This window comes from Saimiri boliviensis, chromosome 16, assembly GCF_048565385.1.
Source record: "Saimiri boliviensis isolate mSaiBol1 chromosome 16, mSaiBol1.pri, whole genome shotgun sequence".
NCBI classification, from domain to species: domain Eukaryota; kingdom Metazoa; phylum Chordata; class Mammalia; order Primates; family Cebidae; genus Saimiri; species Saimiri boliviensis.
This window is the reverse complement of record NC_133464.1, coordinates 61,810,988-62,387,703: the sequence shown is the minus strand read 5'-3', so window position 1 is coordinate 62,387,703 and position 576,716 is coordinate 61,810,988. Positions and strand designations below refer to the sequence as shown.

General features: G+C 38.8%; 1 protein-coding gene, 1 long non-coding RNA gene and 1 pseudogene across 2 annotated transcripts; 1 reads left to right on the top strand and 2 right to left on the bottom strand.

The window, feature by feature from the left end:
* Nucleotides 1-132,593: 132,593 nt before the first annotated feature.
* Nucleotides 132,594-491,341, bottom strand: LOC141581630 (uncharacterized). Its single transcript, XR_012514383.1, has 5 exons — nt 491,065-491,341; nt 470,504-470,551; nt 467,411-467,518; nt 210,852-210,910; nt 132,594-132,716 (listed from the first exon to the last, which is right to left on the bottom strand). It is a non-coding gene; the product is annotated as an uncharacterized LOC141581630 (long non-coding RNA).
* Nucleotides 423,287-424,561, top strand: LOC101048829 (nucleosome assembly protein 1-like 1; annotated as a pseudogene).
* Nucleotides 491,342-558,121: 66,780 nt separating the features above from the next.
* Nucleotides 558,122-559,086, bottom strand: LOC120365055 (homeobox protein NANOG). Its single transcript, XM_039472361.2, is given in 2 exon segments — nt 558,122-558,744; nt 558,747-559,086. Coding segments are annotated over 2 exon segments (897 nt in total). The 3' UTR covers nt 558,122-558,187.
* Nucleotides 559,087-576,716: the final 17,630 nt, after the last annotated feature.

Here is a 576,716-nt window from a genome sequence, read left to right as displayed (position 1 = left end):
GGTTATCTTTCAGTGCTTTCATAGTTTTATGCTTTACATTTAAGTCTAATCCATCTTGAGTTGATTTTTGTACATGATGTAAAGAAGGGACCTGGTTTCATTCATCTGCATATGGCTAGCCAGTTATCCTAGTACCATTTACTAAAGAGTGCTGCAATGAACATTTACCTTTACCCATTGCTTGTTTTAGTCAACTTAGTTGAAGATCAGATGGTTGTAGGTGTGCAGCATTATTTCTGGGCTCTCTGTTCTAGAGGTCTGTAAGTGTGTGTTTGCACATGCTGTTTTGGTTACTGCAGCCTTGTAGTACAGTTTGAAGTTAGGTAACACGATGCCTACAGCTTTGTTCTTTTTGCTTGGAATTGACTTATTTGTTTGTTTTTTTTTACATCAGGTTTATCAGGGATGTTGGCCTGAAGTTGTTTTGTTGTTGTTGTTGTCTCTCTGCCAGGTTTTGCTATCAGGATGATGCTGGCTTCATAAAGTGACTTAGGGAGAAGTCCCTCTTTTTTAATTGTTTGGAATAGTTTCAGAAGGAATGGTACCAGTTCCTCTTTCTACCTCCAGTAGAATTAGGCTGTGAATCTGTCTGGTACTGGGCTTTCTTTGGTTGGTATGATATTAATTACAGCCTCAATTTCAGAACTTGTTATTGGTCTATTCAGGGATTTGACTTCTTCCTTGTTTAGTCTTGGGAGGGGGTATAAGTCAGGAATTCATCAATTTATTCTAGATTTTCTAGTTTATTTGTGTAGAGGTGTTTATAGTATTCTCTAATGGTAGTTTGCATTTCTGTGGCATCAGTGGTGATATGCCCTTTATCATTTTTATTGTATCTATTTGATTCTTCTCTCTTTTCTTCATTAGTCTAGCTAGTGGTCTATCTATTTTGCTAACGTTTTCAAAAAAAAACCAGCTCCTGGATTGATTTTTGGAGGTTTTTTTATATCTCTGAAAATCCTCAATAAAGTATTGCCAAACTGAATCCAGCAGCACATCAAAAACTTATCCACCATGATTAAGTGAGCTTTACTTCTGGGATGCAAGGCTGGTTCAACAAATGCAAATCAATAAACATAATCACATAAACAGGACCGTAGCCAAAAACCACATACATATCTCAATAGATGCAGAAAAGGCCTTTGATAAAATTCAACATCCCTTCATGTTAAAAAAACACTCTCAATAAACTAGGTATTGATGAAACATATCTCAAAATAACAAGAGCTATTTATGACAAACCCACAGGCAGTATCATATTGAATGGGCAAAAGCTGGAAACATTCCCTTTGAAAACTGGCACAAGACAAGGATGCCCTCTCTCAGCATTCCTGTTCAACATAGTGTTGGAAGTTCTGGCCAGGGCAATCAGGCAAGAGAAAGAAATAAAGTGTATTCAAGTAAAAAGAAAGGAAGTCAAATTGTCTCTGTTTGCAGACAACATGATTCTATATTTAGAAACCCATTGTCTCAGTCCCAAAACTCCTTAAACTGATAAGCAACTTCAGCAAAGTCTCAGGGTACAATTGATGTGCAAAAATCATAAGCATTCCTTGACACTAACAATAGACAAGCAGAGAGCCATGTCATGAATGAACTCCCATCCACAGTTGCTACAAAGAGAATAAAATACTTAGAAATACAGCTAACAAGACCTCTTCAAGAAGAACTACCAACCACCGCTCAGGGAAATAAGAGAGGACACAAACAAATGGAAAACATTCCATCCTCATGGATAGAATCAATATGGTGAAAATGGCTATATTGCCCAAAGTAATTTACAGATCCAATGCTATTCCCATCCAATTACCATTGACATTCTTCACAGAATTAGAAAAATCTACCATAGACTGCACATGGAATCAAAGAAGACCCCATATAGCAAAGAGAATCCTGAGAAAAAAGAGCAAAGCTGGAGGTATCTTTCTACCTATCTTCAAACTATACTGCAAGGCTACAGTGACCAAACACCATGGTACTGGTACCAAAACAGATAGCTAGACCAGCTGAATAGAACAGAGACCTCGGAAATAATACCACATGTCTACAACCATGTGATCTTTGAAAAACCTGACAGAAAACAAACAACAAAAAAAGGATCTCCTATTCAAATAAAAGGGGCTGGGAAAACTGGCTAGCCATATGCAGAAAACTGAAACTGGACACCTTCCTTATACCTTATACAAAAAGTAACACAAGATGGATTAAAGGCTTAAATGCAAAACCCAAAACCATAAAAACCCTAGATGAAAACCTACACAATGCCATTCAAGACATAGGAATGGGCAAGGACTCCATGGCAAAAATTCCAAAAACAATTGCAACAAAAGACCAAAATTTAAAAACGGGATCTAATTAAAGAGCTTCTGCACAGCAAAAGAAACTATCATCAGAGTGAACAGACAACCTACAGAATGGGAAAAAAAGTTTGCAATCTACCCATCTGACAAACTTCTAATATACAGAATTTACAAGGAACTTAAAGTTTACAAGAAAAAAACAATTTCATCGAAAAGTGAACAAAGGATATGAACAGATAATTCTCAAAAGATGACATTTTTTTGGCCAACAAACATGAAAAAAAGCTCAACATTAATGATCACTGAAGAAATGCAAATCAAAACCGCAATGAGATACCATCTCACCCTACTTGGAATGGCAATTATTAAAAAGTCAAGTAACAACAGTTGCTGAAGAGGATGTGGAGAAAAAGGAATGTTTTTACCCTGCTGGTGGGAATGTAAATTCATTCAACCATTGTGAAAGACAGTATGGCAACTTCTCAAGGCTGTAGAACCAGAATACCATTTGACCCAGCAATCCCATTACTGGGTACATACCCAAAGGAATATAAATCTTTCTACTATAGACACACATGCATATATATGTTTATTGCAGCACCATTTACAATAGCAAAGTCATGGAACCACCCAAATGTCCATCAATGATAGATTGGATAAAGAAAATGTGGTGCATAGACAGTATGGAGTAGCATGCAAGCATAAAAAGGAATGAGATTATGTTCTTTGCAGGGACATGGAATAAGCTGGAACCCATCATTTTCAGCAAACTAACACAGGAAGAGAAAACCAAACACTGCATGTTCTCACTCATAAGTGGGAGTTGAACAGTAAGAACACACAGATACAGGGAGAGAAACAACACACACCAGAGCCTGTTGGGGGGTATGGGGGTGTGAGGAGGGAACTTAGAAGACCAGTTAATAGGTGCAGCAAACCACTATGACACATGTATACCTATGTAACAAACCTGCACATTCTCCACGTGTATCCTAGAACTTAAAATGTAAAAAAAAAAAAAAAAAAAAAAAATCTTTAAAAAAATATCTTTCAAATTTTTAAAATAGTTTTTTTTTTAATGGTTCTTTTCAATTCTGTGAAGAATGTTGTTGGTAGTTTGATGGTGATAGCATTAAATCTGTAAATTGCTTTGGGAAGGATGACCATTTTCATGGTATTTATTTTTCCTGTAGAGGAGCATATATGTGTCATCTCTGATTTCTTTGAGCAGTGTTTTGTAATTCTTATTGTAGAGATCTTTCACTTCCTGGTAAGCTGTATCCCTAGGTATTCTATTCTTTTGTGGCTATTGTGAATCGAATTGAATTCTTCATTTGGCTCTCAGCTTGGATATTGTTGGGGTATGGGAATGCTACTGATTTTTAGACATTGATTTTGTATCCTGAAACTTTTCTGAGATTGTACATCACATCGTGGAGCTTTTGGGTCAAAAGTACGAGGTTTTCTAGATATAGAAGAAAAGATTTCAAACTATTCCTGTTTAATACAATTCTTTAATATAAAGCATTTTGAAACTTAAAGACCTTCAGCTTTATAAATTACTAAGTGAAACATGTAAAACCTGTGATTGATTCAATACATAAGAAAGAACAAGAAATATACAAAATTTATTGAGGGTAATCCTGAAACCAGGAAGACATAAAAATGCAACTGGGGTACAAATTCCTCCATTTTCTAACTTCCCTTTCTCACTCGCCATATTTCCCTCATTTCTCATACTCACTATGAAAACCTGGCCTTCCTCTCTCTGGGTGTATCATTCTCTTCCATTGATCATCTGCTGTGAAAGGAAGCATGTCAAAGAACGAATGAAGAAGGGGTCACCTGAAGGATCAGCCAAATATGATGTCTGATGGGTAGGGTGACAACTGATACAGTCACATCACCCTTCCAACACTTTGTCATGCTGATGTTAGATTGATGTTAGATATGTAAGATACAGCAGAATGAAGGCTTGAAGCAGTTGTGGCTCAGAAATCTTAGTGTGACTGAGACGGAGGTTGTTTTTATTTTGAGATGGAGTCTCACTCTGTTGTCCAGGCTGGCATAATCTTGGCTCATTGCAATCTCCACCTCCTGAGTTCAAGCAATTCATCTGCCTCAGCTTCCTGAGGAGCTGGGATTACAGGTGCCTGTCACGATGCCTGGATAATTTTTCAATTTTTACTAGAGACAGGGTTTCACCATGCTGGACAGGCAGGTCTTGAACTCCCGACCTTAGGCAATCCGCCTGCCTTGGCCTCCCAAAGTGCTGAGATTACAAGCATGAGCCACTGTGCTCAGCCAAGATGGAGGTTTTTGAAATCAAGATGGAAATACAGTAAGTGAAAAATAGGGGAAATCAATTTAGAGGTCATGAATATGAAAACTGCAAAAGATGTATCATACCCTACTTCAATCACCACTGAATGTCTAGCCACAGGAAGCAAGGAGAAAAGGAAACAAGCCATTGATTTGTGCCCCATTTTGTACAATGAAAACTGGGTTAAAAATATGTTTCTCCTTCATCCTTTCCTGTTGCCCAGTCCCTAGATTAAGGCCATTTGGAAAGTTAGGGGCACGTCTCTAGTCTGCAAATTGTTCTTTGCTGCTAATACCACAACCACACTAATATTCCCAAAATACTGTTCCATGTTTGTCTATACTCAACAATGCAGACCTGACAAAATGGCTTTTTAAACTAAGGACAATACTGTATTTATCATGTTTCTTACTTGGCTGTATCAGTGATATCTAATTCTGGTAAAGTATAAATTAATGTTCTAACACACAATTTACATTGAAGGGCCGTCCAATAGTTGGCATTTCGGTATTACAGACCATTTCCAAAGGTACTTTTGTAAGGATGATGGCATTTCTCAGTGTTTTTAGACTTAATGAAAATCGTGTTAAATATGCATGAGTCACCAAGCTGTCTCTTGGCCTCTTGATTAAATTTTTCCTTAACTGGTCTAAACACCGGGATGTCTGTTAAGTATGTTTATCTTCTCTTTATTTAAGCCAGTGCTCCTCACAGTAAAATATTGCATTTAGCATGTTTCTTTGACCCTCCAGTCTTTTCTGTAAGTTACAAACAAGCTGCTGATGTTCACTGGAAAAATTAACTGGAAGGTGAAAGAGGCATTCTTAAACAATACGAGAGTTCTATATTGTTTATTCATCTAAAAAAGGAGGAATTCCATTAAAATAAGACCAGCTGGAAATCAGATTTAATCTCAAAACTTCTATTCTTTAGACTTCAAGAATCTTGTGAATCAGTCATCACCAGTTGATTAACATCAACTAATGGTTGAACTTTGTTCACTAAATGTTCTGGACTAGGCAACAAGACAGCAACATGAAGAAACCTTTGTTGCTGTTGTTGTTGTTGTTGTTGTTGTTTTACATAAGCTCATAATCTAGTGGGGAAATAGAAATATAGGCAATTATCACATGTTAAATTACGATAAATATTAAAGGCATATGCACCAAGCCATGGGGCTCAAAGGGAACAGAAAGCAATTCTGATTGGAAGACTCAAGGATAACAAGAATTGTTAGAAAATGTAAAATGTAACTTCCTGAACAATAAGCAGGAAGACTGGACAGGTGGAAACTGGGAGTGGAGAGGATAGCAAAGGCATGGCACGGGCAGAGGCTCTGAGATCTGAAAGTGTAAGAATGTTTGGGAAAGGGCACAGTTTGGGGCAAAGAGAAGAAGGTGTTATTGAGGACAAAGTTTGAAAAATAGTTTGGACATAGATTGTAAAAGACCTTAACAACCAATCTGCGTTGAACAGCCATTTAGGCTATTTCAGCAGAGGAGCTCCATGATCAGAACTGTGCTTTCAAAAATAGCTAAGGATAGTGTGGAGAGCTCACTGGAAGGGAAAGAGGCTATTTGGAACTTTGTCAAAAATAGGAAAGCTTTGTGAAATTATTTTTTATTATAAATCATGTTTTCAAAGATGGCCCTGAAATTAGGAAGCATGAATATACAAATATACAATCTGAGGACAGATATTTCAGTGTTCTTGATAAGCCAAAGGCGACTGTATTATGTCTGGTGGATGACTGTAACACTGGAAATCCATTGCTTTGGCACTCCCACTGGGTTACAGGCCTGAGTCTCATGAGTCTTGTGGGAGAAGAGGTAGTATGACACTATGTTCAATAAGTAACCTTTATCGGAATTACTTGTTAATCCTTGGTGGATACCTGACCTCTGAGAGAGACCCTGTTACTTGGGAAGAATCTAGCAAAATACACATATGATTGCTTCATTTTCCCAGTATATTTAATTGAGTCCCTTGCGGTGTGGAAGTAAGCCCTGGTTGAAATATGAAATTTCCATTATAAGTTCCAAACTACAGTATTAAAACATTATCATACTCATTAGTCTGAAAAGCAATATATGATGAAAGCAGTCAGAGCTCAACTTCTTGTAAGAAAGTAGAGGCTCATGGTAAAAAGCATGAGCTCTGAAGTCTGCCAGATCTGGGCACATGCTCCAGGTTTATTATTTACTGGTCTCAGCTTCCTAAACTATAGAATGTGAATACTAGTACTTACTCGCTAGATTGTTATGAGAGCTACAGGAGACAATTCTTGGCATATCAAAACATTTAGTAGATGCCAATTTTTATTCCCTACATCATTGCTTGCCACATGGTACTCAAATATTCTTATTTCAGATGACTTCTACTTCTTGAGTGAACTTTCCTTCATTTATTATTGGATTTACTATGTGCTTGACACTAGGCATTTCCATTTGGATTACCTGCATGTCTATCCTATGCTTTACACAGACAGTTTGATGGCATTTTATTTCTCTACCTGTAATCATGGGTATTTTTCATCCACACATGCAAAATCATCAGTGCTTGCCTCAGACTGTCCTTCCTAATAGCTACCCCATTATCTGTCTGCCTACCTACCTATTTCTCTCTCTCTCTGTCTATCTAATGTGTCAAGATGTTTCTCGGCTGGGTGTGGTGGCTTATGCCTGCAATCCCAGCACTTTGGGAGGCCAAGGTGGGTGGATCACCTGAGGTCAGGAGTTTAAGGCCAGCCTGGCCAACATGGTGAAATCCCATCTCTACTAAAAATACAAAAAATATCTGGGTGTGGTGACACATGCCTGTAATCTCAGCTACTCAGGAGGCTGAAGCACAAGAATTGCTTGAACCCAAGAGGTGGAGGTTGCAGTGAGTCGAGATGATGCCATTGCACTCCAGCCTGGGTAACAAGAGCAAAATTTCATCTCAAAACAAACAGACAAACAAACAAAGATGTTTCTCTTCCCTTTCCAGGAACCCAAACTCAGCTCATGGTATGTCCTGGTGTCTTTTGCATGGGAGTGTGACAAGGCCAGCATCTATGGCAGAGGAGAGCCTATTTTTTTAGTTAGTTTGCCTTGTGTTTCACCTGAATTAAAATGACACATTTTCAATTGAGTCTCAGTTTTATAAGTGACCAAAATTACTTAAACTGACACTTCAGGCTTACTGACATCTGTGGGCTGAATCCTGTCAGCTTCTTGGAAGAACTCATGCCCTATAATTTAACTGTATCATTCACATCATCAAGTGCAGACCTTGAAAAACAGAAGGTGCTGAATATTTTTAGTAGACTGATTAAATTCCATATCTAAAATTATTCTTCCCATTTTATAACATACCTTATTTGCAAATAAAAGACGTTGTATAGTTTAGATCCAAAAAATATTTTTAATCAAAACCAAAAAGTTTATTCTAACTGGACCAACAGGGGAAAAATGACTTAGTCATTTGACTACTCTTCTACATGAGATTTGCCAGAAGTTTTGCAATGAGACAAAAAATATGAATAAACTATCAGAAGAAAATGTAATGTGGGAGGCTGATGACTGACATATGAGCTGCATTTGTGGTTTTTAATTCTAAAAAAAAATAATTTCTCTTTTCCACCTACATCTTTTGCATTAAATAAAATGCTTCTTTGGATTGGTATGTGTTGAGGATGCTTTACATAAGCTCTAGGTGCATGTATGTGTGCTGCTACGTTTAATATCCAAACCCAGGTTGTATTCTAATAGTACATCCTGGAAAATATCACCATGAAGAGGAAAACTGGTGACACACATGGTTTAGGGAGCTGAGAAAGTGGAAACTGATGTTCCCTTTTAAGATTTTGTTCTATCAGTGACACAGAGGTACTGACATACAGTTCAGTGTTCCTATCTTTTGTTCCCAGGGATCTGTCTCCATCCTTGGTGCAAAGAAAAGAGAAAACTATAATTGATGTGTAACAACAGAATCATTAATATCAACATACATCTTATTACATGTCATTTAATCGTCACTTTAACTTTAAAAGGCAATCACTCTTACTCTTGTTTTTCAGACAAAGAAACCAAGGCAAAGAAAGGTCAAGTGATCTGTCCAAGGTCACATTGGTAGTAGGTGGTACAGTTAGATTTCAGGCCCTTAAAATTTAGCTCCAGTCTTCACAATTTAATTACTATTAAATTGTATTAAATTTTAATTGCCTCTTTGTCTATTATGTCATATTATTTATAATTGAAGAAATATAATTTCTGTAACATAACATAATAGAATAATTAGATTTCCACTCCTTTAAAGAAGTCTATTAGGTAACTCTATCTGTATTGTGTAATACAATATTCTTAAAGAATTAAATAAGCTGTTGAATGGAACTCAAAACCACAAAGCCTGGGAGGAGCCTGGTATACCCCTCAATATCCTATTCACTTGCCCATGATATAATATTAGGTTACAAGAAAAAATAACAACAACAACATTAGGTTACAATATGCAACCAGGTGAAATTCAAGCAAGGTGAGACCCTAAAGAACCATTTGCCACTATCTGTTTTTCTTGTGCTTGTTTCCTGTGCAAGCTATGTGATGAATGTACAGGTTCCTCCGCTCTTGCTTTGGCCTAGTATATATGTAATATTAACTCACACTTACTAATGAGCTAAACATTTCTTTTCACGGCTGCATTCTCTCAAAAAAACATAACCTGTCTCATAGTGAAGCAGATGCAGTCCTTCCAATAGCTTTAATTATATTAGCTTTTCAAGTATCTGTTATTTTGTTCAATTCCCTTCTTCCTCAGTTTTCATGCCAATTCCTTCTGAAACTAATCATCTACCCCTTCTTACCTGTGTTTCTAGGCAGTTCTAACATATATTCTTACAGTTGTCATAGTAAAAATAGGTACCTTACAGAAACATGTAATGAATATCAGAATAACAGAGATAATATTTTGATATATACTCTGTGAATATGTACTTTTACATAATTGACTTTAACTACAGAGATTTCTATCTTTGCACTTATGCATTCAATTATATTAGCATATCATAATAATTTACCAAATTATTAAAAACTCAAAAAAATTTTAATTACAGAGTAATATTTTATTATTTGAATTCTCCATAATTTAGTTATTCCTCTTTTGTTGAAGATTTGGAGAATTTCCAATTTTTTCTTATTATAAGTACTGTGATTACCAGTTGGGACATAATTATCCATAATTATGATTATTTTTCAAGTACTTATGATGAAAAAAATCAGTCAAAAGGTATGAACACTAAAGAGGTTTTGATATATATTAATAATTTTTAGGAGTCATATTTTACCAGTTAATATAAATTCAACAATGGATATGAATAAGAGAAATTAGTCACCCTAATGGTATTTGAATTCTGGGACGCTGGTGGGATTGAATCCAAAGGTTAATCAAATCTAACTAAAACTGAGTCACAACTCTATAGTCTCTCAAATACTGCTGAGAATACAGAGGTCAGTAATATGATAGCAGCAGTATAAGAGGTTGAAAACTATGTTATCCAGAGTTAAATTGACTCTATTAAAGCTGTGAACCAGTACCAGTTAAACTGATCATTTTGAAATCTGAGTAAGTGCCCCTATTCTAGCAGTTAAAGAGAAGACAGCATTGTAATCTCTAGCAAAAACAAAATAAAATCAAAAGGAAATCATACTTTAGTCTCCACTGTTGCTTAAAACACAATATTCCAAATAAGGTTTTTAAACTGGTAATATAGCACTTTGGGAGGGCAAGGTGGGCAAATCACCTGAGGTCAGGAGTTCAAGACCAGCCTGGCCATAATGGTGAAACCCCATCTCTACTCAAAAATACAGAAATTAGCCATGTGTGGTTGCGCATGTCTATAATCTCAGCTTTCATGAAGGCTGAGGCAGGAGAATTGCTTGAACCAGGGAGGCAGAGGTTGCAGTAAGCCAAGATCACACCACTGAACTCCAGCCTGGGTGACAAAACAAGAGTCTATCTCAAAAAAATAAATAGATAGATAGATAAAACTGGTAAGATCTATTAAAAAAGAAAATATAACCTATTGAGAGAAGAAACAAACAAGAAGCAGACACTGAAAAGATCAAGATATTGGAATTAGAAGATAAGGATTTTAAACAACTATTATGTTTGCTAATTTAAAGGAAAATGAACATATTGGATAAAAGAAATGGGGATTTTCCAGGTAGAAATTAAAAAAAAAAACTTAGAGAAATTCAACAACATCTAAATAAATCAAGATATAAACCATGTTCATGGGTTGAAAAGTTAAATATTTTTAAGATGTCAGTTCTTCCAAAATAGTTAATGAAAGGGCAAACAACCCAATTTTTCAAACGTGCTTGGATTTTCTGTTCTGAAAAAGATGTAGCAGATGAACTCCTCTGTTTCTCCCACTATGTACCACTGAAAACTCCTGATATTGCATATAAGAAAAATATAAGAATGCTCTGAAAGATAACAAGAATACACACTGCCAAAGACTTCAGGTCCTGAGTGACAACATGACAATTAGTTTCCTGGGTTTTCTTTCTGCTTCATATATGTTCCACTGGGTGCTTAAATACTGGAAACACAAATGTGTTCAGACACGAAGGACCTAGAAAAGCCTACTCTTTCTAGTCAGAGGAACAACAGAGATGCAGCATAGCAAGACACAAAACTTTTAGACAGTAACTGTCCTACTTCAAGCAATTACTACATAAAAAACCATGGCCATAAGTCATCTTGGTTAGCAAGAGCCAAGTGGAGGATCTTAGACTTGACCCTTACCTGGTTGTGTGTGGTAAGGCATGGCAATGGAATAGAGAATTTTGAGTGTGAAGCCAGGACTTTTATCTACACTGGATAATAACAAACACTACCTCTACCCTGTAGGGTCAGTGAGAACATTTGGGCTCTTTTTTTGTTACATATGAATTTTAGGATTGTTTTAGTTCTGTGAAGAATGATGGTGGTGTTTTGATGGGAATGGCACTGAATTTGTTGATAGCTTTTGGTAGTGCAGTTCTTTTCACACAGACCAACAGAACAGAATAGAAAACCCAGAAATAAAGCCAAATAACACCCAATGCATAGGATTCACAGTTTATGAAATACAGTTTTTGTAATTTTTTTGTTTTGTTTTGTTTTTTTTGAGATGAAGTTTTACTCTTGTTGCCCAGGCTGGAATGCAATGGCACAATCTTGGCTCACCACAAAGATATTTTGATGAAATATCTTTTCCCACCTTCAAGAGACTCACCCAATGCATAGGACTCACATAAACTGAGTCCTATGCATTGGGTGAGTCTCTTGAAGGTGGGAAAAGATATTTCATGGAAATGGATACCAAAAGCAAGCAGGAGTGGCTATTCTTATATCAGAAAAAATCAACTTCAAAGGAACAGCAGTTAAAAAAGACAAAGAGGGACATTATATAATGATAAAAGGACTTGTACAACAGGAAAATATCACAATCTTAAATACATATGCACCTAACACTGGAGCTTCCACATTTATAAAACAATTAGTACTAGACCTAAGAGATGAGAAAGACAGCAACACAATAATAGTGGAAGAATTCAATACTCCACTGACAGCACTAGATAAGTCATCAATACAGAAAGTCAACAAAGAAACAATGGACTTAAACTATACCATAGGAAAAATGGACTTAACAGACAGTTACAGAACATTCTGCCCAACGACTGCAGAATATACATTCTATTCATAAGTACATGGAACATTCTCCAAGAGAGACCATATGACAGGCTGGAAAGCAAGTGTTGATAAATTTTTAAAATTTGAAATTATATCAAGTACTCTCTCATACCACAGTGGAATAGAATTGGAAATCATCTCTAAAAGGAACCTACAAAACAATGAAAATACATGGAAATTAAATGACCTGCTCCTGAACGATCACTGAGTCAACAATGAAATCAAGATAGAAATTTAAAAATTCTTTGAACTGAATGATAATAGTGATACAACCTATCTAAACCTCTGGGATACAGCAAAGGCAATGCTAAGAGGAAAGTTCATAGCATTAAATGCCTACATCAAAAAGTCTTAAAGAGCACAAATAGACAATCTAAAGTCACACCGCAAGGAACTAGAGAAACAAGAACAAACCAAAACCAAACAGGCAGAAGAAAACAAATAACAAAAATCAGAGCAGAACTAAATGAAATCAAAACAAAAAACTACAAAAGATAAATGAAACAAAAATTTGGTTATTTGAAAAGATAAATAAAATTTATAGTCTATTACCAAGACTAACCAAGAAAGGAAGAGAAAATATCCAAAGCAGCTCAATTAAAAAACAAAATGGGACATATTGCAGCTGATACCACAGAAATACAAAAGATCATTCAAGGCTACTACTATGAACACCTTTACATATACAAACGAGAAAACGCACAGGAGATGGTAAATTCCTGGAAATATTCAACCCTCCTAGATTAGACCCAGAAGAAATAGAAACTCTGAACAGACCAATAACAAGCAGCAAGACTGAAATGGTAATAAGTAAATTGCCAACAACAAAAATAAAAATCTAGGACTCGATGGATTTACAGCTGAATTATATCAGACACTCAAGAAAGAATTGATACTAATCTTACTGAAACTATTCCGAAATATACACAAGGAGGGAATCCCTCCTAAATCATTCTATGAAGCTAGTATGACCTTAACAGCAAAACCAGGAAAAGACATAACAAAAACAAAACACAGATAAATGTCCCTCATGAATATAGATGCAAAAATCCTGAACAAAATACTAGCTAACTGAATCCAACAGCATATCATAAAGATATTCCACCATGTTCCAGTGAGTTTTATACAAACTCCTGCAAGAATGGCCATAATCAAAAAAATTAAAGAGAATTGATGTTGGTAGGGATGTCATAAAAAGTGAACACTTTTACACTGCTGGTGGAAATGTAAACTAGTACAACCACTATGGAAAACAGTGTGGAGATCCTTAAAGAACTAACAGCAGAACTACCATTAGATGCAGCAATCCCACTTCTGGGTATCTACCCAGTGGAAAAAAGAAATTATACAAAAAAGATGCTTACATACCTGTTTATAGTAGATATATACAATCTACATACATGTTTATGTAGATTGCTTTGGGAACTATGGACATTTTAACAATATTGATTCTTCTAGTTTATAAACATGGAATATCCAAGATTTTCTGAAAACTACAAACACTGCTGAGAGAAATACAAGAAAAGCTATACAAATGGAGAGGTATTTATGGATCAGAAGAATCATGTTGTTAATACATCAATTCTCCCAGATTGATCTACAGCATTGATACAATTCCAATCAAAATCCCAGCAGGTATATTTTTAACTAACAAACTGCTTCTAAAATTTATAAAGATACTAAAATAGCCAAAACAACTTTAAAAAAGAACAAGGCTATATTTACCTATCTGATTCAAAATTTACTATAAAATTATAGTAATAAAAACAGTGTAGGGTTGGTACAAAAGTAGACAAATAGATCAGTGGAACAGAATAGAGAATCGTGAAATAAACCATATATATGTCTTTGTATTGATTTTTAATAAATGTTTCAAAGCAGTTCAATGGCAAAGAATGTTTTCAAAGAGTTATGCTGATAAAAGTAGACATTCATATGTGAAAACACGAACCTCAACATTTACTTTGGACAATATATAAAAATTAACTAGATTAAATATAAAGTGATATAAAATCCAGAGGCACATAGAGGAGAAAAATCGTAATAACCTTAGACTTAGCAGTGATTTTTTAAAACATGACATTAAAAAGCATAAAGTATAGAATAAAAGATTAACAAAATGAAGTTTATTAATTTTTAATAAAACATTTCTTCTTCAAAAGACAACGTTAAGAAAAGGCAAGTCATAGATTGGGAAAAATATTTGCAAAACATGTATTTGACAAAGGATTTGTATCTGTAATATGTAAAGAACTCTTATAACTCAAAACAAACAATATACTACAAAGTGGACAAAAATTTGAGTATATGTGTCAGCAGAAATCGATTTTTTGATATAAGGTAGGGGTCAAGATATTATCATGATTTTGGGATGGGGAAGATATCTTGTCACAACAGGAAGTGCTAATACTGAAGGAAAAGTTTGGTAAATTACATTTGAATTGAGAACCTCTTGTCAAAAGTAACTGAGAGAATAAAAAGTCAAATCATGGAGTTGGAGAAAATACTTGCAATATGTAGAAATAGCAGAAAACATGTTTCCAGAACATGCAAGGAACTCCTACATATTTACAGAAAATAATTTTTACCAGTTTTCTGTAAATTTGAAACTGCTCAAAATATTAAAGTGTATTTTTTAAGACACAAAGGGGAAGGGGAGGGGAGATTAACTAATTAGAAAAATGAGCAAAGAATTTGAACAGACACTTTCCCAAACATAATATCCAAGTAGTTAACAAGCATATGAAAAGACGCTTAATTTTTGCATAAGGGGCAAGAAAGGGGTCCAGTTTCAGTTTTCTACATATGGCCAGCCAGTTTTTCCAACACCATTTATTAAATAGAAAATCCTTTCCCCATTTCTTGTTTTTCTTGGATTTGTCAAAGATTGGATAGTTGTAGATGTGTGCTATTATTTCTGAGGCCTCTGTTCTGTATTCAAGATGGATTAAAGACTTAAATGTAAGACCTAAAACCATAAAATCCTTAGAAGAAAACCTAGGCAATGCCATTCAGGACATAGGCATAGGCAAAGACTTCATGGCTAAAACAAACAAACAAAAAAAGCCAAAATTGACATATTGTATCTAATTAAACTGAAGAGCTTCTGCACAGCAAAAGAAACTATCATCAGATGAACAGACAACCTACAGAAATGGGAGAAAAAATTTGCAATCTACCCATCTGACAAAGGGCTAATATCCAGAATCCACAAAAAACTTAAATTTACAAGAAATAAACAACCCCATCAAAAAGTGGGTGACGGATATGAACAGACACTTCTCAAAAGAAGACATTTATGCGGCCAACAAACATATGAAGCAAAGCTCATCATCACTGTTCATTAGAGAAATGCAAATCAATACCACAATGAGATATCACTTCATGCCAGTTAGAATTGTGATTATTAGTCAGGAAACAACAGATGCTAGAGAGGCTAGGAACTGAGAAATAGGAACGTGTTTACACTGCTGGTGGGAGTGCAAATTCATTGAGCCATTGTGGAAGACAGTGTGGGGATTTTTCAAGCATCTAGAACCAGAAATACCATTTGACTCAGCAATCTCATTACTGGGTATATACCTAAAGGATCATTCTACTATAAAGACACATGCACATGTGTGTTTACTGCGGCACTATTTACAATAGCAAAGACTTAGAACCAACCCAAATGCCCATCAGTGATAGACTGGATAAAGAAAATGGGGCACATATACACCATGAAATACTATGCAACCATAAAAAAAGAGTGAGTTCCTGTTCTTTGCAGGGACATGGATGAAGCTGGAAACTATCATTCTCAGCAAACTAACACAGGAACAGAAAACCAACCACCACATGTTCTCACTCATAAGTAGGAGTTGAACAATGAGAACACATGGACACGGAGGGGAACATCACACACCGGGGCCTGTTGGGGGCTGGGAAGCAAGGGGAGGGATAGCATTAGGACAAATACCTAATGCATGTGGGGCTTAAAACCTGGTTGATGGGTTGATAGGTGCAGCAAACCACCATAGCACATGTGTACCTATGTGACAAACCTGCATGTTCTGCACATATATCCCAGAACTTAAAGTATAATTTGAAAAAAAAATAGGTGCTTAAACTTGTTAGTGATTCTGGACCTAGCACTTATTATCACAACTATTTGCTAAACACACACCAGTGATTGAAATTGAAGACTTAAAAACAATACCAAATATTACCAATACACAAATTTGAACTCTCACACACTGTAAGTGTATAAGTGTTTGACAGTCTCCGCTAAAGTGAAAGTGTGATGCTATATAACCCAGTGATTTCACTTCTAGATGGGTATACATAGGTTTCTAAAACTATGTATGTTCAATAAATAATATATAATCAAGTTTATAGCAGCATTGTCTCAATAACACTAAACTGAAACAACCTAAATGAAATGGTAAAAGCATAGTAGCACTATCATTTAATATTATAAAGCAATGAGAATTTATTAGCATATGGATGGATAATTTCACTTATATACATTTGGCCAAAGACGACAGAGTAGTATATACTATATAATTCCATTTACATAAAGTTTAAAGAAGGTTAAAATAAACAGTTGTGATAGAAGACAGGACAGTGTGTATCTCTGCAGCAAGAGAATCATAACTGAGTGAGGATACAGAGGTTGTCTAGAGTGCTGCCAATATTCTGTTTCCTGTGATGGGAGGTGGCAGTTTCATGAGTGTATCCACTTTTTGAATATTCATCAAGCTGCACATTTACCATTTGTTCACCTTTCTACGTACAGAACCTGTCTGGCAAAGGATGACCTTTCTTTAGAGGATGGCAGGAGAGCCAGAGGAAAGAGAAGAACAGCGCAGGCATCAACCAGATCTGCTGTTTTCCGTTTTAGTAATGGGAGACGTTGTACTATTAATTTAGGTCTTCTGTACCCTGGTCCTTTGAAGTGTTTTCAGATTTTCTTTTCCATGTATTTTCAGTGTGTGCTGGCAAATGCATCTTGTTTCCTTTTTGCTAATACACACTAACAAGTTGTGCCTGAATCTGATCCTCTATGCTATTAGCAGTTCCCAGGTACCAGGTTCCCACTTGCATGAGTACTACATGGAAAGCTACTTTGATGGCTTCAGGTCCCATCTGCCCTCAAGAGGTCTCTACAATGTCCCTGAAAGATCCAATTTTACCTTCCTCCTTCTTCCTCATTCTCATCCCAGCCAAGCTTTCTTTAGGGAGAAGCAGCAGCCCTTTTATTCTTTGCTGCTGTCAGCTTTATTCTCTTAAAGGAATTTTTTTTAAAAAAAATGTTATCAGAAATAGTCACAATTCTTTTCGGAAAACATGATTTATTGAGGTACGACTGACATTTACAAAGCTGTCTATATTTAATGTGCATGATTGGATGAGTTTGGAGATATGTATATACTGGGGAAACCATCACCAAATTCTGCATCATAAACATCTACCCGCTCCACAGTTTCTTCCCATCCTTTATTATTTTTTGCATGTGATAAGAACAGAAGATCTCCCATCTGGGCAGATTTTAAGTGTACAATACAGTATTATCTATAGGCCCTATGCTGTATGTAACTGAAACTTTACACACTTTGACTAACTCCTCCATTTTCTCCTTTTCTAGACCCTAGCAATGACCATTCAACTCTCTGTTGTTATCTTTGAGTTTGACTATTTTCAATTCCTCATAAAGTGGTATCAGGAAGTATTTGCCCTTCTTAAACATTGATAAGTTATTAAAGTTGCTAAGAGAGCATGCAAATGTACATATCTCCTGAGGAGAATTTTTATTAGAGTGGAATTGCTATTTGTCTCAAAAAATGTCATTGTCTTGTTTGCTTTTTCAGAAAAGGGGATGAGGAGGTAGATAAATATTTCTGTTTCTTTTGTTCAAATATATGATGTAAAGTGTTCTCTACCTGCTGTTTATATGAATGTAGGCTGGTTCAACAATAATCCTGCTGTCAGTCCTAGAAGAGAATCTGAACTTCTGAGGAAAGCATATTGGTAGTTAAATATTGATACATACTACACCTTTCATAGATATTGTGTGGATAGTTCCAGAATGTAAAAGGTACTTTCTTCTTTCCTTACCCTCCCCATTTTCCTTTCCTTCTTCCTCATTTTCTTTGTTATTTCTTTTCCTCCTTCTCTGCTACCCAAGCAGATCACTGTCTAATGCAGACTCATCTATATTTCTGATTAAACCAAAAATTTGAAGGACAAAAATGATTTTGAGCAATGGCCATGTTTACAAGCAGTTTATTTCATTTCGAGTGGAGACCAGGGGTCCTGGAATAAAAATGTGAAGAATTTGCTGTTCTAGTAGTTGGATTGAAGAAAGGGAAATTCAATTCAATTATCTTAGAAATCCATTAGCTAATGAATAGTTTTATTAGTGTTCCCAGAAAAGTTTGGCTCAAATGCTTCGGTGGGCAACTGCTCAGCTTAGAAGAGACCAGAGAGGGGATGTACTAGGGGAGATGTGACCTGCAGAAAATTACCTTGTAAGCCAGAATCTGTCAGTTGGTAGGAATCATTTGGTGGGAAACATCAGAGGGCTGGGCTGAAGATAATGTAGCCATAAATTCTTCTATCAGAGCACAAGCACAAGGGTTCTGAATTTGTAATGTTTTGCCTTGAAAGTGAATGGGTGACTGAATTCATTGAGAACATGTACAAGTTACATGCTTTGTGAATAAGGGATTGATTGATAAAGGTGGCCTGTTTATTGAGAATGCTTACTTCTCAAATTTATAGCATAAGGCTCAAGTATTTGCATCATAAACTCAGAAGGGCAAATTCACAAGTGCCATATTATTGAGTGTTCACATGATATGTTCGTTTCTCAAAGTTGCCTTCCTTAACCCTTTAGGGAATGAAGCCTATTTCTAGTTGTAGTTGCACCTTATTATGCTATTTTCTGTTTACTGTCTGCAGACCTCCTCCACTACAATGCAAGTTTATCTTATTTTGGGAACAGGAACTCAGCTTGTCTTACAGAGTACAGAACACACAAGTCATTAAATATTAAACTGAATGTCTAACACAGCAACTAATGGCCAAAGACATTCATGATGGTAGCCATAAAGGTACAATTTTAAATCTTCTAGCACTAAGAATAGAAGCAGAAATATAGAAACAGCCTCTTAAAAATTTGTGAATAGATAAATGTTTCAATGACTGAATGAGTACAGACATATAATCTGAAAACCCAAGTGTGGGCTGAAAGTAAGAAACAATGGGTCAGAGTTTTGATGGTTTATTACGCGACAGTGACATGTTTCAGGGTTTTTCCACATGTGTGCCTGAGATATGCACATTGGATACCTGAGGCTCTAAACCCAAGAGTAAAAATCATTCAAAGCTCCTGGTTTCCTTATAAATATTAGCAGTTCCTGGAAGCTCCTCCATTCACCTCTGTCTCCTCTAACTGAATGTGTACCAAGTCGCTCTTTTCCACACCTTCATAGGTTGTATACTGCTATACAATTTATCTTCTCTTGAGTTCTCTGAAGAATCAGCTAATCACTAATTTACTTTTACCTTCATCATCTCAGACACCACAAATAATTGTAGAGCCCCTCTCTATGGTAGATACGCAGGTTGGGATGGGCAGTTAGGAGCGCCTGCATCGTGGTGGCGGGGACAAGGACCCAAAAGATGCCTACACTCTCATCTCAGAACCCGTTGAGTATGTTACTCACATGGCAAAGAAGAGTTTGTAGGTGTGATAAGTGTTTTGTGGTGGGGAGATTATCCTGGGTTTTCCATGTTGACCCAATGAAATTACAAGGGTCTCCATATGAGAGGTAGGTAGCAAGATTAGAGTAAGAGCAGATGATCTGACAGCAGAATCAGAGGTTGAAGGAATGCAGGGTCATGAGTCAAAGAGTGAGGGCAGGCTCAGAAACTGGAAAAGGCATGAGAACAAACTCTACCTTGGAGCCTCCAGAAAGAACTCAGTCCTGTTGACACCTTAATGTTAGTGCAGTGAAACCCATTTAAGATTTCTGATCCCCCATCAGTAAGATATTAAATTTATGTTGTTGTAAGCCACTAATTTTGTGAGAAGTTGTCACAGCAGCGGTAGAAAACGAACTCAATAAAAAAGCATGATGAGAGGCCTAACCTTAAGGAGCTTATAAGACAGTTTATCTTTGACTTTTCACATACGACCTTTTACGTATAGTAAGTTGTCTAGTCTTGAACACAACTGCATGCTCTCTTTATATCCTCTATACTTTTATTATGACCTTTACATTCCTACCCAGGCTTTCACCTTTAATTCCCAGTTAATTATTTTTTAAATTGCATTATTTCATAACTTAGCTAATGTAATAGCCTCCTGATGGTTTTCTCTGTCTGATTCTTTCATACTTTGTGATCCAACTTGGTTAATGTTCTTACCCTGCCACTTGACCATGGATTTGTTCTATCAGTTTATGGACTAAAGAGTCAATCTACCATAATTACTATTTAGTGCATCAACCGAGCATCAGCCTTACTTAGAAACATTCAGTTCTTCCACATTCCTGCCACACACAGTGCCTCCTCTGTAGGCTGGAGTGTTACTAAGTCTTTTGTTATATTAATTCTACTTTTCTAGATGTATCTCTATTTATTCTCCAAAACTAGTGAACTAAATGCTCAAGCACAACTTCTACACTTTCTTCACCTCTTCTCCTGCCACTTCTTTTCCTAAAAATGTGCTTCTCACAATATTATCAGAATTTTATTTTTTCCTCAAAGTGGTAGAACCATTCACTGGGAGAGGACTAGGTTTGAGGCTTTGCAGAGTGTGAGACACCAATCCTTGTACTTGTTTATTTTTATCTGGTATCTTTCAGGGTCAATCTTGTGTTGTTTTAGTATATGCAGCATCCCTATCGTCTAGTACACACTACGCAACACTTACCTACGTACTTGCCCATGGCAGACACCCATAAAATATTGGTTTGAAATGAGTTCACAAAAATATTAACAATCCATTAGCCCACTTGCAAAGGAAAGTTACATGTTATGTTGATTGTTATGATTCAGAAATAGTATGAGAAGTAAAAAAAAAAAACAACCTGTAAAGCCATCTGTATCTTTAATTTTTGTGCAAAATTAAAAGATCAAATTTTAGGAAATGATTTCCAATAATTAGAGTGGATAATCTGTTTATAGTATCTTCAGGGCTTATAACCAGTGACAGTTTTTATTTAGAGGTTATCTCAGCTGTCACACTTGTTGTAAACCCCTAGAGCTGAAGTTGCTTGGTGAATAGGATATCTGACTCTTCTGCTTTAGGTCATACATATTTCCACGTTTTCTGAAACGTATTTCCTAACTAGCTGTTTCTCAGTATCACTGTGAGGGAACATCATGGCTTTTTCATGGTATCTTGTCTGTCTCCCTGGGTGTATGCCTCATGGAGTATAATGAATAAGGCAACCAGATCGAGTAAAGAAAGCTCTGATCTAAGAGCGAAAAATCCTGGCTAATTGTTCTGGCTTTGTCACTATTGATTTATAAAACTCTATCAAGTCACTTAACTTCTTTGGTCTTCAGTCTTCTCATGTGTGACTGAGGAGTATTCCCAACTTCAAAGGAAGCCCTAGAAGTGGGATTCAAATGGCTATAGATGACTTAATTCCATACTTCTTCATATAGCTTCTTCCTGGGGTCCCCAGGACTGGGTCTCCCTAATGATGTATCTTCTCTATCCCCAGAGTACATCCTTCCCTGAGAGAGGAGAGGGACGAGTTTTCATGCTGGAAGTACTCTGGATAATGGCAACTTGGGGTGTCTCTTTGTTGCCTCCTGGATGAGGAAGAATTTGATGGGAGGCTCTCAGAGCCTACACCTGCTGCCAGCAGTGACAGTGGCCCATCCCATTCCTCTCTGCTTGCTGGGTCTAACCATACATTTTAAAAATTTTCATCAGAGACAGCACAGAGTGGAAATAAAAGTCTAACCATGGTATCAGACTGTCTGCTGTCCTTACCGTCAAGTTTTAGCTGCAATAGTGGGCAAGCTACTAAATCTTTCTGTGCCTCAGTTGTTTCATCTGGTGAATTTAAGATGATATTAATAGTACCTAATTTCAGAGGTATTGCAAGGTTTGAGTAAATGTAAAATGTTTAAAACAGTGCATGGCAGATGGAAAGTATACCATGTCATTTAGCTGTTATCATGAAACTATCAGTAGGAGGAGTAGCAGTAAGAGGAAGAGAGAGAGAAGGATGAAGAGAAGGAGTAATGTTCAACAGCTCTCCTTCCCAGCAGAACATGTGTTCCGCAGGGCACTCAAACCCCATGCCACCTTGTCCTGGAGATGCTCCAGCCTCCTTCCTCCATGTCCTCCAGCCAAGTAGCCTGGCTGATCTTCTAGAACCCAACATACACTTCTTGTTTTCTTTGCTGTTTTGCTCAGTCAGAATGTTCTGCCTTTCCTTCTCTACATATCAAAATTGTATCCATCTTCCAACTTAAAGCTAAGTGGCAGCTTTGTGAAGCCTTTCCAAGTCATTCAATCACGTTTAAGTTCTTTTCCCATGTTTGCCTTTAATCTTCTTCTCATATGGTACTACTTTCCATTCTGTTTTATATTGGAGTTAGTGGTTTCCATTTTAGGATCCCCAACTATATGCTTATTTCCTTGAGGGCATAACCCTCCAGGGCTTATATTTGCCCTCTCTGTCTTCTGGGTTAAACCACCCATCAGTACAAGGCACGCAGCAGCCAGGGAAGCTGATGCCACACATAACTTCTCCATGCACATCTTCCTTCCCTGGACAGTTTCTGCTTCCATGCTATACACCTGTGAGCCAAGAGGACTGAACACAGAGCAATAACTATAGCCATCTTCAGCACTTTGAATAAAACTAGTGAACGAAGAGAAGGAGAGAAATTTGCTGAGATTATGTTGTGATTCTTTGATTGGGACAAATATTTAACTCCTCTACCTGTTATCACCCCCCAAAACGTCCATAATGTGCCAGCCTTAAGATAAAGCAACACTTACATAAGAAGTCAAACATAAAGATGATAAGTCCAATTACACAGTGATTCCAAATTTGAGCAATGGAAGAGAGATGGGTAGAGAGCAAAGGGTGATACACCGCAGGAAATGGAACGGAAATTGAAGCCTGAGAATAAATCCAAAAGTCTACAGATAAAGTCTATCCTTAAAACCTAGGCTTCTTAACATATTCTTCATGACAGACTCCAAATACAGATTTTACTTCTGTCAATTGAAAGAATTTTGTATTTTATATCAAAAACTGGAAGAAAGAAATTCAGCCAAACTTCAATATTCATACTTTTCTCTAGGGAAGACATACTGTCACATCGATAGATTTTTAAGTATTTTGCATTTTTTTGCATCTGATTTCATCTTCTTTCATTATTTAATATTCAAAGTGTTTCATTCTTCAATTATAAATGACTTTAGTTTCTTGGCTACATTTCAATGTTCTTTGTAACCATGTTAATTTTTTAAAGAGTTGAAATAAAATAGGATTTCTTAATATTGAATAAAGGAAGGTTCTCCATTCACCCACACAAATCATTGTTTTATCTTTTTTAATTTGTAAAATAATCATGGTTGAGCAAGTAACCGAGAAACGGGTCGATATATTGTGTTTGAAAGCAATGTACTAGAGTTCCTTAAATGAAATCAAAAGACTAGAAGACTTTGTCTCCCAGATGAGTTACTTTTATGCTAAAACTATGTTTTGTTTTTATTAATGCCAATTATATGATTTCTGTGCTCAAAAGGAAGAAATTCAGAATTGAAAGCAATGTCAAGGTTATGCCATGAAGGAAGATCTAATTTGTAAAGGGAGGGAGAGAACTGAACCTTCTTACCTCCTGCTCTTTCATTGATACAAACTGGAGAAAAAACCCGATTTTGCCCTTTACCATAATGTACAAAGTGGGAATAAAAGTTGGCTTTTCTTTCAGCAACTCTGTGCTTTTCAGAGGGAAGGCCTCATGAATAGGGCAGTAGGGACTTCTGAATCTAGGGAACAAAAACCTTTTTCTCAGTCATTTTATTTTTTGTGGGGGGTAAGGGTAGGGTTGCTGATTCTACTCAGTATACTTCTATTTGAGACAGAGTTCTAGTTGTTTAAGTTTTTATTCTAAAATCCTGGTAGTCATGGTATAAGGATTATCTTCCTCAAATTCTCAAGGCAATGTTTTTCAGTATGTGATCCCTGAGCATTCTGGGCAAATAGGGCCATATTCTTTCAGCCAATTTTTCTTTGATTTGGAAAAGCTTTTTAGGAGACTGTCAGAAGTGAGGTACCTGCAAAGAGCAAAGGAAATGTGTATTTACAATGTGCTCAGTTACTCTGCTTGTTGAGGCTTTAGTTTCCGTGTTTCAGGAGTGGTTTGATGGAAATAATTTAAATTTGTACTTGCAGATTCCATTGCATCTACACCATAGGATAGTTGGTATTATTTCACTGAAGACGCAGGAAGGTATAGAAAGTTCATTACAGAGGAGTAGGCTTTTTAGTTTTTAAGCAATCCTCTATGATATGATGTGAGTACACACACACAGTATTTGACAAAGGAAGCAACTGTTCGCAAACTGCCATCTAAATAGGTGACTGATCACATGAGGTAGGACAAAAATGTACACTGCAACACACGAACAAACTAATTTCCTATTTAAATCAGAATAACAATAGCAACAAACCCAATATACCATCTACTTTGCAGTAGGAACTGTTTGAAGCACTTTACATGCGTGTATGTATTCAATCCCCATAACAACCTTACGTAGTAAGTACTACTGGAATGCGAGTTAGGCTGAGTAGAAGAAACACATACTCTTTCTCCCAGCCACAGTGCCAAGACCAAGTGAGCTCTTTGAAATTTAAGATCACAACTCTTCTTTCCAAGAGACTGCTTTATACCAGCAAAGGTGATGAACAACAGTGGCTTACAGTTTACAAAGCAAGAATGTCAGGTGGTAAACTGCGCTATATAGATTTTAATTAAGACATTGTCATATATTTAATCAATAGTATTTTAATCTCCTACACCATGTCTGCATGGAGTAAGCATGCATATGATGAAGGAATGAATGAAAACAGTTCTGTTGGAAGAAATGAGGTAAGGAAGAAAGGACTGTCCAGGAGTCAACTCAACACAGTAAGCATTTAGCATAGATGAGGAAGGGAGGATTGTCCAGGAGTCAATTCAATAAGCATTTAGTGCAGTCCAAGTCACATGTGGAGTGTCAAAGCATAGAAAGATGAGTCAGGCAGCACTTACTGAATAATTTCTTGGAGGTAGAAGCAGGAAATGAACCCTGACATGCACAACTCTGGACAACACATCTGTTAGGATATGAGGAAAGGATGACACAGAACAGGGAAAGGCCTGAGAAATCTCAGCAAAATTAACTGCATATGGTGGATTGCACCTACCCTTGAGTGTCATCTTTGACCAAGTTTTAAAAGTTAGGATTTAATGATGGTAGTGAGTTAAACCCAAGTAGACCTGGGTTCTGAGATTTTGGTTAGAACTGATGTCTTGCTATAGCTTTCGTGTCTGTCTCCTTCCATACCCGTTATGTTTCTAAAGAACTATGAAGTGAAGGCAAAGTTCTACTCTTTTCTAATTCTATGAAAACTGTACTTTTGTGGTTATGGGACTGGGGGTGATGGTACATAACCACGTCTATCTACGTACCACTGATGTGAATTTTAATATGTGGCTCTCTCCAGGAGAAAGCTTCAGTTTTGTATGCTCATTTTCAAGACTCTGCTGATGTTTGCTCCATAGGACCACAGGACACCAGAGTCTCTTACAATGTTAATCGAAAGTCATCTCTGTTTCTCTCTCTGTCATTGTCCTTCTCTGTCTCTTTATCGCTCTTTCTCTGCCACACACACACATGCCTGTACTCACACAAGTTATATAATCCTGTCCCAGGTACAAATACTATTTCTAACTGCTTCGTGGATTTTCATTATTTCAACTAAGCTATTTCTGGGCATTCTAAGCACTTTATAATATATTAAATATCACAAAAATATACTGATATCATATAATCTAATTGAGGAGAAAAATACATATGTCAGTTTTAAATGTTTAATGGATATAGCATTTTATGTAATGTATGTTTCTGCTTTTAATGAACTTTCTTGTATGTTATCTACTTTGACCTTCAACCAAAAGTTGATGGGAAGTTACGGTTGATGGGAAAGTTATTAATATCTCCATTTTAAGGATGAGGGGCTGATCCGGGGAGTTAATAACCAGTCCATTATTACATAGATTGTATGTGATATGGTTAAGAACAGAAGCCTTCATAACATCTTCTGAAATCTGATCCACTGTTTCACAATTGCCCCATTTATCCTTTGAATAGGACCAGGGAGAGACAAATGCTCCAATTGTAATAACGAGATTCTGGGTCACAGGACTTGGACCCACGCCATTCTCTTGGGAGAGGAAAGCAGAGTGGAGAGTCAGAAACTGAATGGGGCCTGAGGCCAAAGGAGAGAATGGCTGAGTAGGAACAGGGCCATCACAGATTGAACAATGCTGAGTGGACACGGGAAAGGTACCAGCTGGAAATGCAAAAAGCAAAATGGGTAACTGCTCCTGCCAAATGGGTGCGTGATTGAAGCAGGCTGAATCAGTAATTGAAGCACAGAATTTCCTTCCAGGAAAATATTTCACATCTCTGTCCTACCAATAAAAAGACCCAAGAGGGGCTGCATATTAATCAGGTGACTAAGTACATGTATAGCTATCTAAAGCTTAGGAGAGTCAGGTTTAAGAAAGCAGACAATTCTCCTTAAAATGGTTCCACACAAAGCCTATCAAAATGGCAGCAGAAATGAAGAAGTAAATCCTACATTTTATATAGGATGAAAAGGATCCAGAATAGATTAAAAAAAAAAAAAAGTCTTTTAAAAGTAGAATAAAGTTAGAGGACTCTCACTTCTCAAGTTCAAAACTTACTATAAACTACAGTATATAAAACAGTACCATACTGGCACAAGGGTAGACATAAAGATTGACAGAAAAGAATAAAAGTTCAGAAATAAATCCTTGTATTTGATGTCAACTGGTTTTTGGCAAAAGTGCCAAAGGAATTCATTGAGGGAATAAATAATCTCTTCTGCAGATACTGCTGGGATAATTAGGTATTCACAAATGAAAAACTTAAAGTAGATCCTTACCTCTCATCATGTGCAAAAAAATACCCCAAAGGGGACCATAGACCTAAATATGCTAGGTAAAATTACAAATTTTTTTCAGAATAAAATCTTTACTACTTTGAGTTAAGCAAAATGTTCCTGATATGACACCACAAACATAAGCCATAAAAAGAAATAAAATGATAAACTGACCTTCATCTCATACTTTTAGATTGTATTTGACAGTTCAGAGTTCAGTAGGATTCAACAAAGAAGTGTAAGTTTAATGGATTGAAACCCCTTTGTGTCAGTAAGTTTGCTGCTTGTCCTCTGTTCTACTCTAAAAAATCAGTAATAGTTATTGTAGTAGTTTCCTGTGGCTGCTGTAACAAATTACTGCAAAACAGTAAATTGAAATGTCACAAATTTATACCTTACAGTTCTAGAGATCAGATGTTGAAAATCCATTTCACTAGGCCACTGCCAAGGTGTGGGCAGGGCTGGTTCCTTCAAGAGGCACCAGAGAAGAATCTATTTTCTTTCATTCATTCTTTTATTTATTTTAATTTATTATACTTCACATTCTGGGGTACATGTGCAGAATGTGCAGGTTTGTTACATAGGTAGACACGTGCCATGGTAGTTTGCTGCATCCATCCCCCCCCGGTAATCTACATTAGGTATTTCTCCTGTTAGCCCTCTCCAATCCCCCGCCCCTGGTTATCCCCTCCCCCAATCCCCCCACCATCCACAAGCCCTGGTGTGTTTTATTCCCCTTCCTGTGTCCATGTGTTCTCACTGTTCAACATCCACTTATGAGTGAGAACATGTGGTGTTTGATTTTCTGTTCTTGTGTCAGTTTGCTGAGAATGATGGTTTCCAGCTTCATCTATGCCCCTGCAAAGGACATGAACTCATTTTTTTTTTATGGCTGCATAGTATTCTATGGTGTATATGTGCCACATTTTCTTTATCCAGTCTATAATTGATGGGCATTTGAGTTGGTTCCAAGTCTTTGATATTGTAAACAGTGCCACAGTAAACATACATGTGCATGTGTCTTTAATTGAATGTTTTATAATCCTTTGGGTATACACCCAGTAATGGGATTGCTGGGTCAAATGGCATTTCTATTTCTAGATCCCTGAGGAATTGCCACACTGTCTTCCACAATGGTTGAGCTAATTTACACTTCCACCAATAGTGTAAAGGCGTTCCTATTTCTCCACATCCACTCCAGCATCTGTTGTCTCCAGATTTTTTAACAATCACCATTCTAACTGGCGTGAAATGGTATCCCAATGTGGTTTTGATTTGCATTTCTCTAATGACCAGTGATGATGAGCTTATTTTTCATGTTTGTTGGCTGCATAAATATCTTCTTTTGAGAAGTGCCTGTTTATATCCTTTGCCCACTTTTTGATGGGGTTGCTTTTTTCTTGTAAATTTCTTTAAGTTCTTTGTAGATTCTGGTAATTAGCCCTTTGTCAGATGGGTAGATCCCCACAATTTTTTCCCATTCTGTTGGTTGCTGATTCACTCTAATGATAGTTTATTTTGCTGTGCAGATGCTCTTAAGTTTAATTAGATCCCATTTGTCTATTTTGGCTTTTGTTGCCATTGCTTTTGGTGTTTTAGTCATGAAGTCCTTGCCCATGCCTATGTCCTGAATGGTTTTGCCTAGGTTTTCTTCTAGGGTTTCTATAGTGTTAGGTCTCATGTTTAAATCTTTAATCCATTGGAGTTAATTTTTGTATAAGGTGTAAGGAAGGGATCCAGTTTCAGCTTTCTGCATATGGCTAGCCAGTTCCCCCAACACCATTTACTAAATAGGGAATCGTATTCCCATTGCTTGTTTTTGTCAGGTTTGCCAAAGATCAAATGGTTGTAGATGTGTGGTCTTATTTCTGAGGCCTCTATTCTGTTCCATTGGTCTATATCTCTGTTTTGATACCAGTACCATGCTGTTTTGATTACTGTAGACTTGTAGTATAGTTTGAAGTCAGGTAGCATGATGCCTCCAGCTTTGTTCCTTTGCTCAGGATTGTCTTGGCTATGCAGGCTCTCTTTTGGTTCCATATGAAGTTTAAGGTAGTTTTTTCCAATTCTGTGAAGAAGGTCAGTGATAGCTTGATGGGAACACCACTGAATTTATAAATTACTTTGGGCAGTATGGGCATTTTCATTATATTGATTCTTCCTAACCATGAGCATGGACTGTTTTTCCATCTGTTTGTGTACTTTCTTATTTCCTTCAGCAGTGGTTTGTCGTTCTCCTTGAAGAAGTCCTTCACATCCCTTGTTAGTTGTATTCCTAGGTATTTTACTCTCTTTGTTGTAAATGTGAATAGGAGTTCACTTATGATTTGGCTGTTTATGTGTTATTGGTGTATAGGAATGCTTATGATTTTTGCATATTGATTTTGTATCCTGAGACTTTGCTGAAGTTGCTTATCATCTTAAGGAGATTTGGGGCTGAGACAATAGGGTCTTCTAAATATATAATCATGTCATCTGCAAATAGAGACAACTTGGCTTCCTTTTCTCATAATTGCATACTCTTTATTTCTTTTTCTTGCTTGATTGCCCTGGTCAGAACTTCCAATACTGTGTTGAATAGGGGTGGTGAGAGACGGCACCCTTGTCTAGTGCCAGTTTTCAAAGGGAATGCTTCTAGTTTTTGCCCATTCAGTATGATGTTGGCTGTGGGTTTGTTGTAAATCACTTTAATCATTTTGAGATATGTTCCACCAATACCTAGTTTATTGAGAGTTTTTAGCATAAAGGGCTGCTGAATTTTGTCAAGGGCCTTCTCTGCATCTATTGAGATAATCATGTGGTTTTCATCTTTGGTTCTGTTTACGTGATAGATTACGTTGATAGATTTGCATATGCTGAACCAGTCTTGCATCCCAGGGATGAAGCATACTTAATTGTGTTGGATAAGATTTTTGATGTGCTATTGGATCTGATTTGCCAGCATATTATTGAAGATTATCGCATAAATGTTCACCATGAATATGGGCCTGAAATTCTTTTTAGTTGTCTCTGACAAGTTTTGGTATCAGGATGATGTTGGTCTCATAAAATGAGTGAGGGAGGATTCCCTCTCTTTTTGAATTGTTTGGAATAGTTTCAGAAGGAATGGTCCCAGCTCCTCTTTGTACGTCTGGTAGAATTCAGCTGTGAAACCATCTGGACCTGGGCTTTTTTTTTTTTTTTTTTTTTTTTTTTTTTGGTTCGTAGGCTATTAATTGCATCTTCAACTTCAGATCTTGTTATTCAGGGATAGATCTTGGTCTATTCAGGGATTCAACTTCTTCCTGGTTTAGTCTTGGGAGGGTGTAAGTGTCCAGAAATTTATCCATTTCTTCTTGATTTACTAGTTTATGTGCATAGAGGTGTTTGTAGTAATCTCTGATAGTAGTTTGTATTTCTCTGAAATCGGTGGCGATATCCCCCTTTATCATTTTTTATTACATCTGTTTGAGTCTTCTCTCTCTTCCTGTTTATTAGTCTGTTTAGCAGTCTATCTATTTTGTTCATCTTTTCAAAAGGCCAGCTCCTGGATTTGTTGATTTTCTGAAGGGTTTTTGTATCTCTATCTCCTTCAGTTCTGCTCTGATCTTTGTTATTTCTTGTCTTTTGCTAGCTTTTGAGTTTGTTTGATCTTGCTTCTGTCATTTATTTAATCACGACATTAGGGTGCAAGGAGCTGTGCCTATTCAGCCATCTTGGTGGAAGTCCTCAATCCCCAAAATCTATTTTCTTTCCTGTTTCAGCTTCTGGAAACCACCTATGTTGCTTGCTCAGGGCCGTTTCCTCGTTCAAAGGAGGAAGGATCACGGCACCTTGCAATTCTCTGACTCCGATGTCTGCTGGCATTATCACATTGTTTCTGTCCTTCTGCCTCCCTTTCTGACCCTTCTGCCCTCCTCAATAAGGAAACCACATGAGTAACCCAGGATAATCATGCCATCTCGAGATACTTATTTTAATCACATCTGCACAGTTTCCTTTGAGATATAAGATAATGTATTCCACAGTTTCCAGGGATTTATCTATATATGTTTTTTGAGGGGGGAGACATTATTCACCCTATTTCTGTCATTAACAGTATCACCAAAAATACTGATTCAGGAATTACTCAGTGTATCTATTTTTTTAGCTGATACAATAAATTAAATGTTATATATATATATATAATTTAATCTTAATCAGTTGTCTCTTTTGAAAGAAATGTGTGTATGTGACTGAGTTGCTGTGTGAAGGAGACTGTCAGATTTGAGAGCTGATTCTGCACTTTTAGTTTCATACTAAGAAACTAAAAATATCACTAAATGCAAATTACGGATATAGGGATCATGGTGTGAACAGACTATCACATTTCTAGTCCTTTTGAGAAAGGGTGATACTTTTGGGTAATTGTAGGACACCAGCTGGCCGAATATTTAGAATGACGTTATTTCTTTATTTTTTAAATTTTCTTAAACATCTGGTCGCTTCTAAGTCAGAGAATTTTAATTTTCTCTTGAGTTCTTGAAATAATTACTCCTGCCATACATTCACAGCTTCAACTTGATTTCCTTGCTAAAATGTAAGATTATTTTAAATCCTACTGTTAGAGTTTGTGACTCTCTATATAATAATTTAAGGAGGTATTGATTACATTTATCCTAGGTTAACAATTTAATAGTGTCCTACTGAACAGAATAGGACCTACTTAGGAAAAGTGATGTCAGTGGTTTGAAAAGTTTGATATTTTTAACATCTGTCTCCTGCCTTTTCATCCTGTACCTAGGGGTAATTATTATTCTCCAAGGAGAAATAAATTCATCTATTGACTTTTATTTATATCCTGCTTTATTTAAAAAGCTTTATGAAATTTGGTTTTTGTTTTGTTTTCATTTGGAAATATTTGTCTGGGGCAACTAAATCTGTTATAAAAATCTCAATGGCACTTTCAAACCCTTCTCCTGGAAACCTTCCAGTTCAGAACTGAAAAAAGCTTCCAGTACTCTTTAGAGCCATATTTTGGACTCAGGTGTCTACAAACCATCTCAAATGGTGGATTGGATTTGGCACATCAATGATAGCTAATATGCTGAGTGCTCTCCTGGACACCAGCCTGGCACAGAGTGGACTACCTTTACTACCCTTGAAATCTGTGTGTGTCCAGCGGGGTTCTAGCACACTCAGTGCCAAGGGATAGTGGGTGCAGTGCTCCCAGTGGGTTAAGCCTGTTCATCTGGTGCTAGAAAGCTGATATCCACTCTGTGGTTAGGGGATCCCACATGGCTAGAGTCTAAACTTTATCCCAAGGTAAAGTACTTTGCAGTTATTATCTTGGTTAATCTCATAACTTCCTTATAAATAAGCATCATAGTTATTCATGTTTTACAAGCAAGGACTTTGAGATAAATCTGAAAATAATTTCTCCCTTTACTGGAATGGAAAATTCAAGAAATTCTTTTTGCACTTTTTTGGTCTCTATTTTTTGGTATTGTTTAAAAACATGGGTTTTGGGGTCTGAATTTCAATCCTGAGTTGAGCACTTAATAGCCCAGCAGCTTTGAGCAAGTTACTTAACTGCTCTGTGCCTCAGTTTCCACATTTGTAAAATAAAGATAGAAACAGTGCTTTTCTCAAAGAACGGTCAAAAAGATTACCTAAGATAAGACATGTAGATTACTTGAAACAATGGCTGAGACATTATAAATATTAACTCCATCTCAGTTATTTTTATGTTTTCTACCTCATTCTTTGTTATTATAATATTTTGCATGTGATTTTTTTTTTTTTCAATTAGAAAGTTAGCTCCCTGAAGAAAGGATTCTGCCTTATTTATCCTGAATGGCTTGGAGTACCTAGCACAGAGCAGTCCCTCAATATTTACTTTGTTTATGATTTACTTTTTCATTCACATTATGAAATAGTTTCTGTCCACATTAAATTTATCATCATCAGAAAAGGTCCAAACTTGTCTTCACATAGCAGGGCAACAAAATTAAATAATGTGGTACCCGCTAGAGTGAATAGGAACACTGTACTGTATATTGATGGATGTTCTGAACAGATTTCATGGGAAGAAATGACCATTTATCTGCTGACATGCTTTTATTGGCTCCTGCCATTGCTGGTGACACTTCTGTTGCATAATAAACTGTCACTAATTATACCCAAAGAACACTTTTTTCTTAGCTGCGATTTCATTAATTTATGGGAACTTTTTTTTTTTTTTTCAAAATCTGTCCTAAGCAAAAGAAAATAAGATTTCAGGAAGACTGCAAAGTAATTAAAGCCTGTTGAAATCGCTTGATGCTAGAGGTAGAATAGTTGGAAAATATTCAGAGATACAGATTGCCACATCTGAGTGGTATACATCCAAGGAAGCTATGCAGATTTACTAATTAGTTTATCAAGTCACTGAGAGTTGTTTTCTAAGGTCAATGGAAAATTAGAAAAGTGTTCTGTGCATTTGAAAGGAATCAGATCTAGTCCTAATATCTACCCCCACCCTAAAAGAAATGTTGATCCAGGCAATTGGTTCAGTGTATGAGGGCTTTTGGAACATTTTGCTTGCTTTGTACACTGGAATGAGAACAAAATGAGGTAATTCATTTAATGCTGCTTTGAAAAAAATGTTATTGCAGACTTCATTGTTAGTGCATTGTAGAGCACTATTATTCTTACTAGAAGAAATCACCCCATAAACCCTAACGATGATAAAACTGATATTAGGGACATGTTATTTAATTCATCAGAATTAACTGAATAATTTATAATAATTTCTTATCACCTGTGAGTCTATATTGTGCCCATAATAACAGCACTAGTTATCATTTGTTGAACAATGCTCAATGAATTGAAATACTGGATCTTTTACATTTCATACCTCATTTATTACTCACACTATTTTTGAGAATTATAATTTCCACTTTACAGGTGAAGAACTACAAGTTAAGAGAAAGTAAGAAGTTTGCTCAAGATCACACAGCACAGAAGAGGTCTGTGTCCCTTAGACCTTTAAACCCATGTCTAATTGCTCCAGGACCCTGCTCTTAACTTTAAGCCACACCATCTCTTGCTCTTCACTTTAAGCCCCACAGAGACCCCTACTCCTCTGGACTACCTATGCTGATCCTTGGCCCTCTACATTCCCTGTGCTTTCTTCTGACTTTTTGTGCTATACAGTATAATTGCTTATAAAAATCAAAGTGATCTGAAGTATTAGACTTTTTGAAATGCCTAATAAGACATCATAGTACATGTTCTTCAAAACTCAGTAATACAGGTGTGGGGACACTCAAAGGTAAAATGGAGAACAAAAGTGCTTTATGATCACAGGAACTAAACCTAATTGGTGGACAGAAAAGCAATATGTGACATATTAACTGTGACATTTATATGCCACCTCCCTATTCTCTGAAAAGAAACATTCCGTTCCGTATTAGTCCATTTTCACGTTGCTATAAAGAAATATCTGAGACTGGGTAATTTACATGTTTTTTAAAAGGTTTAATTGGCTCATGTTTTATAGGCTGTAGAGGGAGCGTAGCAGGTTCTGCTTCTGGGGAGACCTCAAAAAATTTACAACTGTAGTGGAAGATGAAGGAGAAGCAGGCATATCAAAGGGCAAAAGTGGGAGCAGGCCAGAACAGGGGCAAGAGGGAGAGAGGGAAGGTGCTACACATTTTTAAACTAAATCTTGCAAGCACTCACTCACTACTGTAAGGATAGTTCCATGGGGGAATTCTACCCCCATGATCCAATCATTCCAGGTCCCACCTCCAACATTGGGGATTACATTTCAACATGAGATTTGCGTGGGGACATAGATCCAAACCATATCACCATCTTTCTTCTCAAAAGAAATTAACTATGGCCATATTTGTCATTTTTCATAAAACACAGATATCTCATTTCAGTACTTAAGAGTATCTTAAAGATCACAGATAACCTTGTTAAGTTTAAAGGCAAGGTTTAAAAGATTTGTACTGAGTACAAGGTCATGAAGATGTCACATAGTATTCGTGGGTACCTCCATCAAGAAAGCACAGTTACATTATGACCTTCAATCATTCACATATTCCGGCATTCACTAGTTCTATAAATATTTACCAAGTCATGGCTAAGTGTCATGCACTGTGCAAAGTCCTGGAGAGTCACTGCATCACTCCCTAAATGCTTAGCCCCTGGGGAGTGGATACTGACATGAAATCAGACAATATCAAATCTGGGTAATAAGTGATAAGTAGAGAAGTATAGGGTACCTGGAGAGTAAACTGAAGGGACATGTCATCCACCTAGATGAGGTGATGTCAAAGCCAGACCTAAATAATAAGTGGAAGTAGCCAGGAAGTGACAATAGCAAATACATGTTTCTCAATACCCAGTGATGGAAACTGGGTCAAAGAAGAGACAGGAATAATTCCAGGTTTCTGACCCTGAGAGACATGTAGAAAGGATTTCATGTCTGTTGAGAATATAGACATCAGTAAAGATAAATCTTCTGAAAGTAGTTATATCATTCATTTTAAGATAACAGTGAGAAATCCAGGTGAGGAAAGCTTAAGGGATTTAGGCCCATGTTTCCAGCAGATGGGTAGCTTGGATGAGATGCAGAAGTTTTACATTTGCAACTTTTTTTCTCAAAAGACGACACACAAATGGCCAATAGATACAAGAAAAATAAAATGCTCAGCATCACAAATCATCAGAGAAAGGCAAATTCACAGCCAAGGTATGGCATCCTAGGGTTGGTGGATGAAGTTAGTCTCATCGAGTCTAATTTGTCAGGATTCCCAGCACTCGAATGTGAGAGTGAGACTGTCACTGTGGGATGCGTAAGTGATCTTTACTGGGAGCTAGTCTCCCATCCTTGGTACATTTTTGCCATAGTGAATGTACTGGTTATGTGCACATTTGTTTCATCCTTGGATGCATTCTTTTCTCACCGGGGGCTGATTCTGACCATCTGCATCATCTGAACTCCTTTCTCTCTAGCTTCTAAATTATTTCAGTTAAAGAAAAGTATTGCCAGGAGATCAGAAGGTGGGAGAAGAAAAGGTTTTGCGTATTTCCCCTGGACTCTTACCCAGCGTTAGCACACATCTCTTTATGAGCAGCATCTGCAGGCAAACCCTCCCCCATGGCTCTGGTTCCCACTGGGCTACAGAAACAAACACTATTTCTTCCCTCTGCCCCATCAGGCTCAGGATTGGTAATGGGTTTCTGGAGTTGTTCATCACTTGTGACTCAACATTTGCTGTTTGTCCTTTACCCCTGCTTAGACTTCAGTAACTGTTCCTTCATTAAAGTCTCTATTTTCTGCCACCACCCTGACTGATACAGTGACTCAACAGTGTTAACTCTGCTTTTTATTTTATTTTGAAGATGAAGGAACATGTGGTTCTGGCACAAAATGCCAAATGCGTCTGAAGTTTTAAAGCAACACAAATCAGTCTGACCAACACTTTGATCTTCTAGAAGAGAAATAGACTAAACCATTATTTGCAGGTGCTACAATAGATGTAGTTAACCTTTACAACATCATGATGCGCAATGCAACCATTTTATAGCTTATTATAGTATCTTTAAAAATTAAAAAACATGCTAGGTATCATGCACTTAAAAATGACAAGGTATGGGTTTTAAACTGGATCTACCTGACTCCAATGTCTTTTTTTGTTTTTTTGTTTTTTTGTTTTTATACGAGCTGCTCCCACACAATTTGCAAACTTATTCTTGATTGGAAATCTTGCTTTTTGGTTCCAGTTTACACAATTATCTACAACTGGATGTTTCATTGTCACCTCAAGAGCAGCAGAATCTCTCTACCTCCTATTCTCCCTGTCTTTTTCACTCTTTTCCTCTGCCCCAATGCCCCAACTCAACAAGGTTTACCGAGTTTTGTTTGCTTGTTCCACAATGTCAGAAGCTCAGAGATTGCTATTTGTGGTTACCTCAGCTTGTTGTCAAGACCCCAAAATGCATCCCAACAAACTGAGCAGGGCCTTCAGCTATGGCTCCTGCCCCAAATGAAGCAAACACCCCTTTTCCTGTTTCTTTGTACATTTTCCCTCTATGTAATTAGTTATGATCTAAAAATGCCAAGATTTTAAGAAGACCCTTACCCACCTCGTTTCTATTACTTCCCACTTTACACATTTCCAACCATTAATAATTCTTCCACCTTTTCTATCCAGCCTCCTTTCCCCTTATTAAACTCCTCATATGCAACTAATCAGAAAATGTAGGGAGAGAAAATACTTGCAAATGACATGTCTAATAAGGGATTAATATATAAAGTATATTGTATCAGGATTTCAATTCAATAGAAAATAACTGACTTTTTAAAATGAGCAAAGGACTTGAATGGACATCAAAAGAAGACATACCAATGGCCAGCAGGTGTATGAGAAAATGTTCAACCTCACAAATCATTGGAGAAATGCAAATTAAAACCACAATGAGCTATCACATCACACCAGTTAAAAATGGCTATTATAAAAAAGACAAAAGTTAAGGTTGGTGAAGATTTGCAGAAAAAGGAACCCTTGTATGTTGTTAGTGAGAACGTAAATTTGTATAGTCACACTAATAAAACTGTAGGGCGTTGCTCAAAAAAGTAAAAAATGAAAGTACTGTATAATTCAGAAATATTACTACCTTTATATAGTAATATAATTTATACATCCAAAGAAAATAAAATCTATATGCTGGCAAAATACATGTACTCCCATGTTTATTGCAGCATTATTCACAATAGCCAAGAAAAATAATCAGTCTAGTATCTAACAGATAAATGGATAAGGAAAATATGATATACTTTATATACACGATGGAATATCATTCACCCTTTAAAAAGAAAATGCCATTGATTACAACAACATAAATTAATCTGGAGGACATTATGATAAGTGAAATAAGCCAGGCAAAGACTGACAAATACCACATGGTCTGACTTATCTATGGAATACAGAAATGAATTTATAGAAGCAGAGAATCGAACAGTAGTTATCAGAGGCTGGGGATAGAGAAATTAGGCATATGTTATAAAAGGCACAACATTTCAGTTAGACAGTAGAAATAAGCTTAGAAGATCTACCTTATGGTGACTACAGATAATATACTATATACTTAAAATTGCTGAAAGAGTAGATTTTCAGTTTTCTCACAACAAAATAACTGTGAAGTCATGAATATGTCAAATAGATCGATTTAGTCATTCCAAAAATGTATACATATATCAAAACATCATGTTGTACACCATAAATACACACAAGCTTTAGTTGTCAATTTTTAAGGAGAAAAAAATTTCATATAATACAAAGAATATGTTTATAAAATGTAGCGGTATGCCATACAAAGAGATTGGGAGACTCAATAGTGTTAAGATGTCAGTTCTCCTCAATTTGGTCTTTAGATTCAATGGCATTCCAATCAAAATTGAAACCCTGTTCTTAAAATTCATATGCACTGCAAATGGCCTAGAATAGCCAAAACAATTTTGAAAAAGAACAACAGAATTGGAAGACTTACTATACCTTATTTGAAGACTTATTTAAAAAGATGCAAAAATCCAGGAACTATGGTATTAGCATAAATATAACTATACAGTGATCTACGGAAGACAGTAGACATCCTAAAAAGATACAAAAATTCTACTTGGAAGAGTATTATGGTATTTCAATATTGAAAGGGTAATCTTTTCAATAAGTGGTCTTGGGAGAACTGGCTATTCACATAGACAAAAATAAACTTTGATCTCTACCTCACAGCTATGGTATATAGGAAAATTAACTCAAGATAGATCATAGACCATAAATATAAATACTAAAAGCATCAACATTTAGGAAAAAATTATAGTAAATATTTTGACAACCTTGGCAGAGGAAAGATATCCAGTGGCCCAACAGGCATTACAATGAAGAGAAACAAATAATATATTAGACTTTCTCAAATTAAAATTATTTGATATTCAAAAATATTGTTACAAAACTGAAAATGCAAACAACTAACCTGCAGAAAGATATACTTGTATATAACAAAACAACTCATATCCAAAATATGTAGACAACTTCTCCAAAATAGTAATAAAAAGACAAATTATCCAGTAAAACAACAGTTGAAAGACTTGAACAGACTTTTCTTAAAAGAAGATAAAGGTAGTCAATAGAAACACAATAATAAGCTTTATTAATCCTAAGGTAAATATAAATTTAAAACATATGAAAAAGCACTTTCTATGTGCAGGATTGACTAGTATATTTTTTTCAATGACAATATCAAGTTTTGGCAAAGATGTGAAGTAACTGGAACTCTCATATTTTGCTGGTTGGAATGTAAATGGTACAGATATTTTGAAAAATAATTTGGGATAGGAGGTAGCTAGGAGGCAGGACTAACTTGCAGTCCCCACTAGGACGAACAGAGCAACATGTGGAGAACCATATCGTGAACTTTTGCTCCAAGAGTTACCATAAGAACATACCAGGAAAGCCAAGAGAATCCACAGACCCTTTGAAGGAGATGGATTGCTGCTGCAGGCTCTGTGGGACAGCTGAGGAACAGTGAGTCAGCTTGCTTTCTCAGCTGGGAAGCTTGTAGCCTGAGACAAGTACTTAGACAAACTCAAGGACTTCCTGGAAATAAACTTGGTGCTGTTGTAGAGGGCATGCTGGGAGCAACACCAGCCTTTCAGGCTGGGGGCTGCAGGGGAGCTGGGTGAGGCCCGTGGCTCCTTGCTTTCCCCCACTTCCCTGGTGACCTGTGTGATGTAGCAGAGATGGCCCCAATCCCTCTGGAAACATAAGTCCATTGGCCTGGGAACCATACTCTCATCCCCACAGCAGCTGCAGCAAGCCTTACCCAAGGGGAGTCTGAGTTCAGAGAGTCCTTACCTGGCCCTGACCTAAGTATTTCTCTATCAGTCCTGGTGGCCAAAGACAAAGGACGTAATCTCTTGAGTGATCTACGGCCCTGCCCACTGCCTGATTCTCCCTATGCTACTGCAGTTGATGTGCTCTTAAAAGTGCCACCTGCTGGCTGGAAGCCAACCAACACAAAACCAGCTCACTTAAGAAAAGTACAACCAAAGACCCTCATGGAGTCCACTTCTCTCCCGTGCAACCTCCACCAGAGCAGGTGCTGGTATCCACAACTGAGAGCTGAAGAGAGATCACATCACAGGACTCTGGAGACACTCTGCAGTACCAGCCACAAGGCTGGTAGCTCTGCTGAGTGGCTAAATCCAGGAAAGGAGTAATATTTCCTCTCTCAGGAATATCGGCTCTCAGGTAGCCCTATCCCTAGGGAAAAGGGGAGAACACATCAAGACAGTACCCCACGGAAAAAAAGAATCTGAACAGCATCCCTTGAGCCCCATATCTTCCCTCTGATATAGTCTGCCCAAATGAGAAGGAACCAGAAAAACAATTCTGGTAATATGACAAAACAAGATACTAGCTCACCAGCAACAGATCCAAACCAAGACCAAATCTCAGAATTGCCAGAAAAAAATTCAAAAGGTCAACTATTAAGCCAATTAAGGAAGCACCAAAGAAATGTGAAGTCCAACTTAAAGAAATCAAAACTATGGTATAAGATATGAAGGGGGAGATCTTCAGTGAAATAGATAGCATAAATAAAAAACAATCACAACTTCTGGAAAGGAAGGCCACACTTAGAGAATTGCAAAATGTGAAACCACCTTTATAAAATTATAACTTAGGAAATTATGACAGTTAATGAAATGAAACCTAATCAACTCCATCTTGCTTTTAACCTTTAAATTGTCCTTATTCATTCCTGGGCATAGGCTGAACTGACTTTGGAAAGGAATTCAGGTTTGACTATGAAACACCGTTAATAACAGCCCTTTCTTGAAGAGATCCCCTTCTTCCCTGGGGAACAGTCTGTCTTTGCAAAATGAACAAATTAGCTACAAGGTTAATAACAATTTAGGGGTCTTCCAGCCTCTGGCTCCAACAGTCTTAATAGGGATAACGTCACTATTGTAAAACCTAAGATCAGTGGCTGAACTATTTTTCAGACCCTGTACTCAGTGGTTTAGCTGAAAAAACCCAGACTGGTAAACTGGCTCAACCAGTTCTGCCATCCCATCCAGGAACAAAAGCAAGAAAACCTCACTTGGACCCCTATATTCCATCTACAACCTGACCAATCAGCACTCACCATTTCCCAAGCCACTGCCCACCAAATTATCTTTAAAAACACTGATCTCCAGTGCTTGGGGAGACTGATTTGAGTAATAATAAAACTCTGGTGTCCCACATGGTGTGAGTTTCTCCAAGGCAGTTTCCCTGTCTTGATAAATTGGCTCTGTTTTGGCAGTGGGCAAGGTGAACCCATTGGGTAGTTATGCACTGAAAAGTCTCAGCAATAGGTAGGATCAAACAAGTAGAAGAAAAATCTTCAGTGCACAAAGACAAGGCTTTCAAATTAACTCAATCTGACAAAGACAAAAAATTTTTTTTTTAATAAACAAAGCCTCCAAAAAGTCTGGGATTATGTTAAATGACCAAACCTAAGAGTAATTTGTATTCCTGAGTAAAAAGAGTAATCTGAAACTTTGGAAAACATATTTGAGTGAATAACTGAGGATAAATTCCCCAGCCTTGCTACAGATATAAACAGCCAAATACAAAAAGCTTAAAAAATACCTGGGAAACACGTCACAAGAAGATCATTGCCTAGGCACATAGTCATCAGGTTATCCAAAGTCAAGATGAAAGAAAGAATCTTAAGAGCTGTGAGGAAAAAGCATCAGGTAACCTATAAAGAATAACCTACAGATTAACAGTAGATTTAAAGCACAAACCCTATAAGGTAGCAGGGATTGGGGTTCCCATGCTTAGCCTTATAAAACAAAATGATTATCAGCCAAGGTTTTCATACCAGTGAAACTAAGCTTCACAAATGAAGAAGAGAAAGTCTTTTTCGGACAAACAAATGATGAGAGAATTTGGCACTACCAAGCCAGCACTAAAAGAATTGCTAAAAGGAGCTCTAATTCTTGAAATATATCCTTGAAATATACCAATATAGAATCTCCTTAAAGCATTAATCTCACAGGATCTACAAAACAAAAACACAATTAAAAACAACAACAACAACAACAACAAGGTACTCAGGCAACAAATAGCAGAATGAATAGAAGAGCGGCTCACATCTCAGTACTAACATTGAATGTAAATGGCCTAACTGCTCCACTTAAAAGATACAGAGTGGCAGAATAAATAAGAATTTACCAACCAAGTATCTGCTGTCTTCAAGAGGCTCACCTAACACATAATAACTCACATAAAGTAAAGCGGGAAAAATATTTCATGCAAATGGGCACCAAAAGTGAGCAAGAGTAGCTATTCTTATAGCATATAAAACAAACTTTAAAACAACAGCAGTTAAAAAAGACAAAGAAGGACATTATGTAATGATAAAAGGACAAGTCCAACAGGAAAATATCACAACCTTAAATATATATGCACTTCACATTGGAGCTCCCAAATTTATAAAGCAGTTACTACCAAGCCTAAGAAATTATATAGCACCACAATAATAGTGGGGCAATTCAGTACTCCACTGACAGCACTAGACAGGTCATTGAGAGAGAAAATCAACAAAGAAACAATGGAATTAAGTCCATTTGTTCTAGGGTATAGTTTAACATATATTTACAGAACATTCTACCTAACTACTGCAGAATATACATTCTATTTATCAGCATATGGGAACATTCTCCAAGACAGACAATATGATAGGCTGAAAAACAAGTCTCAACAAATTTCAGAAAATAGAAATTATAACAAGCACTCTGTTAGACCACAGTGGCATAAAACTGAAAATTAACTCCAAAATAAACCTCAAAACCATACAAATACATGGAAATTAAATAACTTGCTCTTGATAACATTGGGTCAACAATAAAATCAAGATGGGAATTTAAAAATTCTTTGAAATTAACAATAATAGTGAAACAACCTATCAAAACCTATGGGATACTGCAAAGGCAATGCTAAGAGAAAAGTTGACAGCATTAAATGCCTACATTGAAAAGTCTAAAAAAGCACAAATAGACAATCTAAGGTCACACCTTAAGGAGCTAAAGAAACTGGAACAAACCAAACCCAAACCCAGCAGAAGAAAATAATAAAGATCAGAGCAGAACTAAAGAAAATTGAAACAAACAAAAAACAACATACAAACTAAATGAAACAAAAACCTGGTTATTTGAAAAGATTAATAAAATTGATAGATAATTAGCTATGTTAACTAAGAAAAGAAGAGAGAAGGCTCCAAATAAGATCAATTAGAAACGAAATGGAAGATATTACAACTGATATCACAGAAATACAAAAGATCATTCAATTACTATTAATGCTTTTATGCATATAAACAACACCAACAGCAACAAAAAAAAAAAAAAAAAAAAAAAAAAACAAACAAACAAACAAACAAACAAAAAACCCTAGAGAAAATGGATAAATTCTTGGATATAGATAACCTTCCTAGATCGAACCAGGAAGAAATAAAAACTCCTAACAGACGACTGACATAGTAATTAAACAGTTACCAACAAAAAAAATCCAGCATCAGATGGATTCACAACTGAATTCTATCAGACATTCAAAGAAGAATTATTACTCATCATATTGACACTATTCCAAAAGATAGAGAAGAAGATAATTGTCCCTAAATCATTCTGTGAAGCCAGTATCAGTCTAATACTGAAACCAGGAAAGGTCATAACAAAAAAAGAAAGCTACAGACCAATATTCCTGATTAACATAGATACAAAAATCCTTAACAAAATACTAGCTAACAGAATCCAACAGCATATCAAAAAGACAATATACCTTTTTCCAGTGAGTTTCATACTAGGGATGCAGGGATGGTTTAACATCCACAAGTCAATAAATGTGATATACTACATAAACAGAATTAAAAACAAAAATCACATGATCATCTCAGTAGATGCAGAAAAAGCATTTGAAAAAATCCAACATTCCTGCATGATTAAAATCCTCTGCAATATCTGCATAGAAAGGACATCCCTTAAAATACTAAAAGCCATCTATGACAAATCCAGAGCCAACATTATTCAGAACAGGGAAAAGTTGAAAGCATTCTCCCTCAGTATTGAAACAAGACAAGGATGCCCACTTTTACCACTTCTATTCAACACAGTACTCAAAGTACTAGCCAGGGTAATGAGGCAAGAGAAAGAAATAAAGAGCATCCAAATTGGTAAAGAGGAAGCCAAATGGTTGCTGTTTGCCAACGACATGATTGTATACTTAGAAAATCCTAAAATCTCATCCACAAAGCTCCTAGAACTGGCAAATGAATTCAACAAAGTTTCGGGATACAAAACTAATGAACACAAGTCAATAGCACTTCTATATACCAACAGTGACCATACTGAGAATAAAATTAAGAACTCGATCTCTTTTCAAATAACTACAAAATAAAATAAAGTATGTGGGAATATACTTAAGCAAGGAGGTGAAAGATCTCTACAAGGAAGACTACAAAACACTGCCGAAAGAAATTGTACATGACATAAACAAATGGAAACACATCCCATGTTCATGGATGGGTAGAATAAATATTGTCATTGAATCAATATTTCCAAAAGCAATCTACAAATTCAATGCAATTCCCATCAAATACCACCATTGTTCTTCACGGAACTAGAAAAATATTTCTAAAATTCATATGGAACCAAAAGAGAGCCCACATAGCCAAAGCAAGACAAAGCAAAAAGAACGAATCTGGAGGCATATTACCAAACTTCAAACTATACTATAAGGCCATACTTACCAAAACAGCATGGTAGTGGTATAAAAACAGGTACATAGACCAAAGAAACAGAATAGAGAAGCCAGAAATAAAGCCAAATACTTACAATCAACTGATCTTTGACAAAGCAAACAAAAACATGAAGTGTGGAAAGGAGATTCTATTCAACAAATGGTGCTGGGATAATTGGCTAACCACATGCAGAAGAATGAAACTGTATTATCATTTATTACCTTATACAAAAATAAACTCAACATGAATCAAAGGCTTAAATCTAAGACCTCAAACCAAAAAAAATCTAGAAGATAACATTGGAAAAATCCTTCTAGACATTGGCTTACACAATGACTTCATGATCAAGAACCCCAAACCAAATGCATCAAAAGCAAAGGTAAATACATGGGACACAATTAAACCAAAAAACTTCTGCACAGCAAAAGCAATGATCAGAAGAGTAAACAGACAACCAACAGAGTGGAAGAAAGTCATTGCAATCTATATATCTGCCAAGGACTAATATCCAGAATCTACAAGGAACTCAAGCAAATTAGCAAAAACAAAACAAACAAACAAAAAATGATCCCATCAATAAGCTAAGGACATGTATAGATAATTCCCAAAAGAAGATATACAAACAGCCAACAAATGAATGAAAAAATACTCAACATTACTATTATCAGGGAAATACAAATCAAAACCACAATGCAATACCACCTTACTTTTGCAAGAACTGCCATAATAAAAAAAATTAGATGTTGGCATAGATGTGGTAAAAAGGGAACACTTTTACAGTTTGGAGAAATGTAGCTTGTACAACCACTCTGGAAAACTGTGTGGAGATTCCTCAAAGAACTAAAAGTTAATCTACCATTTGATCCAGCAATCCCATTCCTGGGTATCTACCTACAGAACAAGAATCATTATATGAAAAAGATTATTGCACATGCATGTTTATAGCAGCACAATGTGCAATTGCAAAAAAATGGAACCGGCCCAAATGTTCATTAATCAATGAGTGGATACAGAAAATGTGATCTATATAGCATAGAATACTACTCAGCCATAAAAGGGAATGAAATAATGGTATTTGCAGCAACCTGAATTGAATTGAAGGCGGGTATTCTAACTATAGTAACTCAGGAATGGAAAACCAAACATATGTTCTCACTTATAAATGAGAGATAAACTATAAGGATTCATAGACATAAGAATGATATAATGGACTCTGGAGACTCAGGGGGAAGGGTGGGGGGGAGGTGAAGGATAAAAGAGTACACATAGGTTACAATGTACACTGTTCAAGTGATGGGTGCACCAAAACCTCAGGTATCATCACTAAAGAACTTATTCATGTAAGCAAACACCACCTGTTCCCCAAAAACCTGTTGAAAGAAAAAAGAAAAATGATTTGGCATTTTCTCATAAAGTTTAATATACTCTACAAAATGACCTAACACTTCTAAGATATGGACACACCTATTTCTACAAGCTTATTTGTACTAGAATGTTCTTATATAACAAGTTTTATTCAAAAGAGTTAAAACCCTGAAAGTATCAAATATCTATCAGTAGGAGAAAGTTGTTGTATGTATTCCTAAAATGAAATATTACTTACCAATATAAAGGAACAAACTGCTGATAAATTTAACTATGAGAATGAGTCTCAAAAACATTATACTGAGTTCAAGAAACCAGATACAAAACAGTAAACACTATATAATTTATACAAATTTCAAGAACAGGTGGGATTAAATGTATACGATAAACATTAGAATAATGGCTACCTTTGGTGGTTGATGAGTGTATTGATGGAAGGGGAATTAGATGATTTTTAGAGTCAGTCAGGGTGTTCTTTGTCTTAACTGGGTGATAGTTATATTCATCAGGGTGTTAGCGTGAGAACTGCATAAAGTATACCACCCAAAATGACAATAGAGACTGTATTACCATCATTCTTAGCAAACTGACACAAGAACAGAAAATCAAACACCGCATGTTCTCACTCATAGGTGGGTGTTGAACAATGAGAACACATGGACACAGGGAGGGGAGCATCCCACACTGAGGTCTGTTGAGGGGGGGACTTGGGAAGGAATAGTGTGGGGTAGGGAGTTGGGGAGGGGTAACATGGGGAGAAATGCCAGATATAGGTGATGGGGATGGAGGCAGCAAACCACATTGCCATGTATGTACCTATGCAACAATCCTGCATGTTCTTTACATGTACCCCAGAACCTAAAATGCAATACACACACACACACACACACACACACACACACACACACACAAATAAAATTATAAACTGAAATTTTTAAAAATGTGACAGGACTGAGTTATCACTTAACATTATTGTTGGAAATACCTGAAAAACTCAAGAGTTGGTTCCATACCAGTCAATGCCATATTAACATACTAAGCTGGTGTATTTTGCATTAAAATTTTTACGTTATGGTCTGAATGTTTACATAACCCCCAAATTCATATGCTGAAACTCTACCCTCTGAGGCATTGGTATTAGGAGGTCAGATTTTGGGAAGGTGATTAAGTCATGAAGGAAGAGCCCTCATGAATAAGAGTGGTGCCCTTCTAAAAGAGACCGCAGAGAGATCACTTGTCTCTTACACCACAAGGTGACAGAGAGAGAAGACAGCCATCTGTGAGCCAGAAAGTGGGCCCTCATGAGACGCAGAATCCACTGGTGCCTTGATCTTGTATTTCCAGTCTCCTGAACTAACAGAAATAAATTTCAATTGTTTATAAGCCATGGTATTTTGTTACAGCAGCCTGAAGGGACTAACACATTATACTCATCAACTTTTAATACATGTTAAGTAGCAGTAAGAAGAATAGTAAAAACATAAAAAATGTTCTGTTCCTTATTCCACAAATACTAGATTTAATATCCATGTACCTTATAGCTTTCTCCTGTAATGTTTATCTTATTTATTTTCAATAAATTCAGCGGTTTTCAGACTTATCAAATAATGCTTTATCAAAATGTGCATTTGAGGTTTGTTCATTAGCAGAGTGTCAGTTATGCATGAAGTCTGATGATCCCAGATAATATATATATATTCGCTTAGTATGTGTATATTCTACAGCATGTGTATAAATAGTACATGTGATATATATATAAAGTTCTCAATGTCATTGATATGTTCTTGTAAACTGACTAAGTGAAATGACATACAGTAGGTTCTTGAATAATGTTTCATTCAACATAGTTTTGTTACACCATTGATGAGAAAAACATTGGTTTTGTTACATGTCACATTGCTTAAAATCAGTTTTCAAGAACCTCTCAATGACATTGAGAACTTGCTGTATGAGATATACTTTATATGTCTACGTGTATATATTTGCAGATACACATACATGCATAAACATATGTTTACATGAATGGTGTGTATATAGATATAGGAATACACATACACTGTTTTACAAATAACCTTCACTGAAATTTAATGAGGTCAAAATAAAAAACAAATATTGACTGTATTTAAAGATTCCCTTTTATGAAACTCAATATTATTTAGCTACTTAATAGCTTAATATTGAGTTTTTATGAAGCTCAATATTAAGTATTTAGATATATTTTAATACTTTATATCATATTATAACAATATCATTAATTTTGTGGTTTTTAAGCTTTATTTGTACTTATAAATTTTTAATTTTATAGTTACATAAGAGCTAAGGGCAAAAGTCATTTATATTTTACAATTCTGTTATTTCAATAAAAATAGTCCTTCTGATTTATTGGATACCATTATATCATTCAAATGTTAAAAACACTGTATACATACCTACATGCATACTCCCCCCCCCCCACACACACACACACACACTCTCTCTCTCTCTCTCACACACACACCTACCCACCCCCAACACACACACAATGTATGGTCTTTGTTTAAGAAACTTTAACCACAGAAAAATATACTGAGTGTAACTGAGGAAATGCAAAGCACAATCCCAGAGATAACCCGTGTTAACAGTTTGACTTTATCTAGATTGACTTAGTCTATTTGTGCTGCTGTAACAAAACACCACAGACTGGGTAATTTATAAGGGATAGAAATTTATTTCTCACAGTTATGGAGGCTGGGAAGTGCAATATTCTGGCGCCAGGACTAGGGTCTGGTGAGGGCCTGCTCCACCGATGGTGTCTTATCATGATGGCATTCTCACATGGTGAAAAGTGAAAGGGCATAAACGGGCAAGCTGCCTCTTTTTTTTTTTTTTTTTTTTTTTTAAGGGCACTTATCCATTTGTGAAGGTAGAATCCCATGACTTAATCACGTCCCAAAAGGCCTCATCTCCTAATATCATCACAGTAAGGATTAAATTTCAACATGAATTTTGGAAGGGTGGCCACAATCAAATCATAGCACAGGTTTTTATGCATTTTATAATTTAGCCATGTTTAGTGGGACCATTTTATATTAGTGGTACAGTTTTATTTTGCTAAAGATTTTATCAGATTTTACCATGTCCTAAAATGTTATTGATAAACATGATTTTAACTGGCTGTATGTATAACTTGTAATTTATTTAGCCAATCCTAGGTGTACATTTAGGTTTATCAATTTTTTCTATTATTAAAAATGTTGAAATGTGCAATTATTGTTCGTCAATATTTGTTACAATTTTCAAGCCTTTTAAAATTTATCTTACACATAAAAAGAGCAGTTCAATTTACTTTTTCTGTGTAATCAAAATGTAACAGTACTTTACATTGATTGGAAAGAGGGAGTCAATAGACAGACCCTGGTTTAATGTTTCATTGGAATTCACCAAAATGATCAATTGCCAAATATTGATTTAGCACTTACCATGTGCCAGACACTGTATTAGACTCCACTCCCCATATTAGACTCTACTCCCTGTATTAAAGAAAGTTATTAGAGCCTTTTTGAAAGTCATGTCTTATCATTGAGACCAAGCTAATCATAAACTATATTAGTAAATTTGTTCATGTGAAGAGGAGGAATGACGAGAAGATAATAAAGCAATTTTAGAACTCTAATCTATATAAGGAAAATGAGGGGAGGCTGGAGGGGGAGGGAGACTAATTGAAGAAACACTAGTAAAGCAAAACTTCTCCTACAACACCACCTTCCTGTCTTGTCATAAGTATACATGACTGACAACTCTGTTACAGGATTTTAAGATTATTCTGTTTATATAATACTTCCCATGGCTATTAAACCGAGTCCCCACAACCCCAACTACTAACTTGGGGACACATATATTTAAGATATGGTCACTGTCATTTAGACATTGCAACCAAGGATGGTGAATTCTGTCTGAAGTAGCCAATTATCTGTCCAAGTCTATCTTCAGCCTTTCAGCCAGAAAGTTATTTTTGTCATTATAGTTTCTTGTTGACAGTATACTTAGACTCCCTTCTGTTACAGAATATGATGCCCAGTGCAGAGCCTTCTTTCACATACCTGAGGTGTGCTATTGAGTCACCAAATAACGGACATTACATTTTGTTTTATTCCAAACAAATGTTTCTGCTCCAGTGGGAGCTACTGGTTAGAGATTCCTTGGATGTAGGAAAGTAGTTCCTAGGGTTTGAAATATATCCACTCCATTTTGAAACAGCAGGAATCCCACAACACAACTCCCATTTTGAAAATGCACTGTAGAAGGGAATCTGTGTTTATCCTACATGGAAACTGAACCACGAGTATAGAATTATAAAGCATTCTGGATGGATTTGTATGTAAATTCAAAATTTTAATATTATGCCTATGGGTAAAATTCACTTTAAGAACACTAAATACTTGTCCTTCAAGCAGGTGAATGGAAATTATGCCTACTCTTCATAAAACCAACAAGAGGAGAATGTTTTTTGGAGCTATAGAATATGAACAAAAGCAGGACTGGCTGTGATTCTAGATCTGCCTATCTTTTGAGATGCTGACAGCACTGGAGCTTGGAGCTTAAAAATCAAATATGCTAAGGAGCACACACAAGAAAAAAACATGCATATCTTAATATCTTCAGAAATCACTGCCCTGAATCCCATCTTCTTTTTGAAAAATTAACATTAAAATGATATATAGACCACTCACATGGGTAGGCCCTAATGTGCGATTATTGAGTCAAAATAAAAATATTCATTGTAAATGATCAGCATCTGGTGATAATAGATTATACCTAACAAGCTCCAAGTAGTGCCATAAGCAGGAAGGTATTTAATAGATTATTTTGATTATGGTAATAGTTATGAGCTACTTTATAGATGAAAATAAGGAGCCCAATAAATTAGCAATATGATGGCTATAATTTTCACACTGGTAAAACATTTAGAGTTTTCTATGACATCATTAAAATGTAGATAATTGCCACTTTTTCTACATGCATAAATTTCCTAAGAAATTTTCTCAGAACTTTAATGTTATTATTTACAACCAACTTATCTCTTAGAGAAAGTAAGCAGATGGATAAAATTTCTGTAAGTGTTCTGAACCCTTCAGAAGGAATCCCTGCTCTGAATATGTAAATGTTGTGGGTTAACATATGCAATTTTAAAGTTGAGAAGGTAAACTAATAGGCAAGGCTCACTTTGCTTTGACCAATTTACAATTCTTAAAGCCAGATTTTGTTAAATCATAATTAAAACCCTCTGAGTTATTCATTTGACTCTGCTGTTGATAGAGGCCTGAAGATCCATTCATGTGTGAAAATTGCTGGTAGATTATAACAGACTAACACAAAAGAGTAAAAACTAATTAACTTGTAAAATTATATTGTCAGAGACAACACAAGACATTAAACTGATGTGTTTTACTTGGATTCACATCCCTTACAGAGGATCATATCCTAAACAGCACATGCAGAGAAACAATTCCTGTATCACAGAATCCAATGACATTAGCCTGATTCCATCCACTGAGGAGACAGGGAATGATTCTGACTCACTTTTCACATAAAATGGGGGGAGGGGGGAAGAAAAGGAAAAAGAAGACAGGCACCAAATTATAGCACTATTATATGGATATTTCTGATTTTGCTTGCCCAGCTTACCTTCTTTTGGTAATGGCAGTCTGTCTTTTTGGGGAGAAATAATATTCTTTCTCATTGCATTGAGTCTGATAGAACTTTGTAATTAATTAGCTCTTCCTGCCACCTGCCCTAGGCATGTGACCCAAGGTCAGCCAACCAGCCTCTATTTCCTGGGAAAGAAATACTAAAGAAGGGTATTTTTCCTAAAATCTGGTTACTTAGCCTGCCCACCTATTCACCCTCCCTCCCTTTCTCCCTTCCTTCCTTTTTCTTTCTTTAAAAAACAAAAACAAAAACAAAAAATAACTCTCCCTCTGTCACCCAGGCTGGAGTGCAATGGCATGATCTTGGCTCACTGGAACCTCTGCCTCCTGGGTTCAAGCAGTTCTCCTTTCTCAGCTTCTGGAGTAACTAGGATTACAGGTGTATGCCACCACGTCTGCCTAACTTTTTTTGTATTTTTAGTAGAGACGGAGTTTCACCATTTCAGCTAGGGTGGTCTCGAACTCCTGACTTCAAGTGACCCACCGGCCTTGGCCTCCCAAAGTGCTGGGATTACAGGAGTGAGCCACCACACCCGGCTATTTAGCCTTTCTTTAGGATCCCTTAGCCATTCTGTTTCTTCCCAATAAAGTCTCGTCTTGTTTAAATAATTTGGAAACCATCTCTGTTACTTACAGCCAATGAATCTAGACACATAAAACTATAGACTTCTATTGTTGGCAGGGAGCTTAACTGAAAAAAAGGTATGTAAAAACTTTGGAACTTTGGAAATAGGAAAGAAGATGTAAAAGGAATACCTGAGCCACAGTATTGGCCTGTGTTGGTACAAAAGTCCTTAGTAATTGTGGAGAGAAGATTGAAGGATGGTTTCATGGCATAGGTATTGAAACAGGAGTCAAGAACCTGAGCTCAATCCACTTACTTCACAATGAAGCACACTAAATCCCAGAGAGAAGTTATTTACTGAATGTATTAGAGCCAGCACCAGAATTGAGGTATCCAGGATTCCAACTGAAATTTGCTTACGTTTGCATCATATTTCATCTTCCTAACAAATTTTACTTTCACTCTTTTTAAGCTTTGACATGTTCTAAATTTATAGCTGCTTCCAGAATTACACTCTGTACTCCAGAGTAATCAAACATATTTTCGAAAAGCTGAGCTCAAGATGGAACACAGGAAGTTTGTACTAGTCTTCTGTCTGACTTGCCCCTTTCAGTCCTCTGAGCCCCATCCCAGGCACCACTGTGTCTGTTCATTCTTATTTTTGTATTTCAGTTTTTCCTTACTTTTTCAGATTTCACACATCTTATACCTGTATGATTGATCCGGCCTTCAGGCTGGGTAGGTCAGACCTAGTTCCATCAAGTCAAACGTACTCGGCAAAAGAGACAAATCAGAATAGTCAAGAATGAATACTGGATATTTTTTCCAGTTTAGTAGCTGACTTACAAATCAAATGTAACCAGATTCAAGAAGTACTTATGGAATATCTCTAGTGTTTCCAGCACTGTTCTAAGTTTTCTGAGAACAAGGAAAACAAAAATTATTCTTCAAAGAAATAAAAAAATAGATAAAAACTTGTCTGTGTGTTAACAACAAAAGACATGGCATAAACAAGTCCTAAATTTTATGTGACATACCACAGTGCTATAGTTTCTCCGAGAAAGCACCTTTCTGATCCATTGATCACAAACTCTTGTCATAAAATGAAGCCTATTAAAAATCAAAGTTGGCCAGATTCCACTGCATATAAATTCACAAAATAGAATTTAATAAACTTAGAGCCAAAAAGAACTCATAAAAATGACAGGCATAATTTTTTCCTAAGAAGCTCAAAGCTATTTAGGAATAATCTCTCAATTTTCTATTCTGTTTCTCTGAGAAAGAATTCAGGTATGACTCTACACTCATATTTTCTTTCTGGAATATAAATGGAAGGAAAGGCTAATTGTGGCTTTAGAAGTGTTCGAAAAAAAAAAGTATAATTAACTACCATTTTGTCGAGGGTCATGAAGAATTTTTGAAGAGTTGAAACTGGCTGGGTACTGACTGCTCCCTAAGTAAAATAGTGAAACTGAAAGAAGACTCTCCTGTAGCAAATTCATCAACTTTGACTAACAGCAAACATATAATCTTAGAAGAAATAAAAGCCAATAATATAGTAGTAGGCAACACATTAGTGAGCAACCAAACACATCCAGTAACTTATCTTGATTCTGCTGTTTGCTATGTGTATGATTTTAGACAAATTATTTAATGTCCACACCTGTGAAATTATAAGATCTATTTCTGGTAACATGGTGGATTAATATAGCTATCATTTGAACTGAAATTCAAGATTAAAAATATATTTGAAATCTTTTAAAAATACACTGTGTTTGTGACTAAGAAATCCTGTGAGGCACAAAACAAGGTGAAAGAGAAATTTTTTCATGGAGTCACTTGATAAACTGTGGGCTTTAGTTTTGCTTTGATGCTACAAAGATGTGAAAACAAAGCAGAAAAGTACACGACTTATCTCAAGCAGAGAGTCTAACAATAAAGACTGCATTCAGTCTGCATTTCTAAGGAACTGCAGCCTCAGTTTAAGATGAATGGATAGCAAAACCATCTTCAGTTACAGGACAAAGATTGGAAACCTGGAAGAAGAAAATGATCATACCGGTTTATGATGTTCACAAGAGATGCATTTAGCATATAGAAACACAGCAACATTAAAAGACTACAGAAAAGTGTACTAACCAAAAAACCCTGGTGTTAATTATAGTAGTTTAAAGTAAAACAGACTTTAAAACTATCTATGTCTTAGAGAAAGAGAGTTATTGTAAATAATAAAGGTTAGATTCATGAAGGAGATATAAAAACTCTAAATTTGTATGCAAAAAATAATATGGTCCCAAAACACATAAACAAAAATAGAAAGGCAAAAGGTAAAAACTAGTCATATTGGTAGACCTTACTTAACACACCTCTTTCTACAGTTAATAAGCAAATGCAAACTTAAATATATAAGATCATGCAATATTTATTTTTCTGTGTGTGGCTTATGTTTAATATTACTACCTCTGGGTTCATCCATTGTTACAAATGACAGGCTTTTTTTTTTTTTTAAGTTTAAATAGTATTCTATTATATATAATATGTGTATATGTATATACCACATTTTCTTATTCCATTCTTCTGTTGATGACACTTAGGATGGCTCCATATCTTGGCTTGTTCCATACCTTATGAATAATGCTGCAAAGAACATGGCAGTGCAGACACCTCTCTGACATACTCCATTTCATTTTGATGTCTATACACAGTAGTGAGACTGTTGAATTGTATGGTGCTTTTCTTTTTACCTCTTTGAAGAAACTGTCAACTAACAGGCAAAATTACCAGCTAGTATCAAAATGGCAGGATCAAACTCACAAGTAACAATATTAACTTTAAATATAAATGGGCTAAATGCCCCAGTCAAAGACATAAACTGGCTTGAATAAAAATTCAAGACCCATCGATGTGTTGCATTCAGGAGACCCATCTCACGTGCAAAGACACACACAGACTCAAAGTAAAGGGATGGAGGAAGATTTAACAAGCAAATGAAGAGAAAAAAAAAAAAAAGCAGGGGTAGCATTCCTTGTCTCTGATAAAACAGACTTTAAACCAACAAGATCAAAAGAAAGAAAGAAGGGCATTACATAATGGTAAAAGGATCAATGCAACAAGAAGAGCTAACGATCCTAAATATATCTGCACCCAATGCAGGACACCCAGACACATAAAGCAAGTTCTTAATGAACTACAAAGAGACTTAGACTCCCACACAACAATAGTGGGAGACTTTAACACTCCACTGTCAATATTAGAGAGATCAGTATGACAGAAAATTAATAAGGTTATCCAAGACTTGAACTCAGATCTGGACCAAGTGGACCTAATAAACATCTCCAGAACTCTCCACCCCAAATCCAAAGAATATACATTCTTTTCAGCACTACATCACACTTATCTAAAACTGATCACATAATTGGAAGTAAATCATTCCTTAGCAAATGCAAAACAACAGAAATCAACAACCAGTCTCTCAGACCACAGTGCAATCAAATTAGAACCCAGGATTAAGAAATTCATATAAAACCACACAACTGCATGGAAACTGAGCAACCTGCTTGTGAATGACTACTGGATAAATAATAAAATGAAGGCAGAAATAAAGATGTTATTTAAAACCAATGAGAATGAAGACACAATATACTTCAATCTCTGGGACACATTTAAAGCAATGTCTAGAGGAAAATTTATAGCAATAAATGCCCACATGAGAAGCATGGAAAAATCTAAATTCACCACCATATTGTCAAAATTAAAAGAACTAGAGGAGCAAGATCAAATAAATTCAAAAACTAGCAGAAGGCAAGAAATAACTAAGATCAGAGCAGAACTGAAGAAGACAGACACACAAAAAACCCTTTAAAAATGAATAAATCAAGGAGCTGGTTTTTTAAAAAAGATCAGTAAAATAGACTGCTAGCCAGACTAATAAAAAAGAAGAATCAAATAGATACAATAAAAAATGAAAAAGGGGATATCACCAATGATTCAACAGAAATACGAACTACCATCAGAGATTACTACAGACAACTCTAGGCACATAAACCAGTAAATCAAGAAGAAATGGGTAAATTCCTGGACACTTACACCCTCTCAAGACTAAACCAGGAAAAAGTTAACTCCCTGAATAGACCAATAACAAGGTTTGAAGTTGAGGAAGCAATTAATAGACTATCAACCAAAAAAAGTCCAGGTCCAGACGGGCTCACAGCCAAATTCTACCAGATGTACAAAGAGGAGCTGGGACCATTCCTTCTGAAACTGTTCCAAATAATACAAAGAAAGGGAATCCTCCCTAACTCATTTTATGAGATCAACATTATCCTGATACCAAAACCTGGCAGAGACAGAACTGACAAAGAAAAGTTCTGGCCAATATCCATGATGAACTTCGATGCAAATATCTTCAAAAAAATACTGGCAAATAGAATGCAACAGCACATCAAAAAGCTTATCCATCATGATCTAGTAGGCTTCATCCTGGGGATGCAAGTCTGGTTCAACATACGTAAATCTATAAATGTAATCTACTACATAACAGAACCAAATACAAAAACCACAGGATTATCTCATTAGATGCAGAGAAAGCCTTGGACAAAGTTCAACAGCCCTTCATGCTAAAAACTCTCAGTAATCTAGCTATCAAGGGAACATATCTCAAAATAATAAAAGCTTTCTATGACAAACCCACAGCCAATACCATACTGAATGGGTAAAAACTGGAAGCATTCCCTTTGAAAACTGGCACTAGGCAAGGGTTCCTTGTTCCACCATTTTATTCAACATAGTATTGGAAGTTCTAGCGAGAGCAATCAGGCAATAAAAAGAAATAAAGGGTATTCAACTAGGAAAAGAGGAAGCCAAATTGCCTCTCTTTGCAGACAACATGATTGTATATTTAGAAGGCCCCATCATCTCAGCCCAAAATCTCCTTAAGATGATAAGCAAATTCAGCAAAGTCTCAGGATACAAAATCAGTGTACAAAAATCACAAGCATTCCTATACACGAATAACAGACAAACAGAGAGCCAAATCATGAGCCAACTCCCATTCACAATTGCTACAAAGAGAACAAAATACCTAGAAATGCAACTAACAAAGGACATGAAGGACCTCTTCAAGGAGAACTGCAAACCACTGCTCAAGGAAATAAGAGAGGACATAAACAGATGTAAAAATATTCCATGCTCATGGTAAGAAAGAATCAGTATTGTGAGAATGTTCATACTGCCCAAAGTAATTTATAGATTCAACACCATTCCCATCAAGCTACCATTGACTTTCTTCACAGAACTGGAAAAAAACACTTTAAACTTCATATGGAACCAAAAAAGAGCCTACATAGCCAAGACAATCCAAAGCAAAAGAACAAAGCTGGAGGCATCACACTACCTGACTTCAAACTATACTGCAAGGCTACAGTACTCAAAACAGACTCGGTGAGAATGTAAATAATATAACCATTACGTAAAACAGTATGGAGCTTCCTTAGAAAACAAAAAATAGAACTTCCATATGATCCAGTAATCCTGTCTCTGGGTATATCTTCAAAAGAATTGAAATCAGTATGCTGAACAGATATTCACAGTCCCATGTTTACTGCAATATTACTCACAATAGCTAAGATACGGTAGCACTTCTCTATTTCCTTCTACCAGTACCTGGCAACCAGCATTCTACTCTCTGTTTCCATGAGGTTTACTATTTTAGACTGCATGTATAAATGAGATCATACAATATTTATTTATTATGTCTGGGTTATTTCACTTAACATTAAGCTTTCCAGGGCTGTATTAATTTCATTGTTTTTAATGTGTAGAACCAACTTTGCATTCCTGGAATAAATCCAACATGGTCATGGTGCTTAATCTTTTTTCCATGTTAATGGATTTTGCTAGAATTCTTCTTTTAGAATTTGAGCATCTATTTTCATAAGGGATCTTGTTCTGTAGTTCATTTGGTTTTGCTTTCCTAGAAACGTGTTTGGATTTGTTATTAAAGACATTCTAAGTTCATAGAATACATTGAAATGTATTCACTTCTCTTCCGTGTTTTGAAACATATGATTAATTGTTGTTAATTCTTTAATTTTGGGTATAATTTACTAGTGAAGCCATTTGAAACTGGGATTTATTTTTGAAATCTATTTTGATTATAATTCAAATTAATATTAAATTTATTAAAATTAATTCAAATTCTCCTTACTTGTTATAGATCTATTCAGATGTTCTAATTCTTCTTTAGTCAATTTCACTAGTTTTTGCCTTGCTAAGAATTTTTCTATTATCATCTGGGTTATCTAATTTATTGGCATACAATTACACTGTTTTCTTATAATAATCATTTTTGTTTCTGTAAGGTCAGTTTGAATGTCTACTCTCATTCCTGATTTTAGCAATTTGAGACTTGTCTGTATTTTTGTTTTAGTCATTTAAATGAAAATTTTGTCAATTTTTCTGGTCTTTTCAAAGAACCAATTTTTGTTTTGGTTTTTTGTATTCACTTTTATTTTCTGTTTTATTTATTTCCACTTTAACATTTATGTCTTTTCTCTAGGTTTACTTTGCTCTTTTTTAACTAGTTTCTTACAGTAGAAGATTATGTTTTTGAGATTTTCTTTTTTTAAATTTTATTTTATTTTTATTATACTTTAAGTTCTGGGGTACATGTGCAGAACGTGCAGGTTTGTTACATAGATGTACACGTGCAATGGTGGTTTGCTGCACCTATCAACCCGTCATCTACATTAGGTATTTCTCCTAATGCTTTTCCTCCAATAACGCCCATCCCCTCTTATCCCTCCCCTACCCCCCATCCCCCAGCAGGCCCTGGTGTATGATGTTCCCCTCCCTGTGTCCATGTGTTCTCATTGTTCAACACCCACTTCTGAGTGAGAACATGTGGTGTTTGGTTTTCTGTTCTTGTGTCAGTTTGTTGAGAACGATGGTTTCCAGCTTTATCCATGTCACTGCAAGAGACATGAACTCATTCTTTTTTTTTTTTAATTTATTTTATTGCATTTTAGATTTTGGGGTGCATGTGAAGAACATGCAAGATTGTTACATAGGTACACACATGGCAGTGTGATTTGCTGCCTTCCTCCCCATCACCTATATCTGGTATTTCTCCCCATGCTGTCTCTCCCCAACTCCCCACCCCCCACTGTCACTCCTCTATTTCCCCCCAAAAGACCCCAGTGTGTAGTCCTCCCCTCCCTGTGTCCATGTGTTCTCATTGTTCAACACCTGCCTATGAGTGAGAACATGCGGTGTTTGATTTTCTGTTCTTGTGTCGGTTTACTGAGAATGATGGTTTCCAGGTTCATCCATGTCCCTACAAAGGACACGAACTCATCGTTTTTGATGGCTGCATAATATCCCATGGTGTATATGTGCCACATTTTCCCTGTCCAGTCTATCATCAATGGGCATTTGAGTTGGTTCCAGGTCTTTGCTATCGTAAACAGTGCTGCAATGAACATTCGTGAGATTTTCTTTTTTAAAATAAGCATTTATCATTATAAATTTCTAAGCACTTCTTGAACAACACTCCATAAATTTAGGTATGTTATGTTTTCATTTTCATTCATCAAAATATTTAATAATTTCCTTTTTGATTTTTTTCTTTGACTCATGGGTTATTTGGGAGAGTGTTATTTAATTTCTACATGCTTGTAAATTTCCACAAATTTTCTTCTGTCTAATTTCATATCCTATGGTCAGAGAACATACTTTGTATGATTTCAATCTTTTAAATATATTGAGACTTCTTTATGGCATAACATATAATCTATCCTGGGTATTATTCCATACATACTAGAGAATAAGGTATATGCTGTTGTTATGAGTATTATGTTCTACATGTGACTATTATTTCTAGCTGGTTTATAGTATTTTTCATGTTTTCTATTTTGTTGATTTTCTGTTTAGTTGTCCTATCCATTATTGAAAGTGGGTATTGAAGTCCCCGTTATTCTCAAAATTGTATCTCCATTCAATACCATCTTTTTGCTTCATGTATTTTGAGGATCTATAATTATAAATTGACCCTTTTATCATTTTCATTTATTTATTTATATTTGAGATGGTGTTTCACTCTTGTCACCCAGGCGGCAATACAATGGCATGATCTCAGCTCACTGCAACTTCCACCTCCAGGGTTCAAGCAATTCTACTGCCTCAGCCTCTTAGGTAGCTGGGATTACAGTCACCTGCCACCATGCCTGGCTAATTTTTTTCTTTTCAACAAAGATGGTTTCATCATGTTGCCCAGGCTGATCTCAAATTTCTGACCTCAGGTAATCCACCACCTCTCAGCCTCCCAAACTGCTGGTGTAACAAGTGTGATCCATTGCACCCAGACTCCTTTTATCATTTCTAAATTGTGTCTAGTAACATCTTTGTCTTAAAATCCATTTTGTCTGAAATTAATATTGTCACACCTGCTCTCTTTTAAATACTGGTCTACACAGCATACCTTTTTCTTTCCTAGTAATTTCTATTTGTGTATTTAAATCTTAAATGTTTCCTTTGTACCTAACATATAGTTGGGTTACTTTGTATCCATTTTGTCAATGCATACTTTTTATTTGAGTGCTTAACCACTCAGCCAATGGGGGCATCAAGTCAAGAGTGGCTCTTCAGTAGCACCACAGTGTAGGAAGTACATTCCACAGGTCCCCTAGGCACAAACCCCTAGCCAGCCTTCACACGCTGCCAGCAGATATCCCTTTTGTGCTGGGACTGTCCCTCTCTTCTGCCCCCACCACCATTTGAGATAAACAGTGCTCTAATCATTTACAAGAACCAAGAAAAACCTGGACTAAAGGCATCATCTTGTGCTGAAAATGAAGCAGAAATTTAAGAGAAAAAACATCAAGAGGTAAATTACCAAAAAAAAAAAAAAAAAAAAAAAAAACAAACCTAAGGAAACATATCCAATAAAACCAAAACAAGACTCTTTTAAATAAATAATCATTCAATGCAAAGACACAAATATATATCCACATAAAACAGTAGTAAACAAGGGACCATGACATCTTCAAACAGACAAAGCAAGGAACCAGTGACTGACGCTAAGGAGACAACTATATATGAACTCTCTGACCAAGAATTCAAAAGAGCAGTTAGAAAGAAACTCAGTGATCTCTAAGATAGCACAGAAAAGCAACTCATAAATTCATCATCAAAATTTAATTAAGATATTGACATATTTTTTAAAAATTAAATGAAGAACTGGGGACTGGAAAACATATTTGACAAACTGAAAAATTTATCAGAAGCTCTCAGTAGCAAAATGACACAAAAGAGAGGAACAAATTGGTAAGCTTGAAAACAGCCTATTTGAAAACACACAGAAGAGGAAAAAAATTAAAAAGAACAAATTATGAAAATTATCTCAAAAGGACAAATCTAAGAATTATTGATATTTAAGAGTGTTCAACAAGAGCAAGGGAGAGAAAGCTTATTCAAAGAAATAATAACAGATAACTTTCTTTTTTTTTTTTGAGACAGATTTTTGCTCGTTACCCAGGCTGGAGTGCAATGGCGCGATCTCAGCTCACCGCAACCTCCGCCTCCTGGGTTCAGGCAATTCTCCTGCCTCAGCCTCCTGAGTAGCTGGGATTACAGGCACACGCCACCTTGCCCAGCTAATGTTTTGTATTTTTAGTAGAGACGGGGTTTCACAATGTTGACCAGGATGGTCTTGATCTCTCGACCTTGTGATCCACCCGCCTCGGCCTCCTGAAGTGCTGGGATTACAGGCCTGAGCTACCGTGCCTGGCCTAATAACAGATAATTTTCTAAAACTTGAGAAAGATATATATATATATATATATATATATATATATATATATATATATGTATGTACATATATATATATATTCATATTCAGGTACAGGAAGTCCAGAGAACAACAAACAGTCTTGACCCAAATAAGACTATTCAAAGGCATACAACAAACTCTCAAAGATTAAGGACAGAGTATCCTAAAAGCAGTTAAAGGAAAGAAATAACATAAAGAAGCTCCAATTTTCTGGCAACATACTTCTCAACAGAACTCATATAGGCTAAGAGGAAGTAAAATTATATTTTCAAAGTGCTGATGGAAATAAAAACCTGTCATCCAAGAATACTGTATCTAGCAAAATTACTAAGTATGAAGGAGTGATAAAGTCTTTCCCAGACAAATGAAAACTGACAGAATTCACCACCACTAGATTTGTTTTACAGAAAAATACTGGCCAGGCATGGCAGCTCACACCTGTAATCCCAGCACTTTAGGAGGCTGAGGTGGGCAGATCACAAGGTCAAGAGATCGAGATCCTGGCCAACATGGTGAAACCCCGTCTCTACTAAAAATACAAAAATTAGCTGGGTGTGATGGTGCATGCCTGTAGTCCCAGCTACCTGGGAAGCTGAGACAGGAGTATCACTTGAACCAAGGAGGTGGGGCTTGCAGTGAGCAGAGATCACCCCACTGAGCTCCAGCCTGAGCCACAAAGTAAAAAAAAAAAAAATTCTAAAGGGAGTTCCTCAATCTGAAAGGAAAAAACTAATGTGCAAAAATAAAACATTTGAAGGTATAAAACCCACAGGTAAAATTAAGTACTTGGACAAGCCCAGAATACTCTATGACTATAAGGTGTGCAATCCACTGAAAACTCTAGTATGAAGCCCAAAAGACAAATTTATGAGAAACAATACCATAACAGAAACCTGTTAAGAGATAGGTAATATAAAAATATGTAAATTGAGATAACTAAAAGTCAAAATGGGAGGGATGAAGTTAAGTTAGAAGTTTTTTTTCTTTGCTTGTTTCTGTTCTTTATATTGCAATCTAAGATAACTTTTAACTTCTTTATAATCCTTACCAAAAAGGACAAGGCCAGAGGCATCACATTACCTGACTTCAAAATATAATATTATACAATGCTATAGTAACAAAATCAGCATGGCACTGACGTTAAAACAGACACAAAGATAAGTGGAACAGGATAGAGAACTCAGATATACATTTTGCATTTGCTCATGGGTTTATATCTCATTTGCAACAAAGATGAAGATTTTGACTAATCTTCAACAACACCAAGAACATACAATGGGAAAGGAAAGGCCTCTTCAATAAATGGTGCTAGGAAAACTGGATAATCCTATGCAGAAGCAAAAAGTAGTTCCCTGTATTTCACCATACATGAAAATCAAATAAAAACAAATTATTATATTGGTGCAAAAGTAATTGAGTTTTTTTGCCAATATTTTAATGGCAAAAACCACAATTACTTTGGCACCAACCTAATAGAAACTTAAATCTAAGATCTGAAACTATGAAACTACTAGAAGATAACATTGAGAAAATGCTTCAGGACATTGAACTGGGAAAAGAATTTTTGTGTAAGACTTCAAAAGCACAGGCAACTGAAGCAAAAATAGACAAATGGCATTCCATCAAGCTAAAAAGCTCCTGCATAGCAAAGGAAACCATCAACAAAATCAAGACACAAACCACAGAATAGGAGAAAATATTTGTAAACTATCCATCTGAAAAAGGATTAATAACCGGAATATGCATATTTTAATACATATATTCAAACAACAGTACAAGTCCAAATAATCCATTAAAATTGGCAAAATATAAAAATAGCAATTTCTTAAGTTATACAAATGGGCAACATGCATATAAAAATGCTTAACATTACCAATCATCAGAGAATTGCAAATCAAATGCAGTGAGTTATCATCTTACCCCAGTTAAATGGCTTTTATTTAAAAAAACAGGTAATAATATATGCTGTTGAGAATGTGAGCAAGGGGAACTCTCCTACACAGTTGCTAAGAAGCAAATTAGTACAGACACTATGGAAAACTGTATGGAGTATCTAAAAAGACTGAAAATAGAAATCCCATATGACTCAGCAATTCCACTTCTGGTTTTATAGCCAAAGGAAAGGAAATCTATATATCAAAGAAATATCTAGACTCCCATGTTTTTTGCGGCACTATTTATAATAGCCATAATATGGAACCACCCTAAGTACCTATCAGTGGATGAATGAATAAAGGAAATGTGGTTTACATATGCAATGGCATATTATTCAGCCACACAAAAAATGAGAGCTTGTCATTTGCAGCAACCCAGATGGAACTGTAGGTCATTATGCTAAGTGAAATAAGCCAAACATAGGGGGACAAATATTGCACATTCTCACTCATATGTGGGAGCTAATAAATTAGATCCCAATGAAGACAGAAAGTAATTGATGGTTACCAGAGAACAGGAAGATTAGGAAGGAGGGGAGTATCAGAGGGGTTGATTAATGGGTACAGATAAATATATAAAAGAAATAATATCTAGTGTTTGATAGATCAGTCAGGTGACTATAGTTTATAATAATCTATTATGTATTCCAAAATAGCTAGAAGAGAATAATTTGAATGTTTCTAGCCTAAAGAACAGACAAACATTTAAGGTGATGGATATCCCAATTACACTGGATTGATTTTTTTTAAAACTTGGTACGTACTTTATTATAAAATGTATGTGAACAAAGACTATTTTGTCACATTGTTTTTGTCACACCATATTTCATATTTACAGAAAAAATTCTGAAGGTATCTTTTCCATTTGCAAGATAAAAACTTTAAGATGCAGAAATGCTATAGAATTAGCTAAACCAATTTAGCAGTTAATCTTAGGAATATAATTTGATGAAATGTTTATGTTCATGGATAACAGTAATTGATTATAGGAATTACCTTTAGAACCAGAGTAAAAATTTAATATCTAAAAAGCAAATGCCTAACTGAATTTATACTGGCTTTATCTTTACAAATTACATGAATGTATCTGTCATGTGTACCTTGAAGATATATAAATCTATTTAAGTAAAAATATAAAATTATTCTTAAAAATAACTTCAATATTCACTTCTTCCAGTTTACTGACAGACTCTGAAGGTATAGTTTTTCCATATGTAAGGAGGTCAGACATCATTTTCTCACTTGACACATAGAATTCTTTAAAGTCACTATCATCATTAAACATAGTCATCATCATTAAACATAGTCACAGGCCAGAGGGTGTGCCAGGCCTGCACCATTGTGTCTTTGGTCACTCTGTTCCAAGCACTGGCAACAGCATATCCAGCATCCTTCATGCTAAACTTCTTTTGAAAACCTTCCACATCCATACCTCTGTGATTGCTGCTAGAATGCTATTTAAGGAAGTGTTTTTATGTTTACTCTTTATTGATCTGAGTATATCATGGTCACATGGATGAATTAATGAAGTCAGATTTGGTGGAAAATACATGGCATAAACATTATTTATGATGAAAATTTCTGCTGGACAATCAGCAGAACAGTTGTTAAGAAATAAAATCTTGCAGTCTTCACCCAGCCCAGCTTCTCTGCAGTGAGCATGAGCTGCTCATACAAAATGTTTGTGAAATCAATGAAGAAAGATATTCCTGGAGATTCATGCTCTTTTGTTAGCAAAACAGTGAATTGGCACACACACACACACAAAGCACTTCTTGAAAATAGCAAGATGCATGCTTTCGCCTACCATAGTAGGCTTACATTTGTGTGTGCCTGCTGCATTAGCACATCCCAGCACAGTTATTCTGTCCTTTGTATCCTTAATTCCTGCAGGGGCTGCTTCATGAGTGGTAGTCAGTGTCTCTCTGGAGCAACGGTGCCAAAGCAGTGACATTCTTATCAACAGTGACTTTGGAAAACTCTTCAATGAACTTCACTGCTTTTTGATGCTTTAGCACAACCAGTATCTAAAAATTTAATGCCAAGTTTATTCATAAATGTATGAAATAAGCCTGTTTAATATTCACAGTTCTCTTCAATTTTCACTTCATTGTGATAGATCTTTGCCTGTTTCATGACTGGCATGCCATTAAGTGACACATCTTCACTGTAACCCTAACAGATCCACTCTCTTAATACATGACTGAAATCTTCATTTTTAACATTATGCAGTTTTTTTTCTTTTAAAATAATCATTTCTGTTCATCATTTTCAGCATAGAACTTCAACAGTTTATCCTTCTGCTTCTTCAGATTATATATGGCGGTCATTCCAACACCATGTTTCTGTGTAAGATGTTTCACTCTTACACCGCTGTCCAGCTTCTCCAGCAGCTTGACTTTCTGTGCTATGGAGTAACCTAAATGCTTTCTCTTTTTCTGTTACCCATAAGGGTGTCTGCAAGCCTTTGAAACATTTTCAACAGTATTTCTACACCACAGAGAATAAGTAGAAAAACATATGGAGTAAAACATGTGAGTCTTGGTCCCACGTGCAAAATTATGGGAAACCTATCTGTCTTCACACCCAGTTGGCACATATGTCATTTTATTACCCTTTGTGGAAGTGCTTATCTAAGAAAATCTGGGTGTAGGTGAAAAAGATATATTGCAGCTCAAGGGGGCTAGGAGGATCTCATTTTCCTTGGGGATACCAAGTGAACAGTGTGCAACTGCATTTTGACTGAGACCTATCACATAAAGTGAAATGTATAGTTTTCCTCCTATGGCAATCATGTCAGTGCTCGAAAAGTTTCAGAACTTTTATTTTTGGATTAGGGATGCTTAACCTATACTTTGAATTATATAGCTTCATTTCCTTCCCCCACCATTATGCTGTTATTTTCATACAAATTATAGCTATGTACATTATGTCCATCAGCATACATTTATAATTATTTATGTATGCAAATGCCTTTTTAAAATTAGACTTATAAAAAAGAGTTACAAAGTGCATTTGTACTTACTATTTTATTTACTGATGTAGGTACCTTTCCTGGCACTCTATTTTTCTTGTGGATTTTACTTACTCTTTAGTGTCCTTTTATTTCAACCTTAAGGAATCCTTTAGTATTTCTTATAAAGTGTATCTGGTAGTAACAAATTCTTAGAGTTTAAATCTGGAAATGTCTTAATCTTTCTTTTAAAAGTATAATTATTCTCAGCATAGAATTATTGTTTGAAATATTTTACTTTAAACATTTTGAATATGTTATTCCACTATCTCTTGACTTGCATGGTTTCTGATAAATAATCAACTGTTAGTCTTATTGAGGCTCTTTGAATGTGAAGAATTGATTCTTTTTGCTTTCAAGATTGTGTTGGTTTTTGGTTTTGACAGTTTGATTATAATGCAGGTATCTGTGGATATTTATGTGTTTATCCTACTTAAAACCATTGTGCTTTTGGTATATGTAAATTAATGTCTTTATCAAATGCGTAAAGTTTCTGATCATTATTACTTCTAATGTTTCCTTTCCTTCTGGGACTCCCATTTTGTGTATGGGTTACATTACATGGTGTTCCACAGATCTCTGAAGATCCGCTTATTTGTTGTCTTTCATTTCTTCTTCAAACTGAAAAATCTTTGTTTACTTATCTTCATTATTTTTGCTTCTGCCTGTCAAATCTGCTGTTGAGTCCCTCAAGTGAATTAGTGAGTTTTTCACTTTCATTATAGTACTTTCAACTCCAGAATTTCTATTTAGTTATTTTTTAAAAATAATAATTTATATGTAGACCCAGGCATGGTGGCTTACACATGTAATCCTGACACTTTGGGAGGTTGAGATGGGTAATCACTTGAACCCAGGAGTTCAAGACAAGCCTGTGTAACTTGGCAAAACCACATCTCTACTAAAAATAGAAAATAAAATAGCTTGGCATGGTAGACAATCAGCAGAACAGTTGATAGTCCTAACTATAGCACATTTATAGTCCCAACTATTCAGGAGGTTGAGGTGAGAAGGTAATTTGAGCCCAGGAGTTTGAAACTGAAATGAGCTATGATCACACCACTGCGCTTCAGCTTGGACAACAGAGTAAGAACCTATCTCTAACAGTAATAATTTTAATCTTTTAATATTCTCTATGTTGTAAGACATCTTTGCACATCTTGTTTTGTTCTTTAGAGATTGTTTTCTTTAGTTCTTTCAGTATATTTATAATAGCACATTTAAAACCTTTGTCTATCAAAATTTGGTCTTCACCAGGGACAGTTTCTATTGACTACCCTTCTGTCTTGTGTACACATTAAATATTTTTTTTCTTTACAAGTCTCATAATGGGAATGGTAAATCTAAACTATATATAACATTATAACTGATTTTTATCAATTTCTATATATCAGATTCTCACTTTCTTCAGGGTTTTTTATTGTTGCTATTTGATTTTATTTTTTATTGTTGCAGATTGATTTTTATTAAATCAATCTCTATAAATCAGATTCTCACTTTCTTGAGGGTTTTTTATTGTTGCCATTTGTTCTTTGAAGTAGCAGAACTAATTCTATAAAGTCTATATCACCTGTTGTGCGGGGTACTTAATGTCTTGATATGATTAGTTTAGGGGTCATGTAATGATTTAACAGAGATTTTCTTAAACATTGAGAACAAACAAATATTCTAGTCTTTGCTGAGGTGTTCAATGTGTATATTGGGTCAGACTTCAATACTAGGCTTATCAGTTTACAACTCTACCATAGCCTTTACTTACTGCTTATTCAGAGTCTTAAGGGCAGGTATAGATGAGGGTATATGGCAAACTCAGGTCTTTCCTGAGCATGTGGCATGTGTACCATTCAGGTATGATGGATTATTGCAATTCTCTATAAATATCTCATTCTTTAGTTTCTTCTGTTAAGTATTGTGGTTTGCCTGCTGTTTGCACACACTATTACCACCATCTTAGGCAGACATAATTTTAAACAATTACCACTGATTTTTACTAACAAATGCCTCTAGGGTCTTATATTCACACTCAGTGATCTCAAAGTCAGCCAAAGACGACAAGACTGATGACTGTGATTTTCTACAGAACTGTTAGACAAGTTGAATAGTTGCCTGGGAACAGGGTTTTTTTAGGAGCTCCCAACTTCAACTCTTAGGTTACTCTCCAGTGACTGCTAGGCTGCTTATTTTAAATGTTGCTGTCCCACAACATTTGTTGGGCCTTTAAAGCTACCTTTGAGATGAGTTAAAGGTGATGCAATTAAGCCAAGTTGAAAAACCTCAAACTTTTTTTTCTTACCAATATTTAGCTGTATTTTTTTTAAATAAATTGTTTCTAGATTGACACAGCATTTGGTTAATTTCCAGAGATCTAAAAAAAATTTGTAATTTTTCCAGTGTTTTTCTTTTTATGAAGGAGAAGACTAACTCTAGAATGTCTTTACTCCATCATTTTTGCTGTCATCATCTAGTCTACTATTGAGTTTTAAGAGTTCTTAGTATATTTGTCATATACGTGTTTGAAATCATTTTCTGCCAATCTGTGGCTTTGCTTTTGATTGTCTTAACAATATCTTTTACAGAGAGGAAGTTTTTTTAAAAAAATTTTTTTTGATAAAGTCTACTTATCAATTTTTCTTTCATGGATTGTAATTTTACGTGTTGTAGCTAAAAACTCCAAATTCAAGGTCACCTGGATTTTCTCCTACATTATCTTCTAGTAATTTTATACTTTTGCATTTTACATGTATGTAAATAATTCATTCTAAATTAACTTTTGTGAAAGATATAAGGCTCATCTTTTTGTGTATAAATGTCTAACAGTTCCAGCACCACATATTGAAAATAGTCATTTCTCCATTAACTTTCTTATGTTTCTCTGTCAAAGATAAGTTGACTATATTTGTGAAAATCTATTTCTGCAATTACTATCCTTTCTATTAATCTATTTGACTATTGCTTAGCCAGTGCTATGTTCACTTCAAGACTTCTATGTATAATATGTATTGAAATCACATGAGTGCTCCAACTTGTTCCTCTTCAGTATTGTGTTGGCTATTCTTGTTTTTTTGCCTTTCCATATCCAGTTCAGAATGAGTTTATTGACATCCCCAAAATAGCTTGCTGAAATTTTTATTATAATTTTACTGAATTTATAAATTGATCAGGGAAGAGGGGCCATCCTAACAATATTGAGTCTTCCAATTTATCATCATGAAATATATATTTATTTACTTATTTAAAACTCTTGATTATTTTCATTACTTTTAAGTTTCCACATTTTATACAGATTGTATTAGATTCATATGTAAGTATTTTATTTTTTATGTTATTGTTAATAGTTTTTACTTTTAATGGAATTTACATTATTTTTACTTCAAATTAAAGTTGTTCATTACTGGTACATAGAAAAACAATTGACTTTTGTATGTTGAACTTTCACTCTGAGACATTACTGGTTACTTCTTAGATCCAGTTTTTTGTTTTATTTTATAGATTCTTTGGGATTTTCTATAATCGTGTAATTTGTGACTGTTATTTTTCTTTCTTTTTAACCTGCTTACCTTTCCAACTGATTTTTTTTTATAAAGGTGCAAAGGCAATTCAATGAAGAAAGGAGATTCTTTACAACAAATGATGCTGGACTAATTGGAAATTCTAGGTAAAAAAAAAAAAAAAGTCGGCATAGACCTCAACTTCATACTTTATATACAGGTTAACTCAAAATTGGTCATAGAATTAAATGTAAAATATAAAACTATAAAAACTTTAGAAAAAAGATAAGAGAAGAGCTTATTTTTAAAATTTATGGGATCCATGGCTGGGTAAAATTTTCATACTTCACACCAAAGAAGTACAGTACACAAAAGGAAAAATTGGCAAATTAACCTTCATCAAAATTAAATCTTTTGTTCTCTCATAGTGCCTGTTAAGAGGATGTGCAGGTAAGATACAGACTAGGAAAAATATTTGTAAACCATCAATCCAACAATGAAATTGTGTCTAGAATACATAAAGGACCAAAAGTCACAATGAGCCATTTCACTAAAAAGAATATACAGTGCGTAATTAGCACACGAAAAGATGCTTACAGTATCCACCTTTAGGTAAATGCAAATTAAAACCACAATAAGAAATAGAGGTTTTTAGGACAGGGAAGCTATTTGTGTGTTACTAAAACAGTAGACACATTTCATCATAAGTTTTTCCAAACTCATAAAAATGCAACAACACAAGTGAACCCTAATGTAAACTATAAACTTTGGATCATAATGTGTCAATGTAGGTTTATTAATTGTGACAAATGTATGACTCTAGTAGGGATGCTGATAATGAGAAAAGGCTATACATGTGTGGGGGCAGAGGTATATGGAAAATCTCTGTACTTTCCTTGCAGTTATTCTGTGAATCTAAAACTGCTCTAAAAAGTAAGGTCTATTTTCTTTTTAAAAAGACACTCACAGGATCAAGATGCCTGAATAGAAGTTTCTGTGGATTCTCCCTGCTCCTCCACAAGGATATCAATTTAACAACTGTCTACACAAAAAGAAGTACCTCCATAAGAACCAAAAATCAGGTAAGCACTCATAATACTTAGTTTCATATAGATAAAAAGAGACACTGAAAAAGATAGGAAAGACAGCTTTGAATTGTCAATGCCAACCCTCTTCCATTTCCTGGCAGCTGCCACATGACAGAGAACCTGTGCACTTGGGAAAGGGAGAGCACATCAGTTATGAGACACTGCATTGAACTCAGTGTTGCTCTGTCACCACAGAAATCAAAACGGGGCTGAAATCAGCTGACACCTGCCTATGGAGGAAGTATTTAAATCTGCCCTAGCCCAAGGGGTATCATACATATATCTGTTAGAATTTGAGTTCTGACAAGCCTCACCATTATGGGATAAAGTGCTCTGCGGCTCTAAATAAACTTCAAAAGCAGTCTAGGCCATAAGGACTGCAACTCCTAGGTGAATCCTAGTGCTGAACTTGGCTCAGTGCCAGTGGACTTGGAGCACATACAACCTACAGAGACACCAGCTGAAATGGCTATGGGTGTGCATGCACAACCTCTTCCCCAGCCCCAGGCTGCACAGCTCATGACTCCAAAAGAGTCCCCTTCTTTCCACTTGAGGAGAGGCGAGAGAAAAGACTGTCTTGCATTGTGAATACCAACTCAGCGATAGTACAGTAGGGCAACAGTCATAGTTATGAGGCCTCTTTTCCTTATTTTTTGTGGAGGATTCTCATTCTGTCACCCAGGCTGGAGTGCAGTGGCACAATCTCAGCTCACTGCAACCTTCACCTCCTGTGTTCCCACAAGTCTCTTGCCTCAGCCTCCCAAGTAGCTGCAAGTAGCTGGGACTACAGGTACATGCCACCATACCTGACTAAATTTTTGTGTTTTATTGGAGACAGGATTTTACCGTGTTGCCCGGGCTGGTCTCAAACTCCTGAGCTCAGGCAGTCCACCTGCCTTGGTGTCCCAAAGTGCTAGGATTACCAGCATAAGCCACCATGGCCAGCCTCCTGGACAACATTTCTAAACACACCCAGGCCAGAAGGGAAACTGCAGTCTTGAAGAGAAGGACCCAATCCTGGCAGGACCCATCACCTGCTGCCTATATAATCAGCATTGATATACAGGTAATATGCCATGGGCTTTGGGTGACACCAACACTTGCTGGCTTCAGGTGAGACTTAGCACATTCTGAACTGTGGTGGCTATGGGCAGAGACTCCTTCTGCTTGAGAAAAGCAGAGGAAAAATTTTTGTAAAGAGGATTTTAACTTGCACCTTAGGTGCCAACTTGACCAGAGGGGACACAGCACCAAGCAGGCTCTTGGGATCCATGATTGTAAGCCTTGTCTCTTGGATGGCATTCCTGGACCTGCCCTGAGAGAGAGGGGAGCCCAATTCCCTTAAGGTTGAGACCCAGGGTAGGGAGCATTCACTACAAGCTGACTTAAGAGTGCTTGCACCTTAAGGGAAAGTTGGTGGTAGCCTGACAGTACTCCTTATGGGCCAATGCATGTGGTGGCCATGGGGTGTGATTCCTCTGTCTGTTGAAAGGAGAGTACATAATTGGAATGTTTGCATCCTGTGGTTTGAGTGTCAGCTCAGCCACAGTACAATAGGACACAGGGTTGACTATTAACGTTTTGACTTCAGCCCCTGGCTCCAGGATGTTACCTCTGGACCCACCCAGGGCCTGGGGTATCTTGCCATCCTGAAATGAAGGACACAAGCCTGGCTGGTTTCTCCACTTGATGATTGTAGAGCCCCAGGGCCTTGAGCAAACATAGTCAGTAGCCAAGTAGTGATTACAGCAAGACAGGTGAGACCCAGTGTTGTGCTAGCATTAGGTCTGACCTAGCACAGTCACAGTGGTGGTGGCCACAGGGGTACTTGTGTTACCCAGCCCCCACCTCCAGGCAGCTCAGCACAGAAAGAAAGATTCTGTTTGGGAGAAAGTAAGGAAAGGGAACAAGAGTCTCTGCCTGATAATCCACAGAATTCTTCTAGATCTTATCCAAGACCATAAAGGGGGTATCTCTGTGAGTCTACAAGAACCACAGAGTTGTTACTGGGCTTGGGGTGTTTCCTAATCCAGATATGGCTTAGATTATAATACTCAAGTTTTTTTGAATACCTATGAAGCATTCCCAAGACAGAGAGGAACAAACAAGCCCAGACTGTAAAGTCTATAATAAATACTTAACTCTTCAATGCCCAGACACAGATAAACATCCATAAGCATCAAGACCATTCAGGAAAATATGACCTCACCAAATGAATTAAATAGGACACCAGGGATCAATCATGGAGAGACAGAGATATGTGACCTTTTAGACAGAAAATTCAATTAGCCATTTTCAAAAAAACCTCAAAGAAATTCAAGAAAATACAGAGAAGGAATTTGGAATTCTATCAGATAAATTTAACAAAGAGATTTAAATCATTAAAAAGAATTAAGCAGAAATTCTGGAGTTCAGAAATGCAACTGACACAATGAACAATGCCTCAGTTTTTTTATAGCACAATTGATCAAGCAGGAGAAAGAATTTCGTGAACTTGAAGACAGGCTGTTTGAAAATACACAGAAGAGCCAAAAGAAAAAAAGAATAAAAAACAGTGAAGCATACGTTCGAGGATTTAGAAAACAGCCTCAAATGGGCAAAGCTAAGAGTTACTAGCCTTAAAGATAAAATAGAGACAGAGATAGGGATAGAAACGTTATTAAAAGGGAGAGTAACAGAGAACTTCTCAAATACAGAGAAGGATATCAATATGCAAGTACAGAAAGGTTATAGAATATCAATGTGATTCAACCCAAAGAAGACTACCTCAAGGCATTTAATGATTAAACTCCCAAAGGTCAAAGATATAGTAAGGATCTTAAAAGCATCAAGGGAAAAAAAGCAAATAACATGAAATGGCACTCCAATATGTCTGGCAGCAGACATTGTAGTGAAAATCTTAAAAGCTAGCAGAGAGTGGCATGACATAAAGTGCCAAAGAAAAATCTTTTATACTAGACTAGTATACTCAGTAAAAATATCCTTCAAACATGAAAGAGAAATAAAGACAAGAAATAAAGACAAGATAAACAAAAGCTAATAGATTTCATAAACACCAGACCTGTCTTCCAAGAAATGCTAAAAGGAGTACATAATCAGAAAGAAAAGGATTGTAATGAGCAATAAGAAATTATCTGAAGGTACAGAATTCACTGGTAAAAGCCAGTAAACAGAAAAACACAGAATGTAATAACACTGTAAATATGATATGTAAATCACTCAAGTAGGAAGACTAAATGATAAACTAACAAAAAATAACTCTAACTTGAGACAGACAGCAGAATAAGACAAAAAGATAAATAACAAAAAGCTTAAAAGTGGGGGATGAAATTAGGATGTAGAATTTTTATTCATTTTCTTTTTGCTTGTTTATTTATGCAGAAAATATTAAGTTGTTGTCAAGTTAAAATAATGGGTTATAAGATAGTATTTGCAAGCTTCATGATAACCTGAAATCAGAAAATATAAAACAAAAAATAAAAAAGCAAGAAAGTAAATAATACTACCGGAGAAAATCACATTCACCAAAAGTAAAAAAGGAAAGAAGGAAGAGATCACAGACAGCCAGAAAACAAATAACAAAATGGCAGAAATAATTCCATACTTATCAATAATAAAATTGAAGGCAAACAGACTAAACTCTTTAATCAAAAGCCATAGTGGCTGCATGGATAAAAAACAAAACAAAGAACAAGGCACAATGATCTGTTGCCTACAAGAAACTCACTTGCCTATAAAGACACACCCAGACTGAAAATAAACGGATAGAAAAAGATATTCCATGCCAATGGAAACAAACAAAAAAAAGCAATAATAGCTATACTAATATCAGACAGAATGTATTTCAAGAGCAAAACTGTAAGAAGAGACAAAGAAGGTCACTATATGATAAATGGGTCAATTCTGCAAAAGGATATAACAATTTTAAATATATATGCACCCAACACTGGAACATCCAAATGTATAAAGCAAGTATTATTAGAGCTAAAGAGTGAGATAGACCTCAGTACAATAATAACTGTAGACTTTAATATCCACTTTCAGCAATGGAAAGATTTTCCAGACAGAAAATGAACAAAAACATTGGACTTAATTTGCACTATAGACCAAGTGAACCTAATATATAAGTACAGAACATTTCATCCAATGGCTACATAATGCCCATTTTTCTCCTTAGTGCATGAATCTTTCTCAAGTACAGACTATATTTTGGGTCAAAACAGAAGTCTTAAAACAGGCAAAAAATTGACATAATATTAGGCATCTTCTCCAACCACAACAGAATAAACTAGAAATTAACAACAAGAGGAATTCTGGTAATCATATAAACACATGGAAACTAAACAATATGCTCCTGGATGACCAGTGGGAAAATGAAGAAATTTTAAAAGGAATTTAAAAAGTTCCTATCATCAATTTCTTGATAATGGAAACACATCATACGAAAACATATAGGAAATAATGAAAGCAGTATTAAAAGGGAAAATTATAGCTATATTTGCCTATAGTTAAAAATTAAAAAAAAAACTACAAAATAAATAACTTAACAATGTATCTTAAAGAACTAGGAAAGTAATAGTAAACCAAACCCAAAATTAGCAGAAGAAATAATAAATGTCAGAGCAGAAACAAATGAATTTGAAATAACGAAAACAATACAGAAGATCACTGAAATGAAAACATGTTTGTTTGACAAGATAAGCAAAACTGAGAAACCTTAGCCAGAGTAAGATGGAAAGAGAGAACACCCAAATAAAATCAGAGATGAAAAGGAGACATTACAACTAATGCTACAGAAATTCAAAGGATAATTGGTAGCTACTATGAGCAACTACATGCTAATAAACTGAAAACTCCAGAAGAAATGGATAAATTCTTAGACACATACAACCTACCAAGATTGAACCATAAAGAACAGGCCAATAACAAGTAATGACATCAAAACTGTAATAAAAAGTTTCACAGCAAAGAAAAGTCCAGGACCCAGTGGTTTTACTACTGAATTCTACTAAACATTTAGAGAAGAACTAATACCAATCCTACTCAAAGTATTCCAAAAAATAAAGAAGGAAATACTTCCAAACTCATTCTATGAGGTCAGTATTACCCTGATACCCAAATCAAAGGCACATCAAAAAATGAAAACTATAGGCCAGTATCTCTGATGAATACTGATGCAAAAATCCTCAACAAAATACTAGCAAATCAAATTCAACAACACACCTAAAATCACTCATCAGGACCAAGTAAAATTTATCCCAGGCATGCAAGGATTGTTCAACATATACAAATCAATTAATGTGATACATCAAATCAACAGAATGAAGGGCAAAAACCATATGATCTTTTAAATGAATGCTGAAAAAGTTTTTGATAAAATTCAACATTCTCTCATTATAAAAATCCTAAAAAATCTGGGTACAGAAAGAACATACTTCAACAAAACAAAAGCCATATATGACAGATGTACAGCTACTATCATACTGAATAGGGAAAAAGTAAAAATCACTTCCTCTAAGATCTGGAACATGACAGGGATGCTGCCTACTGTCACCACTGTTGTTCAACATAATACTGAAAGTCCTAGCTAGAGCAATCAGAATGAGAAGAAAATAAAGAACATACAATTTGAAAAGGAAGAAGTCAAATTATCCTTATTTGCCAATGACATAATCTTCTATTTGGGAAAACCCAATGACTCCATGAAAAAATTAATAGAATTGATAAACATTTAGTGAAGTTGCAGGATGCAAAATTAACATACAAAATCAGTATATATCAACAGTGAACAATCTGAAAAAAAAATCAAGGAAGAAATCCCATTTATAATAGCTATAAATAAAATTAAATACCTTAGAATTAACCAAAGAAGTAAAGATCTCTATAATAAAACTCTAAAGCTCTAATGCATGTAATTGAAGAGGATACATGCACAAACAGAAAGATATTGCATGTTCATGGATTGGAAGAAATAATGTTGTTAAAATGGCCATACTGCCCAAAGCAGTATACAGATTAAATGCAATCCCTATCAAAATACTAATGACATTCTTCACAGAAATAGAAAACACAATTCTAAAATGTATATAAAACCACAAAAGACCCCAAATAGCCAAAGCTTTTCTAAGCAAAAAGAATAAAACTGGTGGAATCTCATTACCTGATTTCTGCTGATATTAGAGTTATAGTAAGCAAAACAGCATGGTGCTGGAATTGTAGCAGACACATAGACCAGTGGAACAGAATAGCAAACTCAGAAAAAAATCTACACTACTATGGTGAACTCATTTTTTGACAAAGTTGTCAAGAACATACACTGAGGAAACACAGCCTCTTTAATAAATGGTGCTGGGAAAAGTGTATGCCTATATTCAGAATAATGAAACCTGACCTCTATCTCTCACCATATACAAAAATCAAATCAAAATGGACTGAAGACTTAAATCTAAGGCCTTGAACCATGAAACTATTAAATGAAAAGTTTGGGAGAAACTCTCCAGGAAATTTGTCTGGGCAATAATTTTTTGAGTAATACCCACCCAAGCACAGACAACCAAAGCAAACACAGACAAATGGAATCACATCTAGTTAAGAAGCTCCTGCAAAGCAAAGGAAACAAACAACAAAGTGAAGAGACAGTCCACAGAGTGGGGGGAATATATTTGCAAACTACCCATCTGAAAAGAGATTAATAAGCTGAAAACATAAGGAGGATCAAATAAGTCTACCAAAAAAAATCTAATAATCCCATTAAAAATGGGCAAAGGACCTGAATAGACATTTCTCAAAAGAAGACATAAAACTACTAGCCGGGCGCGGTGGCTCAAGCCTGTAATCCCAGCACTTTGGGAGGTGGGTGGATCACGAGGTCAAGAGATCGAGACCATCCTGGTCAACATGGTGAAACACCGTCCCTACTAAAGGTGCAAAAAATTAGCTGGGCATGGTGGTGCGTGCCTGTAATCCCAGCTACTCTGGAGGCTGAGGCAGGAGAAATGCCTGAACCCAGGAGGTGGAGGTTGCGGTGAGCCGAGATCGCGCCATTGCACTCCAGCCTGGGTAACAAGAGCGAAACTCCGCCTCAAAAAAAAAAAAAAAAAAAAAAAAAAAAACTACTAAATAGGTTTAAGAAAAGGTGCTCAACATGATTGATCACCAGAGAAAGATGAATTAAAACTACAATGAGATATCATGTCAACCCAGTTCTAATGGCTTTTAACCAAAAGTCAAGTAATAGCAAATACTGATGAGGATGTGGAGAAAGGGGAACCCTTGTACACTTTGCTGGCAATGTAAATTAGTGCAGCCACTATGGGCAACAGTTTGGAGGTTTCTGAGAAAACTAAAAATAGAGCCACCTTACAACCCAGCAATCTCACTTCTAGGTATGTACCCCAAAGAAAGGAAATCAATATATCAAAGAGATATTCTCACTCCCATATTTATTGCAGCACTAATTCCAATAGCCACGATTTGGAAACAAACAAAGTAATGTCCGTCAGCAGATGAATGGATAAAGTAAATGTGGTAGATATGCACAATGGAGTTCTATTCAGCCATTAAAAAAAATGAGATCCTGTCATTTGCAACAACATAGATGGAACCGGAGGTGATTATGTTAAGTAAAATAAGCCAGGCACAGAAGGGCAAATATCACATGTTCTCACTTATCTGTGAGAGCTAAAAATTAAAATAATTGAACTCATAGCAATAAAGATAATTACCAGAGTCTGGAAAGGATAGCAGGTATGTGGAGGGGAATTGGGGATGGCTAATAAGTACAAAAATAGTTAGAAAGAGTGAATAAGAACTAGTATTTGCTAGCACAACAGGATGACTATACTAAAAAATAATTTGATTGTACATTTTAATATAAAAGAATGTCATTAGATTGTAACAGAAAGGATACATGCTTTAGGCAATAGATACCCCATTTACCCTCATGTGATAATTACACATTGCATGCCTGTATTAAATATGAAGCCCATTCATATATATATATATACACACACACACACACACCTACTATGTACTAAAAATAATTAAAATAAAGAAGACCCAAAAAATAACTACACACTTATCAGAATGGCTAAAATAACACACACAAAAAATAGGCAATATTAAATGCTGGCAGAATGCCAAGAAACTAGGCCCCTCAAAAATTACTGATGGAGCTCATTCATATGTTAGTGATGAGAATATAAAATAATACAGCCACTCTACAAAACAGGCTGGCCAGGCACAGTAGCTCATGCCTGTAATCCCAGCACTTTGGGAGGCCGAGGCATGTGGATCATCTGAGGTTAGGAGTTTGAGAGCAGCCTGTCCAATGTGATGAAACTGCATCTCCACTAAAAACACAAAAAATTAGCCTGGTGTCATGGTGTGCACCACAGTCCCAGCCACTCGGGAGGCTGAGACAGGAGAATTGCTTAAACCCAGGAGGCAGAGGTTGCAGTGAGTCGAGATTCTGCCACTGCACTCCAGCCTGGGTGACAGAGCAAGACTCCATCTCAAAAGAGAGAGAGAGAGAGAGAGAGAGAGAGAGAGAGAGAAGAAAGAAAGAGAAAAAGCAAGCAAGCAAGCAGACAATTTCTTATAAATTAAACATGTAAGTATTATGCAGCCCAGTGATTACACTATTGGGTATTTATCCAAGAGACAGGAAAACTTATGTCTGTAAAAAATTTGTATATGAATGTTTATAGAAGCGTTACACAATAGCCAAACCTAGGGAACACCTGGATTTTTTTTTAACAGGTAAATAGTTTAAAAGGAAACTTGTACATTCACTCCATGTGTATTCGTCTGTCCTTGCATTGCTATAAAGAAATACCTAAGACTGAGTAATTTATAAAGAAGTTTTATTGGTTCATAGTTCCACAGGCTGTACAGGAAGGGTGATGCTGGCATCTGCTTGGCTTCTTGGGAGGCCTCAGGAAACTTTCAATCATGACAGAAGGTGAAAGGAAACCAGGCACGTCTTAACCTTGCCCCAGCGGGAGCAAGAGTGAGAGGAGATGCTACAAGTTTTAAACAACCTGATCTTGTGAATACTCTATTACTCTACAGTATCAATGAGGCGATGGACCTAAACCATCCGTGAGAACTCAGCCCACCAGCTCCCACTTCCAACATTGAAGATTACAACTGAACATGAGTCTGGGTGGAAACACAGATCCAAACCGTATCACCATGGAAGAGTAGTCAATAAAATAATCATTGATACTCACTACACCCAGATTAACATCTAGGATATTACACTAAGTACAAAAGACAATCACAAAAGGTTATGTACTGTATGATTCCATTAATATAACGTTCTTGAAATGATAAAATTACAGAAATAGAAAGTAGATCAATGGGCCAGGGGTCAGGGACGGAGTGAAAGGGGAAGAAAGTATGTGGCTGTAAAAGGACAACATGAGGGATCCTCATGGTGATGGAACTATTCTGTATATTGACTGTATCAGTAACAATATTCTAGTTGTTATATTGTACTATAGTTTTTTAATATATACAATTTGTCAATTATACTTTAATAAACCTGAAAATAGTCTTTAATAATAAAATAAAAAGATGTTACCATTGGGAAAACAGAGTATCGGATACAACAGATATTTTTGTAGTATATTTCATAAATGAATTAGAATCAAAGTCACCTATAAATCTTAAAAAAGATTGTTTATAAAACAAAATTCACCAGGCAGAAAAAGGATGAAGGGCACACGGATTCTCTTAATGGAAAGATCTAGATAAAGGCAAAGAGCCCCATGCTGGCAATATGATAACAGTGCACCTTTTTGTTTATGCAACTGGCTCTCCACATTGCATGATTTTAATAAAATTTTAATAAAATGATAGGTGGCAAAACTTTGGTTCATTGCTGTGTGTGTGTGTTGATTGTAAGGACAGTTTTGTCTATGAACATTTCAATATAGACTGCTTTTAAGGAGCATGTGTCTTTTGTAAACAGACAATATAATCATATTCTTTTAAACATGGATTGTCCAGTTACCCTCAGAACCTCTTTCCTAAATTATTTACAGATTGGGTTGTCAAGTCAGACGTCTCAAATCTGAGGTAAGGTTGGTCCTTCTATAACCCCAATTGTTATGGGTCTCTAAGTAATTTATAAGCACTGCATGCCTAGCCTACTTGTTCTAATGTATTCTTTTTCAGAGTAGGGTTCTAAAAGATATCTCTTCAAATGACCCCCAATGATAGCTCTCTTGGATATCAATCTCCCTACAACAAAAGCAAATTGCTTTCTCCTTCCTTGATGATCTCCATGTCTCCACCTTCTCTATGTCCTGTTATGTTTCCTGGGCTATCTTCTAATTTGTTTTATTTTTCTAAAGCTTAATTATTCACTAGTTGCTAAGGCTAACTTTATCCATTGGTGTACCTTAGTTTATCATATCTTTTCTATCAATTCAAATTTATTTTCGTTGTGTGGCTTCGGTAGTGGCTGACAATTGTTCTTAGATCTTGCCTAAATAGAAAGAGACAAAGAATGTGCTTCTATTTCAAACACTGTAATCTGTTTCAGATTTATACTACAACCTTTAGGGAAAGCAGCAGCATAGTAGCTAGTATGTAACTGCCAGTAGCTAGTGCATAAGCTAACTGCTCCATTTTTGGAGTCAGACTGACAAGAGCCAAATCCTAGCCCCAACACTACAAGTTATGTGACCTTGAGCAAGTTTCTAAGCCTCTCTTTAATTGCCTGTATCCTTTTTTTTAACGGGGGTCATAATAGTACCTTCCTGTCAGTGCTTTTGAATGAAATAAATATGTAGCATTTTTAGCCTACCAAGTCATCAGTCGGTATACTACTGATTAAATAAATGAATCAATGATTTCTGGGCACAAAAATTAAGAGTAATATTCATTCACAGTCATTTTGCTTTTTATACATTATTCATTCAAAAGGCACTAAAGATCCATAGATAAAACTAAATTACCAAAAGAAGGTTATTATCTGGTAGTGGAGAAATGTAAAGCAACAATTAGAAAACATTGCAGCCAGGGCTAAATATAAGCATGCATGGAGACACTGAAAACTGGCACAAATATTTATTCTACTAAAATCTTAGCCTGTAACTCATATTTAGCATGAAGACAGAAAGGAAGAGCCAAAATTATAGAAGAAAATTGTTAAATGTCACTTAGTTGGGCCGGGCGCGGTGGCTCATGCCTGTAATCCCAGGACTTTGGGAGGCCGAGGCGGGTGGATCACAAGGTCAAGAGATCGAGACCATCCTGGTCAACATGGTGAAACCTTGTCTCTGCTAAAAATGCAAAACATTAGCTGGGCATGGTGGCGTGTGCCTGTAACCCCAGCTACTCAGGAGGCTGAGGCAGGAGAATTGCCTGAACCTGGGAGGCGGAGGTTGCGGTGAGCCGAGATCGCACCATTGCACTCCAGCCTGGGTAACAAGAGTGAAACTCCGTCTCAAAAAAAAAAAAAAAAAAAAAAAAAAAAAAAAAGTCACTTAGTTTCAGAATTCCATGCAAAGCTGATAGAATTTCTGGAAATTTAAATGTAGATGAAATTGACAACATTTGACAAGGGCAAGACAAACTGGAAAATTCAATTTAAGTGATGAAATTAGCACTATCACTATGAGTACCAGCATTCCAGCACATGCACATACACACACACACACACACACACCCCCCACACGTCTCCAAATTTGCTATCTGAAATAATAAAATGTTTAGTGCCGTATTGTGAAAATATCATTTCAGTTTTCTATAGTGTTATTTTCTTTTTATTTTCTCTATCTTGTAGGAAGCATGTATTGCCCAATTATTTGAACAGCAATTTTTATGCTGAATATTTCTAAATGTGTGTATTATTAAAACACACTTAAACAACTGAATAGCATATGCTATTTTCAAATATGCACAGGCCCAAAGTTTCAGCACCTGACTTGCTGCTTGAATAAACAAATGGACTAGCAAGGTAATACAAGACTAGGAATACTCCAATGAAAGGAGAAAAGAATAAACAGGAAACAGGGTAGCCTCGTCACGTTTCAATAGTAAAATGGCTAAAGCAAGTGTTCAGGTGTTAGAACATTTATATTGGCAGTGTCGTGCTGTAAAATAACACAGTTTTAAGATTTAGATCTTAGTTTAAATTCTGCTCTGCTACTGTATAAACTGGGCAAGTTACCCTGAGCTTTACCTGTAAACTGGAATTGATAATAATAGTAGCTGGAATATTATTTCAAAGTAATATTCTAGCTGCTATTTTGAGACAGCTACTATTTCAAAAAGAGACAGCTACCCTATTTCTCACTCTGTTACCCAGGCTGGAGTACAGTGGCGTGATCATAGCTCAATCACTGTAGCTTCATGTTCCTGGACTCAAGTGATCCTCCTCCCTCAGCCTCTTGGGCTACAGATGCATGCCACCACACTTGGCTACTTTTGAGCAGTTTTTATAAGGATGGAGTCTTGCTATGTTTCTTAGGCTAGCCTTGAACTCCTGGCCTCCAGTAGTCCTCCTGCCTTGGCCTTCCAGAATGCTGGGATTACAGACGTAAGCCACCATGCCTGGACAAATAGCTGAAATATTTTATTGAGTACTTACTGTGGGTCGGACATATGCCAAGCATTTTATTGGATTGGCTTTTATTAATCCTAGTATCAGCTCTACAAAGTAGATGGTAATGTTCTCCCCTCATGTAGATGAGGACACTGAGATGCAGGACAAGACTAAGACTTGGTCAAAGATACAAAGCTGGTGGGTGGCTGCATGGCACGTCCACAGTGGTTACCAGACTCTGGTTCTAACCAGCTCCTCCCCTTGTGGTTTCTTAGGAACCTAAGCTTTCTTCATGACCTGAGGTATTTCAAAGGCTTTGAACCAAGCTTGGTGGAGTCCCCTGCAAGTATCATGAGTCTTATTGTCATCTCAAGGAGTGATGCTGGAAGAGTTGTATTCTGGGGCACTTCCCCTCTTTTGTGAAGCTGCACTGTGCTCCTCCTTACCCTCCATTCATAGTAGATTTTAAGGCACTGTTATTCTCATAGCTCAACTTCTTCATGCAAGCCAAATCCTCTGTTCAAGGAATTCTTTTCTACTCTTTTTTGTTTCTAGCTGAAAACACGTTTTCTTCTCCTGAGAATTTTATGTCCTCTCTTTTCTCCCGTTCATGGTGTTTGGCATTTATAATCAGTTGCTAATTTCTCTTGGCTAAATACAGAGCAATGGGATTGAACCTGAGAGGGAACCGTCATTTTCTCTATCTTTAGGGATTAAGGGCCCCTGGATTTTACTACCATGAGGGTTAGTGGTCATATAAAGCTATTCACACAGTACCAAGCACAGTGTCAGGATCTCTGATAATCAAATGAAAACTAGAAATGCTCTTCCTAGAAATTGAATTGTATGTGAATGCTCACAGAAGTTTTATATAACTACAGGAAAGTTCATGGACCCCAAAGGGCAAATCCTAGCCATGTTATCTACTAGATGTTCACTTTATAACAATTATCATTAATAGCTGACTGAAGAAATAATATGGTATCCACATACGCAGAAGCACATTGGTATTTAACTAGGATCAAGTAAGGCAGGTCTTTTTCCTAGCAGAAGGAGAGGAACTAGACCAAGTGAGGGACTGTGTTAAACTTCTCTTCCCGGGTCCACGAGCAGTATGGTTTCAAGTGCAGGCATTTCCTGGCTTCCTGCCTCAGGCAGCTGGGGCTCTTTGAGCACCTCCTCCACACGGGCCAGGTAAAATTCTATGTTTGATCTTCCTGTGCATGGGAGAAAGCCAGGTAGGGCTCTTTTGTCCCAAATTCCTGCAGAAAGCTCTGGAAGGAGGGGGCGACATAACTCAGGATTGTAAAACAAGTAGTCAATCTGGTACCAGAGTCAAAGATCAATCAATCCAGGGGAAGTTTAAAAGAACTCCTCTTGTTGGACGAGTACATGATGGGAGGGAATAACTCATGGGTTAAAACTTCAGCTGCTCCCACCTGTAAGGATTTTCCTCTCAGGGTTCCCCTCCCACAACAGTGTGAGAGCTGCTATCTTCTTTCTCTGTCTCTGTCTTTCTTTTTCTCTCTCTCTCCTCTCTCTTCTCTCTCTCTTTCTCTCTCCTTCTCTCGTCTCATGTGTCTCTCTCATAAATCACTTCCACAAAACTCTTTGGGGCCATATACCACTATGCTGGGGCCCCTTTCCCCATTCTTCTGGGTTACAGAGGCCAAGAACCTATGAGCTGGGTACTCCCCCAGTAATACAAGGAGCACACAATAAAGAGAGATTAGGATACAGTCAAAACCAGCACAACGAACGTTGCAACCCTAAGACAAGAGATAGCAATAAATGATCAGAGATAAGCACTTTGTAAACTTTATTATAAACATATGATAATGCATGAATAGTAACCAAAGATATTCTTCAAAGGGGAATGAGTCGCTAACTTAACTAGTAATCCCGGTATAAACTGTTGACCTGAGAGCAGCAAATGTCATGAATAAAAATGGTAAGACTCTAAAGTACATAAGATGAGAACTACAGACTAGACTGCCACAGAATCACATGCTTGGCTAAGGGTTTTCATGTTTCTGGCAAAGAGGAATTGAAAGTTTGTATTACAGCACATGTATACTCTGGTTAATCATATGCTGCTCTCATTCCATTGACTGGATTTTCTTGGTCTAAACTATAATAAAAGCTGACATTTCTTGAGCACCTGCTTTTTTTCAGATAGTCATTCATTGTCTCACCTAATTTACACAACTTCTTAAAGTAAGCCTTACTATTTTAGTATATAGCTAGAACTTTTAAAAAAAAAATAGGATTGGAACTCAGTTTCAAGTATCTGGTTCTTGCCACTATCCTTTGTTGCTGCACTTAACTTTTTTGTAGTCTTAATAAAGTGCTGCATTAAAAATTCTCCAGGTTCTGTTTGAAATGTCTAGAGTGGATGTACCCCAATTAAGCACTGAAACAAAAATTCTGGTACCTAGGGTAGGCAATGAAGATGAGGAATGCCTCTTACAGAAGATTAATTCCAGAGTGAGGTCCCATTGTGAAGCCTCTCTGTTCATCTCTCTAAAGGTATCCCCCACTTGCCCTATATTCATATTCTGCTATAGTTAGGCTATTTATATAGCATTAACTTAGTATTTTTATTTAATCCGTAAAATTTTCCCCATGCCTTCCTCCTGCATTCTTCTCGATCATACCTAGCATAGAAGTTTTCTTTGCCACTTTCAGACACAGTGATCATGTACCTATTGGTACTGTTTATCTGCATTTGCCCATGGGCCAAAAATATAAATCCTATTTCATTGGTATTTGTCTCTTTTCTGATGTTTATACCCTAGCTCTCCAATCAAATTGTCCATCTCTAAAGGGTATTCTTAAATCTATTGCTTTTTCCAATGTCTTTCTGGCATCTGGCTCTCAATAAGCCTTCAATTAAAGTCAGAGGTTGATGGTTTGAGATTATGTTTTTTGTTTTGTTTTTTTTTTTTGTTTGTTTTTTTTTTTTTTGAGACGGAGTTTCGCTCTTGTTACCCAGGCTGGAGTGCAATGGCGCGATCTCGGCTCACCGCAACCTCCGCCTCCTGGGTTCAGGCAATTCTCCTGCCTCAGCCTCCTGAGTAGCTGGGATTACAGGCACATGCCACCATGCCCAGCTAGTTTTTTGTATTTTTAGTAGAGACGGGGTTTCACCATGTTGACCAGAATGGTCTCGATCTCTCGACCTCGTGATCCACCCGCCTCGGCCTCCCAAAGTGCTGGTTTGAGATTATGAAGATGATAGTAACGCTGATGTTTATGTTAACTGATATCTTAAGAACTAGTCTATCCACATAATCTAATGATATAAGTAAAAAAAAAAAAAAAAAAAAAAAAGTAGGCTGGGTATGGTGGCTAACGCCTATAATCCCAGCACGCTGGAAGGCCATGATGGGCAAATCACAAGGTCAGGAGTTCAAGATGAGCCTGGCCAACATGGTGAAATCCCATCTCTACTAAAAATACAAAAATTAGCCGGGCATGGCAGTGAGTGCCTGTAATCCCAGCTACTTGGGAGACTGAGGCAGGAGAATTGCTTGAACCTGGGAGGCTGAGGTTGTAGCGATCCCAGATTGCACCACTACACTCCAGCTTGGGCAACAGAGCAAGACACTGTCTCAAGAAAAATGCAAAACAAATCTAACATTTACTGAATGCTATTATATATTAGAGACTGTTCTTATTCAGTCTTTTACAAACCTCTATGGGTGTTAGGATTCTCCTCATTTTAATGGGTGCAGAGAATCTGAACAACTTGTCCAAGGTCACACACAGTAAGTGTCAGAGCCAAAACTCTGGCCATTCTGGCCCCAAATCCTTGCTCTCCATTACTTTGCTGAAACATCATGAGAGCTGAAAAACCTTGATAAGAAAGCCAGGTTGCATCAGCCCAGCCCAGGTATGATGGATCAATTGCCACCTGGTGATCAAGATTTGCTTTATAGTCTCTCTAGTCACTGAGATTCAAATTGTTATTTTGAGAGCATGAACTTTCCAGGCAATCCTTAGTTAACACCTCCATGTTTATGCCAGTTTATCTCTGGGTATATATTCAGACACAGCTTAATTTCACAAAATATGTTGCACCTGATAAATATAGCCCTTTAAAAGACAAGTCACAAACAAAAAAGGGATACAGTATTCTAAAATATCAGCACTCTTATAAAGGCTTTTACAAATGAAAGATACAATTAACATACAATTTAAGATATCCTTTTTAAGAATACTGTCAGTGTACAGTAAGAAGAAAAAATAAAAAATAAAAACATGCTCTAGATTCAATTTTTTCAAGATAATGAAAAATTATCACCCTTTGTCTCCAGTAACATGCTTGACCAGCTTAGGAGAAATGTCAGTTTAAAATTCAAGAGACTTCAGCTTCTTGACTTCCCTATATCGGCCACAAGTGTTTGGGATGCAATTAGCTTTTCCTGGCTTATGTTTTTCAAGTTTAATGAAAACAATTTGAACATATTGTATAGAAATAAATGCTAAACATTCTGTATTCCACTGTTTTCATTATGGCATAAAATCATCACTATTAAGCAAAAGCTCTGAACAATCAGAGACTAGATCTTCTGCAATTAAAAAAAACACTAATGTTTAGTCATCTTTTAACCATGTTGGAATTATGTTCTCTATTACAATACAATGAAGATAACTTGTAAGTGAAAGTATCTCTTATATAGCAGAAACAAGGAGAATGATTTTGCTCAAAAATGAAAAAGGTATGGCTTATTGCTTAACATTTTATCTATATTTTGATTGTTTTCAATCATTTCTTAAATAAAACAAATAAAAATCTAGTGTAAATCTTCCTTGTCTCTACCTCTGTAAACACTAGCAGATTAGGGCACCTGTCAGCCAAAAGTTTCAAAGCAGTAGGCCCCCACTTACCCTACTTCCTAAAGACCCATTCATCTCAGGAGCCACTCCTATCAACTGCTCCTGCTCAGGCCATCAGTGGCCTGTTAACTGGATAGCTTGGTGAACCTTATTTAGTCCGATTCTTATTGGACCTGTGTGTAAGTTTGGCATGGTTTACCTCTCTCACCTTTTTCAAATCCTTTCTTCATTAGATGCCTCTGGCTCATCTCGAATCTCTCATACTCCTTTCCTGTCTTCTTTGTGGGTTTCTCTTATTTTTCTCATCCTTAATTTTTGGTGTTCACCAAATGTAATATTTGGTTCACAGCTTTTTAATGCTTTTTACTCTTTCTGCATCTTAGATGATCTCGTGTAACTTTTTTGTTTTGTTTTTTGAGACTAAGTTTCACTCTTGTTGCCCAGGCTGGAGTGCAATAACACGAAATCTTCACTTACTGCAACCTCCACTTCCTGGGTTCAAGCAATTCTCCTGCCTCAGCCTCCCAAGTAGCTAGGATTACAGGCATGCGCTACCACACCCAGCTAATTTTGTATTTTTAGTGGAGATGGGGTTTCTCTGTGTTGGTCAGGCTAGTCTCAAACTCCCAACCTCAGGTGATCTACCCGCCTTGGCCTCCCAATTGCTGGGATTACAGGCATGAACCACCGCACCTGGCTGATCTCATGTAACATTTAATGGTTTGTATTACTACCTATATGCAGATGACCCCCAAAGCTACATTTTAACTCAAAACAATCCACCCAGAGCCTCATACTCCTATGTCCAAATGCATCTCAACTGTCCCATAAAAATATCAAACTCAACATATACAAAACTAAATGTCATACTAAATCCATCTAAACCTGGTCTCCCTTCATTCTATTTCAATGCCACTGTCATATGCCCAGTCCCTCAAGCTAGAACCCTGAAAAGTCAGACAATTCCTTTGTCTTGTTCACACTCCAGATTCAATAAATATTTGGCCAATATTCCCTTACATGTCATTCTCCGATCCATCCCCTCACCTTCAACATGGTCTCCTCACTATACCGTGTTTCAGATTTTTGTCTCTTGTCTGCAGTTTAACAACTACCTCCCAATTTATTTCCCTACTTGTAGTCTTACCACTTCTCCCAAGCTTTCAGAGAGACCTACCTAAAATACAAAGAACCTCATCCATGATTCCCCACTCCTTCTAAGATAAGCAAAAGGTTCCATAGTTAAACCTACGCTTTCTGGCCCCTTCACATCACTCTAGCTTCACCTTTGTGCACTTACCACCTTCTTCCTTAAGTGAACTGCATGTGCATCCTTGAGCCCTCCATGCTGATCCTCTCCCTGAGTCTGGCTCAGGCACGCCTCCTTCATTCCAATGGGTCAAACATTTGCTAGCCTTTTAAATATTATTCAATTGCCTCCTCTTCTAAAAAGTCTTCCCTGCCCTGTCACCTGGCTTGTGTTAAACATTCACTCTCCGTGTTCCTAGGAATGTCCAGGTATATCGCTATTACTGCATCTACCACACGATATTACATTTTTATGTATTATAATGCATATATATCCATATTCGTCTCTCCTCCTCCCTTTATTGTTAGTCTTGAGGGCAGTCTCTGTGTAATATTCATCTCTGTATGCCCGATACCAAGCACAGTGACCAACATAGAGTAATTAATAAAATGTTTAATAGACAATAGTTCTAAATTGCTATAGTTTTAATCATATACACTTGCATAAGATACTCTCACTTCTTCTACCCTATCTAGAAACATTTTTCTCTGTTAAATCTTACAAGGAGAGATTTCCTTTCCAGCATCATCAAAATAAACTAATAAAAATATTGGCCAGAATGTATTTATTAGGTGTCAGGCACTATGCTAAGTGCTTTGTATTTATGTTCTCATTAATCTTTCAAAAATCTCTAAGACAGGTCCTATGATTATCCTCAATTTACTTCTAAGAGGTCAGAGGCTTAAAGAGATTAAGTTTCCCAAAGTCACACAGTTAGAAGGATCACCAGGTTAGCATTCCACCCACATCATCTGACTCTACTGTCTCTCATGACATCATTTAACAACACCACCACCACAGTGGCTACATGGGCATTCAGGGGAAGTCAGAAAAGTATTCACAGAAAAGAAAAATCTCTGTTATACTGAGCCTTGAATATTGAGCAGAGGCTCCACATGGAAAAATAAACACTCACACACACACACACACACACACACACACACACACACAGAAAAGAGCATCCCTGAAAAAATCTGTCTGGGCTAACATTCAAGGAGGGAAGAATGTATGTGAGAATGTGAAATGATCAGAGAAGTGGAAGAATCTCTGAACCATGGGATGTGGAAAGGTACTGACAAGCGAACAGGCTGGAGAGGTGAGTTGGTACAAGTCTCTGAAGGGTTACGGACACTGTGCAAAGAAGTTTAGAATATTTTCTTAATAGAGAACCAGTTTAATATTTAATGCCATCAGAAAGTTAATTTGTCCAGGAGAGTGAAGGATTTATTGAAATGAGAAGAGGTTATATAAAGACCAAAACTTGAATTTTTTGAATTTCTTATCTTGCCCTATTTTAATATATTCATTGATAAGTACTTCGGGTTGTATCCATATATTATAAATACTAAATCTATAACTACATAATATCATACCTATTGGTCTGCAGCAGCTGTATTTGAAATATCCAGAACTATGAAAAAAGTTTTCTATTTCTTTTATCTCATAGTGCCTCCCATGCTGCTCTGAACAAAGTAGGTGCTAAATAAATGCTTGTTTAATAACTTAGTAGTGTGTCCTTGAACATTTAGTTTTCTGAAAGGCATAGATTTACTGTTTTTAATCTTTCTTTGTAAGAGAACTGAGATAAAAACACTTCTGTGTTAAACATATAACATGTAAATTTTAAATCAAGTATTGGTTTCCTAGGGAGAAAAACTAACGGGATTATTATAACTTTAAATATATAAATTTATATTATATAAATATAAATAAATGTAAAGGTTTGACAAGGTGGTCACTAATCAGAAAGATGTGCTTTGTTTTCCAACTTTGATGTGGTGCAGTTTTTAAAATGTATCTTTTGTGCTGATTGCCTTTAAATAAGAAATTGTGTGTGTGCACACATGTGTGGTGTGTATGTGCATGTGTCATGACACGTGAGCAATAATGAGCTTGAAGACTTTGGTACAGGGTGAGGATGAATATTGATTGAATTCATGAACTGTTATCTATGAGCTGCTTGTCTGTTTTTTAAAGGAATTGGTTATCAAGCAATGAGAGCTTTTAATGCTGAGTCCTATAATCATTGTGATGTCCTTTCTAACAGCTGTGTTTTCCATATGTGTATTTTTAGCAAAGTGATTATAAAAGCAGAACCACATGTTCTTCTGCCCAAAGTCCCCTCTACCTGCATCAATCAATTTCCCTGTCTTCTTCATCCAATAAACAGCCATCCCACTTACTTTACAGTGACCTGTTAAGAGATCTTATTTTTAATTGCTGGATATACTCACCCTCACCCTCTTTTCTTAATAAGAACATGTCCTGGACAAGTGTTACATGGATATTTGAATATTAATGGATATTCTATCTTTGCATATGTGTTTCTCTATTTGGGATCGTGATGCCAGAGGATGTCAGAGTAACATCAAATATTCTTAAAGACCTTTGCCTCATGCCTCTCAACCTAATCCCACTTATTCATTTGTTAAGCATTTATAGGACATCTATTATGCATAAGAAAAAGATTAAAGTCATGAGCCATTTCCTCTCTGTGTTTACACTGTAGCAAGCAAACTGAAATCATAATATATGCAAATGCTGCAACTAGATATCCACAGAGTATTAAGAAGTCAAAAAGAGGACACTTAGCACCAGTAGGAGGGTTAGAGAAACCTACCTAGAGGAGAAGCCAAATGAGGAGAACGCTTAGAAAATCCCACTGCTCTTAGTGCCCAAAGTCTTTAACCAATCCATCCTTTCCAAAGCTATTTCCAGGCATTCCCATAAGCCAAATCAAGCAACTGCTTAATCTAAACGTGAGACTCTGTCATATTCAGTTCTTAAATATATATATATATATATATATATATATATATATATATATATATATATAGTTTTTTTGTTGTTGTTTTTTTGTTTTTTTTTTTTTTGGAGACAGAGTTACACTCGTTACCCAGGCTGGAGTGCAATGGCACGATCTCAGCTCACTGCAACCTCCGCCTCCTGGGTTCAGGCAATTCTCCTGCCTCAGCCTCCCGAGTAGCTGGGATTACAGGCACGCGCCACCATGCCCAGCTAATTTTTTGTATTTTTAGTAGAGATGGGGTTTCACCATGTTGAACAGGATGGTCTCGATCTCTTGACCTCGTGATCCACCCACCTCAGCCTCCCAAAGTGCTGGGATTACAGGCGTGAGCCACCGTGCCTGGCCCTATTTTATTTTACTTTAAAAGAAAAGTTAACAATAATTATCCAACAAGCATTTACTGAGCACCTATTGAGTGCCAGGTATTATGCTAAGTATCTGGTATATAAATATAAATAAGACATCGTTCCTATATTGAATAATTTTTTTAAAACCCTCAGATAATTAGTAATGAATTTACAAGTACAGTAATTATAATTACATATACTGTGATTTGTAGGGTCACAGAGAAAGTGGATGCAACCCAGTAACATTCAAAGTAGGGAGTACAAGAAGTGAGAAGGCCAGATAACATGAATGACAACAGTTGAGTTGAATAGGTTGAGTAGGTCACACAATTAGAAGATGGTGGGGCTGGAATTTGAACTCACATCATCTGACTCAACTGTCTCTCTTGGCATCATTAAAACATTATTGAGTGGTTACAGAGGCATTCACGAGAAGTCAGAAGGTCTTCACAGAAAAGAATATAAACTGAGTAGATCCGACTTTCAAGATGGCCGCCTAAGAACAGCTCAGGACTTCAGCTCCCAGTGAAAGTGCAGAGGGTGAGTGGACGCCGCATTTCCAGACGAACTCTTATTGCCCACAGACCAGGAGATACCCAGGCAGAGGGGTCGCCAGCGTCGCAGTCCCAGCCGGTGCGGCTGTTTTGGCCCCCGCGGGGCTGATTCCGCCCGCGCGGCTGCTGTGACCACTCCCTGTTGCTGCGGTTCTCCGTACAAAAGCCACTGGTCTGGGAGCCCTCTTAGCTGGCGAGCAGAGCCCTGAGACGGCAGAGTTGCCCATTCATCTGAAATAGCGAGTCAGGCCAGGAGATTCCTAGGCAAAAAATCCGCCAGGAGCCGGCGCCGCGGTTCGAGCCGACTCCGTGAGTTGCAGCACGGGAGATCCCGGCGCCTTTTCAACAAGCGACCGGAACGCGGGGTCGTTCAACTTAAAAGAAAAGACTCTGAGTCAGGGAGCCAGGTGATCAGGCTCGGTTGGTCCCACCCCTCCACCCCCAACAACAACGAAAACAAAAACAGTAATTGGAAACCCTCTGGGTTGAGCCCTTCAAACCAAGCACAGCTGAACCGGGAGGGTCCGGCTCCGTGGGGGAGGGGCTTCCGCCATTACTGAGACTCTCCACCGCTACGGAGGCAGGCTGCCATTGCCGAGGCAACCCGCCGTTGCCGAGGCAACCTGCCACAACAGAGAGAGTCCGCCATAACAGAGGCGGGGCCACCATTGCCCAGACAGTTCTAACTACGCCCATATAAAAAGGACTACAGGGAAGAGCTCAGGGCAGCTGGGCAGAGCCCACAGCAGCTCAGCAAAGCCCCTGGGGGCAGGCAGAGGCTAGGAGTGCTGCTAGCTGGGCGGGTCCGACCTGAAAAAAAAAAAAATCAAAAAAGGCAGTAGTGCAACGGAAACTCATAAAGCTCCAACTCCCTGGGACAGAGACAGACAACAGGTGGATAAACCCACAAAAATGGGTAGAAACCAGCGTAAAAAGGATGAAAACTCCCGAAACCAGAACACCTCTCCTCCTAAAAGTGATCACAACTCCTCACCAGCAAGGGAACCAGACCGGATGGAGAAGGAGGGTGATGAAATGACAGAATCAGACTTCAGAAGATGGGTAGTAAGAAACTACAAGGAGCTAAAAGAACATGTTCTAACCCATCGCAAAGAAAATAGGAACCTTGAAAAAAGATTGGACGAACTGCTGACGAGAATGGACAGCATAGAGAGGAGAATAAGTGAATTGATGGAGCTGAAAAACGCAACACGAGAACTTCGTGAAGCATGCACAAGCTTCAACAGCCGAATTGACCAAGCAGAAGAAAGGATATCAGAGGTCGAAGACCAACTCAATGAAATAAAAAGAGAAGGCAAGAACAGAGAAAAAAGCGCAAAAAGGAATGAACAAAATCTTCAAGAAATGTGGGACTATGTGAAAAGACCTAATCTACGTCTGATAGGTGTACCTGAATGTGATGAAGAGAATGAATCCAAGCTGGAAAATACTCTTCAGGATATTATCCAGGAAAACTTCCCCAACCTAGCAAGGCAGACCAATATTCAAATACAGGAAATACAGAGAACACCACAGAGATATTCCTCAAGAAGAGCAACCCCAAGGCACATAATCGTCAGATTCACCAGGGTTGAAATGAAAGAGAAAATGCTAAGGGCAGACAGAGAGAAAGGTCGGGTTACCCACAAAGGGAAGCCCATTAGACTCACAGCAGATCTCTCAGCAGAAACCCTACAAGCCAGAAGAGACTGGGGGCCAATATTCAACATCCTTAAAGAAAAGAACTTTCAACCCAGAATCTCCTATCCAGCCAAACTAAGCTTCATAAGTGAAGGAAAAATAAAATCCTTTGTGAACAAGCAAGCACTCAGAGATTTCATCACCACCAAACCTGCTCTACAAGAACTCCTGAAAGAGGCTCTACACATATAAAGGAACAACCAGTACCAGCCACTCCAAAAACACACCAAATGGTAAAAAAGCAGCAACACAATCAAGAATCTGCATCAACTAACCAACAAAACAGCCAGGTAGCATCAAAATGACAGCATCAAATTCACACATAACAATACTATCCCTAAATGTCAATGGACTAAATGCCCCAATCAAAAGACACAGACTGGCAAATTGGATAAAAAGCCAAAACCCATCAGTGTGCTGTATCCAGGAAACCCATCTTACATGCAAGGATACACAAAGGCTCAAAATAAAGGGATGGAGGAAGATCTACCAAGCAAATGGAGAGCAAAAAAAGGCAGGAGTTGCGATTCTCATCTCTGATAAAATAGACTTTAAAGCAACAAAGATCAAAAGAGACAAAGAAGGACATTACATAATGGTAAAAGGATCACTGCAACAAGAAGAGCTAACGATCCTAAATATATATGCACCCAATACAGGAGCACCCAGATACATAAGGAAAGTTCTTAATGACTTACAAAGAGACTTAGACTCCCACACAATAATAGTGGGAGACTTTAACACCCCATTGTCAATATTAGACAGATCAACCAGACAGAAAATCAACAAGGATATCCAGGACCTGAACACAGACCTGGAACGAGCAAACCTAATAGACATTTACAGAACTCTCCACCCCAAATCCACAGAATATACATTCTTCTCAGCACCACATCACACCTACTCTAAAATTGACCACATAATTGGCAATAAATCACTCCTCAGCAAATGCAAAAGAACAGAAATCATAACAAACAGTCTCTCAGACCACAGTGCAATCGAGTTAGAACTCAGAATGCAGAAACTAACTCAGAACCGCACAGCTTCATGGAAACTGAACAACTTGCTCTTGAATGTTGACTGGATAAACAATGAAATGAAGGCAGAAATAAAGATGTTCTTCGAAACCAATGAGAACGAAGACACAACATACCAGAATCTCTGGGACACATTTAAAGCAGTCTCTAGAGGAAAATATATAGCAATGAGTGCCCACATGAGAAGAAAGGAGAGATCTAAAATTGACACCCTATCATCAAAATTGGAAGAGCTAGAGGAACAAGATCAAAAAAACTCAAAACCTAGCAGAAGACAGGAAATAACTAAGATCAGAGCAGAACTGAAGGAAATAGAGACACAAAAAACTCTTCAAAAAATCAATAAATCCAGGAGCTGGTTTTTTGAAAAGATCAACAAAATAGACAGACCACTAGCCAGATTAATAAAAAAGAAAAGAGAGAATAACCAAATTGATGCAATAAAAAACGATAAAGGGGATATCACCACAGATTCCACAGAAATCCAAACCATTATCAGAGATTATTACAAACAACTCTATGCACATAAACTAGTAAACCTGGAAGAAATGGATAAATTCCTGGACACCTGCAACCTCCCAAGCCTAAACCTGGAAGAAGCCGAAACCCTGAATAGACCAATAACATGGTCTGAAGTTGAGGCAGCAATAAAGAGCCTACCACCCAAAAAAAGCCCAGGTCCAGATGGGTTCACAGCTGAATTCTACCAGACATACAAGGAGGAGCTGATACCATTCCTTCTGAAACTATTCCAGACAATCCAAAAAGAGGGAATCCTTCCCAAATCATTTTACGAGACAAACATCATCCTGATACCAAAACCCGGCAGAGACTCAACAAGAAAAGAAAATTTCAGGCCAATATCCATGATGAACATAGATGCAAAAATCTTCAATAAAATACTGGCAAACCGATTGCAACAGCATATCAAAAAGCTCATCCACCATGATCAAGTAGGATTCATCCCGGGGATGCAAGGCTGGTTCAACATACGCAAGTCCATAAACGTAATTCACCACATAAACAGAACCAAAGACAAAAACCACATGATTATCTCGATTGATGCAGAGAAGGCTTTTGACAAAATTCAACAACCCTTTATGCTAAAAACCCTCAATAAACTAGGTATTGACGGAACGTATCTCAAAACAATAAAAGCTATTTACGACAAACCAACAGCCAATATCATACTGAATGGGCAAAAACTGGAAGCATTCCCTTTGAAATCTGGCACTAGACAAGGATGCTCTCTCTCACCACTCCTATTCAATATAGTACTGGAAGTTCTAGCCAGAGCAATCAGGCAAGAAAAAGAAATAAAGGGTATCCAAATTGGAAAGGAGGAAATCAAATTGTCTCTATTTGCAGATGACATGATTGTATATCTGGAAGACCCCATCATCTCAGCCCAAAATCTCCTGAAACTGATAAACAACTTCAGCAAAGTCTCAGGATACAAAATCAACGTGCAAAAATCACAAGCATTCCTTATACACCAGTAATAGACTTCAAGAGAGCCAAATCAAGAACGAACTGCCATTCACAATTGCTACAAAGAGAATAAAGTACCTAGGAATACAACTAACAAGGAACGTAAAGGACCTCTTCAAGGAGAACTACAAGCCATTGCTCAACGAAATAAGAGAGGATACAAACAGATGGAGAAACATTCCATGTTCATGGTTAGGAAGAATCAACATCGTGAAAATGGCCATACTGCCCAAAGTAATTTACAGATTCAATGCTATTCCCATCAAGCTACCAATGACCTTCTTCACAGAACTGGAAAAAAACACCTTAAACTTCATATGGAACCAAAAGAGAGCCCGCATAGCCAAGTCAATTCTAAGCAAAAAGAACAAAGCGGGAGGCATCACACTACCGGACTTCAAACTATACTACAAGGCTACAGTAATCAAAACAGCATGGTACTGGTACCAAAACAGAGATATAGACCAATGGAACAGAACAGAGGCCTCACAGGAAATACAACATACCCACAACCATCTGATCTTCGACAAACCTGACAAAAACAAGCAATGGGGAAAGGACTCCCTGTTTAATAAATGGTGTTGGGAAAACTGGCTAGCCATGTGCAGAAAGCAGAAACAGGACCCCTTCCTGACACCTTACACCAAAATTAACTCCAGATGGATTAAAGACTTAAACATCAGACCTAATACCATAAAAACCTTAGAAGAAAATCTAGGCAAAACCATTCAGGACATAGGTGTAGGCAAGGACTTCATGACCAAAACGCCAAAAGCAATGGCAACAAAAGCCAAAATAGACAAATGGGACCTAATCAAACTCCACAGCTTCTGCACGGCAAAAGAAACAGTCAGTAGAGTGAATTGGCAACCAACAGAATGGGAAAAAATTTTTGCAGTCTACCCATCTGACAAGGGGCTGATATCCAGAATTTACAAAGAACTAAAGCAGATCTACAAGAAAAAAACAAACAAGCCCATTCAAAAATGGGCAAAGGATATGAACAGATACTTTACAAAAGAAGACATACAGGAGGCCAACAAACATATGAAAAAATGCTCATCATCACTGGTCATCAGAGAAATGCAAATCAAAACCACATTGAGATACCATCTCACACCAGTTAGAATGGCGATCATTAAAAAATCGGGAAACAACAGATGCTGGAGAGGATGTGGAGAAATAGGAACACTTTTACACTGTTGGTGGGAATGTAAATTAATTCAACCATTGTGGAAGACAGTGTGGCGATTCCTCAAGGACTTAAAAATAGAAATCCCATTTGACCCAGCAATCCCATTACTGGGTATATATCCAAAGGATTATAAATCATTCTACTACAAGGACACGTGCACACGAATGTTCATTGCAGCACTGTTTACAATAGCAAAGACCTGGAACCAACCCAAATGCCCAATGATGATAGACTGGATAGGGAAAATGTGGTACATATACACCATGGAATATTATGCAGCCATAAAAAACGATGAGTTCACGTCCTTTATAGGGACATGGATGAACCTGGAAACCATCATTCTCAGCAAACTGACACAAGAGCAGAAAATCAAACACCGTATATTCTCGCTCATAGGCGGGTGTTGAACAATGAGAACACATGGACACAGGGAGGGGAGCACTACACACTGGGGTCTGTTGGGGGGAAATGGGGGAGGGGCGGGGGGTGGGGAGGTGGGAAGAGATAGCATGGGGAGAAATGACAGATACAGGTGAGGGGACGGAAGGCAGCAAAGCACACTGCCATGTGTGTACCTATGCAACAATCTTGCATGTTCATCACATGTACCCCAAAACCTAAAATGCAATAAAAAAAAAAAGAAAAAAAAAAAAGAATATAAACTGAGTAAATTAATAATCTCAGAAGTGTGATAAACTATAGAGGTCCATAGCAGATAAACTATGAGCAAAAAAAGATTTTCCCAAAAAGCATAGCGTGAGTGAATCTTGAAGTCTGCAATGATAATATTAGCTAGATGTAAAAGGGGGAGAGGGCATTTCAAGGAAGAGAATTAACACCTGAGAGACCATGGAGGCATGACACAAATTTTTTTCAAGTTAATAAAGTTCTCTTCTATCCCTAGTATTCTTGATGATTTCTAAGTTATAAATAATCATTGAAATTTATCAATGACTATGATAACTCCTGAGACAGCTGATACTATTATTCACTTGTAGTCCATTAATATGATTGATCTCTTTGAGAGGTTTTTTTCTTTTAAATTATTCTTGGATTCCTGGAATAAAACCTTCTGAATTATGATTTATTTATTTAAATGAACAGCAGATTCACTTATGTCAAATTTTATACAGAATTTTGAAATCTGTATACTAGGACTATAATTTGTATATTCATGTGTGTATGTGCATGTATGTGCTTTTCTTAACAGTTTTTAGAAACCAATTTATAGAGGCTTCAAAAAATAGATTGGACAGTTCTCCCTCTATTTTTCAGAAACAACTATAAAAATGTGATTTTTCTTCTGTTATTTTTCCAGTAGCATTTCTTATTCTACGTATTTGCATGTTTTTGTTTTTGTTTTTCTTATTACGTTATCTCAGTAGTTCCCAGTGCAGGTTGTACATGAAAATCATCTGGAACATATATACATATATATTCTAATAGCTAGACTCTAATAGCTAGACTCTCCCAGGTATGCTAACAGTTAAGTTAGAATCTCTAGGGTTGGTTGGGCACAGTGGTTCATACCTATAATCCCAGCACACTGGGAGGCTAAGGCAGGCAGATCATCTGAGTTCAGGAGTTCGAGACCAGCCTGGCCAACATGGAGAAACCCGTCTCTACTAAAAATGTACAAACTAGCTTGGCATGGTGGTGTGCACCTGTAGTCCCAACTACTTGGAAGCTGAGGAGGCAGGAGAGTTGCTTGAATCCAGGAGGCGGAGGTTGCAGTAAGCCAAGATTGTGCCACTGCACTCCATCCTGGGCAACAGAGCAGGATATCCGTCTCACAAAAATAATAATAATAATCTCTAGAGTAAAGCATCATCTATTTTTTTTAACCCACCGTTTTCTAAATCTTTCCATGTGATGGTAATGCACAGCCAAAAGCACTATTGGATTATTTATTCTCCTTCAAATAAAAAGCTTTTGGATGCATAGATTTAATATTTTTCTGGTTTCTGTCATTATTTTTATGCTTTTATTTTATATAATGCTTCCTTTTTAATAGAAAACCATTATTGTACTTCATTGCACTTACACCATTTCTACTTCTATAGTTACATGTGGGCTACCTGTCTCTTCTCCACTGGTGCCCTGCTTAATTAGAGGAGAATTTGTGTCTGTTTTATTTATCCTCATACATCTAGGGTCTAGCACAGTTCTAGGCCAGTAGCATATCCTTTACAAATACTTGTTGAGATGAAAGTTTTAATCATATGAGCTGACAGTCTAATAGTCTCTAAAAACGTATGTGATTTTGATTATGCATTAAAACTTTGAGATGATCATACTGTATTTTAGATCTAGCTGAACCCTAGAAGGATTTTGAGATATTCAAATTACTGGCCAAGTGCGGTGGTTCACAACTGTAATCCCAGCACTTTGGGAGACCGAGGCGGGCAGATCATGAGGCCAGGAGTTTGAAAGCAGCCTGGCCAACATCGTGAAATCCCATTTCTATAAAAACACAAAAATTAGCTGGGCATGGTGGCAGGTGCCTATAATCCCAGCTTCTCCAGAGGCTGAGGCAGGAGAATCGCTTGAACCTGGGAGGTGGAGATTGCAGTAAACTGAGACCACAAGTGAGCCAAGATCCCGCCATGGTACTCCAACATGGATGACAGAGTGAGACTTTATCTCAAAAAAATAAAAAATAAAAATTCTTAAGTCCATAAAGGTTAAAATAAAGCCAAGGTTTATATACAAGACCCAGCTGGATGCTGGCTTGTCAAACACTGCCCTCTTTAGCCTTTGTACTATTATTTTATGGCAGTTACACATGGACTGGACAGCCGTGACCAACCCTGAGCTAGAGCTTCTGGGTCAATTACGCTTTAGAGCACAAGACGTGATTGGAGGGAGTCCACTGCTGTCTCCATCATCACAACCATTTGATTTCATCTTTGAGTCAGAACCTGCTAACTTTAAGAAGGCACTACTTGCCTAGAACTATGCTAGATCATAGATACGTGAAGATATCTGTTATTTTACCTTAAGACTCTCTAAAAGGGAGACAAACACTCAAAAATCTAAAACAAACCAGCATTTAAAATTACCATTTTTTTAATAAACCGGAAGTAGATTAGAAGAAAAATATAAAGGAAGTTAAAAGAGCAGACTTTCAAATTATTTCTCATCTTGGTGGGAAAGAAAGAAAATCTCCCTGGGAGCTTTCTCAATATAGGAAGTGTGGATATTCTTGGCCTAATTCCTGTCTAGCACTTCTCTGCACTGTTCCTCTCTCCGCCACACCTCCCCCAGCCCTCGCTAAGGAGTGCTCATTTGCATAATTAAACTGCTTGACAGGGATGCTGAGAGAGTGCAGCAAGGCATGCACAGAGCCAAGTATTCTTCAAATGCCACCCTCACCCCCATCCCTACTACACAAGGAAAACTGCTAAACCATTTGAAGAGAAAAGAGAGTTGCATATTGATATTCAAAATGTCTACGGCACATGTTTTATGAAATCAAAAAGTCTATCAGGGACCTACTTGCCAGAGGACAGAAAGAATTGACATACAGCCAAGGGGAAATAGGAGGATGAGTGAGAATGAAACTGAAAAATTGAAATGTGTTTTGGAGCTCTTGGAGCTGGTCAAGGCTGATCCTATATATGAGAAAAGCTGATGCTCTCTATGGTTAAGATTCCAGCCACAGCCGCACTCACTACCTTCAGGAAACTACTCCCAAGGTGCACACAAGCTATTCAATAGTTAATCTAGTAACAAGCATATACATCTGCAAGAATTAATTAAGATTTTTCTTTTTCTCAAAGCACTGAGGAAAAAGATGAAGGACTAATCCTGAGGAGAGCAGAATTCTAGAGAAACACGAAAGGGAAAGTCTCAAGCAGGTGAAGTTTGACCTGAAAGAACACTGCAACATAATGCCTCAGGCACAAGGGTTGCTGTGGGAAGCAACAGGAACTTTGCCTTCCTCAGTTTGGCCTTAGGCTAGTGTTGCTAATGTTTCCAGTCACCAGATATTTATTAACAATGTTAGCAGGAGAAATTGGTTAAAATATTCGTGAGTTGAGACATAAGGATTTGATATATTTTGAGTAACGACTGAATGAGGTATTGGCCAGAATCCAGGACAGCAGAACCCTTCTTGGTGCAAGTTACTGGGTTTTCCACTGACAGCACAGACGCGGCCCCAGGCATGCCGTGTCTTTCCTGAGTATCACCTGCTGGCCAGTGATCTGCAGTTTAATGTCCACTGTGCAGTCGCGCCTTAACAGTAGTCATGCTGTTTAGGGTGAACCTCAGCATCCAGGTGACATTACTCCAAGCTAATGCCTCTCCTACAGAATATAAGAAGCATCATGACAGCAGAGGCCTCATGTGACTTGTTTATTGCTGTATTCCCACTACCTAAACCAATGCCTATTATGTGGTCTGTCAGCACTAAATAAATATTTGCTCAACAAATGAAAGAATGAGCAAACAAGAAGCTGATATGGAAGCAAAATAGGGTGACCAAACCCTCTAGGTTTTGAAACTGAAGGTCCTGCATCCTGGAACCACCTCAGCCCTTGGCAAAGCAGCGTGAGTGATGAACCTAATGCCCAGCCAATCATGTGACTGAAGCCCACGGTATCAACATGAAAGTTTATATCTCTAACAAATATTTTCTGAGTATCTAGTATGTGCCAGACACTGCTCTGGGCACCGAGACTAGGGCAGTGAACAAGACACACAAATGCCTACTCACGTGGAGCTTACATTCTGGTGTGCCTGTCGTTAAATACACAAATAGATATATACATATTATAATAAGATCAGAAGGTGAGATTTTCTGTGGAGTGCAATGAAACAGCATAAAAGTTAGAATGATGGGATGGGAACACTGTTTTTGATGTGGTGATCAGCACAGGTCTCCCTGGACAAAGTATCTATGCCCTGAAGCGGGATTATGCTAGGCCTGTTGGAGAATTCAGACATTGTTATGATTTGAATTACCCTCTAGGGTTGTAGGCCAGAAAACCAGGCTGTATGACTACTTCTCTTCAGTTGTTCATTTCTTTATTCATTCCCTTATTTCAAAAACACTTTTCTAATTGTCTACTATGTGTCAGGGGCTATGCCACATACAGGCATAGCAAGATGGCATTTCCTTGCCCTCGTCCATCTGTTCCCCTGAGGAACAGGGCCATTTCCCAGTGTTCTCAGGAGATGTCTGAGGTTACACCCTGAACAGACTGAACAGGCTGCAACCCTGCAGCCTGACTCACTTCTGCCATTGACATTGCTTGGGACCTCTTGCCGCTAAGTCCCACCCATGAGGTTTATCACTGCAGCAATTACAGAGTTGAACAGCTGAAAGGACTCATGAAACTTTATAGGGTATAGTTTACTAAAACCTTAATAAAGGTGAAGATACAGTACAGCAGGAAAATAAAAGTGCAGACATACGGACAAACAAAAGAGGTCTGAGACTGCCAGGTAGAGTTTCTAGGTTCCTCTCTCAAAATAGCATGGGCTGTGCTTCGTCCTTGAATTATTAACCACAAAGATATTTGCAAAGATATCTTGGTCTCAGGGAAACCAAGGCACAAATTTACAGAGAAATCTTTTATATTCGACTGATGGTGCAACTAAAATCAAGATGCCTTTTAAACCAGTTAAATCAGGGACAAAAATTAATGCTGTACATTTTCAGTAAACAATGCAGAGAAGGTAGCACAGTTGCATGCAGGGGAGTTTTGGACTTTCATCAGCACATTATAAATCACTAGCAACTATTTTTCATATCTTAGCTGAAGGTCAGTATTAGGGTTCCAGGGATCATAACAGTTAAGCACAGGGCTACCATACACCAGATCCAAGGTAACTCAAGCTTTACACAGTTACTAGTCCTTTCGAGAAAGCCTCACACCTAGGTCAGTTCATCTTGCCTTTCTTATCTCCAAGTCCTAGCACATTCCTCAATGTACTGGAATTTGAGCCTCTCTGTGCCTTTGCCACTGTCACTGCTCACAGCACTAATCTGCAAAACAATGTGAAACTCCATTCATGTCCATCTTTTCTTCTCTACTAATTCATCTCACCTAGATGCATGAATTTAAACACAAGTATCCCCGGATCACTCCTGAATTTACAGCTTTGTCCATGTATCTGACTTTGCATTTAATAACTCTGCTTAGAAATCTAGCAGGCATTCCTTACTTAACATGTTCAAAATAAAATGCTTATTTTTCTCTCCAAGCTCTTTCCTCTCCTAGGCATCTAATATCGTTTGGCTCCGTGTCCCCACCCAAATCTCTAGACTCGTAATCCTCATAATCTGCATGTGTTGAGGAAGAGTCCTGGTGAGAAGTGATTGCTTCATGAGGGCAGTTTCCCCATGCTCTTCTCATGATAGTGAGTTCTCATGAGGGTGAAGAAGGTGACTGCCTCTCCTTCTGCCATGATTCTAAGTTTCCTGAGGCCTCCCCAGCCATGGGGAACTGTGAGTCAATTAAACCTCTTTCCTATAAATTACCCAGTCTCAAGTATTTCTTTTTAGCAGTCTGAAATTGGATGCAGCATTCTCATCCTAGCATGTGGCATGAAAATTCATCCAGTTTATACATCTTTCATCTGGGGGATATACTGTTAATTATACTTCATTCTTGGCTTTCCCTTCCAATCTGCACTCAAACATCGTCAGTTAGCTTTACTTTTAGTGTGTGTGTGTGTGTGTGTGTGTGTGTGTGTGTGTGTGTGGTATTTCAACAGCTTTTGAGGTGTAAGTGGTTTTTGGCCACATGGATAGCTTTACTTTTAAAGATTCCAATTGCGACCCCAGCATGCCACACACTTGAGTTTTACTTGCGGAACGCACGAAGAGGGCAAAGAAGGGACCTGGGCCAGCCTAGGTAAGTCTGAGAACTGAACTGGTTCCTATGGGGAGCAAAAAGGGCTGAGGCTCCGAATGCTCAGAAACAAGGAACAGGGAAAAAGAGTGAGGACTTCGATGGGCATTTAGGGGCCTGGAAGCACATCAATTTTCAGTATCAAAACAAAGCATTCTGAAGCAGTAGCAACAACAACAACAACAAAAAAAACCCTCAAAATTGAAGAAGCTTCTGCTTCATAGAGGAAACCTATGACATAATTCTTGCAGGGAAAAGAAACTAAGACTAAGGCCAGCTAAGGACTAGGAGAAGGAAGGAAAATCAACATACCCAAGGTAAGACTGCGTCGAGTTGGGACAATGGCAGATTCTGGCATAGGAAGATAGTAGTCAGGTTTACTTTGTTTAAGGTGGTTAGTGTCAGCCAAAAAGTAAAGTTAGTTCCTTAATCCCTGACATGACAATTAGCAAATTCTACTGGTAGATAATTCAAAGAGTAAACTCTATTTCAAAGCTTCTGCTTTGATAAGAGCTTTTAGAATTCAAAAGGTTTGCTGAATTTGACTTTCTGATACAGATGCGAATAAAACCAAAGAATTGTAGAAATCCAAATATATACTTATATTAGGAACCACAATTGACACAGATAAAGTCACTTTCTCATAAAAATACAATTCGTGACAGTATTGCTAAACAGGCATTTAGCATCCCGCATCTTAAAAATAAGTCACTTAAGTATGTTTTGAGGATTGCTAATGGCAGTGCTATTTGTAATGGCACCTAAAGATAACACACTGGCTTCAGCTGCCATCTTTCCTAAGTAGGCAATGTTCACTTACCAATGAAGAGAGTAAAGAAAGACGGGGTGCAAACAAAAAGTGCAAAGCAATAGCAGAACTCCAGTAGAGGAAGCATCTTCTTAGTACTTTTTTTTAAAAAAAGAATACAAGCTGAAAGCACTCACTGAAGAAGTGATAGGCCTTTCAGCCTTATAGGAAAGTGATCCTCGAGTTTTATATTGCATTCTATACAAACACGACTTTTGCAACAGAAAAGGAAATATTAAATGTTATTAAATTTAAATAAAAATAAAGTAACAAAAAGTTTACTGTGTCAACCTTAAAAGTAAGCTTACGGAACTATGATTTACTAACTACCCTAGTAGCTGAAAATATTTCTAAAAGAGGATAATGATAACAAATATAACTTTATTATATTTACACTTTAAAATGTTTGGAGTAGGATAAGATATGGACGTTTGTAATGTGATAGTTTTATATAAATGGTAATAAATACTCAGCTATAATAAAATTCTGCATGTGTGGGTGGGTTTGTGAAGAAAGAGAAAAAAACACCAAATAAAAAAATCTAAGTTGCAATTAAAAATCTGAGTTGCTGTGTATATTTTTATTACTGATTTGTATGAAAATAAATATTAATTGGTAAGGAAGCCCACTAAGCCAAACTATCTAATGTGGTGAATCATAAAGGCTAAATTAAGCTGAATTTACAATGCAACTTTACCGCATACCCAATTTCTTTTTCTCAGGTATTAATTAAAAACACAGTCTTTTCACACATAAGTACTTTAGCTATACAAGAGGCTTAAATATATTATGACACCACAACTAAAAATGAAGAGAACTGTTTCCCTGAGTCATGAGGCAGCCTGATGGTACAGAATTAAATCATTTCAAATCAATCTCAGAATGCTTTTCTGCCTCAAAGCAGAACACTATAAGCAGCGGATTAACTTAGAAAAGGCTACAGGCAGCGTGGTTTAAGGATGCTTTTCTATGTCAGCTTTGGCAACTTTTCTACATTTCAGAATTAAATGATTCTTCTGTTATGGAAAAAATTGCTTGGTCTTCAATTTAAATTAAAGAAATAAAGGCAAATTATTTAAATTCATAAGCAATCTTGTTGTTTTCATTTAAGACCAGTTGAAAGTTCTATTATGCAAATTTTACAGAAAAATTGAGAGAAAAGATACAGCTCTAGCTTTATTTATTATACATTCAGATCCCCTAGTGGAACAGACAGTTTTTATTTGTCTTTAAGCTTCTGTGCTTTTAAATGCCTTTTGTAGAACATATAGTCAACATTTCTTCATCCCAGAATGAGCCTGCACCAAAGCTGCCAAAGTAAGATGAAGCTGCAGACCTTTTCATCTACATAATTAAGGACCCCATTAGTTTAACCTAACCTTCTAATTAAGTCAGTTATAACTTTTTTTTAGTCAGTTTCTCTTTCTAAAAAATTAAGTCCACTGGCAAAACTGATTTTGGCACAATCTGAGGAATACTATGCTCTCAAAAAAAAAAAAATCTCAACTTTAGGAAATCTATCTTCAAAAACAGGATTTGGGTCTAAATTTAACATGGCAAAAGCATGATACATTGAATCATTTTTCACATTTCTTGAAAATACTGAGTCATTTCAGCCATTATCACTTTAATTTTAATTTAGTCTGCAAGTAATATTGCAATATTGTATTAATTGTAATACTTTTTTTATTTGAGACTGGGTCTTGCTCTGTCACTGAGACTGGAGTGCAGTGGCAGGATCCCCACTCACTGCAACACCTACCTGCCTGGTTCAAGTGATTCTCCTGCTTGAAGTAGTAGCTGGGACCATGGGCACGTAACACCACACCCGACCAAGTTTCACATTTTTAGTAGAGACAAGGTTTTGCCATGTTGGCCAGGCTGGTCTCAAACTCCCAACCTCAGATAATCTGCCTGCCTTGGCCTCCTAAAGTGCTGGGATTATAGGCTTGAGCCACAGGCCTGACCGTATTAACCGTAATACTCCTTAGAAACATTTTCAAAAATCGTCAAATACTTCTATCCAGTGGCTTATTGAGATGATTTTGTCTAAGAGGTCCTGCTGTCCTTCTGCTTTAAAATCGATAATTTGTGTTGTTTTTAAAGGGTTTAGAGTTTCACAGCCTACACCTTTATTTCAGCTATTCCTTGCTTCTAAGTGCTCAGAAAATATGAAAAGGCTAAAATACAACTTTAGAAAATAGGGAGGAAACAGCAAACCTTGTCATCATCTTTGCAGTAAAGAATTACACTCTCCTCCAGGAAACCTAAACAAATAAACAGAAAACGTGCCAATTTGAAGCTGCAAGCTATTTTCTGTGTCCACAACTGATGTTGAATTTATGTTTAAGGCAGATAGTAGAAAAATCATTTGACTGAGCCTAATTTAACCAAAAAAAGTTTAAACCATCCCTGGGGAAGAATAAAATCACCATTAACCTCATGTTCATACATTAGACTGACAAGTTAAGGGTTTTATTAAGTAATATAAGTTGTGAAGTGTGAACCAGAGTTCTATAGCCTTTGGAGAGATTTTTAGGGAGAAAAGTGTGTCTTGACTATGAAAATTTAGAATGACTGTGCTGAAAATAGTAGCTCGGTTATAGGAAGTTGTGAGGGTTCTGGTGCATGCTAGTGTTTGCAGGAAAGCAAGCCACGAATGCATGGATCTGAGATGGTAAAGGAACCAAAAATAAAATGGCTTTGACTTGACCTGTCTGGACTCATGCTAAACCCACAATTATTTAATATTGGCCAATACAAAATGCTATGATAATGGGCTGTTTATGTTTTGAAGTTACTGCCTTAAGGCCATAGAGCAAGGTCTTGCACAACTTTGCAAGGTGAATGGACTTCAGGAAGCTTTCATGCACAGATCTCCCAAACTGGGAATGTTATATTGCACTTCTAAGCACTAGGTCGCTCCTTCCCTCATCCAGAGTTACCTAAACTGGTACAATAAGGAAGCAGTAGATGGGGAAGAGGCACACTTCCTCTTAGCCAGCATGGGATAAAGGACAGTATTCTGATTTGAGCTATCTAGAAATCCAGTAAACACAGAAAATGGACCTTACAGTGTGGGGGGTCTTGCCATCCCCCTTCCTCCATGGAAGGGAGCAAATTGGCCTTTCCTTAATATTCCCCTGCCCAGTGGTCTCATGGTGTGTATAAACTCATAAAATTCATGCTACATATACGCAACCCAAGGGTAGACTGAGGCATCACCTGCATCACTTTCACTGAGATGCCAGTGTGACAGATGGCAGGACGCTAAAGCGAATGAGGCCGATTCCCTCACTCCACAAGAAGACTGCCTGAAGAAATGTTCCCCAGAACCTGCTTCATGATTCTTCGTTTCTTCAGAAATAGAAAAAAAAATGATTCAAAGATGGACAAGAGATCAGTGAAAATTTTCTTTAGAGATAGCTGTTGGCAAGTTGTGAGTCACCCTCCCCTTTTCACAGGTGGGAATGGTCCTTTCTTGTAACCACAAACCTAGTAAGGAGGGCTTCATAAGACCCTCAGATAGCTTCAACATTTCCCTGGAAAATCTCGGGGCTGTGGAAGCCTGGAGGACAGAGCCAGGAGAGTCTACTGTGCCTGCACCTCACTGTTCAAGAAAGAAAGTGATATGTGGTGCTTTTCTGGACCAGAAGTGAGTCTTGTAGAAAGAGTCCCATAGAAAGATGTCTTGAGTTCTGCCCACTTAGAGGGAAGAATAATTCTTTAAAAAATGAGGCTGTAAGTTTACCTTCAATATGCAGGGCTGAGGGTGGGCATTAGAGATTATGCAGAGTAGAGAAGCGTCTGCTCAGGTTAGGGGAATTGCAGCATCCATTGATAGAGTCAAATTAAGTGGTTGGCCAGGCCTTCCTCACCAGCAGAATCAGAGGCCAAGACCAGCGAGCACAAAACCACCCAGCCAGAAAGGAATTTTGCCTTGCCCTTTTACTTCCATTCCCTACCCAAGTGTGGACCCTGGAGAAATCCTAATGGAAGGCAAGCACAGAGGAGAGCAGGTGGAGAAGAGACAGCCACAGAGTTATCCCCCGACCCCTACCTGCAGGCTCACAATCAGAGAAGGGTCTAACTGCAGAAAGGAAGAGACTTCACACCAAGTTATGTTTGGCTATTCACGCTGCCTATAAACTGAAGCTGTGTTTGCCACTTAAAATAACCAAAGTCCTCTTAAGAGTGAGTAGAAAAGCCAGTGAAAACTGCCAAATCATTCATGAGGGCAGGGGAAAGGCACCCTCATAAAAGAAAGTTTAAAGGGACAGTAGATTTGAAAAAGGAATATATTGGTAACAATCCATAAACGTTGCTTTTCTACGTTTATAAATAAATGAGGAAAGTTTGAGAAATATAGCTCTTCATCAGAGCTTTGTGTCATGGTCATCTAAGGGGATGACCTCACGTGACCATGACACAAAGCTTTGGTGAAGAACACATGTGCTCAGACTTCATCCTGGACTTGCCCATTTGTCAGGTTGTGGTGGCGTCTCAGCAGCTGTATTTTTGGGGGAAAATTCCAGAGAATACTGACACTTACCCTTGATGATAAACAATTTACTTGCATAAATCCATGAATTGTAGATCAATAATAACAAGGCATTACAAGAGAATAGGTTTGGGGAGGAATGTGACTCATTTTTTGAGTCAATTAATTTTGAGCTAGATGAGCCACAGTGTGTAGTATTTCTTGTATTTCTGAGAGGCTAGCTAATGCCAAAGGAGTAATAACTAACGCTCCTAAAGAACAATTCGTATGCAAATGTTGGTAGCAGGAGGTATTTTACTTGGGGAACACTAAATTATTGAATCAGAGAAAGGGGCATTCAGTGAGAAGAACCCTGTTTAGCTCTTGTATGAAGACCATGGCTGGAAGAGACCTTTGAACATCACCACTGAGTTTCTGAAACTCCGATACCTACAGCTCCTTCCCTTGGAATGAACGCTAGGCAGTCAGAAGTGCATAAAATCTTAAGCAGACTTCATTTCAAATTCAACAATACAGCAAATCACAGTTAAGAAGGTTGAAAGGTAAAAGTTTATGTTTTATATATTTTATGGGGTTGCTAGAATCAGTCTACTACGTTCAGAGCTTTTTTTTGAGTTCTTATCTGTTTTGTGATTGGGTCAGCACAGTTTGTAACTACATTTAACAGCCCATGTAGATGGGACAAAATCAGGCTTATATTAAAATTGTTGTGGTAAGAGAGATAGAATCTACTATATAGAAATCAATCTTTTTTCTTTTCTTATCTGAAAGTACATTTGTGAATTTAGTTGTGAGTTCCTTTAGTATAAAAAGCAATCATGATAATTTCTTCAGAGCTTTACCCTTTCCAAAATGTTCTTAGAGAAAATATCACATTTTTCACTCATCAATATAAGGAAGAAGCTAGGACAAGTACTAAAACCCAATCAAACAGCCCACCTACTGAAGGGAACTAAATACTCCAAATGATTAAATCCAGCTTTCATGCTTCTCCTGGATGCTGTAGACAGAATAACTGAACTTTTTTATGGATACAAATAATACAAGGCATTTATACATAACAAAAAATAAAGTTAACTTGCTGCCTTTTCAGAAGCGTAACTTACCCAGATAGGTGCCTGTGTGAGCCACAGAACATACTATCATGAGGTAGCTCTAGATGTCAAGCACCAAGACCACTATAGACCTCTGAGTCAATTTTCTAAATGTGTGTGTGACCTTAAATCAGCCTACCAAGGGTAGCATTTGTCTCTCTCTCATCAATTGTTTTGAGCTCAACAGCTGAGTTGTCAAGGATGAACAAACTTCTGAGAATTTAACAAAGTCCGTTTTTTCATGATTAACAAGCACCTGCCCTCATAGTTGAAGATGATGTGGAATGACAAGAATGATCACAAGCCAAGACAGAACATCCGAGCCTCACTTAAACTGTGCATCACAAGTTGCATAATGCTGGAATTGTCAATTATAAACTTACAGAAAATAGCCATGAGATCAAATTTAAAAACTCCCCATGTAAGCCCATATGAAATCAAATTAGTAAACCTCCCACAACTCATTTGATTTCCCATATTTCTGTCTATATTTATTGAAATGTTTCATAGACTCTGTTAGTCACAACTCAGAGTTCTAAATAAGGAAGGAGCATCTGGTTTGGGCCCTGATTCCACAGAGTAGCCATGTGACTTTGGTCAAAGCCACTAAATTTCTACTTCCACTCGCCATCCTTTTAACATCTGTAAAATTGCAATAATACCAGCTACCTTGCTCACCTTATGAGCTTATGGTTAAGATCAGATGGGCTGATATATAAAATACATGCAATTATTTGATTAACTGCAGACCACTCTACAAATAACAGACTGTATTATCTGCAAGAGGTCTTATTCACTTAGGCAACACATGATACAACACGTTTTGATCTTTACCATTGCTGTTTGGAGCATGCGTCCTTGAGATTCACATTTTTTCCACCCATTTCCCAACAGTTTTTCCATTTTTGAGCCTTCTTTTGCGTTGACCTGGCCCTTGACTTTCTAGGCACTGTTTCCTATTTCTGACCTTGATGACAGAGATGACTTACCAGTGTTGACCTTTGGCAAGCATTCGGCCCAAGTCCTGGTCCCCAGGGCTCCATCTTAGTTATGAACAAGTCTGCTAGTGCCCCTCCTAGGATATGCCCCTGAAATAGGAAAAATACATTTCTTTCTTTCACCTTTCTATTCCCATGCCCATTTCTTGGGTTCTGGCAAAGTGAGTGACTCAGGACAAAAGACAATTCTGTCAGACACCCAAGGATGAAGGGAGCTGGCCCACTATCCACAAGCAGACAGCACTGAGATGACCATGAATCAGCATGTCACGGAGGCACATGGGGTTGCTTCCCAGAGGCAGTGCAGATCAGGGAACAAATAACCCTTTCCCCTCTTTCTAGGGCAGATCACCTTCCAGGAAACAGAACACAGCTCACTGTCCTGTGCGTTCCAACCCTTTGTGCTGATGAGCTCCTTAACAAAAATAAGCATCACAGAAGAGTTTGGAGAGACTAGGCTGTCTCTTTGTTCCCACTTTAAGACAGAGATTCAGAGGCACACTATTAGTTATGACAATAACTAACTGGCACACAGGACAAATCCTTGACAGAATTCTTGAAACTCTGCAGGATGAATTTTAAATTCCCACAAGAGATGGAATGTAAGAAAAAAAATATGATGTATTAGGAGCCTGTGGACAGAGGTTTACAATGTGACACAGTTCTCATCAGCTTTGTAAGGCAGCTTATGGATACTTATCACTTGTGCACATCACAAGTTGCATAATCCTGGAATTCTCAATTACAAACTTAAAATATACCATATTGCCCAATATATTAGCATTCTTCATACATTTTTGTAGTTTCCCACGTTATCAATTTTGTCCGTCAATGGCATAATCAATTCAGGAAAAGTGACCACTCCAGCCTCCTTTTCAACTATGGTGCAGGCAGATGACCTCAGTCAAGTCCACCAATCAGATGTACCTGCATGAGACTTCCATTTGGAAGTGAGCGATATGAGTGTGCAGGTTTTTTGGAGCATTTATATTGCTCTCATGGGTGGTGGTAGAAGAGTCCAGCTTTGGAAATGGTAATAACAGTTGCAGGAAGATCAAGTTCCTGGAAGTTGGATTCTAGCAGGCAGGTGGAGATGATAGCAGCAGGGTCCTCATGGTGTCACTCCTGTAGCCTAGTTTTCATTATGGTTTTTGAGGGCTTAGTCTTAAATCTATTTCTCTAGCCCTCCCAGCAATTCTTTACTACTGAATGTGCTTTAAGAAATTCACTTTTTGAATATGAGAAAACTGACTGACAGAGGCCAAGCAACTGTCCAAAGGTCACACAGTTAAAGATGAGATGAAAATTAAGACGAAACACTCTCTCTCTCTCTCTCTCTCTCTCTCTCTCTCTCTCTCTCTCACACACACACACACACACACACACACACAACGTTGTCACCTCTGTAAGATTTTGAACTGTTTACTGAGAACATTGATTTCATTTTACCTATCCTATTCTGTGTCCTGCAATATTTAACTTATTGATTTAGCCTTCTTTGCTCCGGGCTAGAACCTACAGACTACGTGATCATCAAGACATCAGGAAGCTTGAGGTTAAAAAAAAAAAAAAAAAAAAGTAATTTGGCAGAGGATTTCAGCAGCCACCCATGGCAAACATTTAAGTGCTACAATGTGCTCTTGACTGAAATGGCCCTTAGTGACTCAGATGTGTCCTTCCAGTAGTGGGTTATGCACTCTGTGACTCTGAGTCATTTCAAGGCAAGCATATGGCACTGAATATAACCCACAGCTATTTATCAAACAGAGGCACATTGCTGAGGAATGTCACAGGCTTCAAGGAGCCAGGAGGCTTGCTAGTGACTCAGAAAAGAGCCAGGAAGTGAGAACTTGACACTACATGGTTTCCAGCTACACGTTACTGCTCGTGCCAACGTGTTCAAAAGGTGTAAGTACATATGAAGACATTCTTACCCATAAAATTGGACCAAATAGGATTTGGCCCAGAATGTCAGGCCCAATCAGTAAGTTACTTAGTCTCTACTTCCACAGAAGTCTGTGAAGGGGTCATACATTTTGAGGACACTTATGAGGGTAGACTAGATCCATACTATGCATGGAACACATGCTCTGCCTATTATGTTACCACAGAGCAACTTTTGCTTTAGAGTTATAAGATGTATATATTTTTAATAGGTCTTTTTTTCTTTGAATTTGGATAGAAACCAATAGTTTGTTGAGAAGTCCCACATATATAACGGATTAAAGTGATCAAGAGACCTGTTTGTCAAAACATTGGAGGTGAGGACACATCTGTAGGAGTGTGGAGTCCACTAACCAGGTTTGCCTCCCAGCAAGCAAGACACTGTCTTGCTATTGGCTGAGAAGCTTTATGGCAGAAAGTCCTTAAGTCACTTGGTATCCTGTCCAAGTGTACAAACAGCACGAACTTTTGGCAGGGCAGACACATATTTTGACACTGGGAGTTAGGATTTCAACATATTAGTTTCTGGGGGGACACAAACATTCAGTCCATAACATATAGAAATAGCACAATCTTTATTCCCAGACTTCAACATGACACACAGGGAGGGGTGGGGGCGGAATTTACTAGTATCGCATGTTCACAAGTTATACATTTTCGTGGTTACAAAAAGATTAACACTGCCATCCTACTATTTTAGCTCATTTCCGTCAGAACCGCTTGTTGTCAATATCTGTACCATTTAAACAGATTCCCACCCTGACTCCACACCCCTGCCCCACTTGCTTTTGGCAGCATTAAGCAGTTTTACTCACAACCTATAAATCATTACATCTGTAGGCTCTTCGAAGAGATATGAATGTTGCTGCTTGAGAGTTTTCCTGAAGAATTCAATTCCTACAAAATTTTCAATGTCAGGCAAACCCACTCAAAAACAACAACAACAAAAAAAACCTTTTATTTGGTGGGATTTCTCTGGATCCATATATCCTTGGTCAAATTCCTACAACTGTAGAAGGACTAAATACAGGCTCAGATTCACAGGCCAGGACCAAAGTGCATCTGTGGCTGATCCAGAATGAGGCTCATCTTAGATCGAAGTAACTAAGAGATTTCTACCTTGGTTCTTGGACACTCCATTTACAGAAGACCCCTGGAAGTCTGATGAGTAGTAATGAAACTCAAGTTAGAGATTTGTGTTACTTTTTGTTGTGCCTGATGAACTACAGATTAACCTCGGAGACACCCAAGATAGCTTGGCAGATTCCCACAGAAGGCTAGGGGCAATCATTGGTCTTAAGCACAGAAGACTTTCAATCAGTGAAAATTCACAGTACACAATGTACAGAAAGCTCTTGTTGAAGACTACTGAAAAAGAGGAACATGGAGTTGCTCTTCTGTTCATCCTAGCCCTGCATATGGGTAAAAAGAAAACAATGGTGAAGCAAATATTTTTCATGGGGCTCATAACTCAACACTAAACCCAAATTTATTTCAGACTCTTTCTGGAGCAAAGAATTTGGGATCTTCTGGCACCTCAGGTCTTCCTAATGAACAAAAACTCATTAATTCAACAAAAGCATCTGACAATATTAAAAGTTCTTAGGAATTAATAAATGTTAAGAGACATCCACCAGAAAACTCAAACCCTATTACTCACAAGCCAATCTGTGTTTTTTTTCAACTGAAAGAATTTGGACTTTGTTTGTTATAATATGTATGACTTCCTTCACAATCTTCTGTTGCATAATGATTCTCTTAAGAGGTAACTTTGACTCACGAAGCTTCCCCATCTCAAACTGGCTTTCTCAAGGGCAAAGAAGATTCTTTCTGGTCAGTTCAGAAGAAGCACTAGCCTAGGAGTCAAAAATTCAGATACAATCTGAGTTCTATCACTTAGCTGAGTGGCTCTGAAAACATTTAATATCTCTGATGCTTGAATTCTCTCTCTGAATAAAGAGGAGATTGAACATGATAACCATCTAGGTTTCATTTAGACATAAAATTTTATGTATCATTGACTTATGCAAACCCTATTCTTCATTTGAAAAATGTGGAGAATAACAGCTACCCAGACTGTCTCATAGGATATTTTGGAAAACATGTAAAACATTGAGGAAAGCAGAGCCTGCATGCATTCCAGGCAAATTATGTAAGCCAAGCATTATTCTAAATAATTTATGTACAGGGGAAAGCTGGGAAGATGGCCACCTAAGAACAGCTCAGGACTTCAGCTCCCAGTGAAAGCGCAGAGGATGAGTGGACGCCGCATTTCCAGACGAATTTTTATTGCCCACAGACCAGGAGATACCCAGGCGGAGGGGTTGCCAGCGTCGCAGTCCCAGCCAGTGTGGCTGTTTTGGTCCCCTCGGAGCTGATTCTGCCCGCGTGGCTGCTGTGACCACGCCCTGTTGCGGTGGTTCTCTGTACAAAAGCCACTGGTCTGGGAGCCCTCTTAGCTGGTGATCAGAGCCCTGAGAAGGCAGAGTTGCCCATTCATCTGAAATAGCAAGCCAGGCCAGGAGATTCCTAGGCAAAAAATCCGCCAGGAGCCGGCGCCGCTGTTTGAGCCGACTCAGTGAGTCACAGCGCAGGAGACCCCAGTGCCTTTTCAACAAGCAACTGGAACGTGGGGTCGTTCAACTTAAAAGAAAAGACTCTGAGTCAGGGAGCCAGGTGATCAGGCTCGGTTGGTCCCAGCCACCCACCCCCAACAACAATGAAAACAAAAACAGTAATTGGAAACCCTCTGGGTTGAGCCCTTCAAACCAAGCACAGCTGAACCAGCTCCGTGGGGGAGGGGCATCCGCCATTACTGAGACTCTCCACCGCTATGGAGGCAGGCCGCTGTCGCCGAGGCAACCTGCCACAACAGAGAGAGTCCACCATAACAGAGGCAGGGCCACCGTTGCCGAGACAGTTCTAACTATGTCCATATAAACAGGACTGCAGGGAAGAGCACAGGGCAGCTGGGTGGAGCCCACAGCAGCTCAGCAAAGCCTCTGCAGGCAGGCAGTGGCTAGGTGTGCTGCCAGTTGGGCGGGGCAGACCTGAAAGAAAAATCAAAAAAGGCAGTAGCGCAACGGAAACTCATAAAGCCTCAACTCCCTGGGACAGAACACCTGGGAACAAAAAGTGCTTAATGAGTTCAGCTGCAGCAGACCTAAACGTACCTGCTCAGCAGCTCTGAAAGAATAACGGAGCTCACAGCTCAGGACTTAAGCCCCAATAAAAGATAGACTGTCTCCACAAGTAGCTCCCTGACCCCCATAGATCCAAAGACTCGCCTCATAAAGTAGAGAACCGACTGACAGTAGGCGAGCATCCTTCTGGGACAAAGATAGCACAAGAGGAAACTGGCAGCAACTCTTACTGCTCTGCAGCTGCTGCAGGTGATCCCCAGGCAAGCAGGGCCTGGAGAGGACCTCAGCAGTCCTACAGCAGAGGGGCCAGACTGTTAGAAGGAAAGCTTAAAAAAAAAATAAAGAAGTAACTTCAGCATCCACAAACTAGAAGCTCACTCAGAGACCCAATCTGAAAGACAGCAACTACAAAGACAACAGGTGGATAAACCCACAAAAATGGGAAGAAACCAGTGCAAAAAGTATGAAAACTCCCGAAACCAGAACACCTCTCCTCCTAAAAGGGATCACAACTCCTCACCAGCATGGGAACCAGACCAGATGGAGAAGGAGGGTGATGAAATGACAGAATCAGACTTCAGAAGGTGGGTAGTAAGAAACTACAGTGAGATAAAAGAACATGTTCTAACCCAACGCAAAGAAACTAGGAATCTTGAAAAAAGATTGGACGAAATGCTAACGAGAATGGATAGCATAGAGAGGAATATAAGTGAATTGATGGAGCTGAAAAACACAACACGAGAACTTCGTGAAGCATGCACAAGCTTCAACAGTCAAATTGACCAAGCAGAAGAAAGGATATCAGAGGTTGAAGACCAACTAAATGAAATAAAAAGAGAAGGCAAGAACAGAGAAAAAAGCACAAAAAGGAATGAACAAAATCTTCAAGAAATGTGGGACTATGTGAAAAGACCTAATCTACGTTTGATAGGTGTACCTGAATGTGATGAAGAGAATGAATCCAAGCTGGAAAATACTCTTCAGGATATTATCCAGGAAAACTTCCCCAACCTAGCAAGGCAGACCAATATTCAAATCCAGGAAATACAGAGAACACCACAAAGATATTCCTCAAGAAGAGCAACCCCAAAGCACATAATCGTCAGATTCACCAGGGTTGAAATGAAAGAGAAAATGCTAAGGGCAGCCAGAGAGAAAAGTCGGGTTACCCACAAAGGGAAGCCCATTAGACTCACAGCAGATCTCTCAGCAGAAACCCTACAAGCCAGAAGAGATTGGGGGCCAATATTCAACATCCTTAAAGAAAAGAACTTTCAACCCAGAATCTCCTATACAGCCAAACTCAGCTTCATAAGTGAAGGAAAAATAAAATCCTTTGTGAACAAGCAAGCACTCAGAGATTTCATCACCACCAAACCTGCTCTACAAGAACTCCTGAAAGAGGCTCTACACATATAAAGAAACAACCAGTACCAGCCACTCCAAAAATACACCAAATGGTAAAAGAGCATCAACACAATCAAGAAGCTGCATCAACTAACCAACAAAACAGCCAGGTAGCATCAAAATGACAGCATCAAATTCACACATAACAATACTATCCCTAAATGTAAATGGACTAAATGCCCCAATCAAAAGACACAGACTGGCAAATTGGATAAAAAGCCAAAACCCATCAGTGTGCTGTATCCAGGAAACCCATCTTACATGCAAGGATACACAAAGGCTTAAAATAAAGGGATGGAGGAAGATCTACCAAGCAAACGGAGAGCAAAAAAAAAGCAGGAGTTGCAATTCTCATCTCTGATAAAATAGACTTTTGCAATTGCTACAAAGAGAATAAAGTACCTAGGAATACAACTAACAAGGAACGTAAAGGACCTCTTCAAGGAGAACTACAAGCCATTGCTCAACGAAATAAGAGAGGACAAAAACAGATGGAGAAACATTCCATGTTCATGGTTAGGAAGAATCAACATCGTGAAAATAGCCATACTACCCAAAGTCATTTACAGATTCAACGCTATTCCCATCAAGCTGCCAATGACTTTCTTCACAGAACTGGAAAAAAACACCTTAAACTTCATATGGAACCAAAAGAGAGCCCGCATAGCCAAGTCAATTCTAAGCAAAAAGAACAAAGCAGGAGGCATCACACTACCGGACTTCAAACTATACTACAAGGCTACAGTAATAAAAACAGCATGATACTGGTACCAAAACAGAGATATAGACCAATGGAACAGAACAGAGGCCTCAGAGGAAATACAACATACCCACAACCATCTGATCTTCGACAAACCTGACAAAAACAAGCAATGGGGAAAGGATTCCCTGTTTAATAAATGGTGTTGGGAAAACTGGCTAGCCATGTGCAGAAAGCAGAAACAGGACCCCTTCCTGACACCTTACACCAAAATTAACTCCAGATGGATTAAAGACTTAAACATCAGACCTAACACCATAAAAACCCTAGAAGAAAATCTAGGCAAAACCATTCAGGACATAGGCGTAGGCAAGGACTTCATGACCAAAACGCCAAAAGCAATGGCAACAAAAGCCAAAATAGACAAATGGGACCTAATCAAACTCCACCACTTCTGCACGGCAAAAGAAACAGTCAGTAGAGTGAATTGGCAACCAACAGAATGGGAAAAAATTTTTGCAGTCAACCCATCTGACAATGGGCTGATATCCAAAATCTACAAAGAACTGAAACAGATCTACAAGAAAAAAACAAACAAGCCCATTCAAAAATGGGCGAAGGATATGAACAGATACTTTACAAAAGAAGACATGCAGGAGGCCAACAAACATATGAAAAAATGCTCATCATCACTGGTCATTAGAGAAATGCAAATCAAAACCACATTGAGATACCATCTCACACCAGTTAGAATGGCGATCATTAGAAAATCTGGAAACAACAGATGCTGGAGAGGATGTGGAGAAATAGGAACACTTTTACACTGTTGGTGGGAATCTAAATTAATTCAAGCATTGTGGAAGACAGTGTGGCAATTCCTCAAGGACCTAAAAATAGAAATCCCATTTGACCCAGCAATCCCATTACTGGGTATATATCCAAAGGATTATAAATCATTCTACTATAAGGACACATGCCCACGAATATTCATAGCAGCACTGTTTACAATAGCAAAGACCTGGAACCAACCCAAATGCCCAACGATGATAGACTGGATAGGGAAAATGTGGTACATATACACTGTGGAATATTACGCAGCCATCAAAAACAATGAGTTCACGTCCTTTGTAGGGACATGGATGAACCTGGAAACCATCATTCTCAGCAAACTGACACAAGAGCAGAAAATCAAACACCGCATATTCTCACTCATAGGCGGGTGTTGAACAATGAGAACACATGGACACAGGGAGGGGAGCACTACACACTGGGGTCCATTGGGGGGAAATGGGGGAGGGACGGGGGGTGGGGAGGTGGGAAGAGATAGTATGGGGAGAAATGACAGATACAGGCAAAGGGACGGAAGGCAGAAAACCACACTACCATGTGTGTACCTATGCAACAATCTTGCATGTTCTTCACATGTACCCCAAAACCTAAAATGCAATAAAAAAATAAAAAAATAATAATTTATGTACAATATGTCAATGAGCCTGGCCAATAGTGGAATATGCTCTTTACATGCCAGCTTGCTCTACCTTCTAAAATATAATGTTTCTTAAGAAATCACTGCCACTGCATTGTACTGGGGCTAGAAGTGAGACTCAAAAAGGCATTTATGAGTATAAAATTCAATCTGATGAATGTAGAAGGATCAGTGCAAAGAGTATTTATGTGCCTAGAAAGCAAAGAGAAATTTGCATATATGGATTCAATAGGAAGGCTCCTTTAACTTGAAATTGTAATTTTCCTTTTATTAATATATCTTTAGCTGCTTAGCACACACTAAATTAACACACAGTGAGTTCCTTCCCCATCTCAACAAAACATAGTTTTAAGTTGAAAGGAACCAAAAAATAATTCAACTCAATAGATTCATTTTGGAAGTAAATAAACTGATGGATGCTTGATGCAAGCATCACAGGACTAGTTAGTGGTGGTCCTGGGACTCACGTCACTTTTCTGGTCCCTAGTCTGCTGCTCATTCTGTTACAGGTAAGCAGGTATTGGCAAGAGTAGGGGAAGGAAGATCCAAGAGAAAGGGGAGAGTACTACCAATTTTGCCCGAGGACAGTGGTTCACAGCTATAATCCTAGCACTTTTGGAGGCCAAAGAGGATGAATTGCCTCAGCTCAGAAGTTCCAGACCAGCCTGGGCGACACAATGAAACCCCATCTCTGCTAAAACACAAAAAGTTAGCCAGGTTTGATGGCGCATACCTGTAGTCCCAGCTACTCGCGCGGCTGAGGCAGGACAATCGCTTGAACCCAGGAGGCGGCAGTTTCAGTGAGCCGGGAGCACACCACTGCACTCCAGCCTGGGTGACAGAGTGAGACTCTGTCTCCAAAAGAAAAGAAAGAAAAGAAAATTAACAATGTTTTAGTTCTGTAGTAGGCCCCTCTAGGTACTGATGAAGGAACCACCGTTGTTCCCAGTGCAGCAGCCCTGATTCCAGCATTAACAGGTCCTCTAGGACAGGGCACAACCTCAACACAGCCTGACATTTAGATAAGCTAACAGGGTGCTCTCAAAATCCAACGTTTAAAAACACTGATAAATGTCTAAATTTGCATTGAAAAGACCGTCATTAAAGCCAAATATCGGGTTGAGCCAAAGTTAACTCAAAATACCCCTTTTCTCTTTCATTGTTTTAAAAATAAAAAGAAATTTTGAGAGGATGTATCCACATCCTAGGCTGTTTAGAAAACAAAACAAAACGCAATTTACCCTATAATTAGCTAGATTCTTTGGGTTGAACCCATAGCCTATTCCAGCATATATTAAATAGACAACTGGACAGCATCTTAAGTGACTATTTCAGTCTGCTTGTGCAACCGAAGTACTTCTAATTAGATTCGGGGAAATTCTGTACAACGGTGAAATTTTAGCGTGGTTGGAATAAGCATTTTCCACAGGAAGACTTTTAAAATCATAGTTACTAGAAAAAAAGAAGAGAAAACAGTGTTTGGTAAGCTCTGAACAGTGACTATAGTTTTCAGATAACAGGTAAGAAGTGAGATGGCTAATTATTATCCGGGAGGAGTCATTAAAATAGTAGCTCATTAAGTGGGATAAAAGAATGCAAGCTTATACAAAATTGCTTATTTTTCTTTACATTGGGACCTGAAAAGTTACTTTATTATTTATTATACCATTATTATTTCTAAAATGATAGTATGACATTACTACCTTGAGTTGCATCACTTCCAAATGTGGTCTTGTGCTGATTCTCACAGAGTAATTCTAGAAGAGTAGCTTGTCAAAGAAGCAAATTTCTAGTATTTCCAAAATGGAGTGATTCGTATCATTATTTTCAACATTCTAAATTCCCAGAATATCTTAGCATTGAGCTTACTCTGCGCCATTTCCTATAGATATAAACTTTTCACATAAAGCCCTTATTAAAATATAATTATACAAGTTTATCCCACCCTGCGAGAAACAGGCGGGTTTGACACCCAGACACAGCCTGTGAGCCACAATGGGATGAAAACATTTATTAAACGTTTAAATTTTTAAAAATCTAGTAAAGATAACTTTTAAATGTCAAGGAATAAAACAAAAATAATTACTGGGAGATAAGTAAGGTAAGTGAAAAGAACACTGAACTATAGATCAAGAGTCAAAGGTTTAAGTTGCACTTGAATATATGACTCCTATTTTTCAAATCACATTTATTGAAGTTTAATTCATAAACAATAAAAGGCGCCTCTTTTTAGTGTACAGTTCTGAGTTTAGACAATGCAATCACTACCATAATTAAAATATGAAACATTTCCATCATACCAAAAACTTCTCTCATGCCTCTTTATAGTCAGCCCTTCCTTTAGGCTGACTATAAACAATCTACAATTTCCAGTTCTTTTGATCCAATCCTTGTAGTTTAGTTGAACTAGTATCAGCTGCTTTGTCTTCTCTATGTTTCAATTGGCCCCTGCCCCATCAACCACCAAAGAATATGACACTCTGGTTTCTAGTGCAACAGCTTTGAGTCCAACATTTATATGTTATTCATTTTGGTGAAATTCAATGTCATTTTAAAATCTATAAACTGATTGTATTCTTGTGTCTTAAGAAATAATTTGTGAACCCAAGATCACCAACATTTTTTACTATGTATTCTTCTAGAAATTTTGGTCTTTATATTTGGATCCATTCTGAGGAGTTTTGTACACGCATCTACGTCCAAGATTGTTTGTGCGAGGTATAAATTATGGGTCTTTTTTTGCATGTGGATATTCAATGATGTGTATATTATGTTTGGAAAAGACTATGATAACATATTGTCATTTGACACTGGCAGTTAGCTGGGACCTCAGCTGGTGTGGTCTACCACACCACTGATATGTGGGCTTCTCACTTGTTCTGGGCTTCCATCCAACAGGCTTGTGACAATGTAGTCAGACTTCTTATGCAATCGTGTAGGGCTCCAAGAGTGCATGCTCCAGACAACAAGGCAAAAGCTGCATCGCCATTTATGTCCTAGTCATAGCATCACTTCTGCTATACGCCATTGGCTCACATGGTTACAACAGATTCAGAATGAACACGAGGACTGAGAAGGCCACACTGAAGAGAAGCTGCAGAAGATTAATATTACTGGGGACTTCCTTAGAAAATGCAATCTGCCACATCAAGCCCTTTTAATTTTATTATGCTTAATCCAAGAAAGTCATTGGAAGTTGTCCTATTTCCAAAGTCTTACAAAAGAGGCTTTGGATTCCTGGACAACATGAACTTCTATGAGTCAATATTAGCCATGGGGGATAAAACAGACCCATTGACTTGATTGAATCCTGGCAGGAAGACAAGCTGTCTCAGAAAAAATACACTTTAATTCTATTTTCCTTTGGGTGCCTATATATGGTCACAGAATTTTATATTCCCCTGAGGTATTAGAGATGTGAAGACTGAGAAGGGAATAGGAATCTTTCTGTTGACACCCCTCCCCCAATATCCCATGGCTGAGAAAGGTGATATGATCCCGAGGGTTTGAAGTCCTGGTCTTTTCCTTCACATGGACATGAAGCTTGGCCAGAGGACTATAGACCTGAATCTGTCATCGTCTCACTGCTCAGGAAAGCAGAGGGTACAGCGAGATGCATTCACTTTACAAATGGCTGGACAACCTATCTCAGGATAGCCGTTTTCTTCCACATAGGTTAAATCCATCTTCTTTTACTTAAAAAAAAAAAAAAAGAAAAACTAATAAGGTAATCAAATGTCCTAGTAGAGACTGTCAAAGCTTACTAAAAAAGAAAGAGTAACATAAATTAGCCTTGAGATTGTCCATAAACAAAATAATTCAGTGGAACATATACAATGTCCCTTTGACAGCTTCATCTTTACAAACACATATATTCTTCACTTACATATTTCTCATAACAAAAACATTTGATGATATTTGGGTTTAGCCAAGACGTGCTTCATAACATTATTGTCGACATCTTTGAGGATCACTTTACGGAATTTGGGCAGTCATCATTAGGTATGGTATCCAGGCTCTCAGAGGGCTATTTCTTGCCCTTTTACTCCAGTTCACATGGAATCAGTGCCTGACATAGCTAATCAATTTAAATCTTCACTGTAAAAGCCAACAGATTAAAATAATTTCTACCTCTTCAAGGATTGGATTAGAAACTTGGAAAGGCTGGAGCCTCAGGAAAACCCTAAGTGATTTCACTATGAGTTTCTGGAGAAGATTGATGCTTTAGAAATGTGGAAGGTGCCCTCAAGAGGAGGAAAAGATCCATGACTTTATTTACACAGATGGTATAGCCCCTGAGTACAAAGATTTAAAAAACTGGGTACTGGAGGGGTGAGCGTGTTGCAATTAGGATCTAGAAAAGTTATTTTTCCAGGATATCTGAGTGGCTAATCAAAGAGCAGCACATGGTCTTTATAGCTTAAAAGTATGGCACAGGAAACAAGAGTGAAATCCTTTCAGAGAGAAATAGGGACATGTTCCAATCTGTAAACAAATGTAAAAATAAAAATTGTAAACTGTAATAAATGTAAACTTCCCTAAAATTCAAAAAACCTGCATGTGACATAAGTTGCAGGAAGTCTATTTTTAAAAGCCCAAAGATGGTGGTGGACTGAACATATGTTTTACCTTCTGCATCACCAATCTGCATGCCCTTCCCTCACAAATGATAAAAAAAGGGAGGTGGAAAAAGAAACAAGCACTGAAAGAAAGAAAATGAATAAGTGAATGAATGAATGAAACCTCGTAACAAACCTTTGGAAGTAGAAAGCACTTAAGCGGGTTAATGAATGAAGCAGGCAGAGACATTAAAGCCTTGAGTATACTTGGAAGAAACTACAAAGAGGCTGGTCAGTTAGTTGGGCAGAGATCTGAACACCTCTGAGCTGAGAGCAGGTAGAGCAAGTGGCAGGAAGAAAATGTGGGACTCAAAATTAAATATGTAACTGAAGGTCAATAAATATGCATTGCAGACCACTGACCCAAATAAAACAGCCACGCCCGCTGTGTATCCATAACACCACATAGACGTAACTGGGGTATCAAAAAAGAAGCAAGAATGGGAGACTTGTGTGTGTGAGGGAAGGGCAGGTAGCTCGGTGATGTGGAAGATAAAGTATATAACCAGGTCCACTTCCATCTTTTAAAAATTGTTATTTTTAAAAGCATAACAATTTCTAAGCATGCAGAACCCAGCCTTTGCTCCTAAGAGAAAAACCTGGCCTATTTGCCCATAAAGAAATTAAGTGCTTGGAGAAAATGAAAATTTCTAGGGTTCATGTGGGCACAAAACAATAAAGTTCTCTTCATTGTTATAATGAGAGCTTCTAAAGTTCCAGCCTGTCAACTTCTGCTTCTGTGATTGGAGTGACAGGGACCAGATTTATCCTCCTTCATTTAACAACTGTAAACCACACAAAATATATAAAACAAGTTTTTAGACATTAGATGAAAGGCAGTGCAGATTTTTGAGAGAAGAGAACAAGTGAGATATGAGACCAATGATTGCCAGAACATTTCCGGGCTGAAGAGCAGGAACGAGGGCATCAAACAGAGCATCTCAATCTCCCTGTGACAGGGAGACAGAGTTTAGGACTGAGGAATGACAAGGTGTCTAGAATTTGCAGGAAAGATTACAGGAAATGAGGGAACATGGCAGAAAGAAAGCCTTAGACATCTTGAGAGGGTTTCCCTCAGATCTTCACCTGACTTTTCAGTCAATGTTTATGAGGAAACTACCTAAGGCTAAGAGAAGAAACTCTAGACAAAAGCAGGGAGAGAACAATTCTCAGAATTTTCACAGGGCTAGGAATAATTCACAATTCCAACAGCCAGAGTTGAGAAACCTAATACTGCACAGAACATTCAGTAGAATATTCACAAGGGCATTTCCTCAGTCGTGGGGGGAAATTAGAGCTGGACTAAAGGCTGCTCTGGTCCCACATAGCTATGCTTACATGAAAGCCTTCAAATAATCAATTTCCAAGTAAATTAACTGCACCACAGAACAAATCTCAACGTTAGAGGAATGCAGAGAAACGCAGCAGCCAGCAATGTAAAATTCACAATGTCTGTCATCCCATAAGAAATACTAGGCATGAAAATAAGAAAATATAAAATATGGTAAGAAAAAAATCAATCTGTAGAATCATATTCAAAAATAACATAGCTGAGAGAAATAGAAAGGGATACTAAAACAGCCATTATAAATTTATTTCATATGTTCAAGAAGGTAGAGGAAAGCATGCGTATGTTAAGGACAGACATAGAAGATATTTCTTAAAATACACAAATTGAAATCTACAGAACAAAAATACCATGTGTGAGATTTAAAAAAGAAAAACACTGAATGAAATTAACATCAGATTAGACACTACAGAGCATATGACTAGTGAAGTGGAAGACAGCAATAGATATTCAAAATAAGACAGATGGGGAAGGAAAGACAGAAAAAATTAAATAGGGCATCAGTGTGCTGTGAGACAACTTTAAGTAGCCCCATATGTATGTATTAGAGTATCAAAAGAGAAGCAGGAATGGGGGACAAAAATATTTGAAGGAATAATGGCTGAAAATTTTCCAAATTTGGTGAAAACTATAAATGTACAGATCCAAGTAACTCAGTCAAAGCAAAGGAAAATAAACATGAAAAAAGTCATTAAAGCACATGATTAATGACAAAGAGATTTAATCCAAATGCTCAAAAACCCGTGATAAAGAGAAAATCTGAACAAAGTCAGAAGAAACAAAAAGACACCTGTCAAATACAAATTGGAATGACAGCAGAATTTATTTCAGAAACAATGCAAGCCAAAAGTTGGTAGAGGAACATTAACTTAGGAGTATTTAAAGAGAAACATCAAACTGAAATTCTATACTTAAAGAAAGTAACTCTCAAACACAAACGTGAAATAAATATCTTCAGATACAAATAAAAGCTGAGCTAGTTCACTGACCCCATTCCTGCTTACCATAACTGTTAGTCATTTAGGCAGATGGAATATTATATCAGATTAATGTCTGGATCTACAGAAAGGAATGAAGAGCACTAAAATGGCAAACATGAAGAAATAGACATTTTTCTTTTAAAAATTGTTCTAAAAGGTTTTAACATACTGTGAATTTTATAATATATGTAGAAGTAAATGTATGACAAAAATAGCAAAAAGGAGGGAAATAGAAGCATACTGCTGGAAGGTTCTTAAAATATTAATCCATGTGAAGGAATATGATATTACTTGAAAGTAAATTGTAAGCTAAAGAAGTATTCTGTAAAGTCTAAAGCAACCATAAAAATAAAGCACACACAAACCAAAAATAGATGTACATAATAAGGCAATACATGAGGTTACATGGAATCATAAAAATATCAATCCATCTAAAAGAAGAGATAAAATTCTCATTTATAATATAATTTATCCAATAAAAGCAGAAGAAACTGAGAAAATTAGAAAATCACTTTTTTTTTTTTTTACTTTTATTTTAGATTTGGGAGTCCATATGTAGGTTCATTATACAGGTAAATTATATGTCATAAGGATTTGATATACAGATAATTTCATCACCCAGGAAGTAAACAGAGTAACCAACAGGTAGTTTTTTGATCATCACCCTTCCCCCACCCTCCACCCTCAAGTAGGCCCTGGGGGGTTCCTTTCTTTGTGCTCATATGTACTCAGTGAGTAGCTCCCACTTACAAGTGAGAACATGTGGTATTTGGTTTTCTGTTCCTGTGTTTGTTTGCTTAGTATAATGGCCTCAAACTCCATCTATGTTAATGCAAAGGATATGAACTCATTTTTTATGACTCCATATTTCATAGGGCATATATACCACAATGCTTTTGCTTTCTACTACTGATGGGCATTTGCTGTTGTGAACAGTGCTGCAATGAACATATGTATGCATGTATGCATCTTTACGGTAGAAAGATTTATAGTACTTTGAGTATCTATCTAATAATGAGATTGCTGGGTCAAATGGTAATTTTAAGTTCCTTCAGGAATCACAGAAAAAAGGGAATGCTTATACACTGCTGGTGGGAATATAAATTAATTCAGCCGTCGTGGAAAGCAGAAAGTCATCATTTTAAAACACCTAATAACAGAATGGGTATTAAAAATAGTAATTATTAAAATGATAAAGACTATGGTTTTCATAATGAATGGATCAGGCTGGTATCACTTGAACCACCTGATATGGTTTGGATATTTTGTCTCCTCCAAATCTCATGCTGAAATGTAATCTCCAGTGTTGCAGGTTGGCCTAGTAGGAGGTGTTTGGGTCATGAATGGCTTAGTGCTGTCCTCATTGTAATAAGTGAGTTCTTAACTCTGCGAGTTCATGTGAGACTGGTTGATTGAAAACGCCTGGTACTTCCTCCCCTTCTCTCCGTCTTTCTCTCACCATGTTACGTGCTGGTTCCCCTTCGCCTTCCACCATGATTATAAGCTTCCTGAGGTCTCACCAGAAGCAGATGACAGCACTATGCTTCATGTACTGACTGCACAACTGTGAGCCAAATTATATTCTTTTCTTATAAATTACCTAGTCTCGGGTATTTCTTTATAACAATGCAAATGGATTAACACATCACTTTTATGCCTTCTTATCAATAAAAGACTAGTCCTACATTTCCCGCTGTGATGCAAGAAGACATGCACAATACCACCAATTAAAGATTCTTGTCCTTAAACTACACAAAGCAAAAATCTGAATATAAGCAAGTGTTTCCATCTATGTAAGTTATAGAAAACTGTGTTAAACACAGGAACAGAAAACCAAACACTGTATGTTTTCACTCATATTGGGAGTTGAACAATGAAAACATATGGACACCAGATAGCGAACAACACACAAGGCCTGTTGGAGTTGGGAAAAGGGGACCAAGAGCATTAGGACAAATACCTAATGTATGTGGGGCTTAAAACCCAGATGACGGGTTCATAGGTGCAGCAAACCAGCATGGCATATGTATACCCATGTAACAAAACTGCACATTCTGCACATGTATCCCAGAACTTAAAAGTAAAATTTAGGGGCCGGGCGCGGTGGCTCAAGCCTGTAATCCTAGCACTTTGGGAGGCCAAGGCGGGTGGATCACGAGGTCGAGAGATCGAGACCATCCTGGTCAACATGGTGAAATCCCGTCTCTACTAAAAAAAAAAGCACAAAAAAGTAGCTGGGCATGGTGGTGCGTGCCTGTAATCCCAGCTACTCAGGAGGCTGAGGCAGGAGAATTGCCTGAACCCAGGAGGCGGAGGTTGCGGTGAGCCGAGATCGCGCCATTGCACTCCAGCCTGGGTCACAAGAGCGAAACTCCGTCTCAAAAAAAAAAAAAAAGTAAAATTTAAAAAAAATTTTTTAAAGAAAACTGTGTTAAAGGATATCACATGGAGACAAAGCTAGATTTAAAATTTAAGATACTTGATAAAATAAAAGATCTAGTTTCTTCCATCAATAAATGGCATGAGAAAGTTTCAAGAGAACTATCAGCCAAATTCAACCTGTGAGCCCTTGCTTGGATCTTGATTCAAACAAAGCAACTGTAGAGAGCCATTTTCACAGTCAGGAAAAAGTGAGCAGGGACTAGATACTTTCTCCGAAATCACTCGTGCATCTCTCCTGAAATACAGAAAAAATAACTCTCAAGAAATTATTTTTGTTACATTCTTCTTTATTTGATTTGGTTTTTAAAAGTCCCACTTTAATTATACTGACACCTGTTTTATTCTTTATGAGCTTTAATCACTTGCGCTGACATTTAATGGAGAGAATGTTGTATATAAGAGAACAGTCGCCAGCTTTTAAATGCTAAAAGACACTGAAAGACCACATGCATCTGTTAGGCAAGCATTAATTCATATGAGATATTACATAAGAGAATTAAAAAACATAAACAATAATTCAATATCACCACCAATACTTCAAAGTAGCTAAGGGAGTGAAGGATATGCCAGCCCCAAATTTGCCAAATGGGTAAATCAATTATTTCAAATTAAAAACACTGGAGAAATTGGAGTTTCAGAAAGGCTTAGATGACCTGTCCCTTTCTGCATGCAGCAAGCCATAAGGATTCCTCTGGGAGGCATACCATCCCTGTACCAGAGAGAGAAAATAGCCTTTATCCCCAGAATGGAAATCAGGGGGACTGCAATGGACCAGAAGAAAGGAACTTCCTGAAGTAACCTTTATCTTGCAGTAGTTTTACACCCCTCCACCCCATATTTCTTCTAGTGACTTCCCTAGAATTTACTGCCCCTAACCAGGTCCCCTTGTCCTGTCATTTCTTTACAAATTGTTCATTCTTTGTCCAAAATATATAAAAGCATTTTGCTTTGACCATGTCTATGGACTTCACTCTCTTGTGAAGATCCCATGTACATGTAAAACTAACAAAATCTGTGTGGCTTTTCACTTGTAAATCTGCCTTATGCCCATTTGGTTCCCAGATTAAGCTGAAGAGGCTACATAAAAACGAATGGGGGATTGGAGGTGATCTCTCACTCTCCTACATAGCATTGTGTAACTCATCAAACACTCATTGAGTTCCTTGCCACTGTCATTGACGCGGAGTTTATTAACAATTTCTATTCTTCAGAAAAGCCATCTTTTTTTGATAATACACAAACTGAGTCTAAAATCTTTTCAATCTTAAAGGTTCAGTCAGCAATATTTGGAATATCTCTTAAAAGCATTGGTTATACAATGGGTCTATTATCATCTCTCCCCAATCCAGGTAGTAGGAAAATGAACTTAAAGTATCCTTGATCAGCAATTACACCCCCCTTGCCTGCAGAGGGACCAGTGGGTTACAATAAGTAAAATTCAGCAGAATTCTAATGCTGCCCCAGTGAGATGATGAGTGCAAAGCTTATCACTACCATATTCTTAATTAAGTAAGGAAATAAATATCACACTGATTTAGTTTCTGAAATAAGCTACTTAAGGAGCTGGTATGTACGTATACCAAGCATTTTGATTTGTGACTTATATATCTCCCCTCTGAAAGAAGTTTGAAAGAAAAGTGAAAACCTCCTCTTTTTTTCTTTTTTAATCTCTTTTGTTCTCTTTCCAAATAGATTAACAAGAATCCGGTCTTACGTTGGAGAAAAAGTAAAATTGAGCTCCCTACCAACCCAGGAGAATACATGAATAGGGCATAATAGCCTGTTTACATCAACAAAAGCTTTCCAGGTCTTCTGGTCTGGCTCTGCAAAGTGTTTTCTTTCCCGTTGCCAAATGTACATTGCAGTTTCCAACCTGCTCATTCTTTAAGACCTTATTTGAAGCATCTGTTTTCCAAAAGGCATTTCCAGGTCCCAGTCAAAAATAGCATCTCCTGAATTTATCATCTGATACTTCTGTTTATCACAGTGGTATATTGGTGTAAATTTATTTCCATCTCCATCAACATCTGTGTTCTTATTTCACTATTTTATTTGACTCTCAGTCCCTAAAACCACTTTCACTCTAATTGTGAGCAGCATAGTCCCTGGCACATAGTCTATACTTGTCAAACTGGATCAAAAGCCAAACAGGCTAAAATTGTGAACCTCCTCCTTATTTCTTCCTTCCAATTGTGTATGGGTTTTGTGATTGATCATTAGAGTTGCTGAATCAAGCTGAGGCTGGATATATTCCAAATGTAATGCTGTTCAGATTTCTGCCAGATTTCACATTGCAGTTATTTAGATTAAATCATCTTACATACAGAGAGAATGTTTGTGATGTAGGTTGTTCCAAAGTCTGTTGTTTTGGGAGCCCAAACCTCCAAATGAGATTTAAAAGGCCCATGTAATGGGCTTTTCCCGCTGTCTTTCTATGTGAACATAAGCAAGTTACTTAGAATCCCTGTGCAAAACCAAAACAGTCACAGAGTGTGGGGAACACCCCCGTGTGAAGCCCCTCATAAATTGGGCTACACGATACGGTGGGCTTGAGCCCCGATACAGAGTCTCCAGTTGGGGGAGTCGAGCTATGAGGAAGTAGGAACAGAAAAGAGACTTAGGTCAAAAGATAAGCATTTATAGACAATCATGCGGTCATAAGATGCATTGTGTCTTAGTTCCTTCTCAGTAAACATGTGATTACTTTTACTAATCTCCTAAGATAGTAATGACTAACTTCTTGTTAAGATATCAAGTCACCTGCTTAGTTTGATTATCTAGTTGACCTTTTCATTGTATAATGAGACCCACCGATTTGGTTCCATTGTATATCTGATCTTTCTATTGTGCCCCTTTGACGATGTTGTAACTTGTTTTTATACTTTATGACTTTCTGTTCCCCTTATCTCATGAAACTATGCATTTAGAGGATTTAAGCAGGTACCCAAAAAAAGTGTATTTAAGTCGACCCAGAGCACAATAAACCTGCTGGTGAAGCATAGTCTTTTCAGTCCTCCAGACCCCGTCTTTCTATCTTTCTTTCCTTCCCCGCACCCTCTATCCAGGTTGGAACCCTCTTGCTGGACAAGAGTTCCTGGCAGACGTGCCCCCAAAAATAGAGTACTCGTAGCCCAGCAACTTCTCAAAATTCTTATTTGATAATGTTATCAAGTGCTTTCTGCTTGTTATATGAAGAGAGACTTTGTAAAAACAAGCCATTACTGGTATCGTTAAGGCAGTACCTACTGGAGCAGGGTCATATTGCTCAACATTTGCCACCAGTTCTGTAATTCTCTGAAGAGCTAAACTATCCATGATTGGAAATAATTTTAATAATGTGTGCACAGGGGCAACCTCAGTTAACTAATACAGAACTGGAGACTTCAAGCAACCAGCATTTCTCCAGAAAGAAGAAAACCTACCTCCTTCACACGCAACATAGCGATTAAAACAGTTAATACTTATTTAGAGCTTACTATGTGCCAATAACTCTTCTAAATGTATTACATGCAATTCCTCAATTATCACAGCAACCCTGCGAAAGACAATATTATCATTCCCATTTGATAAATGGAAAAAAAAAGGCATTTGGAGAGCTTAATTGGCAAAGGCAACTCAGAGAATGCAGTCACGAATATAAAGGCAGGCCATCGGATTCAGGGCAGAATTTTGACCACTATCTCTATTCAGTCAAAGGACAAAAGCACGAGGACTTTGGAAGGAAGACAATATTTTCCTCTTCACTTTGTCACATCAGCCAAATTTTACATCTAATTCACAGATTTAAGGTTGGATGAAATTTAAGTTTACAGAGGTGAGGAAAGTAGAGGCCACAGCTGTGGTCCTTGAAGGGTTTGAGTTCCAAGAAGACTTGCTGTAGGCATATGAATCCTGGAAAGGTAAACATATCTAGTTGTAATCTGTAAGACAATGACCACATGCTCCTAGAGTTTAGCTAACACTACTGTGTAACACTAAGCATAATCCTGGGTTTGGCCACTATGTCAATCTCTGACTCATCAAAAGTTTCCCTCAGTCTATCATTAATGAGGAAAAGGAGTCATAGCAAAATGCATTCATAGATTCACAGGTTATACCACACTGATCTCATTTCTTTTTTGAAAGAATTCCTAAACTGATAGATAAAGAGAATGCCATAAAGTTAGAATATCTGAAATTCAGCAAAGGTTTTGGACAAGATACTCAAATGTAGGCTGATAATACGATAGGTAGATGGATTTCGACATTGTTGTGGGACTACAGAGGGCTCATTAATAAAAACACAAGTTCAGTTTAATGGAATACACCTTGTCTCATGTTGCTGAGCTTTTCCTTGTCATCTTCAATGTTTCCATCAATAATCTGAATGAGGTCATTGATATGGTTTGGCTCTGTCCCCACCCAAATCTCATCTTGAATTGTAGCTCCCATAATTCCCATGTGTTGTGGGAGGTACTTGGTGGGAGGTATTTGACTCATGGATTAGGTCTTATGAGATCTGATGGTTCTTTCTGTAAGGGGGAATTTCCCTGCACAAATTCCCTCGTCTGCTGCCGCGGGAGGAAGACATGCCTCTCTCTTTCTGCTGTGGCTGTCAGGCCTCCCCAGCCCCGTGGAACTGTAAGTCCATTAAACCTCCTCTTTTTCTTTATAAATTACCCAGCCTCAGGTATGTCTTTATCAGCAGTATGAAAATGGACTTATACAGACATAAAAAGTGAATGTATCTAATTTGCAGATTTCAAGAATCTGGAAAATACCTGAAAGCTGAATCAGAGAATCAGAAACCAAACAGTTTAGCAGGCTGAAATGAGGAATTCAAATCAACAAAATATAACATAAACAAGGCTTGACTCATTCTGTGTGGCACTGGAGAGGAAGCCAGAATTGGCCAATAGAATTTACTTGAAGGCAATTTTTATTTTAATATGGAAAGTACCTCTCTAATAATACTGTTTTCAGATATTTTAAAATAAATATCTTAAGAAGAAAAGTAAATAAAATACCCCAGGATTTTTTATATTAGACAATTGATTGCCTAAACGGTTTTCTCTATTTAATAGAATGTGAATAGTAATTCATTTTATAAGAATACATTATGTATTTTTGCATATTCAAGTATGCTATTGGAAAAACAGAGGATATTAGCTTCTCTGTAGTTCAGTGAATTTCTCTGAAGAATCAATTCAAATAAAAGAACCAGCTTATGTCATTTTCAGAACTCATGAAGCAAAACCAGGAATATAAGCTACAGCAATTTTGCCACACAATAGCAGCGTTGCCTGTGTATGGCTATTTAACTGTGGTCCTTAACACAGAGATGCAGCACCCAATGAAAAAGAGAATGTGCAGAGGAACCCAAGGGTCAAAAGGACCTTGATTTTCTCTTGTTTCGGCATCATTTAATATACTATGCCTTCTATCACATATAAGACCCGTAAGTTGTTTAGCTGTTTATAGTTATATCACCAGAAAAAAGACAAAGGATAAAAGAGTTAAGTGATAAAATTCAGCTTTTCTGAGTTCACTTGTTCACTACCAACAGATTTTCTTTCCTGTGTATTTTTAACTTAGGCCATTTAACTTCTCAAGAGATTTTGTTGTCCTGATGTGTTTTAATTTAAAAGCTGTTAGTTTTTTATTTCTTTGTTAGTCAAATTCCACTAACAGTTTTATCACATATATTTCAAATCATCTATATATAGACATTAGAATTTACAAAACATTGTTATATATAAAATTACTTGAGAGTAGATTCTTGCTAATATATTGGAACAGATTTTTAAAGAGGCATTTTAAACATCTAGGTATATTGAAGCCATAGTTAATGATTACCATAAATTTTCAAAGATTTAAAAATTCTAAAACTATAGTGTTCTCCAATGAGCAGAATTTAAAAAGTGATTTCAGAGAGTACACTGTAACTGAATTTCAGTAAAATAATTGGCATAGTGCCTTCTAACATCTAATATGGGAACATTTCAATTCAAAACGGTGCAATCAGTTTATACATGACAATGATACATGGCACAGACACACAAAGAGAAAATTGAAACTACTTATCTGGATTAGAAAAAAACATATAAGCAATGCTGGTGGAATCGAAATGTCAGAGGGAACAGACTGAAATCCAAGGTGTGTTAAGTCAGGATGCTGAAGCAGTCAACGGTATTGAGGGCCTGGCTCTTGCAGAGTGAAGGAAACTAAAAGTGCTCCATATGAAATGGGAATAGGATCTAGTGAAGGACAGGAAGAATGATGGGAGTTGGAGTCACTGCTTAAACATGGGGACTCAGCTCCACACATCTTCAACTCAACGGTGTGCTTATTCTGCATCCTTACCCACAGGTGTTACGAAAGCTGACCAGAAGATAACCAAGAGCCTTATATTCATGGAGGAGACAGTACTACGTGGTCATGTAATTTGTTCTGTGATCATCTCAGGCAGAAGCCTTAAAGCTCAATTACAAGACTTGGTATTTGTTTGGGGGACCAAAAGTCTAGATGAAGACAATTTTAAAATTGATATATGGAAAAGCGGGAACAAAGGAGAGAGAGGAGAGGGAGGTTAAGAGTGAAGCTGGATAAGGAAAGAAAGTTGAAATAGGGCAAAGAAGAGAATAACATGGAAAATAAAAAAGCAATGGAAAAAATATTTTAAAATGTATATATATTCACTATCAGAATGAGCTGGACAACAAAAACATTAAACTATATTAAGAATTTTGTTGAAGGAAACCAGTAAAAAGAACAAGCTTTCAAAATGGAAATTACTTCAGATGATATTAATTTTACAGAACACATATGAAACATTTCAATAATTATTTCTAGGATATTCAAAGAAATATATAAAAACGTATCTTCCAATAGTATAAGAGGTTATGAAACAGATCAGAAATCTCAATCAAGTAGGAATTATGAATCCTCAAGCATAAATCTTAGAAAAGAATACATAGTTTTTAAAATAAAAAGAGTAAAACCTAAATTAGACATACTCAAAGAAAAAGTTTATTGAAAAATAGCATCAAAAATTTACCAACAGAGAAACAAAAATATATAAATATAAAAACTAAGTTCAGTATATTATTTTTAATGTAAATTTCCAGGAACAAGGAATGGAGAAGAACGTGTTTAAGAATAATTGCTGAGACTATTCCAGAAATAACAATATAATTCCTGACCTTCAGAGTACACGCTAAGTACAAAGCTAAATACAAATCTAAACATAAACATACATCTGTATGTATCTTTCTATATTGCAAGAAAATCAAGTTGCAGGATATCAAAAATCAAGAATTAACCATGAAGACCATCAGAGAGAAAAATTATATTCCCTACACAGATAGGAACTAGAGAAAAAGCAGACTTTGTATTAGCTATAATAGATATGGGATTAGCTATGTTGACTGTCATTTCCTCTCATCACTCTGAAGATATTATTCTATAGAAATAAGATAAAATATAAATATTCTATCTGAAGATTCAGTAATATCTTCAGAGCGATGAGGGGAAATGACAGCCGACATAGCAAATTAGTCAAGAATGAGAATCGAATGCTAATATTCAAACACACAGAAACACTAAAAGCACTAACCCATTCACAGATCTGTAGTAAAAAAATCTGTTGAGGTATTGACCAGAGGAAAGATGAGAAGAAATGATAAGCACTAAAAGTGATTTAAAATATTGATATGTATCTCAAAGCAAACACCGAAGTAATTGTTACTGTTAGAACTGTAACATTAAAACTCAGATTTTTTGAGATAGGGTCTTACTCTGTTGCCCAGGCTGTAGTCCAGTGGTGTGAACATGGCTTACTGTAGTCTCAGCCTCCTGAAATCAACTGATCCTTCTGCCTCAGCCTCCCAAGTAGCTGGGGCTACACATGCACACCACCATCCCTGGCTAATATTTATATTTTTTTGTAGAGATGAGGTCTCACTGTGTTGCTCTGGCTGATCTCAAAATCTTGGGCTCAAGTGATCCTCCCGCCTTGACCTACAAAAGTGCTGGGACTACAGGCATGAGCCACCACACCTGGCCAGGATTAAAACTCTTAACAAGATTAGGAAGGTTGTTTAATAAGTAGACAAATTCAATAAACACTGATTCACTAGGAATACTTTAAAAATTTCAATTTTTAATAGTTTTCTTAATATTGAAATATATTATTCCTAACTCCCATTTCAATGCCTATATTATGATGTTAATATAGTGCATGAATATGTTTTTAATGGTGTATTTAGGATAATCCCATGATTATTCAGAAGAGGAAATGATCCACAATATTTTTAATGTATTCTTTGTAAGATTTGTTTTGTGTCCACCTAATACTGACTTGTAAAAAGGATTTGGAAAATTTACTTGCCTGTCTATGCTATGAAATATTTGAATATAATAAGAATTAAAGATTAACTTAAGGATTTGTTTACTTCCTCTATTAAAGTATTTTTATGAAAGCCGTTGTGTAGTCCTCTGACAGACTGATTTTGTTTACAGTAATTGGTTCAGGTATTTTTCCTCTGTATGGGTGGTTATTTTGTAAACAGACTATCCCTCTCTTCTGGTGCCTGTTTTGGTAGGTATATTTTCTTCATATAGTGTCCTGGACAGTGAAGAAATACATGTGGAGCCTGGGACACTGAGAACATCACACAGCCACAGCACAGTGTGTTTACATCCTCATATTTTTGCTAACATGTAGCTGCTGAACTCAATCCTCACCTAAAATCATAGGTGAGAAATTTGTGTTCATCAAATGTACAGATGATTAACAAATGAAATATTCACAAATTACACCATAGATAAGTGAAATATGTAGAGATAAAATATAGCTAAGATTTTTATTTTGGCTATATGGAGAATTTTTACTTCCAGATAGGATTCCTGTATAAATGTGTGCCTGTTTAATATAACTGAAGGAGAAACACATTCACCAAATTCACTAGTACATTTTTGGTTTTGCCTTCATTAGCTATAACCTAATCTGGCCTTTAATGATAGTTATCTTAAGTATGTTGTCGTCTCCTTAGGGAACACGCTTCCCTCAGGTGTGTGTGTATGATGAAAACAATAACAGCTGTTCTATGTGATCTGAGTAGCTTTCCTACTCAGTTGTCTGATCTTTGATGTTTCACACATTTTTGTCCTACAGTCATGTCATCAATGTCACTTTATTGTATCAGGGTTCTATAGTTAATTATACATTTCTTTATTTAATGTTTTTATTCAGTAAGTAATTGTTGAGTTTCTAGGCACTATTCTAGACATCAAAGACACAGAACAAGAAGCTGACTGGAGAAAATAATTCAATTTTGCTCTAACACTTGTGCAAAATTTGCTTAAGAATCATCAGATCTCTGTCACATTATTTCTCAGGGATTTTACTTTAACCAGTACTTCTTTCAGAAAGCCAGGATCTTATGTAACTACTTAAATGTGGGTTTAGGTGCCTGTATTGTCTTTCAGCTATTGCTTTAATCATGGTGCTATGAGGTGAGCACAAGAAATTACAATATAATTAGGGAACTGATTCAATTGTTAAGGGTGTCGTATGTGCAATAGAATCACCTTGAGTTTTGGGTGATGCTAGACAATGTCCACAGCTATGGTCCTGTGAAAAGACATTTGCTCCCCTCAATGAATAGGATGATGCAAAAAATAGAACAAATTAGGATTTTAGCTGCATTGGGAATTCTGGCTTCCAAATGCAATTACCATTATGGTGATCGCTATCTTGTTTTTCCCAGTGTTAAAGTTCTTATTACATAATTCTGAGTTAAGAATGACTGCTCCATGGTTTAATTCTTTCCAGTGGTTCTGGAAAATATAAGCCAACATTGACCATACTATTCAAGACTAATTAAATGCATTTCTTGAAAGCGTATGTTATTCATGCTCTAACTTTATTGTAAAATTGCTTAATATTGTAGTTATTTTCAATTTCCAGCTATAGAAAAAAGTAACTTAAAAATCAAACTAATTAATGTTATTCATCTTTTTCAGCATCCTGCCTGCATACTATATGGAAACTCACTGTGTAGGGTATATGCTCTCCTAAGATAAGTGATCTGTGGGGTACTGGTTTCCAATGCTCAAAGCACATATGAGAAACCCTGAGAGGTCAACTGCAAATTCTCTAAATATAGGAGAAACTAGTTGTTTGGAATTCTAGAGTTGACACTTCTATATAGGATTTTCATTTTTCTTTATATAGAAACAGGGTAATAATATCTATTTCAAAAGTTCTTGTGAAGATTAGATGAGATAAGACATGTGAAAAATGCTTTGAAATTGTAAATCGTTGTTTATAATTACAAGACACACTGGCATTTGTTTACCTGACTGAATAATAGACAAAATATTGCATTAGGGCAAAGTCTATGTCTCTTTTACCTTAATCATTCCCATTAAGATAGATCATAGCAACTGGTATATATACCTACATACATACATATTAAATAGTGAATGCTTATTTCAAATTATCATGTAAAATAGAAGAAGTTATCTTGAGACATGAAAAACTATATTTACTCCATATTTCACATTTAATCCCTGGAAGAGAAAAAAATCTTGGAGAAGGAAAAGACATGCAAATTTATTTTACAAACATTCTATTCCAAAGACTTTTCTAGGTCCCTGCAGAATTACCTCAGATAATCATTTGAATATCCTCACCAAGTAAGAATTATTACAACCACTTTTGTAGACAAACAAGGCTCTATGAGCTAATTTTCTTCAGCTGGTACATGGTTAAAATCAAGATCACAGTCTCAACAAAGCCCTTCTTCTTTGGATTCCACTGCCTTTTCCTATGTTGTATGGCCTTGAGTCTATTAGTTATTCATTATGAAAGAAACGGAACCCAATTTTTACTTGGTCAAAATTAAATATCTGACCCCTCAACCATCTGTCATTGTGTCTGCAATCATCTCTGTTAGTTGGACATCTTTCAAGCACTATGTCCCAAATTGTGTTTCATGAAAAAGTGGTCTCATGGAATGTTGCACAAATAGCATCACATATTAAATCCCTCCACAGAGATTCACAGAGTACTGTAACAAAATAAGGGCTCTTCAAAGTCCTAAGCCAAATAAATCTGTTCAAAATACCCAAGAGGTCCTTTGACCATGAAAGCCTTCCCCTCACCAGAGTATGGATTAACATTCAGGGAAACAGGACAATACATTGGGAAATATTGCCTTAGGCCCATCTAGGAGCAGGTGTTCTTTAATAAGATAAAACATGACCATTACACAAGACATAAAACTTGCTTACACTGTGATAGAGTTTGTTTTATTGTTCAAGCCTAATTGCATCCTCTTTAGTAGGTAGTTAGCCAGAGTGAAATTACGAAACACATAGTGTTTCTCAACACAGCAGGTGCCTGGGAGAAAGGTTCTGGGCCACTTAGAGCTGTGGTTCACTGAAGGAGGAGTTGCTAAAGATAAAGGGTGAACAGGTTGTCCCTGAGGACAAATGTACCTTCCTGATTTTGTTCATTACTCCCAGGTAATATTTTTTAGAAATAAGTACCTAAAATAAGTTAACTAAAATAAATAACAAAATAACTTTTAGAAATAAGTAACTCTGATTCTACTAGTATTTAAACTTGGGGTTATTCTTTAGGCATAATAGAATAAATGGCTTGTGGTATTGTGAGATGCTCATGAACTAATCCCTCATGGAGAAATTGTGCATATAGGCAAAAGCCCTCACTGAAACGGAGTAGGACGCTGGGGCCAGATCGTAAACTTTCTTATATCTGGACTAACTTCTCCCAAGAAAGGGTAATGGGGAGTGTGTTTTATTGTCTTGTGAAATGCCTCATAAGGGAAGGAAATTTATGAGCCAGGGAAGAACCAGAAAAAGGTGACACTGAAGAACATATCACAAAACTACATTCATTGATTTTGAAATTAGAAATAGTAGAGAGGGAAAACTCTTCTCTCATTGCAATGGTCCATCATGGCACCTGGATTAGGAACTTCTGCCCCAGGCAATCCGCCCTGATAGGAAGGAACTACAATTAGACAATCCTGCCTGAGCCTGAGAAGATAGATAGCACTGTATTAGAAAGTTTAATTCTCACCATTATATTCCAAATATTCTAAGTTATAATAGAAAACTGTTAGTTCCCATATGTGTAAAAGTTCAAAACTAGCACTGCAAGGTGTTTAGCCCATACTTGAAATATAGATGTTATAAAGCATTATTATTTCTTAGAGGAAGTTTGGAGTTCTGAATAATTTGACAGCATAAATACACGTCCACGCCTTTGGAGAGATGTGAAGAATTGCTAAGATTACGCTCCAAAACCTATCAGTAAAAAGTATTTGAGGAATAATTTTATTTCAGTAAGACAGAGTTCCTCTTAGCTATTTTTATTTACAAAACATCCTAAGGAATAGCTATTTCAATATTACTATGTATGGAAATCATTTATTAATAACAACTTGATCTCTTAGTTCTTTACATACTAAAGAATCTAGATTTTATCCTATTTTTATTTTTACAGATTCATGGAGTACATGTCAGTTTTGTTACACTGATACACTGTATAGTGGTGAAATGTGGACTTTTAGTTTACCCATCACCCAAACAGTGAACACTGTACCTAACAGGTAATGTTTCAACTCTCTTCCACCCACCCTGCTTTTGGAGTCTATTATTCCCCTCCTTAGGCCCACAAGTGCCCATTGTCTAGCTCCTGATTATGTGAGAACATATGGTACTGGATTTTCTGTTTTTGAGTATTTCACTTAGTCTAATAGCTTCCAGCTCCAACCAGTGTGATAGTGGTTTCACAGAATGAGTTAGGAAGGAATATCTCTTTGTCCATTTTTTGGAATAATTTCAGTAAGATTAGTACCAGCTCTTCTTTGTGTATCTGGTAAACTTTGGCTATGAATCTGTCTGGTCCTGGGCTTTTATTTTTCAAGAGATTTTTTTAATTGCTGATTTAATTTCATTGCTCATTATTGGTCTGTTCAGGAAAATCTAGATTTTATATTTCAAACATCTCACAATTTCTTCTACTAACAGCATTTTAGCAACTCAGTGATACCCTATTCTATGAGCCCTATTTCTAAATTATCTTTAAACTTTAAGCTTTAAAGTGATAAAATAATTAGGACAAATGGTTTATATTTCAGATAGTAACATCTCTGAAGTACACTCTCTGATATAAATTATACTAGGGGATCTGAGAATGGAAAGAATCCTAATCAGATTATCATTTATCCTCCTGCCATAGCTCCACTGAGCAATCATAAAACGTGTGGAATGGCAGGATTCTTAATTGTCCTATATGACAAGGCTAATGTTTTTGAATTCATTCCTTATCCAGAATTTTCCCCAAAGTCTTGCCCAAGTACCAAAGAATGTAACGTAAGTCTTAAATTTCCTTTCATTGTTGGTTGCATAATTCTTTGAGAGGAAATGACCAGAAAGTCCTTCCATCCTCAAAACTGGGAAACACTGGCCTTTAACTTAAAGCCTTTACATCTGAAAAAATGATGACTATATGTGCAAAATATTTGGAGTCCAATAGAATGCCAGCTGGATGCAAATCTAAGTTATGCTTCCTTTAGAAACAAAACTTTAAACTTCAAACTGAACTTTTTCTTACCTAAAAATTTCTACAGTAACAAACGGAGGGCCCTGAAAACATTTCTCCCAGCCAAACTGATTCCACTCTCTCCCCAGACCTCCATAACAGAAACCAGGAGCAGGAGTAAGAATCAAGCCCTTGCACCTGCATCATTAGCAGCTCATGACATTATCCAGCAAGTACAGTGTTATCAGAAATCTTCCATCTTGGGCTGTGAAGGATCTTGAGTTTTAATTTGCACCTGTGCAAATTTCATTAAAGCAATGAACCTCAAAGTTTGACAATACCAAGGTTCAGATTACACAAGTAGATGGTTCTTACTTTGTATAATGCAGTGTATACTCAGTAGGCACTCTCTGCCAACTCTGCCCCCATGTGACCAATGTGCTGTAGGGCACATGGTCAAAGAGAAGAATGCAAGGGAAACAGACTGGTTATGAGATTACAATTAATGGTCACATGTTTTTTTGTTCTGCATTGAAAGAGAGGTAGCTGTGGTTTAGTGAACTGGTTATTGCACATGACTTCAAAAACTAAGTTCAAATTCCTAGTCTGCAACTTAGTGGTGTGTGACTTCAAGATAATTACTCAACTTCCCTGAGATTATTTCTTCATCTATCCAAATTGGGCGTAATGAAAAGAATAGACACATAGATCAATGGGTCAGAATAGAGAGCCCAGAAATAGAACCATACAATACAGTAAGAGTCAATTGATCTTTGACAAAGGAGCAAAAGCAATTCAATGAAGAAAGGATCGTCCATCTTTTCAACAGATGGTACTGGAACAATTGGGCATCCACATGCAGAAAAAATAAACCTAGACTCAGAACTTACACCATATGCAAAAATTAACTCAAAATGGGTCATATGCCTAAATGTAAAATGCAAAGCTAGAAAACCTCTAGAAGACAACACAGGAAGAATATTAAATGACTCGGGTTGGCAATTACTTTTTAGACAAAATACCAGAAGCACTATCCATTTTTAAAAAAAATTGTTAAGTGTGGCTTTACTAAAATTAAAGACTTCTGCTCTATTAAAGACATTGTTAAGAGAATAAGACAAGCCACAAAGTGGGAGAAAATGTTTGTAAGAATATATCTGATTAAAAAAACACTTGTATCCAAAATATAAAATTGGACTTAAGGAAAATTGTACAATTATACACAAAACTTGATTATTGTTTCTGCTCCTGATTTCCGTAAAGGAAGTTTGTGCAGAGAGAGTGGAATAAGTTTTGCTGGGAGAAATGGTCGCAGGTTGAGTTTGAAGTTTAAAGATTTTTTTTAAATAAACATAATACTAATTCAGATTTTTATCAGTCTGGCATTCTGCAGGACTTCGAATATTTTGCACATATAGACATCCTTTTTTCAAACTTAAGATATAGGCTTTAAATTGTCCTGGATTAATATACACTAAATGAGAAATCAATTTTATAAGTTTCTGAAAAATAAAAAAATAAAGAGAAGTAAGCGAATGCATTCATACTTCACTCCTGGAATACTTGGTTCTAGTTTGACTAAATTTACCAATAAAATAAGCTTGATGGACTTGTAAAAACAAAAAAAGTTCCTGACATACAAATAAAATTCAGTCTTTCCTTTTTTTAGTAAGTTTTTTTTATTATTTTCATCGGTTTTTGGGGAGAAGACAGTGTTTGTTTACATGGATAAGTTATTTGGTGGTGATTTTTGAGTTTTTGAAGCACCCATCAGCCGAGCAGTATACACTGGACCCAATGTGTAGTCTTTTAGTTCTCATCATGCCCCAACCTTTCCCCCTAGTGCCCCAAAATCAACGTATCATTCTTATGCCTTTGCATCCTCATTGCTTAGCTCCCACATATAAGTGAGAATATACAATGTTTGGTTTTCCATTCCTCAGTTATTTCACCTAGAATAATGGTTGCCAATTCCATCCAGGTTTCTGTGAATGCCATTATTTTGTTACTTTTTATGGCTCAGTAGTATTGCTTAATTTGAGGGCAAATATAATAAGTTATAATGCAGACATATAATTGCATATATATCTAACTATAGACATTTGATTTTCTACATGCCACAGTCCCTGGCTCACAAGATACACTTTCTGGTGATGACAGTGGATATTTTCTTATTGCCTCATTCACCTAGCAGTAATTTCTTAAGAAGGAAGCAGCCCAAAAGAATTCCCAGTTTGCAACATGTCCAATTCTGTGCTTTGTAAGAGTAAATTAATAATGATTCATCCTTTCTAGAAAAGACAGAATATGACAATCATAAATGCTTATGGAAAGGGTATTCAAGACTATGCACACACAAAATATTACTTGGATCTATACTCATTACAAATAGTTCCAGAACTTGTTACTCATAAAACCAAAATTCTTTGAAGAAATTTAAGATGATGGATAAGAAATTCAACTTATAAAATCACTCAGCAATATCTGGTCACTATTTTTGTGAGAGAATAATCAAATTATACAATATTTAACTTATATGTTACTTTCATAATATGTTTTTATCATATTTTAATCCCAAAGTAGTAAGTTATGGGGTGGTTTTATTAATATCCTTTTGTTTTTTAATAGCAAGATGGACTTCAAAATGTTCTGCTGTATTGACTCTTATCAACACAGGCTAATTGATCAGCACAAAGGAACAAAATCTACTGTAATCCCTTTCTTCTCTGAACAACTATCACTGATTCACTTAGAACCAGCACAAGGCAGACTGGACCTTTACTAGTTAATATGCCTAAGCTTTCTCTCCCCTGATGAAATACGAATTTCAATAACTGGAAAGACTTTGTCTTACAGTTTGTCAAAATTCTCAGAGAAAGGTCCAGGAAACAGACCCTAAAAAGTTACAAAAGAAGTAATATCCACGGACTCTAATAGGAAAACTAAAATAAGAATCTAAAGCAATGTAAAAAGCTGATAGGTATCCTTCTCTTTGGTAACAGAATGATTGATACAACTTAAAAGCTAACAATCCACATAAATCTATTTTTATTTATATTTTAGAGACAGGATCTGGCTATGTTGTCCAGGGTGTAGTGCAGTGGATATTCACAGGTGCAATCCCACTACCAAGTTTTGACCTGTTACATGTTCGACCTGGACCAGTTGACCCCTCCTTAGGCAATCTGGTGGCCCTTCACTTCCTGGAGGTCACCATATTGATACCAAACTTATTGTGGACACGCAATCAGCATAGAGCACTACAGCCCAGAACTCCTGGTCTCAAGCAATCCTCCTACCTCAGCCTCCCAAATATTATAGCTGGGACTACAGGCACATAACACTGCACCCAGCCTAACAATTTCTTTAATGGGAATATTTTATAAAGGGTAAGGGTCTTGTTCTACTTTGCATTTAAAAAATTAGGAAATCATCCAAAGTAAGGTCATTGTACACAATATACATTGTTTCTACTCTGGCTTCATGTATTTAAGTAGATAGCAAGTTAAAGAAACTTTCTGGAGGTAGCTGGAGTTAAGTCTTAAAGCAAGAAAGGATATGGGGAGGAGGGCAGGTGATAGTTCTGGATGAGCCATGAAGCAGGAATTAACTTTAGCTATAGCGCAAAGTATATTTAAAAAAAATTTCTAAAATGTGGAGCCCTTTTGGCATATGCAGAGGAAAGATGACGGAAAGAAAGGAGGAAGTGAGTTAATGAAGGACACCGGTGAATTTGCTAGCAGTATACCGCATCTCAAGCAACTTACTTAAACTTTCCTTATTTTAAATGTCGTTGTGTAAAAGTAATCTCCAATGACCCTGTCTGCCCATGTGTTTGTTCAGTCAAGGACCTTTCCAAACAAAAGCCTTTATGATTAGGTGACTCTTACATTGGTAGCTGTGAGAAAGAATCTGAACTTACTACCAGCTGAAGCTGGGGAAAGGTGGGCTTGAACGTGGCTTCCTGTGGCTTGGGCTAATGCCAAAAAGAGTCCAGACTTATACTAAGGACACGTCTTGTAATCCTTTTCCCAAAATCGTCCCCACAGATTGAAAGTCACAGCTTTTATAGTGCAGGAAAAAGCAAGTCAGGTCTGAAAACGGGACAAAAATAAATCACTCTCTTCAAAACTCTGATTAGCATTCTGGATCTGGATCTTGGGTGAGTTGATGCTTTTCTTCCACTAATAATTCCTCCCAGTCACGATACTGTCCAGTGGAGATGAAGTTTGAGCAGTTCCATCTTTCCTACCAGATGACTGTGGGAAGTGCATATGCTTTAAATATAATCAGCCTATTATCCAGCTCAAGGAGTAAAGTGTTCTTTTTAATTTGGCCATCATCACCCCACAAGAAGCGCACCCTCCATATGCTAAAGTGCGGTAACCTGTGGGCTGCAGCTTGCTTTTGCACTGCAGATTTTTCAATGTAATTGCATGTAACACTTTATTTATAGTGATGAAAAAGTACTTAAAATCCAATTACATAGCTGGAAATTGCATATCTCTAAACAGATGCAGAATAATTAAAAAGAAATCCAGTGCGTATCTACAGAAACTCTGTAGAATTACCAAAATGACTTATCCTCTGAGCAGCTCCTCTAGTTGAATTGCTAGCCTGTATTAGGTACATCAGCCTAATACACATTTCATATGCCTTAATAGGGAATTAAAATGTAGTTTCCTTGCATTTGTTTTTTCTTTTTTAGTTTATGGCCCAGATAATTCATTTAGGAGTGATATGTTTCCATGAATTTCCTTTGCCCAGAGATGGATGTGGTGGCTCATGCCTGTAATCCCAGCCAAGGCAAGCAGATCATGAGTTCAGGAGTTTGAGACCAGCCTGGCCAATATGCTGAAACCCCGTCTCTACTAAAAATACAAAAATTAGCTGGGCACCTGTAATCCCAGCCACTCGGTAGGCTGAGGTAGGAGAATTGCTTGAACCTTTGAGGCAGAGGTTGCAGTGAGCCGAGATGGCACCACTGCACTGCAGCATGGGTAACAGAGGAAGACTCTGTCTCAGGGGGGGAAAAAATTACTCTCAGTTAAAACTCCTGAGCTTCAGGAAAAATAATCTCTTTGAAAGTTCATATTAATAACTCCAATACAACATTAACGCAATTACCAGTCTTTAAGGTATACGGCATAAATGAAAACATTTTCAGTAACAAAAATATATGCATACCCAGCATGAAGAAGTTAAACTTGCTGTGGAAACCAGGAATTTATTCATTATACTCAGTTTTCTCTTCATAATGGAAAAAATAATTCCAGCATTTTAAAAACTGCCAACAGTTTCTACATTGTCTGGAAGCTGTTTCTTCCAGATTTACATGTCTCTACTTTTTCTGATTCTGATATTCCTCAGCAGTTTCAACAGAAACTCAGAAATGTTGTTCCCAATAGATGTGAAATGACTCCAGATCACTTCATTCCCCACCTCTGTCACATCCCTTAGGTCATTTTCCCTGTAGTTTGGTGCCCTCTTGCTCTCTACTCTGCCTTCTTCCTTATCAAAACAGCTCCCAGAAACAGACCCGGTGTGAGTCATTTTCATGAGTATGAAGGTCAGTGACTGCATTACTTTGTTTTTCAGGCAAATGAGTTGCAAGCATCAGGAAATGCAAAAAAGGAGATGTTTTGAGAGAGAGAAATTTTTATAGTTACAGTGAATCACCTCACAGTTTCACCTTATTCGCCCCAATGCAATACTTAGTTTACAAGGGAGAAGGAGGCATGGTCCTCTTAAATTTATAGATTAAATATATTTATGTGGGGCTTTATGACCTCCATGATTTTAGTTCCTCACCAGTAGGTTTGACAGAACACATTTCCCTTTGGGTTTTGTGACTGTAATCCAGCAATTGGTGACTTTTTATTCACCTATTACTAATCCATGCCTTTTCTGTTACCTTCTTTCTATTCTTCAGTTGAGGAACATCCACTCATACTTTTCTGTTTCTTCCCTTATGATTTTTCTAATTGCATTCTTCTGATGCTTTATTTCAGAAAGATGACTATACCTATTGTTCCTGTTGAGATATACAGGAACAATACTATTCCTGTTGATCAGTATTATCATTACATAAAAGATTATGTTAAAGTGGTGCACTAGCCACGTGATTTATGTCACCTGCCCCTATTCCAGATGAAGAAGTCCAATCAGAGGGGGTGAGGGACTTAAGTAAGGTCATATGGCAAATGGCAGGTGGCCAGAAGCATTTTCCCTCACACCCGGGAGCTGTTAATTCATTTCTCAATTGGCTGGACTAGCATGCTCCTAGGCAGAAAAGGCGTAAGAATGATGGATGGCCATGCCAAAACTAAGACTGAGGTTCTTGTGGATGGGAGCCCTCTTCCATACCGATGGTTGCCTGGGTCAGGCAGACCTCTTATTCTGAAAAATTTGACATTGAAATTCCATAATCGGGTTAGGGGACAAGATGGCTGACTAGAAGCAGCTGTGATCAAAGGCTCCCATGGACAAGAACCATAATAGTGTGTCAACCCTGCACCAACAACCTAGGTATCCAGGTTCTCTCATCAGAACTGACTAGGCAGCTGGCATGATCCACAAAGAGGAAGGTAGAGCAGTGTGGTGCAGCAGCCCACCTGAGAGCCACAGGGAGCAGGGGAGCCCCAACACCCCAGAAAGGAGGCAGTGAGTGAGCATGCTACCCGGCAGGGGAAACTGTGCCTTTTCCATGTAACTGTGCACCCCATGCATCTGAACAACCGTTCATGAACCCACGCCACCAGAGCCCAGGTTCTTAACTCCAGAGCCATGCAGATTCTCAACTGCCTCTCAGCTAGAATCTGCTTAAGCCTTCTGAGCCTTCAGGGAGAGGAGGGACAACAGCTATAGCTGCCTCCTGTCTGAGCTGTTTGAGCTCCTTGAGAGAAGGGTAGCAGCCAGCACTGGGACTCATAACTGGCTAGCATGCTAAGCCAGCTGGGTGGGAGAAGGGTGGCATCCTTCTCTATAGCTCCAGACCACACTTTTCCCCTGCTGGAGCCAAGGAGACTGGACAGCTTGGTCCCAAGAGGTGTCCCCCAAATCCAACACACCAGCTGTGGCAGACTGTAGCTAAAAGAACCTCTTCAGGCCTGACCCTGACTCATCCATCCTCATATGTTGGGCCCTCCCTCCAGGAAATCGAACAACTCCAGCCAGAGGCTCAGGGACAGAACCCTGATCTCCCTGGGCCTGAGCCTATAGGTGGAGGGGTAGCCACAGTCTCTGCAGACCAGCAGACTTAGCCTTTCCTGCTGGTAGTTCTGAGGAATCTGGGAGGCCCAGATGATTGGGTTTTCCCCAAGTGAAGCACATTCCCCCACCAAGGGAAAAAGTACTTCATTAAATGGGTCCTATTCTCTGTGCCGCCCAAATGAGTGAGACCCTCTATCGGGGGTTATCAGACACCCTATACAGGAGTGATCCTACTGGCATGAGGTTGGTGACCCTCGAGGTCGTAGGTCCCAGAGGAAGGAGCAGGCACCCATCTTTGCTGTTCTCCAGCCTCCTTGAGTGACATCTCTAGGCATAGGAGTAAACTAGATGAACAGGGCCTGAAGTGAACTCCTTGCAAACCACAGCAGCCCAACAGAAGAGGGACCTGAACATCGAAAGAAAAACAAACAGAAAGCAACAACAACAGCATCAACCACAACAAAAAAGTACACACAAAAAACCCATCCAAGGGTCAGCAGCCTCAAAGATTGAAACTAGACAAACTATGAAGATGAGAAACAATCAACAAAAAAAACACTAAAAACACTGAAAACTCAAAAGGTCAGGGGGCCTCTTCTCCTCCAAGTGATTGCAACAACCCTCCAGCAAGGGCGCAGAGCAGGACAGAGAATGAGATGGATGAATTAACAGAAGCTTCAGAAGATGAGTAATAACAAATTCTGCTGAGCTAAAGAAGCATGTTCTAACCCAGTGCAAAGTAGCTAAGAACTTTGATAAGAAGTTACAAGACCTGCTAACTAGAATAACCAGGTTATAGAGGAAAATAAATGACCTGACAAAACTGAAAAACACAGCATGAGAACTTCTTGAAGCACACACAAGTACAGTAGCCAAAACAAAGAAATGATATCAGAGTTTGAAGACCACCTTGCTGAAATAAGGCATGCAGATAAGATTAGAGAAAAAGAAATAAAAAGGAATGAAAAAAGACTCCAAGAAATATAAGACTACATAAAAAGACTGAACCAACAATTGACTGGAGTACCTGAAGAAGACGGGGAGAATGGAGACAAGCTGGAAAACACACTCAGGATATGATGCAGGAGAACTTCCCAAATCTAGCAAGACAGGCCAGCATGCAAATTCAGGAAATACAGAGACCACCTCTAAGATACTCCACAAGAAGATCAACCCCAAGACACATAATCAGATTCTACAAGGTCAAAAAGAAGGGAAGTCCATCAGAATAACAGTGGACATTTCAGCAAAACCCTGAAAGCCAGAAGAGATTGGGGGACAATATTCAATATTCTTAAAGAAAAGAATTTTCAATCCAGAATTTCATATCCAGCCAAACTAAGCTTCCTAAGTGAAGGAGAAATAAACTTCTTTCCAGACAAGCAAATGCTGAGGGATTTTGTCAGGAGCCTGCTTTGCAGAAGCTCCTGAATGAAGAACTAAATATTGAAAGGAAAAACCAGTACCAGCCACTGCAAAAACACATGAAAATATAAAGACCAATGACACTATCAAGAAACTGCATCAACCAGTGTTGCTAATAACCAGATAGCATCATGATAATGGGATCAAATTTATACATACTACTACTAACCTTAAATATAAATGGGCTAAATGCCCCAATTAAAAGACACAGACTGGCAAATTGGACAGAGTCAAGACCCATCAGTGTGCTGCATTCAGGAGACTCAACTCATGTGCAAAGACACACATAGGCTCAAAATAAAGGGATGGAGGAAATTCTTCCAAGCAAATGGGAAAGCCAAAGAAAACAGGGGCTGCAACCCTAGTCTCTGACAAACCAGACTTTAAACCAACAAAGATCAAAAAAGGAAAGAGGGGCATTACATAATGATAAAGAGATAAATTCAACAAGTAGGGTTAACTATCCTACATACATATGCACCTAATACAGAAGCACTCAGGTTCATAAAACAAGCTCTTAGAGATCTACAAAGAGACAGAAAATTAACAAGGATATTCAGGACTTGAACTCAGCTCTGGATCAAATGGACCTAATAGAAATATACAGAACTCTCCACTCAAAATCAACAGAATATGCATTCTTCTCAGTGCCACATGGCTCTTACTCTAAAATTGACCACATAATTGGAAGTAAAACACTTCTCAGCATATGCAAAAGAACTGAAGTCATAGAAGTCTCTTGGGCCACACTGTAATCAGATTAGAATTCAGGATTAACAAACTCGCTCAAAACCACACAATTACACGAAAACCTACTCCTGAATGACTCCTAGATAAATAATGAAATTAAGGCAGAAATCAAGAATTTATCTGAAACCAATGAGAACAAGAGACAGCATACCAGAATCACAGGGACACAGCTAAAGCAGTTTAGAGGGAAATTTATAGCACTAAATGCCCACAACAAAAAGTAGAAAGATTTAAAATCAACACCCTAATATCACAATCAAAAGAGCTAGAGAAGCAAGAGCAAACTAATCCAAAAGCTAGCAGAAAACAAGAAATAATTAAGATCACAGAAGAACTGAAGGACATAGAGACATGAAAAACCCTCCAAAAATCAATGAATCAGGGAGCTGAGTTTTTGAAAAAATTAACAAAACAGATAGACTGCCAGCTACAATAATAAAGAAGAAAAGAAAGAAGAATCAAATAGACACAATAAAAAAATGATAAAGGAGATATCGACACTAACCCCACAGAAAATTCAAACCACCATCAGAGAATACTATAAACACCTCTACACAAACGAACTAGAAAATCTAGAAGAAATGGATAAATTCCTGGACACATACATCCTCCCAAGACTAAACCAGGAAGAAGTCAAATCCCTGAATAGACCAAAAACAAGTTCTGAAATTTAGGCAGTAATTAATAGTCTACCAGTCAAAAAAAAAAAAAAAAAAAAAAGCCCAGGACCAGATAGATTCACAGCTGAATTCTACCAGAAGTGCAAAGAGGAGCTGGTACTATTTCTTTTGAAACTATTCCAAACAACTGAAAAGGAAGAATTCCTCTCTAACTCATTTTATGAAGCCAGCATCATCCTGATACCAAAACAGGGAAGAGATACAACAAAAAAGAAAACTTGAGGCTAATATCCCTGATGAACATCAATGCAAAAATCCTCAATAAAATACTGGCAAACCAAATCCAGCAGCACATCAAAAACCTGATCCATCATGATCAAGTTGGCTTCATCCATGGGATGTAAGGTTGGTTCAAGATATGCAAATCAATAAATGTAATCCATCACATCAACAGAACCAAAGACAAAACCATATGATTATCTCAATAGATGCAGAAAAAGCCTTTGATAAAATTCAACATTGCTTCATGTTAAACTCTCTCAGTAAACTAGGTATTGATGGAACATACCTCAAAATAATAAGAGCTATTTATGACAAACCCACAGCCAATATCGTGCTGATGGGCAAAAGCTGGAAGCATTCCCTTTGAAAAGCAGAACAAACAAGGATGGCTCTCTCCCCACTCCTATTCAACATACTATTGGAAGTTCTGGCCAGGGCAGTCAGACAAGATAAAGAAATAAAGAGTATTCGAATAGGCAGGGAGGAAGTGAAATTCTCTCTATCTGAAGACAACATGATTCTCTATTTAGAAAACCTCATTGTCTCAGCCCAAAACCTCATTAAGCTGATAAACAAGTTCAGCAAAGTGTTGGGATACCAAGTCAATGTTCAAAAATCACAAGCATTACTTTACACCAATAATAGAGAAGCAAAGAGAAAAATCATGAATGAACTCCCATTCACAATCACTACAAAGAGAATAAAATACTTAACAAACAGCTAACAAGGAATGTGAAGGAGAACAACAAAGCACTGCTAAAGGAAATGAGAGAGGACACAAACAAACGGAAAAACATTCCATCCCCATCATTAGGAAGAATCAGTATCATGAAAATGGCCATACTGCCCAAAGTAATTTATGGATTCAATGCTATTCCCATCAAACTACCAGGGACATTCTTCATAGAATTAGAAAAAAACTACTTTAAATTTCATAGGTAATCAAAGAAGATCCTATATAGCCAAGGCAATCCTAAGCAAAAAGAACAAAGTTGGAGGTATCATGCTACCTAACTTCAAAGTATACCGCAAGGCTACAGTAACAAAAACAGCATGGTACCGGTATGAAAATAGATATAAACAAATGAACAGAACAGAGACATCAGAAATAACACTACATATCTACAACCATCTGATTGTCAACAAACCTGACAAAAACAAGCAATAGAGAAAGGATCAATAAATATAAAATTCAATAAATGGCGGTGGGAAAATTGGCTAGCCATATGCAGAAACCTGAAACTGGACTCCTTTCTTACAAATTATACAAAAACTTACTCAAGATGGATTAAAGACTTAAATGTAAAACCCAAAACCATAAAAACCCTAGAAAAAAATGTAGGCAATACCATTCAGGACATAGGCATGGGCAAAGACTTTATAACTAAAACACCAAAACCAATGGCAACAAAAGCGAAAACTGGTAACTGGAATCGAATTAAACTAAAGAGCTTCTGCACAGCTAAAGAAACTATCATCATAGTAAACAGGCAACCTACAAAATGGGAACATTTTTTCAATCTACCCATCTGACAAAGGTCTAATATCCAGAATTTACAAGAAACTTAAATAAACTTACAAGAAAAAACCAACCCCATCAAAAACTAGGCAAAGGATATGCACAGACACTTCTCAAAAGAAGAGATTTATGCAGCCAACAAACATGAAGAAAATCTCAACATCACTGATCATTAAAGAAATGCAAATCCAAACCATAATGGGAAATCATCCCACAACAGTAAGCATGGTATTAAAAAGTCAAGTAACAACAGATTCTGGTGTGGCTGTGGAGAAACAGGAACACTTTTACACTGTTGGTGGGAATGTAAATTAGTACAACCATTGTGGAAGACAGTATAGCAACTCCTCAAGGCTCTAGAGCCAGAAATACCATTTGACCCAGCAATCCCATTACTGGGTTTATACCCAAAGGATTATAAGTCATTCTACTATAAATATACATGCACACATATATTTATTGCAGCACTATTTACAATAGCAAAGTCATGAACCCAATCCAAATGCCTATCAAGGATAGACTGGATAAAGGAAATGTGGTACACGGACAGCATGGATTACTAGGCAGCCATATAAAAGAATGAGATCATGTCCTTTGCAGGGACATGGATGAAGCTGGAAGCCATCATCCTCAGCAAACTAAACACAGGAACAGAAAACCAAACATCGCATGTTCTCACTCATAAATGGGAGTTGAACAATGAGAACACATGGACCCAGGGAAGGGAACAACACACACACTGGACCTACTGTGGGGTGGGGGGCAAGGGGAGAGAACTTAGAGGACGGATCAATGGGTGCAGCAAGTCACCATGGCACAGGTATACCTATTTAGCAAACCTGCACATTCTGTACATGTATTCCAGAACTTAAAATTTAAAAAAAGAAGAAGAAAGAAAATTCCTCAAGGAAACAGAGTCAGAAGAAACTGTTCATCTGGTCTTAGTCATTTTCCAAGCATTTACTAGGTGTCTACTCTTGCTGGGCACCCTTAACTGAAGGGCTAGGGAAAAAATTTGTGATACAGAGATGAATATGAGATCACTACTGTCACTGAGGGGCTCATTGCCCAACAAGACAGAGTAATGTGGGCCATGGCATTAGAATGCCATAGTCCTAAGAGGCAGAGAGGGGAAAATGATTAACTCCTTTGTCCAAGGGATTATGAACACTCTCACAGAAGAGGTGAGATTTAGTCTGAGTAGTGAAAGAACAGATGACAACAAGAAAATTGTAGAAAAAATATTCTACGCAGAAAAAACAGCATGCATCCAATACTCCATGTGTGAAAAGGCATAATACTTTCTGGAAACCAGCAAAGATGTAGCTTGTATGTTGAAGAGTTGGGAGACTGTCAGGAGATAAGCCTGGAAAGAAAGGGTGGGAAAATTTTTTTAAGTGAGGGGTGCAATAATGAGTTTGATTTTCACCTTCTAGTTATAGCAGTTTTTATTCAAGGAAACAGAATTGCCTAATCCACATTTTGTGATCTAAACATGGGATATAAGGTATATAGAAGACAGATGAATCCCAAGGCAGGGACACGAGTTTGAGAACTAGTACTCACGGCCAGGCAGAACTGTGCAAACCCTTAACTAGCACAGGAGCCATGGAAATGAAGGAAAAGAGTAAGACAATAATGGCAAATTCAAGCAAAAAATATTATCTTAAATTCTATGCTGCCTACTACCTAGTTTGGCACTTTCTTGAAGGAAGGCGTTGAAATCAGTAAGAGTAAAAATTGGGTAGTAGAAGCTGGAATCATTGGTCCTGCAAGTCCAAAACACTGGCCTCCATGCTGACACTATAAATGGTATGAATCCTGTCCTTGTCCTTTGAGCCCGGGAAGGGAAGGTGACATACCACTTTGGACAAGGAGATCTTTTACATCTAAGTCAAAGTGAATAAAGGCTGGAACAGTATACCCATAATATCATGGACTGTCTCCCTGAAGGTCTTTCAACACAATTTCTTGAAAGGTTTAGGTTGGATTCTGTGAAGCTAAGGCACATTTGTCATAATGTGCCCAAATCATTCGAGGCTCCAAATGTCACCTTCTTCAGAGGGGAAAGGAGGCAGGGGGTCACTTCAAAGCTGAAGAGAGGGTTTAGCCTCTCTTTTCTACCACAGCCAAACAGCTGTGCTGACTATCTCTTCCCAAAATCAGCCACAGAATCAAAGAGAGTATGTTGGCATCAGGATCTTGAGGGGATAGAGTCCTGAGCCTGTAACATTAGAAAAATAGGCAGTCATCCTCACACTCTCTTTCCAAAATTAGAATCTACTCTGTCTTCTGTAACATATCGTGATCAAAAATATATATTCCTATCCTGTCTGGCAGCTCTTCTACTCAGAAACCCCATTCTAAGTAAGCGGTGAGACTTACATCTGGTCTTTCTGGTTCCTGTTATCTTGGAAATATAATTCCTAACCCTTATCTTCCTCCTGCTCCACACTTGGTCATAGCTCAGGATGTCATCAGAAATGTCTTCCTTGAAAGTTGTAAGCAAATGGGAGTTCAACCTGCTCAGGTGTGCAAATGCCAGTGCATCTGGCTTACTGAGCTGGTGATGGTGTGGGCTTCTACTGTCCAACACAGGTATCCACAGTACATCGGCCTCAGTTTCTTTTTAAGACTGTGATGCTCAGAGTTGCAGTTCAGGAACATCCCCCCTAGTAATCCAAACTACTACAGACTGCCTTTCATCTTTGTAAGCAATTAGTTACTAAGTACATTGAATCAAACACTACTTCTAGATTTGGGAGGCTCCCACTGTCCACAAGGGTCACCAACACAAATCTGAATTATAAGGGAGTTATGCACAGGGCCTTTCCTCAGTCTTCACTCTGTCATTGCTTTACCCCAACATTGACACATTTGTGAAACCAGGGTAGCCTCAGCAGGAAAAGAAAGAGCTCAGAGTTTTGTCAAGAAAAAACTGGGAGGACAGGGCTGTTTATAGCTTAAGTTCATAGCTCCTGTTGCCTCAGTGATGTCTTTCATCCTACAGGTCTGACTCCATCCCTCTCTCCTTGCTACCTTTTCAGCTCACTGCACATCCCTTTGTCCCTATACCAATGTGTAGTCTTTGGAAATTGCCCTGATTTAGGAAATTCTAGAGTGAGCTACAGTAATTTTAAGTGACACTTATTAAGAAACTGAGGAGAAAGCAAGCCAGTCCACTGGTAATTATCCTAAATCTCTTCCAGGGAAAATAACCAAGAAGGTCTTAATGTTCCCCTTTACTTGACTAAACTTTAGACAGGTTTCTTCCTGACTATATATCCTTGACCTCCCTTTTCTTAGAGCATTTACTTGGGGGAAAACAAAACAAAACAAAACTTGTAACAAGTTTATCTGCCCCTTTGAGATATCAATCATCTCTCAGCATCTCACCAGTTTTACATCCCAGGAATGTCTTTGTCAAGCATAAGCTACCCCTTTGGTAAGTAACCATTCAGGAAGATAGTGCCCTTATTCCCAATCCCTGTGGGAATGTAGAAACCTAACATTAACAAACACCCACTGGTAAACACAGAAGGCCAAATCTCACTGACCAACCTCCCCCAACATTCTCCAAGATTTTTTCACTAGCTCACCTCCGTACACTCATGCCTCCTTTAATAACAGGAAATGTGTCATTAGATGACTTCAAACATCGTAACACGCACTTACACAAACCTAGACAGCATAGCCTACTACAGAGCTAGGCTACAAACCTGTACAGCATGACACTTTACTGAATATTGTAGGCAATTATGACACAACACTATTCATGCTTCTAAACAAACCTAAATATAGAAAATATTCAGTAAAAATACAACATAATCTTATGGAACCACTGTCGTATATGCAATCTGTCATTGACTGAACTGTCATTAGACAGCACATGACTATATTTAAAACCACTCCTGCCTTTTGCTTCAGGGAGAATTGAGTTCAGTCTCTTTCCCTCGTCGGAATAGTCTTAACCTCTATTGCATATTGCAATAATATTTCTTTTTCTTTTTGTGAGATGGAGTCTCACTATGTTGCCCAGGCTGGAGTGCAGTGGCACAATCTCAGCTCACCACAACCTTCGCCTCCCAGGTTCAAGCGATTCTTCTACCTCGGCCTCCCAAGTAGCTGGGATTACAGATGTGCACCACCACATCCAGCTAATTTTTGTATTTTTAGTAGAGATCGGGTTATGCCATGTTGGCCAGGCTAGTATTGAAGTCCTGACCTCAGGTGTGAGCCACTGCATGCAGCCACAATAATCTTAAATAATTGTTTCCTTGCCTGTTTAACTGAAATTTTTCTTTTACAGTACCCAAAATTCCAAACTTGGTATCTGTTTCAACTTAATTCTCTGTATTGTCAATTCAAAAATGTAATAGTTGGATACACGTCATTATTGGTTTGTCAAAACCTGTAGAATATACAATACCAAGAATGAACCTTAAGGCAAACCATGGACTCTGACTGATAGCATATTAGTGTAAGTTCTTCAATCATAACAAATGTAGCCCTCTAGAGCAGGGAATAGACTGTGAGTATGTGTGGGTGGGAGTTATGTGGGGACTCTATGTACTTTCTGCTTAATTTTCCTATGACTCTAACTAAAAAATAAAGTGTAATATTTTTAAACATTTCATTGTGCTGTTTAAACTTGTGTGCCATTTTTAAACTTTATGTCCTTTTATCTGATTCTTTTATTACCTTCAGTAGATGCCTTGTGTGACTTCAGAGTGACAGATATAGAGCAGAATTCCTTAAGCCTCTCAGTGAGAATCCAGAGCTGGAATCCAGTGGATCTGTCTCTCTGGATACTGTGACTCGAAAAAACTGCTTTTAAAACAGAAAGCTGGTTCAAAGAAAGACATTAAGTTTCACAGGTCCTGAAGGTGGGCTGGGGAGACCTTCTAATAAATCGACTGTGTCCCAGTTCCTTGCAGTGTTAAGCAGACAGGATTGACTTTCATTTCAATCAATATCCATTGTAATATGTGAAAATATCTCAGAACTAAGAGTAAATATTTACAGGTTTGCCTTAAAAATACTTGACACACCTTTTTTAAATGACTGTTATTTTAACTAAGATTTTTAAAATGTATACCATGTAGCAATTTTTAATTTCTTATCATAGGTCCTATCTTCCTTCACCTTCTGATTTGATTACATTTATTTTTCCACTGCAACTTTCAGTGCATCTGGGTTTAGTTTTCCTGATTTAACTACTAAGAAATTGATGGCTGTCTTGCACTGGTCTGCATACAGCTACCTAGGTCCAGACAGAGTAAGACTGGTCACTCCTTAGTAAGCCCCTTTGCTACACAGCAGAACTGTTGCCCTTCTGTAGAACAGAGAACCCCACATGCAGTTTCCTTTATTATTTACATAGCTTGCGTGCCGTTTTTAGATTTTTGTCCTCCTATCTGATTTGCCACTGCAAGCTGCACACTACTAAATGTTTTCTGAAGAAAAAGAGGTTATGCAACAGAAAACTGGATCCCGACAAGTTATTAAATCCTTAGTGGTCACTGTGCTTTATCATTTCACCTTTAAATGAAGGCTGTAACATTTACAATCCACTATGTGACTTGCAAGCGTAAGAATACTACCTGGCTATTTATAGTACCCAATTGCCTCAAAAGATGGGGCGAAACCCCCTCTCACATTAAAATGTTCAAAAGCAATCAGTTGTGCTGCCTATTGTATAACCTAAGTAAGATCATGAAGGAAAATAAGAATTATGTTCAAACTGCATCAAACTATGTCCTCCAAAGAAGGACAATAATAAACAAAAATATTTTGGTAGATGAATTACTTATTTTTAGGCTTTATTTTAAAATTCATAGACTGCATTTGCTTAAAAAGGTAGGGGGAGTATTGGAAATATCTTTCTGTAAAATTCATAATGGCCTGCTGAAGAGCAATTTATGATTCAAATGAGTTTTAATTTCCTTTCAAGCTAATCACAAAACGAAAGTTCAGTTAATTAGTACCAAAATACCTTTTTTCATCTCATAGTATATATATATGAAAATTTTACCTTGTATGGCATTCTTAACAGCATACATTTTTATTGGTAAAATCAAGATCCGTGGAGAGGCAATACTGTGAAACTCATTTTGACCCTAGAGCTTAATCCAATCTACAGTACTGCTCAGAGTATTTAAAAGGCGAGGAGACCAAACACTGCCTGTCAAAATCCTGCACATGTCTGATCTAAGCTGCCGGCTGTGTCCTCAATTCTTAGTGAAGTGTCACCACAGCCATTGGCCCAACGCTAATCTCTGTGGCAGTACTTAAACTACTCTGCTTCTTATTATAACTACCTGTATCAATTTTTTTTCTGCATACACAAAACCGCATGTTTAACTGAAGGTTCTCTGAAATCAGACTGGGTCTAAATTTCCTAAGTTATAGCACCTAGTTTAGAGACTATAACTATATTCACTCTTAGAGAGTGAATAAATCATTCCACATTTCAGGAAACCACTAATTCTTGGTATTAAACTATATTACCATTGAAGTATCCTATTTCCCAATTTCTTATTTGCTCTTCCACAAAACTCAACGTACATACGCATAAAAAATAAATGCACATTTAAAGCCATTTCCCTTGTTATTCCTCCTCTCTTTTAATCCACTGCAAAACTGACCCTAAAGATGGCGGAAAACACCAATAAACCCAGTCCACAACTTAGCCAAATCTACAAAGGAGTACACTCCTAGCCTGTCCCCTTGTTACTGAGTTCACATGTATTTTCTATGTCCCAGGCAATTTCCTTGAATGGAAACACAGTGGTGTGCAAAACAGACTTGGCACCTGCCTTATGGTGTCTGTAACCCATTTGGGGAGATGGACACTAAGTAAACAGTAAGTACCAACATGACCACCATTTGGGTAAATGAAAACAAAATGACACTAAGGGAAATTTACGTTAGGGAGGACTTGCTTTAGAATCAGTGCTCTGGGAGAACCTCTGAAGAAGTATTATTCAAGTTGACATTCAAAGGGTATGCAACAGCTAGTAAGGAAAAGATGTAGGGAGAAATGGGTGTGCTGCAGGCACCCAAATTTAGTGGGAGACCGAGAGAGAACAGCATGTCCGAAGATTGAGAAGAAAAGGCAGGAAGCTGATGGTGCTAAGCCGTATACACCGTGGGGAGGCGTCTGAAGAAAATTAAGTCTAGCTGCTGTGTGGAGAATGAATTAGAATAGGAGCAGAATTGGATGGGGGAGTCATTGAGAATACTGCAGTAGTCCACGTAAGAAATAAAGAGGTGTGCCATAATGCCAGTGGGAAACATACAGAAAAGTAGACAGGTTTATGTATTTTGAAGAAAAAAGGCCATAAGAGTTGATGATGGAATGAATATATGAGATGAGGAAGAGGGCGGAACCAAGACTGATTCTCAGACTTCAGACTAGCATCTGGCTAAATGCAGCTGCCATTTAAGGACAGAGGATCACTGGAAAATAGATTTAACAACATACACATTCTAGTCCAACAAAAGTTTATTAAAATGGAACTAATCAGTGCCGTGTTTTGGCGTATGTTTGAACAACACCTGCCTGCACTATGAAAAGAAACCCCTGGGGTGTCCGATCAGGTAGCATATTGTTACAACTTGCTGTGTCCACCCCAAACCCAAACTGGCTGCTTCTCCCAATTGGAGAATGGTTGATAGATCCCAGAAATCAAGGTTCTCAGGTGCAGGGGGAAAAGCATCCTGAAGAGGAGTGCTACATGCTATGGACCAGGGAGAGTCCAGGAATGCTGCCTAAGAATTTTCTTTTCTTTACTGACACTGGCCTGGCTGGGCCATTCTGCAATGTGGTGAGGCAGGAAATGAGTCCTGTCAGCCTGTGTGTGCCAGGATCAGATACAAAGAAACATTAGGATCTGCCGGGGTTGTTTGGGAGACAGACAAGGTACCAGCAGGTGCACCTCTTTCCCCTCTTCCTGTGGGGTAGGTGAAACAACCCAGGGAAGATGGCTTAATATAGCAACACTATATAAAGAAGGTTTAATTTCTGCATTCTAAGGTAAAATGATTTCAAAGGTATAATAATGTCCCATGAAATCTATCAATCAAGTGTGAAAGAAAAGAAGGTATTTTCAGCCAAGCAAAGTCTTGCAAATCCTCCTTTTATAGACTCTGTCAAGAAGCTGCTGGAAGATGTGCTCCACAGAGTAAGAGAGGAAACCAGAAAAAACAAAGTCAGTATAAACAGGAAATAGCAGCTTCACAAGAGGAAAAAAGATAAGGGAATCCCTAGGAGACTGGTTAAATAAAGTACTTATGCATCAGACATAGAGCAGTCAATCCTAAATTATGCATAAGTAAAAAAAAATTAACACTGTCAGATTATCTGACAATGTGTTTAATACTGAAAGAATTTTACATTACATTTCTGATAAATAGCAAATGAAAAAATGAGGCAAGTGTTAAAACACAACCAAAACCACGAACACATAATAAAGGGATATCAACATAGCATTCTATGCAGTTCAGCTATAAACCATTTAACAACTGTGTTGTATGATGAAAGAAGAAAAGCAGGGAGGGAGAGAGGAATGTATGTAACAGTAACTAATCCTTTATTTGCCATAATAGTGAATGGAATCAAAATGTTAGCCCATAATGTCTGAAACTCTGAGAATCACAATTCCAAATGTTGACATTCTGCAAGTTGAATTCTGGGGGAAGTGATTAGTGCATTTTTGGTTGTGCACAGGGTAATTTTATCACCTTTGTTGTGTCATGTTAGATGGAGCTATTATCTTGTTATTGTCTCTATTAAGCATGATTTAAGGAGGGGCATATGGATGCCAAGCTGACCAGGGGTAAACTTGTGGAATTTAGATATTGACTGGACTAAGAAATACCTAGAAATCTGGTAAAGCATTATTTTGGGTGTGTCTGTGAGGGTATTTCCAGGGGAGATGATTGTGTGAGTCTGACTGGGACTAGGGAGAAAGATCTACGCTCCATGTTGGCAGGCACCATGCCTGGTGCCCAGGGAGAACAAATACACAAGGCAAATGGGTTCTCCCTGAGAGCTGGGACAGACTTTTCTTCTCCTGCCTTGAACATCAGCAGTTTGAGTCCACAAAAAGTGCATTATCACAAAGTTAACTTTGTGTGTAAGTACTGTGTGTGTATGTAATGTTGCAACCTCCTCTACAAATGAGGGTTTTTTTGCACATCTGCATTTGTCAAAGATAAAATTTCTCAAGATCTGGGCTAACTGGGCAAAAGCCTACACAGTGGTGACCCATTGCAGTTTTTGATCCATCTCGTCAAAAGACATAGGTTGTCTGTGACAGTATTTCAGGTGACGGTAGTTTTAAAGCTGGGGACATGAGAGTAACTGCTAATGTTTGGAAAATTGAATGGAGTAAGAAGGGTAATTACCAACCACAGTGATACGCATTTATACATTTTGCTTTTTGACCTATTATTTATGAGTATGGTCCATCTGCTCATAATTATTAGACCCATGTGACTGTTGTTTGTGCATCTGTGTTTATGCTTGCAAAATTCGTGTATTATTGCCTACTGTAAGATATAAAGTGGCCTGCCATGTTTTTATGTTGCACAACTAAATCCCCTTTTAAAAATGTAAGTATGTTTCAAATAATTTTTAAATTACTTTTTTTTTAACAGAATTATGCTTCTGGAATTTTTATTTCGGGATTGTGATTTTCAGGAGTTTAGACTTTGATTTTAAACTCTTGGGATTTCAACATTAAGAATTGTGGCATTCCAGATTGTGTCTTTTGGTATTATGACCCAAACTCCTGGGTACACAGCTTGAGAAACTCCCACAGTCCTTCAGGGGTATAAAGACATTTATAAAAGCCTTGTCAATAATATACAAGGATAGAAGCAACATGGGTGTCTGTGTAAATGGGAAATGTGTAGGCTGAAATGCATAGGATACGTGTAGTGGAATACTACACAACATTGAGAGGTACTTGTCCATAGGGGAAATGAACAGATCGTACAAATAGCTTTTACATGAACTTACTACCTAAAAAAATAAGCTCTATAAGTCACTGCCATTTATGCAAATTAAATATATCTCATAACTATTATTAATGTACTCCTTAGTATGTGCTAGATACTGTTCTAAGTACTTTATATGCATTTTAATCCACTCAAATGTCCATTGAGTTGGACACTATTACTATGCTTATCCAGATAAAGATTCTGAAGCACAGATATGTGAACTAATAAGCTCTAAAGACATGTACCTATCATGAAGCTGGGGTGGATCCAAGCAGGTGGATCCAGCACCCACACTCTTAATCACTACACTTATCACCTCACAAAACAACTGTATATATTCTTCATGGATATAAATTTATGCAAGAATGTTTATTAAACTCATATGGGACAAGGACATATTAAACAAATGACAGTAACTGCTAACGTATATAGAGGTGACTGGGGTGAGAAGGGTGATTGTAATAGTAACCAGGGATGAAGGAGAAAAACAGTAACCAATTCTAGAGGACCAATGATGACAGCACTGATTTACTGTACATTAATCAGCACAGTCTCATGCACTGATTAACTCAACTCTGTATCCTATGTTGAAAGAAAACAAGTAAATATATTTTTAAAAGAAGGAAAAAGCTGCAATACCAATTAAGAATAGGATATGAGGCCGGGCGCAGTGGCTCACGCCTGTAATCCCAGCACTTTGGGAGGCCAAGGTGGGTGGATCACCAGGCCAACAGATCGAGACCATTCTGGTCAAGATGGTGAAACCCTGTCTCTACTAAAAGTACAGAAATTAGCTGGGCATGGTGGCACACGCCTGTAGCCCCAGCTAGTCAGGAGGCTGAGGCAGGAGAATTGCTTGAACCCAGGAGGCGGAGGTTGTGGTGAGCCGAGATTGCTCCACTGCACTCCAGCCTGGGTAACAAACTCCATCTCAAAAAAAAAAAAAAAAAAAAAAATAGGATATGTTGGCAACTACCGTAACAGCTTCCCAAAAAGTTCAGAACAGCTATAATAGATTTACTTTCAAAATTGGGGCAAATTACCCTTTGCTTGAGCTCCAGAGGAAATGATTGTCATTTTCTTGATAAAAGAAAAGGACATATGTGTACAAATGAATGCCTCACCCAGCCCATCAAAGATAAAACACGTGTATCTTAGAGGTCCTCTTTCTCCTGTTTCATGTGAGGCTTTTAGGGAGTGCACATTCTGAGGCATGTATCACACCACATCATTTCAAAGGCACTCAGCTTAGCTAAGTGAGTCATTCCAAACCAGTGAACAACATTCTTACAAAAGGCAATGTAGCACTTAACATTTTCCTGTGCAGTCCAAACTATTTCATGCGTTAATAATTTTTTCCCAGTGTCCAATTTTATGTTACTTATGGATAAAGAACACAGCTTGCAGTATTTTGCATGTTCTACATTCCATTACTTGGGAGTAGACCCCAAATTGGCTATTAATACTTTTTAATTAAACAGAAAAATTAAATATTTAGGTAAAGTCTAAAATACACAGTTCAGAAGATCACCACCAAATTTTAGCATGCGTGTGCTGTGCTGCCAAATTTTAGCACGCGTGTGTGTGTGCATGCGTACACCCGCACACCCACACACACAGTTATAATGGAAAGTGCTGGAAGATAGTTAAGAGATGAAGATCAGGTTTAAAGACAAAGTGAAGACAAAATACAAAACACGAAACTTAAAAGACAATGGAAGCAGGGTTGTAGGCATCTGTTGCTGAAAATGAGGGAGAAGGAGAGACAGGCTGGATGTCTTTCCCGGTACAGCAGGATGGTCAGGTGCCTTTCAGAGCACTGCATTCCAGAAACAAAACGGATAGGGAAGAGAAAGGGGAGATGGCATTGCTAAATGTGCTCCCCTTAAAACAACTGTGTGTGTGTGTGTGTACACATACATATAAATATATATTCACATCATGTCCATCTGTTAAGCAGTAACTGAATTGTACCTTTTAGGAAGCCAGAAGTTGCCTTATAGTTTGCTTGCACAGAAAACTCCAGCTCCAGGTTTCTTTTCAATATATGATCCTATTGTCTCAATGATGGATCATAAGGCATCAGATTTTAGAATGTCTGTGGTTCAAAACATTGACTTTTGAGTCACTGGATTAAAAAAAAATAACTTTTTGTCTGTTGTCAACCCCTTCTATTGCCCAGAGTACCTGGCAAAGCAGCTCAAAAGCTCTGGGTAAAGGACCTTGAGGCATTTGATGATGTGTAAGCAAGAGGGAAACCTTGCTGGATTTCACAATCTTCCACTTACCTTACAATGGCAACTGCAAAATTCTTACTGAATGGATTGAGCAGCTGTCTGGTTTGATTGTAGCTTCAGTGAATCTGTGCCCCTGACCTCTGTGGAAATGCTATTTTATTGCTCTTTGTAGCAGTGTTCTACAGTAAGTCACAACTTCTGTCCCTATGGCAACCACAAATACCTGAGATGTTACTGCCTCTTTTTTTTTTTGCCAGTTGAAAAACATAGTTAGAAAAGAAAGTAATAAATCTGGCTGGTGGCCCTTTCTACATTATTAGCCTGTATCTTGCTCTGAGATGTGCATTTTCAATTAGGAATCCCTGAGCTGAACTCAACAGTTGCATGCACAAGCATGCCATTCCTTGAGCAGGTGCAAATGAGAGACAAATGTGTAAACTGTATGCATGATTACCATCTCCTGGATGTGAGCTGAAAAATATATGTCATGTATGTGTGAGACAGATAAAGGATACCCTGTGGCCAGGAGTACTTGTGGGCAATTCTAGGATAAAGTATTTACTTTTGCTGTGTTATCATTTCTCCTCCATTTTTTTAGGTCCTGTTTATTAGATCAGAACTTCTCTGAGAGTGATTTTTTTGACTGAATCACAAAGGGACTTTCGTGAAGTCCTAAATTTCATAAGGACTTGTTGAATTAGAATGTGGGATGAAGGGCATAATCCACATTGTAAATAACTTCACATTTGATTCTCAGGAATGTTAAAATTTGAGAACCATTCCAGTAGGTAACCTTTGAGAGAAAGAATCTTGTATTATTTATCTTTGTATTCAAGACATCCTGCATGATACTGGTTAAGCCTTTTTTAAAATATGGCCTATTTTCATGATACTGATCAGCATCATATCATCATCCATATCTCTTGAGAATCCATGACACAGGCTGGTCTCTGTCTTCTCCAAGATTCTAGAGACTATACTCAAGGGAGGTTCAGGTGCACGTAAAATTAGATGGGATGGTGTTTCTTGGATTGATTCTAAATATAACTATACATTTATAATTATCTGCTCTTTAATAACACGTGTTTGGGACATTATAGTTCATATTCTAAATCCTTGTCGGATCTCAAGAGGAAAGATCTCTTTCACCTTTGTCTTTATTTACTTCAGATGACTACTACTCTAAGAGTATTGGAGGATGCCCATGAGACTAGCCTCTGGGCTTCACAAACAGAGATAATCCTGTTTGTAATGAGTAAAGGATCTCTGGTCCACTCTTGTTGCTAAGTGGGAATACCCTGACTTCACTGACACTGCCCCAGAAGTTTGCACAAGAGACACAACAGTCTGAAAAATGAAACCTGAGACACACACTGACAAGTATATCCATTCAAAGAGAGGAATTAATTGATCCTGAATATTGGGCCCAGACATTGAAAAATCTCAGTGTATTTACTACTAAGGATGATTACTATTTTCTCTTTGGGTGAGCCAACAAAGGATCCAGGAGAATTCTCCTTGTCCTATATCATTTCAACATGTTTTTCTACACAGGAACATACAGTTTTCAGATAATGAAATTAAACCAATGAAATTCAAATTAGTACATTATTTTTAGTGTCCTTTGGTTAAAAATGGAGAAGACACTGATGCATGTGTGTTATTACGTGGAAGGAGTGAGCAGAGGAGAAAGGAGACAGAAAGAAGAGAGAAGTGGAATGGTATTTTCCATGCCCATAACCATCTCAGGATTTCTGGGACTTCAAGACAGCAGGCAGACCACCAGGACCTTTTTGTATGATGGATTCTAAGGAAGAAACAGTGATGGAGATTTGAGGCCTGAAGGTAGATACCTACATATTAGGATTAAGATTTTTGAAAAATGAATAAAAGAAATAGGACCTGCCACGACCCCTGGGAGACGGGTGAGAGTATGAGAAGGATGGGAGAAAAATGGCAGACAACAACCTGTTGAGCTTGGAACAAGATTTTTGGAAAAAGAAAATATAAAGGAATGGAGTAGCTGCCATTTATTGGTATTAAACAGGGTCATTGCAGGAAGACCCAAGATGAAAGAAAAGGGTGGGTAAGCTGAAGTTGAACATGGCAGGGTGTGGGGAAAGCAGGCAGTAGTGTAGGAATACAAGGAGGGCCAGCTTAGGGTTGTAGGTAAGGCAACCTGAGGTTGCTGAGGTGGCCAAGAGGCAGAGCTTTTGTGCACAGCACAGCAGGCAAGGCAGCAGGAGCCAGGCTGTTGAGGACAGTCATTGAGAAGCCATCTGCAAAGGCATTGCATCACCAGCACAACTGTAAGACTCTCCGGACCAAGAAAATTCAAGAAGCCCTATCTGGACTCAAGATACTCACTCCCTGACATTTAGAACTGACAGGCTTTGCACCTTCTAACTTTTCACTGCACTGTCCTTCTGTTTCCCTTCCCCTCTGAACAGCCCAACCACAGAATACTCCACTATAAAAATTGGGCTTCCAATCTAGTGGTGGTTGCTTTGCTTTCCTGGCTTCCTCTCTCTCCACCATCTACTTGTGCTGGTTCTTGGGCTTGATATAGCCTGTGGCCTCAACTCACATTGCCTTTTCTGCATTAGTTTCAGTTTCGCTCAAGTTCAGGGTACTAGACCATCATTGTAGTCAAAGATTAAGGGTCGTTGATTTTACCATTGTGGTTTTAGATGAAAATACTGGAGTAAACTTGGGATTTAGAGAGATTTGTCTTCATTGTCCCTTCCCTATAATCATATACTGTACAACGGACAAAAATGATGTCTTGCCCAGTATCACACCTCTAAAACGAAATAGAGCTTTGTGGCATAACAGGAAATGGTATTTTATTATTTCTCCTTATGTGCCAGCCAAGTTTGAAACAGAATGGCTGATCTATATTTGCACTTGGTTATACTTTGTCTTGTAAATTATCCAGTTTTTCCTTCATTGTTGTCTCCTGTGGCCTTCAGGAACAGATGTTTCTTTTGAGCATCTGGCAGATCTACTCCTGAAGTTTCAACTTAGAGAGACATTATTTTATCTAGGAGCTCAGGCACTGCACAGTTATAGCCTGGGAGGATTGCATGTACACAGAGCAACCGTGCACACACACATGCACACATACACACACTCACAAACCACAAGCCTGGAACTATAAATATGTATAAGTCACCCAACAGAATAAGAGAAACAATAAGGAAATGTAGAGATTGTATTTCTCACAAGATTTCTATTTTCAAAACTGTTTGAATAATGGTTTTAGCTTAGGGTATTGTCTCCAGCAAGGGTGGCAGAACCAGATGCTCCAAGGTCAGTTGTGTTATGTTTAAGATGACAATAATGTTCTATGCTTTGTGTGTGGTATCCTTTGTTATGGTCTTTAGTATATTGTGATTCTTTGTTGTCCTGGCTGTCTATTGACCGGATAACTTCAGGAAAGTTTACAGTAACTCCAGGATCTTTTCGGAGGTATAGATTTTAATGGCCATTATCCTGAGTGTACTTTGAAATAGTTTCCCTCCCTCAATGTCATTTCTTGTATTCCTTTACAGAAACATTAGTTACAGTTTGGTTGACCCCAAGGTATGTGCTTTTAATTCATATACAATACTTCTTTTCATGGGCTATTTTAAAATACAGAATATTACTCAAATGTAACAGGACTTTTTTTCTGTAATAGGTAACATTTTAAGAAAATGTTAGGTACTACTAGTAGCAAATATGGATTACCCACATTTTAATTCCAGAAAATATCTCCCTATATATTAATTCCACAAATATGGAATTAAAATATCAGAAAGGATTTCATACCACTTGCAGACTTGAAGTTTTTCTGTGTATTTTATCCCTCAGTTTCTTACCTACCTACCTACCTACCTATCTATTTATTTATTTATAGACAGAATTGTATTCTGCCGTCCAGGCTGGAGTACAGTGGTGTGACCTCACCTCACTGCAACCTCCACCTCCTGGGTTCAAGTGATTCTTGCCTCAGCCTCCCAAATACCTAGTATTAAATATGTGAGCCACCACACCCAGCTCATTTTTGTATTTTCAGTAGAGACAGGGTTTCACCAGGTTAGCCAGGCTGGTCTCAAACTCCTGACCTCAAATGATCCACCCACCTTGGCCTCCCAAAATGCTGGGATTACAGGCTAGAGTCACCATTCCTGGCCTCCCTCAGTTTATTTATTAAAGTATGTGACTTCGCTGGAGCCAATATTCTTTACTAGCAGAACTCACTTAATTTAGAGAGTTTGCTTTGAGGCTTCTGCCCAGAAAGAAGCTGTATTTCCCAAACTCTCTTGCATCTAAGTAGAGCTAAGCAGCTCTTTTGCAGAAAAGATATACCCCACTTTCAAATATGACTCATAGAAATCTCTTACGTGATCCTCAATTTTCTGTCTTCTCTCAACTTTCAGAATGCCCAATGTACTTTGAAAGTCTCATGTTGAAAGTGAAGATCTCCATCAGTCTGAGTCTTTCAATGCCTGTGTGGAGTAATTCTCTCAATGATGGATTGAGACACAAGCATATGTTTGCTCCTTTTCTTTATCTATAAATGTTAAGCTTAAAAACCTGACATAGTTTTGTGTTTTTATGTGTTTTTTAATCTCTCTAGGACTCAATCATATTTGAAATCTTTTTATAAAAAGATTTGCATGCATTGTTACAGAGATATATTGATTACATGAGGGTCACTGTCAAACAACTTAACAAACCCTAGGGTACTTATTCCTTGTGTTTTATTTCAGGCATGGGAATATGGCTCTCTCCATCTCTGGAGTGTAAAGAATGTTTACACGAAGGGAAAAAAAAAGACAGTTCTTCAGTTATGTGGAAGGTTTCTTGGTTGTTAAACCAAAGTTAGCAAGTACTATTACCCTGGACCATTTTTACCTGGGATCACAGGATTTGTTGAAACTGTCTTAAAATACTATAATCATGTTACAGTTAAAAAACAGATGTTCATCACTTCTTGGTCTTTTGGCTAAGATCAAGTGAAAAACAGATGTTCAGAAGTGGAGGCAAGTGTGTGTGCATGTGAACAACATACATACACACTATCTCTGTCTGTCATTATGCATTTTTTTTAAGAAGGTCACTGTGACATATATTTAGGCTAACGATCTAGGTGAATTGAGTGTCCTCTCTTACCTAAACTCTGCCTACAGGAAAGATTTTGATAACAAGAGTCATGACCCCAGTGATCTCAAGGATAGGCCTGCCTGTGGGCCCATAGGCTGCTCTCTGAACCCAGGGTCATTACATATCCCTGGACCAGCACACAGTTGATGTGCCTTTTTTGCTGTCTCTCTGCATTTTTACCTACAGCCACACCAGTAAGACATACACTATCTTATCCCCTTACAGTTACTTGTTCCTCAACATTTATTACAATGTTAACTGTTGGGGCAAACTATGTATTGTTTTCAGGAAGTGCATTTTTAAATAACCCCATTACAGTGTATAGATTGATTAAAAGCATGATGTTTGGAATTTGTTGCTGCCACTTACTGCATGACCTTGGCCAAATTATTTAATCTCTTGGAGCCTCAGATTTCTTTTGCTGCAAACCAGAATAACATATTCATTGGATTGCTGTGAGGATTAAATCATACCTCCAAAGTGCCCCCCAAAATTCTCAGTACTATAGGAAGCATTTAACAGAAATGGTTATTATCACCCAAATGGTTTGACTTTTATAACAGTAAGTGTAATACCATACACATCACAGAAGACAAATCCAATACTGGTTTTTCATGGGTGAAACCCAAAAGTCTGTCAAGAAGAGAAAATTACCTTTTCAAAAATAGAAGCAGTGCCCAAAGAGTGGGAAATTGCCCTAAAAATGTGGAAAGTAGAAATATGTGATGTCATTACAAAGTTGATGATCTACTTCGAAGTATTTCAGCATCATCAGGGCAGTACTGTTCGTGTTGGCTAAAGGTTAGAGGCAGCCAACGGGCCTTACACCTAAATAGGCATGTTATTCCAGGGCAGTTCACACAAGGCATTCTGTTGGCCAATATATACAACTAGAATAACTTTATTTTATTCTCATGAGTACCCATTTCTAATATTCATCGCACTCCATAATGTCACTGGTTCTATCAGTGACACTCAATGACACATTGCTAGCACACCAGAAAACAAAATGTATTTTCATTGATAGAACCAGTGACATTATGGAGTGTGAAGAATATTAGAAATGGGTTCTTATTAGAAGAAAGTAAAGTTATCCTCGTTGTATGGATTGGTCAAAATTATTTCAAGATACTCTCTACCCCTACAAGAAAAGGGTATAGGAATCCACCCAGGCTTAGATCTTTCACTTTGGGGATGAAGTCCATAGCTTGATCCCTAATCAGTTCCATGTCCAGTCATTGGTTTAGAAGAATTCTGACTACAGGATGCCTACTACACAGGGACACACAATTCTTTCTTCGGAAGTTTTGCTGGCCTGAGTGAAAGTTTCAAACTGGAGGAGAAAGCTGGAATTTTATTGAGGCTAGAAATAAAAATATGATGCAGCAAATGTGTTGAGCATTCTTTGCTAATGAATATTTATCTAACAAATGTGTCTCTGTGTAGAAAAGTTTCACTGCAGACTTGCTTTTATGACTTGATAGCAAGGTTATCAGAAGTAGCCAGCTGGATATCAGAACCACACAGCTATGCACGAACAAACTGGCTACATCAGTTCACAACACACTTTCTGCCATCTTCCTTTAATTCTCTTCAACAGCCAAAATTTTCGCAATAATCACTAACATTTTATCTGTCCATTTACTAGACTGAAGACTATCAAGCAACACAACCTAGTGTTTCAGAGTTCAGGCTCTGCCACTTACTAGACATGATAATTGGCAAAGTATTTAACCCTCCTTTTCCTGAGTTTCTACACTGGAGAAATGGTCTAATAAAAGTGCCTACCTAGATAGACTGTAATGATAATTAAATAAAACAATATCTTTAAAGAACTCATAACCATTTCTCTCACATCTCAGTAAGGCTAGCAATTATTTTTCCCAAATTCTCTACCAGACTTAGTTTGGAGAGGTAACAATATTGGTTGGCACCTCTGATTATTGTTCCATGAAGGTTACTTTTCATGGCAATCATGTTACAATTTTATTTGTGTCTAAAAACCCCCTTGAAAGAATTCTGTTTGAGCTCTGCCATCATGAGCCTTCATGGAGTTCATCATTTGGATGCACCTGTGGCTCTATCTGGTGTATGTTATCTGCATGCTAGAAGTTGGAGAAGGTGGAATTTCCCCTGTTTCCTCCTTGGTACACACAGGCCAAGTCACTCCCTTATTCTATAATCGCCTTTTCATTTTGAAGTGCCCTTTTTGCACTACAATCATGCAATGCTCCCACTTCCATAGCCTAACAGACGTCTTGCTTTTGAGGATAGCAAGGTGAAAGGAGAAAGAGAAAGATGTCTCACTAGAGTACCATTTTTTTTCTACCTATGCCTAACAGCCACAGCTTAGGCTGCAGGAGTAGTAAGAAAAGAGTAAAGAGGAGAGGAGAGAAGTGAAAGGTAGCACAGAGTGCACTGAAATCCATCAGCACAGTTCTTCTGCCCCCTTGGACTGCATTTCCATGGATCAGTACATTGTTCTCTTTCGAGTAGTCTCTGATTTTGTTGTGACTTCAGTGTTTTAGATAGCTGTGTTTTGACATACATAGCTTTAATGGGCCATCTTTTGGAGCTAAATATTTATTACAGACTTCCAAAACAGTGTTTCTCCTTTTATTAAAACTTAAAAGATATATAAAAGTAATTCACATCCATAGAAAAAATTCTAACAAACGCAGGAAATCAATAGAGTGAGTGTAAGCAATCACTAAGGAATGCACCTATTTGTTCAGGGCTTTTTCTTCATTTATTTGACTGGGAAAGAGAAACTAATATTTATTGTGCTTCAGGTGTATGTTGGACATGGATAAGTCTCATGATATTTTCTTGAGATGGATATTAACACTATCCCTTTCGTTGATGTGAATATTGAATTCTGGAGGTTAATCTGGACAGAGACACAAGCCATAAGTAACAAAGATTTCATTTGACCTTCAAACCTATATCCCTACCAGTGTACCACACTGCTTGCAACATCATTTTTAAGTGAAATAATCCAAGTAGAGAAAGACAAGTACTGTACATTTTCACTTATATGTGGAATCTAAAACAATCAGACTCTAAGAAGCAGAGAGTCAAATGGTGTTAGAGGATGGAGGATAGGAGGGATGGGGAGATGATGGTCAAAGAGAAAAAACTGTACTTAGGAGAAATGAAATTTATTTTTAGATTTATTACACAGCATGGTGAATATAGTTAATAATGTTAGATTTCAAAACTATAAAGTTTCAAATCTTTTCACCACAAAAAAAGTATTTAAGATATGTTCTTTAACTTGATTTAACTATTTCACATTGTCTTCATAAATCATAACATCACTGTATACCTCATAAATATATACAATTATCAACTGTCAATTTATAGTAAAAACTTTTTAGAAGATGACCTTCACGAGTATCTGCATTCAGAAACGTTTCTTTTTCTAATATTGACTAACTCTTCTACGGTTTTTAAAATTTTCTCCCCTCCCAACGGAATTGATGATGAGTCTGAGAAAATGAACCATTCATCTTGGCTTCTGGCTTGGGTTCCCTCCCCCATCTAAACAACAGTCTGAGACATTTTCTAAAACTGATGCTCAAGGTAGCAGTAATGTGTCCCAACCACAAGTCTCATGCCATAGCCCCTCCCAAGATGTACAAAAGCAAAGCCTACAAACCCATAAAAAAAGACAAGTGTTCTAAAAATACGTCATCAGCTGAAAGAGTGAGAGCTGTGTTTCAGGTAGTGCTAAAATGAGCTATTGAAAGCATTTGTTAGAAATGTCAGACTTTGAAAATACTTTTACAAAAATGCAGATTTGAAGTTTGCCAAAGAGACCTGGATTTAGAAGGATATGGAAATTATTAGGTAGATATGTTTTAAGTTACCAGTTTTTTAATACATCTTCTTTGACAATGATTTGTGCATAAGCTTCGGAAGTAGTTAACCGAAATTCCTCACAGATATTTTTAATACAATGAACCCTTCAAGCTCTGATTTGTCAAAACTCAGAGAGACAGCAGGGTGCGCTGATTTGAAGCAGCTCCAGAATAACACAAAAATGTCTGGGCTTGCAGTGAATAGCTGTAGAGCTGATTTGACTCTTTTCAAAACTTAATTATTTTATTCTTGTGTATTTAAATCTGCTAAAAATCAAATCATATATAATCATATGTTTTTAAATTAAACCATACAAAAATCAAGTAACATAGAAAAATATAAAGAAGGTAAAATTCACCTGAAAACTCACTATGAAGAGACAGCTAAAACATTGTTGACATTTTGACAACTATAAATGCAAGCTTTTTCTTTGGGAATTTCCTAATTCCTCCTTTTTCTGCTCTTGTACTCATTAATTCATTCCAGAAACACTTATTTGGTACTTGCTTGAAGCTACTGTCCCAGGTGCTGAAAAGATAACAACTTCATAATAGTCTAAAGAAGAAAGACTAGAATAGGCATGTACAAATCTGCATGTAAAGCTGGGATAATAGTTGCCTTCTGCATCTTTGCATCTTCATTGTCTGGGTAGGAGAACAATATGCTAAGCATTTATTTGCTGAATAATGGATTACTTTTTCCATCAGTAGGTGAATACAATATGCTAAATGCAAATAGAAGTACTTCATAGAAGCACATAAATACGACCAATAGAAATTTTCAGAAGTCATGTCCAAACTGCATTGGAGGCACAGGTAAGAATTAATCTAGAAGCTGGACTAGCATGTGCAAAGGCCAGATTGAAAAGGATATGGCGCATGGAGGGAAATGCAAGAAATTCAATTTGAATGATTCAAACCGAAATGAAAATTGTGGCAAAGTCTTGATATTCTTGATAGGTCATCTATACCAGCCAGATAATAGGGCTGCAGAGTTTATCTTCAAGCCAAGAAGAAGCCAAAAAGGCTTTGATTATTAGAAGAATGGCATGATTTCCATCTCAAGAGTCTACACTGCGCTGTACAGACTCCTATTCTCCTGTAACTTAGTCACTTAGTCACTCAAACTTTTTGAAAAAATTCAAGTTGTGTTTCAAGTCTCTAGTGAAGACAGGCTAAATTATTTTGATCAACATCTCTGCTTAAAATAAATTGGATTAGATTTAATTACATTTTAAAAATTAAATTCTTATTGACAAATTATAGTTGCTATATTTATAAGGTACAATGTAATGTTTTAATCTATGTATACATTTTTAGAAAGGTTAAATCAAGACATCTATTACCTTATCCCTTATCAATCTTTTTTGGTGATGAGATTGTTAAAAATTTATTCTTTAAGCAATTTTAAAATACACACAACATTATTAACTGTGGCCATAATGCAGTGCAATAGATCACTGAAACTTATTTTTCCAATCTAACTCTAACTGAAACTTTGTACCTTTTGATTGTCATCTCCCCTTTCCCCATCCTTTCCTTCTTACTTTCAGCCTCTGGTAACCACCATTCTACCCTCTGTTTCTATGAGATCAACTCTTACAGATTTCACATATAAGTGAAATCATGTTGTATTTGTCTTTTTGTGCCTGGTTTATTTCACTTTGGCTTCAGGCTCACCCATACTGTTGCAATGGAAGATATAATATTCTTAAACACATCAGGATTACATATGACAGTTGCTCGTGGGGTTCCCGAGAAAGCCATCCATGGAAAAGTGCCATGACAGTCATTGGGAACATGCTCTCTGGAATGCCAGAGAAAGCTGCCCATGAGATGATGCCATTTCATGAAGCTACACAAGGGGATGTTAGGCAAAGCTATTCATGAAACTCTCCAAAAAGACACTGGTAGTGTTCCAGGGGAAGATGACCATAGGGAAGTCCTAGTTTCTGCTGTCCACTGGGCTGTGCTGAAGCTAGGTGCTACCAGAGTCAAATGTATTTCAGAAACCCAGTAGAAACCCTCCTAGAAAAACACACCAGAATAATAATTAAATTTAAAAAACCCGTTCTTCCTCCTGTATCCCTCCAGCATCCTACTGACAGTTTGATATCATGTCACCTGGCAAAAGAAAACTATTTACAGGTTCCAGAACTATTATTGCAGAGATGGTAATGAAGAGTGTTTGGGAAGAGGCACTAAATCAATAATTGCAAAAGACAGTTAAAAATAAATAAATAAAAGCTAGGAAATTAAAGGCCACTTGGAGGTGATATTGCAACAAAGTCATTTTTACCAACCTGTGATTTTTTTTTAACTTCACAAAGTAAAAAAAAAAACAAAAAAGCAAAATCCAAAATTTTCATAAGCCAAGTAGTCTACAAGAGACTTTCACTGTATGTACTGGGCCCAAATTACAATACCAATGCAGAAGTGAACCAAAAGAGCCCTTGCATGAAAATTGAAGCCCAGGCTTTATTTGTCTTGGTCTTTCAAGAAACATTTCTAACCCTAACCTTAGTTTAAGATAATCCCTGATTGGTTAGACACTGACTTGCAAAGAAACTAATCATGTATTTGAAGTTTCTTAAGGCTCCAATTTTGTTAACCCCTTGTGAGACTGTCAAAGGCTCTGTTGAATCCTTGGTACCCCAGCAATTAACTTTATTATGAGCCTAGAGAATCGTCTCATCTTTTAGCCCATGGCAAGATCTAAAAGTGGACACAAGGACAAGTACATACGTGCACCTAACCTAAAAAACTCTCCCCCCTTGAAATTTCACTCCACCAAATTCATAAACATAGGGTAAAACATGAACACAATCAGGAAGGAAGAGCAAAGTATCAGAATCAAACAGAGCCAAATTTATCTCCTACAGATGGAAAATGCAGTATCTAAACAAAAAAAACTCTCTAAATGGGACTAACAGCAAACCAGACACTGGTGAAAAAAAAGATCAGAGAATGTGACCATATAGCAATAGGAACTGTTCAAAATGAAGCAAACAGAGGGAAAAAAAATAAAAGAAAAAGTGAACAGAACACCAGTGACCTTTGGAATAATACAGTCTTACTTAAAATTGAAGTCCCAGAAGATGATGAAAAACTAGAAGATGGAGAAATACTTGAGGTAATAATGGTGAAAAATATTCAAAGTGTGATGAAAACTATAAACATAAAGCTTCAAAAAGGTGAAAGAACCCCAAGCAAAATAAAGCTATGAAAATGCCATAGAAAGTATAATTTTAAAATTATCTTGAAGATAAATTAAGGATGACCTAAATATTTGAGAGAGATATTATGTTCATGAATAAGAAGGTTTAATATTGTTAATATGGTCAATTCTCCCTAAATTCATCTAGATATTCAATGTAGTCTCAACCAAAGTCTTAGAATATATTTTAGAAGTCAACAAACCGACTTTAAAATTTTCATGGAAATGAAAATCATCTAGAATAGCCAAGAGAAGTTTGAGAAAGAAGTTTAAAGTTGGAAAACACAAATTTTTTAATTTCAAGACTTACTATAAAGTTGGTAAAACAATGTTATATTGGCATTAAATAGACCTATGTGAGAAATAATAGAAAATGCTAAAATAGACACATTATGATAAATAATGTGTCTTTTGACAAAGGTGCCAAGGCAGTATCCAATGGAGAAATAATCTTTTCAACAAAAAGTTCTGTTAACAATTGTCTATCTGTAGATGTAAAAAATATGAACTTTTACTCACAACATACACAAAACTTAACTCAAAATCGATTATATATCTAAATGTAGGAGCTAAACGATAAAACATCCAGAACAAAGTATCTTCATATAGTAGTAAGTTTTAGTAACACTGGTTTGGGGAAAGATTTCTTCAGAACAATATACACACAGAAAAGCAGGAAGTATCAAGGAAAAGTCAAGAAATTAAGTTTCCTCAAAATATTTATTCTTCAAAAGACACCGTTATTAAAAAGACACAAGCAACTGTCTTAGAAAAAAATATTTTCAAAATATGTATCTGACCAGAAGTTGCAGAGGACACAACTCAATAAAACTTAGAACTCGATCAAACATATGCAAAAGATGTTGACATTCCACCAAACACATGAAAAGATGGTCAATACAATTAATTATTAGGGAAATGCAAGCTTAAAGTACAATAAAATATCACTGTATAACTGCTAGAATGAATGAAACCAGGCAGCAAAGAGTAAATATCCATTGACTCTATTTATATGAAATTCTGGAAAATGCTAACAAATCAATAATGACAGGAAGCACATCGGTGATCGCCTGGAGAAAAGTGTGTGATGAGAATGAAACAAGGGCAGGGAGCAACTCAAAAAAGGAAATACGAAGAGGCAGGAGGAGACTGTTGGCACGATGGATATGTACATAATCTTAATCATGGTGACGGTTTCATGAGCATGCGTATGTCAAAATATACCAAAATGTGCTCTTTAAATATGTGCAGTTTACTGTATTTCAATAATATAAACAGCTGTAAAAATAGATAAAACTTATTTTCAATAGAAATGCATGCAAAAATAGTCAAACTGCAAAACAGAGCAAGTGAATGGTGATACTCAAAAGTCAGGGTAGTGGCTGCCTTGAGTGGGGTTAAGGGAGAGAATGGGTGGTGACAGGGAAGGAGCATATGGTTCACAAGGGACCAGTTTAACCTGGATGGTCATTTCTAGGAGTTTGCTTTGTAAGTGGTGGGGAAGAGGCACTTCCTGTATCTTAATTATATTTCATATATGCACGCAAAGTCAAGAATAAATAGAAGTAGATTAGGAAGGACAAAGAAAGGGAAGAAGGAAAGGAAGGAGAAAATCAAAAGGAAGGAGGAGGATGGTGACGTGGAAAGATCGCCCAATTAAGTACCTTTAGATCGGAGTTGCAGTTGTGTTTTTGCCTATGAGCAATGGGATATAGGAGAAGTCAATCAATCTCTTGTGCCTCATTAATTTATCTATCTGAGGTTTATTAGATGCTGCAGAAAGAGTCTGAAATAGTCGATTCCTAAGAGCTCCTCTATCACTGTGGATCCTTAAGGTCAATCCCTCAGCAAATAACTGCAAATGGGCTAATGCTACTACTCAGATCAAAAGCAAAAACCCTTAAAAATCCAAAGGACTATGTTCCTGATATCAAAGCTTGTCACCAGGGAAAGGCAGGGGCACCTTCACTCATATTGTGTAAGAGAAGAGCAACTTCACGAGCTTGTCACTTTGTTCTTTCTTTAGGGCTGCAGTTGAAACAGCACTGTAATTAGAGTAGAACTTTTTGAGATCAAGTCGCAGCGTCCCTTCTCACGTGTTATGTCTTAGTTTCTTCATTTTCAAAGCAAGAATAATAACCGCTAACACTTTTACAGTGTGTATGATGTGTTAGGCACTGTTCTAAGCTTTTCACATATGTGTATTTACTCATTAACTCTCACAGTGCTGAAGGAGATACTATTACCATCCACATTTTACGGGATGGAGAGGGAAGGAAGGCTGATGACAATGGTATGAGATGATTGTGAGCATCATCACATAAAACAAGGTATGTAAAATTTCTTCTCGTACTTAAAACTGTATCTGTATATCTACTACCTTAATAAAATACTAACATCAAGCAACAGGAAGACAAGAAACAGAAAATGTTTGCAAAAGACATCTGATAAGGGACTGTTGTCTAAAATATACAAAAAATGCTTAAAACTCAACAAGAAAGAAAACAACCCAATTAAATGGAGAAAAGATCTCAATAGACAGCTTACCAAAGAAGATAAACCGGTGGCAACAAGCATGTGAAAACATGTTCAACATCACGTCATTAGGGAAATGCATATTAAAACAGCAATGAGATACCTTGTACACCCCTTAGAATTACAAAAATCCCAAACACTAACAATGTCACCAGTTGACAGTGGGGCAGTCTGATAGGCAAGGGCTCTATGGAAACTCTACTTTCCATCCAGCATTGAGGTGAGTTGAAAAGGAGAGGCCATAAAGCACCTCCTCCCTTCATCCTGGCCCCTAATCCAGGCACTGCTCATTCATCACCGTCATCACACAACCCTGCCTTACGAAGGGCTTAGGGAGACACAGTACATAAACACTTTGAAGGAATTCACTGGGTGTCTGATAAATGAGAATTTTAAAACAAATGTATGTCTCTGGTAACCAATAAAATAAAGAAAAAGCACTGAACAAACTATACTTTTTCTTTGGAAAAAAAAAATAGAAAACTCAGCTAAAAATTGTGCCCCAAGGATAGCTATTTAGAAAAATCCATCCGTTACGTATCGAACAGACTAAAGTCCAAGTTGAAAATTTACATGCACTTTATAAACCCACCATCTCCTTGGAAAGAAGTTTAATTCCTATGTGTATACTGCACAAATTTTTCAAGCATAAGCAGTCCATTTGTCTTCATTGAGCCTTCAGCCACTTTTCATTCCCAAGGAATTGCTTGGCCATTGAAAAATAACTTACTTCTCAGGTAGTATAATTCTCAGCAGAGAGTTTAACTTCCAAGAAGCCTGAGGCTTGAAAAGAAAATGCAGACCATCCTGGGTCGTATAAATCACAGTTAGGAAATTTTCACAAAATGCCCTGGGATAGGAATGACCCTCCAGATTCACCCCCAAAGCAGTATCAGTGAGGAAAGGAGCAAAGAGAAGCCTTCAAGCCCAATCTCCTACCTCCGGGTAGGATTGCACTGGCCTGGGTCACGCGAGGTCCAACTTACAGAAGGCTTTGGAGTGGGACCCTCAGGGGAAGCTTTGTTATTAGGCAGGGTGCTGCCAGGATATTGAAATCACCTAGTTATTTTAACAGAGAATTTGATATAGACAATTATAGAGAACAGCAAAGCCAAAAGGGAGATGCTGAATTGTCACAGAGGAAGTAGCTGCGAGAAGCACAGCTAGCACCCCCAGGGCTGAGGAACAATGAACGCTTTGGGGATTACTAGAATTTCAAAGCTCTGTGGAGAAGTCCTCCAGAACTGGGAACCAGACCTGTGAAGAGGGGAAACTGCTGGCTGGTGCAGGCTGCTGCTGGCTGCTCGGAGGGTGGCAACCAGGCTGCCTCTGAAAGTGTGGATGAAGCTGTAAAGTAGAACAGACTGTCACGTCCAGCGTGAAGAGCTAATTCTGGGGCAATGTTGACAGCAACAGGAAGCAAAGTAGGAAAGAGTGCATTCCTTCTCCTTTCAGCCTCCACCAGTGAAGAATCAAATGGGGAGCCACATGGCAAAAACGAAAGGCGATTTACAGGATTCCAGCCCCAGCACCGGAAAACAGAGCAAGGAAGATGGGTTTGTGCTGAGAGTCGATAGCCTCATTGCCAATGTGACATCTAAATTGAGAGTAAGTGAGGCTTGACTACTGGGGCCTATATCCCTGAAAAAGGAAGCTGTCTGGGCATGAGGCAGCAGGACAGAGCCCAGGAAATCAGTTGAGAGGAGAGAGCTGGATTAGGGTGGTTGATGATGGGAGAGGCAGAGGAACTGAAAGCATTCTCTCACCACACAAACATCATGGATAGGCTCATCTGTAAAATTATTTTGAGAAATCTTTTAGTGTCTTGAAAGGGGTGATAAATGTAGCAAAGTAAATGAATTTGTCTCTGTTCTTCTTCAAGAGTTATCTGCACCTTAAGCCAAAAAAAGGGAACAGCTTTTTCTCCTATTAACAAAAAGACCCTGCTAACACTTTGCAATTACTGCTGACGGATCAACTACAGTTCTTAATAATTATGCACCCTTTCTCCTATCTCAAGGACAGCGAGGTGATTTCATTCCTCCGGTTATATTTAGAAGACCACTTTAGAAACATTATGAGAAGGAGAACTCTTGCTCAGGTTTTCCTAAACAGAGGACGCTGGATTCAGCATGTCTTGAGAGGAGTATGCAAAGGAACAAAGTGTCCTGTTCTCTGTGACCTGGAGTCCCTTGCAGTCACACCAGAAGATGAATCATATATTTAAATGTCATCATTGCTCTGTTTTCCTCCTAGTCATATGGCCATTATGACTTTAATCACAGCTTTCCTCCTGAGCAGCAATGAAAGAGGAGTGAGTGAAGAACTGAACATCCTACTGTGATTGGAGGTTGATAGCTAAGCTTGACTGTCAGACTTCATTCCCTTTGGAAAAAAAGGTGATAATTTCATTCCAATCAATGTCCATTCCACTTTCCCTGAACATACACACATATATTAGGTAAAATGCTCTTTTGTAAAGAAACAACAAGAAAACAATAGACATACTGACAGAAAATATAAAAATGAAGATACAGCAGCAAAACAATAAAACGCATATGCACGGAGCTGTTTATAAACGTTAGAGGCAAAGTGGAAATCATAGCTTGCCTCATTCATTCACGTCAGAGTAGAATGAATCATAGCAACAACTAGGGTAGTGACTCAAACAGTAATTTAAGAAGAAATTTGAAAAGGAGAAGGATAAAAGGAACTCTATAAACCTTGAGAGTATCTGTTCATGCAAAACTAGTGGACCATAGTGTGGTTGATCTACTTTCAACAAACCATGACTGGGTGTCTCTGCAAGCTGATGTGATGAAAACTTTTCTCCTTATTCTGGAGGTAAATAAGACAAACAGATCAACAAGATTTTGGTCCCTTTAGGCTACTATTTCCTAAAGGAAATGCTGCAACTTCCTGCTTCAGGATTATAAATTGAGAGATGTAGCTAATTAGGAAACCGAGTCCTCCTAAAAGACTGGTTTACCTGTTCGTATCCGGAAAGAAACAAAAGCAGGAATCAACTTTAGTAACACTTGGTAGCTTCTGGAATGAATTCAGGAAACCAAAAAGTAAACATTCTTGTAAATCACTAAGTATTCAAATCAAAGTGACTACCGCAGGTATCTTCACCCAGCAGGGAATCTGTGGAGTGATGCTTCAACTCTTGCAGAACTTCACATGACTGCAGAGCCAACCAGAACCATAAATGTGGAGATCCACAGCCATTTGTCCGCTTTACAAAACCTCAAAAGATGTATTTTAGGTGAAGATTAGGGGCACATAGGGCCATCTTTCAATGAGACAGCTGCCTCTAGTGTTAGGTTTACTTTTAACTGAATATGTTTCATGTGGAAAACCTTTAGGATAAGAAAGAACTCACTGCCTGGTTCCAGAGGAAATGTAGATCACCTAGGAGGGAGTGGCTGCTGCATGAATTAGGGAGGTAGCTGACAGCCACTCAGGAAAACCTGTTTCCTTCCTGCTCCCTGGACACAGCAGCCAGAAAGAGCATACAGCCAGCTACTCTTTCTTTCTTGAAAATAATCTTCTCTTGGCTTCTGTGACATTAAAAATATCCCTACTATGCTACAAACTGCTGCACTCGCCTGCCTCCTATGGTCATAAAGAAAAGACTGCTCCAAAGTGAAGTCTTGGGCCCCCGTCTCATTCTGTCTTCCCTTCTGTATCACTGTGAAGGTGTTCTCCCATCCTGTGGCATTAAATAAATCCTGCAGGCCAGCAATGCCAAATGTACAAATATCCCTCCTGCTGGCTACTCGTGTGCACTCAACCCCTATTTACACATCCATTCAGTTAACGAACTTATCTCAAATATGTCCAAAATGCTCCACTCCCTGCCTGATCTGTTCCTAGGGAATCTTCAGGCTCTCAGTACATGGTCCTACCCTTGCTTAAGGCAAAAATTTAGATTCTTACCCCAAAACCAATCCAGCAGCAAGTTCTTCCAGCTCTAAACACAAGGTATCTCTCTAATCCACCCATTTCTCCCCATTGCCACTGCTCTCCTTCCAATCCTAGCATCACCTCCCCAGCCTCCAACCCCTATGACCATGGCAGTGACCTTAAAATGATCTCACTGTTTCACTCCGGTATCCTTACAGCCTATGCCCCACACAACTCTGCTTCAATGACTTTTTAAAACGTAAAGTGATGGCATCACTCATGTCTAAAGCTCTCCAATGACTTTCTGTCATGCCAAATAGTAAAATAAATACCTCTTCCACTATTGGCCTCTTTGTAATATGTGTCCCTTGCCTCCTCCTCTGGCCTCATCACACATTTCTTCCTCTTTTTAACTCACTGTGCTCCAATCCCATGGTCCGCTGCTTTTCTTCTAAAACTCCAGGCTCATACCTTTGCCCTTTCAGTCTGTTAGGCCTAGTGTACTTATCCTCTCAGATTTTGCACAGTTGACATGTTTTCATTCATGTCTCAGCCTAAACATCAGGACTTCACCGACAAAACTCCTCAAAGTTTTAAAACCAAAGAGACCCTCGAAAAACATATTTGATGGGTAAAGAGAAGTTTCTTAATACCTTGGTTGTGGGGATAGAGCCCTTTCTGAAAAAAGATTGAGACCTAGGTAAGCATATGCTTCTCTTACTACAAGGCCAGATTCAGAAATCTCTTTACAAAGAAATCCTATGCAGAGTTGGAATGATGATAAAAACATAAAGATGCGAGATACAAGATGGGAAGAAATGCAAAAGATGAGAACATAGCAGAGCAGGATAAAGACAACATAAGAGGAGGGGAAAAGAGGGGAAATGAGGGGAGGGGAACAGAGAGCGGGGGAAGGGAGGGGAGAGGAAAGGTCACCGAAGATGAGAAGTCCTCCAAAAATAGCGGATCATCAGTGTCAATGTTCGTTTCAGACCTTCTTGATGCTCAAGGTACATAAATGACAAGCCTGACCTCCTAAAAAGAATTGCTGGCAGCCAAAAAGTGAAAGAGAAAACTCTAAGAGCCATTCTCCAAATGGGACCAGCTATTGAATAAAAGACTGTCACACTAAATTAGGCTGGGAAATTTATTTACCAGCCAAACAATATGCTAGAGGTAGAGAGAGCTGTCCAGCTCAGCTGAATGAGGCTTACCACAGTTAATGAGGCTTGAAGAAAAATTATGAAAACCCTCTTACAAAGCAGAGCACGACAGACAGGAGAGAGACCATGAGGGTCTCAGTCAAAAGTGCAAGTGATTCTGATTCTTAATAGGCAGAGACAACTGGGCATTAAGTCTCCCATATTGACAACTGGGCATTAAGTCAATATGCCAGTTCTCGGTCCATGTGGAACTGGGTTCAGGCCCCCAGATAGAAGCTGGGCATGGCACAGTGAGTGACTATAACCAATTCAAAAATGGAACCCATTATCCCTAGAATCTTACAGTGCCCAAGTGAATGGCCTCACTCAACGTTCCTGGTGTCTAAGATCAAGGAGCAGAGAAAGAGGACAGCAGCCACAGTCCTGACTGTCCCTAAGGAGCAACTAAAAACCCCATTTAAGAGTGAAATGTGTATCTTGGGTTCTGTATAACCCAAAGTCCATACTATTTCACATTAAAGTTCTCATTCTGAATAACTCCACTTAAACCAATGTTCATTTCATCTGTGCTTCCTGAAAGGAAAGAAAAAGGTTTCACCATGATAAAATAAACTTCTTGATTTATACAAGCTGGTGAGGTTAATATTCTATAACCACATACTTTTGTGTGTCAAAATGTGAATAATTAAAACTGCAAAACCAGAAGCAGAAAATTTCATGGTCAATGTGTGTGGCCCTGTGCTGACTGACTAGCTCTGTTAAGTTCCTGTGACAATCTCTGTGTGGACATACACATTTTCTGTTTCTTCTCTTGGATAATACTAATTCATCATGAAAGAATTTTTTATTTCTTCAGATAGAAATGCAACATGAAAACTTAGAACACCAATATAGTATATGTAATTAATGTATTATTTGGTTTGGGATTCGCTAGAGAAATGAGCGGACTTTGGAAAATAAACAACTGGTGTAAGTTAACTCACAAACTATCACGAACTTGTCTCTTTTTCAGACACAGTGTCTTCTGAAATTTGAGGAAGAGTGGGGATGTGGGTTTTGCTCTTTTTTTTTTTTAACACTTCAAATTTCAGTTATGATTTCCTTGATTTGACTAGAGATTCTTTCTTAGATTTTAATTTCAAGCAAAATGCTCCCCTACTTTTTAAGAAAAGAATTCTCTTTGTGTCAAAAGTAGTCTTTAGTGTCTCTTCCAGGTTGGTTGATGATAAGACACTAATAAAGAGAAAAAAAAAAAAAGGAATTGTAATGGTAACATGCCCACAGTTGGGAGTTGGATTAACCTTTTTAGCTTTTAAATAGTTTGGCATAAAGCCATTACTTCCCAGTTTGGCAGAACAGGTGGAGGTACTAACTCCACTGCCCAACTCTAATGAAAGCACAGTATGATGCAATTTTGAAAGGATTATTACATACTTTTATTTTTAAATAAAAAGTAAAATGTGACAAAGCATATAGCACAATATCTGGGGAATCTTACTAGATGATTGCAACTGAATCACAAAGAAATCTGTCGGTAAATTGGCCTTTAATCCGTTAAGGTGAAAAAGTGTTTTATCTCATTTTCACCATGGAAACTATTATACAATGTAAAACTGTGGGTATGAGTAAAGTATCGTAATTCAAACCAAAAAATATGAATACTTGTATTCCAGCAAATCCAACTTCCTAACCTTCCATATTTCTCTTTGTGAAAACATTCTGGTCATCCCGTAAAACATTTGAAAATTCCGTTAATATTTTAATGTATATACAACTATAAAATGAATATGGAACTGTAAATGAAATGTATTATTGGTACTTATTCTTTATGATTTAATTTTTATGAACCCAGAGCATATTATAAAAGTTCATAAGAAAATTATCAGAGTAAGAGCTTTCATGTTATATTATACATGTTTTTAAATATATTAAAATATGTATTCAATTGTACCGGCTATGAGACTATAAATACTGATGTGAGATTAAAGTTTGATCAGAAAACTTCGATAACCCAGAAAACTAATGGAAACGTTAATTCTATTGAAGTTCTCTATCAAAACAAGAATGTTTCATACCTTTCACATCTAGAGTTTCTGAAAAAATTTATCATTTGCTTTATGATCCTGTACCCCACCAGCAGACCAGTCAATAAGATCAAGAAAGGGAAGTGGGCAAGTGGAAGACAAATCATTCCTTGAAAGGTTCACAGAAGAGCTGGAGACAAGGAAGCCTTCACATCGAGATGGGTTTTTAAATACTACAATATTTTATCTTATTAATAATAATTCTTATTTTTAGATAAACTATTAATACTACCATTTTTATGTATTTTGTCTTATTTTTAGATAAACTATTAATACTATACTTTGAAAATAAAAGAGGGAAAATATCCACACTGAATATTTCTGGAATAAATTCTATTATCAAATAGAGCTTTCACATCATGAGTGGGATGATTTAAAAGTAGACTCTAGTGTAAAGGCATTCTAGCTAATAGACTGAGGCCTGAATTTGCTAACATGTCCCTATGGTCTCCTGAGGAGAAAGTCAGGATTTCTTTCTTTTTAGAGCAGGGTATTTAATGGCGCCAACATGGAAGATCATTTGGACCTCTTGCATTTTGTTAGGTTTTGGTTTAAGTCAGGGTTTCCCTCTGTCACACAGGCTGGAATACAGGAGAATCATCATAGCTCACTGCAGCCTTGAAGTCCCAGGCCCAAGCAATCCTCCCACCTCAGCCTCCTGAGACTAGGGCCATGCACAAGCAGACCCAGCTAGTTTTATTTATTTATTTATTTATTTATCTATCTATCTATCTATCTATCTATCTATCTTTTTATTGCATTTTAGGTTTGGGGGTACATGTGAAGAACATGCAAGATTGTTGCATAGGTACACACATGGCAGTGTGGTTTGCTGCCTTCCTTCCCCTCACCTGTATCTGTCATTTCTCCCCATGCTATCTCTTCCCACCTCCCCGTCCCTCCCCCATTTCCCCCCAACGACCAAGATCTCTCTATACCACCCAGGCTGGTGGCAATCTCCTAGGCTCGAGGAATCCTCCCGCTTCAGCCTCCCAAAGTGCTGGGATTACAGCCATGAGACCCTGCACTGGACCAAAGCTCTTGCATTCTGGACATAATTCCAAGATGCCTAGAAAGTAAAGAGAAATGAAGGAAGCAAGAAGAAAAAAAATGGAGGTCACAACCACCACTGTGTTCCTGTAGATGTCTAATCTATATATCCACCTTTCATCACATTAGTCCCACAGCCCAAAATGGGATATATGACACAACTGCAGTGCTTCATCATCATACATGTAGATCAGAGCAAAAATGGTCCTGACATTAAATAGTATAAATAATAAATATAGTAGGTAAAGATACATGTAACCTCTCGTACACGAAGATTAAGGCTAAGTAAACAAAGGCTCCAGTGAGTCTTTTTGGACCTCAAAGCCTGAGCAGCCCTTTCTCCAGGATCAGGCAGGATAGACCTCTGCATTCAGGCAAATGAAGTTGGACCATTCCCTGCAGCAGCGACAATGAAACCCAATTCACCACAGAGAAGGACCATCCTAAGAAAAGTAGCTCACCCACTGCTCACTGTCCATCATATCACTCTGTTCAGTGTTTCTGAACCTACGGCTAATGGCAACTGTCTTTCATATGCATGTACGTATGCATTTGCATGTTTTCTGTTCTCCGCTGCCAGAACGCAAGCTCCAAGAAGCAGGAACCTCACCTCCCTGTCTTGCCACCATATCTTCAATACCCAAAACAATGATTAGGGCAGGGTAGGTGAAATATTGGCTGACTTTTCCTCAGTGAGTGTTGTGGATGAGGCAGTCCATACTGCCAGAAAAGACATAAATTCAATTTTTTGAAAGTTTGATTTTTATGTGAAATTAAGATAGGAAAAGACTGTCTGGTAAAAAGTACAACAGAAAATATCCCAGGGGCTATTTTTCAGTACAGACTAAATGTAGAGTTTGAACATCATACAATGTGAGGAGTGGGGAGCAGTGAAAGAAAAGGTGAAATGGGAGAAGTCTACTGTATCTAAATTAGAACGTGATGCCTAGTAAGTTGCTGATGTTCTCAGAAGGCAAGGCAGGTTGATAACCATTGCCTGCCTTACAGTTCATATGTTTGCTATTGGTGAGTTGACCAGTTACTTCTTTAAACCACAGCAAGACACATATAATTGCTTCTGTGGGTAACATTGCTCAATTTTGATTAAGAGCTCTACCTTTACTGACATATTCAGTGTGATGCTAAACTTCAGTAGTGTGTTTCCAGGCCTTTAAATATTTCTGGCCATGATACTGCAACTCTAGTGTAAACGTTAGGCAGTTGATAGAACAAAACAACTTCACGCCCTCCAACAAACTCCAACATTCTGTGGATTCCCAGAAAAGAAGATTAAACCCTAGAGTCTCACTAATCTAGAATTTTCTTGCAGATAAGGCAATTAGACTCATTTTTGCTCAACTGCTATTTCCTGCTGGACAAAAAGAATTAAAATCATTATAAGGCCACACACACATTAAAAATCATATATTCAGTGACTACATAAGAAAACTATCACAGTGTAATATATAATACCATTATGGAAGAGTGTTATAGACTGGTTTCTTTTTTATACTTTTCTGTATTTTAAAATTTTTCTTCAAAGAATATTTTTAAAAGAATAAAATTATTTAAGATTTTATTAGTCTGTTTAAGTTTTTACTCAAATATCTTTGTCTTAATTATTGATTGATGTACTATGAAGGAAAGGATGTGCTATTCTTTATATAGTTCTCATTAGTATTTTCTATTTCAGCAAATCATTTTTGTCTTTTGCTACTTATTACACATTGTTTTATAAACTTATCAACTATCTGCAAATAAAATCCATTGCTTCAAGTATACTTTTTAAATGCTTTTAGTTTTGATTGCAGTATTTTTCATGTTAGATTTGCTTAAGCCACATACTTTGTATTCAAGCAGATGTTCACAAAATAAATATGCACATTGAGTTTATGTGGCTCATAATTCCATGTATTACAGATTGTCTCAAATGAGTCTGCAAACATTTTCTTCTGATTCAAAAAACGCATCCAGAATAATATTTAAATTACCGTCACACACCTAATAAAGATGTACAGTCATTTTAACAACCTCTGCACTGTCAATCATTGATAGGAAAACATGACAACATGCTCTGGAGTTATCGTAACAAGCAATGAATTTTAAAGTGCTATAACTCTATAATAGGGCTGGGGTGTCATCTACCTCAACGTGGGTGTTTTGAGATAGTCTCTTGTCCAGTAAAAATACAACATAAATGTATATGTCTCTTCCCTCTTAGTACTCAGGTGGCTACTTCCATTTGGAACAGGTAGTTTCAAATTCAAATTAATGACCAGTTACTTCTTTAAACCACAGCAAGACACATATAGTTGCTTAATTCAAATTAATGACATGATGACTTGCAAATATGGATTATAAGTGTTGTATGAGTTTGCAAGACTAAAACGTTACAAGAACCAAAGGATTGGTTGCTTCCAGGGGCTGAAATGCAGTATTCTCTGGGGTGGCATCATATTCATCTCATATACTAACTACTATTTGTTGAGCACTTAATAGACCTATATTAAGTATTTTTCAACATCTAATTGTCACAACCCTATAAGAAACATTTTCTCATAATTCCCATAATTCCCATTTTATAGATGACAAAACTAAGGAAGAAGAAAGGGATATACGAGGCCCATAGTCACAGCTAGGTAGAAGACCTAACTCCAGAAGACCCTTCTCTCTTAACCATTACTCTGTACTTCCTCTAAAATATAAACCCTGACTTTAGAAGTCACCAATACACATTTCCATATCCGCTTCCCTTCACTGCTTCCTTTCTTCTTTCCAAAATATCTTCATTTCTTTTGACCATAAATTTGTTTCTTAATTATCAAAATGTAAATCCAGTCCAAATTTATCAGTTATTAAAAATGCATTTTCATATCTCCATTAAATTACAGCCATCCAAAAGCTTAACAGTGCATTCTCATTTGTTTATTTACATGAAATTTCTCCTTCTCAAATTTACAGTATTACTTATAACAGCAAAACATAAAATAAATCTTATAGTCTCTAAATTTAATTTTCTAAAAAGACGAGCATATTTTAAAATACTCTGTTATTGCATTCTCTAGAAGCAAGAAAAAAACCAAAAAGGAAACATTTACCAGGCGCCTGCTGGATGCCTTCGTATTCAAAGCGTGTCCTGGGCCAGCAACATCATCATCATCTGGGAGCTTGTTAGAAAAGCAAAATCTCAGTCTACACCCCAAACCTACTGAATCAGAACCTGCATAGTAACTCCAATCCCCAGGCAATGCACATGCATAGAAAAGTTCGAAAATTACCATAGCAGAGAAGCACAGCATGTGTTCATGCCTCCAGTTACCATACTTCAGTTAGCACATTCCCCAGTGTCAGAAGCATATGATATCACCAAGACAGACAGAAGTAAAAGTCACTCACCTGCCTAAGCTCACCCTTATTCTGCCAAGTCAGAATAGGCATGGTTATTGTTAGGTGAAGAGCAGGAAACAGTTTTTTGCCAATAAAACACTAACCGGTTGGACTATAACTTGAAGAAGTTTCAACTTTAGCATAATGCCAATGAGAATTCATACACAATTTTGAGAAAATAAGACATATGATTAGACTACCTTTTAGAAAGATCACTGGCTGTAGGGTAGAAAACACATGGGGTAAGCTTTACAGTGGAGAAGTGTTGGTGGCCTGAGTAATCATAAGCAATGGTAAGATAAAAGAGGTTTAAGACTCAAATGTATTTCAAAGGTAGGCTTGTCAGGATTTGTGATTAGTGAGGAGGGACTCTGTGAGAAAGAGCGAGGAAAGAAGTCAAGGCAATATGATTTGCCAAAATGCAGCTTTTTTTTTTTTTTTTTTTTTAAGAAAATGACTTGAACTAAACACCTAAATAGTTTTGTACTAGCTTAAGAATTAACAGCCGGCAGGGTGAGGTGGCTTACGCCTGTAATCCAAGCACCAAGCACTTTGGGAGGCCAAGATGGGCAGATCACCTGAGGTTGGGAGTTCGAGACCAGCCTGACCAACATGGAGAAACCCCCTCTCTACTAAAAATACAAAAAATTAGCTGGGCGTGGTGATGCATGCCTGTAATCCCATCTACTTGGGAGGCAGAGGCATGAGAATTGCTTGAACCTGGGAGGCAAAGGTTGCAGTGAGCCAAGATCAGGCCATTGCACTCCAGCCTGGGCAACAAGAGCAAAACTCTGTCTCAAAAAAAAAAAAAAAAAAAAAAAACAAAACAGGCAGATCAATAGAACTGAACACAAAGACTAAGCAGCTCAATTCTTTCCTACAAATGTTTATTATGATAAAGGTGACACTTAACCTATTAAGGATGGATTATTCAATGAATCACATGGAGATAAGCGATTAACTACTAGAGGAAAAGTGTTAGCCCTTGTCTTATGCCAAAAGGAGACTGAAGTGGATTGAAAACTTGCATGTGAAAAAAATTTAATAATTGAACAACAAATGGATCTCATGGCACAGAAAGCTATTTTAGACCACAAAAGGAAAAGGTAAAATTCATAAAGAAAATGAATGACAGTCCCGATTCCATAAAAATTAAAAAACATCATTGTATTGCCAAAAAAAATTATGACAGAACCACTTAGGGATAAAGAGATCTTAATAAATGAAAGAAGTAGATTAGGAAGCCAATAGCTAAACAAACAAAGAGGACAGATAATTTACCCAAAAAATTTTAAGAGGAAAAAAAAATTATTGAAGCCTACGCAACATAAGACCCTGTCTCTACAAACAAAAAATGAAAAAATTATTCAAACGTGTTAGTAATTACAGACGTAAAAATTAAGACAATGAGAATGTTTCTCTTGTTAAATTGCATTACAATACTCATTTATTGGTCCAACTGCAGAAAATTAGTAATTTTTAAACAAAAGTCTCTGGAACACAATTGGACAACCTGTTATAAAAAGGTTTAAAATATTCATATTCACCCCAAAATTTCACTTTAGGAATTTATTCTAAGGAATTTGGGGCAGTACACAATAATTACTATGTGTAAGAAATTTTCATTTCAGCATTTCAGAAATGAAAAACTTAAAGTGACTAATAGTAAGGAGTTGAATAAATAAATTACACTTATAAGTTACATTCATATTTGGCAACCATTTTAAAATTATATTTTTCAACAAATATTTAATGCAATAAAATGTATATGAGAAAATACATTTTAAAAGATATAAAGAATATACTTATCCTTCCAATATTTATTACATGCCTACTATCTTCCAAGAATTGTTCTATATAATCATTTTATGATTTGTTTTGCACATAGAAAGCATCCATGTTTAGACAACTTTCTAAAAATTACATATATATGCATGTGTGTGTATGTGTGTGTGTGTGTTTGTCTCCATAGCCATAAAAATATTTACGGAGAAACACAACCTGATGTTAACAATAGTTGCATCAGGATGATGGAATATGCATTTACATTTTCTTATTTATCTTTCTGTGATTTCTAATTTTCCACAATGAACATGTATTAGTTACATATTTTTTAAAAATAATAAATTTTGATCTACCTTAAATTTCACTAGACAAAGAGGAAGAAACTTCTTTTTAGACTCTTTTAGGTGAAAGAAGACAGGTTGGCATTCTCAAAAAGAAATTAACCCAGTAAAAAGGAAAAATAAAGGAAATAAATACTCAAAAAATGAAAAAGAAAGAAAAAAATTACATGTGACTCTGCAGAGTAAAAGTCCGCATCCCATAAAGGCTGTCACAACACCACAGGCAGGCTGGCTCCTTCCCACCTGAGAGCACCTCAGGAACCTGCTCTAGAAAGGCTCTGATGTTGCCCTGGGCCGTTCCTGGACCAAGGTCAAAGGCACAGAGTCAAGCATTTTGACTACCCTTGATAAAGTAATCCCCTTTATCAGTTGGCACACATGATATAAAATAGTTTAAGTTTAGCTTTTTAATAAATGGCTTTTTACTATGACTAATTCTATAGCACGATCAGAGTTCATTTTACCTCTTCCAAAGGAAACATTAAGTAAATTGACACACTCAGTGGAAAAATGTGAAATGTACAGACATGTACCATGGGTCAGCTTCTAGCAACAGTAAAAAGAATCTTGCCAGATTCAAGGATTATGATGACCATATAGAAATAAAATTTAAATTTCTACTTAATGATTTGATGTTGATGTATTTTGGCCAGGAACTAATACCTGGCGTCACTGTAAGCTACTTACAATGCCTTAGGTGACTGACATCTCTGGGCACACACTCCCATTTCTGTCACCCCTGCCTCTTCTGGTAAGGTATCATTGGCCCAGTTTTATGCATTTGGACATCAAGGATGAGAGAGCATTAGTGACTTGTCAAAGGTCACATATGAGGCAGAGATGATGTCAGTTTGAGCCTGGCATGGACTGGGTGTCTCCCTTCTGCCCTCCTCAGAAACCCTAAACAAGTGCTGACTCACTCTAATATATGACTCAAGGAATATTCAGTGTGTGCCAGGCACAGTGCTAGAAATGCCTGTTTCTAACTCGTACAGCACCCCTGCTATGAGGTTAGTTTTTATTTAATGATAACATTTTGATATTGTGAGAGTAACTGGCCTAATCTCACACAGCTAACAGATGCCAGGATGAGACAACTTACATAGATTATGATCATGCGTGGAAGATCCCAACATTTCCAGCATTTCCCCAGGAAGCTTTTTACTGCAGATCTAAACAACAATATACACACGCACGCACACTATAGGCTGATGATCAAACACACAATTACCCTTTTGGCCTGTTTAAGCCAGTTCAATGAGTTTCAGTGTACCCATCCCTTCCCTGCATTTGCTTACTCCAGAATCCTATTCTATGTCTGCTCTGAGGCATAAAATGTTATTGTTTTCTGCATTGGAGTAAGGCATACACTAGGAATCACTGCATACATATGATTAAACATTTACTATGGTTCAGCCTGGGATAATTAACCGTGCTTCTTGCATTTGCTTATATCCTTGTTCAGGATTTATTCAGTTTTATTAAATTCTCTTATTATACTATCTAAAGAAAACCTTCCTCAGACTCTAAGGCTGCATACACTGCTCAACAGAAATAGAATGCAAGCCACATTGTAATGTTAAATTTTCTAATGACTACATTAAGAAAACATAAAAAGAAATAGGTAAAAGTCATTTTAATAATGATGTTTTTAGAAATCAAATCCAGTTGACCCTTGAACAACGTAAGTTTGAACTGTGCAGGTCTGCTAATAAGGGGATTTTTTTTAACCAAACACAAACTGAAACTATAATATGTGTAGGATGTAAAACCCACATACAAAGAGGGCCAAATTTTCATATACACAGATTCTGAAAGACTGACTTCAGGGCTTGAGTATACACAGATTTTCGTAAATGCAGAGGGTTGGAGATTCTGAAGCCAATGTCTCACATATAACAAAGGATGACTGCATGTCTTAAGTATCATTTGTACAGACATCAATATTAAGAATATTAATGAATTACTTTTATTTCATACTAAGTCTGCAAAATCCAATGGGTAACCTACACTTTCAGCACATCTCAATTCAAATAAGCTACATTCTAATACTCAAAGCCATATACGGCTAGTGCTCACTACACATTTTGCACAGTTGCTCCAAGAACAGGTACACATTGGAGTTCCAACAGTGGATTGGGATATCAGTCCAGTATTTGCTCCATTTGATTTTATTCAAAAAATGCTATGTCACTGACCAACATCAAATGTTGATAAGCTTCTATGAGATTCCTGCGGAACTCCAATCACTACTGAATGTTGTTGTTCTAACATAAACCTAAAAAGAGAATTTAAATGTATCTTTGATCCATTAAATATTTTTAAAAGAAAACTAGTATAACCTAAAAAGAAGTAGAAATGGATTTCAAAGGGAATGCTTCCAGCTTTTGCCCATTCAGCATGATATTGGCAGTGGGTTTGTCATAAATAGCTTTTATTATTTTGAGATATGTTCCATTGATACCAAGTTTATCGAGTTTAGCATGAAGGGCTGTTGAATTTTGTCGAAGGCCTTCTCTGCATCTACTGAGATAATCATGTGGTTTTTGTCTTTGGTTCTGTTTATGTTATGGATTACGTTTATGGACTTGTGTATGTTGAACCAGCCTTGCATCCCTGGGATGAAGCCTACTTGATCGTGATGAATAAGCTTTTTAATGTGCTGTTGCAATTGGCTTGCCAGTATTTTATTGAAGATTTTTGCATCAATGTTTATCATGGATACTGGCCTGAAGTTTTCTTTTTTAGATGAGTCTCTGCCAGGTTTTGGTATCGGGATGAGTTTGTTTCATCAAATGAGTTAGGGAGGATTCCCTCTTTTTGTATTGTTTGGAATAGTTTCAGAAGGAATGGTCCCAGCTCCTCTTTGTACGTCTGGTAGAATCTGGCTGTGAACCCATCTGGACCTGGTCTTTTTTGGTTGGTAGACTATTAATTGTTGCCTCAACTTCAGCCCTTGTTATTGGTCTATTCATGGTTCCAACTTCTTCCTAGTCTTGGGAGAGTGCAAGTGTCCAGGAATTTATCCATTTCTTCCAGATTTACTGACTTGTGTGCATAGAGCTGTTTGTAGTCATCTCTGATGGTAGTTTGTATTTCTGTAGAATCGGTGGTGATATCCCCTTTATCATTTTTTTATTGTTATCTATTTGATTCTTCTCTTTTTGTTTTTTATTAGTCTGGCTAGCAATCTATTTTGCTGATCTTTTCAAAAAACACCAGCTTCTAAATTTATTGATTTTTTGAAGGTTTTTTTGTGTCTCTATCTCCTTTAGTTCTGCTCTGATCTTTGTTATTTCTTGTCTTCTGCTAGCGTTTGAGTTTTCTTGATCTTGGTCCTCTAGCTCTTTCCATTTTGTTGATAGGCTGTCGATTTTAAACCTTTCCTTGCTTCTCATGTGGCATTTAATGCTATAAATTTCCCTCTAGACACTGCTTTAAATGTGTCCCAGAGATTCTAGTAAGTTGTATCGTCATTCTCATTGGTTTTGAAGAACATCTTTGAAATCAGGCACTAGACAAGAAGGCCCTCTCTCACTACTCCTATTCAATATAGTATGGGACGTTCTAGCCAGAGCAATCAGGCAAGAAAAAGAAATAAAGAGTATTCAATTAGAAAAGTACAAAGTCAAATTGTCTATTTGCAGACAACATGACTGTATATTTAGAAGACCCCATCATCTCAGCCCAAAATCTCCTGAAACGGATAAGCAACTTCACCAAGGTCACATGATACAAAATCAATGTGCAGAAATCACAAGCATTCATATATACCAATTATAGACTAACAGAGCGATATCGACAGCAAACTCTTATTCACAATTGCTATGAAGAGAATAAAATACCTAGGAATACAACTAACAAAGGATGTAAAGGACCTCTTCAAGGAGAACCACAAACCACAGCTCAAGGAAATAAGAGAGGACACAAACAGAGGGAGAAACATTCCATGCTTATGGTTAGGAAGAATCAATACTGTGAAAATGATCATACTGCCTGAAGTAATTTACATAGTCAATGCTATCCCCATCAAGCTACAAATGACCTTCTTCGCAGAACTGGAAAAAAAACCTTAAACTTCATATGGAACAAAAAGAGAGCCCACATAGACGAGACAATCCTAGGAAAAAAGAACAAAGCTGGAGGCATCACACTACCTGACTTCAAACTATACTACAAGGCTACAGTAATCAAAACAGCATGGTACTGGTACCTAAACAGAGACATAGACCAACGGAACAGAACAGAGGCCTTGGAGGCATTGCCACACATCTACAACCATCTGATCTTTGACTAACCTGACAAAAACAAGCAATGAGGAAAGGATTTCCTGTTTAATCAATGGTGTTGGGAAAACTGGCCAACCATGTGCAGAAAGCTAAAACTGGACCCCTTCCTGACACTATACACAAAAATTAACTCCAGATGGATTAAAGACTTAAACACAAGACCTGAAACCATAAAAACCCTAGAAGAAAACCTAGGCAAAACCATTCAGGACATAAGCATAGGCAAGGACTTCATGACTCAAACACCAAAAGCGTTGGCAACAAAAGCCAAAATAGACAAATGAGATCTAACTAAACTCCAGAGCTTCTGTACAGCAAAAGAAACAATCATTAAAGTGAACCAGCAACCAACAAAATGGGAAAAAATTTTTGCAATCTACCCATCTGACAAAGGGGTAATAACCAGAATCTACAAAGAACTAAAACAGATTTACCAGAAAAAAAAAAACCCATTCAAAAGTGGGCAAAATATATGAACAGACACTTTTCAAAAGAAGACATATATGAGGCCAAAAACATATGAAAAAAATGCTCATCATCACTGGTCATTACAGAAATGCAAATCAAAACTACATTGAGATAGCATCTCACGCCAGTTCGAATGGCAATCATTAAAAAATCTGGAGACAACAGATGCTGGAGAGGATGTGGAGAAATAGGAACACTTTTACACTGTTGGTGGGAGTGTAAATTAGTTCAACTATTGTGGAAGACAGTGTGGAGATTCCTCAAGGACCTAGAAATAGAAATTCCATTTGACCCAGCAATCCCATTACTGGGTATATAATCAAAGGATTGTAAATCATTCTACTATAAAGACATCTGCACACATATGTTCATTGCAGCACTGTTTACAATAACCAAGACCTGGAACCAACCCAAATGCCCATTGACGATAGACTGGACAAGGAAAATGTGGCACATATATACCATGGAATACTATGCAGCCATAAAAAACAGTGAGTTTGTGTCCTTTGTAGGAACATGGATGAATCTGGAAACCATCATTCTCAGCAAACTGACACAAGAATAGAAAAGCACACACCACATGTTCTCACTCATAGGCAGGTGTTGAACAATGAGAACACATGGAGGGGAGCTTAACATACTGGGGTCTGTTGGTGGGGCTAAGGAGGGACAGCGGTGGGTGGGGAGGTTGGGGAGGGATAACATTCAGAGAAATGCCAGATATAGGTGACAGGGAGTATGGAAGCAGCAAACCCCATCGCCATGTATGTACTTATGCAACAATCCTGCATGATCTGCACATGTACCCCAGAACCTAAAGTATAATTTAAAAAAAAAGAATATATAAAGGTATAAAACATACTGGGATGGATAAATAAAGGTTCAAATTCAGAATACTCCAATACTGTAATGGTGATATGTACATCATTTATAACTCTGGTATGAAGGTGAAAAGACCAAGATATTAAAAAGAACTATAGGTACAATAACTTAATAGACATACAACATTAAAATATGTGAAGAGTAACATAAACACAAAGTAAAAGCATAGAGTTTTATATGCAGTCAACACTAAATTGTTAGCTTAAAATAGATGGTGATAGTTATGTTGCATGTAAGCCTCATGATAATCACAGCAAAAACGTGTAAGATGCATAAAAGATAAAGAAGTCAAAGCACACCTACAGAAAACTGTCTAATCACAAAGACAACAAGAGGAAGAAAGGAACAAAGGATCTACGTGTCCCACCATTGGGATAATGCATAATTCGCAGCATATTGGGTAGATTACTCAGAAGGGTCTTGTCTTACTAGAAGGGAAGATTTAGCATAGTTAAATGCTGCTCTGGTCCCACTTCAATGATACAAGCAACCTCTCCTACACACACACACACACACACACACACACACACACACACACACACACACACACAGCACTTTCCAACTACCTTAAATACACATAAAAATAGCTCAAGAATATTTATGGGAATACATGGGAATACAAAAATCAAAGATCACGAGGCACACAAAGATGCAGGAAAATACAGCTATAATGAGGAGAAAAGTAAACCAATCTAAATTGGTCCAAAATTGGCACATGTTAAATGTTAAAATTAGCAGAAAATACATTAAAACAGTTAAAACTTTAAGATGTTCAAAAGTTTAGCAGAACCATTAAAAAATCAATTAGTAATTCTAGAGGAAAATTACAACTAAGATGAAAATCAATGGATGAGATTCATAAAAAGTCAGATCTTGCAGAAGGTTAGTAAACACTAAGATAAAGAAATAAAACCTGTATTAATTTTATTTCTTTATCTTTATATTTACTAACCTGCAGATTAAAGAAAGAAAAAGATCCAAGTATCAGTGAACTGTAAGAAAGCTTTAAGTAGAATAATATATATTAAGTTGAAATACCCAAACATGACACGGGGGATAGAAAAAAAAGTTTGAAGAAATAATGGAGAAAGTTTTCTTGTATTTGATGAAAAAAATCTGTAAACTCACAGTAAAAACTGAAACTCCAAGCACAGGAAACCTCAAAAATATTATGCCAAAGCATATCATAACCATAATGAAATGGCATCTAATCAATTATAAAAAGAAAAACCTTAAAAGCAGAAAGAAAAGGAAACGTTATGTAAAGAGGAACATAAATAAGAACAATGATGTAATTCTCATCAAAACACTGCAAGTCAGAAGACACTGAAGCAGAATCTTTAAAGTAGTAAAATAAAACTTTCAATGGAGAATTTTATACCCAATGAAAATATCTCCTTAAATGAAGATATGTTTTCAGACACTCAAAAGCTCAAAGAATCAGCAGATTCATGCTGTGAGAAATCCCAAAAAGAAGTCCTTCAGACAGTGTAAAAAAATTATTAAAGTATAACTGACACTCAGCAAACTGAGTAAATTTGGAGATATGTATATGCCTGTGTAACCATCATCACAATCAATATAATGAACACATTCATCAGACACAAAACTTTCCTGGTGTACCTTTGTAATCCTCTCCCACATCCTACCTTCTACCCAGGCAACTGTTGGTCTGTTTTGTGCCATTATAGATGAGTTTGCATTGTTAGGAAGAAGGGACAGTTGCCTGTAAGCAAGACCAGCCAGTCAGGGAAAGCAACCATAAATACTCACTGGTTACCATACTACAACTAAATCTCTCTCCTCTTCTTTACTGTATCAGTAAGAAAATTGAAGTATTTAACAGACCTGTCAAAGGTCACACTGCAAGTTAAGTGACAAACGTAGGTCATTGGATTCCAATTTCCAAACCCTTTTCCTTAAACCATACTATAATTGTCTCTTTAGAAACGCATTAAAGTACATATTTATTCAAAATTTCTCTCCCAAACTTAAATAACAAAGCATGTAATGATATTATACAATTTCTCACATCCTATTTCAGACTTTGAAATTTATCAAGCTTTTTAGACTTATCAAGAAACACATGTAGATATACTCAGCAATTTGAACCAGAACCTTTTCCACTTTTGATTCAAAGTGTGTAACTAAACCCATTCCACGGTTTGCTGTATTTATTTGCTATGTCATAATAATATGATATATGCAATCCATTGTAGGACTTCTGTGAATCTTTAGTGCCTCCTCTATTACGGTTTTGAATTGTTAAGATATATGTGTATATATATATTTACTTGATATAAATATAGGACATATATATCGATATTCATTCAACATATATATTTAGAATATTTTTAAATATTCACTTGATTTATCTGTTATACACAGTTTAATTTTCCAGACTGAACTTTGTTCATATTTTCTAGTTACATGATTTGACACTTGGCTTTTACTCTTCAAGGATACTGATTTATCCCAACAATGTTTCTCTCCTTTAAAATATTTATGAATAAATTTTTTAAGTGCTCGAGTAACAACTGAAAACATTTTTATTGATCACCACTAGCAGCTTTCAAAAACATGGTATTATTTATTAACTTCTTCCTAGCCTCCCACCTACTACTCCGACTCCACTGAAAATTCTGAGCCATTTATTTCACTTCACTTCTTCAGGTAGCTTCTCAATTTGGAGAAATTGTAGCACTGTTTGCTGGACAAGGCTGACCTCTAAGATTCTGATGGATGATTCACTATTTGAGATCCCTAGAGCTGGCTCTATAACCAGCTAAGCATTCATGCTTCCAACTCAAGGCTTTGTCGCTATAGCCTGCATCAAAAAAAGACATTGACAGACCAATAACATCTACTTTCCACTTGCCTCTCACAATTACTCTATGTGGTAGTGAACTTCAGGAAGTGAGGTTTGCCTAGCATGAGACAATGTGGTGTCCTGCAATCCTCCAGTCCTGCATTAATTTCAGAAGTTTCTAAACCCTGCAGCCTCTTCCACTAAGCCAGCCTTGGCTTCACCATAATTTCCTATAGTTCTGTAGATCAGAAATTCTGTAGATCAGAAGTCCAACATGGGTCTCACTGGGCTAAGGTCAAGATGTTGACAGGGCAGTGTTCCTTTCTGGAGAGTGGAGGGGAAAATGTTGCCTGGTCTTTTCTCATTTTGGGAGGCTACCTTCATTCCTTGGCTTCTTCCTCCACATTCAAAATCATAAAGAGAAGGGCAAATCCTTTTCATATTGCTTCATTCCTACTTTTCTGCCTCTATTTTCTACTTTTAAAAACTGGTGTGATTAGATTGGGCTCACCTAGAAAATCCAAGATATTCTTCCCATTTCAACCTTAGTCATATATGCAAAGCCCATTTGGCCATAAAAGGAAACATAGGCTCCAGAGATTAGAACTTTGGACACCTTTGGGGAAAGAGACTATTCTGCCTTCTGCAGATGAATGTATATTCATATACGTATATGTAAAATGAGTAGGAGACACTAAGAAACAATGGGTTTTTAAATATATAGGATATAAATTTGCCTGTGTAAAAATATTTTATATCTACATTTAATGTGATATTTGCAAATATGTAACAAAAGGAGTCCTTAATTAAATATAAACATCCCTCTTCAGTGAGGAATGGGATTAGGAGTGGATAGGAAAAACAATGTACACATTTTACTTGATTTAAACTTATATTGCTTGATTTTATAATCACACGGGGATTTTTATATCATTCTTTAGATAACATAATGTTAAAAATAGATATGTAAAATAAAATCACAGTAATTTTTAATATACCATATTACAAAAATATATTACATCTTAGAATATAGTTCTGTTATTTAAAAGAGGTCCATATGCAAGATGGGTCTCCTGAATACATCACACCAATGGGTTTTGACTCTTTATCCAATTTGCCGGTCTATGTCTTTTAATTGGACTGCTCAAGGAAATAAGAGAGAAGACAAACAAATGGACAAATATTCCATGCTCATGGATAGGAAAAATCAGTATCATGAAAATGGCCATAACACCCAAAGTAATTTATAGATTCAAAGCTATCCCCAACAAGCTACCACTGACTTTCTTCACAGAATTTTAAAAAATAAAAAAAAAAAACTACTTTAAATTTCATATGGAACCAAAAAGATCTCACATAGCCAAGACAATCCTAAGCAAAAAGAACAAAGCTGGAGGCATCACACTACCTGACTTCAAACTATGCTACAAGGCTACAGTAATCAAAACAGCATGGCACTGTTATCAAGACAGATATGTACAGAACAGAACAGAGGCCTCAGAAATAACACCACACATCTACAACCATCTGATCTTTGACAAACATGACAAAAACAAGCAATGGGGAAAGGATTCCCAATTTAATAAATGGTTTTAGGAAATCTGGCTAGCCATATGCAGAAAACTGAAACTGGATTCCTTCCTTGCATCTTATACAAAAATTAACTCCAGATGGATTTAAGACTTAAATCTAAGACCTAAAACCATAAAAATCCTAGAAGAAAACCTAGACAATACCATTCAGGACATAGGCATGGGCAAAGACTTCATGAGTAAAACACCAAAAGCCAAAATTGACAAATTGCGACAAAAGCCAAAAGTGACAAATGGGATCTAATTAAACCAAAGTACTTCTGCAAAGCAGAAGAAACTGTCATCAGAATAACAGGCAACCAACCTACAGAGTGGGAGAAAATTTTTGCAATCTGTACATGTGACAAAAGGCTAATATCCGGAATCTAGAAAGAATTTAAACAAATTTACAAGAAAAAGACAACCTCATCAAAAAGTAGGCGAAGGATATGAACAAACGCTTCTCAAAAGAAGACATTTATGCAGCCAACAAATACATGAAAAAAAGCTCATCATCACTGTGATTAGAGAAACGCAAATCAAAACCACAATGAGATACCATCTTATACCAGTTAGAATGGTGATCATTACAAAGTCAAGAAACAACGGATGCTGGAAAGGATGTAGAGAAGAAAGAATGCTTTTACACTGTTGGTGAGAGTGTAAATTAATTCAACCATTGTGGAAGACAGTGTGGCAATTCCTCAAGGAACTAGAACCAGAAATATCATTTGACCCAGCAATCCCATTACTAGGTATATACCCAAAGGATTATAAATCATTCTACTACAAAGACACATGCACACATATGTTTATTGCAGCACTATTCACAATAGCAAAGACTGGGAACCAACCCAAATGCCCATCAAGGATAGACTGGATAAAGAAAAAGGGGCACATATACACCATGAAATACTATGCAGCCACAAAAAAAGGATGAGTTCACATCCTTTGCAGGGACATGGATGAATCTGGAAACCATCATTCTCAGCAAACTGACACAAGAACAGGAAAACACACACCACATGTTCTCACTTATAAGTGGGAGTTGAACAATGAGAACTTATGGGCATAGGGAGGGGAACATCATACATGAAGGCCTGTTGGGGGAGGGGGGGCTGGGGGAGGGATAGCATTAGAAGTACCTGATGTAGATGACAGGTTAATGGGTACAACAAACCACCATGGGACCTGTATACCTATGCAACAAACCTGCATGTTCTGCACATATACTCTGTAACTTACAGTACAATAAAAAAAATAAATTTAGAAAGTGGTCCAAAAATAACCACATGTACAATACTAAGAGGAAATACTTCAAAACTATAGACAAGAAATGGGTACAGCTATATAATAAAATTATGCAACATGATTTGGGAATCTACAAAAACACTTGAAATCTTGAAATAAATACACAGATATTCTACAAATGTGATAGAGGACATTGAATATCATATTGACATTAAATCTTCCAAAATAATTTATTGGTTAAAAGACTGGCCCAATAAACTACTAATACATTTTTAAACGCGATAATAATTAAAGCCATATGGCAGTCACACAAAATTCAATTTCTGCAGAAGTGGATTAGAATAAATAGCCAAGAAATACATGCGTAAAAAGAGACACACGCACACTTACTTGGAGAATTATTCAAGCTTATCTTATCACAAATGCCAAAAAGAATTGTGAATAGTTTAATGAATAGTTTAATGCAGGATTTCTTGACCTCAGTGTTACTGACATTAGGACCAGGTAATTCTTGGGGGTGGGGAGTGCCCAGCAGATATCAGCAGAAATCCCCACCTACCTCTCCTGTCCTCTGTCTCTGGTTGTGTCAGCCCAAAATGTGTTCAGACAGTGCCAAATGTCCCCTAGGAGACACGATAACCCCCTGTTTGAGAACCATTGGTTTAAAATAATATATATATGTGTGTGTGTGTGCACATGTGTATGTTTGTGTGTATATACATACATATACATACTTTAAGACATATGTATCTTTTTTCAAACAAATATCAAAAGAAAAAAAGGTTTCTTTTTCTCACCTCGCTAGTAATCAAAGAAATACATATTAAAAGAATAAGCATATTTTTAAACAAAATTTAATCAAAACAGGGGCAACCAAAACGTGTGAGATACTAAACACTGGCAAAGCTGAATTAAGATAGCACTGATTGTGGGAAGGAAAGTTCATAAAAACTTCTGGAAAGGTTTCTAGAAAGCTATTTAGCAATATGTAACAAGAGCCTTACCTTCATTCCAGTAATCTTGTAATCTAATAATATTGTTCCAGAGTCTTCAGGACTCTAACCTGAGGAAATAAATCAGAGGTATGAAGAAATATATGGTTCAAGATATTTATTACAGAATTACTGAAAATAGTAAAAGTTGAACAACAATGAGTGAGGGGTAGAAATAAGATACAGCCATATAATGAAACAGGCAAATATTAAAAGCACATGTTTGAAAAGTAAGTATATTGAAAACTGTTTATGATACAATATTCTATGGAAAAGCTAGTATACAAATCTGTGTCTAAATTTTGCCCAGCACCTGCTGTGGTACTCAACATGTATTTGCCAAATAAATGAATAATTGCATTTTCAGATACGTATATCTAATGCTAAGAACTGCAATTACTTTTGCACCAAACTAATAACATCTATAATGGGGTAGGGAATATTATGAAGTGGCAACTGAAATGTGTGAGGTAAGAAGAGAGAAAAATAAAGGGGAGCTTAATAAGAATTTAGCTATTTAAAATTAGTTTTGGTAGCTAGATTGAATTTATTAAACAGAAAGGACTGAAAGTGGATTTGGGCAATTTTGATTTTTTTGAACCTTCTACATTTTCCAGCATCAGTACAATCATTATATTACTTCTATAATTACTCTTTTTTTTTTTTAATTTGAGAAGTCCCTCTGGATTTTCAAACTGCAGTCTCATTTGATTTCTTCGGCTACAGACCAGACTGTCAATTGATGCCACAAATCAACCAGATTACTTGGTATGTGCAACACAGTCCATTTAATTACTATCTTTAAAAAATGATTGCAATACCAACTTCTCCTAACTCAATAATAGTTTAAAAAAAAAAAAAAGGCTTAACACTAAAGTGGGTGCCTGCCTAGGTCAATCCTTTTCAGCAATTCTTTCATAAGTTTTCAATTCATTTGACTCAGTCCCTGTTTGATCCACATTTAATTTTGTATGTAAAAATTTTTACGAGACACTCTTCTGTGTGCTTCACCAAAAAGCAAGGGATATTATATCTACAGCACTTCCGTTAAATTAATTCTACGGTTCCACCTTGTAGTAACCGAGCGAGTTAGAAGGAACGCGCCAAGCTCTGAGTTCCAAATTAAGACTGAGGGACAGCGAACACTCAAAATTTTCTCCGCCTTAAGAAGGGGTCTGATTATCTTTTATACCTTGATTTATGTAGGGGAAGGGAGTACCTACCTGAATCAGAATTTTACAGAAGCAGAAAAAGGGGTTACCGGCACGGATGGTTTCCATACAATTACCAAGAAGGTTGGGGGTGGGTGGCGGTGGCGATCCCGCTTCTTCTACACAATGATCAAAGGGAAACTTTTTCTTACGATAGCAGGGGCGAGGTATGCCAAGCAGAACACAGATACAATGGTTACAAGTGTTAAGAACAGTAGCTTCAATGCTTCTAAGTGCAGCATGGCCCAGTTATGCACCCAAAGGGGCTATGGTAAGGAGGGAGAAACAAGGTTGGAATTTACAGCTAAAATGGAGTCAATTATCCAGGGTAGGTTATTACAATCTAAACAGCAATCAAATCCCTCTGGCATCAGTTGTTAGACTCCCATTATCTTCCATTATTACTCAAGAGATCATTATTTCCTAAAGATTTACAGAAGTTTTTCCATTTCTACTGTTTACTGTATTTAATTATAAACTGAAATAACCAGACAGCATTTCAAGATTCAGTTTCCTCCATTGGCTTGGTTTTCCTTTAAAATTCACAGATGGGCTTGTTTAGAATCCGGTAACCCTTGGCCTCTCCCTTGTGCATAACCAGGTGAACTGCTCAATGAACCCTATAGGATTGTTCTTTTTGTTTCTCCTTAGCCTTCAGAAAAAAAAAAAGAAAAAAAAATACCTTAAAGAGCACTCCCAGGAGAGAGTAAGCAAAAAACAAAGTGAGCCATTCTAAGACTTCTGTTATACTCTATTACTCTCCTGCCCCTCTCATTTAGCTAATTTAGCAAACAACTCTAGGCTTCCTCCTAACTCTTCACACAGTTCCCATCAACAGTCAGGCTTAGTTCCCTAGGAAAAATTTTCTATCTTTTCCAAAAGAAATTAAGTTTTCAGTGGCAGTTAACCACAGAATCTCTCTAGCCACCACAGAACACTAACTATTGTGTACTGTTTTACCTAATGAAATCATGAAGCTACTGTAAGCAATGTTTGGTGATGAAATTTGACCATCTTTATGATGTTAAACATGAAACAAATGAGGTAACTACCATGAACTATGTCGCCTACAGAAAGCAATGATTACTTGCAGACCAGTAACCTTCCTTTCTGCTGAAATTCCTTGTTGATCTTGTGGTTAGATGTCTATTTAAGTTAGCCACCAAACTGAGATTTTTTTTTATAGTAACAGCAATGCTTATTAAAAAGTAGAGTCAAGATAATATGAGTAAACAAAAATGTGGGTCATCCTATTTCTGGAATACCCACTTCTCATAGCCATAGCAAACAGAAATAGACATCAGAGCTGGCACGGACTCTGAGACGATTAGAGTTGTGACACATCAGCTTTATCAGAACTCACACTATGAAACTTTGACCAAGAAGATCTCAAGATATTTTATGAATTCTGGTACTTTAAAATACCAGAAAGCAACTAACTTTTCTTATTCAGGGTAATTTTTTATTTCAAAATTCTCAAGAAATCATCCGATTCCTTAACTGTGATTAAACGTCAGGATCTTGGAGAACTAAATTTTATACCAAGTTTTATAAATAAAAGTATATTTCAATACAGATTTTTAATGTGTAAGCTTTCCCAGACAGATTTCTTCCCCAAATCTCCACATTTTAGCACAATTTATAATTTTTACAAAGTGTCAGTTGGGAGCTTTTGTATCTAAAACACAGTTTAAAGATTGAAAAGGGCCTGGGCATGGTGGCTCACTGCTATAATTCCAACACTTGGGAGGCCAAGGAGGAAGGATCACTCAAGCCTAGAAATTCAAGGCCAATCTAGGCAACATATGGAGACCCCATGTGTACAAAAAATTTAAAAAAAAATCAGCCAGGCATAGTGGTGTGCATCTGTAGGTCACAGCTACTTAGGAAGCTGAGGTGGGAGGACTGCTTGAGTCCGGAAGATGGAGACTGTAGTGAGCTGTGATTCAAACACTGCATTCCAGCCTGGGCAGCCTAGCTAGAGCCTGTCAATCGCTAGAGCCTGCCAATCAATCAACCAAATCAATGGAGACTAAATGTTTAAAAGCCGTATAACCTTGTTGCTCAAAGCATTGATAATTTAGGAGTTCCAAATACCTCCTTTCATATTCAAGTCATTAATAAGTTATTTTGCATTCTTTCCCAAGTCTCTCTGGACTTTTTTTTCACTCTTTTCTGCTTCCATTATAGCCCCCCAAGCCCCAAATACGCCATTATCTCTAGCCTGGTTTACTGCAGCATTCTCCTAACTAGCTTCTCATATCTATCCTTGCCCCTTTCCAATCCATTCTCCACATGGCACCAGAACCACCTTTTCCAAATCCAAATCTAGTTATGTTACACACCCACCCCACAGAGAACCCTTCAAAAGCTTTTTGTTTTCCCATAGACGAAGGTCAAAATGTTTCATATGGCCATTAGCACCCTACTTGCTCTGGACTCTCAGAGCAATATAACGTATTGCCTTTGCTAAAGTCAGAAAATACTGTTTTCTATATTTTTCTATTCATCCGGCCGAGTTTAACAAAAATACTACCTTTTTCCAAGATGCATTTTTTTAGAAATGTCTCTCATCAGCAGAATCTACATACTTCATACCAGTTTGATTTGGTCTACTATTTTACTTCTCTGAAGCAATTTTAATTAATGGTTTGTTGCTTTCTCTGGAAAGCAAACACTTTACTCCAAAGAGAGTGAAAAACCCCCGAGATGAATCGTATAATAATCAAAAAGCTGAATGCAGTTTTCTCTAGGAATTGAAATCATTTCCTGAGAAATTCAATGTGCTTGTTTCACTGGAAGAAATTCTATTGCCAGCACTTTATTGATTCCCTTAGGATTGTGTGATCTTTTGTTCCATACAATTGGGCAGTTTTGAGGTTTGATATACCTCAGCCAACTAACAGCAAGAAAACAATCTACCCATTTTCAGCACCATGCAGCAAAGAGTTGTCGTGAGTGTGACCTAGCCTGGGAACCTTACCTCTTCCCATCCTTTGTTCTCCTCTTTAATTTTAATCATGTGAACTGTGCTTTAAAAAAGAAAGAAAAAAAAAGCCAACCAAAAAAAGTGAAATCCTGCTGTCAGCCCCAAGGACATGTCATCTTTTATGGAACTCAGCTTAACCGGGATCTAAGAGGTTCAGTTCTATAGTAGGTTTTACAGAATGATTGTCTGCTCCCAGGAAAGCTAACCTGAGGTCAGGTAACTAGATAGTAGAGGAAGCTATCGATCTGCTTGAAAGACTTGTTATAAATCTTTTATATGTTGAAGTTTTAGAGGTTTTGTCCCAGCAGCTCAAGATCTTTGTCATGATTTCCAATATAGTGCTTCCCTGGATCTAACAGGGCTTTATTCAAATCCAAGTTGGTGTGTTCTCTTTATTTTGGTCATTCTGATAATTTTCCTTTATGCATTTTAAGTACTGATATTAGACCTTAGAAGCTTTAATGATGTTCATGTGCGTAGTATTATCTTGCCCAAAATCTTGTCTTTGAATCTGTTTGTTTACAACTGTGTCTTTAGTGTTACATGTAACAATATTGATCCTTACACTTATGCCTTAGTAACACTTGTGGGACATTCCTTGTGAATAATACCTGCATTCATTTTCTATTGCTGCAGTAACAAATTAACAGAAACTGATTTAAAACAACACATTTATTTTCTGAGTTATTGAAGTGAGAATTCTGAAATATTTCTCACTGGGCTTAAATCAAGGTGCCAGCAGGGCTTGTTTCTACTGAAGTTTCTGAGGGGCGATTTTTTTTTTTTTGGCCTCTTTTCAGCTTCTAGTGATGTCTCCTCATCTTTGGGTTGTGGCCCATTTCTCCATCCACAAAGCACTTCACTGCATTCTCTGCTTTTGTCATCATCCCATCTTTTTCTCTGCTGCTAGTCAAATCTCACCCTGCCTCTCTAAGGATTCTTATAACAACATCGAAAGTCCACACAGATAATCCATAATAATCTCTTCAACTCAAGATTCTTTTTTTTAATTTTTTTTATTGCATTTTAGGTTTGGGTGTACATGTGATGAACATGCAAGATTGTTGCATAGGTACACACATGGCAGTGTGGTTTGCTGCCTTCCGTCCCCTCACCTGTATCTGTCATTTCTCCCCATGCTATCTCTTCCCACCTCAAGATTCTTAATCACATCTGTATAGTCTTAAGGTAACATTTATACAGGTTCTGGGGGATAGGGCATGGGCATTTGGGGTACCAATATTTAGTCTACTATAACGCTCATGCTCTTGATATCTTCATGGCCATTCATTTGGAGAGTCACAGAAACTTGCAACATAGCCATGGTTCAAACCCCTAGCCAATTTAAATCAGGCTCACCGAATACTTTCTCGAGATCTTAGTGGTAAGGGCTCCCATCTTTCTTTCTAGTGATGAGCCAGTAGGCTCATCCTCCACAGCATCTCACCTGACCACACACAGATGCAGCCTCACCTCTGCCCCAGAAACCAGCATAGTGTTGAATGAGAGCCCCTGGTTTTTAAAAATCAAATACTTTATAAATGACAAGAGCAAAAACCACAAAGTGAAAATAGCTTATGAGTTCATATAGGTAACCTCTTAGGTAATCATAAAACATACTGTTTGGACTCTGCTTTAACTAGGATAGAAAGAAGAAGAAAAAAAAAAAAAAAACCTGAGATCTTAAGGTGCCACTTTCTAGTTAATATCAAAAACATTAGGCCCCTAAATGATGAACAATAATTTTAACTCAATACACATTCCCTAAATTTCACAAACATGAAGTTACCTTCTTGTCTATTTATAATTTTTAAACATCATCTAGTTCACCCTCTACCTCCAGGATTGTACGTACTAATACCAATAACAACTTGTCCTTTAAAAAAACTTTCTAAATATTTAAAGTGGCTGATTCCAACCCTTAACAATCTTCTCAGGAAAGGACTTGAATGTAGGTGCTTTGCCAATGCTTCAAAATGCTGTGCAGTGGCTCCCTCTCACATCTTGGAGAGCTATTTTCATCCTGTTGTGCTATCTCACACATGATGGTGCAAAATAGTTAACATAAACTGGTTTACACATTCTGGAGGGAATACATTTAAAAAGTTAATGCAACTTATTTTTAACTTAAATATGAAATTACTTTCACAAAAAGGACCTAAGAGTATTTAAAATGGCCGAGAGTTTTCTGGATGACTATTGATTATACCTTATGTTCAATATGTTAAGATATAGTTAAATATAAAAATGAAGGATTCATTTATGCAGAATGACATTTTATCAAATTCATTGAGAAACTGTCTTTCTGCCTCTCCTCCACTATAATATTTATATTATTAATGGAAACATTATCTGAAGTCAGTTTCATGCCCATTTCCTGAGGCACTGCTCTGGGCATCTTCCTGTGGTTTTAATACATTAATGACCAGCATTATTCTTTTTTAATGAGAATTTGACCAAAATTGAGCCCTTGTGACAATATTCACATCTGAGCTAATGTGACTTAATTTTCCAAGTTGGCTTCATGAGGCACAGTAGCAAAGTGCTTTATTAAAATCTAGATAATCAAATTAGCCCATTCGTCTACTAACCATGTGCTTATACGATTAAATTCATTTTTTATACTAAACTCCTATAAATTACATCAGAGTAGATCAAGTCAATGATCATTAACATTTTACTGCTCTATGTTTTCCATGCTAGGTAGAATGTAGCCTAAAATACAAGCTGCAAATTTAACCTCTATTGAGGTGCCATTTATATTGGGACACACAGTAGAAATACAGAATATTAGAAACATTATTTTAAAAAGTATATCTGGGCTTTAAAAGAAAAGGTCTTTCAACTCCACTGAGCTAAATAAAGATACTTCCAAAGTTATGACATGTGTTGCTTTTATTTGGGGTGTGGGGTGTAGGGATATGGTGATGCAAGGTCAATATTTCAGTAACACTGGAAGAGTTTATTCAATTCCAGATGTTTTCACTCCTAGAAATTTATTCTTACACAAATTAAAAGGCCTGATCTGTAAGCCTAAAAAGCAGTAACAGGATCAAAGACATCCTAAAAAGCTAACTTTATAAATGGAGCAATCCCCAGAAATATGTCTTACCAGGATGGGTTCTAAGTGTTTAGGTTTACTTCACTACTAATCTGGAGAGCCTCATATAAACTCAATCCTGGAGCCAAATAAAATGGATTTAGTCTCTATAAGTGACTTTGAGCTTCTTTGGGGCAATGTATAAGCAAATATTTGGTTCCAAACCTAAACTTTTTTCCAGAATCCTTTTATTCTCTCTAATCACCCAGAATAATTGAAGACTTGACTCAGGCAAAAACATGTAGACTAAGGAGGAGAGAAGGTATCTTAGGGCCAGACTACTTTGATTAGCAAAAAGTAATTGACAATTTTCTGAAGAATTTTCCAGTCAAAACTTTCAGTGAATATAAATCAGGCAAACACAATGGTTTTATGCACCCTTTGTGAAAACCATTAAATGTGCTTCCAGTGTCACCGGTCTCCATTCTGTAAAATATAAAAGCCTAGGTCCCTGAGATCCCCCAGTTCACCTCTGCCCTGTTCCAGAGAAATCAGTGTCAAAGGATCACTCTGATTCTCAGGCAAAATATTTTCTATCTCTTATCTAGAGTTGTAACTAAAAAGACTGCATCTTTAGGAAACAAAGATAAATTGTTACAGAGAAGCTACCTGTCTTTAAAATGAAGGGATGATTTATTTTTTTCTCTCTTAACTAGAACAATTAATTGGTAACGTAACAGAAAGTCTCAGCAGTAAATGAGATATTGCCTAATCCCTGAATAGATCACAAACAGAGTGGGAAGTGGTTTTTTCTGCTTTAATTGCAAGAGTTGGTGTTCAAGGAACTCCTCTGCTTCTCTTGTTTCTGTTGTGTTGCTGATTTCAGAACTTAAAAATCTGAGAACAGAGGTTCAACTTGTTAATCTAAGGAAAAATAAAAATTAAAAATCAAAGGCTTAATCCTCTTTGTTAAAAATAAGGCAAGAGCCAGTTTCTATTCCTGTGTGTAAGAGCCTGGAAGTCACCACTGAATTTTAACAAGTATAAAGCTGAACCAATTGAAAAAAAATCAAACTGTTCTAGAATCCCTAAGAGAGATGAAGGCACAGGGAAAAAAGTAAACAAACAGCTGCCCCCGGGATTGGAGAAACAGATAGGTGAATACAGGGAGTTAAAACGTAACCAGAATAGAGACTTAGAAGTGGAACGCAGGAACCAGTACTGCTGTGGGAAAGCCTGACCTTTAATTGACAAATTGCTGGACAACTCTAGAGTTAAAAATAACTGTGGGGTGACTTGGTCACAGGAAGCCCCCACGATTTTATGAGGTTTATTTCCAGGAGCTTGACCTTTCTCACTATAAATATCAGAAAATGCATCAGTCAGTTCTAGTTATCCCATGCCATCTAAGGGGAGGAAAAAAATGGATAAATACTTGTGAAATTCACAGACCAGAGGCACAGGCTTACTAAAAGGCTGAGACCTAGTCATGGGCCTTTAGAAGACTTCCCTTGTCTTCTTTTCTTACCAACACATTACTGAAGGACTATTTATACCAGTTTATTTTGCTCAATAATGTTTGATTATCAAAAAATTACAATGCAGGCCAGGCATGGTGGTTCACACCTATAATCCCAGCACTTTGGGAGGCCAAGGCAGGTGGATCACCTGAAATCAGGAGTTTGAGACCAGCCTCACCAACATGGTGAAACCCCATCTCTACTAAAATACAAAAATTAGCCAAATCTGGTGGTGGGCACCTGTAATCCCAACTACTTGGGAGGCTAAGGCAGGAGAATTGCTTGAACCTGGGAGGCAGAGGTTGCAGTGAGCCAAGACCCTACCACTGAACTCCATCTAGCCTGAGTGACAGACTGAGATTGTCTCCAAAAAAAAAAAAAAAAAAAAAAAAAAGTAAAATGCATACTAAAAGGCAAAACCCATAATTTATTTATTTATTTTTAGATAGAGTCTTGCTGTGTTGTTCAGACTGGAAAAAGTGGTGTCATCATAGCTCACTGTGACCTCAAACTCTGAGTGCTTCAGCCTCCTGAGTAGCTGGGACTATATAGGCATATGCCACCACTAATTTTTTATGTTTTATTTTTTGCAGAGAGGGATGCCTCACTATGTTGTCTAGGCTAGTCTCAAACTCCTGGCCTCAAGTTATCCTCCTCCCTCAGCTTCTCAAAGTACTGGGATTATAGGTGTGAGCCACCATGCACAGCTAAAAACCACGATTTGAACAGATAGAGCAAATATCAGAACTAGACATGGCAGGGATGTTGAAATTACTAGACCATAATTTAAAACAATTATAATTAATATGCTAAGGGTTCTCATGGATGAAAAAAAGAACATGCAAGAACAGACAAGCAATGGAAGTAGAAAAATAAAAATCTTATGTTAGAACCAATGAAAATATTAGAGATCAAAAACACTGTAAAAGAAATAAAGAATGCATTTGATAGGCTAGGTTAGTTTGCCGATTAGACACAGCTAAGGAAAGAATCTCTGAGCTTGATATCTCATTATCAATCTCCAAAACAGAAAAGTAAAGAGATTAAAGACTGAAAAAAAAAAAAAACCAGAATATCCAAGGACTGTGGGACAACTACAAAAGGCTTAACATGTGTGTACTGGGAATACCAGAAGACGAGAGAGACAGACAGGAACAGTAGAAATGCCTGAAACATTAGTGACTGAAAATTTTCCAAAATTAATTTCAGACACCAATCCTCAAGTTCAGAAAGCTCAGAGACTACCAAGCAGGATAAATGCCAAAACAAAACAAAACTACAACTGGGTATATCATTTTCAAACTACAGAAAATCAAAGATACGCACAAAGTGTGAAGGAAGTCATAGGGAAAAAAAAAAAGACCTCACTATAGAGGAGAGAAGGTAAGAGTTACATTTGACTTTCTCTTCAGAAATCATGCAAGTATGAAGAGAGTGGGTGAAATATTTGAAATTAAAAAATTGAAAATGTTGAAAGAGCAACATAGAATTTTGTACCCTGCAAAATTAGCCTTCAAAAGCAAAAGAGAAATAAAGAGTTTCTTAAACAAGAAAGAATTTGTTGTCAGCGGACTTGCTATTCATAAGTAAGTAAAATGGATAATAGTAAAGATCTAAGAAACAAGAGAGATGAATTAAAATTATCTGTCATTATAAAATACTCACACTACCCATGAAAGTATATAGTATTATTTAAAGGTAGCACCTGTAATCCCAGGACATTGGGAGGCCAAGGCAGGCATATCACTTGAGGTCAGGAGTTGAGGCAGGAGCATTGCTTGAACCTGGGAGGCAGAAGTTGCAGTGATCTGCAATTGTGCCACTGCACTCCAGCCTGGGTGACAGACTGAATATATTTCCAAAAACAAAAGTGGATATACATAAATTATAAATGTATATTTCAAAATCTGGGGAAACCACTAAAAGTGATTTTAAAAAGGAGAAATATAACTGATATGTTGAGAAGAGAAAATATATACAATGTTCAGTTAAAACCATACAAGGATAAAATACAGGAGGAAAACAGCAGATAAGAGACAACACTAATGTGGAGCTCCTACTTGGAGAGACAGAACAGTGTGTGGAAACTCACATCATGAGCTTTGTTACAAGCATAACTGTAGGAACATACCAGGACAAATAAAAGAATTCACAGACCCTTTGAGAGAACCTAGCTTGCTGCTGCAAACTCTGTGAGACAGCCAAAGCACTGGGAGTTCCCAACGAGTAAGGAGGGGAAAAGTCTACCTCCAAACACACATCCTCCCTGGGGGACCTGAAAATCCAGATCCCTGGAGAACAATTTAACCTTACCTAAAACTGAAATGGATTTAGGGAGATGAGCAAAATGTCTACATAGAAGCAGCAGCAGAAAGAGCCCTTTAGGCACTTCCAGTCCCCAGCTTGAACCCAGGGAAGCCATCCCTGGCTTTATCTAACAGGAATCCTTGGGGAAGGCAGCCAGCAGAACTGGGGAGGGGCCACAGGGTGAAGGAAGCTTATAGCTGAACTTTGTAATAATGTCAACTGAACACAAATTTTCCTCAGAATCTGGGGGATGAAAGGGAAGTGCAGATACAAGTGCAAAAGCTGCACCCAGCAATAGGGACAGTGCACTAAACAAAACTACAACCAAGGACACTCTCAGTCTATTTTATCGCCTGCCACCTTCACCAGAGCAGGTGCCAGTGATCATGGCTGGGAGACCTGAAGACATATCACATCACAGGACTCTGCAGGCATTTTCCAGCATCAGCCCAGAGCCTGTAGCCCTCCTGAGTGACTAGACCCAGAAAGGCAATAATAATCACTACAGTCTGGCTCTCAGGAAGCCCCATCCCTATGAGAAGAGGAAGAGCACCACATTAAGGGATCACCCTGTGGAATAAAGGAACCTGAACAGTCACCTTTGAGTTTCATATCTTTCCACCAAAATAGTCTACCCAAACGAGAAGGAACTAGAAAAGGAATTCTGGTAATGTAACAAAAACAAGGACCTGTAACACCTACAAAAGATCACACTCGCTTCTAACAATAAATCCAAACCGAAAAGAAATCTCTGTAATGACAGAAAACGAATTCAGAAGGTTGACTATTAAGCTACTCAAGGAGGTGCCAGAGAAAGTTGCAGTACAACTTAAAGTATTCAGGCAACAAGTAGCACAATGAAAAGTACTTCATAGCTCAATACTAACATTGAATGTAAATGGCCTAAATGCTCAACTTAAAAGATACAGAATGACAGAATGAATAAAAATCTACCAACCAAGTATCTGATGTCTTCAAGTGACTCACCCAACAAGTAACAACTCATATAAACTTAAGGTAAAGGGGTAGAAAAAGATCTTCCATGCAAATGGAAACTAAGTAACTATTGGAGTAGCTATTCTTGTATGAGACAAAACTGACTGTAAAGCAAAACAGTTTAAAAAAACAAGGAGATATTATATAATGATAAAAGGATTATTCCAGCAGGAAAATATCTCAATTCTAAATATATATGCACCTAAAACAAGAGCTCCCAAATTTATAAAACAATTACGACTACACCCAAGAAATTAGTTAGACGGTGACACAATAATAGTGGGGGACCTCAATACTCCAGTGTCAACACCAGACAGGTTATCAACACAGAAAGTCAACAAAGAAACAATGGACTTAAATTATACTGCAGAACAACAAATGAATTAAACAGATATTTACAGAAAATTCTACCCAACAACTACAAAATATACATTCTTTTTATCAGCAAATGGAACATTCTCCAAGATAGACCATATGACAGGTCACAAAGCAAGTCTGAAAAAAACTTAAGAAAACTGAAATTATATCAAGTACTCTCTCAGACCACAGTGTCATGAAACTGAAAATTAGAAAGGAAATCTCTACAAATATGTGGAAATTAAATAGTCTCCTGAAAATATGAACTTTGGTTCAATAATAAAATCAAGATGGAAATTTAAAAAAATTTGAACTCAACAACAGTGAAACAACCTATCAAAATCTCTGACACATGGCAAAGTCATGCTAAAAGGAAAATTCACAGCATGAAATGCTTACATTACTCATCATCATTGGTCATTAGAAAAATGCAAATCAAAACCACAATGAGATATCATCTCATACTAGTTACGATGGCAATCATTAAAAATTTAGGAAACAGATGCTAGCAAGGCAGTGGAGAAATAGGAATGCTTTCACACTGTTGGTGGGAGTGTAAATTAGTTCAACCACTATGGAAGACAGTGCGGTGATTCCTCAAGGATCTAGAACCAGAAACATCATTTGACCCAGAAATCCCATTACTGATCCATAGGATTAAAAATCATTCTACCATAAAGACACATGCATGCACTATTTACAATAATAAGGTCATAGAATCAACTCAAATATCCATCAATAATAGACTGAATAAAAAAAGTGTGGAACATATACACCATGGAATGCTATTGGAATACTATACAGCCATGAAAAGGATGAGTTCACATCCTTTGCAGGGACATTGATGAACCTGGAAACCATCACTCTCAGCAAACAGGAAAACAAATATCACATGCTCTCACTCATGAGTGAGAGTTGAACAATGAGAACACATGGACACAGAGAGGAACACCACACACTGGGGCCTATCGGGGGTTGGGGGGCAAGAGGAGGAAGAGCTTTAGGACAAATACCTAATGCATGTAGGATTTAAAACCTAAATGACAGATTGACAGGTGCAGCAAACCACCAGGGCACATGTACACCTTTGTAACAAACCTGCACGTTCTATAGACATATCCCAGAACTTAAAGTAAAATAAAAAAATCTGAAAGAGCACAGACACTAAGCTCACATGTCAATCAACGTGCCAGAGAACAAAAACAAACCAATCCCAAACCAGAATAAAATAAGTAACAAAGATCACAGCAGAACCAAGTGAAATTGAAATTGAAAAAAAGATAAGTGAAACAAAAAGCTGGTTCTTTGAAAACTAACAAAATTGATAGACCATTAGTGAGATTAACCAAGAAAAAAAGAGAAAAGATCCAAATAAGCTCCGTTACAAATGAAATGGGAGACGTTACAACCAATACCACAGAAATACAAAAGATCATTCAAGACTACTATGAAAACCTTCATTCACACAAACTAGAAAACCTAAAGGAGATGGATAAATTCTTGGAAATATACAACCCTCTAAGAGTAAACCAGAAATAACTAGAAACTCTGAACAAGCCAGTAACAAGCAGTCAGACTGAAACAGTAATTTTAAAAATTGCCAACACAAAAAATGTCCAATACCAGATGGATTCACAGTTGAATTCTGTCAGACATTTAAAGAAGAACTGGTACCAATCCTACTGAAATTATTCCAACAAACAGAGAAAAAGGGAATCCTCCCTAAATCATTCTATGAAGCCAGTAACACCCAAAAACCAAAACCAGGAAAGGACATAAAACTACAGACCAATATCCCTGATGAACACAGATGCAAAATTCCTCAACAAAATACTAAGTAACTGAATCTGACGCCAAATCAAAAAGATAACACATCATAATCAGTGGGTTTTATATCAGAGATGTAGGGATGGTTTAACACATGCAAGTCAATAAATGTGATACACCACATAAAGAAAATTAAAAAATAAAAAACATGATCATCTCAATAGATACAGAAAAGGCATTTCACAAAATCCAGCTTGTTTTTATGATTAAAACTCTCAGTAAAATTGGCATGGAAGGAACATAACTTAAGGTAACAAAAACCATCTATGACAAACCGACAGCCAACATAACACTGAATGGGAAAAAGTTGAAAACTTTCCCCCGAAAACTGGAAAAAGACAATGATGCCCACTTTTACCACTTCTATTCAACATAATACTGGAAACCCTAGCCAGAGCAATGAGACAAAAGAAAGGAATAAAGGGCATCCAAATTGGTAAAGAGGATATCAAACTGTCACTGTTCACTGATTGTATAACCTAGAAAACCCTAAAGATTCATCCAAAAAACTCTTACATCTGATAAATGAATTCAGTAAAGTTTCAGGATACAAAATCAATGTACACAAATCAGTAGCATTGCTACGCACTAACAGCTACCAAGCTGAGAAATCAAGAACCCAAATCCTTTTACAACAGCTGCAAGAAAAAAAAAATTACTTAGGAATATACCTAACCAAGGAGGTGAAAGATCTCTACAAGGAAAACTGTAAAACACTGCAGAAAGAAATCATAGATGATACAAACGAAAACACACACCATGCTCATAAATGGGTCAAATCAATACTGTGAAAATGACCATACTGCCAAAAGCAATCCACATATGCAATACAATTGCTATCAAAATGCCATCATCATTCTTCACAGAACTAGAAAATACTATCTTTAAATTCTTATGGAACCAAAAAAAGAGCCTGAATAGCCAAAGCAAGACTAAGCAAAACAACAACAACAACAACAACACACACACACACACACACACACACACACACACACACAAACACAAACAAATCTGGAGGCATCACATTACTCAACTTCAAATTATTCTACAAGGCTAAAGTTACCAAAAGAGCATGACACTTGTATACAAATAGGCTCATAGTCCAACAGAAGAGAACAGAGAGCCCCAAAGTAAGCCAAATATACCCAACTGATCTTTGACGAAGCAAACAAAAAATATCCACCTGATCTTTGACAAAGCAAACAAAAACATAACCTGGGGAAAGGTTATTCAACAAATGATGCAGGAAAATTAGCAAGCCACATGTAGAAGAATTAGTTGAATTGTCATCTCTCACCTTATACAAAAATCAACTCAAGATGGATCAAAGACTTTAAGACCCAAAATCATAACAATTCTAGAAGATAACATGAGAAAAATTCTAGAACCTTCTGCACAGCAAAAGAAATAATCAGCAGAGCAAATAGACAACCCACAGAGTGGGAGAAAATATTTGCAAACTATGCATCCAACAAAGAACTAAAATCCAGACTCTACAAGAACCCAAACAAATCAGCAAATAAAAAACAATCCCATCAAAAAGTGGGATACAGACATAAATATGCAATTCTCAAAAAATATATACAAATGACCAATAAATATATGAGGAAATGCTCAACATCACTAACATGGGATGTAAATCAAAACCATAATGCAATACCACCTTACTCCTGCAGGAATGACCATAATTAGGAAATATAAACATAATATATGTTGGCATGGATGTGGTGAAAGGGGACACTTTTACCCTGTTGGTCGGAATGTAAACTTGTACAGTCACCATGGGAAACAGTGTGAAGACTCCTTAAAGTACTAAAAGTAGAACTACCATTTGATCCAGCAATCTCACTACTGGATATTTACCCAGAGGGAAAAAAAGTCATCATATGAAAAACACACTTGCACCTGCATGTTTACTGCAGCACAATTCACAATAGAAAAAACATAAAACTAGCTTAGGTTTATTGATTTTTTGAAGGGATTTTCATGTCTCTATCTCCTTCAGTTCTGCTCTGATCTTAGTTCTTTTTTGCCTTCTGCTAGCTTTTGAATTTGTTTGCTCTTGCTTCTCTAGTTCTTTTAACCATGATGTTAAAGTGCTGATTTTAGATCTTTCCTGCTTTCTCCTGTGGGCATTTTAGTGCTATAAATTTCCCTCTTAATGCTGCTTTAGCTGTGTTGCACAGATTCTGGTACTTTGTGTCTTTTTTCTCATTGGTTTTAAAAAACTTACTTATTTCTGCCCTCATTTTGTTATTTACCCAGTAGTCATTCAAGAGCAGGTTGTTCAGTTTCCATGTAGTTGTATGGTTTTGGGGTGAGTTTCTTAATCCCAAGTTCTAATTTGACTGCACTGTGGTCAGAGAGACTGTTTGTTATGATTTCCATTCTTTTGCATTTGCTGAGGAATATTTTACTTCTAATTATGTGGGCAATTTTAGAAAAAGTGTGATACGGTGCTGAGAAAAACGTATATTCTGTTGATCTGGGGTGGAGACTTCTGGAGATGTCTATAGGCCTGCTTAGTCCAGAGCTGAGTTCAAGTCCTGAATAGCCTTGTTAATTTTCTGTCTCAATGATCTAATATTGACCGTGGGGTGCTAAAGTCTCCCACTATTATTGTGTGGGAGTCTAAGTCTCTTTGTGGGTCTCTAAAAACTTGCTTTATGAATCTGGGTGTTCCTGTATTGGGTGCACATATATATGGGATAGTTCACTCCTCTTCTTGCATTGATCCCTTTACCATTATGTAATACCTTTCTTTGTCTTATTTGATCTTTGTTAGTTTAAAGTCTGTTTTATCAGAGACTATTATTGCTACCTCTGCTTTTTCTGGCTTTCCATTTGCTTGGTAAATATTCCTCCAGTCCTTTATTTTGAGCCTCTGTGTATATCTTTGCACGTGAGATGGTTCTCCTGAATACAGTACATGAATGGGTCTTGGCTCTGTATGCAATTTGCCAGTCTGTGTCTTTTAATTCAGGCACTTAGCCTGTTTATATTAAAGGTTAATACTGTTATGTGTGAATTTGATCCAGTCATTATGATGCTAGCTTGTTATTTTGCCTATTAGTTGATGCAATTTCTTCATAGCATCAACAGTCTTTACAATTTGGTATGGTTTTGCAGTGGCTGATACTGGATTTTCTTTCCCTTATTTAGTGCTTCCTTAAGGAGCTCCTCTAAGGCAGACCTGGAGGTGACAAAATTTCTCAACATTGGCTTATCCACCACAATGAAGTCAGCTTCATCCCTGGGATGCAACGCTGGTTCAACATACATAAATCAATAAGTGTAATCAATCACATAAACAGAACCAATAATAAAAACCACACGATTATCTCAATAGATGCAGAAAAAGGTTTTGACAAAATTCAACACCACTTCATGCTAAAAACTCTCAATAAACTAGATATTGATGGAACATTTCTCAAAATAATAAGAGTGATTTATGACAAACCCACAGCCAATATCATACTGAATGGGCAAAAGCTAGAAGCATTTCTTTTGGAAAACCAGGAGAAGACAAGGTTGCCCTCTCTCACCACTCCTATCCAACAAAGTATTGCAAGTTCTGGCCAGGGCAACCAGGCAAGAGAAAAAAATCAAGGATATTCAGATAGGAAAAGAGGAAGTCAATTTGTCTTTGTTTGCTGACAACATGATTCTCTTTTCAGAAAACCCATCGTCTCAACGCAAAACTCCTTAAGCTGATAAGAAACCTCAGCTAAGTTTCAGGATACAAAATCAATGTGCAAAAATCACAAAAATTTCTATCCACAAATAATAGAGAGCCAAATCATGAGTGAACTCCCATTCACAATTGTTACAAAGAGAATAAAATACATGGGAATACAACTTACAAAGGATGTGAAGAACCTCTTCAAGGAGAACTACAAACAACTGCTCAAGGAAATAAGAGAGGACACAAATGGAAAAACATTCCATACTCATGGATAGGAAGAATCAATATTGTGAAAATGGTCATACTTCCCAAAGTAATTTACAGATTCAACACTATCCCCATCAAGCTACCATTGATTTTCTTCAAAGAATCAGAGAAAACTCCTTCAAATTTCATACGGAACCAAAACAGATCCTATATAGCCAAGAAAATAAGGAAAAGAACAAAGCTGGAGGCTTCACACTATTTGACTTCAAATGATACTACAAGGCCACAGTAAGAAAAATAACATAGTATGGGTAACAAAACAGTTATGTAGACCAAGGAAAAGAACAGAGACCTCACAAATGATGCCACACATCTACAACCATCTGATCTTTGACACCTGACAAAAACAAGCAATGGGGAAAGGATTCCTTATTTAATAAATGGTATTGCGAAAACTGGCTAGCCATATGCAGAAAAATGAAACTAGACCTTTTCCTTACATCTTATACAAAAATTAACTCAAGATCAATTAAAGACTTAAGTACGACCTAAAACCATAAAAACCCTAGAAGAAAACCTAGGCAATACGATTCAGGACATAGGCATGGGCGAAGACTTTATGACTAAAACACCAAAACCAATGGCAACAAAAGCCAGAATTGACAAATGGATCTAGTTAAACTAAAGAGCTTCTGCACAAGCAAAAGAAACCATCATCAGAATGAACAGGAAAGCTACAGAATGGGTGAAATTCTTTGCAAGCTATCCATCTGACAAAGGGTTAGTATCCAGAATCTACAAGAAACTTAAGTTTTTAAGAAAAAAAGAAACCACCCCATCACAAAGTAGGTGAAGGACATTTATGCAGCCAACAAACCTACTTTAAAAAGCTCGCTATCTCTGGTCATTACAGAAATGCAAATCAAAACTACAGTGAGATACCCTGTCATGCCAGTTAGCATGATGATCATTAAAAAGTCAGAAAACAATAGCTGATGGAGAGAATATGGAGATACAGGAATGCTTTTACACTGTTGGTGGGAGGGCAAATCAGTTCAACTACTGATGGTGTGACAATTTTATTGCAGCAATAGTCACAATAGCAAAGAGTTGGAACCAACCCAAATGCCCATCAATGATACACTGGATTTAAAAAAAAATGTAGCACATATACACAATAGAATACTATGCAGCCATAAAAAATGATGACTTCATGTCCTTTGCTGGACACAGATGAAGCTGGAAACCATCATTCTCAGCAAACTAACACTGAAACAGAAAACCAAACACTGCATGTTCTCACTCTTAAGTGGGAGTTGAACAATGAGAACACATGGACACAGGGAGGGAAACATCACATACAGGGGCCTGCCAGCGGGTGGAGAGCTAGGGGAGGGATAGCATTAGGAGAAATACCTAAAGTCTATGACCGGTTGATGTTTGCAGCAAACCACCATGGCTTGTGTATACTATGTAACTAACCTGCACATTCTTCACATGTATCCCAGAACTTAAAGTATAATTTAAAAATAAAAATAAAAGAAGAAACAGCCTAAATTCCCATCAACTAACGAGTGGATAAATATTATACACACACACACACACACACACACACACACACACACACACACACACCATAGGATAATACTCAGACATAAAAAAAAAAAAGTAATAGAATATTGGCATTCACAGCAACCTGAATGGAGTTGGAGACCATTATTCTAAGTGAAGTAACTCTAGAATGGAAAAACCAAACATTGTATGTTCTCACTTATAAGTGGGAGCTAAGCTATGAGGATGCAAAGGCCTAAGAATGATATGATGCACTCTAGCAAATCAGGGAGAAGGGTGGGAGGGGAATGAGAAATAAGAGACCACACATTGGGTAGAGTATACTCTGCTTCGGTGATGGGTGCACACAGATCTTAGATATCATCACTAAATAATTTATCCATGCCACCAAACACCACCTATTCCCCCCAAAAAACCTTTTTAAATAATACATTAAAAACCAAAAAGGCAGAAAAAGATTAGAATAAAAAAGACAACAAATTAAGAAATGGTAACAAATGTGACAGCTATTAATCCAACTATAAGAATAATGACCTTGAACATCAGTGGTCTAAAAGCACTAATGAAAAGATTCTCAGAATGAATCAAAAAACAAGAGTCAACGAAGTGTTGTCTACAAGAAACCCATTTTAAATATAAAGGCATATATGGATTAAAAGTAAATGGTTGAAGAAAAATATACCATGCTAACATTAATCAAAATAAAGCAGAAGTTGCTATATTAATTTCAGACAGAACAAATTTCAAAGTAAGAAGAGTTATCAGGGATAAAGAAGGGCATTTTTACCATCTTAAAGGGTCAATTCTGCAAGAACACACAAAAATCTTTAATGTCTTAATGTGTATACATGCAGCATGGAACTGCATGGAGAAATAGATAAATCCACAATCATAGTTGGAGAATTTAAATGTACATTACTGAATGTAAGAAGGCAATCTGAAATGGTTATAACTATATGATTCTAACTATTAGAATAGTTAGAAAGGCAAAACCATGGAGACAGTAAAAAGATCAATGGTTATCAGTGGTTTGGCAGCGAGCAGGGTATAAATTTGCAGCCACAGAGGATTTTTAGGGCAGTGAAAGTACTGTGTATGACACTACAATTGGGGATACACGTTGAGAAAAGCAGCAAAGGAAAAAGGACTTACAGAGTGCCTGCATAAATTGGTTATGAGTAACACATAAACAAGGAACAATGAACTGCACATTCTAGTGCCCAATGTGGGGCTCATGGATCCCTATATTCTGGCACCCAATGTGTAGGGGTTCATGGATTCCCTACGGCTACATTTGTCCAAAACTCCAGAATGTAAAACATCAAGTGTGAATCTTAATGTAAGCAATAAACTTCGGGTGATAATGATGCATCCCTGTAGGTAGGTTCACATATTATAACAAATCTACCATTCTGGCAGGAGATGTTGATAGTTGGGGAGGCTGTGCATATGTAGGGGCAGAAGGCATATGGGACATCTCTGAATCTTCTTCAGAGCCTAAGACTGCTCTCTAAAAAACATAAACATTAAAAAAAAAATACATTTCCTTCTTTTCCTTAAAGGATTTTTTTTTTGTAAACTTGTAAATTCTTTCTCTTTGAGATATACCTAGATTTTTAAAAATCGTTTGACAGTTTTACAACCCAAGAATGTCTTTCTCAAGGACCTGGGAGATATCCCTGAAATGTAACCATCAAGAAACATAGCACCCCTATCTCCCAATGAGAAGGTAAGAACCTAACTTCAGTGGGTGTCTTGCTCCAAGTTGCACATTATCTGTCAAAAAGCTATGAGAAGTTTTTTCTTTTCTATAAGGCCAGTTAACTAACACAGATGATCACCCAAATTACCAGGTAAATGTAGGATGAATTATGTGTGACAAATGGTCATGTCAAGTTCTCTTACTGGAGGACTCATTATTGTATGTCTTGAGGCATGTATATAATGTTCTTGGCTATGTCATCTGCCTGGCTACGTAAAACAGTAAAATTTCTTTATGTCTTTATAATCTCCTGTGATCCACAATACATTCTGGATTGATACTTCAATAATAAACCTGTTTTCCTTCTCTGCTACTTCGTGGAGAGGTTTTCTGGGCTGAGAGAAGATTTTCTTTTTAGTTATATTTCCCCAACATTCCTTCTTTATCCTAAAATCCTAATTCAAACCCACCAGGCTAGGAAGACTGCAACACAAACTACAAATCTCAGAAAAATATGCATTTCTAATTAACTTTTTTATAGTTCTCACTCCTTATTAGTCCTGAGACATACTCTCCTATTAGTAATACAAAACCGGTAAGTACTGCGAAAATAAGGCCTCTGTGACCATGAACCTTTTATTAGTGGGGTAGGAGGCGAGTTCTATTCTTTTGAGAGTTGGTCAAGATTAGTTTGTGTCTTTATTCTTCTGGCTATTTTATATAATTCAGAGGCATCGCACATATCCTTTATTGACATGCACTAAAACAAAACCCTTAAGGTTTCATAAAATTAAAATATTTTGGCTTTATTTCTAATCATAAATCAAATTTCCTCATGTCTCACCAATCTATGAAACAAATAAGACTTTATTTTTTAAGAGTAACTTAAGTTTCAGTGGATTATAACTGTAATTTGCTAAGACAATACATTATAAAGATGCACCTAACATTTGAAAAAGATGCAGAAAAGAAAAAAGCCAGTTACCAGAACAGTCATACAAAATGGAATAAGATCTCAAATGTGAAGCAAAGGCATCTTGTCAGGACTGGGGCTTGCAGTCAGAGTTGGATGTGAAGCAAAGGTGAATCCAAGCTAATGGCCACAAATCCCTCCTGGGTTCTGGAGACTCGGGAAGAGATGGAGGAGCCCTGGCTATTGGAAATAAATAGATCCAGACACTGGGAATGGTTCACTCATAAATCCATTGTTACTTGCTATGGACCAGTCACTATTTTAGATACTGGTAATTTAACAGAGCAGCAATCAATCAAGGAAGGCCCCTGCTCTCCTGGAGCTTTCTGTCTAGTGAGGAAGACAGATAGCAAGCAAGAAAAGAGGTAAGAAAACTTCAGACTATGGAAACCGTTTTGAAGGAAATATACTGTGTTATGAAATGAAGAATGGCAGACAGTGAGGAGGATTCCAACTGCATCAGGAAGGGCTAAGAGGAAACATCTGAGCTGACTCCTGACCTGACAAGAGAAAAGCAGCACCATAACCTGGAAGGTCTACAAGAAGAGACTTCCAGGCACAAAGATGAGCAAGTTAAAAGGCATAGGAATTTGATCTGTTTGAAGAAAAATCAGTTTGGCTGAGCAGGAAGCTGGAAGGGGATGGGGCAGTCAGTCATCTAGGGTCCCATCAGCTGTGTAAGAAGTTTGGATTGCTTGAAGTAGAATGGAATGGCAATGAGGATTTTAAGAATAGAGGTGATAGAATCTGATTTTTATCATAAAATGAACCCTATGTGGAAGATGGATTGCAGGTGGGCAAAACTGAAAACTCTTTGTATGTGTAAATGAAAGGTGATGGTGTTTTGGACTTGAGGGAAACAGAGTGAAAATATGTAGAAATTGACAGCTTCTGGACATGTTTTTGCAGAGTAGCTAATAGAACTTGCTGATGTATATCTGTGAGGAGTGAGGGAATGCAGAATGAAAAAGAACCCCTAGTTTGGTTGTCTAAAAGAATAGGTAAATTGGCTGCTCTTCCTTTTTATCTGAGGATCTCCCCCATAATTCTTCTCATAATACATTTGTTGTACTCCATTATATTCTGATTTCTAGGTCTACCAGAGTGTTTTTCTGCCTCTCCAACTTCATAGCATTCTTGATCAGAAAGCCTCTGACTGATCCTAATATTTATTCTAAGACTCCTCAGAACTTTCTTCCTTTTGGGAGTCTAGTGTTCACATCCACTGAGCTCTGATGGGAACAAACTCCCAATCATTCTCTACACATCCCAGACTTTTCAGAAACAAATATAATGCAAATTATTCCCCTACTTAAAATTACTTAGTAATTCTCCATAGGCTTTTAAAGTACAAATCTATGGCTTAACCCCCAAGATGGATTCACCTCTAACCGTCTGCCACCTCCTTTCCTTCCAGTCTCCAAACACTCTCAGGGCTCCACCCATAATGAAATATTTGATGTTCCAGGAATACAATAATTTTGTGCTTTATATCGAGTATTCCCTCAGGCTTGAGTGTCCTTCCCCACATCATAGCAACTCAGCTCAAGACACATCTTTTTGGGAAAACTTTGAGCCCCCAATTTGAATGATTCCTCTATGTCCTCAAAGTTCCCTGGGCATAGCACTATTGTATCCTTTATTACTCTGTGTTATTACATTTTCTATGTTTCCCATTAGACAAAGATCCTTTTTTTTTTTTGAAAAGAACTGTCTTATTTAGTTTCATATTTTTCACACCTAGTATAAGGTAGATGCTCTATGAATGTTGGTGAATTGACTACTTATCAATAAATGTATGTGTGTATTTAAAAAGCCATGAAGCCACCAATTAACTTTCTAAGCTTTCTGTCATTTTCTAAAGATCCAGCTTTTAGCGTGAAGAGCTAAAATGCTGTAAATTTCTTTAAATCCATCAATCCAGAACACAATGATTCATTCTGGAGTTCCTCTGTTGGCACCATTTGCTCACATGAGTTAGGGATGAGTTAGGAAGGAGCAGCAGTTATAAGCAGCATAAACAGTCCAAGGACAGCAAGCACATCTCAGGTACTCAGTCCAGAAAAACAGCCCACTCCATGGGTCACTAGGTGAGAGCCACACTCAGCAGCAACTCTTCCCATGGTGAAGACCAAGAGTCCTCGAATTTGGACAGCTTATATACTCCTTATACTATCAAAATTTCTTTCACTTCTGGACAATATTCTTGCCTTTGTGATATTCTCTCATATATAAAAGTGATGTTCTTCTTTCCATCACAGTACCAATGCTCTCTTCTCAGTTTCCTTCTTAATGTCTTACATCCCGCCTAGGAATTTTTTTGTCCTCTCTAAGAAGCTAAATTCCTCAAGGTCTTCTTTCTTCTTAAGCAGAAAAAAATAGGGAATTTACGGTACTTTTTTAGATAGGAAGACAAACACTGTACATTAGAATAATTGCCTCAGTGGCCAAACCTCCTGGAAAGCAAAATGAGGCCACTTGGGAGATGCTCTCTACAACTTGCAATGGAATACCACTTGCCCTTTTGTGGCTGGGCTTCTGCACAACTGTTTACCTTTGCCTCTGTCATAGCTGCCACCATCCCAAACAGCCCTGGACATTATAGAGTGAACTGCCCTGACCCTCAGGAACCTTTGCCATCATACCTTGCACCAGACTACATGTATTCTTCTTAAATGATCTTCAGAGATTTTTTTACTTAGACTTTAAATCATTCGCTTAAATGAAAGGAAAATGTATTTAGCAACTGCTAAAGCTTTCAGGGACTATTATAGCTTTCATAAGCCATACTTAAGTTCATGTGACTTTTTTACTGTCCTTTTCCAGTTTGTCCAGCAAACAGACCACAAAATTTCACCTCAATCCTGATGAGAACACCTATCAAGTGCAAATATTCTTTACGTCACCCTTCCTTTTAGAAGAAAGATTTTTAATAATAATGGTATAAAAATGTCAATTCTAATGGTAGCAAATGTCAGGTTCAGTTGATAATATGACATCAAGAAGAATTTTACCCAACTTTTATGAGAGTTTATTTTCATACATCCATCTTTTTAAATTTTCTAACAAATATGTGTGCTCAAACAAAGATCCGGCAGTGCTTAACGCCTAGATACTTCAGTCTCCAATTTTGGAACAGAAACATTTTCCTAGTAAGTGATATTTCTCTCATCTGTAATTCAGAATTTCCATCCCAGGAGAGGTGTTCTAAATTCATGCTCAGTGTTCCAAAGACACATGTGTACTCACTAAGAAGCAGAGAGATCTCAACGGGAAATGGCAGGCCTTGGAGTTAGCACTGTGCAATCAGAGGCAGAGCTACATGTCCCCAGGGCTGGTCCCCAGGACTGGAGCTGTGTCTTTAGACACCAGGGAGCACAATTAGCTTTCTCAGCTTGTCTGCTATGATCGGCTCCAGCATTACAAAATAGACTTCCCATATATCTGACCTAGTATGAATGCTTACAAATCCTATGTATCATTCAGCACATAAATCCAAAATTTTACAAGACCAATTTCACCTTATTTAATCCCATAAAGAGCCACAATATAAATGATTCAGTTTGAAGGGTTCTGCTCTAGATTATAAACTCCTGAGGCCAAGGACTTGGTTTCACACACTGTCTCTCTACAGACTGGCACACAGATGATAGGAGTTCAGGAAATATTTGTCCTCTCAAATAAGCATGGCTGCCTGATCCAAGTTCTAGGAGACTTCCTACCTCCTAAATGTGCCCCGTCCCTACTCAGAACACCATTCTTGCTTGTCCAGGCTGCCCAGAAGCCTCTCTGTGTTTTTCCACACCTGCTTGGGTACCTGCAAAAATTTCCTGTTTCTATCAATTATCTTGTTGCTCTCCCATTCAATTTGCTCAATTGATTTATGCCTTTCATCTCTCTGGCAAAAGATGGGGATAGAGGATTTTGGAGTTGTTCTCTGCAATTTGAGCCAAGGGTTGGGGGAATTTAACAATCCCTGAGCACACTCCTCTCTGCAGAAATGTTAAGCATTCTTCGGCTTTCCAGCTTTCAGAATATTTGTAATGATCTGGCCATTGGCCAACCTTCAGCAAACTATAAAGAAAAAATAATGGCGTAATCTACAATTTCCTCAGGATACGTGTAGGAGACCTTGGCACAATTAAGTAGACACTTATGAAGTGCCTACTACATCTGGATGTTAGAATTTCTTGTCCTGAATAGAATTTTTTAAAGTTGGATTCTTTATAATTTTTAGTTGACAAGCATGTGACAGAAAAGTCTATTTAAAGTAAAATTGGATTGCCACTGGTGTCAAGTTGCCCTTGAGCAAGACTTGTTTTCTAGAGTGGTTTCATTCAGTTAGAGGCTTTGGCAACAGAGATGCATTGCTCAGCTGTAGCCCAACATCAGACTTGCTATGGTGATGCTGCTGCAGTGTCTCCAGGCTCTCGAGGGGGCTTTCAGCAGAAATGTGGGATTTTAATAGCCCAGAGGAACTGGACGTGACCAAGGCAGGATCTACAAGCACTTTGCTTTTTCACTCCCTGTTCTAATTCCAACACCCAAACCCTTCTTCCCCCACCCAGAAGTTCAACCTCCCTACCCCAAAGGGCACTGATGAAAAGCAATGCAAAAGGATCTCACGCTCATTTATAACTAGGTGAGTTCAGGGAGAGCCCAAGAAATCCGTTCTTCAAACAGACACTTATGTAATGCAAGAACAGACAGTACTTCTCTCCCCTTCCTCCCTCTTCTGACCTTTTCTAACCTCCCCCATGATTAGAAAAAGAATCCAAATTCATCCCTAATATGAAAACCAACCATAGCAGACTCATTATGAGGCATGACGCAATGACTGTTGTTGAATTCTCACTTGGAAGGAGAATGGGACTGCTCTGATGTTAGTCTTCTCAACAGGGAGTTCTCCTGAAAGCACAGTAAAGCTCTCAAGTGCTATTTGGACATTTGTGTCTTTGCTTGACTTAGCCGGGGCAGCAGACAAGAGCTGTGGCTCCAACCACAAGATTTGTTTCTGGAAGTTCCTCACCAAGCAACAGCAGAAAGTCATCAAACATGGCCCCACAACCTCACTAGCACCTGTAGGAGAAAAATAACCCTGGCATGAAGCCAGATGCAATTTTTATATTCATATTGTTGTTGTGAAATGTTCCTAGCAAATGAGAAAACCAAGTCCCCCCAGAGCCCTGCATTCAAGGGTTATAGACATAGAACATGGGGAATAAGCTGCTGACTATGTTTAAAAGGAAAAGATTACAAACTGAAATAAATCAAAAAGCTACAAGAATTCAGAAGTCTCAAAGTTCAGTAAACCCTGGCTAGAGAAGTGTGACATGAGCTTAAGCTACAGAATAAACACCTAAACCACACAAGCCACTGGAGAGAAATAAGAAAGTGAGGAAAATCCCAGAAATCCAAAAGAAAACTAGAAGCCTGTCACAAAATATTTGGAAGAATTTTTTTCTGAAAAGCTTATGTATGTGCTATTCAAATAAAAGCTCTTATTTGTAACTTCCTTTCTAAACATACCAAACTTGTTACTTCTACTAAAACAAATTGTTAATCACAATTTAGCTAGCTAAACCACGGGTGGGAAAACTCCTCCTGAAAAGGGCCAAAGAGTAAATATTTTAGTCTTCGTGGGCCATTCTGTCTCTATTTTAGCTACTCAATTCTGCTGTTACAACATGAAAGTGGCCATGGACATTTGTAAACAAATGGCTGTAACTCAGTTCCAGTGTAACTTAATTTTCAAACAGAAAATGGGCTGGATTTGGCCTGTAGTGCATAGTTTCCAGACCCTTGAACTAAATAAAGTAATTCAAACTTGTAAAAAGTAACACCAAAAAGTAATTGAGATATTAAAAATGTCCCAGTATTTGGAGCTGTCAAAACACCTCCTCCCCTTCTATATAAAGAAATTTTTCATGACTTCTGCACTTAGATTTTAGAGCTCATCATTCAGTGCTGCAGCAGCCACTGAGTCCCACCTGGGAACAATATGAAATCTTGGTGCGAGGTGTACCAGCATCACTGAGAAGCTGAGATGCTGTCCTCTGCATACTAGGGTGGATGGTAGGAGATTCAGTTACAGGAGAAAATAAAAAAAATAAAAAGTGGGGGAACGGAATCAAGACTGTTCTTGCCTTCTATCACTCTATTTCATTTGGAAAATTTTTGTTAGCCAGCTCCAAACTTCTGGAGCCTTTGAGTTTACATGCTGGCTGCTAGAAGGGGCATACTTCCACCACGAGACAGAGTAAGGGTCCCAGTAAAGTCTTAGCTGTATCTACCAGCCAGTCACTTTGTACGCCTCTAGCCAAGAGAGCAGCAGGCACAGAAAGAAGTCACCAACCTGGAGGAGTCACTTTCCTTCACCATGATCATCAAGAGGAGGTAGAACTGCTACTACACACCGGGGGCAGGTGTTTGACACCCAGGTGACCCATTGGGGTATAACCTCTACTTTTTTGCCCAGCACTGATAGTGAATGGACAAGTACAGCAACCATGACCGGAGACAGGCATGATGCCCAGGAGCTCAGGAGCTCAGGCCTCTCAGGAATAAAGGTAAACAACTGGACCAGAAGAGGTCCTAGCCAAGGATGAGGGGTGTGGGTAGGAGACGTAAGAGGTGAAGAATATTGGTGCTGCCAGAAACTCGCTGCAGAAATAGGGGGTTGGGTTCATCTGACTTGTCTCCTCAGTTTTCCCAGGAAAAGAAACCAACAAGAATCATAAGGGAACCATTCCCAGATCGGATGACCTTATATAAAGCAAGTGGGTCCGACCAGCACAAGAAGAAAGCTTCAGGAGATGCTGCGATGTGTCACCCAGATACTCGCTTCAGAACCAATGCTCAGATTGTCAGCTGTCCTAAGTGTTGACAGCTGAGCCACTCCTCAAGCATTGCTATCAAATGAAGGGAGTTGCCTCACTTAAGATTAAACTTGATGGGGCACGGTGGCTCATGCATGTAATCCCAGCACTTTGGGAGGCTGAGGCAGGCAGATCACGAGGTCAGGAGATGGACACTATCCTGGCCAACATGGTTAAACCCCGTCTCTACTGAAAACACAAAAAAATTAGCCAGGCATGGTGGCACATGCCTGTAGTCCCAGCTACTCGGGAGGCTGAGGCAGAAATCACTTGAACCCAGGAGGCGGAGATTGCAGTGAACTGAGATCACGCCACTGTACCCCAGCCTGGGTGACAGAGCAAGACTCCACGTCAAAAAAAAAAAAAAGATTAAACCCTTTCTGGGGCAAGTCCACATGGCTACTTGATACAGAAGAACAACCCTTGCCCTCAATTGAAGGCAAGTCTGAATGACCATCCCAACTCTAGAGCTCTCCATAGGGTCACCAGAGGCCTCTGTGGTAACTGCATTGCCTTCGACTCGATCCGCTGTCCAATTCTATTCTCATCTATCCCCAAAGGGTGTTGTTCCTGAGATCATTCACTAAGAAACTTCTTGCACAAACATTTCCAGCTCACAGAACTTTTCCTAGGAAGTATACCATAACTCAGCCAATATGGGTGAGGATTCATCTAGCATTCCATTTTGACATGTAATGGGGGATAATAACACGTTCCAACTCACAGCTTGGTTGGAAAGAGTCAACAAGTTAATAAAAGCTGTGCAAACTGAAGTGCAACACAAATTTAACATGACATTTTTATTATTATTACTTTTCTGTGTCAGATGTAGTAGGCAAGGGCAGGTAGTGGTCTTGCCATGCTTGTCTGCAGCAAAGGAATTTTTAACAGTGTTTAGAGTAGTGAACACAATGGCTTAACATTCAGAACTTGGCCTCTAGAGGCAGACAAACCTTTATCTCTATCTGATACTACGCATTTACCTAATAAATTGAAGACATTGGTGATTATATTGAAAACACTAGTGATTACAGATTATAACATAATGCCTTTTATCTGTTGAACATTTTATTTTAGAATGAAAGAGTCTATTTTATTAGCCATGGGTTATCCTAGATCATTTCTGTATGTTAAAAGGAAAATAAGTGTGAAGGAAATGAATGTGTTTCTAAAACTTGTTCACACACACAGTTTGACTCTTCTGAATCACTGGACATCTAGTTTTTCTACATCTTATCAGTTTCCATCCAGATCAAGAGGGGTGCAGTGTTTTACAAGGAAATTTCAAGCCAATATGCTGACTTTACAGTTCATGTGGAGTTAGCCAACTTTTAATTCCATATTGAAAATGATGCTAAAAACTCTAATACACCGTATCTCTCACCATCCTCACACCCATTTGCCTCTTGAGGATTAAAGCCTTACCACCGCCCCTGGGATTTTCTTCTAAATCCTTGGTACGCATTCTGCAGGGTGTCCTGCCCCTCTTGATGTTTCTGCCGGAACAGAAATGACTCTAGCTGGCTGGAGTAAATGTAAGACTGCATCATTTTTCAGATGCAGTGTGATAGCTGTTAAAATATTTTTAAAAGAGTCTGCCTTAAAAAAAAAAAATCAAACAATAGGCTGGGAGCAGTGGCTCATGCCTGTAATCCCAACACTTTGGGAAGCTGAGCCAGGTGGATCACGAGGTCAGGAGTTTGAGACTAGCCTGACCAACATGGTGAAATGCTGTCTCTACTAAGAATACAAAAATTAGCCAGGTGTGGTGGTACCTGCCTGTAATCCAGCTCCTTGGGAGGCTGAGGCAGAAGAATTTCTTGAACCCAGAAGGCGGAGGTTGCAGTGAGCCAAGATTGCTCCACTGCACTCCAGCCTGGGTGACGGAAGCTCTGTCTCAAAAAATAATAATAATCAAACAACAGAATAACCTCTCTAAAGTTCTATTTCCTTGTAAAATAGGAAAATAGTACCTAACTTGCATGAATGTTATAAGGACTGAATGAGATAGTCCAGAGGGAGTAATTAGCAGTGTCTGGCACACAGTTAGCATTTAATAAGTGGTATTTACTATTACTGTTATAATTATTAGTTAACCTTGGCTGCAAGATACTTTGCTATAAATACCATGTACTGCTTTATCCACCTCCGGTTTGTCCTTCCCACCTTTACGTGTATAGGTGAAGAGCTAATGATAGGGTGTTTTTCCTTCAGTTTCTCCTCAGGGCCACATTATGGCTGCTTCCCATTAGACAGTGGAGTCTGCAGTAACTGATAGTTTCCTATCTCCAGGTAAGTGATGGGTCACAATTCTGGGTGGTTCCATCATTTTGATGTACACCACCTTCATGCTCTGGATCTGAACAAGAGCTCAGGTTTAAGGGTTTCAAATGGATTCAAAAGAAACACAGCAGGATAGCTCCCCTGTGGACATTCTAAAGAGACTAAAAGCCCTCCAAGCAGAAGAGTAGGGCAGAGGCTTCATGAGTTTAAGGGGTCAGGTGGAGTGCATATACCAGGAACAGGAGCCATTCTCAGATGCATCAGTAGCTGAAGAATGACCACCCAATGACTTTAACTGGGTGCTTTAATTCCTTACCAACCTGAGCAGGAAGTATGCTTGTGAGTTCTCGAAGCCTCCTTTCTCTAATATGGTTTTCTATTTATCCCTGGTATAAAACCTTCTCTCCTAACACGCTTAAAGTTCTTGCCATTATTCTTTCTCTGGGAAAACAGTGAAAAATAAAGAAACTAAGTCTAGAAGAGTCATGCAAAACAAAGTACATTTTACCTAGGACATGAAGGTGCCCATCAGAGCTCTCCCATTACTAAAATTAAGTTATTAATGAGACTGTACTTTCATGTCTCTCAAATAGTCTAGAGTGTTACCTGAGTGAAATTCAAAATAAGAATACAACTTAATTTTTCTGAGATCTGATTTTAAATTTCTGTACTATAAACATGACATATTTTTCTACTAAGATCCTTATGGAATATTTGAATCAACATGTTCTATGATCCTATTACTTTAAAAAATATAGTATTGTCTTAGTTTGTTGAGGCTACTGTAACAAAATACAATAAATTTGGTGACTTACAAACAGCAGAAATTTTTTTCTTGACCTTAATCAAATCTGTTTCTTCTGAGTCTCAATGAATAAATCCAGCCTATGTTAAGTTAGGAGGAGTGAAAGAAATGGGCACTAATTAATGAAAGTAATTAAAGATTTGATTAAGGTCAAGAAAGTCATGACAAAAATGTCTCTAAAGTCAAACAAAAGTGATAAACAATGAAAAGTCAACAAAAATGATAATAATGGAAGAATTAAAACCATTTTCTCAGATTTCTTAGGCCATAAAGGATATTACGCTGTTCCGTGAATTGTTGCCTTAGACTTATTACTTATGTAACCACAAATTTAAGCATTTCAACTGCTGCTTTTTAAGACAAGCTTGACTTTATCCCCAAAAGACGTTTAAAAAACGCTTTTCACCACCCTAGTTATCCTTAAAAAAAAAAAGCTTTATCCACGCTTCAGTTTGCACTTCCCACCCTTATCTGTCTCTGTGAAGAGCTAACGATAGGGTGTTTTTCCCTTCAGTTTCTCCTGGAGGCTTCATTATGGCTGTTTCCTGGTAATCCGGGTGGGGGTGGGGATCTGCAGTAATTCAGAGTTTCACATCCCCAGGTGAGGAATGGGTTGCCATTCTTGGCGGCGCCATCATTTTGACGCACACCAGCCTCATGCACTGTAACTGAACAAGAACTCAGGTATAAGGGTTTCAAATGGATTCAAAAGAAATGCAGCAGGAAAGCTCCATTTTGGACATTCTCGAGAAACTAAAAGCCCTCCAAGCAGAAGACCAGAGCAGAGGCTTCACGGGTTTAAGGGGTCAGGCAGAGTGCCTCTATTGTGCCCAGGAGTACAGCAGGTGCTAAAAAATAATCAAAAGGAGTCAGCCATCCTGCCCTCTAGAGCTTAGAATGGCATTTCAAATATCACTGGGAGAAACAAAGTAACGGCAAATACCACTTGGAAAGCATAAGCACTCTTATTCAAGTAAATGGCTAACAAGTCCTTAGGGCTCCAGAGGCATGGTGGAGAATATAAATAAGACAGGTGGGCTGGCCATGACAATTCAGAGAGGTAGATTCGAAGGCAACTGGAGCACACAGACTTCCTCCACCAACAAGCACAGCCTCTGCTCAGCCAAGCTAAGCATTGCCTGTACTCCTGGGCGCAGTATAGGCACTCCTCCTGACACCTTAAACTCATGAGGCCTCTGCCCTGGTCGCCTCCTGGAGGGCTTTTAGTCTCTCTAGAATATCCACAGGGGAGCTTTCCTGCTGCATTTCTTTTCAATCCATTTGAGGACCTCACACCGGAGCTTTTGTTCAGATAAACATCAGGTGTTAGGAAACATTTTTTTTTTTCCCAGAGAAGCCAGGTGTGTATGTGTTTGTGTCTGTGTGTGTTGACCATTAATCCAAACAATACTTAATTACTGCACAGCCTAAACAACAACAAAAATGTCTGTGGCCTAATCCAAGCTATCAGTCACTATCTTATAATCTTAAGAGTTTCATTTTGGGGCACTCCCTAAAACTAAAAACAATTACATACATATAAAATATAAATAAAGAAGGAAAGAAAGAAATACCCACAAACAGTTGGTATTATAGTTAGGTATGTCACTGCTAGATGCACTTTGAAATCTCAGTGACTTAAATTGCAGAATCTGTATTCAGAAAATCGGCATCCTTCTAACCTCTCAGTTACTGGACAAACCAGACCATGACTGCTTCTCTTTCAAAAATTTTCTGATCCCTCCCAGGAAGCAACTTGATCTCTTATGCAAAAATATTTCCTTAGAAAAGCCACACTACCTATCGTTCTTCAAGGAGACTCAAACATATTTACCTCCATCAATGGATTCAACTTTGACTCGAATTGGAAATCTGGTTCCAAACACCAGAGGTCTGGCCCAAGTCCAGCAGCATGCCACCCAGAAAGCCAGTCACTCAGTATTGCCCTGGAAAAGAAGCTTTACTGCAGGTGGTGTCAGCCTAAGTCCATCTTTCTTTAACAGATTAAAGTTAGGCATTTATCTAGCAGGGAAGAAAAACAGGACAGGCAAGAGGAGTTAGTCACAGGCAGCAGGTGCATCTCACTGTGTGGGCGAAGTGATCTCAAAAGCCACAGTTCCCTGATACCATTCAGGAGGCCTGGTGGTAGGTTTCCTGAGAAAGGAACTCAACTACAACAAATCTAAGTTTCTCAAGCTTCAGTTCTATGGGGTAATTGAGCTAATAGGAGAGGCCTATTTGATGTTCTCACTAGCACTTTAGAAAGTGTAAAAAATGTGCACATATAAATATGAACAGGAAGGAATCTTTGTGTCCACACAATCCTACCTTACCCTAGTCACTTCAATTTGTCGGTTGACAAATCGGTAGTTTCGAATGATGCCATGATTTACCTAAGTACACACAGCTGGCAAGTGAAAGAACTCATTCAGGATCCACGTCTTCTATCCATGTATTGCATTCTTTCTGCCTGCACCCCTTCTCCAGATGTGTGTAGAGTTCTAAGAAAAGTGTGAGCATCTATCACCTTGCCTTCTTTGCTCCACCTCTCTGATAATCAATATTTTGTTCTTTCAACTCATTAATTTTACTTCAATAAGATTCTCTTCACTTGTTCTTTTTCGACTACTACACTCGGTATTTTTCAAAACTTAAAAATAGAAAGTCATAGAACATGAATGGAAATTTCAAGCACAATACCAGCCTTGACTTTTGATTATGTTTTATGTGTTAGAGCTATTTTCTAAATAACTCGGTTATCAGCTATGTGACTCAAGAAGCGGAAAGTTACTGCTTTCCAACCACTTTAATATAGAAAAATATTACCCACTTAATGAAGGCCATCTGTTGCACAAGCACTAAATTTCTTATATTAATCAGCTCAAAATAGACCCTTATGATTTCAGTATAGCCTTGCACACATAATGCTTTTATCATGCACTAAATCTAGGTTCTTAGAGAGCTAAGGAGACAGGAATTTGAATTTAGAAGTGTATTTGAGACGTGGACTGGACACTAACATTCAAAGTACAATGCAAGACTGAATCTCAATAATTAGCCACAATGTAATTATCTGAATTTTGAATTTTGAAGATTATGTTCTGATGTCTGTGCATTCACAGTCTCTTGTGGTTCTAAAGCTTTCTGAGAATATTAAGGCTTTCTTTCCTCCAGACCAAAGCATTCTGTCAAGATTTTTTTTTTTTTTTTTTTTTTTTTTTTTTTTTTTTGAGAGGCAGTCTTACTCTGTCACCCAGGCTGGAGTGCAGTGGTGCAATCTTGGCCCACTACAGCCTTTGCCTTCCAGATTCAAGCAATTCTGTCTCAGCCTCCAGAATAGCTGGGACTACAGGCACCTGTCACCACACCCAACTGATTTTTCTATTTTTAGTAGAGACAGGGTTTCACCAATTGGTCAGGCTGGCCTTGAACTCCTGACCTCATGTGATCCACCCACCTCGGCCTCCCAAAGTGCTGGGATTACAGGTGTGAGCCAAGATTTCTTATCCTGGGCCACATGTAATAGGCAGGTGGCATCTTATAGTCTCCCCAGCAAGGTATCAGATCAGCTGTTTCTGGTCTCATCCTCAACGACGACTGCACTGACCCACGGCTGATTTTTCACTGCAGCTGAAAATCTTAGCATTAGAAGCTATGGTCAATTCACCCTATGCCATTAGCTTTGTATTGTGGGTTTTCATTCTAACCACATAGAATGATAGCAATTATTTTTCAGAGTTGACAGGAGAGAAACCAGAGTAGATGCTGTGGAGAACTGCCCAGATCCCTGACCCCTCAGAACTGACATGCTCTTTGAATGCCCAGAGCCTAGGATTCACAGCTGCAAGCTTCTCCAGGAACTGCCCTCACCAAAGCAGGCTGCCTTACCCAAAATCACACCCACTTTCTGCAGTCTGCATGAATGGTTACACAATGTCAGGGATACAAAGGCCCTGTCCCCTGGCCTCAATCAGGGACAACTCAGAATGGCTGTCCCAGCTGTAGAGCTCTTCATGCGGTTGGACGAGGCCTCTAAGGCAACTGCATTATAGCCCAACTCTCCACTCCTGTGACCTTGACAGGGGTTGCTTCTGAGAGCACTTTCCAAGTAAACCTCCTGCAAGCAAATCTCTGTCCGTATTCTAGGAACTTGATCTAACACAAAAGGAGACAGAAATAAGGATTCAGTATGAATGTATCATATTTTGACATCTTGATTCCTTCTGAGTTCCATTTATATAAATATGAATAAATGTGAGTGTGCAAAAAATGCACTACTTCCTACATGCCAGGCACCATCCTAAATGCTTTTATTAAAATTCAAAACAGCCCTATGCATTATGTGCTATTATCCCTATTTCCAGGTAAGAAAACTGACTTAATTGGCCATATCACAAAGCAATAATTGGCAGAACTGGGATGTAAAACTAAGCCAAAAGACTCACACAATCATATAAGAACATGAGGAGCAAAACTGAGGGTTGTGAGCATGTGTTGCCTTGTATGGGGCAACATCCCAGCTTGCAGATGATTCAGCTTCTGTGCTTCCTTTCACGTCTGTCTCATCTGCTGCATTGCCAAAGGAGTCCCGGCATGGACAGGCTGCTTTTCGTTAACATATAGTATGAACTTCATTTCTGAAGCCAGTGACATTAATCCTATTCCCCTTGCTAACACAGCTGGTTTGAGATTTGTTATGTCATGCAATTCTTGCTACTGAAACTTAAAGTCTCTGGGGGCTTCTAGACACAAATTATAGAAAGACACAAATGGAGGGATGGCTTCCTTTTTCACTGGATGCTCTTATAACACAGAAACTGGAACAGCCAGCAGCCATCCATAATCATAAGAGGCCACAGCTTTAGCAGAAGTCAACAGGCTAATGCAGATAGAAAGGTGGAAACAATTTGGGTCCCTGGCATCTTGCTTGGATTCTGACTTAATCAGCAATAACCTCATCATACCTACAGACTTCATCTTATGCAAAATAATAGATTCATGTGTTGTTTTAGCCACTGAGTGGCTGGTGGGGAGTGGAGGGGGTGGTTGTAACTTGCTGCCAAAAGCATCCTACCTGTATAAAATCCTGTAAAATTAGAAGGAAAATATGGAGCTGTGAGGGTTAGTAAAATGAATTTTTCCTTTGTTAGATATCACAAAGACACAGCAATAGTCAATAAGAAATTAATGAAAACAAATGAAGATAAATAACAGAAAAAGATCATATATAATAAAAGTAAAAACAAAGAGTGAAATAAATTTTGTAAATGGATATAGAACACTAAAACTGTCCAGTCACTAAATCTAAATGCATAGCAGTAGAAAGTAGTTTGTTTCCAAAGTGTTTCCTTCATGTACTTTTATATTGATTCCTCAAGAATTTAGCTTAATTTATTGAATGTTTTGTGTAACAAAGTTTTACGTTTATCTCAGTATTGTTGAAACTATTTTTCAAATAAGCCATAGTTATGTATAGTTATCACCATTTAACTTACTAGTAACAGAAACACAACTCCAATCAACTTACAGTGACCAAAAGAAAATTTATATATAACAGGTTCCCTTATGTCAAAATATGAAGTTGTCCTGCAAGAGTTGTGAATTTGACCCACTAGCACATATACCACAGTTATAGAATAAAGTTCACTAAGGAAAATTTTAGAAGTGGAGAAGCAGAGAGGGCCTAACTACCCCAAATCTCAACATCCCACAGGTTGATCTACAGACAACAACGCCAAAGTTCCAGGAGTGAGGAAGTGCTGTTGGCTGAGCATTGTGTCTCCCAGAATTCACATGTTGAAACACTAATCTCAATATGATATTTGGTGGTGGGGTCTTTGGGAGATAATTAGGTCATGAGGGTGAGGCCCTCATGAATGAAGTTGTGCCTTTCTAAGAGACAAGAGAACTAGTGAGGTGTCTTTCTGCCACATGAGAACACAACCACAAGTTGACAATATGCAAGCTAGAAATGGGCTTCCCCAGAACCCGACTGTGCTGACTCCCCAGTCTCAGACTTCCAGCCTCCAGAACTAGGAGAAATATATGTATGTTGTTAATAAGCAAGCCAGTTTACTTCTCTCCTGTTCATCTGGTAATAATTTTAAGGAGCTTCTTTGTTCAAAATACATATCTATACACACACATATGAAGATAGCTGCTGTACAATTATTAAAAATATGACTTCAAAATATCAATACCATAGAAATGGTCTTAATATATAAACAGGATATAGAAATTTATGGTATAATCCCAATTTTCTAAAATAATCATGTGTATATATCCATGAAAAAAGTTAGAATAATAGTCTGGGTCATGGCATTATAGACAGATATTATCAATTATTTTAAATAAAAAATTAAATATCAATTCTATATTCAATAAAAACTTTAATATAATGTTTGTGCTAGAGATAGGTTATTAAGAACATTTATTTGTAGATTTGAATTTATTTCATATGCCTTTAGTTTCCTTTTTTTCAAGGAGCAGACAATAGTCATTAAATATGGCAGAATCATATAAGATCTTATACATCTAAACAAGATGATTTGGTAACAATGAATCAGATTTGTGAGAGATAAACATTTTTCTTTCAATTTTTGTGAACACTTTTTCTAATGGCCTTAGGGTGAAAAGATAATTAATAAAAAATAAAGTAGAAGGTCTAGTAAGAGTCTTTGATCAGGTTGAGTGCCTCATGCTACATACACACACACACACACACACACACACACACACACACACTCACTCACTTTTCCTCCATAAAGAAGATGGGACAACCAAAATGAAAAACATTTTGCTACTGAATCTATACAGCTACAAGGACTGAGTCATTATTTAATGCAACATTTTTTCTTTTTATGTTTTGTTAACATTTACTCTGTATTGTAATTATGTGTGTCTCTTTCTTTTTCCAAAACTTATCTCCTTAAATCAAAAACTGTTCTATTCACCTTCATAGCCCTAATATCTAGCTGGAAACACTGTGAAGATGACATGCAGCTTCTAACTGCCTCTCAACAGCCCATTTTCTGGGCAGCATCACCACATCCTGGCCAGTTTCCTCACTCCTCTCCACTCCACCCCAAGCACATACATATAAAGTTGTGCTTGAAGCCAGAACTCTCCTCAGATCCAATCCTTTTGAATCAGAAAGAATCTTCAAAAGGCCTGGATCAGAAAGAGCACAAGGCCACCAGTGACCTCGATTTTATACAGGTTGGTGCCAAACTCACTCCAGTTTTTGGCATTGAAAATAATGGCAAAACCACCATCACTTTTGCACCAATCTAATAGCATTTTCAGGATCCAGAATTACAGTGGTTCAAAACTATTTTTACACAATATGTAGAGCTTCAAGTACAAATTATTTACTCCCCCCCAAAAAAATTACATATTACTATTCACTGTTAAGGTGAGTTTAGATATATACTTGATTTTGAAGCTGATGTTCAATTTCTTCTGTCGTTTGAATGTGAACCCTCCGAAATGTAGGTGTTGCCACTGTGGTGGTATTAGGAGGCAGTGGTATTAGGAGGTGGGGTCTTCAACAGGTTATTCAGCCATGAGGGCTAAAAGCAGCAGACTCAGGCAAGCCAAAGCAGAAAATCCAGGGTATACTGGGAGCCACAGTCTCTGCAAATACTTTGGGGGCAGAAAAAGTGCTCAGGCCCCTCTTCCTTCTGAGCTGGGGAGTCAGTAGCAGTGAAGCATGGGGCCAGGCACTGAGGTTTTGAGGCTGGGTATCACACATGGATTCTCAGCTTTCTAGACTCGAAGCTGGATGGCAAGATCAAAGTTTGGTTGTCTCACACCGAGTAGGGATGAGCCTATATTGTGTGTGGGATGAAAGGCAAATGAAATATGGTTGAACAAAAGGGCAGACAGTGGTTGTCATCACTAACATTCATCAAACATTTCTGTTTCTGCCCCATGTAGACACTTGGTAGAGTTGCATTCTCTGTCCCTCTGTGGGTGGGTAAGGCTGCGTGACTGGCTCTGACAGATAAAGTTGTGAGAGGAAATTCTGGGTGACACCTCCTGACCAGAGCTCTTAATCAGCAACAAGAGGCCCTCCATGGCTCTCTTCCCCATGCCTCAGGGGACAGCAATTTCCATGACAGTGGCTGAGAAACAAGTAAGATTAGAACTTATTGTACACATGCAAAGGACATGGAGCATAAACAAGAAATACATCTTTATTAACGTATTTTTAACCACAGAGATGTGGAAGCTGGGGCTATGTCATCCAGGCCATCCTGACTGATGCTACCTCCTTTATTGTAGCATAACCCCCTGTCAAGACTTTGCCAAAATGAAGACAGCAACATGTGATGCTCTGCCCTGGATGACTGCCTCCTCCATCTGCTTGTGGTTTTTCACATTCTAATGCCATTTCCCTGTGATATGGGCCCAAGGAGTGGTGCCGCTGCAACTGCACCATTTACTCAACTCACACTGTTCAGTGTGCTGCTCACGGGGTCTTGGCTCACCTTACTCTTATTGTGGTAAGAAGTCCATCACTGAGCAGCTTTCTTCTCATAATTTTCTACCTACCCACCTATATATTTATCAACTATTCCACTAACAGGTTGGTGTGAAAGCAACTATGGTTTTTGCCACTGAAGGTAATGAGGTTTTGAGGTTGAGGATCACACATGGATTGAAGGTAATGGCAAAAACCACAACTGCTTTTGCACCAATGTAGTATCTATCTACCTCTACCTGTCTATCTGTCCTCCTATCTTCTGTTGATCTATCTACTTATGTACTGTCTGTCTAGCTGTCTACCTGCCTATTGATCAATCTATCCATTGATCTGTCATCTCTCTCTCTCTCTCTGAGCCAGCCTCTGCAGTTTCTCCAGGGAGACCATGGGGAGTATGACAGAGACTTTTCTCAGCAGGAGCCTCCAGACAGTGACACAACCTCAGATTCCCCACCAGGGTTAGGGAGCAAGCTTTGCCCTTACTTAGGTCATAACTGAATACAGCAGAGGACACAAAGATTGGAGGAGGTCTGGAAATTGGTAGATGGCACTGGAGTTGACTCAAGCAGCAGTCCTAGGGTTACCCAAGAACCAAAATGCTTCCCTGAGGATCACAGAGAGGACTGGTGTGGGTGGAACAATATGGTTCTCTGGTAAGCAGCATCTGCCATGTGGGGAAGCTGGGGATGCCTTGACTGCCATGCCACTTGATTACCTCTACTCTTAGACCACTGGGAGTGGGAGGTCAGCCCTGTAGGTGGAGACTGGCTGCTGTTAAAGACCGCACAATATTCATACATATTCCCTGGTCCAAGAGTAGAAGGAGGGATCAGATTTTATAAAACAGAGAAAAAATCTGGCCTATGACAAAGCAGTCATTAGAATTTCTGTATTTAAAGAAACTGATCATTTGAAGCTAAACAGAATTTTAATAAAATATATGCATCTGTTTTGAAGAAGTGTACCCATAAGGGGCAAAAGTTAGGCCAATGTTGTCAATACATTGATCTGGAATTTCATAAAGATCCAAGAATGATGATGATCCATTTAAATATTGTTTAGCATACTATTTTTGAAAAAAAAAAATTGCCAGTTACTTGATTATAATTGAAGTCGGTGACTTTTTGTTTTTAAATACTGTGTCAATTTTGTAATTCTTAAAAAAATTATATCCCCTCCCTTAAAAAAAAAGTTTCAGAGAGGATCCAAGATGGCCGAATAGGAGGAGCTCTGTATTGCAGTTCCCAGAGAACACACAGAGGGTGAGTGGTCACTGCATTTCCAAATCAATTTTTACCACCACAGACCAGCAGATTCCTGGGCAGAAAAGTGCCAAAAGTTTCCAGTATGGCTGTTTCAGCTGGCACAGGTCTCTACACAAAAACTCACACAAATCCGGGCACCATTTTAACTGGTGACTGGAATGCCTGGGAGACAGAGTCACCTGTTCAGCTGAAAAAAAGGGGACTAAAACAGGGAGCCAGGTGATCTGGCTCGGCTGGTCCCACCTCAACAAAGACCAGCAATCTTAAAAACTCTGGATTGAGAGTTTCACAGCAAGCACAGCTGGACCAGGGACAGTCCAGCTCTGTGGGAATAAGAGCATCGGCCACGACCAAGGCAGTCTGCCATTACCAAGGCAGTTCTAACTATACCCCTATAACAAAACTGTAAGAAAGTTCACACAGCAGCTGAGCAGAGCCCACAGCAGCTTGACAACACCTCTGCTGGTAGACTGTGACTAGGCTACCTCCTCACTAGGCAGGATATCTCTGAAAAAAAAGGCAAAATGACAGGAACTTATAAAGCCCCATCTTCCTGGGACAGAGCAGGAAGGGGTAAAAAAGGCAGTTATGAGTTCCACTGCAGCAGACTTGAATGCACCTGCCCAGCAGCTCTCTCAACAGAACAAGGGAGCTCACAGCTCAGCACCTGAGGTCCTGTAAGGGACAGACTGTCTCCTCAAGCAGCTCCCCAACGCCCATATAAGCAAAGAGACACCTCATAAAGGAGAGCTCAGGCTGACATCTGGCAGGTATCCTTCTGGAACAAAGATAACAGAAGAAGAAACTGGCAGCAACCCTTACTCTTCTGCAGCCACTGCATGTGATCTCCAGGCAAGCGGATCTGGAGTGGATCTTCAGCAGTCCTACAGCAGGGGAGGCCTGACTGTTAAAAGGAAAACTAAGAAACAGAAAGAATTATCTTCATCAGCAACAAAAAGGACATCCACTCAGAGACCTCATCTGAAAGTCACCAACCACAAAGACCACAGGTAGATAAACCCACAAAGATGGGAAGACACCAGCACAAAAAGGATGAAAATAACCCAAACCAGAACACCTCTCCTCCTCCAAGGGATCACAACTCCTCACCAGCAAGGGAACAAGGCTGGAGAATCAGTCTGATGAATTGACAGAAACAGGCTTCAGAAGGTGGGTAATAACAAACTTCTCTGAACTACGAGATCATCTTCTAACCCAATGCAAAGAAACTAAGAACCCTGAAAAAAGGTTTGACGAAATGCTAATGAGAATAAACAGCTTATAGGGGAATTTAAATAAACTGATGGAGCTGAAAAACACAACACTAGAACTTTGTGAAACATACACAAGTTTCAATAGCCGGATCAACCAAGCAGAAAAAAGGATATCAGAGACTGAAGATCAACTCAATGAAATAAAATGAGAAGGCAAGATTAGAGAAGGAAGAGTGAAAAGAAATGAACAAAGCCACCAAGAAATATGGGATTATGTGAAAAGACCTAATCTACATTTGATAGGTGTATCTGAATGTGACAGAGAGAATGAATCCAAGCTGGAAAACACTCTTCAGGATATTACCCAGGAGAACTTCCCCAACCTAGCAAATAAAGCCACCCTTCAAGTCCAGGAAATACAGAGAACACCACACAGATATTCCTCAAGAAGAGCAACCCCAAGGCACATAATCATCAGATTCACCAGAGTTGAAATGAAGGAAAATATGCTAAGGGCAGCCAGAGAGAAAGGTCAGGTTACCCACAAAGGGAAGCCCATCAGACTCAGAGCGGATCTCTCAGCAAAAATCCTACAAGCCAGAAGAGAGTGGGGGCCAAAATTCAACATCCTTAAAGGAAAGAATTTTCAACCTAGAATTTCATATCCAGCCAAACTAAGCTTCGTAAGTGAAGGAGAAATAAAATCCTTTACCAACAAGCAATTGCTCAGAGATTTCATCACCACCAGGCCTGCATTACAAGAGCTCCTGAAAGAGGCACTAAACATACAAAGGAACAACCAGTACCAGCCACTCCAAAAACATACCAAATGGTAAAGAGCATCAACACAATGAAGAAACTGCATCAACTAATGCGTAAAACAACCAGCTAGTGTCAAAATGGCAGGATCAAATTCACATATAACAATATTAACCCTAAATGTAAATGGGCTAAATGGCCCAATCAAAAGATACAGACTGGCAAATTGGATAAAAAGCCAAAACTCATTGGTGTGCTGTATCCAGGAAACCCATCTCACATGCAAGGACACACATAGGCTCAAAGGGATAGAGGAACATTTACCAAGCAAATGGAGAGCAAAAAAAAGCAGGAGTTGCAATTGTAGTCTCTGATAAAACAGACTTTAAACCAACAAAGATCAAAAGAGACAAAGAAGGACATTACATAATGGTAAAAGGATCAATGCAACAAGAAGAGATAACAATCCTGAATATATATGCACCCAGTACAGGAGCACCCAGATACATAAAGCAAGATCTTAACAACCTACAAAGAGACTTAGATTCCCACACAAGAATAGTGGGAGACTTTAACACTCCACTGTCAATATTAGACAGATCAACAAGACAGAAAATTAACAAGAATATCCAAGACTTGAACTCAGACCTGGACCAAGCAAACCTAATAGACATTTACAGCACTCTCCACTCCAAACCCACAGAATATACATTCTTCTCAGCACCACATCACACCTACTCTAAAATTGACCAAATCATTGGAAGTAAATCACTCCTTAGCAAATGCAAAAGAATGGGAAATCATAACAAACAGTCTTTCAGACCAAAGTGCAATCAAGCTAGAACTCAGAATTCAGGAACTAACTCAGAACCGCACAGGTTCATAGAAACTGAACAACTGGCTCTTGAATGTTGACTGGATAAACAATGAAATGAAGGCAGAAATAAAGATGTTCTTCGAAACCAATGAGAATGAAGACACAACATACCAGAATCTCTGGGGCACATTTAAAGCAGTGTCTACAGGAAAATATATAGCAATAAATGCCTACATGAGAAGCAAGGAAAGATCTAAAATCGACACCCTATTGTCAAAATTGAAAGAGCTAAAGGAGCAAGATCAAAAAAACCTCAAGCTAGCATAAAACAAGAAATAACTAAGATCAGAGAAGAACTGGAGGAGACAGAGACACAAAAAAAAACCCTGAAAAAAAATCAATAAATCAAGGAGCTTGTTTATTGAAAAGATCAACAAAATAGACTACTAGCCAGATTAATAAAAAAGAAAAGGATAATCAAATAGATGCAATAAAAAACGATAAAGGGGATATCACCACAGATTCCACAGAAATACAAACTACCATCAGATTATTGCAAACAACTCTATGCACATAAACCAGTAAACATGGAAGAAATGGATAAATTCATGGACACTTGGATCCTCCCAAGCCTAAACCAGGAGGAAGCCAAAACCCTGAATAGACCAATAACAAGGGCTGAACTTGAGGCAGCAATTAATAGCCTACCCACCAAAAAAAGTCCAGGTCCAGATGGGTTCACAGCCGAATTTTACCAGACATACAAAGAGGAGTTGGTACCACTCCTTCTGAAACTATTCCAAACAATCCAAAAAGAGGGAATCCTACCTAAATCATTTTATGAGACCAACATCATCCTGATACCAAAACCTGGCATAGACTCAACAAGAAAAGAAAACTTCATGCCAATATCCATGATGAACATAGATGCAAAAATCTTCAATAAAATCCTGGCAAACCAATTGCAACAGTACATCAAAAAGCTTATCTACCATGATCAAGTAGGCTTCATCCTGGGGATGCAAGGCTGGTTCAACATACCCAAGTCTATAAACGTAATTCACCAAAGAAACAGAACCAAAGACAAAAACCACATTATCTCAATAGATGTAGAGGAGGCCTTTGACAAAATTCAGCAGTCCTTTATGCTAAAAACTCTCAATAAACTAGGTATTGATGGAATGTATCTCAAAATGATAAAAGCTATTTACCACAAATCCACAGCCAATATCAAACCGATTCAGCAAAAACTGGAACCATACCCTTTGAAATCCGGCACTAGACAAGGATACCCTCACTCACCACTGCTATTCAATATGGTATTGGAAGATCTAGCCAGAGCAATCAGGCAAGAGTAAGAAATAAAGGATATTCAATTAGGAAAGGAGGAAGTCAAATTGTCTATTTGCAGACATGATTGTGTATTTAGAAGTCCCCATTGTCTCAGCCCAAAATCTCCTGAAACTGATAATCAACTTCAGCAAACTCTCAGGATATAAAATCCATGTGCAAAAATCACAAGCATCCCTATACACCAATAACAGACTTAAAGAGAGCCAAATCAAGAACAAACTGCCATTCACAATTGCTACAAAGAGAATAAAATACCTAGGAATATAACTAACAAAGAATGTAAAGGACCTCTTCAAGGAGAACTACAAACCACTGCTCAATGAAATAAGAGAGGACACAAACAGATGGAGAAATATTCCCTGCTCATGGTTAGGAAGAATCAGTACCGTGACAATTATTTATTCGCTGAAGGAGCTTTTGTGCCGAGACAGTGAGGTCATCTAGATATAGAATCATGTCATCTGCAAACAGGGTTAGTTTGACTTCCCTGCTTCCTATTTAGATGCCCTTTATTTCTCTTGCCTGATTGCTCTGGCCAGGCTTTCCAATACTACGTTAATAGGAGTGGGGAGAGAGGGCAGCCTTGTGTCAATGTTCAAGGGGAATGTTTCTAGATTTTGCCCATTCAGTATGATGGCTGTAGGGCTGTCATAGTTAGCTCTTATTATTTTGAGGTATGTTACTTCAATGGCTACTTTGACAGTTTTTGACATGAAGGGGCATTGAATTTTATTGAAAGCCTTTTCTACATCTATTGACATAATCATATGGTTTTTGTCTTTATTTTTGTTTATGTGACGAATCACATTTATTGATTTGCACATATTGAACCAAACTTCCATGCCAGGGATTAAGTCTACTTGATCGTGGTAGATTAGCTTTTCAATATGCTGCTGTATTCAATTTGCTGGTATTTGGCTGAGGATTTTTGCATCAATGTTCATCAAGGATATTGGCCTGCAGTTTTCCCTTTTTGTCTCTGCCAGGATTTGGTATCAAAATGATGGCGGTCTCATAGAAGGAGCTGAGGAAGAGTTCCTCCTCCTCGTTTTTGGAAAAGTTTCCGTAAGAATGGTACCAGCTCTTCTTTATATACCTGGTAGAATTCAGCTGTGAATCCATCTAGTCCTGGACTTTTATATGGCTGGTAGGCTATTTATTACTTATTAAATTTTGGAGCTTGTTATCAGTCTGTTCAGGGTTTCCATTTCTTCCTGATTCAGTCCTGAGTGGGTATATGGGTCTGGGAATATATCCATTTCTTCTACATGCTCTAGTTTATTTGCATAGATAATGTCCATAGTAGTCTCTGATAGTTATTTGTATTTGTGTGGTCACACACCAGATGTTTCAAAGCCTTTGTAGAATATAGTCATATGTGAGTTAATTCAAATAAATTATGACAAGTTAGCGAACTACAGAATGGCATCTGTACTTATAGAAAATCATTTTTCTATATGGTTATAGGAAAAATATATAAATGTAGTAGATGGGGGAAAAACACAGGAGAAATAATAATGCAGGGAGTCAGCCGGGCACGGTGGCTCAAGCCTGTAATCCCAGCACTTTGGGAGGCCGAGGCAGGTGGATCACGAGGTCAAGAGATCAAGACCATCCTGGTCAACATGGTGAAACCCCGTCTCTACTAAAAATACAAAACATCAGCTGGGCATGGTGGTGTGTGCCTGTAATCCCAGCTACTCAGGAGGCTGAGGCAGGAGAATTGCCTGAACTCAGGAGGCGGAGGTTTTGGTGAGCCGAGATCACGCCTTTGCACTCCAGCCTGGGTAACAAGAGCGAAACTCCGTCTCAAAAAAAAAAAAAAAGAATGCAGGGACTCAGACGATAAGCCATTTAAGGAGGATGGATGGCCATCTATGCAATTAACTTTAGAACTTTCGAAGTAAAGAACTCAAAGCTACTTGATTAATTGCAGATGTAAAAGGTTAGTGGACATGCTGCCAAGACTAACTTCAGCAAGGCATCAGGGTGTTGGAGGCACAGTGCAAGAAATTCAAACCTGCAAAGATGGTGTGTGGATGTGTGTACCACTTTTCAGAAAATGTGCTGTGAATACAAAGGGAGAAATGAGTTTAAAATACCGATTCAGATAGAATGACAAAGTGGAGATAAAAGAACAACTCTAACTCATTTACACAAATTCTTTGGATTTTGGTTTCGTCGGCCCCTAATTTATGGCTTCTAGATCTTTGCAAAGTCCACTAACTGCCTAGAATGCTTTCTTCTATCCCTCCCTCCTTAATCTTTCTAAGCATCAATTTTCTCATTTGTACGTTGGGGCTAGTAATTCCCACCTTAAGTGTTATGAGGAAAATAAATCAGGCTGTGAAAAGGCCTACTGCATAACAGATATACAGTAGTAGTATTTCACTGAGAATTAGCAGAAAAATATCCACATGAAGTGACCATGAAGCAATATGAAAGTACTTATTAATGTTAATATTGGAGAGGCAATGACCGTGCTAGTATTAAGTTGCTTATACCTCTGAGAAGAAAAGAACATCCTGAAATACAGTCTCCCCCAAGGCAGAGTGAGTGAGAAATGGACCAAAGGAAATGACAACAGAAAGGGGTACTTATGAGTGAGTGGCAGGAGGGTGCAGGGGAGCTCCTTTCGAATCTTCATCAGACCTTCAAGCCATTTCAAATAAGCCTACGTTGTTAATGAAAACTTGGCCTCGACTGTGGTCCTGCTCTTCCAAAAACTGGAAGAACTTTGACCTCCTATTTCCCAAAACATTTAGGGAGCAATAAGCTGGAATATAGCAAAGGGTGAGGTAGCTGTGAGCAGGAGTTAAGGGAAACTACTCCTTGCTCTGCCTCTACCCAGCTTAGTGACCTTGGAACAGTCCATGTAACTCCTTTGCTCCTCTGTTTCCTTCTCTCCACAACAAAAGTGTTCCATTGCCCCTGGGGTACATTTTGACCACGTTTGGGAGAAGTTCTACTTGTTGCAAGGATTGGGCAGTGCAAGGATTTAGCAGGTGTGGATGTGGATGCTGAATATCCTGGATGCTTAGCCGTCTGGTACAACCAAGAGCTGTCCTCCATCCTGTATAGCTTTCTGATGTTTTCCTGACATTGAGGTAGATAAAAACCTTTGTTGTCACTAGTAGGCCTAACACCTAACTCTGTTTTGGAGTTTATGTTATGGAGTTTAATTATTTTATGCAGTTTCTATACATATGGATCCCACTATCTCATTTCTATTCTAATATCCACCTGACCCTCTGCTCTTGTGTTTTTCTTTTTGCTTATACAGAATGGCTCCTGATCTTTCAAATCTAAGTGTATTCACTGTAAAGTAGTGCAAGCCACCGGCTAATTGAACATGTCTTCAAGACTGGTATCACAGCTGTTGTGCATTTATACATTGAATATAAATGCTATAAGTAATTCTATTTCTCACTTATAGTTAGGGCATTTTAAGTTATATGAGTATATAAATTACTTATTGTCTCAATTTTATTTTAGGGTAGTACACGAGTGCTACAAAATATTTGTTTTGAAAAGTGCTCTTTTTTGAAAGCTACTTGACTGAATGCTTTGAGGTTTCCATGCCCTCTAAAATTCCACAACTTACCATTTGTCCACATTATCTTCTGCTGAGGACAAACTACAGAAAAAAGTAGAATATTTTTCTTGTAAACACTCTATAGTATACTGTATGTTTGATTGTACTTTTCAGCAACGATGGTAATATGGGTGTTAACCTGTCCCCTCCAGAAAATATCTATCCAGTACTTAAATAACCTAAGTAAATTTTAACAAATAATGGAAACTGAGTTGAACCACAACCATATCTATCACCAATTTCTTTACACTTAAGCAGGACTCATGCAGGGCACCTCAATTATGCTGATTTTCAATGATATATGAAGATCACTCTCCTGTTCATATTTATCTGAACCTCATGCCTTATTTTCTTTGTCTCAGTGAGTGTCTACACCCTGTTTGTGTTGAAAGAATCTTAATTTATTTTGCCATCAAAAGAAATAAGTGAAACTATTTTTCAAGAAACGCAGAAACTTTTGATCGAGCTGAAATGGCATGTCAAATAAAGATAGATGAAATAACTTGTGTTTGGTTACTGTTTGTTTCTCAAAGAAAATAACCACCACCTGGGAGCTATATGCAATCCTGCAGCAGTAGAACCATCTATTTTTTTTTTTTCATCTCTGAAAAAAAAAAAGTCACAGCACCAAGTACAGAAACAATGCATATTTTAAATAAATATTTCACTTTCCCTTTTTATTACAAAAGATAAGTTCTTTATTTTTCTGTAGCCAGATTGAATTTCTATTTTACCCACCCACGACTTCCAACTGATGGCATAATACCTAACTGACTCAATTCCAAGAGAATTTTGTCAAATTCAGTGACTTCTAAATCATTTGGGTTAAAGACTCAATTACTTTTAGGATTGTCTCCACCCTTTATTCTACAGAGTGTAGCATCAGTAGAAGGAGACTATCCACTCCTCTACCTTGATCTGCTCTATAAGGGCCTGTGCTGAGGTCATGGGAACTCAGTAATATTCATGTCTGCTGGGAAGCCACTTCTTCCATCAGGCTGGCATTGTCAGTACTGCTATCCAAAGATACACTGACCAGTCATGATGAAATGTGACAGTTCCTGACCCTCTAGTGGGACTTGGAACAGGGGTCGGCTTGTTTGCTCAGTGCCACATGCTCAAACCCCTTACAGGAAGGGGAGCATGTAGACAGGCAGGTACAGGAGCCAGGACTAGTGGTTTTGGCTCCAGCCCCACAGTAGTGTCTAGTGGCGTGTTACAATTAGTGCTGTATCTGCAGTTGCTGTCCATGGACATGTAAGTGTTAATCAGCTCAGTGAAGAGTCAGGGTGACAGCCTTTTACACCCTGCCATCTTGGTACCCACGTCCTTGTTTGGCATTCAGGAAGAATCAGGTCACACAGAATTGAAAAATGGTACATGTGGGGATTTTACTGAGTGATGAAGGTGGCTCTAAGCAGGATGGATGGACAGCTGGAAAGGGGATGGAGTGGGAAGATAATCGTCCCCTGGAGTTTGTCCATTCCATGGACAGGAGGCAGGGCAATCCTGGGTAGAAGAGAGTGGTTCCCCAGCAAAGGCCCCACCCTCAAGCGTGGAAATGCACAGCTCTAAATGGGATGAGCCATTCCTGTTTTCACACCCAAATGTTGTCTTTTCCAAGATCACTCTGGTCTACCTTGCTTCTATCCTGTCCTAATATAAACCCCAAGCTTCACTGGCAGAGTGGCAGAATGGCATGGCAGTGAAGAAACGAAGAGAAGACATGTCTGAACATCAGGAGGAGTCCGGCTGGGCACGGTTGGAGAAGAGGATCAGCCATGGAATGACTGAACTCCAGGGAAGGTTTATCTTCCCACTTCATCCCCTTTCCAACTCCCTATGCATCCTGCTGAGAGTCACCTCCATCACTCAATCAAATTCCCACATCTACCATCCTTCAATTCTGTGTGACCTGATTCTTCCCAGGCACTAAGAGAACAGGGTGTACAAGACTGTCATTCTGACTCTGAGATGGTTAACACTTAGCCATCCACAGATGGCAACTGCTAAAAGGACGGTAGCCACTTATGGGTCCTTCCTGCTCTCAGTATCTCACTCAAGCTACTCTTTACCATCAATAAAAATATCAGTCTGTTTCTCACACAGCCACGGAGTTAAAAAGAATCCAGATGGGATTACTCTGACCTATCTGCCGATGTGCTTCATGCAGCTATCTGATAGATTGTCTTGGCATAAGGATGCTTCTATGAGAACAGACAGCCTTCAGGGAAAGCCACCCAAGGGTGGCAGTCACCTCCTTTACTCATGGATATTCAAATTTAAAGGGGAATTAAGGTTCCTTCATCTCTTCCCCCTGCCCAAGACTTGACTCATAGGAAAAAACGCTGAAGCAGTTTCCTGTATCAGGGCCTAAATCTCTTGCTTCATCTCCAGGTTCTCTCTCCCCACCTCCGCACTCCATAGGTTCCTATCTAATTTTGATCAGCAAATGAGGAAACGTACTTGTCTCATCCACCATCTTTCAGAGATTTTTTTTTCTGTCTTAAAAGTAATTTCAGGCTTTGAGGAACATTGACACCTTTGTTGACCCCTTCCTCTTTCATTTATGAGTATGAAATAAAACAAGCTCTCTCATAGAATACTAATGAAAGCTTGGATGATATGAACTTTTGGCATTAGGTTTTATGACATCTAGGTAGTAAATCTGTTCTTATTAATCTAGTTTAAGAAAATCAAACCCAAAAATAATTTTACACAAAAATGCTAAACATCGCATCAATTATAATACTAGCTCAAAATGAAAACCTTCCACGTCCCAACAGAGAAGTACAAAATGACAACTTTCCTGTGATGCAATAACATGCCAGCATTAGAAATTGTGTTGAATAAGGGAATTTGTGATATAAATACCTGAGATAAAAAGCTAAAATAAGGACATAACATCAGGTTTCAAAGACTCATAAAAAATATAATATAACTCATGGATAATTTTTATACTAATTACATATTAAAATGCTAATATTCTGAGTATTTTAGTTTAAATAAAATATATCATTAAAATAAACTTTGCTTGTTTTTTTTCCTCCCTTCTCATAATTCTAGTTCCCGGGAGACTTTAAATTGCACATGTGGCTCCAGAGACTGGCACAAGTAGAAGGATCAATGAACACTACTGCATTCCAATAATACAGGCTTACATCAAGAGAACCATGCCCAACACAAAGATGCTTTCAACAGCTACTTCTGTATCTCTTAAAAGTGTTCACTTTTCTAAATTTTTTGCTCTTCTGAGCACACAGAGTGAGGACTTCTGATAGACGTCAACCTCTCTTGACCCCATTACTTGAGAATTTGATGGCATTTGTTGTTGCTCCCCTAAGATAGGATGCTGGTGCCCTGTCTCCAGGCGCTGAGCAGCAGCCATCCAGGGAGACTGTGCTGGAGGAACAGCAGGCAGCTGAATCAGTGATGAGCAGGCAGGGCAGTAGGGAACACTTTTAAATACTAATAGAAGCAATACATGATCTAATATCCACTCACTTGATTCACTGTGTACTAATCCCCTGTGGCATTTTGTTCAGAAGACCTTGAAAACAAAGTCACAAATCATAAAAATCTCCTATAGAAAACAGCTTTGTCCTTCCACCTGAGGTGAAGTGCTAGATAGGGGACTCAGCCTGTTTCTTCAAAGGACTGTGGTCCTGGAAGACAGAGTTGGGCAGGGAGGCACTCCCTGAGAGGCAAGAACGCAGGTGCTTCTCAGTCATAGGGACTCATCCCTCAACTCAAGCCATGTGAACACACCAGGGGCAAGAGCAGTTGTTTTTCTCAGCTGATGATGCTATTAGCTGGGGCTCTAATGAACTGATTTGCTTTTGCTATTGTTTTTCTTAAAAGGAATGGTGTAAGTCAGCCAACCACAAAAACTAAACCTTCCTTCTGAGCCTGACAGAACAACATGCTCTGATTAAGAGCACATCAATTCCACAGGTTGCCCTCTACCAGCTAGCACGTGATTCTCCTGTGCCCCTTTATCAAGGACTTAAGTTTGTGCATTCTATTTGTTCTAAGGATTGCTATTATTCATTAAAAGACGATGTGCAATTATTTTGGCATTATTTTCAGAAACAATGAGTTCACTTAATTTACAACAAAATGAGAGTTATAAGCGTGTAATAGGAACACATTATGTTTCTCAAAACTCTACCTTTGCTAAATGACAACCTCATTATGCACATTTGCCCTCTAGATTTCCCTCTCTCTCTAATCAGAACAAAAGTGTTGATCTGATCTTCAAACTTTCTCAACTGAGGTAGAAAAATCTCGATTTTTCTGGAGCTCTGCTAAACTTCACCAACAATGCAACTGACTTGGTTTAGCCATCTTTACTTTCTATCACATCCTCCTCCCTTTTAACCAGCTGTGTAGTTTTGCCCCAAATTGGAGCAATAAAGATTCTCTGAAGCAAGTCCCTCAGTTGCCTGTCCTAATGTCCCTTCCATCTTTCACAACTTTGGGGCAACACTTGCATTTTAGTTAACTGCTTTTCTTTTATTGCCTCATCTAAGCCAGGGCTGCAGTGAGTGCCTTGGGAGTTTGCAGGCACTAAGATTGAAAGAAAAGCCACCATGTTTCCATGAGAGGATGATGACTGAAAGAGAAAGATCTGCAGGGAGTTAAAGGACCCATCCTTCAATGCTAGTGTGAATGGAACTTTCATTTCATTGCACCAGCAGCAAGTAGGGAAACTCTACTGTCAACTGAAAAGAGGCTTAAAGAAGAAAACGGATTAGAGAGATCTTCACTCTTCCTGGCCAACAGGCAATTTCCCCCGGGGTGATCCTTTGACAAATGTGACTGTGCAGGCTTTGGTATAATAATCTTAGGAGGACTTTTCGGAATATATACAGCATATCATTGCTGTTGGAGTGTCCAGAGATATATATCTTGTTTGGGGATTTTCTCCATCTGAGCCCTTATTGTGAACCCCTGAAACCAGAATGACTCAGTCAGAAGTCTGTTCTATGCTTTAAATTTAGAGGAAACGTCTTTCAGACCCTTTGGCCATATAAACAATAGGTTCCACCGTCCTGTCCCCAGCATACTATCCAGAAGCACTTCACTCCTAGTTTTCCAGAGGCTTTCCATTGTAAGTCTGTGATGTCTATCAGGCTTTCAAGGATGGCTCTGTCTGACTTCTAATTTCTTGTATCAAAAATTTCTTCTTCAGTAACGACTCCCACACACTCATTTTTTTCCTCATACTACTCATAGTCTGCCTTCTTTCTGGAAACAGGGATTTACCAATTGTTTGTCTTAAGGATTTGACACCTGCCTCACCTCTTCCACCCTCCACATTTAGGTCTTGGGAATCTTTGTTTTCTATACCAGCCCCCTATCTCTAGTCAAAAAGATGACACAAAAATTTACTTAGGTAGTATTTGCAGAGGAAAGGAACACAAAAGCACACCTTATCACACGTTAATCTGTGCCATGGAAAAGAGATTATTTAGCTCACATTCAATTTTTAATTTCAATTAACTTTCTAGCTAAGACTTTATTATCAATGGTTAATCATTTGAGAGGATTTCTTCAACAGTTAACACTCAAGCGTTCATACCAAAAGAAAAAAGAGAAAATTAACTTTCAAGTTGTATTTTGCTTTGTCAATAGCCCATTTATTTTAAATAAAGAAATCTTACTAACACACATTTTAAAAATAACCCCAGCAAGTTCCAGTTTCAAACTAACATAGAGACCATGAAGCACTGTTGTTAATTAATCAACTACATAGCTATTTGGTTGGTGCAAAATTGTTGTGTGTATCATTCAAACTAATGGATCAAAACCACATTGAGATACCACCTTACACCAGTTAGAATGCTATCACGAAAAAATCTGGAGATAACAGATGCTGGAGAGGATGTGGAGAAATAGGAACACTTTTACACTGCTGGTGGGAGTGTAAATTAGTTCAACCATTGTGGAAGACAGTGTGGAGATTCCTCAACAATCTAGAAACAGAAATACCATTTGACCCAGCAATCCTATTATTGGGTATACACCCAAAGGATTATAAATCATTCTATTATAAAAACACATGCACAAATATGTTCACTGAGGCACTGTTTACAATAGCAAAGATTTGGAACCAACCCAAATGTCCATAAAGGAGAGACTGGATAAAGAAAATGTGGCACATATATACCATGGAATACTATGCAGCCATAAAAAATGATGAGTTCATGTCCTTTGCAGGGACATGGATGAATCTGGAAGCCATAATTCTCAGCAAACTAACACAAGGACAGAAAACCAAACACCACATGTTCTCACTTACAAGTGTGTGTCGAACAATGAGGACACATGGACACAGGAAGGGGAACATCATACACTAGGGTCTGTTGGGGGTTGGGGGACTAGGGGAGCAATAGCAGCGGGTAGGGAGGCTGGGGAGGGATAACATTAGTAGAAATACCTAATGTAGGTGACAGGGATGGGGGGGTCGTGGGTGGATGAAGGCAGCAAACCACCATGGCATGTATATTCTTGTGCAACAATCCTACAAGATCTGCACATGTACCCCAGAACTTAAAGTATAATTAAAAAAAAAAAAAAGAAAAGGAAGTAATGGTCAAAACCACAGTTACTTTTGCACCCACCTAGTATAACTTGGAGTCTTTTCCCAAATTTCAGGACAACTTTTGTTCGAGGGGCCAGATTAGCTTGAAAGCCCTGCTCCTACTTGGGGATGTCTCTGTGGTAAGGTGCTGCAGCCACAGTGGCTAGCAAGCCCTGGGGAATGAAGCTACTTCCCTTTCAGCTACAACCACATGTGACTTACAGATACTGCCGCTCAGATCTGAGTAGGAAGTAAAGAGCTTTCTCCATTCAAAATGGAAGAAAGCCTTCATCTTGTCACCTCACCCATGACATTGGGCATAAGTTAGATAAGCTTAGGAAGCCCACAGTGTCCATGCCTGTCCTTGGGGCAGTCCAACGAAGAATGCATTCAAGCTGAAACTCCAAAACTCTTACCCTTTCAGCCAAATGGATTTTAAGTATTTTACCATAGTGTAACTTAGAACGCACATCGAAGAGCTGAAAGTTCACTGCAAACTGATTTAAAACACACAGACACACAGGCAGGCAGGCGCGCGCGCACACACGTGCACACACACACACACACACACACACATACAACCTCCACCATTTTCTATAACTGAGGCAAGTGGCCAACATTTTGCTGAGAATAAAAAAGGGAAATTTAATCTCTTAGCAATATTATTGGTAAGGATTTTGCTTAACATGTTGATCAAGTACACAGACAAAGGGCTTTCTGAACAGTTACAGGCTTCCTGAGACACATAAACATCATGTAAGCTTGTAAATCAGTCAACTAGAAGATGAAAGAGCAAAGACTGTTACCAAGGTTAAGCTTTCTCTCCAGGTATGATTACAGAAAGATATGTAGCGTGAGTAAGGCTCAGGGTGGTCAAAATTAGGTAAAGGGGACCTTGAACATGTTTCAAAGGCAGAGGTTTACTTATCTGCAGTGGAACTTAGTGTTAGCAACCCAACTCTGAGTTTTACCCAAATTTCTTTAGAGAGTTATCTGTGCATCCTGTCTTCATTTTTCTAACCTTTTATTCAGATTTTACCTTTACCTTCATCATTTCACTGACATTTTCTGGCAAAGTCAGCAATCACTTCCATGCCACTTAAGCTCATGGACAATTCTTTATCTTCTTACATCGCCGCTGGGTAACATTTGACACTGCTGACCAGGCATTTCTTCCTACAGCATTCTCTAGCTTTGGCCTGTGACATAATCCTGCCCTCTGGCCACTACTTTGCTGTCCTCTTCAAAACATGTTCTTCCTCCTGTCTACCGGCCAGTGAATGTTAAAGTCTCTCTAGGCTCATTTTTAGATCTTTTTCTCTTCTTCCTCTGTACTGTCTTAACAGGTAATTTTATCCACGTGTGTGATCTTGCTCAAAACCATCTATAAAGGTAGCTCAAAACTCCCAAAATATCTTTAACCTGTATTTCTCCCCTGAGCTCTAAACTATTTGACATCTGTACTTGTATGTTGAAAACACACCTCAAATTAAACATGTCTAAAAGTGAATTTGTGATCTGCCCTAAATCTGTTTCTCAAATTATAGTATCTCTGTCATCTTGCATATGTCTGAAGCCATTAGTTTGCTTTCTGCTTTCTTACCTGCCCGTCCCTTACTCTCAGTAACTATTCCATCAACAAATTCCACCACTTTTCCTCCTCCTCCATACCTCCTGAATCTATCCTCTCTCTCCATCAACAGCTAGATCCCCTTCCTTGTCTTCTCTTGCTGCCTTTGATCTATTTCTCCCATTCTAGTGACTTTTCCAATGCAGAAATCTGATCATGTCACTCTTCAGATTCAAATGCTCCAATGGCTTTGCATTGCTTTTAAGATAGAAATCTTTACTATACATTACCAGAGCTACATTATCTTGGATCTCTATTTCTTCTGTACTATTTTTCACCACACTAGTCACTATTCTGTTTTCCAGCCACAGTGGTCACATTTCAGGTCTCAAAATGATCGATACTCTTCTTCCACAGGGCCTTTGCATAGGCTGTCTCCTCTGCCAGAAACATTCCTCCCATCCCCAAGTGTTATATCTATTAACTCCTCTACTTTCTACAAATTCTCAGCTCAATCATCTTTTCCTTAGGAAACATTTCCTGAATTTTTCATGTCATTTGTAATTTTATAAGTATTGTTCCTTCTCCTAATACTGATTTAACCCACTAAACAGTAATTTCCAAGGAAAAAGAAACATGGTGGCTTTATTCACTGATCTGTGCACTTCACAGTTCCTTGAACATTGTGGATGTTCAATGAATACATGTCAACTAACACAAGAAATAAATTGTCACGTCCAACAACTTGCTTCCCTTTCTGCAACCTGAGAGTCCATCTCATACTTAGTCCATCTTATACTAAGCATTTTTTATGCTCTTGAACAATGAATCAGAGAGGAAGGGAAAGCAAGAATGTATCCAGCATCTGAAGCTGAGATTAAACATGTTAAGGTAATGCAGAATTAAAATCAGTCTAAAAAGGAAGCACATTATGAAGAAAGAACCACACTGTCACAATCTGACCAGTGAGTAGGATGACATTTCTGGAGGGTAACTGAATGTCATTTTCGGATTCAAAAATGGTAAAACAGACTCGTGAAGAAATCAAGGACTCATCACTGAGCCAGGGAATCCCATCGTTAGCATGATTATGAGGCATTTTATGAACCCTTTTATTAAATAACACAGTGATTTGTACAGCTGCATAGCATCAGAATCATTTAGGAACTTTCATTTTAAAGTACAGCTATCTGGACCATACTTCCTGACATTTAATTCAGTTAGCTTAGGTTGGGATCTGTAAGTTCAGATCTGGAACAAGGTAGTTACAATATAAGCTGGAAGATCTTGCTATTCAGGAAAGTAATGCCCTGGGTAATTCTGAAGACTGATAGTTGTAACAGCTAACCACTTCTCACCATACACACACAAACACATGTCAAAAGACATAGGAGCCAGCTTGCAGAAAAGGGGTTCCCATGGCCAAAGCTGGAACAATTGGAGAATCAAAATAAGATTATTTATATATTATAACCCATTGAGTATAATAGAAATCTATGAGTCCACACTAAAAAAGGAGGTAGATGTAAATAGATTATGAATGATAGAATATATAGACGATAAATAGATACATAGGTGCATACATAGATACATAGGATACTAGCTTATTCCTTACAGTAGAAAATCAACTGATAATTGTAGAGACTTGCTTGAGCAAGAACCAACAATGGTTGTTAAATCTTAGTTGCAATGTTTAATGAGAAGTAGGATATATACATAATCTCACAGCATTTTCTCATAAATGATTTATAAGCGGAAAAATGGTAACTATACAGTGGGGAAACTGGATAAAACCTTTACTGGGTGATCAAAACTAAAGCTACCAATAGGCAGATGGCTATTGTGGCACCTCTGGATATAAAGCTCTGCAAAAAAACATGCATCACTTTTGTAGTGTTCTGATAAGGGATACATAACCTAAATAGTTATGAAGAAACACTAAACAAATCCAAAGTGAGGATCATTCTATAAAAAACTGACCTCTAGACAATATCTTCTGCCAAGGTGGCCAAACAGGAACAGCTCCAGAGTGCAGTTCCCAGTGAAATGCAGAAGGTGAGTGATCTCTGCATTTCCAACCGAGGCTCTAGGTTCATCTCAATGGGACTGGTTGAGAGTGAATGTAGCCCAAGGAGGGCAAACCAAGGCAGGGTGGGGTGTTGCCTCACCCAGGAAATGCAGGGGACCGGAAGACTCCCTCTCTCCTACCCAAGGGAGGCCATTGGGGACTCTTCCATACACTCCAGCACTCCAGCTCAGATACTGCACTTTTCCCAGGGTCTTTACAGCCCACAGACCAGGAGATTCCCGCCGGTGCCACACAGGTTCCCAGCACAAAACTGGGCAGCCGTTTTAGCCAGCACCTAGAATGGCTGAGGAAAATAACCAACCATTCCCCTTTTTTAAAAAAAAAAAAAAAAGAGGGGGGTGGCTGAAGGCAGGGAGCCAAGTGATCTGGCTTGGCGGGTCCCGCCCTCAACAAAGACCAGCAAGCTAAAACCCAATGGCTCAAGATTTTCACAGCAAGCACAGCAATTTGAGCTCAACTTGGGTCAGTAGAGCTCAGTGTGAGGAGGGGAGTCTGCAATTACTGAGGCAGTCCGCCATCACCAAGGGAGTTCTAACCATGGCATGTGTATACCTAAGTAGCAAAGCTGCACGTCCTGCACACGTACCCCAGAACTTAAAGTATAATAAATTCCTAAATGTTTAAAAATATCTATTTCTATTTTTAGCACACTTTAGCACATTTGTAGACACGATGTAACAAAAAAATCAGTTTTACTATATGCTGATTAAAAGTTTAACTTTAAAAATATAGAGAATGTCCTTGAAGAAAGGAAATAAATGTGGAAAAATGTAAAAATTTATTAAATCTTGATAAAAATAACATAGGAGTTCTCTGTATTAATATTGCAACTTTTCTGCAGATTTAAGATTTATTTCAAAGTAAAAATATTTTTCATTTAGTGCCCCTGGTGATTCTGATGACTGATATTTGGGAATCACAAATAACACTGTCAATCTTGCCTTAAGAAACATAGAAGAATGCTTTCTTATCTTCTTTCCTGTTATATTTATAATAGCCCTTGAACAAATAATCAATGTATAATCTGCAGTTATCATCCAGATAAACAGCCAGGTAGAAACGATCATTGGTATTAAAGAAATTGACATGCATTTATACTTAAGCTTCTGCACCAACTTTCCATGAAATCACCTGTCTCAACAATTTCAGACATTTCTTTATAGTTCCATGTGCAATAATGATCTGCCTGCATGCTTATTCATTATGGTCATACATTAATGATTATAAAAAATAAACTTCAAAATTCCATAGATATTTCTTTTTATTTCTTTCCCATTTCTTTCTCATTAATTATAAGACATTAAAACAAAACATCTTTGGAAAATACACCTAATTAAACCATAATAAGATTTCTCACTTAATCACTGCATTTTTGATGACTTGCTGTATACCAGAAGCTTTGTCAAATGCTTTTATACTATTTCAGGAAAGGACAGGTTATGTTGCTATAACCAACACCACCATAGATCTCTGTGGCTACAACAACAAAATTTAATGACCTGCTCTCACTATAGGTCCACTGATGGTCAGCAATGGGATTCTGTTCACAGTAGTTATTCAGGGAGCTAAATTAACAGAGAAGTCACCATCCTGAACATTTGATCAACATGTCAGAGGGGAAGGGGTCTCTGGAGGGTCTTGTACCAGCCCTGAAATGACACAGATCACTTCCACTCACAATTCATTGTAAGGAATAAGTCACATGGCTTCAGTCAACCAAAAAGGAGCTAGGACATGCAATGCTACCATGGACCTGGAAGGTGAACAGCCTCCCATCCAACAGCATTAATGACACTCATTCATTATAGCCCTTGTCCCACTGCAAAAATATATTTATCTTTCCAGGCTCTGAGACTCATAACCTACCCACCCTATAAAATTTTACTTGGCAGACACTATTACACACAGCTAGGTGCCCTGTTTTCTACCTATCATAGTATTTGACTTTTTGTTAACTTTATTAGCAATGAAGATACAGTTGATTTTTTATTTATGTATGCTTTTATCATATTGAAATCAGGCAATTATCTGACAATAAAGACTACTTATGAAATGCTGTTATCTCAAATTCTACGTAAAGAGCATGTTATAACCTTGGTACCAAGGTTTTCTCCCAGAAAAAGATTAATGGAAACATCAATTGCTTTTCAGAGTTGATAGCTACTGCTTCAAAAGTATTTTATTCAAATACCAAATTAAACCCCAAAAACCCTTAGGACACAACAAACTGATTTTTGGTTTATATTCAAATTTCATCACTTAGTTGTCCGGAAAAAAAATAAATAAATAAGAAAAGGTGGTGATTTGTGAGGAAATGAAATCAGCCAACTGCCATTCTGCTAGGCATGCTGAGTTCTTTCTTAGTCCCTGGGGAGTAACTTACTGGGCAGAAGCACTAAAAACAGGACAGGCATGGAATTCAAGGTTAGTTTGTTCTATATTTATTAAATTCTAAGCAGTAGTCATATAAATAACAAGAATAACCAAATTAGAGACCTGTTTGTTTAAAGCATGTATTTTCAATTTCAAAAGCAAAAGTAACAATGGAAAAAAAAGTAATTCATTCAGAGGAAATGTGTACGCCTATAAATGTCTATACATGTTCTTTCTCCAAATATAGCCAGTAAGGCCTTTGAGAGCAGTCAGCCCTGAGTAATCCTCAAATTACTACGCAATACATCAGTTGGTGATGCCATCCAAGTCCACTACTCCATTAGAATTATTTATCCCATTTATAAAAATTTTGTTTACAAATCTTAAAACAGAGAGTGCTTCTGGCTATTGATCCAAAGTCTATTCTCAGACTTAACAATTTGTTTTATAAATTGTTCTTGAAGGCCCAAAAATCATCACTGTACGCGTTATGCATATTATGCCTTTGTCATCGTCCAGATCACAGCTAACTCTGTTATCTCCCACTCCATTTGAAGTTCTTCCAAAGCCAGAAATTTCAAGTGACTTTTACTCCCAAGTCTGTTGTGCTTGCCCTCTCACCACTGACATCAAGAAAGTTTCCCTTTCTCTATGCAGGTTGCAGAATGCTCCTCATGTTTATATCAGATGACCCCCTCAGTTCATAGAGAACTACCATTATGAGACTACACAAAGCTCCTATTTTTATTTTTATCAATATTATTTCTGTTGTTATTCCTCTTGACTCTAAGTACCATCTCTCTTGGATTTGGTCTTCCCAATCCATCTGATGCACAATTTTTTGCTCCTTAGCTTAGCTAGGTCATGTTCTTGTCTCACGACCAGGAAAAATTAGGTGCATGGACACCAGAGTGGAGTAGAATTTATTAAACAAAAGAAAAGTTCTCAGCAAAGAGAAGGGCTCTGAAAAGCAGGTTTCTGTTTGCCCCCTTCATAGTTGAATATCAGGGCTATATAAGCTAGTGGGTCTGGGTTCCTTATTTGTATAAGGTGTGAATTCCTGGGTGGCTCTCCCTCATTCCTCTGGTGCACATGTAGGCCCTTAGTCTGCTGCAGGCATGTTTAGGCGAGCCCCTTTGCAATTTCCCTTATCTGTGCAAAACATCTGGTGTAAGCACTAGTGGGGTGGGTCAGAGGTTGTCTGGGGACCCTTCCCTTACTGTCTGCCTAAAGAAAGCTAGATAACTCCTTTCACTCTATCATGACTTTATTCTCAAACATGTTATGCTTGGCTTGGAAATATGTATTACAGGGGCAGGGCCAAGATGACTGACTAGAAACAGCAGTATCCAAAGGCTCCCATCAAAGAAAACCATAATAAGCATGTGAATCCTTCACCTGCAACCAAAGTATCCATGTTCTCTCATCAAAATTGACTGGAAGGCTGAAATGACCCACAAAAAGAAGGAAGAACAGTGGTGTGGTGGCCCACCTGAGAGCCACAGGGGCAGGGGAATCCCCTCCTTGCCAGCCAAGAAAGTGGTGAGTGAACATGCTACCCAGCCAGGGAAACCGCTTTGTCCATGGAAATGTGCAACCCACGAATTGGAGAGTCCCAGTGGTGAAACCACACCACCAGGGCCTAGTGTCCCAACCTCTCAGCTGGAATCTACTTAAGCCTACTGAACTCCCAGGGATGGGGGTGACCAGTACCTGCTGCAGCTGCCTGCTGTCTAAGCCATTTGAGCTCCCTGGGGGTGGGGCAGCAGACAGCACTGGGATTCACAACTGCCTAACATGCTAAGATCCCCGGGCAAGGGAAGGACAGCACCCATTTCTATAGCTCCAAGCTATGCCTTTCCCCTGCTGGAGTCAGGGAGGCTGGATGACTTGGTCTCCAGAGGTGTCCGCGACAGCCCAACACACCAGCTGTGGCTGTATGTGATCAGACTGTCCCTTCAGGCCTAACCCTGACCCATCCTTCCCCATTGTTCTGGGCTTCCCTGCAGAACCTCCAGTATCTCCAGCCAGAGGCTCAGGGACAGAATTCAGATCTCCCTGGGGCACAGCCCCTAGGAGGAATAGCCACAACCTCTGCAGACCAGCAGACTGTCCTTTCCTCCTGGTAGTTCTGAGGAATCCAGGCAGCCCAGACAAGGTTGTTTTCCCTGGGATAAAGTACGTAAACATGTCATCCTCCCCATGCCACCAAACTGGATGAAACCCTCCAGCAGGGGTTTTCAAATACCCTATACAAGAGTGATCCCACAAGCATGAGGTTGGTGCCTCTCGAGATCAAGTTCCCAGAAGGAGCAGGCACCCATCTTTGCTGTTCTCCACACTCCTTGAGTGACATCTCAAGTCACAGGAGCAAATCAGATGAAGTGAACCCCCAGAAAACTGCATAGCCCTACAGAAGGACCTAACTACTGAAAGAAAAGCAAACAAGCAGAAAATAACAACAGCAGTATCAATAACAAAGTTTCCACAAACACCCATCCACGATTCAGCAGCTTCAAAGAGCAAAACTAGATGAACTTATGAAGATGAGAAAAATCAATTTTAAAAATGCTGAAAACCTAAAAGGCCAGAGTGCCTCTTCTCTAAGTAATCACAATGTCTCTCTATCAAGGGCACAGAAATGGACAGATAATCAGATGGATGAATTGATGGAAGCAGGCTAAAACAAACAGGTTCAAAAAAAAAAGATGGAGGAAAATTTACCAAGCAAATGGAAAGGAAAAAACCAGGGGTTGCAATCCTAGTCTCTGACAGAACAAACTTTAAGCAACAAAGATTAAAAGCAACAAAGAAGGACACTGCATAATAGTAAAGGAAACAATTCAACAAGAGTTAACTATTCTAAATATATAGGCATATAATACAGGAGCACCCAGGTTCATAATACAAGTTCTTAGAGACCCACAGAGACTTACACACAATAATACTGGAAGAATTTAACACTCTACTATCAATATTAGACAGATCAATGAGATAGAAAATTAACAAGGATATGCAGAGATTTGGACTCAGCTCTGGATCAAGTGTATCTAGCAGACATCTATAGAACTTTCTACCCCAAATTAACAGAATATACATTCTTCTCAGTACCACCTGGCACTTATTCTAAAATTTAGCACACAATTGGAAGTAAAACACTCCTCAGCAAATGCAAAGTAACTGAAATCGTAACAAACAGTCTCTCAGACCACAGTGCAATCAAATTAGAACTCAAGATTAAGAAACTCACTCAAAACTGCACCATTACATGGAAATTAAACAACCTGCTTCTGAATGATTCCTGGGTAAATAATGAAATTAAAAGCAAAAATCAAAAAGTTACCGCCATCTGATGAGAACAAAGAGACAATGTACCAGAATCCCCGGGACACAGCTAAAGCAGTGTTAATAGGAAAATTTATAGCACTAAATATCCATATTTGAGAGCTAAAAAGATCTCAAATTGCTATCCTAACATTACAATCAAAAGAGCTAGAGAGGCAAGAGCAAACTAATCCGAAAGCTAGCAAAACAAATAAATAAGATCAGAGAAAAATTGAAGACTGAGACACAAAAAAAACTCCAAAAAGTCAATGAATCCAGGAGCTGATTTTCTGAAAACATCAACATAGAAAAACTGCTAGCTAGACTAATAAAGGAGAGAGAGAAATCAAATAGACAAAATTAAAAAATGACAATGGGGATATCACCACTGACCCCCACAGAAACACAAATTACCATCAGAGAATACTATAAACACCTTTACCAAATAAACTAAAAAATCTAGAAGAAATGGATAAATTCTGAGATGCATACAGCCTACTGGGACTAAATCAGGAAGAAGTTAAATCGCTGAATAGACCAATAACAAGCTCTGAAATTGAGGCAATAATAGCCTGCCATCAGAAAAAAAGTCCAGGATCAGATGAATGCAAAGCTGAATTCTACCAGAAATACAAAGAGGATCTGGCACCATTCCTTCTGAAACCATTCCAAGCAAATGAAAAGGAAGGACTCCTCCCTCTTTTTTTTTTTTTTTTTTTTTTTTTTTGAGACCGAGTTTCGCTCTTGTTACCCAGGCTGGAGTGCAATGGCGTGATCTCGGCTCACCGCAACCTCTGCCTCCTGGGCTCAGGCAATTCTCCTGCCTCAGCCTCCTAAGTAGCTGGGATTACAGGCACGCGCCACCACGCCCAGCTAGTTTTTTGTATTTTTAGTAGAGACGGGGTTTCACCATGTTGACCAGGATGGTCTTGATCTCTTGACCTCGTGATCCACCCGCCTCGGCCTCCCAAAGTGCTGGGATTACAGGCTTGAGCCACTGCGCCTGGCCCTAACTCTTTTAATGAATCCAGCATCATCCTGATACCAAGACTGGAAAGACACACACACACACACACACACACACACACACACACACACACACACATTCTTCAGGCCAATATCTCTGATGAACATTGATGCAAAAGTCCTCAGTAAAATACTGGCACACCGAATCCAGCAGCACATCAAAAAATGTATCCATTGTGATCAAGTCAGCTTTATCTATGGGAAGCAAGGCTGATTCAACATATGCAAATCAATAAATATGATTTATCACAAACAGAACCAAACATAAAAACCATATTATCTCAATAGATGCAGAAAATGCCTTTGATAAAATTCAACATCCCTTCATATTAAAAACTCTCAAACTACGTTTTGATGAAACATATCTTAAAATAATAAGATCTATTTATGACAAACACACAACATTATATTGAATGGGCAAAAGCTAGAAGCATTCCCTTTGAAAACCAGTACAAGACAAGGATGTCCCCTCCCACCACTCCTATTCAACATAGTCTGGCCAGGACAATCACGCAAGCAAAAGAAATAAAGTGTATTCAAATAGGAAGAAAGTCAAGTTGTTTCTGTTTGCAGATGACATAATTGCATATATTTAGCAAACCCCATCTCAGCCCCAAAATTCCTTGAACTGATAAGCAACTTCAGCAGTCTCAGGGAACACAACCAATGTGCAAAAATCACAAGCATTCCTTTACACTAAAAATATGCAAGCAGAGAGCCAAAACATGAAGGAATTCCCATTCACAATTGCTACAGAGAATAAAACGCCTAGGAACACAGCTAACAAGGGATGTGAATGACCTCTTCAAGAACTTACAAACCACTGCTCAAGGAAATAAGAGAGGACACAAACAGATGGAAAAACATTCCATGCTCATGGTTAGGAAGACTCAATATCCTGAAAATGCTCATACTGCCCAAAGTAATTTATATATTCAGTGCCCCAAAATGTGGGCAAAGAATATAAAGAGACACTTCTCAAAAAAAGATACTTAAGTGGCCAAGAAACATAGAAAAAAAGCTCAGCATCACTGATCATCACAGAAATGCAAAACAAAAGCACACTGAGACACCATCTCATACCTGTCAGAATGATAATTATTAAAAAGTCAGAAAACAATAGATGCTGTCAAGCCTGTGCAGAAATAGGAAAGCTTTTACACTGTTGGCAGGAACGTAAATTAGTTCAACCACTGTGGAAGCAGTATGGCGATTCCTCAAGGATCTAGAAACAGAAATACCACTTTACCAAGCAATCCCATTATTGGGTATACGCCCAAAGGAATACAAATAATTCTAATATAAATATACACATACACATATGTTTATTGCAGCACTATTTACAATAGCAAAGCCATGGAACCAACCCAACTGCCCATCAATTATCGACTGGATAAGGAAAATGTGGTACATAGACAGTATAGAATACTATGCAACCATAAAAAGGAATGAGATCATGTCCTTTGCAGGGACACAGATGAAGCTGGAAGCCATCATCCTCAGCCAACTAACACTGGAATAGAAAATCATATACCCCATGTTCTCACACATAAATGGGAGCTGAACATTGAGAACTCATGAACACAGAGAAGGGAATACCACATACCAGGGCCTGTTAAGGGAGTGGGAGGTGAGGGGAGGGATCTTTGATATGGGTCAATAGGTGGAGCAAACCACCAGGGCACACATATGCCCATGTAACAAATCTGCATGTATATCCCATTTTGGGCTTTTTTTTTTTTTTTTTTTTAGGAAAAAATAGAGAAAAAGTTCAAATTTAGAACAGTAAATTAAGACTTTGATTTAGGTTTGATGATCTATTACCCATATGTTACATTTATATATTTAATAAAATTGGAAATATGGAATAATATATGTAAAAGTACTTTGAAAAGTATAAAGTGCCATAAAAGTAAAGTTATTGTAACTCAAAAAAAGAAAAAAGAAATGTGTTATAAATACTATGGAAAGTTTAAAAAAATTTTAAAACAATTTTTAAAATTTAAAAAAATTAAAACTTAAGTTTTAAAATTTTTAAAAGTTGCTTACAAATGATTTGGTGCTATTATTCTATTCTAACTTATTTGAAATCTATTTATGTCAGTAGATCTATATCTTACGTGTTACTTTCAGCTGCTACACATCTTCCATCCTTAGCAAACAAAATTTTTTAAAAAATTTATTCTTTCTTCTAGTGATGGCATATCAACTTTTGCTGTCACAAATATTAAATGAGTGACCCTACAGGTGTCTCTTCTACACTGTACAAGAATTTCTTGGGGGCATTTACCCTGAAATAGGATTGCAGAATCATCGAATATCACACATTTAATTTAATTAAGTATAGCTATGTTCTTTTAAGAGGATGTGTCAATGGACAGTTTGCCTAGCAGCACACAGTGGTTCTTCCTGCCTCTTAGTTCCATTGTCACTTGATGTTATCCAATTTAATTAATTTCTGCAATTTAGAGGGTGTAAAGTATTTGTCTGTTAACCAAATTGGCTTTCCCTAATTTCTAGTAAAAACCTCTCATATATTTTGTCTTTTCAGTTTAAGCATCTAAAAATTCTCATTTACTTTGTCATTTTTTTCACATTTGTCCTGCAGATTTACAGGTTTGTCTTTCTAATTTAATGCTTTGTTAATTATAGATGTTACAAAAATCTTTAAGGTTTATCATATATCTTTCTCCATGGTGCGCTGTGTTAAAAAAATTTATACACACACGTGTGTGTATGTTTGTGTGGATAAATCCATCAATTTCCCTTTTTGACTTATAATTTGACGTACACTCTCTATTTTGGGGTCTTGTTTAAAAAGCTATACACGATTCTAGAGTAACAAAGATATTCTACTTTTTTTTCATTTGACTTTACAGTTCTACTTTCCATGTTTCTGTTTTAGCTACTCTAGTTTATGCATCAATTCTACACAGTTTATGCATCTATGAGGAAGGGACTCTACATTACCTTTTATGTAATGAGTCACTGTCAACAAAATCATTTAGTAAATTATCCTTCTTTTCTCACTAATTTGTGATAATACTTCTGTCTTATAACAACTTTCTCACATACAGTTGACCCTTAAACAATTCAGGAGTTGGGAAATCAACCCCATTCACAGTTGAAAGTCTGTAACTTTTGACTCCCTAAAAATGTAACCAAATAGCCAACTATTGAGTTGAAGCCTTGCCAATAACAATGTAATCAGTTTTTTCAATTGACAGTCCATTAAAACACATTTCCTAGGAGGTCCCCAGGCAAGATGGCCAAATAGGAACAGCTCTGATGTATAGCTCCTAGTGAAATTGATGCAGATAGCAGGTGATTTCCATATTTCCAACTGAGGTACCTGGTTCATCTTATTGGGACAGGCTGGACAGTAGGTGCAGCCCAAGGAGGCTGGGTAAGACAATGGCCTCCCAAAGCAAGGTGGGGCACCATCTTACCCAGGAAGCACAAGAGGCTGGGTAAGACGATGACCAAGGAAAGCCATTAGGGACTGTTTCCTGTTCTCTGACCCAGATACTGCACTTTTCCCATGGTCTTCACTACCCACAGACCAGGAGATTCCCTTTGGTACCTACACAACTACCAGGGCCCTGGGTTTCCAGCACAAAACTGGGTGGCCGTTTGGGCAGAAACCAAGCTAGCTGCAGCATTTTTTTTTTTCATACTACAGTGGCACCTGGAATGTAAGTGACACAGAACAATTAACTCCCCTGGAAAGGGGGCTGAAGCCAGGGAGCCAAGTGACCTACCCCTTCAGGTCCCAGCTCCACAGACACCAGCAAGCTAAGATCCACTGGCTTGAAATTCTTGGAGCCAGAACAGCAGTCTGAACTTGAACAGGGTTGTTGGAGCTCAACAGGGGTAGGGGCATCCACCATTGCTGAGGATCAAGTAGGCTGTTTCAACCCCACAGTCTAAGCAGAGCTGCCAGGAAATTCAAATTGGGCAGACCCCAACACAGTTTAGCAACTGCAGGCACTGTCTTACTAGATGTCCTCACTGGCACGGCATCTCTGAAAAAAGGCAGCAGCTCATCAGGGACTTATAAATAAATCCCCCACCTTCATGGGACAGAACACCTGGGAAAAGGGGTATTATTGGGTACAACTTCAGCAGACCTAAATGTCCCTGCCTGGCAGCTCTGAATAGAGCAGTGAATTTCCCAATGCAACATTCAAGCTCTGATAAGCAACAGATTGTCTCTTCAAGTGGTTCACTGACCCCTGTGTATCCTGACTGGGAGACACCTTCCAGTAGAGCCAATAGACATCTCATATAGGAGAGCTCTAGCTGGCATCTGGTGGGTACCACTTGGGGATGAAGCTATCAGAGGAAGGAACAGGCAGCAATCTTTGCTGGTTCTCTGTCTCCACCGGTGATTCCCAGGCAATAAAGGTTTGGAGTGGACCTCGAGCAAATTCTAGCAGATGTGCAGCACAGGGGCCTGTCAAAAGAAAACTAACAAACAAAGAAATAGTTTCAGTATCAACAAAAAGAATGTCCACTCAGAGAACCCATTCAAAGTTCACCAACCTCAAAGATCAAAGATAAATCTACAAAGATGGGAAGAAACCAGCACAAAAATGCTGAGCACTCCAAAAACAAGAACACCTCCTCTCCTTTAAGCAATCACAGCTCCTTGCCAGCAAGATAACAAAACTGGACAGAGAATGAGTTTGATGAATTGACATAAGCAAGTTTCAGAAGGTGGGTAATAACAAAATTCTCCGAACTAAAAGAGCATGTTTGAACCCAATGCAAGGAAACCAAGAACCTTGAAAAAAGGTTAGATGAAATGCTAACTAGAATAACGAGTTTAGAAGAATATAAATAACCCGATGAAGCTGAAAAACAGCTTGAGAACTTCCTGAAGCATACATAAGTTTCAGTAGTGAAACTGATTAAGTGGAAGAAAGGGTATCAGAGATTGAAGATCAAGTCAATGAAATAAAGTGAGAAGACAAGATTAGAGAAAAAAGAGTGAAAAGAAACAAAGCCTCCAAAAAATATGGAATTACAGGAAAAGACCAAATCTATATTTGATCAGTGTACCTGAAAGTGAAGGGGAGAATGAAACCAAATTGGAAAACACTCTTCAGGATATTAGCCAGGAGAACTTCTCCAACCTAGCAAAACAGGTCAACATTAAAATTCAGGAAAATACAGAGAACACCACAAAGATATTCCTTGAGAAGTGCAACCCAAGACACATAATCGTCAGATTCACAAAGGTTGAAAAGAAGTAAAGAATGCTAAGGAAGCCGGAGAGAAAGATCAGGTTACCCACAAAGGGAAGCCCATCATAATCACAGCAGATCTCTTGGCAGAAACCCTGCAAGCCAGAAGATAATGGGGGCCAATACACAATATTTTACAAATTCAACCTAGAATTTCATATCCAGCCCAAATAAACTTCATAAGCGAAGGAGAAATAAAATCCTTTATGGACAAGGAACTGCTGAGAGATTTTGTCACCACCAGGCCTTCCCTACAAAAGCTCCTGAAGGAAACAATAAAGGAAAGAAACAACCAGTAGCAGCTACTGCAAAACTTACCAAAATTGTAGAGACCATCGACACAATGAAGAAACTGCATCAACTAACAGGCAAAACAACCAGCTAGCATCATAATGGCAGTATCAAATTCACACATAACAATATTAACCTTAAATGTAAATAGGCTAAATGCCTCAATCAAAAGACACAGACTGGCAAATTGGATAAAGAGTTAAGACCCATTGGCCTGCTGTATTCAGGAAACCCATCTCACATGCAAGGACACACACAGCCTCAAAACAAAAGGGTAGAGGAAGATTTATCAAGGAAATGAAAAGAAAAAAAAAAAAGCAGGTGTTACAATCCTAGTCTCTAATAAACTTAAAACCATCAAAGATCGTAAGAGACAAAGAAGGGCATTACATAATGGTAAAGGGATCAATGCAACAATAGCTAACTATTCTAAATATATATGCACCCAATGCAGGAGCATCCAGATTCATAAAGCAAGTTCTCAGAGACCTAGACCCCCACACAGTAATAGTGGGAGAATTTAATACCCTACTGTCAATATTAGACAGATCAACGAGACAGAAAATTAACAAGGATATCCGGAACTTTAACCCAGCTCTGGACCAAGCAGACCTAATAGACATCTACAGAACCCTTCACCCCAAATCAACAGAATATACATTCTTCTCAAAACCACTATCCACTTATTCTAAAATTGACCATATAATTGGAAGTAAAACACTACTCAGCAAATATCAAAGAATGAAAATCATTACAGTCTCACAGACCAGAGTGCAATCAAATTAGAAATCACGATTAAGAAACTCACTCAAAACCACACACCTACATGGAAACTGAACAACCTGCTCCTGAATGACTAATGGATAAATAATGAAATGAAGGCAGAAATAAAGATGTTCTTTGAAACCAGTGACAATGAAGGCACAACATATCAGAATCTCTGGGACACATTTTAAGTAGTGTGCAAGGGAAATTTATGGCACTAAATGCCCACAAGAGAAAGCAGAAAAGTAGTAAAGATCTAAAATCAGCACCCTAATGTCAAAATTAAAAGAACTAGAGAAGCAACAAGTAAGTTCCCAAGTGAGCAGAAGACAAGAAATAACTAAGATCAGAGCAGAACTGAAGGAAATAAAGAGACAAAAAAAAAAATTTCAGAAAAATCAGTGCATCCAGGAGCTGGCTTTTTTGAAAAGATCAATAAAATAGATAGACGGCTAGCCATACTAATAAAGAAGAGGAAAGAATCCAATAGATGCAATAAAAAATTATAAAGGTGATATTACTACCAATCCCATAGAAATATGAACTGCCACCAGAGAATACTATATCTCTACACACACACAAACAGAAAATCTAGAAGAAATGGATAAATTCCTGGACACTCACACCCTCCCAAGACTAAACCAGGAAGAAGTTGAATCCCTGAATAGATCGATAACAAGGCTTGAAATTGAGGCAGCAATTAATAGCCTACCAACCAAAAAAGCCCAGGACGAAATGGTTTCACAGCCAAATTCTATGAGAGGTGCAAAGACAAACTGATAACATTCCTTCTGAAACTATTCCAAACAATAGGAAAAGAAGAATTCCTCCCCAATTTATTTTATGAGGCCAACATCATCCTGACACCAAAACCAGGCAGAGACACAACTAAAAAAAGAAACTTTCAGGCCAATATCCCTGATGAACATCAATGCGAAAATCCTCAATAAAACACTGGCAAACCAAACCCAAGAGCACGTCAAGAAGCTTATCCATCACAATAAAGTCAGCTTCATCTCTGGGATGCAAGGCTGGTTTAACATATTCAAATCAATAAACTTAATCCGTCATGCAAACAGAACCAAAGACAAAAACCACATGATCATCTCCATAGATGCAGAGAAGGTCTTTGACAAAATTCAACAACTCTTCATGCTAAAAACTCTCAATAAGCTTGGTACTGATAGAACTTATCTCAAAATAATAAGAGCTATTTATGAAAAACCCACAGCCAGTATCATACTGAATGAGCAAAATCTGAAAAAATTCCCTTGAAATTCCCTTGTGCTGGTTGAAATCCAGCACAAGACAAGGATGCCCTCTCTTACCACTCATATTCAACATAGTATAGAAAGTTCTGTTCAGGACAATCAGGCAAGAAAAGCAAAATAAAATAATAATAATAATAATAATAAAGGGTATTGAAATAGGTAAAGAAGTCAAATTGTCTCTATTTGCAGACAACATGATTGTATATTTAGAACACCCCATTGTCTCAGCCCCAAATCTCCTTAAGCTGATAAGCAACTTCAGCAAAGTCTCAGGATACAAAATCAATGTGCAAAAACCACAAGCATTCCTGTACACCAATAATAGACAAATGGCCAAATCATGAGTGAACTCCCATTCACAACTGCTACAAAGAGAATAAAATACCTAGGAATACAACTTATAAGGAACGTGAAAAATCTCTTCAAGGAGAACTACAAACCACTGCTCAAGGGAATAAGAGAGGGCACAAACAGATGGAAAGACGTTCCATGCTCATGGTTAGGAAGAATCAATATCATGAACATGACTATACTGTTCAAAGTAATCTACAGATTTGGTGCTATTGCCATCAAATTATCATTGACTTTCTTCACAGAATTGGAAAAAAAAAAATCTTAAATTTCATATGGAACCAAAAAAGAGCTCACATAGCCAACACAATTCTAAGGGAAAAAAAAAAAAAAGCAAAGCTGGAGACATCATGCTACCTGACTTCAAACTATACTACAAGGCCACAGTAACCAAAACCAGCATGGTATTGGTACCAAAACAGAGATACAGACCAATGGAATGGAACAGAGGCCTGAGAAATAACGCACACATCTACAACCATCTGATCTTTGACAAACCTGACAACAAGCAATGGGGATACAATTCCCTATTTAATAAATGGTATTGGGAAAACTGGCTAGCCATATGCAGAAAACTGAAATGGGACCCCTTCCTTACACCTTATACAAAAATTAACTCCAGATGGATTAAAGATTTAATCCTAAGACCTAACACCATAAAAACCCTAGCAGAAAACCTAGGCAGTACCATTCAGGACATAGGCCTGGCCAAGGACTTCATCACTAAAACACCAAAAGCAATGACTGTTTCCTTTGCCGTGCAGAAGCTGTGGAGTTTGATTAGGTCCCATTTGTCTATTTAGGCTTTTGTTGCCATTGCTTTTGGCGTTTTGGTCATGAAGTCCTTGCCTACACCTATGTCCTGAATGGTTTTGCCTAGATTTTCTTCTAAGGTTTTTATGGCATTAGGTCTGATGTTTAAGTCTTTAATCCATCTGGAGTTAATTTTGGTGTAAGGTGTCAGGAAGGGGTCCTGTTTCTGCTTTCTGCACATGGCTAGCCAGTTTTCCCAACACCATTTATTAAACAGGGAATCCTTTCCCCATTGCTTGCTTTTGTCAGGTTTGTCGAAGATCAGATGGTTGTGGGTATGTCGTATTTCCTCTGAGGCCTCTGTTCTGTTCCATTGGTCTATATCTCTGTTTTGGTACCAGTACCATGCTGTTTTGATTACTGTAGCCTTGTAGTATAGTTTGAAGTCCGGTAGTGTGATGCCTCCTGCTTTGTTCTTTTTGCTTAGAATTGACTTGGCTATGCGGGCTCTCTTTTGGTTCCATATGAAGTTTAAGGTGTTTTTTTCCAGTTCTGTGAAGAAGGTCATTGGTAGCTTGATGGGAATAGCGTTGAATCTGTAAATTACTTTGGGCAGTATGGCCATTTTCACGATGTTGATTCTTCCTAACCATGAACATGGAATGTTTCTCCATCTGTTTGTATCCTCTCTTATTTCGTTGAGCAATGGCTTGTAGTTCTCCTTGAAGAGGTCCTTGAAGAGCAATGGCAACAAAAGCCAAAATAAACAAATGGGATCTAATTAAATTAAAGAGCTTCTGCACAGCAAAAGACACTATTATCAGAGTGAACACGCAACCTACAGAATGGGAGAAATTTTTTGCAATCTATCCATCTGACAAAGGGCTAATATCCAGAATCTACAAAGTACTTAAATTTACAGAAAAAAGGAAAACCCCATCAAAAAGTTGGCAAAAGACATGATCAGACAATTTTCAAAAGAAGACATTTATGCAATCAACAAACATATGAAAAAAAAACTCATCATCACTGGTCATTAGAGAAATGTAAATTAAAACCACATTGGGATACCATGTCACACCAGTTAGAATGGCAGTCATTAAAAAAGTCAGGAGACAACAGATGCTGGAGATGATGTGGAGAAATAGCAATGCTTTTACACTGCTGATGGGAGTGTAAATTAGTTCAACAATTGTAAAAGACAGTGTGGCAATTCTTCAGCGGTCTAGAACTAGAAATACCATTTGATCCCACAATCCCTTTACTGAGTATATACCCAAAGGATTATAAATCATTCTGTTATAAAGACACATGTGCATGTATGTTCACTGCAGCACTGTTCATAATAGCAAAGACCTGGAACCAACCCAAATGCCCATCAATGATAGACTGAATAAGGAAAAATGTAACATATATACACCATGGAATACTATGCAGCTATAAAAAAGGATCATCTCATGTTCTTTACAGAGACATGGATGAAGTTGGAAACCATCATTCTCAGCAAAGTAACACAAAAACAGAAAACCAAACATTGATGCTCTCGCTCATAATTGGGAACTGAACAATGAGAACACATGGACACAGGAAGGGGAATATCACACACCAGGGTCTGCTGGAGAGGAGCTAGGAGAGGGACAGCATTAGGAGAAATACCTAATGTGAAAGACAGGGTGATGGATGGATGCAGCCAACCACCATGACATGTGTATACCTATGTAACAAACCTGAATGTTCTGAACATGTACCCCAGAACTTAAATTTAAAAAAAAAAAATTCCTAGATTATATGCATTCTGTGCTGTAGTCTCACAAAAGGTAAAACAGAGAAAAGGATATTAAGAAAATCATAAGGGAAAATATATTTACTATTCATTAAGTGGAAGTGGATCATCACAGAGATCTTTATCTTCGTCACCCACAAGGAGTGGGCTGAAGAGGTGGAAGAAGTGAAAGGTTTATTCTTGCTGTCTCAGAAACGGCAGAGGTAGAAGAAAATGTGCAATTCAAACCCATGTTGTTCAAGGATCAACTATAGTCAGGTCTGCATCTATTGTGCAGCATAGTCTTTTTGTTTGTTCCTACAATATACCACACTGTTTCAATCAAAATAGCTTTATAATATGTGAGATCATGTAATCTGTTAAGGACAAACTTCACTATTTTTCTCAAAATTATTTTTGTTATTTATAAATTTGTTGTTTATATAATTTCAAGGAATGTTTGTCAAGCTCCCCCAGAAATACTGCAGACATCTTCCATGGAATTCCACAAAATGTACAAATCAGAAGTCTGAGAACTTTTTCTGTAAAAGCCAAATAGTAAATATTTTACATGTGTTAGGCCTTATGGTCTCTGTAACCACTCAATTCTGCTATTACACAACAAAAGTGGCTGGGCAGAGTGGCTCATGTCTGTAATCCCAGTACTTACAGAGGCCAAGTCAGGTGGATCACCTGAGGTAAGGAGTTCCAAACCAGCCTGGCCAACATGGTAAAACCCTGTCTCTACAAGACGACGACGACGACGATTAACCTGGCATGATGGTTGGCACTTGTAATCCCAGTTACTCTTGAGGCTGAAGCACAAGAATTGCTTGAACCTGTTTTGTTGGTTAGTTGATGCAGATTCTTGATTGTGTTGCTGCTTTTTTACCATTTGGTGTGTTTTTGGAGTGGCTGGTACTGGTTGTTCCTTTATATGTGTAGAGCCTCTTTCAGGAGTTCTTGTAAAGCAGGTTTGGTGGTGATGAAATCTCTGAGTGCTTGCTTGTTCACGAAGGATTTTATTTTTCCTTCACTTATGAAGCTGAGTTTGGCTGGATAGGAGATTCTGGGTTGAAAGTTCTTTTCTTTTCTTTTCCTTCACTTACATATACACCATGGAATATTATGCAGCCATCAAAAACGATGAGTTCACGTCCTTTATAGGGACATGGATGAACCTGGAAACCATCATTCTCAGCAAACTGACACAAGAGCAGAAAATCAAACACCGTATATTCTCGCTCATAGGCGGGTGTTGAACAATGAGAACACATGGACACAGGGAGGGGAGCACTACACACTGGGGTCCGTTGGGGGAAATGGGGGAGGGGTGGGGGGTGGGGAGGTGGGAAGAGATAGCATGGGGAGAAATGACAGATACAGGTGAGGGGACGGAAGGCAGCAAAGCACACTGCCATGTGTGTACCTATGCAACAATCTTGCATGTTCATCACATGTACCCCAAAACCTAAAATGCAATAAAAAAAAAAAAAAGAATGCAAAAAAAAAAAAAAAAAAAAAAAAAAAAAGAATTGCTTGAACCTGAGAGGCAGAGGTTGCAGTGAGCTGAGATCACACAACTGCACTCCAGCCTGGGTGACAGAGTGAGATTTCATCTCAAAAAAAAAAAAAAAAAAAAAAAAAAAGAGAGAGAAGAAGAAGAAAAACGGCCATAAACAAATATAAACAAAGAGAGCAGTGGCGTTACAATAAAATTTTGTTCATCAGAAAAGGAGGTAGACTGGACTTGGCCTCCCAGTCTTGAGTAGGAGAACTGAACAATTCAGTGTAATGAAATAAAAATACAATCCAGAACTTTAACAACAGATTAGATCATAACAATTTGTAAAGCAGAAGACAACATATCAGAATCTGAACACAAGTCTTTTAAAATCAGCCAGTCAGACAACAAGAAAAACAAAAGAATAAAAAATAATGAAGAAAGCCTACATGACATGCGGGACACCATAAAGTGACCAAATGTTTCAATTTTGGGAGTTACAGAAGGAGAAGACTTAAGTAATGGCATTAAAAAAAAAATCTATTGAACAACATAATATCTCAAAATTTCCCAAGACATCCAGATATAGGAAACTCAAATTTATTCACATAGATTCAACCAAAAAGATCTTCTCCAAGGCACATTATAGTCAAAGTGACAAAAATCAAAGACAAAGAGAGAATTCTAAAAACAGCAAAAGAAACTGTCTAGCTACATATAAGGGAATCCCCATCAGATTAACAACAGATTACTCAGCAGTAAAGCAGGCCAGGAGAGACATATTCATGTGCTAAAGCACAAAATGTATCCGTCAAATACACTATACCCAGTGGAGCTTTCCTTCAAAAATAAAGGAAAAATAAAATCTTTCCCAGACAAGCATAAACCAAGGGAATTTATCACTTCTAGACCAAGCGTAGAAGAAATACTTGAGGAAGTCCAACATCTGGAAGTAAAAGGATGATATCTACCATCATTAAAACACATAAAATATAAAACTTGCCAGTAGAACAGACACACCAATGAGAAACACAAAGAAGTCAAATGTTACTGCTATGGAAAACCACCCAATTTCAATGGTAAATTTAAAAAAAGAAATTTAAAAAAAAAGAATATACAAAGTAACCAGAAAATAACAAAATGACAGGAGTAAATCCTCACCTATCAACAATAATCTTGACTCTAAATAGGTTAAGTCTCCTCCTTGAAAGATATAGACTGGCTGAATGAATAAAGAAAACATAACCCAAATATAATGCTGCCTACAAGACACTCATCTCCCCTAGAAAGATGTATATATACTGAATGGAAAGAGATAAAAAAGGTATTTCATGGAAGTGAAAACCGGAAGTTAACACAGCTAGCTAAACTTCTATCAGACTAAATAAACTTTAAGTCAGAAACTATAAAAATAAACAAAGAAGGTCATAACCTAGTGATAATCGGATCAATTATGCAAGAGGATATAACAATTCTAAATATAATGCATTCCAAACCAAAGCACCAGATACATAAAGCAAATATTAGATCTAGAGGGAGAGGTAGCCTCCAACTAAATAATAGTTGAGGACCTCAACACAGCTCACTCTTTGCATTGGACAGATTATCTAGACAGATAATCAACGAAGAAATATTGGATTTAAACTGTACTTTAAACCAATTGGAACTAACATAGTTACCAAACATTTTCTGCAATAGCTGAAGAACACATATTCTTCTCATCAGCACATTGAACATTTCAAAAGAAAACATGTGTTATGCAAAGTCTTTAGATTTTAAAAAATCAAAATCATATTAAGTATCTTCTCAGACCACGATGGAATAATACTAGGAATCATTAACAAAGAATTTTTAAACCTATAAAAATATTTAAAAATTGTTCAACATGCTTGTCAATATCACTTATTCAATGAATAAAGTAACACAAGGAAATCAAAAAAATCTTAAAACTATGAAAATTGGAACAACATATCAAAACCTGTGGGGTACAGCAAAAGCAGTGCCAAGAAATTTATTAGCAATAAATGCCTACATCAAAAAAAAAAAAAAAAAAAAAAAAAAACTTCAAACACAATTGTGTACTTACGTAAACTAAAAAATAATCAAAATCAAAATTAGTAGAAGAAAAGAATAAAGATCAGAGCAGAACAAAATAGAGGGGAAAAATATCAAGGATTAATGAAATGCAAAGTGTTTTTTTTTTAAATAAAGACAAAAACTGCTATAGCTTAAATAACCAATAAAAGACAACCCCCAAAAAATAAAATCAGAAATCAAAAAAAGGCATTACAACTGATACCACAGAAATGTAAAAGACAATTAGAGACTACTATGAACAACTATATGCTTACAAATTGGAAATCTAGAAGAAATGGAAAAATTTCTGTACATATAAAACTTACCAAGATTAAATGAGTAAGAAAGAGAAAACTTGAACAGACCAATAATGAGTAACAAGATTTAATCAGTAATAAAAAGTTTCCAAACAACAACAACAAAAAAAGCCCAGAACCAAATGGATTCATGGCCAAGTTCTACCATGTTTATAAAAAATAATAAGTACTCCTCAAACTATTTCAAAATATTAAAGAGGAAGGAATTCTCTCCTATTCATTCTATGAGGCCAGCATCATTCTGCTACCAAAACCAGACAAGGAGACAGCAAGACAAAAAAAAAATAATAATAATAACAAAAACACTCCAGACCAATATCCTGATGAACATTGATGTAAAAATACACATCAAAATTCTACCAAACAGAATGCAAGAGTGTATCAAAAAATTTAAAAACCATAAAAAAGAGTTTAAAAATTACCTATTAAGTATAATGTTCACTATTGCAGTAATGGGTACACTGAAAGTCCAGACTTCACTGCTATGATATAGATATATAGATATATAGATATATATATACACACACACACACACACACACACACAAGAAATCTGCACTTATAACCTCTAAATCTGTAAAAATAAATTTTAAATTAAAAAATTCAAATAATAGTAATACAACATGATCAAGTGAGATTTATACCAAGGATGCAAGAATGGTCTAACATATGTAAGTCAATAAATGTGATATATCACATCAACAGAATGAAGGACAAAATCCACATGATCTCTTCAATAGACCCAGGAAAAGCATTTGATAGAATTTAGCATCCTTTTATGATAAAAAAAAATAAACTCAACAATTAGGCATAGAAGGAGCACACCTCAAAATAATAAAGGCCATAAATGATGAACCCAAAGCTAACATCATACTGAATGGAGAAATGTTGAAAAGTCTTTTCTCTAAGATCTAGAAAAAGGCAAGGATGCCCACTTCCACCAACTGTATAGACATAGTTCTGTAAGTCCTACCCAGAGAAATCAGGCAAAAGAAGTAAAAGTCATTCAAATTGGCAAAAAGAGTAAGTCAAACTACTCTTTTTGCTGATAAGATCTTATGTTTAGAAAAACCTAAAGACTTCACCAAAAATCTTTTACAATAACAAATTTATTAAAGTTGCAGGATACAAAATCAATGTATAAAAATCAGATTCATTTCTATGTTACCAATAATCTAGCCAAGAAAAAAAAAAAATCAAGAAGGTAATTCCATTCACAATTGCTACAAAAACACAAAATACCTAAGAGTTAACCTAACCAAGGAGGTGAAAGAGCTCTACAAGGAAAACACTAATGAAAGAAATTAAAGAGGAAACGAATGAAAAGACATCCCAACCTCATGGATGACGAGAATATTGTTAAAATGACTGTACTGCCTAAAGCAATCTACAGATTCAATACAATTCTTATAAAAATACCAATGACATTCTTCATGGAACAGACAGATCTGTGCATTTTCCAACTCATCTTTGTCAAAGGCACCAAGAACATACAATGAGGAAAGAACAATTTATTTAATAAATGGTGCTGGGAAAATGAATTACATGCAGAAGAATGAAACCAGATCCCTATCTCTCAACATAAACTAAATCAAAATAGATTTAACACTTGGATCTAAGACCTGAAACTGTAAAACTGCTAGAAGAAAACACTGGGGAAATAGTATTTGGTCTGGGCAAAGAATTCTTGTATAAGACCTAAAAAGCACAAGCAACCAAAGCAAAAATAGACAACTGGGATTAGGTCAAGCTAAAAGGCCTCTGCACAGCAAAAGAAACAATCAACGAAGAGACAACCTACAGCATAGGAGAAAATATTTGCATGTTATCCCTCTGACAAGGGATTAATAACCAGAATATTTAAGGAGTTCAAACAACTCAGTAGCAAAATCTAAAAATAAACTGATTATCAGGTTAATAAGTTATCAATATATTAGTAATAGTAATCTGATTAATGGACAAAGGACCAGAGTAGGCATTTACCAAAAGACACAGAAATGGCCAACAGGCATATAAAAAGAAACCTCAGTATCACTAATCACCAAAGAATGGCATATCAAAACTACAATGAGATATAATCTCACCCCAGTTAAAATGACTTTCATTAAAAGGGCCATAATGGATGCTGGCAAGAATACAGACACAGGGAAACATCTGTATACTACTGGTGGGAATGTAAATTAGTACAGCCACTATGGAAAGCAGTATGAAGGATTCTCAAAAAGCTAAAAATAGAACTGTCATACCATCCAGCAATTCCAATACTAGAATTGTTTATAATCAAAATAAAGGAAACCATCAAAAAAACAAACATCTGCACTCCCATTTCTATTGCATTTCTATTAATAATTGCCAAAATACAGGATCAATCTAAGCACCCATCAATGGATAAATGGCTACAGAGGATATGTTTATACACAACACAGTATTATTTAGCTATAAAAAGAATGAAATTCTGTCATTTGCAGCAAAATGGACAGAACTGGAGGACACTATGTTAAGTGAAATAAGCCAAGTACAAAAAGACCAGTATTACATGTTCTCATGCATATGTGGGAGCCCAACAAAGTTAAACTCATGGAAGTAGAAAGTACAATAGTAGTTACCAGATATTGGGACAGACAGAGGGAAAGGAGGATGAGACAGGTTGGTTAGTAGCAACAAGAACAGAGACAGAAGGAACAAGTTCTAGTGTTAATAGCACAATAGGGTGACTTTAGTTAATATACTATATATTTCAAAGTATCGAGAAGATTTGAAATATTCTCAACACAAAGAAATGATAAATGTTCAAAGTGATAGTCTAAGTATCCGAATTTGATCGTTATATATCATATGCATGTCAAAAAAATCACATGTATTCCATAAACGTGTAGGATTTTTTAACAAAAAACAAAAAGAAACACTTACTAATATAAATAATATCTCTATTTCTCTACTTGGATCTATAGTTTGATGCTTTATATTGATACACTTTAAGGCCTTATCACTAGGTGAGTATGTATGTGGCTGCTGAAACTCCTTTACCTATTTTAGTTAATTACTACTACCATTCTTCTTTGTCCTTTCATATTTGTCTATTTTTCAGATATTAAAATCGCCATTCCAAGGGTTTTTTTTTTTTCCTACTTACATGGTAGGGATATCTATTACCCTTCTTTCACTTTTGAATTTATTCATTGTGCCTCCTATACACAACATATTGCTGGATCCTGTTTATTGTATGTTTGTTTTCCAAATTGAGGGTATCTTTATTTTGATTAGTGATTTTACTCCTACTAATTTATTGAAAATAAAGTGATATAAATGCTGTGTATGTCTCTTTCACTTTAATGTTTTCTCTTTACCATCCCTTTCTTTTGTCTCTTCCTATTTTCCTACTGACTCTTTTTAAAGTTACGTGATGAATTTTTATTCTTCTAGTGATTACCTCTGAATTTTAGCAAGGACTATTTTTTATTGCATTTTAGGTTTTGGGGTACATTACGAACATGCAAGACTGTTGCATAGGTACACACATAGCAGTGTGATTTGCTGCCTTCCTCCCCATCACCTATGTCTGGCATTTCTCCCCATGCTATCTCTCCCCAACTCCCCATCCTCTGCTGTCCCTCCTCTATTTCCCCCCAACAGACCCCAGTGTGTGATGCTCCCCTCCCTGTGTCCATGTGTTCTCATTGTTCAACACCCACCTATGAGTGAGAACATGCAGTGTTTGATTTTCTGTTCTTGTGTCAGTGTGCTGAGAATGATGGTTTCCAGGTTCATCCATGTCCCTACAAAGGACATGAACTCATTGTTTTTGACGGTTGCATAGTATTCCATGGTGTATATGTGCCACATTTTCCCTATCCAGTCTATCATCGATGGGCATTTGGGTTGGTTCCAGGTCTTTGCTATTGCAAACAGTGCTGCAATGAACATTCATGTGCATGTGTCCTTATAGCAGAACGATTTATAATCCTTTGGATATATACCCAGTAATGGGATTGCTGGGTCAAATGGAATTTCTATGTCTAGGTCCTTGAGGAATCACCACACTGTCTTCCACATGGTTGAACTAATTTACACTCCCACCAACAGTGTAAAAATGTTCCTATTTCTCCACATCCTCTCCAGCATCTGTTGTCTCCAGATTTTTTTAATGCTCGCCATTCTAACTGGCATGAGGTGGTATCTCAATGTAGTTTTGATTTGCATTTCTCTAATGACCAGTGATGATCAGTATTTTTTCATATGTTTGTTGGTCTCATGTATGTCTTCTTTTGTAAAGTGTCTGTTCATGCTCTTTGACCACTTTTTAATGGGCTTGTTTTTTTCTTGTAAATCTGTTTTAGTTCTTTGTAGATTCTGGGTATCAGCCTTGGTCAGATGGGTAGATTGCAAAAAATTTTTTCCCATTCTGTTTGTTGCTGACTCGCTCTAATTACTGTTGCTTTTGCTCTGCAGAAGCTGTGGAGTTTGATTAGGTCCCATTTGTCTATTTTGACTTTTGTTGCCACAAAATCAATGTGCAAAAATTACAAATATTCTTGTACACTAATAACAGACTTAAAGAGAGCCACATCAAGAACGAACTGCCATTCACAATTGCTACAAGGAGAATAAAATACCTAGGAATACAACTAACAAACGATTTAAAGGACTTCTTCAAGGAGAACTACAAACCACTGCTCAAGGAAATAGGAGAGGACACAAACAGATGGAAAAACATTCCATGCTCATGGTTAGGAAGAATCAATATTGTGAAAATGGCCATACTGCCCAGAGTAATTTACAGATTCAATGCTATCCCCATCAAGCTACCAATGACCTTCTTCAAAGAACTGGGAAAAAAACCTTAAACTTCATATGAAACCAAAAGAGAGTCCGCATAGCCAAGTCAATTCTAAGCAAAAAGAACAAAGAGGGAGGCATCACACTACCGGACTTCAAACTATACTACAGGACTACAGTAATCAAAACAGCATGTTACTGGTACCAAAACAGAGATTTAGACCAGTGAAACAGAACAGAGGCCTCAGACACACAACACATTTACAACCATCCGATCTTTGACAAACCTGACAAAAACAAGCAATTGGCTAAGGAGTCCCTGTTTAATAAATGGTGTTGGGAAAACTGGCTAGCCATGTGCAGAAAGCAGCGACTGGACCCCTTCCTTACACCTTACAGTAAAGTTAACTCCAGATGGATTAAAGTCTTAAACACAAGACCTAACACCATAAAAACCCTAGAAGAAAACCTAGGCAAGGCCTATTTTACTTGTCTAATATAAATGTTCAAGAATCATTCTTACTTCCACCTTCCCTTCAAACAAGATAATAACATTAGTGCTCTCACAACTCCCTCCAATTTCATTCTCATCTCCCACTTACTGATCACCAGAAATATTCTTGTCATCTGTAGTGATGGATGTGAGGGTAGAGCCAGCAGCCCATCCTAATTCACTATCTTATCAGGAACAAAATGTTCTTTTATATAATGTACACACATTATCTTGTAATCATTTATTTGCAGAAAATTTCCTCCTCTGATGAAATAAAGCAAGACTTACACAAAGCACCAGGCACATAACAGATGCCGCTGTCATTTAAATGTGTCCCCCAAATTTCATGCTTTGGAAGCTTAATTACCAGTGTGGCAGTATTGAAAGGTGGGGTTTTTGAAAAGTGATTGTATCATGGAGTACTCTGCTCTCATGAATGGATTAATGGGTTATCATAGGAGTGGAACTTTTGGATTTCTGGGATAAAACTTGTGTGGACAGGATGTATTTTCCATTTTTATAGATTGAATTTTCTAAAATTTTGTTTAAATTTTTAACATTTTTAGTCGTGAGCAATATTTGTGGTTTCCCTTCCTTGCAATTTTTTTCAGGTTTTGGTATAAGGATAATGCTGGCCTCTATAATAAACTGGGAAGAATTCGCTCCTCAAGCATCTGGAAGAATTTGTGTAAATAAAAATTTTTTAAAGATATGTTAGAATTCACCAATAAAGCAATCTGGGCCAGAGAGAGAGAGAGAGAGAGAGAAGATTTTTAATTTTTAAATTCAAATCCTTGAAGAGAGATGGAGCTATTAAGATCAATTATTTCTTCTTGAATGAGCTATGGCAGTTTATCTTTCAAGGAATTTTTCCATTTTATGTAAATTGTCATATCCATTGGTATAAAGTGTTCACAATATTTCCTTACTGTCCTGTATCTATAGAATCCCTTTATGTCACGTCCCTTCATTTCTGATCATTACTTCTGCCTAGTGATAACAATTTTATCAACCTTTTCATGAATAAGCTTTTAGTTTCACTGATTTTCTCTTTAATTTTTCTGTTTATTATCAATCTGTTTCTTTTCTGGTCTTTTTCCTTTTCTGTTAATTTTGGGTTTCATTTAAAATTCTTTCTGTAGTTTTATTATTCATTAACTTTTCACTCTAAACCTCTAAGATGCATGTTGACTGAAAATTACTTGAGTCTATAAAATTAACTTCAAAATATTGGGGTTTTGCTTGGGAAGTTAAACATTTAGTTATTGCCTCTTCTCTGCCTCAGTTCTTGCAGAGCATTTTACAGTACATCATATTACAGTCTGTCATTAGGTGGGATTTGCTTGGTCCTATCTTGGTTTTATTTGACTGTTTCCCAATTAGTCTGAAAACCATGAAGGGAAGGACATTTTTCCAACTCTTACCTCCAGAGCACCTATGACATAAAATTCTTGAGAAAATGTTCAATAAATGTTTACTAAATTTATTTGGCCTAAGGCAGCACTAGGCAGTTTTCTGAGATGCCACAAGCTTGTGTTCTGACATGCTGAATTCAAAGCACTTCAATAAAGCCAGTTTAGGTTAATGGTAGCAAGCCATAGCTAAGTTTGTGGAAATATAAGACTGTATTTGAGGTTTCCCAACAATCACTCATTCTGGAAAACCTGAAAAAGAGTTTGAGTAGAAAGTGGAGAATTATTTGTTTTTAGAAGTGATAGTGCTCTCCATTCTCATTGATTACTTCAACCTCAAAGAATGTAACTCTAAAAACCACATTAGGCTTTAAGCACCTTGCTAAGCAATGTGAGGTCTACCTGCCCAGTGCCTGTCACATGAGATGTTGTTCTAATTGAAATTATTTGCGGTCTGGGAGCCAGGATTGGAGATGCCTCCCAATAATTTCCTTTAAACCACCACTGTTATTTTATGCCTGAGTCATCCCTACTTTAAAAGCCTTAGGAGTGTGTTCAAAGAATGGATTCCAGATGACACTGAACAAGAACATTGACTATAAGACAATGAAAACTTAGAAGCAAAAACTGATGCTTCCTGCAGTTTTGAGTGAACTTAGGCAAGTTGCATAACTTCTTTGTGTCACTTTTCTCATTTATAAAATGAAACTTTAGGCAAAATATCTCACTGTCCACCTGCACTGCAACTTCAAACTGATTAAAAAAAAAACATACATGAAATTGTGGAAAAGTCCTATGGAGATAGCTACCTGCATTAGCTAATGTGAGTAGACAAAGTGGGTAATAGATGAACCAGTGTTTGTCCTGAAATAAATAGTTGGTTGGCAAATTGTCTACAATTTGTAGCTTAGAAACGTGCTAATTTGATCATTGTGAGAAAGCAGATTTTTAGAAAAACTATATAATCAGAAAGCAAAACAAAACTTTCAAGAAAATTCTGTCCTGAGCAAACAGGTCACTTACTATAAGGAAATTATTTCATGGAAATTTGGAGTCTTTTTTCTTTTTTTCTTTTTTGAGATGCAGTCTTTCTCTGTTACCCAGGTTGAAGTACAGTGGCACGATCTGGGCTCACTGTAACCTCCACCTCCCTGGTTCAAGCCATTCTCCTGCCTCAGCCTCCCAAGTTGCTGGGACAACAGGTGCACACCACCCCACCTGGCTAATTCTATTTTTAGTAGAAACGGGGTTTCAACATGATAGCCAGGCTGGTCTTAAACTCCTGACCTCAGGTAATCCACCTGCCTTGGCCTCCCAAAGTGCTGGGACTACAGAGTCATATTTAAATCAGGGTTTGGTGACTAGAAGTATGGAAGTTTTAATTGGGCACAAAATAGCCACAAATAACCCCTCTTCATTTTATTTACTTCAAGTACTCTTCATATATAGCTTAATTTATTCATGTAATAAAGACATACGTGCATCTGTTTACATGTAAGTATGAGAGTATGGATATGAGTATGCACGTGTGTACGTGTGTTTACATGTGTGTGCTCATACATGTGAACACTGGTGCTAGGCCCTGGATACAGTGGTTAACAAAAAGAAAATTGTCTCTGCCTTCATAGGTTAGTTTCCATTGGGAGTTATAAGCAAGAGAATGACATTAGATTTTGAGATTTTTTGAAGGCCAGGTCTGACTGTATCAGATTATCTATGTCTAGACAGTGCATCATAAATCTTAAGTGTGCAATTAATGTCTGCTAATTTTTCAAACTGAATATGTCAGTTTTAGCTTGAAATCACTCTCAGAACTGTGATTTGTTCCAAGATGAATTGTTCAACATGAACATATATATGTCTATTTTAGCAGATAGATACACGCGCATATATATAGTTTAAGCATCATCATCATTCTTAGGTGTAGTCAGCAGAATCTACTCCAGCAAGTTTAATCAGAAAGGCATTTATTAGACAGTACTAGGTGATGTACAGCATCTCCAGGAGGGCCAAGAGCCAAAATAGATGTTCTGCAGCCAGGAGCAACTGCAAACAGAAACATCTATTCACCCTCAGACTGTTCTAGGAAAAACCTCTTTTCTGCTGTGACTGAACTTCCCCCAGGTTTCCCATCAGAGCTTGCCCCAGAAAAATTAAATGCTTCTACTATCATGCCACACATTTCTCACTTCCTTCTTTCAATTCTCATGTGTGTATAAAACCTGAGCCATACATGGAGCCCTCACTGCAAGAAAGCTTGAAAAATGTAGCTATTACCTTTCCAACCTCCCTAGTACTGAAAGGCATACTGGAAAGGGGACTGGAATGAGTCATGTGCAAACCATAAAATTGCTTCAGTTTACACTAAGATTTTTGTCATAACTATCTGACTGCTTGGACTGTGTTCCTGGAGAGAACCATAAATAAAAGGATAGAAGAGAGTTTCAATATCTACAATGTGTCAAGGTGAGATGGACAATCCCCTTCCCTAAATTCTAATCCCCACACTGAAGGTGCAAGGACAAGCAAGACGTGCCTCTACACATCCTGGAAATCTTAAGCTTTGGAACTGAACTAAGCTGCAGTGTCTCAGAAATAATGCCTGCCTGACCCACCTCACAGAGCTCTTCAGGAGATAATGCATACGTGTATTCATAATTATCACACTGATATACCCGTCATCTGTTCCTCCATATGTATTTCTGTAAGCCTGCTCTAAAAAGAACCTCTTTCCTGCCATGACTCAACTCTTTCCCCATATTTCCCACCACAACTTGCCCCAGAAAGACTAAATCCTTCTACTACCATGCCACACATTGCTTATTTCCTTCTTCCAGATCTCATGTGTTCAGAAAACCTATCCTACCTGTGGCTATACATCAGCCTCATCACAGTCTCTTCTCTTTATCTCACCTGCCTCAATCTTATCAGTCAGCAACATCTGTTTATTTGACTTCAAAAACTGCTCTCAAATAGGCTCTCCGTTGTCACTTAAGTTGGTTCGGTCAAGTTGTTACAGGTGATTATTTTGCCTCTAGTCTGACAAACTTTCTACCTTTCTATCCCAAAAAGCAAATCAGAGTATGCCAACTCTCTTGCTTCATCATTATTTTCATTGTTATTTGCATTAAAATTCATACTGTGAAAATAACACTGTCCGAATAAAGATAGACCCCCATCAGGAGGCCTGAAACATTTCTCGACTTTCCAGACATCAGTGAGTAAGTGCAACAGAGACCTATGACTGCTTATGGGCCACCTTGGAAGTTCCACAAGGTGCCTGTTCAAAACTAAATGATGTTCCAACGATCATTTATAGAAATGGATCAGTATTAAAACTGGAATGTGTTCTTTGTCAAAGATGTTTTTAAATCTCCTCCCCGTGATTTCTCTGTGTGTTCCTCATTTCATTAGTCATGAATTACACAACTCCTTTTCCTATTTTTCTGCTTCAATATTTCATCTTCACTCCTGTGATTTTTGAAAAACAAAGTGGATTTTGGATGTTTTATTTTTATATTGCACCAAATGATACCTCTCAGCCACATTCTTCCCGTCATCCAAACTACCCCATGCTTTCTTTACTTTCAAAGAAACACTTTATGTCTACTACCTCATTTTGCATCTGCTTTTTCAGGTTCTCATCTCATTTACCTAAAAATACTTATTTCTCTGACAAAGAAGAAGTTGAACAAACTACCTCTAACAAAGCAAACCATGTGATACTCACCTTTTGAAGTTAATTGTAGACTACTATTTTATTCCTTTCACACTCAGGTAGCTTCTAAACAAAAAGAACACAATATGCTAAATAACTTATTTGGGAACAGAGATCAGCACTCTAACATAACACTTCTAATGCCTAATTATTTTAAACAAACACCTCATTCACAGAAATCACAGATCATCAGAAACTGCCTTCTAGACTGAAGTATGAAAGGTACTCAATCAAAAAGAAAAAGCTCTTTTTAAAGTTAATTGGAGAGGCATATTTAACATTTCCAATTTTTTGACATAAAGATTTTGTATTATTTTATGTGGGTTAAAAAATTGCATATGGAATTGTGTATTGGGTTGGAAATTGCACATATATATGCAAACAATATGTATTATATGCATGCTATATATTACATAAGATTTACATATATTTATATAATATACATTATATATATATGCAATTTCCTAACCCAAATACAAAATCTTGATAAAGAATATATTTTATAGATACATCCACATTATACACACACACACACACACACACACACACACATATTTTTCCCCCTACTGAGAATACACTCAATCTCTGGCCATTTTCATTTCCTTTGGAAGTTCAAACATAGGTTCTCAGTTCCTTCAACTAAGATTCTCTCTCTCCTTTCTCCGTAGGCTTATCCTAAGCATATCTCATTCATTCTTGTGGCTTTATATATCATGGTGACTACCATAATTATATCTCTGGATCAGAATTTTTTTCTAAGCTCCAGACACAAATGTGCAGCCAGCCTCTTGACAAGTCCACTTAGTTGTCCCCAAAACAATTTAACACTCATCTTAAACCAAAACCTTTTTTCTCTTTCAGAATTGCTGCTCCTCCTGTCTGTGAATTCTCAGTAAATAGCATTAGCAATTCCCTAGTAGCTTCAAGCCCAAAATCCAGAAGTCACACTGTGTACAACCCTCCACCAAAACTTGTCAATACAGTATCTATAACTTTACTCAAATTATCTCATTGGCTCCCATCTCCAGTCCAGTGCTTTACATCAAGCCACCATCATCCTAAGCCTTCATTACCTCCATAGGTTGCCACAAGTTTTCTTCACTCTATAGTATGAGCAGCAATTATGATCTTTGTAAAACACAGATTGATTCACATTACTGTTTGCTCAAAATCTTTCAATAGACTAAGAGACTGTGTTCTCCACAGATGGCCACAATAATTCCCTCCCACAGGCTCATATGACCATATGTACTATGTCTAAATGTGTCCCACAGATTTACGTGTTGGAAACTTAATCCCCAGTGAGCACTGTTTGAAGGTGGGGACTTTCAGAAGGTGTTCTGATCATGAGGGCTCCACCCTCATGAATGGATTAATGCTGCTTTAAAAAGGGCTTGTGGGAATGGGTTGCTCTTTCTTTTTTCTTTCCCTCCCTCCTCTTTCACCATATGAGGACCCAGCAAGTAGAAATCTCATTAAACGCTGGTCCCTTGATCTTGGACTCCCCAACCTCCAGAACTGTGAGATAACACATTTCTGTTCTTTATAAATTACCATCTCAGGCATTCTGTTATAGCAACACACGTGAACTAAGACATGTCACTCTGATTCTTCTCCATCAAAAGGTAGAGTATAACTTCCCTCCCTTGACCCTGGTCTAGCCTTATTACTCACTTCCAATAGAAATCAGTGGAAGTGATACCACGTGACTTCAAAGGCTATGTCAAAAAGAGCCATGAAGCTACCATTTGTTTTCTCTGAGGCACTTGCTTTGGGAGAAGCTAACTGGCACATCAAAGTTGAGCTATCCTGAGACTACTGTTTTGCAAAGGTCACACAGAGGAACTCCAATCAACAGCCTTGGCTGAACTCCCAGGACCAACTGCAGCCATGATTGACTCGTCTTAAGTGTCCAGCTCAGTCATGACTTCAAACGACCATAGCCCCAGCCAACACCTGGCCATAACCACCTAAGATACTCTGAATGAGAACCTCCCAAACAGCCCCTTCCTTAACTACTGACCCACAACATTTTAGCAGAAACAACATGGTTGTTCTTATACCACTAAAGTGAGAGGTAATTTGTTAAACAGCATTAGTGGCTAGATCAGCTTCCCATCATCCTCAGGATAAACTCAAACGCATTTCTGGAACCGACAGAGACCTGCATGATCTGGCTCCTGGTGATTCCCTCAGCCTTTCTTTGTGCCTTGGTAGCCAAGCTTTAAACATACTGACTGACCCTTGCTTCTTCTTCATGAGGAATTTTGCCAAGGCTCCGATTTCCCCATCCTGGAATGCACTCTTCACCTGGCTAACAGCAACTCAGTCCTCGGGTCTTAAGTGTCATTTCTTTAAGAAAGCTAAAAGGATCCATGTCATGGAGGAAAAGCTTGGGTGGTAGTTATTTTGAGGATGTAAGAAAGAGGCTGGCAAGATGGCCCAATAGGAAGAGCTCTGGTCTGCAGTTCCCATGAAGATCAATGCGGAAGAGGTCAGTGATTTCTGCATTTCCAACTGAGGTACCCAGCTCATCTCATTGGAACTGATTAGACAGTAGTGCAGCACATGGAGGGCAACCAACACAGGGTGGGGTGCTGCCTTACTTGGGAAGTGCAAAGAATTGGGGAACTCCTTCCCCTAGTAAAAGGAAGCCATGAGGGACAGTGCATTCCAGCCCAGATACTATGCTTTTCCCACACTCTCTGCAACCCACAGACAGGAGATTGCCTTGGATGAATGCACCACATGGGCCCTGGGTTTCCAGCACAAAACTGGGGGGCCATTTGGGCAGACACCCAGCTAGCTGCAGAAGTTTGTTTTTGATATTCCAATGGCACTTGGAACGACAGACAGCCAGACCATTCACTTCCCTACAAAGGGAGCTGAAGCCAGGAAGCCAAGTGGTCTAGCTCAGCAGACTACACACCCAGAGCCCAGCGAGCTAAAATTTGCTGGCTTTAAATTCTCGCTGCCAGCACAGTAGTCTGAAGGCAACCTGGGATGATCGAGCTTAGTGGGGGTGGGGGGAGCAGCTGCCATTACTGAGGCTTGAGTAGGCAGTTTTGTCCTCACAGTGTAAAAAAAGAAAAAGGAAAAAAAAAAAAAGAAAAAATGTCACCAGGAAGTTCAAACTGGGCAGAGCTGACTGCAGCATGGCAAAGCTGCTGTAGCCAGACTGCCTCTCTAGATTCCTCCTCTCTGGGCAGGGCATCTCTGAAAGAAAGGCAGCAGCCTCAGTTAGGGCTTATAGATCAAACCCCCATCTCCCTAGGACAGAGCACCTGGGGGAAAGGGTCGCTGTGGGCGCAGCTTCAGCAGACTTGAAGGTTCCTGCCTGCCAGCTCTGATGAGAGCAGCAGATCTCCCAGCATAGAGCTCAAGCTCTGCTAAAGGACAGACTGCCTCCTCAAGTGGGTCCCTGGGAGACATCTCCCAGCAGGGGTTGACAGACACCTTATACATAAAAGCTGTGACTGGCATTTGGTAGGTGTCCCTCTGGGACAAAGCTTCCAGAGGAAGGAGCAGGCAACAATCTTTGCTGTTCTGCAGCCTTTGCTGGTGACATCCAGGCAAACAGGGTCTAGAGTGGACCTCCAGCAAATTCTAGCAGACCAGCAGCAGAGGAGCCTGACAGAAAACTAGCAGAATGGAATAACATCAACATCAACAAAAAGTATGTCCACCAGGGAAAATGTGGCACATATACACCATAGAATACTATGGAGCCATAAAAAACAATGAGTTCGTGTCGTTTGTAGGGGCATAGATGAACCTGGAAACCATCATTCTCAGCAAACTGACACAAGAACAGAAAATCAAACACTGCATGTTCTCACTCATAGGTGGGTGTTGAACAGTGAGAACACATGGACACAGGGAGGGGAGCATCACACACTGAGGTCTGTTGTGTGGTGGGGGAGGGGGACTAGGGAAGGAACAGTGTGGAGTAGGGAGTTGGGGAAGGATAACCTGGGGAGAAATGCCAGATATAGGTGATGGGGATGGAAGCAGCAAACCACACTGCTATGTATGTATCTATGCAACAATCCTACATGTTCTTTACATGTACCCCAGAACCTAAAATACAGTAAAATTTACATATATATATGAAGTATGTCCACACAAAACTCCATCCAAAGGTCACCAACAACATCAAAGACTAAAGTTAGATAAACCCACGAAGATGAGGAAAAACCAGTGCAAAAAGGCTAAAAATTCCAAAAACCAGAATGCCTCTTCTCCTCCAAAGAATCACAACTCTACACCAGCAAGGGAACAAAACTGGATGAAAAATGAGTTTAATGAATTGAAAGAGGGAGGCTTCAGAAGGTCGGTAATAACAAACAACTCTGAGTTAAAGGGGCATGTTCTAACCCAATGTAAGGAAGCTAAAAACCTTGAAAAAAAGTTAGACGAACTGCTAGAATAACCAGTTTAGAGAATAAATGACCTCAGGCAGCTGAAAAACATGGCATGAGAACTTCATGAAAAAACATGCAAGTATCAATAGCCGAATTGACCAAGCAGAAGAAAGGATATCAGAGATTGAAGATCAACTCAATGAAATAAAGTCTGAAGACAAGACTAGAGAAAAAAGAATTAAAAGGAATGAACAAAGCCTCCAAGAAATATGGTACTATGTGAATGGAGCAAAGCTACATTTGATACGTGTACCTGAAAGTGAGAGGGAGAATGGAAACAAGTTGGAAAACACTCTTCAGGATGTTATCCAAGAAAACTTCCCCAACCTAGCAAGGCAGGCCAACAATCCAATTCAGGAAATACAGAGAACATCACAAAGATACTCCTCAAGACACAAAATTATCAGGTTCACCAAGGTTGAAATGAAGGAAAAAATGTTAAGGGCAGCCAGAGAGAAACACTAGGTTACCCTAAAGGGAAGCCTATCAGACTAACAGTGAATTTCTCAGCAGAAACTCTACATGCCAGAAGAGAATGGGGGCCAATATTCAACATTCTTAAAAGAATTTTTAACCCAGAATTTCATATCCAGCCAAACTAAGCTTCATAAATGAAGGAGAAATAAAATCCTTTACAAATAAGCAAATGCTGAGAAATTTTACCACCACCAGGCCTGCCTTACAAGAGCTCCTGAAGGAAGCACTAAATATGGAAAGGAAAAACTAGTATCAGCCACTTCAAAAACATACCAAATTGTGAAGACCACCACCATTATGAAGAAGCTGCATCAACTAATGGGCAAAATGAACAGGTAGCATCATAATGACAAGATCAAATTCACAAATAAAAACATTAACTCTAAATGTAAACAACCTAAATAATTGGCAAAATGAACAGGTAGCATCATAATGACAAGATCAAATTCACAAATAAAAACATTAACCCTAAATGTAAACAACCTAAATAATCTTTTAATTGGGATTAAAAGACAGACTGGCAAAATGGATAGAGTCAAGATCCATCAGTGTGCTGTATTCAGGAGATCTATTTCACATGCAAAGACACATACAGGCTCAAAATAAAGGGATGGAGGAAGATTTACCAAGCAAATGGAAAGGAAAAAAAAAAAGCAAGTGTTGCAATCCTATTCTGATAAAACAGACTTTAAACCAACAAAGATTAAAAAAAGACAAAGAAGGGTACTGCATAATGGTAAAGGGATCAATGCAACAAGAAGAGCCAACTATTCTAAATACAGATGCACCCAATACAGAAGGACCCAGATTCATAAAGCAAGTTCTTAGAGACCTACAAAGACACTTAGACTCCCACACAATAATAGTGGGAGACTTTAACACCCCACTGTCTGTATTAGATCAATGAGACAGAAGATTAGAAAGGATATTCAGGACTTTAACTCAGCCCTGTACCAAGCAAACCTAATAGACATCTAGAGAACACTCCACCCCAAATCAACAGAATATACATTCTTCTCAGCACCACATCACACTTATTCTAAAACTGACCACATAATTGGAAATAAAATACTCTTTACGAATGCAAAAGAATGGAAGTCATAACAGTCTCTCAGACCACAATGAAATCAAATGAGAAATCAGGATTAAGAAACTCACTCCAAACCACCTAACTACATGGATACTGAACGACCTGCTCCTGAATGACTACTGGGTAAATAATGAAATTAAGGCACAAATAAATAAGTTATTTGAGACCAATGAGAAGAAAGACACAACATACCAGAATCTCTAAGACACAGCTAAAGCAGTGCTTAGAGGAAAACTGACAGCACTAAATGCCCACAGAAGAAAGCAGGAAAGATCTAAAATCAACACCCTAACTTCACAATTAAAAGAACTAGAGAAGCAAGAGCAAACAAATTAAAAAGCTAGCAGAAGACAAGAAGTAACTAAGATCAGAGCAGAACTGAAGGAGAGAGACACATGAAAAACCCTTCAAAAAATCATTTAATCAAGAGCTGACTTTTTTAAAGATTAAAAAAATAGATAGCCAGACTAATAGAGAAACAAATTAAATATACAGAATAAAAAATGATAAATGGGATATCACCACTGATCCCTCAGAAATACAAACCACCATCAGAGAATACTATAAACACTTCTATGCAAATAAACTAGAAAACCTGTAAGAAATGGATAAATTCCTGGACACATACATGCTCCCAAGACTAAACCAGGAAGAAGTCAAATCCCTGAATAGACCAATACCAAGTTCTGAAATTGAGGCAGTAATTAACAGACTCTGAACAAAAAACAAACAAACAAAAAAAAAGCCCAGGACCAGACAAATTCACAACCGAATTCTGCCAGAGGTATAAAGAGGAGGTGGTAGCATTTCTTCTTCTGAAACTGTTCCAAATAGTAGAAGAGAAATTCCTCCCCAACTCGTTTTATGTAGCCAGCATTATCATGATACCAAAACCTGGCAGAGAGACAACAAAAAAAGAAAATTTCAGGCTAATAATCCTGGTGAACATCGATGCAAAAATCCTCAATAAAATACTGCCAAACCAAATCAAACAGGGCATCAAAAAACCTACCCATTATGATCAAGTTGGCTTCATCCCTGGAATGCAAGACTGGTTCAACATATGCAAATCAATAAATGTAATCTATCACATAAACAGAACCAATGACAAAAACTACATGATTATCTCAATAGATGCAGAAAAGGCCTTTGATAAAATTCAACATCCCTTCATACTAAAAACTCTCAGTAAACTAGGTACTGATGGAACATCTCAAAATAAGCTATTTTTGACAAACCCACAGCCAATATCATACTGAATGGGAAAAGCTTCCTTCTGAAAACCTGCACAAAACAAAAATGCCCTTCTCTCACCACTCCTATTCAATATAGTATTCAAAGTTCTGGCCACAGTAATCAGGCAAGAGAAAGAAAAAGAGGGTATTCAAATAGAAAGAGATGAAGTCAAATTGTCTGTTTGCAGATGACATGACTGTATATTTAGAAAACCCCATCATCTCAGCCCAAAATCTCCTTAAGCTGATAAGCAACTTCAGCAAAGTCTCAGGACACAAAATCAATGTGCAAAAATCACAACTATTCATATACACCAATAACAGACAAAGTCAAATCATGAGTGAACTCCCATTCATAATTACTACAAAGAGAATTAAATACCTAGGAATACAACTTACAAGGAATGAAAAGGACCTCTTCAAAGAGAGCTAGAAACCACTGCTCAAGGAAATAAGAGAAGACACAAACAAATGGAAAAACATTCCATGCACATGGATAGGAAGAATCCCTATCATGAAAATGGCCACACTGCCCAAAGTAATTTATAAAATCAATGCTATGGCCATTAAGCTACAATTGACTTTCTTCACAGAAGTAGGCAAAAACTTCTTTAAATTTCATATGGAACCAAACAAGAGCCCGTATAGGGTAAGACAATCTTAATCAAAAAGAACAAATCTGGAAGCATCACACGCCTCACTTCAAACTATACCACAAGGCTGCAGTAATCAAAACAGCATGGTGCTGGTACCAAAACAGAGATATAGACCAATGGAACAGAACAGAGGCCTCAGAATTAATGTCAAACGTCTACAACCATCTGATCTTTGACAAACATGACAAAAACAAGAAATGGGGAAAGGATTCCCCATTTAATCAATGGTGTTGGGAAAACTGGCTAGCCATATGCAGAAAACTGAAACTGGACCCCTTCCTTACACCTTATACAAAAATTAACTTCAGATGGATTAAAGACTTATTAAACCTAAGACCTAAAACCATACACCGCCCCGCACAAAAAAAAACCAAAACTACACAATACCATTCAGGACATGGGCATGGGCAAAGACTTCATGACTAAAGCATCAAAAGCAGTGAAAGCAAAAGCCAAACTTGACAAATGGCATCTAATTAAACTAAAGAGCTTCTGCACAGCAAAAAAAACTATCATCAGAGTGAACAGGCAACCTACAGAACGGAAGAAAATTTTTTCAATATATGCATCTGACAAAGGGCTAATATCCAGAATTTACGAGGAACTTAAATTTACAAGGAAAAAGCAAACAAGCCCACAAAAAAGTGGGCAAAAGATATCATCACACACTTCTAAAAACATGACATTTATTCAGCCAACAAACATGATAAAAAGCTCATCATCACTGGTCATTAGTGAAATGCAAATTAAAACCACAATGAGATACCATCTCAGGCCAGTCAGAAAGGCAATCATTAAAAAGTCAAGAAACAGATGCTGGAGAGGATGTGGAGAAATAGCAATGCTTTTACACTGTTGGTGGGAGTGTAAATTAGTTCAACCATTGTAAAGATAGTGTGACAATTCCTTAAGGATCTAGAAATAGAAATACCATTTGACCCAGCAATCCCATTACTGGGTATATATCCAAAGGATTATAAATCATTCTACTATAAAGATACATGCACACGTTTATTGCAGCACTACTCACAATAGCAATGACTTAGGACCAGCCCAAATGCCCATCAATGATAGACTGGTTAGGCATGTATACACCATGGAATACTATGCAGCCATAAAAAGGATGAGTCATGTCTTTTGCAGGCATATGGATGAAGCTGGAAACCATCATTCATTTGCAGGCCTACCTTTTGCAGGCATACGGATGCCTGCATTCTTTTGCAGGCATGCAAAAGATGACATTCTTTTGCAGGCATATGGATGAAGCGGGAAACCATCGGCAAACACAGGAACAGAAAACCAAACACCACATGTTCTCACTCATAAGTGGGAGTGGAACAATGAGAACACACAGACATGGGGAGAGGAATATCACACACCAGGGCCTGTCAGGGAATGGGGTACTAGGGGAGGGATAGCCTTAAGAGAAATACCTAATGTAGGCGACAGATTGATATGTGCAGCAAACCAGCATGACACACTTATACCTATCTAACAATCCTGTACCTTCTGCACATGTATCCTATAACAGAGCATAATTTAAAAAGAAGAAAAAAGATGGAAGAAATGTACTGAAGTATCCTGTGATGGGAAGGAGTCAATGGAAAGGGAAAGATCAATGATGTGGAAGAGAAAGGATGATTAATGGATATGGTGAGCTCCAGGCATTGCATACCCATCTCAGATTTGAAAGAGAAAAAATAAAGGACAGGTAGAATGTGGTATATCCTGCATTCAATGCAAACCTACCCCATTCAGCTAAGGCTAACCTGTAAGAACTCTATCAATGAGCCCTGAAGCTCTGGTTTCCCTTGGGATCAGCCATGGTGAAATCCTGGCAAGAAACTGGTGGAAAAGAAGAGCAAGAAGTAGGAATATTTGGTCCCCCAAGTTTCTCCCTATGGGGTCACCTCTGGTTGGCCGCTTTTGTCATTGTGCAATGGTCACACTCCTCTCAAAGTGGCCCTCTTCACACTGGCTCCTTTGAGATTCCAGGAGCTACTCTCCCTTCCCCCATTGCAGTCCCCTCTGTTACCAGTACTGGGCAATCCACTATCACCTGGGGTACCCTACATCCACCCATGACTTTGAAAATAGGTTATTAAACCATACTCAAATTACCCCAATTTATGTATGTCATTTATTTCTTGCTGGGCCCATCAGATAAGAGTGAGAATGCTGATGAGTAAATAAATGAAAAGTGCAAGAAAATGTGAAGCAGGCAACAAACTCGACATCTGATCCTATTCCAGTTAATAAGTCACTAGAACAATATTACCATTGAATCAAGGAACAAAATGAAAGCCCTGTGGGATTGTCATCTATGTAAATAGAATGCCTCTCCCGTTAAACAATGAAATCAAGGTTTTCTTTCTTCCGCTTGGGAGCTCTGACCTAACAGAGCTCATGGGAGATCACAGAAAACAAATCAGATGAGTCATTTTATTCCTTTTCAGTTACCGACACACGGCAAACTCAGAACATCACTTTTGCCATACATATCACGGTGGCTTCTGCAAACTAAAATACTTTAAGTAATTTTATAATGTAAGTTGTTCAGAGTGGGGAAAAAAAAAAAAGAAACAAAACTAAATACATCCCTGAATCAGGGCAAATCTACTCTGCCCAAGATCCACTGGATATGTGTCAACTCTTGAAATAACTGTGGCTCCTGAAGAAGGGATAGCAAAAGCAAAAATGAGAATTCTGGTTCCAGTTAATTTTCCATCTTTTAAATCCCTCCTATTTTAAAAACTTATTTTAAAAACCTGTTTTTAAGGCTTGTAAAATTATTACTACTGTTATAATTGTGCTTTTACTACTGAAGAGAAATGCTAGGATTATTTATGCTGCTTGCGGAACATTTGCTCTGTGTGAGACAGTGTCCTAAGAGGTTCTGCAAATCAAATCATGTCACCCTCATGTCTATCCCATGAGGAAAACACTTGCTGCCCCTGTTTCCAGATGAGGAAACAAAAGTACAGAGAGGTGACACACGTTGCCAAAGTCACACTGTCTTTGTTATGAAGACACCCAGCAGGGTAGCAGGGTTATCAGGGGACAATTTAGAACTGGAATGCTTGAGAGATGAGCTTTTGGTTTTTCCTTCGTTTTTCTTTTTAACTGCTAAGGAATGGTCTCTAATTTGTGGAAGTTTGAATTTGTTTTGACCTCAAGATTCTCTGGGAAGTAACACAGAGCCTTGTTTTTTTGTTTGTTTGTTTCTGCTATATTAACCCCAAATATAAAAAGATTACCGAATTACATTCATTGTCATGAAGCTTTTTCCCGTAACTTGTCCATTTGGCATCATCAGATGTGATTCTAGAAAAGCACAATTATACCGAGAATCCCCCCAAGAAAGTGTATTTAACCACTTCATACCTGCTAATAGCTATATTTTTTAAAACAGAAAATAATGTTAGCAAAGATATGTAGAAATGGGAACCCTTGTGCATTACTGATAGGAAGTGCACAGTAATGCATTTCCTGGTAGGCGATGGGCACAGCTGCTGTGGAAAGGTGCAAAGTTTCTACAAAATGATCAACATATTGCTATACGATCCAGCAATTTCACTTCTGGGTATACGCACATCAAGAATTGAAAGCAAGGACTGCAACAGATACCTGTACACCAATGTTCACAGCAGCATTATTCACAACAGCCAAAAGGACAACCCAAGTGTACATCAATGGATAAATAAAATGTGGACAGTGGAATAGTATTCAGCCTTAAAATGGAAGGCAATTAACACATGCTACAATGGATGAGCTTTTCATTCACTATGCTGAAAGAAATAAGCCACACACAAAAAGACAAATATTCTTCCTCTTTTATGAGGTATCTAGAATAGGCAAGTTTATAGAAACAGAAAACAGAATGGTGGCTACCAGGGACTAGGGGAAAATGAGAGTAGAAAACTATTATTTAAAGGGTAGAGTTACAGATTGGGAGAAAGAATTTTGCAAATGGATAATGGTGATGATTGTACAACACTGTGAATACTCTTAATGTCCACTGACTTGTACTCCTACAAATGATTAAAATGGTAAATTGTACCTTATGTATATTTCACCACAGTAAAAAATAAAGAGCACAAGTGGATTTCATTTCACCTCTGACCTTTTCTTAGTAACTTTGAGCAAACTACAAAGTTTCTGACACTCAGTATTATGATTTGTAAATTATGAGATTTCTAGATTTATCAGAAATCACAAAATTGTTGTTCACTGAAGAGGTGGATTCAACAAAGTCTGTGCTTTTCAAAATGCCTAACTTAGAACCTTTAAAAAGTTTTTAGCCAAAAATCCAAATTTGCAGCTTTTATTTTTTTTTAAATTCAAATAGGAAAACACATTTTATTTTATGGAATAAAGTCTGGCCCATTCTTTTAGGAAAAAAAAGTTTTTAATAATTAAAAATAGCAGTTCCTATTTATAGATGTAAAGAATTTGTGAAGAGTTTTTCTCCTGTTATTACATTAAAAAAAAAAAGCTAGGTAAACTCCAAGTTCATAAATCTTTTTGAAACCTTCAGAGTAGAGGTGACAGATAATCAATTTCAAAATACAAAAAGAGATGTCTGCTGAGAAGCATAGGACATAGGCACTTGCTTACTTGAGGTGTAGACACAACTGGACACCAGCTGGAAAAATTCAGCTGGAATAGTTAATGACTCCGTGGATCAAGGGTATGAACCGGCAAGAGAGACTAAAGACACAAGTCTTATATACATACATACACAACAGAAACTTTTGCTCACAGTATGAGACTGGAAACTCCAAGATCAAGGCACCAGCAGACTTGGTGTATGGCTCAGGGATAGTGCTTTCTTGCTGTGCCCTCACATAGTGGGAGAGCTAACCAGCTCCACAGGGCCTCTTGTGTAAGGGCACTAATTACATCATGAGGACTCCACCTTTATGTATGACCTAATCACCTCCTAAAGACCCGACCTCTTCATATTGTTGATTTGGGAATTAGGTTTCAACACATGAATTTTGGAGGAACACATTCAGATTACAGCACTCTAGGGCAAATTCCTCAAACTTTTGTGGTTTCAACTGATGTTTGGCACCTGCGGGTGTCAGGTAGAAACTGAAGTCAATGTGTCATATAGATATGTTTCTGTTTTAATGATATTGGTGGAAAGGCCCTGTGCATCAATAAGAAAAATATCACCTTTTTTAAACATCTTGAGATTTACATATACTAAAATATATAGCTTTTGAATGTACATTTTGATAAGTTAGCAATTACCTACACTTGAGTAACCTCCTTAATCAAGATAGAGAATATTTCCATCACCCCAGATGTTCCCTCATGTTCTTCTCTGGGTGTCCTCCTGCTCCCTGTGTCCCTGCTCCAGAGGCAGCCATCATTACTGAAGGGTTACTTCCTAGATCTTTTGGGTTGTAGGTACAGAGCTTTTGTTGAGATTGGAAATTAAATCTCTGCTTCAACACGAGTATGCAAAACACGGTGATACACTTGCACAACAGTGAGCACTGACTTGTTCTCACACCTTTCTTGACATAGTGGGAATAAACTCTGTGCCCTTGAGGGGATTTTCTATTTCCCTATGGTCTGCTTAGATGATATAGAGATGATGGTATTGAAGTGTTCTCCTTTATACTAGTACTGTAATCCAGAATGAATTTATCAGAGTGGGAGAGTGATCCATTTTTGTAGCATGAAAAAAATCTAAAAGTCAGAAATGTTTTTTTAATTTTAAAAAATGTTAAGATAATTTCAAGAAAGTAAGGAGGATATGCCTCACCCAGAGCAATTTATGTCTCATCTTCTTCTAATTAGATGGCTGTCAGTGCTCTTTGAAATTCTGATTCATCAGGATTGTCCCCTCTTGCTAGAAGAAGTATTGAGAGAAGAGATTGTGCAAGTAAATATAGATTTGGCACTTTCACTTATGTATCTGTGTTACTAAGTTATATAATGACAGTCAGGAACGTAATTGAAAGGGGGAAACTGGCAATTAGTTAACTCTCCCTTTGATTTACACAGGGCCAGAAGTGGGTTTGATTGAGCTCCTTGAAATAATTACCATGTATGGGCAAAGGACTCCAAAATCAGCACGCCCCCCCTCCCTCTGCCACCAGTGACACATGGCTTTTAACCTTGCACGTCCATTACCATTTCCAATGACTGACCTCTGGCATCAGCTCATTCTTGTTCCTTTACACAGTCATTAAAAAGTGAAGACTGAAAACCCTTCACCTCCCCACAAGGCAGAGCAGGAGAAAGAAACTCGGACATCATCAGAACCAACTGTCCAGAGTTGATTATGTCCCAGGGAAAGCCATCACTTCTAATCAGTTCTGAAAGGAGCGGCTGTTTACCTTTCCCAGGGAAGACAAAATCATTCCTCAGCGCAGTTCTAAGAGATCTACTTAAGATTTCAGGGGGTTATAAAAGGAATTGACTCACAGGGAAAGACAAAGAGGTGAAACCTTTGCAATAGACAGATCATTTAAAAGAAATGTTACTCTTTAGAAAGATGACATTGTGACCTGAACTCAAGACAGTATTTTAAAAGCAGGTATGGCCCATCAGTCAGAAATCCTGCGATCAAGTGCAACTCTCCACTTACTAGCTATGTGTTGCTGGGTAAGTCACTTGAGCATTCCAGGTCTCCAGCTTCTCATGTATTGATGAGGTTAATGTTAATACCACCCACTGAGTGTATTAGATGGTTAAAATGAGAATGAATTTGAAATATATTTTATTATTTTGATAAACTACTGAACACAGACATGAATTATTACCTTACCAAAATTAAAATTGAGTAAAAGAAATAGATGAAGCAAGTAGGCAAATTGATAGACTGCAGAGAAGAGGGAGAGGGGAGGAGAGATGAACCTGAATTCCGTGATCTCGGGAGGAAAGTGGCATATGAACAGACACCAGAAGGACAAGAAAAAGCCAGCCATGATTAAAAAAAAAAAAAAAAAAAAAAAACTAGGTAAAAAAATGTCCAGGCAGAATGTACCAAAGTCCTGTGGTAGATAAAATGAGTGGAAGAGAAAGAAGCCAGACCAGTGACACTAGAACATAGTAATTGAGTGGGATTGCAACACAAAATGGACAAAGGTTCTCGAATTGTCTCTTCTCTCTTTTTCAATTCTGTTATAGAAAATTTTGATGTAATGGCAGACAGCTCACAACAGTAACAAAAATAGTCCAGAGCCTTAAGTTCCAAAACGTGGCTTGACCATCCTCATCAAAATTCCAAATTTCCACATACATTAAGCCTGCAACATTCTAACATTCTTCCACTGACAAAATGCAGGAAGATAAGAAATTAAGAGTATTTCATGATGACCAGTAGGGCCATTATGTTATCCAGATCACTTGTTCTGACCTCCCCCAAAAGACCCACCTCCGCTATAGAAGAGTGGACCCCTGAGATTACTTAGAGTGAAAATTTAAGCAATATTGCACAGCACAGTCAAGTGCAACCGGGTCAGGCACCACTCTGTGACTCTTCCATTCTAGCCATCCTCTGCTGCACCGTAACCAACAAAGCAGCTGATCCATACAGCTGGAAGTGTTCATTCATTGCTTTTAGGCACCCTCAGCAGGAAATTGTTAAAAAGTAACAGCTGCTCAACTTGTACATCTGAGGCATCAATCCAGAATTTCTCATTTCACTCGCTACAGCCCCATCCTGTATGGTTCTACCCAAACCTTTGCTGCAAAAACCAGCTATATTCTAATCATGTCCGAAACTATTCTCTGGCTCTAACCTCTCTCCCACATAGCACTCTTGCTAACTATCTCCTAGGTAGCTCGGTGAGCTTATACAACTAGCCTCTCAAATTTGAGATACCCGAAACAGAAATGATCACCTTTCCCCAAGCCAGCTCCTCACCGTTAGAGGTACCACCATCCACCAAACTACTCAAGCAAGAAAGCTGGAGCTCACATTCACTTACTCCTCTTCCACATTCCATTATCAACCCCCGTAGCTTCTACTACCTCAGTGTCTCTCCTCCTCCCACCCACCCTATTAGGACAGACCCTTCTTTTTTGCCTGAGTCTCCTGACTTTCTCTGTGGCCAGCCCAAATCTCTCCTCCACCGAGATATCACAGTGGTCTTTGTCAAAGGCAACCTTAGTCATGTCAGTTTTCTGCTTAAAATGATTCAGTGGTATCTACTACCAGCATGTGTTTCAAAACAGTGCCCTCACTTAGGACATCAGATCCTCTAGGATCTGACTTTTTCCTGCCTCACTGGTTTTGTTTTCTTCACTCTCTCACATGCACTTTTCACTGGAGCCCAGGTCAGCCATTTGAACTTCGGCACATGCACATCTTGCAGTTGATTTTTCCCTCATTTTTCCAGTTCTTCACTTAACTCATTTTCATCCTTCAGAACTCAGCTCAAGCTGTTTCCTCCCTTTATTTAGTTTAGCTATGCTTTCTCCATGCCCCCAAAGCACCGTATGCCAATTTGTACCTAGCACTCGCCATACCGGGCTACACTTACTGGTTTGCTTCTTTGTCTCACTAAATTGACTACAAACACTTCAGAAGAAAGCGCATCTCCTTTTTGTTTCCCTGATGCCTACCACCATGCACTGCATAGATACATAAGCAGAATATTTAGCCAGTAGGATATTAACTTTAAGCCACAATATACATGATCCAAAACTGTAAAATGTACAAAGAATGAAGTTTGGTTTTGTCTGAGCATTTTCCATACACATATGTATTTGATTTTAAAAAATTATTCATACCATTCAATCAGTGAAACTATAGCTAAAGATATATTTAAAGCACGAGACTTCTTTTCTACTCTTGTAATGATTTTCTGAATAAAATATACTCCCACTCCACCACAGATGACAACAACCCTGTTCTGACACTGATAAATAAAAGGAAAATCATTTCTCCTAACTGAAATGTTCAAATCCTATAAGCTCCAAAACCACAAGTTTTTCAGAAACTCATTTGACAGCAAAACCTGACCTAACCTGATCTGAACCAAATTGATGACAAAACCTGACCTAAGGGCTATAAAAAGTCTCTATTTATCACACCATCAGGGCTACTTTTTTCAATAATCCTTCTGCAGTTTCATTTCAAAATCTGGTTAGTAGCCAAAATACGAAAAAAGGACTATTTTGTGATTTGTCCTCAACTGTCTGGTTCTATGTTCTCACAATACTCTAAGACTTCTTGATTTATATTCTTTCATTCTATGCCTAGCCCTACTCAGAATTGGGTTTTTGTGTGGATACAGGAATGGTGCATAAACTGTTTTTTCAGACTTATTGAGATATCATTGACAAACGTATGTAAGGTGTACAACTTGATCTTTTGATATATGTGGACACTGTAACACAGTCACCACAATTAAGCAAACATAGCCATCACTTCACAGGCTTACCATTTTGTTTCTCACATGTGGGGCAAAGAGGGGGTGGTGAGAACACTTAAGTCTACTGTCTCAGCAAATTTCAAGTATACAATGCAGTATTGTTTACTGTAGTCACCATGGCTGCACATTAGATCTCTAGAATGTTTTCATCCTGCATAAATGAAACTGAATCTTTTGACCAAAACCTTCCTATGTCTACTTCCTCCAGCCCCTGGCAAACACTATCCAACTCTCGGCTGTTGACTGTTTTAGATTCCCCATGTGAGATCATGCAGTGTTTATCTTTTTGTATCTGGCTTATTTCACTTATCATAATGTCCTCCAGATTCAGCCACATTTGTTGCAAATAGCAGGACTTTCTTCTCTTTCCTCTCACCCTCCACCCTTAAGTAACCCCTGGTGTCTATTGCTCCCTCTCCATGTCCCTGTGTACTCAATGTTTAGCTCCTGCTTATGAGAACATGCAGTATTTGGTTTTCTGTTCCTACATTAATTTGTTTAGGATAATGGCCTCCAGCTGCATCAGATATCCAGTAATGGGACTGCTGGGTCAAATGGTAGTTCTAAGTTCATTGAGAAATCTTCAAATTGCTTTCTACAGTGGCATCTTTCATCTTTTCATAATAGCCATTCCAACAGGTGTAAGGTGCAATCTCATTGTGAGTTTGACTTGCATAGTCAGAATTTTGTGTCTGACTCCAAAACACTCTAAAGACTTTCTTTACCCAGCTAAATTCTATTTAAAACATTGCTAAAATAAACCATGAAAAATGAAATTACTTCTAGTGCTTTTGTGTATTGAGATCACTTCAACCATTTCACAACAAAACAGTTTCCTCAATCATCCTACCCTTTCACTTTAAAAGAACATCTAAGTTTCTCTCTCTTAATGTCTCATTTAAAAATAACATTTTCTAGGTCTAAGCTAAATCCCTATGCAGGAACTCCAACTGTGTATCAGGGAAAATTCCAAATAGCCTTAAAATTAAAACAAACAAAACCATAAAGCAATGGAAGATTTTTCTTATAACTTTAGCATGTACACCTTATGAAATTTAGAAATACTTTTAAATAATAAATTTGATCACAGAAGTCCAATGTTTCTTTAAAGCACAAACTACCATAAGGAAAGTTAAAAGACAAAAAAACAAACTTGGGAAAATGTACATACTAATTTGTACTTGGGGAAAATGTACATACTAATTTCACTAGTACATAATAAATTCCTGCAACCAATTAAAAAAATTAACAGAAAAATCAAAATAAGATCACATAAAATGCATCACAAACGGCTCTCAAATATACAAAATGTATTTGATCGCGTTCAAAAAGAGAAATGCAAATTAAAACTATTCTGCATTATTTTTCATTATCAGATTATTAATATTTGAAAATTTGTACAGGTATTATTGCTAAAAAAGGGGAGAAAACACAAATTCTCGTATGTTACTAGTGAGGATGCAAATTGTAACAACCCATAAAGAAGCAATTTGGCAATACCTATTGAAATTATAAATGCACCTACTATTCGATGCAGCAATTCCACTCTCAGTAATTTATCCTACAATAGCAGATTGTGAAAGTGACATAAGTACATAGCTATTCATTGCAGCATTGTTTGTAGGGAGAAGACGTAAAATCACCTGAAGTTCCATTAATATGGGGTTGGCTATCTATTGTACATTCATTCAGTGAAATACTGCACAAATACTTTTAAAAAACAGGGAAGCTCTTTGTGTACTGATATAAAAAGATATATAAGAAATACTTCTAAATGAAATAGAAAACCAATGGATACAATTGTATATGATGGAGCTACATATGTAGATACAGATATATTTTAATGTTTCAGATGCTATTTTCTGAAGTATCTCTTCAATAAAATCTAACTTTTGAACATCAATGTTTTCTTGAACTAAACTTTTAGAAAGAATAATGGTAATATAATAAAAGTGATAGAAATAATATATTCTTCAAATCAACTACTCAAAGAAAGTTCCCTTCATACTGAGGGTTTTCATTTGCTCCTCTGTATTCTGGATCAAATTGTCTCCTTACATTTTAAGTTTCCACTGCCTCTTCAGGACTAATTAAGAGTATTTTGACACACTCAGTTTTAGGATAAGCATGCATTCATAAACATTATTCTAAGCATCAACAATGGAAACAGTTCTAATTTCAGCATGCCTATTATTTGACTGCTGAGTCCATTCATTTGCTGAAGTAATCCATTTTAGCCATTTTAACTATGGGATTAGAGGCATTTTGCACTGTTAAGAGGTTCTCCTACCTTTCTGACAAATCTATGTTTTGGCTGACCTGTCTTCCTCTTTTACTTGTTTTTCAACTGCTGATATTCCCAAAGATCCTTCTTTTCACCCTTTGTAATGCCCAGGTGATCTTGTTTACTCTGAAAGTACACTCTTTATTGTGTGAGGCTGACTTCTAGTCACTGCATTGTATATAAGGCTGACTTCTACGACCCCTCAAGCACATGTTCAAAGGTAAATTATTTCTCCCTAAAATGTCTTTTCCACCTCCTGAATTATAGAATCTCCTTTCCTCTCCACCCCTAATATTCAGTTACTAAACACTATTGTTGCTACCTCCTAAATATATCTGACTCCTGTAATCCATCCCACCACCCCCACCTACTTCAGACGCGCTTCACTTCTCACACCAATTGCAACAGTATGCTAACTTGTTTAGTATACCAACAATTCCAATAGTATAATACCTTGTTTTCTTCCTCTGTTTAACCTGTCCTCAAATCCACCCTCAGCACAACTAATGGTATTTTATCTTTAAAACCAAGACCTGATCATAATTCTTCTTGCCTCAATCCTTTAATAGCTCCCTGTCACCTACACCATGGCTCCAGGAACTGGCTTCTCTTCATCTTTTCATCTGATCTCTCATCACTCCCTGGAACCTTCCATTCACTTCCGAAATGAACCAAGTTATTTACTCCTACCATGCTATTAATATCACCCAGGGTATTCCCTTCACTCTGAACAGCCTTCCCCTCCTTTTCCCCCATGGCATAGCTCCACTTCCATCACCCACCGTTTAGTGAGCTATTACTGTCTCACAATATTCTACTCAAATGTCAATTCTACTCCCCTGTTGAGCATGTACAGCTGTAAGTAGTGTCTTCTGAAGGCCAGTCTGTTCCCATTAAACTGCTGGATTGATAAGGTGAAACAGAGGCAGATTTCTCATCTCTCATCTCATCCACACACTGAGCACAACATCTGGTATACAAGCATTCAATAAACTGTGGCTGAATCATGACCCAGTAATGACATTACTGGGTACAAACCCAAAGGAATATAAATCATTCTACCAAAAAGACATGTGCTCTCATATGTTCATCACAGCACTATTCACAGTAGCAAAGATATGGACTCTACTTGGGCGTCCATCAATGGTGGATGATGAAAATGTAGTACATATGCACCGTGGAATATTATGCAGCCATATAAAAGAACGAAATCATGTCCATGAATGGAGCTGGAGGCCATCACTCTAAGCAGGTCAATACAGAAAAGAAACAGAAAACCAAATATCATATGTTCTTACTTGTAAATAGGAGCTAAATCTGGGGTGCACATAGACAAATATAGGAGCAACAGACACTGCAGAGTCCAAAAGGAAGAAAGGAGAGTAGGGGACAAGGGCTGAAAAACGTCCTATTCAGTGCTATGTTCACTATCTGGGTGATGAGAAGCCCAAACCTCAGCATCATGCAATATACCCTTATAAGAAACTTGCATATGTACCCCCTAAATCTAAAATAAAAATTAAATAAATTGTGGTTGAATTAAATCTGAGTAATATATATGTTTGCTTTTAAAGCTCCAGTAGCATAGTGAGTAGTGGAGGGTGGGGAGTTGGGGAGGGATAACACGGGAGAAATGCCAGATATAGATGATGGGGAGGAAGGCAGCAAACCACATTGCCATGTGTGTACCTATGCAACAGTCTTGCATGTTCTTCACATGTACCCCAAAACCTCATAGTAAAATATATATATACATACATACATATATATACACATATATATACATATATATACACATATATATACACATATATACACATATATATACACATATACATATATATATATATATATATATATATATATATATATATATATGAAATGTTCCAAAGATCAGAGATTGGGTATCTTAAAAAGCAAGTAAAAGATTTTATGCTTCAGTGTTAGCCATTGGGAAAAAGAGAAAAGAAAGGATTTTAAAGAAATGTGATGACAAATGTTCAAGAAAGAGCTGAAAATGATGTGTCTGAAATAAGCAGTGGAGATCACAAGGGAAGAATAGCAAGATTAATAGATGCCTCCTAGGAGTTCTAGATGTAATAACCTTTCTTCTTTCGCCAAATCAAAGTAGGATATCAGGACAATTGCCTTATCTTTTCACTTTTTCTGGAATCACTAGGAATTCATAGACAGAGTCACTTCTAGACTGCATTAACAACCTATAATGTGTTAATCAGCCTCCTATTCTATCCCATTGCCAGCTCCACACTGGTCATTACTTGCTTGTAACCCCAATCCAAGCACTCAACTTTTTGGTACTGGGGAAGCAAGTACCTTTGGAGATCAATTTCCAGGTAATCCTTCTCTCTTATTGCACCTTAAAACTATGCTGCAGAGGTCTACCTACTCACTCAGAAAAGGCTTTCTCCTCTTTTGTTACTAGGACCTTGAATTAGCCTCTCTTTCTTGAACACAGAACTCAGGAAAGGCAGAGTAGCTGGATTCTCACATCACTCCTCTTTTCCTTCTCTGGGGACTTCATGTCTATCTGAACAGATTTCCCTAAATGGTTGCTTCCCTTTTCTCATTTTTTTTCCTGCTGTTTAATCAGTAAACATAGCCCTAGTGTGATTGTCTCTGCAACCATGTCACTTGCTTCAAGTCTGATTTCTCTTTATCAACTGTTTCAAAGAGTTTAGGTTTTCTTTCTTCTCATCCGCCTCTTCCTTCTGACTCCCTCCTATTTGCACTTTCACTCACTGGCTTCCTCTTTCCCTGGTTCCTCCCAACTCTGTTCCTCCCTCTCTCTTCATTCCCTTTTCCTTCCCCCTCTTTCTCTTTCTCCTCTCTCTCCCTCTCACATGCTCACTCACATACACACAGAATTCAGACATCACCATCACTTTTCTTTCCCAACAATTTACTAATGTTCACAAAGGACACACTGACATTTAAGTTGGCTCCAGACTCTCAAGACAGACGTACTTTCACACCCAAACATACTTTTGGGAGAAAGATTACTGCCATCAAGAGAAATGCCTAAGACATAAACACCTCTGAGAACTACTTGGTAAGAAAAAAGTTCAAGCCAAAATAAGAGAAAACTCTATTTCCTTCTTGGCACACCCAGAATGCATACTGGCCTCTTCTAAAACGCAATGTGTGTGCTGAAGTGATAGAAGCAAAAGATTTAGATTCACAGTGGGATGAGATATCTGGAGCTTAATAAAAGGCAGCAGAGCAATAGCAGAGAAATAATAGAGATGTCAGAGAGAGATGGATGTACAAAGTACTTTAAAAAACAGTTTGGCTCTGCTGTTGTAAATATGAATCGAGTCATGTGCTTGGTCAATATATGCTAGATAGAACTCAATCTAACTCCTTATAATTTTAAAGGATATTTTTCTTGTCCTAAGAATTTCTAACATAGCATTTCATTATACCATTCTTACCCAACTTGTCACCAGATTAGATTGAAAATACACTTTTTGTTCATTTCATTATATTTTCTTTCGATATCCAGAACTTAAAGTGTTTATAAAATTTATTTCTGAACTACATTTCTATTATCAATCTCATCTATATTATCTTTACAGACATGAGCAAACACAATTTAGCACCAGCTAATCCAATTCAAAACTAAGGAGAATTAAACACTATATTTGCCTCCTCTCATCTTTTGAATCTTAACTTAAATGCTAACTCCTCAAAAGACTTTGCTAGAAAAGATCCTCTAGTTATTCTAGATCACAGTGGCCTATTTATGTCTTCTATGCAGTTATTCAAATGTGTAATTTTTTATTGTATTTGTTACTCTCTGACTCTTCCAATAAGCTCTTTGAAAGCAGGGATCGTGTCTTTCTGTATCCATCCCCACTACATATAATTGTACCAAATACATAGTACAGGTTTAATAACTTAAACAAGTATGTATTTTTAATTCTCTGTAAACACACAAGCACATATGACGTAAAGGGATTTAAGCAAATCTGCTTACATAGGGCTTACCAACAAAAGTTCTTGACATTAATACGTCAACTAAGCCAATCTCTACCAAAATAAGAGATCAAAATGAAATAAAGCTAGAACTGGCAGGCAGCAAATTAAGACACTTTATCCTTGGTACTCTAAAACAGACAATGGATTTAAAAGTTTTATACTGCTGTATAATATTGCCCCAAACTTAGCAGCTTAAAATGATACCCATTTATTATCTCACCATTTCAGTGAGTCAGGAGTATAAGAAAAGCTTAGCTGAATCCTCTGCTTCCTATCATAAGGTTCCAATCATAGTGTCAGCCAGAGCTGCAGCCTCATCTGAGAACTGACTGGGGAAGGATCCATTTCTGAGCCTATGCAGTAGTGGGCAACAACAATCTCTTATGAGCTGTTGAACTGAGGACTTCAGTTTCCTAATCACATACATCCCCCATCACTCTTGTCATATTCAATTGGTCCTGCCCACTTTCAAAGCAAGGGGACCACAATGGTGGGGTTACCAGAAGGCAGAGGTCAAGGAGGCACCCTGGAGTCTGCCTACCACAGATGGAATGGTTATAAGGAGCCTTGTTCATTTAATAATTTTTTCAACTTTTAAGGTCAGGGGTACACGTGCAGGTTTGTTAAACATGTGTCATGGGGTTTATTGTACAGATTATTTCATCACCCAGGTATTAAGCCTAGTACTCATGAGTTATTTTTTCTGATACTGTCCCTCCTCCCAACCTCGAACCTCCAAAAGGCCCCAGTGTGTCTTTTTCCCCTCTATGTATCCATACATACCCATGTATCTGTTCTTGTGTTAGCTTCCGAAGGATAATAGCCTCAAGCTCCATCCATGTCCCTGCAAAGGACATGATCTCATTTTTCTATGGCTGCAGAGTATTCCACGGTGTATTTGTACAGCATTTTCTTTAACCAGTCTATCGTTGATGGATATTTAGGTTGATTCCATGTTTTACTATTGTGAATAGTGCTGCAATAAACATATGTGTGCATGTGTCTTTATAATAGAATGATTTATTTTTTGATATATACACAGTAATGGGACTGCTGGGTTGGATGGTATTTCTGACTTTAGGTCTTTGAGGAATCACCACACTGTATTCCACAATGGTTGAATTAATTTACACTCCCACCAACAGTTAATAAATATTTTCTGGTAGTAAAGAGTATGTCCAACCTTACTGGCTTCCCCAGAGTTTCATGAATAAAATATTAAATAACTCACAAAAGTAGTCTAGACATTCACATGGAAGAGCATTTAATAGTTCTTTATAGCAAGAGAATAAATCAAAAAAAATGTGAAAGTCTTCAGAGTTATCTCAAAAACGTATTAAGTTAGTTAGATGATGCAAATAGCATAAAAAGCGCTAAAGCTATTCTATACAAGAAGCTAAATGAAAGCCAATGGCATATGTGGGAGACTGCATCGGAGTCCCATCCTTGCTACCATTCACTGTGATTAGAGCATACTTCCTTACCCCATTGGCTCTGGAGTTAGTCATGTGAGCTGCTTTAACCAATTGAATGTGCATAGAGATGACAGTATGCCAGATCTGAGTGATGACGGTGAGAGGTATGATGAGTTTCACTATGTTCTGTTTGCATTCCTGCCATCTACCATGGCAGTAACTCATCCCAGAGAAGATCCAGAGTGAGAAGACATGCCAAGTATGGTGAAGCCCAGCAGAACACTGGCCAACTCTGACTTATAAGTAATGAATATTTGTCATAAGTGACTGAATTTGAGTTGTTCATGGTATCTGTATGGGATCAATATACCAGTATGGTATACAATACGGTATCAGTAAAAAGTTGGCAATGAAGTATAGAATTTTCCAAGTAACATCAATAAAATGAGAAGGGACTTAGCATATTCCCTAAAATTATAATGCTTGTTTCAGATGAAAGTGTTTCTATGCATTTTTATTCCCTTCATTCTCATCCCTAACAACATAGTTTTTTCTTCCTAGAATGTCCTCTTTGGGGTTTTGGGGAGGGGTTATTAAAAAACTCCTCCTTTCCCCAAAACCTGAGTTTAGGATACAGTAGAAGTTTCAGAGAAATCAGGCAGACAGAGACTAACCAATCCCTTTTATTATCATTACTTTATTATCGTTGTTGAAAAGAAAGGCTTATGTGTTACAGTCCAAGAGGCCTACTAAGATGAAGCCCGGAACTAAGCTTCCCACTCAAGCCCAGGGAGACATGGACTGACACTGCCTTTGCTTCTGAGGGTCTCTACTACTAACTTTAAAACATTGAAGAAAAGAGGCCTGAGCTGAGCTCCTTCCCCAGAGCCACCAGTCTAACACATGACTCCTGTTCACGTGGTGGGGAAAGAGACCAAGAATGCTACTCTAAGAAAATTTCTGGGAGAAAACAGGAGGGGAAAGTCTTCTGTGTTTTAGAAGCATTAATCTCTCACACTGGCTGGGCGCGGTGGCTCAAGCCTGTAATCCCAGCACTTTGGGAGGCCGAGGCGGGTGGATCACAAGGTCAGGAGATCGAGACCATCCTGGTCAACATGGTGAAACCCTGTCTCTACTAAAAATACAAAAAATTAGCTGGGTATGGTGGTGCGTGCCTGTAATCCCAGCCACTCAGGAGGCTGAGGCAGGAGAATTGCCTGAACCAAGGAGGCGGAGGTTGCGGTGAGCCGAGATCGCGCCATTGCACTCCAGCCTGGGTAACAAGAGCGAAACTCCATCTCAAAAAAAAAAAAAAAAAAAAAAAACTCTCACACTCCAGTATTTTCTCAACATCCTAATTACAGCACTTATTAGTAATTTAAACCCCATTAAAAAGTGGACAAAGGACATGAACAGACATTTTTCAAAAGAATATATACAAATGACCAACTAACATGAAAAAATGTTCAACATCACTAATCATCTGAGAAATGCAGATTAAAACCACAATGAGCTAGTAACTTACGTCAGTTGGAATGGCTATTACTAAAAAGACAAAACAACATATTGGTGAGCATGCAGAGAAAAGGCAATGCTAACACTGTTGGTGGGAATGGAAATCAATACAGCCTCTATGGAAAGCAGTACACAGATTTCTCAGAGAATTAAAACAGAACCACCATTTGATCCAGCAGCCCCACAACTCAGTATCTACCCAAAGAAATAAAATCATTTACGATGGTTAATACTGTCAGCTTGATTGGATTGAAGGATACAAAGTATTGATCCTGGATGTGTTTGTGAAGGTTTTGCCAAAGGAGATTAACATTTGAGTCAGAGGACTGGGAAAGGCAGACCCATCCTTAATTTGGATGGGCACCATCTAATCAGCTGCCAGCACAACTAGAATATAAGCAGGCAGAAAAATGTGAAAAGAGACCGACCTAGCCTCCCAGCCTGCATCTTTCTCCTGTGCTGGATGCTTCCTGCCCTTGAATGTCAAACTACAAGTTCTTCAGTTTTGGAACTCGGACTGGCCCTTGTTGCTCCTCAGCCTACAGATGGCCTATTGTGAGACCTTGCGATCCTGTGAGTTAATATTTAATAAATTCTCTTTTTTATATATTCCATTGGTTTTGTCCTTCTAGATAACCCTAATACATGATTATATTAAAAAGACGCCTGCATTTGTATGTTTACCACAGAGCAAGTTATAATCGCAAAGATATGAAACCAATCTAAGTGTGTATAAATGGAATATTGGGTAAAGAAGATGCAGTAGGCTGGGTGTGGTGGCTCATGCCTGTAATCCCAAAACTTTGGGAGGCTGAGGCAGGCAGATCACCTGCAGTCAGGAGTTCAAGACCAACCTGGCCAACATGGTGAAACCCTGTCTCTACTAAAAATACAAAAAAGTAGCCTGGCATGGTGGTGCATGCCTGTAGTCCCAGCTACTGAGGAAGCTGAGGTACAATACTTGAACCCAGAAGGCAGAGGTTGCAGTGAGCTAAGATCATGCCACTGCACTTCAGCCTTGGCGACAGGGTGAAGCTCCATCTCAAAAAAAAAAAAAAAAAAGAAAGGAGAAGAAGATGCGGTATATACACCATGGAATAATATTCAGTCATAAAGCCAAACGAAATCATGTCTTTTGCAGCAACATGAATGAAACTGGAGGCCATTATCTTAAGTGAAATAATTCAAATAGAAACCAAGTACCACATGTTCTCATTTGTAAGTGAGAGGTAAATAATGTGTACAGATAGAGAGTAGAATAATAGACATTGGAGACTAGGAAGGGCAAGAGGGGGTTAGAGATGACTAATTAATTAATGGGCACAATGTAAACTATTCAGGTGACGGCTACACCAAAAGCCCAGGTTCTACCACTAAGCAATATGTCCTGGTAACAAAACTGCACTTCTATCCCCTATACCTGTTTCTTAAAAAATGTCTGAAAATTACAAAAAAGAGTTACCTCATATTTAAGGCATTTATTTCTGTACCTATCCTTGCCACACTGTGACTCTCTGAAAAGCAGTCACAGTTTATTCATTTTAAAATTCCCTGTGGCCCACAGTACCCACAGAAAATAGGAATTTGGGAAATGTGTGCAAACTGATTATCTGTCATTTGCTAAAACTTGTTCTTTGCTCATCAATAAGAAATAACTAGAGATAGGTAACTTAAGTGCTAAATGGAAGGCAAACTGGTAGAGTTTCAGTATAAATAAAACTTGGAAAAGTCTCAGGTTCGCTTAATGAGTGAAGGCCAAATTCCCCATGCCTGGAGACCTGAGACTTCAGGCACATCCTTCCCCATAAGCACTGGATTTGTGCACAGGTGAGCTCTAATTTCTGGGAGTATCTGTGGAGATTTATCTTTGACAGACTAGCTCCACAACAGTATAAATATTGCTGATAAAATCGTAGCTGAAATATCAAGAAAGATATAACAGTTTGTATACTTTGCCAAATAAAACAGATATTAATCTCCTGGATGATTTGAATGTAACATATCGAAAATGCATTCTTAATTTACTCCTAGATTTTCTACATAATTAGAAATAACAAGACTGTTTTCCAAGAGTCAAACTTTAATTATACATCCATTTAAAGGTGAAAAATCATGCAGTCCCTCACAATAAAAAGGGCATTTCTGATCCAAGAGAAAGCAACTACAGTAACGAAAATCCCTAAACTTACTGGAGAGTGTTTCTTTCCGAGAACTGGCTCCAATTCATAGAAGAGCTGCCGAGGTCAGAGTAAGTAAACTGTGTGATTCAAAGTGTGTATCCAAGCAGGAAATGTACTAGAATTGGGAAGTATTCAGCAAGGAGGTGTCTGGATGCAGGGAGCATGCCCCATTCCCCAATCAGGCTAAATAGTGGCTTTCAGCAATCCACTTGACAACTCTGAGATGAGATTGAAGTCCATAAGGGGTCAAGAAAACTTACACTCTAACTACCACAATCACAAAAATGCCAAAAAGCAGGGAAAAAGAATAGGGAGTTCATAGAAAATAAGAAAATGTAATAGCTCTGTCTCCTCCCAAGCACGGTGAAAGGTAAAATGTGGCTGAGAAAAAAAAAAAAAATTGTGTCAGGCCTAGACACTCAGTCTGAATTGAAAACAAGAGCAATGAGATTGTCCTATACAAAGGCAAGGCATCAGAGGTGCTCTGCACAAGCTGTTCTTGTGTTTTGTTTAATTCCAAGTAAAAGCTCCATTTGAGCATAATTGTTATAGGACTAGAACTCACTGAATGTTAGAGCTGGGTAGGATCTTGGAGACCACCTAGGACACCTCCCGTTCCTCCCAATCCCAACATCTCCAGTCAGTTTTACTCACAATGAAGCTGAAATCCAAGAGAGAGAGGACTTGCTCTCTGGTTGATTATTCTGCATTTGAGCTAAAGTATGCCTCCAGCCTGGGAGCTCAGCTCCTCTGGAGACAGGATACCATGGATGTTAAATGGCCCAGATGTGGACCCAGAAACAGCTGGTGGCTCATTCTGACTCTGCCACTCATTAGCTGCATGAATAAATCACTCAGTCACCTCACTTGTGAAATGGAAATGGCATATGCCGCATAGGTAGCTATATTTAGTAAAATGTCACTGTAAAATTGTTATTGTAAAATGCTTAGTATATTGCTTAGTACTTAGTAAATGATTATTATTCCTCATTCTTTAATAACATAAGTGTACAATGACTCACCAGCTCAACTGGGTCCCCTTCATACCTTAGCAGAGCTTTTATTCGTCCTTGGAGGGTCACTTAACCCTCTTTCTCATTACGCATCAAGGCACTTCAAATTCCCATCATTCATCTTATCAATCCCTCTATGTTCTTGCCAACTCACTCTCACTTTTTCTTCTACCCTGCAAAAAACTTGCCAACATACATCTTATCAACCCACCATTTTTCCCCCTTTTGTTTCACCTTCTAAACATCTGGCCTTGTCCTTTTGCTGAAGAGACTGGCCCATTCATTTCCATGCTATTCAGAACCATATTCTATTTTTTTCAGCCCTCTCTATTTTCATCTCATTGCCGCCTGAATCCTTTTCTCCTTCCTATCCCTCAGCCTATAAAAAACCTCCTCCATTCTAAGAAAAGTTAGAAAAATTATATTAGTTCCTTCAATTTCCATAAAATAAAGCCCTTTTCCCCTTCTCATTTTGTCTTCTGGGTTTTTATTATTATTATATTATTGTCAATCATCTCCTAACCACAAGCTGCAGTTGGTCCTTGTCTAGTCTGCTTTATTGCCCACCTTCACACAGCAACATTCAAAGTCCTACCTTCCTTTGTCCAGGAAGACCTTCTAAGGTCCAGACCCAAAGGTCTCAATGAGCTCTTCACCCTCCTGGATCTCATGGCAGCAATAACACTGCTGGCCACCTGCCCCTCCCTAATGCTCTCTACCTTCACCTGCCAGAGCCCCTGGCTGCCCTCCTGCCTCTCTGATCCCACTTTTTCTTGTTGTGGTGGTGGTTGTTTCTGTTAAATTTATAACTGTTGGTTAAGCTCAGAGTTCCATCTTTGGTCGTCTTCTCCCTTTGTTTATTTCAGTATCTCTAAAGCACTCCAGACTTAATATATGCATAAATACACATTTCTGCTCTCATTCCAATTCTACAAGTTTTAGTTAATGGAGCCTACTAACCCTGTTAGCCAAAGAGCCTCCCTTCCCTTTTCCTTATCTTCCATATCCAACCAGTCACCACATCCTGCTATTCATCCTTAGAAATGCCCCCTCCAGCCCACCCCTCATCTCCACGTCCATGGCCATGGCTTTAGTGAGAACCTCATCATTTCAGAGCTAGAATATTACAAATAGTCTCCAAAGTGGTTTCAACCGACCCTGGCCTTCCCACTTCAGTACAACCTCTATATATTAACCAGAGATGGAAATAAATTGGAGCATGGATCTGTTCGGTCCCTACACTGCAACATAAAACCACCTTCCATAAACTGATATAAAAGTCTTTTCAGACCTGTAATTACCTCCACACCAGGGACTCTAGTCAAATGTAGTATCTCACCATTCTTAAGCACATTGCCCTTTCACAAATCTTGATCCTACACATGCCGGTCTCATTGCCAAGAATATCATTTCCCTCTACCTCTTTCTGTTAGCACCTTCAGTGCCCAACTCAAATGTCACCCACCTACATGGGTATCCCTAGACAGCTCCAGGCAAAATGTGGCCATGGTACTTTGTTCACACCTCTATCAAGCTCTTACCCTGTGGAATTGTAACAAAACACTTTAATGTGTGTGTTTTGACAGTGGCATTGTCAGTCTTTCACAGCCAGAATTATATTTTTTCATCTTTTATTTCAGCACCTATTAGAAAGCCTTGACAAACTAGGTGATCAAATATATGTTTATGGAATAAATGAATGACTGCAGAATGGAATGTGGTCAATAGAGACTGATGCTTTTATTGCCCTTTCAATTGTTTTCATGCATAATTGCACTTACTTACTTGTAACCTACAACTAATGACAAAGCAGTGAAACCAATCATTCCAATAACAAAATATCTACTTTCCATTCAGAAGATTTTTGTGAGATCAGCAATAGTAGCAGTGGAGGAAAATTGGGAATGGAGAGTGTTTAGGCAGAGTTGGCCTCTGGAGAGTGGCACAGGAAAGCATTCAAACACACCCTGTCAAAATTCCCAACCCTAGAGGGGGTTGCAGAAGAAACTGCCCCATGTCAATAGATGGGCACAAAGGAAGGGCCCAATGGTGACAGTCAACTTATCATCATACATCTCAAATATTCAATTAATTTTCCATTCCATGCAATGCAACAAAGATTTATGAAGTGCCAACTACATTTTAGGCAGTGTGCTAGAGCTATAAAATAAAAATAGTTTAGATTTGCATAAGTATTTTTAATTTTCAAAGTGCTTTCATATACATTAAATTATTTTGATTTCATTTTTAAGCTAAATCAAAGTTAGATATTCCAAAATACAACCTCATGAAGTAATCCCTCCAACTCTGATACGATAACTGGGAAGGCTGAACTTACTTAAACTTTGAGATATGGCCAAATACAAGGATGAAAAATAGTTGATTATTCAGGACAAGGCTCTTCATTCATTCACATTAGTGTGGCAATGTAACATCAGATGCCAGGCACTGTGCATGTGATCACTACCTTCAATCCCTGCCCACAAGTGGCTTATAAAAGAGGAGGGAAACCATGCAAGCGTACACACCAAACATAAGTAAAAATAATAAGGTGTATATTTGAAGTGCAAAATGTTATGGTGGTTTAGAGAAAGGAGAAGCACATCCAATTGGGGGAATTAGAAAAAGTCTCATAAAGAGAGTTGCCTTGGAGCTAAGTTTGAAAAAGGAAAAGAACTGGTTAGAGAATCAGCATGAGCTAAGTTGTAGAACCAGAAATGCTCAGAGTACAGAGCAGGGAGCATAATTCTCCTGGTTTTCTGGGAATATGAAATTGATCAGTTACAAAGCTGTGAAGGAAATCAGAGGCCTTTAAAGAGAGCTTTGAGTAAGTTGCTGAAGAATTTCTCCTTAGTTATATAGACACTGGGGAAGAAGGAAAGTTTGAGGTTAGCATGAGATGGTCAGATCTGAGCTTTGAGGAGGGAACTGAATGAAGTTGTAGAGGATAATGCAGAGGCAGAAAGGACTAGAGACAGAAGAGAGTCTGGAGGCAACATCTGCAGCAGGCAAGTGTGCAATTTATATTTCATGAGAATAAATTCTGAGGTTCTATAGCTGTCAATAGAGCTATTAACAACTTACATTTTGAAAATAGTTATTGCAAGATAAAAACTCCTATAGGGCTTTACAGTTAATCACTATGTACTTAATTGGTATCTACGAAGTGCCTAGTGCTATGCTAAATCCAAAGAGGGAGGAGATGATCACATGAAAATAAAATAGAAAGTGGTGCACAATGAAAAGATATCAAGGTATCACATGCTTAATAATTAGTAGACTATATTAGATCAATTTGACTACCATGCAAATTATAGCCAATTTTACACGGTTTTGTAATGTAAGAGTAAGACTAAAATGTACATGATTGTTAAGAAAATCATATTAAAGCTTATGATAAATGTCAATATATATTACATCATGAAATGTTCACAAGTGAAGACTGAAGAGCTGAATTAATTAGCTGCCCAAATAAGAAATAAACTTGAGAGCTGACGGTCTTGTTCTACTCTTTTCTTGAGACATTTATTCATTCATTCAACAAATACTTATTAAGCACCTATTATGAGCCAGGCACTATTCTAAGGGCTCCATATATGTGAGTGAACAAAACAAATGCTCCTGCAGCCTTGAGGCTCACATTCTAGCAGAGAAGAAAGATAAAGATAATGAACATAAGTAACATGGTAGCTTAGGGTGTGACAAGTACAGAAAAGAAGAGTAAGGTATGGGGGCTGTAGTGTGCTGCAATTTCAAATGGGATGGTGGTTAAGGGTGGGTGTCCTTTAAAAGACAATATGTGAACAATATGTCACCAATAGGTCATGGGTAAAGGCTATGGCTGCAAAAGGCTACTAAAAAAAATTCCATCCATGATGCCAAAGTGTTTGTCATTTGAGGTTTAGGAAATGTCAGCTCAGATTCCAAACTGCTGAGGTAAAAAGATGAAAGGCATATCTGGCATCACCTTGAAACTGTAGGTTCACTTATTGCTGTTGTGTAGAAAGTAACGCGTAAGACATAGCAAAAGAGCAGAGTGAGAGCCTGGCACTGCTCTTTCATGTTCTTTGCCATCTCCCTTTTTTCTCTCGGTTCCTAAACTCTGTATTTGCACTGTGTGACTGGTCCATTCTGTTGTACATTCTCAGACTTTAGTTCAAAATAACCAAGTCTTCCAGACTTGATTTTTGCTGTTAATCAAAATTCCTAAACTAAATTCAATGTACTCAGCAAGGATCTTTATTAATCCGAAGGTTACAGCAGGGGGAGGGGCAGTGTTTGTGAGAGATTAGATATTAATGCATTATGCAAATCGACCGAGATGCAACTATGAGTCCAAGCGCAGAAGAGAACAGTACAAGTTCTATGAGACTGAGTAAAACACCTGGGATACATCTATTACAGAATTAGCCCGCAATTAACTTGATACATACCAGCCAACCTGCAGAGACTAAGTGGATCTACATCAGCCAACAGACAACTGGGGAAATGGATCTGTGAAGAACATAATTTGGCAACCTCAGAGACTATCTATAATTGTAATTCACACTCAAGTTGACTTTTATTGGCAATGTTTTTCAACAAGGAAAAAAATCAGTAAAAAAAAAATTGGAAAGAGGAGAAAAGGGAGGATTTATTTGAAATTGATCTCCTTTTAAAGTTTCATAGGAATGGAACATTTCAGGCACCTCTAAACGGTCAAAGCAGCAGTTAATATTAAACAATCCAGTTCTGTACTTGGGTGTGGTCTAAAACAACTGTGGTTTTCAAATGGTGTCTACTCTTAACAGAACTATCCAAAAGTCTTCATATATTACTCAGTGACTCGACATAGTTAAACTCTCTCTGACATAATAAATTCAGGGACTTGGAGGAGAGATAAAATAGCACATACAAAGCCATAATTGCAGTTTAATCCAAACCTTGGTTTGGTAACTTCAAAATGTCAAGTGGTATAATCGGGCTTTTATTTGTGCAGGGAGAAGACTCCTGAGGCTGAGAGGAATAGAAAGAGGAGGAAGCAGTCAGTGTAGCACATGTCCCCAGAAGGACCTGTTGAAAACATGTCACATCATGTCACTTTGCAGCTTAAACACCTTCCCATGGCCTCCCTTCAGTCCAGACACATCCACACTCCTTACAGTGGGTTCCAGGCCCTTAGTGGCCCTGCCCTTGCCTTCCTCTCTTGCTCACTAGACTCCTGCCAAGCTGTGTTCCTGCTAATCTCAAATGTGCCAAGCTCCTTCCCACCTCTGTGCACATGCTTCTATCTGGTTCACCACCCCCAACCCCTCCTTATCTTCATGTGTCTCATTTTTATCATTCAGGATCTGCTCAAATGATGCCTCCTCAAGGAGGTCTTGCGTTCACTACATATCTGAGCACCAGCTTTGTCACCCACATCCCCCAAGGCACATACCCTCAAACCCTGTCCTTATGTTATTTTTATAGCATTTCTCTCCACCTGAAATCATATTGGTTTTTCACTTGTTCATTTTCTGCCTTCTTAACTACAACATATGGAGAAATTGCATTGCCAGATTACCCTTGAAAATCTAGGAAATAATAAGGAGTGTTGAACGCCAGAGAAAGCAGCAAAGATGAGCTAAGGGAAAAATTAATATGTAAGTTAATTTAAAATAGACACATATTTAAGGTAGAAAAAGAAAACGCATTTCAGAAGCTGTAGAAATATCCTGAAGGAAGCGCATATAGGGAATAAAATTTAAAGGGTCAAACGGCAAGTGTTTAATTAGTACTTATAAGATTTTCTTTTTTATTCTAACTGGGGTTTGCAATTCATATAGAAGTAGAAGTTATTGATGCCTAAATAAATTATTTGGTTGGGAGAGAAGGGACAAATAAAAATAAGAGTCCACCTCTCAGACAACTATTAGAAGTCTAATGTTTTCCAACTGTAGGAAATATTAAGTGTAGTAACATTCAGACTTGTCAAATTGGATAAAACCTAGTACCCAGCGCTCTCATACCTTTACAGATGTAAGCATAAGATGGTTCAGCTTTTGGAAGATAACATGGAAACAGACATCAAAATTAAAACTACTTACTTCCCTTGAATTTATCTGTTCCACTCTTAAGAATCTGTCAATTCCAACTTCTATATTGTGGTGATAGCAAACATAAACATTCCACATATAATTCCACTAAATTATAATAATTCCTAATGTAGAATACCATGCAATAATTAGAAATCGGATGGAAACTGAATGGTTTTGCATTTTATGTAGAGTGCATAATCTAGGTTGCATAAGTATGTAGACCGAAACTTTACTTGCAAAATGTGGAATATACGAACGTGCAGGCAGGTATGCAAACAAAAGTTATCTGTAAGAAAACATGGAAATTTCTTAATGTTTTTGATACCTCTAGGGAGTTAGACTGGAGTATAAAAAACTTAACCTTCCACCTTATATTTTTCTGTATAATTTTAAAAACTTTATAAAACCTATTCTTATAATAGAAAAAGGAAATTAAATAGCAGGCAATTACAGACTTTAATGTGATCTGACTTCTGCCTAGCTCATGGCCATTCACCTGCCTCCCATACACTTCACCTTTACACACACTGCTCACTAACAGAAACTTCACCTTCCCCACCCCACACCTCATAGGGCAGCAGACTCTAATTCTCCTTTAAGACTCAGCACAGATGCAACCTCATTTCAGCAGGTGTTCCTAACCTCAGGAAGCAGTGCTATGCCCTCCTCTGTGCACTTCCATCCATCTCTGGCTGGTTTACCACACCTTCAGAGAGGTGCTTCCGCCCAACCATGAACCTCAACTTGAAGTTGTGGCAGTATCACTTAACTACAACCATGCGCATCTTAGTATGCAGAGGTCTCTAATGATAAATGTTGTTCCCCCAACTTCACTCTCCTACAGATATTTTCAACAATCTGTGCAGGAAGTAATACCGTCTTGTATGTACAAGTGAAATTGTTTTAAGCCGTTTAAGGCAAGGACTGTGTCTGTTTTTCTCTTTAATTCCCAAATCTATCCATGTCCGACATACATTAGGCTTTCCATAAAAACGAGGCTGGAGACTCATGTGGAGGAGAATCTACAGGCTTGTTTAAAGGATTTACATTTTAAAGAAAAACCCAGTTTTCAAAAGAAATGCACCAACATCTCAGAAGGTGTTGCCTTCTTGGCATGAGCTTAACGCTGATTCCAGGAGCCTGGGCTTTGGAAGGAGAGACTAAAGGCCAAGATTAAGAACATCTGTGTCTTTTAATTCAGGTGTCCCCAGAGCATTTTATCAACTTGAAGACCTAAATATGTAGGGTAAAATCTGCCTCTGGTTGGAAGCTTCAGTTAGCAGGAATTTTCAACAGTTCAGTATGAATGAATAATTGAAAGTTGCAAAAGGACCCCAAAAGAATACAGGAGAAAAAAGCTTATTAAAAATGATGAGCAAGGTTTTATAGTAGTCATTCTTGCACTTTTTATTCCACTCATCTAATTATTTACCAAGTTTTTTATTTTTCTTCTACATATTTTTTAATGTGTTCCTTTCTCTCTACCCCAGCTATTTATCATAGCTTAATAATTTCCCTGTCATCTGGACTCTGCAGAACACCCTAGCACCTTTAATTCCCTGCCTTCCCCCATTCTTCCATTTATTTGGCAAATGTGATTCATCACAAATGTATCTGGGGCTTCAGAGGAAGCTGAGCCTGTAACAATAAGCAAGATAGACAATGATGCCTTTGGAGCAATATGCTTCAACCACAATAAACTAGTACCTTAAGTTCCAGCTCCTGAAATCTCCTCCCCACAAGTCTAACCCACAATTTGCTTCGTGCCTGACTTTCTCCAAATACCTTCTAGAGTTTCTATATGTAGTATTAAGGGCCCTATCTTATATTTCCAAGATACCTATTACATCAGGCAAGGTCTTAGCAGAAAACAATTGACACACTCAGGGAGGGCACTCAAGGAGGCCTTAAGACAGGGATTGGATTAGTCTGTTCTTATGCTGCCGATAAGGACATATCCAGAGACTGGGTAATTTATTTAAAAAAAAAAAAAAAAAAAAAAAAAGGTTTAATGGACTCACAGTTCCATGTGGCTGAGGAGGCTTCACAATCACGGTAGAAGGCGAAAGAAGAACAAAGCCACATCTTACCTATGGCGGCAGACAGCTCTCGTGCACGGGAACTCCTATTTATAAAGCCATCAGATCTCGTGAGACTTACTCACTACCACGAGAACAGTAGGAGGAAACCTCCCCCATGATTCATTATCTCCACCTGGCCCCTACCCTTGACAGGTGGGGATTATTACAATTCAAGGTGAGATTTGGAGGGGGTGAAATCAATTATTCATTCAATTAATTCAATTAGTCATTCAATAATTCACTCATGCTGAACTGTTGAGAATTCCTGCTAACTGAAACTTCTAACCTGAGGCAGATTTTACCCTACATATCCAGACCTTCAATTTGATAAAATGCCCTGAGGACACCTGAGTTAAAAAGGACACAGATGTTCTTAATCCTTGCCCTTTATTTAGTCTCTCCTTCCAAAGCCCAGGCTCCTGGAATCAGTGTTAAGCTGATGCCAAGAAGGCAACACCTTTTCCACCCAAACCATATCAGGACTCTGCAAAATTTGACCAGGGCTAAGGGATAAGGGATAGTGAAGTACACTGAGAGCAGCTGTATTAGGGAGCTGTTTCATCCTCCAAGGTCTGAAGCAGCACAAGGTAGAGACAACTGCCAAAACATTGAGAAAGTCAGTGAAATTGTAAGGGAGGAACACTTGTTAGAAGCTGTGACTGTAAGGAGAAATTCATCTAACCTGCAGTGACCAGCAGGGAAGAGCCAAGAAATAAACACCGCAGCCTTATGGTCCTCCTTTCCTTCCATCTCTTGCTAGTTTGATCTTTGATCAAACTCCACCTGGAGCCAGAGGGCAAGAGAGCCCTCTGATTCTGCTTGTATTGGTTAACTTCCTAGGGATCAGAGAAAGAGAAGGGGGTGGAGCTAGCAAGACAAACAGAAAACATCCAACACAGCTTCAATCATTGCATTTATGTGGTACAATGTCTCTCCCAACTAAACTCTGACTTCCTTGGAAGAAGGACACAGGCCTCTGATGCAGGAAGTGAGTGGGTACTCAGTAAGTTCACTGACAACAAGGAGTGTACCTATGCAACGATCTTGCATGTTCTTCACATATACCCCAAAACCTAAAATGCAAGAAAAAAAAAAAAAAAACAGTTTTCTTCTACTTATCTTCAATGTTTTCCTTTTGTTTCTACTTGGAAAAGGAAAAATGAAGCCACTGAAATGCTGCTGTCCTCTAGACTTTGCAGGAGAAATGTCCATCTGTGCTTTGTTGAAGTTTAATGTATTGAGGGATTTTGAAAAGTTAAACATGACCCTTTTTAGGCCACAAAATGGCCATGTCTCATGCTGGGTACTTTAATAAGCATTTTCAAGTCCTAGAAGCCCAAAGGTCACCTCACTAGGACTTCCGTCCTGTTGTTCGAGGAACTGTGTGGAGGTCTTCATTTACCACACCACCCTGAGCTAATAAGGATACAATTATGAACCATCCAGGGCTACGCACAGCCTTGCTTCCCCTTAGCAGACAAGCAAGTAGCTGGTGGCTACAGGTCTGTTTTCAAGCCTGTTTTGAAACATCACATGACAAAAGCATATTAAAATAAAATATTGAAATTTCTAATGCCTTATGAGAAAATCAAAGAAAATGTTGATTGTTGGTGCACTTGATATTTAATGGGCCCCTTCTTCTAACCAGAAGTGTGGATCAGAATCAGGATGAGGTCTGAGCTCATCTGCTTGCCGAAGGCATGGTCTGTACAACAAGCTTGGGTTGTTCCATTTAAGGTTATTATTTTCACCAATTCAGGCTTTTTTCCCTCTGCAGTGATGCTTAATTTAACCAGAGATTAGAATGCTAAGGCCTCTGGGAGTGAGAAAGGAATACTCCTCAACCATGATGATTCAGCCAAGGGAACTGAGGCAGAGGGAAAGCGTTTTCTCCCAGGATCTCCCATGGCTCAAGAAGATTTAATCACCTGTTTTGACATCTTCTAAGAACGGCCTTTCAGAAGCTTCACCGAGCTTAGCCCCAAAGTACAATCAGAAGTTCACACTGGCTTAGTGAAAAGGCAGTTTTTACTTCTGCCCCAGGATAAGAGTACAAAGGGTATACCAAACACTCCCATGTGTGTTAAGAGCACTTCTGCTGGGCAGCATCATTGTGGAGGTGGATTTTTTAAACCTCCACAAGCCTCTCTCTCAGCAATATTCAGCTTCTGATTTCTGGAATGACTTGCCTGTCTGACATTAGTAATCACAGCATGTGCTCTACCCACATAATGTTCTCACCAGTTTAGGAATCTATAGCTCCTTTATGTTCTCATTGGAAAACTCCTCTTTGCTTGACTTAAAACAATGTTGATTCATTTTAGCAGACATCAATCAAGCACCTCCCATGTCAAAGCATCGAGATGGGCATTTGGGAGAGGGATGAAAAAGAATGAGGCAGAATCTCTTTCTTTGGGGAACTTACAGGTGACTTCAGTTGAGCAAGAGAGACCCAAAAACAGAGCAAGAGGGAAGTGTCTAAGAGAGCGATCAGCTAAAATTGGTCTTTAAATACATGAGAATGAGAGGTTTCATCCAACTGGAGCATCTCAGGAAGGACTTTCCAGGGGAGGAGTAATTTGCAATGGAGGAATAATTTGGATCCCCAGAAGGATGTGCTCAAATTTCAGAAGCAGAAACAACTGCAAGCAAACCATGAACAAACGTCTCTTCTAGTAGCTTGATGCAGTCTTCCACTTGTTCATGCAATAGCATTTATTGAGTGCCTACTGTATGCCTTTGTGGGGATATAAACATGAGAACGAGTAAGTCCTCTCACAACAAGTTCACAGGCTGATAGGGAAGGAAAGGTAAACAATAGTTGCTATACACTGTGATAGCAAATCATAAAAATGCAGCCCAAGGCAGCAGCAATTCTCTGTCTAGGTGGGAATGGAAGCCTTCACGAGGAAAAGACATTTGTACTGGATCTCAAAGGATGAGTAAGTGCTTGATACAGTTCTAGTAGAAATGCAAAGGCGTGGACATAGGAAATAGAATGGGGTATCTATTAGGTAACTGCAACTCAACTAGACTGGCTAGAACACAAGTCTCATGAAAGGGAATGGTAGGGAAATGAAGTGAAGACACCCTTACATGGGCTTAATCAACAAGGCTCTATGATGAGCCAAGAAGTTTTAGGTTTTATCTGTGAACGCTAGAGAGTGGTTTTAAATGAAGCAGTAATGTGTTCTGGTTTACATTTAGAAAAACTGTTGAAGCTTTACAGAGAGTTGAAGGCATGGGCTGGAGAGGAAATGCTGACTACAAGAGAATTGCAAGTGTATAAGAAAGAGATGAATAGAAGCTGAACTGAGTCAAATGCTGTGAATATAGGAGAAATGAGTGAATCGTGAAAAGAGGCAGAGATGCTGCAAGAAGGTCAAGTAAAGTGAGGAGATCCCCAGAGGATGTGGATATTAAGAGGTCCTCTGTAACCTAAACTCAAGCAGTTTTGATGAAACGATAGGACTAGATGGCTGAGAAGGCTGGAAGGTAAGGAAATGACTTCCAGGAGCACAAATATCTCTGTCTTAGAAGAGTTTGACGGGGAAGGGAGAAAATGACAGTGGACAATAGCTGGATGGAGCCAGAGTCAGAGGTTGGGGCATCTTTATTAAAACAATAGATAGTTTAGCATGTGTCCTTTCTGCTCAAGAGAATCTAGTAAAGAGGCAGGTTTGAAAAATGACATCCAAACCCTAAATCAACAGCTATATTTAGAAAGAGGGGAGAGATGGCTTTGGAAACATACTTCTCAAACTTTAATGTGCAGGTAAATCTGGGCTCTTGTTAAAATGCAGATTCTGATTCGGTGAGAACAGAAAGGCACCCAAAATGCTGCGTTTCTAACAGCATCCAGGTGATGTCAATATTACTGGCCCAAAGCACAGGCTGAAGAGCAAGACCCCATCTAGTAAGATGTCCCCCTCAGTATCACAAAACTATAAGTTCTCCCTCAAACTAACTTATAAATTCAATGCAATTTTAATCAAAATCCCAACAGGGTTTTTCATAAAATTTGATCCCAACAGTTCGTTCGAGAGAGTAAAAGGCCAAAAATAGCCAAGACAGTTTTGAAGAAAATAAATAACAATGAGTCACTAACCTTTGATTCCACCATGAGTCACTAACCTTTGATTCTCTGTCAGAAATTAAGACAAACTATAAAGCTACAACAACTTAAAGTGTGAGAACAGGGATAATCACATAGACCAATGGAATGAAATAAAGTGTGCTAGGACAAAGGGCCCACAATGTGGAAGATGATAAAATTATATTCTAACTTCATGCTGTACTCAAAAGTTAAGATAAGCACATCAAAGGACAAAAGTTTTTAAGAAAAATTTTAGCTTTTAGAAGACAGTGTCTTCAAATATCTTAATGACTTTGTGGTAGGAGAAGGTTTCTTACACAAGACATTAAAAAGTACAAATTCATAAAGAAAAACATTGATAAACTTGGCTTCTTTAATATTTAAGTCTCTTCTATGACAGAAATCAACATACAGTACTGGTGTATTTGTAAAGCAATTTGGCAATACCTAGTAAATTTGAATAGGTATATATCCTGTCATCCAGCAAACCCACTTCTATCATACCCTAGAGAGATTCCTACATACAAGCTCAGAGACACATAAATAAAATCTTCCTTGCAGCTAATACCAAACACTTACAAAACCATCAGATCTCATGAGAGCTCACTCACTATCATGACAACAGCATGGTGGGAAAACTGACCCCATAATTCAATCACCTCCACCTGGTCTCTCCCTTGACACGTGGAGATTATGGGGATTATAATTCAAGATGAAACTTGGGTGGGGGCACAAAGCCTAACCATGTTGCATATTGATACAAAGTTGGCAATTAGCTAAACGACTATGACATGGGATTAAAGAGAAAGTACTGGAAGGCTGAAGGTGCTGACAAGAGAGTAGCTGAAGTGATGTGCCGTGGGGTCAGAATGCATGGTGAAATGGACAGAGGAAGGGAGACATGAACTGGCAAGGAAAATAGAAAAGAGGAACTAAGTAAGGCAATTGGAGATTTTCTTGGAGCAAAGAGCACATTTTGTGTAAGAGTAAGAACTATGGAAGATCATGAAATTCTGCTTGGAGTGTGAATGTGAATGCTGGGATCTCCAACATTGGCCTAGACCAAGAATGTATGATACAGACCCAAAAGCAAATACAGCAAAAACAAAAATAGATAAATGAGACTTCATGCCAGTACTCTACCCATTTAACCATCACCTATTCATCCACTTCTTCTTCTTTGAGAAATATCTCATTATTAGATATACTTCTGTGGACACAATTAAATATGGTAACTTTTGACCAGTGCAATTATGTATATTATTAAAGGACACGATGCTTTCTAACCCATGATCAAGCTCTTTATCTCTTAAGTATCATTAGTATACGTTTGTAGGCATGCCAAAAAGCACTGAGGCTTCAACAACATTTCCCATTTAATTCATACATTATCTCGCAAATGAATCATATGTAGCTGGAAATTAACTTATCCATTCAAAGTTAGCAAGAGGTTTCTGACAAATGGTTGTTCACTGATTTAATGCTATAATCATAGTTCTCTTCAACATACAGCTTCTTGTGGCTTTGAAATTTTTCATGGATTATGAGGAGTTTTGTAATTTCTCCATCTTCAATTGCTTATATAGACATAGGGTCCACAATCTTTGTACACATATCTCCACAAACATAACACAGATTCATCTACTTGTGGGAATCTTCTCACCTTAGATCTTATTATATTTGGCTTTTGCTCTTCAAAAGAATATGTAATTATGCCTCCACTACAAATATCTGTTTCACTAATATCAAATGCATATGCTGCTGTTCTGTTTCCATGTCTTCTTGTTTTTCATAGTTTATCACTTCAATGCCAAATATCAGTGTAATTCATATTAATATATGTGAAATAGCAACTAAACTGACAAGGTACACAAGTTCATTGCCGTAACAACAATATGAGCAGCTATGATCTAGTTTGTGTATGCAATGACAGGCAATAACAACTACATCACAGTTTCTGCCTGGTCTATGGCAATTGTAAAACACTGTCAATATTTTTCAATTTTTCTTTATGTTCTGGGATACAGGTGCAGAATGTGCAGGTTTATTACATAGGTCTACATGTGCCATGGTGGTCTGCTGCACCTATCAACCAGTCCTCTAGGTCTTAAGCCCTACCTGCATTAGGTATTTGTTCTAATGGTCTCTCTCCCCTAGCCTCCCACCCCCGACAGGCCCCAGTGTGTGATAACCCCCTCTCTGTGTCCATGTGTTCTCATTGTTCAACTCCCACTTATGAGTGAGAACATGCGGTGTTTGGTTTTCTGTTCCTGTGTTTAGTTTGCTGAGAATGATGGCTTCTAGCTTCATCCATATCCCTGCAAAGGACATGAACTCATTCTTTTTTATGGCTGCATAGTATTCCATGCTGTCTATGTACCACATTTTCTTTATCCAGTTTATCATTTATGGGCATTTGGGTTGGTTTCAAGTCTTTGCTATTGTGAATAGTGCTGCAATAAACATACATGTGCATGTGTCTTTACAGTAGAATGATTTATAATCATTTGGATATATACCCAGTGATGGGATTGCTGGGTCAAATGGTATTTCTGGTTCTAGATCCTTGAGGAATTGGCACACTGTCTTCCACAATGGTTGAACTCATTCACACTCCCACCAACACTGTCGATTATAAAATGCATCCCAATTTTAGAAATGTAAAAAAAAAAAAAAAGTATGTCTTAAAGCCATTATAACTAAGGTATAGTAGTAAAAGTTGAGAAGAAAAGGAACTGTGGACCTTGGTGCTAGGAAGTCACCTATAAAAACATTGAAGTAGTCTTAAACAATAGTGAATCTAAGATGACGCTGCTTATCCATTTACGTACTTCATGCCTCCCACTTCCACTTGTCCTTTCCTGTAAGCATATAGGTCATATACGTATTAATATTTGTGGAGTGATGCCCATGTTGTCAGCATCATTTATACCTGCAGTAATCCTCACAGCACACATTTAACCTTTACAACCACCCAACAAGGGTGCCATCATTATTACCCTCATTTTACTAAGAAAACTACAGAAAAAAGAGGTTAAATAACTTGCCTAAGATAATAAGTGGCAAGTCCTGAATTCAAATCGGGCAGTGTGAATCCAAAGCCTTCGCATTTGGCCATTGTGCTTCTCCCCTCTTTTTTTTTTTTTTTACTTGTATTTTAGGTTTAGGAGTGTATGTGCAGGTTTGTTATATAGGCAAATTGCATGTCACAGAGGTTTGGTGTACAGATTATTTTGTCACTGAGAAAATAAGCATAGTACCCAAGAGGTAGTTTTGATCCTCACCCTCCTCCCACCTTCCATGCTCAGGGAGGCCCTGGATTCTATTGTTCCCTTCTCTGTGTTCACATGCACTCAAAGTTTAGCTCCCACTTACAAGTAAGAGAATGAAGCATTTGGTTTTCTGTTCCTATGTTAACTTGCTTAGGATAATGGCCTCCATGTTGCTGCAAAGGGCATGATATTCTTCTTTATGGCTGCATGGTATTCCATGGTGTATATGTGCCACATTTTCTCTATCCAACCTACCATTGCTGGGCATTTAGGTTGATTCCATGTCTTTGCTATTGTGACTAATGCTATGTTAAACATACATGTGACATCACATTACCTGACTTCAAGCTATACTGCAAGGTTACAGTAATAAAAATAGCATAGTACTAGTACAAAAACAGACACAAAGACCAATGGAACAGAATGGAGGCCCAGAAACAAGGCCACACACTATGATCATCTGATCTTCAACAAAGCTGACAGTAACAAGCAATGAGGAAAAGACTCCCTGTTCAATGAATGGTGATGGGATAACTGGCTAGCCACATGCAGAAGATTGAACTGGACCCCTTCCTTACACCATATTCAAAAATCAACTCAAAATAGATAAAAGGCCTAAATTTAAAGCCCAAAACTATATATTTTTTTAAAAACCCTAGAAGATAACCTAGGAAATACCATTCTGGACATAGAAGTGGACTGGACCCAGGATAACCTGGCAAAGATCTCATGGTGAAGATGCCAAAAGCAACTGCAACAGAAACAAAAATTGACAAGTCAGACCCAATTAAACTAAAAAGCTTCTGTGTAACAAAAGGAACTATCAACAGAGTAAACAGACACCCTACAGAATAAGAGAAAATATTTGCAAACTATGCATCTGACAAAGGTCTAATATCCAGCATCTGTAAGGAACTTAAACTTACAAGCAAAAACCAAACACCCCATTAAAAAGGGGGCAAAGGATGCAAACAGACACTTTTCAAAAGAAGACATACATGCAGCCAACAAGCACATGAAGAAAAGCTCAGCATCTCTGATCATTAGAGAAATGCAAATCAAAACCACAAGGTATCATCTCCTACCAGTCATAACGGCTATTGTTGAAAAGTGAAAAAATAACAGATGCTGGTGAGGATGTGAAGAAAAGGAAATGCTTATACACTGCTGGCAGAAATGTACATTAGTTTAGCCATTGTAAAAAACTGTTTGGTGATTTCTCAAATAACTTGAAACAGAATTACCATTCAACCCAGCGACTCCATTATTGGGTATATACCCAAAGGAGTATAAAGCATTCTACCATAAAGACATTATGTTTCTCTATTCATACTTTCCCATGTTTTCCTGTGGGGGCAGGAGATAGGCCACCAGAAGTGCTGCATGCCCCTCCAGAGACTTGATTATTGATAGTCACCTTCTATCCCATGATTTGTCATGCTCTACCTCATGATTTCCCCAATGCAATGAATGGCAACAACAATAAAAGCTAGCGTTGTTATAGTACTGAACAATTTATAAAACATTTGTGTATATCATGTGAATTAACCCTCAAAACAGCTCTGCAAAGTTGATATGATTTCTCCAGTCTTATCAATAGAGGCATAGATGTTCTATTAACTAAGGCTAAGTCTATGCAAGTATAATAAAGAGGCAAACAATACAGGCAAATACATAAGAAAGACATTTGGTCCTCCCCCATTTTATCCTGTGATGCTTAGAGGTCCAAGCTGGTGGGAAAGCTATACTGCACAAAGTTACCTTGGGATGTGCTTCTCCCAGCCCCATTGCCCCTGACTAGATGGCCAGATGGCCCTCCACCATGCTGTTAAAGCAGCATGTTCTCATCTCTACCACAGCACTAGAGGCACACAATATGATAGTCACTTTTCTCCCTTACCTCCAAGGTGTATACTTCTTGATGGAAGAGAGGTCCCTTCGTCTTCTTGGTCTGCCGTTCCTAGGGAAATTGTTCTCATCTGCGCTATAGAATCTGACTTACCCAAGGTCCAGGATCCAGCTCAAGAGAATGGGAAGGAAGAGAGAGTCTAGGGCAGGCAATTTTCCCCAACAACCCCTCTCCTTATATTCCACTGGTGAGGACTCAATCATGAGACCAGTCATACCCAGCTGTGAAGGAAGCTGAGAAATGTAATCCTTAGCTGGGCAGCCTTGTTCCCAGGAGGAAGGAACAGACTTTGGAGGACAACAGATGCTCAGAAAGGTTAAGTTACTTTCCTAAGGGCACTTAGCTAGTGAGTCAGAACCTAGTCTTCCAATTCCAGACCCAAAGTTGATTTTCCTACACAAGAGCGTCTTCACAATGAAAAAGTCAGAGACTTCTTAAGAAACATTGCTATAGAATATTTCAAACAACTAAATGTAAAGGTACTAAAGCCAACCCTTTTGAGATTAAGGAAAGATGAGACACTATGGATAAAGTGTCCCCTCTAAATAGGTAGCAATAGCCCCTGAGGATCAGTTTCTCTCAGAGGTCTCAGCAGAGGTGACGAGTGACTCAGTCCCCTCCACACTGTGCAGGGGTTAATTATCTTAACAACTATAAAACATTTGCATATATCATGTGGCTTAACCCTTTCTTTCACTTATCTAGTTTATTTTTGTTGTTTTCTGGCACTATTTGGAAGGCTAGCTTTTCAGTCATTTCTGATTTCTCTGCACGTCTGTAGTTCTTGTAAAAATTTGGCAGGAGATGGGACTGAAAAGGAACAGCTTAACTGAACAGCTGTTCGTCAGTTCCAGGCAGCACCTGTGAGCTGCACTGTGGCATTGTTGAAGAGGGGGATATGGAGAGTGAAGTGAGATGGACAAAAACTCTGGAGCTCTCTGACTAGCATTAAATGAGAAAAGATTTGAGGCACATCAAGACCGGGCAAATATTTAATGGTAGTTAACATGCGCAGACCAGTAAAGACTAGGTGGAAGTCACTGGGATAGTGAGGTCTATCCAATGAGGACTCTGTGAAGGAAAAAGCAAGGTGAGTGTGCTGTTACTAATTTAGCCCAAAAAGACAACACCCTGTTTTCTTTCCTCCTTCCCACCCAACACACAGAGAGCAGAGAGGATTGATTTGAAGTAGACTTCAGTACTCTGTCCATTTCATGATTCAAGCTGTCAGGCATCCCTTGAGTCTATCCCCTTCTCATTAGCTCTTCTGGAAAATCTTGCAGTAAGGTTTCCATTTGCAAATCATGCTAAAATCTCCTGCGGATCAAACACTCTCTCATTCTTGCAGTTTTACACCCCTCAAACTGTCAGACAGTCCTGCTCTGCCCCTATTAAATCTCTGCTTCACCAAGCCCCATGGCTCTGTTTTCTTCCACTTTGTTCTAACTTGGTTCTGTCCTCCCAGGTCATTGCAGCTGTTCTGCCCTGAGCTCACATGTCCTTACTCTCTTGCTCTCTCCTTTGACGTTAGCTCCCTGGTGTCCAGAACTGATGGCTGATGACCCCTGCCATCACAATATGGCACTCACTCTAAAGGAAAAAATGTCACCTTTTCTGGTCTGGCATTTCATCAACTGACAGAACAGCTTTGCATGTATATTGCATTTTACAGATACAAAGTCCAGGATGTTCAGCATAGCACCTGCCAGGTATCAGCATGGACATAGCTCTCTCCCTCCCAAGAGTCACCTCCACTTCAGTGTCTCTTCAAAGCCAAGAGTAAGAACCTAGTGACTAATCCCACTCTATCCAATCTATAGATGGAAAACTAAGGACCAGAGATGGAGGAGGCAGTACAGTGCAGAATGGTTGAACTAAAATCTTAGCATGGATAGCCTAGAGCAGTGCTTCTCAAACTCGAATGTGTACATGAATTAGCTGGGGTTTCAGATTTGGCATTTCAAACAAGCTGTCAGAGGAGATCCCAACAGTGCTCTGAGTACTGGGAGATTCTAAAAGTTCTCTGGGAGCATCTTCTAATCAGAGCCTGCAAGGTGACTTATTTCTTAAAACAAACCAACTGCTATGACTTTAAATTTTAGGTCTGGCTTTTAAAATCCCTTATTGCTAATTCACAAATGGTCCCACTGAAAATGGTAAGATAAACTACCCTGAAAATAAGACACAATTCCCTCCCCACTCCTGCCCCTTCTCAAAGGGGAATTAAAACAGCAGTTTCATTTCAATAAAAGCTAAACCAGAAACATATTTTGTCATCATCATTTTAATTACTCTTGACATTACATCATGTATAAGTCTTCTTTACCTAATGTGAATTAACTTCCTCAGCAGCAAAAATACACTGTGTGATGCCCCTTGAGTTCTTTAAAATCAAAAGCTTTGTTCCAAGCAGTAGAATTAGATCTAATCAATAGATTGTATTTTTCTACCCAATTTCAATTCTTTATTTGTTAAAGTTTCTTAAGCTGTGTCATCTATAACTAGAATATATTTTAACAAATTTCTAGCAATGGAATAGACATTTTTTATCCTTCAGTATAATGGTCTTGCATGTGATTAATGCAGGGGGTTTTTGAGCCTACATAAGAAAAAAGATACTGTTAGGTGCTGGGTAAAGACGATTAATAACAACCAACTCTGAAACAACAGCCAATCTGTTGACTATTTCAGTTGCCCATTCTTTCATTAAATATGTTTTGAATGCCTATCATGATTGACACTGCACAAGTTACTTGGGATCCAAAGATAAATGGGTCCTGCTCTCTATTGTCAAGATGCTCAAGGTCCACTGGAGAATAAGAGTGATAGGGACAACTGTCATTTGCTGTGATAAGTTCATTGCAGAGGGATGCTTACAGCTCTGCAGCAGCACACTGGAGGAGAATCTAACTATAAATATCAAGGAAATATTATGTAGAATATACCTGAGTTTGATACATAGGAGTTAGCCATGCCAAGATGGGAGAAGAAATTATGGGCTTACCTGACCAAGCAATTTGCCCCTGCAAAGGTCATGAATGTACGGGGAAATGCACATGAAGAAACTTCAGGTAGGTCAGAATGGCTGGCATAGAAAGTAGGAAGGTAAAAGTGAAAAGGTACATGTGTCGAGAAGCATTGGCAGATAGGTGGAGGAAGACTCAACCCCAGTCTTTTCAATCATACCTGATGCTCCCACCACACCAAGCTGTGCAGGGCAGGTGAACAAAACACCATACATAGCATACCTTCTGGATACTGGAGGAGACTTAGGTAACTTTATGTTAAATCAATGAAGGAAGGCTCCACGGAGCACGAAGAGACTGCATCTTATCTGGAAGAATGGTTCCACCTGGGTGGTGCCATAGTGTGTTATGCTTAGAATAACTCTCACCCAGCTAGCTCTATGGTTCTTCACAACTGAAATTGACTTTCTCTGTGCTTCTCCCAGCCCCCTTGCCCCTAAATAGATGGCTAGATGGCCCTCCACCATGCTGCTAAAGCAGCATGTTCTCATCTCTACCACAGCACTAAAGGCACACAATATGATAGTCACTTCTCTCCCTTACCTCCCCAGGTATACACTTCCTGATGGAAGAGATGGTATGTTTTATTATTACTATTATTATTATGCTCATAATATAGGGCCTGGGCCACAATAAGTAATTGAAAAATATTTGTCAAAATGGATGGATAATGGATAGATGGATTTATAAATGGATAGATTAATGAATTAAAATCTACTTAAGAACACATCCTGTTTGTTTTGTATGTCAATTCTACATTCTCATATAAGTGTTTTTAAAGAATTTTTTTACTTGCTAAATAAACCAGACTAGAAATGAAGGCCTAAATTAAGGCAGAAGTAGAAAATCAAAGCAAAGTGCCCCAGGAATTAAGAAAGCAGACCACATTCTGTTAAGTATAGGAAAACCTATATGTATATTCCACTAAGTGAAGAAAATCAACAATAAATTAATTGAGACAAGTTCTCTGACTCAAAAAGTAAAATATTCAACACTACAAAGTCTGTTTCATGAAAGCATTTCTATAAAGTCTTCAGAAAACACAATTCCGTCACAGAGAAATGCATTAGAACTAGAGTTGTGAAGCCCTAGACAGAGGAGGCTTTGTGTCAAAACAAGCTCATGCAACACCATGGACAGCCACTTTCTCAACCACTTCCTCATTCTGTCAACAGTATAATGAAATAGACATCTCATTTTCCCCCAAAATTCACAGATAAGCCAAAAGACTACAGATTCATATATGAACTAAAACAAAATTAAATGCATACTTAAGTGACTACTTCATTTAAATTCAAATACTAGTTTTTTAGTATCTGTCACATCCCAGCACAATAAAGGAACATTTTAGAATTTAAAAAAAAAAAAAAAAAAAAAAAACCTATAAAACAGGTGCTTGCCTTCTAAAATTTGTACTTTTGTTCAGGGTGAAAAAAATGTGTGTGTGTGTATGTGTGTGTGTGTGTGCATGCACATGCATGTGTGCATGTGTGTATGAAATTAGGAAATTAGCTGCACAGAAAACTAGCTAGTTATAACTTTCAATGCTAACAAAAATACTAGTAAGTACTAGGTGCCTGACTATCCCAGGAGAAATTATTTTACCCCCGACAGTGTCTGACAGAGAGCTATTGCATGAAATATAAGAGTAGAGTATCTTTATAGTTGATTCCTATGCCTGCTGCAATAAGTTATCACAAACTCAGTGGTTTAACAGAAATCTATTCTCTCAGCTTGGAGCCCAGAAGTCTGAAAGCAGTATTGATGGGCTAAAATCAAAGTGTCAGCAGGGCCACACTCTTTCTGGAGGCTCCAGAAGATAATTCATTCATTGACTCTCCCAGCTTCTGGTAGCAAATAATATTTCTTGGCTAGTAGCCTCTGTCTACTCCATCTTCACACCACCTTCTCCTCTATGTGTCTAATACAGTGTTAATGTTTGTTTCCATCCAAATCTCATGTTGAATTGTAATCCCCAGTGCAGGAAGTAAGGCCTGGTGGGTGATACTGGATCATGGGACCGGATCTGTCATGAATGGCTTGGGTCATCCCATTGACAAGTGAAGTCTCACTCTGAGTAGCCATGAGATCCAAACATTGAAAAGTGCATTTTGACCCAGCAATCCCATTACTGGGTATATGCCAAAAGAATTATAAATCATTCTACTATAAAGACATATGCACACGTATGTTTATTGCAGCACTATTCACAATAGCAAAGACTTGAAACCAATCCAAATGCCCCTCAGTTGACAGACCAGAGAAAGAAAATGTGGCACATATACATCATGGAATACTATGCAGCTGTAAAAAGAATGAGTTTATGTCCTTTTCAAGGACATGATGAAACCAGAAACTATCATTCTCAGCAAACTAACACAACAACAGAAAACCAAACACTGCATGTTCTCACTCATAAGTAGGAATTGAACAATGAGAACATATGGGCACAGGGAGGGGAATATTACACACCAGAGTCTGTCGGGGGGTATGGGGCAAGGGGAGGGAGGGCATTAGGACAAATACTTAACGCATGTAGGGCTTACAACCTAGATGGCAGGTTGATAGGTGCAGCAAACCACCATGGCACATGTAGACCTATGTAATAAACCTGCACGTTCTGCACATGTATCCCAGAACATAAGGAAAAATTTAAAAAATATATTGACAGTGTTTTATAATTACCATAGGTCAGGCAGGAATTGTGATGCAGTTGTCATTGCTGGTCATTGCATGCATGAACTAGATCATAGCTGCTCATATTGTTGTTACTGCAATAGACTTGTGCACATTGTCAGTTTAGTTGCCATTTTAAATATCTTAATAATAATTACCCTGATACTTGGTATTGAAATGATAACTATGAAAAACAGGTAGACATGGAAACATGCATGTGTTAGGAGAAATACCTAATGGAGATGACAGGTTGATGGATGCAGCAAACAGCCATGGCATGTGTATACCTATGTAAGAAACCTACATGTTCTGCACATGTATCCCAGAACTTAAAGTATAATTTTTTAAAAAGGTCGTGGCACCTGCAAGCTCACTCTCTCGCTTGCTCCTGTATTTGACATGTGGTGTATCTATTCCCCGTTTGCCTTTCACCATCACTGAAAGCTTCCTAACACCTTTCTGGAAGCTGAGCAGATGCCAGGACATCATGTTGCCTGTCCAGCCTACAGAACTGTGATCCAATTAAGCCTCTTTTCATCATAAATTACCCACTCTCAGGTATTTCTTTACAGCAATACAGGAACGGCCTAACACAATGTCTGTGTCAAATCTACCTCCGTCTTCTATTTAAGTGATCCCAGTTAGGGCATACTCAGGTAATCCAGGACAATCTTCCCATGACAATATCCTTAATCCCATCTGCAAAATATTTGCCATGTAAGGTAACATTTACAGATTCCAGGGTTTAGGACTGGATGTCCTTTGCTACTACAACCTTCAGACCTACTCTTTTTAGACTTTTCTCACCATCTCCTTCCCCTCAATTCCATCTGAGGTCTCTACCTCATATTTCACTCAGAAAATAGAAATAAAATCCTTCATCTTCCCACCACCAAATCTGCCTGCATCCATGCCTAACTGAAATCTCTCCTTTTCTTCTATTAGAGTGGAAGACATGTCCCTCCTTCTCTCAAAGCTGAGTTCCTCCACTGGGGTTCCTCACTTCACTTCATCACTTGTCTCTTTCTCAAGGACAAGGACTTCTCTTCTTTAATCTCTCTCCCTGTCTCTCGCTCTCTCTTTCTCTCTCCCTCCCCATCCCCTTTCCACATCATTTCTCTCCATCCCCACTGGATGATTTCTAATAGCATTAAAAGAGGCTCAAGTTCTTTTTATCCTTAGAAAATCTTGACCTCACATTCCACATCCCCTTTTACTCTACCTAATTTCCCTGCCCCTGTTTTTAGGTAATTCTTTTTTTTTTTTTTTTTTGCTTTTTATAAATCAAATTTTTAATCGAGAAATTTGTAGATTTACATGCAGTTGTAAGAAATAAAACTAAGCCATGTCATGTACCCTTGACCCAATGGTAACATCTTGCAAAATTATGATACAATATCACAACTTGGATATTGATATTCATATAATCAGTGGATCTTATTTAGATTAGAGCAGCTTTACTTGTCCTGCGTGTGTGTGTGCACATGCATCTATTTAGTTGTACTTAATTTTATCACATGTATAAGGTCAGGTATTCCTCACCACTGTCAAGATACAGAGCCATTCCATCATCACTAGGATCCTTCCATTTGGTTGCCCTTTAATAACCATGCCCGCCTCTCTCTCATTCTGTCCTGACCCGTTTTTCCCTCTCATCTCCCCTTCCCCCACCTTTCTTTCTCTAAGCCCTGGTAACTATTAATGTGCTCCTTTTCTAAAATTTTATCATTTAAAAAATACATATATGCATATACATATGCATATATGTATTTGAAATTATACAGTATGTAATCTTTGGGGATTGATTTTCTTCACTCAGCATAAATTCTGAAGATTTATATAAGTTGTAGCTAGTATCAATAGTTCATTCCCTTCTATTGCTGAGTAATATTACATGGTGTGGATGTATTACAGCTTGTTAAACAGTCGCCTGTAAAAATAATATCTGGTTTTTTTTCTACTTTATGGCTATTACAAATAAAGCTGTTATGCATATTCATGTATAAGTCTTCTGTGTGCATGTAAGTTTTCATTTATCTGTAATAAATGCCTAAGAGTGGCACTTCTGAGGTGTACTATACATATTTTGTTTGATGAGAAATTGCTTAACTTTTTCAGAGTGACTGTACCATTTTACATTCCCACCCATGTAGACCAACAATGTATGAGTGATTCTGTTTCCTGCAACCTGCTAGCACTAGGGCTTTTCACTGCTTTTTATTTTAGCTATTTGCATAGGTATGTAGTAATATTGCACTGTGATTTTAATTTGCATTTTCCTAATGGCTAATGATGCTGAACATCTTTTTTTATTATTTCAACTTTTATTTTAGATTCGGGGGTAGAGTTTTGTCATATTGGTATATTGCCTGATGTTGAGCTTTAGGATACAGATGATCCCATCACCCAGTACACAGCATAGTACCTAACAGTTTTTCAGCCCTTCCTTCTCTGACCTCCTCCCTCCAGCAGTCTTCAGTATTATTGCCATCTTTATGTCATGAGTACCTAGTGTTTATCTCCCACTTATAAATGAGAATATGTCGTATTTGGTGTTCTGTTCCTGCATAATTCACTTAGGAAAATGGCCTCCAGCTCTACCAATGTTGTGGCAAAGGACGTGATTTATTCATTTTTATGGCTTTGTAGTATTTCATGGTATATATTACTGCATTTTCTTTATCCAATCCACTGCTGACGAAACCTTAGGTTGATTCTATTTCTTTGATATTGTGAATAGTATTGTGATGAACATATGAGAATATGTGTCTTTTTGTTAGGATGATTTATTTTCTTTTTTATATATCCCCAGTAATGGGACTGCTGGGTCAAATGGTAGTTCCATTTTAAGTTCTTTGAGAAATCTTCAAACTGATTTCCACAGTGGAGGAACTAATTTACATTCCCACCAAAAGTATGTAAGTGTTCCCTTTTCTCTGTAGCCTTACTGGTGGTTCCTTCCTCAATCTGCTCTAGTGTAGATTCCAACCATCGTCCCAGAAAATGTCTCTTGTCAAGGCCACTGATGGCTCCCATAGTTTCTTCACCACTCAGTAGAACTCATAACGGTGGCCATATCTTCCATCTTGAACAATATTTCTCTCTTGGCTTCTCTGACCTCGTGCTCTCCTGACTTCCCTTCTGCTTTCCTTCTGCCCTTTCTCGAACTCCATTCCTACCCAAACTCTAAATAGAGTTGAGGAATCTTAGGTCTCAACTTCAGGTACTCCTTCATTCTCTACCCTCTTTCCCTATATAATTTTAACAATTCTTTTGGAGCTAAATATAAGTATTAGTCTTTTGGCTCTGAAAATTTCACCCTCCCTATGCTTCTTTTCTGAAATTCATAGGCAAATATCTTAAAAAAAAAAAAAAAAAAAAAAAAAAACTGAGACAGAGTTTTGCTTTGTTGCCCAGGCTAGAGTGCAATGGCAGAATCTCAGCTCACTGCAACTTCTGTCTCCCAAGTTCTAGTGATTCTCCTGCCTTAGCCTCCCAAGTAGCTGGGATTACAGGTGCCCACAACCATGCCTGGCTAATTTTTGTACTTTTAGTAGAGGGGTTTCACGTGCTTGTCAGGCTGGTGTCCAACTGCTGACCTCCAGTGATCCATCTGCCTCAGCATCTCAAAGTACTGGGATTACAGCCATGAGCCACCTCACCAGGCCACAAATATCTAAATTTTTGTTTGACATCTTCACTTGGATATCTCCCACATAACTCATATTAATAACTCCAAATCAGAATTTATCATCTCTCTATTCCACCCTCTATCTCATCTTACTCTTCTAATTAGCCATTCACCCAGGAAAATCATGAGAAGACAAGAAGAAATAAAAGAAGACAAGAGAAGTTTACATGATAAAGATAGCACTGCCCAAATGTGTGATGAACAGTTTGTAAACTGACCATACAGTCATTCAGGATTTGGGCACCTTCCATCCTGTGGCTCCTCCACCCCCTTGGGCTTCAGAGTTCTTTGAGTCCAGCTAAAGGTCCAGAGAAGAAAGAGTAAAGAGTACACAACTATTTCTTAAAACTCTAGCTCAGAAGAGGAGCATATTATTCCATTCATATTCTGTTGGTCATATGACCCTGCCTTGATGCAAAGTCTTCTGGGAAGTGTAGTCTCACTGGGCAGCTGCTCACTGTGTAAAGAGGAGCGCAAGTTTGTGTTGGACAGCTCATGGTCTCTGCCATGGACAATTAAACCAAAGAATGCAGGATTTGGGGTTAATCTGAGGAGATTAAAAATCTGAGAAATTATCATTTTTCAAAGAAATTTTTTTGTGGGAAGAAAGAAAAGAAAGAGAGGATAGAAAAGGTAAATGAGATGCTTAAGTATTACAATATATTTATAAGAGGATTTCTTATCCTGCACTTTCCCTAGTCTGCTTACCTGAAGTCCTGGAGTCAAGTAACTGAGTCATCAGGAAGGGTATAATTTATATCATCAGTGAAAGGCTTACTTTTAGTCATATGGGACATAGGAAGACACCAGGTCACACCATGCAGAAGTCTCCTACTTTGCCCAAACAAAGGTGTTTAGGCTATAGAAATTCTCCTTAAACTCAATCCAGTGGCACTATCCAGGCCCCACCTTAATACTCCCCAAATTCCTAGCTACTCATCCCAAACTCTCTGAAATTCCATGGGCTGTATCTCTCTAGGACATGAACAAGATAACTGCTCCATGAGACCACCACAGAAGATAAACTAAAAAATGGATTTCTACAAACTCCTGCAAGCGTTTTGAAATGACTGCCCACACAAACATGTTCTGACAGTTTCAAGAAAAGGATAAATAATGGGTTCAGAAAAAGATATCATCAGCTAAGTGTTCTGTGACGCTCTCTTATGTTCCCCAAGGTGTCTGTCACAAATAAAGTTTTAATAAATGCAGTTTTCAAGGTAGCCTGACATCTCACCTTGGGATTTGGCAGCCTTGCCTAATGAGCTGCCAAAGAATAGGATGGCAGGCAATGAAGAATTGAGTGCTCTAAGCCTCCCTTCCTCCTCCTTCACTTTTTGTTGTTATTATGCAGAGGTGGGTCACGAACATAAAGAGAACTTTATTCAAATGTGGTGATACCAGTTAGAATGGCGATCATTAAAAAATCGGGAAACAACAGATGCTGGAGAGGATGTGGAGAAATAGGAACACTTTTACACTGTTGGTGGGAATGTAAATTAATTCAACCATTGTGGAAGACAGTGTGGCGATTCCTCAAGGACCTAAAAATAGAAATCCCATTTGACCCAGCAATCCCATTACTGGGTATATATCCAAAGGATTATAAATCATTCTACTACAAGGACACGTGCACACGAATGTTCATTGCAGCACTGTTTACAATAGCAAAGACCTGGAACCAACCCAAATGCCCAACGATGATAGACTGGATAGGGAAAATGTGGTACATATACACCATGGAATATTATGCAGCCATCAAAAACGATGAGTTCACGTCCTTTATAGGGACATGGATGAACCTGGAAACCATCATTCTCAGCAAACTGACACAAGAGCAGAAAATCAAACACCGTATATTCTCGCTCATAGGCGGGTGTTGAACAATGAGAACACATGGACACAGGGAGGGGAGCACTACACACTGGGGTCTGTTGGGGGGAAATGGGGGAGGGGCGGGGGGTGGGGAGGTGGGAAGAGATAGCATGGGGAGAAATGACAGATACAGGTGAGGGGACGGAAGGCCACAAAGCACACTGCCATGTGTGTACCTATGCAACAATCTTGCATGTTCATCACATGTACCCCAAAACCTAAAATGCAATAAAAAAAAAAAAGAAAAAAAAAAATGTGGTGATAGATCTGCTGATAAAGTATATCCTCGGCTTGGAGAAGGCAGAAAATCACAAGGTCATGACAGAGTATGGATCATAGAGGGTACATAAAGTTCACAAACAATGACTATATTAGCAGCCACAAGCCATTCTGCCTCTGAGAAGTTGGAATTTCCAACAGAATCAGGGAATGCGAACACTGGCCACAGCACAATAAAGAACTGGAGGGCTGGAGGGGTGGGACACGGGGGTAGGTGGTGTCATGTCAGATAGAGAGCAGTAGGGTCCCCCATCCTGAAATGTAAGGATCTAAATCTCCTTCAGTACAGTTTTCAGGATGATTCAGCTCTAATGAAATGCTCTATGTATGTTAAGTATAACAATAAACAGCTATTGGCAGTTTTCTGTAAGTCAAAGTGGCTGTGGGACATGTTCTCGCCCACTTAGTTGCCACAAAGACTTCCAACTAGGTTACCATGGAGACAGCTTAGCAATCAAAGATATTACTTAAATTATTAAAACCTACTAACCTAAGGAGGAGAAACCCTGATCATTTGAATAGTTTTCCATTGAGACTGGCAATACTTATCCTGGAACAAAAGAGAAATTAACATTTTTTTCTACATAGTTTATGAGCTGTGACACTAGGTTTATCTCACTATATTCATTATTAGTCTAGATGCAGAAATTTTATTGTAAAACAGCTTCTGTAGCTTCATCCTATCAATTTGTCAATTTATATATGTATGATTTATAAGATATACTAGAATATATAGTACACAGTTGTACATAACAAATGTATTAACTACCACAGGCCCCAGCTCCAAACAATCAATGTTCTTTTCTCGTACAGTGTCAGAAGATGGTATACTAATTAACAATTTGTTGGCAGAAAGGCCTGCCGCTTAACTAATATTCAGTATAACTGATGTCTTGTTAATTGAATATTGTCATGACCATAGGACAGAAGGTTTTTGCAGGGTACACCACCCTGTTCAAAGTTTATTCCACAGGGATTTGGGGAGCATTCAGATGGGACCTGGGCAGTCAGTGCCACTAGAATGAGTTTAAGAAGAATTTCCATAGCCAAAACATCTTTGTTTGGGCAAAGTAGGAGACTTCTGTACGGTGTGACGTGGTATCTTCCCAAGTCCCACCTGCCTGAAAGTAACTGTTTCATTGAAGTTATAAATTCTGTCCTTCCTAACTATGCAGCCTAAAATCATAAGCTGAGAGGCATTCTCTTACTTTGATAGCAAATTTGGAGCCAGAGTCTCCAAGGAATGAAAAAATTGAAATCCAGAACCAAAGAAGTCACTTTGGTTGTTGACAGAGAAGACACAGGATCACCAAACAGGTATCATGGGCCAAAGGAAACCATCAGAAGACTCAGTAAGCAATAACGGGGGGAAAGAGGTTGTCCTTTTAGAGAGAAAAGGCAGCAGAAGTGGCTTGAAGTTTAAGGAACCCCTATCTCTCAGGTCTCCTCCCTTAAGAAGAAAATGAGAGTTTACATGCAGTGGAAATTAATTATATTTACCAAAACTGGAAGGGACCCATTCCTCTAGCATCCATTACTCCTCTGACAGTGCTCTCCTCCTCTTCCTCTCCCTTGCCACAGATCCCTCAATCTGCTTCTCATTTCTATCCACCAACTTCAACACACACAAACTCTGGAAAAGAAAAAAAATCACAAGCAGTAGAAACTTCCAATATCCATTCTTCCTCTCTTTGTTCTTTAGAGAACCCCATTTTTGTTTGAGAAGAAAATATGCCCAGTAAAAAAATGTTCACCTCCCCAGACTTGACTGCAGCTCAGAATGTCCATGGAACTCAGTTCTGGCCAATGAGATAAGAGCAGAATAGAGAGGCTCTTGTTTTCTTCATTAAATAGGGTAAACATTAGTTGAAACAAAACTTCCACCTTTGCTCCTCCTCTTCCTTCCTGCTAGTATGCAGGCACAAACCTGTAGAGAAAAGGTTAGAAGAACTTTGCTATTTTCTTAAAATCAAAAATGGGAAAACCATGTCCTAGGGATGGATGGTAGTGGGAGGCTAGAAGGAATCTTGATCCTTGAAGTTTCCCTTGAGGAACCAGCCTGGACTGCCACCTTTAGACTAATAGCTACATGAGAACAATAAATCTCTCTTTGAACTAAGACATTAATCAGTTTTATGCCACTAAAGATGATCTTGCCTGATATACTATGGCTGCTACTGAACAATGAGGAGACAAATAATGAAATACAAGGGAATGACATGAGAATAAAAGCTTGAAAATAATGGGAGAAAGCATTGCTTCTGTATCACTCAGAGCTCCACCATAGAAAAAGAACCAATGGGAAATATACATTAAGAGACTGCAAGGAATTAGCTAGTGACTGCTGGGGTTGGCTAGGCAAAGCAAAATCTGCAGGGTAAGTTGTTGAGGAGGGTAGACTGAAAACTTTCAGGCAAGAGCTGATTCTGCAATCCATGAGCAAGTTTTACCTGGTTACCGTAATGCACAGCAAAGTCAAAGCAGTATTCATACAGTCTAAGACCTTCAGTATTGGTTAGTTGATCATGGTGACCCTAGAACTGAAATACAAGGTCAGCCTACAAAAATCTTACTTGATCTGCATAGGAGGAAGGCTCTAGGAATAGTGAAAAGCAGTTTAACTTGAATCACCAAAACAGAGTCAGAGTCCCTCACTCAATCCCCAGGTTGAGCCAGTTGATAGGCCCAGATCTCCTTAAATAAAGAGGAGGCCAGATCCTTCTAAGAAGAAACCCTGCTATGCTTCCAAAAAAGTACCTGTATACTATTAATCTTCTCAGCTGCCCTAAAATGTACCTGAACCCATTTACTGGAGTAACTGCACATCGAGGAAGGGGAAATAATCAGACTTTCTGGGTCTTTAGCAGATACTGACTCTAAGCCATCACTCATTCCTGGAGACCTAAGTGTCACTTCTCTATCACATTAGAGTAAAAGAAGCTTTGGAGGTCAGGTGAATGGAGATCAACAGAGTTGTGGCTCAGGTCTGTTACAATGGGCTCAGTGAGTCTGAACACAATGTATGTTTTTATACCTTTTCAAGAAGGTGTAATTGGAATAGATATGCTTACAAACTGAAGAATATCCACATTAGTTCCCTGACCATAGAATAAGGCTTATTACTATGGGAAAGTCCAGTGGAAGCCACTAGGACTGCCTCTACCTAGGAAAATAGTAAACCAAAAACAATACCATTCTTGCAGAAATTGCAAAGATTAGCGCCATGATCAAGGACTTGAAAGATGCAGCAGTGTTCATTCCCAACTCCTAACACATCCCTGTTCTGCTTGCCTGTTTGGCTTCTGAAGCAGGCAGGTCTTGGAGGATGACAAGTGAACTCTGGTAAGTGTAATCAGGCAGGAACTCCGATTGCAGCTGTTCTTCCCAATGTGGTTTCATTTGGAAACACATCCATTGGTATTTGTTATGCAGGAATTTCTTTGGGAAATTATTTTTTTCTCTAGATCTATTAGTAAAGACTATCAGAAGCAGTTTGCTTCCAGCTAGGAAGGCTGAAAAAATACGTTTACTGACCTACTTCAGAGGTATATCAACTCTCCAGCACTATGTCATGATCAAGTTTTCAGGGACCTTCACTGCCTTTCTCCTCCATAGGATGTCCGTTAAATTAATGTTGATTGGTCTTGGTGAGCAGGGAATAGCAACTACTCTATATATTGGTAAGGTACTAATATACCAAAAAATAGAAAACAAATTTCACATCAATTCCAGGGCCTGCCACCTCAGCGAAATTTCTAGAGGCCCACTTGTTTGGGGAATGTTGAGACAACCTTTCCAAGAGAAATACAGTTGCTGCCCTTGGTCCTCCCTGCTGATAAGAAGGAGGTACAACACCTAGTAGCCTTCTTTTGAGTTGAGGGGCAATGTATACCTCAACCCACTTACCAAGGGATCCACAGGAGCTGCCAGTTTTGAGTGGTGCTCAGAATAAGAGAGGATTCTGCAACCGGCCCAGGCTGCCATGCAAGGTGCTCTGCTACATGGCCTGTATAACTCAGCAGATCTGGTGGTGCTTGAAGTGGCAGTGGCTCATAAAGACACTGTTTGAAGTCTCTGTTAGGCCCCTATACATGAATTATGGTGAAGACGCCTAGGATTTTGGAGCAAAGGTATTCCAACCTCTGAAGATAATTGCACTCATCTTGAGAAACAGCATTTGGTTTGCTGCTGGGCGTTGGTAGAGACTGAATACTTGTCCATAGGACATCAAGTTAACATTAAACCTGAACTGCCCCTTGTGATCATTTGATTGAAGAAAAATATCTCAGGTTTAGATTACACATAGTTCTGCACAATATGCAGCTACCAACCAAAGTGGAGAGTTGCAATATTACAGTACCAAACTGGAAGAACCCAGAATGTGAAGGGAGGGTCTTCCAGTGAGCTGAACTTCAATCAATGCACCAGCTTATTTACTTTTCAGGAAAGACAGATGTCCAAAGATACATATCTATACCAATTTATGAGCTGTGGCTAATAAATCGTTTGGCAGGATGATCAGAGAAAGCACCTAGAAAATTCGTGGCTAGGAAGTCTAGTAAAGAAATAGACAGATATGTTCAAATGCGTAGAGTATAAAGATATTTGTGTCCCTCATGAATGCTCATTAAAAAGTGACCTCAGGGGAAGATTACACTAATCAGGTGCATTGGATGGCCAGTTGCTGGAGTATAGTTGGCCTCCTTCCCTGACACTCCCGTCATTGCCCAGTTGGTTTACAAAGGGGCCATGGAGGCAAGGATGGAAGTTATGCACGGGCTCAGCAACATGGACTTCCACTCACCAAGGCCAACCTGGCTACAGCCACTGCCAACTGTCCCCTCTGCCAAGAGCCAGCATGAATGAGTTTGAAAATAGATCCCACAGTTGAGCCTTGAGGTGACTACAGCCCTAGCCAATAGCTTCATGACAACCCTAGGACAGACCCCGAGATAGAACCACCAGCTAAACCACTTCTTGGTTTCTGACCCATAAAATCTTGGATATAATAAATGTTTGCTATTTGAAGATGATAGCCTTAAGCTAGTTTGTCACACAACAATCATAATATATATCTAGCATGAATAAAACCCTGTCCAACAGTCCCAGATAACCCAGGTGTGACAGTGACAGCAATCTCCAAGAAAGGCCACTCACTGCTGTCCTTATTTTTGTTTTCTTTCTTGGTACTTTTTTAAAATTCTTATATTTATGTGGCAAGTAGAATCATGCCTTATATTTACCACTGAACAGCTGATTTCCAAAAATTACACATTCTTTTTTATCTATCTCCCTAGAAGGTTACATGTAGACATTAATGATTGGGGGAAAAGGACTGTTGCCTTCTGTATTCTGTTTTTTAACCTTTCATTCAAGCACTATGATAATAATAGGGACATATGAAAAAAAAAAAAGAAAAAAAGAAAGAAAGAAAGAAAGAGGAAGGGATCTGAGCCACAGGAACAGTTGTGTGATATCTCTGAGCCAGTATCAGCCATAAAAAAAATAGAATTCATGATGGATATTACAGTCAAAATAGAGAATTTATAAAATTATGACAAAATGGGAAAGAACAGAAACATTTCCACTTCTATTTTTTGCTCACCAGAATTGATTTGCCCTTTCTGCAACACAGAGCTAGGCCACCTCTGAATGACCAAGAACTCTGACCTGAAATCAAATCCAACTTCCACAGCTCTTGTAACCAGGAAGATTTTTTAATTCATGTGCCAGTCAAAGAGGAGCCACATCCTTTCGAACAGACTGACTTCCAGGTGTAAATCTATATATTTTTAATTGCATTTTTGTTATGGCTGTTGTTCAGAGAAAGATTAATTCTGTGCCCTTGCAACATAATTTTTCTCTTGGATTTTCTAACAATGAAAATAGGCCCTTAGAGAAATCATCACTGTGAACAGGTTTCTTTTATCAAAATGCCATTCTCCTTTCTCTCCTCACTAGTAAGATACAGATATTATACCGCATTAGCTTCAGAAACAGAATCCTTATCTCAAGTCTTTAAGATTTAATCTATTTCATTTTCTACCTTAAGTCTGCAATTATTCACTACAAATCACTTGCACATAACCCTTGGTCATTTTATTCACTGGTAGACATCAAGAGATCACTCCTATTTTTACCTCAATAGTATTATACAATAATTTACTTTCATTTTAAAATGATGCACATTCTTCACTTTGGCATTTGTCACCTCCTCACAAAGAATGTATTAAGCTACCCATTGGCAGGATTTTCAGATCTAGTGGCACCGTGTTGCTGGTGAGCTAAAATTAATTTGCTGGATAATGAGACAATCTTCTTTGCCCATTTCCCTAATTAATAATTTCCATATTTAATGGAAATTCTGACCTCACCTTTCTGCCTTCCCCTGAGCAAATGATTAAAGACAAAAAAAAAAAAAAAACCGACCTTGGGTCTTCAAGACCCAGTTTTCCAAACCCTCCAAACTTCACTCGAAGTCATCTGACCTTGCTCTATTCAAGATGGGTTAGTGGAGACCCTGCAGCTACACCACCAACTGAGGCAGCTGCTGCATTAAGATTCATATCTTAGGTAAGATAAGAAACAAAGATGACAGCATTGCTTCAAAGCTTGGAGCGATGTCTGAGATAGAAATCACCGGAGGGTGTAGGTGCTCAAGAAACACAATTTCTTACTATCTTTATCATATACAGATAAATACATGGTATATTGTTTTCCTGGGTTTTCAGTAGCAAATTACCACCAACTTGGCCACGTGAAACACAGAAATTTACCCTTTCACAGTTCTGGGAATTGGAAGTCTGAAATCATGGCATCGGGTGGGGCTGTGCTCCCTTAGAAGGTTCTCCAGGGGGCTCCTTTCCTGCATCTTCCAGCTTTTGGTGGCTCTAGGAATTCCTTGACTTGTGACTACTTCACTCCAATAACTTATTCTGTGGTCACATTGCCTCCTTATCCTCTCTGTGTTTTTACTCCTATCTGTCTCAAATCTCCCTCTGCCTTTCTCTCATAAAGATATTTGTCATCAGACTTAGGGCCCAACTGAGATCACCCTATCTCAACGCCCTTCATTTAATTACACCTGCAAAGACCCTTTTTCCAAATAAAGCCACGTTCACAGCTGCCAGGAACTTGACATGAATATCTTTTGAGGATGTACTTTTCAGCTGACCACACATGGGTATATGTGAAAGTGCAGACATATGCACAAAGGAAACCAATTTCTGTGAGTTGAAGAATGGGATACTGAGTCAGCAAAACACAACCACAGCAATTTAGCATTTTGTTTTGTCTGCTTTGTGTTTATCATATGTGATTCTGTGAGAATACAAAACTGCAAAAACTTGATCCAATCTTCAAAGTGCCAGAGTAAAATAAAATACAGTTAATGCCAGAATCTTGCTAATTGCAACAGAGAGAAAAATAAGTGCAAAAATAGTCTGTAGACATACGAGTCAGCAAGAAGGGTACTGGAATCCTGGCTATGCTGAACTCAAGCCCTATATCCATGAATAAATTAACTTGTTTTTTCTTTTTGCTAGGAAATAAAAATAATACATCTGATGATTGAAAAAAAAAAAACGCAAGTTTAGAGGGACACATAAAGAGGCACACTAACCACTGAGTGAGGGTCTCACATGGTCCAGGACAGTAAGGAGATTCAGCAAAAGATTCAGCACCTCCTTGTTAGCAGTCCTAGGTATGTTATTCTTTCTACTTTACTGCACCTTCACAATAATGCTAAGATATAGCTGTGTTATCCACAATTTAGAGGTGAGTAAGGAAGCTCAAAGATGGTAACTTGCCCAAAGTCTTGCAGCTATTAACTAACATAGCTTGAATCCAAACCCAGGTCTTTCTAACCACAAAGTCTATTGAAATGAGAAAAAATAACAGATAAGCTTGATAGAGTGAAGCTCAACATCAAAACATTCAAATATTTATTCATATGTTGCCTTACCATGTTGACTATGCCCAATGCCTCGTAAGAGGTGCTGAAACATGTAGGAGGGTGAATAAGGCACAGAGCCTCTCCTTGAGAAGCATTACCCAACTCTAACACTAAGATTAGTCATCTGAAGGCTTAGCCATGGAGCAATAAAGTCCAGTCCAGCAACAAATTAAAATTTTTTTAGTTACCTCTTACCTCAAATCTGAATATCTAGAAGCAGAGGGTCCTAAGCACAATACAAGCGTGAGGTTATGGCTTTTCTGCCTTGTTCCCATTCAACATGGTCTTTCTTCCTGACCAGAACCTGCTATCATCTTTCTACTAATATCCCCCTTTCCCCCAACCACCTACTGCCACTCCAGAAAGAGAGGACTAAAGCAGTGGTCCTCAATTCCAACTAGTGAACCAGGTAACCTCACATAGTTTGCTAGTACTTGTCAATCCCATTGGGAGTTGTAACAAGCTACTGGTTCTTCTTACTCGGAAACCAAACCTATACTTTAGACAGGATTAGGGTGCCTTAGCCCTTTTAAAGTTCAAGCTGGCTCGTTGGATAGTGACATCACCCTATATTTGACTGAGGTTTTCCCACATTCGTTCAGTCTTTCCTGTAAGAAGACAAGATTCCTGTCATTCCTTCTGTCCTGAAGCTTTTTCTATTCACATTGGACAGCCCTGTCCCAGCAAATGAGCAGAGGTGAATGACAAGCCAAAGAGATAAACAAGAGATGTAAAGCAAATGAATGAAATGAGCAAGATGTATAACAATGAATTGAATGAAGAAGAGCCCAGACACAGTGGCTCATGCCTGTAATCCCAGGATTTTGGGAGGCCAAAGCAGGCAGATCACGTGAGACCAGGAGTTCAACACCAGCCTGACCAACATGGTGAAACCCCGTCTCTACTAAAAATACAAAAATTAGCAGGACAAGGTGACAGATGCCTGTAGTCCCAGCTACTCGGGAGGTCGATGGTGGAGAATGGCTTGAACCTGGTAAGCGGAGGTTGCAATGAGCTGAGATTGCTCCACTGCACTCCAGCCTAGGTGACAGAAAGAAGAAAAAGAAGAAAGAAAGAAAAAGAAAGAAAGAAAGAAAGAAAGAAAGAAAGAAAGAGAGAGAGAGAAAGGGAGGGAGGGAGAAGGGAGGGAAAGAAAGAAAGAGAGGAAACAGAAAGAGGAAAGAAAGAGAAAGAAAGGGGAGATTATCTAAGACGGCTGAATAGGAATATCTCTGGAGTGCAATTCCCAGCGATAACACAGAGGCTGCTACAGGTGATCCTCAGGCAAGCAGGGTCTGGAGTGGACCTCTAGCAGTCCTACAGAGGAGGGGCCTGACTGTTAGAAGGAAAAATAAAAAACAGAAAGAAATAACTTCATCATCAACAAAAAGGACATCCACTCAGAAACCCCATCTGAAAGTCACCAAGTTCAAAGACCACAGGTAGATAAATCCACAAAGATGGTAAGAAACCAGAGAAAAAGAATGAAAACACCCAAAACCAGAATGCCTCTCCTCCTCCAAGGGATCAAAACTCCTCACCAGCAAGGGCACAAGGCTGGATGGAGAATGAGTCTGATGAATTCACAGCAACAGACTTCAGAAAGTGGCTAATTAACAAACTTCTCTGAGCTAAAAGAACATGTAGAACACGTTTTAACCTAATTCAAAGAAACTAAGAACCTTGAGAAAAGGTTTGATGAAATGCTACCAAGAATAAACAGCTTAGAGAAGAATATAAATGAATTGACAGAACTGAAAAACACAGCACAAGAACTTGCTGAAGTATACACAAGTTTCAATAGCCAAGTTGACCAAGCAGAAGAAAGGATATCAGAGATTGAAGATCAACTCAATGAAATAAAACCAGAAGGCAAGATTAGAGAAAAAAGTGTAAAAAGAAATGAACAAAGCCTCCAAGAAATATGGGATTATGTGAAAAGACCTAATGTACATTTGATAGGTGTACCTGAATGTGATGGAGAGAGAAAATCCAAGCTGGAAAACACTCTCCAGGATATCATGCAGGAGAACTTACCCAGTCTAGCAAGGCAGGCAAATATTCAAGTCCAGGAAATACATAGAACACCACAAAGATATCCCTCAAGAAGAGCACCACCAAGTTACATAATCATCAGATTCACCAGCTTTGAAATGAAGGAAAAATGCTAAGGGCAACAAGAGAGAAAGGTTGAGTCACCAACAAAGGGAAGCCCATCAGACTCACAGTGGATCTCTTGGCAGGAACCCTACAGGCCAGAAGGGAGTGGGGGCCAATATTCAACATCCTTAAAGAAAAGAACTTTCAACCTAGAATTTCATATCCACCCAAACTAAGCTTTAGAAGTGAAGGAGAAATAAAATCCTTTACAAACAAGCAATTGCTCAGAGATTTCATCACCACCAGGCCTGCCTTACAGGAGATCCTGAAAGAAGCACTAAACATAGAAAGGAAAAACCAGTACCAGCTACTCCAAAAATGTACCAAATGGTAAAGAGCATCAACACAATAAAGAAACTGCATCAACTAATGGGCAAAACAACAAGCTAGCATCAAAATGGCAGGATCAGATTCACACCAAATAATATTAACCTTAAATGTAAATGGGCTAAATGCCTCAATCAAAAGACACAGAATGGCAAATTGGATAAAAAGTCGAAACCCATTGGTGTGCTGTATCCAGGAAACCCATCGCATGTGCAAGGACACACATAGGCTCAAAATAAAAGGATGGAGGAAGATTTACCCAGCAAATGGAGAGCAAAAAAAGCAGGACTCAGAATCCTAGTCTCTGATAAAAGAGACTTGAAACAAAGATCAAAAGAGACAAAAACCTTTGAAAGGCTGAAGTTTTACATAGTGGTAAAAGGATTGATGCAAAAAGAAGAGCTAATGATCCTAAATATATATGAAGCCAATACAGGAGCACCCAGATACAAAAAGCAAGTTCTTAATGACCTATATGAGACTTAGACTCCCACACAATAATAGTGGAAGACTTTAACACTCTACTGTCAATATTAGACAGATCAATGAGACAGAACATTAACAAGGGTATCCAGGACTTGAACTCAGATCTGTACCAAGCAAAACTAACAGACATTTATGGAACTCTCCACCCCAAATCCTCAGAATATACATTCCTCTCAGCACCACATCACACCTACTCTAAAACTGACCACATAATTGGAAGGAAATCACACTTCAGCAAATGCAAAAGAACAGAAATCACAACAAACAGTCTCTCAGACCACAGTGGAATCAAATTAGAACTCCGGATTAAGAAACTAACTCAGAACTGCACAACTTCATGGAAACTGAACAACTGGCTCTTGAATGTTGACTGGATAAACAATGAAATGAAGGCAGAAATAAAGATGTTCTTCAAGACCAACAAGAATGAAGACACAACATACCAGAATCTCTGGGACACATTTAAAGCAGTCTCTAGAGGAAAATATATAGCAATAAGTGCCAATATGAGAAGCAAGGAAAGATCTAAAATTGACACCTATCATCAAAATTGAAAGAACTAGAGGAGAAAGATCAAAAAACTCAAAAGCTAGCAGAAGACAAGATATAACTAAGATAAGAGCAGAACTGAAGGAGAGAGAGACACGAAAAAACCTTTCAAATAATTAAAAAATCCAGGAGCTGGCTTTTTGAAAAGATCAAACAAATAGATGGACCACTAGCCAGATTAATAAAGAAAAGAGACAGGAATCAAATAGATGCAATAAAAAACTATAAAGGGGACATCACCACCGATTCCACAGAAATACAAACTAACATCAGAGATTACTACAAACAACTCTATGCGCACAAACCAGTAAACCTAGAAGAAATGGATAAATTCATGGATACTTGCACCCTCCCAAGCCTAAACCAGGAAGAAGCCAAAACACTGAATAGATCAATAACAAGGGCTGAAGTTGAGGCAGCAATTAAGAGCCTACAACCAAAAAAAGCCCAGGTCCAGATGGGTTTACAGCCAAATTCTACCAGACATACAAAGAGGAGTTGGTACCACTCCTTCTGAAACTATTCCAAACAATCCAAAAACAGGGAATCCTTCCCAAATCATTTTATGAGACCAACATCATTCTGATACCAAAACCTGGCAGAGACTTAATAAGAAAAGAAAATTTCAGGCCAATATCTATGATGAACATAGATACAAAAATCTTCAATAAAATACTAACAAATCATTTGCAACAGCATATCAAAAAGCTTATCCATCATGATCAAGTAGGCTTCATCCCGGGGATGCAACGCTGGTTCAACATACCCAAGTCTATAAACGTAATTCACCACAAAAACAGAACCAAAGACAAAAAGCACATGATTATCTCATTAGATGCAGAGAAGGCCTTCCACAAAATTCAACAGCCCTTTATGCTAAAAACTCTCAATAAACTAGGTATCAACAGAACATACCTCAAAATAACAAGAGCTATTTACAACAAACCCATAGTGAATATCATACCAAATGGACAAAAACTAGAAGCATCCCCTTTGAATTCTGGCACTAGACAAGGATGCCCTCTCTCACCACTCCTATTCAATATAGTACTGGAAGTTCTAGTCGGAGCAATCAGGCAAGAAAATGAAATAAAGGGTATTCAATTAGGAAAGGAGGAAGTCAAATTGTCTCTATTTGCAGATGACATGATTGTATATCTGGAGGACACCATCATCTCAGCCCAAAATCTCAGACTGATAAGCAACTTCAGCAAAGTCTCAGGATACAAAATAAATGTGCAGAAATCACAAGCATTCCTATACTCCAATAAATAACAGACTTAAAGAGAGCCGCATCAAGAATGAACTGCCATTCACAATTGCTACAAAGAATAAAATACCTAGGAATACCACTAACAAAGAATGTAAAGGACCTCTTCAAGGAGAACTACACACCACTGCTGAACGAAATAAGAGAGGACACAAACAGATGGAAAAACATTTCATGCTCATGGTTAGGAAGAATCAATATTGTGAAAATGGCCATACTGCCCAAAGTAATTTATAGCTTCACTGCTATTCCCATCAAACTACCTAGGACCCTCTTCACAGAACTGGAAAAAACGACCTTAAACTTCATATGGAACCAAAAGAGAACCCACATAGCCAAGTCAATTCTAAGCAAAAAGAACAAAGCTGCAGGCATCACGCTACCTGACTTCAAACTATACTACAAGGCTACAGTAATCAAAACAGCATGTTACTGGTACCAAAACAGAGATATAGACCAATGGAACAGAACACAGGCCTCTGAGGCAAGGCCACAAATCTAAAACCATCTTATCTTTGACAAACCTGACAAAAACAAGCAATGGGAAAATATTCCCTGTTTAAAAAATGGTGCTGGGAAACTGGCTAGCCATGTTCAGAAAGCAGAAACTGGACCCCTTCCTGACACCTTACACTAAAATTAACTCCAGATGGATTAAAGACTTAAACATCAGACCTAACACCATAAAAACCCTAGAAGAAAACCTATGCAAAACCATTCAGACATGGGCATAGGCAAGGACTTCATGACCAAAACACCAAAAGCATTTGCAACAAAAGCCAAAATAGACAAATGGGACCTAATTAAACTCCAGAGCTTCTGTTACAGCAAAATAAACAATCATTAGAGTGAACTGGCAACCAACAAAATGGGAAAAAACTTTTGCAATCGACCCATCTGACAAAGGGCTGATATCCAGAATCTACAAAGAACTAAAACAGATTTACAAGAAAAAAAAACAAACATACCCATTCAAAAGTGGGCAAAGGATATGAACAGACACTTTACAAAAGAAGACATATATAAGGCCAACAAACATATGAAAAAATGCTCATCATCACTGGTCATTAGAGAAATGCAAATCAAAACTACATTGAGATACCATCTCACATCAGTTAGAATGATGATCATTAAAAAATCGGGAAACAACAGACACTGGAGAGGATGTGGAGAAATAGGAACACTTTTACACTGTTGGTGGGAATGTAAATTCGTTTCAACCATTGTGGAAGTCAGTGTGGCAATTCCTCAAGGACCTAGAAATAGAAATTCCATTTGACCCAGCAAACCCATGACTGGGTATATATCCAAAGGATTATATATTGTTCTATTATAAAGACACATGCACATATATGTTCATTGCAGCACTGTTTACAATAGCAAAGACTTGGAACCAACCCAAATGCCCATCAATGATAGACTGGACAGGGAAAATGTGGCACATATACACCATGGAATACTATGCAGCCATAAAAAAAACTATGAATTCATGTCCTTTGTAAGGACACAGATGGAGCTGGAAACCATCATTCTCAGCAAACAGGCACAAGAACAGAAAATCAAATACTGCATGTTCTCACTTGCAGGCGGGTGTTGAACAATGAGAACATATGGACACAGGGAGGGGAGCATCACACACTGGGGTCTGTTTGCAGGGGAGTGGGGGAAAGACAGTGAGGAGTAGGGAGTTGGGGAGGAATAACATGGGGAGAAATATCAGATATAGGTGATGGGGATGGAGGCAGTAAACCACATTGCCATGTATGTACCTATGCAACAATCCTGCATGTTCTTCACATGTACCCCAGAACCTAAAGTGCAATAAAATATATAGAGAAAGAGAGAAAGAAAGAAGGAAAGAAAGAAAGAAAGAAAGAAAGAAAGAAAGAAAGAAAGAAAGAAAGAAAGAAAGAAAGAAAGAAAAGAAAGCAAGCAAGCAGGAAGGAAAGAAACAAGGAAGGAAAGAAGAAAAAGGAAGGAAGGAGGGAGGGAGGGAGGAAGGGAAGGAAGAGGGAGGGAGGGAGGAAGCATGGAAAGAGGGAGGCAGGAAGGAAGAAAGAAAGGAAGGAGATATATAATTAATGAATGAAATGTTTGGGGGTATACAACAAATAAATGAACTGAATGGGGGTTTAGATGGATTCTATTTCCTTAAATGTTTGTCTCCACATTAGTGAGTCAATTCCCAACATGCATTTAAAGAAATTTTTTTGTTGTTAAATTATTGTCTCAGGTCAGTTCAAATAAAGGTAAGGTCAGCATTCAAAACAGCAAAGTATTTCTGTGATTTAAAAATAAGCTTTTTCTTAAGGAGAGATGGACATGTTAAACTGTTTGGTAGATGCTATTCCTGACCATATCGATTTTATGGGGTTTTTTTTCTTACAATACTACAGAAAGTGACCCCAAGATTCTCAGAATCAATCATGGCAAATCACAATAGTATTCTATTCCAGGAAATGGTCTGACTCAACAAAGGTTTATTTCAAATGCAGACTCAATTGTCTAAAATTTATACCACCCAAAGCACGGACCCTCCTGTGACTCTGTCAGTGGTAATTTTCCTGAGTTGTATAAGCTTCATTATTAACAGACCCAAATCCAAAGAGGAAGAAAAACAGGTGCAGGGTATACCTCTCCTGTCACATTTCACAGACTGTGGGTATAAATCCCCCCGATGCTTACACGTAATTACCAAACAGTATTTATAGTTAACTTCAAAGCATTCAAAGCCTGATGATCCAGTTTATGGATTCGATTACCCTGTTCCATCACTTTCAGTGTTGTCATTATCCCCAAGTATTAGATTGGCAAGAAGAAAAGAAAAAATAAAACTCGAACTCATCTATTAAGAACTTAAGGTCTCAGAGAATATGGCCGGTAAGGATTAAAGCAATTGACTAACATGACACTTTTGGATTATGTGTGTATTTCAATCATCTATGCTTTCCCCAGGCCAGTTCATGTTATGAAATTTGATATTCACTAGCATAGTCATGCCTTCCAGATCCTCCTTACCCTGAGAGCTGGTACTTAGGCTCTTCTCCACTTATAAGACGAAGCTGTGAAGAAATGTCATGATTTAGGCTTACAAAAAGACAGAATTATGCTAATCCCACACCAAAGCCAAGAAGAGCAGGAATGGATTCACGCTCTGCAATTCCCATGACCTATGGACCATTGAAAACCACAGCTCCTCCCCCAGTTTGCTGAAATGTCCTGAAGTCTTGATAAAGGGGGCTTTTTAGGGACAGTATCTGGGAAATGTCACTCAAGGTGGGTCAACATCATCCTGCTCCCCTGGGAAGGACAGCACATTTGTTGAATACAAATGTGTATTGTGTATTAACAGACTTCATCTTTCCTATTCCTTTCCTTGGCATTTTCCTAGGCAAGTGGGTCAGACAGTGAACTTTAAAGTATGATCTAATTACTGACATTTTCTTGGATTTTTGGATGTCAGGCATTGCTTAACTCTTGTTACCTCGTTTCCGCTGTGTCTGCAAAATGGTGATTTGATTCTGACTCACTTGATACATAGGGAAGATGAAAAGGATGATCACAAAACTGCCTTTCGCTTAGCACTTACCAAGAATTTGCTAATTTACAAGGTACCATATCAGGTTCTGTGTGGCTTATTACATGAGATGGTCACAACAAGGTGCAAAAAAGAAAACACCTCTTTTTTTCTCTCATTGCTGGTCTGCTACATCAAAGCTTCCTGTCCCGTCCCGGACAACAGCTCAGGCAGCTCCCTCCGCTTCCATTTGCTTTAAGACTCACCACTCTCAGATAATGAAAAGTCCAGTAGAGTCATATCAAAATACCAAGATCACATTTACGACTTCTTCCTTCTCCTTAACTCAGGCCTAGCCTGCAGGTCAGACAACTACAGTAGGTATAAGGGTGCCCAAACTGGTCTCTCATGGCTTTTCCACCTTTCCTTCTCTATCTTCCCCTCTCTAAACCTCATAGAGCCAAGAAGGAAGAGGAGCCAACTACAGAAATTCCCCCTGAGATCACCCCAGCTGGATATCAGCCCTCAGGTGATGAAGACTTCCATATTTCCAAGGCTCCTCGCAGCTGTGTTGAACTCTCAGACCTGGGCAAGGGGCACTCTGGCCAGCCTCTTTCAGTCTTGCTCTGATAAAGGCAGGAGACAGAAAAATACCTAGGCAAATAGGGAAGGGTCCCGAGTGAAACCCCACTTTCAAGCTTAAAGCAGCCTGAAAGCTGAACGACCAGAGTGCTGATTCCAGATGAAACCTGCAACCCAGAGGGAGAACTTCTGCCCCTGTTTGCCCACCCTTTCCCAATTGATTCTTTCTGAATTAATGCCTTTTAACCAATCAAATGTTGCTTTTTTTCCAATACTATCTATGGTTTCCCTGGGCATGCCTGCCTACGCACTAGGGGAATGGGGTGAAGCCACCAGGAGGAATTCATGCCTTATGCAGGGGAGGAGCCTGGCCTCTTCAGCCCATGTAAGGTAGCCCAGATATTCAATTAGGGAAATGAAAACCTGTTGGCAGGACCCCCCTCTTTGGCTGAGAGCTTCTTTTAATACATTGTATCCTTCTCCCCCATTCAATGTACCTGCATGCCCAAGTTTGTCTAGTCATGAGACAAGAACCCAGATTTGCCAGAACTAAGGAGCAAAAATCCTGCATCATCTCCATATCCTGTCCTCAGCAGTCCAAACCCCAAAAGATCTAATTGTAGGTGATCTTTGGGAGGTATCTCCTCCAGATGGCCCTGTTACCTTGGTCCTTGGGAACTCAGCATTGTTATAAATTTGCCCAGGTACAGCCCACCCTCCCTCTGCCTCTGCAGGCTACTTCAAATATTCTCCTACCTTCAGAACTTTCCAGGCAGGACACAAGCTTCAGTCTTAATGTCACACCTGTGGACACATGAGGTTTCCCAGGAACTCCCTCTCCATGCTCCATAAAGAAGATAATACTCCCCAACAGACCTTCTGTCAGGATTGAGAAACCAGTCTTCCCTTCTGTAGGCTGTGGGCACTGCCAGTCTCTATGGGTGGTGGGGGGGAAATCATCCTGGGAGGCCTCACTTGCTGGGGGAGGGGAGGAGTTGTTGGAAACACCCTGGGAAAAAAGGCATAGATCTCTATTCATACAGACTTCTTCCAATGAAACTCATTCGAATTTCTTTTCTTTATAAGCTGAAAATGTAGGGGAGCAGGGTGCATTTGCTAGAGTAGATTTGCTATCTTTTAGTAGGACTCACTTGGATGTGTCTATTACTTGTCTTTATGATGTGAGGATACTTATTCCCTAGCTTTTGGACTTTGATAGGGTTTGGCTGTGTCCCCACCTAAATCTTATCTTGAATTATAGCTCCCGTAATTCCCATATTTGTGGGAGGGACTTGGTGGGAGATAATTGAATCATGGGGGCAATTTCCTCCATACAATTTTCGTGGTAGTGAAGAAATCTCACAAGTTTTGATGATTTTATACGGAGTTTCCCCTTCCTCTTGGCTCTCATTTCTCCCTTGTCTGTAACCATCTAAGACATGCCTTTCACCTTCTGTCACGATTGTGAGGCCTCCCAACCACATGGAATTGTGAGTCCATTAAACCTCTTTTTCTTTATAAATTACCCAGTCTCAGGTATGTCTTTATTAGCAGGATGAAAACAGACTAATACAGATTTGAACCAAATTTTGGAGATTGACTTTCCAGTGACATTCTATTATCCATCTACTGCACATGTAAAATTCTGATGTCCACCTCCCTTTCCGGCTTGGAATCCAACCTCCTAACATACAAGGATAAGCACAGGCTTTGAACAGCTGTGAGTGGCTCTGAGGAGCTGTTCTCAGTATCAAGACTTCATCCTCCATCCCTCCTAACCCTCACCATGAGCAACTTTTCACAACACTAATGGCCACATGCAGAAATCCTGACTGTGTCAAATCAACAGGGTGAGGCTTCTTCTCCAGGATAGGAGTGAGTCTTCCATTTCCCCCAGGCTGTTGCAAGAAGCTATGCCTTCATGAATTTCTTCACTGAAAGGTTAGGACAAATTTTGAAAAGGAATTACAGCATGGAGAGAAGGAGGGGCTGTTTTTGTTAACTACTTTCAGAATCCAGAGGGAAAGTCCCCAAGGAAATGAACCCTCTGCAAGAGGATCGTTCATGAATACTTCACCATCCTACCTGGCTGCCCTGCCCTGTGGTTCCTGCTTCTCTCTCTCCGCAGTAACCTCTTTCTGCAAGTGTACATCTGTGAATTCCACCCATCTCTCAGTGAAATCACCCTTATCCACAGAAAGGAGTCTTCTCTCCTGGATCTTACAGAATCTCTATTTTTGCATAGTATGTTATAATGTAAAATCTTTCCAACAATGAGGACACTGACAAATCATATACTAAAGATCCATGAACCCGCCTCCAAGTGTTGTAGTGGAGTGAGCATACAAACACCAAGATAAACGTATGCCGAACTGCAGAGTCTTTATTGCCGGCGGCCACAGAGGACTTGCATCTCTCCAACCCGTGGCTCCAAAAGGAGGGTGTCAAGACCTTTTCTACCAGTAAACCACCTCAGGGTTGAAGGTGAGGGGTGGGGGTGAGGGTGAGGGGTTTCAGACATTCCGAGGGCCAGTGGATTCCCTAAATTACCTCCTGGGTGGAGATGAGGGTGAGGGGCTCCAGACATTCTGAGGGCCAGGGGACTTTGGATATTCCAATTGTTACTTAAGTGGTTTACAGAAGTCAAGTTAAGTATGAGTTTACACATTGTCTGGGTATGGGTGGAAATTACAGACCTTAGTTACTTATTACAAGTTGGAGAGGCCAAGATGGTGTGGGTTTGGACTACTTGCATATCACATTTGGGGTTACAGAGAGCAGTTTCAACAGAAAGCTGAGGTATGGTTGAGGTATGCAGTTTTATGGGGCTTTTACTGTGTCGCACAAGCTTTATCAAATCTAAACACTTCTGCTTTGTTTACTTGTGATTCTTTTTCTTAAAAGTAACAATATTTTACAAATATAATTAAATCCCACAATCCTAACACTTCCAACCCCATGCCCTCCTCCCTCCCTCATCCCCCAACTAGAGGAAATTGCTTTAGGAATATGATGTTTTGCCTCATGCATTTTCTCAAGTTTACATTTTTTGAGCCAGAGAAGTCTAGGGCTTGCTTTCCCATGATGCCAGCAGGATGTCCAAGTTCCTCAAAACACTTCAAAGAAGGGAAAAGAGGTGGACTCTGGCTCTCCAGATGCCATCGTAAAAAGTGAATAGGAGTCTTCCAGGTTGAGTTTCCCTTTTCTGCTCCTTAACTTATTTATGTCACACATTCATTACTCACAATTAGTGGATTGCCAGGCACTGTTCTAAACTCTGGAAACATGGTAATGACCAAGACAGAGGAACCCCTCCCTAGAGGGCTTGCATTCCAATGAAGGGAGAGGGACAATAAGAAGATAACTCAATAGATCAGAACACATTAGATAAGTGCTTGGTAGAAAGCAGGATTGCAGGGTCAAGGATGATGAGAAGGAAGAGGGTGATTTAGGTAGGTGCACCCATCTGAGGCGGAGACAAGAGTCCTGGGCCTTAGATGATGTGAAGCAGTTAACCTGGGAAGATCTGGGAGAGGAATGTTCCAGGCTGAGAGAACCGCAAATGTCGGGGCATAGAGCCAGGAGTAAAGTCAGAGGGGTCACAAAATACAGAGAAAACTCATGTGCCTGAAGCCTGGAAGGAAGGGAGGGTGGGAAACAGAGTCAGGGCCAAAGCCTGTGGGGGCTCACTGGTGTGAGCTGCAGATGCACCTGTAAGATCAGAGAGATGCAGTGTGGGGTTGGGGCTGGCACAGGTGAGCAGCACAAGCTCAACCTGGCTCGGCATGAACACCTGTCCTCACCGCCTCAAAGCTGGCAATTGCCCTCTCTACCCTCAGACCCAAGAAGCACCGGTGCACAGAGCAGTGTTTGGCTCTTTCCCTGCTTGCCTGGGAGCCTGCAGAATTAAGAACTGGGCCTCAGTATACCTTAAGGATATAACCCAACTGTTTTCACAAGAGATGCTTTACATGGCCCATTCAGGAAAGAGCCATATCAAACTATTTCCGTAAGTCTTGGCTGTCTTTGACATCCCTTTGGGAGAAGAGAAATGGGATGACCCTGTCTCCTCATTTTTTATAGACTCCTTTATTTAATCCCCCAACTATCCAAAGAAGGGGGAGTCATTAACCCTGTTTTTCAGGCAAGCAGCCTGAGGCTCAGAGAACTTCATCAACTCCCCAGTGGGAGATGTAGCCACATCCAAAATCAAACACATTACGATTCAGTGACACATACATATTTACACAAACTGGGATGAAAGATCACAAATATCATTATGTCAGTCTGGTCATCAAACAAATTACTTTTATAAAAGAATTCCCTTTAGTTTTCAGTGTTTTTTGGCACAAAGGATTGTGAACCTGTAGCTGGGTGACTCCATATTATTCATCTGTTAAAGGATAAAACAAAATTGTCCTGACCAGATCACAGATTTTTCTGGAAAAAAAAAAAAAACGGTACCAAGAACCATCACTGAATACTTGCTGTGTGTGCACTGTTCTAAGTCTGTCTAAGTTCTCACAACCCTATAAAGCAAGTAGGTATTTTTGTTATTCCCCTTTTATTAGGTTGGTGTGAACATAATTGCAGTTGTTGCCATTGAAAGTAATGGTAAAAACTGCAATTACATTTGCACCAACCTAATACAGGGGAAGTAAGTCACAAAAAAGTTAAGTCAGCTGCAGAGCCATGAGTTCAACGTAGGCAGTCTACTAAACTGGGGTGCCTTGGCCATTGTACCCTTGTCTCACTGTAAATGGAAAACAATGAAAACAGAAGCCCTAGATTTAGTAGCTACGCAATGTAAGACATTCAAGGAAAGGGGAATGGCACTGGTCACCCCAGGACAAGGTACAAAGGAGGAGGGTGCTCAACCCAAGAGGAGGGTGCAGAAGGGTACAAAGCATGGGTGAAGAACCCGTGCTCATCAGTCAGAGGTCAGACTCACACCCATGACACCAGCAAGCCTCCCAACGGCCACATCCCAGTATGCCATGTCCCTGTGTGACCCCCCCCCAAGATGTGTGTGCCAACCAAGATGTCTCCTTAGTGACAAAGAAAGGGAGCCTAATGGCATAAGAGGACACAGGGAAGAAAATGGGGGCAATTAAGAATGTGTAGATCGTATTACAGATTTCAAGCCAGCTATAGTTTGCTCCTAAATGAAAAAATGGCATTCACTCACTCAAGCTGAAACATTTCCAGAATCACATCCATAGCAGGGAGATGCTGCTAGAAAATACAGAAACTGACGTTTGCTCATGGTCCAGCTTGCTTTCCACTAAGCAAATCATTTCAAGAGAAGCCTGATGCCTCTGGGTAGATATGATGTTTCTGATCCTGCTTATCTTGCTTCCGGTTTCTTGCAACAGGGAGAGAGAGAGAGAGGAGGGCGGCGGGAGAAGTGCAGAAAGGGTTTTTGTCCTTGCAAACAATCAGAAATCACATTTTGCCTGGAAATGTATGCAAAAATACTTGCTCAGGCCAGTCCTCAATCACAGGTTTTCATTGTTATACATATAAGAAGTGTCATTTCTTAAACTCTGGCTAAGTCCTCTGCATGCATTATGGGTAGAAGTTTCAGAATACTGACAGGTGAGTATTATAAACGCTATTTTACAGAAAATATATCAAGCTTTTCTTTATGTGTGGGCCAAGCACTGAGCCCGCCACTTTGCATGATTCTTGCATTTCATGAAATGACACCAAAACTCTGAGGCTCAATTATTTTCATGTATCAGGCATGCAGGTTAAGGCTCAAAGAAGGAAGATGACCAGTAGTGATGTGCAAGGCTTTTGAGTAAATGAATATGCAAGTTACTTAAATTTCTCTTAGCCTCTTTCCTCCTCTGTAAAATGGCTATGACAGTTCCTCACAGAGAAGCCAGAGGAATATCTCAAAATTTAAAGTGCACATAAATCACCTGGTCTCTTGTTAAAATGCAGGCTCTAATTTCAGGAGGTCTGGGACAGGACCTGAGATCTGCATTTCAAACTAGCCCCCAGTCGATGCCAGTGCTGCTGTGGACCACATTTTGAGGGGCAACGCTTGCCTGAGTTCTTGTTTTAAGCTTAAATGAGATAACGCACATGAAGTTCTCAGCATAGTTCCCAGCACACAGTAAGCATTCAGTAACTATAAGCTGGTCTGATTACAGCTGTTTCTGTTGTTATAGTGAAATTTAAATTATCAGGTTCCAAGCTAGTGATTGGGTATTCTGTAAGATCTTTATAATGGCCTGAAAGGCTCTTGAAAGAGCATGACAATGGGCAAAACAGTATGGCATGAATTAGAATTCTCGTGTTACCCTTTCGTCATGCCTTGAAACCTCTGTGAGGCCATTTAGGATAATGTTTTAGGATAGGTAAGATAACTTTCGTACTTAGTGGATGGAATTGTGGGAATCCAGCGTAACTACATGTGAGAAAGTCCTCTAACGTAAACACAAGAGTATTGTGTACACTGGTAGTCATGGTATTTCTGCAGAGGTAGGAAGATTTTCCAGCCACTCTCACCTCATGGACCTCCTCCTTAGAGTTTAAGAACTGTTGGTGGCCTCTTAGTAGGCACAAAGGGTAACGAGGCCCAGCCATTGACATCGTGTGGGAAAAATTGGCTCAAGCTACGTTAAATGCTGCTTCTACTCAGTTTGCACAAGTCATAGAAAATGGAGAGTTGTTAGGAAAAGAAATTGCAGAATAGATAAAAAGCCAGGCCAGCTGACCCTAAACCCATTTTCTTAACCCTTAGAGTATACTGTCTCCTACAAGTAATACTCAAATAATCAGTTATGCAAAATAGTAACACATGCTGAAGGCAACATGATGGTTAATATCAGGTGTCACTTGCTTGGATTGAGGGATGCCTAGATGACTGGTAAAGTATTGTTTCTGAGTGGGTCTGTGAGGGTGTTGCCAGAAGAGACTGGTATTTGAGTCAGTGCATTGGGAGAGGAAGATTTGCCCTCAGTGTGGGTTGGCACCATCCAATCGGCTGCCAGCGCAGCTGGAACAAAGCAGGTGGAAGAAGAAGGATAAGCGGTTTGCTGGGTTCGCTCTCTCTTGCTCTCTCTCCATGCTGGACTCTTGTTTCCTCTCCCCTTGCCCTTGGACATCAGATCCCAGGCTCTTCAGCTTTTGGGCTCTGGAACTTGGACCAGCAGCTTCCCAGAGGCTCGCTGGCCTTTGGCCGCAGACTGAAGACTGTCCTGCAGGCTTCCCTAGTTTTGAGGCTTTAGGACTTGGACTGGGACACTACCACATCCTGTCTCTCCCCAGCTTGTAGATGGCCTAGTATGGGACTTGACTTTGTACTTGTATGAGCCAGTGCTCCATGATAAACTCACATACATACACACACACACACACACACACACACACACACACACACACACACGCCCTATCATTCTGTCCCTCTGGAAAACTAATATGGGCAATGAGCAGATGGCCCCAGACCTCAGTTCTCACTCTCAGAGGGGTAAGACCTCTAGAGTCAAACTCAGCTTGAGGCCTGGAGAAAGAAACAAAGAAGATCTTGAATGTAATTTCTATTTAGGTTCCAGGGTAGAGAGGACAAAGGGGTCCTCCCAGCTCCCACACTCCCCAGGACAGGAGCTACATGCAGTCTGAAGTCAACAGTCCAGCTGGCAATGACATGTGGCTTGGAGCCTTCCAGGTCACTCTGTGGTCTGTGTGGTACCCTCAGGACACAGGAATGACAATCTATCATGTGAAGGCCCTTCCATTAAACACAACAGTCAGCTTACCAGAAAAGATAGACCATATTTACAAATATACTCATTAAATTTTCTAAAACAAAAGTTTCCACCTGCAAATAAATGAACATCTGATATGGAAATTTTATATTTGGCATGGCAACAAAATGACTAACAGCTCCAAACTTGAAAACATTGAAGTTGAAAATATAAAATTGGGTTCAGATCTCAGCCTATGTTGTGAATTAATTATAGTAAAACCTAATGGCCAGTAAAACCAACATGGGCTGGTTACCTGCAAGGCTATGGAGACAAGCAGCCTCCATGAGTCAGACTTCCTGAATTCAAATCCTGACTCAGTCCATGGCTTTACTGCTGTGAAATCAAGTTAATCAACCTTTCTGGGTCTTAGTTATCTATAAAAATGAGGCTGATAGTAGGTGCTAACTCATAGGGCTATTGATAAGATTAAGTGAGTTAATATGTACAAAGTCCTTTGAAGACACAGTAAGTGCCAAAACACAATTTTTTAATGTATGGCCTTAAGGAACCAATTGGCCTCCTGAGTCACATTTCCTCATCTGTGGCAGAATAAGTATATCTTGAGGGAAAAAAAAAAATGTATGTAGAGGCATTCTGAAAAGTTAAAAGAGCTAGGTAAACTGTAAAATGATACAAGGTTTGTTATTGCAAAGATAATTTTTATTTTGGGCCACACTTTGGTTTGATAAACTGAAGGCTAAGAGCCTGAGTGTGCATTGTCTCTGGAATGAATATCCTACAACGCTCTAAATGTCTAACATCTCCTCTGGGACCTCAGTCTGCCAAGGGCTTTTAATCTGACACATCCAGAGGTCATTGGGAGGAGGAATTAATTAATACAAATTTGAAAAGAATATGAAATGGGACTTAACCCACTGCTTGAAGCAGGAACAAGCTCTGTGACTAAACAAAGCTCTCCCAAAGGTATAACCCATGTTTTAAATAAGTTCTCTCGATCCTCGACACAATTCCAGATCCTTGACAGGCACCAAATATTGGAGAGAGAGGCCTAGTGAGTGAGCTCAGGCTTTAGGTCCACTTGAGCCCTTTATGTCACAGATTTATAAAGAGAGTGATCCTGAGTTGGCTGAGAGTCCTACATACACAGCATCCTTGATGCAGAAAGTTGACCCACAGTGAGCAAAGAGCTTATTCTTTTCATAGTAGCCACAGATGTATACCCTTCTTCTGCACTGAAGAGCACCCCAGATAATCTCACAATGCACATCTATAAAAATGCTCAGAGGCAACCTAGCCTAGAGATGACAGGCTGCACAGACAGCCTGAATTTGCAACCCAACTCATCACTTATGGGTCAGCTTAGGAAAGTTACATATCTGGCAGTGTCTTGGTTCTTTCTATAAAATAAAAATAATAATAATAGTAGTACCAACTTGTAGTCATTATCTATTGCTGTAGAACTGTTTACCCCCAAAATTTGGCAGCATAAACCAGTCATTTCTGTGAATCAGGAATCAACAGAGCCTTAGCTGGGAGGTTCTGTCCAGGGTCTCTGGTGAGGGTGCAGTAGAGCTGTTGGCCAGGGCTGCAGTTTTGAAATAAGATGATCCGCTTCCTAGCTCTCCATGTGGCTTTTAGCAACGTTCTTTCATTGTGGGCTGTTGGATCAAGTCCTTAGCTCCTCTCCAAGAAGGACGCTGCAACTTTCTGTAGTTTAATCTTGGATGGGACATACCACCCTTTGTGTCCTACAGGTTGGTCACACAGACTCACCCTGATACAATGTTGGAAGCAACCACCCAATGATGTGAATTCCAGGACATGGGGATCCTTGGGGACCACCTTGGAGATTAGCTATCACACTACCTGACACAGTTATTCAGAGAATTAGTATGTTAATATGTGCAAAGGTCTTAGAATACTATCCAGCACATCATAAACACGCAGTATCATTTTTATGTTAGGGTTGTGGTTGTAAGCACTCAGGGCTTAATTGGAAGCCATGAAACAGAAACACTCACCAGATTGCCCAGGCAATGACCACTACCAACCTACTAGTGAGAACTCATGACATACTTAATCTACTTTTGCTTTCTTGTACACTTATCACAATTAGGGCTTGATAAGCATGGATGGGTTTTAATTTTGAGACAGGATTTCCATCATAGGAGTCAAGGACACAAAGAACTTGCCAAAGTTAACCTTGCATAGACATCTCCCAAGACAGGGACATCAATTAAACAACTTGGAAAGGAGGACGCCATTTGATGCAGTCCAAACAATTACAGGCCAGGACATCTAACCTGAGTTTTGCCTAAAATATCTGGCTCATAACTCTTGGCAAATTAAAGTTTCATAGGTGAAAGCCATAGAGGTAGGAAGGATGACTGCTTTACTTCTGTGTCCTAGTTGGCGGTGTGTCTGAACATAGTTCAGCTTTTCCTGAATATCAGAGCTGCCATTATGGGCATCAATTATTGTATTGTGCAGGAACATTCTAATGCCCCAGGCTGCTGGGGGAGTCTAAACTATATTTCAAAATATCTGCAGCTCCTTCTGAAAGTACCTTCTCCTTTAAAGTCATCCTTGCTTTATACTGTCACTTCTATCTCCCCAGAACTTCTAATGTTAGTATCTGCTACTGTTTGCACTTTAATAAAGCTTAGGCAGCACTGAGGAACACCAGAGGTAGCCAGGAGGTGTCCCTGGCTTCCTCACAGGAGCATGACGGTAAGGAAAGCTGCCAAGCAGAAGGAGTTCAGAAGCGACCGAATGCTTTCTCTTTGTGGCCCAAGGACCCCAGGTGACACTCAGTTAAACCATCACTAGTCTGGAAATGATCAGAGCAGCTTGGAGGCAGCAGGTTTACTGTTCTAAAAAGCTCAGACAGGGTTAAGTGGGTCATATGCTGGCCAGAAAATCAGACATTTTGATAGAAGGAGGAATTCGTGGCCTAGAAGTATGAAGTCCTGCACCAGAGAGCAGGCTTGTGGGGGCTGACAGCACTGTGAGGACCCTGGGTCTGGAGGATTGCAGGAGATGATGCTCAAGGCAGGACCTTTGCTTTCACTCTGCCATATAGGACTATGAACCAGCACTGACACCTCTCGTGTTTAGGGACTATGAACCAGCACTGACCCCTCTCGTGTTTAGGGACTATGAACCAGCACTGACATCGCTCGTGTTTAGGGACTATGAACCAGCACTGACACCTCTCGTGTTAAGGAACTATGAACCAGCACTGACACCTCTCGTGTTTAGGGACTATGAACCAGCACTGACACCTCTCGTGTTTAGGGAATTTGGAGCTCAGTTCCACATTTGGCAATTGCTTCCAAAGTCTGAAATGACCTCAAATGTTCTCACTATTCAAGTGAGACAGTAATGTATTATGATGATGCTTTAATAGCTTTCAATATGGTATCGAACTTTGCAATTAACTAGGTTGAGTCATCTTTCCTACCTCTATGGCTTTTTCACCTATGAAACTTTAATTTGCCAAGAGTTATGAGCCAGATATTTTAGGCAAAACTCAGGTTAGATGTCCTGGCCTGTAATTGTTTGGACTGCGTCAAATGGCATCCTCCTTTCCAAGTTGTTTAAATGATGTCCCTGTTTTGGGAGATGTCTATGCAAGGTTAACTTTTGCAAGTTCTTTGTGTCCTTGACTCCTATGATGGAAATCCTTTCTCAAAATTAAAATCCATTCATGCTTTTCCTGCTCTAATTGTTGTAAGTGTATAGGAAAGCAAAAGTAGATTAAATGTGTCATGAGTTCTTGCTGGTAGTATAGTAGTAGTCATTTGCTTACCCTGGTGTTTCTAACACCTGGACTAGGGAAGGGCCCTTTGCTGTCATGAAGGGTTTTAGATTTACAAAACAAGTACCTGGTCCAATTATTCCCTACTGGTCAAAGCAGAACTGTGTGGGATAAAGGATTTCCTCAGACAAGGATTAACTAAGCATAGGTTAGCACTTAGTTAACCAAATTAAACTTCTGTTTTAGACATAATGTGATTTATAATTATGTACAATCAGTCCTTGTTATTCATAGATTCCATGTAAATCTGCCTACTGACTAAAATTTATTTGTAACGCCAAAGATCAATACTCGTGATGTTTTCGTGGCCATTAGTGAAACTGCACAGAGTGGCGAAAAAATGAGTCACTCAACACGTGACTCAGATCAAACAAGGCAACACTCTGCCTTCGGGTTTCAATTCTCATTCTGTACATAATTATTCTTTTTGTGACCTGCTTAGTGCTACATTTTTAGCATTTCTGTGTTGTTTTTCTTGTTGGTGACTTTGCTATTTAAAATGGCCCCAAGCACCGCACCAAAGTGCTGTCAATTGTCTCTAATCACAAAAAGAATGTGATGTGTCTTACAAACAAAATACACGTGTTAGATAAGCTTCAGTAAGTCATGAATTAGAGTGCTGTTGGCCATGAGTTCCATGTTAATGAATCAATAATATATATGAAATAAGATGTCTTTAAACAGAAACACACATAAAATAAGGTTATGTATCAATCAATTGATGAAAACATTGAGACCAAAGGCTCCCAGGAACCTAACCCTGTATTTCCCCTAGAAGTAATGGTTTGGTATCACCACATGTTCTCACGCATAAGTGGGAGTTGAACGATGAGAACACATGGACACAGGGAGGGGAACATCGCACACTGGGGCCTGTCATGGGGTAGGGGGAAGTGGGGGGAGAGCATTAGGACAAATACCTAATGTATGTGGGGCTTAAAACCTAGATGACAGGTTGTTGAATGCAGCAAACCACCATGGCACATATATACCTATTAACAAACCTGCACGTTCTGCACATGTATCCCAGAACTTAAAGCATAATGAATAAATACATAAGTAAATAAAAGAAACAATGATTTGATATTAAATTAAGTCACTCTATAGGTCACAACTACTGCAAATCATGTAAATCAACCATATTATGAATATGTTATAACAAATCAAATACACAGAGCTAGATATAATTATTGTATGTTTCTCATTAGAAATACCTAAAATGCCTGCCTCATTCCTGGATCTTTTTTTTTTTGGAGACAGAGGGAGACTCTGTCTCCCAGGGTAGAGTGCTCACTGCAATCTCCATCTCCCAAATTCAAACGATTCTCTTGCCTCAGACTCCTGAGTAGTTGAGATTACAGGCACCCACCACCATGCCCAGCTAATTTTTGTACTTTTAGTAGAGATGGGGTTTCAACATGTTGGTCAGGCTGATCTCAAACTCCTGACCTCAGGAGATCTGCCCACCCTGGCCTCCCAAAGTACTAGGATTATAGGCATGAGCCACCGTGCCCGGCCATCGTGCACCTTTCTTAATACCAAGAACCTTCTTGGGTATAGACAGGCCTCCAACCCTCAAACATTTGTGGCCTCTGAGCAGTTGTGAAAACAAGTTCATCCCATCTGTAGACCCCTCCTAAATATTAATAAATTAAGACCTGTTCTTTTCTGTTTATCTGGTAAAACTAAGAAAAGTATTATGAAGAGTCCTATCTGATATCAACAATACAGTAAGATTGTAGTATGATAGGAACTAGAAGGAGATCAGGTTAAAGTTCTCAGTCTTTGTGACCATGAAGAACACCTAGTAAGCCTTGAGAAAGGCACAAACTACTGCTGCCATAGTAAAAGTAACTTCTGGGAATGCCGAATCCTGTTTCCCATTTTTACTGTGGCATATCTCCTAGTATTCTCCATGTGGTAGATGAAAAATTCAGCCAAGGACACAGAGACACAAGAGGGGCAGCCAACGCCTGCCTCTAAATTAGCCTAGAAATACCTTTAGAGCCCATTACTCTTAGAAAGCAGATTCCTGACTTCTTATTATCTAGTTTTAAATTTATAGCATTCCAGTTCAAGGCTTTGTCATTCTGCCTGAACACTACTGCAACCTGCCAAAGGTCTCTCTGCCTCACCTCTTCTCATGCCCTTCAGTTTTTCACAACTCCATATTGATTTTTATTATCTAAGCCCTCACAGTTCTCAGGATAAAGTCCAAAATCAACAGCCTGCCATTCAAGGCCATTTGAAATTTAGTTCAAATCTACAACATTTACTTTAGCTGCCTCTACTTCTCGACACACAGCCTCTCCTCCAACCTAGTTGGTGTGCTTTCTCTTTCCAAATGCAGCTTGTATCTGCTCAACATAGTGATTGAATGGTTAAGCTTAGGCTCTGGGGTTAGACTGACCTGAGTTCAAATCCTGATTCAGCCACTTAATATATAACTCTGGGCAAGTAGCCTCAGTGACCTCATTTTTAAAATGGGGTTAATAATCAGAGTGACAATCTTAGAGATTTGTTCTGATGATTAAATGTTATTATGCTAGAAACTTCTTAGCAAGACCTGGCACATTTAAAGCACTGAATATTAGTTTAAAACAAACTAAATAAACAAATAAAATAAACATTGAGGAGTCTCACTTTCATGTTTTCACCTCAGTCTTGAAATTTTGTCTTTCCTGTGATATCCATTCTCTTTCTCACAACTCCCAAATTCTGCCTTTTTTCACAGCCTTTAGTCTTTGACCAATGGACCAAGTCTCACACCCTGAAAACAAGGGTGAGCAGGAGTAAAGCCTAAGTGATAGGGAGAGAACAACTTGCCAGGTTCCCTAACGAAAGTGGAAATAGAAGGTAGAAATAGAAACAGAATGGTCTAGAGCTAAGTTTGGCAATTTTTTTGTCTGTACAAGGCCAGATAGTAAATGTCTTGGGTTTTGTGGGCCATTCAGCTTCTATCACAGCTATTCAACTCTGCTATTAAAATTTGAAGGCAGCCACAAAAAGTATGTAAATAAACAGGCATAGTTGATTCTAATAAAACCTTATTTACAAAAACAGGCGACAACAACTTAGCAAGAGAAAAATAGGCAGCCCAATTCAAAAATAAGCAAGGGACTTGAAGAGACACATCTCCCAAGAAGATACACAAATGACAAGCAAACAAAAAGATGCTGATATCACTAAAATCATATAAATGCAAATCAAAACTACAAGATACCACTTCACATCCATTAGGATGGCCATTATCAATTTATAAAAAGAAACAGAAAATAACAAGTGTTGACAAGGACACAGAAAAATTAGAACTCTTGTGCATTACTAGCAGGAATGTAAAATGGTACACCCACTGGAAAAATGGTGTGGTGATTCTTCAAAAAGTTAAACATGGAATTATTTCATGACCCAGACATTCCACTTCTGGATATATACACAAAATAAATAAAGTCAGACATGAAAACAGGTATCTGTACATCAGTGTTCATAATATAATAGCCAAAAAGTGAACACAGCCAGATGTCCATCAGTGAAAGAACAAATAAGCAAAATGTGACATATATACATACATAATGGCATATCATTCATCCTTAAAAAGGAAGGAAATTCTGACATGTGCAACTACATAGATTAACCTTGCAGACATCATGTTAAGTAAACTAAGCCAGTCACAAAAAGGCAAATATTGTAGGATTCCACTTAAAATTCTTTTAAGTCTTGATTTTTTTCCAGTTCCATATTATTTTTGTAAATAAGGTTTTATTGGAATAGAGTAAAATTCATACAGAAAGTACAATAGTGGTTGGCATGGGGCTGGGAAGGGAAAATGGAGAGTAAGCGTTTAATGGGTAGAGAGTTTTAATTGCAGAAGATGAAAGAGTTCTGGAGATAGACAGTGGTTAAACAACAATGCAAATGTACTTAACGCTGCAAAATCCCTCTACCCTTAAAAATGGAGATCATTAAAAAATCTGGAGACAACAGATGCTGGAGAGGATGTGGAGAAATAGGAACACTTTTACACTGTTGGTGGGAGTGTAAATTAGTTTCAACCATTGTGGAACACAGTGTGGCGATTCCTTAAGGACCCAGAAATAGAAATTCCATTTGACCCAGCAATCCCGTTACTGAGTATATATCCAAAGGGTTATATATTGTTCTGTTATAAAGACACATGCACACATATGTTCATTGCAGCACTGTTTACAATAGCAAAGACCTGGAACCAACCCAAACACCCTTCAATGATAGACTGGACAAGGAAAAATGTGGCATATACACACCATGAAATATTATGCAGCCATAAAAAATGATGAGTTCATGCCCTTTGTAGGGACATGGATGAATCTGGAAACCATCATTCTCAGCAAACTGTCACAAGAACAGAAAATCAAACACCGCATGTTCTCACTCATAGGTGGGTGTTGAACAATAAGAACACATGGACACAGAGAGGGGAGCATCACACATTGGGGTCTGTTTGGGGGAGACTGGGGAGAGACAGTGGGGAGTAGGGAGTTGGAGAGGGATAACATGGGGAGAAATGCCAGATATAAGTGATGGGGATGGAGACAGCAAACCACATTGCCATGTATATACCTATGCAATAATCCTTCATGTTCTTCACATGTACCCTAAAACCTAAAGTGCAATTAAATATATATAAAAAAATTTTTAATAGTTAATCTTATTATAAATATTTTGCCACAATAAAAGAAGTAATTAAAAATTTTTAACATAAAATGGGCCATCTGCAGTTTGCTAAGCCTTGAATTAAAGCTGGTCGTTGTATATATTTGTGAAGAGGATGCATATGATAGTTAGGATGGGTTAGGTTATGCTGCAGTAACAATTTCAGAAAACTCTGTGGCCTAAAACTAAAAGAGTTGATTTTTCACTCATACTCTATGCCAGTACAGATTGGCAGGTCGGCTTTGCTTTGTGTGCAGTCTGCTCCATTTGATCACTGCGTCTTGAGATGCCACCATTTTTTCATCATATTTCACAGGGCTCACCACTACAAAGAAAGAGCAGAGCTGGAGGATTACACAGCAGCCATGAAATGCTTTAGCCCAGACATGACACAGCTCTTTTGTTCACAACCCAGTAGCAATAATTAGTTACTCAACTGCAAGCCAGCAGGAAAGCATAATCCTCCTATGTGCCTAGAAAGAGAGGAGGGCTAGATTTGGAAGAAATTAGAACACTCTGTGAGAAACTAAGTATTTTTTACAAGATTAGAAACCCAAGATAATATAAGTCCATAAACATATACATCTGAAGCCAGACACAGACAGTCAAACATCACATGTTCTTACTTATTTGTGGGATCTAAACGTCAAAACAATCAAACACATGGAGACAGAAAGTAAAAGGATGGTCACCAGAGGCTGGGAAGGGTAGTGCAGGGTGGAGGGGAGGTGTGATGGTTAATGGGTACCAAAAAAATGTAGAAAGAATGAATAAGACCTAGTGTTTGATAGCACAACAAGGTGACTACAGACCTCAATTTAATTGTATATTTTAAAATAACTAAAATAATATAATTGGATTGTTTGTAACACAAAGGATAAATGCCTGAGGGGATGGATACCCCGTTTTCCATGATGTGATCATTACACATTGCATGCCTATATTAAAATATCTCATGTACCCCATAAATATACATACCTACTATGTACCCACAAAAATTGTTTTAACACTCTGGAAAAAAAAGAAACCTATGCATCTGTTTACCAGGCTTATTCTAAATTCTTCAGTGGCAATGATAATGTGTTCCATTTTAATAAGAAAACACAAAAAAAATCCTAAAATTATTATAGTGGTGCCTATGAGGAAATTCCAGGAGCTTATAGTAATGCCTCAACCCCAATAAAAATAGACTAGAAGGCTTCTACAGGTTACCACCCACCTGAATAGCTGCAACTAAGGCTCAGCAATTATAATACCCCTGCAATACTAAACACACCTAGTTAGCAAAAAGGAGAAAGAGTAACCTTTAAGTTGGAAATGCCTGAGGGAAGCAGCATGCCAGCCGGAACAATTACCCAGAAATACCTTGCCAATTAGTACAAGCCCATAGTTCAAAAATATTCCCAGAACTTACATAAGTGCCATCATTAAAGACTAAATATTATTGGCCTGGAGAGAAAAAAAAAACTCTTTAAAGTATAAAATCTTTATTTCCAAAATAATTTCATTTTATTTTTAATTAGACAAAATCATTCAGCCATGTGAAAGATTCAGTTCTTACACCCCACGGTAATAAGGAATGACAAGCCCTTTTCCTTCTAACTTAGTCTTCTGCCTTTTGAAATTGAAGCCTATATTACTGCTATCATAATTTAAATTAAGGTGCTTCCCTAGCAGCTCCCAGCAGCCTGTCTTGGACATCTCTCCTGCCTATCCAAACTCCTACAAATTGTGCTCTCAAAAGTCCAGTGTCTTAGCTGGATGCAGTGACTCACGCCTGTAATCCCAGTACTTTGGGAGGTTGAGGTGCACATATAATTTGAGGTCAGGAGTTTGAGACTAGCCTGGCCAACATGGTAAAACCCTGTCTCTATAAAAATACAAAAAATAGCTCGGTGTAGTGGTATGCATCTGTAATCCCAGCTACTCGGGAGGCTGAGGCAGGAGAATGGCTTGAACCTGGGAGGCAGAGGTTACAGTGAGCTGAGACTGTGGCACTGCACTTCAGCCTGGGTGACCGAGTGTGACTCCATCTCAAAAAAAACAAAAAACAAAACAACAAAAGTCCAATGTCTCTTTTGGAGCAAAGCATTTTTAAGCACAACATTACTATATCTATGTATGTTACAACAGAGATTTAAACTATTTGATATCCCCAAATTTTTCTCATCATCTCTCACATCTCCTTCCCATAAGGTCAGGTTTGTGAGGTCCCTTGGAACAGAAGCTGTTGCGGACCAGCAAAATAGAGTTTGGCCCTGTCTGCACGGGGACTCCTGACCAACAATCAAACGCTGCTTCTCTTTTTTATTTTCTCAAAGGAAAACTGCCTTATTTTCATGCTAATCTAGACATATAATCAGGTTATTTATCACCAGTATTTCCAATACAGAGGACAAGGCAGGGGGTGTGTGCAGCTGTGCAGGGTCTCTCGCAGGAGAAGGTTCAGGTGTGCAGAGTGGTGAGAGGAGGGCCGGCAGCTCACTGCCCATGCTGTAGCTGTTCTTTTAGCTCCAGGTTTGCAATTCCAAATCTCTTACTTCACTGTTCTCCCCTTGCCTTTTTTCTCTCTGCCATGAGCAGTGACTTCTTCCTCTTGTGTCTATCTATCCTCATGTTCAATTAAACTAGAAATAACTGTCCATGTGACCTCTAAAGGCCCTATAATCAAAAGGAGGAGTTACATCATGTAATATAGTGTCAACTTTCCTTTGTAAGGAATTGTTGGAGAGAGTACTTTTTATCTCTGATATCCACATACATAAGGGAGGCTAGTATTCCCAGACCAAGCAGCAAATTGAGCACCACCTAAATTGGAGGATAGGAAAAAAAGAAAATGCTTCCTTGTTCTACCTCTAGCTGCATGGAATGCAACTGTTGCATAAAGGCCCCATGATTGGCTTGTTCCGCAGCAAACAAATCATAGGTTTCAAAATCCTGTTGCTGGCTCCCCACAAGGAATCACTTTAAATTGTGACTACTACACTTCTCCAGGGCACATAACCAACCCCCCAGCCATTAGTCACCTTGTCTGTCCCTGGCTTAAAACTTGGATAATGTATTGTTCTGGAAATGTCATCTGGGCTTTTTAACATTTGAGTTTTTTGCTGAACTGCACTCTGAAGTGGCGTATTTAGAGGAATGAAAGGATAAAAAAGACTTTTTATTTTCTGCAGAAAGGGAAGAGTGCAGTTATCACAGCAGGCTTACTTCTTCCATTTCTTCACTTTCTTCTGTCATCCAATATGCGTAACAATAAGGAGAATCAATTTGCAAAGTGAAGCTAATGGCTGAGTCAACAGTAGTATTTTCAATGAAATGCTTATTCAATGCTGTTGCCTTGACTCACAAATAGCTGTTCCCAAGGAACGCTGGCTACATCATACTAATATAAGCATTGCCGTATTAAGGATTTTAAGACAAGTGGAAAGTAATTGCTTGGAGGAAGAATAATCGAGTGTACCTGAGGTCAGTTGGACAGGGCCTAAAAGTGGTGGATCCACTGGGTCAGAAAGGTTCTGTTGCTATACCAGTCTGTGATGGTTCTGCCTCACATCAGTGACGTTTGGAAGGTTACGGTGGACATCATGGCTAGGTGGTGACTCATCAGGCTGGGCCTTCCCTCTGCATTGGAGTGCTTCAGAAAGAAGGAAGCCAGTGCAAGGAAAGCTCTGAGCTGATTCCCTACTTGCGTTGAGCCCTCTTAAAGAGGGTAGGCATTTCCCCATCCTCCTGTGGAGATGCCTGAGAAGGTCAGCAAAGGTGACACAGCAGCTCTTTTAGACACAAAAGCACCGAGTGACCATCAGCAGGTAAAGAAATATGTCTCACTAGCACATTCAGGTCATTTCTTGCTTATAGAGGGAAAACCAGAACATAATTTTAACTCTGAAGATCCAGCTTTGTACAGAAAAACACAACCCAAGATATGTACATTTCTATTCAAATTTATTGATGCTTCTTTTTATTTCCTTTAATGATGGAATGGTATTTTTTTTTAATTGCATTTTAGGTTTTGGGGAATGATGGAATGGTTTTTATATGATCAGGAACTTGTCGTAATTGTCTTTCTTAGAAGACTTAATAGAAGACAGTTTTTTTTTCACTTCTAATATCATTTGTTTAATATGTTCTAGATAGATTTTTTTTAAAAAATTGATTGAATCCACATCACTTTTAACTTCAAAAGGCATCATTTATAGGACAATATTTAAGTGGCAGTTAATCATTATAAGTTATTTTGATGAATTATGATATTATCTACATTTGAGGTAAAAGATCCATTTGATTATTTAATTAGGAAAAAATAAGTAAATAAGGATCTGTGCAATTGCCTTTTGGGAGCTTTGGTTGGTTCCTCTCATTTAAAGGGACACTGTTATGGGTGTTATCTGCAGCTAGATGTTTAATGACAGTGATGGTGATGATGATGATGATGATGATGATGATGATATCAATAACATAGAGCTTTACTTGGGAATAATTCTTTTTATCTTATGCTAACTGCTAGGTGTCAGATATTCTATTTCAAAATTGGTGTGGAATCCATAAGCTTGCTTTTAAATACCCATGGCACTGTCGTATTCATAAACACTTCCTTGGAAAAGCTATAGTCCTGGTAGCCTGACTCCCTTAAAAAATAATGATAGCGACTACCTAAATAAGGACAATGAATCTTTTTAAAACATTGATCTTTCCTTATGGTTTCCAAAAGTCAAGATGTATTGGTTATCCATTGCTACATTACAAATTACCCAAAAGTGTAGTGACTTTAAACAGTGAAATGTATCACTTCCACTCCAGGAATTTAAAAGCAGCTTTGAGGGTGGTTCTGGCTTAGGGCCTTTCATGAGTTGTGGTCAAAATGAAGGCTGGAGCTGATGTCATCCACACACTTCGCTGGACCTGGAAGATCCGCTTCCCAGTAGGCTTACTCACATGCCTGGCCAGTCACTGCCACAAACCTCCGTTTCCCCCTACGTGAGCCTCTCCTCATGCAGCTTGGATGTCCTCAAACACAGTGATGAGTGACCCCCTGTAGAGAGCAATCCAAGAGAGCAAGGCAGAAACAGTGCCTATTGTGATCCAGACTCGGAAATCACATACCATCACTTCCGGTACATGCTGTGTGTTAAAAGCAAATTTAACACAAATGAGTCCACACACATGCCAGGAGAGGGAAATTAAGAAGGGGAGGGAAATAAGGTTCCATCGTTCAAAAGAGCAATTTTGAAAGATTTATGGACATATTTTAAAACCACCACGTAAGGTTATGTAGTCTCGACATAAATCATCCCCAGATGAAACCTCTTGTGTTCAGCAAAATATTCTCACTTAAAAAAAAAAAATACATTTATTGAGCATTTTATAAGCATGACTTGAAAGTGATAAAATACCTTGATCACAGTCATTCTTTATGTGTGGCACGCTGATTGCATTGAAACCACAGAACTTGAATAACAATCCTTTACATATGCAAGTATTTGTACAGTGATAGCTCAATGTGCTAGATAATAGGCCACTGCCTCTCAGTGCCAGATTCATCCTCTGTACTCTGCCCTGTGACTCCCTGCCAGCTTCTCCTTGTCAGGTGCTGCTGATAGGAGAACTAAAGAGAGATCGCAAGACTAGAGGAGTAGAAGGTATTTGCTCCTTCCTGCTTGCTTTCTGTGTCACCCTGCCTTCCTTTTCTATGCCAGCAGGTGCAGCTCCTTCCCAGAGCACCAACTGAACCAGCACATTTTCCTGGAACTTGTGCATCTAGCCCCATTGCATGCCATCAGAGATACCAGCACCAGCCAGCCAGCGTCCCTGCCTTAGAAGCCAGGACACCTCCTCTCAGCTCAGAGAAACAAGTACCAGCTAAGCAATAGCTCCTTATCAGAATTCTTAGTTTCAGCTCCGCAAGATCTCTCTTCTGTGTTTCTAAGGTTTTCCAATTCCCACCTTTTCTCCTTGTTCCCCCAGCCCTAACAGTGGTAGCTGCTTCCTGCATTTGCTACCTCCACAATAACTTCATTCATTTTGCCTTTCATTTTTTAGTTAACCATGCTTTACATTAAATTCTCTCTTTTAAAACAAAACAAGTGATGCTCTCTGTCTCCTGACTGTGTCCTAACTGCTATACTCATAATGTAATTGTCCAAAGAACACCGAGCTATGTTTCATAGAGGCTATTGCTCAGAATGTGGAAATTAGGTAAAGTCACAGGAAAATATTAGATGCCCTGACCAATGCTTGGAGTCATTTAAGGTTGTACAACAAAATTATCAATCATGAAATGGGGAATTTTTATAAGCTGTACGCTTTGAATGTGAAAAGATAAATCTATTACTGCTATGGGTCTTTAAGGATCAAATCAATTCAGGGAAACACTGAATACATCCAAAGCACCCAGAGATGGATAAACGGAGATGAGGGGTCCCACTTATGAAGAGGGCATGCGGAAAATACTGGAGAACAGGCTATCCTGGTACTCATGACCCTTCAACCACATACAAACTCTGCTAAGGTGTCATTCTGACATGCAAATTAGGAATCTTCTATCTTGAGATGAAAGGGAAACCTTTGTCTTCATTTACCCCAGGCATGAGAGATATATGAAAAGTTACCCTGTGTCACCTTCTTGCCTATGACAGAAATATTAGCTGCATCTTTAATTAATAGCAAAGATTTTCATCAAGCGAAGGCATACTGTGCCAAACTGGCAGGTATAGATTAAAGGAAAAAATGAGTCTAGAAGTCTGTTTTAGAAGGAAACTGTTTTTTTGTTTGTTTGTTTTTTGTTTTTTGTTTTTTGTTTTTTATTGCATTTTAGGTTTTGGGGTACATATGAAGAACATGCAAGATTGTTGCATAGGTACACACATGGCAGTGTGGTTTGCTGCCTTCCGTCCCCTCACCTGTATCTGTCATTTCTCCCCATGTTATCTCTTCCCACCTCCCCACCCCCCATCCCTCCCCCATTTCCCCCCAACAGACCCCAGTGTGTAGTGCTCCCCTCCCTGTGTCCATGTGTTCTCATTGTTCAACACCCGCCTATGAGTGAGAATATACGGTGTTTGATTTTCTGCTCTTGTGTCAGTTTGCTGAGAATGATGGTTTCCAGGTTCATCCATGTCCCTACAAAGGACGTGAACTCATCGTTTTTGATGGCTGCGTAATATTCCATGGTGTATATGTACCACATTTTCCCTATCCAGTCTATCATCGTTAGATAACAGTTTCCAGGTCTTTACAATAGCAAAGACCTGGAAACTGTTATCTGAGTTTTTTAATGCCATCTGAGCAGAGAAAAGCACATAAAAGTGGGATGCAGAGGGTCACGTATAAAACAGACTGGTTGAAGGTTAAGCTAAAGATGACCCAACAAGAAATACTAACAATGAAGATCTTTCTGTTTCTCTCTCTCTCTCTCTCTCTCTCTCTCTCTCTCTCTCTCTCTCAATCTCTCTCTCTCTCTCCTGCCCCCACAACCCTCCCTGCCTGTCTCACCATGGGTTTGCATAAGCACAGACATATCCATCTATTTGATTTACAGAGTAGTGGGAAGAGATAGTCTGCCTTTTCTGTTTCAACCCCAACTACTTTGTTCTTATTATTGTTTTTATTCCTTAGATATGACTATGATTGACATGCACATTTCTTAAATATATTCTAGGGGTTAAAAAGACATCACTGCCAGAGCTACAAATTAGACTACCCAAGGCCATCTCCCCTCCACCCACTATATAAATAAAGGAACAAGAAACATGGGCACAGAATTACTGACGTGAATCTAGAAGTCCAATTTAAAAAAAAAAAAAAAAAAAAAAAAACAGAATTTAACATGTATGGGAAATAACAGAATATTAAATCAACCATAATAGCATTGATTACAAAATTATAAGTATATACACAGTAAGTTCTAGAGAGAACTACTATAATTTACATTTTATTATACAAGCACTTATTTCAAAATTGCTGGGCTGAAACTAAATTAGCTCTTCAATATGGTTAAGTGGTTGTTTTTAGTTTGGGGTGAAATTTTGTTACAAGGCTAAGTACGAAATCTGTTTCAATAAATTTGCGTTAATTTCCTGTGTCTCCTAACCAAGAAGGAATATAAAGAATTGGGGCTACAAATTAAGACTAAGAAAATGTTACCAAATATTACAAGTTTAGTAAAAGTCTTAAATATCGGAAATTTGAGGTGTTCTCAGAAGACTCAGTTCTTAATCTGGGCAAAAATAGGTGGGTGTTGAACAATGAGAACACATGGACACAGGGAGGGGAGCACTACACACTGGGGTCCGTTGGGGGGAAATGGGGGAGGGGCGGGGGGTGGGGAGGTGGGAAGAGATAGCATGGGGAGAAATGACAGATACAGGTGAGGGGACGGAAGGCAGCAAAGCACACTGCCATGTGTGTACCTATGCAACAATCTTGCATGTTCATCACATGTACCCCAAAACCTAAAATGCAATTAAAAAAATAAATAAATAAAAATAGAAGTACAATTTCTTAACTTATCAAAATGTATCTATTTAAAATAAAATCATTTTATGCTGAAGCAATTCTCATTAAAATCAGAAAAAAGAAAAAAAAAAAAAAAAAAAGATCAGAACACCAGCCTTCCCCGACCCACAACACATAAAGGGTATAAAATAAGGGCTGAAGTATCAAGACTCTACCTTGTGCTCATTCTCAAAGGGAGGAAGCTTGTACAGAAATTAAGTGCACAGGCCAGACACAGTGGCTCAAGCCTGTAATCCCAGCACTATGGGAGACTAAGGTGGGCAGATCATGAGGTCAAGAGATCAAGACCATCCTGGCCAACATGGTGAAACCCCATCTCTACTAAAACACAAAAATTAGCCAGGTGTTTTGGTGGGTGCCTGTAGTCCCAGCTACTCAGTAGGCTGAGGCAGAAGAGTCGCTTGAGCTTGAACCCAGGAGGCGGAGGTTGTAGTGAGTCAAGATCACGCCACTGCACTCCAGCCTGGTAACAGAGCGAGACTCCGTCTCAAAAAAAAAAGTAATAATAATTAAGAGCATGGTCTTTGAGGCAGGCAAACTGAGTTGCAAGTTTGAACTCAGACTACTTAGTTTTAGTTTGGGGTGAAATGAGTTGGAGTGGAATGAGCTAGTTCTTCCTGACATCCTTTGGACCAGGTTTATTAGCAGGTGAGGGCATTATTGTACAAGATCACTGATGGGGAATGCCATGTCCCCTGCTCACTCTGCCATAGTAATTCCCAAGTGAAACACCCGCTTCTCAGCATCTGTACTAAGCTCTCCCATTTCCTGCCTTCTCTGCACCTAAAAATACCCAAACTGTTTCTTTCTCTTTCTTCCTTCTTCCCCCCATCTTTCTCCACTCGCCCTGATACTATCTCTCTCCCCCACCCACTGAAGTTGCCTGGAAGGATAAGGTAGGGCTGTGCTCTTTGCTTACCCCAGAAATCAAGGGGATAGTCTTGATTACTCCTGCTTCTTATCCTCTTTCACAATCAACACCAAGCTTGCTTATTCTATTTTCAAACTAAAGCTTGACTCCAGCCACTTCTCTCAATCCCCAGTCATCACCCAAGTCCACCGTCTTCTCTCACTTGGCTAGGCTGTGATGTCAAGCTATCTGGTCAAACACCCATCTACAAGTGACTGTGAAGGTGTTTTTCAGATATGATTAACATTTAAACCAGTAGATTTTCAGGAAAGCAGATTGCCCTCCCTAGCTGGGCTTCGTGCAATTGTTTGAAGGCCTGAAGAGAAAAGACCTAGGTCCCCTGAAGAGGAGGGAATTCTGCCTCCAGATTGCTGTTGGACTCAAGACTGTATCATCAACCCCTGTTGGAATTTCCAGCTCGTTTGCCCTGCAAACTTGCCAGTCCCCACAATTACGTGAGCCAAATCCTTAACGCGCGCTCTCTCTCTTCCCCGACCCAAGCCCTTGATAACATAGCCCCCCACAGTGGTTTCCCTGCTACAGCTCTCCTGTCTGGTATCCACAACGTAGCCAGAGTGTTTGTTTTTAAAGCATAAATTATATCATGTCATTTTCCAGTGTAAAACATGTCCATTACTTTCCGTCACATTTAGAATAAAATCTAAAATCCATTGAAAGGTTCTTCAAATCTTGACATGGTCTGATCTCTGTCCCCACTCTAGAGCCTCCTCTCCATCCATCCTCTAGCTACTTGGCACACCCTGGTGGGCTTCTTCTGTGTTTCTCCAGCGTGCCAAGCTCCTTCTCACCTCAGAAGCTCTTCCCTCTGCCTGGGGTCACCTTGCTAACCCTCTCACAGGGCCTCCTCCTAATCATCCCTGTCACTTCCTCAAAGAGGCTCTCTCCCTGACCCCCAGTAATAATACTAACTAAAGATTAACACTGTGCTGGGCTCTGTTCTAATCGTTTTACATATGTTAATTCACTTAGTCCTCACAACAACTCTATAAAGTAGGTATTATCATCCCCATTTTACAGATGAGGGAAGGTAGGCACAGAAAGCTTAATGCACCTAAGATGACACAGCTAAGAAGTGGCAAAGCTAGGATTTGAATCCAGGCCTCCTGGGTCTAGAGCCTGTGAATTTAACCCTTGAGTTAATCTGCCCCTAGGAGGCAAAATTGAATGGATCCCTCAGTGACTCTCTTAGCATCTTCTTATTTTCCTTCACAGTATTTATTGAAATTCACATTTTACATACAAATATGCCCACAAAGACACACACACATACACATAGAAATATACATATAACATGCACACACATATACTTGTTTATGTGCTAGCTCCCACCACTATCCCAGCAAGTACCATTAGGACACTACCTTGTTTTACTGACCTGTGCATCTAGTTCACTGTTTGGGACATTGATAGTATTCAATACATATTAATATTTATAGTTGTAGCCCTTGTCCTTCTTTTCCCTAGCTCATCATTTTATAATTTGAAAATTCTCAAAATTCATCTTCATTGCACCAAAATCAGATAGGAATAAAAATGGCAGTCTGCAATAAAAAAGAAAAGAGAAGTGTTCCTATTTCTCCACATCCTCTCCAGCATCTGTTGTTTCCCGATTTTTTAATGATCGCCATTCTAACTGGTGTGAGATGGTATCTCAATGTGGTTTTGATTTGCATTTCTCTGATGACCAGTGATGATGAGCATTTTTTCATATGTTTGTTGGCCTCCCGTATGTCTTCTTTTGTAAAGTATTTGTTCATATCCTTTGCCCATTTTTGAATGGGCTTGTTTACAATAGCAAAGACCTGGAACCAACCCAAATGCCCAACGATGATAGACTGGATAGGGAAAATGTGGTACATATACACCATGGAATATTATGCAGCCATCAAAAACGATGAGTTCACGTCCTTTGTAGGGACATGGATGAACCTGGAAACCATCATTCTCAGCAAACTGACACAAGAGCAGAAAATCAAACACCGTATATTCTCGCTCATAGGCGGGTGTTGAACAATGAGAACACATGGACACAGGGAGGGGAGCACTACACACTGGGATCCGTTGGGGGGTAATGGGGGAGGGGCGGGGGGTGGGGAGGTGGGAAGAGATAGCATGGGGAGAAATGACAGATACAGGTGAGGGGACGGAAGGAAGCAAAGCACACTGCCATGTGTGTACCTATGCAACAATCTTGCATGTTCATCACATGTACCCCAAAACCTAAAATGCAATAAAAAAAAAGACTTAAAAAATAAAAAAAAAATAAATTAATTAATTAATTAATTTAAAAAAAAAAAAGAAAAGAAAAGAGAGAAGAATCAAATGGAACCAACAAAAAATGAGAAAGGGGATATCACACTGATCCCACAGAAACACAAACCACCATCAAAGAATACTATAAACTCCTCTATGCCAACAAACTAGAAAATCTGGAAGAAACGGATAAATTCCTGGACACATACACCCTCCCAAGACTAAATCAGGAGGAAGTTGAATCCATGAACAGACCAATGACCAATAACAAGTTCTGAAATTGAGGGTGTAATTAATAGCCTACCAACCAAAAATGCCAAGGACCAGATGGATTCACACCAGAATTCTACCAGAAGTACAAGAGGAGCTGCTACCATTCCTTCTGAAACTATCCCAAACAATAGAAAAAGAGGGACTCCTCTCTAACTCTTTTTATGAGGCCAGCATTATCCTGATACCAAAACCTGGCAGAGACACAACAAAAAAAGAATGTTTCAGGCCAGTATCCCTGATGAACACTGTTGCAAAAAATTTCAATAAAATACTGGCAAACCAAATCCAGCAGCACATCAAAAAGCTTATTTACCACGATCAAGTAGGTTTCATCCCTGGGATGCAAGGCTGGTTCAACACACACAAATCTATAAATGTAATCCATCACATAAAAAGAATCATTCTCAGCAAACTGACAAACAAGAACAGAAAATCAAACACCGCATGTTCTCACTCATAGGCAGGTGTTGAACAATGAGAACACATGGACACAGGGAGGGAAACATCACACACTGAGGTCTGTTGGGAGGAAATAGGGGAGGGACAGCAGGGGGTGGGGAGTTGGGGAGAGATAGCATGGGGAGAAATGCCAGATATAGGTGAAGGGAGGAAGGCAGCAAATCACGCTGCCATGTGTATACCTATGCAACAATCTTGCATGTTCTTTACATGTACCCCCAAACCTACAATGCAATAAAAAAAGAATCAAGACAACCACATGATTATCTCAATAGATGCAGAGAAGGCCTTCAACAAAATTTTAGCCCCTTATGCTAAAAACTCTCAATAAACTAGGTGTCAATGGAACATATCACAAAATAATAAGCTATTTATGGCAAACCCACAGCCAATATCACACTGAATGGGAAAAAAGTGGAAGCATTCCCTTTGAAAACTGGCACTAGACAAGAATGCCCTCTCTCACTACTCCTATTCAACATAGTATTGGAAGTTCTGTCCAAGGCAATCAGGCGAGAGAAAGGAATAAAGGGTATTCAAGGAAGAGAGGAAGTCAAATTGTCTCTGCTTGCAGATGACATAATTGTGTATTTAGAAAACCCCATTGTCTCAGTCCAAAATCTCCTTAAGCTGATAAGCAGCTTTAGCAAAGTCTCAGGATACAAAATCAGTGTGCAAAAATCACAAGCATTCCTATACACCAATAATAGACAGAGAGCCAAATCATGAGTGAACTCCCACTCACAATTGCTACAAAAAGAATAAAATACCTAGGAATACAACTTATAAGGGATATGAAGGACCTCTTGAAAGAGAACTACAAATCACTGCTCAAGGAAATCAAAGAGGACACAAACAAATGGAAAAACATTTCATGCTTATGAACAGGAAGAATCAATACCACGAAAATGGCCATTCTGCTCAAAGTCATTTGTAGATTCAATGCTATTCCCATCAAGCTACTTTTGACTTTCTTCACATAACTGGAAAAAAAACTACTTTAAATTTCATATGGAACCAAAAAAGTGCCCGTATAGCCAGGACAATCCTAAGCAAAAAGAACAAAGCTGGAGGCATCACACTACCTGACTTCAAACTATACTACAAGCCTACAGTAACAAAAACAGATAATATAGACCAATGCAACAGAACAGAGGCCTCAGGAATAACAGCACAAATCTACAACCATCTGATCTTTGACAAACCTAACAAAAACAAGCAATGGGGAAAAGACTCCCTATTTAATAAATGGTGTTGGAAAAACTGGCTAGCCATATAAGGAAAACTGAAACTGGACTCCTTCCTTATACCTTACACAAAAATTAACTCAAGATGGATTAAAGACTTGAATGTAAAACCTAAAACCACAAAAACCCTGGAAGAAAACCTAAGCAATACCTTTCAGAACATAGGCATGGGCAAAGACTTCATGACTAAAATACCAAAAGCAATGGCCACAAAAACCAAAATTGACAATTGGGATCTAATTAAACTAAAGAGCTTTTGCACAGCAAAAGAAACTATCATCAGAGTGAACAGGCAACCTACATAATGGGAGAAAATTTTTTCAATCTATCCATCTGACAAAGAGCTAATATTAAGAAACTACAAAGAACTTAAACAAATTTAAAAGGAAAAAACAAACAATCCCATCAGAAAGTGGGCCAAAGATGTGAACAGAAAAGAAGACATTTATGCAGCCAACAAACATATGAAAAAAAGCTCATCATCACTGGTCATTAGAGAAACATAAATCAAAACCAGAATGAGATGCCATCTCATGCCAGTTAGAATGGCAATCATTAAAAAGTCAGGAAACAACAGATGCTGAAGAGGATGTGGAAAAATAGGAATGCTTTTACACTGTTGGTGGGAGTGTAAATTAGTTCGATCATTGTGGAAGGTAATGTGGTGATTCCTCAAGGATCTAGAACCAGAAATGCCATTTGACCAGTAATCCTATTACTGGGTATATACCCAAAGGATCATAAATCATTCTACTATAAAGACACATGCACACATTTGTTTATTGCATCACTATTCACAATAGCAAAGACTTGGAACCAACCCAAATGCCCATCAATGATAGACTTGATAAAGAAAATGTGGCATATGTATATCATAGAATACTATGCAACCATAAAAAGGAATGAGTTCATGTCCTTCGCTGGGACATGGATGAAGCTGGAAACCATCATTCTCAGCAAACTAACACAGGAACAGAAAACCTAACACTATGTTCTCACTCATAAGTGAGAGTTGAACAATGAGAACTTACGGGCACAGGGAGGGGAACATCACACACCAGGGCCTTTTGAGGTGTGGGGAGCAAGGTGAGGGATAAGATTAGGAGAAATACCTAATGTAGATGATGGGTTGATGGGTGCAGTGAACCACCATGGCAAATTTATACTTGCAAGTTCTGTACATGAGTCCCAGAACTTAAAGTATAATTTAAAAAATGGCAGTCTGGATGAATAATTCGACCCTCAGTGTCTCATTTTGTCTATGTATCGTCCATGTTCATTGCATAGACTTGCCCATTGCAACATAGGCAAACTGCTATCTATGGGGTAAGAAATGAAAATTTCCTAACCCCCAAAATTTCACCCATTATCTACTTGAAATAAAACCATTAGAGCTGCTGTTCCTTCCAATCATTCATTCGAATTCAAGTATGCACTGGAAGGTAACAGCCTGAAGTCACTATAAGTTGACTTCCAGCTAGGATTATAAGACAGCCCTGTGGGAACACAACACCAAGTGGGTGTTTCCATTCCCCATGTGTTGGTACCTGGAGCTGGATCACCAGAACTAGAGAGGGAGGGAGCTTTAAGTAGAGCAGAGAGGATCCGAAACTAATTTTGCCTTTGCCACAATGTTTAGGAACTCCCAGCTCGGCCCTGTTAGAGCTGCTTTGACAGGTAGCATAAATGCCTCTTGTAGTTTACAGAAAATCTCCTTTTTTTTTTTTTTTTTTTTTTTTTTTGGTTTAGCTAATGCTGTATCTATGCAACAAGAAAGCCTCCAATTTAAAACATGAGAAATGTAGTTAATCATGAAGTTGTTCAAGACACCAAACTAGTTTGGCTGATTTGTCACTGATTTAATGAAAAGTACTGGGGTCATGTAGCTGCAGTCAATTAAACATTGCTTCTTTCAACCTCTCTCCTACTGGGGACAGTGGAAGAAAACTTAGTAGTTAGGTTTAAATTGGGAAAATGATAATAGGCATCAAAAAGGTTTCAAAAAAATTCGGTACTCTCTTCCAACTTTTCAAATTTATACCTTTTCCTTTTAATTGTGCTATGTCAGCATTTATAGACAAAGCCTTAAAAACTAACTTTGCATTCAAATTGACTATTTCAGGAGGGAATTATTGAACTTGCATTTGCTAGGCTGATCACCTTTCAGGAAATAAACAAAAACAACCAAAACAAAACGGATCCAGTTTGTTCTCAGAATAGCATTAAAGAGTCCTAACTCCAGTCTACCAATTCTAAAAACAGAAGGAGTTAAAATTATTTGAGATTCCACTTAGATAAAAAGTTACATACAGTTCAATTGTGCTTATGAATGGATAAAATAGTAGAGAATGATTAACAGGCATAATTATTGGACTACTGTAATAAATCAGAACAAATAAAATGTTCCTGTTTCTAGATCTGTGGGCAAAATTTCCAGGATAAAGTGCAAAATATTGAAATGACACTCAGGTCACTCATAAAAGGTCTAAGAAATCATCAGAGAAAAAGAAACACAAACACAATTGATCCTCAGAATCCTGCTGCTCACATCCCCTTCCTGACTGAACCTGCTAAATCGACTCTCTTAAACTATTCACCAACATCCCCATTGCTCTACATACTAAAAAAGAAAACAACTTTTTGAAATAAGGTTTAAAACAGGTATATTGTATAACACAGTGACTACAGCCAACAACAATAAATTGTATTCTTGAAAAATGCTGAGTAGATTTTTAAGTGTTCTTACCAAAAAAACAATAACTGTGTGAGATAATGCATATATTAATTAGCTTCATTTAGCCATTTCACAATGTAATGTATTTCAAAACATCACAATGTACATGACATATACAATTTTATCTGTCAATTTAAAAAATAAAACAGGCACCGTAAACTCCTTTAAAAAATAAAGATTAAGTTTTTTCACTCTGGCCCTCAGTTGCCTAACCATTCTGCCCCATTTCATCAAACTGTTGGGAATCTGTTTATAGTTTTTATTAGCTAACATTTATTGAGTGTTTATGGTATACCTGGCACAATGCTAAGTATTTTGCATGTAATATTCCAAAAGAAGATGGTCATTTATAATCAATACATAATGCATCACATTACATTATACTGCCTATGGACTAAGTTTATTGAGAGTAAAAGAGAATAAAGAGATAATGGTTTTTAAATGTTTTTCCTAAACTCTCTTTAAACCATAATGTATCAATCTTTTTACTACTCCAGATTGAAATTTAAAGGAAAAATGTTTAAATATGTTAAACACATAATAATTCTGGGAACTTACATATGAAATTTTCATGTTTCAAAAACTCCCAATACAGTTGTAGGAGGTGAGACTCCACATTAAAATATATCAAGTGACAGAACAGCCTTGAATATTGGAAGCATTTATGTTACAGACTGGCAGTGAGACTTGGCTGACTGACTGACTGATCCTTCAAGTTCTCATCTTAGACTTCCAGAAGGTTTCTATGAAGTTTCTTACACTGGGAAACTTTCAAGATTTCAAAACAGCGTTTGTTGTCTCATCAGTTTCCCTGACAAACTTTTAACATTCTGTTTCCAAATAGATGAACAAATCATTTCACAAATGGCAACTGGTGAAGCTGTACTTATTGGAAAGATAAAGATGAAACAAACCTGCCAACACAAAACATCAAATTTCACAACAGTTTAGATTTTTTCAAAAATTGCTATTGATTGGACCTGATTCATATATGTGTCAGCAGCCTAAAAGCTCCGTTCCATGAAGCATTTAAATGATTGCAACTAAAATTATTTAAAAGGAGTCAGAAAATGGGTTGTTCCAAATAAGCAAAAGCCTACAATAACGTACTAAATTTTGCTCTCGTACCTATTTTCATATTGAGGCCCCTCTTGATTCTTCTCTTTTATGCAACTCCTTTTCCACTGTGCATTTCCATATGTTACCCCATTATAACTATCTGTAATTCTGCAGGTCATTGTGGTAGATTTTATTTTTATTCTCAGTTATTTGCTGATCCTTCCAGTGAATGATTTTGCTTTCTGCTCCATTGAGGTCAGGCCTTGCCATGTGGGTTGCTTTGGTCCAGAAAATGTGATGAAAATCGTGGCACTATTTCCAAGCTTAAGCTTTGAAAGTGACCACATGTGATCTCTATGTCTTTCATCTCTGCAAAGAACACAATCATGTCCCAGGTAGGCAGCTCTTTGGCCTGAAGCATGGAGGAGAAGCACGAGTAACATGAGAGAGAAACAAATCTCCATCGTTCTAAGCCTCTGAGGTCTGGAATTCCCCAGTCAGACTATTGTTGACTAGGGCAATCAATGGCCTTCACATTTTTTAACTGTATATGTCCTAAAATAATTTTGAGAAACTAGGGGTCTCCTCTAAACTGTTAAAGTTAACAGCTAAAACTTCCATTTTATGCCTAAAAATGTTCAAAAGTTGTCACAGCACATTGTAAAAATTAACCATTTAAATAAAACTATTCCATCATTCTTTTAAACATGCCAAATTGGGTAAAATATCTAGTCATAAGATGAACTATCTTGTGCTTTAAAATGACATAAACAAGTTTTCTTTGATAGCTGGAAATTTTACATCATTTCTTTTTGCTCTAGAACCTATATTTTTCATTTTACTTTCCCCACAAAGTTGAATTCTGGTATTATTAGTCACCCATTCAAACTCATTCAGAATTAAATCCATTACTTTTTTTCATTTTTATAGATGTAAGCAATTAAAAAATTCTTCACATAGATAAGTAAATAAGAATGAAAAAAAGTTGTGCTTCTGACTTAAATGTCCAAAATTATATTGTAATCCATCAAAAATTATTAATGTTTCATTGGCTGACAATTAGATTCTCCTTTAATTCTGTCAAAACCTAAGAATTGTAAATAACTGAATTTTAAAATTATTCATTATCTAGTCACTATACTCATTTAGTTAATTTCAGAGAATTATATTTTGAAGGGCTTTACTGAGGCTTATCAACAAATATATAATTATACCTGTTACTCCTTTATGTGAAAACACTTTGTGTAATCTAATGTAGAATTAATTTGGAAAATCAAAATATTGTTAATTATATTAATTATAGTACTCCTTACTCAAAATATTTTTAATAACATATTTTTTTTTTAGATGGAGTTTCCCCCTTGTTGCCCAAGCTGGAGTACAATGGAACAATCTCGGCTCACTGCAACCTCCATCTTCTGGGTTCAAGCAATTCTCCTGCCTCAGCCTCCTGAGTAGCTGGGATTACAGGCAGGAGCCACCATGCCCAGGTAGATTATTATATTTTTGGTAGAAACGGGGTTTCAGCATGTTAGCCAGGCTGGTCTCAGACTCCTAACCTCAGCTGATCCACCCACCTCGGCCTCCCAAAGGGTTGGGATTACAGCTGTGAGCCACTGTGCCCAGCTGATAACATATTTTTATCTGATCATTCAATACACACACCCAAACCTCATAACTGCAGACTCAGCTCTGTCAATTTATGGAGGTATCCACCACGCAAAGCCAGTTGTCATTACAAAACCAATCAACCAAACTGTATTTGCTTTCTATTAGGAAAAGTCTGTCCTCATTTTTCAATCTAAGTGACTGTTAACACAATGTTCCTGTAACAAGCTTCTCACTTCTGAATTCTAACATAGACAGAATACTGGAACAGACCTTTACTGTGAGGTTGCTACCTGAACAAAATAAGGCTCCTCTGACCTTCAGTATTTCCAAGCAAAATCTTTAGGAGCCACCATGTTTTCCTGCTATGTCTCTTCCTTCTGTTGTGGGCACTGTTACACACCAGGCTGGTGCCGCTCTGTGACTGCATCCGGAAGTGAAGAGAGCACACAGCATATTCTCTTCACTCCCCTCTCATGAGCCTCTCCCGGCAAAGTATTCCACTCATCGACAAGTAAGGGATACAAGAAAATGTCATTGCTTCCGCTACCCTACTTTACAACATATTTGAGTTTGGAGCATTGCCACAGAAGCTGAAATACCATTTCTAATGCCATAGTTTTCACCCCACAGAAATATGTAAAAGAGAAAGTCACGAAGTCCTTTAATCAGTGAAATCATCATCATAACCAATATTTTTCATTGGATTGGAAATTTTTATACCCCTGAATGATTCACTGTGGTAAGATTTCAGAGGTGTGAATTTATGCCTTTTTTTTTTTTTTGGAAAGTGAAAACAAAGGCAGAAAAGAAGGATGCACATGGCTTCCTGACTTGCAGGCTCTTTCCAAGACAATCATCACAGAAAATAGTCTGTATGGTTGTTGAACATATGTAAACTGATGCTCTTAAAACAATTTATCCCCATGCAGCTTTTTGGAAAGATTTTCTATTCCCCAACAGGTACCAGGACCCCAATGTTGCTGTAGACATCAAAGCAACTGAGAAGATTTTATGTAATTCACAATGCTTGAAAAATAAGACATTCATTCACTACTATACACATTAATTTTCCATTACTGTATAACAAACACCAGCGGAAGAAAATAAACATTTATTACTTCACAGTTTCCATGGGTCTAGGTACACACAGCCCAAGCACATCTTCACTGGGTCTTCGACTCAGGGTAAGCTGCCTCAAAATGTCAGCCAGTGCTGCAATCTCACCTCAGGCTGAGCTCCTCTTCCAAGCTCACTGGTTACTGACAAGAGCCAAGTTTTAGGATTGTAGGACTGGGCTCTCTCTCCTAGAGGCTGCACATGTCCCCTGCCATGTGACCCTCTCCACAACATGACAGTTTGTTTTCTTAAAACCAGCAGGAAATTGTCTCTGCTGTTTCTTTTCTCTCTGACCTCTAGACCCTCCTCTAAAAAGCTCATCTGATTAGGTCAGGCCTACCCAATTAATCTTGCTTTTGGTTAACCAAAAGTGAACTAATCTGGGGGGTTAATTACATCTGTAAAATTCCTTTGCCTTTGCTATATAATGTAACATAATCCAAAAAGTAATATTCCACCATTTTTGCTACTGTCTGCTGGTTAGACACAAGCTACAGGCCCCACCCATAATCAAGAGGAAGGAGTCTTAACAAGGGGCCAGCCATTGGGCTTCATCTTAGAATTCTGCCTACCACACTATTTACGCCAAAAATAATATTAAAATCATGAGTGTAGCAAACATGGAGTCTTTTCTTCAAGTTCAGAATACAAAATTTAAAGGACAGCCCCTACAGCACTCATTATTTAGTGATCCTTAGAAAGATTACCAGGGAAATTAGTTTACAACATAGATTTTCCTGGCCCCACCCCTAAAGAGTTTAATTCAGCTGGCAAAGAGTCAACCAGGAATCAGCATTTTAAATACGTTCTCCCTGATGATTCTGACATAAGTTCTGACCACGCACTGAAAACCCCTAAATCGTGCTTCCATCATTAAAGAATGACTTAAATTTTCCTGAGGCCCTTCAGTTCGGGCCAAAGAATTCCTCCAAACGTGCTTCTTAGCCCCTTCATTTTATTAAAGCTATATTTCACAGGCTTCGCATCTAACATATTGAGAAAACTTTATATAGGTTCAGGAAGTACCCTTCTGTGTAGATAGAGTCTTTCTTATAAAAGTAAGCAGAGATATATAGTTTGGCCGACTTTCAAGATGGCCGCCTAAGAACAGCTCAGGACTTCAGCTCCCAGTGAAAGTGCAGAGGGTGAGTGGACGCCGCATTTCCAGATGAACTCTTATTGCCCACAGACCAGGAGATACCCAGGCAGAGGGGTCGCCAGCGTCGCAGTCCCAGCCGGTGCGGCTGTTTTGGCCCCCGCGGGGCTGATTCCGCCCGCGCGGCTGCTGTGACCACTCCCTGTTGCTGCGGTTCTCCGTACAAAAGCCACTGGTCTGGGAGCCCTCTTAGCTGGCGAGCAGAGCCTTGAGACGGCAGAATAGCCCATTCATCTGAAATAGCGAGTCAGGCCAGGAGATTCCTAGGCAAAAAATCCGCCAGGAGCCGGCGCCGCGGTTCGAGCCGACTCCGTGAGTCGCAGCACGGGAGATCCCGGCGCCTTTTCAACAAGCGACCGGAACGCGGGGTCGTTCAACTTAAAAGAAAAGACTCTGAGTCAGGGAGCCAGGTGATCAGGCTCGGTTGGTCCCACCCCTCCACCCCCAACAACAACAAAAACAAAAACAGTAATTGGAAACCCTCTGGGTTGAGCCCTTCAAACCAAGCACAGCTGAACCGGGACGGTCCGGCTCCGTAGGGGAGGGGCTTCCGCCATTACTGAGACTCTCCACCGCTACAGAGGCAGGCTGCCGTTGCCGAGGCAACCCGCCGTTGCCGAGGCAACCTGCCGCAACAGAGAGAGTCCGCCATAACAGAGGCGGGGCCACCATTGCCCAGACAGTTCTAACTACGCCCATATAAAAAGGACTACAGGGAAGAGCTCAGGGCAGCTGGGCGGAGCCCACAGCAGCTGAGCAAAGCCTCTGCGGGCCGGCAGTGGCTAGGCGTGCTGCTAGCTGGGCGGGTCCGACCTGAAAAAAAAAAATCAAAAAAGGCAGTAGTGCAACGGAAACTCATAAAGCTCCAACTCCCTGGGACAGAGTCAGACAACAGGTGGATAAACCCACAAAAATGGGTAGAAACCAGCGTAAAAAGGATGAAAACTCCCGAAACCAGAACACCTCTCCTCCTAAAAGTGATCACAACTCCTCACCAGCAAGGGAACCAGACCGGATGGAGAAGGAGGGTGATGAAATGACAGAATCAGACTTCAGAAGATGGGTAGTAAGAAACTACAATGAGCTAAAAGAACATGTTCTAACCCATCGCAAAGAAAATAGGAACCTTGAAAAAAGATTGGACGAACTGCTGACGAGAATGGACAGCATAGAGAGGAGAATAAGTGAATTGATGGAGCTGAAAAACGCAACACGAGAACTTCGTGAAGCATGCACAAGCTTCAACAGCCGAATTGACCAAGCAGAAGAAAGGATATCAGAGGTCGAAGACCAACTCAATGAAATAAAAAGAGAAGGCAAGAACAGAGAAAAAAGCGCAAAAAGGAATGAACAAAATCTTCAAGAAATGTGGGACTATGTGAAAAGACCTAATCTACGTCTGATAGGTGTACCTGAATGTGATGAAGAGAATGATTCCAAGCTGGAAAATACTCTTCAGGATATTATCCAGGAAAACTTCCCCAACCTAGCAAGGCAGACCAATATTCAAATCCAGGAAATACAGAGAACACCACAGAGATATTCCTCAAGAAGAGCAACCCCAAGGCACATAATCGTCAGATTCACCAGGGTTGAAATGAAAGAGAAAATGTTAAGGGCAGCCAGAGAGAAAGGTCGGGTTACCCACAAAGGGAAGCCCATTAGACTCACAGCAGATCTCTCAGCAGAAACCCTACAAGCCAGAAGAGACTGGGGGCCAATATTCAACATCCTTAAAGAAAAGAACTTTCAACCCAGGATCTCCTATCCAGCCAAACTCAGCTTCATAAGTGAAGGAAAAATAAAATCCTTTGTGAACAAGCAAGCACTCAGAGATTTCATCACCACCAAACCTGCTCTACAAGAACTCCTGAAAGAGGCTCTACACTTATAAAGGAACAACCAGTATCAGCCACTCCAAAAACACACCAAATGGTAAAAAAGCAGCAACACAATCAAGAATCTGCATCAACTAACCAACAAAACAGCCAGGTAGCATCAAAATGACAGCATCAAATTCACACATAACAATACTATCCCTAAATGTCAATGGACTAAATGCCCCAATCAAAAGACACAGACTGGCAAATTGGATAAAAAGCCAAAACCCATCAGTGTGCTGTATCCAGGAAACCCATCTTACATGCAAGGATACACAAAGGCTCAAAATAAAGGGATGGAGGAAGATCTACCAAGCAAATGGAGAGCAAAAAAAGGCAGGAGTTGCAATTCTCATCTCTGATAAAATAGACTTTAAAGCAACAAAGATCAAAAGAGACAAAGAAGGACATTACATAATGGTAAAAGGATCACTGCAACAAGAAGAGCTAACGATCCTAAATATATATGCACCCAATACAGGAGCACCCAGATATATAAGGCAAGTTCTTAATGACTTACAAAGAGACTTAGACTCCCACACAATAATAGTGGGAGACTTTAACACCCCATTGTCAATATTAGACAGATCAACCAGACAGAAAATCAACAAGGATATCCAGGACCTGAACACAGACCTGGAACGAGCAAACCTAATAGACATTTACAGAACTCTCCACCCCAAATCCACAGAATATACATTCTTCTCAGCACCACATCACACCTACTCTAAAATTGACCATATAATTGGCAATAAATCACTCCTCAGCAAATGCAAAAGAACAGAAATCATAACAAACAGTCTCTCAGACCACAGTGCAATCGAGTTAGAACTCAGAATGCAGAAACTAACTCAGAACCGCACAGCTTCATGGAAACTGAACAACTTGCTCTTGAATGTTGACTGGATAAACAATGAAATGAAGGCAGAAATAAAGATGTTCTTCGAAACCAATGAGAACGAAGACACAACATACCAGAATCTCTGGGACACATTTAAAGCAGTCTCTAGAGGAAAATATATAGCAATGAGTGCCCACATGAGAAGAAAGGAGAGATCTAAAATTGACACCCTATCATCAAAATTGAAAGAGCTAGAGGAGCAAGATCAAAAAAACTCAAAACCTAGCAGAAGACAGGAAATAACTAAGATCAGAGCAGAACTGAAGGAAATAGAGACACAAAAAACTCTTCAAAAAATCAATAAATCCAGGAGCTGGTTTTTTGAAAAGATCAACAAAATAGACAGACCACTAGCCAGATTAATAAAAAAGAAAAGAGAGAATAACCAAATTGATGCAATAAAAAACGATAAAGGGGATATCACCACAGATTCCACAGAAATCCAAACCATCATCAGAGATTATTACAAACAACTCTATGCACATAAACTAGTAAACCTGGAAGAAATGGATAAATTCCTGGACACCTGCAACCTCCCAAGCCTAAACCTGGAAGAAGCCGAAACCCTGAATAGACCAATAACATGGTCTGAAGTCGAGGCAGCAATAAAGAGCCTACCACCCAAAAAAAGCCCAGGTCCAGATGGGTTCACAGCTGAATTCTACCAGACATACAAGGAGGAGCTGATACCATTCCTTCTGAAACTATTCCAGACAATCCAAAAAGAGGGAATCCTTCCCAAATCATTTTACGAGACAAACATCATCCTGATACCAAAACCCGGCAGAGACTCAACAAGAAAAGAAAATTTCAGGCCAATATCCATGATGAACATAGATGCAAAAATCTTCAATAAAATACTGGCAAACCGATTGCAACAGCATATCAAAAAGCTCATCCACCATGATCAAGTAGGATTCATCCCGGGGATGCAAGGCTGGTTCAACATACGCAAGTCCACAAACGTAATTCACCACATAAACAGAACCAAAGACAAAAACCACATGATTATCTCGATTGATGCAGAGAAGGCTTTTGACAAAATTCAACAACCCTTTATGCTAAAAACCCTCAATAAACTAGGTATTGACGGAACGTATCTCAAAACAATAAAAGCTATTTACGACAAACCAACAGCCAATATCATACTGAATGGGCAAAAACTGGAAGCATTCCCTTTGAAATCTGGCACTAGACAAGGATGCCCTCTCTCACCACTCCTATTCAATATAGTACTGGAAGTTCTAGCCAGAGCAATCAGGCAAGAAAAAGAAATAAAGGGTATCCAAATTGGAAAGGAGGAAATCAAATTGTCTCTATTTGCAGATGACATGATTGTATATCTGGAAGACCCCATCATCTCAGCCCAAAATCTCCTGAAACTGATAAACAACTTCAGCAAAGTCTCAGGATACAAAATCAACGTGCAAAAATCACAAGCATTCCTATACACCAGTAATAGACTTCAAGAGAGCCAAATCAAGAACGAACTGCCATTCACAATTGCTACAAAGAGAATAAAGTACCTAGGAATACAACTAACAAGGAACGTAAAGGACCTCTTCAAGGAGAACTACAAGCCATTGCTCAACGAAATAAGAGAGGATACAAACAGATGGAGAAACATTCCATGTTCATGGTTAGGAAGAATCAACATCGTGAAAATGGCCATACTGCCCAAAGTAATTTACAGATTCAATGCTATTCCCATCAAGCTACCAACGACCTTCTTCACAGAACTGGAAAAAAACACCTTAAACTTCATATGGAACCAAAAGAGAGCCCGCATAGCCAAGTCAATTCTAAGCAAAAAGAACAAAGCAGGAGGCATCACACTACCGGACTTCAAACTATACTACAAGGCTACAGTAATCAAAACAGCATGGTACTGGTACCAAAACAGAGATATAGACCAATGGAACAGAACAGAGGCCTCACAGGAAATACAACATACCCACAACCATCTGATCTTCGACAAACCTGACAAAAACAAGCAATGGGGAAAGGACTCCCTGTTTAATAAATGGTGTTGGGAAAACTGGCTAGCCATGTGCAGAAAGCAGAAACAGGACCCCTTCCTGACACCTTACACCAAAATTAACTCCAGATGGATTAAAGACTTAAACATCAGACCTAATACCATAAAAACCTTAGAAGAAAATCTAGGCAAAACCATTCAGGACATAGGTGTAGGCAAGGACTTCATGACCAAAACGCCAAAAGCAATGGCAACAAAAGCCAAAATAGACAAATGGGACCTAATCAAACTCCACAGCTTCTGCACGGCAAAAGAAACAGTCAGTAGAGTGAATCGGCAACCAACAGAATGGGAAAAAATTTTTGCAGTCTACCCATCTGACAAGGGGCTGATATCCAGAATTTACAAAGAACTAAAGCAGATCTACAAGAAAAAAACAAACAAGCCCATTCAAAAATGGGCAAAGGATATGAACAGATACTTTACAAAAGAAGACATACGGGAGGCCAACAAACATATGAAAAAATGCTCATCATCACTGGTCATCAGAGAAATGCAAATCAAAACCACATTGAGATACCATCTCACACCAGTTAGAATGGCGATTATTAAAAAATCGGGAAACAACAGATGCTGGAGAGGATGTGGAGAAATAGGAACACTTTTACACTGTTGGTGGGAATGTAAATTAATTCAACCATTGTGGAAGACAGTGTGGCGATTCCTCAAGGACTTAAAAATAGAAATCCCATTTGACCCAGCAATCCCATTACTGGGTATATATCCAAAGGATTATAAAGCATTCTACTACAAGGACACGTGCACACGAATGTTCATTGCAGCACTGTTTACAATAGCAAAGACCTGGAACCAACCCAAATGCCCAACGATGATAGACTGGATAGGGAAAATGTGGTACATATACACCATGGAATATTATGCAGCCATCAAAAACGATGAGTTCACGTCCTTTATAGGGACATGGATGAACCTGGAAACCATCATTCTCAGCAAACTGACACAAGAGCAGAAAATCAAACACCGTATATTCTCGCTCATAGGCGGGTGTTGAACAATGAGAACACATGGACACAGGGAGGGGAGCACTACACACTGGGGTCTGTTGGGGGGAAATGGGGGAGGGGCGGGGGGTGGGGAGGTGGGAAGAGATAGCATGGGGAGAAATGACAGATACAGGTGAGGGGACGGAAGGCAGCAAAGCACACTGCCATGTGTGTACCTATGCAACAATCTTGCATGTTCATCACATGTACCCCAAAACCTAAAATGCAATAAAAAAAAGAAAAAAAAAAAAAAAAAGTAAGCAGACACCCTTCTCTCTGCTGTAAACCAAATACAAAAATTTTTGAATAGCCATGGAGTGGATAGAAACCTGGTTTCTTCTCCAAATGGAGTTTCTACGATTCTTAAGAATGGGAAAGAACAAAAGTGTAACTCTAACGCAGGCCAGGAAACTCCCTTAAGCAGTGACCACTTCAGTGGTATGTACCCTACTAAGACTCTTGCTGGTTTCTGAAGATAGGATCTCCTTGGACACTCTTTGGTCAAAACAGGTTGGGAAAGCAATGACGGCCCCAATGATGTGCCTCTCTATTTTCCACATAAACTCTACCTAACTTATGAGACAACGGCAAAAGTTCAAGGTGGTATGTAACTTGGGTTAAATTGGATTGTAAGACCTTCAAATGCCAGAGTTTTTTGGAGAAGAAAAACACTGGGAAAAGTTATAGAAGTTACTGAGGGACATCAGGACATCAGTAGGCAGCATCGGCGTAAGTTTCAGATACCCAAAGAGTAATAAGGTGCCATAAAGACAAGTAAGAGGGAAGAAACCCACAGCACTTGATTCACTCATTTAATAGCTATTGAGTGCTTGTAACGTATTGCATCGTGCTCTAAGCATTATCACAGCTCCTCTACATTTTGCACTAGAGAGAAGAGATTTGCTTTCTCACTGCCTGATTTTGCCCCTTCTTGAAAAGCTTGTAAAACATACCATACTCCTCTCAGCATAGGATCACCTGTGATCATTAAGAAAGAAGGCTGCTGTGACAACTGTTCCTTACTCCCTCTTAACCCAAGGGTATCAAACCAGGCCAATTACAGTTCTCCCTTGCAACTTGACCTTGACTTCTAAGGAAAATTCTCAAAGACGGAAAGAGAGGCAGATCAGTGTGGCTGTCAGGGGGTAGGAATAATGCATGTGGCTCTGTCCCTATGTGGATAACCCAGAGAGAATAGGTAAAATAAAGGAACCAAAATGTGCAGCCTCATAAGAGGGTTGAGGCTGACACATGCACTGTTCTACTTTCCCCACTTGTTAAACTGGTAGTTCACATTGGCTGACCCAAGTAAAATATCTGAGTAGGTAAAATGTCTGTGTCAACCCAACCTTCCAAGTCATATCTACATTCTTTCCCTCCCATAACCCTTCCTGTGTCTCCAGTGTTCTCGTTCTTGGATTCCACACACTATATTCTTGAGTTCTCTTCCTATTAAAACAACTTGTCAGAAAAGAATCAGAAAGCCACTGACATGATCTTAAAAAACAGGTTGATTTTTCTAATCTTTATTTTGTATTGTAGTTTAACAAATTATAGTTATACACATTTAGGGAGTACAATGTGATGCTATGATTTATGAATACAGTGTGAAATAAACCTAATTAACATATTCATGATCTCAAATACTTATGTTTTGTGGCGAGAACACTTGAAACTTTCAGTGATTTTGAAATGTGCAATGCATTATTATTTACCATATTTGAAGATTTTAGTGGTGCAAGTTACCTAATCAGTTGTCACTACTGTATCTAGAAACCAATCTTGAAAATGTGTGATGGCTTGTTTAGCGCCATCTGCTCGTGGCACCACCTCCTGCTACTCCAGATGCCACTGCCACCCGCAGTCACTGCTTGTGCTGCTCCGGCCGCCTGGTTCCTCATTCTAGCCATCGATATTTGGAGTTCTTATAACGTAGCAGATGTTAACAACAGAGAACAACACTCTGAACTTATAAGATTTGGATGACATTGAAAAAGTGGAAGAAGAAGAAACTGATGAAGAAGCAAAAATCAAAGCACATCAGCTAACTGTTCAGATGATGCAAAATCCTCAGATTCTTGCAGCCCTTCAGGAAAGACTTGATGGTCTGGTAGAAACACCAACAGGTTACATTGAAAGCCTGCCTATGGTAGTTAAAAGACGAGTGGATGCTCTCAAAAACCTGCAGGTTTAGGGGTCTCACACGGGAGTGCCTCGCTTTGTCTCTCTCTGTCTTTATTATTTTCTCAGGCGCACTCCCTCTTCCAGGTATTGGGACCCTCTTGCAGGTCGAGAGACCCCCGGGCAGACGTGCCTACCCGTCTGGACGGTCCACGACACAGGTTAAATGTGCACAGATAGAAGCCAAATTCTATGAGGAAGCTCACGATCTTCAAAGGAAGTATCCTGTTCCCTGTTGGCCTCTATTTGATAAGCGATTTGAGATTATTAATGCAATTTATGAACCTATGGAAGAAGAATGTGAATGGAAACCAGATGAAGATGAGATTTCAGAGTTGAAAGAAAAGGCCAAGATTGAAGATGAGAAAAAGCATGAAGAAAAAGAAGACCCCCAAAGGAATTCTTGAATTTTGGATAACTGTTTTTAAGAATGTTGACTTGCTCAGTGATACGGTTCAGGAACATAACCCTATCCTAAAGCAATTGAAAGATATTAAAGTGAAGTTCTCAGATGCTGGCCAGCCTATGAGTTTTCTCTTAGAATTTCACTTTGAGCCTAATGAGTATTTTACAAATGAAGTGCTGACAAAGATATATAGGATGAAGTTAGAACCAGATGATTCTGATCCCTCTTCTTTTGATGGACCAGAAGTTACGGGTTGTACAGGGTGCCAGATAGATCAGAAAAAAGAAAAGAATGTGACTTTGAAAACCAGTAAGCAGCAGCAGAAACACAAGGGATGTGGGATAGTTTGTACTGTGACTAGAACAGTTTCCAGTGACTCTTTCTTTAATTTTGTTACCCCTCCTGAAGTGCCTAAGAGTGGAGATCTGGATGATGCTGCCGAAGCTATCCTTGCTGCAGACTTCAAAACTGGTCACTTTTTACATGAGTATATAATCCCAAGATCAGTGTTATAATTTACTGGAGAAGCTAGTGAAGATGATGATGATAATTATGATGAAGAAGGTGAGGAAGCATATGAGGAAGGGGAATAAGAAGGAGATAAGGAAAATGATCCAGATTATGACCGGAAGAAGGATCAAAATCCAGCAGAGTGCAAGCAGCAGTGAAGCAGGATGTATGTGGTCTTGAGGAAATCTGCACTGTAATAGCCTAAACACAACTTTTATTTACTTAAAGCCTTATGTTTTTGTATTTTCTTGGTAGACTAGATAATTTTTTTTTAAGGACAGGAAACTGATAAAGACCAATTTGTTCTACCTAGCATTTTAACTAGTTTTTCTGCCAGATATGTTGAATGGACAAATTCTGTCACGCACGTTCATGCATTGCTACATAATTGGGTTCTTCTGGAATAATTTTATGCAGCTCTTGGAGTACAGCTATGAAAATTAACAACTGTTGAAAAAAATACTTTTTCATAATTTTTTCCTTGAAGAACCAAAGTATTTTTTCAGCTGGTTGTTGAATAGAGTTAAGTCTGCTTGGATTAGCTGTGCCTTTCATTACTTTGCTAGAGAAATGCAGTGACTTATACTAAGACAATTCATTATTTAAAAAAAAAAAAAAAGGCAATACAACTGTATGGTTAAGAATTTCCAATATGACCACATCCAATAACTATATTAGATTGTTAATGGACTATTGTGTTATAGGTAACATAGTTAATTGTAAAGTAATCTGACTTAGTATAGTTACTGGTACCATAGTGAGTTGATTAAAACAGGATTTTCAGACGTTAGCCTGAATTTAACTGTACTTTTAAATTTGAGCTCCATTAACTAAGCATCTTTTCTTTATGGTAGGATCTACTTTCTGATTCCCTGGAAAAGATGAATTTACATCATTTGACAAGCCTATTTTCAAGTTATTTGTTGTTTGTTTGCTTTTGTTTTTGCAGCTTAAAATAAAAATTCCAAATACAAAAAAAGAAAAGAAAATGTGTGATGATGCTCTTTTAAATAGCTGAAAGGAAATTATTGTGTGCTTGTTCTTACTTTGTCCCTGTTTTGTCATATAATACTTAAGTAAAAGGAGATTATTTATCCTCACTGAATTTCCAAAACTTCTATTTACATCTACCATTTTTAATGATGGAGAGAAAAGTTAGTTGTCTTACTTTGATAAGCTTGGCACAGGACTTACCACTTTTTGGTGCTTTTGATCACAATTCCATCAGCAGAATCCTAGTAATTAGGTATATGCAAGGAGTAACCCAATAACTTTAATACAACAATATGAAGTGCTGCAGACAGTAACTAGTGAACACCAAATCACAGTGTTTTAATTTGTGACATGTTAGAATAACAGGACTTTCTTTAGTATAAATATTCTATTAACTAATCCTTGTTCTGTTAAGTAAAAGGGCTTTAACTCCTGGGTCTGAAAAAGGCACTGACCCCTGCTAAATCTTGAGCACTGTTACCAGTTGAAGCCTTGTCTTCAGAACCAGGAGAAGCTGATAATCAAAATGAACTGCTTTCAAGAGACACAGCAGTTGATTGTGTGGACTGAACTAATAGGGGACTGAAGTAATTTTTATGTCTTTCTTTGAAACACTGCTGATTCTTGAAAGTCTGGAGAACTTTTTATATTTTGAGCTATCTGTAGCATTTAACAATTGAGTATAGTAAAATGTTGTAAACAGAATTTGAGGCACATTTCTTACTCTGACTAATTTCTCCAGAATTTATAAATTAGGTGTGAATATACTTAATTCATAGCAATGTGCCTGTTTGCATAAATTCAATAAGAATCTGTTTGGTTTTAGAACTGGACACAATTAGATGAACTGGTTATTTCCCCAGGACTTTGACTGAAATGACCTTGTGAAAGGTTCCAGCAAGGCCAGTTTAGGAGAGCCTATTTGGACAATGATTTTTGCCACACTTTGTCTGGATAATCAGGCCAAGTCTATGAGACTGAAGCTTATTCTGCAGGTAGACTGGTCCTGCTGAGATGAGTCTTTGGTAAAAGCGGTGAACTGGAGAGAGAAAGATTGTGTTTCAGAAGATAATGATAGTGTTAGATTAACCTTTGACTCCTGGGGAGCCATTCATGGTATGGAACTACCCACAATGCCCCTCTTTAGCATGAACCAGCCAGCAAGATCAACAACCAGATTACCCATGACCGAGGCACTGATAAATAGAAAGGGGGGACTAAAGCCAAACCAATAGTCCCATAGACAGTTTTTTGTTTGTTTGTTTGTTTTGGTTAAACATAGAAATTGACCCTTCTGGTCTTAAAGCTTGAAACCTATATTTGTTTTACCAGAGTTCCTTCCTCAGGAGAACACCTCCAGGCCTCTCAAAAAGTACCAAAGAACTGAAACTCACAAGATTACCACATCCAGACAATGAGGCACCAGGCCCCTCATTCATCATGAATTGCTTTCTTACCTCTTTCCAGTTCCTGTTTTCCCATACATAGTTACATTTCTTCCCTACTATATAAGCCCCTAGTTTTAGCAGATCAGAGAGATGGATTTGAGACTAATCTCCCATATTCTCAGTGGTAGCACTCGATTAGAGCCTTCTTTCTTGGCATTACTCATCATCTCAGTCATTGACTTTCTGTGCAGTGAGCAGCAGGACCTAGACTGAACCTCTGGGGTATCAGTAACATATTCACCATGCTAAGATATTTCAAAAATATATATATTTACTTCTTCTGTATAATTGAGGATTTGTACCCCTTTCACCATTATCTCCTTATTTCCTCCAACTCCCAGCCTGTAGTCATCACCTGCAATGGTTTCAATGTCCTCTCCAAAACTCATGTTGAAACTTAATCCTCAACATGGTAGTATTGAGAGGTAGGCCCTTCAAGAGGTGACTGGAGCATGAAGGCTCTGCCCCCATTTAATGGTTCATCCTTTCAAGGATTAATGAGTTAACGGATAAATGAGTTATCATGGGGAGGAAGGGAACTGGTGGTTTTATAAGAAGAGAAAGACAGACCTGAGTTACACATTAGCACACTCAGCCCCCTCACCCTGTGATTCCCTGCACTTCCTTAGTACTTTTCAGAGAGTCAACACCAACAAAAAGTCTCTCACTAGAGGTAGCCACTCAACCTAGGACTTTCCGACCTCCAGAACTATAAGAAATAAATTTTGTTTCTTATAAATTACCCAATTTTAGGCATTCTCTTAGAAGCAACAGAAAAGACTAACACATTACCATTGTACTCTGCTTTTTTTAGTTCATTTGTTCTAGATTCCACATATAAGTAAGAACATGCAGTATTTGCCTTTCTGTCTGGTTTATTTCACTTAGCATAATGTTTTCTAATTTTATCTATGTTGTCACAAATGAGAAAAACTTTTTTAAGGCTTAATAGTATTCCATTGCATGTGTGAAAGCATGGGGTGTGTGTGTGTGTGTGTGTGTGTGTGTATTTTATACATATATATACACACATATACCACATTTTCTTTATCCATTCATCTCTTGAAGGACACTTAGACTGATCTGTAACTTGGCTATTGTGAATAGTACTGCAATGAACATAGGAGTGCAGACATCTCTTTGACATACTAAATTTCAAATTTTTGGGGTAAATACCCAGATTGCTGGATTATATGGTAATTCTATTTTATGTATTTTTTTGAGGAACAATCATACAATTTTTCATAATTATATACTAATATACATTCCCAACAAGAGTGTACAAGGGTTCCTAGCCATTATGACAGGTGTGGAGTAATATCTTATTGTGGTTTTAATTTGCATTTTCCTAATAATTAGTTATATGAAGCATTTTTTCAAATATCTGTTGACTATTCATATGTCTTATTTTGAGAAATACCTGTTCAAGTCCCTTGCCCATTTTTCCCTTTATATATGCCAAGCCACATTGTCCATTTTTTAATCAGATTGTTTTCTTTCTATAGAGTTGAGTTGCTTATGTATTTGGATATTAATGCTTTATCAGATGTATGGTTCACAAATATTTTCTCCCATTCAGTACGTTGTCTCTTCACTGTGTTGACTGTTTCCTTTGCCATACAGAAGCTTTGTAATTTGTTGCAGTTCTAGTGTTTATGGTTGCTTTCGTTGCTTGTGCTTTTAAGGTCATATCCAAAAAATCATTGCCCAGCCCACTGTCATGAAGCTTTTTCGCTGTTAATATCTATTCTGTAATGTTACAGTTTTAGGTCTTACATTTTTTTATTTGAGTTGATTTTTGTATATGAAGTGAGATAAGGGTCTAATTTCATTCCTCTGCATAGGGATATACAAGTTTTTTCAACACCACTTATTGAAGAGTTCTTTTCCCAATATATATATTAGGCAGCTTTGTCAAAAATCAATTGACTGTACATGCATGGCTTCATTTCTGGGCTCACTATTTTGTTCCATTAGTCAATTAGTCTATTTTTATGTCAGTGTCATTCTTTTTTAATTACTATTGTTTTGTAATATAGCTTGAAATTAGGTAATGTGATGCCTCTAGCTTTGTTCTTTGTGCTCATGATTGCTTTGGCTAGTTGAAGTTTTTTGGGATTCAATATAAATTTTAGAATTTTTTAATTTAATTTTTGTAAAATGAAAATTTATATTGGAATTTGGACAGGAATGGCATTAAATCTGTAGATTGCTTTGGGTAGTATGGACAATTTAACAATATTCTTCACATTTATGAACATAGGATATCTTTCCATTCATTTGTGTCTTCTCCAGTTTCTTTCATTAATGGTTTAAAGTCTTTGGGTGTACAGATCTTTTGCCTCCCTAGTTTAATTTATTCCTCCTTAATTTTATTTTATTATAGCTGCTTTAAGTACAATTGTTCTCTCTTTTTTGAAATGTTTGTTGTTAATGTATAGAAACACTACTGCTTTTTGTGTATTGATTTTGTATCCTGCAACTTTACTGTTTTCATTTATTAGTCCTAACAGTTTTTTGATGAAAGCATTAGGATTTTCTATATATAATATATCATCAGCAAATAGCAACAAACTAACTTCTTTCTTTCCTAGTTGAATGCCATTTATTTCTTTCTCTTGCCTAATTGCTCTGGCAAAAACTTCCAATACCATGTTGAATATAGGCAGTAAGAGTGAGTGTATATGTCTTGTTCTGGATCTTAGAGGAAAGGGTTTCAATTTTTCACCATGTGTAATGTTAGCTGTGGGCTTATCATATATGGCTTTTATTATGTTGAGGTACATTTCTTCTACACCTAACTTGTTTAGTGTTTTCATTATGAATGGATGTTTTACTTTGTGAAGTGATTTCTGCATCTAATGAGATAATGATATGAAATGATCAAATGGTTTTTGTCCTTCATTCATGCTAATGTGATATATAACATTTATTTATATGTGTATGTTGAACCATCTTTACCTCCAAGGAGAAATTCCACTGATTATGGTGAATGATTCTTTCAATGTGTTCTTGAATTTTGCTTGCTAGGATTTTATTGAGGATTTCTGCATCTATGTTCATCAAGGATATTGGCCTGGGTAAGGTCTGAGACTAGTCCTAGAGACTGGCTATCTAGGAATTCAAGCCAGGTAAAACATCCCTCTGTTTTTGGTAGTGACCAACATGGCTTTGTGGGTGGGCTACACTGTTAGCTAGTACCTCTGATTCAATGTCCCCACTGACAGGTACATAGAGCTACCACCAAGGTTCATGTGCTCACTGCTGTCAGCTCTGCCACCTTGCTTTGTTTCTACCTAACCCCTAGTGGCCTAACTGTGCTGTGCTATTTTCCACTGTGTTGTCTTTGAGGTGAGATGGGAGTGGGTTTCCTGGGAAGCATGTCAGAATATTAGGAGAGCTGAATGTCCACCTCCAGTTCTCTTTTCTTCTGTAGAAACTGGTCCCTGGAGATTCCTCCTTGTATGGCACTGTGCCAACTTGGGTAGGGTGAGGGCAACAACCTACCCTTTCTCTTACCCTTTCCATGCAGCTTTGTTTCATTTCATGGACCACACAGGTGACTTGGGCCCTTTTTCTATTTGAAAGGTATTCACCAAGGTGTTCTTATCTGTGGATAGCTGCTAGTTTAACTCTGTGGGAAGTAGTGAAGCCTGAGACCTCTTATTCTATCATCTTGTTGCCATCACCAAGCAAATTATTATTGTCTTTAACACAGATATAAGTTTATAAAGGATTCCCTTGTGTGAAAATTAAAGTATTAGTCCATGGAAAAGACAGATTTGTTTTTGTTGGATTTTTTTGAAGGAAGATGACAAAACTTCTAAAATCATTCCATATAGACAGTCTTTTGGACTTAAAGCTTTACAAATATTTGAAAGCAAAAGTAGGAAAATCATATTCATTCCAGTATCTACAGTTCTTTGAAACATAACGTGCAGGGTTTTGTTTCAGCTTTTAAAAGAGCTTAAAAGTTGTCACTCATCTTTTCAAACCTGAATAAACTGAAAATCAATGACTTTTCTAGGCTCTGTTAAAGGACTAAGGTTGTAGGAAAACCTATCATTCCAAAATCCAAAGAAACAGATACATGCAGAGAGTCACACCTGAAGCACAAGGCACTGGAGTGATACAATGGTGGGAACACTTAAACGGTAATTTCAATAAATTTCTAGAGACTGTTTGAACTAGCACAAAGTTTAAAAAAAAAATCTCCTTAGGGGTTCCCAAACCTCTGTGTGCTTTAGAAGATCCCTTCATTGCTTTGACATGGGTAAGGGAAGAGTACCAGTTGTGAATACACCCAGATCCTTCTTCATAACAATAAACTACTTTCTAGGAGAAAAGACTGTGTGAGACTTTCTTAGCTGGGGAAAGGGATCTCTCCCACCTCAGACACCTCTAGCCTTCCTGCCTCACCTTCCTGTAGCTAAAGAGAGAAGAGGAAAGAAAGTCAACAGGGATAAGAGGCTTTGGGAATTGATTGGAAACACTGTGGCCAAGGAAAGGAGGCGGGAAATAAAAAGCAGCCGTATTAGGAAAAAACAAAGTCGTGAAAGTCACACATGAGAAATATATTCCCACTGAGACTGATAATTAATCTTAAGATTAAAAAGCATGCATCCTTCCTACTTCACTGCTGTATCAACAGGACTCCTCTATAATAACAGTGGATTATGGCTGAAAGAGATGCAAGGGATACACTCTCTCCAAGGAGGAGTACTTAGCTTAACTCCTCACTCTTTAGTGTGGGCTGCACTTATATTTTCTTTAAAAAGAGTACATGGAAAGGGGAAACAAAGAGCAATTTCACAGGGGGTCAACCTGAAGACCATTACTTTATAAAAATTAACATCAACAGTGATAAGTCCTGTTTGTAGTGTGTACGCTTGATATGACGTAAAGAAAATGGCATTTCATCTCTATGGTCTTCCTCCCAAAAATCCATAGCCCGGCCTAATCACAAGGAAAACAACAGACAATTTCCAATTAAGGAATATCATACAAAATGTGTAATCAATACCAAGGTTTTCGAGGTCATTAATGACAAGGAGAATCAGAAACTGTCCACCAAACAAAGCCTAAGAAGATATGGCATCTAAATGTAACGTACCCTGGATGGGATGCCAAAGAAAAGGAGAACATTAAAGGATATCTGAATGAAGTATGGCTTTTAGTTAATAATACAGGCATACTTCTTTTTATTGCACTTTGCTTTATTGCAGTTTGCAGATATTACAGTTTTTATGAAATAAAGGTCTGTGGCAACCCTACATTAAGCAAATTTATTGGTACCGTTTTTCCAAGAGCATGTGCTCACTTCATATCTCTGTGTCAGCATTTTATAGTAATGAAGTATTTTTTAACCAAGCTATGTACATTTTAAGACATAATGCTATTTCACACTTAATAGACTATAGTATAGTGAAAACATAACTTACATATTCACTGGAAACCAAAAAAATGTGTTACTCACTTTTGTGTGATATTCACTTTATTGTGGCAGTCTGAAACCAAACTTTCAATATCTCTGTGAGATGCCTATAATATGTTAGTGTTGGCTCATTAATTATAACACACATACCATATTAATGTAAGATATTTAAAAGAAGAGAAACTGGATGTGGGGTGTGAGAAACACATTTAAGCATCCAAACCCAAAGAATGGACTCAGAGACATGAAGAACAATGGAAGCAAGACTTTTAAGAAGTCTTGCAAGATCAGGTGTCTGGTAGGCAGGCACACCTGAGGCAGTTACAGCAGGTAATCCCTAGCATGCAAGTCCCTCACCCAGTTCCTCACTGGTCAAGTACTAAGGTATTACAATCTTCCCAGATGCCACCTAAGTTTCTTTATCCCCCTTATAAAACTATACCCCATTCCCCTTCCCTGCTTAAGTTTTCATTTCCCCAAAATGAAACTTTTTCCCTTTTATGGGCTGACCCCTCCTCTACATTCTGTTTTCTTATTATGACTTTCTAGGTGAATGAGCTGTGTGGTTTGTCACACACACAGGCTGGCTGCCAGTACTTAGATTTATCATGCTTTGAAAATGGACCATTTAAAATGTTTTCTCACAGAGGTACGTAGAACATACAATTTCACAATTTTTCTACAAATCTAAAGCTATTCTAGAATTTTATAATTCTAGAATTACTAAATGCAGTAGCCAGCATACCATAAAAATGTATGAGATGTGAAAGAGTAACATGTGACTGATAGTCAGAAAGTTAAAAAACAATAAATGAAAGGAGACCAACAGATTAAAAAGTCATGGCATTAGAAGAAAATGACTTGAGGCTGGATCCAAGATGGCTGAATAGCTACAGCTCTGGAGTGCAGCTCCCAGTGAGAATGCAGAGGGTGAGTGATCACCTCATCTCCAGATGAATATTTACTGTCCACGGACCAGGAGATTCCTGAGTGGAAAAGCACTACAACTCTCCAGTATGGCTGTTTCAGCCGGCACAGTGGGTCTCTGCACAAAAGTGGGCAGCCATTTCAACTGGCACCCGGAAAGCTTGGGAGACAGAGTCAGACATTCAACTGAAAAGAAGGGGGCTGAAACAGGGAGCCAGGTGATCTGGCCTGGCAAGTCCCACCCCCACTCCCCCCCAATAAAGACCAGCAATCTGAAACTCTGTGGATTGAGAGATTCAAGCAAGCACAGCTGGACCCGGGAAGGTCCAGCTGTGCATTACCGAGGCAATCTACAACTACTGAGGCAATCAGCCACTACTGAGGCAGTCCACCATTACTGAGGCAGTCTGCCATTACCGAGGCAGTCCCCATTACAGAGACAGTCCGCCAATACAGAGGCAGACCAACATTACCGAGGCAGTTCTAAGTATAACTCTATAAACAAAACTGCAAGGAAGTTCACACAGTAGCTGGGCAGAGCCCACAAGCAGCTCAGCAACACCTCTGCTGGCAGACTATGACTAGGCTACCTCCTCGTCTCTGAAAAAAGGCAGCAGTACATCAGGAACTTATAAATAAAGACCCACCTTCCCACGACAGAGCACCTGGGAAAAGAAGGCAGTTATGGGTTCAGCTGCAGCAGACTTAAACATAACTGCCCAGCAGCTCTGAATGAAAAAATAGAGCTCACAGCTCAGCACCTGAGCTCCTATAAGAGACATCATGTCTTCTCAAGCAGCTCCCAACCCCCATATAACGAAACAGATGCCTCATAAAGGAGAGCTCAGGCTAACATCTGGCAGGTATCATTCTGGTACAAAGATAATAGAAGAAGAAACTGGCAGCAACCCTTAGGGTTCTGCAGCCACTGCAGGTGATCCCCAAACAAGCAGGGTCTGGAGTGGACCTCCAGCAGTCCTACAGCAGAGGGGCCTGACTATTAGAAGGAAAAATAAAAAACAGAAAGAAATAACTTCATCAACAACAAAAAGGGCATCCTCATCTGAAAAGTCACCAATTACAAAGACCACAGGTAGATAAATCCACAAAGATGGAGATAAACCAGCTCAAAAATGCTGAAAACACCCCAAACCAGAACACCTCTACTCCTCTAAGGGATCATAGCTCCTCACCAGCAAGGGAACAAGGCTGGATGGAGAATGAGTCTGATGAATTGACAAAAACAGGCTTCAGAAAGTGGGTAATGACAAACTTCTCTGAGCTAAAAGAACATGTCCTAACCCAATGTAAAGAAACTAAGAACCTTGAAAACAGGTTTAATGAAATGCTAATGAAAATAAACAGCTTAGAGAAGAATATAAATGAATTGATGGAGCTGAAAAACACAACAGGAGAACTTCACAAAGCATACACAAGTTTCAATAGCCGAATCAACCAAGCAGAAGAGAGGATATCAGAGGTTGAAGATCAACTTAATGAAAAAAAAAAAAAGAGAAGGCAAGGAACAGAGAAAAAAGAGTGAAAAGAAATGAACGAAGCCTCCAAGAAATATGGGATTATGTGAAAAGACCTAATCTACACTTGATTGGTGTACCTGAATAAGACGGGGAGAATGAATCCAAGCTGGAAAACACTCTTCAGGATATTGTCCAAGAGAACTTCCCCAACCTAGCAAGGCAGGCCAATATTCAAGTTCAGGAAATACAGAGAACACCACAAAGATATTCCTCAAAAAGAGCAAACCCAAGGCACATAATTGTCAGATTCATGAGGGGTGAAATGAAGGAAATAATGCTAAGGGCAGCCAGAGAGAAAGGTCAGATTACCCTCAAAGGGAAGCCCATCAGACTCACAGTGGATCTCTTGCAGAAACCCTACAAGCCAGAAGAGAGTGGGGGCCAATATTCAACATCCTTAAAGAAAAGAACTTTCAACCTAGAATGTCATATCCAGCCAAACTAAGCTTCCTAAGTGAAAGAGAAATAAAATCCTTTACAAACAAGCAATTGTCAGAGATTTCATCACCACCAGGCCTGCCTTACAAGAGCTCCTGAAAGAAGCACTAAACATAGGGAGGAACAAATCAGTACCAGCCACTCCAAAAACATACCAAGTGGTAAAGAGCATCAACACAATGAAGAAGCTGCATCAACTAATGGGCAAAACAACCAGCTAGAATCAAAATGGCAGAATCAAATTCACACATAACAACATTAACCTAAATGTAAATGGGCTAAATGCCCCAATTAAAAGACACAGACTGGCAAATTGGATAAAAAGTCAAAACTCATCGGTGTGCTATATCCAGGAAACCCATCTCACATACAAAGATACACATAGGCTCAAAATAAAGGGATGGAGGAAGATTTACCAAGCAAATGGAGAGCAATAAAAAGCAAGAGTTGCAATCCTAGTCTCTGATAAAATAGACTTTAAACCAACAAATATCAAAAGAGACAATGAAGGGCATTACATAATGGTAAAAGGATCAATGCAACAAGAAAAGAAAACGATCCTAAATATGTATGCACTCAATACAGGAGCACCCAGATACATAAATCAAGATCTTAACAAACTAAAAAGAGACTTAGATTTCCACACAAATAATAGTAGGAGACTTTAACATTCCACTGTCAATATTAGACAGATCAACAAGACAGAAAATTAACAAGGATATCCAACACTTGAACTCAGACCTGGACCAAGCAAACCTAATAAACATTTATGGAACTCTCTACCCTAAATCCACAGAATATGCATTCTTCTCAGCAGCACATCACACCTACTCTAAAACTGACCACATAATTGGAAGGAAATCACACCTCAGCAAATACAAAAGAACAGAAATCATAACAAACTGTCTCTCAGACCACAGTGGAATCAAATTAGAACTCAGGATTAAGAGACTAACTCAGAACCACATAGCTTCATGGAAACTGAACAACTGGCTCTTGAATGTTGACTGGATAAACAATGAAACGAAGGCAGAAATAAAGATGTTCTTCGAAACCAAAAAGAATGAAGACAAAACATACCAGAAACTCTGGGACACATTTAAAGCAGTCTCTAGAGGAAAATTTATAGCAATAAATGCCCACATGAGAAGCAAGGAAAGATCTAAAATTGACATCCTATCATCAAAATTGAAAGAGCTAGAGGAGAAACCTCAAAAGCTAGCAGAAGACAAGAAATAACCAAGATCAGAGCAGAACTGAAGGAGAGAGAGACACAAAAAAAAACCTTTCAAATAATTAAAAAATCAGGAGCTGGTTTTTTTAAAAGATCAACAAAATAGACAGACCCCTAGCCAGATTAATAAAAAAGAAAAGAGATAGGAATCAAATAGATGCAATAAAAAAAGATAAAGTGGATATCACCACTGATTCCACAGAAATGCAAACTACCATCAGAAATTACTACAAACAATTCCACGTGATAAACCAGTAAATCTGGAAGAAATGAATAAATTCATGGACACTTGCACCCTCCCAAGCCTAAACCAGAAAGAAGCCAAAACACTGAATAGATCAATAACAAGGGCTGAACTTGATGCAGCAATTAATATCCTTCTAACCAATAAAGCCCAGGTTCAGATGGATTCACAGCCGAATTATACCAGACATACAAAGAGGAATTGGTACCACTCCTTCTGAAACTATTCCAAACAATCCAAAAAGAGGGAATCCTACACAAATCATTTTATGAGACCAACATTGTCCTGATACCAAAATCCGGCAGAGACTCAACAAAAAAAGAAAACTTCAGGCCAATATCCATGATAAACATTGATGCAAATATCTTCAACAAAATACTGGCAAATCAATTGCAACAGCATATCAAAAAGCTTATCCATCACGATCAAGTAGGCTTCATCCCGGGGATGCGACGCTGGTTCAACATATGCAAGTCTATAAACTTAATGCACCACATAAACAGAACCAAAGACAAAAACCACATGATTATCTCAGTAGATGCAGAGAAGGCCTTCAACAAAATTCAACAGCCCTTTATGCTAAAAACTCTCAATAAACTAGGTATTGATGGAATGTATCTCAAAATAATAAAAGCTATTTATGACAAACCCACAGCCAATATCATACTGAATGGGCAAAAACTGGAACCATTCCCTTTGAAATCTGGCACTAGACAAGGATGCTGTCTCTCACCACTCCTATTCAATATAGTATTGGAAGTTCTAGCCAGAGTAATCAGGCAAGAAAAAGAAATAAAGGGTATTCAATTAGGGAAGGAGGAAGTCAAATTGTCTCTATTTGCACATGACATGATTGTGTATATTTAAAAGACCCCACCATCTCAACCCAAAATCTCCTGAAACTGATAGGCAAATTCAGCAAAGTCTTGGGATACAAAATCAATGTGTAGAAATCACAAGCATTCCTATACACCAATAACAGACTTGAAGAGAGTCAAATGAAGAACAAACTGCCATTCACAATTGCTACAAAGAGAATAAAATACCCAGGAATACAACTAACAAAGGACGTAAAGGACCTCTTCAAGGAGAACTGCAAACCACTGCTCAAGGAAATAAGAGAGGACACAAACAGATGGAAAAACATTCCATGCTCATGGTTAGGAAGAATCAATATTGTGAAAATGGCCATACTGCCCAGAGTAATTTATAGATTCAATGCTATTCCCATCAAGCTACCTATGACCCTCTTCATAGAACTGGAAAAAAAAACACCTTAAACTTCATAAGGAACCAAAAGAGAGCCCGCATAGCCAAGTCAATTCTAAGCAAAAAGAACAAAGCTGGAGGCATCATGACACCTGACTTCAAACTATACTACAGAGCTACAGTAATCAAAACAGCATGGTAGTGGTACCAAAACAGAGATATAGACCAATGGAACAGAACACAGGCCTCTGAGGCACCACCACACATCTACAACCATCTGATCTTTGACAAACCTAACAAAAACAAGCAATGAGGAAAGGATTCCCTATTTAATAAATGGTGTTGGGAAAAATGGCAAGCCATGTGCAGAAAGCTGAAACTGGACCTCTTCCTGACTCCTTATACTAAAATTAACTCCAGATGGATTAAAGACTTAAATATAATACCTAACGCCATAAAAACCCTAGAAGAAAACCTAGGCAAAACCATTTAGGACATAGGCATAGGCAAGAACTTCATGACTAAAACACCAAAAGCATTGGCAACAAAAGTCAAAATAGACAAATGGGACCCAATCAAACTCCACAGCTTCTGTAACACAAAAGAAACAATCATTAGAGTGAATCAGCAACCAACAGAATGGGAAAAAATTTTTGCAATCTACCTATCTGACAAAGGGCTAATATCCAGAATCTACAAAGAACTAAAACAGATTTATGAGAAAAAAACAAACCCATTCAAAAGTGGGTGAAGAATATGAACAGATACTTTTCAAAAGAATACATATATGAGACCAACAAACATATGAAAAAATGCTCATCATCACTGGTCATTAGAGACATGCAAATCGAAACCACATTGAGGTACCATCTCATGCCAGTTAGAATGGTGATCATTAAAAAATCTGGAGACAACAGATGCTGGAAAGGATGTGGAGAAATAGGAAAACTTTTACACTGTTGGTGAGAGTGTAAATTAGCTCAACCAATGTGGAAAACAGTGTGGCGATTCCTCAAGGACCTAGAAATAGAAATTCCATTTGACCCAGCAATCCCATTACTGGGGATAAATCCAAAGGATTATTAATCATTCTATTATAAAGACACATGCACACGTATGTTCATTGTGGCTCTGTTTACAACAGCAAAGACCTAGAACCAACCCAAATGCCCATTGATGATAGACTGGACAAGGAAAATATGGCACATATACACCATGGAATACCATGCAGCCACAAAAAATGATGAGTTCATGTCCTTTGTAGGGACATGGATGAACCTGGAAACCATCATCCTCCACAAACTGACACAAGAACAGAAAATCGAACACTGCATGTCCTCACTCATAAGCGGGTGTTGAACAATGAGAACACATGGGCACAGAGAGGGGAGCATCACACACTGGGGTCTATTGGAGCAGACTAGAGGAGGGACTGTGGGGGTTAGGGAGTTGGGGAGGGATAAAATGGGGAGAAATGCCAGATACAGGCGATGGAGATGGAGGCAGCAAACCGTATTGCCATGTATGTATCTATGCAACAATGCTGCATGTTTTTCACATGTACCCCAGAAACTAAAGTGCAATAAAATATATTGAATAAATAAATAAATAAGAAAGAAAGAAAATGACTTTAAATTGACTATGATAGGCTAAATTAATCTGTAAGTAGATTAAATAAATGGGAGTAAAAGATGAACAAAATGAGCAAAAACATGGAGAACATCAAAAGAGAAGTAAAATCCCTAAAAACTAATTCATGTATAACCTAAGATTGAAAAACATAGTATCTGAAATTAAGACTAAATTGGAAAAGCTTAACTGCAGATTCAACATCAGAAGAAATGATGCATGAATTTGAATAATGTCAATTAAATTTTTCATACTGGAGATCAGAAAGAGAAGTTTGTGGAAACACAGTGTGAGAGGCATGTGGGATAATACCAAGCTTTCTAACATACATGTAATTGGAGTAGCATACAGAGATGAGAGAGAGAACAAAACAGAATAAATATTTTTAGACATAATAGCCAATAACTTTCCAGAAGTAATTAAAAAAAACACACAGAGGGTGGAGCAAGTAGAGAAAGAAAAGTCTACACTAGTTATCTTCTCACTTCTGGAACACCAAATTTTCACAACTATCTGCACACAGGAAAGCACCATCACAAGAACCAAAAATCAGGTGAGCAATCACAGTACCTGGATTTAACTTCCTATTTTTTTCTGTTTTTGTTTTTGTTTTTGTTTTTGTTTTGTTTTGGTAGCAGTTGTTAGCACTTAAAATCTCCCTCTATGTGGTTTCATACCACCAGGACTCAAGCCCCATTTTAATCCTTTCCTCAGCTCTTCTGCTGAAGAATTTGGCCTTCATGGTGAGAAGCTGCTTTGGGTGTTTTCTCTTTCCCAGACCTTTTAGTAGCCTGATCACACCACATCAATGGTGGAAACACCTCTGGTTTTGTCTTTAGCAGCATTCACCTGTGTCTGTTCACAGACCAAAGACCACAATTTATCAGGGTTGGCATTTGAGCAAGAGCTATGGTTCCTCTTTAAGTAGTAAGCCTTAAACCAACTTTCCCAAAGTAGCCTGGGTGAGGTTTGTCAAAGCTGATCCTGTGGTGATGCTTGCCATCGGCATTACTCCTGCTTCCTGAGTGCTTTTGGTGCTTGCCGACGAGACTGTGTCTGTGGCTCACGTTGCCCAGAAGTTTCTGGGTCTTCCTCAGCTGAATGGCATGTCAGAAACTCTTGGTTTATAGGCTCCTGATTTTTTAACAAACAGCATAGCCTGGAGCACACTGGGCTGTCCTGTCGGATTGTCATGGATAGCACCTTATATTGTAGTTAGGGGCATGCTGTAATGTGAAAGAGTTGCATGGTCTTTCCCTTTCTCAGTACTCTGATATTTTGTCACTGCTCACACACTTTGATTTCTGAAGAATTCTTGGTTTTAATAGGACTCTGTCTCACTACAGCTTCACATTGATTTAAAAATAAATCAAGGACAAATATAGTCTTATATGACATTAAGTCATAGTTCTTAATTGTGGATGTGTGTTCATCAGACTTAGCAGAGGGGGTTTAAATACGCATAGCCAGACTTGAAATAAAATTCTCAGTGGAGCCAAGGCACATGCATTTTAAACAAGCTCCATAAATGATTTTTTTTCCTTCAACTTTTAAGTTTCAAGGAACATGTGCAGAGTGTGCAGTTTTTTACATAAGTAAACCTGTATCATGGTGGTTTGCTGCACAGATCAACCCATCACCTGGGTATTAAGCCTAGCATTCCTTAGCTATTCTTCCTGATGCTCTCATTTCCCCACCCCCACCAGGCTCCAGTGTGTGCTGTTCCCCATCATGTGTCCATGTGTTCTCATTGTTCAGCTCCCACTTCTAAGAACATGCAGTGTTTGAGTGTTAGTTTGCTAAGGATGACAGCCTCCAGATCCATCCATCTCCCTGCAAAAAACATGATCTCATTCCTCTTTATGGCTGTATAGTATTCCATGGTGTATATGTATCCCATTTTCTTTATCCAGTCTATCATTGATGGGCATTTTGGTTGATTCCATGTCTTTGCCATTGTGAACAGTGCTGCAGTGAGCACACTTGTACATGTATCACTATAATAGAATGATTTCTATTCCTTTGGGTATATACCCAGTAATGGGATTACTGGGACAACTGGTACTTCTGCCTCTAGATCTTTGAGGAATTGCCACACTGTCTTCCACAATGGTTGAACTAATTTACACTCCCACCAACAGTATAAAATCATTCCTTTTTCTCTGTAACCTCATCAGCATCTGTTGTTTCTGGATTTTTTAATAATCACCATTCTGATGGGCATGAGATGGTATTTCATGCCGGTCAGAATGGTAATTATCAAAAACATATGAAAAACAAAAACATATGAAAATAAGCAGATGGTTTTGATTTGCATCTGCTTATTTTCATGTTTTTTGGCTGCATAAATGTCTTCTTTTGAGAAGCGTCTGTTCATGTCCTTTGCCCAGTTTTTGTTTTTGTTTTTTCTTGCAAATTTTTTTAAGCTCCTTGTAGACTCTGGATATTAGACCTTTGTCAGATAAATAGGTCACAAAAATTTTCTCCCATTCTGTAGGCTGTCTATTCACTCCAATTATAGTTTCTTTTGATGTACAGAAGTTCTTTAGTTTAATTAGATCCCATTTGTTAATTTTTGCTTTTGCTGCAGTTGCTTTTGGTGTTTTTGTCATGAAATATTTACCCATGCCTATATCCTGAATGACACTGCCTAGATTTTCCTCTCGGAATTTTATAGTTTGTGGTTTACATTTAAGTCTTTAATCCTTCTTGAGTTTTTTTTTTTATATATAAGGTGTAAGGAAGGGATCCAGTTTCAATTTTCTGCATATGGCTAGCCAGTTCTCCCAGCACCAAATAGGAAATCCTTTCCCCATTGCTTGTTTTTGTTAGGTTTGTCAAAGATCAAATGATTGCAGGTATGTGATCTTATTTCTGAGTTCTCCATTCTGTTCCATTGGTCTATGTATCTGTTTTTGTACCAGTATCATGTTATTTTGGTTACTCTACCCTTGTACTATAATTTGATGTTGAGTAGCATGATGCCTCCAGTTTTGTTCCTTTTGCTTAGGATTGTCATGGCTATTTAGGCTCTTTTTTGGTTCCATATGAGCTTTAAAATAGTTTCTTCTAATTCTGTGAAGAATAGCAATGGTAGTTTAATGGGAATAGTACTGGATCTAGAAATTACTTCGGGCAATTTGGCCATTTTCATGATATTGGTTCTTCCTATCGATGATCATGGAATGTTTTGCCATTTCTTTGGGTGCTCTCTCATTTCCTTGAGCAGTGGTTTGTAGCTAACCTGGAAGAGGTCCTTCATTTTCCTTGTTAGCTGTATTCCTAGGTATTTTATTGTTTTTTAGCAATTATGAATGAGAGTTCATTCATGATTTGGCTCTCTGCTTGCCTGTTGCTGGTTTATAAGAATGCTAGCAATTTTGCACATTGATTTTGTATCCTGAGACTTTGCTAAAGTTGCTTATCAGCTTAAGAGGCTTTTTGGTTGAGACAATTGGACTTTCTAGATATAGGATCAGGCATCGGCAAACAAAGATAATTTGACATCCCCTCTCACCCTATTTGAATACCCTTTATTTCTTTCTCTTGCCTGATTGCTTTGGCCGGAACTTCCAACACTCTGTTGAATAGGAGTGCCAAATGTTGAATAGGCATCCTTGTCTTGTGTTGGTTTTCAAGGGAAATGCTTCCAATTTTTACTCATTCCATATATATTTGCTGTGGGTTTGTAATATAATGGCTCTCATTATTTTGAGGTATGTTCCTTCAAATCCTAGTTTATTAAGAGTTTTTAAGATGAAGTGGTGTTAAATTTTATAAAAGGCCTTTTTTGTGTCTATGGAGATCATCATGTGGTTTTTGTCTTCAGTTCTGTTTATTTGATAAATTGCATTTACTGACTTGTATATGTTGAACCAATCTTGCATGCTGTGGATGAATCCAACTTGATCATGGTGGATAAGCTTTTTGATGTGTTGCTGGATTCAGTTTGCCAATATTTTATAGAGGATTTTGATTGATGTTCATCAGGATATTGGCCTGAAGTTTTCTCTTTTTTGTTGTATCTCTGCCAGGTTTTGTTAAGGACTATTCTGGCCTCATAAAATGAGTTAGGAAAGAGTCCTTCCTTTCAATTTTTTGCAGTAGCTTCAGTAGAAATGGTATCAGCTCTTCTTTGTACCTTAATAAATACATCCAGTTCTGGGTTTGTTGTTGTTGTTGTTGTTGGTGGTGGTGGTGGTGGTGGTGGTGGTGGTAAGCTATTAATTATTGCCTCAATTTCAGCAAAGTTATTGGTCTATTCATGGGTTCAATTTCTTCCTGGTTCAGTCTTAGGAGGGTGTTTACATCCAGGAATGTATTCATTTCTTCTAGATTTTCTAGTTTATGTCCATAAAGGTGTGTACAGTATTCTCAGATGGTTATTTGCATTTCTGTGGGGTCAGTGGTAATATCCCCCTTATCATTTCCAATTGTTTCTATTTGATTCCTCTCTATTTTCTTCTTTATAAGTCTAGCTAGCAGTCTATTAATTTTTTTCAAAAAAATAAAAGCTCTTGGATTTGATTTTTTGAAGGGTTTTTGTGTCTCTCTCTTCTTCAGTTCCACTCTGATCTGATTGGTTTTTCTTGTCTTATGCTTGCTTTGGGGTTTGTTTCCTCTTTGTTCTCTAGTACTTTAATTGTGTTGTTAGGTTGTTAATTTGATATCTTTCTAGTTTTTTTATGTGAGCATTTACTGTTATTAATTTCTCTCTTACCACAGCTTCAGCTGCACCCCAGAGATTCTGGTACATTGTCTCTTTGTTTTTCTTCTTTTCAAAGACTTCTTGATTTCTGCCTTAATTGCATTATTTACTTAGGAGTCATTCAGGAGCAGATTGTTCAATTTCCATGCAGTTGTGTGGTAATGAGTGAATTTCTCATTCTTGAGTTCTAATTTGATTGTGCAGTGGTCTGAAGGACTGTGTTTTATTATTTCATTTCTTTTCCATTTGCTGAGGAGTGTTCTACTTCTGATTCTGTGATCAATTTTAGAGTAAGTTCCATGTGGTGATGAGAAGAATGTATATTCTGTTGTTTTAGGGTGGAAAGTTCTGTAGATATCTATCAGGTCTGTTTGATCCAGAGCTGAGTTCAGATCCTGAATATCTTTGTTAATTTTCTGTCTCAATGATCTGTGTAATAATATCAGTGGGGTGTTAAAGTCTCCCACTATTATTGTTTGACTCTAAGTCTTTTTGTAGGTCTCTAAGAACTTGCTTTATGAGTCTGGGTGCTCCTGTACTGGGTGCATATTATATTTTGGATAGTTTGCTGTTCTTATTGAATTGAACCCTTTATCATTAGTGTAATGCCCTTCTTGGTCTTTTTTTAAATTTATTTTATTTTTATTTTTGTTGGTTTAAAGTCTGTTTTGTCAGAAACTAGGATTGCAACATCTGCTTTGGACTGTTTTCCATTTTCTTCGTAAATTTTCCTCCATTCCTTTAATTTGAGCCTATGAGTGTCTTTGCATAGGAGATGGGTCTCTTGATGATAGCATATTGATGTGTCTTGACTCTTTATCCAGCTTGTCATTCTGTGTCTTTTAATTGGAGCATTTAGCCTTTTTACATTTAAGGTTAATATTGTTATGTGTGAATTTGATCCTGTCATCATAATACTAGCTGGTTATTTTGCAGATTTGTTTATGTGGTTGCTTTATAGTGTCACGGGTCTGTGTATTTCAGTGTGTTTATGTAGTGGCTGGCAATGGTTTTTCTTTTTTATATTTAGTGCTTTCTTCAGAAGCTCTTTCAAAGCAGGCCTGGTGGTGGTGAATTCCCTCAGAATTTGCTTTTCTGAAAAGGATCTTATTTCTCCCTCACTTATGAAGCTTAGTTTGGCTGGACATGAAATTCTGGGTTGGAAATGATTTTATTTAAGAATGTTGGATATTGGCCCCTGATATCTTCTAGCTTGCAGGGTTGCTGCTGAGAAGTCTTCTGTTAAACTAATGGGTTTCCCTTTGTAGGTGACCTGGACTTTTCTCTCTGGCTATCCTTAACATTTTTTCCTTCATTTCAACCTTGGAAAATCTGATATTATATGTTTTGGGGTTTAATCTTCTCACGGGATATCTTACTGAAGTTCTCTGGGTTCTTAAATTTGAATGTTGGCCTGTCTTGCTAGGTTGGGAAAGTTCTACAGGGTGATGTCCTGAAGTATGTTTTCCAACTTGGTTCCATTCTCCCCATCTCTTTCAGGTACCCCAATCAGTCATAGGTTCAGTCTTTTTACATAGTTCCATATTTCTCAGAGGTTTTGTTCATTTCTTTTCATTCTTTTCTTCTCTATTATTATCTGCCTGTTGTATTTCAGAAAGATAGTCTTCAAGCTCTGAAATTCTTTCCTCCACTTGGTCTATTCTGCTATTGATACCTGTAATTGCATTGTGAATTTCTCATGTTGTGTTTTTCAGCTCTGTCAGGTCAGTTTTGCTTCTCCCTAAACTGGCAATTCTGGTTATCAGCTTCTGTATTGTTCTATCATGAGTCTTAGCTTCTTTGCACCGGGTTACAACATGCTGCTGTAGCTCAGTGAAATTCGTTTTTAGCCACTCTATGAAGGCTGCTTCTGTCAATTCTGGCATCTCAGCCTCTACCCAGTTCTGTGCCCTTCCTGGAGAGTTGTTGCAGTCATTTGGAGGAGAAGGGGCACTCTGACTTTTTGAGTTTTCAGACTTTTTGCATTGATTCTTTCTCATATTTATGGACTTATCTACTTTTGATTTTTGAGGCTACTGACCTTTAAATGAGGTTTTTAGCTGGGTCTGGTGGCTCACACCTATAATCCCTACACTTTGGGAGGCTGAGGTGAGCAGATCACCTGAGGTCAGGAGTTCAAGATGAGCCTGAACAACATGAAGAAATCCTGTCTCTGTTAAAAATACAAAATTGGCCAGGCATGGTGGTACATGCCTGTGATCCCAGCTATTCAGGAGGTGGAGACAGGAGAATCACTTGAACCCAGAAGGCAGAGGTTGCAGTGAGCTGAGATCACACCACTCCAGCCTGGGCAACAAGAGCTAAACTCCATCTCAAAAAAAAAAGGTGTGGGGGGGGGGTTTGTGGGGTCTTTTTTGTTGATGTTGCTGTTGCTTTCCATTTGTTTGTTTTTCTTTTCATAGTCAGGCCACTCTTTCACCGGGCTGCTGTAGTTTCCTGGGGGATCACTCCAGATCCTAGTTGCCTTGGTTTTTCCTTCGCCTGGAGATATCACCAGTGAAGACTGTGAAGTAGCAAAAATGGCAGCCTGCTCCTTCCTCTGGCAGTTTCATCTCAGGGGGCTGGTGACCTGCTGTCAGTGTGTACACTTTGGGGACACTAGTCAGTGTGTCACTAGTTGGCAGGGACAGGATCAGAAATCTTCTTGAAGAAATAGTCTGGCTGTTCTTGGTAGAGCAGGTGTGCTGTGCTGAGGGGATCCCTTTCTTGCCCAGACTGTTTGGACTCCGCAGAGCCAGCAGGCTGGAAAGGCTGAGTCAACTGAACCCACAGAGAGGTCAGCTGCACCTCCCCTAAGGACTCTGTCCCAGGGAGAGATCAGAGAGGTCCATCCATATAACCTTGTCTGCAGTTGCTGAAATTCCCACAGGGAGGCCCTGCCCAGTGAGGAGGGATTGACCAAGGTGCCACTTAAAGCACAAGGGAAAGAAAGTAAGCTATAAAGTGTTATCTTATCAAAATATGAAATAATGATAGCTTATATCTTTTTCTCTTTTGCCAGATATTAACTTCTCAAAGGAAGTGACCAAGATCACTTAGAAAATGTTCCGCTAATGACTGAAACCAGGACTGGAGGAGGATGAAAATTCATTCTCTTATCTAGCAAGGAATGACAGAAACTCATCTAAATTACCATGAGAAAAAAATCACCATGGAAGACAAGCCTTTTGGGGAAGGTGTTGGGGTCCTTACCCCGTTAAGGTAGAAAGTGTAGATAATTCTAACCTTCAAGAAAGTTAATGTAATGAGACCCTTTGTAGTCCAAGAGATGAGAGGGTAAAAGTTGTCCAATTCCTAATAATATGAATTGGCAAAGAGACATAAGGGATTGTTTTGAAGGAGCAAACACCATTTTCAGTTTGTTAACAGTGCTCATGGGGCTTCTGGTGCCTTGGAAGATGACATCAAATAGGCCAGAAAGAACTGAATGTCAAAAGCTGTGTCCTTAAGAACTCAAGTGTGTGATACCCTTGCCTAAACACGACAAAGAGGCGGTGGGTTATCCACCACCGAACACGGTCCAAAGATTCTCAGCGGCTTACACAGACCTGAGCCAGGGGCAGGCAGGCAGCATCTGTCAAAATGACTGATTGTTCACAGTGACACCATGTGGCGGCAAGAAGTAATGACAATATCTGACCCATCTCCATGTTCCCCCTCACTATCTCAACCCTTACGTATGTGTAAGTCCTTCGAGTTCATAAAATATCAGGAGGCACAACTGTCCTGCAGTACTGTATATATAGTAATTCAAACAGGAAAAAAAATATTTGCAAGTCGTTTCACAGAAAGAGGAACATTTTTAAAGATCCCTGGAATCCTTTTTATAGAGGAAATATATTAGAAACTCTGGAATTAGATACTCCATAAACTATCAGTCTGAATGTGGGGGGTCTCCAGGCCCCCAACCTCCACAGCTGTGTGGCTGCCCGTGTGTCTACAAAGGATGATGTGTGACCCAAGAGCCCTGCAGAGTACCAGATCAAACCCAGGGTCTGGATGACGTAAAACTAGGTAAGAATTTAAATCAGAGGATGATATCACCACATCATCTACATTCTGCAGAGGATATTTTTTAAGGGTATGAGGAGGACTAGGTAAGGGTGAGAACAAGATGGCAAGATTGTCAGAGTTTCACCAAAGGACAGACAACCTTTTGACAGGTGTAAGGCCACAAATAATCTTAGACATCAATACATACAAACCATGCTGAACTGAATTTATTCATATGTATAAAATCTATTTGTAAATTATTATCAAGAACAGGCGAGAAAAACAGTCACATAATACTAATAAGAAATCTGACTACCTTTGAAAAATTATCATCACACTATTCTTCAATTGAACACTTTTCTGTTAAAAGTTGTTTATACTAGATTTTCTTCCCTCAAATCCAGCTTGTAAAAATTATTTTCATCAAAGTGCATTCAAATTCCACTGAAAACTAGGGGATTTAAATGTGTTGTGATGAAATCATGTTTCCAAGCTAATTTTTAGGGAGAATCTAATAAAAGAAATTCTTAACAGAAAAGTACAGAATGCCTGCTGGGATAAAAAAGAAATGAAGTTTCAAGCAACTTTTGAGTAAAAATCTGGTAGAAAACACTATTTTTAACAGAAAATGTGAAATTTAACCATGTTGTAATGCATGTCATGTTTTCAAGATAGTTTTGAGAAAAAAAAATCAGGAAAAAAACATTTGAAATAGAAACATTTGGTTTTTCATCCTGTTGTGTTTTCCAAGCTAGTTTTGAAGGACATTTTAGCTTTTGACATTGTTAACAACAACAACAATAACAACAACAACAACAACAACAAAGAAACCCTTCGGGAATTAAGCAATACAATTGAAACAATTGACACAGACTGACCGTCGGGAGGTCCCTTGAAGTTGATGTGAGATTGTCCTAAATAGGTCAGAAGTGGTCAGGCCTTTGTGTCACCTGCTCCTCAGCTTTCCCCAGTGATTAGTTACAGAGTGTTGGCTGTCCCCAGGAGTGAGGCAGTTGCCTTTACCTCAGGGCGATTCCCTTAGAAGTGACTGAAGCTATGAGCTGTCAGCAGCCTGGAAACCCGGGTGCTCTTTGGAGAATCTGGGTAGTGCTTAACAACACTGTGGGCAAAGAGCATCTGCAGGACATTCAGGGAATTTAGGAAGAGGTACGAGACGATGCCATAGAGAACTCCAGGTACAGCAGAGCTTTACAGTCTTACTAGCTCAAGAACAGATGTCTGAATGAAGATTCAAACTCTCAAACAGGCAGCAAGAAACCTGTTTCAAAATATTTAAACAAGAGAAAGGGAGGGAAACTAAACAAGGTAACTTATTTCACCATGTGGAAACTGACAAATTCCAAAACCACATGCTGTTGAAATACAAGAGTAAACTTATAATAACAAAAGCAAGTTCAATCACAACTTTAGAAGAGAAAGTCTGGGATTGCCTTGATGCAGCTGTGTTGTAGTATGTACAAGATGTGGAAGGGAGTTTTTCCTAATTCCCAGGATTTGGAGCCAGCTACTTCAAGATGAGATCACGAAAACAACACATAATACACAATTAGAGCCAGACACCCACCAGAGAACACCATGAAAGTTCACTGCCCATCCCTCTCTTAGTCTATAAATACAAGCCTGAGAATCAAAGAAATCACTGGAGGATACAAGTCAACAGAAATGCAATATTCATAATGGGGTTTTCCCCTCCCTTCCCTGGGATCTCTATATCAAGTCAAGCAAGGAACTGGCCAAGAGAATCATTCTACTTGGCCTCTAGAAGGAATACTAGCATTTTATTTTCTCATTAGGCAGTGGCCTTGCTGATCTCTCTGTGTGTCTACTTGAGAAAAATGCAAGAGCATGGGGAAAGGGTTGCCAGATAAAATATATGATACATGACCTTACTTATACTAAAAAATATTCATTGTTTATCTGAGATTCAAGTTTAACTAGGTATCAATCGCTCCTTGGCTCTTTGCCTAAGATCTAGTGCAAATTCAGCTGGGTGTCCTGTGTTTTATTTGCTCACTCCAGCCACTGGAATTAGGAGGAACAGCAGAAACAGCTGGTGGTAGAAGAACAGCAGAAAATGGACACAACTGAAGGTAGCTGGACTTGAGCCCGCTTGCAGGTGACCACACAAGATCCTGCTGGCAAGGAGATCCCAGTTCTGAGAACCTGTAGAGTGGATTACCTGGGATGGAGACTCCGTAGGGGAATCAGAAAAGAGCAGGAAACTGCAAGCAAGCTCCAAAAGGTTCTACAAAGAACCCACCCACACATATGTCCTGAAAGAGGTGAACGCTTGTACAGTAGATATTTACTCAAAGCCAGAAGCAAATTAACAGCAGAAAGATGAAGATGCCAGTCAAGTAGGAAACACTGTGTCTTTCCATATCCCTCTACAGCTCCTACCAGACCCAAAATCACAAGTGGAGTAAGAAACAGAAGGGCAAGCTCTGCAAGTCTCCTGACCAAAGCCAGAAAGGGGAAGGGAGGACAATAGAAATTCATTAAATTGAATGTCCAGTTGAAATTTTAAGCTGGGTCAGTACATTAGTTATTGATACAGGTTGTGTTTGTCCCTTCCAAATCTTATGTTGAAATGTGATTCCCAAGGTTGGAGGTGGGGCCTGGTGGGAGATGACTGAATCATAGGGCTGGATCTCTCATAAATGATTTAGTGGCATCTTGGGAAGAAGTGAGTTCTCACTGTTAGTTCTAGAAAGACCTGGTTGTTTAAAAGTCTGGGACCTCTCCTTTCTCTCTCTTGCTCCCTCTCTCACTATGTGACATACTGGTTCCCCTTTTCCTTCCACCATAATTAGAAGCTTCCTGAGGTCCTCATCAGGAGCAGATGCCAGCATCACACTTCCTGTACAGCCTCCAGAACCAGAATCCAAAATACATTTTTCTTTGTTATAAATTACCCAGCCTCAGCTGGGCATGGTGGCTCACGCCTGTAATCCAGCACTTTGGGAGGCCGAGGAGGGCAGATCAAAAGGTGAGGAGGGCAGATCAAAAGGTCAGGAGTTCGAGACCAGCCTGGTCAATATGGTGAAACCCCATCTCTACTAAAAATACAAAAATTAGCCAGGCATGGTAGCAGGTGCCTGTAGTCCCAGCTACTTAGGAGGCTAAGGCAGGAGAATCACCGGGAGGTGGAGGTTGCAGTGAGCCAAGATTGTGCCACTGCACTCCAGACTGGGTGACAGAGTGAGACTCCAGCTCAAAAAAAAAAAAGAAAAGAAAAGAAAATTAAACAATAAAATAAAAATAAATTACCCAGTCTCAGGTATTTCTTTGTAGCAATACAAGAATGAACTAACCCAGTTTGCCCTCTGCATAGCATGTAGTGAATTAAAACAACACATATTTACTTTCAGTTTTCTTGGGTCAGGAATCTGGGTACAACTTAGCTGTGTGTTCTGCTTCAGGCTGCAATCAAGATGCTGGCTAGGGTTACAGTCATCTCAGGGCTCCACTGGGAAGAATCCACTTCCTAGTTTATTTATGTGGTTGTTGGCAGGATTCCATTCCTTGTGAGCTCTTAGACTGAGGACATCAGTATCTCTCTTCCTGTTGGCTGGAGGTTACCCTGACTTCCTTGCCATATGAGCCTCTCCAACATGACGGTCATTCCAGAAGCTGCCTCCCACAGAATGCATTCTAACTGAAAGTGATCCAAAGGCTATGGTGCTGCCCAAAATGTCATTTATGGATGCAGAAAGAGGACTGAACAAAGCATAGGTGAAAGAGGCATTGGAGAAAAAAAATCAAACTTTTATGTTTGTATCCATCAGGTTCAAACAGTTCTATAAATTGCATAACATCATTTACCTTCTTAAAACAGGCATCGTTTGAGTAGTAAGGAAGGTAGACAGTGTGGTCATAGAGGGAACTCATTCTTTAGAGACCATCATAGCCAGATTTGAAGCAAGCCTCACCACTGAGGGTACCCTTAGGTTAATTAACATCTTTGAAATGCAATCTTCTCAGTGTTCAGGGCTGGATGAGCATAGTAGACAATGTATATGTTTGTGTGAGGTGTTTAGCTTATACGTAGTGACTGTTATTATCGTTATCCTTATGCAGTCCCCTACGGCAGTGGTCCCCAACCTTGTTGGCACCAGGGACTGATTTCATGGAAGACAACTTTTCCATGGACTGGGGCGGTCATTGGGTTCTTGGGTTCAGTATGAAACTGTTCCAACTCAGATCATCAGACATTAGATTCACAAATGACCATATATTGTATGAGTCTATTTATATGAAATGTCCAGAATAGGCAAGTCTATAGAGACAGAAAGTATGTCAGTGGTTGTCTAGGGCTTAGGAGCAAGGGATGGAAATAAGGAGTGACTGCTAATGAGTACTAGATGATGAAAATGGTCCCCAAATCGATAGTAATGATGGTCGCACAACTGTGAATGTACTAAAAACCAGTAAAATGTGCACTTTAAATGCTGAACTGTATGGTATGTGAATTACATCTCACAGATATAACTAGAGCTCAGTTGTGCTGTTAAAAATTTTTAAAGGAAAGATTACTGTAAAGGTATAAGATCAAAAAGCAATATATATTAATATGTATTGTAGTCAGTTTATAAGACACTGAGCACCTGCTGTATGCAAACCACCATCAGTAAAATTATGAAAAAATTCACAGTGCATAATGATAAAAACAATTCATTCCATGATATTATATGAGTGGTTTGATGCATGCTATAGATGCTTAATAAAGAAAACGTTAATAATATTTCCCTTCTGCACAGGCATTTCTTCAATTTTTTAAGTGAAGGAGAGTAATCACGGTACATAAAATTAAAATCCAAACTGCTCAGCCCTTGACTGTATTTTGTAAAGAAGGTAAATAAACACAAGACTGTGATCGGAATCCATGGGAATCCTCAGAGAATATCAGGAGCAAATGAGTTGCCAGAAGACGTTTCCATACAGAATTAACCACCGCCCTTTCAAGACTAACAATCGATATATTTATAATTGCAGACCCTTAGTTAGAAAGGCTAAAAATTACTTCAATTTTAGGAATTTTCTAAAATTTTAGCTTTTATCTACTGTATTTGGGGGGGGTGAAATTATTAGCTGAGAGACTTCACCTTGAAAGATGAGAATCTGAGGCGATTCACTCTCATTCTAGTAATGAAGTAAACACATGCCAGCTATCTATTCAATGAGCATCTGAAATATCCAATCTCCAAAGAAACTAAAAATTATGTTCGGTGACAACACATTTAACTCACCAGGGCAGTTTGAGATTACACAATATAACTGAGATCTGTGCAAGGAAATTTGCTGGGTGAAAGCATTTCTTTTTTAAGAAACACCTTTGGCTACCAATATGGCAAGAAATCCCTGTAAAATCGTGAGCAGGTTTAGGGAATGACACTGACTGACTCTGGAACCCTGTACAGATTAGTTCCCTTCCAGATCTTCAGCGGGGGCATTTCCAAAGGCTTCAGGTCAGATAGGTAGCTTGATGGGAGAAGGTAGCAGTTTTAAATTTTTATATATTTCATATGTATTTACATATAAAATATATAATTTACATATTTATAAGTATTTTTCTATTTTTAATTTATAATTTTTATATATTTATATCTACAATTTATATATGTGTGTAGGTGGGTGGATGTGTATGCATGTGTGTATATATATATATATATATTTGTGTGTGTGTGTGTGTGTGTGTGTGTGTGTGTATCTATATACATATGTCTCCAACATATCCTAGGTAAATTTCAAGTGGGGGAGAAGTCAAAACATAAAGCTGGCTATGCTTTTTGACCCACTAAGTCAGCACTTACTTTTCCCCTGAAAGTTTCTCAAACACCCCCATGTTAGCTTTTCATTTCACACATCCTCTACAAGAGACAGGAAGTAAAAGACCAGCATCCCCTTTATCATCATGTGCTCAAGGGTTATCTGAGATGCAAAATAAATGGGAGGGGACTGCCAGGTTTTCTCTCTATAGTTTCATTTTTGCAATTTTACCTAAGCAGTGACTTTGCTAAAAAACTTTTTAAAGTACCTTACTTCTAGGTGAGAACTGCCCTTGCCCTTGTATCAGCTGCTATGAACAACTATACTACTCAGTCATTTGATGTCTTTAATTAGTACCCCTCTGAGATTCACAAGACTGGGGTGCTCATACTCATACAGTACACAGAAAAGATGTGACTAGACCCTAAAGCAGGCAATAATTGGTTTCTGCCTCCCATGGGAGTGCAGCCCCCAGCGTCCTTCATTAGTGGGTGTGAACAGTGCCTTACTCTGAGGGTCTTCAAAGGCTATTTTACTCTGTGCCCAGCACCTTCCCTGCACTAGCTACAATTTAGTCTACATGTCCTATGATGACTCCCTGCTGCATGTACATTTCCAGGGTTTTCCTTGCTATTTCTGGTAAGTGATCACAGCAGCAAAGAGGATTAAATTTAAAATTATTGGGGATTCTTTTTCCTACCACCTTGAACCTTCTTAACCTAAACATTTCTCAGGATAAGCTCAGAGTAAAACTCGCCATTTTCTAATTCTGCAAAGAGAGACTCTGTTCTGAACGAGTTTGGTAAGGAAGGAAAAAAGAAAAAGAAATAAATGTTAAGCCTATAAATGCCAGGGCACTTTAAAAACAGGCATAGAAAAAAATAAGGGTGTATGCCAAAATGATACAAGTGATTATCTCCATGAAGCATGATAAGAGGACTTTTTTCTTTTCTGCTATGACTGAGCAGTATTTTCTAAATTTTCTATGAAAAACTGTATCTTGGAGCAAAATTTTTAAATGGAAGGGAGGGGAAGTTTCCAGATAATAAAAGGAATTCTGACTTGCTCTCCCTAAAAATAATCACACTAGCTTTTTATTGTCTTTTCACCAGCTTTTCTTCTAACTGATGTGGGTTGGAAACAGACGATGTTAACTAAAACTATTACAAATTTATTTGCTGTTTTTAATCCTGGTTCTACTTTGTCAGATGATTCTCTAGACACCTGAAACCTTCCTGCTCTTCTCTTCAATTCCTGTAGGGGGAGTCACCCAGGCTACTCCCTCCCTGAGTTCTGGGTCCTCCTCTGAACCAGGAAAGGGTTCCCCTTACAAGAAGTATCTGGAACTCAACACTGCATTTGCAGTCTCCTCATGCCTCTGGAAAAGGCCCCCACCTGGTCCAATGAGGGATTTGCATCTCAAATGCCAGAGAGGCTCTACAGGGAAATCTCCCTATGCACACAATGTCAGCCTCCTCAAAGTTCACAGGAATGATGGCCACCTCAAGCCACTGTTCCACTCATGTGAAAGAATTGGATATCCAGAGATCTTCTCATGTGAGCTTGCTCTTGTATTCCCAAAGAAGGAAAATTTAGTGCCTGTTCCAAAAAAATACTTTAAACAAGCCAGTGTTAATCTACAGGGAAAAGACCAGGAGGAGAGAAGAAATGAAATGAACATTATTTAGAAACTTTCTATTAAGACTGCAGAAAGCTATTTTATCTGAAGACAGGAACCTCCCTGGGTTGGGGGCAGAACCTCCGGAGTGCCACCATACCTAATATTTCAAATGGAGTCCTCCACAGCTTAAGCAGGACACAGACTAATTAAAACTCTGGAAAAAAAAATTATACCAGGATTAAACAAAATCTATAAGGGGAAACTTGGAAGGTATTAATCTCTCTAATAGGAAAAGCGAATACGCCTTTGGCAACGCATTACTTTCGGTGAAGAAAGAAAACTATTCAGAAAAGCCCAAGGAAATTGTAGGATTCTAATTGGAAAAAAAAGAAGACCTTAGTTCTAGAGAAAGCCAGGTTGAGGCTGCTACTTACTGAAGTTCTTTGTAGCAAGCAGAGACAACATAGCCTACGTCCACATCTCAGAAGACATCAGGTGCCCTCAAAGCAGGGTCTTCTCCAGAGAAAGAAGTTTTGAAGAATTACAGGTCCAAAGACCCTAATCCCAACCCTTGGCACCAGGTATGTTTTAGAATTCTGAATTGCGGGGATTTCAGGAAAGCATTCTGGTGCGTAATCAACAATATTATATAACTTCCACAGTGGGATCTGGGGCAACACCCCGTTAATCTTTCTTAAGCAAAACATATGAAGATCCACACTAAGTGGGACAGATAAAGGATATATAGAAATAGTCTCACATCAGTTCAAGTTTTGCTGCCAGAAAAGTTGTGGAAAAAAGAATTCAATTTTGTGAGGTTTTTGGATTTCAGAAATGTGAGTCAGGGATTATGGACCTGTACATTTTTAAAATGTCTGTCTTTTCTGGCAGAGACTAAAAACAATGCTTTATTTATCTTCCCCACTTTCTAGCTTGTGACTGGTGTTCAGTAAGCATGTTGAGTTTAATTGAGTAATGCTTGGGCTGTGAGCCTCTCTCCCATTTGCTAGGGGCTCTTCCCTAAAGAGCCACGGGACACCCACGGAGAGCCAAATTGCAAGGACAGGGTACTCAGCTCAAATGGACTCTAAACTTCTTTGAATTGAAGTGATTAAAAGCAAAGCAAATATTATGCCTAATTTTAACCCGTTATTTCCCAATTCCAAGTACTCCCATTGTTCAAGCCACCCAAAATTATGAAGACCAAGAATTAGATCTTTGCCATATTGTCTTATTTGGGGATTTGGTGACAATGTTCTGGAAAAAACTGCTAAAATGACAAGAATGTCCCATCTGGTTCCCATAATTATTCATTCTTCTCTCTTTGAATGTACTTGCCTGGAGACAAAGGTAATACTAAAGGCATAATAAGAATAGCAGTCTCCATCACACACCCACGGCAGACGTAATTCAGTCCCCATTTCTCCTCTCGGCCAGGTTTCCATGCAGGGCCCCGTGCAAGTGGCCACGTGAACGTTTCCCACTCACCGCTGCCAACCAGACGTCTTCCTTATAGACCCGCCTCCTCCTTGTCTTCCTGCCAGTCACTGCTGCTCTGGCTGGAAATAGATGTGTCAAGTTGTTCTCTAGATTCCAGGTCCTTCAGCATATGGGACAAGGTCATCCTTCTTTCTCGGTCATACAGGCAGTATAATTAGTCTTATCTTTCACTCCATAAGAAATAGAATGTAACTTTAAACTTTATATCAAGGAGAAAAACATATGTTTACTGTTAAATGCCCAAAGCAACATGGACATCAGAAAGGACATCCACAAATAGAGCATCAGCATTCAAACACCCAGGCCAACTACATATTTCTAATTGCTATCACATAAGACTGGTCCTTTTACACACAGAGTTGCTTAATCTAGACAATGCAATAAAAAGACACTTAAATCTAGAGAACAAATACATTTACTCTCTAATGACAATATTGTAAAATTTTTAAAAAGTCACCACAAGGTTGAGTTACCTAATAAAATGCCTCAAATGTATTTTTTGCTTTTTTTTTAAGTTATTTATAGAATAGATGATACATATACAGAGTTTTAAAATGGAAGCAATTCAGCCAGGAGAGGTGGCTCTCAAGAGTAATCCCAGAGCTTTGGGAGGCTGAGATGGGAGAATTGCTTGAAGCCAGCAGTTTTGAGACCAGTCCAGGCAACATAACCAGACCCCATCTCAACAAAAAAAAAGGGGGGATATAGGTGTGGTAGTCATGGTGGTGCCTATAGTCCTAGCTACTCTGGAGGTTGAGGTGAAAGGATTGCTTGGGCCCAGGAATTTGAGGCTGCAGTGAGCTATGATTGCACCACCGTACTCCAGCCTGGGTGACAAAGCAAGACTCTGTCTCTATAAACAAATAATAAAAACAAAATAGAGGTTGGGCATGGTGGCTCACACCTCTAATCCCAGCACTTTGGGAGGCTGAAGTGGGCAGATCACAAGGTCAAGGGATTGAGACCCTCCTGGCCAACATAAAACGCCCTCTCTACTAAAAATACAAAAATTAGCTGGGCATGGTGGTGCAAATCTGTAGTTCCAGCTACTCTGGAGGCTGAGGCAGGAGAATCGCTTGAACCTGGCAGGTGGAGGTTGCTGTGAGCTGACATTGTGCCACTGCACTCCAGCCTGGTGACAGAGCAAGACTCGTCTTAAAAAGAAAAAAAATGGAAGCAATTAAATATTGCTTAAGTGTAATAGAAATTAAGTCTCAGCTCATGAACTCTGAGTTTATAGAGTCATATACTATTATATATCTTACTCCTCTAAGTGCATTGAAATGGTTAATTATGAAAGATTCTCCTCACCCCAGAGTCAGATAGGACTCTAGGCTTTTCCCATCCCTTCTTGACAGTTAGTCCCACTCCGATTAACTGGATGAGGAGGGAAAACCAGGAAGGGCTGGCATCTAGCACATCACCACCTTCTACAATAAATCAGGCAGCAGGGAAACAAAGGTCCTGCACCTTCTATCCAGAGGATTCAGCAAGAAGTACCCAAAAAACAAAAGGCTGCAGCCAGTCTGCATCTAGAGGATGGAGCAACAGACTTCAGTTCCAGGATCAGGGGAAGGAGCAACCTGGCCGTGCAGGTGTGCAGGCAGAAAGCTGGCATTCGGCAGCCTTCCAGCAGGCTGTGGGACTCACAAGTCAGAGCAGGTCCCGAAAAGGACCTGACAAGAAGACAGAGGCCCACTGTCAAGGACATGGCCTCGGGCACAAGCAAGCACACAGAGGATTTGGAACCCCAGACAGAGCGGGGGCCAAAGAGTTAGGGCTGTGACATGAGGTTAGAAGGGCACTTGATGCCGAATCCCTCAGTATGTAGCTAGATCTCCTAGAATTAGTCCCCGGTGGCTGAGAATATAGCTGACACACGTGTTGAGTTGCTTCTGGAGAGGCAAAAAGAGAGCTGTGGAGGCAGGAACCAGGCAGCACAAGGCCACAGCAATCCAGGCTCCATCATCCCTCACACCATTGTCACTGTCCCCTAACTAGTTTCTTGTCCACAAAATGAAGTTCAACTACCTTATTTATTAGGTCCCTTCCAACTCTAATTATCTGGCCTCCCCTCCTGAACCCATTTGTCTTTCCAGTTTCCCCAACTGTCAGCTAGCAAATTAGTATCCCTTTATGTCTAAGCCTGTCACCCTCCTCTGCAACAGGCACACACATTCAGAACTCTTCATGGGCTCGCAATGCCTACAGCTGAAGCCCTCAATGCAGCATTCAGGGTATTCAGGTTCAGTGCTTCCTAACTAACCCCCATAAGTGGGGCTATGGGTTGAGTTATGACTCCCAAAGAGACACAGCAAAGTCCTACTCCCCAAAAACTATAAATGTGACCCCTTACTTGGAGATAGGGGCTTTGTGGATATAATTCAGATTTAAGTTAAGGTAAGGTCATACCAGAGTAGAGTGGGCCCTGCACCAGCCTGACTGGTGGGAGTCCTTATAAGGAGAAGACACTGAGACACACACACACAGAGGGAAGACAATGTGAAGAGACACAGGGAGAAAGTCATGTGGTGACAGAGGCAGAAACTGGAGGGATGTGCTCACAAGCCAAGGAACATCAGCAGCTAGGAGCGAGGCACAAAGCAGTTTTCCCCAGGGCTGTCAAAGAGAGCGTGGTCCTGCCCACACCTTGAATTTGAGCATCTGTCCTCTAGAACTGTGAGAGAACACATTTCGGTTGCTTTAAGTCACCCAGTTTGTGGTACTTTGTTTTGGAAGCTGTAGGAAGCTAACACAAATGCTATTGAGCTCTTTTTCTTTCCTCATCGTGTTTCTACCCCTACACACAGGATCTGGCTTCCGCTTTTTTTCCCATTCACCTCCTACAACCCCTGATGGCCAAGCGGAAGTGGCTCTTCATCCAGAGTGCTTGCTCCTTGAATCTTCAGCCTGCTTTCATCTCCTACTTCCTTGAGCTTGTTATTTGTGCTCCACAAGATTGTCCCCTTGGTTGTCTCATGGGTGTAGATCTTTTATCCTCAACTGGACTGAAGATTCTTGTGTATTGAATTCAAGTTTTATTTTTCACTTAGTTGAGTGTGGACCCACTGTGTACGTTTGTGATATCATAGTTAGATATTCAGTCTTTGTCCTAGGTTTCTGGCACAGAGCTCCTAAAACCTTTGAACATCCTGAGTGATAAGAGATTTTATAGGAGCATCTTTTGTTCTAATGAGGGGACTCTTTGTAGGCTGAGCCCCTGGATATCTTCAGGATTAGGGCAGTCTCCAGAGACAGCAACCCTTAATTAGAAGCTTGAAACCTTTAGCCCCACCCTAACCCCAACCTCCAGGAAGGAGAGAGAGGCCAAAGGTTGGATAAATCACCAATGGCCAATGATGAAACCAATCATACCTAAGTAATGAACCCTCCATGAAAAGCCCTAAGTCACGGAGTTCTGAGAGCCTCTGGGTTGGTAAACACACTGAGATGCTGGGAAATGGTGCATCCCAACTCCACAAGAGCAGAAGCTTCTGTGCTTGGGACCCTTCTGGACCTCACTCTATATACTTCTTCATTAGGCAATTCACCTGTATCCTTTATAACTCAACCATTAAATGTAAGTCAAGTGCCTTTCTAAGTTGTGAGCCATTTAAGCAGATTATCAAACCTGAGGGTTGTGAGAATCCCCAATTTATAGCCTGTCAGTCAGAAATACAGTTGGCCTGGGACTTGCAATTGGCATCTGAAATGGGACAGTCTTGTGGGATTGAGCCCTTTACTTTGTGGAATCCAATCTTATCTACAGATAGATAGCGTAGAAATGGAATGAAATGGAATAGAATGGAATGGAATGGAATGGAATGGAAAATGGAATGGAATGGAATGGAGTGGAGTGGAATGGAATGGAATGGAGTGGAGTGGAATGGAATGGAATGGAAAATGGAATGGAATGGAATGGAATGGAACAGAAAATGGAATGGAATGGAATGGAATGGAATGGAATGGAATGGAATGGAATGGAATGAAATCGAATGGAATGGAATGGAATGAAATCGAATGGAATGGAATGGAGAATGGAATGGAATGGAGAATGGAATGGAAAATGGAATGGAATGGAATGGAATGGAATGGAAAATGGAGTGGAATGGAATGGAAATGGAAATGAATGGAATGGAATGGAAATGGAAATGAATGGAATGGAATGGAATGGAATGGAATGGAATGGAAATGGAAATGGAAATGAATGGAAATAAATGGAATGGAACGGTTGACGCCAACTTGGTTTCAAAGAGTTAGAAGTGTTATTGGAAAAGATATCATGTATTTGGTGTAAGGAGGTGAAAAACCTCTCATTTGGTGTAGAAGTGATGTGATTTTTTAAAAAACCCACTCAATATTTAGCAATAAATCAATGATTCACTAGTACTAAAGGATTACTACTATCAAGAAAAATATAAGGAAAATGATAAGAAATGTTATCAAAAAAATGATAAGAAAAATACTCTGTGACTCTTCATTAGGCATTCCAAGGTGTGTTCAATATCTCTAACACAATGAAAGAAACCCAGTTAACAAGATATTTTATTCTTTACTGTATTTCAAAAAGAAAATTGATCTCCTTTTAAATGTAAAATTCAAAGTAGGATAATTACTAGAGAGTGTACTATGAAAAATAGTGAATTGAATGCTAATGTGTAAAGTGACTCATAAAACCAAATGTAAATTACCAGAAATATGTTTCTTTGAAGCCAAAATAGTATCTCATTTTTAAATAATATGCATTTTAAAAATCTAAAATAATGATAAAAGGAACTCTAATAGGGAATTGATTTAGAAAGTCTGATAATATCCTGCTAACTTATAGATGTTATTGGACTAGGAGAGATGAGTGAATATTTATCAGCAGACTAGTACTAATGACCATCTGATTTACCTAGATCCTAATATATTTCTTACTAAATTATTTTAGGAGTCGTGCAGCTCCTAGAATCAAATATATTAGACTGAAAAAGACCTTGAAAGTTGTATTATCCAATCTCTTGCCCAGTGTAGATTCCCGCCACTTCCTCCACTTCCTCCCTGACGTGCTCATCAAACCTTTGCCTAAATATAGCTGACAATAGTCTCTGCTTTGCAAATCACCTTTTCCATTGCTAGGTTAGGTAAACAGGAACCCTAGAACCTGTTCCAAAAGGAGCATCCCAAAGGAGAAAGCCCAAAAAGAGGTGTCTCAACATTATTACCTGGCCCTCAGCTTTCAAACCTCAATAGGAGGATTTCACATCAGAAAAAAGATGAATGGTGATTCTTTACTAGAACTAGTTTCACTAACCAGGCCAGTCAGCCCTCTCATTTCAGTAACCACCCCTGCAAGTCCTAGGAACCACCTATTTGATAGTAGTACACCTTGGCATTTCCTTCCATATGAGGTTCCCTCCAAGCATCACCAGTAAGATCAGAAACCCCTGAAAACACCATGGGTTTGGCCTTTTCTCTCATTACCAGCACATTCATCTTACACAAAGGCTTTGGGAATGGAAGAGCTGGATTGGGGGTCCTGAGGTTAACCTGAATGGATTTCAGGATGGCAGCTCTTAGTTCATTCCAGAAGCATACAGATATTTGACCAGGGAAGTAGTCTGCAACTTTTCACCTTAAAATGAGGTCTTAAGTAGGATAGGTTATAAATATAAAGAAATATGTTAACAGGTACATTAGTTTTGTTTGTTTGTTTGTTTTGTTTTTGGGACAGGGTCTTGCTCTGTCACCCAGGCTGAGTGCAGTGGCACAAGACAGCTCAGTGAAGCCTTAACCTCCCAGGTTCAAGCAATCCTCCCATCATGTCCTCCAAAATAGCTGGAACTACAGATGCAAGCCAACTCACCCAGCTAATTTTTGTATTTTTTGTAGAGAGAGGGTTGCCATCTTGCCCAGACTGGTCTCAACAATCTTGGCCTCTAACAATCTACCCACTTCAGCCTCCCAGAGTGCTGGGATTACAGGTGTGAGCCACCATGCCAGGTCTCCTATTATATATTAGTTTTCTATGCTGCATTAAAACTTGACACAAACTTAGCAGCTTAAAACAACACATATTTATTATCTCACTATTTCTGTGGCTTAGGATGCTGGGCACAGCTTATATGGGTCCTCTGTAAGCTGCTACCAAGATGTCAACCAGGGCTCAGGTCTCCTCCGGTGGCACAACTGGCAATAAATCTTGCAAGCTCACTGGGGCTGTTAGCAGAATCCACTCCTTTGCCCTGGTCAGCTCCTAAGCACTGCCACTCACATCTCCCAAAGGTTGCTCACAGTTCCTCCCCTTCTCTTCATTGCCTTCTCCCAGCTTGGCCAATTTCTACTTCAAAGCCAGCAAAGGGAAGAACAAGTCCACTCGCTAGGAGTCTTACGTAACCTGACACAATCATCATCACTGTTGCCACATTCCACTGATTAGAAGCAAGTCACAGACCCCGCCCAAACTCAAGGAGGGGGTTTACAAGGGTGTAGACACCGGAAGGTAGACTTGACAAGGATCACCTTAAAACCAGCCCACCACAACCCCAATAATCTGTGTTTTATAAAGCACCTCAGTGACAATGATGTTAAACCAGTCTTCAGAATAGTGTTATATGATATAGGAGGCAAAATAAGGGGGAGATTATTTTAATATTGTGGTTTTCAAGCCTTGACTGCACCTTAGAATCACCTGGGGAGTTTTCAGCAATCCCATGATGGGGCACTCCAGACACACTGAATCAGAATATCTGGGGGCGGATCAGGTTTCTTTTTTTTTTTTTTTTTTTTTTTTTTTTTTTTTTTTTAACACTCTAGGTGATTCCAAAGTGCAGCCAAGGCTGAGAATCACTGTTTCACCTGCACAATGAGGAACTGGAGGCAGTCTTAATGGGAAAAAGGCAATCTTTGGAGCCGGTTTTAAAAATCAAGTAGATGTTTTCTAGGAGAGAGAGAGAGGAGTAGCAAGAGATAAGCCAGGAACATTTCTAGTGGTTTAATGAAGCCGGTGGATTTGGAGAAAGGTATGGATATGAGAAATACTTAGGAGGTAACACTGATTAAGACTTTGTGCCCAATGTGATGCTAACCAAGAAGGTGGAACCTCAGATGACTTCCAGATCTTGGGTTGAGACACCTCAAGAGCACAGGAGCCACTAGCTGAAAAAAGACTCGAGAGGAGAAGCTGGTTAAGAGACAGGGAAGGTGGAGAAGATGCTGAGCTCAGATATGTCAAGTTGCACACATTTTTAAGGAGATTTAAATTAACTTGCATGAATGTTTCTTTGGTTTGCTAAATTCCATTAATATAGATTAGTCATTGCCAACATTTTCCCAATTCATTTATTCTCCTCTACTTTCCATAGCACTCAGCTGCCCAGCACAGAGCCACATAAACTCCGTATCTGCCTCTGACTTCCTTCCCTCTAATGTCATTTATTCTTTCACTAGTGGCATAACCCTTTGATGCCCCTTCCCATCACTAAATGTCAAGTGACTGTTTTGCAATCCTAAGTATAGAATCTTCATACGTGCTGATTTAGCAATTATTAGGTGTAAGGTTTTTCAGAATGGTAAAAAATGAATCATTTTTAAAAAGCCTCTTTAACATGTTCAACTTAAGTTCCTCAGTTCCACTTTCTGAAGCCTTCCACTGAAATGAAGAAAAACTTAGTTTCCCTGAAACCCTCGGAATGAGTCACCAGTCTTAAGCAAACAACCAACTTAAAACCATTTGCTCTAGGATGGAAAATTTTCACCCTAGGGCTTAACACACAACTACTGAAGGTACAGTGTTGTCTCAAAGTAGGAAATCTAGAGACATTTTAGACTTCTGTAATCCTGGTTATAGCCAAATGTTGATGAATGAATCTCTCTAAAATCTGCAGAAGCTAGAGTTGTAAGCTATGTCATGCAGTGTTTAATTATCCAACTAGTCCCCATCAACGTTCATTAGCTTATCTAAACATTAATCAGAAGTCTGACTAGTGTTAAGCCTTAAGAGAATTCATGCTATTGCACATAACAGTTTGGCCTAAAACAGTATTTAAATACTGGAAACAGTATTGTAATTATTGCTTTCTCTCCCAGTATGCATAATAAACGTTCAATAAAAAATGTATAACCCAGCATTTCTATTCGAGTCACTTTTTTAGACATTTTATTCTAAAATATAATTTTTTAGTTATTCAAGGAAAAGAAAATCTCTTTCCAAAATTAAAAGCATAATCTTTAGACAACAAAAGAGATTTAAAATAGCACCTTAAGGTTTTGGAGACAATAAAAAAATGTGATTGACATTGTTTTTTTCTCTACTTATGAAAATAGGACACATTTTAAATCCAACTTGAAGTTTTAGAAGATCTTTAATGTGAAAGGAAGTTCCCACAAAAGATATTACTACCTGAAAGCTCTTGGAAAGAGTAATAAATTGTGATTAAATAATACATTCACATCATTATTAAGAATATTATTCAGTAGCCAGAAAATACATTTTACTACAGAAGGAAATGATATGGTGTTTATAGACAAGTTTGGGAAATGAAATAAATCTTCCCATTAATTATATGAGCATTTTACCCTAAAATTCCCATGAACTAGGTGAATGAGTCAATGAGAAGCCAAAGCAGAAAATCAATCCTGTAAACTTTTTCATTTGTAAAATATTTTATATTTTCCAAACACCTACACATCATTATCCCATTTTATCTTAATAATGTCTCTATGATACTAGGTGTCCATTGTTCAGAAAAAGAGAGGGGAAATTAGTTTTGCTAATAGACCAACAAGCTTTGCAAACTCCCTCCTTTGAAGTGGGTCAAGGTGAAAGCATGCCGAGGTATTTCCTATATAACAAGAATGATCACTCACACTTCGAAATGACTCTCTCTGAGGCCTGAGGTCACTACTGAGCTACTACACATAAGCCAAAATAGAATTTCAAATTTATGATTTAAAAAGAAATATTTTTAAGCAAATATGCATTTTAAAAGATGCCGAACATCATATGTCCTTTGGGAATTTCAAATAAAACAATAATGAGATACTACTACATACCTATTGGAATGGCCAACATCCCAAACACTGACAACACTAACTGCTGGCAAGAATGAGCAACAAGAACTCTCATTCATTCATTCTAATTCTGAGGAGAATCCAAAATGGTACAGCTACTTTGGAAGAAAGCTTGGCAAGTTTTTACTAAATGAATGCACTTTTACCACATAATCCAGCAATCATGGTCCTTGATATTTACATAGATGAGACAGAAATTTTTTCCCACACAAAAATCTTCACATTGATGTTTATAGAAGCTTTATTTATAATGGTCAAAACTTGAAAACAATCAAAATGTCTTTCAGTAGGTGAGTGGGTAAATAAACTATGATACATCCATATGATGAAATACTATTTGATGCTAAGAAGAAATGAACTAGTAAGCCATGAAAAGACATGGAGGACACTTAAATGCTTATTACTAAGTGGAAGAAGCAAATCTGAAAAACTACATACTATGTGATTCCAACTCTATGACATTTTGGAAAAGGTAAAACTATACAGAGGTAAAATGATGAGTGATTGCCAGGGGTTTAGGGGGAAAGAGGGAGAGAGAGGTGGAGCATGGAGGAATTTTAGGGCAGCAAACTTACTTTGTATGATACTATAATAGTGGATACGTATAATTGTACATTTGCCAAAACCATACAGTCTAAAACTCTAAAAGTAAATTATAATGCGAACTATGGACTTTGGGTGATAACGACATGTCACTGTATATTCATCAATTGTAACAAATCTACCAGTCTTGGGAAGGGTGTTGATAATGGGGAAGGCTATGTATGTGTGGGGGCAGGAAATATGGAAACTCTCTGTACTTTTCACTCAATTTTGCTGTGAATCTAAAACTGCTCTAAAAAAAAAATCTATCCAAAAAATTAATGCTTATAACATGTACACACACACACACACACATAAATACAAATGTATGTATAACTCTACTGAGCAATAACATCAAAGGTTTTAATTTGAGGCCCATAGCAATTAGTATTGGTTGTTGCAGGCAATACTCTCTGGTTTAAACAGAAAGAAATTTATTAGAGGATATGGCTAGCTTGCAGAATTTCTAGAGAAACCAAAGAAATTTATCTAAGTGGTACATATCTTGAAACCATCCATGAGCAATACTCAATCACAGGAAAGATGAGCCACCATTGCCACCAGCCATTTGTCCCTGAACACACGTGGGACTGGATGCCAAAACCTCTGCCACAGGAGCCCCAGAAAAACCAGACTCCTCCACTATGACTTACCAGATGGTCAGTTTTCCCACAGCTGCCTCCTTATGTTACTTCTCTATCCAAGTCTTGCACTGATGTATATCTGACTGGAAGTACCTGATTCACATTCTTGCAAATAGCCTAGAAAAAAATTTTTTAATCTATCATGAAATGGTGAGACTACCAATATGGTGAGACTACCAATGGGGAAACTAACAAAATGCTGAAAATCTAGAAAGTAACTCAAGTCTCAAGTTACAGTGAAGAGACTTAATATGGAACAAGTTGAACCTGAAGAAAATCCAAAAGAGCACAACAGAGAGCTAGATGTGGGAATCTATTGCTCATTGGAGAGTTTACATATAGCGATATACAGATAAGGAATCATAGTATATGGTGATAGTTAAAACCAGGAGAGCAGATGAGACAGACCAGGGAGAGAACGTTCAGTGAAAAGAAAAAAAGACCAAGACTGAAACCTTTGGAATCACCAGTGTTTAATTAAGGGTAAGAGAGCATAATAGAAGTCATGAAAGGGATGAAAACTGATGAAGGACCTCAACTTACAACAAGAAAGGAGAATCAAGGTTGGAAATCAGCAAAGTATTTGCATGAGTTAAGAACTGAAAAATCTCTGTTGGATTTGGAGATCTAAAGACAGCTGGTGAGCACCACGAATGCACCTGCATTCTAACACTACCATGGTGCGTCAGCATAATCTGTTTTGTTGGCTCCTCTCTTAGCCTGTTATCTTCTATGGGGCAAGAATGATGTCTCATTTAACTCAGAATCCCAGCACCTAATAACAGCACATCGAACAGGAAATTCAGTAAAGATTTGTTGATCCTAACTGAACTGAGGCCTGAGATTTCCCTTTGAAAGTCTATCCAAGAGGCTAAGAGTGAAATTCCTAAGCGTGCGGAGCTTTGCGCTTCTTGACACACTGACTCCCCAGCTTCTCTGATCCAGAATTATTCGTAATTATCTTCATGAGATCACAAGTTTAAATGAGACTCCCCTTCTGTACTTGTTGGAACCTTTCAAATAAAATAATTCCCTTGTCTTTAACAAGGTAATTATAATTAAAATAAGAATAGCAGAAATAGCAAACACCTGTACTTTATATTTTACAAAGTATTTTAATACTCATAATTCCCATTCAATAAAAATAACAGCCCTGTGAAATGAGTATTTTTATTTTCCCTGTTTTGTGACTGATCTAAAAATCACTCACACTAAGAAGGAGGTTCCTACTGGACCCACCAAGTTCCTCTGGCTTCAAATATCAAGCTCTCTGCCACACTAGCTGGGATGGCCTGCAAAGAGGCTGGTTCCATCATTTTATGCCTCCAGGCTCATATGTGATTAGCATTTGAAGATCTAATTTATCATGTTGGCACCTGTTGCTGGAGGTACTGAGGGTGGATATTAATCATTTCAAGGGATTCAGTTCAAACCTAGTGAATGAGATGATTTCTTAAACTCTTGGAGGAAGATATTCAAAGTCTCACACCTTGATGTACTGAGGAGAAAAGAGATTTTTCTAAGTATTTGGGAATCAGGATTCTAACCTGACCAGTTGACTTGACCTTTGAATTTCTTCTTACATTTAGGAGAATGCTCATGTGGGTAGGACCCACGGTAAATTACTAGGACTATTGGGGTTGGTGGTAGGTTCTGCTTTACCAGGTTCTGATGATACTACAACCGACCAAAGAACCCAAAATTCCAGCATTGCAACAATAGGGGTAACGGAAGTAACCACTGCTGCCCCTATTTTTCCCAACTTCTACAAATACTTGCTCTTGCACGCTCTCTCTCTCTCTCTCTCTTTCAAATTTGAGCACAGAACTCAATTTCCAGGATATGTTTTTCAATATCAGATAGCCCAAAACAAAAAAAGCAGGAGCAACTGAGCAATTTCATTCAAAACAAATCAAGCAAAGCTTTTTTTTTTCCTTAAAAGATTTTAAAATCCTTCAGTACCTTAAGTGGATAGGAAATTGAGAATATGTTCTTTGATTTTAAAATGTTTAATTCAGTTTCTTTCCAAAATTCAGCTCTCAGGATGGTTCAACTCATAGCTCCTTCCTAATGTAAATGAATTCAAAAGCAAGGCATGCCAGGATGGGAGGGCAACTTGGGGGCCAGCAAAGTGGGGTATAAAGAAAAACTAGGCAAAAACTTGTAGCAAGGGGCCCAGTAGCAATGGCTGGCCAGGGAGACCTCAGCCAAATGGACTAAAGTATCCAAAAAACATGGTTATTCCAGATATAGCCCCGGGACTGTAATCTGGCAGCCAGGGCAAGTCATGATCAGAAGATAATGCAGAATTGGGAAGAGATGCATCACTACCTTGGAAAAGGGCAGAGAAACAACATGGCATAGCAGACAGCTCTGCCATGAAGCCAGAAAAACGTGGCTTGAAATTCAGCTTTGCTCTTCCTTATCCATGTAACTGGGGCTCCTCTTGAACCAGTTTCATTTTTATAATGAGGAATGTTCATACCTTTCTTTTATGATTGTTGTGGGAATTAAGAAAATATTTATAAAGAATCTTCTACAATACTTCTACAAAACAAACACAAAATGAATGTAAGCAATTATAATTTTATAATGATCTGTCCTTTCACCACAGCACACCAAGGAGCTTAGCCCAAATTAAGAGGAATTGTATCAAGATTGGGGTTTGGCTTGACTAGCCTTTAAATAAAAATAACAAAAAGTAAAAAAAGATGGGGGTTTGGAAACTTGAAGGGATATTTATTTCATAATTATCAGAGGAGCTGCATATTATCCCAGGCATTGGGGGATTTTTCCTTAAACAAAAATTATCAAATAACACATAAGAGCAGTTATTGTTACTTTTAACATCCCTCTAGTAGAGACTCTTGCAGATAAATTCCAGCTCAGTTAGAAAAGGAAAGATAGATGTGTAAGTACAAGATGTAGCCACCCACTATAAATAATTTCCAAACAAAAGGGCTGTCTAAAGTGAAACTGACCACTGCATCTGATCACAAATTACTTCCAAAGACACATAGAATAATTGGACATTAAGATAAGAAAGATCACCTGTAGGGGAGAGTATAGAGCAAACCATCAATATAAGCACTCATTACTTACTTCAACATTTGGGTTCGTCGTTGAACATGTTTCTTCAGCAAAGATAGGCTAAAAATGCAAGAAAGATAAAATTCAAATAAGTTCATTGTGCAATTCTTCTCAAAGAAGCTGAAATAAATATTCAAAAAAGTTTAGTGATAGGAATAGGGATAGTAAATTCATTTTTTCACACAGATCCCAGCTTCATCCAAGGACAGTCAAAAAGCCAGTAAATAACAAACTCTGTAAAAATGGCAAAAGCAGCCAACAAATTAAGTAAGCCCAGAGACACAGTAGGAGGGAAGCCATGAATCCAAGACACGAGAGGAAATTTGTTCTTTGAACATTTCTGACTTATTTTCTAAAAGTAATGGCCTAAAACTGTAGCAATCATTTGTAAAAATATAAGTCACATATTCACTTATATAATTTTCCCGTTTTGCTTTCTACATCTACTCTCAAGTAAGGGAGGTGGCCAGCTGGAGAGAAAAGGGTGCAATCTGCCATGAAAATGGCTTTAGAATGAAGCTAATAGACAGTTATTATGCTAGTTAAAGCTGGTCTCTTAGCAAGGGTTCTTTAGAAAAACAGAACCAATAGGATAGATTCAACATTAATAGAGATAGAGAAAAGATGTATCATGAGAATTGGCTCACGTGATTATGGAGGCCGGAAAGTCCCATAATCCACCACTCACCAGCTGGAGAATCATGAAAACCAGTGGTATAATTCAGTCTGAGTCGGAAGGTACAAGAACAAGGAGCACCAACATTCGAGGGCAAGAAAAGATAAATGTTCGAGCTCTAACAGGAAGAAAATTGGCTTTTACTCTGCCTGTTTGCTTTACTCAAGCTCACAGTGGATTGGATGATGCCTGCCCACCTTGGTGAGGTTGGGCTGTACTTAGTGTAGAGATTCAAAGGCTAATGTCTTCCAGAAACACAGACACATCTACAAATACTGTTTACCAGCTCTCTGGGAATCATTTAGCCCAGTATAGCTGACAGATAAAATTAACCATCACAGCTGGAAAAAGAATGTCTCATAATGATAGTTTTCATTGTTCTCCAGGATAAAAAGATGAAAATGTTGAAGTGCCCTAAGAAAATCCAGGAAATTGAGAGAAGAGCCTCACTTTGGGGAAGCTGAGCTGAGAGCCTTGGTTGCTACAGACTTGTTGAGTGAAAACGTGCAAGTTGATTGATGTGGAAAAAATCTTCTCTGTCTTCCCTGTAAAACCCTCGGTGACATCTTCTTTGGTCTACCAGGTATCTGGGTAAGTTGCTTCTTTAAGAGATGACAAAGAGTTGCTGGGTCTGCATTCAGGTGGTCATAGGATAAACAGAGAAGGTGGTTGTGGCTTCTGGAACCAGAGGATGACTGTATGGCTGACATCTGGGTTACAGGACACAGGGAACCCAAGCATCAATCCACAGGTATTCATCGCAAACCTGATAAGTATTTAGCAGGGACCTTGCCAACCAATGTAGGGAAACCAAAATAAGACACAGAAGGGCTGGAAAGAGAATCTTGAGTGAACAAAAAACCCACTCACAAAGCACCAATTGGAGTAGATAAGGAAACCACATATGAAACCTGACTTTTCCAAATATTCTTAGTGTAAAGAGCAGCCTGTTCACTAGCATAGCACAGGAATCTAGGGAAATCATCACTGATTTCTTCCTTCAAATACATCAAAATCAATAAAATCCTCTTTCTTTTACTCATCTTTTATGTTTAATATCCGGAAGTCTTCTACATTCCTATTCTCACTTCTCACAGCCTTTTGCACTTCATCTTTATGTCCAGAACATCAGAAAAGAAATTTAGTCATGTATGGTATAGATAGGTGTTTATGTCTCAAAACATTGCCATTTTCCATTAAAGAGGCATCAATTCCAGGGATAAAAAGAGAAGTTTCTCAAAATAAGGATGGACAGTATAGAGTACCATCTATACAGTCAGTTTGTAGACTTATCAAGAGCAGAAAACACGGGTTTCTTCATTTGTTTCCTTGTGTGTCCGTCTCCCCTGTTAGAATGTCTCCCCTGCTAGATGCTCTAGTGTGCACACATCCTCTTTTTTGTTCATTGTCAGAGCCCCAGAATATGCAACCATGCCAGTAGTAAATTCCAAAGAAAAATTTGTTCAATGAACAAATGAATGATGTGTTTTTCCTGAAAGCTTGGTTGGTCTATTCAACTCTTCAAGAAGGGAGGAGATGATGTTCATTGAAATCATTGGAATGTTTCTTTAGAATTCTAGTTGTAACCATTGAGGAAAGAAAAAAAACAGCCCCTGATACCCAGAAGCTGGCCTGGGTCTCACAGGCAGACCCTGTGATTCTCCCATTAGACATGAACCATCTCACAGAAAACCAGCCTCTGACCAGGCTACTTTGAGACCATGATAAAAAAAAAAGACCAAGCAGGGCCACTTCATAATTTTGTCTAAGTACAAACAAAAGAAAGTCACTGTACCATCCATGAAATAACAAATACCCTATCTCTTGGTTGAAATGAGGACTGCTCCTTCTTTACCAATAACAGCTTTCTTCTCCCCACAGTCTCCCCTTCATGTAGATAAGAGTCATTGAAATTCGCAATCACAGAATTGCCTTGCTTTCTAACAGCATCTCCCTGCTACCTTAGACCCTGCCTCAAATCACCCAATCAAAGTCCAAATTCCATAAGGTCCTTTTTAACACCCTCTTACTGAGACACCCATGATTCCCATGATTTCCATGATGTGTGTTCTCCCTCACTGCAACAAGTAATAAAACAGCCTTATTCAAGTACAAGAGTTGTTTCTGGAGATCTTTGGCTGGACATCATTAATGGGGTATTGCACCCGAAAGAAGCATGAGACAAGAGTGAGAAGTTCAGACTTAGAATGATTAAAAAGTACCACCTACTGTTAGATATTTGATTGATAATAGTATAATAGATAGCACTACTTGAGCCACTACACTCTACCAGATACTGTGCCCCCGTCTCCTTTAATCCCTATCACACTATGAGGACGATTCTATAATCTTCCTCCCTTACAGATGGGGAATCTGAGGCTCAATGAAGTACCTTGGTCAAGTTCACACAGTAAGTGGTGGAACCAGCTTTAAACCCAGATATTATACTGACCTTTCTACAGGTGGCTTACTTTCAGAGGGGGTTAAACTTTAATGCCTACATTCCTAAAGTTTCTTCAAGTACTATGTTCAGTGTGAGAGAGACAACCTTCAAACCAAGAAAGATAAGAACTTCAGCATCTCTTTAGAATATCCTGGAGGGCTCCAGACCTCTGCCAAAGCACCTCTCCAACTTTTATTCTTCAAAGAAGCTTAGTCATTGGCACCAAATTTGCATCACAAAACCAGTTCTCAATTGGAATATTTTTTAAAAGCTAAAAGGAACTGTCTTTCTGACTGCATAAGTGTTTCTCTGCCAGATAAGATAGAATATGGGTTTTGTTCCTGCCAAAGGAAAGATCATTCTTTCAACAAAAGCAACAGACTATTTTTCCAACTGTGCCATGAATGTTCTGCAGCCGTCACTGAATGGGCTGAATTGACAAAACATCTCTCTCTCTTCTGAGTTAATAATAACCAGGAATGATTACATCTAAAGCTAAAACAGGACAGAAGGCTGCAGGACTGGCACCCCAGATAAATCAAAAGAAGTCTCAGCAATGCAATATCTTCTCAAAATGTGATTCTATTTCTTCTCTCACTTTGGAGGGAAATCTGCAGAATCGCACAGAAGTTGCATGATTGCTCTCCAACACCAATCTGCGTGAGAGGCACATGAAATTAAGAGAAAAGTTCTCAGACACTTGGCCCACATGTAACAATAAAAACAAAACCAATAGATAGCCAGCTAAGAGACTCTTTGCAGTGTTATCATTTGGCTTAATTCTGCTGGGACAAAGCAGATGTTTACAATATTCCAAAGGAAGGAGACACAGGGCCATATTGCAGGAATATGATTTCCTGTTTGGGACTGGCATGAGAGACCTAAATAAGATGAATTCACACAACAAGGAAGCTGGAAAAATTTCTGCAATATGGAGACATTTCTATGAGGAGGAAGAGGGCCCCTGGGAACACTTCCATTTCCCACAGTACGTCTTTCTTTACAAGTTGTTTCCTCTTCTCTAGTAATTCAGTGGCTGAAGCCCAGGCTATGGGCTGGGGCTGGGTAATTATTTCACAGAACCCACTAATCCACATACATATTTACTTATGCGAAGTAAACAAAAACATTATTATACGAGGATCTATAGCATCATTTTACTTCATAAAGAGGAAACATACTTCATAAAGAGGAAATGCTGGAAACATCTGGTCTATACCATATCTCCTCATTCTGCTACTAACAATTTCATGCAAAACAAAATTCAAAAGCTTACAAAATTCAAAAGTCAATGCTTGTTAAGCGTCAATTTAATTGTTTTAAACCTACAACTCTCAAAGGAATTTCCAGGTTACTGAGATATGAAAAAATGTAATGAAACAGTAACAATTACATTTATTTTGGACTAGGACCATTAGATACCTTAAGTAAAAATTCATCGACTGAGTGCTGCCTTCATATGATTCATACTTTGGTGGTGTCTAAAAGTTGTTTGTATATTTATGTCATATTTACTTGTCCCTGGTTTGGGTCCATTAGTTCTCATTTATTAATTCTCTCTATAATGGGTCACTTTTATAGCAGTCTTAAAACAGTGGAAGATGAGGACTCTGAAGTCAGATGTGCTTCATTTCTCATTATAATATAAATTAAGATAATAAAATATACCAGACCACTCTTTTATATTTATTCCAGTGTTTCTAAGATTTGGCAATTCAGTTCTGAGTATTTCATGCATTTGTGACTCCCTTATCTTCTGTTTTGTCTTCTTAAATTTTTCTTTTTAAATTCATATCCATGTTCCCAGAAACTTCTGATAACTCTTGGGATTTTCATTTTAAAAATTGCAGGAGGAAATGCACTAAAGCAAAGTGATTGCTCCAGATGATGAAGGTAGTTATTTCTTTTTTGTTTTTTACAATGAGCATGTTTTTATAATCAGGAAAATGTATTAAAAATGAAATATGGAAAAAATACTTCTAACTCCATAATCAGGTGCAAGCACCACAGGTAGCACTAACTTTCTCCCTTCATCAAAAATTCTGATCTCTGAGTTTTACTCAATGCATATGAAAAAGCATTTGCAATAGCATTTGATAAAAAAACAAATATTCTATGTCTATTTCTGGTTCACACAGATGACAGAGGACAACTGGTCCTTCCAGTTGTCTTTCCTTGTTGCTCTCTGCAGTCAGCAACCATGGAGTTTGTACTTTACTTTTTCTGTTTCATACCCTTTCTCCACCACTGGGAAGTAAGACTTTGAGATTCTGGAGGCAAAGGAATGATCCCTACATCCTGCAGGACTGGTTCTTGATCTACTAAATTAATCTAGGAAATTTTATCTTACTCATGCCTATTTTGAAAAAAAACTTAGTGGTACTGAAAAGATGGAAGCCTACAGGGAGAACTTGGCTTAAAAGGAACATTTAAATGCATCTAGTTATTCTTTGTAAAATATTTCCCTGTTGTCTATTTTCTGTTTATTATTATGATCAATATTTTGAGCATTTTCATATTGTTAACTGGGTTTCCAGGAATACAATCTTAATTTACAATATTGCTTTTATACAAAATAAGGACTTAATACAATCATCACATAGGCTGGAATTAGGTAGCAAGTTGAAGCCATAACACCCAGTTTCCTCCTATTTCTCCTTTTTTTAATCATCAATTTTAACCAAGTTTTCCTTCTTAAAGCAATGGCCTGCCATAAGTATCTGACCAGCTTTCAGTGTCCTTTCTGACAAAATAAAGAGGGAGCAATAACATTCTGTTTTTCTATAAAGAGGAATATCAAAAGGTGAATGGAGAGACAAAAAAAAAACAACTGATGATGTTGCCTAAACCCTAGGGAAGAAATATACTTAACATAATCTATGCCAAAGGAAGCCCCCTCCCTTCTTGTATTGATAGCATATGAGATGCTCTAAAATTAAACTGCAAAGCCATGGTGATTTGACCATGCATAATGTTGACAGTATTGAAAAAGTAACAGCCCAGATCCAGGACATGAATATCATCAGGCATCTCTAAAACTGTTGTTTCCTTTTCTCTCTGTATGATGCCATGTAGAACAAATCTGCCTCCACTAACAATCTGCATACAGAATCTGCTGACAGTCCATCTTCCCTAATAACTCATAATAACTTCATTTCTTAGGTTCTTTACATAGTTCCTAAAAAAAATAACCAGCCGCCACCCTCCAAGGCCACTCTTCCTCAACCTTCGGTTTTCCGTGCACACAGCACTTCTTCATTGTGTACCTACAATGGCAGTTATTTCTAACTTGCTTCTCTGTGGTTTATGCTCCCATTCTCAGCAGGGCTTCACAACGTAAGAGTAGGGCATTGATAATCTCTATTCAACCTTCTGTTCTTAAGAGCAGTGGAATAATCGCACCAGGCCTCTGACCTTTCTGGGTCCTGCCTCCCTTCCCAACACCTCGGCCTCACCCAAACCCCCTTTGTGAATATGATGAGTCCCCATTCACTTCCCTCCACTCAGCTCTCCATGGGGCTTTGCCACAAGCATTATTGTATGTTGTAAGAAAGAGGCTTCCCTCTGGATGGTGTGTTTTGCTCCCTGCAATTCACCATTACTTTCTTCAAAAAGATGACTTTTGTAATCTTTCATCTTAGAATATTGATCAAATCAGAGGGGGTAAAAGCAGGCTAAGAAATATCATCAGGCTCCCTTACCGGGTTTGTGTAAGCGAAGTTAGTGACTATTTGTGAAGTAAGAAAAATAACACAGCTTTAAGGACCACTGGAGGACTTAGGTTTATGTTTAAAGCATTCTGAGATGCTTTAAACATAATGTTTACAGATTAAATAAAACCAGAACATGTTTTGTATAATTGAGATAGTACATGCCCCTTAAGGACACTTGATTCTGCAGGTTACTGAGGGAGGGCAGAGCTGTATCAGTTAGGATATGCTGGACTGCAAGTAACAGGAAACCTGACTCAACTGGCTTACGTAAGTAAGAAGTTTATTAGATTACATATGAGGAAGTCAATAGATGGTCAATGGGGCTGTACACACAAAATGACCAGGGTTCCAGTTCTGTTTGCCTACAGCCCATTTGGCTCAGATGTCTTCTGTGTGTCCTCCATGTATACATTTTGTCCCTGTGTTCCCTGTCTTCATAGGTTACCAGATCACCTGTCCTCATGCAAGGAGGTTACCAGCCACAACTAGCACAACTTACTATCTTGTTTATTTGCTGTAGGTGAGACAATCTCTCCTCTCATCATGAAACATAAGGCCATGCTTGGGCCTAGTTAAATCTCATGCCCCACCTAGACCAATAATTGACTGCAGAAATGTCACATGCTTCTTGGCTTGGCCTAAGCAGGATTTACCCAGGGGGTGAGGATGGAGTTGATTCCCCAGATCACAGGACTAGATGAAGAAAAGCGGACACCAGAATCAAATCAGAGGATTGTCCTGAGGACGGGAGGAGGGAGAGGAGAGGCAGCCAACAGCATCCATTGCAATAGCATCATGATCACAGTTGTGGGTTCTGGTGTCCAACAGACCAGCACTGAAATTCTACTTTCAGAACTTAACCTTATTTTACCTCTTCATGCCTCGGCTTTTTTGCATCCATATAGATGGTTGTTCTGAGGATTAACTGAGACTGCATGTAAAGAAGTAGGCACAACATATGAGATGTGGTGGGCACTGAGTAAATGATGGCTGTGGGGAACACTCCTAAAGCTACTGTTACTGACATCATTGGGGACGTTATCATCACCATCATCATTCACTATTAAAGTCTCCTTAGCAGCTCTGATTCCGGGCATAATTTGTAGACTTGGGGGGTTTCTGAGCAGCTAATGAATCAAGGCTCATAAACCAGACACGTCCATCCCCTCTTCCCCGCATGAGGGGATTTCTGTAAGTAGATAAGAGCTACTACCCTCCCCACTCCCAGGGAAGCCATGGCACAGACCTCAGCTATCCTTCCACCTTTTAAGAATTCTCCAGATGACTGTGTAACAGAGTCGTACACCATCCCTGCTGGCGAGGAAGATGCAGTTGGGAAGAAAGTTGCAGCCCCAGTCCTAGGAATTCGTCTTTCCCCCTTTCCTGGCTGCCCCTGGTATCTGGTGTCAGAAGAGGCTCCCCTGGAAGTAGCTTCTGTTGATCCAGATGGATCCAGATGGTTTCTGCTTCCCTTTATTTTATTATATTCTTGTCTCGCACATGGAAAAGGTGAGCCAATGAGTGCTAAGGATATTTGCTCTGCCACTATACTTTGAAACTAAACCTTCTACCATCCCCAATATACAATCCTGGTTCAGTACAGATCAGCTGCAGAGTAGTTATGAATTTAAGAATACGGTAGTGCCCTTTCCCATTTCCACCATCGGCTATGAGAATTCCAAATAAATCAGGCAAATGTCCTTCCCTGCTTCACTGTCATCCACCATTCTTCCCGGCATCCTGGAGACCATCCGCCCCACTCTTCCCGCTTCCTGTCATGACCATGCTCCAAAGAGGTCTGTTGGTCTTGTTAGCTTGTGCCAACCTTCAGACTGCAACAGAGTCTGATGTGTTTATCTTTATTTCTCAGTGTCCTTGCCCATCCGATCCTCCAAAGCCCTCTCCTTACACATCTACTCTACCCCTAACATCCCCATTTATCTTTAGCATTTATTCTTCAGGAGCCCTTTCTATTCTTTTGCTTCAGTCAGTGATATGGTTTGGCTCTGTGCTCTCATCCAAATCTCATGTTGAATTGTTACTCCCAGTGTTTGGGGAGGAATCCGGTGGGAGGTCCCTTGGATCTTGATCATGGGGGCGGATTTGGATCATGGAGGTGGATTTCCCCCTTACTGTTCTCGTGATAGCAAGAGAGAGAGAGAGTTCTCATGAGATCTGACAGTTTGAAAATGTGTAGCATCTCCCTTTCATGTTTTTTCTCTCTCCTGCAGCCGTGTGAAGATGTGCTTGCTTCCCCTTCAGCTTCCAGACATGCCTCCTTTACAGCCTGTAGAACATTTTTATTAGTCAATTAAACCTCTTTTCTCTATAAATTATCCAGATTTAGGTATGTCTTTATAGCCACATGAGCAGGAACTAAAGCAGGCAGTGATGGTGCTTCCTAAGGGAATTGGCAAAATTGAAAATCATTTTTTGATGAACAGTGACGTTAGTGGAAGGTCAGAAGCAACAGGAGAATTTAGAGTCAGTCATACCTGGCTTCAGAGCCCAGCTCTGCCACAGTCACATGACCCTGTGGAAGTTACTTAACCTCTCTGAACTTCAATTTATTCATCTGTCTACTGGCATTTTTTAAAGGTTAAATAGGACATAAGTGAAAAGTGCTGAGCTTAACACCTAGCTTAACAAATGACAGCTTTAAATTGTGATAGTTACAGCACTAACAGAATTAAGTCGATAAGGAAGATTCCACTTTAGGGGAATTCTCAGCCAAGGTAAGATGCAGTCTTCTACTTGCCAAGTCCTAATTTAATAAAAAAATCATTTTTATAAGATTGTAAGGAAGAATTCAGAACACCAGGAGGTGGACATCAACCAGAAGGATTTTTATACAAATTCCTTTCATTTTGTACTCAGTCCTTGGCTGGTGAGTTTTCTGTCGTAAAAGGCTTTAAAAGGTCTTTTAGTGAGGACTCCTCTGTCTTTAACAAGTCAAGTAAAAAGAGTCTCTTCTACTGTCAACCTCCATGGACCATCCTTGCTCACTATTCCTGAAGGTGAAGTCACCTCCTCTCTTTTATCCTGAATAATTGACAGTAACATATCCCATTACAGTTTTTAATTTCTCATTTGAAGCAATGAACAGTGGGACTTCCTCTGTTGTCTAATAGTGGTATTGGAAAGTTGCAAAATTATCATCACAAGTTATATAGCCAGACATAGAGACTTTTGAAATATAGTTTATGTTTTCATTTTCTCTCTGTAAGTGTATAACTTGTATATATCATCTCTAGGCATCCTATTCTCTCTTGGTGACAATTTTTGATGTTATCCTTTCCCAAATGAAGGTCAGATTATTACAGTGTATCAGTCAGAGTCCAACCAGGAGACAGCAACTACTAGTAATTTGACCAGGAAATTGAATGTAAAGAATTATTAACGAAAACAGGGGATTAGCATGATGGGGGGCTGACTAGTAAGAGGTAAAAAGAACTCTTGAGAATTTAGGAATCACCAAAGGAGGCAGAGCCATGACTATGAGGCTGAGGGAGCACCCAAGGAAAAGGCTTCTTCCTGAGGCTGAGATGCAGACCTCATGGGAGAGGGGTCACTAGATAACAGAGAAGTTGCTGAGGGGCCGCAGGAGTGGAACTTGCTGCAAATCACCCCTATGGGGTGCAGGAGAAAGCTAGCCTCAAAAAGGTGCCTCACCTGGGACCTCACTTCAATGTCCCATGAGGGGTTAAAGAAGGCAAGCGTGGGAAGATGTCTCAATGGCAGCACTCAGCTGTGAGGCCATTTGGAAGGGGTCAGAGGAATCTTCTGGATGCCTGTGAAGAAAGCTGCTCCCTTTGGGTTGCTGGAGAAGTCTTAGGCAGCAGGTACCTACTGAAAGAACACCAGGACCAAGAAATTTAAGCAACCCCTTGAGGTGGAAACCAGAGTGGGAGAAGAATAGTGAAACATCCTTTTACGTAAAAAGGAGCTGGAGGATATCCACGTGAGCATGGGGCACACCTCCCCATGTGCACCCTGGGGAGGTGGCATGCCTCTAGGGTCACACTGTCCAATAAGGTGGCCACAAGCCATATGCATGCAGATCCCTTTATATTTAAATAATTAAAATAAAAATTAAAATCAGTTTTTTGGTTGTACTAGCCATATTCCAAGTGCTCAACTTCCAGATGACTCTAGCAGCTACCCTCTGAGATAGCCCAGCTCTGGGAGCTGCCCTGCCTGTGGCTCTGTCCATCTGGCCTGGGAGCAGCAGTATGGTATTTGTTGTGTTTGACCCTAAGACAGTATGGCTGGTTTCTCATAATCTTTGTGATACATTCAGGAGATTCAGAATGTCCTGAGTGCTCTGATGAGAGGACTCAGGTATTCTAAAAGAGCCAGTTCTATTTTCTTCAGGAGTCTTGTGTAGTATACTAAATTTGTGACCCTATTACATCTACACTTCCTAAACTGGAATCCCTAACCAGTGTTCCATGCCCAATTCAGATTTTTGAAATATTGGGTTAGGGTTCTTTCTACAAAACAAACAACATCCACATCCTCTGTTCATCCTAAATTTCTCCAACTGACGTCAGTGGCCATGATCTGTATTGCTTTGCCTGAGAGACTTCTGCAAAGCCTGGAAGGCTGTTCTGCCAGTGACAGGCTGGAAGTACAAGAAATTGGGAGCAGCCATCAGCAATAACTGACAGCAGTTGGTGTAAAAATAACACAGCTCCTTCGTCCCTCAGGTAAGATCATTTTAAGGCATGTATTTCACATGATCTCCCGAAGTTTCCCCTTGGGGTTAAGCTCTACTCACTTTCTTGGGAATGCACATTTTATTGGCTTTCTTTCCATCCTTTTATCACTTTCCCACTTCTCTTCTATCATATCCTATATCTCCCAAATAAATTACTTGCCCTGAAACCCTGGTTTCACAGTCTGCTGCTAGGAAAACCCAGGCTAAGACACCCTATGTGACTTCTTAACATTTTGACACATTAATGAGCATTATCAGTCCTCAGGAGAGGCAGAGCACATGCAGTAGCTCCCAAATGTGTTGTCACTGGGTCCACTTTTTCATAGCATTCCTGTCACATCTCCCTGAACAGTGTTCCATAAAATTCACCTTGGGAAATGCTGGTTTGGCGCAAAAAAGAATGAGCTCCAAGCTGATCACTCCAAAAGTCACTCTAAACTAGATATCAGATTAACAGCATCAGTCCAGTGGGATGCTGTGGCTTTTGGCTTTACCTTTACAATAATATTAGGAGTTATTCAGAGTCAGAATAGAAACAAAATAGAACGCACTTTCCTATCTCATTCAGAGCCATTATGCATCCCTGATGGAGCTCTGTGGGAAGTTCTGCTTAAGAATGGCATCATGCTTGATATGGTTTGGCTGTGTCCCCACCCAAATCTCATCTTGAATTGTAACTCCCCATTGTGGAAAGGACCAGTGAGAGGTAATTGAATCACAGGGGCAGGTTTTTCCCATGCTGTTCTCATGATAGTGAATAAGTCTCACAAGATCTGATGGTTTTATAAAGGACAATTCCCCTGCACATGCTCTCTTGCCTGCCACCATGTACAACATGCCTCTGTTTGTTTGCCTTCTTCCATGATTGTGAGGCCTCCCCAGTCATGTGAAACTATGAGTCCATTAAACCTCTTTCTCTTTATCAGTTACTCAGTCTCAGTTATGTCTTCATTAACAGTGTGAGAATGGACTAATACAATGCTACTAAGAAGAGTCCAGAAAAGGCAGAACACAAGGCCAAAGAGAGAAGGTGGCAGCCACTTGAGAATACAGTGAAAAGTTAGACTTGCAGTGTTGAGGTGAAAGTTAGAAAAGCGATAAGCTAGAAAGAAACAGTGAATAGCAAAAATGGAGTAAATGGCATTCTTCTTTGCATTTCAGAATATTAGGCTTAAAAGACAGCTCTTCATATCTAAAAGAAATATGCCAAAGACAAAATGGAGCAATTGTTACCATATACGCAGAGTACTTCATCCAACACGTGTTATGGGATCATCCCTCACTTCCTACCTCAAGAGTTAAAAACTGAATATTTTAAAAAGTGGGGTCTTAAAAAGGTTAACAAATATTGTATGTTCTCACTTAAAGTGGGAGTGAAACATCAAGTACTCATGGGCATAAAGTTGGCAGCGACACTGGGAGTACTGGGGAGGGAGGACAAGGGTTGAAAAAGTACTTATTGGGTTCTGTGCTCACTACATGGATGACAGACTCATTTGTACCCCAAACCTCAGCATCATGCAATATAACCATGTAACAAACTTGCACAGGTACCCCCTGAATCTAAAATAAAAGTTGAAAAAGAAAAAAATAAAAAATAAAAATATTAAGCAAAATTCTGGTCACCAGAGCAATAAAGAAACAGTGTTACATAATATAAACTTTGGAATCAAATAGACCTCGGTTGAATAGCTGCCCTGCTATTCAAGGGCACCTATCTGCACTTCAGCTTCCTCATCTATAAAGTTCCTCATCTACAAAAGTAACTACCTTGTAGGACTGTTGTGAGAAATAAACTAACATATATTAAATACCCAGCACAGTGCCTCAATAAGTAGTAACTTTCATTAAGCCCATAATAAGTTACTGAAGCACTTAGTATGTCTTGGTTATATTGTTCCCACAATCTACTGTGACCAGTTTCAGGGAAAATAACTAAGGACAGGACCCAGGGGTGGGTGGACCAGGGCAGGACAGGGCCCACCCGGGAAGAGCAAAGCCCAGCCTATTTCCTACAGCTCCCACAGCAAACTCACGGAGGCCTAGCCCCCCCTGTCCGGCAAGACCAGATTGGCTGCTGCATTTCTATTACAAAGGGTTTCAATCTTTTGTCAGTGCCCAGAAATATCTCCAGACTTTAGATTTTTTGACACTTTCTCAGTCCTACAAAATCGAACAAAAGCCAGGATGCTGAATGCAGTTTTCCCAGTCTATAGGAACACTTCTGAGCATCCCAATCATCCCCCCAATAAAAGCCTCTCTGATTCTACCTCTGCTTCCAGCCACCTTCTAGTTTTTCACTCCCTTTTTATTAGTGCATTCTCACACCACTAACAAAGACATACCCAAGACTTGGTAATTTATAAAGAAAAGAGGTTTAACTGACTCACAGTTCTGCAGGGCTAAGGAGGTCTCAGGAAACTTACAATCCTGGTGGATGAGGAAGCAAACACATCCTTCTTCACGTAGCAGCAGGAAGGGGAAGTACTAAGCAGAAAAGGGGAAAGTCCCTTATAAAACCACTAGATCTGAACTCACTCACTATCACGAGAACAGTATGAGGGTAACCACCCTGTGATTCAATTACCTCCCACCAAGTCTCTCCCAAAATCCGTCGGCATTATGGAAACTACAATTCAAGATGAGATTTGGTTGGGAACATAGTGAAACCATATCACCGTTCTAAGTACAACTTCTTGCAAGAGTTGATCACTGTCTCTAACCCTCTCCTCTGGTCCTCTCTTGAGCCCACTACAATCAGGCCTGCCCCCACCCCTACTATTGGAAAACCCAATGTTCACTTCTCAGTTTGCTCCTACTGCAACTGACCTACCAACAGTGCCCCGGGACAGAGCGCTCTCTGCTCCTCCTACATCACCAGCCCCTTGTCAGCCCCAGCTGCTCCTCATCAGGCCTCTCCTCTTCCACACCTGCCTCACTCCCTTAGTGACCTCATCCATGGCTTTAAGTATCCTCTTCAAGGTTTTCTAATATGTCCTGATAAGCTGTCAGTTCTCAAAGGTAGCTCGCCAGTGTGGACTTCTGCCATGAAAATAAACCAAAAGCCCTCTTTTGTCCTGTCTATGCCCTGCTTCCTTTTGTTAGAGAAACAAAACATTTCCAATGGATTAGGTCTTTTCTTGAGTCAAGGATGGACACTGACAACAATCCCACATAGATCCATGTATAAACTGGCCTGTTGCTTGTGGAACATCTTTTATCCTCTTCGAGGTGTTCTAACATGACCTCGTACCATGTGACATTTTCACTTGTTACAAGATCCTGGACATTTCTTAAGCTGTCTCAGTTTGGGAATCTCATCTGTACCATGGCTCATCAACATTTCACCTACAGGCCCCGCATATAGTTAAAAAGAACATTTTAATCACTTCAAATAGTAGAAGATAGAATACAGGGCACAATATTAAACAATTGTGAGGCACACATTTTATTTGCTCTCCCAGAGTTTCCCCTTGGGGTTAAGTAAATGGCAACCCACTGAGTCACTGAGTTGGTAATGCACACTTTCACAAAGTACACATTTTTAAGATCCTCTATTATATAATAAAATCCAAGGTTTTTTTTTTTAAAGTATTGTCCTGGCAGCAGTGTAGATGGACAGAGAGACTGATCAATTTGCCTCCCTATAATTTAAATCTCACATGACTGACTTTTAAAAACCCATCTAACTCAAAAATGTTAAGTATGTAGGCTCTGGGATATGTTTTATTTTTATCTCAGAACTATATCTTCTCCCCAAAAATTGTATTTAAGTGGTATTTCCATTTAATTTTTGGAATGAAGACACTGCCTCTTGGCCAAATGCAGTGGTTCATGCCTGTAATCTCAGCATTTTGGGAAGCCCAGGCCAGAGGATCACTTGAGGTCAGGAGTTCAAGACCAACCTGAGCAACACAGTGAGACCCTATCTCTTTAAAAACAATTAACTAGGGGTTATTGCTTGCACCGGTAGTCCTAGCTACTCAGGAGGCTGAGGCAGGAGGATCACTTGAGCCCAGGAGTTTGATTATAGTTTGAGCTATAATCATGTCACTGCACTCCAGACTGAGTGAAAGAAAGTGACTCTGTCTCAAAAAAAAAAAAAAAAATACCTTTCCTAGAAAGAAAATGAACCTGAATTTTGAGGTAAAACAAGTTTCACTAGGAAATGCAATTGAGAAAGCATATTGGCTCTTATATATATATTTCTCTCCTATAAACAGACTATAAAATAACTGAAGCACATACGTTGGGGTTAGGGGTCTGGTTCCTTTCTTTCTGAAGTGAGTATAGTAGTCCCAGAAAATGAGAACAATTACCAGATAGAAGACTCTAATTTTAAACCAAATATAAGGTTGAAGGATTGCTAATACCATCAGAATCTCTGATGAAACAAACATCTACTAAGTTCACCAGAAGACAGAAGTAGGGCACCTTGCTTTTCAACACTTTCCACACTTTCCTTTGTGCTTCCTCTTAGTTTGGATATACAGTCATACATTGCTTAACAATAGGGATATGTTCTGCAAATACATCATTAGGCAATTTCACCATTGTGCAAGCATCATGGCCTGTATTCACACAAACCTAGATGGGACAGCCTGCAGTACACCTAAACTATATGGTATAGCCTATTGCTGTTAGGCTACAAACCTGTACAGCATGTGACTCTACTGGATACCGTATGCAATTATAACACAATAGTATTTGTGTATCTAAACACATCATACAAAGTACAGTAAAAATATGGTATTATGATCTCATGGGGCCACCGCTGGATATGCAGTCTATTGTTGCCCTAAATGTTATATGTGCATGACTGTATGTGAAGGATGCCTGAGTACACACGTGCCAGAACACCATCAGGAAGACTGTCCTGCTCCTTGCCTTTCACTTCTTACGGTGATCGCTTGCCTCCACAGCTGGCCAAAGCAAAAGGCTCAACCCACAGCCCAGGCCTCATCCTGTAGCCCCCTTAGGGAAACGCCTCTACCACCCCCTCCTTCAGTGGATAGTGAAGCTTCGTTCTGAACATTGAGGTTGTGAAATACAAGTATAGGAGCTTTAAAGTGAAGCAAGGAGAAACACCGTAAAAAGAAAACAGTTTCGAGCATCCCAAAAGAATCTCTGCAGAACACTAAGCAAGTGTGCAAAAGAAATTTCTACAGACTAAAATGCTCCGTGGTCACCATCTTGAAATTCTTTTTTTTTTTTTTTTTTTGGAGAAGGAGTCTCACTCTGTCCCCCAGGCTATAGTGCAATGTATAGTGCAGTGGTTCCATCTCAACTCACTGCAACCTCCACCTTCCGGGTTCAAGCAATTCTCTGCCTCAGTCTCCCAAATAACTAGGATTACAGGCACCCACCACCACACCCAGCTAATGCTTTATATTTTCAGTAGAGATGGGGATTTCACCATACTGGCCAGGCTGGTCTTGAACTCCTGACCTCATGATCTGCCCACCTCAGCCTCCCAAAGTGCTGGGATTATAGGTGTGATCCACCATGCCCAGCCAAAATCTTTAACAGTTTTTTAACAAGGGGCTCCCTATTTTCATTTTGCCCTGGATTCCACAAATTCTGTAGTCCTTTCTGATAAGGTCTTTCCGTATTGGCAACACCTCTAAACAACCAGAGGATATACTTTGGAAGAGATGTGGTAAAAGAACTGAAATCAGCAAAAACTCCCAGGTGAGATATATTACCTCTCCTGCTTACAAAATTTGTCTTTCAGGTTGTCTGAATTTTGTCACTTCACTTTGTCAAATGGTCTGAAATGTTTTTCCATTGGGAAAAAAATGGTGAAGAAAGGAGAGGAGAAAAATTCTCTTTTCACAAGCACTATAAACACAAGGATATCAGTCATCCAGGCAGTGCGAATTAATTTAATCTACCCACTTGTCTTCCTCCTCCTGGCTGAAATCAGCTGCAACATTATGACTAGGTGGGGAGAGGGAAGCAGGACAAGTGGTCTGGAGCAGGGGCTCCCAGTCACAGAGATGCCACAGTTGCACCTCAGGGTATCAGTTAGGACACTGATGTTGGAGAGTGAGAGAAGAGTGCCCCAGGAGGCCGATGAGAGGTGCAGAGAAGGAGTCAGAACATGCTAATGACACACTTAGCCTGTTCCATTCCAGAAATTTGCCCAGGGTAGGTGAATGCCAAGGACAAGTCAAGATCCCTTTCCTTTTCTGCATGCCATGAGTTCTATTCCATAACGAATTATAGAATTAACATCAGCAATTTAGCTACATTGTGTCCCAAAGACATTTATAAACAGGCCTAGCACAGTGCATACACAGCAGGTTTTCTAAGGGCAACAAATGCCCTTCGAATACCAAAGTGCTGCTTTATGAATTAATGTTTAGGACACTCCTATCCAAAGATGAGATATAACCTGAATCCTATTCCACTGATGCACATAATGAAGGTAAATACCGGAGATATATTCCTACAAATAAATTTATTTTTAATGTGCATCCATCCTTTCCACGAATACACTTAATTATTAAATTAAAGGAAACAATAACTTTCAGCATCACTTGCCAAGAATGTTGAAGATTGAAATTGGATGATTAAATCTTTTAACTTAGAATGTAATGAGCACTTTTCTTCCAAAAACTCTAAGTTCCTAATTCATCCTTATGTGAAATAAACAACGGATGAATTTCCATATTTCCATGGAAACCAACAGGAGTCACTTGCCCATTTGACAGGTGAATGCACAAGCCCATAGGGGAACACAGCTCCCAGACTAACACTTTTCTCTCTCTTCTGCCCTAGGTATCCATGATCATCAGCACACAGCCCTGTGTAGCCCACAAAGTCTTTTTCCCTGTTTCTCCCTGCACACCAGCCAGCAGCAGGTAAAATGTACAAAACACCAACCATGGGCTGCTCTAAATGCCTTTTTTCTAATCCTGATGACAGTCATTGAAATTGGCCCAGTTTTGCAGATGGGAAAACTGAAGTTCAATGGAGTAAGGAGTTCACTCAAAGTAACCAAGCAAGCTAATGGTCATGTTGGACTCTCCAGCAGCTACTGTGCTGCTTGGGAGAGTAGGTAGTGGATGAAGGCAGTTGGGAGAAGGCAGAAGCGGGAACGAACATTGAAGACTCACTGCCCACTTTATAACTTACCTCATAGTCAGGCTAGGTACCAACCTAGGTGGACAGGAGGAGGCTCCCACTTAACCCATGATGATCTCAGGCCCAGAACACAGCCTGTGTTATCACCTTTACAGCAGAAGCTGTATCCCACCCTCACAACCAAGGCTGCAATCTGTCATTGTATCTCCACCAGGATCACCACAGAGACTTTGCATTAAGTGCCACAGACTGCAAGGGCTAGGCTGCAGATGACAGGACAGGAGCTGCAGCTGTTACTAGCATTGTGGAGGTGACGCTGTGGGTGACCATGAGCAAAGAGAATGAGAGGGTCTCTTTTCTTCAATGGTTTCTCATGTTTTTTTGTGTTTTTTTTTAATCATTTTGCCTGTGCCCCAGCAGCTCTTAAGGTGTCCCAAAATATCCCTTTGGAGCATATCTTATGAACATTTAAATATTACCTATCTTATGGCCCTAGGCATTCCAACAAATCTCAATGTATGGCATACCTTTTTTTTTTTTTTTTTTTTTTTTTTTTTTGAGGCAGTTTTACTCTGTCACCCGGGCTGGAGTGTGGTGGCACAATTTTGGCTCACTGCAACTTCCACCTCCTGGGTTAAAGAGATTCTCCTGCCTCAGACTCCCAAGTAGCTGGGATTACAAGCAAGCACCACCACATCCAGTTAATTTGTTTATTTTTAGTAGAGATGGAGTTTCATCATGTTTGGTTAGGCTGGTCTCAAACTTCTGGCCTCAAGTGATCCGCCCGTGTCAGCCTCCCAGAGTAGCTGGGATTACAGGCATGTGCCATCATGCCTCGCCAGCATTCTTTATTAACTAAGCTTTGCCACAAGAATGACATAGAATGTGAAATTAACATAGTCATAAGAATGTAAATCACTGACATACATAAGTGTTCTCAATTTCACCTTTCTAACTCTTTTTAAAAAAAAATAAATAACTTGGCCAGGCGCACTGGCTCACACCTGTAATCTCAACACTTTGGGAGGCTGAGGTGGGTGAATCACCTGAGGTCAGGAGTTCAAGACCAGCCTGGACAACATGGCAAAACCTCGTCTCTACTAAAAATACAAAAATTTAGCCAGGCGTTGTAGCATACACCTGTAGTCCCAGCTACTTGAGAGGCTGAGGCAGGAGAATAGCTTGAACCCGGGAGGCAGAGGTTGCAGTGAGCCAAGATCATGCAGCTACACTCCAGCCTAGACAACAGAGTGAGACTGTCTGAAAAATAATAATAACTTATGTATTTTCTTCTGTGTTGCTACCCAAAGTCTCATTGGTGACAATGATTCTCAAATCTGACTACACATTCAGCTCACCTATGGATCTTTTACACAGCATGGTACCTAAGCCCCAGGCTAGACCAAGTGAATCAGGCAGGGCAAGGCCTGGATGTTGTTTAAAACTTCCTGGATGATTCACGTAAGTTTCTAAGACTGAGACATTTTAGGGTAGTTGGCATCACCTGGGGATAATTTTAAAGTACTGATGCCTGGGCCACCCCCACTCACGGGGTTTCCACGTAATTGGTCTGTGATGAACCGCTGAAAAAGCTCCCCAGGTGATTCTAATGTGCAGTCAAGTTTGAGAACCACTGCAGAGTACAAAGAAAAATTATTCAACAGGAAAAGATGAGAAACTAAAGAGCAAAAAAAATAAGAAACAAAACTATTCACACTCCTCTGAGCAGTTGGAACCCAACACTTCTGCCTCCATTCTGTTCATCTTCCAAACATAAGCGTTAGCGGAGGTAAAGGTTGCTCCGCACACATCCTCAGGCTGCCTCCTTTCTGTTCCCTCCAAGACTTCCTGCTGAGCTCTTAAAAGCATGGACTTGGAAACAAACAACCTTGGGTTACAGTCCCGGCTGGGTGACTCAGGCAATGTACTTACCTCTCTGTCTCAGTCTCCTCCTATGTAAAGTCATTACCAAAGAGCTGACACTTCCTAAGTACTCAGTAAACCCTGGCTGTTCTAATTACTGGTGGTCTGTCTTCGACTCTGTGAGGCAAGAGAACAGGATCTGGAGGCAGGGAATCTAAGGCTGCCTAAGGCTGATTCACGCTGACTTCCTAGAACTAAATCAAAAGAAAAACCTCAACTTTCCACACCTAAGTAATAAAACGACTAGAGGCTACTCCTTTTGCAAAGCCACAATCCCCTTTCTGCGTGGATGGTGGAAAATTGAAAGTAAGTACCTCTGATTGGTCATGAAAAGAACCAATCAGATATTTGCATAGGAGTGTCACTTTGTAACTTCACTTCAGCCTCTGATTGGATGCTTTCCACAACCACTCAGACTGATCGTGGTTCACTGTATTTGCATGAGATATACACCAAGTGGCCGATGGAAAACCTCTAGAGGGTATTTGGACCCCAGAAGATCCTCCTGTAGCCATGGCCCTTGAGCTGCTGCTCTGGCAGCTCCCACCCTATGAAGTGTACTTTCACTTTCAATAAATCTCTGCTTTCCTTGCTTCATTCTTTCCTTGATTTGATGTGCGTTTTGTCCAATTCTTTGTTCAAAATTGCAAGAACCTGGACAACTTGTATTTAAGACCCTCTACTGGTGACACTTGTTGGTAATAACTAATAATGATAATTAAAACAAATAGGCTTATGATGTTCTAAGTCCTGTTCTAAATGCTTTACATATAGTAACTTACGTAATTCTCACAATCGCCCACAACTCCCAGCAGTCACGAGCTTTGGCAAAAACTAACGTGATCCTTGATCATTGGAAGAGTCCATCCACTCTCTTCCCAACAATCAGGGAGAGCCCAGCACCACCTTCTCTTTGTCTATCTCTTTGTGGGTTTAATATCTGCCTAAGCAATTTTACCTGTGTCTTTTCCGTTTGTTTAAAGGCTTCAACAAAATTGTTTAAAGGCCCAGACACAGTGCTCAGCACCTAAGACTTTCAGACAATATTTCTTTCCCTGTCGTCCTTAATGAGTTTGAGTTCTCAAGTCCCTTGGGGATTATTTTCTCCTGAGCAATGTGCCTGCAGTGCTAAGTTCACGGTCCAGTGAACAGCAGTGCCTTCTGTTCTGGCCCCCGGATTGGCCTGTGGGCTGGCCTACAAGTCCAGTGCTGGGAAATGACAGCAGCTGTCAGGCATGAAGGAATCACATCCAGAAGGGACCACCAGTCCTTAGAGAGACATCATTGCCCTGATGAGCTAGCATTGGAATGTCATCTCCTTACCACCCCATCCACCCATTGACTCCACATGTGAGCTAAGTGATTTCATTCCACCATTTATTCTTCCCCACAGTCTATAGAGCACTGTACTTCCCCTGAGTTTGCAACCAACCCAGCACACATTTCGAATCCTTCCTCCAGACCACCCCAGAACCTCCCATTTAGCCTTGTTGGTTCAGTTTAAGCACTTCAAAGTCACCCCTGCTTTGATGTGCATCGATGCCAACAATTACCAGTAATGTCTGTATCTTACTACTTCCTGATTGCCCAAACCTTTTACACAGCTTCCTAAAAGCCAACTTTTAAAGTATTGTTCAGTAATATCACCACTTCTGAATCATCCATTAACTTCCCTTATTAATGGCTCTGCTTTCTGTCTGGTTCTATCTGTCGGCATCATTTTTGATATTTTTGTAGCCCCTTATTTTTAAGGCATGCAGTTTACAAAACTAGTTCATCTAAGTATGGGTAAGAACAATTTCCTCCCTTCAAGAAACATAAGGAGGAAAGTGTATGTAGAAAACCTTTTCGATTATGTTGGGGGATTAGAGGTGGGCTCTGAAGATATTGTGGAACGCTGTTTCCCCATGGTTTCCAGGATAGCTTTCAGGAATCCTTTTCTAAAGAATAGTCAAAGGGAGCCCCACTGAGTCATCTGTAGGATTACTATTCAGTGGGAAGAATTCATGATCTGGGGTCCAACTATGTGGGCTGGAATTCTGAACTTCATCGGGTAGTTTTGAACCCTTGTCAGGTAGCTGTGTATGTAGCCTTAGGCTGTGTTTCACATTCCTGACCTCAGTTTCCCCTTCCATAAAGTGAAGACAATAGGATTGTTGTGTAAATTAAAGGAGATAATGCACTCTAAAGACCTGGCACAGCCGGGCGCGGTGGCTCAAGCCTGTAATCCCAGCACTTTGGGAGGCCGAGGCGGGTGGATCACGAGGTCAAGAGATCGAGACCATCCTGGTCAACACGGTGAAACCCCGTCTCTACTAAAAATACAAAAAATTAGCTGGGCATGGTGATGTGTGCCTGTAATCCCAGCTACTCAGGAGGCTGAGGCAGGAGAATTGCTTGAGCCCAGGAGGTGGAGGTTGCGGTGAGCCGAGATCGCGCCATTGCACTCCAGCCTGGGTAACAAGAGCGAAACTCCGTCTCAAAAAAAAAAAAAAAAAAAAAAAAAAAAGACCTGGCACATAGTAAATACTCCAGAAATTATTGCCGTGGTTTTTATTATCATCTTCATTATCTTTATTAGGAACAGACTTCTATTCTTCTGCAGGCTGCATCAAAAACTGAGCGCTGGAAAACACATCTGTGAATAGGGAGGCAGGACTAGATAGGCACTGATATTCTCCAACTCTGTGGTCAATGGGCATGCAGCAGGCGGCAGAGCCCCACCTCCGGCGTTTCTGACCCTCTCCCATCCCATTTTCCCCTTCCTGCTACTTCTCTCCTTCCCCAGCCTGTGCTGATGATGGCTGGGAGTTCCGACGCATGCAGTTTGGCCCAGCATCTATCTCCTTAACCCTGCTCCTCTTCCCCGCCTTTGTTTCCTGAAGGTGCTGCCGTAGACTCAGATGAGCTGCTGGCAGCTTAGTGAGCAAGCACTCAGAGCTTGTTTTTCCCCCTTATCATATGAAATTATGTTAAAGACTAAAAAATGCCAGGATGCACCCTAAACTAGTAACAGCAGTTGGAGGCGTGGGGGTAGCAGGGAGAGAAGGAGGTGGTTGAGAATGTACGTTTTTGCTTATTTTATTTTATGTAATTTGTAAGCATTGTGATTACAGGTAACATTTGCCTTCTTTTTAGTGTTTTTTCATTACTCAACTATTTTAACCTGATTCATGCCTTTTGAAGATTAAAGAAATGAATAATAAAAAATGTATCATTCCAATTAAATGAATTTTTCTCTGAGTCAGGAATTCCACACCAGTAATGCTTGCTTCATTTTGGTTCTATAGAATGAATAACCCTTGCCACATCTTTGAGCCTTACAAGATGGTAGAGGAAATTCACTGCTATGCATGAGAAAGGCCAACAGAGTCTGAAAGAGAGAGGATGAGGTGATCCTTCGATGGAAAGAAGCAAGTGCCAGCCAGGGTTTGGCCTGCAGGTCTCCTGCATTCCTCCTTCATCCCCCTGTATTCTGGAAGAATCCCTGCATTCATCTTCTAAGCTTACACTGCAGTCATCTTTCTTAGTTAGGGTATAGTTAAAAAGAGATTTACCTCCTTGATATTTGACACGTGGGCTCACCTATTGATGCTGAATGATAGATACACACATGGAGACCAAAGCAATGTTCTTTGTGTTCACTGTTAGGCACCCAGTGATGCTTTTGAAACGACTGTAGTGCTAATGGGTAGAGACTATCTCTGCAAACAGTGCTCTGTATATTATTAAATCCAGCTTCGGACCTAGGTAAGCTCCTATTGAAAACATAAGGTCTAAGTTTATCTCGATCCATGTGTTGCCAAACTTTCTGCCAAACATTGCCATAAACATGTTTCTCTGAATCCTAAATTCATTCCCATGAACTAAATATGTGCTTAGCATTGTCATTGTATTTTAATTTAAAAGAGTCTAAACCAAGTATAATAAATGGGTAAACCTTTGGGCGGGGGGGCAATTCAGCAAGACCTACCAAAATTTATTTTACTTCCATAAATTTACTTGCCTGTGTGCAGAAATATATGCACATATCTACGTATTGTAACATTCTTTGTTAACAGACTCATTGAAAACAACACAAGTCTATTTTTAGAAGACTGGTTAAATACTGTACGTCCATACAATGGAATATGTGGCGTCATTAAAAAGAACGAGGTATATCTCTAAATATCGGCAATGAAGATGTCTAAGACACATTATCAAGGGGAAATAAAAGAGGTCCACTCTATGTATGAGAAGCCTACTTATATAAGCATAAAAATAATTTGTTGATATGCTCGCAGACATTAAAAATGTAGAAAATATTCGAAAATCTTTGATTTCATATAGTACATTCTCATATAAGGCTATGATGTGCCAAGCACTGTTTTAAGCCCTTTACAGATATCAACTCATTTAATGCTCATGAGAACCTCTGGTGTAGGTGCTATTGCCATCCCCACATTTCGATAAGGAATAGGAAGGCAGAGAGCTCGAGGTCACACCCGGAAAGCCTGTGCTGGCTACAGCAGCTAGTTTGACCTGCACAGTTTGGTCCAGCATGCTCCTCTTTCTAGTACTGTTTTAATTTTTTTTAAAAAGGCAGCTATTGCTTTTATTTAAAATTTCAAGAATTAACAGAAAAACAGAATCTAAACCCATTTGGGGCATATCAGTTGCCATTATAAGGCATTTATATACATTGCTGCCTCGGGTTGAGGTTTTGAGGACAGGATTCAAAAATGTTGTCTTTTAAGTGATCGGGAAAGCAGAATTTGCTTCAACTCTTGATGCTTCCTGAAATCTAGCTCAAGAGAGAAAGTTGGTTTTAGAAATCCTGTTTTTCAGACATGCTTCTATGAAATCTTAAGAGAGGACCCAAGAGTACAAGCCTTAAGCAAAGGAGCTCTCTAATTAGACCCCCATTCAACAAAGAGGCCAGGGAGTGGATTGGAAGAAGTGAAAAGCTGTGTTGACTGTGGATACCCAAGAGTCACGAAGAGCTTAGGAACAGCATAGCAATTACCCTCCCCTCTAAGGTAGGCACTTCAATTGTCGTAAACCCCTCACAGCTCACCTCCTGTTGGTGATTTGGGCATTAACAAGCTGGAGGGTTATTTTTGCTGTTCCACTTAGCTGATGGTATCACACATGAAGGTTTATTAGCAGTACTTGAAATGTATACAAGGGTGTAGGGAACAAAGAAGGAAACGTAATTAGTTGGAAAACAGAAAGAGAGCAAGTTTCACGATCTGACTGAGGAAGGAAAACAGCAACCTTAAGCCACATACAGACATAGAAAGAAACGAACAAGAGTGCAGGAGTGGGGAAGGGAATCCCAAGGACGCTCTGGTCCAGTCTGCTGGGGAAGGTAACCATAACAGCCACAAATTTTAGTTGCAAATAACAAGAACTAGGCCAAGGGAGCTTAAGGGAAAGGTGGTGGGTGCAGTATTACAAGGGCAGATCAGTGTCTCACAGAAGCCAGCCGCTGCTCACAGCCAGGTAGGAGCAGAACTGGAAACTGAAAATCTGGAGGCACCCTGGGAGCAAAATTTTCAGACATGCCAAAATCTTAGTCTATGGAGCTCCTTCACCACACCTACATGGCAGAAGGAAGCAGTGTTTCTACTTGGTCATTTTCCCCAAGCTTTAGTGGTTGGCATCCAAAAATCAAGAGACCGTTCCAACATCTACAGCAAGTTGGCAGTGCCCTTGGCTCCCTGGATTATTTTGCAATCTGCTGCTCACACCTCTTAGCCTTCTTAACAGAAGGAAAGGGAGAGACAGCATTTCCTTTTCTCTGTATGGTGCCAACTTCTTTTCTACCCTCATTTTTATCTTCCTTTTTTCTTCTTCTATGACATTTCTTTGGCTGGCCAGAAAATTACTTAACAGTCTCCCTTATGGCATCTCTTGCCCCCTCCCCCAGCCATGAAGCAGTCCCATGGTACATTTCTGGAACTGTTCATTGATTGCTCAGGATGGAGTAATTCTCTGGTCTGCCTCTAAGCTCAATGCACACACAGCAGCAGCTCCCAGGGTCTACAGAACTGCAGACAGCAGGGTCCAGAAATCTGAGACTGCAAATCTCATCTCAGGATTACTAGTTTTCAAATAAGGAACTGTCTTGATTTGGTTTTTACTGAAAGCAGAACCTTAGATGAGGACCCAGTGCAGGTGGTTTATTAGGGAGGTGAGCCTAGGAAGCAGGAACAGGGAAGTATGAGAGAGAAAGGGAAAAATTTCACTGCAGAGTATGTTATTGAGTCATCTCTGTAAGCAACAGGGCCTCCACTCTGCTGGGGACCTTTGGGAAGTGTTCCGATTTTTCCCCTAATTATCAGCCTGAAGCTCTGTGCACTCATTCCAATCATCTTCTGTTGAAGATGTTTCTTTCCTGGTGTCTGTATTCCTCTCCACTTCCTGGTAGCTCCTGTGCATGGACCAAGAAGTGTCCCAAGATTTTGAAGAAGGTCCTTGAGGCAGAGGAAAAAAAAAAAAAAGCCAGGCTTGGAGCAAGATGCTGTCAGCAGAAGGGAAACCTGACCTTGCAGGGAACAGGCCACTGCATCGAGCCAAATTCAAGGGTAGGCTAGGGGAATGTAACACATAACCCCACCTAGGACATGTTTTTAATTGCTCAAAGTAATATGTACACATGGTAAAAAAAAAAATCAAATATAGAAGAGAATATAGAAAAAGCAGCAATCTCCAACTCCACTCAGCCCCATACCAAATTCCACTACCCAGAGCCAACCATGTGTAACTGCTACTAGCTTTTCTTACCTCCAATGCCGCGTTTGTTATTCCTCCTCAAAAGAAATACACTGTAAAATCATCCATCCTCTCCATATCAAGGATTTCTCATGAAGTTTTGGTTTTTGACCTTAATCTACCTTTTCACCTAATGAATCATAGATAAGAAACTGTATAAGGAATTTAACCCCAGAAAATTAGCTCTTTGCATATAGGCATTTATACTTCATCAGGGATGCTCTTAGCGCTGTGCTCTTCAACACAGGCATTCCTTGGAGATACTGTAGATTTGGTTCCAGATCACCACAATAAAACAGATATAGCAGTAAAGCAAATCACAAGAATATATCAGTTATCCAGTTCACATAAAAGTTATGTTTACACTGTGCTTAATAGAGTATAATCTATTAAGTGTGCAATAGTATTGTGTCTAGGAAAATGTTTATACCTTAACTGAAAAATGCTTTTGCTGAAAACTACTGATGATGGTCTGAGGCTTCCGCAAGTTTTAACCTTTTTGCTGGTGGAGGTCCTTTCCTTGATGTTATAGGCCTTGACCTGGATTAGGCTCTGGTTTATGGAAATGCTATGGCTTATCTGATCTATTTAGACTATTAAAACCTTATTTATATCAGCAATGGGACTATTTCACTTTCTTGTCCTTCATGTGTTTGCTGAAGTAGACTTTTAGTTTTCTTCAAGAACTCTTCCTTTGCATTTACAATTTGGCTGTTCGGCTCAAGAGGCCTAACTTTCAGCCTGTCTTGGCTTTCAACATGCCTTCCTCACTGGGCTTACTCATTTCTAGCTTTTGATTTAAAGAAACACCTGAGTCTTCCCTTCACTTGAACAGTTTGAAGCCATTGCAGGGTTCTTAACTGGCCTAATTTTAATATTGTTCTGCCTCAGGGTATAGGAAAGCCCAAGAAGAGAAAGAGATGGGGGAGCTGCTGGTCGGTGGGGCAGTCAGAACACACACACATTTATTAAGTTTGCCATCTTCTATGGACAGGGTTCATGGTGCTCTAAAATAATTACAATAGTAACACCAAAGTTCACAGATCACAGATCACCGTAACAGATATAATAATAATGACAATGTTTGAAATACTAAGAGAATTACTAAAATGTAATGCAGAAACGTGAAGTAAGCACATGCTATTGAGAAAATGGCACCAACAAATTTGCTGGATGTAGGGTTGCCACAGACCTTCAATTGGCAAGGATTCCATATCTGCACAGAACAATAAAGTGAAGCACAATAAAACGAGGTGTGCCAGTATAAGCAGTCAACACCTCAGTCTATGGGAAATACTTGGAGTCACACAATTTTATTTCCATGCCTGCAATGATGGCAGGAAACACATAGTCGTGGCCATGCAGAAGCAAAATCCTAAAACTGGAAGTAAATGGAATTATAAGTCTGGAAATTGGAGCTATGGACAAGGAAAGTTGCTTTGGGTAAATACCGATTCTAACAAGAATTAAATTTCTGAAAACCCTACATCCAACACAAGAAGATACCTTGGAATGTGGTGGGCTTCCTGCAAAGACTCAGAACTTCTCCTTGCCAGTAGGTAGACAATGTTATTTAATTATGTAACAGAAGTATTTGTCCAAGGCAGCCCTGTACCCTGGATTTGCTGGGGCAAGCACAATGACAGATATTCTACCCAAGTGGCTCCATAGGACACTTGTTAGATCACATTTGGGTAGCATAAGCCATCCCCTGAGGAAAAGAGCTGTATCTAGCCCTAGAATAAGAGAAGGCCAGCAGCCATGGAGCCAGCTGTCTAGCCACACGTCTCAACATTGACACTACTTATCTTAACATTGACCCTCAGCAAGTCACTCAGCTTGTCTGTGCCTTGGGTTACTCATCAGTACATGAGGGGTACTAACAGGATGTACTTCAAAAGATTGTTTTAAAGATTTAATGAGATAGCATAGTGTTTCTCCATTCATCTGTGGTGAAAGAACGTATTTCTAAAATTTTCAACTTGTTGTGGATGAATACTCTTACAAATACAAAAAAAAAAATTACCAGTTGCATAGCAGTAACAAATACAAGCTTCTAAATACACACTCTTGGTTTTTCTACTTATCATGTCTTAGATTGGTAACAAACTGTTGTCAGTCTGCACTGGTTCCTGGACCACACTTTGAGCAACACGGCAATCACATATTTAAAGGGTTTGGCGTGGTTTCTGGCATACAGTAAGAGCTCAGTAAATGTTGGCTTTTATAATTATTATTGTCTGATGTGTCCATTTTATGGTAAAAGCTTTTATTGATGGGAACTGTGTTGTCAGGACCTGTCTCAGGCTGAGCTGACTAGAGCTGAGCCGCCAGAGCAGCAAGTTAAAAGCAATGCACCAAAATGAAAGCAAGAGTGAAGCCTTTATTCACATACTGCGATAATAAAAGCAAGAGGCTAAAACCAGAGAAAGCTGCCGTCTCTCCCTGTTCTGTTTCCCCATGGAACAGTGCACCTGTTGAGGATCAGATGGATCTCTGAGGGCAGGGTGGGGGTGGTGTTTCACTGAATAAGAAGCCCAGAACAAAAGGCTTTTGCAGTTTTATAGACCTGGGGTCCAAAGGAGAGGAGAGGGCTAGAAGTGGAAAAGTTACTGGACACTGAGTCAGTCAGAGTGAGGAAAATATCGTCAAGGTTTCCAGATAAGGAGGCACCTTTCCCAGTGGAGGCGCCTGGCTAGGAAATCACTGTGCGTAAGAACACAACCAGCCAGCAGGCAGGACTCTGACCACAGATCTCTTCAAAGACTGCAGTGCATTGTCTGTGCACCAAGTCTGTGTGGGAAGGGCAGGTTTCCCCCAGAAGACTGCCAGGGAAAGCCTTTGTCATTGCCTATGGAAAAGCCTGAACATTCACACACAGATTTTTTTCCCCAGGAGCTGGTCTCCGAACATGTGGCCAAAGCAACTTCCTAAGAAAGGGCAAAATTCAAATGATAAACATTTGCCCTTCCATGTGGCCTTTTTTAAAGAAATATTCTGACTCAATGAATGACCTCATTTGAAAAAGCCTTTTGTAACTGAGGTATTTGCAGATCAATAAATAGTATCGTTTAGGAAGTCCAACTCAAGAACAGATGTAAAGTCTATGAATAATTTGACTAAAATGAAGGATCTTTTTTTGAAATGCATAAAAAGACAGGTGACACAGCAAAATTCAACTTTTTCTTCATTTCTAAGGAATATTGCTTAAAAACCATTCCATGAACCACAGACTTGGTTAACTTTTCACATAATATTTCAAATGACTTGAGTAGGAAAATATACACACAGTCACAGAAGTCTCATTAGCTCTGTTCAGTAGATTGATTAGAGCTGATTATATCAATGCATCAATGCTCACATCTTTTAGTCGCCTATTACTCTTATGATCAAGACATTATTATTTCTTTCTTTCTTGTTTTTTGAGACAGAGTCTTGCTCTGTCACCCAGACTGGAGTGCAGTGGCACAATCTCAGCTCACTGAAACCAACCTTCCCACCCCCAACAAGCTCCACCCTGAGTCTAAACGATTCTCGTGACTCAGCCACCCAAGTAGTTGGGATTATAGTCATGCACCACCATGCTCAGCTAATTATTGTATTTTTAGTAGACATGGTGTTTTGTCATGTTAGCCAGGCTGGTCCTAAACTCCTGGCCTCAAGTGATCTGCCTGCCTCGGCCTCCCAAAGTGCTGGGATTACAAGCATGAGCTACCACTCTGAAGACATTACTTTTAAGGACTTTGCCACACTGAACAGGACTCAAGGTATGTGATGAGGATAGTAAGGAAGAAAAGTTGGGAATTTTTAGCTGGGAAAAGAGACTATAAGGGTGGGTAAACAATAACATAATTATCTTCACTATTTCCTAGAGTAGACATAATTAGAGCTAAATGAATAGGGACCAATGAATAAAGCAGCAAGGACATATATCTGATTTATACACACACAAATATTTTAACACAAAAACATTCAAGAATTTTTAACAACACAGCATGTCTTAGTTCAAGCTGCTAATACCAGAAATACCATAGACAGGAGGGGTTTAAACAATAAACATTTATTTCTCACATTTCTGGAGGTTTTGAAGTCTAAGATAAAGGTGCTAGCAGATTTGGTGAATGGTGAGGGCCCATTTTCTGGCTTGCAGAAAACCGTCTTCTCACTGCGGCCTCACAGGACCAAGATAGAAATCCTCTCTCTCATATCCTTTCTTGTGAGAGCACTAATGCTATTTATGATCCTCTCGATCCTCCAATAACCTATCAAAGGCTCCACCTCCAAACACTGTCATACTGAGAATTAGGCCTTCAACAAATGAATTTGGGGGAGATACAAAAATTCAATCTATAGCAGGCTACTCAATTAGAAAACCAAATATCTGTAGCTCTATATATTTTTTGATGCTAAAAATGGCAATGGTTGCATTAATGCATGAATACAAAAGCAACACACACAAAAAAGGTTTAATCAACTTTATTCATTCAGAGTGTATAACATTGATCAAGTCAATGAAACTAGTGGCAATAGCAGGAATAAACTGGTCTCAAAAAATTGAGATATATTCAATAAGCATATGTTTATATTCTGACTCCAGATTTATCTCACAGACAGTAACTCTTAACGTGTTTCTCAACTCGTATTTAATTTTTATTTCAACACCTTTCTGAAAAAGAAAATACTTTCAGAAAGTTAGGTAGAAGCAAAAGTTGCCTAAACTTTAAGCACATAAATTTTATAATGTAAGTATCATAACAGTTTCTGAAGTAACATACTGACTTTTAACATGACAGGGAATTCTGCATCACGTTGGAAGTCTTCATTATCCTTCAGCTCAATCAAGTCCCCCCAAAACTAAGCCAAACTAATAGGACATAGTCTTGAGAGTTCATCATATCCTGAGGTTTGCACTTGAAAAGCTGCTGCAGAAACACAATGTATAATTCATAGTCCTCAAACATCTGTGAATTTCTTTTGAAATTGTGTATTCATTTCTACAAAATTCATTTGTGGACTGCCACAAAACTTGGGATACTATTGAGTTCAGGACAGTTCAGTTCAGACATTTCAGGCACAGGAAACTGGACTCAAGCTGGCTCAGACATTGAAATACTTTATTGGCCCACATAATTTAAAGTTCAAAGCTAGCACAGAGCTTAAGTATGGTTTGTTCAGGTCTCTGGCTCAATCTCTCTGCATTTCTCTTGACTTCATTTCTTTTTAATTTTATTTAATTTTATTTCAATAGTTTTTGGCAAACAGCTGGTTTTGGTTATGTGGATAAGTTCTTTAGTGGTGATTTCTGAAATTTTGGTGCACTCATCACCTGTTCAGTGTACACTGTACCCAATGTATAGTCCTTCTGCCCTTTCCCTGAATCGCCAAAGTCCATTACATCATTTTTATGCCTTTGTGTTCTCATAGCTTAGCTCCCTCTTATAAGTGAGAATATACAACATTCCACTCCTGAGGTACTTCACCTAGAATAATGGTCTCCAACTCTGTGCAGGTTGCTGCAAACGTCATTATTTTCTTTCTTTTTATGGCTGATTAGTTTTCCATGGTGCATATATACCACATTTTCTTCATTCACTGATTGGTTGATGGGCATTTAGACTGGTTCCACATTTTTGCAATTGCAAATTGTGCTGCTATAAACATGTGTGTCCCAGTATCTTTTCCATATAATGACTTCCTTTCCTTTGAATGAATATCCAGCAGTGAAATTGCTGGATTGAATGGTGGTTCTACTTTTAGTTATTTCAGGAATCTCCATACTGTTTTCCTTAGTAGTTGTATTGGTTTACATTTCCACCAGCAGTGTAAAAAATGTTTCTTTTTCACCACATCCACACCAACATCTGTTTTTTTTTTTATTATTATTTTTTAATTATGGCCATTTTGCAGGAGTAAAGTGGTATCACATTGTGGTTTTCATTTGCATTTCCCTGATAATCAGTGATGCTGAGCATATTTTATTTGCTTGTTGGCCATTTGTTTATCCTCTTTTGAGAACTGTCTGTTCATGTCTTTTGCCCGCTTTTTCATGGGATTATTTGTTTTTTCCTTGCTGATTTGTTGGTGTTCCTGGATATTAGTTCTTTGTTAAATGCATAGTTGTTCATGAATATTTTCTTCCATTCTGTGGGTTGTCCATTTACTCTGATGATTATTTCTTTTGCTGTGCAGAAGCTTTTTAGTTTTATTAGGTTCTATTTAGTTATTTTTGTTTTCGTTGCATTTGCTTTTGGTTCTTGGTCATAAAGTCTTTGCCTAAGCCAATGTCTAGAAGAGAATTTCTGATGTTTTCTTCGAGAATTTTTATGGTTTCAGGTCTTAGATTTAATCTTTCTTCCATCTTGAATCAATGTTTGTATGAGGTGAGAGATGGATCCAATTTTATTCTTCTACATGTGGCTTGCCAGTTATCCCAGCACCATTTGTTGAATAGGATGACATTTCCCCAGTTTATGTTTTGTTTTGTTTTTTGTTTTGTTTTGTTTTGTTTTGTTTTGTTTGAGATGGAGTTTCATTCTTGTCATCAAGGCTGGAGTGCAATAGCATGATCTTGGCTCACTGCAACCTCACCCTCCCGGTTTCAAGCAATTCTCCTGCCTCGACCTCCCAAGTAGCTGGGATTACAAGCACCCACCATTATACCTGGCTAATTTTTGTACTTTTAGTAGAGATGAGGTTTCACCATGTTGACCAGGCTTGTCTCAAACTCCTGACCTCAGGTCATCTGCCTACCTTGGCCTCCCAAAGTGCTGGGATTACAGGTGTGAGCCACTACACCTGGCCTTCAATTTATGTTTTTGTTTCTTTGTCAAAGACCAGTTAGCTGTAAGCATTTGTATTTATTTCTAGGTTCTCTACTCTGTTCCACTGGTCTACATGCCATTTTTATACCAGTCTTATGCTGTTTTGTTAACTATAGCCTTATAATGTAACTTGAAGTTGGGTAATGTGATGACTCCAAATTTGTTCTTTTTGCTTAGTCTTGCTTTGGTTATGTGGGCTTCTTTTTGCTTACATATGAATTTTAGAATTGTTTTTCAACTGGTTCTATGAAGAATGATGACACTATTTTGATAGGAAGTACACTGAATCTCTAGATCGCTTTTGGCAGTATTGTCATTTTCACAACATTGATTCTACCCACCCACGAGCATGGGACATGTTTCCATTTGTTTGTGTCATCTATGATTTCCTTCAGCAGTGTTTTTTAGTTTTTCTTGTAGAAATCTTTTATTTCCTTGGTTAAGTATATTCCTAGATTTTTGGGTTTTTGTTTTTGTTTGCAGCTGCTGTAAATGGAGTTGAGTTCTTTATTTGATTTTCAGTTTGGTCATTGTTGATACATAGCCATGCTACTGGCTTGTGTACATGGATTTTCTATCCTAAAACTACTGAATTCATTTATCAGTTCTATGAGCTTTATGGATGAGTCTTTAGTGTTTTCTAGGTATATGATCATATCATCAGTGAACAACGACAGTTTGACTTTCTCTTTACTGATTTGGGTGCTCTTTATTTCTTTCTCTTGTCTGATTGCTCTGGCTAGGACTTCCAATAGTATGTTGAGTACAAGTAGTGAAAGTGGGCATCCTTGTCTTGTTCCAGTTCTCAGGGGCAATACTTTCAGCTTTTCCCTGTTCAATATGATGTTGCTCTGACTTTATTTCTGGGCAAGCGGCTTCTTCAGGATAACTTTTCTTTGTAACACAATGGCAGCAGCAAGTTCAGGCTATAAATCCATATTTTTTTTATCCCAAAAGAAAGAGATTTCCTGTGTCTCGCAACTCTTTGAAAATTTTTCTAAGTACCACATTGATTAGGTAACCTCTAACACAATCCTTTGGACTAAGGAAATGTCATGTACTGAATGGTTTAATACTCAGTTACCTGGAGCAATAAACATAGACTCAGGGCAAGATTTGGATTTGTAGCATTTGCTAATTTCCATGGCGTAAATATTCCCACCATAGCCAATAAAGTGAGAGAGAGAAAAAAAAATGGAAATACTATGAAGATGCCTTAAATATTGTCAAGAGACAGAGATTGAAGAAATAGCATATTTTAAGGGATTGAGGGACAAATAATAGCTTTTACCGATTTAAGTCTACTTAATAAAATGGTTACATACATAAAGACTAGAATAATAGATGCCAAACTATGAACAGTTAATACTTGGTGATAGCATTATCAGTAAATGTCTTTGTATCTTTTTAATATACATATATATGAATAAACCACTTATCTCTTTTATAACAGGAAAAAAATGCTATTTTCATAATACTATTTGCAAAAACACATCTGGAATAGATGTCAGAATTCAGCCCTTCTAATGCAGCATTCTCTTCTCAATTGTGTATGATCAATCAACAAGCATTCTCCTCATTCAAAGCAATAGAATGAAATTGTTAGTAAAGGAAATGGCTGATTTTTACACATTGTAAACTCACTCCTTCTGCAATGTCTCTCAAATATTTATTGATCACCCTTTATCTACCATAATCATTTTTACAAATTGTTCCCAAAACAATTTTATTGATATTCATTTTTATAATAATATTCCAAACTTTTAATTGTAATAAAAATCATTAAAATAAATGCATGTTTTGCTGATTAATAATCTTATAATACTATTACTATGATGCTTACTTCAAGCTACAAGACATGAAAATATTGAAAAAATGATGAAGTTGATAGACCAGAAAAACCATCTATTAATTACATGAGGAATTTAAATTATCAAAAAATAAGTGGTTTTCCCTGCTGTAAAAAAATTATAATGTCTGAGTGGCAGATGAAATGAAATAAGACAGAAATTCATCTTTCTTCCTCTGCACCTCATTCATAAACCTTTTTGTTCATTCAAAATGGAAAGTAAAAAGAATTAATGAGATTTTTGCCTGAAGCATATCCCTCTAAACCCACATCTATTTAAATTAAAAATTCACCAAAACAGTGTCTGCATTTTCAGTAATTCTTGAAAAGTAATTGTATAGCCTTCAAATGACAATCTCAAAAGATAAAGAAATGATACAAATATATTTAAGAAACTGTCTGAATCTATACATTTTTCCTCTTGAGTCTTTTTTCAAATTGAAGTCTTCATATGAAATGTTTTATAAGTCTATTCAAGTGTCTGCACTTATTTCTATACCTAGCATAAGATCATATCATTTTCTCATGTTAGAAACCAGCACTTATAGGACAACTGCTCTGAAATTCATATGCCACAGCACATAACTGAAGGGTTTTCAGTGGAGTGGTCTTGAGGGTAGATGAGCTTTCTCCCCAGGTGTCTGCCTTCCATACTAGATAAGGAACTCCTCAAGGCCAGGGATTTTCTGTATGTCATAGGCACCTTTGCATATTGATGGACATATAATTGGTTTCAGTGAAATGTGTTAAATAAATGAATCAGTAATTGAATGAAGCTCTCCTTTGCCCAGTGACTCAAATTCACGAATCCAGAAACAACCTTAAATAAGCAGAGATGTAAAATTGGATGAAGGGCATAGTCACACGGTGGCTTCTTAAGTCACCCATTCTCAAAACCTCAAAAGCTCCTTGAGCCTTCTGACCACTTTCTAAGGTAACAAAATTGTGGCAGCTCCTTCTTATTCATTGAAAGCCATTGCCCAGTTTAGGTTTCAAGGAAGTCTTTCAAGCAAGCTATTAAGATAAGCGCCAGTGTCTGATTGGAACACTGAATCCTGAGTTACGGGTGCCCCTCTGTCACAGAATTCTCCTCTATCTAGCCTATATTCCTCCCTCTCAGCACTAACATTTTCAAGATCAACCCCTCACGGGCTCCCTCATTTCTTCTGGGGGCTTATTACCCAGATTCTCCAACTCCTTTGTAGGGACCACTTCACCCTAAAGCAGGGCTCTACTTCCCCATTCAGGCTGAGCAGCTGAGACCTGAATCTGGTTATCAGCCTGAAGGCAATGAGGGTGGTGGACTTGAGCTTGAGGAGAACCAGCAAGTTGACTGCCTTGCCCTCAACCAAGGCTTCTCAAAGTAGTCAGACAATGGGAAGCAAGGGGGGATGTTTTCCTTTGGAAAGGGTGATGGAGCTGCTTCTGCCAATGAGGAGGATCCAGAGGAATCGGGGCCCTTACAGTTACCCTCCGGTGTCTCAAAGTCCCCATTTTTCCCTCTCAGGGTGCTAAATTTGACAGAGGAAGCTTGTTGAGACAAAGCATATAATGTCTTACATTTCTGCCACCCTTGTAATTAAATCCAGAGCTGGATTTTCAGCACAGGCTTCATGGCAGCTGTGAGAAATGAGTTCTTTAAAGCTGCCTTAGGAACACTCTGGCTGACAAAGCATGGCTTAAATGTGTCCGTGATTCTCTTTTTCTAAAGCTACTAATTCCATCAAAAGAAGATACCTCATGCCACAATCCTTATCAATTTTGTTCCTCCCATAACAACCAGATGCATCAGCCACACATCTAACAATGGCTTGTCTTATAACTATACTTCTCAATAAACCATAAGTGAAAATGTCAATAATTTTGATAAGTGCTCAAAAGAAGAATGCCCCCCACAAAGATAGCTACTTTCCAGAAGCTGTGACTATGCCTCTTTACATATAGACAAAAGGGACTTTGCAGATGTGATTGAGGTTAGGTAGTTTGAGATGAGGAGAATATCCTGGATTATCAAATGGGCTCAATCTAATCATTTGAGACCTTAAAGACAAAGATGCTCTCCCAACTGGGTAAGAAGTGACCATAGAATAAGGGTCAGAGAGATGCTACTGCATCGCTGGCCTTTGAAGAGAGAAAAAGGGGCCATACGCTAAGAAAATGCAGGTGACCTCTGGAAGCTAGAGAAGGTAAGGAGCCAGCTTCTTCTTTGGAGCCTTTGGAAAAGAACACAACCTTACTGACACCCTGATTTTAGCCCAGTGAGACCTCTATCAGACTTCCGCCCTACAAACTTTAAGATAACAAATTAGGCCAGGAGCGTTGACTCACACCTGTAATCCCAGCACTTTAGGAGGCTGAGGCAGGTGCATCACTTGAGGTCAGGAGTTCAAGACCAGCTTGGCCAACATGGTGAAAATTCCGTCTCTACTAAAAATATAAAAATTAGCCAGGCATGGTGGCAGGTGCCTGTAGTCCCAGCTACTCAGGAGGCTAAGGCAAGAGAACTGATTGAATCCAGGAGGCAGAGGCTGCAGTGAGTTGAGATCACATCACTGCACTCCAGCCTGGGCAAGAGAGCAAGACTCCATCTCAGAAAAAAAAAAAAAGTTTTTAAATCTAATTTAAAACATTTAATTAATATCTTGTGTTGTTTTAAGCCACTAAGATTATGATAATTTGTCACAACAGCAACAGAAAACTAATTCAGGATGCTGCTGCATGCCAGAATTGTTAAAATTTCATTGTCCACAAGCAACGAAGTTCCTCTATAGGCAGCTCAACCCAAAATCCAGTCTTGAGGGTCTACTTTCAAGACCCACTCCGCTACCTGTGTTTCCTAGAAAACAAAACCTGTGGCAAAACCTATGTACTGAGGCTTTATGGGAAAGGACAATCCCAGGACAGCAAAAGTGTGGAGGAAAGGAGATCGAGTTAGCAAATATAAGATCCACATCATTTAACCACTTACCTGGCCACAGCTTACAAGACTACACAGCCAGTTGCTTGGCCACGTGACCCATCTTCCAGAAAGAGCATGGAAAACCGCTTCCCCTCAGAAGAGTCCATCAGGGGAAGAAAGGGATACGAATGAAACCTCTAAGCACATCTCCTGTCTTCATTAGTCAGAATGTTCCCTCCTCGCTTTCAAGGTCTTCACCCACTAGGGTGACTGCCAGGGAACCCAAGTCCCACAGCCTGCAGTGCATAAGTGGAGCAAAGGACCAAGACTCCCCCAGTCCTTAGATGATGGCTAAGTGCAAGGCTGACACAGCTCCAGCCAAGACATGCATCACAGAGACCACAGAGAGCCCAACCATTGCCAAGTGGGCAGGGGAAGACTGAGACCCAAGGTTAGAAGGACATGAGGGGCTTTCCATTGAGCGGGCTGCTCAGGACCTGGAGGATAGGACGAGCAATGAGAATCTAAAGTGGCACATGAATGAGGTCTCATACAGCAGCTTAGATATTTCCATAATGTGAGACCCCTAAAATTAGAAACCTAAGACAAATAGCAGAGGCAAAAATTTTTATTTTTAAAAGGTTTGTAATCACAAAATTTCATCAGCACACACACACATGCAATCATCTAATTCGTAATTACTACATGTTGGTATACAAATTTAAGAGTTGATCAGTCATGCTCAATGGATTTTTTTGGACTGCCTTGGAAAAGCTCCACTTTTCTGAGTCTAATGTTTCTATACCAGATTAGTATTTCTTTTGTTGGTCAATGGGGAAATGAGACAAAACCAGACAGTCTTACCTAGGTCTTCTTGGAAGGGCTGGACCTGCTGTCCTTTGGTACCCTTTGATTTCAGGATATCTTCTTAGCACCTAAACATGCCATTGTCTAAGGTCGGCTCTGATGTAGCTTTTTTGGTTTTGTTTTGTTTTGTTTTGTTTTTTTCCAGACAGGGTCTTGTTCTGTCACTTTGGCTGGAGTGCAATGGTATAGTCATGGTTCACTGTAGCCTTGACTTCCTGGGCTCAAAGAATCCTCCCACCTCAGCCTCCTGAGTGAGCATCTGGGACCACAAGTGCACACCACCATGCCCAGCTAATTTTTTAAATTTTTTGTAAAGACAGGGTCTTACCGTATTGCCCAGGCTAGTCTCAAACTCCTAGGCTCAGGTAAGTCTCCTGCCTTGCTCCTAAAGCACTGGGATTACAGGCATAAGCCACCCTGCCAACCCTGATGTAGCTTCTTTTTTGAAACAGGGTCTCACTCTCCCCCAGGCTGGAGTGCAGTGCACGGTAATGACTCACTGCAGCCTCAGCCCTCCAGGCCCAGGTGATCCTCCCATCTCAGCCTCCTGAGTAGCTGGGACTACATGTGTGCACCACTACGCCTAGCTAATTTTTTTGTGTTTTTCTGTAGAAATGACGTCTCTCCTTATTGTCCAGGCTGGTCTCAAACCTGTGTGCTCAAGTAAGCCACTTACCTCAGGCTCTCAAAATGCTGAGATTACAGGCATGAGTCTCCGCACAGGGCCTGGTGTAGCGTCTTTCATGGAGCGACGTTCTTCAGCAAATGTCTGCTGATATTCTTTTCCAATGCTTTCTATCTGTCTGGTTTCTTATACATATGCCCCTTTCCTTATTGGCTTTTTAACTCTAAACTATTTTTGTATCACATTTAGAGCTATTACAGTTGACCTAGTATTTACAGTTATGAAAATGAAAATTATTTGCGATTAAATCCATAGCACACCACCCTAGGATTTTTTTTTTCCCACTGGGTGTGAATTTCAAAAAGAGAAGCCCAGAGTAGATCAAATAATTTGCTGATTCAGAGGCTTCCAAATGCTGGTACAAGGCTAGGGAACATAACAGATCACCCTTCCTGTAAATATCCAAACTGCTTAGAAATAGTACAATATGAGAGTCACTGTAAGTTCCCTAAATTTAAAAAAAATCAGTGGATTAGCTGACCATATGTCCTTAAAAATTTAGTATACTGGGGACTTAACTTATGGTCTCTTTGTGCTTTAAGTTTAAACCCATACAGCTGCACAGCAGCAGTTTTCTTCAAGAACAGCTTTTTATCAGCTCTCTGGGCAGTGTCCAGGTAATGAAGTCCAGGGGCCTCAGAGAGCTGGCCCTGTGAAATTAATTCCATGGCTATGGGAAATTCATTAAAACAATGGGTAACCACAAAAGTGTGTTTTTATAAGAGCTACAGTTGTAGTTGTTGTGAAATGTACTCACATATTCAGAGTAGCTTCACTACTTGGCATTTTAAATAAAATACAGTTAGTGGATTGAAATGGTAATAGCTTGTCAGGATTCTTAAAATAAAAATGGAGCCTGCCAGGATAAATTACTTTATATGGAAATTACCTCCAAGTCTACTCTGATACATTACTGTTTTTGAACATGTTGAGCAGGATTTAATAAAGCTAACTCTGATAGAGTCTGATAACCTATGTTTTCTAGGGGTTCTAAGGTTTTAGTGGGCTTAAGAACCACCTGGCTACTTGTTAAATACGACTATCTTAGTTCCTATCCCAAGGAACTTTTGAATCAATGGATCTGAGGTGGGACCCAGAAATCTACATTTTAAGGAACATTTCCTCCCTTTAGGTGATTCTGACACAGGTTATTTACAAAGCACGCCCTTAAGATAACCACTGTGGGAGTTTATGCTTCCATCCACTATCCCAAACCTCAGTAGGTGCACCAGCCAGGAATACCACGGAGAAGTTGGTAAGTCATAAGTACCATGTGCTCCTACAGCACTCTTCAGATCCTCTCAGGCCTCACTTGTCACCAGTAACTTCAAATTAGCAGCCAGTAGCCTATTGTCCATGAACTATGACCAGATTAATGGGGTCACAATCCATCAGGATTTCATCTCATGCCTGTGCCTTCCATTATCACTTCCTGCCTTACAGTTGCACTGTTGACACAGAGGCATGAGACATGGTGGGTTTCACTGGTGTCCACAAACATGTAACCTGGAAGTCCTTAGGGAATTAACATCCCATGATGAAAATCTTGGACCTAGGGAAATGGAGACAGCGGATGATTTTTTAATAATCCTCCCCCAATGGACAATCAAAAGAGGCAGTCATTTCTACGGCCTCCCGAAACATGATTTCCACTGAGATCAAGCGATCATCACACTGGATACCTCAAATGGTGCTCTCTTCTCTCTCTCTCTCTCTCTCTCTCTCTCTCTCTCTCTCTCTCTCTCTCTGTCTCTGTCATTCCCTGTCTCATTCCTCTTGTTCTTCACATATGCTCTGGGGAATTGCACTCCTTGATAGCATAAGAGCACATAATCTTTGCCCCAGGCTCTGCTTTCTGGGGAACCCAAGCAAAGATACATTCTAGAATTTAGTTCTTTAACTGTAGTGCAGCCAAGAATTATAAATTCACAGATTCCTCTAACCTGACCCATTCTTGCTTCACTGCACATAGCTAAGATCTCTGAACTATGGACAGAATATTTCCATGAGGGACAAAGAAATTAAGAAGCCACATCCACTAATAATAGCATGTAGCCTTCATCTTGAGTGTATCCTTTGCACTGCTAGCTAGCTAAAGAAGCTTCACCAAGTCTAATCTAAGTTGTCACTCTCACCAGTCCCCAGACCTGGACTGACCAAGCTTTAAAGTCTAGTGTGGCTCAGTTTGGTTACATCGAATTCAACTAGATTAAAAGATTTGTCTGTTCAGCGAGAATGTGATTTCAGTTAGAGATCCAGAACTATTATTCCAACAAAACTTAGTTCCGTTTCTCAGCTGTATCCTTTTTATGACCTAGATTAGGACATCACTCCCACCACATTCTGTTAGAAGTGAGTCACCAAGTACAACTTATGTTCACACTCATACAAAGGGAAATTAGACTTCACCTTTTGTACGTAGGATTATCAAGGAACAGAAAGCCACCATCTGGCTTCATGCTGGACAGGCTTACCAACATATTCACATTTCAGAAATCCTAGTTAAACTGCCACTTCTGGAGGACAGAATTGTGACCACCACTTTTCAGCACAAAGCCGTACACACAGTAGACCCCAAATATTTGCTAAATAAATAGTTGAAATAAAAAGGACTTTATCTTAGTGGTCCCGTGCACTTCCGTTATTTCAATCATCACTAGAGCTAAGCATTTATTCACATTATAGCTATCAGTTCATACACTTCATATCTTAACTGACATGCCAGGTAGAAAATTGGAGCAGTTAGCTGAATAACTCAGGCTAAAAGTGTTTTCACTTCAATTACTTGCAAAGATTATGCAGGAATGTTTGCCTATAGTGAGATTATTTTTCCCCATCAGAGGCAGCATACTTTCTCCTAAAGATTTTTCCTCTCTCAAGTCAACCTCAAATTTCTTCCAGGTGTCTCTGAGAAACTCATAGCAGCAATTTGTCACCAATCCTCTTATTGCAGGTGTAACACACTGTTGCACTTTTAAATAGTCCCTGATCAGCAGTAACACATCAAGCACTGATTTCTTCATTAGCTTCTCATACGCTGTTGCGTCTATAACTTTCAGGGACTGAGAACTGCAGTGTCTCAACCAAAGAATCGGCAACCCATTTCAAATCCGCAAAGAGGTATGTGGTGTGCATCAAGCACAAGAGGCCAAATGTCTATGCTTTAAATCTATAGTACCTGAAGCCAAAAACAGTTTTTAAAAATTCTTCCATAGCTTTTTCAAGTACACTTACGATTTCATTAAGTTTAAATATTTTTAAAGTATTACACAAAATGCAGAAGCAGAAAAGACGTTGATATATGTAAACAAATGAAAGTATAACGTTTCTGCAAGGCAAAAAATCCTCCATAATTAAAATCAAAAGATAAATAACAAGAAAAAAATCTACAACTCATTTGACTAAACACTGATATATTGATGAATATATGAAGAGCTTCTATAATTTAATAAAAGAATAGCAAGCCCATGCAAAATTGGACGAAAGGTATGAACTGATAGCTTAAGGTCAAGGAAGTGGAAGTGGTTCAAACATAAAAACAGATGCCCAATCTTATACCTAATAAGAGAATGCAAGTTGAAAGAGCACTAGGGTATCATTTTTACCTATTAAATTTGAAAATATGAAAAAAGTTTGATAACTTATTCTGTTAGAAAAGACGTGGGAAACAGGCACTCTTATATAGCTTGATGGTGGGAGTAAAAGCTCCATGGAGACTAGTGCGCTCACACTGATCTCTATTACAAATGTATGTGCCTTTTGGCCTTCCTGAACCACTTCTAGAATGATGTCCTAGAATTACTTCCATACAAGTATTAAATGACAGATACAAGAGCCTCATTACAGCACAGTATAGAATATTGAAACCATTTAAATGTCTACCAAGAGCAGATGGATTAAACAAAATAGTACAAATGTGTGCAATGGAGTACGGTTACTAGAAAACAAAGTAGATCTTTATATACCAATATGGAGTAAGTTCCAAAATATATTGTTAAGAAAAAATTAAAAATAAAGTGCAGAATAATTTACATAATATGTTATGTTTCTACCTTAAGAATATATATCAAAGCTATATTGAAACAGGGTTGCTGGGAGACAGAAAGGATATCTATTTTTTCATTTTGTGGCACTTAAACATTTTATGTTTTACATTATGAGAATGAATTACTAATTTAATAAATAAATAAAAATTTTTAAATCATGCTTTCCCAGAATGTGGTTCTATAATGGGACAAAGCATAGACTTTTCAATTGACCCACCGCCCAATACAGCAAAAGCAGTGCTAAGAGGAAAGTTTATAACATTACATGCCTACCTCAAAAAAGTAGAAAGATTACAAATTAGCAGTGTAACAACCCACCTCAAATGACTAAAAAAGCAAGAATAAACCAACTCCAAAATTAGCAGAAAAAAAAAAAGAAATAGCAAAGATCAGAGCACAACTGAATGAAATAGGACCAAAAAGCAGTACCAAGGATCAATGAAACAAAAAGTTGGTTCTTCAAAAAGAGAAAACTCATAAACCCCTAGCTAGAAGAGAGAAGACCCAAATAAAAAAAAATCAGAAATAAAAAAGGAGACATTACAACTGATAACACAGAAACACAAAAGATCATCAGAGACTATCATGAAGCATTGTACAGTCACAAACATGAAACCTAGAGAAAACGGATACATGGCTGGAAACATACAGCCTCCCAAGATTGAACCAGGAAGAAACAGAAAACCTGAACAGACAATTAACAAGCTGAGATTGAATCACTAATAAAAAATCTACCAATAACAACAAGAAAAAGCCCAGGACCAGATGAAGTCACAGCTAAATCTACCAAACAAACACAAAACAACTAATACCAATCCTTCTAAAATTATTCTAAAATATTGAGGAGAATGGAATTCTCCCTAACTTATTCTATGAGACTGTATCAGCAAAACCAGGCAAGGGCACAACAAAAAAAAGAAAGACATAGCAATATCCCTGATGAACACAGATACAAAAATTATCATCAAAATACTAGCAAACAGAGTATGAAAAAGGGACTTCTGCCAAGATGGACAAATAGCATCAGTTCCGGTCTGCAGCTCCCAGCAAGAGCATGTCAGAAGACAAGTGATCTCCGCATTTCCAACTGAGGTACCAGGTTCATCTCATTGAGACTGGTTAGACAATGGGAACAGCCCAAGGTGGGCAACCTGAAGCAGGGTAGGGCACCGCCTCACCCAAGAGGTGCACAGGGCCAGAGAACTCTTGCTCCTAGCCAGGAAGCCATTAGAAACTTTTCTGGACACTCTGGCACTCCAGCTCAGATACTGCACTTTTCCCATGGTCTAAACAACCCTCACGCCAGGACATTCCTCTGGCACCTACAACACCAGTGCCTTGGGCTTCCAGCACAAAATTGGGCACCCATTTTAATTGAGTGGCACCTGAAACGCCAGTGAGACAGAACTGCCCATTCTTCTGAAAAAGGGGGCTGAAGCCAGGGAACCAAGCAAGCTGACTCAGCAGGTCCCACCCCTATGAAGACTGGCTAGCTAAAACCCACAGGCTTGAAATTCTTGCAACCAGCACGGCAGTCTGAGCTCCACCCAGGACATTTGAGCTTGGCGGGGGCAGGGGCACCCACCATTGCTGAGGCTCTGGTAGGTGGCTTCAACATTGCCTGTGTAAACAAAGCCACCAGGAAGTTTACACAGTAGCTGGGCAGAGCCCAGCACTGCAGCTCAGCAAGGCCTCTGCAGGCAGACTGTTAAGCAGATTCCCTTCTTGCTGGGCAGGGCATCTCAGAAAACAAAGACAACAGCCTGTCAGGGACTTACAAAGCCCATACCTTTCCAGGACAGAGCACCTGGGAAATGGGGCAGTTGTGGGTTCTGCTTCAGCATATGTAAATGTCCCTGCCTAGCAGCCCTGTGGATTCTGCTTCAGCATACGTAAATGTCCCTTCCTAGCAGCCCTGAAGGGAACAATGGATCCCCCAGCACAGTGCTTGAGCTCCGTTAAGGGACAGGCTGCCTCCTCAAGTGGCTCCCTGATCCCCCATGTATCCTAACTGGGAGACACATCATCATACAGGAGAGCTCTGGCTGACATCTGGCAGGTACCCTTTTGGGATGAAGCCACCAGGGAAAGGAACAGGCAGCAATCTTTGCTCTTCTGCAGCCCCCGCAGGTAATTGTCAGGCAAGTAGGGTCTGGAGTGGACCTCCAGCAAAATCAGCAGACCTGCAGCAGAGGGGCCTGACTGCTAGAAGGAAAACTAACAAACAGAAAGAAATACCCTTGACATCAACAGAAAGGACATCCACTCAGAAACCACATCCAAAAGTCACCACCCTCAAAGACCAAATATAGATAAATCCACAAAGATGGGAAGGAACCAGCACAAAAATGCTGAAACTGCCAAAAGCCAGAATGCTTCTTCTCCTCCAAGGGATCACAACCCCTCACCAGCAAGGGAACAAAACCAAATGAAGAATGAGTATGACAAATTGACAGAAGCAGGCTTCAGAAGGTAGGTAATAACAAACTTCTCTGAGCTAAAGGAGCATGTTCTAACCCAATGCAAAGAAACTTAAGAACCTTGAAAAAAGGTTAGATGAACTGCTAACAAGAATAAACCAGCATGGAAAAGAACATAAACAACATGACAGAGCTGAAAAAACACAGCATGCAAATTCCACGAAGCATACACAAGTTTCAATAGCTGAATCAATCAAGCAGAAGAAAGGATATCAGAGATTGAAGATCATCTCAATAAAATAAAGTGAGAAGGCAAGATTAGAGAAAAAAAGAGTGAAAATAAATGAATAAAGCCTCCAAGAAATATGAAATTATGTGAAAAGACCAAATCTACGTTTGATCAGTGTACCTGAAAGTGATGGGGAGAATGAAACCAAGTTTGGAAAATATTCTTCAGGATATTATCCAGGAGAACTTCCCCAACCTAGCAAGGCAGGCCACCATTCAAGTCCAGGAAATACAGAGAACACCACAAAGATATTTCTCAAGAAGAGCAACCCCAAAGCACATAATCATCAGATTCACCAGTGTTGAAATGAAGAAAAAAATGCTAAGGGCAGCCAGAGAGAAAGGTTGAGTTACCCACAAAGGGAAGTCCATCAGACTCACAGTGGATCTCTCAGCAGAAACCCTACAAGCTAGAAAAGAGTAGGGGACAATATTCAACATCCTAAAAGAAAAGAATTTTCAACCCAGAATTTCATATCCAGCCAAAAATAAGTTTCATAAGCAAAGGAGAAATAAAATCCTTTACAGACAAGCAACTGCTGAGAAATTTTGTCACCACCAGACCTGCCCTACAAGAGCTCTTCAGTGAAGAACTAAACAAGGAAAGAAACAAGAAGTACCAGCCACTGCAAAAACATATCAAACTGTAAAGACCATTGATACTATGAAGAAACTGTATCAACAAATGGGAAAAACAACCAGCCAGCATCAAAATGGCAGAATCAAACTCACACATAACAATATTAACCTTAAATGGAAATGGGCTAAATGCCCCTATCAAAAGACACAGACTGGCAAATTGGATAAAAGGTCAAGACCCATCAGTGTGCTGTATTTCAGAGACACATCTCATGTGCAAAAACACACAGGCTCAAAATAAAGAGATGCAGGAAGATTTACCAAGCAAATGGAGAGAAAAAAAAAACAACAACAACAGGGGTTGCAATCCTAGTCTCTGATAAAACAGACTTTAAACCAACAAAGATCAAAAGAGACAAAGAAGGGCATTACATAATGATAAAGGGATTAATGCAATAAGAGCTAACTATCTTATATATATATGCACCCAATACAGAAGCACTCAGATACACAAAGCAAGTTCTTAACAACCTACAAAGAGACTCAGACTCCCACGTAATAATAATGGGAGACTTTAACACCCCACTCTCAATACTAGACAGATGAACACGACAGAAAATTAACAATGATATCTAGGACTTGAACTCAGATCCCCACCAAGTGGAACTAATAGACATCTACAGAACTCTCCACTCCAAAATCACAGAATCAGCACCACATTGCACTTATTCTAAAATTGACCACATAATTGGAAGCAAAAACACCTCAGGAAATGCAAAAGAATGAAAATCATAACAGTCTCTCAGACCACTGTGTATACAAATTAAAACTCAAGATTAAGAAACTCACTCAAAACCACACAACTACATGGAAACTAAGCAACCTGCTCCTGAATGACTACTGGATAAGTAATGAAATGAAGGCAGAAATAAAGGTTTTCTTTGAAACCAATGAGAAGGAGGACACAATGTATCAGAATCTCTGGGACACATTTAAAGCAGTGTCTAGTGGGAAATTTATAGTACTAAATGCCCACCAGAGAAGCAAGGAAATATCTAAAATTGACACCCTGATGTCATGATTAAAAGAACTAGAGGAGCAAGATCAAACAAATTCAGACGCTAGCAGAAGGCAAGAAATAAGTAAGATCAAAGCAGAACTGAAGGAGACAGGGACATTAAAAACTCTTCAAAAAATCATAAATCCAGGAGGTGGTTTTTTGAAAAGATCAAAATAGATAGATCGCTAGACAGACTAATAAAAAGAAAAGAGAGAAGATTCAAATAGAGGCAATAAAAATGATAAAGGAGATATCACTACTGATCCCACAGAAATACAAACTACCATCAGAGATTACTACAAACACCCCTATGCAGATAAACCAGTAAATCTAGGAGAAATGCATAAATTCTTGGTCACTTACACTCTCCCAAGACTAAACCAGGAAGAAGTTGAATTCCTGAAGACCAATAACAAGGTCTGAATTTGAGACAGCAATTAATAGCCTACCAACCAAAAAAAGTCCAGGATCAGACAGGTCCACAGTCCAATTCTCGTTTTATGAGACCAACATCACCTTCATACCAAAAGACACAACTAAAAAAGAAAATTTCAAGCCAATAACCATGATGAACATTGATGTAAAAATCTTCAAACCAAATCCAGCAGTACATCAAAAAGCTTATCCATCATGATCAAGTTGGCTTGATCCCTTGGATGCAAGGCTGTTTCGACATCTGCAAATCTATAAATATAATCCATCACATAAACAGAACCAAAGGCAAAAATCACATGATTACCTCAATAGATGCAGGGAAGGACTTCAACAAAATCCAACAGCCCTTTATGCTAAAAACTCTCTATAAACTAGATATCGAAGGATTATATCTCAAAATAAGAGCTATTTATAAGAGCTATTTATGACAAACCCACAGCCAATATCATAGGGAATGGGCAAAAACTGGAAGCATTCCCTTTGAAAACTGGCACAAGACAAGGATGCTCTCTCTCACCACTCCTATTCAACACAGTATTGGAAGTTCTGGCTAGGGCCATCAGGCAAGAGAAAGAAATAAAGTCTATTCAAATAGGAAGAGAGGATGTCAAATTGTCCCTGTTTGCAAGATGACCATATTGTATTTTTAGAAAACCCCATGGTTTCAGCCCAAAATCTCCTTAAGCTGATAAGCAACTTCAGCAAAGTCTCAGGATACAAAATCAATGTGCAAAAGTTGCAAGCATTCCTATACACCAATAATAGACAAACAGAGAGCCAAATCATGAATTAACTTCCATTCATAATTGCTACAAAGAGAATAAAATATCTAGGAATACAACTAACAAGGGATGTGAAGGACCTCTTCACAAACAAGGGATGTGAAGGACCTCTTCAAGGAGAACTACAAAGCACTGCTCAAGGAAATAAGAGAGGACACAATCAGATGGAAAAACCTTCCATGCTCATGGTTAGAAAGAATCAATATTGTGAAAATGGCCATACTGCCCAAAGTAATTTATAGATTCAATGGCATCCCCATCAGGCTACCAATGACTTTCTTCACAGAACTGGGGGGGGAAAAAAACACTTTAAACTTCATATGGAACCAAAAAACAGCCTGCATAGCTGAGGAAATCCTAAGGAAGAAAAAAAAAAAAGCTGGAAGCATCACACTACCTGACTTCAAACTATATTACAAGCCTACTGTAATCAAAACAGCATAGTACTGGTACCAAAACAGAGATACAGACCAATGGAACAGAACAGAGGTCTCAGAAACAATGCCACACAACTACAACCATCTGATCTTTGACAAACCTGACAAAACAAGCAATGGGGTAAGGACTCCCTGTTTAATAAATGGTGTTGGGGAAACTGGCCAGCCATATTCAGAAAGCTGAAACTGGATCCCTTCCTTACACTTTATACAAAAATTAACTCTAGATAGATTAAAGATTTAAACACAAAGCCTAACACAATAAAAACTCTAAAAGGAAACCTAGTCAATACCATTCAGGACATAGGCATGGGCAAAGACTTCATGACTAAAACACCAAAAGCAACAGCAACAAAAGCCAAAATAGACAAATGGGATCTAATTAAACTTAAGAGCTTCTACACAGAAAAAAAAACTATCAATAGAGTGAACTGGCAACCAATAGAATGGGAAAATTTTTTGCATTCTACCCATCTAACAGAGGGCTAACAACCAGAATCTACAAAGACCTTAAATACAAATTTACAAGAAAGACAAACAAATAACAAAAAAAAAAAAAGTAGGCAAAGGATATGAACAGACACTTTTCAAAAGAAGACATTTATGCAGCCAACAAATATATGAAAAAAAGCTCATCAGCACTGGTCATTAGAAAAATGCAAATCCAAACCACATTGAGATACCAGTGAGATACCAATTAGAATGGCAATTATTTAAAAAAATCAGGAGACAACAGATGCTGGAGAAGATGTGGAGAAATAGGAACACTTTTACACTGTTGGTGGAAGTGTAAATTAATTCAACCATTGTGGAAGACATTGTGGCGATTCCTCAAGGATCTAAAAATAGAAATGCCATTTGACCCAGCAATCCCATTAATAGGTATATACCCAAAGGATTCCAAATCATTCTTTTATAAAGACATACGCACATGTATGTTTACTGTAGCACTGTTCACAATAGCAAAGACTTGGAACCAACTCAAATGCCCATCAATGATAGACTGGGTAAAGAATGGGTGGTATATATACACCACGGAATACTATGCAGCCATAAAAAAAAAATGATGAGTTTCATGTCCTTTGCAAGGACATGGATGAAACTGGAAACCATCATTCTCAGCAAACTGACAAAGAACAGAAAACCAAGCACTGCAAGTTCTCACTCATAAATGGGTGTTGAACAATGAGAACACATGGAAACAGGGAGGGGAACATCACACACCAGGGCCTGGGAAATGAGGGGATAGGGGAGGGATAGCAGGGGGTGAGGGGCTATGGAAGAGATAGCATTAGGAGAAATTCCTAATGTAGATGACAGAGCAATGGAGCAGCAAACTGCCACCATGGCACATGTATACCTATGTAACAAACCTGCACAATCTGCACATGTATCCCAGAACTTAAAGTATAATTTAAAAAAGAAACAAAAAAAGATATGAAAAAGATGCATGACAATATAAAGGGCAGTCCTTTATTTTAGAAATACATTCAAACATAAACAGATTTTGAAGAGATACATATTCAAACTGTTAACAGAGATGGTTATATGAGGTGGATTTACATATAGGATATGTAAAGAGCACGTGGGATATATATCCCAAATACATATATATGGGATATATGTAAAGCTTTACATATATACATGGCCTTATATGTAAGGGTTGGCTATAATTTATATTTCTACAGTACAAATAAATATATAAAATTTTGCTTTAAAAAATGTACCAAAATGTTTCCTTTTTAGCTAGAGAAAACTGAAGATTGGTATTCCTAACAAAACAAATGTCTAATATGATTTCCTTGTTGAATATATTCTTCCACATTTTCAAAAATATTTTGTCATTCCCTAAATAATTATTTTAAATTTTAAAAAGTAACTAGCAAACAAAATCCAATGGGACATCAAAAAGATAATATGCTAGATCAAATGAGCTTTATACCAGGGATACAAGGAGAGTTTGACATATGTAAGTCAGTAAGTGGGATTCATCACATAAACAGAATGAAGAGCAAAAGCCATATGGTCATCTCAATAGACACAGAAAAAGCATGTGTGACAGAATTTGACATTCCTTCATGATAAAAACCCTCAAAAAACTAGGCACAGAAGGAACATACCTCAAAATAATAAAAGTTATATATGAAAATCCACAGCCAAGATCATACTGAATAGGGAAAAGCTGAAAGCCTTTCTTCTCTAGGAACTGGAACAAGGTAAGTATACCCACTTTCACCACTGCTCTAGCTAGGACTTCCAGTACATTCAACATAGTCCTAGCTAGAGCAATCAGGCAAGAGTAAGACAGAAAGAGCATGCAAATTGGAAAAGAAGAAGTCATATTATCCCTGTTTGCTGACAATACAGTCTTACATCTAGAAAGCCTAAAGACTCCACCAAAAAACTCTTAGATCTGATATATAAATTTAGTAGTTTGCAGGATACACATCCACATACAAAAATCAGAAATGCTATATCCTGCAACTGTACTAAATAACAATGATCCAGTAATGATCCACTAATACCTCAATAATGATCTAGTTACAAAGGAAATCAAGTGAGCAATTTCCTTTATAATAGCTATAAAAAATAAAATACCTAGGAATACATTTAACCAGGGAGGTGAAAGATCTCAACAAAGAGAACTATAAAACACTGATGAAAGAAACTGTAAATGACATAAACAAATGGGAAAATATCCCATGCTCATGTATTAAAGGAACTAATATTGTTAAAATGACCATACTACCCAAAGCAATATATGGATTCAATGCAATCCCTATCAAAATAGCAACATCATTTTTCACAAAATTAGAAAAAAAAAATTCTATAATCCAAATGGACCTCAAAAAGTGTCTGATAGCCAAATCAATCCTAAGCAAAAAGAACAAAACTAGAGTCACATCACCTGACTTCAAATTATATTACAAGACTGTAGTAGTCAAAACAGCATAGTACTGATATAAAACACATAGACCAATGGAACAGAACAGAGAACCCAAAAATAAAGCCACATATTTACAGCTAACTGATCTTTGACAAAGCTGGCAAGAATATATATTGGGAAAATGGCACTGTTTTCAATAAATGGTGCTGTGAAAATTGGATTGCCACATGCAGAAGAATAAAACTAGACCCCTATCTCTTACTATATATAAAAATTAACTCAGGATGGAATATTAGACCCAAAACTATAAAATTACTAAAGGAAAACTCTTCTGAACTTTGGTCAATGCAAAGAATTTATGACTAAGACCTCAAAAGCACAGGCAACCAAAAAATAGACAGATGAGATTTAATTAAGTGAATACACTTCTGCACATGAAAAGAAATAATCAGCGGAGGCAACAGACAATTTGCAGAATGGAAAAATATGTACAAACTATTTATCCAAGAGAGAACTAATATCCATAATCTACAAGGAACTCAGACAACTTAACAAAAAACAACAAAAAACAAACCGTTAAAATGTGGGCAAATGACATGAATAAACACTTTTTAAAAGAAGACATACAAGCGGCCAAGAGTTATGTTTTTTAAAATGCTCAGCATCATTATTCATCAGAGAAAAGCAAATTAAAACCACAATAAGATACCCCTGTCATAATGACTATTATTTAAAAGACAAAAAAAAAATGGACATTGAGAGGATGCAGAGACAAGGAATTGCTTACACACTGTTAGTGGGAATGTAAACTGGTACAATCTCTATGGAAAATAGTATAGCGATTTCTCAAAGAACTAAAAGTAATGACTGGGCACAGTGGCTCATACCTGTAACCCCAGCACTTTGGGAGGCCAAGGCAGGTGGATCACCTAAGGTCAGGAGTTGGAGACCAGCCTGGTCAACACGGTGAAACCCATCTCTACTAAAAATACAAAAATTATCCAGGCATGCTGGTGCACACCTGTAATCCCAGCTAATCAGGAGACTGAGACAGGAGAATCACTTGAACCTGAGGAGGCGGAGGTTGCAGTGAGCCCCAATCGCATCACTGCACTCCAGGCTGGGTGACAGAATGAGACTCTATGTCAAATATGTATATATGTAAATGAACTAAAAATAGAAGTACCACTTTATCCAGCAAACTCTTTACTGGATATCTACCGAAAGGAAAAGAAGTCAATATATTTAAAAAAAAAAAAAAAAAAAAAAAAGTACTTGTATGTTTATCACAGCACTATTTACAATAGCAAAGATATGGAATTAACCTAAGTATGAATCAATGGATGATTCAATAAAGAAAATGTAGTATATATACATAATGGAATACTATTCAGCCATAAAAAATAAAATACCTTTTGTGACATGAATAGAACTTGAGATCATTATCTTAAGTGAAACAACCAGACACAGAAAGACAAATATTGCATATTCTCCCTCATAAGTGGGTGCTAAAATATATGCACACATGGACATAGTGGAATGGTAGACAATGGAGACTGAGAAAGGTGAGAGGATGGGAGGCAGTGGATGATAAGAAATTATTTAATGGGCACAATGTGCATTATTCAGGTGACAGATACTCCAAAAGCCAGATTTAACCACTATGCAATCTATGCATGTAACAAAACTGCAGTTGGACCCCATAAATTTATATAAATAAAAATAAATAAATAAACAAAATTTGACCCACCCCTATATGTACCTGACTATACCCTGGGTCAGGTGCTGGATGTCTTCCTAGCCCGTTCCCCTTATTTTGCAGCTTGCTTCTGGTGATATCCTGGGGTCATTTAGACTTACACTACATGGTAGCATTGCATTTAATAGCTTTTACATTCAGAAGATGCTGCCATTATGACAGTGAGAGATAATCAGGATCCAAAGAGAGCTTTTCTAGATAAAGGGGGCTTTTCTTTCTCCTAAGCACCTCTTCATGCAGCTAGATGGAATTGCTTTTGTGGTGACAGGAATAGAGAGCTGAACCTTATGACTCTTTTTAATATTTTTTTTTGTTTACTCAAAAAAATATTTACTGGTAGCTGTTACTAATGCATTACAAATGACTTTTTTTTGGCTTTGACCCTTTCTTCCCTCCTTCTTTCCCTCCATCACACCTTCCTTCTCTCACCTTGTTCCTTCTTGTATAAATCCATCTGGAAGCAGGTCATAGCTGGAAGTTCTATTTTCCTGTGATTGCAAAATCACAGCCCTTTTTTGGTAACATAGGAATTACCTGAGAAAAGATTCTGCAGCACTGAACTTCAACTGCATCAGCACTTTTTTTTTTTTTTTTTTGCTAATTCCTTGTTTAAATAATACAACTATGTTAATGATCACAAGAAAATCATCAAATCAAGTGAGTTAGAAATTAAGAATGCAACTGGATGTCAATAAAATAAATATTGACCATAATTCTGAGAAAGTCAATTTCATTTGGTGGGAGGTGTAATTCTCCAGTGAAGCATTTATTCTGTGTGTCAAATCCTGGAGGCCAGAAGTGCCATGGTGGAGTTTACAGGTGGTGGTAGGGGAGAGGGTGCATTGGCCAGATCTTAATTTTGAAGAGCACTTTTTTCCTTCAGTGAGGAAGTTTGCTTCTTATCTAGGGTAAATTTCTGCATTGAGGTCTTATGACTGAAGATGATACTCCTGACTCTGCTTGGGCATCTAAGGTCAAGACAGGTTAACTCTCATCTACAGATGGCGGTTGTCCAATATCCTTCATAAAGATTCATGACTTCCTGAGGGGTTTGGCTACATCTTAGTGCTGCCACTTACATTAGTCAGATTTTGCAAAACATGATGTAAAACTTTATTTCATGAATATTACGTCCTTAACAATTTCAATAATTTTATGTGGGAATCTTGCCTATAAAGTTGGATTAGAAATTGCAATCTCTCCTTTCTCTTTCTTTACCTTCCTCTCCCTCCACAACTAGTTCTAAAGAAAATTACTGCTGTAATTGATAACTGACAATCCAAAACAACTATCTGATTTTTGCATAAAGCTGAGAAATATACCAACACTCTTGCTTTCATAATTTGATTGAAACATGACATAGAAAAGGGGAAATACACAAAAAGGAAATAAAAAACAATTTGGCAATGAAAAGGAAACCTGAAGTTGTCAAAGTGAAACTATTTGGATTGGAGAAAGTATTACATTTCTAGCTCTGTCTTAAGCTTCATAATGGCACAGAGGGTAAAAAACAACCCCTTTGGACTTGGGGCACTGCTGGCTTATAGTTTTTTTTAGGGGTTTTGGTTGTTGGTTTTTTTTTTTTTTTTAATGTTTGAATGGCTAGCACACACCCTAGTAGACCAATGGATCTTTTGTGGAATTTACTGTTCTGAGTATTCAATTGCTAGGAAACGGTTATTTGGGCGTTATTAATGGCATCATGCAGAGCTTTTGAAGTTTGCATCAACCGTGTCAAACTGAAACATGGTGTAAAAATTACCAAACTACTTCTCAACTTTTTGCATTTAGTGACTATTTTTGAGTATGTGCTATGTTTTTAGCTAGATTCTTGAAAGAATGAAGACTTGAATACCCACTTGAAGCACAGATTTGGTGAAAACATAACTTTGGATGGTTATTACTCCATTACTCTAGGTGCAAGCCCCTTTGTTCTATGATGACTCACCTGTGAAAGGCTGTGCTTTTCTGGGTAAGAACCACTGGGTATTTTACAAAAGGAAACTAGGCAAGGCCCATACTTGGAAGATGCTTGAGAACATTTTGACTATTACCAATGAACAATTCATGGAGTCTATTAGCAAGTGGATTTCTTTTTTGTTATTTTATTTTTTTGAGACAAGGTTTTACTCTGTTGCCCAAGCCTAAGTGCAATGGCATGATCATGACTCACCACAGCCTTGACCTTGAGGGTTCAAGCAATCCTCCCACCTCAACTTCCCAAGTAGCTAGAACTACAGACACACAACATCAGACCCAGCTAACTTTTTTTTTTTTTTTTTTTTTTTTTTTTTTTTTTTTTTTTTTTTGAGAAATAGAGGTCTCGCCATGTTGCTCAAACTGGTCTCAAACTTCTGAACTCAAGCAATTTATTCACCTCTGCCTCCCAAAGTGCTGGGATTACAGGGATGAGCCACTGTGCCTAGCAGGAAGAGGATTTCTATTGCTACGTCCTACCATTGAAATACGCAAGTTCTGTGTTTCCTTCTACATTGTCTTTAACCCTCTGAACAAATTTTGAGGTGATAATTGTCCCAAATTTGTCCGTAGAAATTCTTAAAAATTAGAGACTTAATTTATTTCATTTCCTTTTGTGAGGACATTTTACCAGCAAGTCTGCTCACTGTTTCTGGTGATGTGTGTTATATGGATGACACAAGATAATGAACTTTGATCCTGCTTTTGGTCCATGTTTAATTCCTCACACTTGGTAACTAAGCATGCAGATCAGAAGCACACAATGATAATTTTACTGAGTTTAAGAGACAGTAATCAGAGTTGAGAGAGGCCAAGGCAGCTAAAAGTTGTAGAGAATGATGCAGAATAATAACTGTGTTAGTCCGTTTTCACACTGCTGATAAAGACATAGACGAGACTGGGTAAATTATTTTTTACATGACAGCAGGTTAGAGAGAGAATGAAAGCAAATTAAAAGAAGAAAGCCCTTATAAAGCCATCAGATCTCATAAGACTTATTCAATACCATAAGAACTGTATGGGGGAAGCTGCCCCCCATGATTTAATTATCTCCCACTGGGTCTCTCCCACAATATGTGAGAATTATGGGAGCTATAACTCAAGATAAAATTAGGGTAGGGACACAGCCAAACCATATCAATTTACCCCGGCTCCTCCCAAATCTCATGTCCTCACATTTCAAAACCAATCATGCCTTTCCAAAAGCCCCCCAAAGTCTTAACTCATTTCAGCATTAACTCAGAAGTCTATAGTCTGAAGTCTCATCCAAGACAAGGAAAGTCTCTTCTGTCTATGAGCCTGTAAAATCAAAAGCAAGTTAGTTACTTCATAGATACAATGGGGGTACAGGCATTGGGTAAATATACCCATTCCAAGGAAGGAAAATTAGCCAAAACAAAGGGGTTACCAGCCCCAAGCAAGTCCGAAATCCAACAGGGCACTCAAATCTTAAAAGCTCCTAAATGATCTCCTTTGACTCTGTGTCTCAAATCTGGGTCATGCTGATACAAGAGGTGGGTTCCCATGGCCTTGGGTAGCTCTGCCCCTATGGTCTTGGATGGTACAACCTCCCCCCCAGCTGCTTTCACAGGCTGGCATTGAGTGGCTGTAGCTTTTCCAGGTGCACGATGCAAGCTATCAGTAGATATACCATTCTGGGGTCTGGAGGATGGTGGTCCTCTTCTCACAGGTCCACTAGGTGGTGCCCCAGTAGAGACTCTGTGTGGGGGCTCTGACCCCACATTTCCCTCCTGCACTGCCCTAGCAGGGGTTCTCCATGAGTGTCCCAGCCCTGCAGCAAACTTCTATCTGGGCATCCAGGTATTACTATACATCCTCTGAAATCTAGGCAGAGGTTCTCAACCCTGAATTCTTGACTTCTGTATACTCACAGGCTCAATAAGAAAGCTGCCAATGCTTGGGTCTTGCACCCTCTGAGCCATGGCCAGAACTCTACATTAGCCCCCTTTCAGCTACAGGTGGAGCAGTTGGGATGCAGGGAACCAAGTCCCTAGGCTGTACACAACACAGGGAACCTGGGACCAGCCCATGAAACCATTTTTTCCTCCTAGGCCTCCAGGTCTGTGATGGGAGGGCATGCTGTGATGACCTCTGACATGCCCTGGAGATATTTTTTCCATTGTCTCGGTGATTAACATTTGGCTCCTTGTAATTATGCAAATTTCTGTAGCCAGCTTGAATTTCTCCTCAGAAAATAGGATTTCCTTTTCTATCACATTGTCAGGCTGCGAATTTTTCCAACTTTTATGCTCTGCTTCCCTTATAAACTGGATGCCTTTAACAGCACCCAAGTCACATTTTGAATGCTTTTCTGCTTAGAAATTGTTTCCACCAGATATCCTAAATCATCTCTCTCAAGTTCAAAGTTCCACAAATCTCTAGGGCAGGTGCAAAATGCCGCCAGTATCTTTGCTAAAACATAACAAGAGTCACCTTTGCTCCCGTTCCCAACAAGTTCCTCATCTCCATCTGAGATCACCTCAGCCTTGACTTTATTGTCCATATTACTATCAGCATTTTGGGCAAAGCCATTCAACAAGCCTCTAGGAAACTCCAAACTTTCCTATATTTTCCTGTCTTCTTCTGAGCCCTCCAAACTGTTCCAACTTCTGCTTTTTACCCAGTTTCAAAGTCACTTCCACATTTTCAGTTATCTTTTCCCCAGCACCCCACTCCTGGTACCAATTTACTGTATTACTCTGTTTTCAGGCTGCTGATAAAAACATACCTGAGACTGGGAAAATTATACTGAAAAAAAAATTTAATGGATATACTATTCCATGTGGTTGGGGAAGCCTCACAATCATGATGAAAGGCACATCTTACATGGCAGCAGGTGAGAGAATGAGAGCAAGGCTAATGCAGAAATCCCTTATGAAACTGTCAGATGTCGTGAGACTTATTCACTATCATGAGAACAGTATGGGGAAAACCACTCATCATTCAATTATCTCCCACAGGATCTCTCACACAACATGTGGGAATTGTGGGAGCTATAATTCAAGATGAGATTGGGGTGGGGACACAGCCAAACTTCAGAAATTTGCATAGGGTCTCCCTTTGTGTCTTTGATGAATATGTGAGGGTATAGCACAAAACTCCATGAAGAAGAGTATAGAAAGACAAGGGAGCAGTGATCTGAACAACTGCCTAACCTCACACAGGGCTTTTGACACTTTTAAATCGACTAGCCAGATTGGATAATTATTGTAATCACTGGAGGTATTCAGTAGACTCCAGCAGAGCCATGCTTTAGCAGTGTGGTAAGCTATCATTAAAAATCAATCTCTATTTACTCTAATACATCTTACAAACAAGTCTCTAAAAGGCCAAACTGTGCTACAGTTAACTTAACTGACTGCTAGAACAAAGACCAATATTCTCTAAAGGAAGAGAACAGAGCATAGATTTTCAACAATGTAAAAGTCACAATGTGTATTATCCAACAAAAAAAATATTATACATATAAAGAAGCAAGAAAATGTAGTAAAAACCAGAAGGAAAAACCATCAGTAGAAATGGACCCAGAAATTAACAGAATTAGCAGACAGAAGGAAAAGAGCTGTTATAACTATGATCAATCATATTTTCTAAAAACAAGAATATAATGAAGAGATACATGAAAGATAAAAAGAAGAGCCTTCTGAGTATGAAAAATACAGTGTCTAAGATGAAAAATTTACTGGTTGGGACTAACAATAGGTTAGACATCGTATTAGTCCATTCTCTGACTGATGTAAAGAAATACCTGAAACTAGATAATTTATAAGGAAAAGAGGTTTAATTGGCTCACATTTCCATAGGCTGTGCCAGAAGCATGGCTAGAGAGGCCTTAGAAAACTTTAAGTCATAGCAAAAGGAGAAGCAGGCACGTCTTACATGGCCAGAGCAGGAGGAAGAGAGTAAAGGGGGAGGTGCTACACACTTTTAAACAACCACATCTCATGACAACTCACTCACTATCATGAGAACAGCAAGGAGGAAATCTGTCCCCATAATCCAATCACCTCCCACCAGACCCATCCTCCAACACTGGGGTTATAATTTGGCATGAGATTTGGGTAGGGACACAAACCCAAACTATATCTGACACTGTATAAAATAATACTAGCAAGTTTCAACACCGAGCAATCAAAAATATCCAAAGTGAAGCACAGAGAGGGAAAAAAAAGACAAAAAGGGAAGGAAAGAAGAAGAATAAACAGTGCTTCAGTGACTTAAAGGAAATTCATCTAGAGTTGTCTCACATTTATGAAACTGAATTCTCAGAAGGAGGGGCAGAGATGGGAGGGGGCCAAAAAAACATTTGAAGAACAAATGAAAAATCTCTACACATTTCATGAAAACTATAAATTTGTAAATCTGAGAAGTTTAAAATACCACATGCAAGACAAACAAAAAAGAAAAACATACCAAGGCACCTTCAAAATGAACTCCTGAAACTGGTGGCAATGCCTGGGTTTAAATCCCTGGGCTGCGTCTTCTTTTGCAGATAGTTTAACTGACATCCCTGTCTCAGGAGACATGCAAGGTTAGCTTTGGCAATATCCTTGTGTTCCTGATTCTCCTGTGATGGGAATCTTGTCTCAAGACTAAAATCCTTCCATGCTTCACATGCCCAAATTCTTGCAAGTAATAGAGGGAAGGCAAAAGTAGATTAAGTCTCTGTGGTTTTCATGAGGGTGGTGATGCACATGGGATAGTCATTGGTTAGGCTGTCCTTTCTTACCCCTGAACTAGTGGAAGGGCCTTTGCTATCATGCAGGGTTTCAGATTTGCAAAGCAAGCACCTGGTCCAGTTGTTGCTATCTTCCTATACTTTCTCTCTACGAATCAAAGGAGATCTGTGGAATAAAGGATTTCCTCAGACAGGGGTTAACTAAGCATAGGTTAGCTCCTAGATAACCAAATTAAATTTTTGTTATAAAAATAATGCCCATGTATAATCTTGTACAGTCAATCCTCATTATTTGTGTATTCCATATTTGTGAATTTGCCTATTCACAAGATTTGTTTGTAACCCCCAAATCAATGGTGTTTTCATGGTCATTAGTGTGTATGTGCAGAGTAGTAAAATATTTGATTCACTCAATGTGCACAGTCATGGTTGAGATCAAACAAGATGACACTCTGCCTTCTTGTTCCAGCTCTCATACTGTAAACAAGAGTCTTTCTTGTGGTCTATCTAGTGCCTTGCTTTCTGCATTATTGTGTTTTCTGTGGATGATTCTGCTATTTGCAATGACCTCCCCAAGCACAGTGCTGAAGTCCTGTCTGGTGTTCCTACGTGCAAGACAAGTGTTCGATAAGCTTCCTTCAAGCCGAAGTGATAGAGCTATTGGCCATGAGTTTGATGTTAATGAATCAATAATATATATTAAATAAGATTTACATAAGGCTTAAAAATTCAGAAAATGCCCATGAGTCCAAGTCCTATCCTAACACCCCCTGTGATGCCTTGAGGGGCCCATGTTCTTTCTGTACTGGGATGGAGGAAAACAGGAACCATCATAGGTCCTGGCACACAACTGGTGTCAGTAAAAACCCCAATCTCACAGGGAATGGCAAAGAGCAAACCCATGGCCAATTCTCTAGGTGTCAAAAGCAGACAAAACTCAGGAATCAGAGCAATCACTTTAGGGCTCGTAGCAGAGTAACCAGCAGGAACATTAGCAAAGTGGGACCAGTTCCACCACCCTTGTGAGCCATGATGGTCAGGATGGGTGTTAGGTGCAATGGGTTACATCACAATTGAGGAACCCAGGGCCAAAGCCCTCGTACTTTTTTGAGCAAGCAGCAAACACTATAGCAAGAAATAAGCCAATTGCCCTCCCCAGGGAAACAAGCAGTTACACGATGGTTATACTGTGGCTGTCTTGATCTTTCAGTATCAGGAAATGGACAAGCCTTGTGGTCTGGCACAGTTGGCAAGAAATACAAGATACTCAGGGCCCATGGTAGGTGGCATCTCACAACAGTAGGTGTTTATAACTGCTGAATGAATAAATGAGCAGAATAGTGGGCTCTGTTTAGAGCGAAAGGTCTTTGTCAGGTTTCATTTGGTGGTTTGGAATGAAAAACTTGTTTCTGTTACAGTGTATAGTTTTAACTATGCAGTTTTAGGTATAACTTGTTCTCACTATACTTGGGACTTTGAGGAGAGCTAGAAAGAAGTATGGGTGTGTAGGAGGGCAGGACACTGGCAGATGAAATGCAAATTTTGCTGGGAAAATAGAGAAGCATTTTGGGAAACAGGTTGATGAGCCTTAGAATTATTTGCAAAACTGCTAGAAATTCCCACATAGTGCTGTGCTGTGATTGGCTATTAAGTTGCAGCTGCAACTTGAAACAAGTTGCTATCCAAGTTTTAAATAATTCTTTGAAATGTGCAGTTCTCCACAGAATGGTAGATTAAAATTCATGCTATCTTTTTTTAATACTTCATGAAATCTTCCTTTTAAAACCCACTTCTGTTTGGACGGGGGAAAGTGGAAGATACTGAAGGGAGTTTCTAAAACAACCAAGGTAGCAATAGCATGAAAGGAGCTAACTAGAGTGTTTTATCTGTAGTTACGAATTAATAATGTCATCTTTTCAAGACTCTAATGACTGCTTAAACTGTTTTAATTGAGAGATTAAATTAGATCAAGTATCAGGGCCCAGGATTAGACTGAATTTTCCACTCATAAAACTATGGCTCACATGTTTCGAATCTACTCTTACAACTAAAATGCGGCAATTGGATTGCCTTCAGCAATCAATGAATGGACGATGAAATGAAGCCTTCAGCCGGGTTTGATGGTTCATGCCTGAAATCCCAGCACTTTGTGAGGCCTAGTTGGGCAGATCACTTGAGATCAGTAGTTCGAGACTAGCCTGGGCAACATGGAGAAACCCCATTTCTACTAAAAATACAAAAACTAGCCTGTGCGGTGGCGCACATCTGTAATCTCAACCACACGGGAAGCTAAGGATGAGACTCTCTTGAACCTAGGAGGTGGAGGTTGCAGTGAGCCAAGATTGCACCACTGCACTACAGCCTGGGTGACAGAGCAAGACTCCATCTAAAAAAAAAAAAAGAGAGAGAGAGAGAAGACAAAAGAAAAACAAAAAATGAAGTCTTCAAGTCCCGGGGGGACAGTGGCCGAGGATTCACTGGTATGTGCACATGCCAGCCCTTCTCTACTCCGGTGCCTCTTTCCCCTCACTCTTTCTACTTCTCTTTCTCTCCTCACTCTTACTCATTTTCCAGGATCTAACTTAGGTCCTGAGATGTCGTCACTGACCACTTCAGCCCTCAGAGGTCTCACCTTGGAAACACAAAACCCTTATTTTCAATGTCAGTGGTTTTTCAAATTTTAGGATGCATCAGAATAACCCAGAGAGCTTGTAAAAACGGATTCCTGGGTCCCATCCCCAGAGAATTCAGGAGCTCTGGGATGGTGCAAGCAATTTTGCATTTCTAACAAGGTTCCAGGAGCTGCTGATGCTCTTTCTAGTACCATACTTTGAGAACCACTAATCTATATTCCTGGTGTTTTGTACTTGGTTGTATATGTTTTGAGATAAGAGACCTTTCTTTCCATATTACTATTGAAATTTTCATGAGAATATGTCCAGTTGGGAACATAGAAGATACTCAACAAATGTTAGTTTCATTCACCATCCCTACTTCCTGATTTAAATTATAAATTCTTTGAAGGAAGGAGTATTTAATATGTGCAGCCATGTACTTAGGAAGTACTCAATGTATATTTACTAAATAAACGAATAAATCGAAGATTCCTGATTTCAGTGAAGATTTTCTCCTAAGACCTCTAGCTTATTTATTCTGTATGAATACCTTCCGTTTTCCTCAAGACCTAGTTCAGTAGTATAGAAATATCTTTCATTAGTTGTGTGTTGTGAAAAGAACTGACAAATTAAAATGTCTCACTTCAGTGTAGTTTTCAGTTGGACAGATAGTCTTCTCTTTCTCTGATCTTTCACACTGCTGAACTGAGTGACATGGCCATGGGTCTTTCTGGTTGATGTCTCCATAGTCTCTTGACACAGGGCTGCCACCAGCGTTTGATTCAACTGATGGAGATACATTTTTTCTTTGCCTGAAAGGCATTTTTTACCTTGACCCTGACAGGGTGCAGCAGGACTGAGGCTGCCTGATACCTGTGATTTTGTTTCTCTGTTATCAGTGGGACTTGATTCTTGCATCTGTGTCCTATTCGGGAAGAGCGCTTGGATGGAGAGATATTAAACTTTTATTTTTCTCCTGCTATTGGCAAGTACAGGAGCTCGATTCCCACAGGGAAGGTATCCAGGAGCACAGAGGCAGGTCATTGCATGTTTCAAACTCACCATCAGAACTCAGAACTTGAAGAAGTCCCTTAAGAGTCCAATAATTTGGGAAATAATAAGCATTACCCCTTGACTTTTTAAAAATTATTTTTCATGTTCAGTGTTATAGATTGGTTCATTCTCTATTTGACATCTAAGAGAATTGGGTCTTATTAGCTATAATTATTTGGGTAACAATTTTTTCTGTTGACAACTATTCCTGTGAGTAAAGTGAAAAGAACACAGATTTGTGAAGTATCTGTTTCTGGCTTCTGGCTGAAGGCTCTGCTTCCCAGCCTGTCAGAACAGCCACTCTGTTGTTGTTGATTTGCAGACCCATCAGAGGTTCTGCACAGATTGAGGCCTCGGGGTGCTCTCCCCAACTGGTGGTGAAAAAGGCTTCCGGCGAAATGAGATGACGCCTGTCTATTTGCAATTTCTCACATTTCCCAGAGATTGGCAAGGAGGTGGATTCCTGATAGACTCAACATGGCAGGAAACAATCACTCTGAAGTATTTTTTGTGAAGCAAAATTACCATTAATTATTAATCATATTTATTTCAAGATTCTAAACACAATTATTCATGTCTTATGGACTATAGAAATATAAAATATTAGACTTCTGACTTATACATGTATAAATAATAATTTTAGGCTTTCATAAGTTGAAAGACAAATTACTCCAAGCATTACGGGCTGGAAATGCTAAGGGAGAAAAGGGGCCATCTCTTTTGTTCCTTTGGCGTGATCCTGACACTTTCAGTATTTGAGAGTCCCAGGTTTTGCTGTTATTTTAAATCAGATCACTTTCAGAAAGGTAACTGATCTTGCTTGACTCCCACTCCTTTGCAGAATGACAGATCTTCCTCAGGAACCTTTTACCCTGAAAGACTTGTCTATACCTTAATTATATTTCTCCAATTCTCTGATTGTTCCAATATCTATTATATCATTTTTTTACTGGCTCAGGTTCTAGGATCATATAGTAAGTAAATTGTGCATTCATGACAGATAATGTTTTAGGGGAAAAAACGACATCATTTTGGGGTCTAGTTCAAGATGTATGTTTCTGCTTATACCAGCAAGTTATGACAGCAAAGCAAAGAATTGTGTGATCTTACGCAGGGATGCTATGTTTTCTTTTGCTTTTTATTTGCAGATCCATCAGAGGTCCTACATGCCAGCTCTTCTTCCTCGATTGTCCATTCAGGCCTCACTGGATTCTCTCTTCCATAGTTAAGATCTAGTTCAATGGTCACCTCCTCCATGAAGCCCATCAACCCTTCAACAGTTATTTGTCCTTCCCCTCCACACACCTTCAGTATTTATTCAGTGTTGTAGTAACACACTGTGTTGTGTAATGATGTGATAGTCCTCGAGATTCTAAATCAATTTCATCTTCATCTTCTTAGTCCCAACAAGGTTCCTAGTATATGGCCAGTGAGCAAAGAATGAGTGAATCACTGACAATCTCATACTGACCCTCTAGGGCTCCCTGAATCCTCATCACTTTGCTTTGGAGGCTGCTAGTTCTAATTCTTCGTGCTTTCCTTCTCTCTGATGCCCTCTGGTTACTTTACTTTGCCCTTGGATGAAATCAATACAGCAGCTTTATTGCAGTAGGGAAGGCTTTTGGATTACAAAGCAGATGTGGTGGTTTGGGGTCGGGGGTAATTCCATGTGAAAGCTATTGGAAAGCAGAAACCTGGAGGGCTCTGCAAATTCATCTTGTCACTTCTACTTCTCTTAGACTGATGGATATTTTCCCATCATTCTCAGTGACCTCTGGGGACAGCAATTTACATGGCCCCTGTTGGAAACCTTTACAGCGACAGAGTGGTGAGGCCGGTGTGAGAGTTCAGAAGCACAAAGATGGGTATTCTCAGATGCCCCAGTACAGAATACAGCTTCTCCAAGGTTGTCAGGGCTAGGTTGAAAAGAGGTCTGGCCACACCAAGAATGGTTATCAGTGTGAATTTACCTGGTCTCACAGATATGCTCTCTGGTCCCACCATCCTTTCCTTCCACCTTGTCAACTCAGAAGGTCTGGACCAGCCGACCACTGGCCTGGCCCTTCTCATCCTTGGCAGCTACTACTATTAAGTGCACGTCTTATCTAATACTACCCTGACTCCACTCTTGCTCAACCTCCCAGGTCTTGGAATTCTGTTCATATCAGATCTCAGCCTCCCGGCACCAGACCTGTACCTTCTATTAGTGCTATAATGGCTACCATACAAGGTGTGGTTTAAAAGAGCCAGGGGACCCATTTGCCAGCAGAACAAAATTTTGGCATCTTATGTAATGATGCCTCTTATATTCCAGCAAGTAAATTCCGTAATGTGTCACCTACCCATTTTAAATGCTAATAAAAGAAATGAGTGCATCTCTCGTAACTATCACAGTAGTGGGAGCTGTAAGGGGAAAAAAAGGCCAGATGCATTTTGCTTTGTTTCTTAGTTACCACTAACATCTTTGCTCTCTATTTGTGTCTCAGTGATGTTCCCTTCTTGCTGCTAAGCCTGATCTATTGTTGGCATAGGACATGTGGGCTGCACGGGTAATTTGTGTCCCAGGAGGTTTCAGTTTACAAAAATAGGCAAAGCTTGACTTTTCACAGTCACTTCATCTGTAATTAAAATGGCATATTTCTTAAGTTAGGAAAGGATAAGTTTATGGTAAGGGGAATAACAGTCTTTTCAAAGAGACTGAATTTATATTCTTGAATCATTGCCATATGTAATAAAAGGCCTACCATTACTAAAAAGTCAATCTGAACATTGAATATAACCAAATAGTGCAAATTGGATAAATTAAGCTTGAGGTTCTTTTCTATTGAAGGACATATTGACTTTTTTGTTTTACTTTTTGTTTGATCCTGGGGAAGTGGAGTGAATGGAAGCATTTTGGCACACATTTCTTTTTTAAAAAAATGTACTTTGGAATATGCACATCTTCCTCTGTTGTGCGGAGAATCTGTTTTGTTTTTCAATATTTGCTCCATTGTGAATTTATTTTTGGTGTAATGGTGTGTCCCAACACCATTTGTTGACTCATTCATCTTTTCTCCACTGATTAGAAACTCCACATTTTCCTACTATAAAAACAAACAATGTTTTGTGAATTTTACATTTCAGGACTAAAACAACTATATTTACATGTGTTAAGATATTTCCTTATTAAATTTAAACATGTGAGCTACACAAGTTTTAATATCCTGTCTTGGCATTTCTTCACTTTTAAAGATGTGTTAAGAAACAAACAGGAAAGTGGCCAAGACTTCTCTTAACTGTTGAGAAGCTCCTAGAAATGTGACCTGCTACCTCACAGCTCTACCTCTGCAAGATTCCCCTAAGTCTTGGCCCTAGAGACCTTTAAACAAAGACCAAGACATTCAAGCACAAGGGCAGTGGCTGCAACGATCTCAGAGCCGATGATGGCAAACCACTCAGGTTCCAGCTTAGCACAGGTGAGGGCTGCAGTGACATGGAGGAGATGGGTTGCCAACCAGAGTCTAACCTACTCGCTGCTGTGTCCACCACTAAAAGTCCTCAGAAGTCACTGACAGCAGAACGGAGAGGAGAAGGTGCTGATGAGCAAAAGATAGCCCCAGACTCTGACTGGAACAGGCCAAGTCAGAGTCCCTCTGTATGCTTACCACCTCAGAGAAGGGACCCGCGTGTGTTGTGTGGTGTGTGTGTGTGTGTGTATGTGTGTAGCAGAGGAGGGGGCTGGCTGGGGAGGCCTCACAATCAGTGGAAGACAAAAAGAAGCAAAGTCACGTCTTGCATGGCAGCAGGCGAGAGAGAGAGAGCATGTACAGGGGAACTCCCATTTCTAAAACCATCAGATCGCATGAGATTTATTCACTCTAATGAGAACAGCATGGGAATGACCCAAACTCATGATTCAGTTACCTCCCATCAGGTCCCTCCCATGACGCATGGCCATTATGGGAGCTACAATTTGAGGTTTGGGAAGGGACACAGCCAAACCGTATCAGTTGCTTATGATTTGGAGCAGATTTTTGATTTTGTTATTGGTTTTTGTTGTTTGTCCCATAAAGTGGCTTCTGAACCTGAATGTCCTTCTTGTTGCCCTGACTTGTTTTGACTGGGTAACAAGAGGCTTTTCCCAGGGGATGTTTGGAAAAGGAGCTCAGAATAGTTCAACTCTATCTAGTCCTCCTGGCTACTAAGAGACAGAGATAGGAATCAAATGCTTGCTTTTGTTTTCAGTTGTTTGGTGGCTTTCTTTTTCTCTTTTAACTTGGAAACAAGTTTACTGCAGGAATTGGATGCAGATAAAAATATATTCAAGTTATTGGGACTTGGAATAGCCTACAGAAAAGGTGGGCTATTTAATGTCAGAAAGCAAAACAAGAGTACTGTTTTTTTGTAATGAATGTTGAGCTCCCTATGGGGGAGGCTAGTTAGGGGGTAGTATGAACCCCACCCCAAGGGAAGTGACAGTCTAAGACTAGTAGGACAGAGGCAGGAAGCAGAAATGTCACTTTTCACAATACAGTAACTACTGAGAACATTAGACAGTACCCATATGAAGGCCCTCGTTTTTATCAATGAAGAAACAGAAACCATTTCCAAACAGGTAAAGAGAGTGGTGAGGCTACATGGGGTAGACAATGTAGTTATGGCCATTTTCAAAAAGTTTCATTCACTAAGTTCTCAATAAATAACTGATGAAGAAATGAATGAACAACTCTAATGCACTTATTCTTTCTTTCTTTTTGAGAGTTTTGCTCTGTCATCCAGGCCGGATGACAGAGGCACAACCTCAGTTCACGGTAACCTCCGCCTCTCAGGTTCAAGCAATTCCCCTGCCTCAGCCTCCTGAGTAGCTGAGATTACAGGCACCCACCACCACGCCTGCCTAATTTTTGTATTTCTAGTAGAGACAGTGTTTCACCATAATGGCCAGGCTGGTCTCAAACTTCGGACCTTGTGATCCGCCCACCTTGGTCTCCCAAAGTGCTAAGATTACAGGCTTGAGCCACCACACCCAGCCTAATGCATTTATTCTTTTATGGGGGGTGTTCTTTCTTCAGGCATGCTCTTGATAAGTTCCCCCACCAAGCCTGTTCCTCTTCCAAGATTCCCCGTCTCTGTGAACTGCCCACCTTGCATCCATCTGCACAAGCCAGAAACCTGTCTCTTTCCTATCTCCCTCTCTGACACACACTTACAGAATTCATCATCCAGTCCTGATGGCTTTGCTGCCTAGAATTCTCCTGAATCCGTCCATAGATCTGTGCTTCCACCACCTCTGCCCTCATCCAAATTGCTATCATCCCTCACCTGATGACCGTGGCCACCTCCTGGGTCTACATATCAACTCTGAGTTCCCCTCAATCTGCTTCCCATACTGTAGCAAGAGTAGCCTTTTCAAAGACAAATCCTGTTTTTTTTTTCCTTGCCCTTTCCTTCCTGAACAATTCAGACCCAAAGCCACTAGGTGGGAAAAAGCAAGGCAGGCATTCCAGGCTGAGATGTAAGAAGCTGCCTTAAAAGAGACGTCCAGGATACTACACACCCTAATGTAGGTACAGGGGACCCAAACCAACCCTACTCTGGGATTGGGGGTCAAATGCCAGGGATTCCAGCAGTAATGGTATCTGGTAACAAGGCTCAAGTGGGAGCAGAGACCACGGAACACAGAATACAAAATCTCTCCAGATATCAACTTTCTCAGCCTTTTGACTCTGATGTACATGGAGACCCCACCTTGTTTTTTCACTCCTTGCTCCTTTCTATTGAGCTTTTTACACAGACCCTCACCGTCACCTTTTAATTCATCAGGAAGTAGACAGAGTTTCACAGTGGCAGCAGCACCTGTACCCTGCCCAGCCCAACCACAGATATTGGAGAAGTATTGAGTTAACACTTGCAGCCCATAGTTTACATTCTCAAGGCCTTAGTCTTAAGTGGGGGCTAGTGAATGAGGTAATAATATACTCTTATATTTTCAAAAATTAACTACTACTACTACTACACACCTATCAGAATGGCCAAAATTCAGAACACTGACCACCCAAATGCTAGTAATAATGTGAACCAACAAGAGCTCTCATTTATTGCTCATGGGAACGCAAAATGGTACAGCTACTTTGGAAAAGAGTTTGGCAGTTTCTCATAAAACTAAACATACTCTTACCATATGGTCCAGCAGTCACGATCCTTGGTAGTCAAAGGAGCTAAAAAGTTATGTCCACACAAAAACCCGCACATGGATACTTATAGCAGCTTTATTCATAATTGCCAAAACTTAGAAGTGACTAAGATGTCCTTCAGTAAGCGAACGGATAAACTCTGAAACATCCATACAGTGGAATATTATTCAGTGCCAAAAAGAAATAAGGTATTGGCTGGGCATGGTGGCTCACGCCTATAATCCCAGCACTTTGGGAGGCTGAGGTGGGTGGATCACGAGGTCAGGAGTTCAAGACCAGCCTGGCCAATATGGTGAAACCCCAACTCTACTAAAAATACAAAAATTAGCTGGGCGTGGTGGTGGGCATCCCAGCTACTCAGGAGGCTGAGGCGAGAGATTCGCTTGAACCTGGAAGGTAGAGGTTGCAGTCAACCGAGATCACACCACTGCACTCCAGCCTGGGTGACAGAGTGAGATTCCATCTCAGAAAAAAAATGAGCTATCAAACCACAAAAGACATGGAAGAGGCCAGGTGCATTGGCTTAAGACTATAATCCCAGCACTTTGAGAAGCCGAGGTGGGCTGATCACTTGAAATCAGAAGTTCAAGACCAACCTGGCCAACATGATGAAACCACATCCCAACTAAAAATACAAAAGTTAACTCGGCATGATGGCGCATGCCTGTAATCCCAGCTACTTAAGAAGCTGAGGCATGAGAATCACTTGAACCGGGAGGCAGAGGTTGAAGTGAGTGGAGATTGCACCACTGTACTCCAGCTTGGGCAACAGAGTGAGACTTGATCTCAAAAATAAAAGATAAAAAAAGAAAGAAAGAGAAAAGGTCACATACTTTAAGTTTCCAACTATATGACACTCTGTAAAAGGCAAAACTACAGAGACAAAAAGATCAATGGTTGCCAAAGATCCCGGAAGAGGGATGACTAGGTGGAACAAAGAGATTTTTAGGGTGGTGAAACTCTTCTGTATGATACTGTAATGGCAGATATCTGTCATTATACATTTTTCAAACCCATGATATGTACAGCACCAAGAGTAAACCTTAATCTGAAGTATGGACTTTGGGTGATGAGGATATATCAATGCAGGTTTGTCAGCTGTAACAAATGCACACTCTGGTGGGGGATGTTGATAATGGGGGAGGCCGTGTAAGTGTGTAGACCAGGGGGCAGATGGTAAACTTTTGCACCTTCTCTCAATTTTGCTGTGAACCTAAAATTGCTCTAAACAATAAAGTCCATCAAAAAAATAAGAAAAAAGCAAAAAGGATAATCTGGAGAAATGCACAGGAAATTGACGACAGCAATTCTGAGAAGTGGAACTGCTGGTCTGGGAGGAATGTGTGAAAGTCGTGTCAGTCAAGGTTTGCCTTGCAAGCACCGTAAACAACTCTGACTGATTAAAATTGAAAGGAATTTTTCCTGCCAGAATTAGGTTTAGGGGTGCCAGACAGCCAGGGACAGCTCCCCAAATCTGTTCTACCTTCTGCAGTTGAAGCAGGCTTTACCTCAAGAGGGAAGGAAAATCCTCTACATAGCAAAGTAGCCAAAAGGAATCACAACTCAGCTATTCCACTCCTACGTATGCACCTGAAGCAACTGAAAGCAGGGATTCAAAGAGATACATGTACACCAATGTGCACAGCAGCATTATTCACAATGGCTGAAGGTGGAAGAGCCCAGTGCCCACCAACAGACAAGTGGATAACCAAAACGTGGTATAGCCATACAATGGAATATTCATTATTCAGCCTTACAGAGGCATGAAGCGCTGATATACGCTACAACATGTCTGAACCGCGAAGACATCATTCTAAGTAAAATGAACCAGATACTAAAAGACAAAGACTAGAGTTCCACTTCTATGAGGCATCTAGAGTGGTCAAATTTATAGAGACATAAAGTAGAATAGTGGTCACAGGGACTGGGAGGAGGAGGGGGGCGTTGTGATTTAATAGGTACAGGGGTTTTGCTGGGGATGATGAAAGAGTTGTGGGTATCAATAGTGGTGATTGGCCAGGTGCGGTGGCTCACACCTGTAATCCCAGCACTTTGAGAGGCCAAAGCAGGCAAATCATGAGGTCAGGAGTTTGAGACCAGCCTGGCCAATATGGTGAAACCCTGCCTCTACTAAAAACACAAAAATTAGCCGAGCATGGTGGCATGCACCTGTCATCCCAGCTATTCGAGAGGCTGAGGCAGAAGAATCACTTGAACCTGGGAGGCAGAGGTTGCAGTGAGCCAAGATCATACCACTGCACTCCAGCCTGAGCAACAAAGTGAGACTCCATCTCAAAAAAACAAAACAAAACAAAACAAAAAGTGGTGATGATTATATTAATAGAAGCTTACACCACTGAATTATACATTTAAGGATGATAATACTACATTATGTATATTTTACCACAATAATAAAGAAAACTTACCAGTGCCCCCTCTACTCACTTCCCACTGTATATACTCTTTGTACACTTATATCACGGATTTGTATCACCTCATTAAAGCAGATGTTTTTAACCAAAACATTTAACTTTATACATTTATAGGATATTCTCTCAACTGTATAAAAAGTGGCTCTACTGTATCTTAGAAATGAAAAATTATTGAAAAAACTCCAAAGGCTTAAAACTGTATCAGAGGTAAGTAAATTCATCGATTGCTGCTGTTCCTCCACAGAAAGAAAGTACCGCCTCCTCCTTCCTCCCTCTCCTCAGAGCCCCGCCCTGGCTTCCTGTCATGTACATGGAGAATTTCATAGTTCCAGCAACTTCATATCCAAAAAAGGTTCCTGGCACAAGATTTATGACTCCCCAAAATTATCATGAAAATTATATTTTAATACCTGGCATATTAATGTGAGAATGTTAGTAATAATTACAGGACTGTCATGAAAAGATTTTCAGTCTTTTTTTTTTTCTGGAATAGAGAACAGTGGTGGATGTGGAAGCTGTAACTAACCTAAAGATGCAGACAACCAAAATGAGTTGTCAGTAACATTAAGGCAAACCACAAAAGAACAGGTGAGTCAGCCTTTACTTCTCAGGGGACACTTCACACTGTGATATCACGATGTTCACAAAAGGTATTAGAAACATACAAGCCAAGTTAACCTATCTAAGAACTCTTCAGAGGCTACTGTGTGCCCAGCACTGGAACTCTGTAACTTCAAGTCTCTGTTCTACCAAATCTATGATGCTAAGGGGAAAAGACAAATTTTCCAGCTCTGCTGTGTCCCATGTAGAACCCTTTGAGTGGAGGGAGTATGCTTTGTTCCTGTCTGCTGTCCAACACAGAGCAAGTACTTACAAGATACGCGAAGTTCTAATATTCCATAGCACTGCAAGATGACTGAAGTAAACAATAACATATAGATTCAAATAGCTAGAAGGAGGATACTGAATGTTTCCAACACAAAGAAATAATAAATGTTCGATCTGATGGATAAGCTCATTGCCATGATCTGATCACTATACACTATATATTGAAACATCACTCTGTATCCCATAAATATATGCAATTATTATATGTCAATTTTAAAAAGAAAAGAAAAAAATAGATGTTTGAAGTAATTAATGAATAATGAAATGAAGTGGATGGCTGGGCACAGTGGCTCATGCCTGTAATCCCAACATTTTGGGAGGCCACAGACCAAGGAGAGGGGCTCAGGAGAAACAACCCTGCTCACACCTTGATCTTAAAGTTCCAGCCTCCAGAACTGGGAAGAAATAAATTTTTGTTGTTTAAGCTACCTAATCTGTGACAGCAGCCCTAGCAGACTATATGATAACAGACCAATTGTTAAAAACGTCAAGCGTCTAAGAAGAGGACTTCCTCAGCTGGAAGCCACAGAATACTCTCTGGTTATTTTGATGTTCAGCCAATTCATCCAAGGCTCTGTGCCATGGCTAATAAGTTACAATTTAATACAACAAACATTGACTGACTGCCAGTCACACTGAGAGGCACTGGCAAACACATCTAGTTCTCCAAGGTCACGAGGATTCAGACAGGGGAAGAAAGAACAGATTCTTCAAAAATTCACTTTAGCCAAATAAACAAAACCTCTCCCTCTTTTCCATGTGATCTGAGTTTCAAATAACCGATGGATTCACCCCCATCAGGACTGCCCCAGTCTCTCCTAGAGGTGAGGCAATCAAGCACGACAAGGAAGGATAGTAAAGTATAGAAATCTACATGCTTAGACTGGCCATTCTTACAGAGGAGAAGCTGTGGCTATTCCCTGTGAGAAATTCTCCAACTCAGAAGGAGACAATTGAACAAGAACTATAAAAACTTTCCAGAGTTTGTCATCAGAACAACCTGCTTCTCTAGGGCTGTAATCAGCAGAATGGAAAAGAACAGGTTGCACAACACTTAGAAAATATTCTTGGATATGCCCAGAAAAGTATGGAGATGGGAAAACTCAGACCTAAGTTCTGTCTTTGGGTAAAAATATAACAAAACAGGGGGATAAGGAAAACAGGGAAATGGCAAAAAGGAAAGAAAGGTCTGGGGATTGTTGTATTTTTATCATTAATACCCAGGGATGAACATCTTTAGAAGCCATTCCACTATCACGAATCTTTAAGACATCAACAATGTTAAAATAGAAAAGCAGAGACTAAATATTCTACCTTAACGCCTTAAGAATCAAAGTCCCACAAATCCACCCACTGGGGAAGCTGAGCATTCCCAGACATCTCAGGAAGAAAACCTTCCATCAGGAGAGCCGAGAGTCCTCGTTTTTCAAGTGACAAAGATTTAAACTCGATTCTAGAACATGGTCCTAGCAGGATAGCATAGCACAAAGATTTTATTTTCCTTTTGACATTCTCTCTATATCCTTTCCCAGCAGAGAAAACCAGTGAGTTTATCCTTCCAGGCCCTCTCCTCTTCTTTCTCAAAAAAAAAAAAAAGCTGGCAGTCACTTCCAGGAATGGGCTCCACACCTCCCATAAGTCACCCTTGCCCCACAGTCAGGGCCAGGACTATGTTGAATCAGAGCAAGCCAAGACCAAACTGCAGCCCATCAGCCAAGGGTACAGCAGGCAAGTTGAATCTCTAAGGACAATCCTCACGGAGAAGCAGAGTCTGAGATTTGCATTAATGTGATGCTGGTGTTTGGACCTTAAAAAAAAAAAAAAAAAAAAAAAAAAAAAACCTCAATTCTGAAAGAAACCATGAGCAGGAAGAACTCTGGACAGCGTCCAAGATCTGGCTCTATGCTGTGTGACTTTAGGCAAGTCACGTAACTTCTCCAAGCCACTATGTGTCTTCACTGGAAGAAAACAAATATCAGGTGAATTGCTAAGGTTCTTTCCAGATCTGAAAGTGTCATGGCTTCAGTTTCTTCAATTTATTCTGGTTAATATTCACAGAAAATAATTTTTAGCTTACATAAGACTGTGACTATTATCAACAATAAGCTGTTAAAGCATCACAGATTGGAAATACTATTTTCTGAATTTATACTTGATATGTCTAATTCTTTTTTTTTTTTTTTTTACTTTTTTCTGCATTCAAAGAGTCCCCCAGTCAGGCACAGTGCCTGTAATCCCAGCACTTTGGGAGGCCAAGGTGGGTGGATCACCTGAGGTCAGGAGGTCGAAACAAGCCTGGCCGTCTCTACTAAAAAATACAAAATTTAGCCGGGCACAGTGGCACTCACCTCTAATCCCAGCTACTCAGGAGGCTGAAGCAGGAGAACTGCTTGAACCTGGGAGGCAGCAGTTTCAGTGAGAGAGGATCACGCCGCTGCACTCCAGTCTTGGTGACAGAGTGAGACTCCATCTCAAGAAAAACTTAAAAAAAAAATAGTCTCCCACCCATAGAAGGTATTATGAGTTGAATTATGTCCTCCCAAAAATCATATATTAATGTCTAACCAACCACCCGTATCTCAGAATGTGACCTTACCTGGAAATAGGGTGATTGCAGATATAATTCGTTAAGATAAGGTCATAGTGGAGTAGGCTGGGCCCCTAATCCCTTAGGACTAGTGTCCTTATAAAAATGGAAAATTTGGAGTCAATCGTGCCCATGGGGGGAAGACATGAAGGCTGGCATTGTGCTGTCACAAGCCAGGGGACCACCAAAAGCTGGACAGAGGCCTGGCCCAGATCCTTTTCCACTGCCTTCCAAGGGAGCATGGCCCTGCTGACATGCTGATCTTGAACTTGGACTTTCCAGAACTATGAGACTTAAGCCACTCAGGGTGTGAGGCTTTGCTATGTTAGCCTTAGCAAATTCATACAGAAGGTTAAACCTACCTCTCACTATAAAGCGAGAAAGGCAGCTCCTCACTATCTCGGCATTCCCTGTGGTTGCGGCCAGGACGTGCAGCCTGGGCTCTGCCCATCACACACACCTGCCACAGCTCTGAAGCAGAGAAGCAGGAACTTCCCCTCAGATGGCCACGTGCGGCAGAACGAGCAGCCACTGCATGCAGCAACAGAAGCCCCTGCAGCAGCAGCCAGCGTGGCCCATCCGCAGCGTGCAAGGCGCCAGCAGGACCTGTTCCTGGCGGCGAGGGCAACGCATCTCCACAGGACTCGTTCTGCAGCCTCTGAGCCTGGTCCTTCTGGAGATTCCATAAGTTACTCCATACTTTCTCATCAATTTCCTGTCTGCTTTAACAGAGAAGACTTCTCTTGCTTGCCTAGAAGTGTAATGGCTAACGCTTTTAAAAATGAATTTGGAACTAGAACAGTTCCTGACACAGTAGCTTCTTAGTAGTTGTCAAGGTCTAACAAACCCTAAACTGACATAAGTGGTATTACATAAATCACTTAACTTTCCAAAATAATTTCAATGTATTACACATACATTTTTGTGAATGCCAAAGAAACAATAGTTACTTGTTACCTCATAACAGCACCTTGGGATAGAACTTTCCAGTATCCTGACTTTCACAGATGGGGAAATCCCTGTTTGGAGACTTGCCCAAGGTCCAGAGCTAGCAGATGGCAAACACAGGGTTTGAACTGAGGCATTCTCACACAGTCAGTGTGAACAGAGCGCTCTGGAACAGTACTGAAAAATGTATTTTTTACCTGTTACTGGTCAAGGGTTCAAAGTCTCCGATTCTGAACCAGTTATACAACATTTGGAATTTGCCTGGATGACAATTTGTCTGGAAAAAGTTACATGTGTCTTGCCCTGAAGGAAGAGAACTAGAATAGTTCTGTTTTTCTGATGATGGTCCAAAGGAGAATGATGTCAATAGCTCTATAAATTGGGGCACAAATTATTCAGGCAACAGCAAAGTTGCGAGGACTTAATGTGTCCGACAAATTGTGTTGTGTCAGCTTGACTTATAAAACCAAATTCATTTTTAAAAGTGTTAGCCATTACAAATACTGAGATACTTTTTAAAGCTTCTGTTTGGCAAATGAGAACAGTTGGGAAAATAAATATGTGCAGTGAAAAGAGTTAAAATATCTTGTTCAAAAAAGAAATTATGATAACTGTGAAAACTAAGTATCAGAACAAATGTCCATTCTCAAGTTAGGCAGAGATGTCACCCTCAGAATCAAAGCGTCATTTTTGGGAAAATGTTGGAAAGAAGTCCATGGTATAGGTGACAGTAATGAATGTTCTGTTGGAGTTTCTAAAGCAAGCATGAATCAGGTCAGCTGGGACCTGCCTTTCCAGTCTCAGGTAGGAATCCTGTCTTGCAGGACTTGCTGCTGAAACCAGGTACTTACTTCCCTTCATGTGGACCCAGAATCATAGCAAGTTCTGCTGATTCATCGCCTCCCACGCGGAGCCTGGAATGCAGCCATTCCACCTCTTTCCTGGACTGTCCTAGATGGAATTCGTGGCTGCTCTGGGCTCTGGCTTTCTCACGAAGTGAAGGGGCCACCTGCCTTATCCTGTCTGACCTTTGATGCCTGAGAGTGGAGACTGGGGTTGCTTCTGAAATTCCTACAAGGTCCCAGAGACCTTCCAGCTAAGCAGACATTCAGCTCCTAGTTACTTCCCATCATATCCTCTCCCCAATCTCCGGACTCAGAAGTACTGCATTGAGGAAGCTGGGGGACCCGAGGCTCACCAAGGCAAAGGCTTTGAGTTCAAGGTTCAAATGAGGCTCAGGGAAACTGTCTGATCAAATCTACTAAAACTAAACATGTGCCTGCCCCATGACCCAGCGATTCTACTGCAGAGCATATGCCCAAGAAACTGTGTGTGTGACTCCTCCAGAAGACATGCGCTCATCATAGACAAAAACCAGACACTATCCAAATGTACATCCACAATACAACAGATAAACAAACTGTGGTATCTGACGTGTGCTGCATCCCGTGCCGCACAAGGGTTCAAAGACCTAAGAGGGAATGGTGGGAGATGAAGAAAAACACAAGACAGACATAGAAGAAAGTGGGGCCAGGAGGTCTGGGAAAGTGAAAGTAACAGTTTCTCTGGCCCCGTCCTGCCTCAAAGTACTTTATTTTCTATGTTCACAAAGCACATAGCAGAGGGAGGGTGCAGTTACCCAGAACAGCCTGTGGTTATAATTCTCATACTTCAGTTAACACACCTCAGCTAACAACATCTTGCAGCAAGGTCAGTGAAAGCTGGTTATCTTTCTCTAGGACCGACTGCTCTTCAAGACATACACATTCCCCTATTATGATTTCACTTCTCTTGGAGTTCACCCACAGTTTACAACAGCCCTGCTGCTGATCGCCCCAGAGCAGGTGGGCTACTCTGGTTCTCTACAGTGGTATATTCATATTTTATCACATAACAACAAAAAGAATAAACCTCTTTTATATTCTACAATATGGATGGACATAACATTGAGTGAAAGAAGCTAGACACCAAAAGTACCTACTGTATCATTCCATTAATTTCAAGAACCAGAAACACAAATCTGTGGTGAAAGAGGTCAGACTAGGGGTTATCTCTGGGGAAGGGGGTATTGACTGGGAGAGGACATAAAAGAACTTTCTGGGATGCTGGAAATGTCTAGACATTTGTCCTAATGATGATTACATTGCTATATATATAAGGTTTGTTTGGGTTTTTTTGAGATGGAGTCTCACTCTGTCACCCAGGTTGGAGTGCAGTGGTGCAATCTTGGCTCACTGCAACCTTCACCTCTGGGGTTCAGGTAATTCTCTGCCTCAGCCTCCCAAGTAGCCGGGATTACAGGTGCCCACCACCAAGTCTGGCTAATTTTCATATTTTTAGTAGAGACAAGGTTTCACCATCTTGGCCAGGATGGCTTGAACTCCTGACCTCATGATCCACCCACCTCGGCCTCCCAAAGTGCTGGGATTACAGGCATGAGCCACTGCACCCGAACTATACATAGGTACAATTATAAAAGATGTGTGTTCGTTTACCTGTGTAACAAACGTGCACATTAAGTTCCTGTACCCCAGAACTTAAAATAAAAGTTGAAAAAAAAAAAGATGTGTGTTTTTCTATAGGTACATTACATTCTTTATAAAAATTTTAAAGCATGGGCTTTGGGAGCCCAAGACATCAATGTTAAAACAGTGACGAGTAAGGGAGACTCCAATTAGGCTGCTCAGGTCAGAACTATCAGCAAGATAGCTCAGAATTCAGAGCTCATAACTGAAATACCTGCAAGTAAACAATAATAACTGTTGCCATCTGTTAAGCACTTTCTAGGTGCCAGGCTCTAGACAAAGCATTTTGCAAACACAACCTCATTTCATGCCTGCAACAACTTAATAAGGCAAGTGCTGGTAATATTTCCATTTTACAGAATAATGACATGCCTGGCTCAAGGACACGCTGCCAGTGAGTGGCAGTCAGGACGCTAAAGAGGATCTGTCCAGGATGGAAGGATTGAATGGCATCAAGGGGTGCTGGGGAGCAAATTTTCCAGGTTCCTCTGCTCTGAGCACTATATTTCTTAGTAAGAGATTAATCAGAACCTCAGAAACTGAAATTCCTCCCCTTCCCTAGGCAACCAAGCCATCACTACACTGATGTGAGGGAAATCAGAAAGGAGCAAATCAAGTCCAGGCGTGAAATGGCTTCTGACTTTGTCAGCCAAGAGACTTTCTCCCTTGGAAAGAAATCATACGGCCCCTCACCACAGGGACGAATGGCACCCCAGTGGGGCCCTATCATTTTCTTCCTTGAGAGTGTAAAGCTTCAGTGCTGACTCACACATGTAGAAGGGGCCAGAACCAAGTCAGGGCACAAGGGCCAGAAGGTCCTGTAGCTGTGGCCTTCAGGTCACCTGCCCATTCCCTTTCCCACACTTGTGACACTTTTATTTCCCTTTTGTAAATTGCCCCCAGAGTCTTTTCAGTAAATCCTGTGTTACTCATAGTTAGGACTCTTGGTTACAGTAAAAACCTAATTTGAACCAGGTTAACTGAACAGAGGAATTCACTGGAAAGATCCAGGGTTTCTCACAAACGTCAAAGACAGGGATGCAGCCAGCCTCAGGAATGGAACCACGACTAGATCCCCGTAGGGAACCTGCAGCCCTCTCTCTGCAACACCCCATCTGTTTCTCCCTCTGTGTCTGCTCTACTCTTCCCTGTTACTAAAACCAACCTCCTCTGTGCCTCCATCTAGGTGGTGGGACCTGGCTCCCAGGATTTCTACACTCTTAGCCATGCACCCAACAAGAAGCCTATCTCCAGCTGTTACTCCCCAACCTAAAATCTCAGGGAAATGACTGATTGTCCCAAGTTGGATCAAACACCCCAGACCAGACAAACGTGGCAGGAAGTCAAGGTCCTGTAGAAACATGGCAACTCCTACCACAATCATGGGAATGGATGAGAAAAGAAGCATCTAGTAGGAAAGGGAAGGTGGATGACAATCTTACGGGCATCCACCACATGGCCTACCTTAACCAATCTTTTGACAGTGGGGAGAACATCAGCCTTGGAGAAACGGGGACTAGCTCTATCATTTATCAGTGTGTGATCGTGGGCAAGCTGCTTCACTTTCTCAAGCCTCTGTTCCCTCATCTGCAAAGTAAGGACAGTATCACCTACCTCTTGTTGTCACTGAGAAGATTAAGCAAGAATCCGTGCAGCACCTAGGACAGTGCCTGACACACCGAAATGCTGAATAGTCCTAACCTTATTTCGAACATCAAAACAGTCATGGGAGGACCGAGGGTACTTTTCATATAATGAATCGTTTTCCTGAAGTGGAGGTTTTCCTGTGCCATGAAGCCTGCCAACTTATTGCATTTCACTAGGGTATCACATGCTTTCAAATATGTATTTTCAAAAAAATCAACTATCTTTAGTGTTTGTCACAAGAAAAGTAAGAGGCCAAGACCGTAACAAACTGTGGGTATCCAAACTAAATCCTTCCTAAGAAGCAGATAACTTTGTCCTTGGGATGTTTGGATTTGTTGAATGATGAGCAGTAAGTATGGACATTTATCAGTGATAAGTTATAAATAAGAAAGGTCTGGAGAGGCTGAAAAGCTTATCAGACTCCATGGGGAGGAGAGTTCTAGTTGTCAAAAAGACAGGTGGAAGTTTTTCTTTTTCTCTCTTTTTATAGAGCAAAGAGAACAATTTTTTATTTTAGGAAATCCTGCACTATCTCAGACACTTCTTTCTAGGTCTGATTTAACACTGTGAACAGGTTGGTTTCATGTCACCCATATCAAGATGGCATGTCAGAAAACAAAGACAACAGATATTGACTTTGGACACAGCATGTTGGGATGTTGAGAAAGTGTCTTGTTAAGAGAAAGGGCCAGACTCTTGAAGTTTATCAGTTTGCCATATCTTGGCTTAGGATTCCCAGTACTCGCTTACAACAGAACCTGTAATAACTCCCATTCTCTGAAGCTGAATGAAGAAGGCCAGAGAAATTGCTCCATCTACAGTGCTTGCTGGAAGTTAGTGCATGTGTGTTTAATATTCAGAGTAGAGCAGCATTTTGTTTCTGAATATTTGTAATCAACAACCCACATATCAGTAACATTTTATATGGAAAAACTGTTTCTCAGGTAGATAAAAAATTTATCTGCAACCTAAAATTTTAGGCCACATCTTATGATGTGAAAGGACTCGAGATTTCTTAAAATGAATATAGTTTAAATTAACAAAGCAAGCATTTCCTCTTTAGCATCGTGAAAAACAGAGCATGCTCATGTGAAAATCAGAAATCCACCCAGCACAGGAAATCCCTTTAAAGCAGTCCTATAAATAATCGTTGACCCTCTTGCTTAATACTCTCAAATGATGGGGAGTGACTCACTAACTTATGAGGTGTCCTTGTCATCATTTGTTTTCATTTTCTACACGTTGGTACTTAGTATGACTTAGAAGCAAAACAGAACAAGCCAGGCTTTTCTAACAAAATGCCCTCTAAAAGATGTGTCAGTGGCCACAGGTATCCATCTGCACCATCACCTTTATATCAAGCTGAACTTCTGCTATACTCCTGCTACTTGTTTCACCTAAAGCTGTCTCCTTGCATATTTTAAGTTCAGGCTCAAGGTTTCTCAGTGCATAGTGAATGGCAACCTGACTGGATGTGGAAACAGACTGGAACCTGCTTTTGGAACAAGTAGCTGAGTCTCAGCCAATCCCAGCAGCCAGACTTGGACCACTCACAGGCGGCCAACCACTCAAACCATGTTCAAATAAGGCAAAGGCCAGGTGTAACCTATCCAGCTGTTTCTGTACCTCACTTCCGTTTCCTGTACCTCACTTCCATTTTCTGTACATTATTTTCCTTTATCTGTCCATATATCCTTTTGAACTCCTGGCAGTGCCTGAGTAACTCTGAACCTATTCGGGTTGGGAGGTGGGGGTCAGCTACTCAATCCACAAATCATTCTTTGCTTATTTAAACTCTGTTAAATTTAATTTGTTTAAAGGTTGTTTTTTTCTTTTTAACACTCCCAAAAAGATATTTTTTTCTAGGCCCTTTATCATCTTGAACACCTTCCTCTAATCCATGAGGATCTCTTCTGAAATGCCATATTGGGAACTGAACTGGATCCAGCCCCCGGCGTGGAGGAGCTTTCTGGTGGTGGGATGTGGTGTGAGCTTTCTTTAGAAACCACTTCACACCATTAGCTACTACTTTAAAAATAGCAGAAAAAGAACTATTTTCTCTAAGATGTTATCACATCTCAATATTACACATTATTTCCAGTTTTCTTTGAAGTTACACTTATTTAAGTGGTTCTATTATAGGCCAGCACAGACCTTAAATGGATTCCATTGTAAAGGAGTTGACTGCTGGTGCTGATAAGGAAACAGTTTGCAAGCAGAAAGGTCATAAGAGGGCTTTCATAGAAGACTAAAGAAAATATCTTCCAAATTGGACATATCCTTTCAGATGTAGGGAGGATAAGAAATGATGTGAACATCAATTTCTTACATTGGAGGAAAAATAATGAGCCATGAAAAGAGGTAAAGTCACATAAAATTACCTTTGTTGTGTTAATTAGGTGACACACTGTGTCAAAGACCAAATAAAATAAAAAGGAAGGAAAAGCAACATACCATTTCTGATGCTAACTTCCTGATTCAAAGGCGACGGATAGCTCAACCACCTGCTCACCCAGAAGATGTGCTTCAAAGAAAGATGCAGCTAGAGAGACTGGTTTTATAATCAGTCTTTGGACAATGTGGTTGACATAACCTGCAAAAGACTTACAGTGAAAGCATGTCCCTGGGAGCTGGTCTCATATACACATACACACACACACACACACACACACACACGTACACACGCACACACACACGTACATATATTTAATTCAGGCTGGGTGCCATGGCTCATGCCTATAACCCCAGCAATCGGGGAGGCCAAGGCAGGAGGATCATTTGAGGTCAAGATTTGGAGACCAGCTTGGACAACATAGTCAGATCCCATTTCTACAAAAAAAAAAAAAAAAAAAGCTAGGCACAGCGGTACATGCCTGTACTCTCATCTACTCGGAGGCTGAGGTGGGAGGATCACTTGAGTCCTAAAGATCAAGGTTACAATGAGCTATGACCATGTGAATGTACTCCAGCCTGGGTGACAAAGTGACACCCTGACACACACAAAAAAAGTAAAACATTCTTATTCCTTCCTTCTACTTCTTTTTTTTTTTTTTTTTTTTTTTTTTTTGAGACGGAGTTTCGCTCTTGTTTACCCAGGCTGGAGTGCAATGGCGCGATCTCGGCTCACCGCAACCTCCGCCTCCTGGGTTCAGGCGATTCTCCTGCCTCAGCCTCCTGAGTAGCTGGGGTTACAGGCACGTGCCACCATGCCCAGCTAATTTTTTTTGTATTTTTAGTAGAGGCGGGGTTTCACCTTGTTGACCAGGATGGTCTCGATCTCGCGACCTCGTGATCCACCCGCCTCGGCCTCCCAAAGTGCTGGGATTACAGGCGTGAGCCACCACGCCCGGCCCCTTCTACTTCTTGAATATATTCCGGCTACAACTGGTGATACTGTAGGTAAAAGTACAAAAACTACTCTTCACAGAAGGGTAACTGACAAAACACAACTGTGCGACATGAAAATAAGAATGATTATTGTATTGCTTCTCGATCTTTCAGTTAAAATCAAGTGCTGAATGTTGTTACATGGTCAAATAGTGTGGCCTTTCTAATGATGATAACCTAGTCTTCTGTGAGAATGTTCCAGAAGAGAACTGGAAGACATCACACCCACACCCCTCACAAATAAACAGTTTCTTCTACCCAGAGAGTAGCTCCTGGTTAGTATAACTTCACTTGAATCCTCTCAAGTTACTATTTGAGGAAATATCGTTGTCTTCTCCCTGCATACATCCAAAACCACTTTTTATCTCTCCTGGGTATCTTTGAAGTTTGAGAAAAACATTTGTACCCTGAGTGATTTCAACTATTACTAATAGAGCATGCTATTTGATGTACACAGTAACATGAAGTTTATGCTCTATGTCCACTCTGAGAAATCCTGGGCCATCCTGGTAGTCAGCATCGTCTCTTTCTCATAATTTTCCCTGCCAAATATCACCATCCTGTCACTTTCCACTAGCTCTCCATCACCTTCACTCTCCTCTAGGATTAGTACTGCTGGCTGTATGCCTGTACCACAATTCACTACATAAAATGTCCTGTGTCTTGGCAAACTTAATTTTTTTTAAAGGAAAAATGGTTGTTTTATTCATTTGAACTTAAACCAGGCAAAGTAGTAGTGATGTCATAATGATGGAGCCAATACAAGACCTCTTTTCACAAATATTAGCATAACCAACAAAATAGGGGCTATAGTGCAACAGAGCCAAAAAGGGCTGAGCAAATCAATGAAGTGTGTTACAGGTTAGCCCTTCACCTCAATAAAGTTGTTGTTGTTGTTGTTGTTGTTGTTGTTGTTGTTGTTGTTTTGTTTTTAAGACAGAGTCTAGCTCTGTTGCCTAGACTGGAGTGCAGTAGCACCATCTTGGCTCACTGCAACCTCCAAGTCCTGGGTTCAAATGATTCTCCTGCCTCAGCCTTCCGAGTAATGGGACTACAGGTGGGTGCCACCATGCCCAACTAATTTTTTGCATTTTTAGCAGAGATGGGGTTTTATCATGTTGGCCAGACTGGTCTCAAACTCCTAACCTGAGGTGATCTACCTGCCTTGGCCTTCCAAAGTGGTAGAATTACAGGCATGAGCCACTGCACCCGGCCTCAATAGAGATTTTTTTTTTAAAAAAGTAAAGCTTCCAACCCCCAAAAATAGGAATATACCTTCATTACCCCAATTTGTACTTTTATTTCTTACTCTTGAGGTTAGATTCTAAACCCTAAAGATATCCACACTAGTATTAGCTCACTTATCTACAGCTAGAGACAGCTTCTTTCACAGTGTCCTTGGCAGCTAAGGTTATTAAAATGTCTTTTCTCCAGGAAGATCCAACAGGAAAAAAGAAACCTCCCTGATTAGGCTCCAACCATACCCCACCCTCCATCAAATTGACTTGATAGGCATAATGGAAACCAGAACATGGGGTTCTCAAACAAGAAAGATCCTATGAGGGAGGGAAGGAGGGGAGAGAAGGATTCAGCCAGTGCCCAGAGTAGAATGTCAGTTTCACTCCTCTTCACACATCTTCAGGTTGCATGTTCATACATACATGGAATAAATCCATGGTTTGTGGAGTACTCAAATACCTAGTGGTCTGCTGTATTACATTATGGCTTTCCCCAGCAGTTTCCAAGGCAGCCCCCAAGTCACTGGCAGGAGAGTTTGGCTGGAACTGCAGGCAGGACTGCAGAGATTCCTCTCCTCAGTTATAGAAGGGACTGTTCCAGGACTGGATGCACCAGGTCTGAGTGTTCCAGGAGTGGTTGGTTCAGGACTGGATGTTCCAGGTCTGGTTGCTCCAGGCTGAATTGCTCCAGGTCTGGTTGCTCCACACTGGAAGGTTCTGAGTTGTGTTCATCAGACATCCCTGGTGGTAGGAAGAGTAGAAGCTGGGGTAGGTGGGTGCTGAGGCCTTCTGCATCACATCATTGGTATTCTTTGGCCAGTTGTTTTTCTGCCACCTCTTAGATTTCATTCTCTGGTTCTGGAACCAGGTCTTTACCTGTTTGTAGCTAAGATTCAGGATGTTGGAAAGTTCTTGCATCTGCTCGATGCTGAGGTATTTCTGTCTCTGAATCTGTCATTGAGTACACACAGCTGGGTGGAAGAGAACACAGTTCTGGTCTTCTGTTTCTTGACTGGGACCTTGTCTTCCTCTGTTGTGGCACTACTCTCTGCAGCAATGGGTTGTTTGACTTTGGGACTGGTGGAAGAATCAGGGCTGTCCTGAATAAGCAGATCCATGGAGGAAGGAAGAGGGGAGATAGTCTCTGTGTGAGGCATCTCAGCAGAAGACATTTGCAAGGATGGATAATTTTCTTCAGGCCCAGAAATCACAGGCATAGGTGAAGATTCTTTACAGTCAGATGCTTTGGAGCAAGACAGGCTCTGTGGACAAGCTGGATCCATACTCATGTTATTATTGGAGAAGAGGAGAAAAAAAATTAAGAGTTGGACTGGAAAAAAGGCTAAGGTGGCTTTAAGACTGTTTTCTGGAAGATCTTAGAGAAATACAACCTCCAGAAGCGAAAGTATCAGGAAGCTGGGATAAAGTAAGTTGCCTCCACAATAACAGGAAGCAACCATTTTAGTCCAGCCGGCAAACTTTATTAAAGTTAAACAAGGATTCTTCTGGCTACATCTCTGAAGCCACAAATGTTAATCCAAGCTGCACATTAGAATCACTTGGAGAGCTTTTTTAAAATGTCAATGCCAAGGCCTCACCCTCAGAGATTTTAATTTAATTGAGGGGAGCCCAGCACCACTGATATGTCTTAGTTTTTTGTTTTGCTTTGTTTTGTTTTGTTTTTTCAGAGAGACAGGGTATGGCTGTGTTGCCCAGGCTGGTCTTGAACTCCTGGGTTCAAGCAATCCACCCACCTTGGGCCTCCCAAAATGTTGGGATTACAAGCATGAGCCACCATGCTTGGCCAGCATTGATAAGTCTTAAAAGCTTTTCAGGTGATTCTAATCCACAGCCAAGTTAAGATTTAGTGTGCTAATACCCAACATATCTGAAAGGTGTGATGTATGCCATTAGTAACAGGTTCTCATCACTGTAACTGTTTTCATGAGGCAGAGGGAGCAAGATTCCTAGAGACAGACAGCTTCTAACAGTGAGTCCCACAACACCCACAGGAATGAACACAATCAAGAATTAAATGCCAATGCTGGGCACAGTGGTTCACACCTGTAATACCAACACTTTGGGAGGCTGAGGTGGGTGAATCTCCAGAGATCAGGAGTTCAAGGCCAGCCTCGAAAACATAGTGAAACCTGTCTCTACCAAAAATACAAATAAATAGCCAGGCATGTTTGTGCACACCTGTCATCCCAGATACTCAGGAGGCTGAGATGGGAAGATCATTTGAGACTGGGAGGCAGAGGTTGCAGTGAGCTAAGATCACGCCACTGCACTCTAACCTGGGTGATGGAGTGAGACTTCATCTCAAAAATAAAAATAAAAATAAATAAACAAATAATAACAAAAAAAAAGATATGTCAGATAAGAGATAAAATGCTTAAGTTCACAAGGAAAAATGCACAGAAGAGTTAAGAAAAAACTGACAAGAGGCCGGACACAGTGGCTCATGCCTATGATCCCAGCACTTTAGGAGGCCAAGGCAAGTGGATTGCTTGAGGTCAGGAGTTCAAGACCAGCCTGGTCAACATGGTGAAAACCTGTCTCTACTAAAAGTACAAAAATTTGCTGGGCATGGTGGCGCATGACTGTAGTCCCAGCTATTAGGGAGGCTGAGGCAGAAGAATCACTTAAACCCAGAAAGTGGAGGTTGCAGTGGGCTAAGATTGTACCACTGCACTCCAGCCCGGGTCACAGAGCAAGACTCCATCTCAAAAAAGAGAAAAAAAAGAAAACACTGATAATAAGGAAGGGATCTGAAGAAGCCAAGTCCAATTAGATATTAAAAATACACTACACAGCCTCCATAATTAAAACAACATGGTCATATGACTGGACAAACATATCAAAGAAACAGTAAGTTCAGAAACAGACTCAACTGTATATGAAGATCAAGCATATAATAAAAGTAATATATCAAAACACTAGAGCAAAGTAGTCATTTGCAGCAAATGGTGTTGGTACAACTAAATAGTCATTTAGAAAAATATAAAATTAGATTCATTCTTTAAAGTAGAGAAAAGAAAAAATCTCAAATAAATCAGAGGTCAAAATGCAAAAAAAGAAAATATACAAATACATGAAGAAAACATGAGTGAATTCCCCTTTAACTCTGGATTAGAAAAAGCCTTTCTAATCATAACTCAAAGTTCAGAGGCAACAAAAGAAAAGACTGATAAATTTGACAACATTTAGAAAGATTAAAAATTTTGGCCAGGCACGGTGGCTCATACCTGGAATCCCAGCACTTGGGAGGCCAAAGCAAGAGGATCACTTGAACCCAGAAGTTCAAGACCAGCCTGGACAACACAGTGAGATCCCATCTTTACAGAAAACAAAATTAGCCAGATGTGGTGGTTCACACATGTAGTCCCAGCCACTCAAGAGTCTGAGGTGGGAGGATAGCTTGAGCCCAGAAGTAGAGGCTGCAGTGAGCCAAGATCACACCACTGCACTCCAGCCTGAGCAAGAGAATGAGACCCAGTCTCAAATTTTTGCCAATGACTGCTGGTGATTAAAAATGTCATAAGCAAAGTCAAAAGACAAAAAACTGGGAATAAATATTTGCATCATATATATTAGCTAAAAGGCTAATATCCCTAATTTGCTTTTTAAACTTTAAGATTGAGTGAAAATGATCAAAAATCATTTCTTAAATAGGCAGTAGACATCAACAGATAACTCAGAACAAGGGCACAGTATGCAAAAAGACTTTAAGCAAATGAAAATATGCTTAATTTCACTCATAATATATGCAAATTAAAACTTTACTGAGTTAGCATTTATCATTTATCAGAAAAAAAAATAACAAATCAGACCAAAAAAAATCAAAAGTGTTTCAATACACTTTTTTGGCAACAATGTGGGCAAATGGGCACATTCATAGATTGTTGGAAGGGAGTGTAAAATGGAATAGCCGCTCTGAAGGACAATGTGGCAGTATCTACAAACCTACATGTACATTTACTCTTCAAATGAGTAAATCCACAACTAGGAATTTACCCTAAAGAAGATACAGCTTCAATAATGTCAAAATACATGACCACCTATATTAAATCATTAATTATAACTGCAAAATATTGGAAACTACCTATATGTCTAAGCGAAGGGGATTGATTGCATGAAATATAGAAAATAAACACATGAAGAGTACCATGTGGCTAAAAAGAAGAATGAGGAAAATCTCTATGAACCAATATAGTGTGATTTCCAGGAGCTATTACCAAGTTTAAAAAAGATAGCTTTTAGGTAAATTTATTAAAAATAAGGAAAAAATCATATATTTTCTTATTCCAAAAAAATAGAACTAATAATAAACTGGTAAACAATATAGTCCATTATCTACAAAGGATGAGGAGGGAGAGAAAAATGGGAAAGCGATGCCTCTCGAAATTTATCTTTTTGTATAGCTTTGACTTTTGAAACCATATTTATATCTTACCTGTTCAAAAAGATAAAGCTGAATCAATAAGATTAGAAAGTGAGGGGAAAAACACTCAAATTGAAAGTAATCTCAAACAAGTGAACTTAACTGTATTTCAAATAAATAACACAACCACATTGAAGGGAAAAAAATAAAAAGAAAGAACTAGTGCAAGTAACCCATGAATACAGTATAGCAAAGTGTTTGTCCATGTAGCCTCCGTCTGGGCAGGGTAGAATATGGGACAAGGGAAAGAAGTACAAACAAATCCTAAACCCGTCTTAATAGCTTCCTTTTTATAATGATATGGCAAAATGGTTCTGAACCTACTATGGATGTATTATTGAACTGAGCAAAAGAGTAAATTTGTTGACACCGTAGGTACATAGGATTTCATTGTGGAATAAGGGACATACGAATATCAAAGGGGAGACAGCAAGAAAAAACCCTGCTGAGATAGATGGAAATTGGAGCACTGGTGTGAGTTCATGATTTCTAAAATAAGTATACACACACAGGGTGTATATATATATCTGTATGTGCATACACATACATACTTGTGTGTGAATATTATACATGCATTAATTTCCTAGTTCTGTCTGCTAAAGGGCCAAGAATCAATGACATCCCAGTAGAAATGAGTACACTTACAGCCCAGATCTTGCTCTCCTGTACTACTCCCCACTAAAGAAACTAAGGATCCTGGAAGAAACTTCTGATTCCATGGCTGGAAAAAGGGAAACCTAAGAATAAAGTGCTCAAAAAACAAACAATGTTCAGGCATACCATGAAGACACAGAAGCCAGCTAAAGGAGTTTCCATTGGTCACATCTGGTGTAAACTGATCACCAAAATAGTTTAAAATAGTAATGAGGCAGGGGAAAATGGTGAATAGGAGGCAGGGCTAACTTGCAGCTCCCACTTGGATGAAAAGAGCAGTATGTGGAGACTCACATTGTAAACTTTTGCTGCAAGAAATACCACAGGAACATGACAGGAAAACCAAGAGAATCCACAGACCCTTTGAAGGAAGTGGCTTGCCTCTGCAGGCTCTGTGAGACAGCCAGAAAACTGTGAGTCTCCAAAGTATGAAGAGAGAATTTCCACCCCTCAACACATCCTCACTGGAGAACCTGGGTGTCCAAATCACAGAAGAAGGATTAGACCTAACTCAGAGCTGAGACAAATTTAGAGGGCTGAGCAAAATACAGGGGCAGAGGAAGCAGCAGGAAGAGCCCTGGGGGCACTTTCAATCCCCAGGGAAGCCATTTCTGATGTTGTACTGGAGCGAGCCTAGAAAGTCAACACCAAGACAAAAGTATGCCAAATTGCAGGGTCTTTATTGCTGGCAACCAAGGAGGACTCATGTCTCTCCAACCTGTGGCCCTAAAAGGAGGGTGTCAAGACCTTTTATACCCGTAAAACTACCTCAGGAGTGAGAGTGAGGGGGTGGAGGTGGGGGTGAGGGGCTTCAGACATTCCAAGGGCTAGAGGATTCTGTAAATCACCTCCTGGGCGGAGATGAGGGTGAGGGGCTCCAGACACTCCAGTGGATTCCTGGGCAAACATAAGGGTGAGGGGCTCCAGACATTCCGAAGGCCAGGGCACTTTTAACATTCTGATTGTTACTTAAGTGGTTCACAAAAGTCAAGATTAGCATTTGTTTACACATTGTCTGGGTAGGGTGGAAATTACAGTCCTTAATTACTTATTACAAGTCACAGGAGCCAAAATGGTGTGGGTTTGGACTGCTTGCCTGTCACATTTGGGATACAGAGAGCAGTTTGAACAGGAAGCCGAGGTATGATTGAGGTATGCAGTTTTATGGCGCTTTTACCGTGTCACACTGACTTTGTCTTCCAGGGTTCCTTGAGGACAGCTGCCAGTGGAATTGGGGAAAGAACATAGGGAGAAAGAAACTTCCAGCTGAACTCTGTAACAATTTCAACCGAGTGCAAAGTTTCCCAGACAGAATCTGGGAGAAAGGGCAAACCAGGAGAGCAGATACCAGCACAGAAGCCATGGCATGCAGGAGGCAACTAAACCTGAAAGCCCTGCTTGCTTTCTCAGTAGGGAGGCTTATAACTTGAGGCAAGTTCTCAGCCCTGCTCACTGGCTGCCTGGAAATAAATTCAGTTCTGTTGAAGGGGCACAATGGGAGTGAGACTGGCCATTTAAGCTGTGTGGAAGCTGGGTGAGGGCTATCACTGCCAGCTTTCCCCCATTTCCCTAGGGAGCTGTAAGAAACAGTGAAGCAGCCATAATCCCCCTGGGAAAATAACTCTGTCAGCCTGAGAACCACAACCCCATCCTTCTCCATGGCACAGCAAGTCACACCAAAAGACAGTCTGAGCTCAGACACACCTAACCCTGCCCCTCCATCTGATAGTCTTTTTCTATCCACCGTGGTAGCCAAAGACAAAGGACATAATCTCTTGGGAGCGCTACGGTTCCCACCCACCACCTGAGAAACAGGAAAACTTATCCAAGCAAGCTTAGGGCAAGCTCCTATCCTCCTTGCACTACCACAGCTGGCGCTGTCTTGAAAGCACCACCTCCTGACTAGAAACCAACCAATACAGAATCAGCACACTTAAAAAAACTGCAACCAAGGACCTTACAGAGTCCACTTCACTCCCCTGCTACTTCCACCAGAGCAGGTGAGGGTATCCACGTTTGAGAGACCTGAAGATGGTTCACATCATAGGACTCTTTGCAATACCCTCCAGTACCAGCCCAGAGCCCCCAGAAGAGACATAACAATCACTGCAGTTAGGTTCTCAGGAAGCCACATCCCTAGCAGAAGCGGGAGAGCACCACATTAAAGGAGCATCCTGTTGGACAAAAGAATTGATCAGCAGCCCTGGAGTCCCAGATCTTCCCTCTGACATAGTCTACTGCAATGAGAAGGATCCAGAAAAACAATTCCGGTATTAAGGCAAAACAATTCTGGTATTAAGGCAAAACAAGATTCTTTAACACCCCCAAAAGATCACACTAGGTTACCAGCAATGAATCCAAACTAAGACAAAATCTCTAGATTGCAAGAAAAAGTATACAAAAATTTGATTATTAATCTAATCAAGGAGACACCAGAGAAAGAAGAAATCTAACTTAAATAAATCCAAAAAGTGATACAGGATATGAACAAAAAAATCTCTAGTGAAATTGAATACCATAAATAAAAATCAATCACAACTTCTGGAAATGAAGGACACACTTAGAGAAATCCAAAACTCACTGGAAAGTCTCAGCGATAGAACAGACAAGTAGAAGGAAAACTTCAGAGCTTAAAGACAAGGCTTTTAACTTAACCCAATCTGACAAAGCCAAAGAAAAAAGGAATTTAAAAAAAAATAAGCAAAGCCTCCAAAAAGTTTGGGATTATGTTAAACAACCAAATTTAAGAATAACTGGTGTTCTCAAGGAAGAAGAGAAATCTAAAAGTTTGGAAAACACATTTGAAGGAATAATCAAGGAAAATTTCCCTTGTCTTGCTAGTGATCTAGAGATGCAGATGTTATAAGTAAATTTTTGGTGCCACGAAAGAAGTAGCACTCAAATATAAATTTCCTCAGCAAGCAGTTTACTTCTATAGAAGGATGTGGCTCACAGATGGAACAATGGCAAGGAAACACCTGGACAAGGGAAAGGAAGGGGTTCTTATTCCTGATGCAGGTAGCCCCTACTGCTGTTTTATTCCCCTATTGGCTAGAGTTAGATCACACAATCTAAGCTAACCCCAATTGGCTATTTTAAAGAGAGCAGGGGTACAAGCTAGAGCGGCAAGGTGGGTGATTTGGTGGGAAGGATGGTTATGAGACAGGTCAGAGCAGGGGGCCAGGGATGACTCAGGTCAAAGCAGGTGACCAGGGCAAGTGACCAGAGCAGGTGACCAGAGCAGGTGACTGGAATGAGTCAGGATGGAGCAGGGGACCAGGGAAACAGATGTGAACTACTGATTAGAACTGGTGGAAAAGGTTGTCTACTCAAACTACAAGGAAGTTAAATGTTAAAATGGAGAATTAAAGAATAAGAGACCTGAACATTCTGACATGCTGATTCTTTGAAGAGAAACTTGGAGTTCACTATATCTAACACAGATATTAATACTGGGAACTCAAAGAACACCCAGGAAATTCACCACAAAAAGATCATTGCCTGGGCACAGAGCCATCACATTATCTAATGTCAAAACAAAGGAAAGAATCTTAAGAGCTGTGAGGCAAAAGCATGAGGTAACCTATAAAAAAAAAAGCTATCAGATTAACAGGAGATTCCTCAGCAGAAACCCTATAAGCTAGAAGGAATCAATAATAACATTGAATGTAAATGGCCTAAATGTTCCACTTAAAAGATACAGAATGGTAAAATGGATAAGAACTCACTGACCAAGTATCTGCTGTCGAGAGACCCATTTCTAACAGAACAACTTGCATAGACCAAGTGTGGTAGCTCATGCCTGTAATCCCAGCACTTTGGGAGACCATGGTGGGTGGATCACCTGAGGCCAGGAGTTCAAGACCAGCCTGGCCAACATGGTGAAACCTCATCTCTTCTAAATGTACAAAAAATTAGCCAGTCATGGTGGTGTTTTCCTATAGTCCCAGCTACTTGGGAAACTGAGACAAGAGAATCACTTGAACTTGGGAGGTGGATGCTGCATTGAGCTGAGATTGTGCCACTGCACTCTGGCCTGGATGACAGAGTGAGACTCCATCTCAAAAAAGGCAAAGAGGGTGGAAAAAGATATTTCATACAAATGGACAACAAAAGTGTGCAGGAGTAGCTATTCTTATATCATACAAAACAGACTTTAAAGTAACAACAGTTAAAACAGACAAAGAGGCGCATTATATAATGAAAAAAGGACTAATTTAATAGGAAAACACCACAATCCTAAATATATATGTGCCTAGCACTGAAGCTTCCAAAAACAGTTACTACCAGACCTAAGAAACAAGATAGATAGCAACACAATAACAGTAGGGGACTTCAATATTCTACTAACAGCATTAGACAGGTCATCGAGACAGAAAGTCAACAAAGAAATGATGGACTTAACTATACCCTGGAACAGATGAACTTAACAGATACTTATAGTAAATTCTACCCAACAACAGCAGAATAAACATTCTATTCATCAGCACACAGAACATTCTCCAAGACAGACCATATGATAGGGCACAAAACAAGTTGCAATAAATTTAAGAAAATCAAAATTATATCAAGTACCCTCTCAGACCACAACGGAATAAAACTTAAAATCAACTCCAAAAGTAACCCCCAAAACCATGCAAATACATGGAAATTAAATGACCTGCTCCTGAATGATCACTGGGTCAACAATGAAATCCAGATGGAAATTTTAAAATTCTTTGAACTGAACAATAATAGTGACACAACCTATCAAAACTTCCGGAATACAGAAAAGCAATGCTAAGAAAAACGTTCATAGATTAAATGCCTACATAAAAAAAAAAAATTTGAAAGAGTACAAATAGACAATCAAAGGTCACACATCAAGGAACTAGAGAAATAAGAACAAGCCAAACTCAAACTGAGCAGAAGAAAAGAAATAACAAAGATCAAAGCAGAACTAAATGAAATTGAAACCAAAAAAAGCAACAATCAAAGCAGAACTAAATGAAATTGAAACAACAACAACAAAAATACCAAAGATAAATGAAACAAAAAGCTGGTTCTTTGAACAGAAACTAGAAAACCTTAAGGAAACTAATAAATTCCAAGAAATATACGACCCTCCTAGATTAAACCATGAAGAAACAGAAACTCTGAACAGACTAAGAACAACCAGCAAGATTGAAATGGTAATTTTAAAATCGCCAACAACAAAAAAAAGTCCAGAACCAGACGGATTCATTGCTGAATTCTATCAGATATTCAAAGAAGCATCAGTACCAATCCTGTTGACTCTATTCCAAAAGACAGAGAAAGAGAGAATCCTCCCGAAATCATTCTATGCAGCTAGTGTCACCCTAATACCCAAATGAGGCAAGGACACAACAACAACAAAAAAAAGAAAAGTACAAACCAATATCCCTGATGAACATAGATGCAAAAATCCTCAACAAAATTCTAGCTAACAAAATCCAACAGCATATCAAAAAGATAATCCATGACAATCAACTGGGTTTCATACTAGGGATGCAGGGATGGTTTAACATTTGCAAGTAAATAAATGTGATACACTACATAAACAGAATTTTAAACAAAAATTACATGATCATCTAAATAGACACAGAAAATCATTTAACAAAATCCACTATCCCTTTAACATTAAAACCCTTAGCAAAATTGGCATAGAAGGGATATATCTAAATGTAATAAAAGGCATCTATGACAAACCCCCAGCCAACATAATACTGAATGGGGAAAAACTGAAAGCATTCCCCTTGAGAACTTGAACAAGACAAGGATACCCACTTTCACCACTTCAATTCAACATAATACTGGAAGTCCTAGTCACAGCAATCAGACAATAGAAAGAAATAAAGGACATTCAAATTAGAAAAGAGGAAGTCAAGCTGTCACTGTTTGCCGATATGATTATATGCCTAGGAAACCCTAAAGACTTATCCAAAAAACTCCTAAAACTGGGCTGGGCACAGTGGCTCACACCGGTAATTCCAGCACTTTGGAAGGCCAAGGCAGGCAAATTACTTGAGGTCAGGAGTCTGAGACCAGCCTGGCCAAAATGGAGAAGCCCTGCCTTTACTAAAAATACAAAATTTAGCCTTGTGTGGTGGTGCCACACAAGGTACCTGTAATCCAGGCTTATCTGAAGGCTGAGGCAGGAGAATTGCTGATACCCAGGAGATGGAGGTTGCAGTGAGCCAAGATTGTGCCACTGCATTCCAGCTAGGGTGACAGAGGACCCCGTGTGTGTGTGTGTGTGTGTGTGTGTGTGTGTGTGTGTGTGTGTGTGTAATTGCATTTTAGGTTCTGGGAAACATGTGCAGAACATGCAGGATTGTTGCATAGGTACATACATGGCAATGTGGTATGCTGCCTCCATCCCCATCACCTATATCTGGCATTTCTCCCCATGTTATCCCTCCCTAACACCTTAACAGCTCCTGACCCTCCCCTAGTCCCCTGCAACAGACCCCAGTGGGTGATGCTCCCCTCCCTGTGTCCATGTGTTCTCATTGTTCAACACCTGCCTATGAGTGAGAACATGTAGTGTTTGATTTTCTGTTCTTGTGTCAGTTTGCTGAGAATGATGGTTTCCAGATTCATCCATGTCCCTATAAAGGATATGAACTCAATGTCTTTTTATGGGTGCATAGTATTCCGTGGTGTATATGTGCCACATTTTCCTTATCCAGTCTATTGTCAATGGGCATTTGGGTTGGTTCCAGGTCTTTGCTATTGTAAACAGTGCCACAATGAACATATGTGTGCAGTTGTCTTTATAATAGAATGATTTATAATCCTTTGGATATATACTCAGTAAGGGGATTGCTGGGTCAAATGGAATTTCTATTTCTAGATCCCTGAGGAATCACCACACTGTCTTCTACAATGGTTGAACTAATTTACACTCCCACCAACAGTGTAAAAGTTTTCCTATTTCTCCACATCCTTTCCAGCATCTGTTGTCTCCAGATTTTTTAATGATCACCATTCTAACTGGCATGAAATGGTACCTCAATGTGGTTTTGATTTGCATTTCTCTAATGACTAGTGATGATGACCATTTCTTCATATGTTTCTCGGCCTCATAAATGTCTTCTTTTGAAAAGTGTCTGTTCATGTTCTTTGCCCACTTTTGAATGGGTTTGTTTTTTTCTTGTAAATCTGTTTTAGTTCTTTATAGATTCTGGATACTAGCCCTTTGTCAGATAGGTAGATTGCAAAAATTTTCTCCCATTCTGTTGGTTGCCAGTTCACTCTAATGATTGTTTCTTTTGCTGTGCAGAGGCTCTGGAGTTTAATTAGATCCCATTTCTCTATTTTGGCTTTTGTTGCCAGTGCTTTTGGTGTTTTAGTCATGAAGTCCTTTCCTATGCCCATGTCCTGGATGGCTTTTCCTAGGTTTTCTTCTAGAGTTTTTATAGTGTTAGGTCTTATGGTTAAGTCTTTAATCCATCTGCAGTTAAGGTGTCAGGAAGGGGTCCAGTTTCTGCTTTCTGCACATGGCCAGCCAGTTTTCCCAACACCATTTGTTAAACAGGGAATCCTTTCTCCATTGCTTGTTTTTGTCAGGTTTATCAAAAATCAGATGGTTGTAGATGTGTGGTGTTGGCTCCGAGGCCTCTGTTCTGTTCCATTGGTCTATATCTCTATTTTGGTACCAGTACCATGTTATTTTGATTACTGTAGCCTTGTAGTATAGTTTGAAGTCAGGTAGTGTGATGCCTCCAGCTTTGTTCTTTTTGCTTTTAATTGGCTTCACTCTCTTTTGGTTCCATATGAAGTTTAAAGTGGTTTTTTCCATTTCTGTGAAGAAGGTCAATGGTAGCCTGATGGGGATAGCATTGAATCTATATATTACTTTGGGCAGTATGGCTATTTTCATGATATTGATTCTTCCTAACCATGAGCATGGAATGTTTTTCCATCTGTTCGTGTCCTCTCTTATTTCCTTGAGCAGTGGTTTATAGTTCTCCTTGAAGGGTCCTTTACATCCTTTGTTAGTTGTATTCCTAGGTATTTTATTCTTTTTGTAGCAATTGTCAATGGCAGTTCATTCTTTATTTGGCTCTCTTTAAGTTTGTTATTGGTGTACAGGAATGCTTGTGATTTCTACACATTGATTTTGTATCCTAAGACTGAAGTTGCTTATCAGTTTGAGGAGATTTTGGGGTGAGACAATGGTGTCTTCTAAATATACAATCACGTCATCTGCAAATAGATACAATTTGAGTTCCTCCTTCCTAATTGAATATCCTTTATTTTTTATTCTTGCCTGATTGCTCTGGCTATAACTTCTAATACTATACTGAATAGGAGTGGTGAGAGAGGGTATCCTTGTCTAGTGCCAGTTTCAAAAGAAAAGCTTCTAGTTTTTGCTCATTCAATATGATATTGGCTGTGGGTTTGTCATAAATAGCTTTTATTATTTTGAGATACATTCCATCGATACCTAGTTTATTGAGAGTTTTTAGCACAAAGGCTGTTGAATTTTGTTGAAGGTCTTCTCTACATCTATTGAGATGATCATGTGGTTTTTGTCTTTGGTTCTGTTTATGTGGTGGATTACGTTTATAGACTTGTGTATGTTGAACCAGGCTTGCACCCCCAGATGAATACTACTTGATAGTGATGGATAAGCTTTTTGATGTGCTGTTGAAATCGGTTTCCCAGTATTTTATTGAAAATTTTTGCATCTATGTTCCTCATGGATATTGGCCTGAAGTTTTCTCTTCTTGAGTCTCTGCTGGGTTTTGGTATCAGGATGATGTTGGTCTCCTAAAATGATTTGGGAAGGATTCCATCTTTTTAGATTTTTTGGAATAGTTTCAGATGAAGTGGTACCAGCTCCTCTTTGTATGTCTGGTAGAATTCAGCTGTGAACCCATCTGGACCTGGGCTTTTTTTGGTTGGTAGGCTATTAATTGCTGCCTCAACTTCAGCCCTTGTTATTGGTCCTTTCAGGGTTTCTACTTCTTCCTGGTTTAGGCTTGGGAGGGTGCAAGTGTCCAGGAATTTATCCACTTCTTCCAGGCTTACTGGTTTATGTGCATAGAGTTGTTTGTAGTAATCTCTGACAGCAGTTTGTATTTCTGTGGAATCTGTGGTGATATCCCCTTTATCATTTTTTATTGCATCTATCTGATTATTCTCTCTTTTCTTTTTTATTAATCTGGATATTGGTCTGTCTATTTTGTTGATCTTTTCAAAAAAACACCTCCTGGATTTATTGATTTTTTTGAAGGGTTTTCTGTGTCTCTATCTCCTTCAGTTCTGGTCTGATCTTAGTTATTTCTTTTCTTCTGCTAGCTTTTGAGTTTTTTTGATCTTGCTCCTCTAGCTTTCAATTTTGATGATATGGTGTCAATTTTAGATCTTTCCTTGTCTCTCATGTGGGCATTTATTGCTAAAAATTTTCCTCTAGAAACTGCTTTAAATGCCTCCCATCGATTCTGGTACATTGTGTCTTCATTCTCATAGATTTCAAAGAACATCTTTATTTCTGCCTTCATTTCATTTTTTATCCAGTCAACATTCAAGAGCCAGTTGTTTTGTTTCCATGAAGTTGTGTGGTTCTAAGTTAGTTTCTTAATCCTGGGTTCTAATTTGATTGCACTGCGATCTGAGAGACTGTTTGTTATGATTTCCATTCTCTTGCATTTGCTAAGGAGTGATTTACTTCCAATTATGTGGTCAATTTTAGAATAGGTGTGAAGTGGTGCTGAGAAAAATGTATATTCTGTCGATTTTGGGTGGAGAGTTCTGTAGATGTCAATTAGGTCCACTTGGTCCAGGTGTGCATTCAAATCCTGGATATCCTTTGTTAATTTTCTGTCTCACTGATCTGTCTAATATTAACAGTGGAGTGTTAAAGTCTCCCACTATTACTGTGTGGGAGTCTAAGTCACTTTGTAGGTCGTTAAGAACTTGCTTTATATATCTGGGTGCTCCCGTATTGGGTGCATATATATTTAGGATAGTTAGCTCTTCTTGTTGCATTGACCCTTTTGCCATTATGTAATACCCTTCTTTGCCTCTTTTGATGTTTGTTGGTTTAAAGTCCGTTTTATCAGAGGCTAGGATTGCAACTCCTGTTTTTTTTTTTCTCTCTCTCTCCTTTTGCTTGGTAAATCTTCCTCCATCCCTTTATTTTGAGCCTATGTGCGTCCTTGCACGTGAGATGGGTTTCCGGGATACAGTACACTGATGGGTTTTGACTCTTTATCCAATTTGCCAGTCTGTGTCTTTTGATTGGGGCATTTCGACCATTTAAATTTAAGGTTAATATTGTTATGTGTCAATTTGATCCTACCATTTTGATGCTAGCTGGTTGTTTTGCCCATCAGTTGCCTTCTACTCAATACACAACTTAGTCTGGCTCAGTGAATCTACACTTTTACATAAACAATAGGGCAAAAAAAGGAATCAGATGTGCATTTGTCTCAGGTGAGCCTCAGAGGGATGACTTTGAGTTCTGTCTGTCCTTTGTCTACAGGGAATTTCCTGTGGACAAGGAAGTGTGGCAAATTGTGAGGGAAGTATGTAGCTTCTTATCTTTGTAGCTATCTTATTTAGGAATAAAATTGGAGGCAGGTTTGCCTGACATAGTTCCCACTCTGACTTTTCCCTTGGCTTAGTGATTTATTTTCCTTTCATATATGCACAGAGGAGAATGCCATGGATAGGAACAATAATAAGCACTGAACATCAGGAATGCTGGGAAGGGAGTAGATATGGCTCCAAGTCTGTTCAGTGGCCTCCACAAGGCTTCCACAAAGGCCAAAAGTTTCACACTGACTTAGGATACCAAACACAAGAGAACTAACAGCCTGGGCAATTTAAGTCTATGACTTTTATGTGTTGGCCCATAATGAAAAGTCTCTCACAGGCTGAAAAAAATGGTCTATATCAATCAAATCACAATGTTTAAGAATGCCATGACCAATTTTTTAAAAACTGCTCCTTTAGCTGCCCCTCTTCAGCATCCATCCCAGAGGAAGAAAAAGCATTACACAAAAATATTTGATCAACACTGCCCCACTTCAATAGAGTCATGGCACACCAGACACAAAGCAGTAATCACCTGTCATTTGTTTCCAGTTCTTCCTCACCAGCCCACACTGTCATACATCTGGCATCAAGTAGTTTAGCTTTTTTTTTTCCTAGTAGAATCAGAGTCATTCAATTGAAAGTTGAAAGTTAGGAAAATGGAAATTTTAAATTTTTTACAAATAAACAGGGATAACTTTGACAGGTGAATGACTGGAAAAGAAAACAGTGCTTTATCTCTGACATTCTCTGTCATGGTTTCAACAAATCACTTTCCTACCTCCTACTTTAAATAAAAGTCAAATAAAGAGTCTTCCTGTATGCGTGAGTTTCTATACACCCAAGAACATACAGGAAGTTAGCATATGACAAAGATGATATTTTCAAATCAGTGGGAAATAGATCAAATAGGGAAAAGTAAATCCCTTAAGGGATAAGTAAATGGTGTTTGGGAAAGAGATTAGCCATCTGACAGGGAAAATTTGTATTTATAACTCACAAAATGACATATGACATATACATAAAATACCTAATAGGCAAAAATGGTCAATCTCAAATATACAAAAAGTTATTAATATTGGAAGAATGAACAGTCAATAAACAAAGAACATGAAAAGAAAGTCATACACACACACACACACACACACACACACACACACACTTCCACAAATGCCCAGTAAACAGATAAAAGTGCAATCAACATTAAACAGTAAGGACATAGTTTTTGCCCATTCGAATTAGCAATGCAGTGTTATCAAGTATGAAAATATTATTGTGAATGGAAGAGTAAACAAAAGAGACTTTCTGGAAAGCAGTTCATGCTTTTATACAGCTATTCCATTTACAGGTTTTTACCCTAAGGAGAAATTATCCATGTGCTGAAAGACATGCACCTGAGTGTTCATTTGTTATTTATAATGTTAAAGACATATATACCAAATGTCAATAAATGCAAGACTGGGTTAAATAAACCAAGATATATACATTCTCTTGTATGTGCAGCTATTAAAAATTATATAGACTTATATTTGATGCCAGGGAAAGTTGCTTATTTGACTGAAGAAATGCAGATTATAGAACATTATGTATAATATGATCCTATTTATGTAAAACTGTATTAATATCAATGCATATATGCTCTTATGTAGAGATGACCAGGCTGTTTACAAAACTGTTAACACTGGTTATTTCTGGGTTCTGGCATTGCAGGTGATTTTTGCTTGTCTGCACTTCTTTGTATCATTCCAGTTTTGATGGGGTTTATTTTTCAATGAGTATGTGTTATTTTGACTAAAACAAAAATCTTTTTTCTAAAATGATGCTAGTTTCATCAAACAAGGATATCAAAAAACAAATAAAGAGATGCTTCTCTGCTTTAAGAACAAATCATAGGTATAATCATAAAGTAGTTGAAGCTTTTCTCCAGTTTCATTCTTATTACATGCTCAGCTGGCCACTTTGGAACTGTCACTCTCAACTGATGAACTGCAGGGTCTCCTTATAATTTACCCTGTCTCTGGTATGTCTTTATCAGCAGCCTGAAAACAGAGTAATACAGTAAACTGGTACCAGGAGTGGTGTGCTGCTGAAAAGTTACCCAAAAATGTGGAAGCAACTTTTGAACTGGGTAACAAACAGGGGTTGAAACAGTTTGAAGGGCTCAGAAAGAAGACAGGAAAATGTGGGAAAGTTTGGACCTTTCTAGAGGTTTGTTGAAGGGCTTTGCCCAAAATGCTGACAGCAATACGGACAGTAAAGTCTATGCTGAGGAGGTCTCAGATGGAAAGGAGAAACTTGTTGGTAACTGGAACAAGGGTGAACCTCATAATATTTTCAGCAAAGAGACTGGTGGCATTTGGTCCCTGCCCTAGAGACTTGTGGAACTTTGAACTTGAGAGATTTAGGGTATGATTTAGGGTATCTGGCAGAAGAAATTTCTAAGAAGCAAAGCATTCAAAAGTTGACTTAAGTGCTGTTAAGGGCATTCAGTTTTATAAGGGAAGCAGAGCATAAAAGTTCAAAGTATTTTCAGCCTGAGAATGCAATACAAAAGAAAATTCCATTTTCTGAGGAGAAATTCAAGCTGGCTGCACAAATTTGCATAAGTAATGAGGAGCCAAATGTTAATCACCAAGACAATGGGGAAAATGTCTCCAGGGCATGTCAGAGACCTTTGTGGCAGCCCCTGCCATCACAGACCCAGAGGCCTAGAAGAAAAAAAAAAAATGGTTTCAGGGGCCCAGGGTCACTATGCTGTGTACAGCCTAGGGACTTGGTGCCTTGCATCCCAGCCACTCCAGCCATCACTGAAAGGGGCAAATGTAGAGCTCGGGACATGGTTTCAGTGGGTGCAAGCCCCAAGCCTTGGCAGCTTCCACTACTGTCGAGCCTACAAATGCACAGAAATCAAGAATTGGGATTTAGGAACTTCTGCCTAGATTTCAGAGGACGCCTGGATGCCCAAGCAGAAGTTTGCTGCAGTGGTGGGGCCCTCATGGAGAACTTCTGCTAGGGCAGTGTGGGAGGGAAATGCAGGGTCAGAGTCCCCACACAGAGTTCCTACTGGGGCACCACTTAGTGAAGCTGTGAGAAGAGAGCCACTATCCTCCAGACCCCAGAATCCACTGACAGCTTGTACTATGTGCCTGGAAAAGCTGCAGACACTCAATACCAGCCTATGAAAGCTGCCAGGAGGGAGACCATACCCTGAAAAGCCACGGGGCAGAGCTGCCCAAGACCATGGGCATCCACCTCCTGCATCAGTGTTACCAG